This window comes from Patagioenas fasciata, chromosome 3 (genome assembly GCF_037038585.1).
Source record: "Patagioenas fasciata isolate bPatFas1 chromosome 3, bPatFas1.hap1, whole genome shotgun sequence".
Lineage (NCBI taxonomy): Eukaryota > Metazoa > Chordata > Aves > Columbiformes > Columbidae > Patagioenas > Patagioenas fasciata.
The window spans coordinates 117,256,397-117,704,224 of NC_092522.1; the positions used below are offsets into that span (position 1 = coordinate 117,256,397).

At 43.3% G+C, this 447,828-nt stretch overlaps 1 protein-coding gene across 5 annotated transcripts; it reads left to right on the forward strand.

The window, feature by feature from the left end:
* The first annotated feature begins 23,840 nt into the window (after nucleotides 1-23,840).
* Nucleotides 23,841-438,145, forward strand: KLHL29 (kelch like family member 29). Of its 5 annotated transcripts, none has more exons than XM_071807102.1 (15): nucleotides 23,841-24,090; nucleotides 95,047-95,153; nucleotides 183,532-183,837; nucleotides 287,052-287,165; nucleotides 293,283-293,424; nucleotides 294,148-294,690; nucleotides 364,548-364,686; nucleotides 379,849-380,048; nucleotides 386,315-386,574; nucleotides 401,371-401,569; nucleotides 404,206-404,388; nucleotides 406,769-406,949; nucleotides 416,191-416,384; nucleotides 424,786-424,930; nucleotides 435,837-438,145. In XM_071807102.1, the coding sequence occupies exons 3-15, from the start codon at nucleotides 183,577-183,579 to the stop codon at nucleotides 436,018-436,020; spliced, it is 2,745 nt and encodes a 914-aa protein (XP_071663203.1). In that variant the 5' UTR covers nucleotides 23,841-24,090; nucleotides 95,047-95,153; nucleotides 183,532-183,576; the 3' UTR covers nucleotides 436,021-438,145. The 5 variants fall into 5 exon arrangements, with proteins under 5 accessions (XP_071663203.1, XP_065691672.1, XP_071663204.1 ...); XM_071807103.1 differs by lacking the exon at nucleotides 23,841-24,090 and adding an exon at nucleotides 44,679-44,738; XM_071807104.1 differs by lacking the exon at nucleotides 23,841-24,090 and adding an exon at nucleotides 48,540-48,558.
* The last annotated feature ends 9,683 nt before the right edge of the window (nucleotides 438,146-447,828 follow it).

Genomic DNA, 447,828 nt, shown 5'->3' on the forward strand with positions numbered 1-447,828 from the left:
GGCTACAGAGCAACATCCATCAAGGTCTGTGTAACCCTGATGTCCAGCCACCAAGGGGTAGGTGCAGGACTGGAACCTTTCTATGCAGGAGTGGCCAAACTTCAGTATTCAGGTTTAATTCTGAAGATAAATGCATAGAACCTTATCAACTGATCCAGTGATCCTGGGAGATTCAGTGACTGAACTAAAGCTACTAATTATGTACCTGCAATTCTAACAGTTGTTTGCAACCAGATTCTTAAAACACTCCCCAGCAGCTCCCTTGTGCTCTCCAATTTCCCTAATGGGGGGATCTGCACATTTTAATTCTACTCTAGTCAAGGTAGTTTTTTAGTGCACCTTGCTAACCAACAGTACTATCAGTGACATGATAAATACCTCTCAGGTATCATTCATCTTCTCCTTCATGTTATTAAGGTGAACTGTGTGTGCAGCACAACATTTTGTTTTAAAAGGACTTGGGATTTTCCGGAGAGAAAGGAGGAGATTAATACAATTGTCTGTTCTTATTCTGGAGAAGGCAGGTGAAAGAGGCAGGAGTCCAGAAAAGTAGGAGGTGACAAGGTTTGCAAAAGGTCCTTAGTGCCTTAGCTTCTTTGTTTAGTATGAGAAAATACACAGCCAACTCATTAATGCCTGATTAATAGCAGGGTAAAGACAGAGGCTCTGGGTTGCTCAGCATCTTTCTCATGGCGATGATTTGAGGAATTGCATTGCATCTCCAATGCTGAGCCTGAAAAGGGATGAGCTGAAATCCAGCATCTCACCCACTTTGCAGGCAGTAGGCAGCAGCAGGCAGCAGGCAGGGGGCAGGGAGCAGCAGTGGACAGCGGGCACCAGCGGGCAGCAGTAGGCAGTGGGTAATGGGCAGCAGGCAGCAGTGGGCAGTGGACAGCGGGCAGCAGCAGTGGGCATTGAGCAGCAGCGAGCAGCAGCAGCAGGCAGGCAGCATTAGCAGGCAGCAGCAGGCAGCAGCAGGCAGTACTAACAGGCAGCAGCACTAGCAGCAGCAGGCAGTAGCAGCAGGCAGCAGGCAGCAGTAGCATTAGCAGCACTAGCAGGCAGCAGCAGCAGCACTAGCAGGCAGCAGCAGCAGCACTAGCAGGCAGCAGCAGCACTAGCAGGCAGCAGCAGCAGGCAGCAGCAGCAGGCAGCAGCACTAGCAGGCAGCAGCAGCAGGCAGCAGCAGCAGGCAGCAGCACTAGCAGGCAGCAGCAGCAGCAGGCAGCAGGCAGCAGCAGCAGGCAGCAGCACTAGCAGGCAGCAGCAGCAGCAGCAGCAGGCAGTGGACGGCAGCAGCAGCAGGCAGCACTAGCAGGCAGCAGCAGCACTAGCAGGCAGCAGCAGCAGGCAGCAGCAGCAGCACTAGCAGGCAGCAGCAGCAGGCCGTAGCAGCAGCACTAGCAGGCAGCAGCAGCAGGCAGCAGCACTAGCAGGCAGCAGCAGCAGGCAGTAGCAGGCAGCAGCACTAGCAGGCAGCAGCACTAGCAGGCAGCAGCAGCAGGCAGCAGCAGCAGGCAGCAGCACTAGCAGGCAGCAGCAGCAGGCAGTAGCAGGCAGCAGCACTAGCAGGCAGCAGCAGCAGGCAGCAGCAGCAGGCAGCAGCACTAGCAGGCAGCAGCAGGCAGCAGCACTAGCAGGCAGTAGCAGGCAGCAGCACTAGCAGGCAGCAGCAGCAGCAGCAGCACTAGCAGGCAGCAGCAGGCAGCAGCACTAGCAGGCAGCAGCAGCAGCAGCACTAGCAGGCAGCAGCAGCAGGCAGCAGCAGCAGGCAGCAGCAGCAGCAGCACTAGCAGGCAGCAGCAGCAGCAGCACTAGCAGGCAGCAGCAGGCAGCAGCACTAGCAGGCGGCAGCAGCACTAGCAGGCAGCAGCAGCAGGCAGCAGCACTAGCAGGCAGCAGGCAGCAGCACTAGCAGGCAGCAGCAGCAGCACTAGCAGGCAGCAGCAGCAGGCAGCAGCAGCAGGCAGCAGCACTAGCAGGCAGCAGCAGCAGCACTAGCAGGCAGCAGCAGCAGCACAAGCAGGCAGCAGCAGCAGGCAGCAGCAGCAGGCAGCAGCACTAGCAGGCAGCAGCAGCAGCACTAGCAGGCAGCAGCAGCAGGCAGCAGCACTAGCAGGCAGCAGCAGCAGCAGCACTAGCAGGCAGCAGCAGCAGGCAGCAGCAGCAGGCAGCAGCAGCAGCAGCACTAGCAGGCAGCAGCAGCAGGCAGCACTAGCAGGCAGCAGCAGCAGGCAGCAGCAGCAGCAGCACTAGCAGGCAGTAGCAGGCAGCAGCATTAGCAGCAGCAGCAGCGTCGCGGCGCAGCCCCCTCTGGCGGCCAAAGCCCGAGCGAACATCGGCAGCGCTGGCACCCCGACCTGCCGGTACAGGCGTATTCTCGAAGGCAGAAGGAAAAACGGGATGAATATCACCAAGGATTGTTTTACCCTTTTTTTAAACTAAAACATAAATGTCATTACAAACTGTAAAAAAGACTAATCCTTTCACTTTGGTGTTTCTGCAGGACTGCAAGATTTTATTGATGCAGTGAAATTAAGTTAAGCAATGTTCTTTTCGATTACTTAAAGTTTGTGCTTTTGAATGTGAAGTCTGACTGAATTGCATTTTATAAGAAACTGATGCTGTTTTACACTATTTAAATAGAACTGATCGTACCAGGGGCTAAGCAAGCAGGGCTAAGACACAGGCAGTGGTGACTGTGGCACGAAGAAAAGGAAAACACAAAGAAGAGGGAAGTAATAAACAGTGTATTCAGCACAGGCAAGCAGCAAAAGAAAGATCTAAAGAGGAGAGTTCGGCTTGTCTGGCAGTTTCATCTGAAATGCAAATACATGTAATTGTTTGCAAAAGGGAACTGAGAGCACTTCTGCCTGTAAAGGGAAATTTTCAAAACCTGAAGATCATGTTTATGAAACAGAAAGGTGAGCGTAAAATCTTTGCTAAATCAGGAGCATTGTTTCATAAAGAAGTCTCTCATTGAAAGAGAAACGGTGCTGTATCTGCTGTAAAACGAGTATTTACAAGGGAAGAATGTTGTCTGTGCCACAATATTTTGCATTGCTTCCTATAATTCAAATAAGATACATTTCAAAATACATCTTAAGGTCTGTCATGTTTTTCTGAACATCAAGCCCAATTTTGTGTTACCCCTCAGAAGACCTTTATAGGATGTGGAGAGATCAAAAAACAACGAAAGCATAGTCCCTTAACTTAACTTAGATCCTGATTCTACCTATGGATACATACACAGAAGATTTTCATTTCAGAACAGTAAATATTCATGTGTGTCTTCCACAGCAAGTGTATTTCAGAATGAAAGAAGGAAAGTTCTTAAAAACTGGAAGTTGCATTAAAAAACGAGTAGAACCATATAATGTATATCCATAGTCAGGTTACATGTTAATGCACAATTAAGGATCCTTTCCAATGGAAGCACAGCTCTCCTGATCGGAACTCCTTCGTACAGAAATCCAGGATGTCTCTGGTAGAAATCCCACATTCTCTTAAATTGAATCATTCCCCTTTTCAGTACTTGTTCCATCCTCCTCCCTTCTAACCGACGGCATCTGGCATTAGACCTCAGTCACTGTAACACAAAGGAATAATATCAGTATCGACATTCATAACTTTGCATAAATATAACGTGTGGGAAGTAAATAAAGGTGACAACATAATGGTGCACACACTATTTAAAGCAAAAAGGGAGCGAAAAAAGCTTCATACTGGTTCTTGATAAGATTAAACATCCTCCTCTTAAGGAAGGAACTGAACCAGAACTGATCGGAGCTGGAGTCAGTGGAGTTTTCGGAGCACTGCACGGCTGCGGGGAGGGTCATTCCAGTTCTTTTGGAAATCGATTACATTCCCCAGCTACCTACTGTTATATTGCACCAGGATATTATTGTACAGTCTTGCTACACAGCCCTCCATTATAGAGCAGTTCTATTGGCATTTCAATGTTCAATGAAGGCTAGAATTGCCACAGAGGTTTCAATTAAAGAAAATTCAAAATGAAAATGGAGAAAGAAATAAAAAAAAGAAGAAAAAGGTTAGGTTGAAATTTTCCAGCAAAGGTATTTATGGCTGTCTGTCACCCTCTCTTTTTTCTTTCTCTCTCTCTCACGGTAGCCTAAAGTGCTCATTTAAACAAATATTTGTTTTGCGGAGTTCTTGGGAGGAACACAAACAGCACTGTTCCAGTGGCGTAGTAATAAACAAAAAATAGATATCCTCACCTGTTTGGCATAAGCTCAATATTGCCCAAGTTAGAAGGGGGTAAACTACATTTACCTGTGTTCACTCTTGGCTGCATCACCGCAGGATGCTGCTAGGACACATCAAAAGTTGTTATTCAGTCCGTAGCAGGCTGTAATCACTATTTTTCCTAACTCCTAGTCTGGTTAAAACACCCTGTGGTACCTACCACAACCACGCAGGACTCCATGGATCCTCATCTAAACCGAACAGCCCAGCAGAACAGCTTTTTACTGGTTACTTTATGCACATCAACATACAAAACCTGAGCGCTCCCCTGGTTAGCAGAAAACACAACGGCTTGCAAAATGTGGCTCATGTTTGCCTCTGCTAAGGTTTGATTTTTTAATGTTTTGTCTTTTGTATTAATGGTCTGAACAAACTGGGTTAATTGCTTTGTTGGCTGTAACAGACCCTATATTTGAGTTCAAGATTAACGTTGCAGCCAGTTTCCAAGGTGATGGCCATTTAATTATTGTTTATGTAGAAGTGATTAACTAAATGCCAAAAAAATCCTGGTTAAAACTTGAAAACAAGTAGGGTCTGTAAAAAGCGAAACATAAACCTAAAGAATTCAGGAGAGCATGTGAGATCCTGTCTGTAAGAAGGCTGAATTCGCTTAAATGCTTTTGTGTCAAGAATATGCTGTTTACAATGAGTTTACAAATCTCTAATTGCACTTACACTGTTCAATTATATTCTTTAAAACTTTGCACAAGACAAATCTGGAACGAGAGCCCATCACGGAGGGCAACAGCCATATCCGAGAGGGTATTTTTTTCCATGCACAAGTCTCTCCCTAATCCTTATTTTTACATCTTGATTGCATTTCACAATAGCAACCAGGCACTCCAGGCAGTGTTTTTAGGGCAATTACTACAATTCTCGGGTGGTCACTCTGCATTAGATTTCATGCCTTATAAAACAACATGAGGTGTGCTATAATCACTCAGAAATATACAGCCTTTCATGTCCTATTGCTTAATTAAGGAGGGTGTTTTGCAGTACAGATATTATTGCTAGTCTGTGGTTTTTAATTTTACTATACAGTAAAAGCACCCTAATTCACACCAGTAACGGGCAAACCTGCAAATTAGTGCATTTTCTGAATTAGAAAATAAGTGAATAAACTACAGAAAGGAAATCTAAATGTGAACACCGCAATATTAAAGCAAATGTGCTCATTTATCCTGGGAAATATAGCTGAGTCTCATTCTGATGATATTTGATAGTGTAACACCTTGGATATTTTTAAATATAATGAGGCTTCAGACCCCAGCCCTACAATGAGCTCCCTGTGTGCGGACTCCTGTGCAAACACAGATTTCAGCAAGGCCTCCCAGGAGAGCTGTCTGAGCATCAGTACCAGAACGGGGTAACAAGATCTTGGAAAGAGTTGTTGAGACAGGAGGGGTTTCTGGTGATTAACATTTCTGGGAGGTGGTGAAATAAAAGTCAGTGATCTTCCCATGACTTATTTTAGCGTATATACTGTAACTTTTAAAGTTACGCTTGATTTTTTGAGAGATGCTGATAAATAGGTAAGTCGCTAAAGTTGACCTAGTTGAATAAAATATCTATAATCTAGCCAACAGTGGGCTGTAATCTTCATTCCTCTCTCTCCCTTTTATAAACCCACTGGCCTTTTTGCTGGGATATGTAAAACAGCCAACTGCACAGATGACGACTCCCAGAGTTAAGTGCATTTACCTCTTTTTCCCTGTACCACAAGTTAATAAAAGTTTCGGCCCCAACACTCACCTCAAATTATTTTGACACCAGCAATTCTCCATGTGCAGACAATGAAAAGCACACTTTCTAACAAATGCCAGCCGTGCTGATGCTCTGGGTTCAAAGCCTGGTGGTTGAAGGCCATGGGGCAGCACGTAATGAGTACAAGGGTTTGTACAGAATATCCAACAAGATCCAAATGTTCTCTTCTAGCATAATGGTGACTGCTAAAGGAGCTGTTATCTCCAGCTTGTTCCACCACCTTCCATCAGCCCTGACTGGGCAGCTCTGCTTGTCTCACTCTTCATGTAAATATGTCCCAACCCACTTTGCATGAACTGGAGGAGACAAGCAACAACCGCCTATTTAAGCTTTTTAAGCCAACCTTTGGTCAAGTTGGTCAAGAGATTATTGGATAAATTGGCCAGATGAGATTATTGGCCACAACACCTACCCAACCAAGCGCTGCACAGCTCTTGTTGACCCACTCCAGCACTCCAAGAGCTCAGCCAGGATTGCGGGGTTTTGTCCTGCCTTTGGAGAGTTTCAGCACTCCCATCTGCACCTGGCTAGCAATCATTAATGCCTAATAATGGTCATGTCTAGTCTGGTAGAGGTATGATTAGTCAGCAAATCGCTAATTGCCTTGTCTACTGGAGAAATTCATGGAGTCATCTTTGCAGCTTCACACAGGAATCCTGAATCACAAGTCATCACAAGGGTGCTTCCACAACGGCCTGGTTTATGGTGCTTTGCTGCTTCTTTCCAAGCAAATCATGCTAGTCCTATGCTATTATAGTAGTGCTCCAACTTGAACTAGCAACTTCTGGGTGTGGAACTGTTATCCCATGGAGAGGAACGGAATTTGCGACCTGTCTGGGATCCAGGTTTCATCCTAGATTCATAAAGAAGTGTGTGATGTCCCTCCTGAAACTGAAGAAACCTGGTACTCCTACCACAGAAATTACTGGAGAGAGTCCAGTGGGGATCCATGAAGATTGATGAGGGGTCTAGAGCACCTTTCTTAAGAGGAGAGACTGAGAAAGCTGGGTCTGTTCAGCCTGGAGAAGAGAAGCTGAGAGGGGATCTCATCAATGTCTATAAATATCTCAAGGATGGGTGTCAAGATGGACCAGACTCTTTTCAGGGGTGCCCAATGACAGGATGAGGGGCAACGGGCATAGACTGAAGCACAGGAGGTTCCATCTGAATATGAGGAGGAACTTCTTTCCTTTGAGGTGCCAGAGCCCTGGATCAGGCTGCCCAGAGAGGCTGTGGAGTCTCCTTCTCTGGAGACATTGAAACCCACCTGGACACATTCCTGTGTGATCTGCTCTGGTGACCCTGCTTTAGCAGGTGGGTTGGACTGGATGATCTCCAGAGGTTCCTTCCAACCCCAACCATGCTGTGAATTATTCAGGGCTCTTCAGTCTGATGTATGACTATTTGCGACCACAAGCCTCAAAATTACTGAATACTTTTGAAAACTACTTTGGGTCTATGACCCACAGCAGCAGTGATCTTAACAGCCATGCCGTGTAGCATGAGGAAATACTTCATTCTATTGACTTACAATTTATATGCAACATATTTCAATGAAGCACACTTATTTTTTTCTTTCCTTTGGGAAAACGGAAGCAGGGGGGAAATGGCTGCTCTGGTTTTATTTATGTTCTCTGTAATCATAAATATCTGCATTCTTCCAAGCAAAACACTGCAATCTCTTATGCCAGGTCCGCTTCTGCACTCATTGTAGTCAGTGGCCAAAATTCATATGGATTTCACAGGGAACAAGAGTACGCTCTATATATAAGCTCTCCTTATACATCTTGCCATCTGTGCTGAAGTAAACAAAAAAAGCCATATTAAAATCAAACTCAGCTGGAAACAGAAGGAGAGAAGGAAATACCAGCAATTGCTGAATAGAAAACAATAAACAGTTTTAAAAGGTGTTACAAAGAGTGGATGACTTTTCAAAAAAAAGATACAGCTACACTATATATGACTTTCTTAAACAGGCCCATGGTGATGTTCTTTCTTTAGTGAATATTTGCTTTATAAATAAAATGTATAAAATAATCTATTATATTAATGAACAGTATAGACAGAAATAAACAATATTTCAAATTATTGGTAATTTTTCTCTTCTGCAAGAAGAAAGATTTCTTCATCAGAAAGGACTGTGTTCATGCTTAAATTTGCACTGTTTCATTTAGCAGAGAACCGCACAAGCCCTGGGATTTATCCCCAAAGATTTTGCTCAGGAGTAACAGAGTGAGGCTCTCATTCTGCAAAATATGACAGCGTGGCACAGACTTCAAATCAGCAAAGTACCCCTATTTAGGAAAATATACCTAAGACAAGAAGCCTTAGGCATGTGCTTATGTGCTTCCTTGAATCAGCCTGATTGCTGTAAGTATTTTCCCTGAGGCAGAGATAAGGTTTACAGACACAGGACCCAAATTTGGGCCAACCCAAAGATAATTTAAATGCATCTCTTTCCTCTCCCTCTTTTTGTTACTGAAAGCGCCGGGTTTGCTGCACATCGTGCTCCTATCTGCCTGTATTAGGCTTTTTATAAATGTGTAAGGAAAAAAAACTTCAGCATCCCAGACGTCTTCTTGGGTTTAAGATCTTAACAAATGAGGACACAGCTGGGCTACTTGGTCTGTGGATTTGCTAGCTGCAGGATTAAGTCCAGCTGAGCTGAAGTTTATAAATCAAGTTATTGACTTTAAAAATTCTCATACCGCTTATCAAAACACACCACATTGAAAGAACACCCTTCCCAGAATCAAATGTGGTAAAGCTTTCTCAATTATAGGCAGCCTCTCCCCATACAGCCGCCCTCCCCGTAACCCTACGAGGCTCCTGCATCTACTTTATTTCAAGACTCACTCTCAATTCGCTCTGAAAAATCCTTTTCTGTCTTCCATCCCAAACAAGCAGGGTCTAGGGAGCAAAAGGCTGGTTGCAATATAGCCCAGCGCTGAAACGAGAAACAAATAGTGGCACACCAGGCATCGTCCTCCCCCAGCAAAGCCTGGGTGCCATTAGGTGCCTCCCACCTAAAAGGATTTGTTTCTAGTCTGAAGTTCGCACGGCGCCTTTGTACAGTGCTTTTCACTAAAGGTCTGATCCAGCTGCCATTAAAATCAATGAAAAGGCTCCCATTGACTTCAAAGGAATTGAGATACACCATATATTGCAGTAGATGAAAAATACCAAAGGAAAAACCTGTCTTTTTTTATATGCTTTTGATTTTTATGGAGTCTTCATCATAACCATGTTCTGAAGGAAAGAGACTGGAAAATTTTCCAAGTCAGTCAATGCTGAAAACTGCAAAAAATGAAAGTTCTTGACAAGACGCTTTCCCAGTTATTACAAAATGTATTTTTTTTTCTGTCAAAAATTGTTTTAAATAGCAAATATGTGACTAGTTTAAATCCTAAACTACCAATAGAGCCAGGAAAGTATTTTAAAATACATAGTCCTTTGAGGCATTCACATTCTTTCTGCCCACTTACTCGTCAGGCACCAGACCTCCAGCTTCACATTCTGTGACTTTGGAGCCTCAAAAAAAAGAAGGTTGGATATTAGCGCTTTTATTGCCTGTGTCTATAGGGAGGATCCCAGCGCCTGCCTCTCAGCCCAGTGCTCTGTGACAGACATGAGAAGGGATAACACACATAAGAAAGGGAAGGATTTATTAGAGTAGAGAAGAAGCTTGGGCTCGAAATCCAGCTATGAAGCTTTATAGATGCATATATTTAAAACACCTTTCAGTAGCTTTATATACCATTACAGTTATTGGATTTTTCATCATTGACTTAGATATGAATTATTTAATTAGAAACTTCGATACTTGCATAACTTTGAAACCCTTCCGCTATTATTCTTATTCAAAAAAAATATTTGCACCTAAGAGAATTTCCCAGCAGTCAAAACTTTTATTGAAAGCAGTGGTAAAACTGAGGTAGGTTATTCAGGTATTTTGGATCAGGCCACACTTTGGTTCAGATTACATCTGTCTTTCCTTGAAAGTAGTGACCCAACATTTGGTCATCGTTCAGTGAATATGATTTTCTACCAAATTATTCCCTCTGGATTCCCTGGAATTCAATAGAAAAAAAAAAAAAAAAGCATCCAGACACCTCTAATTATTTTAAAACACTCACTTTAATTAATTCTCAGGTTGTAAAATATTTTATAATTCAGTATCTCCAGCAGGTCTTTCTCTTTTTCTCCCCCAGTAGACTACTTTGAAGGAATCACAAGCCGCTGAAACTCTACGTGGGGCATTTGTCCATTATGGAAAGGAGATCACAAAAGCATTTCACATCCTGCTGTTCTGAGTATGAACAAGCCTGTTTCTACCCCACATGGTAAGGTCGTGTGCGTGGTGGGTTCAAAGAAGACCGATGGGGAAAATACTCTGGATATTGGATGTAATTATATGATACGTATAATCTGCTGCAACCATGTAACTTACCTAAGGGATCCCTGCTGACCTGCTCATCGAGCAGCCCCCTGCAAGGAATTCCCATCCACCACAGGGTTCTGCAGATGAAGGATGTGGGGTTAACCCACTGTCCTCTGGGGTTAACCCCTCACACCCTGGGACACCCAGAGGGGACAGCATCCTCCAGTGCACCCTGACATGGGCACTGTGGGCTTTGCTGTAAATCCTGACGTGCCATTAGCTGAAGTGACTTGTTCCTTAAAAATAAAGGTCATTCGAATTGGTAAAAGACAAAGCAGGATGTGCCTCTGAGCAATTTGTGTGCATTACATGAAATTGGCAGGCAGATGTTTTGCCATCCTACAAATGCACCGTACCTGGTGTTCCAGGGGCACGGAGACCGCTCACAAAGAGCAGCAGTTGATCTGTTTACTGAAGAGTAATTAAGACTATTACAGGGGTGGACAGGCTGGTTCACAAAGCTTTTCTAAGGGGAGATGTGTCTTTTTATGCCATATAACCAGTGAACTTGTAGGCTCCTGCAGCCACCCCCCCTCCCGCAGACAGCACATGGGCTGCATGGAGACACTCACATGGAATTCCCCCCTCATAACCACTGTCCCACTCAGAAGATCACTTACAGCTCAAGGACCCAATACACGTCTGCAGGATTCACTGTCTGTGCTTGAATCCATCACACATTTCACCTTCTCACTGTCCTCTCACGTGGGCACAGGTGGCAAGAAATCACCGTCAGACTATTCTGCACTGAAAGGCACTGGTTTGAAAAACACTTTTATTGGTATCTATCAAAATATTACTGCGAGCTGGCAGAAAGCACCCTGGACATTCAGGATTTGGCATCATTTAACGTATGACTTCTTTTCCTTTCTTCCTAGAGAAGAACACCCGTTCTGTGGAAACATACCCAGCTCGACACCATCCAGAAAACAAAAGGAGAGTTTGGGTGAAGGTCTGAAGAGCTCGGGGTCGCAGCTCCAGCAGTTCGCAGAACAACAGCCCCTGACACTGGGCGGGGAGGGAAATGCTGTGTTAAAAGACAATAATAAGCCTGTTTGATTTGGAGCTGTGATAAATAATGAACGTGAATCACAAGGACAAGGTAACAGTAGTTTTCACTGAACCTAACGTCAAAATATTTCCTCTTCCCTCTGCTTCGTGACCGAGCGAGCATCACCGTTATCACTTTGCCTTTATCAGCGCTGCGACCCTGGGAAATGTGGAGGCTGGAAGCGATTTATTTTGGGACTCCAGCCCTGGACACATGAACCCAGCTGCCCAACTCCACAAGAGCAGCTGAAGACCAAGGGATTACTCCTGGAAGTCAAGTGAAGCACGTGCGTGTTTCTGGCTGAGGGTTTCTGACACCAAGGAGCCCCAGCTCCCCGGGATGCAAGGATTAGTTTTGTATCCCCAGTGCCTAACAAGATATTGCTCTTTAAAACAGTCATTGGTGCACAGAAATAGGAAATATAAATGCCATTTCCAAGAGAGACAAAAATGTTTTCAGCATAGTAACGAATATCCTGAAACAGTCTGCACTGGTGAGTGAACAGAGGATTACATTTAAATTCAACATTCTTCATGTACATTTCTAATCTTAAATTTCTAAAAAGATTAGCCATTTGCAGGCTGAATAACGGCTTCTGCACTCATTCCAGCTAGTATAAAGATCATAAAGGCTAGCAAACTGTGCGGATCGGAATATAAACCAATCGGCATCTGGGATTAGGAAGAAATCTCCTCCAATTCATTGGTAAAGGCTTCCTCAAATACTAAATGGAGCCCATTATTCTGTTTGGCTGTTAATAACTCAGGTGACATTTGCCATCTGCCATCAAAGAGCCTAGGGTCAATATGAATTTTACCTCTGCTAAGGCCTGCAGATTCGGCCTCAAATTGTGAGTCCACAATTCAATAGCGAGTGGAGCATTCCCATTTTTAAACAGTTTTTGAAAACGGTGGGGATTATTTGGGAGTCGTGCGATGCCAAGGTGCAAGGGAAGAAGCCACAGAGGGGTGAAAAGAGCGGAAATAAGATTTTGACATAGGACAAATATCAAAGTAGGTGATTTTATTTTTTTCTTTGCCAACTGTGCTAAAGTTGCCTTTTTTAAACTGAAATCACTGTGTATCTCCAATCAAATCACATTCAAAGCAGTTATTCTAGTATGTCCCTAGCTGCATTTCCACAGTAATTTAGGCACGTTATTCATATGCCGAATTTCCAACAGAAAGGGAAATAAACTGGAGGAATTTTTTTCTGTAGTTAAAAAGAAGTACAACGAAGGTTTGACCTTAAAGTAAGAATAAGACTCACCGTGTTTCCCGTTGCTTTTTCTGGAATAAGGTTTGACAGCCTTACATAGACAGAATTAAGTCTCGGTTTCTTATGCTTCAGAACCTCTAGGAAAGTCACACCTTGTGCAAGAGGGGACCCAGAAGGTCATTTCAGTGCCTCTTTTTGGAGGGGTCATCACTCCCACTGAGAATTAAAGATCAGGAGCAGGGGTAGCCCTTGCCCAGAAGAAAACAAGTTGTCTCCATGAAATTGCTTTTTTGGAAGCTGCCAAGCATCCCAGATAGGCACCACCCTCTGTCCCCAATGTCTCTTGCTGCTGTGCCTGTATGCCACGTGCATGCACCTCCAGCCAGCCTGCGCCATCCTTGCACGATGCTGGTGGGAAGGTTACAGAATCATAGAATGGTTCAGGTTGAAGGGACCTTAAAGATCATCTAGTTCCAATCCCCCTGTCACAGGCAGGAACACCTTCTGCTAGACCAGGTTGCTCAAAGCCCCATCCAACTTGGCCTTGAACACCTCCAGGGAGGAAGCACTCACAGCTTGGTTGGAGAGTTACATTTTCCCTACAAGAATCCAACCACCAGAAGCTTTTCTCAGGTCTGTGATTACCATCTAAACCTAGAAGTCCATTTGTGTCCTACCTGGCACATACCAGGGGAGGATGTCCAGGGAAGAACATAAACCAGAGAGGTTATGTGGCACTAGCACACATTCCCTGACTCCAGCTAATTACAGCAAAGGGATTTCCAAAGCATTAGTGCCTCTGTGTTTAGCAGCTCTCCAGAGATATTTTTCCTTCCAGATTTCATCCCAGTCCTTTCTGAACCCACGTAAACTCTCGGCATTCAGAGCACTCGCTTTTGTGAATGTCCTGTATAGAGAAGTCATCCAGTACAACTGTGAGCAGAACAATTCCCTCGGGCTGTTTTGAAGCTGGCACCTGTGATTTGCCTGCGCTGGTCCCAAGTCCAGAGGTGATGCTGTCACACGCCTGGGAACCCTGCCAATCATGAGGTCTGACAGAGCAGCCACACACGCTCCATTTCCAAGAATATGAGAGGTTATTATGGCCATTTCTTGATGCTGAGTGAGGGTCTGCAAGCCCACAGGCCTGGTACTATGTGAAATAAAGGGTCTCCAGTGGTTTCTCCTTGGGCTCCAGCCAGCAAACACCTGCTCACGTACAAAACTCTCATTCAAGCCAAAGGGACGACACCTGTGAGCAGTCACCCCCGCGATGATACCTGTCTGGTTTCCCAGCTGGGAGAAAACACGTTCCAAGCTGTGCCGAGTGACTGATGTGCTCCGTGCTAATATTTGTTTCACAAGTCATAAATCTGCTTCGCTCACGTGGTTCTGGGGTAACCATAAAACAACCGCTGAAGGTGGAAACTGCAAGAATTTCAGCCACCGCCAATGAATGATAACTCACTGTAGTTCAAATATCTTATGTGTTACTAAATCCAAACTTAAATGAAAGGCAACTTTTAGAAGACACTACTATGATTTCCGAGCCTCTGAATACCTTCCAGATCTATCCTTTGAGCACTGAAAATTTTTCAGCCATAATATATACAGGCCTCACGTTGTAAAATACTGAAAGTCCTGACATATGGTTACAAATTGATGCGGAGGGTCCTCTGCCTGGTCTTCACATCTACATGCACTCATTGCCAGAAACTAAGGTGGGTATTCACAAAAATCATTAAGACGCCTTCTGAAAATCATTAAGATAAGAAACATAAAAGGCAAAGTCCTTGCAGAAAATTGCACATTATTAGAGAAGTAAAAAGACAGTTCTATATTAAACACTTTCTCTTAAAAAAAAGAGTGAGACTAGTAACAAACGATCTTTCTGAGACAGAAGGAAACTCAGACATCTCCCAAAATATCCAAGCACAGCATGAGATAAAAGGAAATATACTTTGAAGAAATATTACTGCCTCTTCTTTCAGGAGTATGATGGAGATCTCAGATATGGTGATTTTGTCCAGCCACAGTACACGGGGATTGTGATGGAAAACACAACAGATAGGACTAGTTCTTGGAAAATTTCACATGCTTAACTTGTGTGCAATCCCCTGGAATACATCCATTTCCCCATTATTCTCATACAAAGGGTTTTAAGATGATGAAAACTTGCATCCAAGTAATAGAAGGAGGGTATGCTCCTCTTCCTCTCTGAAAAGTCTATGGGCTGTATTGCATTGCATTGTGCCGTTTCAAAATGGTTGTAAAAGTCTGTCCCTAGGCATAAAATCTGCTCACTCACTTTGTAGCAGTGCATCAGCTAATGAGCTCTTATTTGCCTTTGCACATTAAATTACTTGTTACAGGTAGGAGGAATTTTCCAGTGGTGGGTTAAAAGAAATAGAGTAAAAAAAGCACATTAAGCAACTTTTCCAGTCTGTTCTAATTCAAAGGTACTTGACTGCCCTTCTAACACAGAAGTACTGAACTCACACATCAAGCCAAAGTTGCTGGCAAACTCAGAGGAAAAGGTGCCCTTTTCTTTCACCGTCAGACAGCGGCGGTGCTGCCGTTCTCCTCTGTGGTTATGTCATCTCTCAGGTCAGTTTTCTGCTTCTTGAACACGACTTGGCTGTTTATGAAACGTGAAACCAACAGTCGGTAGCAACTTCAAGAAAGAAGCCTTGGGCTAACAAATAATAAAATATCCTCATTTCTGCCCACAATGAGAAAAATCTACAGAGCCACCACCTAAGGGCTTTCATTGCCTTCGGCACAGAAGGAATCCACGCTCAGACTGTGCAGTCTAAACATTTTCACTCGCTGAGCTCGTCATTTATTTTGGTGGCAGGTATCCCTATGTGAGACAACCTTGCCAGTCATCAATCCCTCTTTAGATTAAACATGAAAGGGGGTCTATCCTCCCATTAGCGCAGGGAAGATGTAATAATATGGCCCAAATTAATGTCCTAATCATTCCTTGACAGAATAGAATATAAAATATCCCAACTCTATCACACCAAAAATCACACAGTCTGAGTCTGGTAATTTGAAAATTGGCGTTGGTCGTCAGGGATCTCAGATTTCAGCTGAATTATTCAGAGTATTGGGCACCACCTCACAAATTACACTGGGGCAGAGGAGAAGGGAAACACAATGAAAATCTAAACACAAGGCAGCTCAGCCAAACCTCAACTTCTTCCCACTTATTTAGTTACAGAAGAGCATTTTCCTCCAAGAGTGTTTGCAGAAAACACCATCTTTGCGCACACTTGCTTGAATACACATTCGTACAGGTTTTCATTCTTAGTGTTTTCTGGGGCCCTGGTTACATTCTCCAGCCAATTTACTCATATAATGTGTTTTTCTCTCCCTCTGGCTACCGTGAAACAAAGCGTCAAAAGGGATGGGCAGGAAAAACATTCCTCTCGCTAATGTGTTTTTTGCTCCTAAATACCGAGGAATTCTACTTCCCTGGCACTGTTCTCACTTTTTTCACATGCGTGTAGCTGTGTACATACCACAGCTTACCACCTCGTGCCCTGCATAAGGGATATAACTGAATAGGGTTATTCATAACCAAACCCTCTTACTGCTCGGCCGCTGCCAGGATTTTCAGTCTGTGCTCCTGGGGCTGTGATTAGTCCTAAGGAACATTATGAAAATCAACCTGGCTAATTATTACTTCAAATAACTGAGAAAGGAATGCAATAGATTCTCCAGGAAATACTATAAGAGAATCAAGATTTGGGTATTTGCATTTGTTTGTTTGTAAATGTTCTCATTAGCTCATCCGTAAGATTCACGTTCCATGCAAGAATTACCTGGGTAAATTCTATAGTGTTCAATGAAAGAAGGCAGATAGATCATTACATCAGTCCTTTTGGATACAAAAGCCTCTGAATTTCCAAATGCCAAAATATTGTGCAGAATATTCATCACAACATTGTTGATCGTATCCTTATTGACTATATAAACCTTTTATAGAAAGTTTCACAGAATTTTAAAACAGAGCTGAGAGCCCGATCACCTATATATCTCAAAGCAATATGTTTTATCTCTATTTTAAACCCCAAAATTAAATCACAGCAGTTTAGTCCTTGGGAGAGCGGATTTATGTATAAAAGGAAAAGAACCTGTCACTAATATCCAAGACGTCTGCAAAAGAACAAACGAACTAAATGAAAAACATCTAGATGATCCCAGTGTGCACACTGTGCCTGATGTACTAGAGGAGCTGTGTAACCTTCAAGACACCTGCCAAGCTGACACAAGGCAAAAGTCCGAAACAATTAAACTATAAGAGTTAGTTTGACCATAAATTAATATGAAAGCAAAATACAGCACCCAGGCACCTATGGCTGGGGAGTGGGGAGTTTGCACCAGTGCAGAACATTGGCAAAAAGCCATCCAAGGCCTCATTTCCAGCCACCCATTCTTCTCTGATGCTCCAGGGTGATGCAGAAAAATGAAACGACTCCCAAATAACCAAGATATATGTGGCCAATTTCATCCAGAGAAAAAAATAAATCCTTCCTGACAGTCTGCAAGACCTCACCGAAACCACGAAACAAGAGAATGATTATTTGATAATAATTATTCTCTTTCAAAACTGCAAGTGTTCCAAGGATGCTGAGAGCAACACCGGCAGTACTGGTCCCCAGAGCCTCACGGGGGGCTGAGTAACAGGAGGAGTAACAGGTTCTCAGACTGAGAGACAAGGAACTGCCACCAATCTCCTGACAAAGCTCCCACTCACACAAGCATAGAGAGATGTACAGATTTTTCCACAAGGCGGATGAAAGCCTGTGTTTAAAAATACATATTTAACAACCTCTTAAACATCCCTACCTGTGACAGCTTCTACAGGACAAACAGTTTTATTATGTAGGGCTTTGTAAGATAGGAAATAGTGTGTTCTTTTGAGGGTGGATTTGTCTAACTTAAGCTTGCGACCACTGGGTCCCGTAACGGCCTTTATCAGGTCGATGAGGTGGATACTCACTCTTGGGTGCCTTTTCCATGGGTCAGTACCCACCTGCGGTGGCCAAGTCACTTCTCAGCTTCTTCCCTGAGGAGCTAAATAAGTTGAGCTGCTTATCCCACACGTTGTCACGCTTGTTTTCTGAAACCTTTTTCATACCTTTCCTTTGAACTTACCTTAAGTATTTCCACACGGCTTTTGAAACGTGAACACCAAAACTCGACACAGTTCCTAACAATAGCCTTACCACTGTTGTGCATGCGGGCAGCATCAAATCCTCTTATCTGCTTGATATTACTCTTTTTTTAAATATTTCTCAGGATTGCATTGGCCTTTTAGCCACAGAGTTACAGTGAGATCTCATTTTGAGGTGCTTATCCAAAAAGAATCCTAAATCTTTTTCAAAGTCCTTGCTTTCCAAAAGAGAGCCTCTTGCCCTGTGTAGCCTCTTGTCTTCACTCTTTATTACATTGCCTTGCATTTAGCTAATATTCAAACTTTTTTCTTCCTTTTGACCTCTTCGTTAAGCACTTCAGGTCACTCAGCAATAAGAATTTGCCCCTTTATCACTTATTCTTCCATTTGTTCACTGTTAACCCGTGCCGTGTGTAAACCTGATGCTGTATAATTGCTTTGATCAGTGATAAAAACACCTGCCCTTTAGTCAAAACTTGATTCCTAGAGGAATCCGTTTAAAAAAGAGTTTTATATAACATACAGAGTGCAAAGCATTAACCAAATCAAAACCAGGAGCAACACCGCCATTTTCAAGCTGACTTTTACCAGGCATCAAATATACAGGAGGAAAACTTCTTGTTATAGTTAGAGCAACGATGCCACCCCCTCCCAGGGTGTTGTGATGATGATGATGATGAACTCCCCAACACCTGTAAGATGCAGGAGGGAGAGTCCTGAACCACCTACCTCATACGTCAACTTTGAGGTAAATCTCCTCTCTGTGAACCTACTTCTGGTTCTTTCCACAGTCTGGCTTACGAGGTACTTAACATTTACAGGAAAATTCAGTATTTAATTAAGTTGAATTACATCCCAGCATTGTGCTGAGATTGTTTTGGAGGCCACGTAAATATACAGAAAAAAAAAAAAAGATGTGTAGCTGCTTAACCAAAATATTATACCACAAATTTGGGTCCCTCTATTAAATGACAGAATGGCAGCCTCTCCTCTCCATGCCCAGGGTGTCACAGCACCCTTTCACTCAGAGCTGAAATGAATTATTTGACAAGAATGGGGGGCATGATGTGTCTCCTACAGGAAATGTGACTGAGTCATTTATATTTTTTGTTCTCACCCTCTGTTCTAGTTATGCCACAGATGGCAGAAAATAGGAGTCAAACCAATTTAATACAGACATTCAGTTCAAAATGGCACGTATTTTAGTTTTCCCTGTATAATTATGAGGAATAGGTGGAAATATATTGTCATTGTTTTAGACAAACAAATCAAACAGTGCAACTCTCTTCAAAATCACCCTGAAAGTTCAATTCCTCTTACACCCCCCTCACAGTGGAGTTACTTTGACAAAACTCAAACTGATGCAAAGACTTCAATGGCAATGAAAACGCCTCTCCACACGACTGTGTGGGACTAGAGGTGACTGGAAATTAAGTTGTTAGAATCTTCATAAACTTTCAAAAAGTCCCAACAAAATCCTGACTTTTCTGCTGTTCCAAACCATCAGAGATTTTCACATCATTCAAGACAGAGCTCTAGACTCTGCCAATATAGTGAAATAGATCTTACTTTTATTACCGCTCATCAGAAATCAAAATCACAACTCCAGCAGAACCTACTTCTGTCTTCTGGGGGAAGTTTTAGAAAATGGTTCTGTCATAGCTGAGAGAAATCAACTCAATATACTGCTTGCTCTTGGAAGATCAGACTCTTCTCATTCCCTTGACAAGTCAGGGACAAGCAAGTTTTGGCTCACACACCTAAAATCACACAAATCTTCATTGCACCAGTTCTGAGCAAATTACTTCATAACCTCTGCCAACAGAGCCATGCAAGCATCTGCAAATAGTTTACGGTCAGATTAAAAAGCTAAATGCCTGAGAGACCCAGGGATATGTAATATCTGGGAGTTAGGATATAGTCCTCTTGTGACAAAAAAAACATGAGAAGAACGGTCCGATATTAATGAAATTAATATCTACCACATTTCTTCGTAAAATAATTCTACTCCTTCCATAGGTTATCAATGAAACAGTGACCACCTCGTCTTTTTGTCTGATGACTGATTTGTATCAGAAGAATAGCTGCCTGCCTTGACGATGTGGAGGTGTTTGGGATGGATGAAGTCAAGGATCCCTTTCCATCCAGCTCCCAGGGATGGGCATTGTACCCACCAGCTCTGCCTTCCCACCACGGTACCAGTTTTGGTCACTCAGCAGAAGAGGGGAGGTTTGCTCAGGGAAAGGAGGCATTTTATTAACCATGGTCTGTCCACAGAGTTCAATGATGTTTTTCAGCGAGTTCCACAGGTTGGCAGTTTTTAGTGGTTTTAATCCATCCTGAATGTATAGTTTGGCAATTACGTCAAGCTGCACACCTAAAAATTACTTTAAATATCGCTTCCTGCTTCCTTTGGGGATTATCTTTCTGCTAAACACTAAGGATAATTGTAACAGATACATAGAGATGAATGCTAAAAGTACCAGTGAACAGGCTTTATACTTCTTATAAATAAAAATACGTGATTAAAAAAAACATAAGATATCTTCCTGATCTCCACTGACTTTTTCAGAACCTTTAAACCCTGTAGATCTACAAAATATCTATTACCATATTTTCTAGATATTCTACTGTATCTGTTACCATTTTCAGGCAGCAGAAAATGAAACCATCAACATCAGTACCCAAGTTGTAAAGCTGTAATTAAGGAGATCTTCACTAGCTGAAAGCAGGAGTCAAACTTTGCAGCTGAAAGTTTGGGTAGCAGGCATTCCTATTTGGTGACGGCTTAGAAAAATCTTATACAACAGTTTTGGAGACCAAATTTCATTACCTTTGAAATGGTTCAACCTGCATCAGAAAGTAAGAAATTTTTAGTAACAATTTAAAGAATTATATTTTTAATCCCTCAAATTAAACAATAACTTCACTCCCTGGGGCTTGTCCAAACCTGGGAGATGGGGTTTATCCCAAAGTAAGCGGGAAATATTATGGGAATCCCTTTGCAAAATGCTGGTACCTGATTACTGTGTTGGTCCCTGTAATATGCCCACAGCTAACCTAGCAGCATTGCCATCAAATATTTTGCAGACTAAAATGAAATCTTCAATAAGATGAATAGATCTGTGTGTCTTCAAATATTTTATCAGAAGATGGACTTGATGCTCTGACAATTGAAGATGCCATTAGTTTCGATATGATCAGCAAAGACAGGGGAAGTTGTATTATTCTCATTCTAATACACGCCTTGTAAAATAATGAACTATTGCTAAAAGAGGAAATCTCTTCTTTCAGTGGAACAGGCTTTACCAGTCATCAAAGTCTTGCAGGGCATCAGTCGCCTAATCCAAAATTGGGATTCTCACAAACAATCCTCAGTCTGTCAAGTACAACCTGGTAACGGATTCTATTAAAAAAAGCCACTCACCCATCCAAATATAACCCTCACCGCAGAATATTTGTTTTTCTGTAAATAGAATTTTTGTTTCATTAGTGTTTTAATGACCCTTATTTTCAGTGTTATGACTTGGACACAGGTTTGCCTCCCCTAAAATATGTGCTGAGTGAGGGGACAGGATTTGCTGAATGCTGAGAAAAGGATGTGAGTGGCAGCGCTTCATTCCCAGTGCCAGGCACAGAGGAATTTCTCCAGACCCAGGTATTAACCTTAAATTTTTAAACAACTTCTTGCACCCTGTAACTCCACTGAATCACGAGCAGGTTGCCCCCCAAATTATTTTTCAGCTGCCTGCCCCCTCTACAAAGCCCACCTGTTGATGCCTTTGTCTCAGAAACAGAGAAAATAAAACATATATATATATATATATATAAAATAAATAAGTGGTTTCTTCTCACATCACTGAAGTTACAAAAATAAGAAAACCAAAGCAAGAAAATTAATGTAGAATACTATATTTAAGGTAATCATATGCTTATTCTTCATGAATATGACATCGTGGCTCAAATTCTGCGTTAAACCGGTTTAGATTGAGAAAAAAGTCACTGAGGATCAGGAAATAATTTGAAATTCATTACCTGTAAGTGAAATCAGAATCTGACCCTATGTCACCATTTGTAAATCAGGTATTTAACAAAATTTGAAGGGAAAACTAAGGTCAAGATTTGAACTCTTATCTTCCTGAAGCGAAAGAGTACAAAAGTACCTTCCTAAAATGAAAAACGCAGAAAATGGTCAGTATAAGAGACCTATAGAGCTTCATAGCTTAAAAGTGCTGTCCAAATATTAGCTAAATCCTTCCTATAAACCTGTGAGGCAGATAAGATGGAAGCACTTATGTTAAAAATAAATAAAACCTAGAACTGTCTCATCTAACTGTAAGATTTTATTAAAAATAAACAGGGCTGGTTGGTATCCTTAACCTCAAGGTCACAAAACAAAGTACCAGGCACTGGAGGATAACGGCAGAAACCGGCACTCCAAAATCACTGTGTCTAATTAAGGATTCCAAAGAATCTCTGCTTTCTGCTCTCTCCTGTCTCGAAGCATTCGCTGCGAGAACATTCAAATGCCACCGGGAGACTGACATGCTACTTGTTAGGTCAACAGTCCCATTGAGACTTCTTCTCATCGGCTTCTGGGTCAACTATATACGCTGGGTAAATAACACCGCACCAGGGCAAATAACTCCAAATGGGGCTCTTGCGTTTAAAAGGGAGAAAACTAAAGGGGGAAGAATAAAAAAGCTGCGTGGAAATCGGAAGAGTGTGTCGTGTGTGTGCTTGCTAAATAATTCAGATTTAAACGGTTCTGAACTTCTGACCCTCACACTGCGACGTACAGGACTGGAGGTTTCAATGTTAATCCAGGATATGTTTAAGGACAAAAAAAAAATGTATGGAGCGTCCCTGTTGCAGAGTGAGGCCATATTCTGCTAAAAGCATTCTAATATTAATGATGATGGCTGGTTTTGGAAATGTTTTAGCCCGCTGCAAGAGCATGTTTTCATTTGTGAGGTTGGGAAGGGAGGAAATGGAATTGCCCTTTGAGCGCCGCATCCCGCATCCTCCCAGGCATCGGGCAGCGTGTGTCCCTTTCTCAACAAAAATGTGCGTTTGCCTATTTTTGCGGGTTGTGTGCTTTGTTGGGCTGTCATTTGGCACAACTGCCTCCCTTTCACGTTACAGCACATATTTCCCCACGATGCATTTTTAACTGGCAAAGTAAGGAGAAAAGAATTTGATTAAGCATATTTTTATGCTTACAGGAAATATAAAAGACAAAGTGTTCCATGTTTAAAACTACGGCATATGCAGCATGTGTGCACATCAGAAAGATCTCTACAAAGCAGCACGCACTGATACAAGATTATACAGAATAGAGAGACAGATGCAGATTTCCACGCGTAAAATCTGTAGCGACTCCAAGCTCGATGGATATTAAAAAAATAAAGAAGGCGAAGAAAAAAAAGCAGCGGTGTCGGGAGAGAATCGTACCAACCTATTCAAAGACTCCCGTGGACTTCAAGAGGCTTTGGATCACGCCCCCGGAGAGAGATGATTTAATAAAGCGGGGTAATATTTCTTTTCAACTACACGCTACTTTTGAAGACAGCTGGGAGACCGATGACCTTTTCGGAAACACGCTCCCCCCCCCCGGCGCGTCCTCGCCGCTCACCGAGCGGGAGCGCCGGGCGCTCGGTGTACGCGCTCCGGGGACGCGGGGCGGAGGCTCCGCACCTGCACCCGCAGCGGGGGCGGCTCGGCGGGGCGGCCCCGCGGGGCCCGGGCGGTGGCAGCGGCGGGGCCGGGCCCGGGGCAGCCTCCCGCGGGGCGGGGCGGCGCGGCGTGCGGGGCGGAGCGGGCCGGGCTCCCCCGCCTCCCGCCGCCGGCCCTGATTGGCCCGGCCCGCCCCTCGCCCCGGCGCCCAGGCCGCCTCCCTCCCCGGCTAAAGCGGGCAGTAGGTGAGGGGAAGGCGGCCAGACGGGAGCATGGTCGCGGCTCCGCAGCAGCCTCCGCCGCGCCGCACCCCCCTCCCCGGCCTCCAGCGCGGCTCCCGGCACCCGCGCCGGGCTCTGCGTTAGCGGCGGAGGCTGCGATGCACAAGCCGCCGCCTTCCGCCGCCGCCGCGCATCCTCCCGCCGCCTGAGGACGCGGCCGCGCACCCGCGTTGCCGGCCCAGGGCCGCCTGCGCCCCCGCGGAGGGAGGTAAGCGGCGCGGCGGCTGCGCGCCCGCGGAGCTCCCCGCCAGGCGCGCCGGGCACCGCCGGGCTGGCGGCTGCCCTGCGCCTGCGCTCGGTGCCCGCATTAAAAACTTCCTGCGTGCCTCCTGCTGCCTGGGGGGTGCTGTGCGGGGAGCCAGCGGCCGATCGTACGATCGTATGTTATGACGATGGTGATTTCCTTGTTTTTTTTCCCTTTCCCGCATATTTTTTTTTCAAATGTTGGCGCGGGGGTCTCCACCCCCGCCGCGCACCCACAACTTCGGGCACTCGCCCGCGCTGCGGCGGGGAGCGGGCTCGGCCGCGCACCCCCCGCACCCCCGAGGGGCGTCTGTGTCCCCGTGGGCTCCCAGCCCTCCCGGGGCCGCTGTCCCGCTGGATCCCCCCTTCCCATTCCCGGAGCCGCCCCCGAAACTGCCTGGGAACGGATCGGCGCGCACCTCGGCAGCCTCCTCCTTCCCAAACGTCTGTGCCAGCCCCGGCGTCTCCCTGTGCCTGGAATACGTTCCCATTCCCCCCTTCCTTTTTCTCCCCCTCCCCACGCGTGATGCGTACGGGGAACTTCTCCGCACAAAATTGCTTATTTATGTATATACATATCTCTATATAAAAACACTCCGTATGCATTTCCCTCGCCACGCCGTAGGACGTTCCTCGCCGGTGTGAGGTTTTGTTTGGCCGCTGCTGGGGTTTCCTATTGATGCTTTTTTGAGGGGAGGTTGTTTTCTTTTAACTTGTCTTGGAGCCGAAGTGCTGTCTGGTGCCGTCAGGAGCACAGAGGCGCATCCCCTGGGTACCTGTTTTCGGAATGTCTCGCTTAGGATGGGAAGGAAAAGCTACTTCTTTTTTTTTTTGACATTGAGTGGATGTGACTATCTGTCCTTGTGTGAGGATGCAGGTCTGTGGTCCCTGGGATTTTGGGTTCAGGTTCCTTTTCCTTCCTGGAGGGTGGAGGAGGGGGGTTCTGGGGATGAATGGTGCTGTTTTTCATACACTTCGTGAACAGTATGTGCTCATAGCCTCCGAGATTTTTTATTTCCTTTCTGGCTTCATTTATTAAACTGAAAATATTCCTTGCATGCTGGAAATGGATTTATCTCCCCACCACTATCAAAAATTGTGGAGCCATGGTCATGTAGTTGCCTGCATATCTTTTTGTTTATTGTATATGAAAACTGTTTAGAAAAAATGTAGCGGTCTGGTAACTAGATTAAGGGGGATGTAATCACTTTTTCCATCAATGGAGAAAAAAAGACATGCATGTTTGCTGGAGGCTTATTATTTGCTTTAACAGAAGATTAAAAGAGCATTATTCTGATAGGAAACTTTGTTTTTCTTTGTTATTTCTTTAAAACAACTGAGCAAGTGTGTGTGTACGTGTAGGCACGTGTGAGTCTCTTGCGCAGATTTAACACATTTGTTGGGCTGTCCTTTTGAGGTCAGTTTTGAGGTACTTAAAACCCAAACTACTGTAGCTTTAGGGTGACTGCAGATAAATGTTACTGTCTCTTATAATTTGCAGTCTGCTGAAACTTTAAATCCTCCTTGATAGATATGATGATCTGTGCGAGAGAAAGAATAGTGTTCCAGCAAGCTTTATTATTTTGTTTTCATCCAAAACAAAGCAACAGTGTGTCTATCTTTTATTATTATTGTTTTTGGGTTTAAACTGCTAATGCATTTTTTTGTCCCCCATGTGGAGCAAAATAAAGTATGGCCATATTTTACATTGACATTTATCTGCGTCAAACTTTAGTTATGCTCAGGAGGTTGTTTAATTTTCTCTGGATGATATACAGGGTTTTTTTTGTTCTTATAACCTGTCTTCATTGTGTGTATTTATGGAAGTTGTCTTCAATTGAAGATGAAATATGGGAGCTATGCAAATAATTTAGTGACCCATCCAGAATAAGACTTAGCCAGCATATGTAAACTATGCCTTTCATTGTCTTGTTTCTTATAGATATCTTTCCCCATAATGTCTATTTTGATATTTCCTGATAGAAACTGAATAAAGACTACAGTAATTTAATTGAAAATTAAAGTTAGGTGTTTGAGTTACTACGTCTTCTAAAATATGGGAGTATCATTGTGATTTATTTAAAAGTCTAAGAATATCTGGTGATATCAAGTAGTTGTCTTGCAAGTAATGACCAGTAGCACTACATTTGGGTTTATTATTTCTGTTGTTCATGTTCGTTTAGCTTCCTGTAGAGGGTCTTAAAAGAACTATGAAATACATACTGGGTTCTTGGTCTTAAAAGCTGCCTGACTTTCCTCTGTTTGTTGTCTCCGGTAGCTTATGAAATGTGTGCACAGTGTGTCAACCTTTCCCTTAACAACAAAACCTATGAGCAAATGTTCAGTGTGAATTATATTACCGAAATAAAATATTCTATAGTTGTCATGGTTACAAATAGAGGCAAGGTTACTGGTTTTCATCTGCATGCTGGGGAGGGGGAATCTAGTTTTGTCACTTTTTAATTACATTTCTAATGAGTGATGGTCATACTTCAAGTACCCAATATATTAGATACACGCCATAGCGGATTAGATTTTGTCGAAGTCTGACTGAAACGAAACAAAAAGTGGCGATGTGCTGGAGCAAACCCTTTCTTGTTCATTTGTGTTTTCCGAAGCAAAAATCTTGAGGGAAGAAAGTACCCACCTGTGTTTTTGCTGTGTTTTGTCTCTTCTTCTAGACTAGTATTCTGCCAGGGTCGCTGCTTCTCTTCCTCAAACAATAACAAGTATATAGTGTGTGTGTGGTGACTGGGAATCCTCTCAGTGAAGGGAGACGAAGACACAGATCCAGAAACAAGATCTGATTTTTGGCTTTGCTGTGCACCGTATCTGGTGTTACCACTTCTATGGCGCCTGTTTGAGGAGGATTCACCATCCCAGGTTTGCCGTGCTCACCTCACCACTGATATCGCTTTGCTCCCGTGTGTCTTCGTTCTCCCAGGTTGGGATCGGTTGTTGCCGTTGACTGTTAGCACAGTGCCCAACTGGAGGGACTCCATCGAAATCGGGGCTTTAACTATTTGCAGCCATTGGCGCTCATCCCAGTGCTGTTGCTCTGTATCTCTGCGCTCATCTGCAGTTCAGTCTTGTCCACGCCTACTTGTTTTCCTGACCTTTTAATTTAGTTCTGAGAACCTGTGGACCCGGTTCTTCTGAAGCACAGAAAATCATCAAGGGCAGAAGAAAAATTAATGTATATTTTCCTTCTTCTCTGTGTAGAGCCTCTGTGGTGGGAAATCACACACAGCTTTGGTGAGGGGGCCATACCCACTGCTGGATCCATCAATGGAGAGAGAAATCACAGTCTGTCCTGTCTTGTCTCTTTCATTATAGCCCTGTTCTGGGCTGTATTTTTTTTAATTTTTTAAGACTGATCTGTCTGATTGTGTGTTTTGTTTGTGTGTTTTTTTTTTTTTCCCTGCATTTCTAAGTTCTGGGGTTACTTGAATATTTTGGCAATTGTTTTTAGCATTCTTTCCTCAACTGTAGGTTGAGCAGAGCATTCCAAAGGCCTGTCCTGCTGATCCTCTGGGATTTGGTGCCACAGGCTGCAGACCCGGGGAGACCCGAGACCCAAGGGCCTGATCCTGAAGCGCCCTGTTTGCAGAGCATCAGCTCCGTAGTGCACCACGCAGGTCTACATTGTTTTCAGATCATTAATTCTTTGTTCCATAATCGAGGCTTTTAGCTAGCTAAAATCCCAGCATGGGTTAGTGACTTATGTGGTCCTTCAGCTTTCCCCCCCACCTCTCCAGATCTTCCATTTGGCAATATTTAGCCTTACAGCGTGCTGATTCAATAACCTTAAGTATGACACAATGTCATTAGATTCTGTGATTTATTTGTGTATCTAATCACTTTCTTAATGTACTCATCTCTTCACAGAAATAATGCTATCTAAATACCTGTATCCTAAAGCCCATAAACCTACAGATTGGATAACCTTGCCTTGAATATACTTGTGGGTACTTGAAATTATTGTATTAACCCTTTGCGTTTTAAAAATTTCCCTTATGGTTTTATGTTGGCTTACCCTGTGTGGGGAAGAGTTTTAGCATCCCTCTATGCAGTTAATTCTGTATTCAAGTTACTTGTTGGGAGGTGGAGCTCCCATGCGAAGGCTGAACATGGGCTTCTCAAGAAGTAACTTGCCAACAGCATCTCCGAGCGTGAGGCTGCGTGAAACGAAAACAGCTTTGACATGCTTCTGTCACTTCTATGTTTCCTTTGTCACCAGAAGTACAAAGAACTCTTCATCAGCTATAAAGGGAGAGATTAAAAGGAAATAGATTAGAAAATCTCTTATGGGAAACGCCTTTCTGTCAGGTTTTTAAGTCAGCGCACTTCAGAGGGTGCGAATATGGGCTGTTTACCTGACGTGGTTAAATAGGAACCGAACAGACCTGGTACAAGAGATGCCCCCAGAAGCCTCCCTGGTGCTGTTGTTATGCAGCCGGTTACCTCTGTGCTGTCCTGACCATCTGATAAATGACAGTAACTGAATTCCGAGTCACACTCCTCCATAAATAATTTTATGTTGTGGATTAGAATATCTGGAACATGGGACCATTTTCCTTAATTTTTATGTGCTACCTTTTTTTTTTTAATCTGTGATGCTTAGGTCTAGGTTTTCAAATATCCTCAACCTGAGTTTTTGCCATCATTGGCACTGATGTCAGAAAAACACGTCGTTTTTTGGTGGTCTCAAACTTCAGGTAATCGATAGTGCTGGCCTGTGGTAGTAATCCTGATTCACTGAAGCAATCTGCTCAAACTACAGACAGACTTATTTTAAAATGAATTCAATGAGTTCAACATTCCTTTTGGTGTTTGTGGTGTTTGCTTTTAAATCCATGCCATCCATTACAATACACTATATAACATACGATATTAAGCACTGGGACTTCCCTTCAGGTTTGGTTTGGCTTACTGGAAGACATGAATGTGCAGTTCTTTGGTTTGTTTCCAGTTTTAGGACTAAACTCTGCATGAATACAGGTAATATGCAATTTGATTGATTAAACCAAATTATTTCTCGGGGCATGTTTTGGAACTCATTCAGTGCAGCAGTTTGCAGGAAGATCTGCCACTGGTAGAATTTCTCTGCAGTGTTGCTGTTAACTAAAAACCGTTAGGTTTGCATGTGGTAGGACTGGTATTTTTTGGGCTCTACATGTGGTTGGGAGCTCTGTGAAGAATCCCTCAAGTTCATACTGAGGTATCAGAGGCAATAATGGTGTCCTGTAGCAGGTCTCAGACTCAAGATGTGCCTGACTGGTGGAGCTGGGCTTTGTTCATACATCTCTTGATATTTTTGAACCTTGAGACAGGGCAACTTCCTATTAGTCTTCACTCTTTTTATTTAAAAACAAAACACCAAACCAAAGCAGAAAAAAACCCAAATAAACAAAAAACACCAAAAACCTAAACAAACAAATAACCTCAACAAATAAAAGCCCACCACCACAACAGACTGAAAACAAACCAAAGAACGTACCCCAAAGCCATGATCTGCATGACAATGCCTGAAGTAGAAATCCTGGATTTAAAGCCTGATTTAAGAGCTTTTGCCTCAGACACTTCTTAAAGTCCATACTGATGAGTAATTAATATTTAAATCAGATAATTCTGTTCTGAGATATGCTTTGTCAGACCTTCTTGTAGGATTTTGGTTTTCTGGCCTGCAGAAGGGATGCAGCTGGATTTGCAGACTGCAGCACGCTGTAACTACTGGAGGAAAAGTTTATCTTCTCAGTCTGAGGCTTAAATGTGCTGTTTCCCTTAATTAGAGGGAGAAGAATTTAATTGCCATTAGTTTTTCCAGCCACAGGTGAACCCCAGATCAAAGGAATAGAGGCGAAAGAGTTCATTGTAATAACCATGTAACAAGGAGTAAAGTGAGCACAGCTGTGTTTACCTGTGCTTTAAATACGTGCGTTGCAAAATTTGGTTGACTTGCTGCTTGTTGAACACCTGAATTCAATAATGAATTCAATAAATGACTCCTAACATATTGTATACTTCAAAAACTTCATTTTTTAACTTTTCTCGTGATTTTTATTGTCTCTCGCTTGCCAAGAGTGGAATAATGCCAGATTGGAACACTTCATTTTTACAAAATGTTGTTGGGTGTATAAATGTCTGGAAAATGCTTTTGAAACTATGTGAAATGCTACAGAGTAACTAAACTCAAGCAGTATTTTGAGCTTGCACCTTCATAAAGTTTGGGAAGTGGAGGGGAGAAGTTGCTAATTCTGTATGAAATTTGTTATGTCTTGGAATGAGGGGCAGAGCATAAAAATAGATACATATGTATAATGTAATTCAACTGTGTCAAGCTGTACACTGTGAAACAGCTCCTTGACAGTGCCTATATTCTCAAATATATTCTTAATATATTGGTAGTGGGATGGGTCAGCAGAGGTGTTGAGCATGATGCTGTTGTTGCTTGGAGAATCAAGGCCAGGAACTCTCATGATAGAAGGTGGTTCTTATTTCTTTTTTGAATACCTTGTTTTAGTAAAATGTGTTGGAGACTATAAGGGATATCTGAGAAGGATTCAGTGAATGACAGAAGGAAAAGGATGGAATAAATCCTTTTTTTAGGACTATATAGGTGGCAGTAGTCCGTGGAATAGGTAGAGACTTCTGGAAGGTAGGAATGAGTGGCTTCTTGGTGATATGACACTGGTTTATATTTTAAGGGTTGTGTTTAAGAAATGGGAGACTCATATAAATCACAATTGTTGCAAACATGTGGTGTTTTTTCTTCCTCATCTTTTCTTTTGACTTGGGAATAGGAGTAGGTGCAACAAAGCTTATCCAGATGTTCTCCATCGTGACTGTGGGTTGCTCTGCTTCCCCCCAAACCCTGGTGTTCCCCATGCCAGTTTCAGGAACAGCTTGATAAATTACGTCTGAAAGGCCTTGATACTGCAGCGGACACTTTAGTCTGTCATATTCGGAGCAGAGAAATACCAAGTACAGTAAGGATATTGTGTGGTGAGAGGTTATAAAAAGTGTTGTACTTTGCCCGTTTAGGAGAAGGGTCGAAAAAAAAAATGCGTGGTTAACACTTCCAGGTCATGTCTGACGGATTTGCTGGTACAATGCAAGGCGAAACCTTAAATATACTGCACTGCTCTTTATTATGCTATTTTTGGCCGATTGTATGAGGAAAGTATATATAATTTGGAAAAAACTTGATGTTCTGTCTTCCTTCCCCCCATTACTTCACATTTCTAAACACTGAGCATACCAATCAATATTCCATTAAGAGGAGAATTAACTTGGGAGAAGCTTGCATGTATTTGCATGTAGTAGCTTATTTTTTGGTCTGTGGCTTCGTGGTGCCTTCCCCCTTGTAATCTTACTATTTTTTTTTTTAAGAACACTCCAAATATTTGTGCAATTACTTCTAACAGTGAGGTTTGCTGTGCTCCATCTTAATTCTGGCACAGACTTCTACAGCGCCCTGCTTGCAAGCAACATCAGTCAAGTGTTTGTAGCTACTTTTTTTGCTTCTGTTTTACAATAGCTGGACATCAAGGTACTCGGCTTCAGATCAAATGTTGCTCTTGGTTACACACATGTAGTTAACAGAAATCAATGTTGCATAGGCATAAATGAAAGTTGGATTTGATCTTTTTTTGAGTTACCTCTTATCTCATTTACATTCGTGGCTAGTCTGGATTTTTTTTGCAGGCTGGGTTGAACGCCCCATCTTAAATTCAGAAGTCGTGAGACTTTTGCCGCCTGTGTCAACATTTTACTTCTTATGGTCCCTGTACAAGTCCGAAAGGGGTTTTTACAGCCTTCCTGCTTTCTGAAGTCTGAGCCTTGAGACTGCCAACAAGTGTAATGAGATTTGATTAAAAGCTGCCTATAGCGCATAAGAGCGTGGGATGTGGCTGTGTGGGACCTTCTGGGGAACCTCTCGGTTGATCTTGATGTGTGAATTGTCACGAGAGCTGCTGAACTGTGGACCAAATCCTGATCTAGTTAACACCTGTGGAGCTGACATGTTCCAATATGTGTCTGATGTTGCACAGTGTTTTTATACCCTGAGGAGCAAATCACTTGTGAAATTCAACTGTGAAGGTCTTACGGTCAAAGAAAGAGTCTGCAAATCTCAGTATGTGACAGCAGCTGCACAAAGGGGGGGTGGCTGGTTGAACAGTCAGAATATCTTCTGGGCCTTGGCTTGTGTGGTCTTACTGGTTCAATACCTTTTTTCTTCTTTCTCCTCACAGTTCTGTATTATGCAAAACAGGCCAAATTAATCCTTGGCCCAAATCTGTGGGGTCAAACGAAGTTACATTTGGTACTCTGAAAATATTAAAGAACAGGCAGAACATTTATCTAAGATTATCAAATCCCCACAGGAAAAACTGTTTTTCTATTACGTTTTTCTTTTCGGAAGAGAAGTGTGTAATTTTACGATTAAACTTCTGGGCAGTTCTAGTTCTACAACATCACAACCTTATCTCTCAGTGAACTAAACGGCAATGGGAAGTCGTGGCTGATACTTGAGTTGTTATTTATAGGAGGAAAAAAATAGACCATAGAAATGGTATAGGAGGTAAGGAAGCAAAAGGGCTTGTCTGTAGTCTATAAAATACAGGACTGACTTGAAAAGTGGTACTCAAATACAGAAATGCAGCCACAAGTGAAGAGAACTGTGGTTCGCTTGCTGCTGTAATACTCTTTATTTTGGTTTGTTTGTTTTTCCTCTGTCTCGGATAGAAATTTTGAAAGCCCATTTGTGTGTGTGGGAAGAGGGTGCTCTTGCTAAGAGAAAAATTGCAGCAAGTTTTCCTTAAACTCACTGTTTCAATATCACACTTGAACAGTTCCCAGCAGCATCCTTCAAGCTCTCTAAAAACTGTTCTTAGACAAATCTTGTGGTTGCAACAGCTGAGTTACTGAAGTATTGTGTTTCAAGAATAATACAAGTAAAGCAAATAAACCCCCAACTGAAAACCTTGTGTTGGCTTCTCTATTCAGAGAAGTTCAGCTGCAGTGCTGAGGTGGTTTGGGCGGGAGATGGAGGATGATGCCCGGTTGGGTCAGGTTGGGAAGCTTGAATTCATTTGTGGTGCTTGAGGTGGTGGTTAATCAGGCCATTGGGTACCTCCGCTTTTCATGCGGAGCAGCCGTTGGACTAGGGCAGACTTTTGCTGTGTGTAACCGGAGTGGAAGCCCTGGTTAACTATTTCTTTCCTCCTCTTTTCAAGTCACAACTTGTTGATCAGGCAATTACTCATCTTTAGGAAAACATGAGCAGGCTCAGGTTTCAAGGTACTTACTAAAATGACATCGTGTGTGACAGCAGATTATAAGGCTTCCCCTGTCTAAATATTATCTTGTAAAATTAGAACATATCAGTTCTCCTTTTTGAATGCACATGTGACCTCTTGAATTTTGCTAGAACAATTTTGAAGTTTGCTTAAGAGAACAGTTTCATCCTAAAATCCAAAAAAGTACAACTGCCTTATTTTTCAATATGTAAAGATTGTGAATTTAACAACAATCGGAACTGTACAGCCTTGGGCCATCTTCTTGATTAGAAAACTGAAAGATACCAAAAAACCCCGAACAAACAACAACTGAAAAAACCCCAAGCAAACACAAAATGAAACCGAAACAAAGCCAACAAACAAAAAAACCCAAAAGGAAAAGTGTGGGGTTTTTTCCCCTCTGTGCTCGTCAGGCATAGTAGCATGTATTTTATTTTTATATGTTATACATATTTTTTAAAATATCTTTTAGGGGGGCAGGAATGGGGGAATAGTGTAACTTATACCTGTAATTGCTACTCTAACAGCAAAGCTGCATTTGAGAAAAGACAAACCATGAGGATAACATCCAGGAAATGCCAGTACTAATCTTACCTAGACATTCCATTACTTTCAATTTTAGACAAAAATTTAGGAGCATGAGCAGTGCGTGTATAACTACTACATGCACAAATACATTTAATCTTGGCTTGCTGTATCTAATGAGAAATGTTTCACTGTGGCTGCAATCAACATAATGTCTAGAGATTCTTGCAGGAGTGGTGATGGTGAAGCGGTGATAGAGCTTATACAGAACAACACCCAGTGCCAGCTCTGCTCTCTGAAATCCTCAGCCTCTGTCTGCAAGAAAATTATAAATGTAAATCTCAATCTCTAGATGGGCTTTTGGCAAAGGTGAATAAATGGGGGATCTTTGAATCTTAAGCTGAAATTTTCTGATCTTTGAGCTGAAACTCATTTGTTAGCCAAGCCTGGAGCAGGTTTTACTGACTGGTATGTGACCTGGCTGCCACTAGAGAGGGACGGAGCTCTATTAAGAGCAGGGGTGCATTACTTAAGGGGCAGATTTTAAATAAATGTGTTGTGTTTTTTTGACAGAATTGTTTTTCTTTCTGAAGGTAGAAAAGGAGACCATGAATGTTTAATCATACCATTGTTTATACCCAAGAACAACTTGACAAGCAAAATTTCATTGCCCAGAAACATCTTTAAAAAGGCAGAAGTGCTTCATGTTCCACATACAGATCAAACTCACAAATATTCTTAGCAGAAAGCACCAATGAACTGCAAATTCTGTTGTGGAAGCCTGGAAACAAGTTTCTAACCATCTGTGTGAAGAAAGTGCCATATCCCCTATGAGATGGAAAGGCAAAGGCTTCCCAAGGAACTTGGGGAAGCAGTGTAGTTCTCCCATTTTCCCTCATGCGATGCAAGTGTTTTATTCTGCTTATCCTCATGTAGCTGTGACTCTGAAGGTTCTCTGTTGTGAGGAAAAAAGAAATAAAAATCAAACAAACCAGAGCAAACAAAAAAGCCAACTGCTGCCACCACAAAACCTAACAAAATCAACCCTGAAAACAAACAAACAAAAAACCCCAAACCCAAAGACAACCCCCTAAACCCTAGAAACTGTGTGGGGTCAGATTCAATTCTGTGTGTAGCCACAACTTCTCTTGACCGTGTCAGGGTCAGGTTTGCATAGTCTGATCTACTTGGTGGCTCTTTCCTGTTTGGTTGTGTTTTAGACCAGTCCATTTTACAAATATGTGTATTCTCAAAGTAGTTGCGCATGTATGCTGCCCCCAAGTTGCTCAGTTATCTCTTCTGTCACTGTATCTTAAGCTTTCGGTTCTCTAGTTTAGATTTATCTTATTTCAGATTAATGAAAGCACCAGCGACAATTATTGAGCATCTTAATGAGATACATCCTCAACTTTTTCCATCCTTGCCATTTCTGTTAAGGCAGCAAATCCTTCTGGGACAAGGACTGTTATTTTTTGCCTGTACAATTAGAGCCTCCTTCCTGGCTGAGCCTTGTGCTCAAGACAAAAATCATTCATAAGCTCTGAAAATGCTGCTCTTCCCTACCCCATCTCCATTTGTTCTACAAAGATTCTGTTATGCTGAGGCAAAGCAAAGCTTAATGCAGTTTTCCTTTTTTTTCTATTAATTACTTATTTTTGAGGATGAAGAATTACCCTGAAGAGGTAAAATTAACATTAACATTTTTAGGGATCATAGAATGCTTTAATATGATTTTTTTTAAGGAAAACTTCTAGCTCACATTCTAATCCAGAGATACTGAACAGTAAAACATGGGCTTGCTAGTCAGGGGTGTATCTGTTTCTTCTGGAAAGCAAATGTGTGCTTTGTCTCACTGCATTAAAAATAGCAATCCCAAGAATATATTGAAGGCTCTGAACTATTTAGGAGGTGGCTGTTGCTGCAGAGGTCCACAGTCACGCCCACCAGAGGGCATTTTATCACCAATTTCTTGGGGAGAAAGTTTTCTCCTAAGTCACGGATCAAGTAGTAAATATTGGATGGAAAAGCAATGAAACATTGTACAGATAGTGGTGGGGTGTTTTTTGTTGTTTATGTATAAATACATATGCTTATTTCCTGGCTGTATTTATATGTAAATAAGTAATGATGTCAGCATGAATGGCTGGATTTCCCCACTGCTGCTTAAATGCTTTCTAATTTTACTTGGGGATAATCTGGAGAAAAAGGAATTCTTTAGAGCTCTCCCACAGCTGGTATTGCCATCGTTTACCAGGATCTGGCCTCCCCACCGAACAGCCGGAGCACATACTCCGGATGGTTGTACCTCTACTTTCCCCTTTCCAGGACACTCCAAAGCAGAGGCTGCTATTTGGGAGCCCTACTCATTTAGGAGGCTGGAATTTGCAAATATACTCAATAGCGAAGCCCCTGGATCTTAAGGAAGCACTTGGCAGCGGGGAAGTGTACAGCTGCCAGATGGACCTGACGTCTTGCATTTGGCAGCAGTTAATGTAAAGGCATGATATGCAAAATCCACGAATGACAGCTAGGAAATGAATTTTTATTTTAAAAACTGTATTTTTTTTATTATTCCCTCATCCATCTTATGTCATAAAATAAAGCTGCTGCTGCAGGGAAAAAAAAAAAAATCCTCTTCTGAAAATACCTTTTCTCACCCCTTTTCATGATGCTTCCTTGTAAAGTTTGACATCTGTGCTGAAGGTTGGGCTGCCCCAGTTCAGATGTGTGACCTTCGTCAGCCTGGTACAGCACACATAATGTGATTAATTCCCTTTGGTTCCCTGTGGACAAATATATTTACTCCAGCAGAGCCCCCATGACTTGTTTGCAGCCTCAGCAGAGGCCTGAGGTCATATGAGACCAAACTGCAAACCAGGGCAGGGATCTGAACAGCCTGTTCTGTGACATGTAGACAGAGCAGTGCTGAAAGCCTTCCTACCTATGCAGGACCCTCTCTGCAAGCATGTGGGACATGCTGTGAGTGATTTGAGTAGAGATTTGGTTCCCCATTATAAGCTCAGCTTTGGGACCTGTGCTTAGGACCTCCTGTGTGTTGATTGACAGCTGGCTGAACATGAGCCAGCAGTGTGCCCAGGTGGCTGATAAGACCAACAGCATCCTGGCTTGTAGCAGGAATAGTGTGGCCAGCAGGACTAGAGAAGTGATTGTGCTGCTGTACTCAGCGCTGGTGAGGCCCCAACTTGAATCCCATGTTCCGTTTTGGGTCCCTCATCGTAAGAAAGACACTGAGGAGCTGGAGAATGTGCAGAGGAGGCGATGAAGCTGTTGAGGGGTCTGGAGCACAGGTCTGATGGAGAGCAGCTGAGGGACTTGGGACTGTTCAGCCTGGAGAAAAGGAGGCTGAGGGGAGACCTTATCAGTGTCTACAACTGCCTGAAAGGAGGTTGTAGCATGGGGGATGTTGGTCTCTTCTTCCAGTAACAAGTGGCAGGATGAGAGGAAATGGCTTCAAGTTGCATCAGGGGAGGTTTAGATTGGATATTGTGAAAAAATTCTTCCCATAAAGGGTTGTCAGGCATTGGAACAGGCTGCCCAGGGAAGTGGTGGAGTCACCATCCCTGAAGGGGTTTAAAAGGCATTTAGACGAGGATCTTAGGCACATGATTTAGTGCCAGAGTTAGGGTAGGTTATGGTTGGACTCAATGATCCTGAGGGTCTTTTCCAACTGAAATGGTTCTATGTTGTGTTTGTGCCCATCTGGATAAAGATGGGAATTATTCCGAGCACATCTGTTGCTTGCCAGAAGTAGCTGACGTCATGAGGATGGATGATGAACTGCAGAAAATTTTGTTCTTGTTCTCCAAACCCTTCATGTCAGAAGGCTGTACCTTACTTGGGTGAAGTAAGCACAGGCCTGCAGACCTCCCTCCACTCCGCTGCAAACTAAATGCATATACAGGCCTTGTGATTTCTTTGAGAATCTGGCGCTGATCAGCAGAGGTTCAAGTGATGTCGTTGGGATATAAGCCAACAGTGACGTCCTCTGGAGCACAATGTCTGGCGAGATACTTGCAGGGACGATGGTTGCACTGTGGTTCTTGTGTGGTTCTAGTGGGGAGGTAGAAGGTGCCGTGGCCTATTGCTCTAGGGGAGACAAGAGTGGGCCAGCGCTGTGCTCTGAACAGCTCTTCTTTCCACCCAAAATAGAGTAGAGAGCCTCAACAAATGGTGGTTGGGGAGTTGTGTGGAAACAGTTGCTCAGGCCTTAAGAACAATGTTTGCAATGAAAATGTGAGGTGGAGAGCTAATCAAGACTAGCTCCTGCCTCAGCAGCAGCAGGCAGCCTTCCAGTGAAATGCATGAATGTTTTTCAGCCTCTTTATTCATATGATAGATCCTTTAGCCAGGAAATATATATATTTTTTTCCAGTGGTGTTAGTGGCGGTACAAATAAATGACTTACAAATGAATTTTATTTATCCTCTAGGACTGACACTTTGAATAACACTTTTTTTTTAGCTAGATAGATTTGCTTTTCAGAACTGTCCTGATGAATTGATAAAACTTCTGTGTTACCTTGTCCTCTCTGAGTTTACTGGCTTAGTACCTATCGGGGTTGTGAAGGATGTCTTGTGGTTTAGAGTTGGAGTATTGTGTCCAGTTCTGGGCCCCTCAGTTCCAGAAGGACAGGGAACTGCTGGAGAGAGTCCAGCGCAGGGCAACCAAGGTGATGAAGGGAGTGGAGCATCTCCCTCATGAGGAAAGGCTGAGGGAGCTGGGGCTCTTTAGCTTGGAGAAGAGGAGACTGAGGGGTGACCTCATTAATGTTTACAGATATATAAAGGGTGAGTGTCAGGAGGATGGAGCCAGGCTCTTCTCGGTGACAACCAATGATAGGACAAGGGGTAATGGGTTCAAACTGGAACACAAAAGGTTCCACTTAAATTTGAGAAGAAACTTCTTCTCAGTGAGGGTGACAGACACTGGCCCAGGCTGCCCAGGGGGGTTGTGGAGTCTCCTACTCTGCAGACATTCAAACCCGCCTGGGCACCTTCCTGTGTAACCTCATCTGGGTGTTCCTGCTCCGGCAGGGGGATTGGACTGGATGAGCTTTCGTGGTCCCTTCCAATCCCTGACATTCTGTGAGTTGGGTTTTGCTTTTTCTTTATTAATATTTGGAGGCTCAATGGTAGATTAGCTTGGTCCTGTATTTTATTTCTTCAGCTTTTAATTTTGCCTGTGGCAATGAGATGGCCTAAGTATAAATGTGGGGACCTAACTGTGAAGACTCTAGTGAGCCAGTGTTATTGTAGTGGGTTAGTCTGCTAAGAACTTTGTTAGGATTAAAAAATACCCTGTTAGATTAAAAAAAAAAAAAAAAGTAGATGGCAGCACTAAGCTGTTCTGAGGGAGAAAGGATTTGAAGGTGAGAAGGATAAAAAAGCCTGTTAAATCTGCAATTATTGCAACAGTGCAAAGCTCCCGCAACAGTATAGTAACTCATATTAGCAGAAGAACCTTGCAATCTGGTTTCCCTGCTGTTACACTGGGAATAGATACTACTGCTTCCTCTCATTTCATTAGCAAGGACCATATGAGGTCTCAGTGTAATTCTGAGCTAAAACAAGCTCATATCTAGGTTTCCTACAGAGTGACTTAAGGGTTTGACCTGGCTGCTGTTTGTATCTTGGTGCTAACTTATTAGCACTGTTGCTGTTGTATCAGAAATAATTCTTTGGCTTCCAAAGTATATGCAAAAACATACTTAATGTCAATATATTCTTGTTTTGATGTATGGGTCTGTGACAAAGTTTTGGGAGTTACTTGCTTGGTTAGGAGGACCGTGTAGCCAACAGCATTTTATGACAGAAGTAGCCTGTACCAGACTGAAATCTTACAAACATGTTGATTATCCAGTATTCAAATTAGTATTATGATGTGCTTCAGCAGAAGCTTTTCGTGTTGAAAACAACTACTTGTCACCTTTTTTTCTTACTTTGCTCTGTCTGGTGTTGAACACTAATTTAAAACATCTGTGAAGAGGGGTGGGGAAGAAATGGTTGCATTGGAGCCAGGTGACTGCCTTGCTTGAAAAATGTCTTTGAGCAGAGAAAGGCTGGCTTTCCATTTTGTGAACTCCAAAATAAAGAAAACAAAACAAACCACTATTTTGTTATTGTTCTTGTTCTTTGAGGCAACCTGCCCACCAGTGTTCAGAGGAGCTGGCAGCATGTGTCTGGGGGAGAGGAAGAAACTTGGATACCTTCTGGACATCCAGTTTCAAACAGAAGGGAGGAGAAGCCACATGGTTTAACTTTGACATAAGCCCAAAACCAGCTGTTTCTGACTTTTTGTCTGTCTGGTGCTCTTGTTAGTGAGCAGGAGAGCCTGGACAAGATGAACTTCCCCCAGAGCGGGTGGTGTGTGGAGAAGGGAACTCTGTAGGTGATGCAAACCGCCAAGGAGCAGAAAGGAGGTAATTGATGTCACCTGCTGGGGATGAAGGTTGATTTATAGGATTTAATTGTTCTACAGAAACAAAGGCTTGCAGAGCCTAACTGGATGAGCTGGGACCAGAACTGCAGTGCCCCCTCCACAGGTAATGTCTCCACCTCCCCATAGCTGTGGGCTTTAAGTCTCCTGTTGGAAGGTGGTGGGTGTTGTTTAGTGCCAGAGGGTGAGATATAGAGGATCATAGAATATCTCAAGTTGGAATGAAACTTGTATCATCAAGTCCAACTCTCTACTCCTTGCAGGACTGCCATAAACTAAACCATACAACTAAGAGCGTTGTCCAGATGCTCCAGAACTCTGACAGGCTTGGTACTGTGAGCATTTCCCTGGGGAACCTGTTCTGGTAACTGACCATCTTCTCAGTGAAGAACCTTTTCCTGATGTCCAGTCTGAACTACCCTGGAGCCAGCTTCATTTTGTCATCTTGTGTCCTTTTGCTGGTCACTATAGAGGAGATCAGCACCTCCACCTCTACTCCTCTGTGAGGAAGGTGTGGACTGCCGTGAGGACACCCCTCAGCTTTCTCTTCTCCATGCTGAACAGACCAAGTGACTTCAGCTGCTTCTTGCAAGTTGTGCTCTTGAGGCCTTTCACCCTCTTGCCCTTTTCTGTGCACACTCTTAATAGTGTATTTGCCCTCTTATAATGAAGTGCCCAAAACTACATGCAGTACTGAGTTGGGGCCACACCAGTGTACAGTAGGACAGTTGAGTGTAGTAACTGACCATCTTCTAAGTGAAGAACCTTTTCCTGATGTCCAGTCTGAACTACCCTGACCATGTTGTTCTTGACGTACTCCAGGGCACTGTTGGCACTTTTGACTGCCTGGGCTTATTATCGGCTCACATTCAACTTGCCGTCAACCCAAAACCCAAATGAGGATGATCCTCACTTTGACCAGCTTGACCCAACAGCCCATGGCCCCAGCCGGGGCCTTACATGGTGGGAGGGCTTGGTCTGGGCTAGCTGGAATTTTGGTTCTTTTTAATATTGATGACTAAAGAGAAATGGCGGAGTTGGTGGCCCTCTGTGCTTGACTGAAACCCATATCCTGCCCCAAAGGAGGCAGCGTGGGTCACTGGGAAGGAGCCAAGTCTCTCCCCTGCCCAAGGGCTCAGCTTGGCATCATAGAATCATGTCCTTAAGAACCTCGTCTAAATGCCTTTTAAACCCCTCTAGAGATGGTGACTCCACCACTGCCCTGTGCAGCCTGTTCCAATGTCTGACAAACCTTTCCAGGAAGAGTTTTTTCCTAATATCCATTCTGAACCTTCCCTGGATATTAGGCCATGTCGTCTCCTCTCCTCAGAGCTCCTGATTGCCACCAAATGCCTCCTGGTGGCTTTAGCCAGGTGAGAGTTTAGGAAATGGCCTCGTTGCTTTTCAATCTGTCCTTAGTATTTTCAGAAGCAACAAAAGAGCCTCTTAGGAGGAATTTTACTTCAATATGTCTGTTCTGCAGCTCCCCCAAGGTTTACTTTTCATGGGGCTTCTGCTAGTAGGTAGGTTAAAAAATGATTATGTTGTATTTATCAATTGCAAATAGAAAATCAGTTACGTGGTTGGGTATTTGATGTGTAAAACCAAGTAGCTAATAAGAAATAACCCAAATTAAAAACAAAGAAACAACCCACAAAAAATACCCTAAACAAAAACTGAAGCCCCACAAAAAAACTCTCAACAAAACAAGAACTTTTTACATTGATTGCTTTGTAGCTTCTCCTGCAGCAAAAGTAACTTATTTTCTATGGTGCTGCTTGCATGTACTGTTGGTTATAAATACTGTAGGAATTTGGTGCGGTTTAAAACTGCTAAAATAAAATACAATTTTAGGAAACAGCAAGTCAATTCTGCTTCTGAAGAACTGGATGTGTTTTGAGGACATAGTTTTTAATGTTACAGGTTTTTGTGCCCTCTTGAGCAGCTGAGGTGGTTAACTGTTACTCATTAGGAAAGGAAGAGCTTGTTCATCTTGTGGATCTTATGATTCTGTTGTGCCCTCAGAAAGAAGATGGGAAACACGATAATGTGGTTTTTGCCTGTATTTAAGTTCATGTGATAATATTTTTTTAAGAATGTTCATTTAGCTTGGTGAATATTTTTTGTAAAAACCACCATTTCTAAGGGCTGAATGTGTTGTATCCAAGGGAAGTTTAAAAACAGACTGACCATGGAGCTGCGAGGTTTTTGGTCCGTTTAATCAAATACCTACTCCCAGTAGTTCCCATGGCCAATCACTTATAAAAGGAGACATGATTTGGGCAGTTGTGATTATCTTTGTCTCTTACTGCCTTTCGGGGATTATTCCAGAAGTTAAATACAGTATTACTGAGAGTTTTTATCATGGATGCCATCTCTTGATGTTCTTAACCATATAAATGTGTCTGATTGCTTTTGGGGTATTCTTGCTTTTTTGGCATTGACAGCTGCTTCTGGCTTCAAACGTTGCAGTCTGGTCAGACATTTTGAGCCTATCTTATTTTTATCTGTTCTATAACTTGTAGCTTGTATTGAATTCCTCTTTGTTATGAGACCAAGAGGAGAGAAACTGAAGTTATGGCTTCTCTCTGCCTGTCACGATTTTACATTTTTATTTCGTCTCTAAAGTCTGCTATTCAGTCTTTGGTCTGCCTTCAAATAAGCACCTCCACATTCAAAATATTGTTGTTGTGTTCCTCTGAGCCCTGAGTCTGCAGTATTTCCCTTGGATTTGGATGTCTAGCACAGAGAGCAAGGAGGCAGTACTATTGATTTGATAGTGGCACTTCAAAACTGCATTATTGCTCAAGCTAACACACTGGAGGGGTTTTGGTATTGTTTTCCCTGTCTCACTGAGCAGTTGTTTCAGGTTTTTCCATGACCTCTCCAGAATGGAGCTGAAATCCTTGAAAGAAGTCTAGCTTGCTTTCCCTGAGATGAAGTTACTCAATCTCTTCTGCTTATTTCAACATGGGTCATCATTGGTGTTCTTAAGGGTGGCAGTTTCCCTTTTGCTTAGATCAGTGGGTCTTCTGAGGGGTCCCACAGACTAAAGACATTTTTGGGAATCTGAATTGGATCTTCTTCTGTCTTTGAAATTAAGCTAATGCCAAGAATTTTGTTTCTCATGCCTGTCAAGGATGTTTATTCTATCAAGGCTTCTGCAGTTACAAGGTCTTCTTTCTTTACAAAGCCTTGTATCAGTGGGAGATGGTGAGTTGCTAAAATTTAGCTTTTCCCTTACTCTTCTCAGTGTTAGACACTAACTTTTGTCTCTTTCTTTTTTTATTACTGTGAAAAGGAGAAGACTGAGCAGTGTGACTTAGCGTACATCATCCCCACTCCGTTTGACAAGCTGTACAGCCCCTGAGGTATCTGTTGGCTCAAGCTGGAGCAGCAGCATCTTTAGTGCTGACAGTCTTGTGTTTGAGTCCTCCAGGTCTACGCCGCCGCACGCCCCTGTGTGTTGGCTTTCCTCCAGCCCAGCACCGCTTGTGTGGCTCATCCCCATCCCACCCGTCTGCCCCTGCTGCCTTTATAATGAGTCAAGTCGAATGGCTTTTGAAAACTTGATCAAAAAACGGTGGAACCCAGCCTCCCTCCCCTCAACAAATGTGGCTTTGGCTTCTGGCTGTCATTTCTCGGGCGTCTGAACAGTTGCTGCGAGGCTTCTACGTCTCTGTTCGTTTGTGCTGATTTAAGCTGAACACAGCTGATTTATGAAATGTATCCTAAACAAAGTTGTCTGACTAGCAAGAGGTGCTTTTTTTTGCACTTCATGGGAACTTAATTACTGGGGGGTACGAGGGATTTGAGTGGCTGGTGTTTTTCTGGTTTTATTCAGTTTTCTTGAAAATTAGATCCAAATGTAAGTACCGTGAATTTCCTTCACGCTGCAAATTCTAGGAAAATATCACTTATAAACACTGAAACAAACAAATAAAAACATATCCCTAGCTTGTTTGCTTTGAAGTAATACTTGTATATAATCAAATGACTGCAGAAGCTGGCAGACTGAGTTAAGAACAACATCAAATGTGATTAAAGAAAATACTCAGTTGGCAGCTGTTGGACCTTTATCACAGTTAAGGCTTTTCAGTGCTTGTGGAACAATGTGAGAATGAATAAATAACCATCTTTGGAAAATCTGAAGCGATTGTGTCTGTTTGGCCCCCATCTTGCCATTCTGCTCAGTGACTTTCTGCGTTTCTGCAGAGCCCTTGACTTGTGTATGTCAGACTTTGCAAAGCTGTACGGACGGGGAAGCCGAGATGCAGAGAGGAGAAGGGATTTGCCTGAGGCTCTCACATCAAATGTATTCCCAGTTCTGGTAGGAAAAATTGCAAATAGTACATTTCTCTCTAGGCTGAAGTAATCTATTGTCCTGTAGGCCAGCGCTATGTATTTGTGCCCGGGCAGTCTCGAAGGTGACCTGCCCTTGGGCATGGGTTGGTGGCTGTCGACTCCAGCGGGGATGTGAAGCTTCTCCCATGCTTTGGGCAGGCTGTGGTATTGATAATAAAACCGTGTCTTCCTGACGGCTAAGAACTTGGTTGGTCTCATAAAGGTAAAATTTACTTCTAGTATGACTGTCCATCCTAGTTCTCAGAGAATAGATGGAGACAAGACAGTGATGTTTTTGTAATGTATTCTTTTTCCTTCTAATGGCAAATTGGTCCTTCACCTCAAAAAGACTGAGAAATCTTCTTTGTCGTATGATGCCGCAGCATTGCCTGTGGCTTTCAGCACTTGAATTTTGCCACTTTATTTTGTGATATGTCTGTTCTGTTATACGCTGGGCCATGGAGCACTGTGGGTTCTTTAGCAGATCATTGGTCTATTTCAGTTTGACTGTGTGGTGTCTCAGCCCTAGAAGCCTTGCCAGGGAGCTGGTGAACACAGCGCACAGAGGAGGAGCAAAAAAAAGAGCGGACTGGAGCTCTACCAGACAAAGACTTGTTTTCGAAGCTGAGACTGAGGCAAGGTTTTCTGAGCCTGGCAAAGGAGGCCGTGGTGGGGATTGCCTTGGAGCTGCTCGGGAATCGACATGGGAGAGTTCATGTGAGCAAACCTGGGAGACAAAGCAAAAAGTTGGCTGTGCCTTGTGACAGTGTCCTTGGAGGTTGAGGTTCTGTAGATGATGTGAGTGGCTTAGGCAAGGTGGAAGAGCCATCACGCTGAAGGGAAATGCATGTATCTGGTTTGGTGATTATGGAGTGCTAGTGTAGATTAGAGCTGCAGGGTCCTAAGTGGTTGGGTTGTGTGTAAATTATGTTGACTGAGAGGAAGTAGTTGAATTGTTTCTCAGGCACTTGGTGTGAACTGGGGGGTTGTCCTATGCAGGGACAGAAATTGGACTTGATGATCCTTGTGGGTCCCTTCCAACTCAGAACATTCTGTGATTCTAATGGCGCTGCTACTCCTAACTGCTTGCTCCTCAGGTAATTAGGTGCCTCTTGTAAGGCTGGGTGGCAGGAGGCAGCAATGTTCTGGTTACCTGGAAGAATGTGGGTAACTCTAATCTGCAATACTTAAGTGATACCTTTGGCACCGGTGCTGTGCGGTGAACCTTTGCATTGGCACAGCGACAAACAGAGCCAATAGACTTGTGTGTAGAGCTGTGATCAGGCAGGAGGCTGTCTTGATGGATAGTCCTTATTCTGTTGCTGCTGGATACTGTGGGAATTATTCTATATTGCCTGCAGGTGTTTTGTTTCCTTGTAAAACTGATGAGTCATGAGTTAGGAAGAGCCTCTTTCTTATGAGGAGAGACAGGAAGAGCTGGGTCTGTTCAGCGTGGAGAAGAGAAGCTGAGAGGGGATCTCATCAATGTTTATAAATATCTCAAGGTGGGTGTCAGGAGGATGGACCAGACTCCTTTCAGTGGTGCCCAACGACAGGATGAGGGACAAAGGGCACAGACTGAAGCACAGGAGGTTCCATCTGAACATGAGGAGAAACTTCTTTCCTTTGAGGTGCCAGAGCCCTGGATCAGGCTGCCCAGAGAGGTTGTGGAGTCTCCTTCTCTGGAGACATTGAAACCCACCTGGACACATTCCTGTGTGATCTGCTCTGGTGAACCTGCTTTAGCAGGCGAGTTGGACTGGATGATCTCCAGAGGTCCCTTCCAACCCCAGCCAGTCTGTGATTCTGTGATTTTACACCATTCTGGGCATTGGATGCCCAGACACTGGCAATTAGTGTCAGATATCTCTTTCTCAGTAGCACAGGGAAGCCAGAGCTGTGGGGTGGGACTGAAGCTCTTCAGCAGAAGAATATCCTCCGAGCAGAGAGCTGGGGCTCAGCCCGGGATCAGAGCAGCAGTGGGTAATGCTGCTGCAGAGATGAGTGGTACAAGCAGTGCGTATCAGAGCAAGTAGGATATTGGAAATCTGAAGCACCGTCCAGAAGGGAAACATGCATGGAAGGAAAGCGGGATGTGCAGGAAGGAGATGATAGAGCTTTTCTTGTTTGAGCTTAAAGGAGAATTAAGAGGATAATCTGCTGTGACAGCTGCCAGGTAGCAACTGTATTGCTGTGTTAGGGATGCGCCAGTCCTTTCCTAGCACTGCTGGCTGCTGATAGAGGGATGCAGCCATGGATGGGCCAAGTGGAGATACTCCCTCCATGTGGAAGAAGGAAGAACTTAGTTTGTGGGGAGAAGGAGAGCAATTGCAGACGGTTAAATATTTCCTTTCTGCTTGGAATAGGTGACTATGAGTTAAAGAGAGACTGCGGTGCTACTTACGCATTCTGAAAACCTTTGAGAAAGCAGGAGTTAGCAACTGAAAATTGTTCCTGGTGTTTTATTTCTATATTTGAAAACTATCTGAGAAGGAAATTATTGTCCAAGTGTCTTCCTGTTGCATTCTCAGAGGTTGACCAAGCTTCCAGGCTGAGAATGTGTTGCCAATTCCCTCCATCCTTTTAGTTATTAATTGCTGTATCTCTCAGTTCTTGCCTTGATGAGGTTTCTCCTGATTTGTCATGAACATACTTGTGCAGGTGGTAGGACAAGTCTAAGCTGTGGGGCTCATGTTGCTTCCTAACAAAACGGATGGTCCACCTTCTTTTTTCTTTCTATAACCAAGCCCAATGCTGCTGTCATCTGGCAGGACTTTCTCTGACCTGAGGATCAAGAGGTCATGAGTTCCCGTTTCTCTTTTCGGCTCTTTGTAGTTGTTGCTTTAGGAATGAGGAGTCCCTGCTGGTATTTGACTGCCGCTTCAGAGCTGGACTGGGACACTGTCCTAGGGCAGCTTTTCTGAAGTGACCTCCTCGTTTCATCTGGCACTGACATCTCGCCCAACCTGCAAAGCCACATGTGCCAAGTTATGTGTTTGTTTGGTAGCTCCAGAATCCAGACTGCACTCTTTTCTTAGCATGGGAACCAAACCCAGGAATTGGGGGAGGTTCTTCTATAGTTACCTGCTGCCTGGCAAATAATCCTGGAAAAGTGCACGCAACATCTATCATTAATAATGGGTCTACATGAGCTTTCCCCTAGGAGGCAAAGGTTTGTGCTTTGAACATGAGAAGGGTCAGGGTTTACTCTGTCCTGTGAAAGCTTGTGATTACACTAAGTCAGCTGTTTACTTTCTGTTATTTAGAAATAAAAAACAAATCAGTAGTTCAGCACTGTAAGAATGTATCCTTTAAAAACATGTTTGACAGTCAAAAAAAGCCTGTTATGCACTTAGAAAAGAAAGTGCCGGTTGTTTTCACAAATTGCTGTGTGCTTATGCCACTTCTGGCAAGTTCAGTGGTTAAGCAATATTCTAAGCAGCGGTGGAATGCAGGGCAATAATACAGGAACTCCCACTGATGGAGAGCTTGCTTAAATTATTTGAAGACATAAAATGGTCAAAACTCTATCTTAAGTCAGAGAAAAACGTCGAAATGTGTTAGTTTACAGATGTGGCGTAGAAAGGGATGTCCTTTTAATCCAGCTGGATGCATTTAGCTTGAAAAGAAAATCAGCAGCACAGGTAGATGCCCAGTCTGTTTTGCAGAGAGCCATTGGTCCCACTGGAGTGATGCCTGACAAGGAAACTTCTCCAGCATCGTGAAGTACCACTGGTGGATCCTTCTACCCCCACGGAGGTTCAGGAGTAGAAAACGTGGATCATCCATCAAGCAAGTTTCTTGAGGTCTTGTAGTATTTTTCCATTATTTCTAGTGACAGAGGTTAGCCGATGTTTGCTGTATTGGTTGATTTGGGGCTTTTTGGGCAGTAAAAATTGTAGCGTTGGGGAAGAACTTAGTAGCATGAGAGAGTTCAGTGCTTCCGCACAACAGACAGGCGAGCTAGTCTGCTAGGAAGTATCATAATTAAAAGCAAACTGCAGTTGTCAAAATAAATGAACAAAACACAGTTCATGGTACATTAACTTGTTTGCTTACTTGCACATAACCAAATTCTTTTGGATTAGCAATTGGTCTCCCACTCATTAGTGAGCATTAATTAGATTCTATTGTGATACGTATTGGCAAATTTGAGAATAGGGAAAGAAAAGGAAACAGGAATTGTTGGGACTGGGACCAATATACCACTAAGCACTTGTTGATGTGAATTTAAAAGCATAATTTAAGCTTTGCTTCGTGATGCGGAGAACCAGCTGCCTGCAGCCCACCAGGACAGCAGCAAACTTGGTGTTGTGTTGCCAGTCACAGCCCAGTTGCTCTGTGATTCAGGTTTAATTTTTTTGGGGGGGATGGGAAGATGTCTGAGGTATTGCAGACTCTCTTGTGCTGCCAGACCCAGGCCACGGTCTTGCCCTTCGCCTCTCCCTGTCGCGCTGGGAGGTGAGCGGTGCAGCTCGGCCTTTCTCGTGTTCCACCCGCTGGAGCTGCCTCTGCTGTTACTCATCGCTTTCCCAGACAACACAAAGTGAAATTGGGGTGAGTCTTGCCAGCTCCTTCGCTGGCTGCGAGTAGCATTAGCGAAAGCTGACTGGAGAAGAAATTCTCATGTTGCTGCTGGGAGAGCTGATGGCTGTGTCTGAAGCATTTCCACACTCCCGACATCGGGAACGAAGCGCTGGTTTGTGTCGCGGCCACAAACCGAATCCCTGCAGCAGAGGACGCTTCTGCATGTGTGTGAAGGTGTCAGGGAAGAGGTTTTATCAAACGCATTAATTTTAAGAGAATGATTGTGTGGGGTAGGGTTCTGCCCCCTCTGTATCAAGGAGGTTTCTCTCTTGACTGGTGAATTTTATACAAGAGGAAAGTAACTGCGTGATTCGTTGAACTGTGTTTTAATCAGATGTTAGCACTTCGCAGTTCTGCATCTGTGTCTTCCTAGCTATCTCAGCAAGTTTTTCTGGATAACAGTAAAACACAAATCGTGTCACTCTTATCTTTCCTTGCTTCACCAAGCAGGACTCAGATGAGGAGGTCAGTTACAGTGATATCGAGCCAAAGAGCCTCAGAGGTTTATAGCCAAGAAAAGACCGTGATGGGAAAGAAACTGTGGTGATGTGATGTAGCAAAAGCTCCTTAGTGTTTTGAGCATCCAGGATGCCAGGGAAGAAGCCATTTTTTCTCCTTGTAGCTTTCCTTTCCTTCATCTTAGGTAGCAGGTAAAGAGCTTGCTCTTCTCTTTGTGAAGCACCTGTTAATCAGTGTCTCCTATGCTTGGCATAGATGTTTGCAAAGTTTGTGGTCAGAGGTTTATTCCTTTATATTGGCCTGGTAAGCTTGATACAGAATTGGTGCTTTGCTGCATACATTAAATAAATCTAGACTGAAATGTGCTTCTGATAAATTTGTTCTAAATGTTATCCACAAACTCTTTTACTTCTGTTGGAAATATGGTTGACATGTACATTTAGTGATATGTAAGTATATATTTAAAGAAGTTTCTTTATCCAGAGAAATCGGGTAAGCAAAACTAGCTTGAAGGTGGTGATTATGATCGGTCTGCAGTGCTTCATTAACTACATACTGGTGGCAAGTTCAGAGGGTTACAAATAGCGATATTTCATGCTAAACTCCTTTATTTCCGGGGTATTACGACCTCACCCTAAAATGCTGCAGCACTTCCAACGCTTTTAGAAGAGGCGCAAGTTAATTTTAGAACTTGTGCTAAAGCAGATTGATTAGTAACTTGGGGTAGCTAGAGCACGAAGAGCAATGGAGTGTCATAACTCTTTGGAAGAGTCATCTGTGTCTAACTGAGCTTGAGATGGTGTCATATCTCCAGCCACTCTGATCACTGAAGGCTACAGAGATGGATTTTCCCTGTGTTGTCACTGGGAATCATCTAGGTCAGCTCCAGACTCGAACTTGCTTGGCCCTTTTGGTCTCTGGCTGAGATTTTTTTTCAGGCATGCTGGAAATATGGTTTATTTAACAAGGCTTATCAGCAAAGCCAAGTGCTGTGTTTAGTGTTCCTGCATAAGAGAAGGTTTGTTGCGTTATTTTCATGTGAGTATTTTTATTTTGCTGTGATTGATGCTCAGCACTTAGCTGTGTCTGACTGCTAGCTTGGCTAAGCTGGGCTTGTGAAGCATCTTTGGTCACGTAGCACTGAGTGTTTGAACGCTGAGCGGTCAGGTGCGCTGCCAACCGCTACAATACAAGGATTCAAACTAGATACCTTCATACTGAATACGCTTCATAGGGAGTTCTGAGATCAGGTCCTTCAGGTAAATTGGGCAAAGGAACAGTTAAATATGAAATTCCCACATTGTGTTGTGAAAATATTGGAGCTACATGTCTTGGTCCAGTCAGTCTCCTGGACACATTCCTGTGTGATCTGCTCTGGTGAACCTGCTTTAGCAGGTGGGTTGGACTGGATGATCTCCAGAGGTCCCTTCCAACCCCGACCATTCTGTGATTGTGTGATAAGTGGAAGGGTAGTGGTGGGACTTCCAGGCTGTGTGCTATAGCATCAGCCTTTTGGCAACACTTGGACTCAGCCAGGCTTTTGTTTTTGTGCCTATCACTGGAAACTTAAAAATTGAATAGGGTCATAATTGCAATAATATCATACTGGGATTATTCTAATAAATGCCATTGAAGTTTGGATTTCTAAGACCCATTCACTAGGAGCACATCAGCTCCTATTTTATCCAGTCTGTAGGATTTTTTTAAGCTGACTTTATTCTATATATATAAATAAATAAAACCCCAAACCTGAGACCAAACTGATTTTGAGGAAATTATTAGACCCTGTAGAATTGAGCAGAGTGCTGCTGGCCTTCTAAAATTATACTTTCAACCTCTGTACCGAGGATATCAAGTTGTGACTTTTCCACAGTCATTTAAATCTTGCTGTGTGCTTTGAGTTGAGCTGCAGGAACGCGTGGCGTGTTCTTCCCTTCCTACCCTCTGCCCCCTCCCACAACTCTTTATTTCTACATGATTGTGCCCTATTGGATATAAAATAAACATACGCGCTCCAGAAGGCTCTGCGATGCAAAGAAGAATAGATCTGCCTTCCCCATGGTGACAGAATACCTAAATAAATAGTTGCCAGTGTGAGCCAAGAAGCTCAAGTAACAGTGGTTTAACCACCAGGAAATATTTTCAAAGAGCTATTGGTATTAGAAGAAAATCTGCTAAAAATAAGTTTACCCCTTCCTAATGTTGCATAGTGGGTAGAAAGGAAATATTTATCAGTTTTCCACCTTTTTTCCCCCCAACATGATTTGAAAGTTCTTATTGAATGGTGTGAGGGGATTGTCATCAATGGGTATGCAACTAAAATTGCCTTATAGTTGTCCCATCTCTTTCTAGTACTGAAGATATCCTCCTTCTGCAGAAGGATGGTGAGTGCTGCAATATGAGATCTCACTCGCAGAAAAATGTGTGCCTTTGTTTTAAAGACAGCGGTAAAAGGATTTGTTTTGGGTGTTAAATATGTCAGCATTGTAAAGAGCCAGCAACCCACTTTGTTTTTAGATGTGTAAATAATCATTCGTGTGCTGTACCTTCTTGAATTATGATTAATTATACAAGTCACAACTTGCTAAGAACCAACCCATGAATGGAGTATTATGTTTGGGGTTTGGTTTTGTACCTTTTTTTTTTTTTAATTTGGCGGTTGCGTTATTATTTTTATTATATTTTTTAAAGAAGAAAACCTGGCTAAGAGAGGCCAGCTGGCATTAATACAGAGTAATACGGGAGAGCTGTGAGCATCGAAGAGGCACAGCGTGACGGAAGGCAGCCAGAAGGATTAAGGTATCTTAGAACTTCTTTGCCGCAGGCTTAGTCTGGTGGCAGAGGGAACACGTAATTCCCACTTTATTTTAGTTGTGCCGCAAGCGAGGGAAGGGGTCGCAGTTTTGCCGCTGCTGTTTGTGGGATGGGGACAGTGAAGGTGCCTCGGGCTGTCATGGGAGGGCAGGCAGAAGAAATGGGATGTTTTAGGTCACCTTTTTCCTAAAGCTGCCCTCCCGTGAGGCTGTTGGCGTAAAAGGACAGGGAGTGGGGCCATTGGAAAGGCGAAGATCTCAAGGGAGGGTTTTGAGTAATAAAACGCGCGCAGATCATGCTCACCGCGCTAATGCTGCGTTGGCAGAACTCTGCAAATATTTTAAAGTATTTTCACTGGACATTGAGGGATTACTGTTGGCTCCTATCTTAGATAAACATCCCATTCAACCTGTAAGAAGATAGGCTACTTTTTATTTATGCCCAGTTTTTATATAAGCAACAAAAATAGAACAGTAGGTATTGATATTTTTAAGGTTTGTTTCTGTGGAGGTTCAGGAGAAAGACTTAGTTGTTTGGGTTGAGACTCAAAGCCCTGCAGTGTCAGTCTGCTTCAGGACTTGCTTTTATATCGCAGGCCTCATTGATACCGGACTGTATGTGTGCATATACACATACGTATATATGTACATGCTTATACATACATATATTTATGAATGCATGTGGATATATGTACTTACTGAAAGCCCACAAATTAATAATAAAAAATGACCCAAGCTCTAGCTTGAAGTTTTTCAGATTTATTCTAAGAATCTAGGTGTGAACTTGACAGTATCACTTTAATACTTGCACTGACAGTATCTCTTAAATACTTCTCCTATTCGGTTTTAAAACATAAGTACTTGTGCCTCTTATCTTCTGCGGCCACCGTTCCAAGAAAGAAAATCAACATTCTTTGTAGCTATTTTATTTTCAAGGTATTGAGCCCTTGTGCCCTAATCTCTCTCGGAAGGGATTGCAGGAAGTGAAGTGCTGACTTGCTGCCTGTATTTAAATCCTCTTTGAGAACTTTTAATCTTTTTTATTTAATATTTTCAAGTCGGCTGGCAGCACAGCGCTGCTCACAACTGCGGAGAGACTTGTGTTTTAGGAAGGCGACCGCAACCTGTTTCATGACGATCGAGATCGGGATGCTGGTGCATATAGCAAGCCCTCAGGACAGAGGTTGGCCGGACCTTGGGAACAGCCCTTAAATACATGTGGATTCACCTTGTGTAAAGCTGCTTGTGCTTCTGGAAACACGTCGTTCACAGCGGGTGTGCCAAAAGGCTTTTAGCACTGGCATTATGCTGTATTGGGTTGGCTGACATTGTTACCTTAGCTGCTCTGAAGTGGACTAAGCTAAATGCCACCCAACGTTTCTGGCACTATTTACAAAAGTAATTTGAGAACTTAGAGATGTTGGCACATCTCGAAATGGTGGTGGATAAGCGCAATTGCAGAGGGACTGTGTAATTCTTTGTATTTTTGACTTTGGAGATCCTTGGTTTGTGCCTTACTGTGGTAAAACTTTTTGGGAGGGAATCTTTCACTTCCTCTATATGCTTTATTGAATATATTTGATTACTTTCTAACTCTGACTGGAGTTTTTGAGTTGTGGGTTACTGTTTGTTTTTTCAATTCATGTCTTCTGTGGCAAAAATATTTTTGTTCTTTGTACTTTATGCCTTCTTAATATTATCTAAGCATCCTTTGGTGCAATTTGACTGGCCAAAACCATAACAAACAGCAAAAGCTTTTATTAATATTTTTTAGTCTCTTCATTAAATTACCGTAATTGGTGCATGATGAGCCTACACCTTAAGAAGGGGAAGAAAATTGCAGCTGGCAAGATTAAAGCCTCATCTGAAGTGAGTGTTGATAAGACAGATTTGAAGAGGGAGGCCATGATGTCACTGTGGCGCTGTTAAATCTCTCTCCCAAAACAATCGCATGTAAAGCTCCACCTATGTGGCTAATCATGTTTGCATTGTTGAACATTTCCATAGCACAGCAGTGCTCGCAGTGCTGCTTTAGATTAGATTAGCTGCATACTGTGTTGAATAGATAGCGTTTTGAGTACCGTCGTGTCAAATGATACAGCCAGGAAAAAGACTGAAGCAGCATCTTCCTCTCTTCCGTCTGCCTTACCCAAACCTCCAGGCCTGTCTATGGAGGCTATTTAAACTCATTAAATGAGTCAACAGCTTAGTAGGGCTGACCAGAAAAGGTGATCTAAAAATACACTTTTTTGTCTGTTGGAGAAGGACACTTTTACTTGTGGATGAACATTAATTTTAAAATGTAGCTGTACCCAAAATTAACTTTGTCTCTTACAGAGTGAGATTTTCCTCTTGCGCAGCAGTTTTGTGATCAAGCCCTGATGTACAGTCTTGCATAGACCTAAATCTGGAAGTGGGTTATTAAAGAGAAGAAATGTTTTTCTTGCATAGATGCTTTTCTATCCTAATTAGAGTGGAGTTTTGTGGAGAGTTTTGGTTTTATCTGGACAGCAAGGGAGGTGGTGCAATGTGAGAAGGGTTCACTTCTGCTCATGTAGCAGAAGCACGTGCTCCTGGGGGTATGTTTTTCTCGGATGGATGACACGGGGATGTCGCTATGTTCGCACACCTATCTTCAGCTCATGTCTGGTATCTTGGCAGGTTGTGGATGCCTGTTGTATAGAGGCCAAAATAAACATACCGTTGTGTGTGCATTGCTGGACAAGGTGAGTTGGTTTTCAAAGCACGAGCCTCCCTATGCTGCTTGTTTTGGGGGCTGGGGAAAAACTTATTAAAATTAGTTTGAAGGAACAGCTGCCTTCTAGACCACTTTAATAGCTCCGCTGACTGCTGCTCGGATGGACAACTGCCACTGGTTTTCTTTTCAGTACGTTCACAGTGTCATGACTCAGGCAAGCAGATACTCAATTATTAATGACTTATCTACAAAGAAAAATAATTAAAAACAAACCCAAAGCAATAGAGCACTTAATTAAGAGTTAGTGGTGGAGTTTCCGCTGTCTCTTAATGGAAAGCTTCCAAGAACAATTTTACTTTCCAGAAAGAGTACCTGCTTCAGCCTGCCTGATTAAAAATGCTTCCTGCGTAAGCCAGAAGTTGGATCATAGTTTTAGGCAGGCAAATGAACTTATTGATTAGACACTAATTGGAGTTCTGCAAAGTGGAAAGGAGCTTGTACATATTTCAGAGACTTCATGTAGAAACCTGCATTAGCATTGTATTGCAGATGATCCCAAGAGCAGCTTATTTTGTCCCAGAAATGAGTTAAGACATTTTGGTCCTTGATCTGTTACGGCATCTCCTGGTATCCTGATGATTTATGAGCTCCCTCAGGCATTTCAGCGATGTCCCTGTTCCTGCCCTTGCTGCAGTACCGTAGATTTTGTCGATGTCTGTCCCTTTTTCATGTCCTTAAAAGCAATCCGTAGCAAATTTCCCCAAAAACGAAAGGAAAAGCCAAATGTTTTAAGCAGAATTGAGGTTTTCTGAAAGAGCAAGTTGAATGTCCAGAGCTGTTTATTTCCTTCTGTTCTCTCACTGTCTGGTTTTTGTGTGTTGCTGTACACTTGCTTTTTTCCTTCAATGTCTTCTTCCCTGCCCCGTGCTTCTCTGGTTTGTTGTTCCTTCCATGCTAGTACATGCTGTAGACTGTCCTTGCTTTTGTGGTCTTGTTGCACTGTTCACCTTCTATTTGTGAATACGTCTGTAGGTACTGAGGATGCACAAACAACAAGCACGCAGAGTGTCTAAATGTAATTTGGTAGCTTGAAATAAGGAGCAAAACCAGCAGGATGTGACCAACAACTGCTTTGCAAACCAAATGGGTGAGCATTGCGTTAAATAAAGTCAGAGTCCTTTCTCTTTTATTCTTTTTTTGGTGTCTTAAAGTGCTGGCAGTTCTGGTACTGGAGGGTTTTATTTTCCCTGTAGTCCTCCGTATGCTGTGTTAGCTGGCAGTAACTCGCTGATCAGGTAAATGATCTCAAGTCCTGTCCTCGTGTCATTACTGTCTGCGGAGTTTTTGTTTCGCTTTTTCGCCTCCAGACATGATACACCAGGGGAGGGCTTTAATTTAATTACTTGCAAAGAAGAGTTGGTGAGTGGTCACTCAAGATCTTGCAGAGGGTTTTAACCTACAGCTCGTTAGTGTGGCTTGAGATGGAGTGATCAGTGAAAACCGAGCAGGCAGCCTTTTACAATCAGTGCAATCATCTGCTTTAATTATGTTACTTTATGTTCCTTATACAGAAGTAAGTAGCCAAAATTAAATTTTATAAGGAAGCTGTTAATGAATCTTAAGTCACTCAATTTCTGCCTTTTCAGTTAAATTAGAGATAATAAATAGCCCAAACCTTGGCAGAGTCTGTTCTAAAACTTGTCTCTGGCTGAACTGTGCTTCCTCGGAGAATTAATGAGCAGAAAGATTATTTAGGCTGCAAGTTTTCTGTCCTTCCTGCTTGAGTTGTGTGGATGATAGAAACTGGATGGTGGTGTGATGTCCTTCAGATGGATGGATAGAGAGAACAGCCTTTCAGAGACGTTAGGATCTTTCTGGTTTGCATCAGTGTTGGTCCCAAAGTAGCTGCAGAAAACTGCGAAAGGGGGAGTTACGGCTTAAGCGTTGTCCCTACCTGCAAGGTGGTTTTGGCAGCAGGAGTATCGCAGATTCAGAGAGTCACAGAATGTCAGGGATTGGAAGGGACCTCAAAAGCTCATCCAGTCCAATCCCCCTGCTGGAGCAGGAACACCCAGATGAGGTTACACAGGAAGGTGTCCAGGCGGGTTTGAATGTCTGCAGAGTAGGAGACTCCACAACCCCCCTGGGCAGCCTGTTCCAGTGTCTGTCACCCTCACTGAGAAGAAGTTTCTTCTCAAATTTAAGTGGAACCTCTTGTGTTCCAGTTTGTACTCATTACCCCTTGTCCTATCATTGGTTGTCACTGAGAAGAGCCTGGCTCCATCCTCATGACACTCACCCTTTATATATTTATAAACATTAATGAGGTCACCCCTCAGTCTCCTCCTCTCCAAGCTAAAGAGCCCCAGCTCCCTCAGCCTTTCCTCATAAGGGAGATGCTCCACTCCCTTCATCATCTTTGTTGCCCTGCGCTGGACTCTCTCCAGCAGTTCCCTGTCCTTCTGGAACTGAGGGGCCCAGAACTGGACACAATATTCCAGATGCAGTCTCACCAGGGCAGAGTAGAGGGGCAGGAGAACCTCTCTCGCCCTACTAACCACCCCCCTTCTAATCCACCCCAGGTACCATTGGCCTTCCTGGCCACAAGGGCCCAGTGCTGGCTCATGGTCACCCTGCTGTCCACCAGGACCCCCAGGTCCCTTTCCCCTACACTGCTCTCTAATAGGTCATTCCCCAACTTATACTGGAACCTGGGGTTGTTCCTGGCCAGATGCAGGACTCTACACTTTCCCTTGTTATATTTAATTAAATTTTTCCCTGCCCAACTCTCCAGCCTGTCCAGGTCTCTGGATGGCAGCACAACCTCTGGCGTGTCAGCCACTCCTCCCAGCTTGGTGTCATCAGCAAACTTGCTGATAGTAAACTCTATTCCCTCATCCAAATTGTTGATGAATATATTGAATAATACCAGCCCCAGCAGTGACCCCGGAGGCACTCCACTAGATACAGGCCTCCAAGTGGACTCTGCCCCATTGACCACGACTCTCTGGCTTCTTCCCTTCAGCCAGTTTGCAGTCCACTTCACTACCTGATCGTCCAGACCACACTCCCTCAGTTTAGCTGTGAGGATACTGTGAGAGACTGTGTCAAATGCCTTACTGAAGTCAAGGTAGACCACATTCACCACTCTGCCATCGTCTGTCCACCTCATTATGTCCTCATAAAAGTCAATGAGGTTGGTCAAGCACGCCTTCCCCTTGTTGAAGCCATGTTGACTGCCCCTAATGACCCTCTTATCCCTGATATGCCTTGAGATGGCACCAAGGATAAGTTGTTCCCATCACTTTCCCAGGGATGGAGGTGAGGCTGACCAGTCTGGTTGCCTGCATCCTCCTTCTTGCCCTTTTTGAGGACTGGAGTGACATTTGCTTTCCTCCAGTCCTCAGGCATCTCTTCTGTTTCCCAAGACTTTGCAAAAATGATGGAGAATGGTCTTGCAGTGACCTCATCTACCATTCATGTCCATGTTGCCTTTCTGATTCCCTGTTCAGTGTGTTTAGTTAACGAAGTTTTGTTTTCTCTGAGGGCTCAGCTTACCCCAGTGTTTCAGCACACACAGGCAATCGGTTGCCACAGACAGCAAAGCAAGTACCTTCTGAGCGACTTCATCAGAGGGCGCGTTGCATTGGCTGCATGGAGTCCAACTCCTGTCCCTGCACAGGACAACCCCACAGTTCACACCGTGTGTCTGAGGGCGTTGTCCAGTCTCTTCTTGAACACTGTCAGGCTTGGGGCTGTGACACCTCCCTGGGGAACCTGTTCCAGTGTCCAGCCTTTTCCTCATGTCCAATCTAAACCTCCCCTGGCACATCTTCCTGACATTCCCTTGGGTTCTGTCACTGTTCACCAGAGAGAAGAGCTCAGCCCTGTCCCTTCTCCTCCCCTTGTGATGAAGCTGTGGCTGCCATGAGCTCTCCCCTCAGTCTGCTCTTCTCCAGGCTGAGCAAACCAAGTGACTTTAGCCATTCCTCATACGGCTTCCCCTCCAAACCCTTCACCAACTTTGTGTCCCTCCTCTGGACACTCTGCAGGAGCTTTGTATCTTTTTTTTATCCCATGTCCCCAGCCCTGCACACAGTGAGGTGAGGCCGCTGCAGAGCAGAGCAGAACGGGACAATCCCCTCCCTGCCCAGCTGTCGATGCTGTGCTGGATCACCCAGGACATGGTTGGCTGTCTTGGCTTCCAGGGACACTGTTGGCTTGTGTTCAGTCTTGATACTCTTCCCGTTTTGCATTTTACTCTAGCTGTTCTTTGAAACTTGGATATTGATCTATGAAAACCTATATGCTCCAAGTTGCTGTAAACCACCTTTGATGGGGAAGTTGAACAGGGCTGCTCTTGCTGGTGTATGCGTCGGTTGAGAACAGTTAAGACAGCGTGTTCTCCCTCCCCCAAGGCAAATAAATACCTTTTGACAGTTAACTTGCTAACTGTGTATTTGTGCATTGTGTTAAGTATGATTCCTGACACACCTAATTACTTTGAAATAGCAGATAAACATCTCTTTATACTGTCTTGACCAAAAATGTTTTTATTGCAACTTCGACGTATAAAAATGTGGCATTTTTGAGGTGTTTTTAAGAAAACATATTCTATAAATGCAGCTGTTTTGATCCTAATACAATTTTGAAAGGGGATGATTGAATATTATACTCTTAAAGAACAAATTTTGGTCCACTTAAGAAGTCCATGTGCTGACAGCATGTGATGTGGCTGCATCCTTTTCATATGTAGGTTGTTTATCAATGTATTGAGAAGTTGTTTGGGTTTTTTTTTTTCCTTTGTGTTTCTGTTACTGAACGTTAAGAAGCTTAAAGAAAACATCATCTGCATTTTTAACCTTGCTGAAGAGGCAGCCTGCTCTGAAGCTCCTGATTAGTGCAGAATTTGATCAGAACGTGTGATTGAGAGTAGCAGCTTGTCACTGTGTGCGATTAATGACAGCTCCACCTGCCATGGAGCTTCCTAAGTGGTAACAGCAATCCAAACTGGAGTGTCCTCTTCACTGAGTCGCAATTTAGGTTGCAGATTTATTCCTTCATCTGTCTCCCCGCCCCTCCCCACCCCCCAGGAGTGTGAAGCCAAAAGAAATGGTCAGGAATACCTGTAAAGATGTAGGATTGCAACAGCAAAGTTCTGGCTGGTGCGGTGCAATAGTGGTGCAAAGAACAGTGCAGATGCATCGTCGGTTGCGGGTAAGTAGAATATGTAAATGTGAGTTGCTGTGCTGCTCCCAAAATAAGTATTGCTAGTGCAAGGTGCTACGCAGAATTAGTTCAGGTGCACCCAGCATACCCAGGCAGGCAGTCCCACTGGCTATCCATGCTGCACTGACTAGATTTTAGCCATTTTTCAGTCTAGTTCTGTACTAATTCTCAATGAGAACTCTTACTACTTACTTTTTTTTTTTTTTTTCCTTTTATTTCTCAATACTTAAGCCAAAATTCAACATCTGCTGCGCAGCAGCTCTCCCTGCTAAGCTCCTGTTTTGGCTGACACTCTGACCAAAACCTGCACAGCAGTAGGAGCAAGTCTGTGTGTCCTACTTGGCTGTGGAGAACAAACCAATCTGGTGTTACACCTGCAGAAATAAAGGTACCTGGAATATATTCCTCAGTAGTTGATGATTTCTGCGTCAGTGAAGTCTTGCAGATATACTTAGTCATCCTGAATGATCTCACTAATATTATCCTGCAGCGGAGTGTTTTATATTGCTAGTTGTGCAAACCACAGCCTGGATTATAGGGACCTGCCTGGGGAAAGCATGTATCTCGCTGTAATTGGCGAAGAAATTAAACCTCTGCTAGAAATGAATCTATGAAAGTAGCACTAGTAGTAAGTAATGTGCTTCAAAATTGTATGTCGGTGAAGAGTCTGCTCCTTCTCCCTTGTTCTGATGCCTCAGGTAAACACTGTGATAAATGACGCTTACGGTTTTGTAGCTGACAGATCTCAAATGAAAATACTTTAAATATGTATATATATATTTTTTTTTTCTGGCATTCAGCACCAGCTGCAGGTGGTTTGTCCTGGTAAAGCAGGTGATGGTCATGGCAATGCACAGGGTAGTAATTATGTCTCATGGTAGGAAGCCCAGGCAGGCTGGGGGAAGTCTGCAGCAACACTGGAGGTCTGGAAGAATTTGAGAGGTGGCCACGGTGGAAGGTGAGGGTGACTCAAGCACATTCTAGCATTGATCACCCTTCTTAAAATAAAAGCTGCTTGCATTCATGTCAGTGAGGGTGGGATTCGTCTCCCCTTACTTCAAACATCCAAGTTTAAGCTCCTTGCCCCAGGGTGCCTGCACAGTCAGGATAAAGAAATAGATTGTGTTCTGAATGTGCCTGTTTTGAATATTGTAGGTGCTAAGATTAGGCTGGTGTTAACTTCTGTCTTGGCTGGTTAACACTCAGTGTTAACCTCGTGAAGTTCAACGAGGCCAAGTGCAAGGTCCTGCATCTGAGTCAGGGTGGTCGCCAGTGTCAGCACCAGCTTGATGATGGGCTTGGGGATATTGGTAGATAAAAAATTGGACATGAGCTGCAGATCTATGCTTGCGGCCCAGAAAGGTGGTTGTATCCTGGACCATACGAAGAAGAAGCATGAGCAGCAAGTCAAGGGAGGTGATTCTCCCCGTCTGCTCTCATGAGACACCACTGGGAGTATGGCACCCAGCTCTGGGGTCCCCAGAACAAAACACACATGGACCTGTTGGACAGGGACCAGAGGAGCTACAGACATTGTCAGAGAGGTGGAACAGCTCTGCTGTGAGGTCAGATGGAGGGAGTTGGGGTTGTTGAGCCTCGAGAAGAGAGGGCTTTGGGGAGATCTTATTGCAGCTTTTCAGTGCTTAAAGGATGCTCACAGGAAAGGTGGAGAGAGGTTTTTTACCAGGGCCCATAGTGACAGGACAAGGCGTAATGGTTTTAAACTGAAAGACAGTAGATTTAGATATGACATAGGGAAGAAATTTTTTGCAATGGGGGTGGTGGGACACTGGCAGAGGTTGCCCAGAGGAGTTGTGGGTGCCCCATTATTGGACGTGTTCAAGTTCAGCTTGAATGGGGCTTTGAGCAACTCGGTCTAGTGAAAGAGGTCCCTGCCCATAGCAGGGAGGTTGGACTAGGCGATCTTCAAAGGTCCCTTCCAGCCAAAACCATTCTAGGATTCTGTGACTGTGAATATGGATGAGATGGATGGCACCTTCTATTCCAAAACAGAGGTGACTTGCGCTGATAGGAGTCCTTTGCAGCCCATAATCTTCATGTATGTACTTAAATGGGTTCAGAAAAACCACTTTGTGGGTTCGCAGTTGCACTGGGCATAGGGCTGCTGCTGTGTTTATTGCAAATTCAGCCTGAAATTTTCAGCTCTGGCTGCCTCTGTGCTGCCGCTTGCTTCCAGCGAACCTCCTCAGTGCTCTCTGCTGGGTAAGAAGCTTGACACTTCATTTTAGACAAAAATATCAGTATCGCTTTCCAGCGCTTCTGTTTTGAATGCAATAGGAGAGAATGTGTGCGTAAATACTTTATCTGGGTTGTGCCTCTGTCTGCAGTGTGAATTAACATCAGTGTTTTGTCTTAAAAAAATAGAAGTGACCAGATTATGTTGTTACATGCCACTATGACAGCCTAATAGGACAACTGCATCCAACTTTTCCTCTCTCTATTTATTGTGGGAAATGCTATCAATTTAACTGTTGAGGAAGCCAAATAGAGTCACTTGCAAGTATCTGTATTTTGGCAGGCTGGTGTCTCTACAATATATGGGCCTGTCTCTCCTACTCCGTTGGTTTCAGGAGATGTTACACCAGTTATTTCCATTTCCTGTCCTTACCACAGAGTCTAAAGAGCAACATCTCTTAAAATGCAACCACAGAACGTAACATCTGGAGAAATATTTAATCTGATTTGCCTTAGGAATGTGCATTTGTCGGGGAGGAAATGCTAGAAGATGTTTGGTTGGTAGGAACTTTTATGGTTCTTTTATTTATAGTATGTGAGCACGTTAGCTCATCCTTTAATTTGAGGTGTTAAGGATGTATTTCTGTCCCTAATTGAATCTGGGGCCAGCAGGGAGTACATGGCTTGGCCCAAAATCCTACAGATTTTGGTAAGCAAGGACTGAGTCCTCCCTCATCAGAGGCCTGTTCCCTCCCAAGCTGTTTGGAAATGGGATTCAAAAGGTTCTTGAGTGTGCTGAGGAACATGGGTTTCAGGTATCCTGAATCACAGGATCATTTTGGTTGGAAGAGACCCTCAAGATCATTGAGTCCAACCATAACCTAACTCTGGCACTAAACCATGTCCCTGAGAACCTCATCTAAACACCTTCTAAACCCCTCCAGGGATGGTGACTCCACCACTGCCCTGGGCAGCCTGTTCCAATGCCTCACAACCCTTTCCAGGAAGACTTTTTTCCTAATATCCAATCTGAACCTCCCCTGGTGCAACTTGAAACCATTTCCTCGAGCATTTGTTGACATGGTATCTCAAAGTCCAAATGATCCTGGTTGTTACTAAGGCCAGGTACCAGTATCCTCTGGCCTGTGTTAGTTCACTGTGCAAGTCCCTTGTGTTCGTCATGTTCGTGGGAATTAAGCTCAGAAAAAAGCAATTAAAGACTCACCTTATTCCATGCAAGCCAAGAGGATGCATCTGCGTACTCTGCCTTGCTGATGCATGGTGACTTGTTAGGGTGCAATGACTTGATCAAGAATCTGACCGATCAGAGAAATTAAGTCTTTTATACTGGAAGGCTAATGATATTTTTATAAGTGGTGTGAAACTGGCGGTGCTTATGGGTTTATCTTCCTTTCTGGGTATTTCAGTTTGAACACTTGTGCAAAATGAATGTTATTTATGTAGTTGATATCAAAATATATTTCTTGGTCTGTTATTTTGATAAGTCTCTTTCCCAATACATAATTCAGTTACTCCCTTAAAGGCAGAAAGAGCTTAAAGGGTACCATTGTTTACTGCTATTGAAGTAGATTTTTACCTGCTGACCTGTGAAGGACTCTCAAGATAGTTTTGCTCTGCACAAAATGCTGTTATTAAACTTAGATAAATCTAAACAGAATGAATCTGTATGTTGTGAAGACCAAGCGATGTGCAGAAAATATAGCATAAGCATGCTTAAGTTGCAAAATAAAAATTAAAAGCCCTTGGTAAAATTGCTTAGCGTGTAACTCAGAAACCAGATGCTTAAGTTGTTTTGAAGAACAGAAATACTAACTTCAGTTTCCAGAAGGTGGAAAACAAGTATTACCCTAACTCTGCTGTCAGAAAAGTGACTGTAAAAGGTGACGTCTTGCTCAGCAGGTCTGTTTCTAGCCTGTATTTCAGGGTCTATTTGCCTTATTTTCTTTTCTTCCTTCCTCCTGACGGATGCTTTTGCTCTCGTTGGTTCTGCAGAGCTGGCAGTGTTGATGGAGGGGAGCTGGCAGGCGCAGCAATTGGAATTATCAACCGCTTTGCCAAAATCTGCATCACCGACAGCTGTGTGAGCCCCTTGGGGACAGAGGGAACGTGCAGGTGTCCCCGTGCAGGGCCTTGGTCTGCAGTCCCGTGTTACTGGTATAGATGGGCAATGAGAAAAGAGCCCAGGATGACCCAAGGGTGTATTGAGGGGTTGAAAGGTTGGGAATGTTGTGGGAACATCTTTTATTTGTAAACTGAGACTTGAGAAGCACAGTGAATCTGGAATATCACAGGGCCTCTTAAAGTTTCTTTTTTAACCTGGTCCTCCCCTTCCCCTCCATATTCACTCAATGGAAATTTTGTTTTCAATATTTTGGAGTATGGCAAAGAAAACAGAAAAAAGCTGAAACTCTAGTTTCTTCTCTATGGAATATTCCACTTTGTGTAAATTACCTTAAACCGATAAGGCCATGGAACAAGTTCTCTGTGAATTCAGGCCATTTTGTGCCTTAAAGGCTTTTTCCTCAAGAAGCAAAGGAAATAATAATAAAAATAAATCTAGCTTTCCAATTAAATATTAGAATTTTGAAAACTTAGGCGTAGCAATTAAACAGAGCCCCTTCCTCCTTTTATTCTTTTCTACCTATTCTAAACAAGCCTAAAGCACCATGCGAGCTACAAATGGAGGTCATGAAACACAACCCAGTCCCTGTGGTCATTAGCCAGAAAACTGAAATACAGATGTCTCCGGGGCAAAACAAAGTAGTTTTAAAGTAGGACACAACTTCAGGACAAGAAAAGGATGTCATCGAGCGGAGATTTTCAAGGTAACTAGAGAAGTTGAACCCCAAGGTTGTAATTTTAAGGGTCAGCAGACATGTAGCAAAGGGACCACAACCTTAGATATGTATTTATTGTTGCGTTTATCTCTGTTCTCAATGCCCCTTTCTCACCCCATCTCCCCCTCAATACATGGGGTTTAGTTTGTAGCATCCCCTTTCAAAGTTGTTATTTAGAAATTCTGTTGTTCTTGTATTAAAATGTCATGGGAAGGTTGATGGACTTTCTCTTCAGCCAAAGCACAGGGAATTTTTTCTTAACTTGGAATAATTTCACTGCTGTGATAACTGAGGAAATAACATAACCCTGCACAACTTGGCGAAATGGAAGCGTAAACAGAGGCCTTGAAAGGCCACATTTCAATGGGAGAAGAAAGCACCGTCTTAGTCTGTGATGGTTGATAGGTGTGTGCAGTATTTTGACAATAAATGCTCTAAATTTAATAAAACAAAAAATTAAAGGAAACTTAAGGGTTTTGCTAGATTCTGTCATCTTGCCTGAATACAGTTCTATGAATGTACCAATATTCAGTTGTAGCAATTATGATTGGTTTTATTGTTTAAATGTAGCCTACACTAATGGTATCCTACGGATTGCAGAACAGCACCTGAAGACATGGCAGGGCATATTTCTAATCAAAGACTCAGGCAGGGAAGGGTTATTGTTGGAAGCCTCTGCAGCTTCGAAAACTTAACTGCATTGCTGTGAACATGGGACTTCTAACCGTCCTCCCATTCCGTTAAGGGATTTAAAAAAATATGTATATATTGCCATCTGGGGACTTGAAATAATTTTCAAAAGCATGAGTAGTAGTCTATAGTAATTCTATGTAGAAAAAAGCTGTTGGAGATGTAGCAAAGCTTGTGTGTGCAGCTACAGCGGGGTTGTGGAATGACTGATGTGAATTAAATGGGACCCTTTGGCAAGAGCCCTCACTGAACTGGCTGCACGAGACCCACTTCAACATGATGGTTTTGCTGGTTGGGAAGTATCTGTCTCTCTTCAAAGTGAGTGATTGGGCAGAGATCTTCATGAGTTGCTCTCTAGAGGTGCCTTCTTGTATTTCTACCTTAGGATATCGGTTTGGGAAGCAACCAACCCAACTTCATTGGGCTGGAGTCTTAGTAATGAGTTGAGTGATATTTAACTCTTCTTACAGAACTCAAATAATATATTGCCCTTCCTATGGACTTACGGTATACTTTCAGCAAACAGAAGCCCCAAGCATAAATGTCTGTGTGGGGAATAATGGAATTAAATAGGAATAAGTGCGTGGGTCTTACTCCATAATCTACCTCCAGTGATGCCAACCGTAAACCTCTGGCTGAGGCTGGTGTTAATATTAAACAAGACTCTGCATTTTAATGGAATGAGCTCACAGCTGAGACATTAGCTCCTGAGTCTTAATCTGCTCTTGCCTTCTCTGAATACATTTAGTTTTTCTGTCTGCCTTTGAAGCTGTGAAATGGGTAGGTTTGTCACCCCTTCCAGAGGAAATTGTGTGAAGGGTTGGATGACATCAGATCCTACCCTAGGAATATCCCAAGGGAAGCGCTTGTTGCAAGGATGCTGCGGCAATGTCCTTTTTTCCCCTTTCTTTCTTTTTTCCCCTCAAAGCAAGTGGAAGTACTACCCGTGGAAGTACTTTGACTGACTTTTTAGAGCAGGCACTGCCAGTTGTGCTTTATGAGTAGGCTCATGATGGTTGATCCCAAGTGATTTTAACCTGAGAATTAGCGCCGAGCGCTAAAATCTAAGTACCCACAGAAGAACAGAATGTTGTTTCTCTCAGGTGGTGTTTCCTACTTCTCAGTTCCACCTCTCCTACTCATCTGCAAGGTTATCAGGGAGGTTCTTTCAAATCCTGGCTTTAAATATATAATTTAACTTTGTCCAGATGTTTGTGTTTTAGGTTTGTTGTTGAGATTGATCCTACTGGGTCTGTGAACACCACATCTGTCTGACATGGAGTCTGAATGGAAATATAGGTGGTTAATATACAGCGAACCAGGCTGGTTGCCGTATGTGGCTTTTTCCTCTAGGATTGTTTTTTATGCATAAGTAGATTGCAGCAAAATCACTGGAGCTCTTAAGGTCTGTAATTTTCCAAAAGTGTTTTAGATGACCGTTCTATAACGTTCTACAGATGTCTTTCTGATTCAGATATTGCTAATTTAAGATATATTTATGTTGATATATATGATGGGGAGAGAGCAACTTCCCACCAGAAGTGCACATTGAAATGAGTGCATTACAATGAAGAGAATCTTGGGTTATTTTTTTTAAAGAGATTTAGAGATAACTCTTTCAAAGACAGACTCTTTGTAATTTACTGTCTGGACTTTGTTTTCATTTTTGGAAATGAGGAAATGGTTCTTTCCTCCAGCTATTTTCAGTGAGCCAGTTCCTAGAGTTTTACAGAGAAAGGATAATATTTAGGTCATAGGAAGTAGGCTATTGGAGGCTTACTTCACATTACTGTAAATATCATAGCAACAGTTATGAAAGAAGGAGAATAGTCACCTCTCACAGTATTAACCATCAAGTAGCTCAGCTGAGCTATTAATTAAAACTACATAAAATGCAGTGTAGTGCCACATTAGGCTGTGTGAATGAAGATTTTCTATCAAAGAGGAGAAGTAACCATGCAAGACAAGTAAGTGTGGGAAGCTTAAAGCCGTGTTCTGGTTTTGGTTTGTGGTTGATGTTGTGTGGTGTGTGGTATTTTTGTTTGGTTTCTTTTTGTGTGTATGGTTTTATTTTTTTTTCAATGGAATTAATTAGGGAGGGGAAAGAATAGTTCTGTTGTCCATCAGAAGCAGCTCTGTAGCTCTTCAGTGGAGAGCCAGAATCGTCGGGACTCAAAAGTCGGGAAGTGCTGCATATGCCATCCAGGCTTTCCCACATTGTAATGCCGAGAGATCTGCAAGGATAAGTAAAAATTCAAGACCCGTGGACATAAAAATAGGCCTGAATGTAATATTTTTTTTTCCTATAGCTGAAAAGACTTTTTTTGAAAGCCTTGGAATGGCTTGACAGATATTGCGAAGAATTAATAAGTAGATATTTATTTATTTTTTACTGTTTATACCAAAGCTGTGCAGTATCAAAAGAGAACACTAAAAACTGACCTAGGTGAGGGTTGAGTATGGAGAATCCGACAGTGACACCTGGTCAAATTAACTTAATATTATCTCTTTCACAGACTATCCAGTGTTACACTTTGACTCACAAGTAAGTGCTCATTAGCGACTGGGAGCTGCCGGTATCACTTCTTGAGGGTCTGGACAGACCTCCTCTGAGATGTTGTGACTATGCCAGTTCAGGGAAGGTCACATCAAGCCAGAAGAGGCACTTGAGTGGCTGTGTTGCCCCATTGTCCCCAGACAGTACCGCTACAGGAGGTCCTGAACATCTCTAAGGCCACTGGTGTGGAGGGGACATGGACAACATGCTGCAGCTTTGCAGCTGCCTGCACAGAGAAGGTCATGCAGGTGTCCTGGAAAGATGGGTGCGCAAAGGTTTTCCTTGAGCAGGTTGGCCTGAATCCAGCCCTAAGTACACTCCTGAGGAAGAGTGGACAGTTGCAGGGAATTTGGCCACCAGCCCAGCTTTCAGGCCACTCCTAAATAGAGTGAAGATGTAGGTTTCCGTGTCCTGCGTTGTGACATTTTGATTTGTCTCTGGCAGTTAGAGGCAGCAGGAACGGGTGAGGATGGAGCTCTTGTGATGTTTCCCTATGGATGACTGCTGTTTGGAGAAATGTGATGAGTGGTGTGAGGGGGGGACAAGGTGCTGGAAAGCAGCTTTGTGGAGAGGGATGTGGGGGTTCTGGTCGATGGCAATTTGAACATGAGCCAACAGTGTTCCTGTCAACTAAGAGGGCAACCGTGTCCTGGGTGCATCCAGCACAGCATCGCCAGCCAGGCAGGGAGGGGATTGTCCTGCTCTGATCTGCACTGGGGCAGCCTCACCTGGAGCACTGTGTGCGGGGCTGGGTGCCATGGGATAAAAAAGATATAAAGCTACTAGAGAGTGTAGCCCAGAAGAGGGCTACGAAGTTGGTGAAGGGTTTGGAGAGGAAGCTGTATGAGGAGTGAATAAAGTCACTTGGTTTGCTCAGCCTGGAGAAGAGGAGACTGAGGGGAGAGCTCATGGCGGCCACAGCTTCCTCACAAGGGGAGGAGGAGGGGCAGGGCTGAGCTCTTCTCTCTGGTGACCAGTGACAGAATGCAAGGGAATGTCGGGAAGATGTGCCAGGGGAGGTTCAGGTTGGGCATGAGGAAAAGGTTCTTCACCCAGAGGGTGCTGGAGCACTGGACCAGTGGAACAGCCTTTTTTCAGCCACCTGTGGCTCAGCAGGGAGCTCCTGGGACAAACTCTGTAGCTGGGAGGTGGATTTGGGCACCTGGAAAAGATGAAGCAGACTTGAAGTCCTTTGAAATCAATTAAATTAAATTAAATTTGCTTGTCACTTGCTATTCAGGTGTGTCCAAGTGGTACATTGATAGGTCGATTTTTGGACTGAAGTGCTGTTTTGTAGAAGAAAAATCTGAGCTGTGGTGTGTTGTTTGTTGGTTTTTTGTACCTGCTATGAGTTCTATAAAGAGCTCATGGAACTGAAACGTGAATGGGTTGAAACATAACTTTTGTAAAGCACATGGGTGGAGAACTCTAAGCCAAAGTCATCCCTGCCCCCAAATGATCTAATTGAGAAAAGAACACGGGAAAAACAAGACTGTATGAAAACGGAGCTCTGGTGTCACAGGGTAAGGACCCCGTTGTGACTTCACCTATTTCCGCACTCCAAAGGCTGATGGGATTGTAAATGGCTCTCTGTTAAATGTATGCAAAACAGATTGAACAAAGCAATGATTTAAAACAACAACAGTCTTTCATCTTTCGTGAAGCCAACAAATATTATAAAATCTAAATTGTCTGGAAGAAGTAGTCTGTCTTCGCATCCTGACAGCATTCAGGAGCTGAAATATATAAAAGCACTCAATTCTAGCTTTTGAGCTTAGATTTAATGAGATGCTCAGAGGGAAATCTTTGGACGGGCTTATATAAATTGTAGAAATGGGCCACCGTGTTGTCACAGATATCTGTTTTTTTTTTTTTCAACTTTTGATCAATTTTTTTTAAGTAGTCACTTTATCAGACAGCACTAGGGTCCGCTCTGTAACTGTCCATTTTGAAAATAATTTTCATAAGTAACAAATAATCGTGGGCTGGAAACAGCGTCCTGCTGGTGCTGCTGAATGACGGGTGGTGAAGGTTGAGCTGCTGGGCCCTGCCCGGGTGCAGGATGCACCCACCTCCAGTCCAGCCCCCGCCTTCCAGTCTGCAACTGGTGTAACCAATATCTGGAGAGTGTGGGAGGTCACACTTTGTTATAACTGGCTTTCTTCTGACATAGCACTCTGTAATTTCACTGAGCAATCTGCCCTTCTCATTCACCACTTGGTATAGCTCTGTGATGACAGATGTTATCTGATATCAGCATCTTCCATTTAGTTAGGAAATGACCTGGGATGTTTTTGAAAGGAAAGACATTAATATGAGAACAAAATTATGTTCTGGCAGAGGCGTCCTGGTAAGAAGTAGAACAACTGTTTGAGACACTGAGGGTTACATCAGATATTAGAAGAATGTTGTTAAATTTCATCTGATATCTGCTTTTTAATTGTGAACTGAAATTTCTGGAAGCAGGGGAATGCCATTTGTTTTCCCTGTTGTTGACATAATAAGATAAGTTAGTATAAAAAGTATCTGCTCTTAGTTTCCCTCCAGTGTTAATGTGAGCTGTAGATATTGGAACATACTGTTTTTCTCTCTTACAAAGGGCTAATATTTTGATGTATATCAGAAGGGCAATTAGGAACTGCCACCAACATTGTGGGTCCAGCTGTCCTAGGCATGCTCGACCTCCTGAAGGCAATCCTTCCCCTAAATGAGCAACTTAAATGCATGGAGAGGGGAACCAGAGACCTACCCCATACCTGAAACTCCAGATACATCTTTCTGATCTGAATCTAATGCCATACTTTCTGGGTTACCTAAGCCTGCTTCTTGCCTGTACCCTCAAGGCCCAGCAGTCTTTGACCTAGTCTCACTTACTTGCCAAACAGTCGCTTCTCAAGTACCACAGGACTTTTTATTTCCTATTTTTTCAGCCTTTCCTGCATTTTTCTGTGGTGGCTTAACTACCTATGTAGATGTTGGCAGATCTTTTGCCTTATCAATATGACAGATCTGAACTATTTTCATCTTTTCCTGGGAAACCTCAATTTTGATGACTCTTGTTTATTCACTGGCTTCACTTATTTCAATAGGGCAGGCAAAGCTGGCGAGGGGTCTGGAGCACAGATGTGATGAGGAGCAGCTGAGGGACCTGGAGCTGTTCAGCCTGGAGAAAAGGAGGCTGAGGGGAGACCTTATCACTGTCTGCAACTGCCTGAAAGGAGGGTGTAGCATGGAGGGGGTTGGTCTCTTCTCCTGAGTAACAAGTGATAGGATGAGAGGAAATGGCCTCAAGTTGCACCAGGGGAGGTTCAGATTGAATATTAGGAAAAAATTCTTCATGGAAAAGGTTATAAAGCAGTGGTGAAGACAATGCTTCTTGTTTACTGTTGGAAGGAGCATAATGTCTCTTTTAAGTCATCTTTATCTGATATTTTGAGTATAATGTAATTTTCCTCTTTTCCCACTGTGTGCTTTTCCAGGTCTGGAAGAATTTGAGGATTTTTTTTGTTTGTTTTTATCAGTTATCTCTTTATCCCAGAGTTTCAGCATTTTCCCCGAGTTGGTTTTCACTGGCAGCTTTCCCCAGGCTGCTCTTATTGTATCTCTCATGCCATTGTCTGTGGTGTGAAATGTTAAGCAGCTTAGCCATGACTTTAATTTCTCTGTTAAAGCTGGGTTTTTAAATAGAGTTGGCCTGCTTAGCACCTCTCCAAAATTTGTGGATATCCTCCTATTACACTCTGTTGGTACAGGTTTTTACTTTGTAGGTGATAGCGGCTCTCGGGGTCAGGCCCCTGAACTTAGAAGATATTTTATTTTAGTTTCTTTCTAAAGCTACCTGTTTAATATCAACTGCATAATTCTTATTTTCAGGCTGTATTTTCCTTTTCATTTTATTCCTAATGTCAGCTGCTTATTTCTCTGAAGCTTTGTGCGAGAAGTTAGATGTGTTGTATCATCTTTCCTACAGAAGATCCTTTGCCTCTGATTTCTGCATCTCCAAAATTACCTTCCATTGTGGGAGGCAGTTGGTGTGTAGCCTATAACATGTCAATTTTGAATTGTGTTGGATACGCATCTTACAGTCCATAAAATCTTTTATTGATATTGATCTGAAATTGCCACTGTAATCATGTTTAGTCCTCCAACGTGCATTTTTCTCGGTACTTTTTGTTTCGCCTTTCTAAAGTTTGTTTTTTTGTTCTTGCTTTGCATGAGAAGTGATCAGATCAGATGTCAGCTGCACTACACACTTTAATATCCTGGATAAGTTGAGCTACGTTTTCATTCCAGTAGACAGGTTTTTAATCTGATCTATGGGTAGATATCTTACCAGGGGAATGAATATTCTACGAACAAGAAACCCCAGAGCGATTCTGTCAGTCTTTTGCCATCCTGACTATTTTTATGATTATCTTTATTTATTTATTTCCAAGCACGCTTACCAACTTTGTTCTTCTCTCTGGTTGTTGTCAGGACTTCTCCAGTGTAAGCAGATGTCACGGCTGAGGACACTGTCACAGTTTGTCGCAAGCTGTGAGTTCAGCAGCACGGTTGTCTCTTGGTGTGCGGTATCCTATAATTGTCATTTTCCTATACCCCATTTGAAACGCAGCTTGCAGAAATTGCCTGTTAATTGGCTCCTAGTCCTTCAGCAGTTTTGCAGCATTAGAAATCCTAATTTAATGTTGCTCTTTCTTCAGGGAGGGAAAACCATTTTTTCCATCTTGGTTCATTATGTCTATGATGAATTCTTATATTTAGTTGTATCTTTTAACCTGCTCCTCAACATCGACATAAGCTATAGATTTTGAGAACGCTTTCATCTGTTTTTTCTGTTTCTTGCATAGCATTTGACCTTGCTGATTTCTAGTGTCCCAGGGAGTTATAATTGTAGCTGGTATAGAAGCGTTCATTTTAGAAATTGCTATTGCATTTGGAATATGTTTCAGCCACTCCTCTGTGCTTTTCGCAGCTGCCCGGTGCTGGTACAAGGGGAGGTGGGAGCGCTCCAGTGTCGTCAGCCAGCCCGGCCTGAGAAACCAGGGAAGAGGAGGAGGCTGAGGGGAGACTTCTCATTCCCTACAACTGCCTGGAAGGAGGTTGTAGTATGGAGGAGGTTGGTCTCTTGTCCCAAGTAGCAAGCAATAAAATGAGTGGAAATGGCCTCAAGTTGCACCAGGGGAGGTTTAGATGGGATATTAGGAAAAATTTCTTCACAGAGAGGGTTGTAAGCATTGGAATAGGCTGCCCCTGGAAGTGGTGGAGTCACCATCCCTGGAGGGGTTTAAAAGATGTGTAGATGAGGTTCTTAGGGACATGGATTAGAGTTATGACTGGACTCAGTGATCTTGGGGTCTCTTCCAACCAAAATGGTTCTGTGATTCTGTGACTTAACTCAGGCAAGCAGAGGCTCGCAAAGGGCAGTAGGGATGAAATGGCAGGTGATGATTACAAGTGGCCGTGATTACATAGTAGCCATCTTCAGCTGCTCCTGATACATCTATGGGCTCGTCAGAGCCTCACAATCCAGAGAATTTATCTAAAGGCTCAATTTTTCAGACGTTCTTTTGCGGTAGAGTTTGTTGTAGCAGCACCACGTTTATCTTATTGACTTAACTGCCCTACCTGGGCGCTTCTACTTGTCAAGTCTGCGTTTCACTGCTGTGGGTAACTGGTAAGTCTGGGGGTCTGTAACCCAGCAAATGACTTGATTCTAACATGGCCCTTACTTTTCTTGACCTGCCTGCCTTGGCTTAGCCTGTACTGGAGACAGTTGCAACTCTTGGTGTAGCTTGTGAGATTCCCATGATGGTCTCAAGTCTCTTCTGCCATGATCTTGACAGAAGATTGTGAAGGTGGTGATCGGGAGATGATACCGATCTGAAGCAAGGAACCACTGGCCAGATGATATTAAATTTTAAATGGTACATTTCTCTAAATAGAGATGGATGCTTCCATTGCTACTCGTGTGCAGTCCTTTTACACAAAAATGTATGTACTTTTGAGAGTTGGGATGATTATGAGGGTGTTCTACTTAATTTATAATTTTTTTTAGATCCAGCTTTGTGTGCATGGCAGGGAAATTATCCCATCCTGTTGCAGTTGTGCAATTTGTCTGTATAGGAAGTCCAAAATGATATTTGACTTGCTGCCATGCAGTATCAAGTGCTGATCTGTAATCTTCAGTTCATTGCCATGTGTAGGTTTCTTTGGTTTCCTCCTGCGTCTGAAACTATGTATTAAGTTCTATAGGTAGAGTATATATGTATATTAAAAAAATCATGAATGTTTTCTTAATGCAACATTTGTCTTTTTCATTTATGTGACGTTGAATTACATTGAAAAAATGTGTAAGCACGGCTCTCCAGCCTTCATCGGGATCTTGGGCAGCGTTACCTGTTCGTGGTAAGACATTTAATCACAGGTGCAGACTGTGCTGGAAGGGATAATCTCTTGTTTGTTACATTGAGTGCTTTTTCTTTTCTTCTCCTGTTTTTTAATGAGTCCCTTTCTGAAGTAGGCTAAGCCTAGTTGTCCTTTTATCAAATCCCAGTTGGTGATCGCTATTAGCAACAAGATAACACATTTTCACAAGCTTGCACCTGGTTTAAAAAAAAAGAAGTGTGCTGCTTTGCACATAAGCTTTGTCTCTTTGGTTATAAGGTTCAATTTGAGTAGCTGATTCATGTTCTGTACTTGGATACCGCGTACTTCGGCTCTGAGAAGCTGTAATGTGTTTTGTCGGGCTTGCATTTCACTAAATTAAGTAACCTGGAGAAGTTTTAAGTGCAGAGATCCTCACCGCTGAGCAGTAATGACTTACAGTTCTAACGAATGGAAGGCAGAAGTTGAGTTGCCACTGTAGGTATAAGGATTTCTTGTAAGAAATAAAGCTTGCTTGATGGAGAATCTTTGTAGCCTTTATCAGTTAATTGCTTGATTAGAATTTGAGTTATTAAATCAACTATGTGAATATCCACGAAGTGGTTACCGTAGTCCCTTCCAGCAGCTCTTCGGTAGATAAAAAAGGGCTGTTTAAGCTCTGTCCAACATTCCTTACAATCAATGAAAAAGGTGTTTTATGTTTGTGGACTTTGTAACAGATCCTGTGGCACTAGAAACAATAAGGTGATTTAAGGACTCCGCATGTGTTCTGTTTGTTCCCTTCCACTCATCCCACCACTCAGTTTGGCCTAGCTTAATTTTACTAATAGGAGTCTTATTGAATTTACATGAGATTCTTGTCTGTGTTGATATCTCCATGAGCTTCCGAGGCACCAGCAAAGCAGAGTTGTTCAGGTTAAATTCTTTTTAATTATCTCTTTAAAAAAGAACAACCAAACAACAACAAACCACTGTGAAATAGTAACAGATAACATCCTTCTGACAGAATTACCTATATTAAATTATGGATGAAGTATACAGCAAAACTCACACCAACTTTAGTATTTTCCAGTTGTTCCTGCCCATGTGTGTCCCAAATGGCATTCCTCTATAGCTGTACCTGTAATTTCATTGTGGGACAAGCAAAACTATACCCCCACGCAGCAAAGCCCTTGATCACGTCGGGATTTCAGTGAAACAGGTGGGAGCGAGGAGCTCTGGATCTGTTTCTGATCGCAGCCCTCAGGTGAATATTGCAAGAGACTTTGTAGCACTTGCTAAACTTCGGGGGGGGACACACACCCCACCCCACCACAACAACAAATAACAACAAAACAAACAAACAAACCCCACCAAACTTTCCTGGAGCTGGGGAGATGCCACGTATGTTCCCCTGGGGCAACCAGAACCCTTGCCCAGCTGTTTGGAGATACCAAGGAAGAAAACAAGATGTGTGCTAACTAGTTCCCAAGGGGCTTTAGCTCAGCCCTTGGTGTCAGGAAGCTGGTTGTTGTAAAACACCATCTTCTGGGTGAGGACCAGCAATGGGGTCCTCACAGGAAAGGATATACCCTTAGCTAAATTAAGTTGCTTCTTGAACTTGTACATATTGCAAGGAGAGGGAATATTTCATAGGAAATAGAGCAGCTGATCACAACAAATCTGAGGTTTTGGGTTGGAGCGTTTTTGTTCCTCCTGCAGTACCGGCTGCATTAAGCTGCCAGTTAAAGCAGCGTGGGCTGGAGTCCTGACTGTGGGTTAGGCCATCCAGGTGCTGGCTGCTTCAGGCCCTCTTTAGGCTCTGTATACCTGAGGTTACTTTAAATGCTATAATTTTAATTTTTGCTTGATTCTGTATGGCTGCATCTGTATTGGTAAACTAAATAGGGCCAGGGCAAAGGCTGGAGTGTAATTGCATTTGGGTGATGATCTTCATGTGCTTCTGGGCAGGGTTTTGGCAAAGATTTTTCCCTGAACCATGCCCAAGGGTGGGCATGTCTGTAGAGGCAGGATGGACAGAAATACATCTATGGAGGGGAGTTTGGGCATACAGGTGGGAGCTGCACTGTGTCACAGAATTGGCACTGACCTGCTCATGCTGTTTACTGATAAGTTTATTAAAGTGAAGAGCCTTTTTGATGTTCTGTTTTGGGTTTTTTTGATACTTAGAGTTCACAAGCCTGTGGATGTGTGTACAGATGTGTAGTCTGAGGTGGCACAGAATCACACAATGTTCTGGGTTGGAAGGACCCACGAGGATCATGGAGTCCAACTCCTGTCCCTGCACAGGACAACCCCACAGTTCACACCGTGTGTCTGAGGACGTTGTCCAGTCTCTTGAACACTGTCAGGCTTGGGGCCGTGACACCTCCCTGGGGAGCCTGTTCCAACGTCCAGCACCCTCTGGGTGAAGAACCTTTTCCTCATGTCCAACCTGAACCTCCTCTGGCACATCTTCCTGCACAGAATGTGGTGGTGGGGATGAGCCTTGCCTTCCTCCTGTACTGGAGCAGGAGAGCCATGGTCCCAGGAGAAGGTGCCACCTGCACACTGACCTCCCAAGCCATTCCTGGATAGGTGCCACCTGGGGCTGAAGGTGGAATTTCAGATCCCAGACAGCGGAGAGGATTGAACCACAGACATCAGTATTTAAGTGCTTTGACCACTGAGCTGTTGAAGGGAAGGGGAATGATGCTTTTGAACTGCTTGAGGGGAAAGAAGTAAAAAAACCTCCTCCTTTCTATTGCTCTTAGCAGAGGGGAAGGAAGATGAAACAAAGAGCCAACTCCGGTAGGGAGATCACACCTGGGAAGCTGAAGTGAGCGTTTTACAATTGGTTTCTCTCCACAGCATTTCTGGGACTCCTTCCTGCCCGGTGTCCAGTGTTTGCTGAGCCCCGCTCCGGCCGTACCTTGTACCCAGCGGGGAGCGGGGACACCACGCTGCCACAGGGCACGTTCCTCGCTGGTTCCCATCTTCTGCAAGTGCTGAATCTTCCATGACCTAATCTGTGCTTAATAGCTGAGAGCATCAGGACTCGTTCACACTGGTTTAAAGATGGTGTATAACCACAGGCCTGTGCCAAATTTTTAAAAAACCTACTCTTTCTGATGTTAATGTTAATTCTTCCTTAATACACGTGCGTTACAGTCTGAACAGATCCTGGTACTTGGTCAATTCTGGGGCTTTGAAGATGCTTTTATGAAATACTCATGAGTTTTCACCCCCTTTTTGGTATCATATTCATCCCTGACACTTAGAGTTCCATGAAATACAGTCTTGAATTGATGAAGTTAACTTTTCGTGATCCAAGACATTAAACGTGGCTGTAAATTTTTAAGCAGAACCAGTTGCTACAATTCCCCATCAAAGAAAATCTCGTGGACATGAATGAATAAGACTTAGGGAGAACATTCTCCTGGGGAAGCTGATTAGTTAATACTTAAGCAATATCTTTTTCTTTCCTCTCCCCCTGCATCTCCAGACCTGAAACAACACAAATGATTCGTAGATCAAAAGAAGACTCGAGTCTCTTTTATCGGACAAATACCACAGACGATAGGCTCTTACTTTTCATTTGAGTAATGGCATGGGCTTTCACAATTCCTTTAATAAACTTCAAGTGGGTCATAATACCCACCACTGCGTCCTTATACTGGTATAAATCTTAGTTTCCAGGGTTTTAATTACAGTGGCTGCTCCCATTAGGTGGTCTTGTTTCATGGCAGGATGCTAGACAGCTCTCTTGCTCTAAGTCATTTATGTGGACCGCGGGTATGTCTGTCAAACCATAACGAGCGATGAAAGAATGAAGAATGTTAATTTAACTGATGCTGCTTTTGCTGTTAACGTAAGCACCGCCAGCTGCACCTCGTAAACATCGCCGTTCGCTCGCCCGCGCGTCGCCGTTCAGCGGGACCCGCCGTGATTGATAGAGGCGGAATCAGACTGATGGCTTGAGCGCCGCAACTTTTCTCCAGCGCTACTTCTGTGAATGCTTTTTTTGTTGCGAGAGAGAGCTCCTAAATTTTAATTGCTTTTCAAACTAGCAAGTGCTGCTCGTGTCAAATGCTGATAATTGGTGTATGACATAAAGGTTTTATAAATTAAGGAGAGGTCAGCGTAGATAATGCGTGTTACCTGCTGGAGGAGCGATGGTTGGGTAGAAGTGACACTTAGGAGATGCTCGTTTTGGCGTGCGGGGTTTCTTGCTGCTCACACATGGCTTCTTGAACAATGGGCCCTAATAGGAAAGGACTGTCTGCAACAATAGCGGTGTTCCAAGTCTCTTTATAATTAGAGAAATTATTGAATAATGCAAAACCTCACAATTTATTTTTTTTTCCGGCCCATTAATGCTCTTGTAAACCTTCAAAATAAAACTATGTATCTGCTTTCACCTGTCAGTTGTGGTTTGCACTGAGCAAAAGCACGTTTTGTTCCTCTCAGGGGGGTTGTTAGGAGGGTGATTAACGCCCAGGATTTGACACAGGCCATTTGTGCTCCAGCGCCAGCTCATCCAGGAGCGTCTCTCCCTCCCGCCCTTGCTCTGCTCATCAAGGTGCTCCTGTCCCTTTTAGTGCGAAGCTGCTTCTCACTGATGTCTTGTCCAACATGTGCTGTGCCTTGGTGATTTCCTGAAGTGTTTCGCATCTCTAGCACAGCTCCATTCTCACTCTGTCCTGATAAATCCGGTTATTTTAGAGGTGATTTACTACCTGTTTCCATGAAGATGCTAAAGGGAGCGGAGCATCTCCCTTATGACAAAAGGCTGAGGAGGCTGGGTCTCTTGAGTTTGGAAAACAGGAGACTAAGGGGTGACCTCATTAATGTTTATAAATATGTAAAGGGTGAGTGTCATGAGGATGGAGCCAGGCTCTTCTTGATGACAACCAGTGATAGGACAAGGGGTAATGGGTTCAAACTGGAACACAAGAGGTTCCACTCAAATTTGAGAAGAAACTTCTTCTCAGTGAGGGTGACAGACACTGGACCAGGCTGCCCAGGGGGGTTGTGGAGTCTCCTTCTCTGCAGACATTCAAACCCGCCTGGACACCTTCCTGTGGAACCTCATCTGGGTGTTCCTGCTCCGGCAGGGGGATTGGACTGGATGAGCTTTTGAGGTCCCTTCCAATCCCTGACATTCTGTGATTCTGTTTTTACTCCGAGTGTCTGTCACAGTGAAATACTCTAAATCAAAATGACTGCAGTCTTTAGGATTTAAATTATTTAAGATTTAAAACAAGGAATACTCATTTAAGTAATTGATTTATTTTTGTTCTGTATTGCATATAACTTATTTCCGTAATATTCTTTTGCTAGTAATAATTGAAATGTTATGACTTGCAACTAAATACCTTCAATTTATACCACTCTTTGCTAGTCATAATAACATACTCTTATCTCTGCACACTATTAGATTATAAGCTTTATAGTCTTTGTTAAGTAATAAATATTTTTAGCTTTATTAAATTTTTAACAGATTAATTCATGGCAAGCCGTACTTGGCGTATTTTTTCTGAACACTTAGGATCAGTGAAGCTCCTCGTTTTGAGCAGAGATGGGGGAGATGCATAAGGAGGCACAACTGGTGGTTATGGCTCACAGGACCTGATGGTTACAGCACCGAACCCCAGGCCAGGGTCTGGTCCCGGCTTCTAGGGATACTCCTGGGAGGGATAAGAACTCTTGTGCTGCCTGGTTTCTTGTGTGGTCCTGCCTGTGGGGTATCTTACGCTGGCTCTTTTTATGAGGGTTTTTGATGTTTTAAGCAGAGCAGAGAATCATAGAACCACTTTGGTTCGAAGAGACCCTTGAGATCATCTGGTCCAGCTCTAACCTAAGTCGGGCACTAAACCACGTCCCTAAGAGCCTCATCTACAAGTCTTTTAAACCCTTCCAGGGATGGCGACTCCACCACTGCCCTGGGCAGCCTGTTTCACTGCTTCATAACCTTTTCCGTGAATAAATTGTTCCTAATATCCAATCTGAGTCATCCCTGGTGCAACTTGAGGCCATTTCCTCTCGTCCCATCACTTGGGAGAAGAGACCAACCCCCTCCATGCTCCAGCCTCCTTTCAGGCAGTTGCAGACAGTGATAAGGTCTCCCCTCAGCCTCCTTTTCTCCAGGCTGAGCAGCCCCAGTTCCCTCAGCTGCTCCTCATCAGACTTGTGCTCCAGACCCCTCACCAGCTTCATTGCCCTTCTCTGAACTCTCTCCAGCACCTCAATGTCTTTATTGTCATGAGGGGCCCAAAACTGACACCAGGATTTGTGGTGTGGCCTCACCAGCACAGAGTACAGTAGAAGGAAGTTGGATTGTTCAGATGCTACTTGATGTAGTTTGTAGATCACAGAGCCAGATTGCAGCCTCACTGCTCTGACCTGCACAGTTCTGGTACGTATGAAAACACAACAGTCTTGAAAGCTTCAGGCCAAGTAGAGAAAAACCTGCACAGAAGTGGCCGTTTAATCATTAACACCACGGATGTAAGCTCATAAAGCTTGCCAAAACTACGTGTTGGGTACTAACGTCCTCCTTTGCTCACAACCTACTCTGTAATGTGTATATCTAGGCTTTTAAAGTTTTTCAGTTTTATTGATTTCAATGAGAATTACGTATAAGCAAACTTTTGGTGTCCATGCACTTAGGTGCTGTAATTAGATTTTTAAAAAATGCTTTCAAGTACTTGTAGGTACCTAAACTGCTTATTCTATTTCCCCATGCCTATAAGGCTATAATATTAGGCTGTAATATCTTTCTCTCCCACTTGGTTCTCTGTTCCTGCCTGTGACTAAGAAATTAACTTTTCTTGGTCTTATTTTTAGTGGGTTGGTCCCAGTAAAGAAAATGCTTTCTGAATAGCCACTGGCTATGTTGGAAAAAAACAAAGAAAAAATAATTCTGAACAGCCAAGGCTAAAAAAATCTGACTTCTTGGGAAAGGTTACAGCATGAAAAGATAAAAATAGCAGCACTTAAGCAGTTATAAAAGTAATAATATAGCTATATACTTGAGATTTACAGTGTTTAAATACATAAAGATGCTTGAATTGATTTTGGATGGCAAGATCTTCCATGGATACTTTTTGTATAATTTTTAGGTGTTATCCTTTTACTCAGATCTTGAAGAGAGTTCATTCATATCATTTAACATTTGCTTTAATCCTTGGTCTCTTTAAGCCCTTATATTATACCTAAGTTATAATACTTGATTTTTCAAATTGAATTTGAAATTATTGTATTTTAATCCCATAAAACTGAGAAATATTTATTTTTAAGTAACAGGATGAATTTCATTATACTTTCTTAACATTTTACTCCCTTATAAATGTATTTCCATGTAGTGGACATCTACAACTATTGCACTTGTAGCCACTAAAAAGAAAAGTATTTATTCCATAAATCAAATGATCATTTTAATGGGCCTGACAAACAAAATTCTGTTGAAAATTCATATAATCTTCAAAGCATGATGTTTGCATTTGTTGTCTAGTACTTTTGGGTTACTTTTTTCCTCCCCTCCCCCCCATCCTCGAATGTGTTGTGAGCAAGTGAAAGAATAGATCATGTGAGTTTATTCAGATACTTTTTCCACTGTCATAACGTGTAACTTCAACAGAAGACCTGTCCTCCCCATCAGTGTTGATTCTTCATCCTGTTTCCCTTGGCCAACACAAGCCTCGGGTGGATCTGGTGATGCAAATCTCAGCTCCTCAGTCCCAATTGGCCCGCAGCAGCTCCAGTGGCAGCACTGAAGGCACCTACTGCTGTGGTATCACAACAGACTTGGTGAGAAGTGGCCGTGGTTAATAACGTGTCCCCTTGCCGCAGGAGTGATCTGAAACTCACACCTGAATGCGGTTTGGGGAAGTGAAGAAGAGATAAGAGTCCAAGTGAGTTGATAGGTGACATCCTTACCAGTGGGTATTTCTTTCATCTCGTTGCAGAAGAGGCTGCTGAGCACTGTAGTGGTTTGTAATCTGGTTTTACTGCTAATCTCCAGACACACACACAAATATATGCTGATTTTGATTTTTCTTCCCAAGAAGGAAAAGCTTATTTGCTTCAGAAAGCAGGAAAACCTTGGGGCAGTGACTCTTAACTGGGGTTTGTTCACCTTGGTTTATAGGCTGGACATGAGAAAATGAGCAAGGAGATGTCAGCCTTCCAGCTCTTCTGTGACCTATGGGGTCTGCAGATTAAGGGTGGCATTTCTGTCCCCATGGAAGCCATAAAGTCAGGATCAAATGGGTGAAACTCTCAGCTTCAGTACCGCTCATGAGTTGGTAACAACATTTCCTCTTCTTTCTCTCTGGCACTGGTGTAAGTTTTGCTGTAAACAGATCTACTATGTGAAGCACAACAGTGCTTCGGTGGATTAAATATTCTGTGTTTAATATTGAATAAAAAAACTCCATGCCCAACAACTTCTGATCCCATATTAGAAATAACTTAAGTCAATGCAGGCTGCACTAAGGAATCGAGAAGTAGCGTTTTTGTTTTCAATGAGTCCACTTACCTTGTGCTAATTTTCATCAGGATTCTAGATAATATACTACTAACCATTATTTTCTCACCTAGTTTGCTCAGTACTGACAGATAATAGATGATCCTATTACAAATAAATTTGACACTGCATCCACGAAAATGTGAAAATTGGAGTCTCATCATTATTTAAAATGTGTGCTCACTCACTCAAATGAGGTATAAGAGTCTACTTTGGAGATAAAGTAAGCCAGGTTGCTGGAAAGCCTGCTTCAGTGTCACACAGGTTAATGTAGGTGTATTATCTATTTATATAGGCTGTAGGAGGATAACTTTTTAGCAAATGGTTTGGACTGAATATGCACTTGATCATGACTGTCATTAATAACCCATGGCCACACTGTTCTCATGGTGAGAAGTTACCCTTGCAATCACAAAGATTAATTCTGGGGCTGTCTATTGGAGTTTGGGAGAAAGAGTCCAAAGAAGCGGGTGAGTTGTGTGTTAAGTGCTGAGTGGAGATCTGTATAGACTGAGGTATAGTTCAAGATCTTGCACTATCCCTGATGTTTTGATTAAAATGGCAGTTTTTTTTAGTTCTGACAATCAGAACAATACTGGTTTTCTCTGGAGGTGAGGGGTGCTCACACTACCTGCACCTCAGTGAGGGCCCAATACTGAATCGTCACCTCCGTGCGTGAGTTATCAAAGATAAAGGGACTTTTTCCATTGTGTGTTAGGTCATGCATTTCCATGAGAGTTGGAGTAATGGAGTCAGAAGTTACTAATGTAATGCCACCCCAGTGGGGTCTGTTGCAAAGGAGGGAAGCATTGGTTAAATATGAGAAAATAAACATTTTCTTTTCTACTTGTAATTTGATTTCCCCATTTGAGGGGTCATGAGAGACTAACATGTTTGAAACTCTTTGGAGCGCGGACATCTTCAGCTGATTTGTCCTGGACTCTTACAAAAGTTCATTGTTTCACACAGGCCGTACACATCTCCAGATGTGAGTTGTTGCAGAAACCATGCCAAGCAGCAAAATGGTTTTGATAGACCTTTTCCTCAACAGCGTGTGTTTGTACTGTGGTGTTTGGGTTGTGTAGTTTGTGGAAGAGGGACCAGACAGTTGTCTGGACTAAGCACATGAAGGCAGTCGGTGTTTTCAGAACCTCTGAATTATGACTATGGCAAATGAGGACTATAAGAGCCGGCACTGAGTGAGGAGAGTTTGAATGGAGGTGTTAGATGAGATGGGGAGCTTGCACCTGGAAAGGACATCACCAGAGAACTGGACCTGTGGAGAAGGCTTTTGTACTAATCCTGACATAATTGTTGGGCCATGAGGAGACAGTAATGTAAACAGCAGCATCCCTGGAGCACGATCATCACACATACTCTCCATCGCCTGCATATTCTTTATGTCGAGAAATAGGTGTGTGATAGTCTTATTCAAAGCCTTTGATGCCAGGCTGCAGGACACTGCCTGGGGCTGTAAGGCAAATAGCAGTAGTCTTCTCCATGGGTGTTATCTGACTTTTTAAAAATGAATACCTTCCTCACTGCACCGGTGCTGCTATGGTAGGGCACAAGCAAGCCCTCTGCTATCTGGGTAGGTGATGAACTCGCATGTATTTTAGTCAGAGTTGTAAAAAAATCATGTCAAGGGAAGCATTGCAGTTCTTCACCTGCAGTATTCATGTCTCTCCAGATGTGGTCAAAGCATCAGGAAAGTGGTAGTAACTTGATGTGAACTGACTTGCCATAATGCCTTATTTAGGACAAGAGGAAATGGCCTCAAGTTGCACCAGGGAAGGTTCAGATTGGATATTGGGAAAAAATTCTTCCCGAAAAGGGTTGTGAGGCATTGGAACAGGCTGCCCAGGGAAGTGGTGGAGACACCATCGCTGGAGGGGTTTAAAAGATGTATAGATGAGGTTCTTAGGGTCATGGTTTAGTGCCAGAGTTGGGTTATGGTTGGACTCAGTGATCTTGATCTTCCAACTGAAACAATTCTGTGGTTCAGAGCAATTGTGTAGAGACTGTCCACCAAGCGTATTGAGAAAGCTCTCTAGTTGGGAGGTGCTGGAGGTAGCACTGGTGTGCCAGCCACCAAGTATGGAACCGAAAGTACGTGATTGCAAGGAGAATACAAATACTCTAGGAAAATGCTTTCCCTCTGCTTATTTCACGTGTAGGCATCTGGACGGTTGCAAGCAGGGCTGACCCCTCTCAGGGAATGTCACCTCTCAGGCTACCCACTGATGAAAGTTTCTCAGCACCATATGTAAAGAGCCTAAACCCTATGTTTTTATATAACTTAATTCTTGAATTAAATCTAGCAGCTCAATTTTAACAGCATGATCTCCTCACACAATTGAATGAGTTCTGTGATGGCCATACATGCGAAAATCAACAATTTACATCAGGAGAACAAATTCTTGCTGTGAAGGAATTGCTGCTTTTTCTAATTATTCTCATGGAATCAAAAGTTTGATTGACTGTAACCTGCTCACCTCCCACACTTTCTCTTCTGTCTTCACTTGCTTTCTTCTCTTTCCTCTGAAGGAGATCTTTTGTAACTGATCTGTTTATTCTGCTGTTTCTTTGGGGGTGACAAATTAAGCTACAGATCTTTTTTTAGAGTTGTAATTGGAAGATGGAGAGAGGAGGTGAAGAGTTCTGTTATGCTGGTGTGCTGCTGACAGTCACCTTTGGAAATTTAGTTCATTGCCTTGGGAAGGTGGCCAAGACCTGTGCCCCAAAGGTGTGAGGTGTTGAGTCTTCTCATTCTAGTATTGATTTGGAGTATAGTAAATGGGACAGATGATAGAGGGTTGAGTAAAAGAAATGTTATTAATGCCAATCAACATGAGCTTATAGAAAATAGATATTAGATTATCTTGACAGGATCTGTTAAGTATTTTTAATGTTATTTCAAGTTTGATATTTATGGCTTCTACAAGACATTTGACTTGGTGATGCCATTTTGGTTAAGAAACAAGAACAAAATTATTTGGTGTGTGTGAGGGTTGGGAATTGAGGTTGCTGGACTTCAACCATTTACAATTTGGTGTTGTACTTTAAACTGCTTGTGCTGGGCTCCCTCGGAAGTCAGTGGAGAGGAGGAGAAAGGTCTATTGCTCCACCTGTGAGTTGACACCAGGGGAACAAGAGCTTGTAGGACAAAACTATTGTGTTGCCTGTGTCAGCATCTTTCTCGATTCCATAGGAGAACTTCAGGGAGGCTGTGCCAAATCTGGGTCTGACTGTGCTATAGATACTCCCAGAATAGTGCGTTCAGGTCTGTCTGCAACTCAAGGAGGTTGGTGAAATAGGGAGAGATGGTAGAAGAATTATTATGGTGCTTAAGGGGGGTGGAAAGACCTGCCTTTAAGCCAGGGGTATTTCTTGCAATCATTATTACCTTGATCCAATAGAAGAATTGATCAGCTTTTCTATGGGTGAAATTTTAAGAAAGGTGGAGTCTTCAGTCTGTTGAACAAAAATACAGCAAGATTCATTGTCTAGAAATGAAAGCCAAGAAAATTCATAATAGAAAAAAACAAATAGATTTTGACAGTGGGAATAATTAATCACTGAAACCTTTCACCAACACCCCCAAGGCATCACTAGAAATTTGGTAATCATGACAGGATTTTATTTATTATTTTTCTTCCAGAACAGAGCAAGAAACTGAGTCCTGTGCCTTACAATATTTAAGTGAATCAGACTAAGGCCAAAAAGGGACCAATGGGATTATCTAGTCAGTAAATAGTGTGGTGGTCCCTGTGAAGAGAATAGTGTTTCACTTGCTGTGGTCAACCTGTCAGTCGAGAACAAGTCTGAGGGAAAATGGAGACTGGGGACCAGAGGTGACATCTGTCACGCCATCTATACCCAAAGGGTAATTCCTCTAGGCAGACACTCATAGCTTTGAAAACCTTTTTGGGATGTGTGTGTTGCTGGCCACACCATGCAGCAGTGGTCTTATCACCTTGCCTGTGTTTTCACCTTTTGGACTGCTTTGTACCTAAATATTGCATAAGGATGTTGCCTTCCCTTGGGATATGATGGTGTTAGTTCAGATCGTAAAGAGAAATGGTTGCTTTTGCGCTTTCGAGCACAGTCTGTTCTTTCCAAGCTAACATTACTGTGCTCTCCCTTCCTATTTTGCAGCATCAGACCCAACAAAATGAGCTTTTAGGTTTTTTCCCCTCGTTCCTGCCATCGCTGGTACATCGTGAACCAAGCGCGGTTCCTGTTCTCTGCTCAGTCAGTCTTTGCGTTGTGCAAGGAAGGACACAGAAAACTCTATGAGCCAGATATTAACGCTTATTTTGCCACTGCCCAGGCTTTTTTGCAGCAGCCTGTTCCCATCCTGCTCTCTAGCTGCCGAACGGTGTTCCTCCCACGCTACAAAAGGCAAGACGTGGCTTCACATCGGCTGTGATTGGTTATGTTACCCAACTCCGTGATAGTCTCTGGGAGTCTCACTAGAAGAGTAGGACTTTCTATTAAAAACCGTCTGTAAATGGCAAACCAACAGGTTTGTTCTCTTTCTACTTTTTCTGTTGGCTTTTTTTGACCAAAAAAAAAAAAATCTGGAAAAGACCTTGAACTGCAGAAATTCAGTGCAATATGTCAAAGAAGTTGAGGTCTTTTCAGTCTCAAATGCTTCAGTGCTTTGAACTTAAGTCTCTCCAGCTGCTTCAGTGAAGCAACGGAGTTGGGAGGGTATGTTAGTCAAGCTGTCCTAAAACTTTTCAGCCTTTTAAACCCAATGCCTTCAAACCATTTCAGCAGAAGGTATCTTTTGCTAGTCTTTGCTTCAATAAAGAAAGAAGACCTTTCAGCACCATGTACTTGCCTATTACCTTCATCGAATCTCCAGCAAAGCCAGTGGACTTCAATGAGTTGTGAAGAAGCTGACTCCACTTTAAGGGAATCTACCCCTTTTACTAGACTGTATGTGTTTGTCTTCAAAGAAGCCTCACTACTCGGGTGAACAATTTTGAACTGAACATTGCAAATCCATTAGAGCTCTGCATTCGTTTGAATAAGCAGTCTTTTCAGCGGTCTCTTTTTGCGTGTGAATATTTTGCATATCTGTTTTGAACTCCACACGTCTCAGCAGCTTTCCTTGAGCTCTTCCTGCGAAATAAAAATTAAACAAACTTAGAATGAGTAAGAAACTCCTGTTCGCATGATCGCAGTCATCTAGTTGTGAGTCTTGATACAGAATACCACAGAAATTATTGTTGTCTGGATAATGCATTTCCATGTTTAACATGGTTTAGGGGAAGGGTAGTGAAATACGTTTTTTGAGGATGGGCTGTCTACATTTCCTTCTGGAGTTTTGTTCAGTTGGGCAGGTGTGTGTGCTTTAACTTCATTTAAAGCATCAACTGAAGGCCAATTGAAGAATATTAATATTAAAACTAGATACCTGATCTTCTAGGTCTATAAACTCATTCCTAAGCTGTGATCTTTGCGCATCTTGCAGTATTTTAAAGGTATTTTTTGAAAATGAAGTGTTTGTGAATTATCTTGGCAAACTTTGTCATAATGGCTCATTGCATTTGAGTTTGCAAAAATAGCCTTGTTTATGATCTGATATTTTAATGGCATATTTCACTGTTTCCATTTAAACTTAGAAGTGACATCTTTGTTTTTGCCTTTTAAGAGCAGTACAATCCAGATGCCTGTCAAAAGAGTTCTTGATGTAGCATTTTATGAGTAATCCTTCTGTTTGAGTTTTTTGTTTTGTCAGAAATGTTTGCCAAGCTCTAATAAAGCTCCACGTGAATATTATTGATGTATACGTCCTTTTGAAGAAGTGATTATCCATGCAGTAATACGAACTGAACAGTCAGTTCTAAACCACAAATGTTTTCTCAAAAGCTCATAGGAGGAGTTAAATCGTTGATGTAATGGAACAGAGGGATGCTGAGCTACTTTCTTTTTCCCAGCTTAACCCTTTGAAGCACAGGCCAGTGTTTAAATTTGGGTGACTTTTTCAAAAGTATAACACGGAATAACCTCAGGGTTACTGTCAGTCTGTCTAAATCTTCGATGAAGAGATGTTAATAGTTCCCAGCCTGCTTTCAGAGACGTGAGTGTGATTGCCAGAAACATTATGATTAAAACATAGCGAGTAATCTTAAGAATCCAGCAATTATCGTTTCAAACCCGGAGCTGTTAGACAGTACATCCAGCGATGCTCTCATTTGTTGCTGTTAAAAGATTTATATAAATAACTTGCACTTCGGGCATGTGCAGACATCCTCCTCTCTGGTCATTTTTCTTGGATGATTCTTTAGTGCAAGTGACTGAGGTTTTAATACTTCTTTTGGACCTTGATGAGGACTGGCAGCGTTGCTGTTTTTTGCCAGGCATTTCAGAATCCTTTTGGCTTGCAAATGCTCTGGGGTCTGCAGACCTTGCAGCATTTTAGCCTGCACATTAGTAGTTGGCTTGTTGTCAGTTGAGGAGGAGAGAGATCTGTAAATTCTGTAATAAATAATAAATCAGGGTCAACATACACACTGACGTTCTGTGGATGTCATGGTGCGGAGCAGTCGCTGCTTCCCATAAAGTCAAGTGGGGCTGTGAAAATGGATGCATCCTTCGCTTCCAGCCCTGTGTTTTATTTTTTGCTGTCCTAGCCTGCAAATCTTGGCTGCAGCTTCGCTCAACTTCAGAGCCTGCATAACTTTTTGGGGATCTGTAGTTACTCCCTTCTCAGGCCACTTGCTCAGTTTCTGGCAGCGTTAGGACAAGGTCACACCAAGCATTATAAAGAATTCCTTTTCAGAGCTGGAATAGTCCAAATCTAAGTATCACTCAAGATAACTGAGGCAGCCCAACCTGCCCAGTGCTGAGACCTTCGGGCACGTCTGTCTGTACTTCAGTCCCATGTCCGTACGGCTTCCCGGTTGCTCTGAGCTCGGCTGTTTGCAGGGTGACCAACTTGGATTTGCCAGATAAGCTGCCTATGAACACCCTCCTGCTGCTTATGAAACATCTACTTAGGCTGCTTAATGAGCGTTTATACCTTATATTGGAGTATTATTTTTTCCCTCGATTTGCTTTCCTTTGCCTCTCTCTTTTTCTGCAGAGATTGTGCTCCAGCCACGTTTGTGTCAAACGTTTTGTATTTCCTTCAGCCCCTGCCCGAGCAGCGGTACCCGATGTGGCAGGGGGTTACGTTTGCAGTGCAGAGCAGCTTGTAAAGGGCAGTTTTGAAGCACTTTGTGATTCATGACTGATTTATAGCTCATTTGCATGGGCAGGCATTCACAGAATATTTTGGAATTAAACTTTTTCTGATTAATTAACCTACAGGAGCTCTCCTTGTGTCCTCAGTTTTATCATTTCTCCTTTCCAAATACTTTGTTTTTTCCCAACTTCTAGCGAGACCCTGTGGGCAGATGCTGTGTGATGTGTTGCATCTTCCCTGAGGTCCATGTTTGTGCCTCTGCTGCAGGCTGCTGGGTGATCTTGGCTTCAAGGGGCCTCTGCAAAAGCCCCCATTGAGTTGCCAAACGTTGCTGCCCACCCTTTGTCTCCCTTTAGATCAGGAGGATGCTGTTTAAATCTGTGCATGCTTCTCATAGCCCGTGCAGCCCTTGGCTGATGAGCTGATCTGCTGTATTGCCCTAGGACACTTCATCTGTATGAGAAAAGCCCTGAAACAGTGTCTTAGTGCGTAAGAAAATTGTGGTTTTGACTTGACAATTGTATGAAATCGTTCTCCCATTTGGCCTTTCTCGCCTTTTGGAAAGCTCTTTTCTGATTTACTACTTAAAGCTGAAGCATGGTGAGCTTTCTGTTAGCTGCGTGTGCTGTTCCACACCTCAGTATTTGCTAGTGAAGGGTAGCTCTGCTTTGTCCAGCCCAAAGAACAAGTTCAAACTGGAACACAAGAGGTTCCACTTAAATTTGAGAATAAATGTCTTCTCAGTGAGGGTGACAGACACTGGACCAGGCTGCCCAGGGGGATTGTGGAGTCTCCTACTCTGCAGACATTGAAACCTACCTGGACACCTTCCTGTGTAACCTCATCTGGGTGTTCCTGCTCCGGCAGGGGGATTGGACTGGATGAGCTTTTGAGGTCCCTTCCAATCCCTAACATTCTGTGATTCTGTGAAAACTGCTGAAGTTCAGGGGAATCCAGTTGGTAGAGCTGCTTTCTCCAAAACATCCAGACGTGCTTCTCATTGACCAGGTCTTTTGAGTTGAAGACAATTCTGATTATTCCATCCCTTCATGAAGATGCCCATGTTGATGAGGTAGTTGAGCAGACTCCGGCTTCTTGTATGATGTTTTGTCTGACCTCCTGCTACTTTTACCCTGAGGAGTGGGCTGACAACTTCATGAAGCTTGCTACTGTAGTGGTGTGGCATGTAAAACAGGTGGTTGTTCGCCATCCTGTTGCTTCAAGTCATTTATTTTAGAATCTTAGGTACAATATAGGATATATGACCTGACTGTATTGAGGTGGTTGTGCTCCCAAAGGAATGATGGGGCTGCTGTAAAGGCTTACAGGGTACCTTCAGCTTCGTGAGTATCGGTACAGGGAATTAAGGCTTTGCCTTTGTGGATAATACATTATGATGAGAGACGGCAACTCTTGGGTTTGGTGTTTAAAGGTCCTGGTTGTGCTTCTGGCGCTTCCACTCGGGGTGTTTTATTCTGGTGGTTCAGAACTGCCTGGAGGGTGTTGCTCTCCCTGCTGTTCCTCAGTGGCAACTGCAGTAAAGTTTTGGTAAGATTAAAATCCTTTTCTATAAACAACCAAGATTTTCTAAAGCAGGGGAAGAAGAAAACACCCAAATGCTAGTAAATAATGTAAATTGCAGTATGTTAAACAGTGAAGACCGTTAATCCCGTCTTTGTGTTGCCCCAAGTAATAATTTTGACTGTTCTTTGGGACTACATGTTCAGGAGCAAGCAAACAGTTTTTACATTTAAGCCCGTCTTTGTGTTCCATTTTCATGGTGACGGATTATTGCTTTTCTTGCTCCTCTTTTCCTTCTGATCCCTCTTTCTTCACATGTCCCGTATCCAGCTGTGAGGTCTGTTTTGCTTTTTCCTATGGCACGGCCGGCTAGAATCTGCAATAGGCTTTGTAAATATTCCTCGTGGCTTTCATTACTGAGGTGGGAAAGAAAACGGTTTCCTTCATGTAAAACTGTCATTGGCTTCAGGCTTCTTCCCTATCAGCAACTCATTTTATTTTTTATTACTGTCAAAGGCTCTTCTTCTGTTCTGTAAAGTCCTGGAACAAGAGTCCTGAGATGGCTTTGAAAAATGAGTATTTCCCTAAGGAGATCTTCCAGAGCAGCTCTGGCCTAGTGTTGCCCTTGGAGATGATGGGGTGACTATGATATGATGACTTGCTATGCAAAGGAGAAATGACTCCCTTGAGGTTTTGCTTTCCTTTCCATAAACCACTTCATGAAAACAGTGCTCCTTCTGACAAACAAAAAGCCAAGAAACAAAATAAATTCTATTTTTGTTTGTGTTTTTTTTTTTAGGCGGTCCATGCTAAATTCTTTAGTCATGTCGTGAAAGTCAGAAATACTTGGTTGCAATGTCTCAAAAATGCGTTGGAGAAGCGTTAAATAGATGAATAAGTAGACCAGCTATTTGAAAAGCCTTAACTCCACAATGAATCTAACCCTGTAAACAAAACAGGCTGAGGAGGAGGATGGAGCTCTGTGTGTGGAGAGGACAGGAATGATGGGGGATAGCGTGGATGGGATGTATACAGATCTGCACCTTCCCTGGGCCTTTCATGTGCTGATTCCTTGTATTATCTTGCTTCATGTTTTTAAGAAAATAGTGGTCAGGCACGGCTCTGGTTTTTTCTTCATGAAATAAATGTTTTGCCTGTTTGCTTTATGAGATTAATTTTGGGATGTCAACTGACCCTAATCCCATCTCTTTAGACTTTTTTTTATAGCGGCCTAATATCTTTTCTTTTTCCTCTGTGTGGTGATATGTCTTGCCTTGCTGCCAGCTCTCATTACAGGTCATTAATTGCAGGATGAGCCATTTGGTCAGCTAGTCAAGCCGAAGTTGCTATATGCTTCATTCGCAGAAATATAGTAAGAATATACCAGTTTTATCTTAAAGGAATAGAGCATGACCCAATGGCACTCATTACCTGACCCACCAGGTGACCTTGAATGTCATTTAGTTCTCCGAAATGCTTCTGATTCCTGTTGCTTTACTATCCTCACCTTCACCCTTCCTATTTGGACTTTAGTGCTGAGCCACTTTCACAATGAAAATTATTCAGTTAGGCTATTTAAACATAGCAAAAGTCACGCAAATATTCTTTAATAACACGCCAGCAGCATAGGGAGATATCTTCCAAGGAGATGTTTGACATAGTCAACTTTCTACAGCTTGCAGGCAGGATTAGTGAAGTGTTACTCCAGCAGCTCAACATTATTCTAATTACACAAAACATAAAGTTTACATAAAATGAACAAAGCTTGAGCTGAGGTAAAGGGAGGGAAGCCCTGATTGTGTTGGTCAAGGGAAGTGCACTGTGAACTTCAAACTAGTTTGTATTAACTCAGTTACTTTCAGGCAGCTCTCTTGTCATTGTAAGAATCTTCTTGGTAGAAACTGAAATTCCAGTGCTAGAAACGTGAAATCGATAGGTGCTGTTATACCCACTTAAAAAACCATTGTATTGATTTGCAGATAATGACAGCAGTTCATTCTTGCAGGATTACACGCCACTTCCTGTCATAAAGATTGCTTCAATATATATTATATCTGAGATGGAGAACATAGGTATAAAACTGCTTTGCTTTAATGAATAGTCATTTTACTCTGGGCATTAAAATGAGATATATTTCTTTAAATTTATCTCTAGGGATTATTCTTATTTCATGGGCAAACCCTGTGTTACCAAAGACTCTAGGACGCTATTAAACTTTCAAATAATCCTGGATTGCCTTGTTTTTTGCAAGTGCTTGAACTTGTCCTCTCTTTGATACCAACTAATTAAGCAAAACATCGTGTGCTTTCTGGTCTCCTCGGGATCCTTGATTAGAGGGTTAACACCGTATTATCTCAGGTATTAGATGTTCTTTGCTAAACCCTGAGTATCTTCCAGCATCTAACTCTCTGTGCTTCGTAACAAATTTCTGTCACCTTCAGGGGATTAATTTCTTCATGCTGATCATGGTGGCATGTAACATCTCCCATTGTGCAGTTGTTTTTCTTGTGCTGTGGCTGATTTAAAGCCTATTCTTATGAAGCACAGGTGAAATCAAGTGTTAAAATAAGTCTTTTCAACTCTTTCTAGGTAACCTGGCTTCCCAGAAACCTCCCGCTAAATGCAAGGGTTTGCTGTCCAGTTTACTGACTGCTACACCTGAGGCTGATTTTGATACAGATTCTGGATATCGCTGGGTAAGTGTGCGGATATCTGTTCTTTTTGTGGTTTCTTTTTCTTTCGTGGTCTCTTATTTGCTTACAGGAATGCAATTTGGGCCGTGTGTTCCCTTTCGGTGGCTGCAACAAGTACCCATCAGAACATGTGCAACTGTGTTACGATAGAAAAATAATATAGTAAGGTGAATGCTAATGCTGTAAACCTGATCAGAAGTGTTTGAATTTGATGCTGTAACTCCAAGTGGAAGAAAAGTTTCTATATCTACGGTCTCATAGGCCTATATCTCATAAAATTGTATAAAGCTATAAGACTTCTTTGGGTGTAGTGAACATTGAGTTTTAAGCTGACAAATGTGTGTGTATTTTTGTATTACAAATGAAACATTTTTCATAATGTACGTAGTTACAAATATCTGTGAAATTTGCAAGATCAAGTTTAAATATTTGGAAAAGGGAGATGAAAGGTTACTTGGTTTCTTGGGGGGATGGGGAAGGGAAAGAGAGAACTGATTCCCTCTCTTATGCAATTCTGCTGTGCACATTAGAGTAGGAACTTAAAATACTTGATTGCTGGATGACTCATGTGGGATTTTTCACCTCCCAGCTACTGGAGGAAAGTAATTCAGTGGACTCGTTTTTTTTTTTTCCATTGTGTCTTTTCCACAGTCTTGATTCTCTGGTTCCATCTTCTCTTTCAACCTGCTATTTCTCTTGCCTCGCCATTTTCCTAGGTTCTTTTTGCAATCCTATCTGTGTTTTTTTTTTTTAGTTCATGGAGCTAATCCTGGCTTTTGGTGCTGTTTGCTCTTTGTTGTCCTCTTGACCTCCTTTGACCAGCTTTCTGGCTTTTATCCATTGGATGTGTGGATTCATAGGATAATTCAGGCTGGACCACACCTGTGGAGATCATATAGTACAACCTTCTGCTCAGACCAAGATCTCCTAGAGCGGGTTACACAGGGCCATGACCAGTTGGGTTTTGAAGATCTCCAAGGATGCAGAATCGAAAACTTTATTGGGCCCCTGTTGCCATGTTTCACCACCCCATGAAGGATATGTGATTAGAGAAGTGATTGCGCCACTGCGCTGGGTGCTGGTGAAGGCCTCACCTTGAATCCTGGGAGCAGTTTGGGGCCCCTCATCATAAGAAGGATATTGAGAGTTCAGAGAAGGGCAATGAAGCTGGTGAGGGGTCTGGAGCACAAGTCTGATGGGGAGCGGCTAAATGAGGGAACTGGGGCTGTTCAGCCTGGAGAAAAGGAGGCTGAGGGGAGACCTTATCACTGTCTGCAACTGCCTGAAAGGAGGTTGTAGCATGGAGGGGGTTGGTCTCTTCTCCTAAGTAGCAAGTGATAGGACAAGAAGAAATGGCCTCAAGCTGCACCAGGGGAGGTTTAGATTGGATATTAGGAAAAAATTCTCCATGAAAAAGGGTTGTGAGGCATTGGAACAGGCTGCCCAGGGCAGTGGTGGAGTCACCATCCCTGGAGGTGTTTAAAATGTGCTTAGGGACATGGTTTAGTGCTAGATTTAGATTATGGTTGGACTCAACGATCCTGAGCTTCTCTTCCAACCAAAATGATTCTATGCGTTTATGATTCCCTGCGGGGAACTGGAAAACAGTGAGGTCGGTAGGAGCTCAGCCTGTGTTCCAGCCACCGATTTCCTCCACTGAACTTGCTCAGTATGTCAAACCTTTCTTGTTCTGGAGGGCTCGCAAGCCCTGCGTGAAGGGAAGGGTCACTCCTGCTGGCTGTGCTCCCGCTGATGCAGCCCAGGATGGATTCACTTTTCCTTGGTTGCAAAGGCACATTGCTGGCTCAGGTTCTCCTTTCTGTCTGCCAAGACCACCAAATCCTGTTTTTTTTTTTTTCCACTTATTTCTAATCTGTTTAATCTTTCTCACGCACTGTTGTGCAATTCTTACTTCCAGTGCTTTCTCTACCTTCCAGGATTCCTGATTTTACTTTTCTTTCACAGGATTCCTTGTTGAACATCTCAGTATCCCTAGCGCAGCTTGATGATAACTTTTCTGGCAGCCTCTTACCATAAATGAGTTTGAAATAGACTTTGGAAACAGTGAAAGCCCATTTCCCAGTCTTTCTGTCTTGGAAATCAGCGTATTTTCCTGAGCAACTAGCTTCAAGCTTTCAATGTAGCTTGGAGAAATGAAGAATCTTTTTCAATTCCTATCATTAGTATGTTCACAGTAAAACAGGAAATTGTGTGTATGCTTCGGTGTCTACAAGTGTGTATGGGAGAGTGTATTTAATCCTTATTTTCTGTGCTGCCAGTACATAGTCATAAAAGTGTATATAATAATATGTATATGAAACTGTTGCTGGAAATGGAGTCTGAATTATGAATAAGGCTTTTATTTCATGTTCCTTCTTTATGTTTGTTCCTGCATGTGTGTGTAATGCTGCAAATTGCAGATGCCAAAGACCGTAATTGTAGTTGTAGTTAAACATTCTCCAAATTTTATTTTTGTTAGTAGCTCTCATGCTAAGTAACATATCTGGTTTTCCTCTGTTTCAATGGTGTGTGTTGGGAGGATGGACACTCAGGACTTAGGGAAAGGACCAAGAGGGTGTCAGTAGTTCAGTCTCCAGGTCATAATTAATAGTTTGGGGGGGTGTCTGGAGCTCATGTGCAAGTTCCTTGGTTTCTATCTACCAAGGAGGGGGAGCAGAAAAAAGTGTTGAGCAGGCAAGAGTAGCAGAGAGGGTTAAACTGAGTCAGGGGAAAAACAGTTGAGCAGAGAACAGGTAAGAGAAGTGGAAAGGAAAGTAAAATGTACAGACACCAAGATGAGGACTTTAACTTGCAACATGGTGTTTTGTTTTTAATTCAGAGAAAAGTTGTCCGACTCATGCAGAAATAGTTCTACCAGGGCAACTCACACAGTGATGAGTGACAGTTTAATTCAGTGATGGGGAATGTCTGGCAAATCCAGGTTGCGAGAAGTTGCAGCATCACCTAGTTCACATTGACATGAAATGCTGAGGGTACTCTTAGGCTGGATATCAAATCACTGCAAACTGATTCTGTTAGGCTATGGTATGCCTGTGGGTGTTTGTGCTACCATGGCTGTGATGGGGTTGTAACAAAAGAAAAACAAAAATAATTTGGAATTGAGAAGCCAGTTGTGTCCAGGCTTCCTCCTGAAGGTTTCTGTTACCTGTGAGAAGTTGTTTGAAGGGGGCTTGAATTCCAGGGTGGACTTTGTTGCCTTCTGGAAATGGGCTGCCCGTAGGAGTTTTACACTTGTCTGTCTTACTCATTTTTGGATATTCCTGGCTCATCTGTTCCCCTTAAAAGGCCTTTTAACTCACTGAGCTTTTCTGAAGGATATAAAAAGTATTTATGCATGTTGACTGTAGCCCTGCGTATCTTTACAATCAGTGTGGTTGCGATTTTTGTATTCCAACTGGGGAAGTACTTAACCCCAGTTTTTTCTGGTTCAAACTGAATTAGTTTTCACCATATGCAGCACCTCCTCTGAAAGTGCGGGTGGCGGGGAGGAATCCGAAATGAAGTTGAGAGCTGTTTCCGTGATGCAGTTATTTTAATAGCCGTGGGTCTCTCCACGCAGCAGACTGATTGCTTTTTGGAATGTTTTTTAAGGGAAGAGAGGGTCAGGAAGGTATGTAAACTCAAAGCGAGACCTCAGATGACCACGTGCATTTAGGTGCTTGAACAGAATGATTGCGTTTTGCTTTTCATTTCTGTAGTTTTGAGGTGGGTGAAAGCAAAGAGTTGGGTTTGTTCCATTTCATCCTTTTCAGGAGAAGGTGCAAGATGAATGAAGTAGAAATAGTTAGTCACAGAAGTCCGGGGCCACGCTTTTCTGTATGAATTTGTGATAAGCTTTGGGATGCAGCCGGGTAACCAAGGAATAACCTCCCTTTTCTTTAGTATGATAGGCATAGAATAATTCGGTTTGGGAAAGACCTTGGGAGGTCATGTCACCCAACCTCCTGCTCAAGGCAGGCCAGCGGCAGAGCCAGAGGAGGTTGCTCAGGGCCGTGTCCGTGTCCAGACAAGTCCTTTAATATGCCTGAGGATGGGGGCTCTGCAGCCCCCCCAGGCAGCCGTTCTGCTCGTAAAGCACCCGCTCTGAATTTTTATTCTTTATATCTTACCACATTTTCCTTTGATGCAGCTTGTGCCTGTTGCCTGTGCCCCAGGAAGAGTCTGTGTCACCCTGTGCTCCAGAGCTTTCACCATCCACTAAATCACGACAAACTGAAGATGTGTGTTCATAAAGAGCTCGGATCCATGTTTGTCAAGCACCTGTGCGTCAGGCTGTGTTTTTTTGTGTCTGTTTGAGTTATTTAACAGCATCCATATTGGAGGTTTTTTTAACAAGGCTCGTTTTGCTGTGCTGATACGTCAGAGAGCAAGGATGGAGTGAGGCACAGGCAACATTCATACTAACATCTCCATATGCAGGAATACCTACATTCCTTTGTTCCTATAGCTGATACACATCAGGTAGGCATGGGTTTGCTCACAGAGCTCAGAGTTAGATATGGTTTCTGTTCCTCTATCTGCCACAGCCACCTTTGTAATAGTTGTGCCTCAACTTCCATGCCATTAAAATGGAGATTATATACCCTTATTCGTGAGAGTGCTGCGAGTCCTATGGTAGCTGGCAAATGCTTTTAGTTCCTTGGGAGAAAACTGCTATAAAAAAAGGCAAAACCGTTATGTTGGTAGTACATACGTGCTTATAGTCATACAGGGTTATGTTAACTCCATACTATTTGTAGGTTGCTTTTAAACCAAGGAAATATGCTATTATAATGTGTTGTGTTACAGTACAAATTAGATGCTTTTATCCAAATTACTTGTTGCAAATTGGAGGAGACATACAAGGGTTGCTAGAATTGCCTTATTTTTCGTATTCAAGATCTGGAAGTAGAAACAGAGCTTAGAAACTTGGGATTCTTTTAAAAATTAAGTCCTTTCATAGAAAAAGTGAAGTTTTGGGTGTGTTTTTTGTTTGTTTATTTTCCCCTCAGCTTTAATAATAATGAGTTTTTGGTGCCAGGGTGAGCGATAATTGCAAATGGCAAAAAGTCATCAGAACGTTGTTACTCAGATTGCAGATTTTATTAAGCGCAAAAGAAATTATTCACCTAGAAAGGCTGTTTTCTAAATGCTCATTTGCATGAAGACTTGCTGCCTAATTTATTTTGTTTAAAAAACCAACAAAACCACAGAAAATACAACCAAAAAAAAACCCCAACTCCAAACCAAAACCAATCAAAAAGCCCCACAAACTTTGTCCTCTCCTTCAAAACCTTGATTATCCTGTCCTGCCCATCCAGTTTGCTTGTAGTGTTATCTATACTCTTGCTTACCAGTGGGACCAATCTCATGTTTGCCCCTTCTCTCTTACAAATGTAACTGCTGCTTCTTGGATGTATTCCATCAGCTGAGTACTGTGCACCTCCCCTGCATGCATTTCCCCCACAATTAAAAAGGATGCTTATTTTTTTATGAGTGACTTCTTAGGTAGATGAGTTGTTTGGCCCTTTATCTGGTCCTAATCTCCTGAGGTGTTGGAATTTGCAGATGCAAATTAGATTTTCATCCATTTTTTTCCCCACTTCTTTTATGTTGTTTTCGACACGAGTCTTGATTAAGTGAGGAAATTGAGCATCTCCTTCGCTGCAGGGATACAATTAGTCAGCCTGCCCTGTGAACTTAAAACAGGGTATACGCTAAAATGGGTTTGTAATTGGGGTGTTGGATGGTAAACTGTTCAGGGTATGGGTGCAGCCTTTATATGTTCCTTCGAGAGAATTCATTCAGAGAACATTGCTACAGCATGAATATTCAACAACTGCCTGCCCCTGTTCCTTATGCTGGAATATTCACACCGCAGCAGTTCTGTACCTAATCTTGCCGAGATCGAGTGTGTGTAGAACCATAGAATGTCCTGAGTTGGAAGGACCCACAAGGATCATGGAGTCCAACTTCTGTCCCTGCACAGGACAACCCCACAGTTCACACCGTGTGTCTGAGGACGTTGTCCAGTCTCTTCTTGAACACTGTCAGTTCAAGACACTGTAACCATGTGTCTTGGACACTTCACCCTCTGGGTGAAGAACCTTTTCCTCATGTCCAACCTAAACCTCCCCAGCACATCTTCCTGCCATTCCCTCGGGTTCTATCCTTCATCACCAGGTTAATCCTACAGCAAACATCCCGCACGCACCCAGGCCTTTCTGCAGGGTCCTGCCTTTCTGGACCGTGCTGAACACCAATTACTGTGCAACACAGCTGGATCTACAGCTGTTTTTGCTGCAGTGATGATGTGTTTTCTGGGGGCAGGCGAGGAGCAGGGTCTCCACTCCCGGCTGCGTGCCACCACGTCACCGCTCGGCCTGCGGAAGGACATTAGCTCCAATGGGGAATAAAGCTGCCGCTCGTCGTAGCAAAAGTAATCTCAGCGTGTGGCTAGAAAAGCGCTTTTCTATAATGCCCGTTGTGGCAAAGCTCGCTTTGAATGTTGCCGATACTCAGCTGAGATCCCTCAGCTGGCATTTTCATGGCTTGGGCCTTTTTGTGGTCAGATTGCAGGTGACTCGGTGGCAAAAATATCTCAGGAGTGCAGGATTGCTGTGCTGTCCTCTGGGCTGGGACTTGAAAATACAGGATTTCACTATTGATATTGCAGACTTTCAGGTCTATTTTCCAAACTAATATTTAAAGTATGCCCACCGATTCTGGTCTCGAAGTTGGTTGTTGAAACTGTAATGTATTTCAGCACAGAATTATGCAGGCTGAAGGGAAGACTGGTATGGTAGTAGAGCAGATTCCTCTGTTTCATGTATATTTGAAAGCTGAGAAAGCTTCTGCTCAAGTCAGACGACACAGGCTTGTCAAATTGCTCACGAACGAAAAGATTGCTCTTGGATGGAATTAATTTGCAGTATCTCATTTACCATCTTGAGTTTTGTCATGAATTTCCCCTACTCGGCAGCCTGAAATGCCAAGTGAAAAAGTGTTTCAGTGAGAGATAATATAATATATTAAGAAAATGTTATTGATCACAGTATGCTTTTACTGGAAGATGACTTTTTCCTGACCGGAACACAAGGGACTTCGCCTTGTTATTGTAGGAAAATGTATTGTAATATACAAACAGGATTATTGTTAAGGTCATGGCAACTTTGTTTTTATACTCCACTTTGTCTGGAACTGAGCTTCTCCACAACCGGTGCTGTCAGCTGGGCTACAGTAAGGACAGTTTTAAGCTCTATAAAAAAAGATTGTGCAAGTTTTTGTTTTATGAAAGAAGAAAATGTTTTCCACATCACCAAAGGTCAGGACTCGCAATTTGACAGGCACTACTGTAAGCATTTTGTTACCACGATGGGCTGTATTGTGATGGTTCATTGTCAGAACCAATAAACTCACATTTTCTCATCATACATGTATTTATAAGCATATGTCATAGGCAGAAAATGTTGCACAGCTTGGTTTGGAGTGGCTTCCACGCACAAGGACTGTGAAACACTCAATCTTCCCACCTAACGTGGAAAGATTAGCCAAGTGGAAGGGCCTGTGTTGCTCACAGGCAGCTTAGGCGGGTATATGAACATCATTACTCTGCAAAGCATGAGGACGTAAATTTGTGATGGGATGCCCAGTACAAGCAGCTTAGAACAAGGACGCATTTAAACGTGTTTGATTTAAAGAGGGCTCTGGCTGCATAAACAGTGGCTCTAAGCCATTAAGGTCCTGCTTGTGGTGAGATGCTTTCTGTTGAAGGGCTCAATATTTACCGTCAAGAGCAAGAACATCATTATGATGATGCTTCTTAAAGATATTTTGAGCTATTTTCAGTGAAACTCCTCCAAAACACATTCGGTAAAACTTAACTCTCGACCAGATCTTATATGTGTGATTTATGGTATTATGAGCTGTGTTAATCTCGACAGAAACACAAAGTCATTTTGAATAAGCCTGTGAGGGTTGCACTGCAAAGCCAAGAATATTGTAGTGTCTGTGTTTGTTTTCCTTTTGTCCTGCTCCACTTCCAGCACATCCCTCCAGTGGTTTTCTCTGGTTTTGTTGCAATAAATCTCCACTTCAGTGAATTTGAAGATACAAACCTGACTGCAAAAATTCATCTCTGGTAGCAGTTTCCTAACCCGCTCAAGGCTTCCACATAGCAACATGATTTCTTCACTTCAACCAACCATTTCCTACACAGGCAAAGCAGCGTTGCTAAAATTGTTGTCAGTGGTTGTTACATCCTGAAATTCAATTATATTTCTTTGCTGCTTTTTCTAATTCAGTTTGGAGAACAAGTTGGTGGTGTAAATCAGGCGACAGATCTTAGTTGCGTGAAAGACCTATTTCCCTGCTCTCCTTTTGCAGACTCTTCTTCTAACATGTTGGTAGCCATGTGCAGGAGAGACCACTCGTATTATTAAAGTAAGCAGTTTAGTATTGAAAGGTTTAGATTCTGGCTTTTAAGGGAGTAAAAAACCAAAACCAAACCCAAGTCCCTAGATTTTTTTTTCCCCTCCCACTTCAGCTGCAAGAATTTGTTCTGGTTTATTTAGCGCAATAAACATGACCTGAAGGGCAAGTGTCATAAAGGTTACAGGGGAATATTGTTAGACTTCCTTCAAGAGTAAATCGGTTGTTTGTACTTCTTAGGATGTTTAGTAATATACAAGAAACTCTTCTCATTGCTTAAAGAGGAGGAGAGTTGCTGCCATTGCTTCACAGTCACCATGGGACCTGAGTTTAAGGCAGCTTGGCGTGTGGGATGAACCCAGCGTGGATGTTCTACCCGGTGGGACTTGCACTCCTAAAGATGCTTTATGTTACCGCGTGTTTTCCTACCGCTTGGCAGGAAAACGATGCTCAGCCTTCGTGATTCTCTCCGTCTTCCCAGGACGTGCCAGAGCTCGCCCCGCTCACAAAGCGTCTCTTGTCACAGGGACACGGGGCTCCAAAACGCAGCGGCCGTTCGGGGCGGCCGGTGCTGCCTCCCCATCAGCTGTGTTTGCTAGGAATAGGTAGAGTTCCAATGCGTGTTGTGTCAAAACAACTCTATCAACACAGCTGTTCAGCATTTCCTTGCAACCTTTTTGTGACGAGCTCTCCAGAACGCTGTTCAAAGTACCACTGGAATCAGCTAAATCTGGCCAGCCCTGTAGATGAACTTTAGTACTTGGTTTGATGTGCCTGAAAAGATGAATTATTTAAATGTAAATCCATTTAGTTTTCATGTTCCCTATCCTCATGAACTCAAAGACAAGGGGAAGGGGAGAGAAAAAAAGAAACCCTGTGGGAAAACAGTTTGTGCTGCTTAAATTGTAGCTAAGTTTTTATTTGGTTTTGAAATGGTTCTTGGTGGGCACTGTAAACACAGCGAGGGTTTCTTTCACTTTTACTGCATTTTGTGCTGAGTGTGAAAATTCAGTGGTAAGCAGAAAAGACAACAATCTACAAAATCCCTTTGTACGTTTGTAGAAGAGTTTGATATAATGACATGAAAGATACCTCTGAATGTATGTGTCTAATTGCAACGAAGTAAAGAACAGCATCTCTTACAAGTACGCAAGTGAGAACGTTTACGCCGTTTATGGGGACACAAAGAAGCAGTTCTTGAAGCGCACAAAAGGCTTTCTATTTTTTTTTAATGCTTGTAGGAGGTTTTATTTAAATTAAAAAAAAAAAGCCTTTTGCACAGATGAGGTAAATGGAAAGATGCAGAATATCGCATCTCTGACAGCACTGGGGTTGCATTGGGAAGATCACAGCCAGATTTGAATCTTCCCTTGCTCAGTCGTGAGCTGCTTTACATCCCTGTGCAAGGCAGCTCTACACAGCCTGGATTTGAATAATAGAGTTGCCATTAACGTCCAACATAAAAAAGATGATTGGTTGTATGCCTGATATATGGGAAGCCAGAAGTGGTGAAGTATATGGTACACGAGGGGATATTTATGCCGCTAATGCTTAAAACACAGCCGAGTGTTCTGTGCACTGTAGATGCTTTCAAATGGCAAAAACAAAGGTGCGTAGAGCAGTAAATCTGGTTATGCTGATAGTCAAATGGCCCTATATCAGGATCTGACTGCGCAGCCTCTTCAACATGCAGAGCAAGTCTGGTGAGCCCCTCTTTAGTTACTGATTGTTACAGGATTATCAGCTTTGAATCAAAGAAAATAATTTCGAATATCTTAAGATTTAGGGTATATTGTTTCATTTTCATCAAGTTTCTAATGCAAGAATTGTTCTTTCCAATTTATGTGCAAATAGGCTTCCAAAATCTGTTGCTGTGAACGGAGATTTTGTCAGGTGTTTTTTTTTTTTTTTTCTTCTTGAAATTACTCCTGTTCTGCTAATAACTGTCAAATTGCACCTCAACTCAGCATTTTCTTGATGTATCTTCCCTGCAGTAGCTAACAGTAGCTCTCTGAGGTGTATCACTTGCCTGCTTTGCAAACAGGGTGCTCTTCAGATACTCAGCCGTGCATTGAGATCTTTTTCTAAACGTTCCAGCAATTACGTTTGATTTTTAGAAGAATTCATTGTCGAGTCAAACTGGATGAATTCTTAAAAAAAGTAGAGGGCTTTTTTCTTAGATTTTCATAAGCCGAGCAGAGATGTTGCATTCATCACTCTGCGATGTCTAAAACGTGTATTAGCTCTATGTTTTCGTCTCTCTTTTTCTAAATAACAAAGTGTTAGTCTGGTCTTCCTGCTACATGATGTAATTTGCTCCATTTGTACAAATCCACCCCTTTGCACGTTTTTCCAGCAAAATACCTTACAGGGAGGGAGGTACTGAAGAGCCCTTGGTTTGGGCTGCTCAGTAGCTCCCATCATCTAATAATGTTAGTGAAGTCTTTTCTGGCAGTTTCCTTTCTGAGGCAGAAAGGTTATTACTAATTAAAGAGCATTTGCTGGGCTTGAGATGAATTTTGTCCAACAGAGAAAGTTTACCTATATTCCTTAAAATACAATTTCTAAACCGTTTTCTACATTCAAAGCGATTTATTTATCTCGACGCACTATTTGGGGAGAACCACTGCAAGAAAAAAACCCCACAACTAGTTGGCTACTAAACCTTCTGCAAGCGAAGAATGTACTTGTTAAATAACTTATTTTGAAATAAGGTCTTCAATATTAAAAGGTAGATGAATACCTGCCTTGGTGTGCTGTGTAGACTTGAGCCAACAAGATCGATGCATCCAAATTATAGCAGCTTTATCTGGTGTGAATGAGATGCTACTTACGTTTTCAGGTAAAAGAAATCAACAACTATTAATTTGGCAGAATTATTTATTTCTTACTGATGATATTTTCGGTGTATCTAATCAGAGCACTCATGAATAGAAATGAAACAATTTAAATAGAGGCAGTGTACATTGTATGATCTTGTTTTCTCAAACTGTTCCATAATGCAGTGAATAAATTTATCTGTTCTACTGAAAAGACTTCTGCAGAAATCATACACAGTGCTTTCACCTCTATTATTTAATACGGCTGTTTTATAACTCTTGGAAGATGGTTATTTCTGCTTCTGCTACAGGCATCCGCAAAAAATATTCATTTTGGGGAAGCAGAAGTCTGAAAATCCAGACAGATGCACCGGGAGCACTGGTGTGCTAGAAAATGATGAAATGGGCTTATTCCACAGCACTCCCCAGCTCCTCGAATAGCAAGGGCCAGATTTACAGAAGGTAAATTAACGAGTGAAAAGAAGTTGGTCTGAATCCGCATTGGAGCTCCTTGGAGGCCCAGGATCAAATGTAGCCGGTGGCAGGGTTGCGTGGTGACACTGGTTTTACTCTGAATCACGGGGTAAACTGGGGACGCTGGGGGAAGAGAGGCAAGTTTGGGGTGGCCTCACCGCTAAACAGCTGTTGACTGTCCATCCGTCAACATCAGGGAAGCCGATGGGATCTGCTGTGTCCTCCTCGAAGTGTTGCAATGTGGATGGTGCAGTTTGGGGTGGTGGTGGCCGAGGGTGACAGTGATGAACCTGGCAGTTGTCACTGATGGAGAGCGCTCCGTGCTGGGGAATCTGACCACAGGATGCTGTGATCAGCTCTGGTTGAAAGGCCTTTTTAGTATAATTTTACATCCAAAATGCAATTTTATTTCTTTTTTTAAAGATAGATTTTGAGGGTTTTGGAAGCTGTGGGTGGTTTTTTTTTGTTTTGTTTTTGTTTTGGTTTGGTTTTTATTGTTTTGTTTTGTTTGTTTGTTTGGGGTTTTTTTGTTGTTGTTTTTTTTCCTTGGCAGGACTCTTTTACACACTCCAGATTGAGTATTTTATCTGGGGAGCTTCACTTGCCCTTGATAACTAAGGACATAAATAGATCATACAGGTGAATCTAAACCAGCTGAAAACAAAACAGGAAATTAAGGTTTCGTGCTGTTCCTCCTGGGGAGAGGCTGAGGCGCTGGACACCATTGGCATTGCTGTTCCGGTGCCTTTAGCAGCTGTGACTCCCTGTACTCAGGCAGGTTTTGGGTGAGCAGCATCTCCTATCCCAAACCCACCATTCTAACAGGTTTTAGTTTGCAGTAGTTAATTTGGAGGTACCAGAATACAAATGCTTGCTTCTCCTCACTAAAGCCCTCCTAGGACCTTTCAACATAAACCATGGGATACATTTAATTCTTCCACTCTTTTTAACTCTCCTAATCCTTGGGAATGGGTTGTGGACAATGCAAATGGAACTGTTTGCTGTGTTTATGATCTATCTTTTTTTTGTTTGTTTGTTTTTTTACTTGAGGATTCTTAATCCCAAAATGAATTGCAGCACTTACATGCTCTTAAAAACCTCACTGGCAACCATCACCTCTTAATCTTTTTACATTTCTTGTGATTAGCAGCGCTTTCTAATCCTGACACCAGACCCAACAACAACTGTTAACTGCACTTCTTGTTTTACAGCTAAATCTAATCCTTCTGGCAGTCTGAGGCCAGCATATGTTTATCACACTGAAATTACCAATTGTAGCTCTTCTTGAGTTGTGGGGTTTTTTTTCCTTTCTCTTTCTTTGCCGTGGATTGATAAATGCACTGCTTAGTATAAGGTTATTTTTTTATGTATGATGATTTCCAGAAAAAAGATGGAAATACGTGCTTTTTCCCCTTCTCTCTTTCTCTTTTGGTCTTTTTCTTCTTCTGGTCCAGGAGAAGTAATTTGCTTTCTACCTGAGTTTACGATTAGTAGCGAGATGTGTAGGTGGAATATGTTTTAGTGGCTTTTTTCCACCTTCCTTTTCCCTCCCCCCACACCTATTAATATATCTGTTAGTAAGCTAATGCTATTAGGTTATGCAGACTGTTCAGTGTACAAAGAAAGATAAGACAGCCATCAAATCCTCGCAGCGCCCCAAAACATCTTTCCTTTCTCCCGAAGGCTCTGCGTGTGTTTGTCCATGAGGCAGCAACAGATTTTATATCCAGTCACTTAGCAAAGAAAGGGTAAAGAAATTGCTCTTATATATTTACTGGTGCGCTGTTCGCTTGCTGGGGTTTGTATTTTTTTTCCCCCACCTGGAAAGTTGTGTGGGTGTTCACAGTCTGTACAGGAACGGCTCTGAATTTGCATGAGGAAAGGGGGAAAAGGAAAGACGAAGAACTGCAAACTTACTTTTCTTTTGTTGCTGCTTTTGCTGCTTGATTTTTCTTTTTATATGTTTTCCCCCCAAGGGAGGGGCAGAGAAGGCTTGAGCCAGGACCACACAATCCCCTAAATGACCCTATTTGCTTAAATCCTAAAATAGTTTTTAAGGCGGATGAAAAGAATGGCAAAGAGGAGCGAGGCACAGAATAAGGAGCAGCACTTTTCTGTAATCGCAGTAGGTAATAACTAACTGTGTCTTCTGCTGCTGGGGTCTTTCCACAGTCTATTTTTCTCAGCTGTGATTTTCTTTCCACGACCAAAGAATAGACGAGCTGAATTTGCTACTGGCAGTGCAAGCTTGAGAAAGTCTTTCAGATTTTAAAGCGAGGTAGGAGGTTTTTTTATATATATATGTGTGTATATACATGTATATTTATGTGTTTATGTATTTAAAGAGCGATGGTCTTTGCTTTGTCAAGATTTCATGCCTGCAGATTTCAGTGCCTGAATTATATTTTCTCCATTAATGGACTAACAAAGGATTGGTAGGTACTTCTCCCTGTTCTTGCTCTGCTTATGTATCCTTGGACCATGTCAGCTCAGACAAATAAATGCTACTTTTGTATCTAAAACAGGAACAAAAATGCAAAGCTTTATTTAGTTCAAAACCATCAAAACATAACTGTGTCCTTGCCTTTCTGACCTTATTAAATGTATAGTTACTTAAACCGCTTTAATCCATTACTAGCGAGGTTGTCTGGTGGTTGGAAGAAGAAATGGGGCTTTCGTCTCTGCTCAGAGCGAGCTGCTCTGCATTTCTGCTCGGGGTAGGGCATCTCCGAGCCCGCTTATTCGAGTTGTTTTCATTTAGCGTTGAACAGCCGGGAAGTTTCGGGGAGCTGCATCATCCCCATGCACACGAGTGCGCACCTGCCCTGCCCTGCCTGCTTGGGGCTCTTGCTGGTTTCTCAAGGTGGTTTTGGGGCTTCTCATCCCTCTTCTAATAGTTCCTTGTCCCTTTTCCTCTGTGTTTTTTTTTTTCCTGTTTGTTTGGTTTTTCCCCAGGTGCCAGAGTTCGGCCAAGTTCCCCGATGAGTTTGTACAAGCTTATAAAATCTTTTAGCTCTGATCATTTAGACTTTACATTCCAAAGGGAGAAGGGGTCATAATGTATGATGAAATAGGGTTATCACCCTTTTTCTCATCAGTGTTTGCAAATATCTCAAGGGTGGATGTCAAGAGGATGGACCAGACTCCTTTCAGTGGTGCCCAGTGACAGGATGAGGGGCAGTGGGCACAGACTGAAGCACAGGAGGTTCCATCTGAATATGAGGAGGAACTTCTTTCCTTTGAGGTGCCAGAGCCCTGGAACAGGCTGCCCAGAGAGGCTGTGGAGTCTCCTTCTCTGGAGACATTCAAACCCACCTGGACACATTCCTGTGTGATCTGCTCTGATGACCCTGCTTTAGCAGGTGGGTTGGACTGGATGATCTCCAGAGGTCCCTTCCAACCCCAACCACTCTGTGATTCTGTGATTTCTCTCCTGCATGCCTTTGAGATCTTCCCTCCAGATAACTAAAAATTTGAGGGGTGGGGAGCAAAATATCATATAAAGTGCACAAGTGAGAATTAAGCTTTGTGGGGGGATGCTGGGGCACTTGCTGGGCTCTCCCCAGCAGCTCAACAGGAGACCCCGATCCCTGCTACTCCTTTTAACCCCAGATGCTGGGGCTGTTGAAGGGAGGGGATGAAGCGACAGCTCTTCTGGGAGCTGGCAGTGGTCATCCTGTCTCTGAAGTTACATCTTGGGGTGCCTCGCTGCAATTGGAGGGCTTGTGGTGCAGAAAGGAGAGGGAGGAGCCCTAAATTTTAGGGTCGTAATGCCTTCATTGCCATCTTCAGATGGCAGAAAGGGGTCTGAGGGTATTGATAGATAGCCAGCTGAACATGAGACAGTAGTGTGCCCAGGTGGCCAAAAAGGCCATCAGCATCCTGGCTTGTTTCAGGAATAGTGTGACCAGCAGTGATTGTGCCACTGTACTGGGTGCTGGTGAGGCCCCAACTTGAATCCTGTGTTCAGTTTTGGGCCCCTGACTGCAGGAAAGACATTGAGGTCCTGGAGAGAGTTCAGAGGAGGACAATGAAGCTGGTGAGGGGTCTGGAGCACAAGTCTGATGAGGAGCGGCTGAGGGAACTGGGGCTGTGGTGGAGTCACCATCTCCGGAGGGGTTTAAAAGGCATTTAGATGAGGTTGTTGGGGCCATGGTTTAGTGCTAGAGTCAGGTTATGGTTGGACTCAATGATTTTGAGGGTCTCTTCCAACCAAAATGATTCTATGATTCAGTGGGAAACTGGCTTAATGACGATACCTAACAAATTAGTAAACGATGATGATTAAAAATTGGGGTGAACAATACAAGAGAAGCGTGAGATAAATGTGGAGTGTAGGAAGAAAAAGTTGTTACCTTGGATAAAAACAAAGAAGGCTGGGGTGACATTTTCAGATTTGCCGTAGTATTGCTGGTGGCCGTGGAGACTTCAGAGCTTGAGTGCTGCAGTGGTTTTACATTGTTTGCTTCCTTTTCTTCTGGCTGAATGTCCTAGAGAGGGAGATTTTCTGAACCCTGCCTTTATGGCTGTTTTCTCTCTATTCAGTGCTTCTGTTTCCTGTTCAGCATCATACCTACATACCATATAGAAAAAATCACTCTAGATTGTAAAGATAAAAAGGAAAACATATTTATTGGGCATTTTTCTCTTTCAGCAAAGAGGCAGAGTCTGTTCTTTTGAAGTCTCCCGGCCAAAAGCCATAGTGAGAGTTGGATAATGTAAAAAGTTGCATCTTCCACCATCTCTTGCTTTTAGTTCCAGTTTTGAGCTCCAAATACAGAACACTCATGGTGGGTGGGAGATGATCCCATTGCCCTGTTCCTCCTTCAGTATATCCAGTAAAAACTTCTTTTTACCCCAGTATATATTGTGAAAATCAATATTGCAGTTGATGGGAAGGAAGGAGCAGTATGCAGGTTGATACCTAGGGATCTGCAGGCTGTTAGGTGTGAGATTGCTTTCTCTCTGCGACGGTCTTGGTCGTACATGCTGCCTACAAATTTTGGGTTTATATACATAACACACGCGCTTTTCTGTTTTATGATAAGTTTCAAAGGGACAGAATTGATGAAGGCTGCTATCATGAATAGTAGATGTTCACTTCCATAAAAATTGCTTGTTTAAGTAAATGGTGTTCCAGAAACTGACAATCCTAATCCTTTACATCAAATTTTATCCATTCTTTTACCTCTGTAAATATAATTTTTCAGTAGTTTTGAAGCTTGGAAACTGATAACCTTCAGGCTGCTCTGTACCTTAAGAACCTCTTCACCTCCCTCAAAATAGCATAAGCAGTGACCAGTGAAGCTGAAATGGAAGAAGATAGTGATTAAAAACTTAAATGCGTGGAAAACAGGGAATGAATGTCAAGTCTGTGAGATGCTAAAATTCAAGAATGAGAAATTCTAACACTGCTACAGCACCAAATCCCAGTAGGGCAGTAATAATTACAGGCATAGCTGTATTTATCTGAAAAACCTCTTTCCTCACCGGTGCTGCGGGTCGATGCCAGCTCAGGTGTTTGACTGCAGGACCGAGGTGGCTCTGACCGCGCTGCGGGTCCTGCGGGCGGGACGGGAATCGCTATGCGAAGCATGTTTGGAGCTGCTTGGAACCCAGGAACACGCCGTACCTGGCCACAGCCTATTTCAAGGTCTGTCAGCTTTGAGGATTCAGCGAGCTGGCAGTGTCTCTTTATGAACATGCCCATGAAAAATAATTGTGAATGATTAATTTTAATTACTGCTGGCTGCGGGCAGATCCTGGGCTGCGTGGCTGTTTTTATTACAGCGTGTTGAAGAGTTGCCTGAGCTGGGAAACTCTCAAACTTCTTGCAATAGGAAGGCTGTGCGATACGAAAGCACTCGGAACAAGGAGGGCGAACGGCTGCAGGTGGAGATGACTTGATGGCTACTCCTGGTGCTTTATGGTCTCTCTTCTACACCAGAAATGAACAGAGAGGATGAGCACACCAATCTGAAAGGACTGTGTTTCTGTTTTAGCTTTTTTTTTTTAGCATTCCTTCTGCCTTATTTGGCCACAATTGTGCAGCAGTGTTTTGATCTCTGTCAGCGTTTAGAGTAGTTGTCCTCCAAAACAATCATGTCAGGCTTGGTCCACGTACCTCCTGTAAACCTAATCCAGGGATAGTGGACTCTTATCTCTGTTCCAGAGATATAACCGAGGCAGAGACTGATCAGCAGCTGCCTTGCTGAAATCTGTTTGGCTGCCTGACATCCCCTCGCTTGTGTGGTGTCTCAGAGGCTGTTGCAAAAGGAGTAGGTTTGAGCCTCATATCTCCTGTAACAGCTCGTTTCCTACTCACTCAAACATCTTCCCTCTCAGACATTGAGCCAAAATGTCTTCATTGCAGTTTAGTAAAATCTATTTGTTTCTAAGGTTGGAGTATGCGTTTAGACACAGACACCCAGGAGACAAGAGGTCTATCAGGTAAGCGATTGGCTTCAAATGCTGAAATCCACAGGTAAAATCACGTGCTTGACTTCACCCCTCGCTTTCCCACCGGCTTGCTTTTTTGACCTTGGTCAAATCATTTGGCCTTTTTTTTTTCCCCTTATGTTTTTGCTTTTCTAAGAAAAACATTCATCTGCTGGGCAGAGACTGGATTTGTTTGTTTATTCCTTTTCTTTTTATATTCGTGCACAATACTAACAGAAAAATTTCAGTTGGGAGTGTGTAGATCACAACTGACGTTGCGTGCAAAAATATCTTCCAGTCATTAAAAAAACCCAAAAGCATCCCTAATTTAGAAATGCCTGCTCATGGAAATATTTATTCCCAGCCAATGAAATTCACATTAGTATTACTGGGCTTCGAACTGTATGAGTGTGCAGATCAGTGGCACTGATTTATGTCCCTACAGAGTTTAAAGGAATACGCCTAATCCAAGAGTGTTTTTCAGAAAACTTTCCATAGAAGGCTTGTTGCTTCTGATTTAATTGGAACTCTGTAGACAGCTGAACTTTAAGCCCTGAGCTGTTTATATATTCCTTAAAACTGTATCATTTTATTCTTGGATATTTATACAGTCCTCATCACTTGATATGACCTCTATAAGGATAGATAGAGGCAAGCACTAAATTTCCCTACAAAACTGTGTGATGGTGTTGAGAGTGGAACCCAGACCACCTGAGCCTCCAACCAGTGTCTGGACCATAAATCATGCCCTCTGTTGTCTGGAGGGATGACTAAGTAGTCATTGTACCATAGTGTGGTGGTAAATTGTCCTGCTTAGACTGGTTGTGGTCATGTTCACAGCACCCAGTTGATCGCCAAAAGTTGACAGACTGGGCAACACCTGAATCTCTTACCAGCCTATGGAAATGGTTGGAAGATCATAGAATACTTTGGGTTGGAAGGGACCTTCAAAGCTCATCTAGTTCAACCCCTGCAATGAGCAGGGACATCTTCAACTGGATGTCAGCTTTTTGATGGTTAGCAAAGTGGGCTTGTTTCATCCTCTTCCATTAGCTGTGTTTTTAGTTAAAAGATAAGATGGCAATCTGCTGTTGTGTTGTCTATATAGTTTCCTTTTGCCAGGATAATAATCATCAGGACCCTCTTTTAATTAAATTAGCTCAAACAATGAGCTATATGAAAATTGCATTGGGACTTCAATGCAGCTGATGTGTTCTTTTGGGTAGACTTGTATGGTGGTGTGTTTGGTTTAGGCACTGATGGGGACAGGAATTGTTGGGCCTGTGGCCAGGGGCGGCATTTCTTCATACTTCAGTTTTTTGGACAAAGGTCTTTAAATTAGCATTTTGAACAGGAGCCTTTTTAATAGGCTGCCTCTGGTTTTTGTGTTTCTTGGAGGAAACAGAACTCAAAAAAGAAAAGGTGCTTTCATCTGAAGATTTTTCCTGTATTTTTCTGCCTTTTTAAAATATTCTTTTATTCTCGTGTATATAAAATGAATTAATAAAGTTGATTGTTACTATCATAATTGCTCGGATCATAACTGGTCAGTGGGAAATCTTCTGTTAATTACTGAGTTCCTTTTGGTCATCTTTAATTTTTCTTAGGTCATGTATGATCTTTTTTATAGATCAGTAGAATTTTTCTCTCTTCCCTCCACAAGTAACCACCTATCTATCCTTGTGTTTAGTACAGCACCTTTTACTTATTTCATGCTTTTTTTTTTCCCCTCTCCCTTTTTCCTTTCTGTACAAGTAAATCAAAGATCAAAACATGTGCTTACAGAATATGACATGAAATAGGAAACAAATTGCAGAAGAGGAAGAAGTCCATAATTCCTTTTTGCCTTTTTTTCAGGCTTTCCTGGTGTAACATGACGTGTTGAATGGACTGTGGTTATGCAGACTTTTGTTTTAGCCTTTCCTATGGACTAACAGTTCAGTAAACCATGAGGGTGAGAAACACTGAACGGGCTGCCCAGAGAAGCTGTGGGGCCCCATCGCTGGGGGTGTTCAAGGCCAGATTGGATGGGGCTTTGAGCAACCTGGTCTAGTGGAAGGCGTCCCTGCCCGTGGCAGGGTTGTTGGAACTAGATGATGTTTAAGGTCCCTTCCACCCCAAACCAGTCTATGATATGGTTCTAAGCAATCTTTTCTAAAGCACACATGGAAAAGGTACATCATGGTCTCATCAGCCATGTTTGTACAAAGGGAGCAGTTATTCCTGCACAGTTTAAGCATTGTTGTAGGTACATGAACCCATTCTCAGTCCTTGAGAAACTTGCAGACAAAATTTTCCAGCCTGCTGCTCTGTCAGGAGATGATGGAGAAGATGTAGAAGGATCTTCCCTCATAAGTGAGCTATGCTGAAGCCCCAGCTGCTGATTTATTTTTATCCATGTGTGTTTTGTTATGTAGAACACCGCCCATAGAGGCAATGTGATTTATCCTAGCTGAAGGATTTTGCAAAAGAGCGGATTCCATTTTCTCTGTAGCTCTGACTTGATAATGACATCAGTTACTCACACTTCAGCCAGATATCAAAAAAGAGCAATGTAATTCCAGCGCAGGAACTGGCAGAAGTCAGGGGAGGGATTTTAATCATGCTTGTGTGTCCCAAGCAAGAATAGGAGCGTTTTAAAGAAAACACCAGCAAACTCCATAGTTCCTATCCAAAAGTACTACTGTGCATTCCCCTGAGGTGACAAATTCTTCCCTGTCACCGTCACAGTGTCTCTTGAGGCTGCTAATGGTTTTCAGGAGATCATTCATGGAAAGGAGAAAAGTACGAGGGAGGTAGGAGATCCAGCTTAGTTGGAAACAACATACCTTTATTTTAATGCAAGCTGCACAGCAGCACCAGGGTTCTGCACTGGAGATGGTGGTGCGTGAACATGGAGAGGACAGCTTGGGTCTGAAATGAACACCATTTTAGCAGGGCCTGTTACGACAGGACAAGGGGTGATGGTTTTAAACTAAAGGAACGGACATTCAGGCCAGACATGAGGAAGAAATTTGTTACACTGCGGGTGGTAAAACACTGTCTCAGGTTTCCCAGAGAGGTGGTGGATGCCCCATCCCTGGAGACATCCCAGGCCAGGCTGGATGGGGCTCTGAGCAACCTGATCTGGTGAAGATGTCCCTGCTCATGGCAGGGGTTGGACTGGATGAGCTTTGAAGGTCCCTTCCAACCCAAACTAATCTATGATTCTATTACATGACATTTGAGGGGGCAGGGGAGGGTGTGTGACAAAGACTTCATCAGGCTGCAGTGCCATTGCTGTCCTCCCAGGCTAAGTTGGGGAGTGCATGGGGGTCATCTGCATTAAGAGCAGCATGGCCAGCAGGACCAGGGCAGTGACCATCCCGTGTACTGGGTGCTGGTGAGGCCGCACCACAAATCCTGGGGTCGGTTTTGGGCCCCTCATGACAATAAAGACATTGAGGTGCTGGAGAGAGTTCAGAGAAGGACAATGAAGCTGTTGAAGGGTCTGGAGCACAAGTCTGATAAGGAGCGGCTGAGGGACCTGGAGCTGTTCAGCCTGGAGAAAAGGAGGCTGAGGGGAGACCTTATCACTGTCTGCAACTGCCTGAAAGGAGTTTGTAGCATGGAGGGGGTTGGTCTCTTCTCCCAAGTAACAAGTGACAGGATGAGAGGAAAGGGCTTCAAGTTGTGCCAGGGGAGGTTTAGATTGGATATTATGAAAAATTTCTTCATGGAAAAGGTTATTAAGCAGTGGAACAGACTGCCCAGGGCAGTGGTTGAGTCACCATCCGTGGAGGGGTTTAAAAGACGTGTAGACGAGGCTCTTAGGGACATGTTTTAGTGCCAGAGTTGGGTTATGGTTGGACTCAATGATCTTGAGTGTCTCCTCCTACCTAAATGATTCAGTGATGCCGTGATTCTGTGCCCATTGTGAGGGGGGTCCCTCGCACCAGGGACGCCCAGTGCTGAACGGGAGGAAGGGCCGTGTCACCGTGGGGCTGCCACGCTGGACCCTCCACCTCGCCAGAGAGCTGGGCCGTCCTTCCCGCCTCTGACAGTCACTGCCTCCATCTTCTGAACTGACTCCACAGTGGTGCTTGGGTTAGCAAACAGCCGTGTGTTTCTTGCAGGAAACCTTGAATGACCCTCAGAAGATGATTACGATTTTTTTTTAAAGGTTGTTTTGATTAAATGGCCTGCCCTACCGCATGCACTGTGTGTTATTGCTTTTGTTCACAGAATAATCGCTGGGAAACTGTGTCTGCGTGCACACGTAGCAGTGTCTTCTGCTGCTTTCTGTAGTGACAACAGTAAGTGGAGTGAGAAAACGCTGGAAAAAAACCTGACCAACAAACCTCTAAAACTCTGGAGGAAAAAAAAAAACAAAACTAAACTAAAAAAAAAAAAAAAAAAAAAAACCACACCAAAAAAAACCCCCAGCAAACCAAAAAACAACCCAGAGAATCCATATCATGTTTTTAACAAGTCTTTTTTTTTAAGGGGCTGATTTCTGGTTGTTTTTGTTGTCTTTCACTCCTTTTAATTCCTCATCACTTCCCTGTTATTGGAGGATTGCGCAAATTGCTAGGTTTGTATTAACATGCTAGGTTCATATTAATAGGAAAATTATGCAGTTTTTGTACAGTTTGCTTCCATTTCTTTCTGGTGCTGTTTTGTTCTAATTAATCTGCAACAGAGTCCAGCTACAACAGATAATTCACTGCTTGTCAGGTCAGGTGAAGGCAGTTCGGTGCAAAAGGCACTTCAAAAACATGTGGAAAAGGCTCTCTGCTAATTGGATTGCAATACCTGTGTTACTGCCCACTTTAACTCGACAGAATAATTTTAATCTGATTCCCTCACTGTTATTTTACAGTTAGAATTTGTGACATTCAACCTTTTTTACAAGAAATAAATATTATTTAATTATCAGAGACTCACAGGACTGCAGAGGTTGGAAGGCACCTCATCTGGTCCCACCTGCAGACGCCCTTGCTCTCCACATGGCCTGATGCTTTCATCTTAGTGAGGAAAAATCCAGAATTCGGTGATTTTAATGGGAGAGTGTTACTCAAGGTGAAGAAAAACAACACATCATAGTTATTTAGCATGTTTAAATTCTGGTTTACACGCACATATCCTCCTGCTGAGCTTAATGGAAATGCGCATGTACTCCTGTGACCTAGGACACCGTTTAGTCACTGTTTCCGTACACCTGTAAATGCAGAGTATCTTGATTTTAATAGAACTATTTATTTTGCCTTTTATTTTTCTTTCTTATCACTGATTCCCTTTTCTGCCCTGAAGAGAATTAAATTTCCTACCTGTGAGCTTTGCTGCTGTGGCAGGTTGGAAGGCAGGGTGCTAAAGGCATTTGTTGGTACTTATTGAGTATGTCTGTGGTGCAGTCACAGAAGTAATTGCAGTGGCGTGAGAATATACCCAGTCTAGCTCGGTGTATACAAATCCACCAAACCAGGCTGTTCACAGGCTGATAATGCTCTAACCACAGCCTGATGGGCTTCACAACAAGCTCGTGTACCCTGCTGCTGCTTGAGTTAATTTATGGTGCTTATATTTACCTTGCAACCATATGGCCATGGCCTTTACTCGTGCATGACACACTTCTGTGTTGTTGTATTTGTTCTTTTTCCCAGAAAAAAAAAAGCCCTTCTTTCTTGCTATTTTGTACTTCAAAAGCCCTTCCCTCTGAGGAACTTACTTTTTGGTCAGACAGGAGTAAGGTGAAGCGATGACCTGGATCACTGGGGAGTGCAGCTGTTTCTGGAATAGATCTCATCACCTTCCTGCTGCAAGGACCCTTATGCAGAAAATGACTCTTTTTCAAGAGAGCACCATCCTGTATTTTAACTTAAGTCAAAAGCATTTATGCACGTGGGTGAAGTGGCCACTTTTCTGAATTGTGACCACAGTAATGCAGTATTGTCACGCAAAGGAAATAAGCAAAATAGATAATTGGGTCAGAATTATCCAGGAGTTTAACTCCACAGGGATGCTGACTTACATGGTAGGTGGTATTTGGTTTTCTACTTTCAGTGCAAGAACGTGCTTTTAGCAGCCCGAGAACCCTGTGCTCAGGAGGTGGTTTCTGTATTGTCTTATTATGGAAACAGCGACATAAACCACCGCGAGAACCAGCTTTTTGTCGCTAGGAAGCAGGTAATGTTTCTTACAAACTGCTTAGCGTGCAGGATTTGACAGCCTCGCAGGACTTGGGGCAAACCGGGCTCTCTCTGTGCGATGCGCTGCGCTCTTCACGTGCCAGGCTGTGAGCCGCTCGTTGCCGTTGTTCCAATTAACACGACTCTTGTATGCAAATGTACAGTGCAAATTCTTTTTGTCTTCTGCAAAACTCCCAGCTCCTGTGTGGCGAATTGTTTTGACGGCTGGCTTTCCATTAGCAGTGGGGAGAATAGCGGAGAGCTACTGTCTAGGCCTACTTGCAGAACTATTATGGCAAAAAGAATAATCTTACAGGAGAAGTTCCTATTTCCAGGACCTATTTGTACATTCTGACTCCTCTCCGTATAATAGGATTACACATTTCTTATCGCAACCGCAAACTGGATGTGTGCCAGCCATAAACTGTGCACAGTGTAACAATAAGATTGCAGGCAATCTTTTTTTTCCCCTCCCCTTCTCTCCTTTTTCTCTCCATTCCTCCTTATTCTGGGTTAATGGGAAAAAAAGTCATATTATTGTAGGATGAATCATAGAGCATCACTTAAAACATTACTATAGCCTGGTATGTAGAAGCAAAACCACTTGACCAGTGGAAACTAATTACAGACAAGAAGTGTGCCGTGGGAGAAAAAGATATTGATGTTTGAAGTGTTTCCTTAATGCATATATTTGAATCTGGGGGGAGAATTAAGATTCTGTTGCTTTGAGGGAATCTTCATCTATTCATATGGTAAACGTGGGAGTGACACCTATATCTGAATGATTGTGGACAGGCACTCATTGCATTGCATTACTGTTTTACTTAACATGTGGGTTTGATTTACATAGTGCTCTGGCAGTAATTCCATCAGCTCTGCAGCGTACCAGGCTGGAATATATTGAACAGATAAAATAATTTTGGCCTGAGGTGGCTTAAAGCTAAACAAACGCCGGAGGGGAAATCTAAGCATGTGATGACTACCTATAAATAGGTTTAAAAAAATAAAAGAGGGGGAGAGGGGAAGCCCACCCTCTTTAAATGAAAAAATAAAAGTCATAATACACGTAATGAGCAATGGAAGTCTTTTATGGTTGCTACTGCTGAATGTTGCTGTAGCCATCTGCAGGGAAATGTGCATTCCTGGAACGTGGCCAGACTTCAGCATAGTTTTGCGAGGAGAAGACGACCCAGATTGCCCTTCCTCAGCATCCGTACCAAGCACATTCGCTACAGCTATTTCGGGGTTTTTAAACTTTGGCCTGGGAAAGTGCAATACCTCTGCCGCGATGAGACGCAGCAGCCGTCCCGAAGTTTCGGCCTCCGCTGAAGATGGGCTGAACCATGAACGAATGTGGCAACGTTAAATGGTGTTTGGGATCTGCTCTGCATCTCAGTAAAAATGTCTGTCATTTGCTAGCCTCCATTTCTGAAATATGTTCTCGCAAGCGGTGAGACAGTCATCTCTCTCTTGCCTTTGGACTGGCTTGCAAATTTTAGGCGGAAGAACGGTTTTAAATAGCTTTGTTCCTCACTCCCCATTTTGGAAGGACAAAGCTTTGAAGATGATTATTGGGTTACATCAGCTATGAGGCCTTATGTTTGTCCTGGATCCCTCTTTCAGTGCATCTTTCCTTCCTTAAAACAAATGTGAACGTAAGAAACGCGTGTGTAGGGCTGCCGGCCTGGGCTGTACCGGTGCGGCGATAACCCAGCTGCAGCCTCAGGTGGGAGTACCGTGGGCCTCACCAAATGGTTTTGCGCTAAATAAGCATATTTGATGTCTTGCTGAAGAAAGCCTGCTTACTTAGTTGTCAGGAAAATAAGTATTTTTAATTGAATTTAGGTGGCCGTTTGCAGCAGAGTCAAGAAGTTTAACGAGGGCAGAAATTCCTTGCTAAGTGTATCGTTCAGGAAGGGGCTGTGTTCAGCATGGGGGAGACTGAGGAGGCCTCCTAGCGGCCACAGCTTCCTCACAAGGGGAGGACAAGGGACAGGGCTGAGCCCTTCTCTCTGGTGACCAGTGACAGAACCCGAGGGAATGTAAGGAAGATGTGCCGGGGAGGTTCAGGTTGGACGTGAGGAAAAGGTTCTTCCCCCAGAGGGTGCTGGACACTGGAACAGGCTCCCCAGGGAGGTGTCACGGCCCCAAGCCTGGCAGTGTTCAAGAAGAGACTGAACAACGTCCTCAGACACACGGTGTGAACTGTGGGGTTGTCCTGTGCAGGGACAGGAGTTGGACTCCATGATCCTTGTGGGTCCTTCCAACTCAGGACATTCTGTGATTCGAAGTGGGATGGGAAAAGCTCAAGCCAAAGCTGTGGCCGCTAAAGGCACCAGGTGCTGCTTGGTGAGGTGTAGGTGGCATCTTGGGTACCACTGGGTTCTTGGCCCACAGACTTTTAGTAACTCACTTGCAGAAAAAAAAACCTTGTCAAATGGAATTGTATTAGTCCTAGTTTTGAGGAGGAACTTCTGGAAGGGTGGAGAGGCAGGGTAGCACAACATAAACCAATTCCTCTGGGAGGAGTTTTTGAGATTTTCAAGTCTCCTTCTCCCACCCTGAAACTTAGCCATATTGTGCCTTTTTGAGTTGTTTGCAGTCATTCTGTGGGTAGTTGAAATTCCAGTCACACATGCATAAGGTTTCTCTAAACTTTTAATGTGCGAGGCTCCAATTACATGTGCTGTTGGATTCTGCACACTAAATATGGTTATTTCAGTAATTGATTCTAAAGGTATAGGTGTGATGTGGATTGATATATTTAGTCTGTAAATTGTATGTAGAAATTGGCAAAAGTCATCTGCATTTATTTCAGTATTCAAACACTGTTTAATTCGTTTATTTTTAAAGCATGGGAAATGAGTGTTTGAAAAACCCCACCACCACCAGAAGAGAGTCAGTGCGAGACTATATTGGGAATTTAATGTACAAGTTAGGAAATTAAAAGTTCCTGCAATAAATGTGACTGTCACATTACAGGTATACTGCAACATAAATTTCCCAGGCTCTACAACAACATTGAATTCTGAATATGTGCAAGATGGTTGGCGTAGAGTGGTTAAGAGAATTACAGCCTTGTTTTTCCTAACTAGTTCATTTAAATTCTCAACCTTAATGTTCTGTTAACCTTCCATTTTCTTGCTAATCTGCTTTAGGAAAATAAACAAAGTACAAACCTTAAGTATCTTGCAACTCAAAGTGATGTATACCTGGAGGGGGAGAGATAACGTCAGAATACAGCAAGTTTTTTTGTGGCTTCAGCAGTTTCAAATCTCTGACCGCTGATGTTAATATTAAAACATTCCTCGTCTTCATGGAAGTGATCAGTGAACCTGTTGGACCTAATGTCCCTGAGACTGAGTTACTTGAGAGTCTATAAGGCAAATGGGTCCCAAATGGGTGAGTGATGGGGTGTGTAGCAGAACCTGGCTGCATGGAACAAGGTGGATCCATTGCACCTCTTCTACACCAAGGGTCTCAAACTCATTTTCACTGGTGGCCACATCAGCCTTGTGGTTGCCTTCAAAGGGCTGAATGTAATTTTAGGCTTTGGCCTGCGGGCTTTGTGTTTGCCACTTGGTTATATGCGTTGTACTCCTTTGTCACCATTACTGTCTGATAACATAAAAGACATACTGGTTTTTCTCCTTGAAACACAAACATATATTTACTTTCCCATCTGTCATTAAATTGCCTTTCTTCTGCATCAATCTTTCTCCTACTGGACATTTTGGGATTCAGATTGTTCCACCAAAGGTGGTATGGTGCGCCACTCAAGTAAAAGACCAAGATGTCCTTCAGGACCAAGTGAATGGTACAATTTCCTGCTTGCATAAGAAACCAGCACACAGGTCTGATGAGGTTTGGGGTCAGTGCTCAACGCAGGTCACCTTTTGCATGGCATCAAGCTGTATGTGGTGTTGGGAAAGCTAAGAGCCAAGAAAAATGAAGTTCTGGAAGTAGCCTCTACAAACTAGTAGAGGCCACTGGGGGATGGAAAACTGAATTTGCAGAGTAAATCTGTGTTCTTTTCCATGTGCAATGCAATGGTAGTCCCTTTGTGAAATCTCTGGTGGTTAAACACTTCTATCGTGTCCTCACCACCTGCTGGAAATCCAACATGAAAACAAGAATAACCAAATCTTAAGTTGTAGCAGCTGAACCTGTTTCAAATAAATTGCAAAAGCTATTGTTTACGATAAGTGTTATCTGATTGCTGGCAGAACCTGTGTTTATTGCTTTTGTGTATTACAGTCACTTGTAATTTGGACAACTAAAAATTGTATTCCTTTTTCCATTGTACAGAGAGATTTGTAAGTAGACAGACGTCTATAATTATGCTTAGTGGGACTAGAGAGCATATAAAGCATAAAATGAAATTGCTTGGTTTTAATCTGAAGTAGCATTGCATCAAATTTTCCACTCTTTTACATATCTTGGAACAAATATTTTTTTCTCATTCTTTGAATAACGTTGGAGGACATTTAGGGGCTATCATGAAGAATCTCTGTACAGACTGTTTTCATGTACTTGATGTTTTGAAATGTTTGCACTGGAAGTTAAACACTGAGTGCTTATTGTACCGGTGGTCATGGAGGAAAGCTATAAAGTGCAGTCTGACAAGTGTCAATGACTCTCTGGAGTGAATCTTTCATTTCAGCACAGTAATTGGGTCTTTTTCCCCCTCTGATTAAAAAAAACCACAAACAACAATCCAAGTGCAAATGGATCTTACAGTTCATTTTTTCATGTTCTGTCAGTCCTCTTTACAGCTCATTCATTCCCTCACCCCCACATGAGGAATGAAGAACAAAAACCCCCAAATTATGTATGAAATCCCAAGTTGCAACTGTAAAGTCACAGCTCAGCTATAATCCTCTGTGTATTTTTGGGTGCTCTTGGCTTCATGTCTCCGGGGATAGAAGAATATGCATATATTATTCACACTTTTTGATTTTGTCAAATAGTGTCACACTTCATGCTTTCAGAGCGCTCAACAGCCCTGTCACCCCAGCAGTCCCAAGGGTCAAGAACAGGCAAGAGTGATCTGCCACACACAGGCTTTAATTTGATAGTGAGCCTGTTCTGATTTTGTGTCCTGGTGGTGCTGGACAAGGATGGGTGGCCATGACCTTTCCACTGGTCACCTCAGTCATCCATGTTCATACCATCTAGACCAAATGAAGTGAAACCATGAGAATTTGAGGTGTTGACTCAACAAGAGCTGCCTGCTGTTGGCCAGGAGAAATGGCTATAGTTGTTGGTACCGCTTGCTTGTTGCAGTCTCTGTAATGAAAGGAACGAGGTTACTCACCAAAAGAGGGGTTTGATCTGTGATTTTCATTTGTTAAAGCCATTACTTGTACTGGGGGGTCGGATCCGCGTGTTTGATGAGGTGGGAACCAACCTTGGCGTGGGTATGTGCTGGACAGTCACGAGGGCAACACCTTTGCCCTCTGCGAAAGCGAGGGAGGGAAGGGGAGGATCAGTTTAGAAAAGGTCATTTTGGAACACACCGACAGCACTTCTCTGCTTTTGAATCAAAAGCAGCGGAGGGCAGGCTGTGTGAAAGGAAATTTTCCTCCTCAGAGTTTCATGACCGAAATTCCTTTGATCCCAGAATACTTCATCATGCTGTAAGCTTTGGACCATTGTGATTGCTTGTCTTAAAAGGACATATTTTTAGGGAACTTAATCTGAATGTTCACTGTCATATAGAATGTGTATGTAGGAGCATGTTTGCCACAATGTGAATGCCAGATCTGTGAAATCTTTTTTCAGTATTCATTCATCAGACCCACACATGCCTGGTAGTAACACAAGTTATGTTGAATATGTGGAATCATGATGTTGGGTCAAAAAAACGCACCAGGATGTTCTAGAACAAGATGAGCAGGTTGGTTTGGACTCCTACCAAAGACGACTGGCCTACTTAGGTCTTTTAAAATAGCAGCTTCTTCTCTTCCAGATGAAACTAATGGTGTAGGATGGATGCAGGGCAGAATGATGATATCTACTCATTTGGAGGGAATTCTCTTCACAGATGCGTGTGTATTTTGTCATGCTGTAAAAATGAAATGGTATTTGGAGGATATGAATTAAAAAATGCCAGACTTCCCAGGTACGTGACAGGTATGTCATGAAACGTAAGATCGTGAGGCACCATGTACCTTCAGTTCTCTACAAGGGCAGGCAGCAGCTGTCTTAGAGTTGCGGTACAGAGATGCCCACCAAAGTCTACTCTGACCCTCACTCCATCTCACGAGCTATTATATGTATCCCAATACTCTGGAAGAATATGAGGCCTAAAAGCCAAAGTACAGCCTGCCTTTGGGAACGAGCAGGAGCCATCACGGGCTTTGCCAGGTCTTCAGGCTCCTGTAGTAACCAGGAGCTGACCAGAGGTCCCGTGGTAGACCTGGGGCTGGACCTGCCATAAATTGCTTTATTTGTCCTATGGAGAACTAAAGAGCAGGCTGTGGCCTCAGTTCTCCTCCTTGATTTTCAGTATTACGGACAGATTTTTCCTTCACTTATCAGTTTAAATTAGAATTCTTGCATGATTTTGATCTCTTTTTTTTGCAGCTTTGAAAGGCTAGATTAGAAAAGTAATTTTAAAACTTCTTTGTTGTATTGGCTAAAAATCTCTCCTGCTGTTTGTTTGCTTCTGGTCTTTTGCATCTGTGTTTCTGTCTCTGATGTGTGTACCTGACCTGCAAGGCTGGAACTTGGACGTGTTTTTCGGTGATGACGGTCACCACTGACTCCATGTCAACTGCAGGAGTAGTTTCTCATGCTGCAAACGAGGAGTAAACCTCTGCAAAGCAAATACAGTTGTAAAGCCCAGTGAAAGAGACGTTAATTTCCTCTGGGTGAAAATGCATCATCATTCCCATTTCAAAGATAAGGGAATGTGTCTGTAGAAAACAAAACCATCTATTTAATTGTGTTCCTGTCGGAAACGTTGTTTGGAAGCGTTGGCCATTTGTAGTGTATTTTAGAGACCGAAGGACGCTTTATGGAACCGACCGTGAGTAACTGCAGGGAGGTTTTCTGTGTTGCACGATCCAGTTGGTTTGGACTGGGGGTGTCTCTCCTGAGGCTGCTGTGGAGCCAGCAGGTGATGTGCAGGTGGCACTTAGGGGCTGGTCAGCAGTCACTAAAGGCCACAAATTTAGTATATAGACATCAGTAAAAATGTACAGAAATGGTGCTGGAATGGCCTGTTTGAGGACTCCGTGAATAGGACTATTCTTTCAAAGTACAGGGTGTTGCAAAAAGAGGGACCCAATTTCAAAGCACTGTGATTTCAAATTGGGCCCATCTTTTTGAAACACCTTGTATTTCTGTTAAATCTGTATCCTACAACCAGAATTGCTATCTTGAAGATAACGGCAAAAAAGATTCACCAAATACGTGACTACTATATATGTAAAAGACATGTTTACTATTCTAAAAAAAAAAAATCCATTGCCCTTTTACTGCTGACACAGATGATGTTTAGAATAGATGGACATATAGAAGTTACTGCTGAATTGGCCACTGGTTTATGTGGCGTGCCCAGGCTCTTTTTGCCCAACACAGACGTGGGCTTTTGCAATGAGATGTGAGCAACCGGCATACACAGTGTGCAGCTGCTTTCCGCTGGTTGATAGAAAATTATAGCATTAAATACAGAGTTAAATCCACTTTTCCCAACATCTCAAAGCTTCAGGGATTCACATCTATCTACTCCTAACCCTTATTTTAGGACCTGCTCCCAGAGGCAGGTTCTCCACAACGCTGACCAAAAACTGAAATGGCACAATGTTCTTTTTTCTTCTTGTTAAAAAAACAGTGCCAACAGTTGAAGCGCAGGAGCTGACAGATGGTTTGGTGGGTAAGAGCAGTCATTTCATTTGTATGGAGGTTCTGAGGTAAAACTTGCAGATGTGTTTGGAGGTTGGGAGTTCAGAAGGGGATCTCATTGCTGTTAATAAGTATTTCCAGAGTGGATGTCAAGAGGATGGACCAGACTCCTTTCAGTGGTGCCCAGTGACAGGATGAGGGGCAGTGGGCACAGAATGAAGCACAGGAGGTTCCATCTGAACATGAGGAGAAACTTCTTTCCTTTGAGGTGCCAGAGCCCTGGACCAGGCTGCCCAGAGAGGCTGTGGAGTCTCCTTCTCTGGAGACATTCAAATCCACCTGGACACCTTCCTGTGTGATCTGCTCTGGTGAACCTGCTTTAGCAGGTGGGTTGGACTGGATGATCTCCAGAGGTCCCTTCCAACCCCAACCATTCTGTAATTCTGTAAAAGTTTAGTTAAGTGCTACCTGTTTGGGTTGTATTAGTATTGCAGCTGTAGGCAGGAGAGGCTCCTCATTTCATAGAATCATAGAATAGTTTGAGTTGGAAGGGACATTCAAAGCTCATCCAGTGCCACCCCTGCCATGAGCAGGGACATCTTCACCCAGATCAGGTTGCTCAGAGCCCATCCAGCCTGGAGAGCGCTGAAAGCACTAAACAAACACAGGCAGGTCAAGAGGAACCTGTGGAAAAGGTTGGATGACGTAGGTGCCGATGTGCCGAATGCTCTGCATGTGGCAGAGCTCCCAGGGGTTCGGCAAGGCCAGAAGGTCCCCTGAGCTTTGCCAGCGCCCCAGGCTTCCCCTGCGCCGTGCTCCTGGGTGCTAAAACAGCCCTTCGGATGTTTTTCACGATCTGTAGCAATGTTTTCCCTAGGCCCATATGTTTTCCCTTTTGTATAGGGCTCTGCTTCCTTGCCTGAGGAACAGTTGCAGACATCTATTTCCCTCATCCTTTCTGAGCCCTTTGCTAAGCTTCCTTCCCTCCGCAAGTCTTTGATATATTCCCTTCCCTTCCTGATCTGAAGACTGGTAAGCACAGCAGGTGAGGAGTGTTAGAGCTGCATCTGCTGCTAATTGGGCTCACAGGCTCATTCAGATAGCGCTGGCAAGTGATGTACTGAGTTAATCAGGAGCCGGGGTTTTGTAGGAGAATGTTCAGATTATGTAGGGTAAGCAGAGATTTGCATGTCAGCTTGTAAAATTGGAGCTTACCAAAATGAGACTGGCAGCTGCTTTCTGTTGCCCGTCTCCCCGTGGCCCCCATTTACCCGGGGTGTCTCGGTGCCTTTACTCTTATTTATCCCCGCGGCAGCCCGGGAGCGTGAGAGCTGCTGCCGTCCCCAGCGAGGGGGTACGGGAGCCCAGGGTTTAGTGAGGAGGTTACACAGCACATTCATTGCATTTGGTGGAGGTGCTGGCTTAAGCAAATTCCTGCCTGTTTCTTCCTCCAAGCAGCAGCAGGTGAAGTGCTGACATATGTTTCCTTCTGCCCTCCCTGCTAGGAGAGCAGCCAGCCCTGCCAAGGGAGCTGGAGGGGCAGCTGGGGAGGGGGAGCCGTGTCCATCTCAAGCAACAGTGCCTAACGCTGTCCGAGAGCATCTGGCACCACCAAAGTGATTTTTCCACCCGGCTTGGACAGCACGTTGACTTTGCAGCCTTCATCCTGGTTGCTTATTCCAGCCCCTGTGCCACCACGGGCTTCCCCAAGCCTCCCGTCTTCTGCAGTTTTGCTGCCGTAGCTGACTGATTGTGGATCCTTCCTGCGGTCCAATGCAAAATTACCCTCCTCCCTCCAAAATACAACAAAAAAAACTTGCTTTTACCATCCTTCTGTTCAGTAATTTGGTTTACAGGGTAGCGCCTGTGGGCTCTCAGGGCAGCGCAAGTGTGGAGGCAGCAAATGGCAGGCAGGGGGAAGGCAAGAACTTCTTAGGCTGCCTTTGCTTTTGAAGCCAAGGTATCCACTAACTACAGCTTCAGTGTTTTTGCCTAAGGTCATGCAAGAACGCTTGGCAGAGCAAAGAACTGAAGTGGGTCTCCCCAGATCCAGGTTACCACTCTAACCCCGGGACTGTTTTTCTTCCAGCACTTGAAAATGGTCTGAACTCCCATGAGGTGTTTTGTGAGAGCTTTGTAGGGAAAGATTTTGCTTTAAAAAAGCACGACTGTTTGCTTTGTAAAGGGAAGCTCTTGTTCCTGTTTCCTTTCTGATGTATCCCTTCTGTTCTTGGCTTGCTAACTTGATGATATCACTCCCCGTGCATTGGGTAAAAGCTGTTTTCCCGCTATTCAAAGAGCCAGGAGGAGCAGCTGCTGCACTGACTCTAATCTCTCGCCCTCCCCGCGCTCCCTGGCATGCCATGGACCAAGGAGCCACCTGGAGAACGCAGACAAAAAAGGGGAACTTGCTTTGTCATCCTTGAAGTCTCACAAGCCAAGAAGCGGTTGGCTGATGTTTGTTTTGGAAGGATCCAGAGTTTGTGCAGCGTGTCCAGGGAACTGGATGCTCCAGAGCATTCCCAGGCTCTTCATCCCAACCACCTCAGAGGAGGTGGGTGTCCTCACCACCTGGTGTGGTGCTGTAGGAAATGAGTTCTTAGCGCGTTCCAGGATGCCCATGTTGTAGGCATCTTTTTGGTTGCCTGCACGTGGTGGAAAGAAACATATTGAGCAACAGATTTCCCTTTCTTGCCTTTCCTTACAGGCGGCTTCCTTCAGTCAGGGACTCTGACCCCCGTTCTGCCAGAGGACCAGTATCTGTTTGGGTTTCGGCTGCTTAACTCCACTGAATTTATATGTATGGAAACACTTAAACTTGCTCCTCTTTTTTTAATGTCATTTCCTAATGATGATATCTCATTCTTTTTAAAAGATAGAGTAATTGCTTCAGCACTATCCACAGCTCCGTCGTGCAGGTGCCTGGGTAAATTACCCCATGCATGCATCTAGTATTCACTCCGGCAGCCTTCCATAATTGACAATTAATTTGTGGATCTTTTTCCATGCTGTTCTTTCACCTTGAGTGCTGGGCGTACTGGATCTCTGCCACCTCATATTTCTTGGATAAAGTCACTGTGGCTTCTCGTCTTACAATACCTGACTCCGAGCCAGGGCAACTTGTTGGAAAAAAAACCTGCAAAACGCAGCGTGCGTTGGAAGATTCATTTAAAAAGGCGGAATATTTGCTGGAGAACAATCTCCGTAAAACAAAGAGAAAGTCAAAATTCTTGATCTACCCAGAGAAATTTCAAGGGGAGATATTTACCAATAACGCGATTAGTCAACGCCTTTGTCACAATTGTTGCATTCTTCATTCTTTTGTTGTGTGAGGAGGGGATGATATAAATCATTTTCTGGGATGCCTTATGTCCATTCCATTCAAATGTATGAAATTCCACTGCGGTGGTGCTTTGATTTCTAACCTTTAAAAGTTATGAGCTGTGACAGAAAAAATTATAAACTCCCATTTGTTTTGTGTGCCTGTGTGGGGAAATTCTGTCTCAGTCCAAGCACCATGAAGCCTATAGTGCCTTAAACTGATTTATGGAGCCTTTTCCTTGATTTGCTTGCAGCTGGTATGTGTAAGTCCAAATTCGGTTACCACACCTGCAGTAAATCAGCAATATATAAATGTTTCCTAACTTGGGAGAAAATCCATTAGTGGTTGAATTAAACCTTTAAAAGACTCTTATTTCCTGAGCGTTCGGCTACTATAACTTTTATGTGTGATTTTAACGCGTTCTGAAGTGTTAGGCAAACTGCAAAGAGCCACTGAGTATATAGGTGATGGTTGTTAATTTATATTTTAAGAACAGTTTGCTTCTAATAAAAAGAGTATTGTCACTTAAATGTTGATGTATCAGCTCTAATGAGGGGGGGTATAAAGCAGGCAAAAGTTGGTGACTTGGTAGGTTCTTTTTTTTTCTTAACCTAAGAGACCAGACCATCTCTGCCTTTGTAATACCATTTAGGTTTCATTAGGGACACGGAAAAAGCTTTGGAGAATGACAGGAGTAATGAGTCAATATTTGCCATTAAACGTTCCCCTCCTTCGTCTTCACACAGAATGACTGGGGTTGGAAGGGACCTCTGGAGATCATCCAGTCCAACCCACCTGCTAAAGCAGGTTCACCAGAGCAGATCACACAGGAATGTGTCCAGGTGGGTTTGAATGTCTCCAGAGAAGGAGACTCCACAGCCTCTCTGGGTTTTCCACCCCCATCTCCCCTTTGCAGTCGCAGGATCTGAGCTGGGAGCGAAAGGTGACCTGGAGCTTCGCTCTGCATCCCCAGCCCCAAAGGGCGAGGGTGTCCGTGTGCCCTAAGCCCAATTTCCCAACTTCCTGAGCACATCCAGTGTTGGCAGAAGGAGGCAGAGCCTTGCTGGTGGAGTGGGCTGGCTTTTCCTGGTGGTAAACTGGGCCAGGCACATGCTGCCCCATTAGATCTGCCATCTAAGCTGCTCATTTGAGTGTTTCCACTGTGTTAAAATGAGCCAGAGTTTAAACAGTTCAAGCACAGTATGTCTCGGGAAACCCATGTGATTTTGCTGGCATGCTGTTGGCCCTATGGGCACGGCTTTTGGGAACCACTGGGCAATGGCAAAATTTGGAGGCCTGTCTTACAATTTGGTCCTTTCCACTCCTGTAATTCCCCTCTCTCCTTCCTTCCGTCTCTCTTTCCTTCTCCCTTGCACCTCCCAAAATATATTTCAGCCAACACATCTGAGCGGGTGCGGAGAGGTAAACAAGTTGCATCACTACACTAAATTGCTTTCTCTCCCCTTTCCTTCTCAAAAGCACAGAAGGGAATAGAAAAGGAAGATTAGTTGTGTCGGGGCTCCATCCTGGTGCCGTTCCCATACCGTGGATTGCTCAGACCTGAGCATGTTCGCTTTGTCTGGGATAAATAGCAGTGAAGCTCTCTCTCAATTTTCTCTGCAGTTTCTCCCGCTTGCATTCATTTTAAAATTTCATTCCTCGCTCTCATTATTGCGAGGCCTGCTGTTCTGTGCCCAGGGGTATCAGGTGGAACATTTTTATTTACTTTTGGGTTGGTTTGGTTCCACTTTCAACTTCCTCTGTTCTTTGACTTTTTTAGTGTGTTTTGTTTTGTTTTCCAGTGACTTTGGGAGGAAGGGGGGGCTGCGAGGAAGGAGTGACATTTATACCGTGTGTGAGACGCCTTTAAATGTAAATCCATCTCCTTCACCGTTAGACTGCTGGCTAATTCTTTCCCTATAGAGTCATCTCGGTTTGCGCTTGCTGTCTCCACCACTGCTTGTAGTCTTGATCTCAAAAACATTTACGTGCAATGAAGAACATCAGGAGTCAGGGAAATTTTGGAATTCTGGATCAGATTGTTTAGGTTATTATTGGCTAATGGGTTATTTGGCAGTTCAGGGCTACCAGTTAAGCTGCAGTTTCGCAGTGCAAAAGCCTTGGCAGCAGCAGCGCTTTGAAGGCTTCACCTTTTTTTTCTGTGTATTCATTCTCCTTGCAGCGTTTTTAGGCCGCCTGTTCAGTTGTGCTGATGCGGTAGTTTGAGAGATACACTGTGAACCAGATTATCAACTGGTCTGGGCTAAAAATAATCCTTCAGCGTAGGGAGGAGGGGAGGAGTGGTTTTTTGCTTGTTGTTTTTGATTTTTCTACCTGCCTCAGCTCACTTTGTCGCAGGATGGCCCCACAGGTGGTCGCAACAGCTCAAACCGAGGGACAACACGGTGACATGCAAGCATGGGGACAAGACAGTAGGGACTGGGGAGAGGTAGGGAGTCAATAAACCAGCTTTCCCTCAGAAATTTTGGCCTCCCACCTGGCAGCTGGGTTTTGGTGCACCTTGCTGCCAAGGCGTTGAGATGTTTTCACCATGCATCCGTATAATAATGTCTTGTCTGTAGTCGACACGTTAATGCAATCCCACCTTTGCCAGCAGTTGCTGCAGTTGCTGAGGCAGAGACACACACATCCCTGAAAACAGTAACCTTTGCAGAAGGCCAGAGCAATAATGCATTAAACCACAGCCACTAAATCTGCAAGAGCACATCTGTCAAAACACCCAAATACAAAAGGTAATGTAACCTTCCCCTTCTGCAGCATTACTCAAAAGGGACGTCGGCTGATATAGAATTTACACAGTGACTTCTAAATCAGTGACTAAATGGCTTCAGGGGTGAGGACGATGAGTATTTCTCTACCGATGTGACAGAGAAGTGAGGATGAGGAGGAGTTTGCAGAAGAGGCTCAGGAGACGGAGTCGCCGTCCGCCTGTTGGGAATGGAAGAGCGATGGGCAATCCCATGTGGGTTAGCAGACCACTAGACTGTCTAAACGCTCTTAAGGGGCAAAGTTCAATCAGCTTTCACTCCAAAGAGCATTATCAGTGTATAACACTAATCCTATGTAACGGTACTCTAGCCTGACACAGGTACCGTGAAGTAGATTTTGGTGACGTAGTTTGCCCTTCCTGCTTTAACAAAGACATTAAGATGCTGTCAAAGTCGACAGGCCAAATCACTTTCTTAAGTTACGCTGCTCTTCTGATGGATGGCAACCAGTCTTTGCCCCGAGTGGTTATCAATAGTTAACATGGCATGAACTCTGTAACATTAAAATTACCACCCTTTTTTTTTTTTAATCCTCTTGACTTTTTTAGTGGTTTATATTTTTTTTGAGGGGTTGTTTTCTTTCCTTTGGCTGTGCCCATTGTGCCTTGAACTTGGAAGTGCTCTGCTTGGTCAGTGGAGTGCTCGTGTCCCCGTGTGCCACACCAGACTGGATCTGGGGACGGTGCAGCCTGCGCTCAGATGGCTCTGGGTCAGACTTCAGCTCTTCCAGCCTCTGCAGTATCATTTTGGTTTTCATTTTAAAGCACATGGCAGAGGCAGGAGGGAAGTCATCTTAAAGCATTCACAGGTGCTCAGATGGACAAGAGGGCTGTAGAAGAGATTTCCTAATCTTTCCCTCTTCAGGGAAAGGAACAGAAGAAAATTCTACAGGTCACTCAAATCCTTGCTTAGAAATCGGCGGATTTATTGTGGCTGGAGACATCCTGCTGTTAGGCTTGCTGGGAAGGAGAGAGCCCAAGGTTCCTATTCATGCATGATAACCCTATTTCCCCCTATTTCTTTCTTATTTCCCTCTCCTTTAAATTGCATTACCATGCTCTTACCCCCCACCCCTCCCTGACCATGCGTGCCTCTCCATCTCTGCACATTGTGTTGCTTTTCCCCCGCTGTGCCACTCTCTTGTGTGCAGTGGCAGCAGCAAAGTAGAACCGCCTGAAAGGCTGATCTCCGAAGCACTGGCACACAGCGCTTTAGAGATTAGGATTTGAGTGCATTATACTCGGCGGCTGGCAGAGCGGAGCCGTGTGACAAGGACACAATGCTGGAACCAGGGGTTCTGGCGTGGAGCTGTAGCACGTCCCCTCCTGCAAAACATTTTGGTGAGCGTATGCATGGAGGGGCTGGAGTTTGCTCAGTAGATGAAGTAGGTTATCCAGGGGCAGGCTGAGAACCTTTTGATCCAAATCACGTCTATTATTAGGAAAAAAGAAAAAAATCTTACTGACAAAACCCAAAAGGTTTTAGGACAAGTTTTTTTTTATGGCAAGGTGTCCCTGCCCATGGCAGGGGGAGTGGAACTAGATGATCTTTAAGATCCCTCACAACGCAAACCACAGAATCCCAGAATGTCAGGGATTGGAAGGGACCTCAAAAGCTCATCCAGTCCAATCCCCCTGCTGGAGCAGGAACACCCAGATGAGGTTACACAGGAAGGTGTCCAGGCGGGTTTGAATGTCTGCAGAGTAGGAGACTCCACAACCTCCCTGGGCAGCCTGGTCCAGTGTCTGTCACCCTCACTGAGAAGAAGTTTCTTCTCAAATTTAAGTGGAACCTCTTGTGTTCCAGTTTGAACCCATTACCCCTTGTCCTACCATTGGTTGTCACCGAGAAGAGCCTGGCTCCATCCTTGTGACACTCACCCTTTATATATCTGTAAACACTAATGAGGTCACCCCTCAGTCTCCTCTTCTCCAAGCTAAAGAGCCCCAGCTCCCTCAGCCTTTCCTCATAAGGGAGATGCTCCACTCCCTTCATCATCTTTGTTGCCTTGTGCTGGACTCTCTCCAGCAGTTCCCTGTCCTAACCATTCCATGATTTTTCCACATATATGTACACCCTCATTTCTTTATTTTCCTTTGCTATATTTCTCTTTCTTTTATTTCCCCAGAAGCTATAGCAAATGGGTATTTTTCTTCTTGTTTCCATAGATTTCCAAGCTCATGTTGCCACTGTAGCAATTTGCCCAAGATCCTGGTCTTTGAGGTTCTTGGACGATGCCGGTGATTTGGAAAATGCAGCCTAGTACGAAAGCTAAAAGTAGCCTTGCCGCTTGTCCATTTCCCACTGAGCCTGGCTGGGTTTTGTTGGGCACTCGCCAATGGCCACCAGTGCTACAGCCCACGTGCAGCTTGGTCTGAAAGTCCCCACAGCCAGTTCTGGAAGGTAGACCAGGGGATTATTTTTGTATTTCAAAGAAGGCCGCGCTAATTAATGCCCTCAGCTAGTCTCCTCTTCGTTGATTTTGAAAGGATCATTACTTAATGGCATAAAGTAATTTTAAAAACTTGGTAACCTCTAATATCTTTATCAAATATCAGATAATCACACATTTTTCGGTGTATAGTTTTTCCATTGGCTTAAGGCCACTTAGTTATATAAATATTAACACTTTCTACTGGTAGGTTTAAATCCTATTTAAAAGTGCTTCTGTTCTGTATTCAGAAGGGAAGGAAATAATATCAGGTAGCAGAAGAAATTCTCTGTTCTGGAACAATGAAATGTTTCTCCGGCGCAGGCCGAGGTTTGTGCTGCCTGCAGATGTGGGTGAGCATCTGTCTCTCTCTCGCTCTTGCTCTGTTCAGAAGCACACAGTGCTTTTGGTGTCCCTTTTTCTCCTCATCCTCAGCACCGCTCTTGGTTTCCTCTTCCTTCTCATTTTATTTATAACTTTGTCCATTGGCACTACTTTCCCTCCCAGTTTTCTGCTGATTTTCTTCTCTCATGTCTCCTGGTTTTACTCTTTGGCCTTGTTCTGACCTTCAAACCTGAATGAGTTTTCTCTTGTTTGAAAATGGACCTGGGTGTTTTAGCGATTTCTTTTCTGATCTCCTTCACTGGTCACCGGTTTATTCCATGCAGTAGATTTCTCTGCATATTTTGTAACATACTCATCTGTTTTCTCCTTTTTGCTTGCTATAACTTCCCCTTCACACTCATCCTTAACCGTGATTTTCCCCTTTTTCCTCTCCTAACACCCTGTAGCTGCGAAGCCATGAGGCACAAACTGCGGATCCCCCACTGGTTTCTTGCTTTTCAGGTTCTTGGTAGCTACTTTTAACAAGAAATTGACTTTCTCATCACATGTAGTCCTGCACTTCCAGCGATCTCTGATAACCTCTCTCAAATTCACAGTCTCGCCTGCTGCACTGATGGATTCGGAGAGGATTTGACTGAGCTGTAGTTCATGCTCTGCTCTCTGCCACCTTCTCCCAACTTTTTTTCTCTCTTTTCCTTCCCCGCTCCTGAATTTACTACCTTCCACTTATCATCCTCTTTCGACCTGTCTTCTTTTCTGTATTTTCCATATAAAAGCGGAGTCTGGTAGCTTCGAAGCATCCCGCAAGTGGCCATTTGTATTTCTGTTGTCTCTTTTCCCTTGTAAACACGAGAAGGCGGCACTCGCCCTGCTGGGGTGAGCCACAGTGGGAAATGAAAAATGCGAGTCCTTGAGCTCAAGTCCTCCGTGGCGTTAAGCTGAAGCACATACCTGGCTGCTCTGTGCGTGGACCAGGAGCTGCAAACGCATGAGCCATCCCGTGTCTCATCCAATGGCTACTGCCATCCCCTCTCTAATCATTTGGAAGCGTCGAGCCCACACTCGAGTCGTGGTGGCTGCCCCTCTGGTCTTGGTCCCCTCTGGTCCTCCTGGATTCTGACTCTGAAGAACCCTGCTCATCTTCTCTCTTTGAGAAGATGCTGGAAAAGCAGCCGTAGGTGGGGAAGTGAAACAAGGGAGAGGGCAATATCAGAGGCAGAAAGGTCAAGAAAAGTAGGGATGAATTAGAGCCTTTCAACCGTAGCCAGGAAAAGTGCACCAGAGACTGCGATGGGTGTTTCTCCAGAGGGAGGACGCAGGCCAGAGAGCTTCCAGCACATGCTATACCTTGTAAATAAATAAACAAATAAATAAGTAATGTGCGTATAGCAGAATTGTGAATATAATAGAATTGCAAAATGGAAAATACCAGATTATTTTTTACTTTTTTTTTACAAATTGAAATGTTGTACAGGGAGAAATCCAATTATAAACCCCTGCTTTTTACCAGAAACAACTTCTAGGTGAACGGTGCCACTGTCGGAGTTGGTCCTGTGGGTGACAATCCCCAACCTGCTGCTGACCCATATGTGGCTATCCTGGGCGCTGTCTGTTTTGTAGGATTTAGTAGCATTTCCTAGTGCACAGTGTGTGTCCTGGAGGTGGTTTGGCAGCGTGTTCACCGTCCCTCGTGTGCCATCTTTTCCACGTGAAGGAACAGGGACCCTGATGGCAGGTGCCCATTGGGGACCCGCAGTGGCACAGGGTACTGTCCTGTGGTCCAGAAGCAGCTGTAACATATGATGCAACCAAAATATGTTTGAAAAGCTCAAAAATGAAGGTTTGCGTTGGAGTCAAGCACAACACCACATGCAGAAATTGTGAACCCTCAACACATGCACAAAAATCTCATCAAGTGTATTTGAGTCACTGTGCAGTGTATTAGTGTCTTCGCCAGGTCTATGTGATCAAAAAATGTCACATTCTCTTAAGAATACGTCTCTACCACATTTTCTTTGAGCAGTGTAACGCCCTGCATTAAGGGCTCTGTGGGCTGTGCTGATCCCTGACCTGCGGCTTCTCATCATACAGGGCAGAGGGAGAAAGGAAGGAATGAGAATCTTTTTCATAGAATCATAGAAACATTTTGGTTGTAAGAGACCCTCAAGATCATCCAGTCCAACTGTTAACACTGCAAAGTCCATCACTAAACTATATCCCTAAGAACCTCATCTAAACGCCTTTTAAACCCTTCCAGGGATGGTGACTCCAGTATTTCCCTGGGCAGCCTGTTCCAATGCTTCACAACCCTTTTTGTGAAGAAATTTTTGCTAATATCTAATCTGAACCTTCCCTGGTGCAACTTGAGGCCATTTCTTCTCCTGCTATCACTTGTTACTCAGGAGAAGAGACCAACCCCCTCCACGCTACAACCTCCTTTCAGGTAGTTGTAGAGACGAATAATGTAGTTGTAGAGTTTCATTTATTTTACATGTATGCTTTTAAAAAGTAGCTGGTGCAATATTTGGGCCTGGTGGGGATCTCTCAGCACTGGCTCTGTTTCGGTACTCATTCCTGCCTACCCGAGAGTCACTTTTAAGGTTCTGCCCTGTATCCCTGAGTTTAGATGATGCTTTGGGAAGGCCCCACATGGGGTATTAGCAGCGCAGAGCTGGTGCTTGCTCAGTAAAGGTTGCAACCTGCCAGCTGAGAATCTGATGCACCCTCTGACCTCAGGCCAGCTCAGGAGAAGCTTAGTAATGCCAGACACAGCATGGTCCAGTGGCCTGAAATCCCGCGAGCCAGGGAATAATCTGCAGTGTGACGCTGATTCTCTCTGTGCCTGTCGGGTCCTGCCGCCTGCTCTGCGGTGGGTCGGTTGCCGTATGGCTGTCGCACAGCCTTGGAGCTCACTGCTGTTTGCCTGATTTTACAGGGCCCTTGCTGTACGGGAGCGAAGGGAAGCCCCAGGGCTTGCTTGGCACGAGCCAGACCAGTTCTCACTCTCGGCAGAGGGGACAGTGATGATACAGTGCGTTTACTGCTGCGAAGGAGGTGTGGGTGGTGTGGGGCAGCGATGTCTGTATGGGACTGAGTGGCCCATTCATAGTAATTGTATAATAGTTTGGGTTGGAAGAGACGTTCAAAGCTCATCCAGTGCCACCCCTGCCATGAGCAGGGACATCTTCACCCAGATCAGGTTGCTCAGAGCCCCGTCCAGCCTGGCCTGGGATGTCTCCAGGGATGGGGCATCCACCACCTCTCTGGGCAACATGGGACAGGGTTTCACCACCCTCAGTGTAAAAAATTTCTTCCTCATGTTTGGCCTGAATCTCCCCTCCATTAGTTTGAAACCATTAACCCCTGTCCTATCTTAAAAAGTCCTGCTAAAAATCTGTCCTCATCTTTTTTATAGGCCCCTTCAAGTACTGAAAGGCTGCAGTAAGGTGTCCCCCTTGCTGTGGATGCATGCCCTGGATGCATGGGGAGTATTGCTGTGCCACAGCCCAGTTGCTCCCTGCCTGCTCTCTGTCAGATTTACACAGGAGAAGGGTTGGAGGGAAGGCCCAAATTGTGCAGAGCCAGAAGGTCTACCCCCTGCACCACCCTGTGCACCAATTTATTTGCACCTGCTTGCTTGGGCAGAGCACGGTGTGAGTTTGTGGGCAGCCAGTCGTTGAGTTTGTACCTCTAGCTATAGGGAAGGGCAGTATAAAAGCAAAGCAAGAAAGAAAATTCCAAACCCCCAAAAGCGGATGGGCAAACAACGCCACACTTTCCCAGAGCTGATGAAAGCAGAAGTCAGGGTGTCGCTGCTCCTCACAATGCTGGGGAGCGATGCAGAGAGGTCAGAGCTGCCGGGACACGTACATCACTGAGCTGTTGTGCCACTTTCTCATGAGGTTTTCGTGCTATCAAGCTTTCCAGCAGATCTCTGTGTCCTACCAAACCGTATGTGTGGCATCCTCGGACAAGTGGGATGGAACGGACATGGGATGGGTTGGTCTGGGCATCTCAAGAAACCTTCTCAGCGCTCTGCAGCTGCTTGGTCTGCGAGACTTCGCAGCATGAAGACTGCAAACTGTATCTGTAATCTGACCTTTATTCACATTCCGTTTATTCACATATGCAGGAGCTTTGTTTTTTTTTTTTTCCTGTGGAAGAAAACTATCAATTTGCTCAGCATCTTACAGAAAGATGCCGTCCTGCCCTGAAGCGCCGTGATGTGATGCGGGGAAGCCGCTTCCAGAGGAAACCTCCTGTGATGGGCTGAGGCGATGCCAAATTGCCGGATCAGATTCCCCTGAGCCGAGCGAGGATCCAGGCCATGGTCAGACTCACCCCGCGGTGACACCGCCGATACAGCCGCACAGGAGAGGTTTCTGCTTTTTAGTAACTTATTCAAGCTGTGTAAATAGCTATTTTATTTTAATTTTTTTTTTTTTAGTTTTACTTGTGTCATATGCACGCACATACATAAAACTCTACCAAGACAGTTGTATTGGAGAGGGGCCCTCTCATGTATTTTTTTCTCTCTCTGAAAACAAGTGCCTTAAGCTGCAGGACATTTTTAGGAAACCCCATGAACATCAATGACAGACCCAGGCATCCCATATTTATTAAGCCACCGTCTCCAAGTGCTTTAGCTGTGATGGCAGCCACCGGTCTCGCTGCTTGTTTACTCACATATTTGTGTTTCAGATGTACATGACAGGGGTTTTTTTCACTGTTGAGAGGCTGAGTGCTTTCAGAAATGACTGTGTCATTGCCGTTGGGGACTTGCAAGTGGCTGTAGTGGGTGACGAACACAAACCTATTAAATAATGAAACGTGAGAGGCCCTATCAGGTAACGTCGTGCTGCTAATTCGGGGGTGAGGGAGACGGTGAGATCATGGGCGCAGGTTACGAGGAGTTACCGGTGAGTAAGCAGGGAGGGAACAGTCGGCGATGGTGATGGTTTAATTCTTGTACAGAATAGGCAGTCAGAAACATGTATTTTTGTGGCTGCTGTGAAAAACCAAACCAACTGCAAGGCAGAAAACCGGCGACCAGAAAGTCTTTGAATACAGCGAGAGTTAAATCCAGGTGATGTGGATGGGGTCAGATCTGCTCTTAATGGCATTTTCCCTTTGTAATTCCTGAGAGTTGAGTTTTTTTCTAACTGGATTTTTTTTTTAAATGTTTCTGTGCAGACACTATATTACATTGGCATTGATTCAACAAGTTTATTTGTCAGCAGTAAAATGAATGAAATTCTAGAGGTACAATTTCAACCAGCTGCTGGTTGTTTACTAGTGAGACTACCAATGACCCTGAGCATCTATAAATACTGCACTGTGAATTAAAAGCAGTGAACTGTCCAGTAGTTTTTCTCTTACTCATGTTTCCCAGATAATGTTTTTGCTCAGCCTTTTTTTTTTCTTTAATTATTATTGTTATTTCCAAGTCTCATCTCCACTGCTCTGAAAAAGCCAAACATTAAGAAGACGATTTAATTTCTAGCGAACAGTAGACTTGGTCATTCGTTAAAAGACTCATCAAGTTGTTAGACTGTGTGGAGATTTTTCTCCGGTCTGTGTGGTGCTGACTTTTGCTAATGGCCTTTTAAAGTGAAAATTCAGATTTAAAATGTCCGAGCATTACTTCTAGCTCTCCAGAGCTCATAATTCTTATTAAGGAGAAGGCTGTTTGCAGTCATTGATTAGTTACAATTGTAACTTCCAAATAGCTTCAGGCAGTATTGCAAAAGTACTGCAGTTTCTAATCCCCCTTTTTATGGTGTGGTTGGTTTTTGTTTGGGTGGTTTTTTTTTTCCCTTTTCATTAATTTTGGAGGTTTGACATGGACCAGTAGGTCATTTATTTTATCACAAGACCTGAAAACAAGCACTGTTTTTGGACAAGTCTCCCTCAGCCTTATCAGCCACTATGATGGATTTTCTCCTTGGTTGTCCAACCTCTCACCAAGTAAAATTCACTCTGTGGTGCTGAGCATCTCGGTCTGCAAGAAGAAGTATTCGAGATGAGACTGGACAATGCCCTCAGACACATGGTGTGAACTGTGGGGATGTCCTGTGCAGGGACAGGAGATGGACTTGGTGATCCTGAGGAGGAACTTCTTTCCTTTGAGGTGCCAGAGCCCTGGAACAGGCTGCCCAGAGAGGCTGTGGAGTCTCCTTCTCTGGAGACATTCAAACCCACCTGGACACATTCCTGTGTGATCTGCTCTGGTGAACCTGCTTTAGCAGGTGGGTTGGACTGGATGATCTCCAGAGGTCCCTTCCAACCCCAACCATTGCGTGATTCTGTGATCCTTGGGGGTCCCTTCCAACTCAGGACATTCTGTGTTTCTAAGACTGTTACTTCCCCTTACACAACAACGTGGACAGCATCGCCAGCCCCACATCAGAGTTTCTCCAGGTTTTACTAGCTTTTGTTAGAGATTTTGAGTTGGTTGGATGTTCATCTTTTCTCCTTGCCATGAGGGTTTGCTGAGCTCACATCTCTGCTCTTGCTGCAAGGAGGGAGGTTGCAAACTGGGTTTTGATGCTGCAGAGCAAGCCCACCTCTCCTTGCCCAGCCTCATGCCTCTAGAATTGGTGTGGATGCTGTCAACGCCACCGGGTTAAGCAAAATCTCTGACAAAAAGGGCGGATTTAATGCCATTCATTAAAAAAAACCCCAAACAGCCAGACGGAGGGGGCTGCTCCGTGTGTGTCTGTGATGGGATGTGAAGGGATCTCACACCTCTCAGCAGAGCACTGCAAGCACCAGACAGCCACTGTCAATCTGCCGGTAAAGCTGTTCTGATTTCCATAAGGTGCTTCTGCATTTGTAGGGCTGGAGCAAATGAGAGACTTCACTGCCTCAGGATCAGGGTGTCAGTGGTGTCGTGGGGCTCTTTCTGCCACCTTTAAATGCAGCCAAAAGAGAAAACTGCGCAGGACCCACCTGAGAAAGAGTGAGAGTTATCCAGAAGCATCTCTGTTTTTACAAAAACTGAGCCCAAACCAAACATTTTCTTCTAAAAACATGGTTTTGCGTTACATTTTCTGTTTCATTTTGATCAGCCACCCATTTTATTTCTCAACCCAGTTGTTCATACAGCCCCTACTGCTACAGGATTTGAAGTTCATAAACTCATAAAGACACACAGTGCAAAATTTGTGCTGGATCAAAATGATCCGCAGCGACACACTGGGAGTATGTGAACCGGAGAAACAACGAGGTTTGGGGTACAGCTGCTTCTTGATGCCAGGCAATGGAGATTTTAATTTTCCAGTCAACTGTTGTTACAGTCTTTTCTTTGAAATTTCCTACAGGGAAGTTTATTTCTCTCACTGACATGAGCATCTTTTGCTAATAGTGATTTTTACGACAGGGTAGCCGAAGTCATTTGAGGACTCACTCTTGCAGTCAGCTCTCATGAGCAACCACACGGCTTGATGAAATGGCCACGTTTGGAGATATGAGTTACAGCTGTTCTGATTTCCTACATTAAAAAGTGAAACAAGCTGCTTCCAAACTTTTCCTGATGAGAAATTCTCCCCAATTCTACCACTTGTTTCCTAAGTACAACGAGAAGCGTTTTCATTCTGCGATGATCTTTGCTGTATCTCAATGAGGACAGAGGGATGTTCGTCTCCGGAAACTTTTGCAAAGAAGCTTATTACTGTTTGCTAGGCTTTTAAAATAGGAAATTAATTCTAAGCTATTTTGCCTAAATGGCTGAGCTTTGTCTTTTTACCTGCAATTAAAAAAAATCAACGTTTATTGAAGGGAAAGAAGATAATTATATAGTAAAATTGTTGCTATTTTCTTCGTTTAAAGACAAAGAAAAATCCAGCAGAACAGATGTGAATCTGCAGACCTGTAGTATTTAAGAATAATTGCTGTACCTGATATAAACCAGTGGTTTTTTCCTCTGTAATTTCAGCATAGGTTTTCTTTTGCATTTCCAGTAGGGCCGTGCTTTTTCATAAGCTTTTTCAGAGGCTGGTCCACGTTTCCCGAGCTCGATTAATCCCTTTTTGGAAGTAGCGTGCTTTTATTCCCTGTGTTGTTATCGCAGCAGGAGGAAGGGGAAATGTGGGATGATGGAAGAATTTTAACATTTATGTATGCCACACATGAAGTTAGGGATCCCATGAGGTTTGTTTGTGTTCTTGTATATGTGTGGATGAACATCTGTGGAATGACAGCTTAACAACTTCCTTCTGACATTATAAAGGGGCCATAATGGTACTTTTTTTTCCCCTTTTTTGTTTTAGTTGGTGTTTTTGTGTTAACTCTTTCATTCCCCTGCTGATTTCAAGTGTTGTTCACTCCATCAATCGATAAGAAAGTTGCATCGCCTGGGAGTCAATTAGACTTCAAATTTGAAATTAATAATGCCAGAATACTAAGCCTGGATCTTCAGGTAACGAGGGTCTGAATTTGAGCTCCTTCCCTATTATTTCCTGTACTAACTTGCTTGAGATGCAATCTTTTTCCTTCCGCTTCTAATCTCCTCCTCCGTGGTCTCAGTGCTGTTCTGCAGGTATCTAATTGTCAATTATACCTCAAGAACCTGAAGATGCAGAGGTGAATACGCCTCGCCGCTTTGTGTCTCATAGAGTAGACATAATTTTAAGAGAGCAGAGGGATGTCGAAATTCTCGTGAAGTTTTCGGGCTGGAACGTGGGGCTGGGAAGGGCTCTCTGGTCACTGTGTCTGGTGGGTCTCCATCCTTTAATAAACCCTTCACCTTCCAGCTTTGTCTCTTTATCTCAGCTGTTTGTTCACCATGTGAATCAAGTCTGCGTTAGCGGCACACAAATGAGCCTAAATGTATCGTGAGTAAAGTTCAGAGTAGAAATGGGAAATAAGATTTGAAAGCAGCATTTTAACAAGTGTCTTTCTGCATTAACTTCCCAATAGGAATAATAAAGGCCAAAAAGAAGAACCAACCCCAAAACCCCAATAACAACAAAATGCCTGACAATCTATTTTTGAGGGCCTGATCCAAATCCCAAAGCACAAACCTAATCAACTTGGTAATGATTAGAAAGTCTAATGTATTTTCCTGGTAATCTCTGCCTCAAAACCTTAATTTTTGTCTGAGCTATAACAGATCTTTCAGGACATTAACTTGTCTGGTTTACAAATTCTGAGTGATCAAAAATCCACACCATCATTATGTTTTTTTCCCAGTGATTAATTACCACATGAAACCAACCGGTGCTTAATGTGTATTAACCTTTTCTGTCTTGGTTTTAATTTTAGTTTTGTCTTCCCGTTGAATTTTCTGATAGATTAAAGACCTGTCTTTAGAGGTGGCGATGAACTCCCCTGTTAACCTTCTTCTGGATAAGATAGATTGTGCTTCTTAAGTCTCTCATTTATAAGGCAAGTTTTCTGTGCAGATTTTATTCACTGCATACTTCTAAATTTCATTTCTCTGTTTTAAAACAGAGACACTATTACTGGCTTTACTAATTCTCTATGCTTTTCCCATATACTGAAGGATTTTATTCAAGCTCATAGCTGCAACATTGCATAGAAATCTAATGCTTAGTTGGTAATTTATGGTAACCCCTTCTTAGCAATGGTGTATTGATTTCCTTAGTCTCTTCTAAGGGAAGAAAGGGTGGCTTGAATATTAGAATTCTACTACGATAGCTCTGTTTAATATTGATTATCATAACCATATGAACTCTTGAGATCTATTTGATAGATTGTTGCTAGAAACTTTGAAAAACACATAATAGCTTCCAAGTAAATAGTAGAATACCCAGAACTGATACTTCCTAGATTAGGCACTTGAGCTCCTGCATGTGAGAAATATGTGTTTATGCTAAAAATCCTGCCATAATTTTCTGCTTGGGGAATTGAGACTTGCTAACAAAGTTTAATATGCAAAGCTGAAAATCTACATTTGAAAGCCCTTTTTATGCAAAGACAGAAAAAATTAGCAGTTTTTAATAAGTGAATGTAACAACTCCTAAGAAAAAGTTGCACAAGCCGTATGAATTGTATAGGTGGCAATCATTTTGCTCAGCTTGGAGCTCCCATTGCGGAGCGTCGCGACGGTCCCTGGAGCAGCATCCAGCCACCCCAATGGATTGTCACCTCTCATGGGAACCGTGGGGCGCCAAGGTGGGTAGGAGGTTGTCACCACAAGTGGAATTTGGCCGGGGTACCTGGGGTTAGTCCTTGAATTGCCAGCAGTTCAGGATCTCTGCTCCACAGCTCGTCAGGAAAAAAGAGTCGCGGAAACCGATTCAGCTGTAAGCACACAACAGCAGCCACCTGAGATAAATAACTTCACTTTAATGGCATCTATTTTTCTTTGCAAATGGCTTTAATGTCTGCTGTGCTATATAAGGGCTTTCTGATATTCGTTATTAAAGTTGTATGGAATGTGTTTTCACGGAATCTAATTTGAGAGGTGAATTACAAGGGAACGTGCAACCCCAGGAGAGCTCCTAAGTCTCCAAGTCCTGGCTAAAACATACGTCCTTGTCATAAATTTACCATGTTCCCTTGTTGAACACAGGCCCTATAGGGAGAGGCTGAGGGAGCTGGGCTTGTTCAGTCTGGAGAAGAGGAGGCTTAGAGGTGAGCTCAGCACTCTCTAGAACTACCTGAAGGGCAGTTCTAGCCAGGTGGGGATTGGTCTCTTCTCCCAGGCGGTCAGCAATAGGACAAGGGGGCTTGGGCTTCAACTCTGCCAGGGGAAATTGAGGCTGGATATTAGAAAGCAATTCTGTGCAGAGAGAGTGGTCAGGCATTGGAATGGCTGCCCAGGGAGGTGCTGGACTCACCGTCCCTGGAGGTTTTTAAACTGAGATTGGACATGGCACTTAGTGCCATGATCCAGTAAATGGACTGGAGTTGGACCAAGGGTTGGACTTGATGATCTCTGAGGTCTTTTCCAACCCAGTCGATTCTGTGATTCTGTGAACACTTCAGCTAAAAACTGCTGTTGGGACACTGTTCCCCTCTTCTCCTTTCTCATAGTTAGAAGATGTTTTCTGATTTCTAACTCAATACTGTTCCGAGTAAATTTTGATTTGTCAATGTTACTTTTCAATATCTCTTGTAAACTACTGTTGGACACCTCAATTCTAGGTTATTTTCATCATCCATGAAAGAAGAATATATTGGTTTGTGTCTGATAATCCTTACCAGATTACATCTGTTTAAAACAGAGTCTGGAACACCCAGTACTCGGTTTGTAATGAAAAAATGGGTTTTTGTTGGGGTAGAAGCTCCTACAATTTCCAGTAATAGTTTTGCTACCCGGGCATGCTTGTTCTGACTCATCTCCGAAGGCCAGCGCTCAGAAACCGTGTATAATTCTGCTGTTAAGGCTCAAAGTCTCCTTGCTGGAGTTCTGAGTTTTCAGATGTGACTTTGTGACTCTAATGGTGGCATCTCACACTCAGCTTTGTCATGAGGCTTTACCCAAACATTGTATTCAAAGGCAAACCCTGGTTTTATTATGAGTTTGCTTTGGTTGTCTGTGAGTAAAAGGCGCTTTAGTCAATTTATCTTGCTACATATCTCAAGTTGAAAACCTGCTAGGTTGTATCTGAAATTCATGGAGCTGAGCAGGACCCCTGTAATAATATATATTAATTCGACCCGGCAATTGCAGTAAAATAAAGCACGCATCTGGGTTTTAGCGCTGCAAATATGTGCATGGGAATGTGAAGAATATGGGATCGATAGTCATCTCATCTGTACTTAACAAAAATGTTAACATCCCACATTTAAGGTTGGATTCAGCCTTGAAGTTTAGTGATGGATGAAGTTTCACTTTCCTCCCCCTGGAACCCTGGGTTTGTTTTCTGTGGAAGTTTCAGTGTGCGGTTGCGCTGGGAGGTTATTTAAGAACACTCCTGGTTTCAGCTGATTTCCTTAGCAAATAATTTGGTGTGCTTCACTTTGCTCTAGCAATTTCCGTAGCCTCTCCGATAAAATACTAAAAAGGATCACAGCAGCTTTACCCCTCCCCGTAACATTTAGCCTGTCTATTTCGTTATAGCAAAATACTGCATTTTACATGCCAAGCCTTAAAACCTTCTTTCTAAAAATGGTAACTGTATTTAATAACTAATTACTCTAATGATCCTACAGAAGTGCTCGAGACCTGTTTTAGTAGCGGTGTCAATTACAACCATCTGCACGATGAATAAAGGAACCGTGGCCCAGCTGTAGAGTTGAAACATGTTGGCATTTTCCTACGGGCGGCCATATGGTACTTAACGAAAGCGAATTGTTCGCACTGCAAACAGCTCTGCTCCTGATGAATGATAACGTTTTGTTCTGGAAAATGGTTCCACAAACACGGGGAGTATTTTTAAATGCTGGAAGTGTGTCTGTAAGTGACAGGCTATAAATGGGAAGGTCTTTGGAAGGAGGAGAGGGGGATGAGAAAAGAATTGTTTCGTTTGCCTAGGGGTGTTCTAGCACAGCCTTCCAGTCTCTTAATACCAGTATCTTTTTTGTGCATACATAGCCCTGCATCTGTAAATTTTATTTATTTTGGTAAGGAAGAAGATAATTAGAAATGTAACTCTCATTTGCCATCAGCATGCCCAAGCTCGAAGCTGGTGTGAGCTTTAAAATAGCGAAGCTGAAGCTGTGAAGAATTAATAACTCTTCGCCTCGCATATGTGCAGACATTTTCTTACACTTGAGAAAGAGCTTCAGAGTTGTAACCGCAGTAAGTACGTGAGCACACAGGTTGGGAACAGGTCCCGGCTCCCCGGCGCTCGGCGTTAATCGGGGAAAAATGCGCCGATAACAAACCAGATGTAGAAAATGTCTTCCGTTGGTTTTTATTAGAAACAGAAATAGCTTTTTGTTTTCCCTCCCCCCCACACAACTCTCAAAGAACGGCTCAATGAACTCGTCGTGAGATTGATAACTCTTTACCCCCAAATCATTAGCGGTAGATCTGAACTGAACCAACAACAGGCTGTTGCTGTTTCATTGTTGATAGGCAACCATTTGGGTAATGAGTTTGGTCTCAGTTCAGTCCTACTATCTGTCTTAAAGAAGTAGCTGCTGCTAATGACTCGAATTGATCATTTTTTAATCTTGGAAATTGATTTTTTTCTATGTGGCTTATTGCTTCTGTCCATGAGATGGAATCAGAAAGGTTGCATCATCTGAATTCCTCTTTGTTTGATTAGTAAATACCTAATTTAGGGATTTTTGGTTTGTTCTGTGTCGACGGAGTTTGATGATTGTTTCTGAGTTTTGCTGTACAGCTCTCCCTGAGGTGGTACATTCAGCGTTCCTCACGCTGGGGTACTTTCTGCCTTTTGCCGAGAGAAAACTGTTTTTATGTGCCAGCCCTGCTATATGTTTGCAGGCACTGGAGCTGCTTAAAACCTCATGATAGATCTTGCAGTAGTTTCACACCGAGAACGTAGTAAAAAACCTCGCCAACCTGTGCCAGCCGCGTTCTCATTACCTGCGCACGGGGCTGTTTGCAAATCCCCAGCAGCAGCAGCAGGGCCGCAGCTCCGGAGCCCCACGCTCTGCACCAGGAGCATCTGTCACTTGAGCTCAAAGCGAACCTTCCATAGCTCTCGGCGGCACAGGGTGGATAACGCTGCTGAGAAACCCCCGGTAATGAAACCCCCCAATTAGCCCCACTGCTAATGCCTTCTAACTCAAAGTGGAAGAGTTAACACGACCAAATAAAACAGCTCCGGCATCACTGGGATGCGTTTTCTTGCAGCCGCCTTCTGAGACTGGGTTTTTATCTGACTCCTTTTCACAAATCATGATGTTATGTTATAGGTACAACTGAAACACAGGCAAGCCACCAAATCGTGGTGAGCTGCAAGCCCACCGCGACGCCTGTGGAACGTGTAGGGCTGTGATCTAAGAGGCACTGAGCAGCTAATTGCAGCACATTGTGCTCCGTATCCCTCTTGCTATTAGATCTGTTACAGCAGTGCTGTCTGATGCAATAAATCTTCCTCACTTTTAATTAATAGTTGTTCATATGTACTGCTATAATTTCGAGTAATGTTTACATTAAAAAGAAAGCACCAGGGGGAAGGGAAAAATATCTCCAGGCAGGAGAGTAGTAAAAAAACCCCATCTTTTCATGCAACTGAGATGCAAATACTATAATTTTGGAGCAACACATTTAGTGTGTGTTTTACAGGGGAAGGCGTAGTCCTTCCATAAGAAGCCTGCTTTCTAAATCATACTCTGATAAGATATGTCTCTAACTAAGACCTACGAAATTATTTAAGATGTAATTCCACAGTGCATTTTCTCAAGGGCAGTGCCGGTTTCAGAGGTTCCTGCAGCTCCTGTCTTGGAGTTTATACCTCCCTCCTTCCTCCTCTGCCCTCTCACCTCTCCTTTGCACCTTCTCCTTTCCTGTACAACCACGTTATCCACGAGATCAGAGAAATGGCTTTGCCTTAAAAATGCAGAAACAAAAAGAAAGATAGACCTGTGGTTTCTGAATGTAGAGATATGTGTTACCTTGAAGGCGAGGTTGTGAAGCTCATAAATATTACTTACCCAGTGCATAGCACACTAATCATGTTATGACTTCCCATGATTTTTGCTCCTGAAGGGAATAAGAGAAGAAAATCACAAGTCACAGATACCCACGGTATGGGCTGCTGGGCATGCTGGTGGCCCACGGCGCTCGCTCAAAAGGCGATCAGCAGAAAGCTGATGAGAGGTCAACATGTTTAAGCAGAATGTGTTGGAGGACCCAGCTCAGGATGCTTAACCGAGTCTCAATATTTGGTGTATTTGTTGTCACTGTTGCTCAGTCTCCTGGATTCCTGTTACTTGGTGCTCAAAATGTGTTGGTGAAAGCTGGGGTTGTTGGTTGGTAGCCATGTGGTTGTGGAGTGGAACTTGAAAATGTCACCCCGTAAATATTATAAGAGCATTCGAAATAAATAAATGGATAAAGTTTCTGAATCTGCGTGCTTGGGTCTCAATTCAGTTGGCTCAACACAGGCATCCAGTGCCATTTCAGATGCCTCGAGGTCTCCCGCCGTGCCTCCAGCTTGCCATGCCAGATGGATATGGGTTTCCTGGAGGTCTGTTGTCATATTTTCTTTGCTGACTCTCTGAAAATGTCTCTTATACCCTGGAGGGGGATCTCAAATGGTGCTAAATGCCTGTGTTTAGGCCACTGAATCAGCCCTTCATGTTGGAGGGCGGTGCGGCCAAACTCAGCTGTTTGCATGTACTCAATGGAAAGGAAACTTTCTGATTTCATGTCCCTGTTGCTAGCAGCTTGCTTTTGGCCAGCAAAATGTTAATTTTGGATGATTTCCACTGGGAGATATTGCAGAGCCATGCCCGCCCATCAGGGGCTACAACACTACAGTAAACTCAACAAGGCCAGGACCTGAGCTTAAGCATTGTCCTACAAATACCCAAGTGTTGTTACGGTTCTGGGCATGGTTTTGGTGTCCCCAAAGACTGGCTGATGAAGTATGGGCTAAATAAATGGATGGGGGTGTAGACTGAAAACTAGTGGTGTGCCCCCGGGGAACAAATAACCCCACACCCATAGAGGCTGGAAAGCAGCTCTGCAGAGAGGGACCTGGGGTCCTGGTGGACAACAAGCTGAACACATGCCAGCAATGTGCCTTTGTGGTGAAGGTGGCCAACATGTCCTGGGCCGCTCTGGGAAGAGCATTGCCAGCAGGTTGAGGGATGTGATCCTTCCCCTCTACTCAACCCTGGTGAGACCCATCTGAGGTGCTGGGTCCAGTTCTCAGCTCCCCAGTGCAAAGGACATGTGAACTTAACGGGAGTGAGTCCAGTGCAAGGCCACAGAAATGGCTGGGGTACTGGATCATCTCTTGTAGGAGGAGAGACTGAGAGATCTGGGACTGTTCAGCCCAGAGAAGAGAAGGCTCAGGAGAGATCCTGGCGTGGTGGATGAATATCTGAGGGGAGGAGTAGGGAGGACAGAGTCAAACTCCTCTCTGTGATGCTCCATGATAGGACAAGAGGCAACGAGTGTTAAATGAAATGTGAGAAATTCCATTTAAAAATAAAACTTTTTAATCTGAAGAGGGTCAAATGCTGGCACAGGTTACCCAGAGCAGTTGTGGAGTCTCCATCCTTGGAGATACTCAAAGACCTGGCTGGACATGGCCCTGGGCAACCTGCTGTAGGTGACCTGAGCAGCAGGGCTGGACTAAACTATCTCCAGAGGTGCCTTCCAGCCTCGGCAGTTCTGTGTTGTGTGTGATTCTGTGACTCTCAAGGCTTAATGAAATAAATGATTTGGAGTTTAGCAGCTACTCCCACGTGTCAAAGGTCGTTCCAGTGATGTGGCAGCAATTCAAGCTTTTCTACTTCCAGACTTATGGATACAGTTCCCGCAAAAGATGCTGTGATCTTTGGTGTAATTCCCTCCCAGCGTCTGCGGAATGCATCAGGAACTGCAGTGACCCTCCTCTTCTTCACAAATAGTGTAAGCTGAGGTTGGAGGAACTCTGCTTTTCTCACTCATAGTGATGTCTTCGCGTGTGATCCAGCAAAGGCTTCCTTCCTTTGGCGGGGGAGGCAAATAAATGCCTGCGCTGGAGTATTAGAACAGTATTTTGGCCTCCAAATTTAGGTTTAATCACTGGAAGTTCCTCTTCCCACTCATGCCTTAAAAACAAATTTTTAGTAAAATGGAAAAATTGACCCAATGGAAGATGCTTTGTTTGGACTTCAGTGGTTTTTCCACGTACTGAAGAAATGCCTTCTCTGACTGAGGGAGGGCTCTCCTCCAGTTTCCTTTAGGAAAATATTTACAGTTGTCGTTTTACTTTGGAAACCTCTTCTATATTGTGACACTTCAGCTACATTAAATATTAAAAAAAAATAATGGCTGTAGAGCCATGCCATTGCATAGAAGACAAAAACTGAAACCGCTTGCTTATAAATGGAATTGGAGCAGGCTCGTGTACTTTCCAAGCAGAGCGAAATGCAGAAATAAAACAGCTCATCAGTAGTTATCCTATGATCACACTTACTTTTAATAATCCCTGTGCACGCTTCCCAGTGTTTTAAAGAAAATATCTTGATAGTAAATCTATTTAGTAACTCTGAATTTGGTTTGGGTGCCACAGTGTGTGGTATTGAGACAGACTCGCTTTGTGTGAGTTTCTGCTCCACTTTTTTTTAGGTTTTTTTTACTTGATTTCAAAGACAGGAACTATACCATCTTTGTTTAGACTAGAAGCCTACAACACTTAGATACTTTCAGCACTTACCAGTGCAGTAAGTTATTTCTGATTTGCAATTCTTCCCCTTGAAGCAGGACACCTAACAAGCTGTAGGAAGCCTCAGAAGCGATGGGAGTTTGGTTCTGCTTTAGAGCATATTGCTAAGGGGTTGTCTTCATACAAGAGAAAACCAAACATGACAGAACTGAATTTAACACATAGCAGATAGTCATTGTATTTTAGAAGGTTTTAAAGGTTTAATCTTTGTTCTCCTTTGCTTATCCTAGCACACTGAAGGTAGGATGATGCTGGCCTCATGGCTGCTCTGTTCTGTGGTGTATGTTGGCTGGCAGCTATTCTTCCTTCCGAGATGGTTCTTTTATGTCCAAAAAGTCAAACCTTGGTGTTCTTTGGAATAAACTATGGTGTAGGTGGCTGTGCTGCTGTTGGTTGGCAGTACAGAGATGAACAGACGTGCGTGTTTTTACACCAGGATACAAGTCAGCTCTTCCTGAGGAAGCAGTGGTTGTAGTTGTCTTTGAGTTTCAATTCTGATTAGAGTTGCTGGTGGTGGGGTTGAGTATCAGACCAACTCTCCATTTCACAGAATCACAGACTGGTTGAGGTTTGAATGGACTTCTGGAGATCATCCAGTCCAACCCACCTGCTAAAGCAGGTTCACCAGAGCAGATCACACAGGAAGGTGTCCAGGTGGGTTTGAATGTCTCCAGAGAAGGAGACTTCACAACCTCTCTGGGCAGCCTGTTCCAGGGCTCTGGCACCTCAAAGGAAAGAAATTTCTCCTCATATTCAGATGGAACCTCCTGTGTTTCAGTATTTTCTCACCCAAAGCTCAGCTCAGCCCTCTGGGTGCCATGCTGTCACATCCCAAATGTGTTGCCTTCCTATGGAATGCCAAGGAGAGCTGCAGTGGGAAGCACCATGGTCCACAAGCTCTCTGGCTCCTCTTGGTTTTCTTTTTCTGGGGGTAGATCCCAGCACATTTTGGAAACTGTAGATGAGTCTCTCCATCCACAACAGACACACAGAGATTCCTGAGGTAAAATAAACCAGCTGTTTAATGCCGTGGAGCAGCACAAAGTTAAATTTAGGTGAGGAGCCGAGAGCACAGTATTCAGTCAGCTGCTGGTGGAATTGGAGTAGCCAAAACTCCGACTGTAGGATGGATTCTGAGTTCAGAGAAAAAGGTAACAACGTTGTGCAGAAGAGTCAGAGGAAAGTGTCATCTGCTCTTGTTTAACATGTTTTTATTAGTAGTAGACAATTGAATAATCTACTGTATTTATTTTTTACTTAATCCTACAGAAAATCCCCCAAGCTGGGGTCATGAACTAAGACCCCCTTATGTTGGGTGATGCGTGCACACAGAGTAAAACCAGCATTCGGACTCACTCCAAGTATCCTGTGTGCAGAGCATAATGCAAGAAAGAGGGTCTGGCTGGTGGCAAAGGGTGACACATGAGATGAGACCCAGCAAGGCCATTATTCAGAGGGATGAGCAGGAGTCAGAGCCACATGCTGTCCATCAGTCACATCTTCCGTGCGTGGCACCAATTATTTTGGAAGGAAGGAGAGATTTGCTTTGTTCCACCCTCTTACAAGCTGTTCTGGGAATATTTACAGGGAGCGTTGGGTGTGAGGGGTGTCAGGGTGTTGTGCCGAGATGGTGATGTTGTTGCCGAAAGGTGGGACTCAGCATGCCAGGAGCAATGAAGGGATGACAGCCCGAAAGGACACCCAGAGCAAAATGCTGATACAATGGAGAAGGGTGAGGGCAGACAGTCCTGCAAAATAATCCCTGTAGCAGCTGCTGAAGAGGTCACCAAACTCCCTCCTTGCAGCGCTTGACCTTGATAAGGTTTGGGGTTTCCAGTGAGCCAGGCAGAGCAGCACAGCGGGGAAGGAGGCTTTGCGGGATGTTGTGACTTTCCTAAATGAGCCAAGCTGCATGCGTTTTCATCTCAGGGAACATAAAAAAAAGCTATTTAAAAATTGATGTGCATACATTAGACCTGCTCCCCAGCCTTTCTCTCCTACCCTAGGTTTCACCAGTACTAACTGAGAAGTCAGTATAAAATTACTTTGAAGAGAAGAAACTGAAAAAAACTCTTTCAGCAGATCAGAAATGGCAGTATAACTTTTACAACACTTGGACAAAATACATGTAATAGACACAGTGCGGTGGTAGCACGAGGACTCATTTTTAATGCACTGAGGGGAGGAACCGTGAGATACAGAGAAAGAAGCAGACTTGTTATAGCCAAAGCTGCATCCAGGCTCCACAAACCAAATTTAACACCCTTCTTCCACAAACTCCTGTAGCTTTCAGAAGGAAAAAGATATTATTGTGAAAACTTCTGGGCTTGCTTTGAAAAATGACCAGAATTTGTCTTCAGATTTCAAAGAAAATTAATCAAATTGGTTTTTATACTCCAGTTGTCTGGTGAAACCTGCAAGGAGGATCAAGCTCTATATGTGTTGTATTTTTATTTCTTCATTTGCTTTATTGTTTAGCTTTCAGTCTCACATAAATGTCACACGAGACTGGCCATCCAAAGCTCTGAGTGACCCTGGTGTATGTTGTAATATATGGGAATGTCATAGATACAAAGTAAAACGGGGTAATTTAATGATGCTGTGAAAAGGCATGAGAGGATGGTTTGGGGGAAGGTTGTATTTTTGTTTAAGGCAGACATTTTTAAAGTCTTTCTATGGCTGAAGCGGATAGCTAACGCATATTAGAAACTCAGACTGGGTGCCTGTTATAAATTAAAATTACTTTAAGGAGAGAGTTGTTTAAAAGGTAAATTTTTCATTTTTAATTAGTTATAAAACTGAAAGCTGATAGGCAAGTATTGTCACCAAAGTAATTAAACTGGACTTCAAGAAATTAGTTTAATTATTGTTGTGCAAGTTTGTGTGCACATGGCCTTCATTTCAGAATAAATACAGCCTGTATTGTGGTAGAAAAATCCACCTTCCAGACAAACAAAAAAACTGACCATTTTGGTTTTGAAATCTGAATGTTCAAATAAGTTTATACGGCAGTAATAAGTGTGGGAGGCTGTTTATTTTCACATTTTTTTTTTCTGTACTGATTCTAATGTATTAACTGAACAACCCATCTCAAACATTTGCAGTTCCACTCCCTCAGGTAGATTGTTAAAAGCACATAAAAACACTCTTGGACCTCCTCGTAATTTTTCTCAGATTGTCACAAAACAGGAAAAAGCAAAGGCGAGACATTATTAATATATTTTTTTAATTATTTGAATGTATTGCATATCATGTTTTGATGAAATCCCAAAGTCTTGCTTAGTGAAACCATGAGCGGCCAACACAAGATGTCTTGCACTAGCCTCCCTTATTTCCAGACCCCACAGCGCTTTCCCCGCAGCCTCTGTTGGGAACGTTTCTGCCTGTAGGTAACAACGTCAAGGAGAACTTCATTACACCTGAAATCTCTGAAAATGAAGTTACTTGTTTTCTCTGGCTGTATCCTGGTTTATGGCAGCATTTACCCAAAGCCATCCCAACGCGCCTGTGAAAAGTGATTAGGCCACTCAAGTTCAAGCTTGTTTAAAACACGTAATTTGCTTTACCCACCTCTACTTTGAGTTTAGGGGTTTTGTTTGGTGTTTTGTTCTTAAAAGTATCTTAAAAAGCCATTAGCTGGACTGGCTGCCAGGGGAAGCTGAGGGGGAGGATGGTTCAGGCCCAGCTCCTCCCAGGCTGAGCTCTGGGGAAAATCTTCAACAAGTGTTTCTGGAAAATTCCTTTCTTTAGCACTTCAGAAATCTCCAAAATGGAGCTGTAGTTCTCCCACAGTGCAGGAATTAAAGCAAGGAGCTCGTGGTCTTCTCTGCAAGATTTTAACATGTAAATATTGACCACCTCAGACGGCAGGTGAGATGGCGTTAGGGGAAAAATAATCCCTCAGGCAGAGATGTGACACACCGTGGGAAGTCCAAAGAACAGAGAGAACAACTGAATTATTTCTACCAACGGGAGGTTTCTATTTAACCTGGAGGCAGCTGCCAGGATGTAGATGCAGAAGTGGTTGTTGTTCTGCTTAGTCCTTAACACCTGTCCTCTCCAAACCACGTCATTAAATCGAGCGGGTGGACAACAAAGAGAGGTGTTGGCTTTATAGTGTGTACAAGAAAGCAGAGACAGAGAATTGAAGACTTTTTAATTATTCTTGTCCAGCTGGAGAAAGGAGGATGTCTACAGCAGTCCAGGATCATTGAAGCCCTTCTTGAAAGGGTCTGCAAGTTTTAAATATCTCTCCAAGCCCTGCCCAGCGATGCAACTCCTGCCTGCTGTGTTTCTTGTGGAGGAAAAGCCTCACATATATTTCTAAACCTTTCAGTGCTATTTTAACACTTTTATTCTCAATATTTTAGTATACGCCGCTTCAAATGGACGTGTGTGCAGCCGCATTATCCGCTGCCTGAATGACAAATGGTTTATCAAGCACTGACAGAGCACCCGGCTGCACGCTGAACGGAGGGAGGCAGCGGCAAGGACTCCGGCTTCAGAGAGATTAACTTCCAGATAGGCAAATAATAATAAACAACAGCCCATAAAGCAAAGGACCAGAAAAGAGGCATCGAGACCATAAAATGGAATCACAATGATCCGAACGGACAAAGGGAAGCGGATTTGTGTATCTCGAGCTTGAGAAATGATAAATGAGTGACAGATTAACGTTGCTAGGCTCCGCGATCGCAGGGAGATTTGGAGGAGGGAAGCGTGGAGAAGGGCAACGCAGGAGAGCATGGAGATGGCAGAGACGGGGACGAAGTGGAGCCTGAGGCGGGGGTGAGGGGTGCGGGTCCCCCGAGGTGAGACCGGGCTGAGGGGTGCGGATCCCCCAAGGTGAGACCGGACTGAGGGCTGCGGATCCCCCAAGGTGAGACTGGGGAGCTGCAGCCCCCGGGAAGGTTTTGCAGGATGGGAGGGCATGGTCCGAGCTGTGAGAGGGATGTCAGTGGAGTTTAAGGCTGGAAGAAAGGCGGTAAGAACATACAGCTTAACAGTTTAAGCACTATAGCTCATAGTGCCTAAACTATTAAAAACCCAGGATTTTGAAAAGGTGCGTTTAGAAGATATGCGGGAGTTTATGCTTTCGAACTCTGGTATTTGCATTCACTTCGCGATCAATATGTCTTGGTCTAATTTTTCTCCCTGATGGTGGAGAATATTTTTGAATAATTTGAAATTAGTCTTATATGGTATGGTTTGATTTATGCCTGAGCGATACTGGGCTTCTCTTGTCACATCGGAAAGTTCGATGGGCGATGGGAAGTTACCACTTGCCTGCTTGCTCTAAAGAATCGCTCCTAAACTGCTCCCTTGTGCTTAGACTCTTCTATTTGTTGGGGTGACTTGTAGTTAGGGTGTAGCAGGGGCTGAGCAAACGTGGTAATTGCTGAGGGGATGGATGAGTGTTATCTGTAACAATCTGGAATTGTACTGCCCCACAGGAGAAAGTTCACAGAGAACCATCGAAATACTGAAAGTTTTGTAATGTCACATATCGCCTCTTTAGCTGCATATACACTGTCACCCTGTTACAGAGAATAATTTGGTGTTAGTCCTATTCTGCTAATCCATTAATTAGAAATAGCTAATGAAAATACTGTTGCCATCTAAAAGCTGGCGGAGCAGTGTGACCAGTGACTGGACCACAGACCCACGTCAGCATCTCAAACCTCCCTTTTTGCTCTGCCCATGATATACTTGGTGACTTTGAGCAGGTCACTAGATGATAATTTACTCTAGTTTCGTGTTTTATTCCATGCTGTAGAGCTGAAAGTTTTGCATCCTTACTATAGTGGGAAGAAGAATGAAATGCTAGTGGAGTGAGTGTATTTATTTTCAAAGAATTTGATAAAGAGCTACAATTCAGACACTTTGGAGTGAAAGTACCCTGGTTTTTGCACCTCTTCTGTGAGATGGCATCGCTCTTGGAGAAATGTTTGTATAATAAAATACCGTGAAATGACACTATTGCCAAATGAGATTGTGATGAATAGAGCATTTGTAGTATTAAATCCATGGGTACTTTACATTGTTATGACAATAATAGTTTGCATTGTTGTAATAAGTTGCACTTCTTCTTCTTTTAAAAAATAAATTTAGTTAGACCTTAATGCATCTTGGAAAACATACCTTCCACTGAAATCAGATGTGCATGTCTTGGAATAAAATTACCTTAAATATATATAAAGGTACATTGTATGGCGGATCATAGGCAATTGCAAAATAAATGATGTTTATCAGTGTGCCTTATGTAAAAAAGATTGCAAATACGTGGTCCTTTTTGTAGTTCAGGTTTGACATAATCATTGCCATAACTCTTCAGCTTTTAATAAACAAAATTACGTTGCAGCCGACACTTGAAACTCTTTTATTAGAAACACCCAGGGACAGAAACCTGCAGTGAGGGGCTGGGGGGGTTAAACAGAGCGTTTTAGAGATTTTATTTCCCTTTCCCTAATTATAGATAAGGAGTGCCATGCTTACAGCCTGGCTTTGGAGCCCCTTGAAGGATGTTGTGATCCTGCAGCTGCCAGTGCGGCTTGTTGAAAACCTTCCATTTTCAGAACGGGAGCCGGGATGAGACCGTATTCCTAAACCGGCAGGGAAAAAAGTGCTTTGACTTAACAGGTGCCATCCGTGTTAAAAGGATGATTTTGAAGATTATTAGCTGGTATGACTAAGATTTATGATGCAATCTGCTTTTTTTCTCTTCTTTAGTACAGATAAGGAGGGTTATTATTGTTAGTAGAAATACCTATTAAAATAAACCCCATGAAGCAGTTTCAAGGATTTGATAAAAATGAATATAAAGTTGAAGCTCCCAGCTTATCTTTAACTCAAGTGATTTTCATGGGGTTATAACTCTTCTGGCATCGGATAAGGAGGCAGCAGTGTGATTTTTATCCTCCCTCTACAATAGAAGGGGAAAACAGATTTTGTATTCCATTCATTAGCACATCGCTGCTCAGGTTTGCATCTGTGTGGGGGAGTTCACAGCGGTTACGTACAGGTGGGAGTGAACTGGGAATTTGCATGGATGGCTCATTTCCAGGTTGCAGTCAGTGGCGTCTAAATACCAGGTTCTACAAGTAGTTTTAGGGAGAGTCTTTCCTACCAAAGATGTGCCCGGAAGAGCTGGAGAAACCTAAGGGTGTGGGAAGCTTCAAAGAGCTCCCCCCGTGATGCTTTTTTGCTGTCAAACGTCTTGGTTTGGGGCTTCCAGTCCTGCCTGCTGAGTCACCTCCTCCCTCTCTCCTACTTTTTGTTCTCTTCTTGCATCTTAAGGCTGCCATGACTTGATCTGTTGATCAAGACGTCGTCATCGGCAGCATCAACTGGAGATTTTGACAATGCAGCGTGGTTTTCTGTCTGTCTTCCTGAGTCCCCGTGGGTCCGTCCCAGGCAGAATGGAGGGGAACGGTGCTGAATTTGCACAAGAACAGTAAGATATGGTATTGATTATTTTTCTTTATTCCTCTGTTTTTATACTTTTAGGGCGTTTCTTATTCTCTGTTTCAAAGGCAAACGAGTGCCTTTTCATATTTCTTTTACACCTGTTTTTGGGGGTGTTCGTTTTGCCGTTGCTGAACTATTTTCACTCACAACCTTGTATTCTGAAATGATTTTCCATAGAACACCTAGTGTGACCAGATTATGAGTTAGGTTTAACTAAAAGCTAAAAATGTTAGGTTTCCTTTTTTGATTAAAGAAAAGGAGCCAGTGACTCAGAAAAATATTGTAGAATTGTAAAATATTAAAGGGATAGTTCATAATTTCTATGTTTCAGATTCTTGTTTCCTTCAATTAATGCCTAGGTTGATTTTTTAAGTTAAATCTTTTGAATTTGTGGGTCTGTCTGGGGCTTTGGGGAATATTTGTAGAGTGTTGGAGTTTATATATATATATATATGTGTACATATATATATATATGTGTACATATATATATATATATACCATTTGTGCAATGCAGATTTTAAATGCGATTGACTTGGAGAATTAAATGAGTTTGGTAGCTTGGCTTCTCTGCTGAGTAAGATGTGTTTGCACGGTGCATAGCTGAGCCGGGTCTTGTGTCCCCAGCAGTGCTGGGGATGCTGCATCCTCAAAAATGCTACTTTGGCTTTTGACTTGTTGTAGTCTGAAAACCCAGACCCCGATGACATTGCTTGACCAATGCTGTTTTTACTTGGCAATGTATTTTTTTATTTAGTAGGGGATTTTTGTCTCGGTTTCTGAGCGCTCAGCTGTTCAAGATTCAGGAAAAGCAAACGAGTTGTTGTGTTCCCATAGAACAAAAAGGTTTGTGCTGGTGAAAGCGTGTGTGGTTCATTCCTCAGCATTGCAACACCGGCAGAGGAAGAAAGGATCGTTACTAAAATAAGGTTTGAGTTTCCCATCCATCTCAGGTAGGGCTCACTGGTCGCCCCACGAGCAGGCTTTTGGATGCAGGATTCCCATCTTGTTAAAAGCGAAGCATCGAGATCTGGCTCTGCCTGCTCTCTCAGTAGCCTTTTTGCATCTCAAGCAGGTGATGGGATGTCTTGGGTTAAACTTAGAGTTCGGCTGAAGGCTGAAATTCCGGGATGATCCGGCGATTTCCAAGGAGCCGGGTGCGGTTTTGCGTTCTCCCCGCAGCTCACGCAGGGAGGTGTTGGTGCCGTCCCTCGAGCAGCTGAACGCTGAGACTTCCATTCTCACTTCCTTCATGTTTATTAAAAATGACTAGAAGAAAGTTCAGAACTTTTGTATCTGATATGTGTTATATCTATTATGGTGTCAAACAACTAAGAAAAAAGTCACTGGCTAATGAGTCTTAATTGTAACAAAACATCAAATCATTGTCACTTCTGCTGCAGTAAATGGCATTCATTAAATTAATCCACTCCATTACAGAAGTATTTTGCAGAGAATACCATGACCCTACAGCTTCGGTAACAGTAATAAGCTGAAGGTATCACTGTGGCACTATTAGGAATATTAGAAAGCAGTTTGAAGCATGGCTGCATGACCTGAAGCGACATCAGCAGGTCTCAGGTAGCATGTTTGAGAAAATAAACTACCTTAATTAGAGATGGGACTAAAGCAGACCCTGGACGTGAACATTCCTGTAGCTTAGCACTGCGGGAAATAAAAAGCTGGATCAAGAACCTCTTTGGCTCCATTTGTAGGGCAGCACAAGCCAAAACAAAGCTTAGGCCTTGAATGGGGAATGGGGAGTTTTCAAGTCTGGTTATTGCTCCTTTTTCTTCACCCTTTTAACTTCAGATCTAAACCCACCATGCTTTCTCTCCCCTTTTCCCCATCTGTATCAGGTAACAGAGAACCGCATCACGCCCCAACCCTCTTTTTACAACGCCGCCGTCAACATTTTCCGGCAGGAGTTGCTTTGACTTCTAACAGCATTCTATTTCATACCATATGTGTACATACACCGAAGGATAATATACCCCGTTTGTAGCTAGGCAATGGCCTGCTTTATTAAACATCCCCCTTGCCAACAGTAAAAATGAACAGCCGCGGTAAACACAGACGCCGGGAGGGAAGAACAGTCCGAGCTGTGTCGCAGCTCATTGTACCTAAGGAAGGAAACGTCACCCGCTAATTGGCTCCGAACGCAGCCCACCTACTTAGCGAAACCGGCTGCCAAGAGCAAATTGCCCCGGTGCTCCGTGCGCCGCGCTGCCTTCCCATTGAATTCAGTCAAATGGGAGGCTTTTGCCTTCATTTTCCAAACTCTCCATGAGTTGGCAAAAATCTGTCTCAGGGAGAGCCTCTATGTCTCGAATAGAAAAACCTCCCGAGGACGCGTTTCCCTCCTTTTTCTCCTCCGAGGGTGGTGCCACTTTAATTCTTCTTGAAATCTGAAGGCGACCACAGCGGGGGGAAGGGGCTGTGTTTGTTTTGGGAAGGGGGATTTATTTATTTCTTTTCCTGGGAAAACACATTTTGGCCCGGGAAGTACGAGCAAAATGACAATCTGTCTTGGAGCTCTTAAGCTACTAAGCGCAACATTCAGTGCTTATATGTTGTCATGTTGCCAGCAGCGGGTATGCAGAGGCAATGCAGAAGAAAAGAAATTAATGTATGCTGGCCTTAAAATGGTTCTACTGAGAGCTAATACTTTGTTTTTACTTACAAAATGGTAATCGCTGGGTTTGGCCCGTTCTTTGCAGGAAGGCATTGGGATGTGGCAGGGATGCTCCTGGAACGGCACCGCGGGGTTTAACTCCATGAATGCCATTGCAGATAGAAATGACTGGTGGATTGGCAGGTTTTCCTGCTGGCCACTGAAACTTTCCTTTCTAAGCTGATAAGATTAATTGTCCAAAACGCACATCTCGTGTGAGGGGATAGCAGTAGAGAGCTGAATTGAGAGAGAAAGGGGTTGTTGACTCTCTTAAAGGTTTCTGCTAAATACCATATTTAGGAGGGAACTTCCCCCCCACACTTTTTTGGGTGAAACCATGCATAGAAGCTTAATAAATTCTAAGTTTGTCACTTCCGTTTCATCACCCCTAAATTCCCACCTGCTTCTTCACCTCTATTTTCTCCTCTCTACATCTGAGAATAGGATGCGAGTCGTTTCTTTCTTCTTAAGGGTGTCAGCTTGGCAGACTATTGGTACCATCAGGTGCATTGTTCACCTAATGATTTCGTTTAGGGATTTTTAAGATGGAAAAAGCAAGGTCCAAAAGAGTAGCCAAGTGAAGAAAATGAAGTTTTGCAAACTGGCTGTTTGGATCAGTCTTGTTTTGGTCTTGGATGAATTCTTAGTGTGACATGAAATAAAGAGGGAAGGGACCTGAACAGGGGCATGTGTTGGGAGGAGAAATGGTGAATATGAGACAAACTGGAGAAACCCTGCCAAGGCAAGGAGCCCTGAGCTGTCCCCGAGTTGTGAAATTATCGAGGTGGAGGGATGGGCATGGTACCTTTTAAATGGCTTGTATGGCAAGTGAATGACAGGCAGGTTTTCCTGGCTGCTCCAGAGAGCCAATGGTTCAAGATTGAAAAGAAAGACAATAACAGCAAGCTGTGTTTTGTGCGTTCTTCAAAAGGGCTTTAATTCAGTGTTATTCAATATTTCCAGAGTTGTGACAACTGCAGAGTTGTATTTCTTATTTAAAACAACAACAACAACAACAACAAAAGAACAACACAATGACTTCAGGCGTAGGGTTTGGCTCCCCCTCCACAAGGAATTTAATCTTGGCCATTTTGCTAAGTGTATTAAGATCCACAGGGAGATTGTTGTTTCTTTTTCCTTCCATATGCACATTACTGACACAACATGACTTGTTTAGACTTCACTGTAACCTGTACTTTAGCTGGCCCGTGTAATTTATAACAGAAAAGCTATATGTTATAATGACATAGCTTTCATAATACGCGTGTGTTGCCTCCACTCTGCAGTTCTGTGGCAGTGCCTCAAAATATTTAACCCGCGTCTGTGTAAATCCTATAATCTTTAAACAGCAAAGAAAACAAAAAACAAACCAATACTTGCTAAATTGCGGTGGCTTCAGTCCCAAGGAGTGGTGGCAGCAGAAACACCAGTGTCCTGCCTCGTGGGCTTTGGCTGGATGTGGCGTTTGGCTGAATCTGCCCCCCAGCTCTGTGAGCGGAGCGGGGGACGCGATGCAATGTTGGCGTGTCCTTGTTTGTTTCTCTTATCTGTCTCCACTGAGCTCCAACACTCTGTTAAGCTGAGCCCAGAGTCATACAGGACATCTCGAGAGCAGAGGATTATACCCGCTCCCTGCCTTCAGCGTAAAGCTGAAGTTAAGTAAGAGATGGTACCACCTAAAGGGGAACTTCAGCGCCAGTGCTGTGTGGAACATAGCCATGGTGGGTGCATGGGTGTCCAGCTCCTGCATGGAAACCTCTGAGCCCAGCAGATTTCTTTAATGCCCCATGCTTGATTTAGATACGGAGCTGAAAATGGAAACCAGATCCCTTGGCAGGACGAGCCACGCTGTGTTACCTCCCATCGGTGCTCAACTCAGAGCATCCATGTGTTTTGGAGGGGCTCGTGACATGACACCATGGGATTTGGGCAGTGTTTGCCTCAACGGGGAATTTCCAGTGTTCCTGCAGAGATAAATGTCCAAATGATGTTCCTTTTGGCTTATATGACAGCAGGATATTGGGCACCTAAATAGCTCTATTAGCAAAAAATGTGGTTTCCTGCAGACTCTGAGGTACATAAGCCTTGAGGGGTTTTGCGTGTGTTTAAATTGGATATAGTGTCTGAGCTCTGCTCTCCTTACCTGAGGGCTTGTTCTAGCTTTAGTCCATATTCTCTCCATCCTCAGTTCATCAGCAGGAGAGGAGCGGTAACTACAGCTCTTGAAGATTTTCTCAGGTTTTTGAGTTGAGTATCAATGGTGTCTGGATATGGTAGGGGTGGAGCGATGTAAACAGCAAGAACCCGATGGCACGAAGGAGGAAATTGCGCAATATGCGGATAGATTTTTGGGGTTTTTTTTGTTTATCTTTGGCTTCTACCCATACCATGTTTCTCTTGAACTGTAAGTGTGTTTTCCTACTTTTGATCTTGTGTGTGTGCGATTCCCAAGAGAATCTTAAACAGACCCGAGCGTAACGCCAGGAGCACGTCTCTTGTGTGACGTAAATACAATTTATGAAACAGTATTCCCTGAAAATATAGCAAACGGCTTCAGAACAGATATGAGGCCTTGGTGCTTATTTAAAACATGTTCTTTAAGCTTCAGTGCAGGCTCCTGCGCCGTTTCCCACGTGTCCTAATGAGGGACGCTCTGGTCTGGGCTGTCGGGATGTGGCACTCGCTGTCGCGGTACCCAGGGCCGGGTTTGGCTTTCTGTTCTGCCAACTCATGACATTTCCAAAAAGAAACTTCTACAAAACAGGGAGTCTCTGGGAGATAATTAGGTGGTTGTATAAATAATGAGTGAGGGCCAGATATTATCTGCTAGCTCTACAGTCGCATCCATGGAGAGAAGAAATGAGCTTTCTTCAGGGGCAGGAGAGTTCTCTCAGCTGAATTAAATGGACGTGTAGTACCAGCCTGACACTGAGCATTTGTTCCCATAGAAGCCTGTTAAAGGGAAATACAGTTCATGTTGCATACAGCCTGTGTTTAGACCTCCCGCTTGGATTATGAAAAATGTTAAAGCTAAAAAAAACCTCACTCATTATTTGAGTTTCGAAACCTGACTGACTTCTGAATGCTCCCTGCAGCAGGGCGCACCTTTTCCACTGCCCGATTAGCTTCTTGTTATCTTGTTGAAAATGCCTGGCTTCACTATTCCTGCACTTTATTTTAAAAGGCTTTTGCTGTGTGCAATTGAATATACTGTAATCTTCTTATCAAATACTAAAGCTCTTTAGTGATGCCATTTTGAAACGGACTTCAGTTTTTAAATTGCAAATTCTTCTCTGGCTGGAAGGTCTCTGTTCACGGTTTAGATGGTGGTTGAGAATACATATATGTGTGTGTGTGGATGTATCTAAATCCTTGAAAAACATACTGTCCATTTTCTGATAATGTACAATTGCGGGTTTCCCTCTAGAGCACTGGAAAGGGAGAATATGGATGACAAAGCTGGTAGCTGCCCTCCTGGATCATTTTGGGGTGCTTTTCATTTGGGTTTTTTTTTTTTAGGTTGCATTTGAACCTCCGAAGGAGCAGATAAATTATCCCTGAACGCGAGCAAAATTTTTTGTTATTAGTTTTATTATTTAAGGGAAAGAATAAGACTGGTCCAGTTTTGAGTAGGAACTGCATATCTGAGCTCATATACTCTGGTCTCACATCCATCAGTAACTTGTGATGTGACTTGAAACAAAATCACTTCACCTGTGAGGCTGTTTCCCTACCTGTAAAATGGGGTTGAGAGTAAGAGGGATGCCGTGAGCATTAAATATTTAATGTTTGTAAAGTGCTTTGCAGATGAAGAGTGCCACATAAATACGTATCATTGTATTAAAATACAAGGAACTGGATAGCCTTGTGTAGGAAATTATTTTCTTGAAACTCTTGACTTTGGGAATGAAGACCAAAGTGGGAGAAGAAGGGGCATCTTGCAAAATTGTCTGTTAAGAATTTTGAATGAAATGCACTGGAGAGTCTGTCTCTAAAGAATTAGCAGAAGCGGTCTTTGGGATCATTGAAAATAACCTTCTGAAAATCGTAGCATTCAGTAAATAGGCAAAGTTGGACTTCTGTGCTAATCAAGAAAAAAATACGAAGAAACTTCTGAAGAAATTAATCTATTGAGCTTGGCCACAGTAATCAAGAATGTAATGGGGCCATTATGTGAATGCTGGAAATGAGACATCTAGTTATAGACAGGCATTATTTCAAAGTGTATGTCTAATCTATCCTCAGTGAATGTTATTACTTACCTATAAGATGATGGAAATGCAATGGATAGGTACTTTATTCAGGAAAGCAATTGGTGGAGCACTCCATCTGTGAAGATCATTCCAAGCAACTCATCATACACTCACATCATCATAGAAATTATTTACAAGTGGATAGGCAAAAATGCAGTGATACAAAGAGTGGAGCAAAATTTTGTAAGAAGCTGGGAATAAAGCACGTGTCTTCAAAGCAAATAATAAAGCAAAAACCCAGTTGTGGTAATAATGTAGGAGGTCTTCCCCATGGTGTCTTTCATAAATACACTAAAATACTGCAGATACAGAAATATTAATTCTTTTTTCTCACTCTTCCCCACTGCTACAGAGAATGAGCGTGTGAATGGCCTTGGGAGATTCTGGAAATGAAAAAAACGAGTTCTTTTTTTGCTGCAGGTCTTTGTTCGCTGTGCTGGGTTGGCTGTGGCAAGTGTCCAGACCTCCATCAAGCCACCTTCCCATTCGCCCTCCTCAACAGGACAGGGAGAGAAAATGTCACAGAATCATTGAATACCAGGTTGGAAGGGACCACAGGGATCATCTGGTCCAGCCTTTCTTGGCAAAAGCACAGTCTAGACAGACAGCCCAGCACCCTGTCCAGCTGAGTCTTAAACGTGTCGAACACTGGGGAATCCATCACTTCCCTGGGGAGATTATTCCAATGGTTGATTGTTCTCATGATGAAAAATTTCCCTCTTGTGTCCAATTGGAATCTCCCTAGGAGTAACTTGTGCCCATTGTCCCTCGCCTTTTCCATGTGACTCCTTGTAAAAAGGGAGTTTCCATTTTCTTTGGAGCCACCCATTGAATATTGAGACGTGGTGATGAGGTCTCCCCTAAGCCTTCTTTTCTCAAGGCTGAACAAGCCCAGTGCTCTCAGCCTTTCCAGTAAATAAGATGAAAAAGCTCACAGGTCAAGATAAAGACAGGGAGTTCTCTTACCAATACTGTCACAGGCAAAACAGACTCATCTCAAGGAAAATCAGTTTATTGCGAATTAAAAGAGAATTGGACGGTAAGAAACAAAGAGAAAAGTTAAAGTAAGTTCCCTTGCCCCCGCTCTCTTCCCAGGCTCAACTTCACTCCTTCGTTCCCAACTCTTCCACCTCTTCCCTCCCCACTGTGAGGATGAGGAATGGGGTCACGGTCCATCCATACATCTCTCTGTTGCTCCTTTCTCCTCATACTTCTTCCCTGCTCCAGCGTGGGTCCATTCCTGGGGACACCAGCCCTCACAAACTGCTCCAGCACAGGTTCCTCCAGGAGATACCGTCCCTCATGAACTGCCCCAGCGTGGTCCATCCCACAGGCTGCAGTCCCCTGGGATCAGCCTGTTCCAGTGTGGGGCCTCCATGGGCTCCTCCTGCCAGGATCCTGCTCCAGCATGGGCTCCTCTCCATGAGGAGAGGACCATGAGGTCCCCCATGGGCTGCAGTGTGGGTATCTGCTTCCATGGGCTGCAGGGTAATCCCTGCTCTGGTGTCTGCGACACCTTCTCCTCCACCTCCCTCACGGAACCCGATATCGGCAGGGCTGTTTCTCACGTTTTTCCTCATTCCTCACTGCCTGTGCAGGGCTTTTGCACCTTCTTAGGAGTGTTTTACAGAGGCACCGCTGTCTTGGTTGACGGGCCCAACTCTGCCCTGTGGTATGGCCATCATGGAACCATCCGGAACCAGCTGTGAGCGGCACTGCACAACTTCTGGCCTCCTCCTGCAGACACCAGCCCTGCAGCCTTCCCACTTGAGATTAACTACATAATTGAAATAATCAGTTGGTTTGTTTTTTTTTTTTTGAGGGAACTGCTCAGGTGTTTATGTCCAACCTTAGACATACATTATCATTTTATGTGTGACTTACCAAGTCCCTATTTCTGTCAGACAGGCAGGTTGCTCAATGAGGCAAGAGGGCTGTGCTGTTCACAGAGCCATCATAATAGCCTCCTGTGCTTTTTGGTCTTAAAAAAAAAAATATATATATATATATATATAAATTCGTGAGACTAATAGGAATGGTGCAGTGACTCATCCGCGCGGCAATCAAGGTGTCACCGCAAATCAAAAGTTTCCACTATTTCTTTGAGACGGGGATTCAGAGAAAATGTTGGTGGCAATTAAAAGAATTGCTCATACAAGGCTGCGAAGCTCCGGTGTGCCTTATAAGATATGCATCTTATCTCCAAACTATTTATGGCTTCGTCTTGGGTAGTTGGTGCCCGCACTCAGAGCTGTGGAGCGGGACCCGGATTCCCAAAACGGGGTGTGCTGCTGCTGCTTCGCGACACACAGGGTTGGATTTTGTATTTCATGCCCTTCCCCGGTGTTCAGAGCTGTGATTTGATTCTCTCACATGCCGTCATCTGTTGGGATTATTTACTGGGAACGCAGTACCTTTGCCTGGTCTACCCATGCCCGCTTCTGTTGATACCTAAGAATTGCTTAAATTATGGTAATTCGCAGTCTTGGCTTTTGGCCACTGTTTTTGCTTTCTCAAAGAGCCCAAATTTCTGGCCAGGCTGATTATTTAAGCTGCAACTACTTTGTTGCTATTACATAGTCTCTATGATTCTCTTAAGAACTGTAAGGTTTACATGTGAGGAATAACTGCTCAAAGTGATAAGTCTCTGTAATAGATTCATTTATGTCTCCTTGCCATTTTCTAGATCTCTGTGAAAACAAACTCCTTAGCAAGTTTTGTAGCAGTAATAAAATAAACTGCTTCAATGTCTTGCTATTAGATGTCACAACATACTTTTGGTTTTCCTCCTTGTGTTTATGGGGAAATGGCAATGTGAGGAAAGATTAATCAATCAGGAAAATGATCTGTTATTTTCCTTCTCTTTTCATCTATCAAAAAGAAATCTGATGGGCTGCGATGCAAAGTGTCTCTAAGCAATGCATATAATGTATGCGATTACTGCATGCTCAGCAGCCAAGTGCAAACATTGCAGAGTAGAAACACAAGGTTTATCTGAAAATAAACAAAAAGGAAACAGAAATCTGTACTTCAGATTCCACACGCAAGCTGTTCAAACAGTCAGATCTTAATAGTAGATTTAAAAGTGTCAACAGCAATGGCCTTGTTTTTTTGCATGCTTGAAACTTGTCAGCAAATTCAGTCTTTTGAGTGATCATAACACTAAAAGGCTCACAACAGACTGTCCTTGGTGTATTGCACAAAAGAAAAAACCTTACAGGAACAACAAGTATCTGTTGACCTGGGGTCAGCGTGGGAATCTCAGGTCGCTGTTGTAGGCTGAGAAGCTTCTTGAGGAAAGAGCGAAATCCATGTAATCATTGCATTACTTTACCATGCAGTGAAAGGTCAGAAGGGAACAGACCTCTTCAGATTATATTTAGTAACTATGAAGATTTTGCTCGTAGTGGTCACCTTGCACTACATGGTATTTTGCCCACCCTTCTCCCTGCTCCTCCTCTGAAAACTCTGCTCTGATCTAATCTGAAACTAATTGCATACTCATGAGCAATTTTTCCATTTTCCAGCAAACCAGACAGAATTATTGAAGAAGCAAAAACGAAATTATTTTGCTCCACATATGTTTATTGACAGCTGGGCCAGGCTCGATCCATGCTGGAAGGGATGAGATGGGACAGTAGAGACACTGCAGTAGAGTAGACAGAGTAGACAGTGCAGGGATGGGACAGTAGAGAAAAAGTGTGCGATGCTTCCAAATATTAAACTAACCTCTGATGCAGTCCTGTAAATGGAAGTGACAACATATGGTGGTTTAACCCTGACTGGCAACTGAGCCCCACACAGCCACTCGCTCACCACCCCACGATGGGTTTGGGGAGAGAACTGGAAGGGTAAAAGTGAGAAAAGTTGTGGGTTGAGATAGAGACAGTTTAATAGGTAAAGCAAAAGCTGCACGTGGAAACAAAGCAAAACAAGTTCGTTCACTCCTTTCCATGGGCAGGTGGACGTTCAGCCATCTCCAGGACAGCCGAGCTCCATCATGTGTAGCAGTTACTTGGGAAGACTCTGAATGTCCCCCTTCATTCTTCTTCCCCCAAAATATATACTGAGCATGACATCATATGGTATGGAATGTCCCTTTGGTCACTTGGGGTCAGCTGTCTCAGCTGTGTCCCCTCCCAAATTCTTGTGCACTCCCACCCTGCTCACTGGTGGGGTGGAGTGAGGAGCAGAAAAGGCCTTGACTCTGTGTAAGTGCTGCTCAGCAATAACTAAAACATCCCTGTTTTATCAGTACCGTTTTCAGCACAAATCTGAAATACAGCCCCATGCGAGCTACTATGGAAAAAATTAACTCTACCCCCACCAAAACCAGCAGACTTCTGTTGCTGTTACGGCTGGCTTTACACATATTTTTTGCTGGTGTTGACATCTACTGGATAAATTCGCTACTGGCAGGAGGAATATGTTCTGTTCCAAAGAACAGGAGAGTGCTCCTCTCCTTCTCTCTGTCTTGCAGAGTCAGATTCCCTCATGACTGCCTTCCTTGCTGTTTTCTTTTTGTTGTGTTCCGTTTCCAAAATTGTCCTGCGAACAAAAATTGAATTTAAAGATAGTAAATTGCAAGCGCGTTTGGGCAACAGACTGATGAAACAGCTGCAGTCTTTCTTTCATAGACTTGAATTTTTCTGTTTTGCCCGAGGCAGTAAAGGGAAATTAGTTTATTAGTTTCACTTCAGTCACTGGTGAATATAATTCCACCCGCCTGCACCCCCCCCAAAAAAAAAAATAACACTTTAATTCTGCTTGATTTCAAACAATTGACCGATCAGGAAAGAGGCATGTGAAGGGAGCTACAGGGACTGAATTGCACCGTAGGCCTGGAAGATCAATTGTTTGGGAGGAGAGCTGAGACACCGCAGCCTTATATTACACCTGCCTGTTTATTACACTTGGCCTGAGGGGAAGGCAATGCACCATTCTGATCTGCTGCCTCGGAGAAGTACGGATGTAAAATGAATGCAAAATAGGGGAACAGCAAGGTTTCTTTTTTTTTTTTTTTATGTTAATATATTTTATATTGATATTGAGGGCATTCGAGTAAACTGAACTTCTAGTTTAGAGAACAGCATATGTGTTTTTCCTTCTTTCTGTGCCAATATTCTTTGCTGTATGCAGTTTATATGTGTGTATATATATATATTTAGCTTCCTAATAATACTTGTAGTGATTGACTGGTAGCAGGAGCACAAGTACTTAGTAAAATTAGTCCCGCTGGAAGATTACTCAGATGCTACAGCTCTTCTTCCTCCTCCTTGCTCCGCTCTTTCTGCCTGTTTTAACGATTTCATTTTAAGAACAACGACCTGAGGCACAGCAGAGAGGAAAAAAAACCATGAAAGTCACAAGAACAAAACAACTGGTGGACTTATGGTTTGGCAAAGCCATGGAACAGAAGTGAGGCCAGATGTTTGCTATACAGGCATTTGGCATGTATGTAAGAATCTCACTACAAGACTGCGTATAGAGTTTTTGACAGCTTTGGTTGAACGAAAATGAATGATTGCTGTTTGAGATAAAATGCAAACATTTTGGCCAGTGCTTGCAAATCTGGGAGTTTTGAAGCTGTATTCTTAACTAGGTTCTAGGTATTATTAAATCCATATTTAAACAGGTGCTTACCAAACATCATTTGATTTCTCTCTGTAATTTTTAATGGTTCTACATCACCTAACATGTCTTGGGAGGGATGTGGTGAGTGGTTCATGCTTTTGGGAAATGAGCTAATTCTTATTTGATCGTGTTATGTCTAAAGCAGCTAATTAAAAGCTTCAGACCTGTGGCCTAGAAAAGCTGGGTTGCCGATTTACTGCATTCAGCAAACAGTCTTCATCCAACACCTGGAAAGATAAAACATGAGTCGCTGGTAGCAATTTTAAGTGAAGGTGGTGGAACAAGTGGTAGCAGGAGTGGCTTTTAGGAGGTGCTGGAGCAAGCTGAGAAGCAGTTAGCTTTCATACTGGGTTGGGTATTAATGCATTAGCATAGTGGCATTGTCCCTCTAATTCTTGAAGCATCGCCTTTCAAAACAAAACAAAAATAACACATTCTATTGAACCAACTGAAAATCAAATCAGTGTGTTTTATGAAGCACGGTTAAGCCACGCAGAGGTGACTGTAGGCGAGCAGGTAATGTGGGCTCTGAGGAACTTCAGTAATGTGCACCAGAGAGGGGATGTTTACATTTGAAAGCCCTGAGTATCTGCTTGATGAGCTGCAAGTCCAGTATTTCCAGCTGGGAAAAGGGGCACCTGGTACAGATATACTGGTACCAATGGTACCGGTGCCATGAAGCAAACAAATGCCTCATGGAAACAGGCAGAGAAATTCCCCTCTCCAGGCCCTTCACAGCCGCCAAAAGTGCGACAAGAATATTTGTGCCTCCTAAAATAAGGCAGTGCAGGCCACCAGAAGTTGGAAAAGCTGTAGATATTTCCCTCGATGGAAATTCAGTTTCTCATTGCAGAATCAGGATAACTGCGCTTTCCTACCTCAGACAGCAGTGTTAAGCGCATCATGTTAAAATCTCAAAGGCGCTTGGATCCGTGTTGTTATGGACTGTGCTGGTCTAATATTCAGTAGATTTAACATCTCTTGTTTCTTTTTGTTTTGTTTTGGTTTTTGTTTGTTTGTTTTTCTGGGGCATTTTGTATCTAACAAGCTCTTTTTATACACCAGATGCTTAGTGACTGTTTCATGCTGTAAGTGGACAGGTGGTTGTGATTTGGGGGAGTGATATATGTCTCCTCTTAACAAAATGTCAGAAAATTCGGTGTGGTCGGAGAACATCGATCCTGGAAGAGAAAATTTGCTACTTCCCCCAGTGCTAGCTGAAGCTTTTTAAATGTGAACAGTGACAGGGGTGGGATGACCCAAAAATATCCTCTAAGAGGCATATTCAAAGCCCAGTTTATATTATACAGATTTGCAGCAATAGTGGTGATCCATAGAGCTTTTGCTTTAAAATACACTGCATTTAACCCTTTCCTTGGCAGAGAGCTTCCTCCTGTAATAGTTTTGACTGACTGATCAGTCTTCCCCAAGGGCTGGCAAATTGAGAATGGCGGTAAATCAAAGGGAATTTCTCCTGCCTTGTCCAAGTGTGATGTGAAGACCTAGTCCCCTCCTCCTCCCCCCACAAGAAACCAGCCCCAAAAGAGCCAAGATCCTGTTAATTAAATTCTGCGAGATTTAATTTGTGACATTTGGCAACACTGACAGTAGCTTATTCTACATTTCTGCTTTATTAACTATGAAGTCTTAGGCGAGATTAGGTGTGTCAGGTGCTGGCAGCCACTTAATGCGTTTTGAGAAGATGGACCGTTTCCCCCGAAGAAATTCAGTTGTGTCCTTGTCTTTCCTTCTCCACCTGTCCATGGTCAGCACCTTTGGACCTTGGCCACCAGTTGACATCCACCGGGATTGGGGTCCCCGCCACCGGCTCCACCGTACGAGTCTTTCTACACAAACCTCATCTTCAGCCTCCCCTTCAACATCGCAGCTTTTGGCATTTGGTTTTCTTCTGTTTGCTTTTCATGCTAATGAGATAATTTAATTAGGGAAGTCAATGTTTTGGACAGTGTTTTGCAAGCAGAAGTGTTAGAGAGGAACACGATGTTTTTCTCTCTCCGGTTTTAACAAGGCTCAGTTCTAGGCAGTACCGGCTGCCCAGGACCCTGTAGAGACATCTGAGAAAGTTATTACGCCTTTGTGTAAAGTTGGCGGTGGATTTTCATTTGGAAAACTGCTGTGCAAAATTCCAGTCATGTTGCTGCGGAAGGACCTTGGAAAGCCCAAGAATCTGCATGAAATGGCAGCTAGAATTGATTTTTGGGAATGGAGGGTGGTGAGGGTTGAGCTCTGCTGAGATTTTTGGGAGTGTCTGCAACAAGCCAAGGGATAGAACCAGATCAAGTGGGAGATCTTTCCAATAAAAGCCTGAAGAGAGAGGAATGGAGTTAAGAATCTTCTCCAGATACATGTCCCAAAACAGTATATTTTGACATGTTTTCTATCAGTTTATAATTGAAGGTAAGCACATCTGAGGATGTGGATGAAGGCCTTTCTAGATAGTCCACGACACCTGGGTGATGGGGGGCTTCCCCAAAAGGAGAGCCCTGCACCTGATGTAACCCAGTAAGTTGGTGTGTCCCCAAATTTGGTGGGCAGCACGTGGGACTGGGCTTCATCTTCTGTTCCAACAGCAGCAGGACCAGAGGCGCCTCTGGACTTGTGTGAATTGTTCTCGCCCCACCGGAGCCGCTGATCAGTGAATGGCAGAACGCGTTATCTACTCCACTCAGGTTGCGGAGGAATTAGCATTTGAAAGCAAATGACAAAATATGGGAAATGATCATATTGAAGATGAAACTTAGTAATAAATTTAATTTTTACGCATAAAGGAATAAATAAAAATAGCATAAGTAAAAGTAATAAATCAATTTCCATGAAGCTTAGTGTTAAAACACACACATACAGATGTTTTAGTAACCCCTTATTTTGGAAGACCATATTCTCCTAGCTTAGAGGAAAAGAAACCAGACTGGTAAGCTATGGTTTTGCTCTCATTTGGGCTGTTTGTTTGTTTTTTGAAGTTGGATAGTCTAGTTTATCTTTTTGCTTATAAAAAGAGAAGATTTCCATATCCATCTTAGGCACTTAGAAATAATAAGTGTACACATTTTTCTCCAATATTTTGAGACAGAGAAACACAAGTCTCATTTGTGCTTCTTTCATAGTGAACTCTATCCTGGGAACATGTTGTGTTACTGCTCTGATTTTTTTTTCTTATTTTTATGTCCCAAAGCATTGCCTCCTGCAGCATATATTTGGAAAATTAAATCCTATATAATCTCTTAAATCTACTGCTTTTTTATCACTTACAGGGTTAGGATTTGGGCTTTTTTTTCCTCCTCCTTTCTTTTTGAAGATCTGATTGTAGCAAAGCAGCTCAAGTCTCTCTGCCTTGTCTTGGATTTTACAAGAGCTTTACAACTGTTTACAAGACTAAATCAAGGGTTTACAAAAGTAGACCTTGCTTGATAATAAAGTTGTTTCCTTGCCCCTCAAATATTTCTGGGTCTTATCTTTCTACACAGCTGCTTGTAGTTCAGCTTTACAGAATCTCTTGATTGGATTCCTACTGCCTTCGTCTAACAAAGAAGTCATTCAACGAAGTCACCCAGATGGAAAAATAGAAGTTAAGTAAAAATTGTGAAAATGGATTAGTCAGATCCATGTAGGCTTATAACAGTGATTCCATATGTGTCTAAGAAAGTCTTTGTAGGTTATAAATAACGCCGAGCTCGAATAAAACATTTTGTTTGTCGCACTGCTGAGGTGAAGAGAAGCTCCCGAAGCTGCCACGTGTGCCGGCACCCCGTGTTATTTGTATGATTTGCTTAAAGACATGTTCACATGTGTGTGTGTATGACCCTACTGTTGAGTTACGTTATAAGCAGAATTTATGGTAACATCAGTGTATTTCAGTGGGATTTTGGTGCCGGATGCTTACACTATGTCTTCAGCCCTGTGCCTCGGGAAGAGGTTGTTGTGTCGGTTGCTCTGATAACACCGCATCCAGGAGCGTTTTCCCCGCAGCGTCTATCTGAAATCATTCACGCTTAGGTACTTAGACATCTTCTTCGTTATCAGTTACAGCTCTTCACGCTAGATCTGATTACAGCAAATCTCTCTCTTCTTCCTCATCTGTGGCTTTTTCTGTGTGTTCACCTCCTAAAATACTTAGGCTTTACACGCACTTAACTGCTTTTGAAGCTCTGTAATCGGCTATTTTATCTGTGCTTCCGTTCATCCAGTCTGAAAACACGGAAGGCTATTTAGCTCTTATTTTAATGCTTCAGACTCTTCATTTCTTTCTTCTTTTCTTCCATTTCCCTAATGGCCGTGTATCTACTTCCGTTGCTCCGTCTCCCAACCTCTCTTGCCTATCATATTTCTCTAATGTTATTATTTAAAAGGTAAATTTAGAAACAAATGCTTACCCAGGAAAAATTTAAATTAAAAGGCTGACCTTTATTTTTGAAGTCACTTAATGAAGTTGACTAATAGTCTAAGAAATCTGATTCTCTGGCTTCAGACTGGCTGAAAGCCTGTTTTTCTTTATATTTATATCTGTGAGGACAGGCGTTTTAAGGAGACCTTGGCTAGATAAGCGTGGAGAGCAGGGGAAAAGCTGCTCTGAGGCTCAAGCCGGACTTCATTTAGAGGAACGTGAATAGCAAACATTTTTTCTGCGGAACAGTGAGTGTTTTGGGCTTGGGGGAAGAAGGGCTGTGTTTAAATGTGTGAAGCATAAAATGAAATGTTAATCATTTAAGGTTTAATAAATCTGCAGCGAGGATCTGTTTGAACCTGGTAAGGGGCCTGTAGTTAGCACGGCGCTATCTCAGATGCCGCCGGTCTTTTTCTTGGCTCTGTGTGTGTGTGGGGATCTGTGGAAACAAGGAGCAAATGAGCTCACGTAAGAGATGCAGTGAGCAACTAGAAGGTGGTTTTAAACTAAGAAGGTAGGAGGATTTCCAAATGGCCATAGTGTTTTGGGTACATTGGAGGCTGGATGTGTAGGTGCCCTACGTTGTAGGCCTGAAGACGCTCAAGTTTTGCAGAAAAAATGCCCAAATTTTTATTGTTGAGCAATCTGTTTATATGAGACATTTCTAAAACTCCTGGTCGTGGAAGAAGTTGTTTAGCAGGAGTACTCTTGCATTTTACTTTCCTTCAAGAGTGATAAATGTATAGTAATTTCTTTTTATGGTCTTTCTCACCATTGCATATTTTGGCCTTGGAGGGCAAGGAGAGATGCCCATCACTTTCCTCAGAAGGGCATTTATTATTGTTTCATCAGGTTGTTTCTCGTCCCTGTTCTACCCTCTTGCTAGGAAAGTAAATTATGGAGGAGAGGGTTGGGTTCATGTATGATCCTCACGATCCCGAGCACTTTGCACAACCCTTCTCTGAAACCAAGAGGGCTGCCGTGGCTTGGCATGATTTTTGCAGCACATACACGGCGATGCAGTCGTTGGGGACTGAGATGGGCATTTGGTTTGCTTTGCCGTATCGCTAAATCTCATTTCAGATTTGTCATGGGATTTTTATTTTCCTCTGCTGGTTTGATCTCTTTCCTTTAGCTTCTAGCCTTTTCCACAGCTCTCCCTTAATACCAATTTGATCTCCGTTTTGCTTTGAATTTATCAGTTCATCCCGTAGCAACTATGGGTTTCTCTCTCTTCTGTCTCTTTAGTAGGGTGTTGTTTTGGTTATTTTTTTCCTCTAAGAGAGTTTTTGTTCCTTTTGGTTGCACAATAAAATCCTTTGATTCTATGTGACAAACAGGAACACACGTTTCCTTTCTAGTCGAGATTAAAGACACCCGGCTACTCCAGTGATTATGTCTTGAGTAGAGAGTGGGGAAAGGCCTGTCTCATTGACTTTACACCTTCACCAGATAGCATGTCAGCAGAATTAGCTGTACAGAGTGATTTTTCAGCAGTAACAGCAAGCAGGATGCCTCCTCACGGACTTCCATGCTGAGATACGCAAATCTTGGGTTCTTTCTATTGCCGGCTGGGTGTACGTCGCGGTTTTATGGCTCTGACGTAGGGCAGATGTATCTGAGATAGCTTTAAGCTTATCTGCTCGAGAACTGACTTCTAGATGTGGCAGCGGGGAGCTTTGTGCCAGCTGAAAAATTGGACCCAAAATGGAGGTTGATAGATCTCCACTTAGGCCAGGCTTAGCTGGGCCAGTGACTCAGCACAGACAGCACTATGAGTGCCACGAGGCTGGAGAACAAGGGAAAATCCTGCTGTTTAGAGGGACCTAAAGCTATTTAAGAGAAAAATGGGTGCATGTGAATACTGAGAAAAACTTCCCTTGAAAAGGGAAAACATAGGAATTATTTGTAGGTATTGATATTGGTATTTGTAATTATTAGGTATTGATCTTCCTCCTTCTCCCTGTCTCTCCAACAGAAAGGTGGTTTGTTTTGGTTTTGTATTCAATTTAATTTTATTTTTGTCTGTTTGTTTGTGGGTTTGTTTGTTTTTTTATTATTATTAATTTGTTTTTTAATTCCTTAAAACAAAAATTGATGTCAGGAGAATTTTAGCTGACGGTTGGGTGTTTTGGTACCAGCGATGACTGGGTTAGGATGCACAGGCTCCCACCTCTTTGGTGTGGTTTGCACGGGGCTCCGTCTCTGCCGTTTCTCAGGATGGTTCGTGCCGCCCCGTCTCGAGTTCCGCGCAGAGGAACGCGGTGATTCCACTTGGCTCGGGACACCCTTCATCGGAGAGGTTGATGTTATGAGTATGAAGTATGTTTAAAGCTTTATTATTATGATTATGATCCTTGACAAAAATAGTCTAGACAAAGCATAAACTCTGATCCAAAAATACACTTAAAAATTAGCTAGCCTGTTCACAAACCATTTCTTACCTCACTCGGCAGCTATTTATGAGAACATTTTGTGTTGTTTCTAATTTTAAACAATTAATAGCAAGCACTAGCAGTCGAATACCCATTTATTAGTAATCCCCTCTGGTTTTTCTCCACATCTTGTTGCTGTCAGATATCTTTGTACCCAGCCAAAAATGACATGTTGAAAGAAACAGTGTATATTTAATGCAATGTATAGAAAGAAAACTATGATGTTCAGCCCTGGCTTTTAATTTTTATTGGAAATACCTTATAATACGGTAGCTGGCCAAAGAAGTGAATTTGCTCTTGAAGAAAGTGGTGGGTTTTAAGTAAACTTCTTAATGCGCGGCTTAGTCACCGGCTTTTTTTCCTGCTTGTTATTGACGTAATTGCCTGTCAGTCTCATCTGATAGTAGAATTGCTGGGGGCACGGTGTCTTGGATCGTGTGGCAAAAAACTGCCAGCTATTGACTTGTGTGCATGTGTGCCTCTGCTCTCCGCGGAATTAAATGTCAGATATACTCAAGCGCGTGCGTGGGTGGGGGGAGATGTGATTTGGTTCTCTCTGGTTGCCTTGTCAAGAAGTGCACTAACACAGCTAACCGAGATCCTCCAGCTCGGAAGGAGAAGGGCATTCGCTTGACAGCCACCATCCAAACAGTCACAAAAGATCGCTTCACACAGCGCCGGAGACCGCGCCGGTTTGAAACAAAACTTGTTTCCAAAGGCAAGGCATAATAAAGGATATTTTGAAATGGTAGCTCGCAGCGTACAGCCTCCCTTTTTGCCTGGCTTTGTATAAAACAAAAGGAAGGGGGTTGATAGCTGCAGAACTTCTTTGAAGACATTATTTTTAGGTACTGATTTTATTCTGAGGTGGTTGCCATTAGAGGAAAAACGTGCTTTCTTCACCTCTACTAAAACCAACGTTTCAGTTTTCACTAGGGCGCTTATGTCTGTGTTTTTTGCCATGTTCCGTGTATAGCCATCGTTTCCACGTGGTCCTCTGGAAAATAAGAAGTGAGCTTTGTGAATTGAAGTATCCAGCGGGCACAAAAATACAGGCAAGAATAATCTAAGTAAACATCAGTGAACCATCAGTCCTCAAATCATCAAGTCAAATCTTGCATCAAATCCTAGCGGAGAAAAAAAGCCACTGGCTCTGTTGGATTAAGAGGAACGTTAATTTTGTGGTCAACACCTCCAGCACTGCTGTGCTGTCCCCAAAATGTGCTCTTGCTGGAGATGCACAGGGGCAACAAAACCATCACAAATGCAGCAGCTTGGAAGGTTTGGTTCAGGAGATAATAATGATTATGGGAGGGATTTTATATATATATATATATATATAAGCATTTGTATTATTGAATTTTTAACTGAGGAAGAGTTTTCTTTCTCTGAGGCTGGTAGCTCTCTGGCGAACCAGGTGAATCCTTAATTATTTAGTCCTAATAGCTGGTTTTGCTTGCCTTTTTTTTTCTTAATTTCTATCATCAGGTGAATAACCAACATTGTTGATAGGAGCAGTTTTACAGCACTTCTAAGTTTTATCTCTCTTAAATAGTTTCTTATCTTTAAATTTCTGGGTGGGTTTGGTTCCAAATCCCTCCTCAGCCATTGTAAGCCAATGTTTTTACTGTCCATTTTTGTATCTAAGAATTTGTGAAACAAAATTGCTTCAGCTGACCTGATGTTATTATTACAAAGAACTTACTCGATCGTGTGATGCAAATAAAATAAATCAGATGCTGCAGTGACCTAGATACTCATTGTTTATTTATGGGAATAAATATATTTAGCATTGTTTGTGCTGTTCTTCAATTCCAAATGCTGTAAACTTTCACTTACTCTGAACTCTGCCAGGAAAATAGCATTATTGCCACCGTTCTGGAGGTTAGGAGGGAAGACTTAAATAACTGCTCTAGGCTATGTAACATATAATTATCAGAACTAGGATTAGATGTTAGGAGTCTCAGCTCCCATCCCTGTGTTGAGACATCTCCTGGCAGATAAAAATCTATGGATAACAAAGACCGAGGAGGTGAGGAGTGATAAGGACGGCATGATCACACAAAGAGACTTGGTCATTTGATCATTTTAGGTGTGTCAGTTGGTTTTAAGTCTGACCAAAAGCACATGAGGAGACAGGACCTGCCCGGAGAGCGGGAGCTCGGGCTCCTGTAGGAGCTTCCAGTGAGGAGGCCCAGCAACGAGGAGGGGACAGGGCTGCCTAAAGAATAGTTGGCTTTGAGAACAGAGAAGTAATAGGTAGATTTAGCAGGTAGATTTCTCTCCCTCTGATCTTCAGGATTCATATTTGGTCATGCATCAGGTTTAGGAAAGAGCTACAGAAAGGATGTGAAGGCTACTGAGAAAACTGCAGGACGGAGCTGTTGGAATCATTTTCCTGCTGTTAGAAGATCTGAATTATGATTTTCTTCTAACCTGACTTTTCATGGTTTCTGTGCAGTTGCTTGTTATTCTGCTGGAGAGTTTGGACAGATGGTGCTTCCTCAGGTGTGAGGGACTGGTCGCTCCACAGCATGCTTGTGGTTATTCGAACTCTCACTTGTGTTCTGGGTTAAAGTTTACTACAACACTGATCTCTTCTTCATGACATTCAGCTGGGAAATGGGGAGAAGGAGTGCTCTCCTAAAGCAGAGGACACATGGCAGGGACTCGCCTTGCTGATCACAGAATCATAAAGTGGTTTGGGTTGGAAGGAACCTTCAAAGCTCACCCAGTCCAAGCCCTGCCATGAGCAGGGACATCTTCACCCAGATCAGGTTGCTCAGAGCCACGTCCAGCCTGGCCTGGGATGTCTCCAGGGATGGGGCATCCACCACCTCTCTGGGCAACCTGGCCCGAATCTCCCCTTCTTTAGTTTAAAACCATCACCCCATGTCCTTTCACAACAGGCCCCGCTAAAAAGTCTGTCCCCATCTTCGTATCGGCCACTTCTAAGCACTGAAAGGCCACAATAAGGTCTCCCTGGAGCCTTCTCTTCTCCAGCTGAACAACCCCAGCTCTCTCAGCCTGTCCTCCCAGCAGAGCTGTTCCAGCCTCGGGTCATTTCTGTGGCTCCTCTGGCCCCTCTCCAACCGGGTCCAGAGGACGCCCACAAAGATGAATAGAGCACAGTCACTGTGTTGGGACCTTATTCCTTACACCTCTCTGGTTTTAATCTTCCAGGCAAGCTCTCGAGTTCCCTTTGAGAAGAAGCTGCCCTCCATCGAGATGTCACGGCACCACAGCCGGTTTGAAAGAGATTATCGTGCCGGGTGGGATCGCCGGGACTGGAGCTCGGACGGGAACCACGTCAGCAGCACCAACTGCAGCAGCGCCACCAGCACCAACAGCACCAACCGCCCCGGGCTGCTGCCCCTGCCCATCGTCCCCTCCCGCCTCCCCACCCCGGCCACCGCCGCCTGCACCACCGGCAACACCGAGGTCATCACGAGCCTGGTGGCCAACTCCTCGCCAGCTTCAACTACCAAAGTAAGAATTTTGCCTTTTGTTGATGTTGTTGTTGTTTTTTGTTTGTTTGTTTTCTGTTTGGTTTTATTTTTACGGGTTTGATGCGTGGAAGGGGTGTTAGAGATGGTATGGCCAAGAGGAGGAAAAGAAATACGGACAGTCTGTGTCTTTTTTAGTCTTTAGTGTGTTGTGCATACACTAGGGTAGGTCCGTCGTGCTCCGCAACCAGGGGTTCCCCAGCTCCTTAGAGGCGCAAGCAGAGCAAATAATCATAGAATAATCATAGAATTTCCTTTCAGCACTGCCTACATTTGGGCTTTCTGTTGCTTCCCCTGGGACGTGTGGTTCCCACTTTTGCTTTTGGGAATGTTCTTCTTGTCTGTTGACCAAGGCAGAGCTGCGGTTGGCAACAAGTGGATGTGGTTTTCATCCAGAGGGAGTGGAAAATGACTAAAGGGCGGAATTTTGGCAGTTTTAGTTCTCTTCAGTTGGTACTTTCCTATGAGGTTCTCAAAGCCCCGTTCCTAGAGCGAATTGGAGTGTAACAGTGGGACTGCTATAACCAGGCTCTCTCATTTGTGCAGAAATGCACACCAAGGAGTAAGAAAATGTTAAGCGGCAAAGAATTGAAATGATTAGTAAACCATTGGGCTTTTTTGTTCTAATACAGAATTGGAGGAAAGAGGGCGACTTTTCTTTTTTTTTTTTTTTTTAACATTTAGCTCTTTTAAGTCCGCGAAGTGCAAGTTGTTATTCCAGTAGAAAGTTGGGGTTTCTTTCTGCATGCAAATTCAGGTGGAACAGCTGGGGAACAGAAGACTCTGGCAAATTGTAAAGGTGACCACAGCATTAGGAAAGTGAGCCAGAAGCACTGCTGGTTTTCTTTTTATGATATTTAACATTTTCTTTCAACTTGGTTTCATTTTAATAACTGCGAGTGCCAAATACAGCAGACGCAGGCAGAGGGAAAGGAGACAATAAAGTTATTTAGAGTAAGCCAAGAGCAAGCTGAAATTTTACTGCAGTACCATTATTATATTGATTTTTTTCACACTGTAGAAAAACAAGGTCAATGCTGCAGAAGGAAACATTAGGCCGAAGTTTACAGTGTGATTGGTTTTAAAAATTTTCCATGGCATCTTCAAATTATTTTCATTTGAAAGAAGCCAATCGGATTCTGATCAAAACATATTTAGAGTTCTCCAGATGCTATCCACAGATAGATGCATTTCAATCATGCTTTGTGTGGAGAAGATTGAGGCAATTTTGGAGCCAAAGCTGTCGTTTCATTTATCATGACCTTTGTTCCTGGGTCTACTTAGAGTCCAACGATTGTCTGGAGCTGATCAGCCCTTTTCCCAGATGTTCAAAACCATTTTGAAGCGTTGCAGTGCCAGTAAACCATGTGTTTATTGGGGGAGAGGAGGCAGAACAGCGAACTAAATGCCTTTTGATCATATGCTCAATGTGAACTGTCTTCTAAATTACCTTATTAGACAATTTTCTGATGGCTTTCATTAGTAGGAATGCTTTGGCATGAATAGATCAAAAGCAATAAATAGGCAAGAATGGAGGTAACATGGGACACTTTTTATTCTGAGAACTGTTAATCAGCTGTGTAATCTCCCATAAAATAAATGTGGAAAAATGTGTACAGTCTTTGCCCCAGCCTCTTCTGCTGAGAATCAGCTAGAAGCTCTAAAAATTCCAAATTGCATGTATTAAAGAGGCAAAAAGTTTGAAAAAACAGAAGTGAGGTGGGGAGGATGAACAGAGATGTAAGGGTATGGTGCCTCACAAGCTTCCAACTAATGATGTGGAACAGTGTCAGAAGACAACATCAGGTGCTCACACATACTCATGTTCCCCTGCCTGGCTGTGTCTCTCTCCTTCACACGCGGCAGATTTACACCTGCGGTTACCAGTGTAACCAGCCGCTGCCTTTCCCGTGCAGAATCCAGCTAATGGTTAGGCATGAAAAATTAAATCTGTATAATAAGAAATCACAAGTCAGGAGAATAACACAGTTGCTTGGTGTAGTTTTAAAAGCAGGAATGTGCTGACTTGCCTTGAGCTGTGGAGAGTTCACCATCTCCCCTCGCAGCCTTTTTGTGAGTCTTTCTGGGGTACCAGCTCACAGGGGACAGGTGTCATTTAAGCTGAATTTCTTAGTTCTGTTTTATACTTGGGAGCAGGATATTTGATTTTTTTACCTGCCATTCTGTAGTCTGAGCCTTCCCCAACGTTATGGCCAATGGCATTAAACTCAGAGGCAAGGGGGTGCCCCACACAAGAGGTGACATGGTGAATAAAGAAAATGTCATCATGGCTTGGAGCAAGAAGATTGAGAACCTGGTTCTCCTTGTCTCGTTGTCCAAAGATATGGGTACAGCCAGCAATGTTGCTCCAGGCTGAACACTGGAAGGACTCTGTGTCATCTGGTTACCGGTTTTGACTTCATCATATTTTCCTGAGCTGATCTGAAGATCTCAAGGTATAAAGGCCAGCTGTCCATCTCCCTTCATTTTATCTTCCTGCTAATTTATTACCCTGACAGTTAAAAGTTTGTTTCCTTTTTTTTTTATATAAACCATTTAGTCTGTCTTCAAACTTGGGCATCCCCTCCATTCTTCATTTGCCTTTGAAAATATAGGTACCAAACCCTTTCAGCATCCTTTCAGCATCAGTCTCGCCATTTCCTTGCATGGTGATGAAGCTATTCCCTTCCCCAGTTCCCATGTCTGCACAGCTAATAATTGCTCCAGACTTCTCCACCAAAGTGCTAAGTCAATAGTTATTAAAAATATATATACATGCCATTGTCCTCCATTACGTGTTATCAGAGTCCTAATCTTGACAAAGACTGAAATGGAGTCTCTTTGACAAGATCTGTCTTCTGGATACCAGTGTTGGCGGACATTCCTGTCCTTCAGCTCCCGAATAACCAAATCCTGAAGTGACAAACTCAAAATGGAGGAAAAAACTCCTTCTCTCTCTGACATCTAACCGGACTGTGAAATTTGCCGTGCTGGCGATGGAATCGGTCAGGGAATTCACAGATAAATGATTGTAAGGACCACTAGAGTATCTAATCTGGCTGAACCATTTGGTCTTAAAATTATTATGTAAATGTATGTAAGATTAAAGACTTCACCCTGAGTTATGTGATATGAATGGAAAAAGCATTGGAAGGGAGAGAAAAAGCTGATCAAATTAAGTGTTGGAGAGAGGTAGAAACCATCTTCAGAGGGAAGCTTAAGATATATAACACCAGCTATGAGGGGATGGGGTTTGCTCTCTGTTTTTAGGCTTCTGGAAGAGCTTTTTACATCGTTCTGTGGAGGGCTTTAGAAGGATTTTATTACTAATTATTAATGTGTAGGAGAACCTTAGAACTAATTATACTTTGCAGACCTTTGAAATTTATTCTCAAAGCGTACCTGTAACCTTCTTACCACAGATGCTTTGGTACAAATCACACTTAGTGGATCTGCCACATTTAAGTGGTTGCGAGTGTTTGGTCTGAGTTATTTAAACCAGAAAAAAAAAAATAGCTGTATTTTCCTGAGCTTTAGTTTTTGCTGAGCAAAATGCCGATTATACTTGGCACTGCTGGAACCCATTTCACCTGAGGCTGCCAGAAATCATCAGAAAAACTATGTAAACCTCAACAACCTGTAAGAAAGGGGTTAATGTTGGACTCCCCATGTACCAACAGGGAAACTGAGGCACTTGGAGGTAGAAATTATTGGTTTTTCTACTCATTCTGTGCCACTGTGAGCAAACTTCCAGCTCTTTTACTCAGTTCGGCTTTTCTCCCCCGGTGCTGTGCCCAAAGCGCTGGGCCTCAGGCCAGCACCCCGTGTTGGGAGGGTCTGATGAGCCCTTCGATGCAGATATTTCCTCAGCTTGTCAGTGTCTGAAGTCGGGGATCAGAGGGTGAAGTTCCTACCATGGAACCGCTGTGTTGACACCGATTTGTCACACTGAGCCCAGGCAAGGATGGTGAGCACAAGTCTGATGAGGGGCGGCTGAGGGACCCGGGGCTGTTCAGCCTGGAGAAAAGGAGGCTGAGGGGAGACCTTATCACTGTCTGCAACTGCCTGAAAGGAGGTTGTAGCATGGAGGGGGTTGGTCTCTTCTCCCAAGTAACAAGTGATACGAGGAGAGAAAATGGCCTCAAGTTGCACCAGGGGAGGTTCAGATTGGATATGAGGAAAATTTTTTTCCCAGAAAGGTTGTGAGGCATTGGAACAGGCTGCCCAGGGCAGTGGTGGAGTCACCGTCCCTGGAGGGGTTTAAAAGACGTTGTAGATGAGGTTGTTAGGGACATGGGTTAGTGACAGTGTTGGGTTAATGGTTGGACTCGATGATCTTGAGAGTCTCTTCCAAACAAAATGATTCTGTGATTCTAAGATTGAACTCAGGTTTGGGTTTGACTGTGTGCAGTGGGGTTTTGGGTTTTTTTCCCTGTGCTGAGGTTGTTTGCTGGTAGAAGGAAGCTATCAAAGAAATCCATATAAGACTGCAACGCTGCTTAAGATATTGGCAACAAAACGGTCTAAAATTCATTTAAGGATGCTGCACACCATTCCAGCTATGTTTGCTGTTCATCTCAGCAGCATCTTCATTCTTTGTTGCTTTTCCGAATTACTTTGCGAGTTACTTGTACAATTTTCTCCATCAAAGCTCCTGTATCACAGCTTCAATTTACAAGTGTTGTCATGGGCTGTAATTTGAAATTTTATTACCAAGAGATTTTTTGGTTATAGAACATTTACTTTTATCATCTCTATATTATTTTTAAATGCCTGAAAAGATTGATACATCAACAGAATCTGTGCAACACCAGGCGAGATCTAATATTTTTTTCCAACCTTAATTTTAAAATCCCTTTGCTTGGAACATAAATTGATTCTTAAGCCCCTGCACACTTAATGATTTGTTATTCTCAAGGTTAAACCTATGACAAATTTTATAAAAAAGCCAGTCTTGAGTTTTGATAAGATTTTCTCCAGTTGAGCTCAGGTTTAGCTGTATAGTTTTAAGTCTCTAAATAGCATAACTGAGATGTGGTCCCAGCCTCCTGTACTTACAGTGCTCCCGTAGCATTTAAGACTTGCGTGGTGTTGCTGCTGTAGTTGTGATCCCACTGTGGTTAACGAGAAGGCGGAGATGGTAAAACATTTGTTAACCTCTCTGGGAAGTCAGGCAAGGACTGCAGGGCAAAAATTTGCCCCCACTGTCGTTGTCCCCGTGAATCACTGCAATGAATAGCGTTAAAAAATGCATGGGGAGGGAGGAAAACCAAGTCAGTATGGCTGAGGAATGCGTGCTAAAAAGGAATGAAGTGGAATGGCACAGAAGCAAAATATATGCTGCTTTCCTTTAGGGTCCAAAAAAATTCAGTTCCCTCAGCAGCTTTGTGTCGTATGCAGATGATTTGCTGTACGTTGCAGGATTTGTGTTGCCTGTTGTATTTCTCTCGGTTCGGAGGTGAAGATGTGCTAAGCTGGTGTATGGCTTCCACAAATATTTAAAATATTGATTAAGCGGAGGAAAAACAAACATGAATTGTTTTTCAAGTTATGCGTTGTGTTGTACATGACTAATTACATACAACAATTTGCTCTGCAACAGTAACTGAAATTTATGTACTCTTTTTATTATAAAGCATAAGAGGCTTGCATAAAGAGGGAGATTATAAATATTGGAATACAACAGTTGCTAGAAAACAGTAGAAACATGCAGTGATGAAGTGTATAGGATTTGCTCTTCCAGCTTCTCTGTGCAAAGCTACTCTTCCACTCCCCTGAGGGTTTGTATTGATAGCTGGCATATTTTTGTCACCATTTCAGATAGTCGCCTGTCAATGCTTTGATCTGGACACAACACAGCAATCCAGGCCAAGTGCAATAATAGCAAAAGGTGTGTTAAAGATCCTCCTAAATCTTCTGGCAAATGACTGTGAGGGTGAGGTTTCACTTGCTGGATGTCAAATAGTGCGACTGTTTTCGTTTGTTTTTTCCAGGAGCACGTTTTTACCTATGAATAGATTTTTAAAACAGAGTAATGTCCAGTTTCATTGCTAAATGAGATGAAAGCCCATTCCCACCTACACAGAGACTTCTGGTGCATGTCGAGCTCTAATAATGACAGACTATGACATGAACGTGTAGGAAATCAGAGCAATGTCCAGAGTCTATAAGACAATGGCAGGTTTTCCCTGGCACCCAAATTGCATTCTCCTGATTCTCTAGGTTCGAAAGTTCACTAACGTTGAACAATTTACCTTTTGTGGTGACACACCATGTAACTGGAGTGCAGCTTCCAGACGGTGGCATCTGTGAGGAGTCTGCAAACACAAAAATGCAACCAGAATGTATGATGTTGGTCATGATCTGCCATCATACCAGCCAAGCTTGGGTGAAACCAACAGAGTAAACCACAAAAAAATAGCGGTATGGTATCCTCCTGGTATCCTCAATTAATTATGAGAGTTGCTTTTGAGGAATGGGCAGAGCTTGTGGCAGGAATGAGAGGAGGAAACAGAGATTGTTGACTCCCGGGAGGCTTTTTTCTTCTTTTTGCTAATTACAAATCGACCAAAAATCTCTGTAAATTGAACTCTGCAGTGACTTCTGCTGAAATAATCATGTTAAGCTATTAGGAAAAAGTTACAACTCCTGGGAGGTAATTGCACCACCAGGGGACAAGAGAACAAAGTGACATCAGTGATGGGTTCCAAAACGTGAGTGTTGAAGGGGTTGAAGTCCCTTTGAACAAACTGGAAGGATGCTTTGGGCTTTTTTCAGGCTCCACTCTTCCTAAAGATCTGTGACCCTAGAGAGGCCTTAAATTGTGCTGATGATCTGTGACTTCCTCTTACCATCTTATTTCAGTATTTTTTTTCTCAGATGTATTTTTCCATCTTTTTAACAGTGTAGAAATTGGAACATACAAAATGCGGTTGCAGTTTGTCAACTTTTGCAGCTACTTTATTTGACTGAAACTGCTCTGAAAGCCCTGGCGTGCTAATTAATCTGTAAAGTCACAAAAAGCTGCTTGGATTTTTTGCCTCGCAATGTGTTTATCATCTGTCGGAAGAGCTGAGAGGTCTGGCCGGTTTCTGTGCCCAGTTCCATTTGAAGATGAAAGGCAGCGTTTTTGAAGCACTAATTGACATAGCCAAGTACTTACAAGGTCACAAACATGACAGCTTTGGATATAGAAAAAGGCGTATTTCTAGGCTCTGACACTTCGATCAAGAAGTATCTTGACTTCCAAAAGGGATAAATATCAGTAATAACAGTAACCTAAACAAAATGTGTGTTGGCCAGGATTTAAGCGCTTATTTCTTTGAAATGACTTAGAGTTCTTTCTATTTTCTTATATCTTTCTCATCATTACTTGATTTTCACGTGTGTTAGTTGCAGATTATCCATTAAAAATGCAGCAGGATTGTGCCGTGCAGGAGGCGTGAGCGTTTCATTAGGAAATTTGTCCCAACTTCCTGTCAGGCTACAAAAATCCTGCCTGAGAGCTTCTGTGCCCATGATTTGATGTTGATTATAGAGGTTTTATTTTCAAGGACTGGCACTTCTAAAGGAGGGCAGCTTATCTGAGTTATAGATGCATAAAATCCTAGGGTTGGGTGCTGTCATTTAGGAATGTGTTGCTGTTGTCACCATCAAACGTAGATACAAAAATAATTTTATGAGCAGCTGCCTGGCGGTTTCCTGTTATTTTTTCTGTCATTGCCTAACTTTGCCAGGTAGGCCCTGGAAATCATTTTCAAGAAAGCTGGTCCTTTCTCAACTAGGTAATTTGTGATTTTGGTGTTGCATGAAGATGGTAATGTCAGAGAAGTCATTCAGAAAGGGGATGAGTGGATTAAAGTATATGATGGGTATAGAGGAGCCTGATGCAAACAGTTTGTAGAAGGCTGCAGAAGTGGTTGAGTGGGATGTCTCCATACCATAATTTTTATTATAAGTCCCAGGAAGACAACGCTTGTTTTTAACAACACAATTTTAATGCATATCGGAAGGGAAATAAACTGTTCGCCAAGCAGATAATATTTTCTTCACGGCATTGGTTTTCAGTTTGGAAGTTGCTTGCAAGACAAATGAACCAAATGAATAAAAAGAAAGAAATAGAAGTGAGCCAAACTTCACCTCTCCCTGTGATTTCCATGGGCCTCGAGTTCCTGCTGGGTGTGACAGTTGTCTGTGAAGCTGATAGACATAAAAATATGGCACTGGGGGTGATAAAGAGTGCACTGAACCCTGCTCTCTGGCTCCTGGTACTGCTGGAGGCTCCACTTGCGAATGCTGGACACAGGCTGACGTGCTCTGGGCGTACAGGGAAGTTCTGATCCACCAGAGCTGACACTCCAAATTGACACTAAAGCAGCACCACCGCCCTCACTACACTCCTGAAAATCCTCTTGAGAAGGTGCCCAGACCTTTAAGAGGAGCACGAGGACCTTGTGACTCGATGGCATGAAACGTGGGCAGCCTGTTTGCGCTGCCGATGTGATGCCAGGAGTCACGTCACGTCGGCAACGCTGAACCGCGCTCCATCCCATCCGAACAGCGCACGCGAGGTGCCGGTGTCTTCTGCATAAATGGAAATCCAGTGAGTCACTGTCTTGAGAGTGGGCAGAACACGGGCTGATTGTCAGTGCCTGCGCGAGCACTGCAGGGGAGACCACAAAAGGAATTCCTCATGCTTTTTCCCGGCTCCAGTTTCACTCTCCAGAAGCAGCTCTGACGATGATTTATAATTGGCCATTACTTTTCAAAGTAGCATGTAGAAAAGGTTAAACTTGCAGGTTATTTGTTGGGTTTTCTCTTGAAATTTGAAGCATTCCCGTCTGAGTGCTGGTTAACTGATGTAACACCCTGTTCTTGGCTGAAATGGGCACTTTTTAGCAAAGAAAATGCACGTTTCCCTTTGGTTTGGAGAACTGACTGTTCTGATTTCTCCCAGAACTCAGTTGGCCTCTTCTGGTTTTGGTTGTTCTTTGCTCCTGTCAAGCTGAAATACGTGTGGTTATTACCCACCAAACTGGTTCACTTTGGAAAACAAAGCTTGTAGAAGTTCTGCAGAGAAATATATGCTGTCTGTAAAGTGGTGTTTATATGTAAAGCGATATGCACCCACTGTATAAATAATGAATAATAACTGGTAATAAATTCTTCATATCATAGAATTATTTCTTACTGTTTATGATCCCAGGTCTTTTATGGTAATCCTGAAACAAAGCGCTGAGATGTATGTGAATAATATTTACTACTGCTATGTTGTTGCACAAACACGTCAAGAAAGAGAAGCTTCTTTGGCTGTGTAATTTGAATGTTTAAGATTATATATTGTTTATGTTATAGTATGATATATAATTAAAGTTATCCTTTTATCCCAAAGGAACTTAAAATGTTATACAAAGTCCTTGCATTCGAAACCACTGAAGTAATGCATCAAGGTACGTTTGTCAGCCAGCAAGTGGAACAATCCCAAAGAGCAATGCTGGGGATAATTTGACCACGTGTTCCCCTGGAAATCCATGTTTCAGAAGTGCCAGTCTTTGTAAGAGGAGCTGTGTTGTACAGGACCTTGCAGAAGGATCCAGTAGTTCATCGGTGGCAACCTCCTGGTGGCACAGGAGTTGCTCAGCTGGCATACAAGAGCCAAGCGGGCATGGCTGGAGGCCATCCTGCAGGACATGGGCATCTTGAGCAAGCTCACATCAACAAAGGAGGTTTATAGGCTACCACCCTCATAGTGAAGAGTTTCTTCCTTATATCCAGTCTAAATCTACAGTCAAACCATCATTAATGATCTTTCAGCTTCACCATTGTTAAGCTCTAGACAATCAAAACTCTCCCTAACATGCAGGGCTACCCCACCGCCTCTCCTTCCTTGTCTGTGTCCTCTGAAGAGTTGATAGCCATCCAGTTGTGGGAGTCATCCCACCGTGTTTCCACAATGGCAACTACATCGTAGTTTTCCTACTGCACAGTGGCTTCCAGCTCCTCCTGTTTGGTACCTACGCTGTGTGCATTGGTGTGCATGCACTTCATTTGTGCTCTTGATCTCACCACCTTGTAGGAGGAAGAACCTCAGAGGGAACTTCCCATGTTTCAGATGGTGCCCCTTGCCCTCTGACCACTGGGCTTTGTCTTCTTTGTGCCCTCCTGGCAGATTTATAGGTATTGATGAGATCCCCCTGAGCCATCTCTTCTTTGTGCTGAACAGTCCCAGCTCTCTCAGACTTTCCTCGTGGGGAGGGGAGGGGAGGGGAAAGGAGGGGAGGGGAAGGGAGGGGAGCGGAGAGGAGAGGAGAGGAGAGGAGAGGAGAGGAGAGGAGAGGAGAGGAGAGGAGAGGAGAGGAGAGGAGAGGAGAGGAGAGGAGAGGGGAGGGGAGGGGAGGGGAGGGGAGGGGAGGAGAGGAGAGGCTACACACATGGCATTTAGAGACACTGCTTTCTTGTACAGGTTTAAGATTAGGAAAGCTGAAGATCAGCAAGGGCTAAAATTGGCAAGAGACATAAAGAGCGGGAAGAAGGGTGCCTGTAAATTCAAGTGGCAGCTAAAGGAAAATGTGGGCCCACTGCTCAGTGGGTAAAGGGACATTGTCCCAAATGAACATAGGAGAAGCAGAGCTACTCATGCCTCCTTTGCCTTCATCTTTACTGGCAAGATCTGCTCTCAGATTCTCGGTGCAGGGTCCAAAACTGGAGCAGATTCCCAGAACAGCTGTGACATCTCCACCATTGGAGACACTGCAAGCTCGGGTGGACATGACCAAGAGCACACTGATTTAACACTGAAGTTCACCTTGGTTTGGGCAGGAGTGGACCAACTGATGTGCAAAGGTCCTTTCCAATCAAAAGCATTCTATGATGCAATCATGACATCCAAGAATTGAATCGCCACTTCAATATACTTCACAAGGCAGAGTCTTGTTGTTTTGCTTCAAAGCAATACCCAGAATCCTCATCGGCCGATAAATGCTGGAACTTTGGATTTCTTTTAGGTCTTCTGAGCTTAACTCCTATCTTCGCGTAGTCATCACAGTTTTGTTTTTGAACAGCTTGTTTCCTTTAGAATTTCTGCCTTGTGCTGGGATGGAGTAAGAGTGAATAATTTATCTTCCTTTTCCTCAAAAGCAGAGCAATAGTTATACCCCACAAGGATTTGAGACATTATTATCTTTCTAAGCTTCCATTAATTATCTTTATCATCCCTGCTTTTAGAGGTCTAGCATTTATCTTCGCAAGGTTCTTCAAGCTGGATTATAGAGGAAAATTTGAGTGTATTAATTCCATTCTTGCTCAGGAAGTTTTAAACTCCATTTTTTTTTCCCACTGCTTGCGGTAATTCTCCTGGTAGTTCTCCTGTGACCAAAATGTCTGATGTATAGAATTGCTGACTTTTAAGATCATTGTACATTCAGCCAGAGTCTTCTCAGGGGTGAACGATAGAAAGACAAAGGGTAATGCACCCAAAGTCAGCAAAGGAAATCCTGATGAGAAAGAGAAAGAGAAAGAGAAAGAGAAAGAGAAAGAGAAGAGAAAGAGAAAGAGAAAGAGAAAGAGAAAGAGAAAGAGAAAGAGAGGGAAGGGAAGGGAAGGGAAGGGAAGGGAAGGGAAGGGAAGGGAAGGGAAGGGAAGGGAAGGGAAGGGAAGGGAAGGGAAGGGAAGGGAAGGGAAGGGAAGGGAAGGGAAGGGAAGGGAAGGGAAGGGAAGGGAAGGGAAGGGAAGGGAAGAAGGAGGAGAAGGAGAAAGAATTGTTCGCACTGAGAGTAGCCAAACACTGGCACAGGTGCCCAGAGATGATGTTGCATACCCTGAAGTTATCCAAAATCCAGCGTAGCATTGGTCTGCTCTGAGCAGGGGATGTTCCTGATTGCTTCCGTGAGTCCCTTCCAATGAGACCAGTCTGGGTCATTTCTGGTAGTGAAACCTGTAAACAGCTGTGGAGAGGAGTCTTTGAGAAAAGTCAGCCTGGACTCTCTTAAAAGGCTTCCTTCAGAGAACAGAGAGATGGCACCTGCCATGCAAAGGTAGTTATGGAAGTTACATTGACCTTAACAACAAGTCTGCAAAGCAAATCTTGCTTACCTGGCCTTGTGACCCCATGGAAAGGAAGCGTATTTGCTCTGCAGCAAAGACCTTTTGGGTCATTCTTTTGATATGGAACAAAGACGGTGGTTCAAAAACAGAGAGAGACAAGGCAACTGCAGCAGTTGCTGAGCATCGTGCCTTTTTGCATCCAGTTCTTTGAACTAGGAGATTAAACAAAACTTAAGCAATGTTGCAAAGTTTGTGGGCCAATCCAAGTTTTCATGCATTTATCTTTTCACCTTTCTACTTCAGTCTCAACATCTTTGTCCTTTTGTCTGTTTTGTATCAGACACTTGATTTAAACCTTTCTGACACTTCCCATGGCGTATCTGACTGTACTGGAAGCGCCATCACTTGCTGGCAGCTGCCACTGATTCACGGGTAGGAAATGAAACACGCTCGGCACTTGCCACGACTATTTTGACCTTCTGTTGTTTTGGCAAATAGAACACCTCTGTGTAAATAAGGCTGTCTGGAAAATAAAACTTATTAAAAAAAAAGGAAGGAAATAATGAAAATGCACAAAGATTTTAAATGTGATCAGATACTCTTATTTCTTTTTTTGTGTGTCCATTTTGCAGCCAGCTCTGCTCACAGTACAACTGCATTTGGCTGGGTCTGCGCTAGTAGATCAGCAGTGCCAGGGCACAGGCCCAAGAGCTGGAACTTGACCATCTATACCATTAAACCGTGAGCACAGGCTCTGCCTCGCGCTCGGCCTGGGCCAGCTAGTGCTGTCATAAACAATTCCCAGGCTCGGCTTGGGGATTAGCAAGGCCCGGTAGCTGTTCCCAATTGGCAGTTTGGATATCACCGCCGTGTTCCGGAGGGTAAAAGTATATAATCCTGTGAATGTGGCCAGGCCATATCATTTGGCCTCAGAGCCGTAAAATGGGCCCTGGCCCTGTTTAGTTTTCTAGTTACTGGGATGATTTTATGTTCAAGGCAAGTGTAATTGGTTTTACTTGATTCTGCAGTTTCATACTTGACCGATTTGTAGCTGAACAATAAGGAGCACGAGCACATCTCCACTGTGTTTTTTTTCAGCCGATGTTCCTGTGCACTAGGATGGTGTGGTCTGTCCCTATTGTGAATTGTCACAGCAACTAGATTTGTGAAGCCAATTTCCCATTATGAATAGAATATATAGTCTACGGGAGTCTAGAAGTGTATCTGTCTTCTAGGGAGTTGTGTCAGCTGTTTTTCAGCAATCTTTGCCATGGTTTTTCACGTGGGCCACCAATTGCTGGTGAATTCAGTTCCTGTATGCGAATGAAGAATACGTTCTGCAGAAGTTCCTGGTGCCGGGGAATGATTTTTATCTTTTCTGTTGGATCTGGAGATCAGAGATTGCGTTAGATCCTGGATGGGTGTTGGTGTGCAGCTAGGATGAAAGATCATGTTAGCCATTAAGAGTTGAAGTAGAAACGCCTCTCGCTACCTGAACAATTGATTTTTCACTTAGTAGACTGTCTGTTCTCTTCCCTTCTCACCGCAGCATTGAATAGAAAATAATACTGCTTTCTGCCAATGAAGGCCCAATAAGCCTGTGATAGTTGCCAGCACTGGGGAAATTCCAAGAATGGTTATAGCCTTTTGTCCTGCTCTGTTTTGATCTGCACGCTGCCATTTTCAGCTTCCTGAGGTCCAATTATGAACACATCTTGGTTTTTTTGGAGATAAAGTAGAAATGCCTTTTCTTAACACAAGTTGCCTGATTCCATGAGCAGAGAGCTCCAAGCTGCCTCGCTGGTGCATTCTTCTAGTGCTGTGAGGGACCTGAGGTTTTGCTTTAGCTTCAGCATTTTACTCATCATACGAACTGAAAGTCGTGTTCCCACAAATGGCTCTCGCGCACCCCACACACCACAACCTGGGCAAACAAAATCAGAGCAGCACAGTCAACGTGTATGTCTCCATGTAGGGTTGATTTTTAGACAGTGCTGACAAATTTGGAGACTTTTCAGTGCCAGATATCAGAAGTATTTATTGCAGGATATGTCCACTGGTCCGTTTATGATGGCACCTGGACAGAAATCCGTGAGCATATGTTCCATTTGCAATACTTCCCCTCAGAAGAGGCTGTAGAAGCAAAGCTTGGTGCATCTCACCTGTAGTGTTATTCCTTTAATACCCCTGGTGACTCACTTTCTTCATCCCCTCAACCATAAAATGTGCCAAATCTACCATACCTTTGTAGAGGAACAGTTGACGAGGCTGTTTGATGAACAGCTTAGGGGTTAATAGCGGGGTGTTTTGCCGGTCGGGTTCAGTCAAATGTAATGCTATTAGCACCGGGTAGTTGTTCAGTGCTGTTGGAAATGAGCTTCTGTTTCTCAGCTCTTTTCCCTTTGTGTTTCTGCTTCGTTGTGTTTAGTGCCCTGGCTGTTCACTTCTCTTTTGGAGGTGAGTGTTCTTGGGCAGAATCAAAGTATATAGATGGAGCGATGTGCAAATGTGTGAACTGCTGCTGGAGGCCTTTTACAAGAGCTAGACTGCTTGGGCAAAGACAGGCAGAAAGAAAGACAGAAAAGGCAGAAACACAGGGAGAAAGATGAGAGAAAAAGAGAGAAGGAAAGAAAGAGAAAGAGAGCAAGGAAGGAAGAAAGAGAAAGAAAGAGAGAAATAGAGAGATAAGAGAAAGAGAGAGATAAGAGAAAGAAAGAGAGAGATAAAGGAAGAGAAAGAGAGAGACAGAAAGAAAGAAAGAGAGAGATAAAGGAAGAGAAAGAGAGAGAGAAAGAAAGAAAGAGAGAGAAAGAGAATGAGAGGGAAGGGAAGGGAAGGGAAGGGAAGGGAAGGGAAGGGAAGGGAAGGGAAGGGAAGGGAAGGGAAGGGAAGGGAAGGGAAGGGAAGGGAAGGGAAGGGAAGGGAAGGGAAGGGAAGGGAAGGGAAGGGAAGGGAAGGGAAGGGAAGGGAAGGGAAGGGAGGAAGAAAGACAGACATAGATAGAAGAGGAATGCACTTGTAGGAAGCAAATCTAAATGAGCTCCCACTCCACCTTTTTCAATTTACTGGAGGAAATATCCTTATTGATATCATTTGACTTTTTGATTGTTAGATCAAATTGAGCCAGTTGGATTGAGCCTCGGTGATCAGCACAGAAGTCCTGAAAACCTCTGTTTAGCTGCTCCCTGGTCTCTGGGCAATTGGTTTGCTAAAATGTGCTGTAATAACCTTTTAAGAGTCGTGTATCCGCTCTTCAGTGTGGACCCTGCCGTGCATTGTGATTGCGTTATCTGTTGCCTCCCTGAATGTTCAACGTGATCAAAGTGTTGTGCTGTGGGGCTTGGTTTTGGGGGGGATCTTTTCTTTTTGCCTAGGTCTGTTTTTCCTCCCGCCTACATGCTTTTACTTTCAAAATACAAACTCACATCACTTATTATCCATTAGTCTTCGTGTTTCAATCCTCCTTTTCTTCCCTCCCACCCCTTTCCTCTTTAAAGTGTCTGCTTAGTAAAGTATTGAACAGGCATGCTGAGTAGCTCTGATAATTAGGTAATTTGAATTTGGGGATGGATGTTAGACGTCAGGTCGTGGGATGGAGGCTGGCCGTGTTGGAAGGCAATGTATTCTGTCTCCGGGTAGGAGAGAGTGGAAATGCCCTTTATATTGGCGCCGTTGGCTGGGTTGCAGCATGGAACACGAATGCGATTGCGTGCCCTCGTTCGCCCTCTTTTCTCAGGGAAAGCAGCAGATGTTGGCAGTGAATACAGGGAAGTGAAACGGGGAAAATAATGAACTGAAGTGGTGGCTTAATGGAATTATTAATGGGATTTGTGTTCAAATAGTGAACAAGGATTGATTTTTATTAACATAGGTTTTACACATGTAAACTTATGCAAAAGATTATACCACACTTTTCCTTCTCTGGCGGAATGTTTATAGAGTACGCTGTGTGCACAGGGTTCTGCGAACTTCTTTAAATATTGCCCTTTCTCTCACTTAGCTCACAGTGCTTCTCAGTGTGTAGCACTCCGTATAAATCTGTATAATACACCCAGAAATTGGACTGAACAGCATGGAAACCTTGAAATTAAAACCAGAGTAGTAGGTGTTCAGGGGGAGTTTGGTGTTTGCTTGTTCATTCTCACCAGAAGAAAAGGTGGGAACATGACGGATAGCTGAAAATGCTAAAGTGCAGCTCTCTGCGAGCTGCGAGGCCTCTGCTGGAAGTGGCTACAGACCTGCAAGGTGGTGCTGGAGACGTCATAATTATGAGCTGACATTTAAAGAAATGTCAGAAGCATTCAAACAACCCCCTGCTCGCCTTCCACCCATGTATCTTTTATGTCCCCCATCCTGCCATCTGTTATCCCAAGGACTTAGTTTTTTTATTACCTTTTTGTTTGCTTTTCTGGTAAATATTTTGTTTATCCTCCGTACCTGGCATGTGCTTCCAGAGATTGTTTGCAAGCCCCTTGCCCTCTTCATACGTGGATTTCTTCTACAGAACTATTTACCACCACGAGGATGGCAAAAACTAATCCTCTGATTATGGCTGGGCTGTGAGATTTCTGAATGCATCTGTATTTAGGAGCAGACTTTGCCAAATACCTGTTTTGGGTACGTATAGAAAAACATATGGTATTACTTAACATTGTTACCTGTCATCTGCTTACCTGCTTCTTGTGTTATTTTCTTCACATGGCATTTTCTTGTGATTTTTTAGATGTGAACTCTGCAAGGCAGGGACTGTGCCATTCCTGGCATTTGGGAAGTTCTTTGTTCCATTTAATAGATTTTCGTGGTTGCTACATGTCTTTCAAAAATCAAAGGAAAATGCTGTTACCTTTCTGCCTTGGTGCAGCAAGGTCTGTGGGAAGTTCATAGGTGACCATTAAAAAAGACTTTTCCCGAAACAGCTGCCATACTTTACTGGTATTAGCGATAATGCTAAAGCGTGTTTTATGCTGCTAATCCTAGTTCAGTGCATAAAGATAAGAACAGTCATTAGAGGCGAGGCTGTGCGTTCGTACAGCTCGATATTGTGCCTCTAGTGGGAGATTTACATTGCAAGTACGTTGTATATAAACCTCCCTGGTGTGTGCTTCCCACAGCCTGCGGTTGGGGAATTCTTTAACCACATGTTGCATCTTTGCCGTTCAGCCGTCTGCTAGAACATGAAGTATGTGCTTGCTTCAAGCATGCAAGTGGCCCCGTTGACCTCAGGATGGCTATTGTCATGCCTGCTGTTCAGTATATATTTAATTGTTTAGATGGGTTGAGACTTTCCTATGGAGAGGTATCCATGGCAGGAAGCTGCTGGTGAGCAAAAGAAAAGGAGCTGGATTGTGCTTGGGTCTGTCTGGTCACAGAATCACAGAGTTGTTGGGGTTGGAAGGGACCTCTGGAGATCATCCAGTCCAACCCACCTGCTAAAGCAGGTTCACCAGAGCAGATCACACAGAAATGCATCCAGGTGGGTTTGAATGTCTCCAGAGAAGGAGACTCCACAGCCTCTCTGGGCAGCCTGTTCCAGGGCTCTGGCATCTCAAAGGAAAGAAGTTTCTCCTAAAGAGACCTTAAGAGTTGTTTTCAGTAGAGACAATGACTTCTTCAGGCACAATCAGTATCTGGAGATGCGCACAAGAGGGACAGGACTCAGCTCATGTCCATTCATCTTGTATTACCTGTCGCAGATGACCAAGTAATTTCCAACCGGACAGAGGAGGGAGAACCGCCTGAGCAAACCTTGACTTGCTGCTTGAAAGCCATATTTAGACATTTACCTAAATACCGGCATTTTAACAACTATAAATGTAGATGTAAATTATGGTTGGTGATTCTGTAGAGTCAGATGGATGCAAGGTCAAGGTCAGATGCATAATGTTGTAGCAAGACTAACCTCTGATGGCTGTTAGTGGTTTCTATTTCTGAAAAAAGTTGCTGACCATGTAATTTTTTTATTGTAGAATCATCTTAGTCCTGGGGTATAAAATATTGGGTAAAATACGTTGTACTCCTAATTCATATTAATGGCAATTCAATAATGGCAACCTGTCATCCACAGAGATCAGAAATGAGTCCAAATGTTGCGCTATAAAAACATTTAAAAGGCATTATGAATTAGAATCTATTGCACCATGTTTTGCTAGTTATAAATAATGGAGGGAAAAACTAGTCCTTGGAAGTTTTTGGATTGCCCGTTTTGAGAGAAGCCAGCAATTACTTTGTAGAGCTGACTGTGCACCATTGATCTGACTTATGGATTTCATAAATGCAGTGGTCTGCTAATTTAATAAACTTGCTCAATCTGTTTTTAAACAGAGTACAGAACTTTGAAAAATGATTTCCTTTCAAACTAAAATTAACTCTTATGGCTTTTAAACATTCGATGGTGATATTTGCTTCCAGTTTTTCATTAAAATACCTTCTGGTTTCACATTTTTCCTGGGATGGGCTAGACGCTTGCGGCTCATGCTTTATTATATTAAATACTCATATTTCACTTATGCTAATTTGGCATCGAGCTATAAATTGGAGTTCTTGGGCAAACCTTTATTTGGTTCTACATTGTCAATAAAGTTTACAGCTGCTTACAAAGTTTCCCGCTGCCAAAAGCTTAGATAAAATTGTTCAGCAAACTAGGAGCTGTTGTACAGTGAACAGAATATTGATACAGTAGATGTGGTATCATCTCTAAGTAGTTTCATATGTGAGCCTGCATATTTTTTGGGAAAGACTGACAGTGTTTTCAATAAATTTGCAGCAAGATGAGTAAAGGGAGAATTCCTTCTCAAATTAATGTGCACTCCCAAGCATGAGGTGTGGTTATTTCTGTGTCTAACCTATTTTAGCTGTTAGAACCACAGTAAGTCATAAAGCAGTTCAAGCTGCCCTTGAAATCCATCTGCTTTTGCAAACCTAAAACCTACCTGTTGGACTTTAAGCAGAAAGAAGCCAAATTACGTGACCGCAGATTCTGCCAGCTGAGTTACAGGGTTTGGTGGTCTGATTAATATCTGTTCATGTGCAGGGAATCTTGGCATCTGAATTCTTTCCCCCTCCCTCTGGAAACGTCACTACTCTGTTGGAGCATGTAGTGTAACCAGGGACCAAAGTCTTCCATGTTAAACAAATTCCAAACTTTATAGATCCATCCTTCCTTCCCTACACCAATCTATGCAAAACGTACCGTATCATGAATGAGCATTGACAGGGTAACTGAAGGATCTTTGGTCAGATGCCAGATTTAATTCATTTGTTATCACAACCAAGAAACGAATGTGACAGTGACAGTAATAATTATCTTCTCCTGTAAAGAAATGCAATACAAGCTTGCGCATTTTGGTTAAAGGGAAGATAAGGAAGAGGAAGGCAATTATGCCTATCATACACTTTTGACCTGTATTTTTATTGGTCTTGACAAGCTTAGAAGGTATGATGGTACATCCAGGCCAAGGAATACCTAAATTCAAATCAAATAACTTTCAACTCCTACCATATTTGTACTGCACACTGATAAATTGCTTTTTCGGAAATCAGCTCTGCTGCATTTTTTAATAAAGTTAATGGGCTAGGACAGACAATAGTGGGTTGCTTTCTGCTCAGTGTGTTCTGGATACAAAATAAAATTCCCTCAGTCTTATTTAATATTATAGGTTTAGGGTTTCAGAGGAAGAAAATGAAAAATCAATGGCATATGCAACCCAACACAATATTGGAGCAGCAGGATTCAGGGAAAGGTAGTGACTGGCCTTGAGGGCTCCTGGGCTACTCTTAGCATTACTTTTTCCCCCTTCCATCTCTTACTGATACAGGACTAACAATATTTACTTTTCTTTATTCTGGCTCTCTTGTGTTCCTTGAGCAGCTCTTATGAACTGCTTGAACATGGACACCTTTGAAAATCCTGCCTAGGCAGAGGTCTGAATGTCTTGCTGATATTCAGACCATTTTGGGGTGTTTCCACCCTGGAAAGTCTTTTGAAAGAGTCGAAGGACGGAGCTGGCACAAGCATAACTGTGTTGAAAAATTGACTTGAGGAGGCAGCATCTGCTTGATGTATATTGATGAATATTTAGGTACTTTTGTAGACTTCGGAGCCTAGCTTTGGAAAAGGCTTGTCTAAAACTTAGTGGAGATTCTTCAAGAAAACTGTCTGTAAAAATGCAAGTTCAGGGCAAGTCTTTGATTTGTCCTTATGTGGAAAATGGAATGTTGGGCCAGTGGCTCCATGCTTTTCAGCGCTACTCAAGCTGAGCTTGTCAGTCCCCGACCAAACTGAGAAGCTGACGTTGTCGTCAAGACCAAGCCCCGAAGACCAGACCGAGAGGCAACGTCAGGCGTCTGAAAGACTGAACTCGTGGACTGTGTCTTGCGGTAGGAAGGAAAGGACAGACTTGGCAGTATTTCCCTGGAAAAGCGATCTTCCTGAAGACAGCAATCTTTCTGCTGCTCGCTGGGCCATTCCGCACATCTGCGGCCTCTCTCCTGGTCCTGACAGAACGCTCCTTCTCCCTGCCGAGTTTTCTCCTGACTCATCAAGTCTTTCAACTGTATCCACACTCTTCTAACGAAAAAAACAAAAAAGGAATATAGAAAAAGCTGTTTCTTTTTAATGAAATTTCTGGTGCGAAAACAGAAAATCTTGAATTGTCTGATTGATCTTTTTTTGGTTTGTCTTATTACTGAAGCCCTAAAAAATGAAATAGATGAGATATACATGGACTGGCTCATCTTTTGTTTCTTTCTGCTCTTGGAAGGCTTTATTTTTGTTCCTTCTATACAGGTTTGTCATATATAATTGTCGAGGGTTTACACTGCGGGGTGACAATCAAACCCTGGCAGATGTATTATTAACCTCCTCTCCCCCCGCTTTCCGCATTTGCCCATCGCTCTCCCCCCTTCCCACTCAGGACAGGCGATCGGGAGGGAAAGAAGGACAGAGAGAAGAGAGTTGGAAAAATTAAAGATGTTTTACTAATGCTACTAATAAGAATAGAGAAAATAATACAAAATATACAAAACCAATCTTGAAAGTCCCAGCAACTGCAGAGCCAGCACCCAAAGTCCTGGACTGGACTCTGCAGCCAACCGGAGCTGGATTCAGTCTGTCACTAGGCCTCAGTTCGCAGGGACAACTCGCAAGGTCCTCCCCTAATGTCGGCCATAGGAAAAAGGGAGGAAAAAGAAAAAAAAGGGGGCGAGATCCTCATGATCTCCCGCTTTTATATGAAGTAGTCACGTGAATGGAATGTTATACACAGTTGATCAATTTCTTGGTCACCTGTTTCTCGTTGCCCCTCTCGCGAGATGTCCATCTGCGCTTATCAATAACTTCGCATTCCATTGCTGTGTTTACCAAAACATGTGTCTGGTTCTCCAGGAAATGCAGCTAATATGAAGGTTTTAGCTGACAGGCAAATTCACTAAAAGAGAAACTTGTTTTTTGACAAAACCAGGACAATAATCCTTTTTTTATTGTTTGCTTCTCATCCATTTTCATGCCTTTCCACTTATTTTTACGTCCAACAGTGTTGTGTACCTGGAAGCTCTCTATTGCACTCCTGGGAACAGGCTCAGCCTAGCAGATGAAGCATAAGGAAAAGTTTAGGGAAACCTGGAGCCTCATACAGTTTCACTTGACAGCTTCTGATGAATCACTGAAGTTTTGATTCACCTTGTATATGTTTATCCACCCAAATGTTCAGCATCTGTTTAAAGCTAGCTTGTAGCCTCCCTTTTCACTCAGCAGAGAGGAATAGCACGCTCCAAAAGATGATTTTTTTTCATCCTAAAATAGGTGGGTTGAAGCTTTTATTTGGATTTTCCATTCCCATTGATGACAAAAGGACCCTGTAGATCACTTTTGGATAATCTGGTATTGAAACAAAGCCCGTCCTCACATTTTGTATTATTGTATCCATCTGTGTCAGCAAAGGCTATGTAAGTGCTTAAAGATCCATGAAAAAAAATTACATGTTCTGCAAATGGTTATTGATATTGTAAGCATTATTGTTTTTATCCACCTGCTGAGGGAAAAAAGTCACATCTTGCTTATATCAAATGGTCTGAGTGGCAGAAACTCTGCCCAGTGTTTCACTGCACACATTTAGTTCCCCTCTTGATTTTGCTTTTCCTTTTGCTGTTCTTCATTAATGCAAATTTTTCTCATTTGTGCCACCAGTAGGAAGCGCTTGGCCCATTACACATAGCTTAGTCATAAACAAGGTATTTGCTCTTTCTCATGAACAGAAAAGTGTCAGAGAATTCCGTTCTGGATTGTCGGTGACATTATCATGCTGGAGTTTGCTGTTACTGAAAATTTTCTCTGCAGAGACAGCACTCAACCTCAAGATTTTGAGGTAAATCCACACAAATAAAGCAGTTTACCACCTCTGATCAAATTGCTCATTTTCAGCTATGTGGGAAGACTACAAAGGAATACGATGGTGTATTTGTTGAGGCCATGGGGAGCTGGAAAGTGAACACAAAGAACAATGAAGTTTGGAGGCTATCAAGGAGATGGGACACCGTTTTCAAACCAAGAAAGAACAAAAACAAGAGGGAGCCTTGGGTTGACTTTGAAGCACGAAGGGGAGGAACTCAGCTGCAGCAAAGCAGAGCTTGTGCTGGACTCTGGTGGCCCACCGTGCTCAATAACACTTGCAGGAGATGCTGTCCCTACTGTAAATGTCTAATCTCTATGATGATGAAGGCAGATAAACCTTTTCCATCTCCGTTACCCGGTAGTGAAGGACCCTGAGTGGTGCAGTCATGGTGAGGGAAGTGGGGGGAGATCCGTGGGGCTTGGGTTTAGCTCTTGACTGTGTTCCTCACCAAGTTCTTGGGCAAATCATCCTGATGTGTGAATAATTATTGCCTCCTGATTTTGGTAGCATTTAGATGTGGAAAGCTGTGGATTTAGACTTCAGTGTTTTGTTTAAATAGCTGTAAAAGAGGCAAAGGCACCCACATCGAGGAGGTATTTTTGAGGGGAAACACATTAAAGATCATGAGCTACTCCAAGGCTACATCCATATTTGCATCCTGAACAACCAGGGCACGGGCCCAGCGTTTGGAAATTCTTATAATACTAAGCAGCATGAAGGTAAATAGGTTTGAATTCTGCCAAATGTAATCAAATGATAGTATATCACCATTGCTGGAAAGGTTGCAGCTGGCTGAAGGAAGTTGGTCACTGCCACATCACTGAAGGCTGCAGGGAAAGGCTTTTGGTGGTGTTGCTGAGCTGGTGGTGAATGGGACATAAGAGACCATACAGGGTAGTTAGTTTGGGGCTAACGATGCTTCATTCAGCTTTTGGATTTCGCCTTGTTTTATTGGGCTTGACATTTCTCAGGTCCAGGTCCAGACTTCTGAAAGCCTTCTGGGTAAGTGTGTCTGGGCAGCGTAAGAAATACGCACTTCAAAGCCATGAAAAAATCTCATTTAGTCTTGTAACAATGAAATGTTTATATAATTATAAAACGCTCAAGCGTCTACCCTGTCAGGGTGTGCGTTGCTTATCTATTTTATCACAGTTTTCATCCTGTTAGCATTAGTGACGCCTAGCTTTGCCAGCTCCAGATGTTCAGGTGTTGTGACACAGTCCCCAAAATCGTAAGATTTTACAACATAATAAATTCGGGTTTGCTTTGGTTTCCCTTATGGCTTCTGAGGTTTTGGAGTATGGTCTGGTTGCATTTCACATTGTTCCCCATAACAATCAGGGTTAGAAAATGTTTATCCTTTTTAAAATGCAAGCAGAGCTGGCCTCTGTGAATCATTTGGAGCTATGTCACTTCAAGTCAGCCATCAAACAGGGTGCTCCCATGGTGAGAGAGAGAGAAGGAAAATTCAAACACCAAAATCCGGAGTTATAAACCTAAAAATCTCTGCTACCTAACCCTGGGGCTGCCTGCAAGCTCTGTGGTTGCCTTTTTGACAGGTCAGGGTACCCCTGGCACCTTCAGCTGTGTATCTGTTTGTGCCAGAACTGTCCCTGGCTTAGAGCTAAACCTGTCTGGGACACGGACACCAAGTCTTCCTTTACCTAAATCCGCTGAGTGGTGTTTCTCAGAGTATGCCTTCCAAAAAAAGAGGATTTAAGGAAATCTGAATACAAGACATAAGATCAGAAACAGCTTTCTTTTTTTTTTTTTTAAAAAAAAAAACACTGCAGCACCAGGAGATCTTAAAACTGTCAAAAACTGTGGGGAAGGAGGATTTTTGGATAGAGCATTCCAAGTGGCAGGTTCATCATCTCTGCTCTGGGGTCAGGTGTGCGCTCTCTGGAGAAGCTTTTTCCTTCCAGGCCTGGCAGGGGATGCTCTGCTCGTGTTTAAGAGGGAAAGAAAGAAACAAAGAAAGGAAAAAAACCAATCGTGATCCAAAGAAGAAGGAAAGGGTATGTCCTATATTCAGCAAAAGGAATGCCAGCCGAGCAGGTGCAATCCTGCTGTTCAGAAGAACCTCCAAAAAAGGAAAAAAATTCATTAAAACAGGAGAAGGTAAAAAATGAGTATCCAAACACGCAGTACTGAGGTTAGGCTTCTGAGCTGCGGGGCAACTTTGGGCTTCAGATCCTATGGAGAGTGGAATGAAGGTATTGGAGACCAAGTTGTCCTTAGTCCCTCAAACTGATACAAAACATAACTTCATGACATTACGATTAAGAAAGGATCTTGCTGTAATTATACATTTAATTTTAGTGGGCTAGTGGTGGTTTTTTTTAAAAACATGTTTCTAACTTTGCAGATAATAGAATACCTCTTCCAGTCTTGCAAGAGTGTTCTCATGATGCTTTCACTCTCAAATCAGTCTGTTGCTACAAGTCAGTCTGTCTGAAGCTTGCAAATCCAGGATGCATGTGTCCTTTGGAGGTGAAAAATCCAATTACAGCAGCATGCATCGGGGAACCTTCAAGCCTGGGAGGTGGGTTTATCTCGATGTGAATAACAGGAGTTTCTAAGGGAGCTGGCGTCATGAGTTACCTGGCTCTGGAGAGAAGCGTTAAGCCCGGCAGAGAAGTTCTCAGAGCACCAGTCAAGCCCCGGATTGTCACATGTCCGAAGCTGTACCAAAAAAATCCTTTAATTTTACAAAACAATTGAAGTACCAGACCACTACCCTATGAAATAGAAGACCTGTTTCAGTTGCCTCCTCAGCTTGAGGAGATTCAGGCTTTACAGTTCCTAAGCCTCCGGGACTTTTTCTAGAACACTTTAGCATTTCTAAATAATATTCAGTATTCCAAGAGCAGGGATATGAATCTGCTTCTTGCGTCCCCATCCCATCATGTGGCTGCAGAACCAGACAACCCTGAGTGAATCACAGAATCACAGAACGGTTGGGGTTGGAAGGGACCTCTGGAGATCATCCAGTCCAACCCACCTGCTAAAGCAGGTTCACCAGAGCAGATCACACAGGAATGTGTCCAGGTGGGTTTGAATGTCTCCAGAGAAGGAGACTCCACAGCCTCTCTGGGCAGCCTGTTCCAGGGCTCTGGCACCTCAAAGGAAAGAAGTTTCTCCTCGTATTCAGATAGAACCTCCTGTGCTTCAGTCTGTGCCCGTTGCCCCTCATCCTATCGTTGGGCACCACTGAAAGGAGTCTGGTCCATCCTCCTGACACCCACCTTGAGGTATTTATAAACATTGATGAGATCCCCTCTCAGCTTCTCTTCTCCAGGCCGAACAGACCCAGCTCTCAGTTTCTTCTCATAAGATGCTCCAGAGCCCTCATCATCTCCATAGCCCTCGCTGGACTCCCTCCAGTAATTCCCTGTCCTTCTTAAACTGGGGAGCCCAGAACTGGACACAGAGGGGGAATCGCAGTGAAGTGCAGGAGAATTTGAGACTCGCTCCTTCTCCCAGCTTTCCTCTTGGGCAGCAGATGCTTCATGAGGCTCTTGCCTTGTGGGATGATCTGCTGGATTTGCTGCTTTTGTGAGACATAGAGTATATATGTATGATGTGTGGTACAGAGTTCTGGGTTCTTCTTGGGCCCAGGAAAGCATGGAGGAGAGCAAAAATCATCCAAAACCCCTGTCCCTGTCAATATAAAGTGCAACCATAGAAAGAGTCTTCTTCCATTTCAGTCCTGCACATTTTCAGCAGTGAAATTTTGAAGCTCTGGTTTCAGGTGTCGAACTCTGCAGCAGTATCAATAGCACCTAAAGCAGACTGGAAACAAACAGCAGAGTATTTTTTAAGGGAGATCGATGGTTCCCGACACAACCCTGCTGACAGCGGGGCTGGGGAGGGGAACGGGGGCTGCGGGGGGTCGGATCAGGAGGGGAGCACGGACAGGGGTTAATGGTGCTGCTGCTGCTGGGAAGCCACAGGTTAAGAATATTTTTCTCCTTTAATTTCTGCTTGTTTGGCGGGGGGGGGTGGAAAGCTGTGCGCTTTGGCTTTCCGACCCATTTCTTGCATCATGTCCGTTTGTGTCTTTCTTGGGTTTATTTGGATCTGGAGGGGTTTTCTGAGGATATGTTTAATTGGATGTTAGGGTAAGAAGATTAATTTCTTGGTCTGTTATTTCTAGGTGTGAGAAATAACTCCTTAAGTCTTTTTAAAAAGCCCCGAAATGTGGCTGTTTGAAAGTTACCTTGCAAGTCCAGCTGAATTATTCAGCCCTCTGTCCTCCCACTGCCACCACCTTCCCAATATGAATCGATTAATCAGTATCACTTTTTTATTATTATTCAAAGAAAACCACTGGGCTGTAATTTCTCGTTGACTTTCTGTTTGCATTTTAAAGAACAGTGTGATAGTGAAGTCCTGACTGTTGGGTGTTTTACTGTGTCCTTACAATTCTTAATACTTCCATCTCTATCAACAGAGGCAGCTGGCAGTGCTGTTCTAGATGTAGATGAATGTGCAATGGCTGGTGCAATAGGGAAAACAAAACAAAACAAAACTTGTACCAGAATCACATAATACAGACACTTTAGCAGCGTTCCTGGCTAAAATGGTTTAGGGCCATGGAGGTAAATGGAGAATTCTCCAAGCAAGTGGGTACTGTCGGTGTCTCACCAGAAGGTTTGGTTTTTTTCCTGTGGCTGAAAATAACTGAAGTAAATACCCTGTATAGACAGGGGTTGAGGGAGCTCAAAGGAAGCCCAGGGTGGCTTGCTGAGTTGCAGAGAAATCCATGTGCAGTACAAATCTACAATTTATTGCATCCCACTCTAGATGTCTTTTATTTTATGAGGTTGAAACGGGTCTATACTGAGAATGTTATTTACTTCGGCACCTAAATCTGGCTTTCAATTATGGTGGGTCCAGGCTTTAGTGTGTAACCTCCAGAGCCTCCCATCCATGAAAACACTTAGCAGTTTGTACATCATCCTGGTAATACTGTCCCATGCAATTTCTTGTGGTTTCTCATACTGGAAAAACCTGGGGGCTACAGAAGAAGTTTGGTGCAAGACTGAGGTGGACAAAGCAGTAAGGAAGTTAAATTGACATCTTTCTGCACTGTTTGTGCAGAAGCCAGTCACGTATTTTCCCAAGCAGCAGCACTTGCACAGTATTTAGAGTGATGACGCCGAAGAGCTGGTAACACAGTTGCATCAATAAATGGAAATGTGCCTGGACAAGTCAGAAAGTGCATTGCAACACGAGTATATTGGAATAAATATGAACAGAGGAATAACCACATGAATCATTTGAAAGGAAGCAACGTACAACCGTGATGAGTATCCAGCCTGTAAATGTAGCTACTCTCAGTTGTGGGCTGTATCATCCTCAGTGAATCACCTCAGCGAAGGTCTGTGTTAGTATGTTAGCGTGTACCCAACAGATAGTCTGTTGAGATTTTCACTGAAAATAAACATTTGGGCCTCAGATAGAAAAGGTGAGACTCAGTATCTTTAAAAATAAGTTACTACGGATACAACAGATGCAACGGAGTGTCCCACCAGGTCTTCAGCTTCTCGAGGGCGTAGGTCTCCTTCAGGACCTGTGTTGTATCATCCAGACTGCTGGAGATGTCTAAGGTACCTTGAGCGTTTAAATCAGCATCAGACACTCAAGTGTAGGCAGCTGAACCTCTACCACCGTTAATTTATTTTGTGCTATATCGCGAAGCCTTTCTGCGAAGGCAGCAGAGACTCAGCGAGTCAGAAGGCTGTCGGGATCAGTGAGGTGCCTGTGTGTCCCATCTTCAGCCATCGACCGTGGGCCATGACTGTCCTTCACGGAGGGGCAGCAGAGATCCCACCCAACAAGTGGGATTTGGAGGACTTAAACAACAATTGAGAAGAGGACAGCTTCAGCCTGAGCTGGGGGGACAGCTGCTAACAGCCTTACTGTATTGCTGAGTGATGTGGAGGGAGCCCTGTTACTCCTGGCTGCATAATTGGATGGGATATTGCTGCGGAAACCATCTTAGGGGACAATCCTGCACTATCAGCATGAGCTGGATGAGCTAATGGCTGTTTTGCCTATGCAGTGCCTGTGATCAAATCAGAACGGCAATCTAGCTGGAATGAGCAAAAAAAGAAATTACATAGTGGATTTCATGGAAAATTAAGGCTTCGGGTTGCCGTACATATCAGTAGTCCTGAGTAAATCTAAACCTGTGTGCATTTTCTGGCACTTTTTGCTTTTCTGTTTCTACATCTTCAGCCTGATGTAGTTGCTTCAGTGATTAGATACACTTTTTTATTTCATTTTTATTGTACAGTTGAGGCAAATATTTAAGGAAAAGAAGTGGGGGGTTGGGAGAGGACCAAAAGTTAATGTTATAGCTTTTTAATTAGAAGTCTTTTAAATTACAGCAATTTTATACTGTAGTAAGTTTTCAGGGCCATTTAGATTCTAAAATACCTGCCAACTGGGAAAGCCAGCAGTTCAGTTGTTTTATTTTTCCTCCATGATGTCTGCAGCAGAATGTGGCTTTTATAGACGTTTGCTTTTCCCCCGGTGTTTCCTGCTGATGTTGGTTTTTTGTGCCACTGCAGTCTTCAGAACGCTGATACCACATCGTGGTTGTGTGTTTATCATCTCTAATCATTTTTGTTGGTGTTTAGGTAGGGAATTCTGCTGGGTAACGCTATTTAAGGTGATCCGTGGTTGCGGGTCTGCGTGTACAAAGAGGAGGAGACATAAGTTAAATATTCTGGGTTAAATATAACCCACCTGCCTTCAGCCTGCTCTGCAAGCCCCGTGCAAGGCTTTTTGCCTCCCCTTGTTTGCTGGTGCCTGGAAGAATTGTCTGGAACCGGTGACATTGCCATCGGTACAGCCCGATGGAGTGCTAAATGAGAGGCAAGTCGTGTTAACAGTCTCGCACAACCCTACGTCTCATGAATATTTTAGTTTGCTGGCAGAGCTCCTGTTGTGCCGTGCGGTCCGTACCGTGTTGCTCTGGAATTGGAATTGGTGAACAGGGAATAAAATGGTGTTTCGTATTTGGAAATTTTCTGTTATCTGTAGAAATAAGCTTGGGAAATTAACGTGATGGTGGCAGGAGAACCCGTGGGACTTAGTTTCAATCGAATCAGATTCATGGAGTGTCGAGTGAGGTTCAATATGAGAACAGGTCAGCTCTACATTGAACTATCAAATGCACATCTAAAATAAATCAAAGAGTCGTAAATATTAAAAATCAGACCAAATTATTATCACCCTGCCTTTTGATGAAGAAAAGACTGTTCAAAAGCAAATGGACAAAAGCACCCTCAAAAATTTCCTGTGGGAGTTTTCTCTTTTTAAGCTTAACAATGATGCAAGAATTTGTTTTCCTGAAGGTGTGGGCGTGTTTGGCTGGTTTTATTCCTTAATCTTCAGAAAGTGTAGACGAGACAACATGAAGTAATAATCCGAGCGCAGAACCCTGATCTAAATAGATCAGACAGCCCAAAAAGCTTCTCATTGCATTCGGCAAATGCCTACAGTATCTGTCAGTACCGTTTTGTATTAAACCGCTGGCTGACGTGGCTGAGACGGGACGTCAGAGAAGGTTACAGGACGCTCGATGATACGCATGAGCCCACCTGTTGTATCTGGACAAAATAAGATCTGGCGTGCAAGATGGCTGGAGGTATTCTTGTTGTTTCCCTGGATTTTATTCTGTTTTAAATGCAGTTGTATCCTTATAGAGAAACATATATATTCTGGTTTTGGCTTGGTTTGTCTTTCCCAAGTGGCTTGTATGTGTGTGTGTCAGAGGCAGCGCTACAGTCTTACTTCTTTTATTTATAGCTTGCTGGGTTAATGTTGTTGCTGTTGATTATTCATAAAGAGTTACTTTATCAAACTGTTTTCATGCCAGCTAGGTAAAACTGAAGAGGGAAAAACCTATATTTAATTATTAATGAGGCCGGTGTGATTTGTAGTAGATGTTATTGATGTGTTTTCTGGTACATGGAAAAAACCCCACTCAGATTTTTTACACAGTTTCTGAGCTACGTTTTCAAAATAGGCCCCTTTTGTGAGTTTCTTAGTTCTGGGCTACGTGTGTGAACCCTGGCTGAAGGCTGGTTGCTGAGAGGGACACTGTGAACAGGGTCAAAAGTGTCCCTGTTCGGTGAGATATGACCCTTTGTGGAGGCCCCAGCTGCTACCCATGCCATGGGGGTCCCTGGCACTGGGGTGACGGTGGGGGGCTCAGCGCAAAGCTTTTCTCCAGAACATGGTCAATGCTCTCCCTTCCCTTTGCACACCCTGACCTGATTTTCCTTGCTTTCAAGTTTTTCTGCGTAGTAACACTGGGAAAAAAATAAAAATGAATTTAAAAGGTTATGCTGTGTCTATCCCTCGGACTCCTAACCCAGAGGTAAGGGTCTCTCCTGGCTGACTGATGTCCCTTCAGCCAGGGAAGAATTTTAAAGGGTCTGTGTGCTCAGATACATCTCCGGCTGACAGCTCTGTTGCAGAGGGTTGTTTTAAATGCGAGTTAACTGTCAACAACTGAAGCACACAGCATGAGGAGAAAACTTAAGTAGTAAACTTCAAAAAGTTTTGCCTCGGCGTACTTCCAGGCCTTCGCCTCGCGCGCTCTGGGGCCGGCGGCGGCGGGAGCAGCCAGCCATGGCCAGGCCGGCTCCCTTCCTCCCGCTTCTCTCTCTGCTGGGCCATTTGGCTTAAAAATGGATGAAAAAGATTTGGCAACTTGATTCGCAGATCACCTTTGAGAGGCAGCCAAGTCCTACAGCGGTTCTGGGGCAGATCCTGGCTGCCATCGCCCGCGGCCGCACAGCAAACACAGATGTGGCAAAGACAAATAGCGGGCGGAAAGGGGAATCTGAATGGGAAGCGAAAGCAGCTTTTGCATGGACGCGTGACTGGAAAATTTAGTAAAGCAAGGAAATTGCTTACCAGAAGCTTAAATAGGATTCCTCTGGTATCCAGCAGGATTCACGATGAGTGAGAGATTTAAAAACCAGCACATCCACAGAGAGAAACGGCTTCGCTGAAACTAGCCAGCCAGCACCACACTGAAATCACTTCAATAAATAGATATTTTTTGTTGTTTTAAATAATGCTTTAATATTCTGGGTTGTTAACAGCATATTTATGTGGCCTTGAACTTTGCAAGTGTGTTCTAAAGCAAAATATTTAAACAGCATTTTCTGCATTTGTAAATTAGTGACTCGAAAGTTGTGACACGTCTTGTGCAGAAGCTGATGAATCACCGGTGCCCGAGGCTGCTCCCAGCATCCAGGTCGGGCTTTGTTTTCAGATGTTAGTGATTCATGGGTAGTTTCTGGGGAAATAAGGAAACCTGAACTCTGGTCAGGGCAGGTAAAAAGGCCTTTCAGCTCACCTTTTAATCCTAGAAAATACAACAGATTTACAACTAAGAAAAAAAAGTATTGCATAAAAGCAATAGAGGGAGGATTACTCTGGACTGGGCAGAGGAGAGCAGTTATCACTCCAAGATAAGCATTGGGTAAAGGCAGACTTAATTTTGAAGCTGTGGACAAAAGAATTATTTGCCTAGATCAAAGGTCTGTTCTCCACTGGAGCTTGTTAATTGTTGTACTGGATGTTGCTATTTAAGTACCAATTTGGTAATTATTAAGAATTCCAGGGATAATGAAAAAGCACCCAATGAAGCTTACTGGACCAATTCCACTGGGTATTGCTTTATTCACGTACTTGTAAGTGTCCATGACGAGGAGAGTTGGGTATTGTGTCCCGTGACTGAAGGACCTTTGCCTTCTGTACCTGGAGTTGAGAGCAGAAGGTGCCAAGAGCAGGGAGAGAGGTTTCCCCTCTGCTTACGGGTATGTCTGTTCTGTAACCGCTGCCAAGTTCTTCAGCATTTCACAGAATCACAGACTGGCTGGGGTTGGAAGGGACCTCTGGAGATCATCCAGTCCAACCCACCTGCTAAAGCAGGTTCACCAGAGCAGATCACACAGGAATGTGTCCAGGTGGGTTTCAATGTCTCCAGAGAAGGAGACCCCACAGCCTCTCTGGGCAGCCTGTTCCAGGGCTCTGGCACCTCAAAGGAAAGAAGTTTCTCCTCATGTTCAGTTGGAACCTCCTGTGCTTCAGTCTGTGCCCGTTGCCCCTCATCCTGTCACTGGGCACCACTGAAGAGTCTGGTCCATCCTCTTGTCACCCACCCTTGAGATATTTATAAACATTGATGAGATCCCCTCTCAGCTTCTCTTCTTCAGGCTGAATAGTGTCTCCTCATAAGAAAGGTGCTCCTGACCCCTCATCATCTCCATAGCCCTCGCTGGACTTCCTCCAGTAATTCCTTGTCCTTCTTAAATTGGGGAGCCCAGAACTGGGCTATTTTTGTCACCGTCTCAGATGGGTTTTGCAGCCCTGTGTGAGCTGTGCTGTCAAAAACCTCCTGGGTTATTCCTGTTTGCTGTGAGATGCTCTGGGCACTGAATCCCCATTTGGTCTGAGACAACTGATCCCTTCCTCCCTTCTCCATCAGCCTGATTTACAATGGCCAGGCTGCTACCAGAACCAGGCTGGCTGATTTAAAGGCACTGTAACTGGTGAAACCATGTCTTCAGTTTAATACAGCAGATCATTTGACATTAAATATCAGGGAGTCAATTGGTGGCACCAGCTCTGACTGAGCTGTGGGAATGAATCGGCTATTTGGTACATACTCATTTTTAATCATTGCTGACATTGCTTTTGGGAAGAAGATGCATTTTTCTGCCTGCCTTGTTTATTATAAACAATGAACATGTTTTCCATGTGAAACAAAGTAATACGTCTGCCAAACAAAGTGTTGAGAACTTGAAGCTTGACAAATGCAGATAAATTCAGAAATGAAACCTCCATTTTTAACAGTGAGAGCAATTGAACAAGAGGTCAATATATGAAGAGATTTTTGTACTAAATCTCCATCGCTGTTGTTTTTTCTATGAAGATTAGATGCTTTTTTACAAGATACTCTGTAGATCAAACAAGAATCAGTTCAGGGAAGTTCTGTTATGCAAGAGGTCACACTGGATAAATTCAAAAGGTCCCTTCTGGCCTTCTCTACGAAAAAAAGATCATTTAAAAAATCACGGTTTATATAAAATACGATTCTCCTCTTGCCTGATGCTAAGTGAATTGTAAAAGCATGTTTAGAGAACCTGGCAGATTGTTCAGAACACAATTAAGAAATCGCAGCTACGCTGGATGCCATGACACTCTGTATTTTGAGGTTAAACGAATAAAATTTGTTTCCAGTAGGATAAATATATATTCATAACCCATGTGGTTATAATTTGTCTTCCTATCTGTGTATTCAAGGACATAGTTTTAGAATAGAGATTCAAACGCCAGGTGTGAATTGCTCTTTTCTCTCCTGTACAGGTCACACTGTGGTGTCTACTGTAGATTATCATAGAATCATAGGATAGTTTGGCTTGGAAGGGACCTTCAAAGGTCATCAAGTCCAACCCCCCTGTGATGAGATGAGTGTGTTGGGAGCCATGTAGAGTTCAGTACTATGGGGTTTGGTTGGTTGGTTTGGAATGGCAGGAAGATGTGCCAGGGGAGGTTTAGGTTGGACATGAGGAGAAGGTTCTTCACCCAGAGGGTGCTGGACACTGGAACAGGCTCCCCAGGGAGGTGTCACGGCCCCAAGCCTGACAGTGTTCAACATGAGACTGGACAACGTCCTCAGACACATGGTGTGAACTGTGGGGTTGTCCTGTGCAGGGACAGGAGTTGGACTCGATGGTCCTTGTGGGTCCTTCCAACTCAGGACATTCTGTGTTCTGTGAGTATTTTGTGCTGCTGCAGATCAAAGCGTGTAGGGACTGCACAGGTGCCTGCTCTGGTCTTTGCTGCCCGATGGCGTGGAGGCCCTGAAGGTGAGCAGGAGGACAGGGGACAGCAGTTCTGGCAGGATTCCCTGTGGTTTTAGTGTCACTCCGTGCTGGAAAGCAACGGCAGCTCCAGCAAAGTGCTGCATGGAACAGCACAGGGTACATGTTACAGCCCCAGCATCTCTTAATTACCTTTTTAGTATCTGTTTCAGAGTTTAAGCTGCTGATTAAATCTTAAGTTCTTCTTTTTCGTTCTTCCCTACTGTATAACAGTGTAGTTGCATAATAGGTCAGGAAATGCAACATTGTTTTTATTTTCATTGCCGGTGTCCTTGTGTTGTTATGCTCCATCAAAGAAATATTTTCTAGAGACAGTTTTATGATGTTTCAGAAGAAAATGCAGAAACCCCACCTCAAGTCTGAGAGTAACATTGACTGAGGTTCATGATACGGGTCATATTTCTTGGAGACACAAGACCTAAACTAGCATAGTAACAGGGATGTGCGACAGTAAGGATTGTTATCACCATTAAAGACATCCTGATTATTCCTGCTCATGCATGAGTCCAGGCTGATAACACCAAACCTCTTGTACTGATCTTGCAGGACTTACTGCTATAGAACAGCCAAGCTGAATTTCTTTCTCTCTTGTGCTTAAAAATATTTTAAAATATATATATTTTTATTGCTGATGTCGATGGTTTGCTGTGCAGTGTGTGTGTGATAGGATGGAGTCCAGGCAGCTCTTATCTATATATTACGTTTGCCAAGTCGCAGCACCTTTTTGCGTCTCTTTCTCTGCCATCCTCTTCCTGTCTCTCGTTCTTTTTCTGTAATTTCTTTGAGTTAGAGCCTCTCTCCTGAGGCAGGTACTCTTTCTTATGTATTCCTGGCATGTCTAGCCCCAGCTGGGATTGTAAGATGCCGCTGTAATACAAACAAACAAATAATAATAACTAGAGATAAGAAGCAAAAAGTATCCGGCTTGAAATATGGATCCCAAGGTACTTGACAGAGAGAAAACTAAGCAAGTCTTACACAGAGGTCATTGAAGGAAAATAAATAAGGATGCTCAGCTGCAGATTTACAGGCTCCTGAGAAAAATGCAATTAATAAAATATATTAATTGAGAAGTGTGAAGAAAATCTTCAAGCTTAATCCATGGAAAATATGTATATATACCCCAAGAATAAACATTACATCGAGAAAAGGCAAAGTTGATATTGTATAGCAGAACCACGCTCAGAATGACTGTTGTAGCTCGGTAAATATTTATGGTGCTCTGACATGAGGCACTGAACACATTAGCGGGACGTAGAACATCAGTCATTACGCAGCACTCGCAGTGTTTCTAGTGGAGTCCCCAACTCACAGTGTTTAGTAGTTCAATATGGGATGGCTGCATGTGATTTTTTTTAATCAATGCAGCTAAAAAGCCTTGAAATCAGCTACGGTAGATCTTGAAGCTGTAACTGTTATTTGCAGCATGGACATTTCACTGATAGCTATGGAGTTTGTTTGTCTCTTTTTTCTTTTCCATCTAACGCAGATTTCTTACTGCAGGTGAGCATTTAAATGGTAACTTTCCCTACATTTCCTATGGAAAGAGAGGTTCTCAGGGATGTGGTTTAGTTCCAGAGTTGGGTTATGGTTGGACTCAATGATCCTGAGGGTCTCTTCCAACCAAAATGATTCTATGATTCTATAAGAGAGGCTTGGTACGACCTAAACTTTGCATTTTCCTTTCAGTCAGTCATGATTTCTTTACCGTCCGTGAAAAAGGTATTTTATGCAGACCACGTTTCTGTTTATCATCAGGTTCGTTTATTGTTGTGTATTCCTTATGTATTATCTGCCAGTGCCTTCCAATGGTTCAGGATTGGGACTGAAGACTTTTTAAAATTAAGTAGATTTCTTTTTTTCCCTTTATTTCCTCATCTACATGAATTAAGCTTCTTGGAGTGATTTTCATAGATACTGTTCTTTAATCCTGAAAGCAGCTTTGTTCTCTTTCATACCTTAACTTCAGTTAAAATATGTGTTTGGAGGGGGAAGGGCCGAGTTTCAGAATGAAAACAAGGCTGGAACTTAGCAGAGCAAGGGAAGGATAATGTTTGATCATATCTTGATATTGTAGTGTCGCATGATACAGCTTCTCTCATTAAAAGAGATCGAGGGGACCTACCAGGTCATACAGATAATGTCTCCATCAGTTCATTAGGGTACATATTTTACTTTCTTCTGTCCCAAAGTTGCTCAGTTGAAAAATGTGACTTCCAGTTGATTTGAGAGCAAGAGTGTCAGCCTTATCTCTGAGTTTCTTCTCGCGTTTTGAACACAGCCTGTACCATCACTCTGAGTGTGCCTTTTTGTGATGGATTCGTTTTTCGGCTTTTCTTTTGTTCTGACAGTGGTGCCGAAGCCCTCTGCCTCCCCGTCACTCTGCAGTTTGACTCTTCCCTAACATTGCCGTGGTGTTTTCAAGAGTGAATTCTGCTATTACTCCAGGGCAATTTCAAAGTCCTTCTTGTGGTCAAGTTCAATTCCATTTATTTTTGACATATGTTTCCTACTTCAGAGACCACAGGGCATTGCTTTACATTTCTGTCAAACTTTGTTTCACTAAAACTTTATGACTCTTCTTCATTGTCCCTCTTTCTACCGCCAAGCATCATAGCCCTTATTATATGTATACGTATATATATGGCATCACTCACAGACTGGAATAAAGGGTCAGGACGAAACACCTATACCTCTTGTTATCATGGTGATGAATAATTGCTTCAAGTTTATTTTTTATGCTTTTATTTGTGACTTGTACCATAACATGGTGTGAATTTCACAGTATTCCTCGAGAGACCCAGATGCATCCCATCTGACTTGAGACATGTAGGATGGTCCCCATCTCATCACATGACGGTGCCCAGTGAGGGTCTGACCCATCACTGACCACAGAGGAGCTTTGGGAACAACCTGCCTGAGACCCCCCCACTCACGGAATCACGGAATCACAGCGTTGTTGGGGTTGGAAGGGACCTCTGGAGATCATCCAGTCCAACCCACCTGCTAAAGCAGGTTCACCAGAGCAGATCACACAGGAAGGTGTCCAGGTGGGTTTGAATGTCCTCAGAGAAGGAGACTCCACAGCCTCTCTGGGCAGCCTGATCCAGGGCTCTGGCACCTCAAAGGAAAGAAATTTCTCCTCATGTTCAGATGGAACCTCCTGTGCTTCAGTCTGTGCCCGTTGCCCCTCATCCTGTCACTGGGCACCACTGAAAGGAGTCTGGTCCATCCTCTTGACACCCACCCTTGAGATATTTATAAACATTGATGAGATCCCCTCTCAGCTTCTCTTCTCCAGGCTGAACAGACCCAGCACTCGCAGTCTCTCCTCTTAAGAAAGGTGCTCCATATACCTCATCATCTCCATAGCCTCGCTGGACTCACAACAGTAATTCCTTGTCATTCAGGCACTTAGAAAACGAATCCAAACCAAGGTTTCCCAGTTTCAAATACTGGAGTACATGAAATTGCTGTTTATCGTCTTGATTGTTTCCCTGAGTGCTTGCCCTCCTTGTAAATAAATGTCCCTCAGCTTAACATCACATGAATTTTGTTACAGACTTCAATGAATTAGGCAAATGCACCTTTGAGAACGGTGAGTAACATGTTGTTTAAAGAGTTTGTCCTTGGTGGGAGGAGGAAGGGAAGCAGTGACATCCTCGTGGTACCTCGTGGTGATGAGCAGAGGAAGAGGTAAAAAAAAAGGGATAGTATTTAGTATGCCATCTTTCTTCCAAGTATCTGATTCAGAAGTGGAAGTTGCTAAGGTAGAAGGAGTGCCAGGAGAAGTGAGATATGACTATAGTTATGAAAAAGGACAAATTTACTGACTGTGCATAGATATACATTAACACTGGAGTACAGTAATCTACTGGCTGGGGCCTGGTCTGAGGGAATCCAAGTTCTTTTCCTCAAACCAGCTCTGTGACCTTGAAAAATTATCTTGACTTGTGGCGTTGACGCTTCCCCCGGGGAATCACCCGTCTGCCCCGTGTGGGACCGAGGGTCACTGGAGCTGGGCGACCTCCTGTAGCGCTGGGCCAGTGCCCGGCGTGGCTGGACTCCCGTTTGGACCACTCACCATATTAAAAGCGATAATACTTTAATCCACTGCCAGGCTGGGCAGGAGCAAATCGGGAACAAGTCGGAGTGAAAGAACTGCTTTTCTCCCAGCAAACCACCTGGGACATTTGTTTTGTTTTGCCTTGATAGCTCCTGACACTGTGTCTTATATTGCGACTTGTCAAATTATGTCAAAATTGTGATGTGCTGCCGTGTTACAAACCGTATTTATTGCTGATTTCACACTAAAATGTTATTTCATATCGCTTTGTAATCTGGTGCCATATTTACTGATTTTAGCGTTCCATCTGGAACTTATCAGCCTTTCCATGATGCCTGCCAGTAGCCCGAAAGTTTCTTTCTTGATCTTCTCTAATACCCAGAGATAACTTCCATCTGGTCCTAGAGATTTGTAGCTTTTAAGTTCCTCTAGATTATTTCCTTCCTGTCTCGCTGGTGCAGAAATCAGCTTGGATTGTGGTTGTGACATGGGCATTTAGAATATACTAATTTATTTTGAGCTTTCTGGGTATCCTGCAGTTTTCTTCAATTTTCTCTCCCATTCCTTCCCATGATTCCAATTCATGTGATTGAAATTCTTTTGTAATTCTCCATTAGGAATTAGTAAAACAGCAAAAGCAAGAAATTAATGTCCCTAACCCATGGGGCTTTTCACAAAGTTAGATGAAATTAAAGCAAAATAATGAGTAGAGACACAACTGAGTTTATTATATTCTTTGATTTTCTTTTCATAATTTATGTAGTAAATATTTTCTCCTTTCTCTCTTTCTCTTTTTTCTCTTCTTTTCTTGTTTTTGAGATATGTGACTTGTTATCATTCGAGTGAATTTACATACCAAATGGATTTTAATGTTGTTTTGCTGCTTAGGGTCATGACATGTATTTATTATTTTTGAAACGCAAGTAGTTTTAATTATTTTGGCGCTACTCGTGTAATTTCGGATAGCTGCTAGCGACTGAACTTTTACGTTTTTGTTCATGTTGTTAATAAAGTATTGTTTTTAATTTTATGAAGATTTGCTGCTGCTCTTCCGTGTAAATTAAAACAATAATTTACAGCAGAAGTGATGCTCTCAGTCGTACCACGGGAGAGTCTGCTTCACATTTATTTCAGGTGATTTGCTCGTTCTCCGCTTTAACCACCCACTTCCATCAGCTCCAAGTTACCTGTGTAGGGATGTCAGGAGGTCGAATTACAAAACTATTTCCCTTGCCTAAACATTAATAGTCTTGATAACATCCACTTCTCTTTCAGTTCAGGTTGCCAGAAGAATCTACACCCCTTAACATAACCGTTGCTGCCTTTTGATCTAATATTCATTCCTACCATGTCTCCACAACCCCAAGAGATAGCACGGTGCTCTGCAACTTTAAAAATATACATTTTAGGAGGATATATCAACATGTCGGGAGGCATTCGGAGCTTCTCTGCTGTTGAGTCCCCCATAACTGTGCCCCTGCCCTGCACATCCGTGGTCCAGAGTTTCTTCCATGGTCAGCTGAACGTCAGTAATTATCTCTGCTAGTAATAATTAAAAGAGGCGATTCATAGTGTTTGTCACTCTTTATCCTTCTGGGGACTCACTGGCCAAAGGACAGCAAACATCACAGGGTGAACTGTGCCTTTTTTGTATTAAAAAAGGAAGGGAAAGAAGCTTAAAGTGGAAGATCAGAAGGTTGTTGCATTGTCGTTGCTTCACTGGAGACACTTTGTGTCTCTTTATTAAAAATTCTCCAATACAGATTATACCTTAAGCAGAGTCTAAATTAACTTATATTAGGTCAAAGTATCTGATTTCCAAAATCAGCGGTTAATGCCACCTCGGAATACTCACTGTTATTAACTTAGTCTTAAGAATGACAATGGAATGTCACTTAGTTTTTTCCTTTGGGTCAATATTTTCTAAATCAGCTTTGTTTTAATCCAGATTAAATTTCATTGGAGATTTCTGGGGTTTTTTAAGCAGGTTATAAACATATAAAGATAAGCTAACTCAAGGAAATTAAAGGAAGTTTTTCAAGGGAGGCACTGAAAGAAGCCTTTGAGACAGTCAATGCACTAATACTAATAATCTTATTTTTTTCAATAGGTCCTGCTCTTTCTGAGAAATAATAGTCTGTGCAACCTGGGGTTTGACAGCGAATAACAAAAGCCGTTACTCTGTTAAATTGCAAAGATATTTCAGTATTCCGTTACAAAAGCAGTGAAAAAGACATTAAAAGTAGATGCTTTATTGGAGCTTATAAAGCTGTAAAGAATTGGGGAAAAAAGAGGAGGCAAAGCAAACCCAAACCGAGCACAAGTCCATTGGCAAGCGCCTTCTCCCCGGTGATACTGCAGCCGAATGTGGTCACGGCGCTGCAGAAATGCCGGACTTGCTGTTTCTTGGGGTTTGTGTTCCTGGGGGTTTGTTGCTGCGGAAGATTTGGAAGATGTGGCAGATTTGATGAGGCAGGCGGCTGCTGCTCCGGCCCTGGTGCCGAGAAGCTGCTGCTGCAAACCTGCTGAGGGGCAGGGGGTGAATTCAGGCACCAACCGGTGCCGCCTTGTTCCCCCTCCATACCTCTCCCGGCTGCTTTCACCAGCTTCTTCCACTCTTCAACATGAATTTGGAAAGCGAATCACAGCAGGGTTGGGATGGCTTTTGTCAGGACAGTGGAAAACGTCTAATAATTTCTTTGCTCAGGTCATCTTCAGAGTTATTCTTTCAGCTCTCTCAGGGCTGACTGAAATCAAAAACCACTCCGGTTCCCTAGAATTAAAGCACACATCTCTGAAAATAAGATTGCTAAATTTTCCAAATTTCAACTCAAGTGTTAATCGATAAATTAATATTCTTAATACTTGATATTCTTTGTGTTTATTCAATAAATTAATTTTCTTTCCCTCAGAGCTCTGTCCAGCCTGATCTTCAATCCCTGGAGACATCCCAGGCCAGGCAAGAGGGGGCTCTGAGCAACCTGATCTGGGTGAAGATGTCCCTGCCCATGGCAGGGGTTGGACTGGATGAGCTTTGAAGGTCCCTTCCAACCCAAACTATTCTATGATTCTATGATTTTCTTTCACTGGTCCTTGCAGAACTGACTCTTGTCTTGGCTTCCCAGTTAACAAAACATTTTATGCTCAGATGGTGCCTCATATTAGGAATTGGTTATAGCATCAAATAAAAATGTGCGTAAAGCATCTTAGCATCCGTGTAAATGTAATCAAGCAGTTATAATGATTCTGTGATTCTATAATATGGGAAGTCTGTATTGAAATACAAAATGTTGTAAAATATGCGTCTGGGGAAGAACTCGTATAATCCAAAGCATTGCAAACACTGTAGAAGTAGCGTCTACTGAGAAGGACAGATTTACACCTATACAGTTTTCCTAATATTTGTAGAAACACCTTAGAGTGATTATAGATTAATATCTTAGTCTTTTGGGGAGAGAGAATTTAATAAGAGGTGTTTTGGGTTGTATTCCTTTCTGATAGAAAAGAAGCACAAAGACCATATAGTTTATAATTCTAATAGCAAATCCTGTGTATTACTCTCCTATTTAATAATTCTGTATAAACAAGATCCTAAAATTTTCTCATCACCAGGCACTTGCCAAAGGTTCAGCCATCTTACAAAGTTCTTTCAATAATCTCCACCTAGGATGTTGTACATGAGGGCTGAGTGTTTTTTTTCTGATAAGATGCCCTTGTAGGTTTATTTGCTTATTGGCAAGACAAAGTCTGGATTCCGACCTGCTACATAGTATGATTTGTAATTAAGGATGCCTCGTATGAAGTAATCTACATAACGCACCATGGTAACCGAAAGACATACAAGTATCTTAAGGTCAGATATAAGAAGATACAGGATATTAACTGTTAATTCCAGAATTGCATTTAGGATCCTCCGTAGTGTCAGTCAGAAACCTGGCTTTATGGCTAAGGAGATACTTGGGTGGTGGATCTCATTTTGGTGAAAGAGATCCTCATAGCTCAGACATGTGATGTGACCCAACAGAACCAACCTGCGTGTGCCCAGCGGTGCATGAGCAAATGAGAACACAGCGTTAATTTCCTAGCAATACGACAATAATTAAAAATAATTGTATTAACAAATACATTTGCTCGTGCACCACACATTTCCACCAGCTCCGGGATGGAGGAGTCTAATACAAGTTCACTCTGGTTTCCTGTATCAAAAATAGCATGGTCAGCAGGACAAGGGCAGTGATCCTTCCCCTGTACTCTGCATTGGGGAGGCCACACCTGGAGTATTGTGTTCAGTTCTGGGCCCCTCAGATCAGGAAAGAGATTGAAGTGCTGGAGCAGATTCAGAGAAGAGCAACAAGACTGGGGAAGGGACTTGAACACAAGACCTATGGGGAGAGGCTGAGGGAGCTGGACTTGTTCAGTCTGGAGAAGAGGAGGCTTAGAGGTGAGCTCAGCACTCTCTAGAACGACCTGAAGGGCAGTTCTAGCAGGTGAGGATTGGTCTCTTCTGCCAGGCAGTCAGCAATAAGACAAGGGGGCATGGGCTTCAACTCTGCCAGGGGAAATTTAGGCTGGAGATTAGAAAGCAATTCTGTGCAGAGAGAGTGGTCAGGCATTGGAATGGCTGCCCAGGGAGGTGCTGGACTCACCCTCCCTGGAGGTTTTGAAACTGAGATTGGCCATGGCACTTAGTGCCATGATCTGGTCAACGGACTGGAGTTGGACCAAGGGTTGGACTTGATGATCTCTGAGGTCTTTTCCAACCCAGTCGATTCTGTGATTTTTTCCTTTTCCTGTGAATATTCAGGTTTTTGCTCACAGAGGAGCAGCACTTAAACACCTTTCTGTCCTTACACCCTCTACTGCGTTTTATTTTGCAAAAAATGCAGTGTGCACGTAGATGTTAGAAACAAAAATGCCCCTCAAGCTTTAGGTTTCTGCCAGGATCTCAGTGATTAGCATGACTCCGCTGGAATTTGTCTGGCCTTTCTGCAAAAGCGCTCGCATAGGTAAGATAGCATCTAGTGAACCTCTGGGAAGGATATACGCTTGTTTGGCTTCGTCTTGTGTAATGCAAAACAAACAAGAAGATAAAGAAGATATCTTGTGTTTGCCAGAGCAGTATTGGGCAGACGGTGTTTACTGCAAATGCACCGGGAACTTTTGCCTTGCATATTTATTTAGCAATAATACACCATCACTTCAGCGCTACTGGAAAGCTAAAGGTCATTGTGTGTGGATTTAGTGCTGCGGGAGTGGGATTTGAAAACACATTTGTAGCCCTCACCCATTGGGAGTTGTCTCAGAACCACAAGACCTCCTTACATGCGTGGGTTTAAAAGTTGGAGGTAGCCCTGAAGGATGTTTCTTCTAATGCATCAGTAAGGCTCGATTTACTGGCAATAGCTGGAAGGTGATATCTCCCTGGCAGTGTGTGTCACATTATCTCTGCTATCCTACTTACTGACAGTGCAAGGTGCATTTCTTTGCTTGCATTTCTAGTGTAAACAGATAGCAACAAATATAACCACAAGAAATACAGGCAAAGGGGGAAAAAAAAAATAGCAAACCAAATAAACTCCCTAAAACATCTCCCACGCTCACAATGAAATAAGATGTACCAGTTTACACACATTTTCCTTGCAATGTACAACCTGCCAGTACCGAATATGAGTCACTGCTTAATGCTCTACCGGGACCTGCTTGGATAGGTGCAGGATATAAAACTGGTTGGTGAATATTTGGGGTGGTCAGAATGGATTGAAAAGTCTACATGTTATTGTATGTCCTTTGTCATTTTTGTTGTGGTTTGTTCAGACTTAGACAAAAAACAGCATCCACGTATAGGGGCACAATCCAAACACCACTGAAGTCAGTGATTTAGTAGCAATCAGAATTTGATCCCATGTCTTTGGATGAGAACAGAGAGCCCTGAGAGTCTGAGTTACTATGTTGGGGTAGGAGGAATGTCTCTGCTTCTCGACTGTATAAAATACATCTGTTCAGAGCCTTGTTAGAGGTACATTTATGGAACAGCTACATGATCTTTAAAAGGGTTCCTGAAGAGCATGTTTTTGCAGTAACAACACTATCAACCACTGCAGTGAATGAAAACTGAGATTATGTTGGGCAAAACCCAGTAATTCAGCAATCACTTAATTCTTTGAATGGGAACATTTTCCTTCCATCTTTAGGCTTTAAGAATTCTTTTAGGTGAATTCTGTAAGCTGCAGCAAAATTACTTCAAACAATGGCAGAAATGTTTTTTTTATACCATCAGCTTCAGATGATTCACTCTTCAAGAAAAGAAAATAGTAAGTCAGCTGCTATTGTCTTATTTTCTCTCTTGTTTGTTATTGTTCTTACCTAGATAATCCTTCTGCTTGATCGATGTCCTCATACATGCTTTGTTTTATTGCACCTACTTAGAATACTTAAAAAAATCTCGGTGTCGCTTGAAGAATAAAACTGGAGTTAATTTGATTGCAGTGTTTTTAAGATGTAGTAATTAAAGGCAATCATTTTTAAATAATATCATTTTATAAACATTGTATAAACATAATGTAAGCTGCAGATGACTACTGTAAATTTATAGTAAACAACTTTATTGTATGTTTTGGCAAACCTTCTGGAAGCTTGAAATATTAATGTAGATTTTTATAGAATTCGTTGTTCATAGCAATAAGCGAAGAGAGCCCCGTGTATGTTTAATACTGCACACGTAGGACAAGAAAGTTGGTGTTTTCAGGAAATTTTAGAGTAGCTACTTCAGAATTCTTCATCATGATGGTTCGTTTTGGTTCTGGGATGGCCCCGGTCTACTTAACATCTTGAAATTTCTTCGGTGTACATTGTCTGGTAAAGAAATGACAAATTGTTCCACACTGACCACAAGCAGCCATCCCAGTGAGAGACATTTAAAATGAAATGTGCTCTCCAAAGCTGTGAATGTGTCTTCCTTACCCTTGTGAGATCTGCCCTCTGAGTAGGTGGAAAAAGTCACCAGAACAATGTGGGGCTGGGAGAACTTGAGCAGAATGAGAAAGTAGGTCCTGAATTAGGGAAGGCAGATTTTAATTATTTGGCTTAATTTTTGGTTTGCTTCAGACTGACTTTTGTTAGTGACAAGGACGATAGTCCTAGTCCCTTCAGTGACAAGAAGATCCGTCATTGGGGATGCTCTTCATTGTTTTTCAAGCCATGGCCACATGTTAAAATGAAATATAGAGACTGCAGGCAAGTGAACTCTTTAAAATGAAGGAGTTAGGGAATACCAGAGCCTCCTAATTCAGTCCTCCCCTGGCTTTTTGTGCCACCTGGTTCCGCTCCTTCAGCAATTTAAAGCCGCTTTGAGCCGGCGCCACGCTGGGGATCCCAAATACAGGCAGCAGAATCACCACGGTGAGGTGAGGTGAGGTGCGTTTGGCACCTCGTCTGCAGAAACGGGCTGTTTGCCTCCCTATAGCCTGCCTCGCTTCTAAAGAAAAACACATTAGCTTAAATCTCAAACGTCCACATGTGGCTTCGGCTCATTTTGCTTCTCCAGAGGGGCACACTAAGAGAAAACACGTTACTGCAGCTTGGTTATTACTTGCTGTTTTACAGTAACTCAATTGCTTGTGGTCATCTGTGTATAACTTTAGCCCTGTAAAGAAGAATTCACTGTAATTCGGAAAAATTCTATTAAATTCGCATTTCAGTTTGGCCTTTGTATATCTGGTTGTGGTACTGTTTTGCTTGTATTTTGTGTTAGTCCGAAGGTCTTCCCCTTTCAATTTTACTTTATGCTTGTGCTGTCAGTTGGGTACAAAACCAGAGGATTAATGTGGAAGAATTAAACTGGAATGACAATGTGCTGGTTAATGTATATCAAGCATAACTCAAGTTGTTATAAAGGTAAAAAAAATCCTTGTTACTGGAAGCTGAGTGCCATAAAATCTACATTACATGGAATGTAAGATATATTAACCAAAAACTTAATGCACGATTTATACCAAATTATAACAGCCTACAGCTGTCGAAGAGAAGTAGCTTTTCATTGTGTGTCGCTGACTCTTTTAATGCCTCTTCAGCTTAACCCATGTCCTGTCCGTGCTTGTCCTCAAGCAGGGAAGTAAACAGACGTCCATGGAGTGATGGGCAGTACAGACTGGTTTTATTTCTACCATCCTTTTTTTTTTGGGTAAGATTAAAGTGATAGATGCGGAATTTAGCAAACAGGAAACCTGTGTTGAATAACTGTATGGAATGCAGTCATAATCATTTATGTTTCCTATCACCTTTATGTCAGAGGGCATTTGAAGGCAGCATCTCTGTATTTTGGTTGCTTTGTTCTCCCCGCAAATCCACGGGGACTTTGTCCTCTTGTTGCCTTGGCTGCAAACACAGTCTGTAAAGGGATCTTGGGGTTCAGGTTGTTTTCCGTCATATACAGCAAGCCTAAATTTTGACTTGGGTAGATCACCTTCACAGTATAAATGAGAAATCAGATTTGTCTTCCTCTTTTTGTTTCCCTGGTTTTCTTGCAATGGGTCATTGAAAGAAAGCCTGAAGGGAGATTCTGGAAAGCATTTTTCTTCCTCCTGTCTCATTTTGTACATTTGAACTACTTCAGCAATTTTTCTCTTTTTGCTGGACAACTCCTCGGAGAAATTAAAGAATTATTTATTTATGATTATTACTTTCCTTTCAGCATTTTAAAAAATGTCTTGGATGTTTGAAGCACCCCAGCAGGCATCGCAAGCAAAAGCTGTAGCAAAGAAAACAATAAGAAAGCAAAAACAATGACAAATTCCATCCAAACAGGAGAAGGGAGGAGAGTCATTCAACAGCAATAATTAACCAAGTTTCAACATGCTTGAGATGCCTGTGGAAACTACCTGACAAATTGATGGGTTTTATGGTATGCCCTGAAGATGGATAGATCTGAGTTGTTCAGATGCAGCTCAGAAGGAGAGGGGGAGCTCATAAGGCTGTGTGGAAGGATTTTTTTCTTATAACTTCCTCAGTAGTAACAAAAATTATTGTTTAGCATGTTTATTACACATTTATCCTGGGAATTCTCATGTGTTCAGCCTGGAGAAAAGGAGGGTGAGGGGAGACCTTATCGCTGTCTGCAACTGCCTGAAAGGAGGCTGGAGCATGGAGGGGGTTGGGCTCTTCTCCTGAGTAACAAGTGATAGGACAAGAGGAAATGACCTCAAGTTGCACCAGGGGAGGCTCAGATTGGATATTAGCAAAAAATTCTCCGTGGAAAGGGTTGTCAGGCACTGGAACAGGCTGCCCAGGGAAATGGTGGAGTCACCATCCCTGGAGGGGTTTAAAAGACATGTAGATGTGGTTCTTAGGGACGTGGTTTAGTGCCAGAGTTGGATTATGGTTGGACTCAATGATCCCGAGGGTCTCTTCCAACCGAAATGATTCTATGAGGGGAAGAGAAGAAGGCCCCTTCTCTGAAAATGTGGGATATGCTCCCATTTCAGACAAGTTTCTACTGGGCAGCTTTTCCTGTTGGAAACCACATGGAGATACCCTGTCCCATCCTGCAAATTCATTCGTTCTGGACTATTTGAGTATTTATAGGGAAATACCAGCTCCTGCATCTCAACCTTCCTGCAGCAGGTGGTCAATGGAGACAGAGCACAAGGAACAGTCTCCTCAAACAACGTATAACACAACGCCAGCTGTTGCCAGTCTCCTGAATTTACTCCGTTCCTGTCTTCTGATTAAATCTCATAGGATTTTCCCCTGCCTGTGAACGAAGCGGGGTTATCCTTAATCGTGTGAGACTGTCAAGCAGAAGGTTTGCCTTGGGGGCTCTCTCTACAGATAGCACCCCATGATCTGTCTGGCTGGTGGCAGTTGCTTTTAGCTCTCTGTTTGCAGTGGAGATTGCAATGAAAAACTCAGCGGGATAAAGGGACGCTGGCAAAGCCAAAATAGTTTCATCGTAGCCTATCCCACAGTCTTAGCTAAAAGACGAGGCAAGATTCGATTTTGGTCATTGGAGCAGAGGCCTAGAGACTTAGTCTCACCAAAGATCAGAGATGTTAACAGAACCCACTGGACTTCTTCACCCTTCAGTAGCCACTGAAGACAGGATACAAGAGATAAAAAGATCTGTAATTAGTAGTCTCTTAAAACACCCAGAACCTGATTTGTGGCCGTCACACATAACCGGTGCTATTCTAAATGGTCGTCTTCATTTCATCAGTTGTTTCTCCTCCCCAAATCCAGCATCCCTCTGAGGACTGCAGCTCTGCTTGGCAGTTGTAGAGGACACATAGAGGAGCCACTCAGTCCAGTGACAAAGGCAAACGTCTATTTCATAATGGACTTCTTATTTTGTGCAGAGCGTCTGGACTGCCGGAGGAGCAGAATTCTCTCCTGGTAGCAGCAGAAGCTCCCACTTCAGCTCCTGGCTTTCAAGGGTCATCCCGGAGATCTTTGCTGTTTCTGATCTCCCCATCATTAAAGCAAAATAAAATAATTTTTCAAGTCTTTCTGTTTTCTTTGAACATCCCCTTCTAATATTGCAGAATAATCGTATAGTTTTGGGGATAAGGTTGCTCTGTTGAGAAGGCTGTGGGTGATGGCTTCCTTGTGCTCCTTGAAGGTCTTGATCTTGTTCTTTTGAAGTTCAGTTGACAGAAAGGACCTTCCCTTGAGAGCACATGTAACTCCTCTGCTGGATATTTTCCCTTATACTTCTAAAAAGGTCTGCATATTCTTCAGAAACCTGTGGGTTTTGTGGTCACAGAACATGTTACCCTAATTAAAATAAGATTTTTGTAATGTCGTTTTATTTTCAACTACACAAAAATTCTGTGATGTGATGAGATGAGCTGTCAGGAAGAGGAATAATCCTAGATATACCTATTGTGCCAGCCTGTAGCCATGTTATATCCGAGCTGAGGTTTCTGGGGCATTTAAGAGCATTAAGCCATCTAGAAGGAGTTGCAGGACATGGACCTGCATTTATTTACACAGAAACTGGTCTCTGGTGTTTTAAAGGACAAGATTGTTTCCCCTGATAAAATGTAGACCTGGAGAGGATCTTTCTGCTTCTTGCATTTGAACTCTTGACATTGCATAGAATCACATCATTTGAAGTAGATTCATGAATGTATGCAGCACTACCTGAAGACCAGGTGGAGCTTTGATCCCCATCACTGTCTAAGGAGGCTCTTTCCCGTTTCCATTTTTCTGCTGCTGTGTTCACTGACAGGTCGTGGCCATTTGTGACTGAGCAAACCTTGTTTTGTCTTTACCCCCTGTATTAACAGAGAGCAATTATCCATCCTCATGCTGTTACCTCTCTCCTGTTGGTGTCCTGTCCATGTGCTCCCTACAAGATCCACCTTCTGCGGTGCCAGGTTGAACCGTGAACTTAGCTCTGATGGAGAACACCGTTTGTAGCTTTGAAATTGAGATTATACCTGTTATAAACACTGCTATTTCAGACCTGGAGGATATTGAAGAGATGATCTAATGTTTATTTCTCTTCCTCCTGTTGGCATCCTCTCAGTTTTGTTTTTAGTCTTGAGTTATGAAAATTGGACCTGAAAGGAGACCACAGCATACAAGCTGCAGCGTGTCAAGAAGGTAAGAAAACTGCTCAGAATATCCTGGCTGGAGATTTCTCCGGATGAAGACAGAGGAGAAAAATCTACTTGTGCACTCAAGTGTGCTCTTCCTTGGATTACTACATGGCTAAAAGGCGAGGTAGTGTTAACTTCCTAAGGCTGTAATTGAGAGCAATTGGGTCCTAAAACCAGAAACACAGAGGATGCGCTTTTGGGACCACTGAGATATTTTTCCCTTCCCTGTTGCTGCTTTCTTCAGTGCAAAACCCAACAAACGCATCGCGTGTCCAGCACCGAGATCTAGAACGGAGAAGGAGAATCTGCCCAGCTGGGGAACTACCCTGAGGCCAAAAAAGGGGGTTTAGGGCTGTGTGTGGATGCTGCCAATCTCCGCATGGTTACAAATACAGTCCCACTTCATGATACTGTAGCTGAATCAGCCCTTGAAATGGCTACTCTAGGTTCGGCATTTAAAGTAGCTCCAAAAACACAGCAATTAAGCCCAAGTCAGCACGAAGCAAAGGGCCTTTGAACACTTAGCCAATACCACGGTAAGCGCAAGAGGCTGATATTACTGATCCATAGATTTAAAGAATTTCTGTTCCCATTTCAGATAAAATGGAACCCCGGAGTGTTAGTCCAGCCTAGCTGAATAAGATTTGAGTCACTGGCCTTTTGCCCTTTCCTTACAGGCTGTTCCACCCTTTTATCGCAGTCAGTAGAGAGGATTTGATTAAACAGCCCCCCTCTTCCCTTCCAGTTAAGATCTGGGGACATGAGACCATCCTGCTGCTGTTCATCTCTCTAGGACTTCACATGGTTCATCCTTGGTCCACAGCTCATGGGCTGGTAGGTGCCACAAGAGGAAAGCACAATACATGGGGATGGTGTCTGTCTATATCCAGAAGGATAGTCTTAAGAACATAAGACCTGACAGCGATTGCTTTTATTCCATCTGTTTCAGCTCCCCACCCAAACACGCATACTTCTACCATAGAAATAAAGCCTTAAATTACTTTCATGGTCTGTAGTCGAGCTACCAACAGAACAGATATATATATATATATATATTGCATGAGCCAAGCCCTACTGTTCCTACTCAGCTCAGCTTCTCTCCCTCGTTTCAATTAGACAGAGTTTTGCTTTAGTGCGAGATGAGTAAGACTCGTGAGATTTGGCCCGAGACTGCTTCAGCAGTTATGTGTCATGCTTTATTTTACTGCACAGCAGTTCACCAGATATACCATATTGGAGACACGTTGGTCTTTGTTGCTTCCAAAACTGACACTTCCTTTTCCAGTCCTGTCTTTTAAACTATTTCAGTTGGGCAACACTGAGCTTTCAGAAAATGCTGATATCTCACCCCCTTTTGAGACGGTATTTTAATTCAAGGGCTTAGTCAAGACTTCAGTCTTACTGATCCTACCATGCCAGTTCAGGTTGCAATCTTTATTTTATTAGAAAACATAGTGATGCCGGTATGAAGCCATATTCCAAACACAGATACACCCTTGGCTCGTTCTGTGATAGAGTGGCATGCCAAAACCTATTTTTCTACACCTTGGCTATTTTTCTGTGTTGTTTCTAGTTTCTGTGTTAGTGTTCTGGCTTTCTCATCACTGCAGATTTATTCCTGGTCATATCAGTACAGCTTATGCCAGTGCAACCCTCTAGTATAGGGAACAGCATAATCTGTTGTAAAGCCATTAGGAAAGGTCAGGAAAAGGTTTTCTGAAGAACTTTATTACAGAGTTTTAGGACTAGGGCCGTGTCTTGGTTGCTGGAATTTCGGTCACTAAGGCTCCTTCTCAATTTGGCGAGAACTGAGACTGATTTGACTCCTTGCACGCTGGATTTTTATCTCATTTCACGTACCAGGAGTGTCTGGCAGAGGGTGGGATGCTGGGAGGAAAACACGTCTTTCTGTAGATTGTGGCTTGGGACACATAAAGCAGCTGCTCTTGGTCTTCGGCCTGGTTACTTCTGTGCGTTGTTTTGTGTATCTGCCCTTTGGAACATGTGGAATTCACGTGCGTATGTGCCTTTTTCTTGTAAAATGAAATGAGGACAGCCTAGTTTCGTTTTTTTTTTTCATTGACAGGAATTCCCCTTTTATAGCCATGCTTTCTTTCTAGCGTAGAGCGTTGCATTTATTTATGATTGGATCATTTGGGGGTGGGTGAAATCAATAACTAACATTGGTTTATGCGTCCACTGGGATGAGCACATGAAGCTGGGTCTCCCGTGTAGCTCATGTTAAAATACAAAACCGTATTTATTTTCAGTATGTACAGAGCCAGAGAGAGGAGTTTATCCCAGTGTATTATCTTGAATGCGGCATTACCTAAAGGCTGATGATATAGAAATAATTGAAAGTAAGTACTGCAAAATTGTAGAGATAAATTTTGACATAAAATTGTAGGTTGGTTCATAAAAAGTTGCAATGACAATAGGTTATAGTGACAGCTTTTCAACAACTGTATAAGCCTCCAGATGGAAGTGAATTTGGCTTAATGAATTATAGGCAGTCTGTGTAACACAAGCTCCTTTTATAGGAGCAGATCAGAAGAAAGAATAAACTTATTCATACTGGCATGTGTTAAATAACATCATTGTTAGAAACATGGAGTTGAAAAGAGACTGAGAAATGCAGGAATGGAGAAATCCGCTGTTAGTATCTCAAGACCTTTGGGCTCCCAAGCAGGGCACTGGGGCTGCCTTGTTTCGGCATTATCTGATAATAAAAGCTGTCGTTGGCCACTGGTGGGGGCTGGCAACGGTTTGGGGATGAGAGACCCGCTGTGGGACCCTCTTCTTTGTGCCTGTTTGTACCTTCACATCCTCTCCCCATGAATTTCTCTGGGTCCAGAGTAGCCTGAGGTGGTTAAGGTTGTTTCTTACACCTGAGGACAGATATTCAGAGCTCTCGAGAGTATGTTTTTCCCCAACCTGTGCCACAGACAGGCTGCACGACCTTGGTAAATTACTTAATATCTGCTTCCCCATCCAGAAAATGATGATGATACTTACCTGCCTCCCAGGAGGAGCATTTGGACTTCATTAAGGATTAGGACATGCTCCTGGTTTAGCTAGTTGTGTTGAAATGTGCTTGGTAAGCAAAAGTTATTGTTAAATAATGAATGAGGAGAAATCCTGTCAAAGTAATGTGAAAGTCTGAGCCAGTGCTAAGAGCGGTGACCAAATAAAAATCACATGCGCCGTGATGTCAGAGCAAGGGAGGACGACTGAAAACTAAGAATAAGCAGCAGATGTCAGTGACTCATTAAAATAACAAACTTGTATTTCTAATTTTGTCAGTGTACTGTGGCACTTTTGATAGGGCGGATTAACCGCTGATGAGCTTGTAGGACTTTTTGCAGGCGCGGCGGTGAGTTGAGGACATAGTTATAGCCTGAATCTCTGGCTGCTTTAGGTGACAGTGTTAAAATCCACAGATCTAAGATTTGGAAATGCAGGAAATTTCCGTGAAACTGCTAATGTTGAATGCATAAAGTAGTAAGTTATTTGGGTTGGGAGTGCTTTATCTTGGTAGAGAATATTCTTCTAGCAGGTCGGTGACTCGACATTTGCAGGTGGCCTGTTTTGCATCTTCCAGCTCAAGCGAGCAGCCGTGCAATGGGCGGATGCCTTTACTGTGGATGTGGTACCCACACCTACAGCAATAATCAGAAAGATGTGCAGCCAAGCACTTATTTATCCCGCTCCCTGTTCCGGGAGCTCAGGCATCTGAGCGGCGCGGGCGAAGCAGATGTGTGTGTTTTGTCAGCGCGACTGTGTGTTTTTGATAATCCATCTCCTCACGCTCTGCGAGGGCTCATTTTTCTCAGCATATTTTACACTCAGAAGCACCTGGATCGTTACCCGTGCACCTCATGAAACCTTTTTCCTTATTCATTTTCCTAATTAACAGCCTGTGCCTGCCATGCGTTGATAACACTCCTCGTGCAGGTAAAAGGAGTCTCTCAACAGCAGTCTTTTTTTTCCTTCCCCCCCCCTTTTGCATCTCTAAAAACCCTTTTTGAGGTGTTTCTTCGTACCCCCCCGGCCAGCGAGGCACCGGCTCATGGCCCCGGGCACCCGGCTTCCCGGAGCACTGCGGACAACACTGAATGACAACCAGTTCTATATTAAGAAAAACATGAAAACGCAAGCTTATTAGAAGCCAGGGGGTTGATTGAAAGCATAATAAATGGCAGCCTACCAACAAAGATTGTTGCTCGGGGTAGATAATCTGATTAGTAAATATTTATTTCGTTACAAAGTCTCTTTTATGGTTTGATCCGGGTTCAGTCAACAATTCTAAGTGACCTCTTCAGCATTTTAAATTGGATCTGGAGGTTCTGCCATTTGAACCAAGGATACCATAAACAAATAAGAGGTTCAGTGCAATTGGAGGTAGGAGTATGAAATGCAATAGCATTTATTTAGAGAATCCTCGCAGGGCGTCTGCTGTTTGATTAGGCAGTTTGTTTGCTTTGAACTCCTACCTTGTTTAATCTTAAACTTTGAAAAGATACAGAAATATTGCACTCACCCAGGGACAACGGAAAAACATTAACTCTTTACTTACTGCTGTAGTTTCACCGGTGTGGCTCTCCAGCATATCTCATAACCTAGTGGCCTGCAAATTGTGCTGTACCTGGACTCTACAGGCGGTGTAGCAAATGCTTTTTGCCCAGGCATGCCTGGTATAATCAACTATCAAAAGGAAAGGGAAAACATACAGTTTTTATCAGCTTTGCTGATGCATTATATGTAGCAAAGTGAAGCAAACAAATCAGGACATCTCAGTAGTTGCATTATAAATATATATTGCATGGCCCTTGTTCTCAGCCTCGGTGAGCTCTTCAGTGTGTTGTTCAAGGTCTACAGAAATAATAAAAGCGTTTTTACTTTGTCCAGCGGCAGCGTATCAGAGAAATGAATGCAGATTTAGAGAAGAGTGCAGTACTTTCTCCCACTGGAGGTTGTGGCTTTAGCTTTAAATTCAGAAAATGCTTAAGAGAACCTTATGAAATGTAATAAAGTTCTCCTTCCCCGAGCTCACACTCTCAATCTGAAATTGTATTGAGGGAATTTGAGTTTCAATAGTGTCCTTACGGAGCAGCTATGCTTATTACTTAGATATTAGAGATGCCCTGTTGATGTACAAGCATTTGAATTCCAAAGGGAAATAAAGTCTGTATTTTCAGCTTATTATTGTACAACATTGTAGACACTCTGCAGGAAGTGTCTGAAAAAAACTCTTCGTTTTCCCTTCTAACTTTCACCACCTAACGTGTTGTCTTGGCTTCCTACCTCTGCTGCGGAAGAAAACATCAGCTGAAATTTCCAATTCCCTGGTAAGAGGTTATGTACATCATAACTCTATTACAGCTAATGTTGTTTATGTACTTAATTCTTTGTGCTAACAGTGGTGGCCACAGTTTGAAGTCCTCATGCCACCTAGGTGCTCGAGGAAAGTACTGAAATTACCCAAGGGCAGGCTGAGAACCAGGCAGCATGTCCTCTCCTGTTTTGTCTCCTCCAACGCCGACTTTTAACGTCCTGCTAAGTTTGCCTTGTAAATACCAGTGCACACCAGCCAGCGTAGCCATGGGACGGCTCGCTCCACGAAACAGGAGCAAAACCATGTGGATGTACTTGGGAGGAGCTGCTCTGGCTAAAAATGCCTCGTCGCATCCCTCACCATCTCATTTTCACTCTCACACGCTCCTGCGGCGTTGCGGGAATACGCTTGCTCGCAGCCCGGCTTGCAAACCCAAACCCAGCCTCCTTGCCACCTCGTGTGCTAGAAATGGAACAAGAAAAATAGGAAAGAGCAAACCCGAGTGAAAGCTCCCGGCTCCCTCCGCTCTCAGCGTGAAATGGAGCGTGGAGGAGGATGCTCCGGGCAAGCAGCAGCTCCGAGTTAACCGCCGGTCACGGCGAACGCCGGAGCCGGGCAGTGTGGTCCCAGCCTGTAACCCAGGCGATGCTCGCCGCCGTCTGCGGTGGATGGGATTAGTTATAAATGATGCATGGCGGGATTTTGAGGTCTGCGAAGGCAGTGCCGTGGCAGGATCAGAAAGCGCTGGAAGGTATTCTCATTCCTTTGCTGTGTTTTCTCCAGCCCCCAAAATGAGAAGGAATGGAAGATTTCTGCGGGGCCTCAGAAGAGCTTTCTCCGCTCCCAATCGCGCAGCTGTAAAATAAGACACGAGCTGTGCTGTGCGTATTAGGGGAGCTCCTCTTCTCTATTTTGTTCCTTTCTGTCCCTGGCAAGTACAGAATTCCTGCTGCCAAATAAAAACTGAGGGCAGGTTTCACACAAATGACATCAGGGGACTTTGGTGTTGGCTTCGTAGGAGCTGAGCACACACGTGGGTTTTGGTTTGTGCTTCCTTTGGGCAGCTTCAGGGCTTTCGTACATAACCAGCCTACTTTGCATTTCATTATGTCTATTTAAGCAATATTTGAACTCTAGATTTGGGGGGGGCTTAGCCCCAGAGGTCATTTAAGAGTGTTTGACTCTCTCTTTTAAATTAATTCTCTAAAGTGATAGTTATGTGAGTTGTGTCCAACCTGAAAATTGTTGGTTTCCCTCTGTATTCCAAATAGTCAACTAGTCTGTCTTGGAGGGAAACAGATTATAGGCCTCATTAAACTATGTACATTTAATGTGCAATCCGTATGTTAATTCTTAGCACGAATGAGCAAACATTGCTTTCCATAGATATCCTGGTGTCAGTGCTGACACTGGGAGCCCTTCTTCCCCCAGAACAGGTCTGTGAAATCTTAGATATTGTTCCAAAAGCATGAAAAAAATCCTTTTGACACATGCAGAGTGTTAAAAACAAATGTGCTGTGTGTTGAGCTACTACAAACAGACCCCAAAACTGAAGCTCAGGTGTTCACATTCTGCATTTTGAACCTTCAGTGACTGAGTTTTTCAAAACAAAAGCATTTAAAAATCACTAATGGAAGTCATATTTTTTGTTAGTTGCTGTATAGCATGAGTTAGGGCTCAACAGAAAACAAACTACCACTAGGCTGGAGATACATCTGAGATTATTGCAGCTGGCAGTAGTCATTTCAGTTTTTTGGACCATAACTTTGGAGAATCTGAAAAAGGACTGTGTTAAAAAATAAACATTCTTGGGCAAAAATGAAACTGACAGCATGGGGAAGGTTCAGTTTTATCACTGCTGTAGTGGCTGTGCAGGTCTTTGTATTCAGAGACAATTTTGGTTAAGGAGGAGGTGGTGGGGGTTTTGTACCAGTTTCTCATCTCAGGAATCCCTCCGTGTCGTGGGTCCCTCCACCCCACAGCACGCCCTGACTGCCCCACAACGTCTTTACCATTGCTGCGATTTAATGTGTTCCAGGAATGATGTGTCTGATTATTGATCAGATTCTTCTGTGAAATCAAAAATGTGAGTGACTTTTTCATGACCTCTTCAGAAAGGTGGCTTGCCTGAGCTTTTCTTGTGCTAACATGTGTGCATGCTTTAGGGTTCAAGCTTTTTATGTCTGGTTTTGGGGCTCATAGAAAACCCTCTTCCTGTTGGATGCCCTTTCCCTGTTGGATATTGTGAATGATATGCTTGAATCTGCTCGTCAGATGAAATATAGAATCCCACTTGTATCTCAGAATCACAGAATCACAGGACGTTAGGGATTGAAAGGGACCTCAAAAGCTCACCCAGTCCAATCCCCCTGCTGGAGCAGGAACACCCAGATGAGGTTACACAGGAAGGTGCCCAGGCGGGTTTGAATGTCTGCAGAGAAGGAGACTCCACAGTCCCCCTGGGCAGCCTGGGCCAGTATCTGTCACCCTCACTGAGAAGAAGTTTCTTCTCAAATTTAAGTGGAACCTTTTGTGTTCCAGTTTGAACCCATTACCCCTTATCTATTTGTGTTCCTGTATACCTTCTCTGTTCTTTTTTTTTTTTTCCCTTCCAACATAGATATTTGTAGCCCAAGAGCTCTAATTTGTACAGCTCATTTACACGCTTTTTCTTGGCTTTGCTACTCTGATGCAGTACAGATTGCAAACTGTGTAAGGACAGCACGCTCAGCCTGGTCACCGTCTTCTGCTGCCAGGCATAGCAATGGTTCACAGGCTATTCTCACCCTCTCATTCCCCTGTCTCTGGGTGACCCAGAAGCCTTCCTCCCCTCATCTTCCTCCTCCACACATCCTGCCCTGCCTGTACCAGGAGGATGAGGAAAGTTACTCTTGAGTTGTAATGCATTTTGGGTTTTCCTGATGTAGCAAAATACAAGACCTGTAATAATTTCTCTCTGTGTTAAATATTGATTTGTTCTTTTCCATGGAACATTTATTCAAAGCTTCATGTCACCAGGTTTCCACCGTCACTCTGTGTGTGCATGTGTTCACACATCGATACTCATTAATATCGGATGGCCTGTCAATTCCCTGTATTGACACTGAGGTGGGTCATACATTTGAAAGCACGTATTGACATTTAGGAATTGCCTGTATCAATCAAAGATTTTCTCCCATAGGAAGGAAGAACCCAGCCAAATAAACAAAAGGTCCCTCTGTGCTGTGCAGCCTTTGCTACTGAAACATAGACAGGAAAGAACATGGAGGCTTTTTTACCCTAAAGAGCAATTCCCTGCAAAGCCCGTAGTGCACAACTCACTGGGATGGGTTGATTTGTGAGATTTTCCACCCTTGGTTTTATGGATTGCTTAAAAGTAGCAAGGAAGAATCTCTTGGGGTTGAAGCCATGGTTGCAACCTTTAGAGCCCAGGAGATGATGGTACAAACTGTGGGGTTGTCACATGCAGGGACAGCAGTTGGACTCAATGATGCTTGTGGGTCCCTTTCAACTCAGGACATTCTGTGATTGTAATCTGGGGGAGCCTTGACACCGCACACAGGCAAAACAGGTTTGCTAATTGAGATAACTTAATAGTATAGCCCATTCCACTACAGCCTGATGAGCTGATCGTTTATGCTGCATTTCTTCAGCAAAATGCGTTTGTATGCATTATGGCTAATAAACACAGCGGCCAAACTCAAATGGGAGCTGTGACTACGTGCATTTCCGAGGGAGCTCGTTGCTGAGAGGGGAATTTCTCATGCTCTTTTCCTGTGCTTTAGTTTCAGTTTTATGGGATTAAAGAGGTTCGATTGTTGATTGTGCGTCCTGTAACCAGTGGGTTCTCGGTGGATGGCAGTGGCTGGCAGGGGCTGCCGCGGCTCCTCCGCGCATTGGTACCACGTCACGGCCTGTCAGACCCAACTAGTTCTGAGGTTCACTTCTCAGAGGATGGACAAAGAGTTTGCTGGAAAGAAGTAATTGCACAAGTAGCTTCTTTCAGGAAGATGTGGGTGGTCTGACTTGGAGGCTGAGGCATCGGCAAGCGATTTCTGGCACTTATCAGCTCATGATGCTACTGACCTCTTTGACCCCAGGCAAACAACTTCACCTCACACAGTGTTTCTCTCTGCTGTGAGTACCCGGTAATTTCAAAATGAAAAGGGTTTTGCTCTCTCCAGGTATCATGTCTCAGTCTCTCTGTAACGCTGCTGGGTCAGGGCTGATGATCAGGCTAGCTGTGCTGTTGTGGCAGTCCCGTGTGGGCACTTGGAGGGCAATCATAGAATCATAGGATGGTCGGGGTTGGAAGGGACCTTAAAGATTATCTAGTTGCAATAGACAGGGACACCTTCCACTAGACCAGGTTAAAGCCTTAAAGCCTAGTCCAACCTGGCCTTGAACACTTCCAGGGATGGGACATCCACAGCTTCTCTGGGCAGCCTGTTCCAGCACCTCACAGCTCTCATGGTGAGGGTGGTGGCCATCTGTGCCTCAGCAGGTTGTGCTGAGGCTCCTCACCTTTACAGGTTACTGTTCGGTGAGATGCTATTTTGCAGCAGCTGAGGTCTGGCCGGGGCAGTGTGTATCCTTGCACACACGTTTTGAAGCATACTAGGATGTGGATATCTCACAAACTTCTCCTTTGCAAGGCAGATCTCCAGGAAGCAGCTCACTGTCCTTTCCCATCAGCGCCCACTGCACCATCACTCGTAATATGGTTCTTTCCACTCATAATATGGTTCTTTGTTCCTGCTCGTGCAGTTTCCACATGGTACTTGCTGCTCCTCCCAACTCATCATTCCTGGTGCCTCACTACAGTGTGAGGCACCAGAATAGCCCTAATTCTGCACAAGGCTCTGGAGACCACCCACAAACTGGTGTTTGGCCTGTTTCTCCTGAGGAAATAATGAATCTCAGTAGCTTCCCTGGTGTCCTTATCACCGTGGTTGCTTTGCCCACCATTCACCAAAGGGACTGGACATGGAGACAAACTTAGGTTGGTGGGACTGCATCACTCCTGAGACACGAACTGGCCAGCATTTGACATAGAGCTCTTTTGTGTGGGAAGACATCGAGGCCCAGAGTAAAGACATGGATGGCTTTGCCATCACTGTCCTCACTTGAAGTCTGAGGAAACCCAACCCAGGCTCTAGAGATGGGCTGTCACGCTGTAGAATTTCACAGCCCCTAACGCCTCCTGGTCACTGACAAACTGCCCCAACGCAGGGAAAGCCACTGTGGGCCAAGTGGCGATGGCTCTCAGGCCGTCCTCCACATACTCTGTGTAAATGTAGATGATGCTGATGAAATCCTGGTTTCTGGGGCGTTCCTGAGGTACTGGGATCTTTGTTCAGGATCCATGTTCTCATGTGGTTCCCAGGTCCATAGCGGAGGTCTTGGGGTGATGCTCACCCATCACACACTTGGCTTGTGGGTGACAGCAGGTCCAAAGTGAGCTCCAGTTCAACATCTGAGCACTTCAGTCTCGTCATACTGACTCTTCACTTTCTCCTTCAATTCTACCCTCTGTTCCTAGTTCCATAAGTTTCTTTCCTAACTTCTCTGTTAATAACTCATATTTTACATTTTTCCCAAATCTTTCTTCTTCCTACCCATTTTGTGCCCTATTTACTGCTGAAACTCCTTTGCATTATGTATTCAGTAAGAAATGCCTCTCTCTATGAAACGCCTTCTGCCTGCAAACACCCCATTTCCCTTAAGACTTCCAGCAATGATCTCTGAAAATATCCACAGCACTTCACGGAGAGCTTGTCTCTGGTGTATTCAGATGTCAAACTGTTTGTGTCTCGGCTTGGAGCAGACACTGTCTTATTTGTGTGCAAAGCCCTGCCGTGCACATGGGACACTGCTCAATAAATAATAGCACCGATTTCGTCTGCTACATCCTATAGCAAAATTGGAAAATATACCCAAACTTTTCTCTCTTCTCTTCATTTTAATTTTTTTTTGTTTCTGTACTTCCATTAGGCTTTTGCAAGTGCATTCTCCAGAGTGTGAGAGCTCCCCCTTGCACAAAATTGGTCTAAAAATGAGCTGCATGTTGTATGGGGAATCTTCCTGGGAAGGCTGGAATTCCTTCTGGTCTCTAATGCCACCTTCCTTTTCTAAGCCTGTAGCCTGGGTGGGATTTGGGGTGAGGTGAGCAGCAGAGGGCTGATGCATCTTACATGCACAGGACCCACCGTGGACCTGGGGAGCTCTTAGACCATTCCTCTGAGGAAGGAAAGGACCTGTCCTCTGACGTAGAGCTGGGCCTAGCAGAGCTAAACCAAGTGAGAAGGACATTTTGTGCCGTGTTTATCGGTGCCGTGTCCAATCTCCTTGTAGTGGTGGGACACTGGGCAACGTGGTGGCACAAAGGTACAGGCTGTTTGCTTCCCCCTCCCCTCCCGCCTGGGTTTTTTTGGCTCAGTGGGGGTAAAAGAAAGAAAATGGGGAATTTTAGGAGCTGGGGTAGCTGTTGCAATGAAATGAGGGGTATTGTGGAAATCCACAAAGCAATGCCACAGCAGTGTCCAAAGACCATAAACTGCAGTGGAACCAGACAGCCTTCTGGTCCATTTATCTGTGAATCTGCTGATTTTAATATAAAAGTGTCTGTATTTTCAGGGGGGGGGTGTGTGGAAGCAAAGAGGGCACCGAGTGGGCTCGAAAGGGGAGATGTAAACCTGTGGTAGTCGCTAGAGATGCCCACGTGCCTCTTTCACCACCCTGCCTTTCTGCCTGTCGTCTCTGCTCTTCTTGACCAAGCAGGGTATTTCAATACACGAAAACGTCCTCTCTCCAAGGGACATTGCAACCAGTCTGTGAGGTGACCAACCAACACCACCACCCGGGGCTCTGGGTTTGTTTGTGCTCGTGATCGTGTCTGCACATCACAGCCCCTTCTCTGCTCCAGAGCCCCCCGAGTATTGTTATATAGAGGAATCCTGCTCTTGCACAGAAGCTGATCGCAAAAAACAAAATCCTTTGCTGCACTGACATGCAGTTTCTACAGTGGATGGCTTTAGAATTAGGGCTCGGCGAATAATTGATCGTTAGTGTGCAAATTGGAAAAAATCATCGCCATTGTCATTTTAAATGCTCGTAGATGCCCAAATAGCGCTGGGTTTGTTTCTTCTGATCGACGTGGTGGCAGCAAGATGGAGAGGGGAAAAAAAGGTAAAGGGAGAACGAGGTTTTAGTGGTGAACAAAGGAGTCTGATGGGCTCAAAATGAATGTTAGTCCGTGGAAGAAAAGCAGGGGAGAGAAGGGCAGACTTCCCAGAGGGGTGAATCGTGGTGCCCCTTTCAGGTGATAGCGATTCCAGGCTGGCACTGACTGGCGCTGCTGTCCCCTCCCGCCCGGGACAACCTGGATCCGCTCCACATCAACTGTGCTGTGCACCAAACACATAAAACATGCTGTACGTATACACACCACCATACAGCAGCAAGTAGAAATGCCTACAAGTCTGTTCTTGTAGCAGATGTTCTTGCAACTCTCCGGAACAGAGCAGTGGGACTTTAATGAAGAAAGAAAATTAAAACAGGCAGGAATAGCCTGCCCGGCTTGATCTTACACTGAATTTCTTTGTGAAGAAAGCAGCAAGAAGCTGGGAAGCATGGTCAGGGACAGGGCTCCGCCATCCTTGGAGTGAGAAGACCTGACCTCAATCAGAATAAACCAGGGAGCTCTGAAGGATGGGTGACCCAGCACCTTGGCAGGATGTAACATGAGAGATGGCCAGCCGGGTGTCTTGGGCATAAATTCTAGTTGGCACTTCAATAATCTTGCAGCCCTTGCTTTGGCAGGCTGATAGATTTTTTTCAGAATCAGGAGGGCATTTGAAAAATGTATTTTCTGGACTAGATTTTAATTTGGGGGCCTGTCAACCTTGGCGCTATCCTTTTTCTTAAAGTAAGGTCACCGTGATGTCCTTAGCCTGTGGAATATGTGCATCTCCCAGGGATTTGAATCTGAGACATAATGTGATTCATGATGCTGTAAATATCTTCAGGTTTGCCAATTCTTGTGATTTGATTGCAAATTTTGCAGTACTGTGTGATTTGGAAAGGGGACAAGAGAATGACGGTTGTTGTTATTGTTGTGGCATTTCTTGAAATTTGACTTGAAAACCTCGGCTGTGAAATTGTGAAATTATAGGGGAATGGTTTTGGTTTTTTTCTTATTAATAGCGAAGATCTATTAAAAGTGCCCCAAATGTATTCTTTTGGAATACTTAGGAGAAACACTTGTATATGCTGAAAATGCATTTCTGCAGCTCAGGACCAGTACCAGAGAGCCCAATGGGCCCATCACCTCTGGCTGTGTTGCAAGGTCTGAAGCCAATCCCTCCACAAATAGCTGTGCTATGCTCTCTGTGTTTTAGGACACGTATGTGTTTGATTGCACAGATGAACCCAAACTGATGCTTCTTCTCTTCTTACTGCATTTAAGCAATATCATTCTCTTCCTCGTGTACCTTGCATTTCAAGTGTGGATCTCAAACAGAGCAACCAGGTCAGCCACATCTTCTGGATTGCTGGGCATAGAATCATAGAATCATTTTGGATAGAAGAGACCCTCAAGATCATTGAGTCCAGCTGCGAAACTAACACTGGCACTAAACCATGTCCTTAAAAACCTCATCTGCGCGTCTTTTAAACCCCTCCAGGGATGGTGACTCAACCACTGCCCTGGGCAGCCTGTTCCAATGCCCAACAGCCCTTTCCATGAAGATATATTTCCTAATATCCAATCTAAACCTCCCCTGGTGCAACTTCAGGCCATGTAGGATGTGGGCTCCTTTCCTTGGATCCTTTTTGCCAGGAACTGTGGCAGAATCTCCTGCTGCTTCACATGAAGCTCCTTTTTCTCAGGTGTTTGATTTATCCCAGTCCTCTGTCATTAATAGTTTCCTTTGCCTCTCACTTGGCATCTCTTGCAAAATCAGAACTCTTCATGCAAATAAACCATGTTTTTATTAAGAAGAAAAACAGCAGAACAAGTAAGTGTTGGTGCTTTTGCTGGTGTGCAACAGCTTTTTCTCGCTGGAAAAGTATCCACTTGAGACTGCCCTTTGTCTTTTACCTTTCGGCTTTTATAGAAGTATGTCAATTTTCTTCCTTTCTTAGACATTAACCTTTAGCAAGAAACAAGGTGGGGGGGGTTGGAAATCCAGATAACTGATCTTTTCTGTGCTTTGCTTGTCAAACAAGGCTGTAATATCCTCAAAGAGATCCAGTGAGCGAGTGAATCATCTCCCCTGTGCTTGCTCTCCTTCGTCTCTTTTCTCCCCGCCTGAAACAAGATTAAAAAATAAACTCATAAGTATTCTTTCGTTGCTGCCTGTGTATAGTATTTTAAAATTTCATTATGTAATAATTTCTTTCTTCACTTCCCTTCACCTGCTATTTGGTCTTTTATGTGGGAAGATTGTCACCATCATGGCAGAGGCATCGTCCTTCACAACTACTTTAAAACACTATTTTTCCGCTGACTCCTCTGAGCGGAACAAGAGAGGTTAATGCTGGTAACTTCTACACTTCTAAATGTCAGATTTTTTGTATAGATCAGGGTGGGCATCTTGTTTGTGCATTTCTGCAAAATCAAATAATTCCCCATATGCATATAGATTTCTCAGGTGCATACAGATTTCTTAAAGAGATGTGAAAGCTGTAGAGCTCTGAAAAGTATAGTGACCTCTAACAGGAATGTAGAAGAAAAATGGGTATTTTTATTTCTGGCAGTTTTAGAATGTGTCCAGTTCAACAATTTGAAAATACTATAAATATTTGAAGGCGTTTTTCAAATAACTTCTGATCTAATAGAAGCTATTTAAAGTTGCTAAACATTAGGCGTTGTGTTATTCAACTGATCTTCTGAAAAATGCATTCTTCTTTTCTTGTAATTAATCTCATTAAAAAGTCTTTAGCTGGTATGGAGAAATAATGGATCCTTAATGTTTTGTTTGATATTGAAAGCAAGTTTTATAGTGAGACATTAAAAAGTAGTTTTAATGTGCCGCTCAGCATGCGTGAGCACTCGTAATCGGTGATGTCTAATGGAAATGTGATCAAAATTGCAGCTTAGGCCAAAAAAAACCTGCATGAGCAATGTGCTGGGGGAGGATGGGAGGGGTAACTTGGCACCTGGGGACCAGCATTCTCCTGCTCTGAGCAGAACTGTGATGGAGTAACTACATCAGTGGCCAAGGAAGGGATACGGATGTCATCTATCCGGACTTCTGTAAAGCCTTTGACACGGTCCCTCACAACATCCTTCTCTTTAAATTGGAGAGGTACAGATTTGATGGGTGGACTGGTCAGTCCATGAGGAACTGGCTGGATGGTTGCACCCAGCAAGTCAATTGCAGAATATCTGGATGGACACTGGTAATAATTGGTGTCCCTCAGGGGTCCATACTGGGACCAGTACTATTTAATATCTTCCTCAATGACATAGTGGGATCAAGTGCACCATTGGCAGGTTTGTGGATGAGACCAAGGTGAGTGGTGCAGTTGACACACCTGAAAGATGGGATGCCATCCAGAGGGACCTGGGCAAGCTCAAGAAGTGGGCCCATGTGAAGCTCATGAGGTTCAAGAAGGCCAAGTGCAAGGTCCTGCACCTGGGTCAGGACAACCCCCCCGTATCAATCCAGGCTGGGGATGAAGGGATTGAGAGCAGCCCTGCCGAGAAGGACTTAGAGGTGCTGGGGGATGAAAGATTGGACATGAGCTGGCAATGGGCACTTGCAGCCCAGAAGGGCAATTGTATCCTGGGCTGCATCACCAGCAGCGTGTCCAGCAGGTGGAGGGAGGTGATTCTGCCCCTCTGCTCCGCTCTGGTGAGACCCCACCTGCAGTTCTGTGTCCAGCTCTGGAGCCCTCAGCACAGGACACACATGGACCTGTTGGAGAGGGGCCAGAGGAGCCACAGAAATGATCTGAGACTGGAACAGCTCTGCTGGGAGGACAGACTGAGAGAGCTGGGGTGTTCAGCCTGGAGAAGGCTCTGGGGAGACCTTATTGTGGCCTTTCAGTGCTTAAAAGGGGCCTGTAAGAAAAGATGGGGACAGTCTTTTTGTCAGGGCCTGTTGCAACAGGACAAGGATTGATGGTTTTAAACTGAAGGAGGGGAGATTCATGCCAGATATGAGGAAGAAATTGTTTACATTGATGGTGGTGAGATGCTGGCCTGGGTTTCCCAGAGAGGTGTTGGATGCCCCATCCCTGGAGACATCCCAGGCCAGGCTGGACGGGGCTCTGAGCAACCTGATCTGGGTGAAGATGTCCCTGCTCATGGCAGGGGTTGGACTGGGTGAGCTTTGAAGGTTCCTTCCAACCCAAACTATTCTATGATCGTAAAACAGCCCTGGGTGGGCAGCACGTCCTTTATGTCAGCAGTTGGTAGTTCAAGAAGTCACATATCCCATGCTACCAGTGTGTGGTTCTATTTCATGAAATATATATAAATATTCCCATCTTTTTCCAGTGTTTTTAATAATTCGGTAAAATTCTAAAAATCTGTGATCTGAAATCTTCCTGTTTAAAAAATTGATCTCAAAGTGTAGCACAAGCCAAGTGAAACTGGCTGCTAAATGTCTCTGAAATATCCTGTGATCACTTGGAACAGCTTGGCTGGACCTTGTTCGAACAGATGGATCTTACTCTTCTGTGGATCTTTTTCAAAGAGTTTCCCTGTCTGTTTTGGAAATGGGAACCACCTATGACAAGTATCCAGAGACCGACAGGATCCTGCTAGAAGACGACTGTGACCCAGCCAGCTCCCTAAAGAGGTGGTGGTAGCAAATCATAAGCTTTCAGGCTAGTAAATAAAGCTGAAAAAACCCCAAATATTAAGTGTGGCAAGAAGCTTTTAACTGAAAGAAACTTAAAGTTACTTCATTGGGGTTTATTATCAAAGAAAAGACCCATTTATTTTGCTTGCATGTAGCAGGGTGCCAGAAACCATCCGACAGGTGAGAAGGAAATGTTGAAGGTGGTATGTTGGGAATTGAGTAAGGTTTTTGCTTTAGTCACAAGTAAAGTTTTCTAAAATAACCCGAAGAAGTGTGGTTGAGCTGAGAGCAGCTCCAGACAAGGCTTTGCTAGGCAGGCTGTGCTGGGGCTGTGCCCTGGTCCCTGCACAGCACACCTGAGATGGTGATGTTGGGGAGGAGGTGGAGAGGTTGGAGAACACCAAGGAGGCCTTCACACGGTCGCCTGGTTCATCAGTGCAGTGCAGTTCTGTAAGAAGTGCAAGTAAGAAGGAAAATAAAAAGCAAACACCACCCAAATGCACAAATATAAAAGTGGAGCTCACTGGCTGGAAAGAGATGCTGAAAGAGGAGATCCTTCTGGTGACAGATCACAGAATCACAGAGTTGTTGGGGTTGGAAGGGACCTCTGGAGATCATCCAGTCCAACCCACCTGCTAAAGCAGGTTCACCAGAGCAGATCACACAGGAATGTGTCCAGGTGGGTTTCAATGTCTCCAGAGAAGGAGACTCCACAGCCTCTCTGGGCAGCCTGGTCCAGGGCTCTGGCACCTCAAAGGAAAGAAGTTTCTCCTCATATTCAGACGGAACCTCCTGTGCTTCAGTCTGTGCCCGTTGCCCCTCATCCTGTCATTGGGCACCACTGAAAGGAGTCTGGTCCATCCTCTTGACACCCACCCTTGACATTCAGTTAAGCACTGGATTGGGCTCCTTGGTGGGGTTTTGAATCGGCGTCTTAGGAGACCTTTAAAAACTCATAAGGTGTGGACACCGGGCTGTGTTTGTGGCACCACCTTGGAGGTGGCTGGTAGAGCTCCTTCCAGCTTTCTACTTACTCCGTTTTCAGATAGTACATTGTGGGCTGGGCTCATATCTTACCCCCTCGATATCCTGTAGTGGAGGAGCGTTGGCATTGTGCAAGCTCAATTCTTGACAAATTCTATCTGAGCACAGAATAAAGAAATACACCTGACAATTATGGTGATGGGATTTTAATGCTCGTAAAAAAAAGCTGTGACAACCTCTGCTTTTTCTGATGTTTAAATTGACTTAGAAAATGCGTTATGTGGTTTCATTTTAACTAGCTGGGAGTTCAGGCAGAAGAGCCCTTGTATCGTACACACTCATGGCTAAAAAGGCGTGGGGAAGTTCGCAGGACAAGAATATGCTTAATAGGAAGAAATGGGAATCAAAGTGCAGATTTTCTTCGTTGCATTATATACTGTTTGGGGCAAGACATATAACTCTCTTCTTCACTTCCCATAGCCACTGTGAGGCTCAGTCTGATCTCTTTGTGAAATTTTGGAGAAACTTAGAGACAAAGAACTATGTAGGTGCTAAATACTATCGTTACAAACCTTTATTTTGTGAGCAGATTTTGTTGAAGTCCTAACATTTTCATATCTTCCTTAAGAGGCTTCCAGGGGGATTTTCTTGCCCTTTTCCCTTTAGTTCGCAGAAGTTTGCATAACTGGTTTCTTGGTGCAACCTGGAACTTCACAGATTTCCCATTGCTACTAAATAAATTGCTGCGTTACGTTGTCGACATGTTTCTGAAGAGCTTAACACGCATAAAAGCTGCAGATGAAATGTGTGGGGCCAGGAGGTTGCCCTGATCTTTGTGATGATACTGAATATTGGGTCTAAGAACTATTAAGTCGCTGCGACGTTGCTGAACACAAAGGGATAACTTCCTCTTTTTTGTGGCAGAAAATCAATGTATAGCGTCAAGACTGTATATTGACAGCTTGATTATAAAGGACACTGAATATGCTTGACCCTGGAATAACACCAGAATGGAACAGGACCAGGCATTTATACAGCACCAAGAAGGCTGGCACACATTAAATCCTGCTTGCTCCTCTCAGTTACATCTGATATTTTTATATCATGTTACTATTTCTTTTTCAGACCTCCTTGCTTTCCGTTTGCATTTCTGTAGCTCTTTGGCACGGCTGCTTCCCAGCACACATGCATCTGGCAGTTCATTTCTGTTCTGAAGCTATCTCACAGCGCATCGCTCCTTTCATGAACACCTTGCATAGATTGGGAGGGGGGAAAGCATGAGCTTACAGTTCAAGCTGCGTGAAAGCTGGATTTTATGTGGGTTTTGTCCTTTTAATTTCCCGCAGCAGGTGTAAGGTTGGTGCCGCGGGGTGGTCGCAAGCGTCTCCACCATCAGACCCAAGGCTGGCAGAGCCGGTGGCTCCGCGTTGCTCCGCTGAGCAGCAATTTGTCCCTCTGAGCAGAGCAGCAAAGGAGCAATCCCCATGGCGTGTCTTCCTGACTTCCTACATATGTTTTCCATCTCATTTCAGGTGTTATGTACTCTCTTAACACCAACTGCGAGGTAACAGGGCACAGTGCTGGTTATCCTACCCACTTCCAGCTGGAGTATAAGACAAGAGGACTGAAATGATAGTAAACAACATGATTCATTTCACCCAAAAGGGACAAAATGCTAAAAATGGTAGCGAGGAAAAACTCTGCCTTCTTTATTTTACTATTTTAACTCAGGGATAGCTGCACTTACTAAAAACCTGTTAGGCAGTTGCAAATGAGGGAGAAATGAGCCTGTAGGGTAATTGCTAAAAGCATATCTGGCATGATGAAATTCATGAGAGGTTCTGTTTTTTATAGAATAGTGTAACCTCCTGCTTGTGAGTCACTTCTGTGGCTTTGCTTCCTACCTCATTACTGCCTGACCCTGAGCATTACAGAACGTGATCTCTCCTTTGCTGCAGAACAAACCGCAGTGACATCATGTGTCACCTCTCCGTGACGTTCTCTGCTTCCCCAGACTGTTTTCTCTGACATTTCATTGCTGGTGTAGTTCTCCTAATACTGCCTTGTAGTTCCCGTTATTTTCCTTGGTCAGTGAGCACAAGTTCCAGAAGTTTAAGAAAGATCAGAGCTATCTCAGCTGTGTCCTGGAGCAGAGCGGTCGCACCAGCCGGGGTGTGTTACACTGATCCCCAATGGGATTTTGTTCTCCCTTCTCTGCACATCACTTTCTCCTTACCATCTTCATTTCAGAAATCATTTGCTGATGTGGGAATCTCTCCCAAAGCCAAGGAGACATGCGCAGCAAAATTTCATCTTACATTTTTTCAGCTCCTACATTCCTATTGTTAATGGCTAGGTAATAACTTTTTCATTCTTTAAGGCCAACATTTACAGATATATCATTCATATTGCTTCAGTCAGAAAGGAAAGGTCAGTCTGTGCTGTAAATGGAGCTTTGACCGTGGTACCCTGTGACCCTGAAAATAATCCCTACCCTGAAAATAAGCCCTAATGTGATTTTTCAGGATTTTTGAGGATGGTTGAAAAATAAGCCCTACTCCAAAAATAAGCCCTAGTTACAGTTCATTAAAAAAGTCAATTTCAGTAGTATCCAGGCAGCTATATATGTAAAAAGTAAGCATCTTTTGGAGAAAAAAAATAGTATAAAACCCTGACTTATTTTTGGAGAAACAGGGTAGAAGTCAGGACACCATCCTAGCCTTGATCCCAGTAGCTCATCACAAAACCAGGGGAGATGCAGCAGGATGGATGTCACCCGTGGCTCACCCTGGGGGTGCAGACTCAGGCTCTGTGCTGGTACCTGAAGCAGCTGGATTAACGTTGTCTTGGGTACTGCTGAAGATGCAGAAAGGGATGGGGCTGTTTTAACTGTGGAGGTGGGTATTGATCATTCCCCTCCCAGTCCGGAGCTTTCGGGCAGGCACACACTGAGGGAGAAGTTGCCTTTCATGATCTCAGTGGTTGTTTCTAGACAAAGTTAAACAGGAAATTAGATGGCTTTTTTTTGCATTCTTGCAGAGCTGCTAAAGCACCGTGTGGATAAAGTTGAGTGCACATTCATTAGGAGAGGAAACATTATCCTTTTTTTATTAGTAGTATTTGGAGAATATTGGCGCATACAGATGAGCTCGGCTCTGACGAGTCACTTAGGGAGAAGAAACCTCAAATCTTTGGAATCCACTTACCATGTCGTCCTCCCTCTCAGAGCAGCTTTCAGTCCTGGGATCTTTGTAGGAAGCAGTTATTTAAATTAGGGAGCTGAAATGTGTTTGTGTTTATGTGTATGATGTTTGTGCGGTACCCATCACAAAATGCAGCTGTCTCAGCAAGAGATTTTGGAGAGCTTAAAAGGTGCATCACGTTACAAACCAGGGGACGGCTCGCAGGGAAGAGAACCTTATCCAATTAGAAGTACAATTTGCTACAGAGAATAAATGTGGCAAACTCATCCCTGGCAAGTTGTTTATCTGTTTAGCTCAGTTGCATTAACAAAGGAAAGTCCAAAGCACTGGCTCCTTTTATGCTGGATGCTTCAACACACGTAACTAAAAGATAGTCCCTAAAATAAGAATCTTACGGGGTTACGATATAAGACCAGAGGTGGATGGAGCAAACAGATGGAGGGAGCACAAGGGACACCATTGCGTTTAACATAATAAGCCATGGTCGCACCATCTGCCTGACTGTTCTGGAGTGTTTTGTAATCAAAATCTCACCTAAAACCACCCCAATTCTTGGAAAATATGCCATAAAATCTTTGCTGACCACAGAAGCTCAGGACTTCCGCTTAAATCCCATTTCCACAGTACTGTTATGAAACTGCAGTATTGAATATTTTATCCGTGGCTTTGGTCTAGAAATAATCCAGCAAATGGTGATGGGATGCATGCCGTTATTAGAGCTTATTTTCATGCCCTTGTTTGTTGTTGTAATTTGTGGAAAAAGGCCATAAGTTAAATCTCTAATTCACAACAAGTTTTAATGTAAATCATATCCCATTACAGTACATCATAGTGATATAATACAATATGTTAGTTTGCCCTAAGTGGATGTATTTGTCTCTATTTTCTGGCTCAGATAATAGTTACCATCTGGGTGTGTGTTTATTTTTTGTTGTTGTTGTTTCTTTTAATCATTTGTAGCGCTGCTTGTTTTAAAGCCGAAAATGAGTAAAATTTGAAGCTGATTTAGGAAATCGCCTGGAGAATATCAAAGGGAACATCAGACACTTTAAATGCTTCACATTTTTAACCTATTACTGAGAACATTTCGGTAGCTTTGAGGCATGTTCCTGCCTTCCTTCTCCAGTATCTGTCTTTGGATATCTTATAAAATCAGCAGCACTGGGGTTGAGCATCAGAGCAAGGTAGAGTTCCCAACTTCAAACCTGTTGGGTTTTCATCTGACCTTAATGAATATCTGATAGCGTTGTGAAGGACGTCGGTGCTACCCATCCCCATGTGTAGGGTGGAGAGAGATCCGTCCAGCCTGACTCCGAATCGGAGCGTTCTGATTTCTGGCTGCAGTGAGCGTTTGTGCTGCAGTCTGTGTATGTAGCTGGAACATTCACTGTCTGTATATTTTTATATGCTTGTATTTTGTACATCCTTCTGGCTGTTTTATTCAATCTCTCGCAAGTCTCTTTATTCCAAGCCAGTCACCAGTGCATCGGATGTAGGAATGTAAGTGCCTAATTTGCACCTAAATTTTAGGTGGCTGGTGAATATGCCCCCATAAAGCAAGTGCATAAATTCCTTATAAAGTCACTGGGGAGAAACAGTTGCTTTGAAGACTCCCAAAGAGAGATCTTTTCTGCCTGACTTGGGCAGTTAAGTTGCTCTCAGTAGTGCTGTGATCTTTTTCTTTCTGATGAAATCTCGGGGATTTGAGGTATGATACACTTTTTCTTGTTCTGCTCTGGTGCAAGGCGACTGGGGTGTTCAAAGATCATAAAGAACACAATGAATTGAATTTGTCCTCTGTTGGTGAACAAAGAATATATATTCGGTTTTCTGTTTCGGGGCACCTGTGACAATATTGTAGATGTGTATTTGTTGAACTTAAATGTAGGCTCCAGACTCGCACTCATGTCCATAAGGAAGAGATGCTTCACAACACTGCATCTGCCTTCTGACTGGTTCCTCACGCACAGGTGAGCATATGGCTGTAAAAGGCTAAGGTCTGAAATCATATAACTTTTACCCTAAACTGAGCAAATGTGATGCTGTGCACCACTGTTGATAGGAAACACCTTCACCGTTGCCCATACACAACCCACAAACCTGTGTGTGCTTTTAAAAATAGGAGTGCCCCGCTTAGCTCCCGACGGTTGAGTCTCACAGTCCCCATGGAAGCCAAAATGAATCCTTGTTCTTCCCAAAATGTCTGTGTCTCTGGATAGGCTTCATGGCATCAACTGGATGGGTACCATGCATGACATTGCTTGTCCCTTGTAGACCCATGGCAGGTACCATGTGAAGAGCTGGTGGCCATTTGCGGATACCTGCTGCAATTCTTGCAGAGAGAGATGCACCTCTTAGAACATCAGATGAGGAGCCTTCTCTGGGTTTGTCTTCTGCCATATCCTGGAAGCTTCCGTTTTCTTGTCCCATGCACTAGGACCCGAGGGAATGGCAGGAAGATGTGCCAGGGAAGATTTAGGTTGGACATGAGGAAAAGGTTCTTCACCCAGAGGGTGCTGGACACTGGAACAGGCTCCCCAGGGAGGTGTCACGGCCCCAAGCCTGACAGTGTTCAAGAAGAGACTGGACAACATCCTCAGACACACGGTGTGAACTGTGGGGTTGTCCTGTGCAGGGACAGGAGTTGGACTCCATGATCCTTCTGGGTCCTTCCAACTCAGGACATTCTATGTTTCTAGGTTGGATGGAGCTCTCTAAACTGCTGTTGAGCCCTTTACCCAATTTAATTTTCCTCATGCAGAGAAAAGCAGAATTTATCCCAGCATCTTTCCCAGACATAAAATACTTGAATCTTATTTTCTTATTATTTCTATTCAAACATGGAAATCCAAATCGCACAGTCCCTAATGATGTTACACACAATGAAAGGAAGGGCCTTTTCCCAAATACTTGGCTTTATTGTGTCATGATTAGAGCAAACAAACAAATGAGAGAAAACAAGGTTTTGGTTAAATAGAAAAGTCATGGCTATTTTCTTTATTCAAACTGTTTTGATGTGATAAACTGTGGAGAAATAAATTACACATGAGAAAAAACTTGAAATGACTGTTGGTATTGTCAAACAGTACCATTTGCTTGAAAAAATATCTAACATTCAGACAACAGTATTCTTCAGAAGCTGTGCTGAGATCAAATCCTCTGAGGTTGACTTGAGATGAGGTTGAGAAGCATCTTTCTTTGCTATGTAACTCTGTCATTTCTAATTGTGCCTCTGGTGAAGCATTCTGAGTGCAACAAGATTTATCTAGACCAAATATGTGGCCACATGATAATATATGTTCCTCACCGCTGATACAGATAAGCATTCAAACTGGGCAAAAGTAAAATAAATTGAAAATTAAATTGCTTCATTTTCTGTAGACATATATCTCAAATTCCTTTGTTCTACGTGCTAGAGTTAAACATGACTTTGCCCATTTTTTGGGCTCCATCATCTTGTAGGGGAAAGGGACCTGGGGGTCCTGGTGGACAGCAGGATGACCATGAGCCAGCACTGAACCTTTGTGGCCAGGAAGGCTAATGGTACCTGGGGTGGATTAGAAGGAGGGTGGTCAGTAGGTCAGAGAGGTTCTCCTGCCCCTCTACTCTGCCCTGGTGAGACCACACCTGGAATATTGTGTCCAGTTCTGGGCCCTCAGTTCCAGAAGGACAGGGAACTGCTGGAGAGAGTCCAGCGCAGGGCAACAAAGATGATGAAGGGAGTGGAGCATCTCCCTTATGAGGAAAGGCTGAGGGAGCTGGGTCTCTTGAGTTTGGAGAAGAGGAGACTGAGGGGTGACGTTATTAATGTTTACAGATATATAAAGGGTGAGGGTCATGAGGATGGAGCCAGGCTCTTCTTGGTGACAACCAATGATAGGACAAGGGGTAATGGGTACAAATCGGAACACAAGAGGTTCCACTTAAATTTGAGAAGAAACTTCTTCTCAGTGAGGGTGGCAGAGCCTGGCCCAGGCTGCCCAGGGGGGTTGTGGAGTCTCCTACTCTGCAGACATTCAAACCCACCTGGACACCTTCCTGTGTAACCTCATCTGGGTGTTCCTGCTCCGGCAGGGGGATTGGACTGGATGAGCTTTTGAGGTCCCTTCCAATCCCTAACATTCTGTGATTCTGTGATCTCTTTTATAATTCACTGTATAAAATATATCAGATAGAGTAGTCTTGTTTATTTGGAGATTCAAAGCTGGGGCACAGAAGCTTCATGTAACTGCATAGGAAAACTTTTATTAAGTGGAACCAGCTTCATTCCAACAGAAAAATGGCCAGGGGCCTTAAAGGAAATTAAAATGAGTCATAACAATTGGAATTCACGAAAGAGCATAAAGGACCTTCCTAAGATAAATAATGCGTGCATTAAAAAGTGTTGAACAGGACGGAATGTGATAATGGAGATTATCTCTCAAAAGCAAAAACAAAATCAGAAGACAAACCCAAGACCTTTCGGCATGCCTGTAAGCGGGATCTCCTGCCGCTGTCTCTTACAGCTGTAAAACTCTTGCAGGCGAAAGGGGCTTCAACAATCGATCAGGCAACGATTTCTTAAGATACGGGGAGATGAAAGCTGAATGTGAACTGGATTTGTCCAGAAATTAAAAACATCACTTCCATAGTGCACATTATTTGGAGGAAAACTTCTGAAGAATTGTGGCAGATTTCTATTCATGGCATCTTAGAAATAGGAAGGAGTAGGAAAAGGTGCCATTTAAACGGATGCTGTTTTTCAGACACCTCAGGAAAGGTGTTTTAACTCTTCTGCAGGAGATCAGAGCAGATAATGTAGTGGTATCTCTGGCCTGGTGATCGGTGCAATGGTATAAAAACCCGAATTACTTGGAGAGGGCAATGTCTGGAATTAATGGCATTACAGATTGAAAATCAGTATTTAAAAGGATCTGATTTAGGCATCACAAAGCAAAAAGATGGAAGAAAAAGCACAGAAAGGGAGCGACAGAGGGGTGTCTCACCTGGCACCTGAGTCGTTCTCTCGTTCCATGGCTCATCTTCTGCACTCCTGCCCTTCCTCCTCTTCTTTGAGTAGTTCCCAGCAACTTTCCTGTGCTCCAGGATCCTTAGACCAGTCTTTACTGTCAGGGAGCGGCAGCAGCGGCTTCTCGGCAAGCGAGGGAGAGGCAGGAGTGCGGGAAGAGCAGGGCAAGGGCACAGGCTCACAGGACATGGCAGCGTTTTCGTTACTTGCCCCTAGAACGAACTGGGTTTGAAACCTGTGATGGACTGATATGAGCTGAGCTGGCTTGGGTTTGAAGGCAGGAAAAAGAAATGTTTTGATTCAGCTGTGAAAGTTAGTGGTTTGGGGCATGCAGTTCTGTTCACATGCAGAAGACACGTAAGACTAAAGAGAATCAACACAACAGCCCAGTCCTACACACTGGCAATGAATCATGGAATCATTTTGTTTGGAAGAGACCCTTGAGATCATTGAGACCAACTATAACCCAACTCTGGCACTAAACCATGTCCCTAAGAACCTCGTCTACACGTGTTTTAAACCCCTCCAGGGATGGTGACTCCACCACTGCCCTGGGCACCCTGTTCCAATGCCTGACATCCCTTTCCATGAAGAAATTTTTCCTAATATCCAATCTAAACCTCCCCTGGTGCAACTTGAAGCCATTTCCTCTTGTCCTATCACTTGTTATTCAGGAGACCAACGCCCTCCATGCTACAACCTCCTTTCAGGCAGTTGCAGACAGTGATAAGGTCTCCCCTCAGCCTCCTTTTCTCCAGGCTGAACAGCCCCAGGTCCCTCAGCTGCTCCTCATCAGACTTGTGCTCCAGACCCCTCACCAGCTCCATTGCCCTTCTCTGCACTCTCTCCAGCACCTCAATGTCTTTCCTGCAGTGAGGGGCTCAGAACTGCCCCCAGGATTCACGGTGTCGCCTCACCAGTACTGAATACATAGGCAGCATGTCCATGTGTACTCCGAATGCAATATCCATAGGCGGTAAGAAATGTCCAGCACTCTGTACAAATTAAGACCTTTTCCAATATGAAACAAAAGACACAAATCATGTTATAACGCAGAAGCACATCATCAGTGTCCTAAATTGTTGCAGGGGCAAGAAGTTCAGTAGGTAGGTATGTGCTGATCTTCCTGCACAAGTCTACACCCTGATAGAGAATACAAGAAATACAGTCCCTGTCTGACCAAAGAAAGTATCTTCTCTGATGGATCACAACCAAGAGGCAGAGCTCAGATCTGCTTTTGAAACTGCCCTCCACCACCCCCACCTGGAAGATTATCCAACGGTGTTGGAAAAACTCTAACTCATTAGTGCTAAAATCTTTGAGGGCTTATCCCAAGCTCATTTGAAGCCGAAGGGCGTGTTTATATTGACTCAATGCGTTTTGGATCAGACACTTTGGCTCTTCACACACGTGGCACCCAGCTCTCTAATTGTCTGCACATGAAAAGAGAGCACATGAAAGCTGCCGAGCTTCTGTGCCCTGTGATTGTCCTTAGTGATGCCTGGTGCTCTTTTTCCAGAACGCCTCTGCTACCTTCTCACTCCAGGCTGTTTTGATGACTTAATAAGGAAAAGCTCTTGCCATCAAACAAAGCTCATCCAAATACACATCTTTCTTTGATGCGTCCCAGGTCTTGGACTGAATTTCTTCAAAAGCAATAAACAGGAAAAAAAAGAGAAAACAATTATCAACTTTGTGTGTAGACATCTAAGCTTCTAAAACAAAGCTTCCTTTCATGTCTTCCCAGTGTTCAAGGCTAGAAGTGGGCTTTTGACCTGATTCTCTAGAGAAACTCCTTTAGAAAATAAATCCTTCTTTGATTGCTTGTCAGGATTTTATTTCATGCCGGTCTTACTAGACTAATATTATAAAAAGGACAATTTCAGGAAATAACCTTGAAGCAACAGGGAGGATGCTAATAGCTCCAGAAATAAGGAAGCTGCAGGTCAATTGGAGAACACAGAATTAGCTGAAAAAAGTCAGCATCAGCAGCCACGCCAGCTGTATGTCATGGAGATCGCTTCTTCACACTGCTGGATTTGATACACCTTTTGTTTGCATTACCCCTTAGACTGGTTACCAAATTTATCCCCACCAAGGACAGCAAGAGCTTACATGCTCGTGGACGGGAGTAAATATTTTACAACAATCATTTTCTCATCTTGTCATATTATTTTATTTTGCTCCTGAAAATGACATTTTTCATCCAGCAGATTCCCAAGTCGTAAGGCGCAATGGAAATATTTCATGGCTTGAAGATATTTCATCCTGCTTACTGTATTTTGGTTTTGAAGCTTCTCTAGAAGTGGCTCATTTCTGAAGAATGATGAGCACATTAATACTCTCACATTGAAAACCTAGACTACATGTAGTTTACAGATCATTTTTTCATTTTTCTGTTTAAGGCTGTCTATTGTTTACTTGTGTTAAACTATTTGTAGGCGGCTGACGTGAAACCCATGGCCGTAAGGCCTGGCTGTACTTCTGAAACCACTTGAGTTCTTCATTCATGGATGAAAGGGCTGGACCTTTCAGACATGTTCTGGGAGGTTTGCATGTTCCTTAGATGATGACACTGATAGGCAGGGAAATACATGAGAAACACTATTTCACAAGCAGAAAATAAAAAGAAATTCATTTTCTTCTCTAGTTTATGGAAAATAAAATAAGCTCTATTTTACTTTTAGATGTAAAAATTGCTAAAAAATATTTGAGGGTAAAAGGAAAAGGTCCTATATCCGCAACATCATCATCCCTCAGTATTCTATTGCTAAAATGCAGGTCTTCAGGCTTTTTACTCCTCAGACCTATCACAACTTTCTACTATATTAGCCCAAAGCCAAACTTATCCACCAGCTTTTCCAATTAAAAGCACTTGCAGACAAACTCCCTTCAAGCCAGTCAATGCTGTCTATTAGTAGTGTGTTGCTTTCCTTTTTATCATTTAATACCCTTGTAGCCTTTCTTTTTTATGTGACACATTTCATGTCTTCTTAACCACTTTGGCCAACATGTAAGAGGTTTTTTCCCTAACTGCATCTGTAGAGCCTAAGACTACAGATGGTGCCTGTGATTACCTTCTGAAAGCCATAGAGTTTCACCTGCTGATCCTGGGACATATCCCATAGTTTGTGATGGAGCAAGAATGTAGCTTGAAAATCCCCTTCATCCTTAGCGTGATTCATCCGTGTTCCTTAACAGTGTGTTCCAGTGGTCAGCTAATGTCAAACCTTTCACCTTATTTCCCATGTGAGCATACTGTTCTACAACTCCCTTTAGTCTTTGTCCATTATGTTGAAGAACGAGAAGGTTTTTCCCATTGTAGGGTAGCACTGAGCTTTGATGGAGTCTCCTCTTATCCTTTCTAGTGGTGGTAGGTAAGAAAGAACATATTTTAGAGTCGGGAACCAAATAATGTAGCCTCTGAGGAAATCACAGAATTGACTGGGTTGGAAAAGACCTCAGAGATCATCAAGTCCAACCCTTGGTCCAACTCCAGTCCATTGACCAGATCATGGCACTAAGTGCCATGTCCAATCTCAGTTTCAAAACCTCCAGGGACGGTGAGTCCAGCACCTCCCTGGGCAGCCATTCCAATGCCTGATCACTCTCTCTGCAAAGAATTGCTTTCTAATATCCAGCCTAAATTTCCCCTGGCAGAGTTGAAGCCCATGCCCCCTTGTCCTATTGCTGACTGCCTGGGAGAAGAGCCCAATCCCCCCTGGCTAGAACTGCCCTTCAGGTAGTTCTAGAGAGTGCTGAGCTCACCTCTAAGCCTCCTCTGCTCCAGACTGAACAAGCCCAGCTCCCTCAGCCTCTCCCCATAGGTCTTGTGTTCAGGACCATGAACTGAATGACATGTAATTGTTTATGCGATGCAATTTCAGGGACATGATGGTCCTATTAGTGTCATACTGTAAAGATTCTTACCATGCCCTGGAGGAAAACTTGACAAAAGTAAGCAAGCAATGGAAATGGAAGTTATTAATCACAGATCTGTTTGTTTTTCGTATAAAAAATGATGTCAAAAAATAAGCTGTAAAACTCCACGTTAGTTCTGTTATTCCCCTGGGGAAGATGCAAAATGCATCATCCATGCAAATCATACCTGCTTTTATTGTGGAGGTAAGTGGTTCTAAATCCTAAGATGGAGCACAGATAATTATCATAGATAATCCAGCTAGTTCTAATGACAAGTCTGCTTAGAAAGGTGAGTCCTTTTTTGACACAGCAAAACTAAAAATGTTTGTGAGAAGACAGAGTGAATCCCAGGAGGTTTGTAACTGGAGGAAAGCTTTAATTCAATTACTTCATGAAGCAGCTCTGTAAGTATTCACTTAAAATCTCAATGTCATTTAACCTCCAGTTTGTTTAAAGAATAATTTGAGACAGAAAGTTTAATGAAAATTAAGCGTCTTAAATTCAAGTTAAATCCCTCACAGGCTCTGTCTTACCTTAGTCGGCTTATGTTCTCTAGCTGTTTGGGGTTTAGCGCAATGAGCTTTTAATAAAACTCAAGTTACACATTTCAATGTTCAAAGAAAAACAACATCAATAACAGGTAAAACTCTGCAAGTGCCCCAGTTTCTTCATGTTTGAGTCTGGGAGGCAGCTGGTTTCCAAAATGCTCTCAGATTCTTTGGGGGCTCTTTGGGGAGCCTCCTTTGGCTTTATCTCTCTTTTATATATGGTCAGTGGTGAGTTTCTCTGCTTGCAGTGATGTTTTTGAATCGGACAGAATTTTCCATTCTTAACGCATCAGGTTCTGTAATGCCTTTGAAATTTTGTTTTGAAAACCTGTATTCTTCACAATATTATTACAGACCCGTAATTTCTTAAGCTTAACATTCTTAAGAGTGCTTGAAAGTCCTTTCACTTACATTAAAAAATACAGATTGTGTATATCAAAGTCTCCTGGCTTTATAGATAAAGTACTTTGAAAGTTTATATTTTTAATATGGCACACTTGCTTGAAGTTCTAAAACAGTCTCTTCAAGTGTAGCTTCTTCTATTAAAGACTTCTGTAGGCTTCTTGTAACTTAAAATTTTAATTAGCATGTTTCATAGGCCTGCCAAATAATTAACTCCTCGGATATATACTCAAGCAATTCCTTAGTTATTAAACAAACAAAATATTGATTACTTGTAATAGAATCTTCCTCCTGTCATAAGAGCAGGTACATGTCATCACCCAATTCAAAATAGCATCAGGAACAACCACAAGCAGGGTTTAAAGCTGGATAAATTATTTTCTGTTATAGGATTTTGGGTTTTTTACGAAGTTTAAAGGCAGAAGAAGTTTTACAGTGTCTGAACACAGATGGACAAGCAGGTTGTCACCTCTAAAAGAAACAATGAATTGGCATTGACTTTTCTTGAGGTTCCTCAAATGTAACATTCTTTTGACATCAAAGTCTTCCTTTTAATTCGCGGTAAGTTTGGAAAAGATGCCAGTGTTTAATGTGATCATTTATAATAAGACTTGTCTCCAGAGGAGAGAGTCCGTGGTTTAAAATTACATTATTGTGCAGGAATGAGGTGGGCTATTTTTATGGACGAGCTTATGGCTTGAAGTAACTGAGATTGCTGCGTACTCGATGTACTCAATTAAAGAGTTAATTTATTAGGATCTTCTAAGGTAATCTTATTTTGGAAGGGAGAGGCAAAACCATCTTCAGAAGAGTCACTCTGATTACAGACATCTCTAAGGAAAGAGATTTGCTTCTCTAGCTTGGGAAAGAGTTTTAGCTTCTTAGTTTGCAGCTAAAAGTCTCACAGTGGATATTTTACATGTGACAAGAAAAGCCTTATGATGTTTGGGGTCCTGGGGAGTTTCAGGGGACGTCTGACAGAACAGAGAGGGGTAACCAGGTTTCATGAACTTCTACTGTCCTTTCTTCCATTTTACTGCATTCTCCAGTTTCACTTTATTCACTGGAGATTCTAATTCTCCCCAAATTGCTGTATTGGAATCTAATTCCCTCATATTGCTGTGCTTTGAGAGTCTTTATGTTGATGAACAAAATTAGTCTTTTTAGCAAGTAATTACTTAAATTACCTTAATTATATAATAATGTAAGGTCAGCAACAAAATTATATATACTCTAGCTGAATCATTATAATGCTGATGACATAAGTGCCAACCACTAACTTCCATCCTGTCTCTCCCAAAGCCAAGGTTTTGTACAATCCCACTGCAGTTTACTCAGAATAATTTAGTTTGAGGTGTTTATCGTAGTGGAGATGGCCAAAAAGGTATTTGAGATAATTAGTTAAGTGATTTCGTAATTGCTAAAACATCTGTCGGAATTAATTCCGGCAAGGTAGCCATTTTATTGAAGTAAAAATATTCTCATAATACCTTTGGCAAAATAGCTCCCTTGAAGCCATTGAAATGGCTACGGGGAAGAATTTGAGGCAGGAATTAGTCTTTAGTTGCACACTGCATAAACTGTCTGCCCTGCCGTCGGTTCAGCTTAGGAAGACATTGTCAAGCTCCATGCAATAAGTCTTTAGCTGCTTATAATAAAACTTTCTTAGCTCCTTCAGTGCTGTGGTTGTTCTGGAGACTCCGAATGGTCCTTGTGCTCACGGGGTGTTTCCTTTGTGGCTCCCCTGACCTCAGATGTGCCGGTGCTACCATCTTCTCACTTGTTACGGCTCTGATGAGAATCCATGGATGTGTTTGTTCCAAGGTTTTATTTTTTGTCACTTCAGACAGCTTTAAGGCTGCACGTTGTCTTTTCAGAGTCCATGAATGTACCTTTAAGTCAAGCAGTGTCAGTGAACAGGCGCGACCAGGGTCTGTGGCACCAAGTGATGCTCAGTTGTGTAAATGGTTCTTGGTGAAATTTTATCTTGACCCAGCTGAAAATCTCCCAAATAGTTCCTAGTTCATTGCAAATATTGACACTGCTTGGTTGGCTGTTATGGGTGTAGCCTTAATGTCTATGGGGTCAAAGGAAATGTGTTTTGGTGGTAGTCACCCAGGTGAGGTCTGCCATGTGTCAATTGTGCTTGGCTATGTGGTGAGTACAGGAGTAGTAGCTGCTCCTCAAGACATGTTTGATATAGATGAACTGTGCTATTGATCTTAATCTTTTCCTGCATCCTACTAGTGGACAGCACGGTGACATGGAGTCACCAAAAGACACCACGAAGCTGAAAACTGAATTCAGTGCTGTTGTGGTGCAAAGAAGTTTGCACGGCAAGTGCTGAACCTGGTTTATGCACAGTGATAACTGCTGTGTGTGAGGGGCAAAGCAAAAGATGATGGGTGGAGGGAAAGTACTAAAGTGTCCAAAGAATAGATTTCCATATATTCTTCCAAAATTTTCCATAAATATGTTGACAACATGGGGCAATCAGTGGACACTGATATTAAAGACAGGGAAGAAGCAGAGCTCAGGAGATGCTTGGCAAGGTAAAGAGAGTATCCAGAGAGACTAAAGTGGTGCTGGAGAGGAGGACAGCTGGTGATAGATTTCTCTTTTACCTTTTAGACTAGGTGTGTTTAATAAGGACCGGTTACTTCAGAAGTAGCTTAAAGGTATTTATGAACTTGCTCTGTACCTGAAGTTTTCTCACCTCCATGGGAAGACAAGAGGAGGTGCAGCTCCAGGTCATTTTCTGATACGGTTCCCAGTCACATTGGCTGAGGACAGAAGGGTGATGAGCTCTGGGAAGGCTCAGCATCTCCAAACAGACAGCAGTGAATACGGCATCACCACCAGCTCCGGGGACAGCTGCAGTGGCATGGAAGGAGGGCTCCCAAAATATTTTAATCAGGGAATATGTCTCTTGACACCTTTTTCAAAAGGTCTCGTTTTCAAGGGCTTGTTACAGAAGTGGGGTGGAAGGAGTGGTGGGATATCAGGGCAACTGGTTGGTTGTGTGCAGGGAGCAAGACCCACTATAAGGCAACTGACTGGTTTGAATGGGGGAAAATGTATGCAACTGAAGTTTTGTGAAAGCCATTCAAAGAAATGTCAGGGTATTTCTGCTTAAGCGGTGGGTGTTTTCTCTCTATATATACATCATAGGCATCGCTGTTAAGCAAGATACCCATGTTCCTCTGTAGCTTTCTTTAGAGGGGGTAAAAAAAGATAATGCACAAAAAGACATTGGAAATAAGGACTTTTCTTTCACCTTTCAAAGAATGTTAAGATTTTGGTTTTTTTATATATGTGTGGCTGGTCTTATTTCAAAGTCACTTTGAATTTTTTTGGGATATGTGACAGATGAAAAGTTCATTGGGAATAAAAAGCAGTTTTAAGTTTAAAAAAAAAAAAAAAAAAGGTTGAAAGCACTCTTGAATAATATTGGAACCACTAGTTTGCTTCTCAGCATTTTCAATGGTATTCTTTTTATAATAATAATAAAATTGCAGTGGTAAATTTTGTAGTTTATAACATAACTAGAACGGTTTATGAGTTTACACATCTATGACTAAACTTGATCTGTGTGTCAAAACACAGGCACCAGCACCTCAAAAGCTGAAGCTTATGGAAACTCTCAGCAATTAGCTGGAGGTAGAGCATGAAGTGAAACGTGTTGCATCATAGTTTACAGTGGGCAATCAACAACACCTCCAGACCCGTATGAAGTCAAAGTTATTTGTTGGTGTACAATTTAAACAAAAACAAAACAAAACAAGGATTCACCAGTTTTAAAGAATTGACTTCTCCTGTGTTTCTTTACGTTTCCAAAGAAAGATTTGGCAGTTGGCAAATGCAATACGGGCAGCACAGCCATTGTGGTAAGTGATGAGAAGCAATCAGCAATGGATGCTCTGGTAGTTGCAGGTTTGTCATTGAGAAAGAAGGGATATGTGCTGTAGAGAAGCATAATTTTATTTAGGTTAATTTGCGTGTATAAATACAGTGTGTGTGCAACAGTAAACAGCACAGAGAACTGAATTGTGTCTCCGCTTGAAAGGAGCAGGGGAGCCTTCAGTGAAATTGTGGAACGTCTAAAACTCATGAAACTTCAGGTAAGTTCAACTCATCCGTGACATTCACAGCCACAAATTACCTCAGTTTTAAGAACCTTTTACGCCTTTATTCCTGCTCAGATTTCCCTCACTGCATCTACTTGGTCCCAAGCCCGCTTTCGCCAAGTTGGGATGGGTCTTACTGTTGCCAAAGGAGCAGCACAGTATTGATGAAAAGCATATGGGATCTTTATGCCTCAGGGCGTAGTCATCAGCAAGTGACAAAGAGCTTTCACCAACTTACTGTATCCTCAAGTGATTCTGTGAAAGAATTGAGGTCCCATGTGTCCTGTAGTGCTTATTTCTCTTCAGCAGACAACAGATGGTAGTGCCTTTCTTTAGTAATAAACACCAATATTTTCTGTGTAGACAGGTGTTATGTCCCTACAAATCGGGGTGCTCATCAGGCCCAAGCTGATCTTAAATTTTCCCCAAGAAACTCTCACACAAGGACACACTCTTGGAGCATGGATATCTATCTCCAGGAGCAGGTAATGTTACCATCCAAGGGTTGTCTGCTCTCAGGTCTCCCCAGCACCATTCCTCCCCAACTCCATGAGTTGCTGAGAGTTTGGGGGACTAAAGTACCACCCATGGCAGAAGAAGAGCGGCCTAGAGGCCACTTCATCACCTGGACAAATACAAGTCCATGGGACCAGACAAGGAGAGAACAGTGGAAGTCTTTCACTTAGGCCTCAGCAGGACTTTTGACTGTCTCTCTTAGCACCTTTGTGTGCAAATTGGAGCTGTAGTTCCAAATTGGAGATGTATTTTGAATACGTACACTGTAATGTGAGTGAAAAATTGACTGGACTACCAGTCTTGAAGGGTTGTGATCATGGCATGAAGCTGCCCACCAGATTGTTCAGGGAGGTATTGCATGTGGACCAGGAGGAGAAGCTCAGAGAGCTGGGTTTTGTTCAGTTCTTCTTGCTGTGTACAGCTACCTACGGGAAGGTAAAGAGCAGGCAGAGCCGGACTCTTCTCAGAGAAGTGCAGCAGAAGGAGAAGAGACGACAGACACAAGGTGCAGCAAGGGAAATTCCAGTTAGATATGAAGAGCAAAATGAAGTGGTCAAACATTTGAGCAGATCGCCTGGAGAAGGTGCAGCATCTCCATCATGGGAGATACTCCAGACTCTGGGCAGACTTTGAAGTTGGCTCTGCTTTAAGCAGGGACTTGGACCAGATGGCCTCTAGATGCCCCTTTCAACTTAAGTTATGCTGGGATTTTCTAAACCACTGGACAAAACTTACTTAAAAACAGCTGCAGTAGTCCAGCTTGTCATTTCACTCTTAGCACTGAATTTCTGACAGTTCAGGAGCTGGTTTAAAGTCTCTTTTGTGTCTGCAGACACTTTCTCGCTGCTTTAATGGGGTTTCCAGCAGTGCAGGGGATGGGTGTTGGACCAAGGAGAGATGGAGCAAACAGTGTTCCAGGGCAGGTTGTTAAACACTATGTCCGTAAGGTGAACTGAGTGGTTAGCACCTTCTGCTCGCAAATGAGGTCTGAGATCTTTGGGTGACCTTTCACTCCACCGTGCACTGAATTTGGCACAGAACAAGGCAGTCTGGGCATGATGATATCCAGCTGACTGAAGGTCACGAGGAGATACCGATGGGCAAAGTGTCTTTCCTGCTTTCCCTTGATATATAAACTTAACATTTAATTGTTGCAACTGTTTTCGCTGCAGGTCCTGATGTTGGACAATTAACTTATCAATTTCTAACCTTGTACATGAACTCTGAGAAGTGGATCTATACTTGGTAGAGCTGCTGCATTTCCCTGAGTTTGTACCAGGGATCGGTTTGACCTGAACTGTGCTCTGCTGTTGTCTAGTAGCCAATCTTGAAATGTCTTGAATTGCTTAGCAGTATAACTGCTGCAAAAAGAATTGTAGTGATTGCAGTGTATCCTGATTTGCTGAAGGCGACATCTAACCCAGCTAAGGCAATAGTTTAATTGCAAAGCCAATTTTAAATGTTCTTTATTACAGGTGCCTGAATTCACCCTGACCAGTTTCCATTCTCTTTCAAGCTGTGACTTTGTAATTGTCCCAGAAGCCTGGTGGAGAGTGGAAAGATGTGGCAAAGATTTTAAGGGATTGTCAGAGAGCCCCTGGAGACAGAGATCGAAAAGTGCTTTCATAATTATTCCACGAGCTAGACGGCATGATGTCAGTATGATTCATGCAAGGTCATTACGATTTATCTTTGTATCTGAGCAGAAAGTGGGAACAGGATACTGAGGAAAGAAAAACAAACTTGCTGTGTGTCCGATTTTGGTATAAAGTGCAGAGTCATATAGAAATGGTTAGATGCCATCTTGAGGAGTTGGGGTGAAATAAGGTGGAAGGCACATTTAGGAAAAAAACTTACTTGTAGGGCATTCTCATTTTGTTTGGTGCAGATTATCTGTAAAGCTACAATATGGTGATAACCAGCACAGTAGCAAGACCATGTCATAAATAATGAAATATGTAATGCTTGGAACAGTTGAAATAGGCAAACCTATGACCTAAAATTTGGTTAATGCCTCTCCCTCTTCTAAGGGCAGTAATGAGGATTGCCACCTATTTCGAAATGCAGATATTTTTGCAGTCTGATTTCTTTTTGCCGGCTACCCCTCAACAGTTCTCATGCCATTTCTTACTCCTCTTGAATTACTATGTTACATTTTGTACAAGAAATGGCATTTGAGTGTATATTTGAAATGACCAGGCTTGGTATTAATAAAATATTACCTTTTTTTCCCCTTTTTGTAAATTGCTCCAATAGTAGCAAATTAACAGTAAATTGATAGAGAAAGGTAAGCACAGATCCTCTAAATCATAGTGAAGTTTTTGGCATTCAAGCTAGAAGTGTCTCAATTTAACACATCATTGGTTTGTATTATTAGAAATTTCATTGGTTTGTGGAGCGTATGATGGTTATGCTCTAAAATTGAAAGTACATAGACTCAGGACTTCCACAGTAGGCTGAGCTCTTACGCGGTTACTGAGCAGTGTGCAGCAACTGCCATGGCTTGTTAATAAGCACAGGCAAACCACCATTAAAACCTTATTTGCCCCTGTATGGAAAGATTTTTAACAGTACTTATTTTCTTGTTTATAGTTCTATATCAATCATGAAATGGGAACTGAGAGACCAGTAAATGTCATTTGCCACTTTTCGAGTGGCATGAATTTATCGTCTGCATTGCGTTTCATCACATTCATCTGTTTCCTTCCAAACGGGAGTAGGGGATTAGAGTGGAGATGTGTCTTGAATCGTTAAAAGAAACACTGCTTAAAATAGTAACGTAAATTAAACCAGCAGAATAGTTTCAGTTAATACTTAGTCAGTGTCAGCCAAACTCTTCTTTTACTCTTTGGAACTTCATTCCCTGAAAATTTTTCTCTTCGAAATAGGGGAGACATTTTTGGTTAAATAGTCAAATATTTTTAAAAGCTTACTAAACTTTAAGAAGGTCTTTATTTACTGACCATTTTACTCTCTTTTCCACGGTGTACTTGTCGGGAACTTAACCAGGGTTTACTACGTCTATAAAGCCCTAGCATGATCTTTATTCTTTGTCCTGGGCAGGCTATGTTGAATGTGCCTTCTGCCGTAATTGTGAAGCTGGTTTTATTCCCATGGTGGTTTGCCCATCTGTGGGGAGGGTGACTGGGCAAGCGCTATTACACCATCTGATAATGAGCATTTCTCCACTCTTGTGTGTCATTACTTGGTACTTGTGATACGGTCTTTGCCTTTTCCCTCAATGGATTTGACTCATCTGTTGTCAGCCTTTTGCCCTTAAAGCCTAATGTTTGTTGTTCCTTGCTAAATACAAAATACTAAGACATTTGTGCCAATGCAGCATAAGCAGCTGATGTGTCTGAAGCACACGTGGTTTCTGTGGCTTGTCCCAAGGATGTCCCATTCGCATGGCGATGCTGCACGGCCTCTGCTGGGTGCATGTCTGATGGCATCACAGCTTGTGTAGGTGATGCTTCTAATGTTCTTTGGTCCTGCAACAACATGGGACATAGGTATGGAATGTCGCCAGGGTAAAGAGACAGTTGTGTCCTTTACCAGATTACGGGATGGAAGAGGGTCTGCAAATCACTTGGGAAATCAAATAGCAAAGAAGACGCTGGATTAATTCTTCCTCATGTCTGGAAGTTCCTAAGAGTATTGGTGGAGCAGTTAACAAGCTGGATCCACCCTGCGGGTTACAAATTAAATATACACAGTTAGTCTGTTCCATGTGCTAAAATACCTCCACTGTTGAGGATGTTCAAATCCAGCCCCGGCAGAGGCAAGCAATTCATTAAGAGGCGCAAATCCTGCCACAGTCATGAAGATACGTTTGGTCGGGGACACTGCAATGCAGGACACGGCTCCTTTAGCAGGGAGAACACCTGCACCATCTACACTGGCGTTGAGACATTCCCCTGCAAAGTCCCTTTTCTTAATGGAGCCAAAACTGGGATCTGAATGAGTTGTACTTGAAAGCAATCGCTTCTCTGTTTTTAATTAGTGCTGGTTGAATACTATTAGTTAAATAATGTATTTGATGAATAATGCTGTTGTCCATCAAATAAATTATTCAATTAATCTTTTTTTTACGTTACCTAAACACTTCTATAGAAGGTTGAAAATACCCATTGAATAATCTATTAGAATGATGCATTGCTTTTCAAATATACTATACAACAAATAATTTTATCTAGTATTCAGCCAAGTTTTTCCCTTAATTAAAATTTGCATGTATATAACAAGTATGCCTAAAGAATCACAAAGAATGTAGGTAGTACCAGACACCAGGTGGAGAGAAGTGTTGCTGTTACTATGGATGATTTATGTTTTGTAACTCCTGTGGTATTGTTTTAAGAGTATGTCAGGGATGCCAAGAGCTGCGAAGTATATTTTTTTCCTCCTTTTTTTAAAATAGAGTTGCTTTTAGAGTGATCTCCAAATAAACTATATACATTTTACCACTGGCGTGCACCCACCCTTGAAAGAGGAGCAGTTTTCAGCCAGTTCATTGTGCAAGGGTGGAGGATAAAGAAACAGAAGCTGAGGAAAGGAGCCAATTCCCCCACGGGCAGATTCACACGGCAGGCAGCATCTTCTCTCTGCACCGACATGCAGAGAACTCTCACTCCCAGCAAGCGGCTCAAAGAGCAGCTTGGAAGGTCTGGCTGCTCCTATCAGGGTCTAAAATAGCGGGTGGCAGGGGACCCGGCTTCCAGATCTGATATTTACACTCATAATTTCCACAGGCAGTTCAGATGCCTGGAAAAAAAATAAAATAATATCAAAATGTTGTTTGGAGAAAGCTCTAGGACAAGGAGCAGTGAGTGCAGAGTAACGGCTCGCTATTGCCTCCTTCAGATGTCACCACTAAAATGTGTGTATACGTGTATGTTGGGGCTGGGAGGTGAAAGGGATCGTGCCCAAATTCCCCTCAGGCTGTAACAGCACAGGACTGGGCAGCCTGATCTGCTTTTCCTCTACACCTCTTTGCTAAGAAACTCCCACCTTGCAAAGGGAGCCTGTTGAACATCTAAACAGGACCTGCATGACCAAAGCAGGGGCTTTCTGTCCCCTGCACCAATGGACGGTGTCCCTCTCCCTCCCACACGCACCTTGGACCCTCCTCAGCTGACCCATTGCATTGGGAAGAGTTTGGGTTTGTTTCAGATGGGGCTGGGAGGCTGAGAGGCAATTTGAAGGCTGAGAGGCGATCTCATTGATGTTTATAAATATCTCAAGGTGGGTGTCAAGAGGATGGACCAGACTCCTTTCAGTGGTGCCCAATGACAGGATAAGGGGAAACGAGCACAGACTGAAACACAGGAGGTTCCATCTGAACATGAGGGGAAACTTCTTTCCTTTGAGGTGCCAGAGCCCTGGAACAGGCTGCCCAGAGAGGCTGTGGAGTCTCCTTCTCTGGAGACATTCAAACCCACCTGGACACATTCCTGTGCGATCTGCTCTGGTGAACCTGCTTTAGCAGGTGGGTTGGACTGGATGATCTCCAGAGGTCCCTTCCAACCCAAACCGTCCTGTGATTCTGTGCGCAGAGTCTGGCCCTGCTGCTGCTGCATGGGCTGGCGCCATGGGGAGCATCTCCACTGGATGGGTGAAGCCTGTGGCCTGGGACTGAGAGCCCTGCACCAGGGACATTGGGTGTCCCGCCTGAACCCCCTGCAGCAGTTCTGCCAATACTCTCCATGGCAGATAGCAGCTCACATTTCTAAATTCTCCTGTGTGCCATTTTTGGAGGCCTCTGAAGCCCCTGGAGTCCAGCTTTCAAAAGCCTTGAGGTGCCTCTGGATTTTCAGGCTTGCAGGTTTGGCCAACCCAACTCCACTTCCCTGGGCTTTGGCAGAATTCAAGTGCCCCCTCTGCCTCAGCTCTTCTGGAAATCCCATTGGTGCCAACTTGTGTTAAGACACCTGAATACCCTTGAAAATGAGGCCCGAAGAGGCACTGGGGTGCTCAGCAAGGTGCTCTGGGGGGTGACGGTCCCAGGGATGGACACGAGGGCTGGAGCTGGGGAGGAGCAGAACTGTGGTGTGTGGTGCTGCTTGTTGGGTGGTTTTCACTAAAATTCACCTAAATAAGGAATGAAAAGCCAGTCTTGTTTTGATTTAGGAGGGGAAGCAAGTCCTTTACTGTCACAATTACGTTTCTCTTTAGCTGCCAGTTAGGAGAATTAAAGAATAATTTAGAGGTTCAGAGGATCTCCATGAAGTATGAAATAACCCAGTCACCGCTGTGTTTGGGGACCTCAAAGACAGTCAGGGAACCTGGATTGGGGCCATTAAGGTCATCTGGTTTTGTCTGACCAGAATCAAGTAGGTTTTGATGTCTGGTTACTTGGTCAGCAACACTTTTAAAAGGGAAAAAGGAAAAAAAACCCACTTATTCAGGAATTTAAGTCTTAGGTTTTATTGCTAACCCTTGGGAATGGTTTTACAACAGCTCACAGTCTCTCGTGTTTTGAGTTTCTGTCTCAAAATGATGCAGGCTCTTGATCTATCCAACTTGACTGTATCTTTTTATTAAAGTCACACTTCCTATGATGGTGGATTTAATTTAATGCAACGAAATTGTGTCTAGGTGACATGATCTGACTGTGTTATGCAAACTCCTACATTATGACATTCTTCTCACACTAACTAAAAGCTTTGTTGCAACATATTAATATAGAAGGGGTTATTTGTTTTGCTAGCAATAAAGGCTGTATATTTGCCGTTTAGAACCAGTAATAAGGTTGACTTTTACACAACCTTGGGGAGGGAGTGACGTTATTTATTTATTTTTGAAGAGTTAAAAATTAAAAATGCATCTTGTGCGTGTTCAGATGAGACGAGAGCGAAGGAGAGTACATACAAATTCCATCAAATGCAATTAGCATAATCAGAGCCTGGATGAGAGCCACAAACGATTCCACCAGGGAAGGAAGAAAGTGCTTCCTGGGATCTGGGTGCATCGCCCGGAGCCGAGCGGGACACAAAGCAGGAGGAACTATTTTTACCCAAGGGCAATTCTTCAAGATACTGCCCTTGCAAGCAGCTCTTATTTTATTATTTGTATGGATTCTTTTTCTGCCCTGAATTTGTATACTGAATTATCCATGAGGATAAATGTCAGAATAGATTAAGATTAAATTAGGAACTAGATACTCCAAAACAAAAATAATCTCTCTCTCCTTCCTGTGCACTCCCTTCAGTTTAATTTAGGTTTGGGAGAATGGAGAGGGAATTTGTTCCCTTTAGATGCACCAGGCTGCGGCTACATAGACTGTTGAATCTTTTTACATTAAATTTTCTCTACGGATAATGTAACTTCCAGTATCCCATCTTCTTTGGTTTAGGTCATCATTCTCTTCATAGAGTTCCTGAATTTCTTTCTTCTGCTTGTAATATAGCTGGATGATGTTCTTTATCATTTTTTCCCCCCTCTTTCATTCTGGTTCTGCTGCAGTGCACACGGGGGCACAGTCAGAGAGTTTACAATGGCTCTTACCTTCCAGAGAGCGATGAGTAATTTAAGCCACTTGTTATCCAGGGCTGCCAGACTCCAGCTTCTAACAGGGCCGATGGAGAGAAGCAGGCATGACACCTAAATTAGGTACCTGTATTACATCGTTTAACTGCTGCCCCTAGATCTTACCAAGTTAGTTATAATAACCCTATTGATGTTAGTAGGTAAAAGCTCAGCATTTAAAAATTCCCCGCATGTTGTACACAGAGGCTTTTGCTTATCTGCAAGACAGTCTTTTCCCTGCCTGCTTCTTTCTTCCTGAACTGCTGCTTTTTTCTGTCACTTTGTGTCTTATCTTGTATTTTCTCATCTTCTCTCACCTCCTTTCCACTCCCTCCGACACATGCAAATGCTCCAGAATACGATCATGCACTCATACTTTATTAGTCTTTCTCACATGCATATTTTTTCTGGTTCATTTTCTTTGCTGGGCTTGTTCCGTTTGGCATTTGTTTTACATTTTAATACAAAATATGCTTAACAGTGTCTATTTAAAATTGCAGTTGTTTAAACACTGCAAACAGTCCCTTTGGGAAGCGGGAGGAGCGCAGGGAACGCGGCTGAAGGCGGCTGGCGATGACTTGTGTTTAGCGCATCTTCCTTTGCCCGCAAAACCACGCGTATAGGGCTGATTCTACCGGTTCTTGGTTCAGCGCAGCTTCCGACATTCGCTTAGTCTTTAAAACTAAAATAATAATAATAAAAATAATAAAAAACGGTGCTCTCAACCTGGTGCATTCAGAGGTCTCTCTGAAAATAAAGCGAACCAGGATTTCTGACAGGCAGCCAGTCAGTTGAGCACTACTGAGATGTTATTGAGAAACAAGACCGCAAGCACGTACAGCTGGAAATAGGAGTTCCTTCCCATAGGGGAAACTTGCTGGTTTTTGAATATAGGAAAGATTTGGGAAGTCTTTAAAGTGTGTTTGAGTTGACACTGTTCTTTCCCTCTGGTACTCTTACGGTTGGGTAATGCTACTAACACCCCTGGGCTTACAGCCCCAGGTAAGACGCCGTGCTGGGCATGTGACAGCTTTTCCAGACACAGAAATGTCACAAGTTTAAAACCTCCCATTTTATGCCCCGTGCAGCTGTAAACAGGAATTTTATTCCACTGAGAAAGACAGATTTTTAGTTTGCGGGTGGAGTTAGCTCTCCCAGCCGGATCTGAAAGGGCTTGAACTCCCTGAAGCTGGATATTGGAAAGCTGTAGACAGTCACATTTTGTAGTTATTTTACTTTTATTAATGAAATAAAAAAATGCAACCCGAGACCTGCCTAGCTCAACCTTTGGTAAATAATTTAAATGTACAAATTCACTCATAAAAGAAAAGGAAATTAAAAAATGGCTCAAGATGACTAGTTCCAGAGACAGATAAATCATTTTTTAAGTAACAGCAACAACAGTATCTTACACTTCTCACCTCTCCAAGAATCACAAAGCTGTTTAGGTATTAACTGCTCCGTACAGTATCTACAGGAAAAGCTGTGTCCGGTGTGGTGCAGCGGTGCTGTGAAGCAAGATGGGATGGGACGAGTGGGCTCCCGCATCTCCTCGAAATGTAATTACTGGAGTTGAAATTGGGCCAAGACAATGGAACTAACAATATATTCTTGGAAAAATGTGCTCTTTGATCGTAAATATCCATGAACCAAAGCTTGCCAACGGTATTGATTTTGGCAGTGGATTATCACTGACAGCCAGGATCTGCTGCCCTCCTGCTTTAAGCGGTGCCCTAATAGGTTTTTAGACAAACAGCCAGGGAGAACACGGAGAGCAGCTCTCCGGGACACGTTCGTCACAGCACACGTTCCCCGAACACCTCGGATTGAGCACATGAGAAATATTGTACAGGAACTTAGTGCCAGGGCAGTGAATCCCACACGTCTGGGACCTGCACAGACCAGCTCCAGGTGTGGTGTGTGATGTCCAAGCTGCCCGTGTCACCAGCTCTGGGCAAGTTCCCGTCCACGTGCTGAGGCTGGTCCTGCTCAGCCCCATGTCTGTCATGAGCTTTGACTGAAATGAAGATGGGGCAGACTTTTTAGCAGGGCGTGTTGCGATAGGAAAAGGGGTAATGGTTTTATAGTAAAAGAGGAGAGTTTCAGGTGTTTCATCACAATGAGGGTGGTGAAACCCTGTCCCAGGTTGTCCAGAGGGGTGATGGATGCCCCATCCCTGGAGACATCCCAGGCCAGGCTGGACGGGGCTCTGAGCAACCTGATCTGGTGAAGATGTCCCTGCTCATGGCAGGGGTTGGACTGGATGAGCTTTGAAGGTCCCTTCCAACCCAAACTATTCTGTGATTCTATGAGCAGAATCTGACCTTCATGGTGTCTTTTTTCCTTCCAAATCTACACCTGGGAGACAGTTGCTGGCTTTAACAAATATAAGACCTGGGTTTCAATAGCAGATGCATTAGGTAAGGATGCTTACAGGCTGATGGTACTTTTATTCTTAAATGAAGTTGAGTATACCTATAATCGGGGTGCTGGTTAAAATAATGAGATAAAATTTGAGAAAGTGCAAAATAATTCCTGCACATCATCCAAATGATCTTTGTCTTTGTGTGCAAAATGCATTGAAATTGTGCCCTGATCCTCAACTGTCAATTCTAAATCCTACTGTAATACAAATAATAACCAGATATTTAGAATAGATTAGAATTTACTTTTGCATCCATTAGCATTTCTTTTAAATCTGACAAACGATTTAGAAAATCTATATGAATACGAAGTGCCTGCTCATCATATTTTGTGACAGCTGGGTGAATACTTGACATCTTTGTGCTCTTAAAAGAACATATGCAAAGGCTCAGTTTAATTTGTAGGGTTGAGGGAATTTATTTGCCTAATTTTGAGCCCGCTAGCACATGATGGATTTGAAAGTTCAGTTCTAACAGGAGTATAATTGGGTTCTCATTTCACTTAGGAGAGAGCGTGATAGAAAGGGTGAAGAGAGAGATAGAGACATGGGAAAAATAAAGTAAGAAAATGAAACTGAGAATACTCATGAAAAAAATCGCAATGAGGCTGAGAAAAAAAATGTAGCGAGGCAGAGCATGAGAAAAAGCCCACACATATAAATAAGATACTCTTTAAGGGGACAGAAGAGAAAAAGTAATGTATTCTTAATCGTAATTCCAAATATCTTTTGGTTGGAAAGAGTTGGTGCTTTAAAATATACTCGTTGTGGTAGCTGAAAACAAAGATAAAATATTAAGGAGAGAGAGAGAGAGGAATGTTTCTCTAAATGCTTTCTCAAGCTCAGTAAGTAGAGCAGCCCATCAAACCTTTCATCTTGCGAGGTTGGTCCTTCACTGTTGGTATCTGCGGTGTAAACGATGAACTGCAAGGGTGGGACACGTGGCCATGGCCATACAAACCATGTCCGGTGGGTGAACCTTGATCTTGCTGGCCATCGGAAGTTTGTCTGATGTTTCCAGTGGTTTCATCGGGGACAGAGACCAACTCGCACTCCAGAGGTCAGCTATCCATTGCCAAAATGCTGAGCTTGGTCCATTCCCCGTGTGCATGGGAAGTCCTAGGGTGATCACAAGTGACTAAATCCCATCACGTGACAGGTACCCATTCGCACGATGGACGTGATGTCTGCTTACAGGTGCTGGTTGATGTAAAGCTAGAAACTGAAGTAGTACGGTACCAAGCGATAGGGAAGGAGTCTTCCCATACAACTCCTGAATGCTTCTGTAAGAGACACAAGATGGGTGGGACAGTTGATTTGGATCTGACCTGTTTACATGTGCTTTGGCCTTTCTTCTGATTACAAGCATACTCCTTTTTGTTTGTTTATTTTTGGTAGCATGTGGGCCAGGATTCGCTAGTGGGGCTGCCCGCCAGCATCCTAAAGCTGTTTTATTAATAGTCCTTAGGAAAGCAAGTTTGCTGATGATACCAAACTGGAAGGGCTGACACACCAGAATTCTGTGCTGCCATTCAGCAAGACCTGGTCAGGCTGGAGAAGAACTTGATGGTGTTCAACAAGGGCAAGTGTGGGGCCCTGCACCTGTGGAGGAACAACCCCAGGCACCAGTACAGGTCGGGGCGGACCTGCTGGAAAGCAGCTCTGCAGAAGAGGACTTGGGAGTTCTGGTTGACTATGAGCCAGCAATGTGCCCTTGTGGCCAAGAAGACCAATGGTACCTGGGGTGCATTACGAAAAGTGTGACCAGCAGGTTGAGGGAGGTTGTTCCTCCCCCTCTATTCTGCCCCAGTGAGTCCACATCTGCAGTTCTGTGTCCAGTTCTGGGCTCCCCAGTTTAAGAAGGACAGGGAATTACTGGAGGGAGTCCAGCAAGGGCTATGAAGATGATGAGGAGTCTGGAGCATCTTTCTTATGAGGAGAGACTGGGAGAGCTGGGTCTGTTCAGCCTGGAGAAGAGAAGCTGAGAGGGGATCTCATCAATGTTTATAAATATCTCAAGAGTGGGTGTCAAGAGGATGGGACCAGACTCTGTTCAGTGGTGCCCAGTGACAGGATATGGGGCAACGGGCACAGACTGAAGCACAGGAGGTTCCATCTGAACATGAGGAGAAACTTCGTTCCTTTGAGGTGCCAGAGCCCTGGAACAGGCTGCCCAGAGAGGCAGTGGAGTCTCCTTCTCTGGAGACATTCAAACCCACCTGGATACCTTCCTGCGTGATCTGCTCTGGTGAACCTGCTTTAGCAGGTGGGTTGGACTGGGTGACCTCCAGAGGTCCCTTCCAACCCCAGCCACTCTGTGATTCTGTAATACCTCTCCACATCTCTCAAGTTTAGTTTTTAAAGTATTCTCTTGATGAAAAAATAGGGCAGGAATTGAGCTCAGTTTAACTCCCAACATTTGTTTTCCTACTTAGTTCCAAATGAGCTGGTTTCTGTGGTGCCCGTTCTTTCTTTTATTTAGCTTTGGGCTTTACAGCTGGTTACTAATGGGTGCAGCTCAACCAGCGTGAGCTCCAGGCATTTGAAGGTATGTCTCTGTTCAGTGCTGTAGGACCTTGTTGGCTGCTTAAGGTTTAGGTCAGTACACAGCAAATGGAAGTACTTTCCCTGTGATACTTGTATTTACTTTGATTTTCAGGTAAGAACTACATTTCTAGCTGTCTCGCTGGCAACTTTCATTAATGCTCGTTGTTGAACAGTAGCTTTTTCATCTTTGCGCTTTGCTAACGTTGTAGAATTAAATGGGTTTTTCTGCCTTTTTGATTGTATCCGGATATTCTGTCACCTTTTGATCTCCGTGTGGTGCACACAGACTGTAAACTCCTTCAGGTGCAGACTGCTGGGGTGGGGGTGTAGGAGGGTGTACTTTTTCTTTATGAGGTCCCTACTGTAGCAGAGCCCCAGATACCGTAGTACTGGGAAATAATAGTAATAATGATATAAATAGTTGTTATTGTTATTACTACTACTTCCACATTACCCTTCTGATACCTAGGAAAAACAGTTTTATTTTAAGTTTATTCAGAGCTGTAGGAAGAGCTGGAAATGACAACGTACAGACACAGCAAATGGCCCCAAGTACCGATACTTCTCTGACTTTATACAACATCTTCTGCTTAATCCGATCACTGGTTAATTTAATCCTGTTTCATTTGATTGGATCCCCTGGAACCAAATCATCAGTGTTGTGTTTTAGTCTGGTATTTCTGATCATTGTCTTTGTTAATTTGATCAGGATTGATTGAGCCAGTCATTGAAAATAAATCACATAATTAATCAAATGCAGCATTAGAAAAGCATATCCTCAGCTGGCCTGTCAGCTTTTACCTCTTGTTTTTCCTCCTCAGTACATGGAGTTTGGAGTTTCTTTAGAAAGAAGCAGAGACAAGCATTTTAATAGCATCCACATTTCAGTAATACAAGGGAAGAGATTTATATATATGTATATGTAAATATACATATGCTTATTTAATTGTTTATTTAAAGTGGGCTAGACTAGACTAGTATAGAACAGGAGTATTCCAGTTGGCAGGGCTCTACCATGACCATCTAGTCCGACTTTACGTCTCCTCTCAGAGCATCTTAATCCCACAAACTCTGTGGTCCTTTCTGAGTCAGGGCTGTTGGGTGTTGGATGGGGAGTCTTGCTCACTGACTCAACTTTCTTAATGACTCGGTGATTTTTAGGGAATGGACATGTGATCTGTGTTTGGATTTGGCACAGAATCACCATTACATGTAAAAAACCAAGATAAGGCTCAGTGTTTTTTTCTAATAAGGTCCAGATAGTCCGGTGTACGGTCAGAGCTTGACTGAAGGTCACAGTTTCTCCAAGAACTGTGCTATGGGTGGGGAAGGAGATTTTGGATTTGCAACAAAGATTATATATATATATATATATATATATATATATATTTTAAGTGGGTGTTTGGTCCTGTTTTTACTCTTCTCTCACTCTAATCAATATTTGTGACCCATGTTAGATATATATAGATTCGTGTTCTACCTGAAGCTTTATTACCACAAACCAAGGCTTGGTTTGTCCTTTGAAGACAATGACCATACAAAGAACAGCTTTCCCTCTCCCGAAAGCCCCAGCAAGCTCAGCAGGGGACGTGCTCCCTCTTATGGGGTTTTATCTGCAAAGAACCCGGGCTGGTGTCCCTGGCCGTTCATCCTGGGGGGCCCCGAGGGCTCCGTCTGCCCTGCACCCATCCCAGCAGAAACAGCAGCTTCTGATGGGCCGTGACCTGTGACAGCAGAGCAGGAGAATTAGGAAGATCGGATCACAACTTGCTGTTGTAGGTGAGGTATCCCGACCAAAGGTCGTTTAATTTTAGCCTGTCCTTCCCTACATGGCTTACAGAACCAATCTGGGATATTTCGGGCTCACCATAACCCCTCTCTGTCACCGTGAAGTTTTTTTTGAGCGGGAGATTATTTATAGAGGTGGTTTGCTTTGTGTTTAACCTCCCAGGAGCAAAGAGAGTAGGAGGTTTTATGTTTTTGGTGACATAAATTTTCTTTAAAAGATAAATAACAGGATTTTCAAAGGTCTTTGGCTAAACTCCCCACTCTTGCTGGGTGTCCTCTTTTTTATGAGTCCAGTCGCCCAAATTGGACACCTAGAAGAATTTAATCTTAAAGGAATCAAAAAGAAAAGGAATGTAAAGCAATTTGTTGTTGAAGGAAATCTAAGTAGGGCTTAATCTTAATGGTAGTTATTTATCCTTGGATGGCAAAGGACTATTTAGCATCACAAGTTGCCATGAACAGAGCAATATTGAAGGATCATCTGATTCACACCCCAAAAAATAAGAGTGAGATCCTTGGGGAAAAGATAAAGAGCCTGGTAACGTAGCCCAATTTTGGCAGGCCTACTGGTAACACTAACCACAGATATACCATTATCAGTTTTACTTTAAATTGTGCGGCTGTGGACAGCAAGATATGTCTAATAGCCATTTGCTAGATTTATAGCTTGGTATGCGATTTGTTTGCCATAAATCTTTTAGAAGGATGATGGTCAGGGCAGCTGGAGCGTTCATGCCAGTCTATGGATCAGTTCTGCCGCAGGGAAACGGGAGAACCGGATAGGTTCTTAGTGGTGGTGTGGAGAGATGGGAACAAAATGAGCAGGAAAGCTTTGATGTCAAACCGACAGAGCAGAAAAATGGGAGAAAACGGTGCCTGTGTCTCCAGAAAAGAACATATATTAGCACTCTATTGTAAATCAAATTAAATGACTGCCCGAGTGCCCGATCCCGCGCTGAACTTCTCGTGTTCTTAGAGCTCTGAATCTGATGGGAGCCGGGTTGCATCTCGAGAGCTCATTCCCAAAAAGGATCTGCCACTCATGTGTGGTCGGAACAGCTTGGTGTATGTTTGGCTTCTTTTAAGAACCAACTGGGAGATTGATGGGTTCGAGCTGTTTGTGCACAGACTTGTTTGAGCCTTGAAATGCATTTTCATCTGTCTGCACAGGGAAAAAAAAATGTATCTATATTTTAATAAGAACCATTGAGATACATGTTTTTAGATTAAAAGGGAATGCAGTGTATTATTTTAGTATTTTTTACTGGATAATATATTTGTGTTTCTTCTGCACAACCCAAATTTTAACAAGACCAGAGCAATTACAGGAATAGCCAGATTGTAGATGTTATCTTGTGTGTAGGAAAAGGGCTGGATTATTATAGTGTCTAAGCTCTTTGAGAGATGCAGCGCTCTAATCCTGTTTTTCACATCTTAATTTCAGTGACTGCATAACTTACCTTCGCAAGATGCTCTTAATTGAACATTTCACTAGCATTTGAATAAAATCTAATATATCTGGGATTCCTCCTCCACTCCTTTAAAATATGATGTGAAATTTATTAGTCTTAATGTACATATCCCAGAGCTAATTGTTTTATCTTGTAAATCAGTTTCTCCTCATCTTTAATACAGCTTTTACTCTTAGATTTAAAGAATAAATAAATTCTTGATTGAAGAGTCTTTGTTGTTTTGCAGTAGAAAAGGGGGGGGGCGGGCAGCTTTATAAATGTAAAAGGATTTTTAGTTCTTTTTTAATTATTTACAAACGCTGAGTTAAAGGACAGTGGAGTTTAAATTATGCATTGAATTAGCATCCTACTGATGGAACGCTCTCAAAGAAAGTTGAAATTTTTAAATTACTACGCACCAAATTCAGCCACAATTTAACAGCTCAGTTGATGCTGATGGATTTAAGGCAGCGATAAATCTGGACCTATAGGCTTATTTTTCTTTGTTGCTGTGAAAGGTAAGCACACTGTTTCTACAGTACTGACTGTCCTTTTGTTTGAGAGTTGACCGGGTATACTTTGATCCTTTCCTTAGAAAAAGAATTCTCTGTTCTCCCTTAAAGAAAGCTTCCTGAGACCCAGATCAGATCATGGAAACCAAAGTGAACACACAAAAGTGCTTGTTAGAAAGTGAAATTTATGTGCAAACTAAATGTGCCCTTGATGATAGCCTTATTGATCAAGCCACGTTAATAAATCAGTAATATCATGCAGCACTGTTCAACACACACAGGTTTATCTTGGTTTGCTTTTTTTCTCCTTTTTTTTGTTGGTTTTTTTTTTGGTTTTTATGTGCCTGCTGTGTAGGCAGAGAACATGCACTTTCCTGCCACGGAGTGTGTACTACAATTGAAACACTGAATTCAGAGGGCTTGAATGTAAAATGTCGGCATCCAATACAGCAAAAGGGAACTTGAACAGAAGTGAATTAATGTCGGGATTGGAGCCTAAAGAGACACAGCTTTTACTTTATAAGTATTCCTCTCTTTATCTCTAATGCTTTAGGCCCTGATCCAGAATGAAATTCCGGGTCCTGTTTGGATGATTAAAAGAAATTAATGGGAAATTTGAGACCAAAAATGCCATGTGGAGCGATTCCTGACTTTATCAGTGGCCAGCATTTGCATTCAAGATAAACATTTAGTTCTCAAGCGATCTGCCGTCAGGTCATTCTTGAGTAGCTTTGCCAGTACACAAGGGTTACATCCTTTGTACGCCCTTGGGATTCTGGTCTGACAAGCACTTATTCCATTATTACCCATATTTCCTCTTGTCCTCTGACAAAAAGCACTTATGATGGACTGGATTTATCTCCCTCCAGCACGGGATGCCTGCGGGATCCCTCGCAGCCCTCTCCCCTTGCGCAGTGCATGTTCTCTGCAGTACGATGCTCCTGACGGTGCGCGTTTTCCTCCGGTGCCGGATGATTTTGCGTTGGTAGCTTTGCTCTGGTTCGGGGTTGATCTGCATGCCGACCGTGTTAGCAGAGGAGGTTCTGCTCAGGCTAAAGTGGGGCTTCTGTGCTCGAACCCAGTGTCGTGCGCTGATGTCCCTGGTGTCCTGGAGCAGCAAGTGTCGCAGCCGGGACCTCGGTTCGATACCTCAGCTCCGTTCCCTGATGTTCTCGCTGAGAAACGAAGGCAGCTGGGTGAGTACCTGAGCCTCTGCTGGTGAAATTTCCCAAGACAGCATACAAAGTGCCATTTATGAAGCGTTTCTTGTCATTCCATGGTCCCTCATTCATTCCCACCTAACGCTGAGCACCTGACTGGAGCGCTGGTGTGAGAGCAGTGGTTGTCCCGGGCAGGGCAGCCACCAAAAATAAATAGATACCCCCTATGGTCAATTCACAACTTTCTTCTATCCCATCTTTCTCCCCCCTTTTCATAACCTCATTCCTCCTCTTGCTTCCCCAGAGCTGCAGCCACTGTGGACAGGGAGCTTTATAAGGAGTTAATGAGACAGCAGCAGTTGACCCATTCCTGGTGTGGAGTTCCCTTCCATTGCATTGCCAGAGCTTGGGAATTTGGCTGATGATGTGTTTAGGAGGGTCACCAAGGCTCAAATGGGAATGAGACAGCAAAGAGATTCAGTTCAGGAATGATGGGGTTGATGTTGGGAGGTGGGGAGGAGAAGCTGGACATATTTATCCATCTGCCCCCTGAGCAGCCCTCGGGCTGGGTACTCAGGAGCCGGGGCTGGGTGAGGGCAGTTGTGTGTGTCTGGGACGTGGGCCCCATTGCACCCCCAGGTTTCTCCAGGCCTGTGTCCCTAACCCTGCGGTGGGGGTGTCTTTAAATCCTCTGAAAATGGGGATGGATGCAGCCCGTACCCCGCTGCTGAGCCACGTGTCTCGCCTGGAGGCGACACCTCAGCGCTCCAGAGCTCACCCCGGCACGTCCATGGATGGTGGTTGAGATGCTGGTATTGAATTATTCTCTCCACTCGAGAGGAAACTAAGACTTCTTTTGTCCTTTATGCAGGGTGGCAACATTTTTCCTGTGAGTTAACTGTATTATTCACTTTCTCGCTGCTCCAGCATTAGCTTTGGAAAGAGAAAAACAATGCTGTGTCATCGCAGAATTGCCTGGTGATGGGAGCTGTAAGGTAGACGAGTTCTTCTCTCCACCCATGAGCAACTTCTTGAATGAGGTTTTACAGCAGGACAGCTCATTCTGTTCCTCTTGCACGCTGGCCTATCCGTATCTCTTAGGTTTTTAATACATTACAATACAGCCCTCTCTTAAAACAACTGTTTCATTTCTGTAGCCCAGCCCAATGACCAGTGCTAGGGAGATGTTGCTGTCATCATTGCATCTTTCAAAGGGCAGCATCCATCCTTAAGAGCATCTTTGGCCACAGACTAGACTCGGAAATACGCTTGGGATTCTGTCCAACGCAGCATAGGATTCTACCCCGGATGAAAATCTGTCCCTGTGTGGTTCAGATTTAATGTACGTGCCCCATGCACACAAATAATACCTGTGTCATGCAATATTTAGCAGCGTGAACTACAAATTAGACCATAAACTCTTTGGTGCAGAGACCACTGAGCTTTTTAGAGCACCAGACACGTTCAGGCTTAAAACCCAACCAGGGCCACCAGTCATTACTTGTTAGAGCGAGACACAGCTAACAGCTTTAAAAGGAATTCCCTCATTAAATTGAAGTTGCTTTTACCCATGACAGGCCACAAAACCTGAATCTGTGGGAGGAAAATGTTTGCCTCTATGCATGCATGCCTCTTAGCCTTTTTATTTTCAATGGGGAGAAAAAATCAAGTGGGTTGCATATTGGATACATTAGCTTAGTATTAAGCTGCCATTCCCAATCTCTTTTGGATAATTGGAACAGAGAATCACTACTTCTCATCCATCACTTTAAATGAAGGCCGTAGTAAAATAATTTTGGTGGCTGGGAAGCGCAAATAGGATCCCTCTCTCCAGATTAGTTCTTTTTTGCTCATGAAACTGTTTGAATAGGTCTCAGCACCCGGAGCCGTGGCAGGATGGATGTCAGCAGTTTTACAAGCCTTTGGGGAGATTGCTCCAATGTGTTTATAAGGACCTCCCAGGAAGTGCTTGGTGTTGTTGACCCTGGGGAAAATCATATGGGAATTTTTGTTGTTGGGTTTTGGTGGTTGTTTTTAATTCCGCTAACATACTCTGTAATGCTGGTAGCAGCGCGGTAGGTTTTATTTTTCCATTGATGTACAAAAGGTCTTGCTAAAAGTTCATGTCTTATTTCATCAAAGATTTGTAAAGCTTTGGACTTAAAGTCAGGCTTAGTTGTAGCTATGCCACCTAATAGTGACCATGTAAACTGATGCGCTATAGACCGAATCACTAATTCCCAGTCTTCAGCACCAGCTGATTGCTGTGAACTCATGAACTTTCTTGTGGATATTCCGCAAAGCCCCATGAATCTGAAGGTTTTTAATGTTTTAATTTAATAAGGTTCAGTGGACCAGCTGTACACCAATTACTGTTGCCTATGGGCCATGGTTTATGACTGTTTGAGCTACAAAAAATCGACGACCTGGCAACTTGTCTGTGTTAGTCTCATGTAGTTCTGAAATTGTTCCATCTTGCTCTGTTCTGCCTGTACATCCGTATTGCAGTTAATTTCCTTATAGCTGGGAGATTGGTCACCGCTGGAGTTCAAAGAGGCAGGCGGGAGGTGAAATGCGAGCTTCAACTGAACATTTCATTTGTTCTTAATGATTATTTCCAACAGAAGAGAAAAAAATCCTCACATTTGAACTTGGGGTGACAGAGAGCACAGATTGAACATTTTAGGGGTGCTACAAAGATGCTGATGGTTGCTTCAATAATCGTCGTAGTCTCCCATGAATTCCAGGCAATCAAACAACCAGTGCCGCTCTTGACTAGCCAGGCTTCAACAGACCTTTTAGAAACCTCCTTGTCTTTTCCTGTAAATAGACGTTTGGCAGTATTTTAAAATGTATACCCAGTAGATTTTGTAATGCATTTCCTTTTTTCATGTGTTTTGTGTTTAATTCAAACAAGCATCTGACATGAAAGCTAAAGATAAAAGTGTAACGTAGTACAATTAGTTTCTGTGAAGTCTGCGGATCACTAATGGAACACATCTCTTCCCCCTGCACAACTAGCATAATACAGGCCATTTTTTTGGTCATTTATGTTGTACATTAAAAGCATCAAATAGAGTGCCATCGTGTGCCTGAGCGCATGGACAGAAAGTTCCTCTGTTTGATAATGTTGCAAATAATTTTGCTTTCCAGATACACAAATCAGTAATTGCCGCAGTCGGATCAGAGGCATGTAACACTTGTAATGTAATCCTTCATGTATTAAGAAAAATAATGTAGAAATTAGATCAGAGACCAGAAGTATAGATATTAAAAAAAAAAAAAAAGAGAAATTCAATAAGCTATTTTTTCTGTTTCCACCACCATTATTGTCTAAACTGTGTTTCATGAATGCGTGTTTTGATTTCATACCAACCAATCTCAGGCTCTTTCTGATCAAATAAACACAAGCTCAGGGGTACGGTTGGGAAGGAATGTGCTGAACTTGTGCATGGAAATGCACTGAGCCTCTAAGAAGCGGCTTTTGCGAGCATATTTAGTGAGAAGACATTTGGGAAACACCCAGCATTTTGTGGAAGCAGAAGTGTTTATTGACAGCAAACCTGCAAATCTCCTTCCTCTTTATTAATGCTCGAAGTATGGAATTTAGAGCTGGATTCAGGGGCAAACTCTACCAGTTTGAAATGTGCCTGATCTGGTGCTCAGGTTTTTTGGAGGGCAAGCTTTCAGTTGCAAAATAGGCAACAAGATTTTTGTAGGATTTAGGAGAGCGGAGTCACATTCTCCCTCTCTTACCCACTCTGCACAGAACATATGGATTGTTTTAAAATTATAGCATGTGTGTGCTTCTGCATTATTTAAGGTACAGGGATAATTTTTCTTGTTGCAGCCCGACACTGTTTTGAAGCAGCTTGGGGATATAACGAAGTTACAGAAGATGTTGCACATCTCCACAATGCCACACAATAATGAGAAGTGTAGGGATTGTAAACCTGCTTAGGAGACCCAGCCCGTAGAACAAGGAGATGCAACACACGGATGCCACGTGTGGAACACGTGGGGCGTAATTTGGGTTGTGAGTCCTCCTGTCCTTCTTGCTGATTCATAAAGATGCCAACTTCTCCACATTGCATTTGCTGGTTTTTGAAGCTTTGCTTTGGGATAAATAATAATGTTTCTGGGGGAAGTATCTTAGCTGATCCATAGGCAGAGAATGCTGGTGGTGCTTTTTTTGTTCTTATTTCTTCTTTTACTGTAGAGCACTTTGGCCACGGTTAAACAGTTTAGCTGGATCCAAAGGGACACTGCTAACATGAACTGGTAAACCACCAGCAGCGTTATATCCCTCTGTGTCAAAGACCTCGTACAATGGAAAAGCTAAAAGTATTCAGATTAAGCCTTTCCCAGGACAACTTATAAATAGAAACTGTTTCAAAACTGAGATTTCTTTCTTCCTCTCCTGCCCTTTCTTTGCCGTGAATACAACAGAAGGAATCTTAAAGCTCTTGCTTGCCTGCATGTCATCTCTTTTTGCCTTTCCTGACTCATTTGCAAAAGTTATAGAAGGTTTGAGAAGTTAAGAAAATTAAAATGGTGGGGGCAGAAGGAAATGAGAGTCTAAAACCTGAACATCATTGTCCTTCTTTACAGTAAAGTGGAAGAAAACCTGGAGAAGTTAAAGGCTTTTTAAACACGTAAATATATAGATATAAACCGCTTAGTTTGGACACAAGCTGAAAATTCTCACTTCCAGATTCCACACCAAAAAAGGAGACACTAAGAATCATATTTCCTTGTGATCAACTGTGTTTAACAAAGTCTGTAGCATCTCTAGTCCTCCGTCCTCCGTCAGGGTCTGCACCGGGACTGCTGGCTCCCAGAGCCAGGGAGGATAAAGCTCAGGTGGAAAAGGCAGCGGGTGATGGATGTCGGAGGTATTTGGAGAAAGGAGAGAGCCTTGCAGGACAGAAGAGCTCACAGAGATGTCAGTTCAGGTTCCTCCGGTAGGTTTAAAAAGCTGAGGAATGAGTGATGGGCTTGGGAAAGGTGTGTGTTTATTTGCAGAGGGTATAAATGGGTTCGCTAATGACTTCTTTTCATTGAGTGATTGAGGTACTGGTGATGGGGAAAAAAGCTGCTGGTGTTGACAGAGATTTCACTGGGACTAGGTGACCCAGGGCTTTTATGGAGCCGCTGTACCCCGTCTCGGGGCTGAATTACTTCCCAGATGGAAGGCAAACAAGTGATTGCTCAGACTGGTCTCCTGTTCTTTATGGCGTCAGTCCTCAATAGTCATTCAGCGATAGGCAGCTGGTTCCGTTTTCCTGGTTTAGAGGTTCTGACACACGTAAAAACAAAACAAGAAAACTTTTAATCTTCCAGCAATGAAATACGCCGTGGAGTTAAATAAATGAGACCTGTTGGAGCACCCTCGTTTTCTACGGGCCTTTTCTCAGCAAAGACATGGTTGTTTGGGAAGATCTCTCAAAAACTGCAGGGGGGGGCTGGCTTAGCATTTAAATCCATGTGATAGTTTCTTTGCCAAGAAATCTCTTTCAGATCATATCCCCTTTGATGATGATTCAGCCCCAATACTTCCCCTGCTTTACAGTTATTTTAACGTCTCTGAAGAACTGCCAACATACCCACTTTAGCGACCTGTGACTGTTATGCTGCCTTTTTTTTATCGGCATTCAATTTTAAGGGTTGACAGACAGTAAATACTGGGACTTCTTTTTACTGTTCTACAGTAATTTGTCCTACAGTTGTAAATAAGTCTCTCTTGTTCTGCCTTCTGCTAAATAAAACTCACCGTTTTTGGAAGAGATTGAGCAAACAGAAGATTGTCTCACTTTATGTAAGCTGTGACTGAATGGATATTACCATATGTGGGTGTTGGGGTTCTTTTATTTGCAAGGGAAAAGAAGCATCTTATTTCTGAAAATGCTAGTTTGGTTTGGATATTTTTTTAAGATGGATCTATCAAATGTCCTGAAGTATTTATTTTAAATATATTGTATTTTCCATACAGACGTGTCATGCAAGCGTGGAGGAGAATGCTGTTTAAAGATTTTAGGATATCCTCTTGGACTGTAACAAACAAACAACAAGCAAGTTACTAGTTATGAGGAACAGTAATTATTCCCAATAGCCTAAACATTTTTATTCTGTATTTTTCTTTCTCTCTGGTAGACACCTTGCATTTCCAAGACTGAAAATCAGCCTCAAGGGCTTGCAACGAGTGTCAGGTGGGGACAGACACCCATCAATCAGTCCACACCCTGGGACACTGATGAGCCTCCATCTAAACAGATGAGGGAGAATGAAAACCCAGGTATGTTTCTAATCTTATTTGTGATTCTACAAGGGAAAAATCATTCAGAGCAAATTCAATGCACTATCTCCATTTGCCTCTGTAAATTAGACTTCATTGTGAGCCTTTTCTTTATTCTTTAGCAGGGTTTTTCTCTCATAGTAAAGACCCCTCAAGTTTCCTCTGTGCTGGGGCTAATATAAATGTATTAAGATGCCTGCAAGTTCATTAAAGTGATTTTTTCCCTCCTTCTCTGCCTTCACTAGAGGAAAAGGCACTCTGTAATACTTTAAGACCTCTTTTATGTCCAGAGCTACCTGAAATGATTTCCAGCTTCCAGACACATATCACGCATTGTGCTGCTATGCCAGACGCCTAATTACAATCTTTTTGTAGTGGCTGGAGCACCATTATTATACACACAGAGTGTTTGTCAGGGAGCCATGAAAGCGCGGTGGGGAAAGAGGTTAATTTTCTTGCAAGCGTGCACTTAAGCCGCATAAAGCGCAAAACACGTAAAACCGCAAACGCGCTGCGTGTCACCCGAGGAGTATTTTAACAATTGCGCTTGCACCGCCGTGGCAATTTTAAGCACTTATGCTCTGGGAATGGTTCCAGACCCCGAACCGCTTTAGGTGCCGCGGAGCAGAAGGGCGCGTGGGCGCGATTCGGGAGCGGGAGGGTTGTTTGTGTTGTCTGCCGAGCCAGCCCGCCGCCATTGCCGGCCTTTCCTTCGTGCCGCAGGTGCAGCGCCCTGGGTCACCACGGTGGCGGCCGGCAGCCAGCCCGCCCTCATCTCCCACTCCTACGGGATGACGCAGCCGCCCACCTTCAGCCCGGCCGCCAGCGTCCCGGCCCCCGTCATCGGTGTCACCCCCTCCCTGCCTCCGCACGTCACCCCCCAGCTCCCGCTGATGCCGGCCCACTACCAGCTCCAGCCGCAGCCCTCCCAGCCGCTCAGCAACATGGTGGTCAACCTCCAGAGCCAGCCCTTGTACACCAACAGCCAGCCCCTCAGCATGTCCTCCATGAGCGGCGTGGGCCCGGTGGCCCACCCGGGCCCCGGGGCGGTGGGCAACGGCCACCTGGCCTGCCCCATGCTGCCGCCGCCGCCGCCCGCCCTGCCCTCGGCCGCCCTGCCCAGCAGCGCGCCCACCGCCAACGGGCAGGCGGCCGCCCCGCTGCCCCCCAACGCGGCGGGGGGCCCGGACAACACCAACGGGGTGCAGATGCTGCGGACCATCGGCGTGGGGAAGTACGAGTTCACGGACCCCTGGCACCCCAAAGGTAAGAGGGGGGCGGCTCCGCCCTGCGCGGGGGCGAGGAGGGCGGCAGATCTCCCCGCCGCTCTCTCCAGGTCTGTCTCCACGCTTTTCTTTGCTGCATAGCGTTTGTGAGTTGATGATGACAAAAGCGGTGCCTTAGGAAGAGGGACGACGAGCTGCGGGTGTGTTTTGTAGGGAAAAACAGTCGGAGAAGCTGGTGCTTGCGGTGGCGAAGCAGCCGTCACCTGGCGCCTCTCCCTGTGAAACACATGCCCGTGTTTCCATCCAGCCGCTTTCCTTCTGGCTTCGGTTGTGCCTTAGTCACAACACCGACCACCCTCTTCAGCCGTTGTCTTCTCCCCTCGCTAGTAAGAGCCCAAATGCAGGTAACCCTGTGGATCAAAGCTGAACAACGCCAAACGTTCAACGTTGAGGGAAAAACTCTTCATTACCAGCTTCATTGGGCTCAAACGCTGCAAAACACCCTGAATAGTCATGAGCGTTCCTGAGAGGTTGACCTTTTCTGAGAAGTGGTTTGTAAATGAGCCACACCGTTGGGTCACGTTGGAGTGTTATTTCAGAGTGTCTTACCCTAGACACTTCAAAAATCCCTACACTCTGTGTACTTAGCTTCCAATTTCATTTGCAGAGTTTTCCCTGCCTCCCTTAAAAACCGTGACTGCGCCGCATGTGCAGGTAAAGCGAAATGCAGCTTGCAAAAATATAAATGCAGACCTATCAGCAAAATCAATTAAATTGATTTTAAAAAAAACACCCCAAAGGCTTCATTAAGTCTGTGATATTTTATGTATACATTTGTATTCAGACACAGTCCACGTGTAAATTATTTACTTGCCACAAGCTATTAAGTTCTATTGTGTAGTTCTGTATTAAAGACGAGGAATCTCTATTAAAAATGATTAGTCCAATAACTCTTCCTGCTCATTACGTAAATTGTACTTTGGTATGTGCAAATCCTTACCAAATGTCTCCTGAAAAGGAGTCCAGCCACAAGCTCAGCGGTACTTTTCTAAAGCTAAATATTTGGATTGCTTTTACATTTTCGACTCCAAGCCCCAGCTATGATGAGAACGCTTGCTGAATGGTGAGCTCCTGAAGTTTTCTTTAAGATCTAGATGGGCTCTAAGTGCTACTGGGCCAGTCAGGTAGCCAAAAATTGACCAACGGTTGCTTTGTAAGAGTTTGGTTAGTTCTTTCCCTTTACAAAAAAAATATCAAAATCCACAAAAGCAATTTGTCCGGTCAGGTTTGTATATTGCAGACCCTTGATTTTGTAGAAGGAGAAAGGAGATTTATGCTCCAGTCCTGGTAAATGGAGCTGTAGTGGTTCTGCTGGATGTCTCTCTTCTCCTTGGAAACTATTTGTCTTCTAAAAGGCATCATCTCCACTTTTCAGAGCCACCTATCCCGATTTGCCGCACTGGATACTCGGATACATGATCAAATTAACACAATTTAAAGGATTACTCGGTGTCACTGGAGACGTGCAAATATACAATACAAGAGAAAACACATAAGCTTAAACCACTTTCACTGCGGTAATTTGATCACATATCTGAGCCCTGGTGACACTAACCTAGTGAGACAAATGAGCACGTCAGTGACGGCTCACTCGAGGTTGGGAATACTCTTAACCGGCTCGCATACTTGGGGCCAGCAGCATCAGCTGTTATTTACTCTTCCTTCATCAATTAACCTTCACCGTATCTCTGGCTGGCGGATGAAGTAAACTTCAAATCCGAGCCTAAGTAAAAAGATCATAAAATATTTAAGCAGTCTTTTAATATTTGATTTGCAAAGTCTTAGTCAGCGTTCTTGCTTCGACTGCTGGAAGCCCTAGGCTGGTCTGGTTGTCCGAGCACCGCTGAGCGCGGGTGGTTGAGATGTTTGCCAAGGTGAGGAGGAGAGTTCCTCACTGGAGCGTGCCGGGCATGCCAGGCCGGACTCTGGGCTGCTGTTTGGAATCCTTGGTACCTAGGAGAGGCTCAGAAGGAGGATTTTAAAACAAGCAGTATTTCTAATCCAGCTCCTGACACATTAGCCACACTGTACTTGATAAACTCCGAACTAGACAAGTGTTTTCCCAGGGATTAGCTAGTTTCTCTATTTACAACCGTGAGCTATTGAATTGTCCCTGTAGTGGTTAAAAACAAACAAATGCAAGACAACAAAGCATGCATATACAAATGTCTCATAAGCGGGACCTATTTTATAGAGGAAAAGTCATCTCCTCCTCCATTTCCAGTCTTAAAAGTCTTTCTAAAACTATAATTCTTCTTGTCAAACCTTAAGTCAGAGAAGATACATGTTGGATTTGGTTGTTTTAAATGAGAGAAACAATCAGGAAAGAGAAGACAGCTGAGTGTCTAACTAGACCCTAAAACCTTGCTAGGATAAAATTCTTAATATAAACTGTATGGATTTCAAGGTGGCTTGATTTTCAAATTATTTTTTGTTTTAATATCTGCCCTCAGGGATTTCAGTCCCTAAAGCCTGACTGATTTCACAGTCTTACAGGATAGGCACTTTTCTCTCCAGGAAGGAATTGAAACTGTGAAACAGCACTGAGCTATTCAAATATTCAAGTTCTAACTAGTTCTCTATAACTTTCATTTAAACATTCTCTCTCCTTCTTGGAGAACCTTGGCCAGTGTTATAATAGGAGCCACTGCTAATGGCCTTAAGATCTATCTCATTATCCTGAGATGCTCTGTATTATGATTTCACTTGACAATCCAGTCTTGTACAGGTTTGAATAATTACCCAAGTATCCCTTAAGTGAAAGAGCAGTTCTCACTGGTTAATATGACAGAGTTTCTTATATTTTTAGACTTTATTAGAGAGCTGGTTTGAAACATCATGTTTTATTTCCCATAATTATCTTTCATCTGGCTGTGTACGTGTTTGGGCCATATCATACTGAATTCATGCAGATCTAGGTTTCTTACGTGGCTGTTTCTAAAGAAAAGTAAATAAGTTTCCAGAAGTTAAAGGCTAATATGCTAATATGCATTCTCATTTGCAATAGGTCAAGAGATCTCATTTATGTGACTGAAAGAGTCATTTCTGTGGCTCTGCAAAAAATACATTTTGATAACAAGAATTGTGATACAAAACAAATATGTCATTCTCTTAACAGTGTCTCATCTAATTCCCACCTAATTCCATTGAAACTACTTGTAGGAAAATAATTTTTGCATGGGTTAGGGGATTTTCTTGGCCTGGATGGGTTATGGTTTCTGTGAAGGGATCTTTTTATTGCTGCTGTAACATGTTAAATACGAGTGTTAAGTTTCGCTACATGATCCATTTATTTAGTGAATTTATAAAGCAGTCACATTAGGAGAGACATAAATAATGTTTCAAAGTAATTATTGCTTTTAGCAATGTGTGAAAAACTGTAGAGCTGCCTCAGGAAATCTTTCGCCAAACGCGATCAACAGCCGGTTGGTGTCTGGTTTGGCCTGGAACTGCCCTTTGGGTAGGATTTATGCCAAATTCCCCTAGCTGACTTCAAAAGCCATGTCACCCTAACACAGACATGTAACCTGGTGTTTTAAAAGAGAATCAGCCCTTGTTTTCTATCTGCATCCTAAGTCTTGCTCTGTAATCTAAAGGTTAACTGCCAGGGGAATTAATAAAGCAGGATATTCAGAACCATGAATGTGTTCATTGTGAACATAACCAGTTAAGATCCACTGAAGTTCGCATAGCCAGATCTTTATGTGGCTTCTTCAGAAAATACAGAGTTGCAGATAATATTCAAACATGATTCCAGTATGTTCAGGCTACATGATGTGCCAGCACACGTTGTCACTTGCATAACGTGCCTGCAGAGAACGGAGAGGGACAGAAACCATCTCTTTGGTTTCTGACACAAGGTACTGGTGTCCCATGCCATGGCACCATGACAGGGACCAGTGTCTGTGTGCCTGCCAATCCAGTTGAGCCCTAACGGAGATAAAAGAGTCAGTCTGATGAAGGACCAGGAAAGATTGGTTTCCTTGTAGAAATAAATAAGTAACTGAGATTTAGTCTCTGACTTTTTCACAGGGCAGTGTGCTTTTTAATATCCAAGACTTGTAGTAAATCCAAAACTGAACCCTGGGTGGATAACCGTGCCATATGTAGGACATAAATGCTCCAGCTTAAACTCTGAGGTCTGTTATGCATTTGAAAAGACACTTTCTTCATAAACTTTAAGTAGTTTGAAGCATACTCGCTAACACACACAAAAAAATACAGTTCTTCATTGCGGTACTTTCTCCTGCAGTGTAAAATTAGCCATGGACATCAGGGGTTATAGTTTGTGGATGTTCATGGATAATATTGCTGCTTGTTTCCATAGTATTTTTGTTCTAGAATTCTTTGGTTTGCAGTGCTTAACTAGTGGGAAAAAAAAATCAGACTCTAATTAGTGTTCAGAATGTAATGACTGTAGAAACATTACAGTATCAGAAATAAAATCAGAATGTTAATCCTTGTAGCACTAATTTCTTAACATTTCATTTTCAAGCATCACCAAATACCATGAACTAAACAATAACAAAACTACAAACGAATACTGTTGCATCATCACGTATTGATTGCACCTTTCACACTTGACTTTATTGCATTGGAATTCTCATTAGACCTCAGACAATATTTACTTTCCTTAATCATGAATAGTAACAAGGCAGACTACAACATTTTGTCAATAACCGTCAACTTTTTCTTCACAAAAGGTTGAATTTTCAAAGGGATTTCAGCTTGACCTGCAATTCTGTGAGCGTGCTCAGTTCTAGACATGAATGCTAGGGCATTGAAGGCTGTTTAAATTCAAGGTGCGACTTAGCATTTGGAATTCTAATAACGATAATTACAGGATATTTTGTCATGAGAACTCTAGAAAGCCTGTTTTCAGCTCTCTGCGTCGCACCAGAATACATGGCCTGTGTAACCTTAGGAAGATCTCCCTTATTTTTGTATGCAAAAATACTCATGGGTAGATAGATAAATCCATTATAAACATTATAGATCTAAAATTTTAGTGTGTGTGTACATGTATATACATATATATGTGTATGTATGCATATAGTTGTGGGAAAGGAAGTCTACAATAGAAATGACGGTGTATTTGATCCATTTCTTGTAGGAGACTTAGGCTGACGTGGAGGTCTGTTAGCATTCTACATGCTTTTTATTGTGTTTCCCTTAAGATAGTCTTGATTTTCTGAGGCAGCCTAAATGGTACCAAGATACAGATGACTAGTGATTATTTGTTACCTCAGCTTGGTAATGATGTGTGATAGTTCACAGATTCACCGAATGGTTGAGGTTGGAAGGGACCTCTGGAGGTTGTCTTGTCCACCCCCCCTGCTCAAGCAGGGCCACCTGGAGCTGTTTGTCCAGGACCATGTCTAGATGACTTCAGAGTATCTCCAAGGATAGAGACTCCACAATCTCTCTGTGCCAGTGCTCAGCCTCACACTAGGAGCATGTTTCCTGACGTTCAGAGGGAACCTCCTGTGTTTCAGTTATCATAGAATCATAGCATGTCCTGAGCTGGAAGGACCCACGAGGATCATGGAGTCCAACTCCTGTCCCTGCACAGGACAACCCCACAGTTCACACCATGTGTCTGGGGACGTTGTCCAGTCTCTTCTTGAACACTGTCAGGCTTGGGGCCGTGACACCTCCCTGGGGAGCCTGTTCCAGTGTCCAGCACCCTCTGGGTGAAGAACCTTTTCCTCATGTCCAACCTGAACCTCCCCTGGCACATCTTCCTGCCATTCCCTTGGGTTCTGTTGTTGGTCACCAGAGAGAAGAGCTCAGCCCTGCCCCTCCTCCTCCCCTTGTGATGAAGCTGTGGCTGCCATGAGCTCTCCCCTCAGTCTCCTCTTCTCCAGGCTGAACAAACCAAGTGACTTTAGCTGCTCCTCATACAACTTCCCCTCCAAACCCTTCCCCAGCTTTGTGACCCTGGTTTGTGGCACTGGGCACTGGGTTTGTGCCCATGACCTCTGGTCCTGGCGCTGGGCACCACCACGAAGAGCCTGGCTCCATCCTCTTTGTAACCTCCCTCAGGTATTTATATACACTGATGAGCTCCTTCTCAACCTTTTCTCCTCCAAGCTGAACAATCCCAGCTCTGTCAGCCTTTCCTCATAGGAAAGATGCTCCAGTGCCTTCATTATCTCTATGGTGCTTTGATGGCCTCTCCAATATGTCCATGTCTCTCTTGTGCTGTGGAGTCCAGAACTGGACGCAGCACTCCAGGTGCAGCCTCACCAGTGCTGAGTAGAAGGGAAGGATCATCTCCCTCGACCTGCTGGCCACACTTTGCCAAATGCAGCCCAGGATATGATGAGCCTTACCTGCTGCAAGGGCACACTGCCGGCTCATGTTTTAGCATGTCTGTGCACAGTCATGAACTTAAGTAAACTGCTTGAACACGTCTTCTAAAATCAATTTTTTTTTTTAAGATTAATTACAGCCTTCTGTCATTTAAATAATCTTAACAAAATTGCAAAGTTGATGAGGGTATCTAAGCCATTGCTTGAGGGACACTGAATTACATTTCACCTTTCTGCGTTCCAGGTGGCGTATCTTCAGTAATTTCTGCCTTGTCTTTTAATACTGTTATCAAGTCAGGTCATGACAGACAGTGATGTAGTGTACTGGGGGGTCAAACAGAGCTTGGAATAGTCCTAGAACATTGTCTTGCTAAATGTGCAGCATAAAGAAGGTCATCGAATTCTATTTTGATTGACAACTCTCAGTATGTGAGTGATTTGGGATTTCCAAGTTTCACCACTACCAATATTTTATGAGGGTTATTGTAAAAAAAAAGGAAAAGTGTGGGGTTGCTACCGTGTGTTAAATCTCCCTGAAACTGCTCTTAAAAGTCATCTGCTCCATGCTGCCTTTTTTTACACCTGCTTTTTTAAATAAGCACCAGATTTGCAGCTGTAGTTCATCTGTTCTTGAAAGTACAGAGCTGAAGAACTTTGACTTTACACTGTTATATGATACTATGTCATCACTTGCAGATCCATTTAGGTAATTAGACAATGATACGTTTGAAGACGTCTTGAGTTTCTTCCCACCTTGAAGCTGAAGACCTGGTTCACTGGGAACATGGTTTCTTGACAGATATGGTTTTGTCCGTGACAGTGGCCACTAGATGCATTCAAAGTAAGTCTAAGAGGCAGCAGAGTTCGATTGAATTACTATTTTCTCCCTTATCCACACAACACTGTAATTGCAAAGTGCAAAATTTCTCAGGGACTGGATGATAACCAAAATCTAGGCTGCTATTTCGCACAGAATACCTAAGTGGCAACTCTTTATAAATACAACCCAAATCTCCAGGCAGACTTCCCATCTACGCATCCAAACGCTGTTCCAAAAATCTCCTGCAGAGAGCTGGAACTGCGTTTGGTTGTTCTGAAAGTTATTAATGGTCCAAAACACTTGCAGAGCCTCTGTTCTCCTTTCAGAACTCGTTGTGTTTCATTTCTGAGTTCTCTGACCTTGTCTTCCCTTGGTTCTCCATCTTGTTCAACTCCTGACACATATTTGGCCGCAGCCCTTGTCTGCATCCAGCCCTTGGGATGCAATGGGACACTCACCTGTTCCTTTTCATACTGTTCTGCTGCGCCTGGAGCCACCTTAGCGATACCTTTCCTGAACATTCAATTCTCTCCACATGTTTGGCCTTTCCTTGAATTTCCCACTGAGCTTTCTCCCTCTTCACAGCAGGGTAATTCCACTTCTTTTGCTGTCATTACTTAAAAAATGGACAGTCAAGTTATAGCTACTACATACATAGAGTCTGCAGAGAGTGGGGACTTCACTCTTAGTGCAAACTGAACAAGTTGAATCCCTCAGGAGCCAGGCTGTGCATTTGTGTATACACTTAAATGTTATCAAATGGACTATTCCGTGATCTCCGGAGATGTCCGGAGAAGTGGATTTATTAAATTGCAAATGCTTTTTTTGTTTTCTGACAAGAAAGTGGAAATGCATTTTTTGTTTGTTTTGTAATCAGCAGTCCTCCGTGGAACAGCGCCTGAACTTTGAATGAAGAAGCAGCATTTCTGTCTTGTTGCATTCACAACGAGGACGATTCCATCCCGTGTTAGATTAAGAAAAACCTCTCAACAGATTTGTGAGATGCAAACATTTCCAAATAGCGACTTTTCTTACCCTGCTGTGCCTTGAGATTGCTGATGATAAGCTCCACTGTCCCACAGCGAGGCTGAGCTTTGCACTGCAGTCAATAATAATAACAACATGGGATTGTGTAACATTTTGCAGCTTCAGAGTGCTTTTATGGACATAATTATTTCAAAAAATTAACTGCCTTTAAGGAACTGCCGTGTATATTTTGTAAGACTAAAGATACAAGGACTTTGGCTGAAGCAAAAGCAAGAATAAGTGTCAGGAGACTAGTTTTGGTGTCATATCTCACAAATGTGCTTGTTCCAGATGTCCTCTACATTCACAGAACACATACTGTGAGGAGAGGAATGATTTGTGTTTCCTAAATTTACGAGTATTTCTAGTAATGCTCTCTTTTCTTTAGTTTCTCTTTCATTGTTCAAGCAGGAAATTATTTGGGTCACAATTTGAGTGGCGCATGCAAGAAAATTCTTCCCAGCAATTCTTCTATATTTTGTGTTCCTGTACATTGTCACAAAGATAGGCTACTAAGTTCTTTCCGCACAGTAGGATGGTTGAGCTTCTTGTATTCAGTCTTTTGTGTTATGCGTATATTTAGGTTTCTAGTTATACCAAGTGAGGGTAACAAGGTATTTGTGTATAATTCCATCTTAATATTTACAAATCATTACATCAGAGTCCCAGACTAGATATTCTGGAAAGTATCGTGAGGTGATGAAATCATCACGAGGAAGGAGGTAGCTAAGCTTGCAGGAATGATTACTCATAGACAAAACTCCCATTATCGACATGTGCAAGTAAAAGCACCACGAATTTTTGTCATATTAAATTCAGAAAATCGCAGCATATAGTGTTGTACGTGCTTACTGCTGTACTGAAAAAATCCTTGGGCTGCTGACAAAATCAGGAGGTTCAAGTATTTAACCAGGGATATAGACAGTGATGTATACACACACCTATGTGACCCGACAATTAAGTCAGAAGCATTTGACTGGACAAAGTGCCAAGGTACTCGGTCCAGTTTGCAGGGTATGACTGTGTAATACTTTCCAAGGAGCTAAAACAGATTGGAGGGTTTGCCTGAAGACTTCGTACATTATATTTTGCACAATGCTCATTGGCATTAAAAAAACATATATATATGTATATATATATTAAAGAGAACATTCATGATTCCTCTGGTGTTTCTGAGGAAGACAAAATGTGTTTTGATCATCAAGCTGCACACTGAAGTATTTGGCTGAGGATGAGGAAGATGGTGTGAAAAAGGCAAAATTGGCTGAAGTAGCAGAGTTCTTAAGAGAAATGTGGGCTGATGGTCCTGTTCGGTCCAACCGATTTGCAGAGAGTACAAATCGTACATCAAGACCAGCCCCTCTGCATGGCCTTTTCCTTGTGAATGGAGAGGGAAATGTTCCTTGCATGCCCAAGCTATGGATGCTCTTTCAAACAAGGATCATTTTGCACAGAACACTACCATCCTGTGGAAAACAGATGGAGGAGCAGTACTGGAATATTCCTGTTGCCTGAAACCTGGGAAATAGGAGATTCTGCTCTCGGCCTTTTCCAGCGTGCTGTGTGGACTTTGTTAAAGATGTGAATTTTCTAGATGGCTGAATTTGCTGGGGTTTAGATTTTTTTTCTGCTAGATATACTCCTATCGTAGCCAAACTGCTGTTTTGCAAACAGTACATTTCTTTGTGGTTTTGGTTTGTTTGGGAATTTTTTTATGCTTATGTAGCGTGGTTGAAGCTCTGATTTGGAAGCCATACTGAGCATCTAAGTAGAAAAACACTTTCCAGGAGCATTTCAGAGGAACTTCTGCTAGATGGATAGCACGTCAAGTTGTTTCTGTTTCAGGCTGATGCAGGTAGTTAACCATCAGTACGGAGAGAATCCTTGCGCTCTGAAGAAACACAGGAATCTCTCTTTCATTTGTTTAAATGTAGTGAGACACAGGGGCTCACATTCCTTCAGCTCTGGAATAACACAGTTCTACATGTATTTTACTTGTTAGAATGGTAAAAGCAAAGTTGACATCCTGTCCAAGGGATGAGACGTTCAAGGACGGTCAGATCTACTCATGAGTAGAAACTGAGTACATTACAAGAACGGTCAATCTGTGACAGCCCCACACCAATAAGATTTTCTTCTGTGAGAACAAATGAGTTGCACAGCCCTTCCCTGGAAGTGCCCCGTATGCCTTTGGATAAGCATCATCACTATTTTACTTTTCTTTTTCTCCTTTCTCTGAAAACTGCCATATAGGCAAACCATGCGCAGTGAATCAAGGTGTTATCAGCCAGGGACGCTTCAATTCACTGCGCAGAGATAAAGTGGTGCTGAGAACACCTCTTGGCTCTGAGGGTAAACTCAATCAAGAATTTTACTAAAGTCAGGAAATTATTTTAGCATATATTTTTGTCCAAATTCTAGGATGTTGGAGTGGGAGATTCAGTATTTCAGTAAGATTGTGTATTTCCTGAGACTGAGTCTTCTTTTTGTGTTTCAAAGAAAGTAGAGAATGTACTGAAGATCTCCATGTGTCTGGAAATAATGTGTTGACGTATTTGGAAGACAAATTCTAAATACCAAAATATGTTTTAATAGACAGTTTAGAGAATGAGATGTGTTGATTGAGTTGAATGAGTTGTGTTGACTGAGTTAGTAATCTTGGTGGGTTCCTACCCCTTGGAAGGCATTGAGAGCAATGTAGGTTTTAAGGCACCTTCACACTGCAGGGAGAGGTGGGCAGACCTGAGGTGGAGTGGGACCACACTGGGCATCTATGACAGAAAAAGGGATGGCCGTATTGCATCCAAATGAAATAAGAGAAATGGTTCTAAGGATGTAATTTATACTTATCCAGCCTGGATCTAGATTATAATTACATGGTCTGAAACTACGCCAAGACACTGAAATTTATATTTCAAGTTTGGAGGAAAGAAAAATGAGATGGTGTTTGGCTGGGTTGGTAGTTGTCTCTCAGCCAAGATCTTAGAACCAGGAGTCTTCAAGGAACCTACCTGGAACCTGCCTCCCAAAAACAGGTGAAGAGACTTTTACTTAAAGTCTTAAATGCACAACAGAATATGTAAAAAAAGATGTTGTAATAAGGAAAAGACACAATGACATCCTTGAATGTTAGGGTGTGGTTAGTAAATGAGAAAGAAGAATAATTTATATTCAGAACTGAAGTCTTATTTTAAAGAAGCCTAAGCAGCAGACGGGTTTGTTATGTATAATTCCTTCCTTGACTTCCCTAAATTTAGAAAGTAAGTGTGTCACTCAGTCAGTTAAACATGGGCAGCCAAGGCCCTGTTTATCCTAGGGCCATAGTCCATGTTACGTGGTCTCTTGATGCTGGTAGGACTCAGTTCTTCCATAGGTGCTGCCTGTTTGTAGGGGTCTTGGCTACCCCAGAACATGGAACAGGCTCCCCAGGGAGGTGTCACGGCCCCAAGCCTGACAGTGTTCAAGAAGAGACTGAACAACGTCCTCAGACACACGGTGTGAACTGTGGGGTTGTCCTGTGCAGGGACAGGAGTCGGCCTCCATGATCCTTGTGGGTCCTTCCAGCTCAGGACATTCTGTGACTCTGTGTCCAAGGACATCATTGACCAGTGTGTCAGCGATTGCACTGAGCTCCTGTGGTTGCCCAGCTGAGTCACTTTTGGCTCTCTTGACTGCACTGATTAGGTTTCTGTAGATGTTGTAGGAGCTTATACACCTAACCAACTTGAATTTAAATATCTTCTTCTAACCTGAATCCCATCCTAAATTTTAGGAATAGGGTCAGGGATACAGCTGATGGCCCCCTAAGCCTGAACACAGCTTCACTGTCAGAAATACAGTGTAACAAAGTACAAGTATTGTTTTACTGTCATTGTATTAAGAGGGTATTTTGATATTATTGGTTTAAAATTACCTAAAATTAATACATTATTTGCCTGTTGACACCGAAACATGTTGATCTAGGTGGGGTAAGCAAACACGTCTAGTCCCTCTTTGTGATCAAGCTGGTTTTCCTTATCTGCCCGTGGAAAGCTACTTCTGAATATCATGCATCCCATGTTTTACCAGCCATCATTTTCATTAGCATAACTAAAACTAATTTGGGCATATATTGTCAACAGTTTTGATTCATGGTTTGTTAAACTGCTGCTTACACTGTTATCTCACATAATTTCCAGTGCTGTCTTATACTGTTTAATATATTAAGGCTGACTAAGAGGGTTAAGGTTAAGAGGTTCACACACCTCATTCAGGAGACCTCTCTCGCAGCAGCGTGGTGTCCCACAGGGTACTTGAGCTTTTCGGATCAGCAGTGACTCAGAAAAGGAGAGCACTGTGTACGCTGTTTGCACCAGCGCTTGGGCTTTTCTCAAAGGTTTCCTCACTAATTCCCAGCTCATCACGGTCCTCATCAGCCTGCGTAATGTGCTCATCACACGCTCATTTTCAACTTCTGATTTGGCCATGCTGTCTGCTGGGGAAGGATTCCTCTGCTAGAACTCTCCAGGTACACGAACAAGTGAGCTCTAAGTGTTACTAATAAAAAATCCTTTAATCCACTTTAACAATGATAAATTGGAACTGAGAACTCCTCCTTACGTTACTGATACATTCAGTTCAGAATTTCACTTAAGTTGGGAAACCATTTTACAGGCAAGAGAAAAGTCCTAAACATCCCAATGTGAATGATGAAAATTAAAGGCCAAATGCTCACTTGCTTTACTGATGCTTGAAGCTCCCACTGGCATGACCAGTTCACAGCAAACTCACTTGTCTTTGCCATTATTTTTATTCTTAATTCACCCTGGAATTTCCCTTTTCATTTTCCTCACACTGTAGTTGGTGCCTGATGAAAGGAAGTAGCTGACTTGGACCACAGAAGTTCAGATTGAGCAAAGATCTGGTTAGCATGTACTTTTCTGGATTTAGCTGGATTTGCTACATTGTCTTGATAGTAAGCACATCACACCTAAAATTTCTACTATTATCCACTTGCTATCCTATATTTTATTTCTGCTTCTGTGTTGAGGAATGTAGCATGATCAGATACAACGAAAAATGAAGTTTTCTTCTTCTTCTTCCCCAAAAGCGTGGGAGTTTGAGCTAGGGGCTCATCCACAATGGTTTGTACCTCCTGTAATCCCTACAGATTTCTCTTTCAATAGCGACACTTGAATGTTTCCCACAGAACAGCTCATGGCAGCCTTATATCAGGCACAAAGAGATGTCCGGGCAGCAGCAGAGCCCTTAGGGGCATCTTCACCCCACCTGGCCTTACTGTGGCTTCCTTGTTGGAACATCTCAGGTACCTCCTATGTGCCATCACCTTATGTGAGCTGGCCAGGTTTTAGGAGGCAACACACGTTCCGGTACCTGGTTCCCAAGCATCCATCCGTTATTTGCGAGCAAATGTAGGCTCATTGTTTCATGTCTAATTTTGCAAATCTGGCCCCAGCGGCAGTTTTTTTGTGCATCAGTATACTAACATCTGGCTTTTACTGGCTTGGCAGACAGTCTGTGTCATTAACTAGAACCAACTCCGCATTGATATGGACGGAGATGATCCTGCACCAATTTCCAAAAGGCCGGTAGGGCTATTGGCAAATTAGGCAGTTGGAGAAATTCTCCATCTTCCTTCTTTTTTGTGATATATCAGGGAATAAAATTGAGGGGAAAGCAGAAAACAAACTAATGTGAATGTAATTCCCAAATTTCAATCTTCTGTATATTATGGGTCATTACCCGTTAATTTGCTAAATGGCAGTTTTCTATGAAAGAAAAGTTTTGTTTAGCTGTATAATGATGACAGATGATGTAATTAGTATCATCCCCGCATTGAAAATGATAAAAGCATTTCTTTTATGTGTCACTGCTTTTAGACAGTATAATATCAAAAATGATAACAGTATGAAAATTGCACCGGCCGCTTTCATATTGTGCATGTAGAATACCGTGGTGATATGATACAAGTAATGACAGGTACTTTGCCATGTATTCATTTTCTCCACTCTCCAGCCTTTATATTATAGCGAAATTAAAGCACAGCACTAAGCAAACCAGACGTGCCTGAATGCAGACCCATCTTATGAGACTGTGAACGGCAAGAATCCCTTTACTATTGCTGGTTATGATAATTAAGTGATTATAAACAGGGTTTTTGAGGGAGAACATTGAATCCTTTTTAAAGAAGTTGGGGGGGTATTTTAATTTCAGGCCACATTTGTTGCTTGAATTAGTTTTAATTATATTCCGTATAAGTACTTGCCCCATATCCTGGTCTCGATAGTGGTAGATATTCTCATTTAAATATAAATAAATGCCAAACTTATTTAACATGGAAAAGTGACTGCTGTGACTGTGTAGTAACAATTTTCTCTTTGTTGCCATGGTTTGGATTTTTATATAAGCTTTGCAAATATAATAAAGCTAATGGAGCTCTTCATCCAAGGAAATGGGTATATTCAAGAAAATAAATTACATTTTGCAAGCTAATGAGCTCTACTAATTGTGTTTATCCTTGTGAATTAATACAATTTAAGCAAATCTATCCCCCAAAATCAAGCATTTGATTGCATTTTAGCTGCGTGGAAATCAGAACATCCGGATCAAATCTGAGTTTACTGGATATCCAAGGGGTAGGGGAGAAGGTTAATTTTCATTGACTTGTACAGCTGGTGCTAGCTCCCAGTCAAGCAGGAAAAGTTAGACTTTGAAAGTTGTGACTTTCATCTCTTTTATTTTAGCAGCTTCTCATACAGGCGGAATTCTCAACAAAGGGTTGTGTGTAATAAATCCTGTGTAATACCATGGCAAGCATATACGAGTGGTGCTAATTAGCCCACATGCTCACAGGACAGGATAAAGTAAGGAAGGAAAAGGGAATAGCAGTTGTACTTTTTAAGAGACAACTTGTCTTCACGCACTTCCCTCTCTCCCTATTCTCACACTCTCCTTTGCCAACATTTGGATTTTTTTTTCTTGTTATAAATGGTTTTGCGTTTCAGTGAAGCATTTTGGGAGATGTAGGACAGGTTAGAAAGCTCTATGTATATTCTGGTGGATTTTAGGTTATTCTCTGGCTTGGCTTTTTGGAAGGATGACAAGGAGTACAGAAAATGGCCAATTTGAACACTTGAAATGCTGTGAATACCCGCAAAAACTCAAGAGCAAACTGTGTTGGTCAGCAGCAACCAGCAAGTGCTGGCTTGGAGGTTTGAGCTGTGGGAGGGTGACAGCAGTTGTCGGCAATCACACACAAAATCACAGCATGGTTGGGGTTGGAAGGGACCTCTGGAGATCATCCAGTCCAACCCACCTGCTAAAGCAGGTTCACCAGAGCAGATCACACAGGAATGTGTCCAGGTGGGTTTCAATGTCTCCAGAGAAGGAGACTCCACAACCTCTCTGGGCAGCCTGTTCCAGGGCTCTGGCACCTCAAAGGAAAGAAGTTTCTCCTCATGTTCAGATGGAACCTCCTGTGCTTCAGTCTGTGCCCGTTGCCCCTCATCCTGTCATTGGGCACCACTGAAAGGAGTCTGGTCCATCCTCTTGACACCCACCCTTGAGATATTTGCAAACATTGATGAGATCCCCTCTCAGCTTCTCTTCTCCAGCTCTCTCAATGTCTCCTCATAAGAAAGATGCTCCTGACTCCCTCCAGCAATGAGTCCTTATGGGGACAGTTTTGCTCACCACACGTTGTGTCCCTGCTGTGTTTAACACCAGGAGAGGACACATGGCTGAGGCGAAGCCTGAGCTGAACTGACTGTCCTGCCTTGGTCCTGACCGCTCTGCAGCTCTGCGGGTTCATCCTGCCACATCACTTCCAGCGCCAGCACAGGAGTCCCAGCAGCAAACAGCATCACAGATTCCTCAGGTAGAGCAGGTGTGAGATCAGAGCTCTCCTGCTTCTCAGCACCAGGCCCCTCTTTGTTTAAAACCAGGACTAGGAGGCAAAACCAGATTAACCTTTCTCAGCTGCTGAAAAAATAGCATCTCAAAGATGGCTAGCAGACGCAAAAAAAAGGCTCAAAATGAAATTGTTTGTTTGCTTCTTTATTGCAGCTCAGGTAAGAGCTTGGATCACCTTTTGCAGTCTGCGAACTGAAAAACATACACTTCTGCCATCCCTGGCATTCAGGTGCTTAGAAGGACTGTTAGGACTTGTCTTCTGGAAGTTTTGGATTAATTATATTTGTGTAGTGAGAAGGACAGAGTTCCTCAGTGTAGATGAAATTGCACTATTATGAAGATGCTTAGAATAACTTATTCTGGAAGGAGGAAAGGAGAAAAATTATGAGTGACAGTATGATCACACCTGTAAGCTGGTATGATTGTGTCCAGACTAGGAGTTGTATTGCAGTAATAACCTGGGGGAGGTGGGGGGCCGGCAATTAGTCAGTCTCATTAGTGAAATGTTATATAGGGAAAGTTCTTGATGCACAGAGCCCTTCTGGATTCCACAAACTCCCATCTCCCCAAGCAGACATTGACACAGCCCATAGCAACTCCAGAGGAGCCATGCCACCCATACCTAAGTGTAGGGTTCCAAAGTACACATTAATGAAACCATCACCTTGTCAAGGATGTCAAGGAGTGTAGAGTTGTCTTCAGCAGAGGTTACTATGATTTTTCATAAAAGAACAGGGAATTTAGTGACATTTTTATATTTAACATCAAATCACCATTAAAAAGTAAAAAGAAGCCAGAGGAAGGATAAAGTAGAAAAAGTTTTACATGAAAAATATTGTTCACCTCCGATGGAAACTACAGGCAACTGGGAGTAAAGGATCTGGAATTTGTTCAGTATTTGGTGTTGAAAGATTTTGATGTTATCAGTTTTAAGGTTATCTGCTGCAGCAAAACTGGATCTCAAAAATGAGCATAGCCATGATGATATGACAGTTTTGGGCCACTGACTTACTGCACAGACCTATGTGTATCAGCAAGAGTTAAAATCAAAGCAGAACCTCAGTTTTGAACTTGCTTTTTCTGCTGTGTCGGAGTCAGATCTTCAGCGTTTCATGTTTCGCCGCGTGGGGTTGTAGGAGTTGCTTCTCAGGCCCCGCTGACCCCATGCAGATTTATTGTAGAATTGTTTCGGTGCAAACAGAGCTTTGATACGTCATGCAGGTTGCTTAGTGACTCCTGCAAAGTGCTGACCACCCCAAGTCTGAGAGGAGAGATACCTGCACGGAGCTGGGCTCAATTACGGGTTATAAAGCCGGGAGAGGTTTGAATGATAGGAGTTCTGGCAGGCTGTTAGCTCGCATCAGCTGGGAAGATGGAAATGTTTATTAATAAGAACCTTTGACATGAAATGCATGATATGTGCCCCCTGCGCTAGGCCCATGATTAATAACATTAATTATGGGGAGTTCATTATTGTCTCATGGGGATGTGATATGTAATTCAGCCAGCATTTCATTGTAAATTAGCATTAATGTCCACTTTAAGTACAGCAGCTATCTATAGCAATGCAGAAGGAGCTGCAGTCAGTATGTACAATAACATCACCTTCTTATTAAACGATGGTAGGCTTTTACTTCAAAGAATTATAGACCTATTAGCATTTCTCCTATGTTAAATCTTTGCTGTGGCTGGCAGGGTAATATCTGTTGCAACTAACCTGCTGGTGCTATAAAAACTTGCCTCGGTGGTGTTAGAAGAGAGTCTAGCTCCTTGCTGATTTTAAACAGGAACCAGATAATTTTAAAATCTGGTTGGAAGTAGGCTTGATTGCAGTTTCATTAGCAATTAAAAGAGCATGTAACCTAATGGTTTTTTCACCCCGGTCCAGAGAAATTATGCACAGTGGGCAGCTCTTCAGTTGGTGTAAACCATCAGCGATGTAATGAAAGCAATGAACCTTCACTGATTTGCGCTGAGAATCTTGCCTGCTCCAGATTGTTCAAACATACGCCTTCCTAAGGCTATGCTTTATTGTTAACTTGTTTAATAGTGAAAAAATATTCCATATTGCTTGAAATTCCTTTTCCCTAGCTTGACTTCCAGGAATCCCTTGTGAAGCTGCCTCTATCTGGCCTCAGTTTCTTCTGAACCACACATGCTGCTTCACTTACCTTCGTACAAATGACCCGTATGTACAAACACGTTTCTTTTCATCCTTATGTAGCAGCTCAGAAATCAGCAGATACTGAGAGCCACTGCCTTCCTGTGGTGGACCCTGGAAATGGCCAGGAGGACCGTCACTGTGGTGGCCCCAACCATGTTTGCTTTGAAGCAGCTGGGGAAGCAGCAGGTAGCACTGTGGGAAACATCATGCAGATGCTGGAAACGAGCTGAAAGGCAGAAGTCCTCATTTAAAGGCCGTATGTATATGAAAATGCGTAGGTGTATAAATAGGGATCCAGTCAAAACAGAAAGAAGAGAGGGGTACAAGAACCAGGTTTTTATTCTTTTTGAAGATACTGCAAGATAGCAGAGTTATTATTCGTTTTGGGGTTTTTTTTGATTGCAGCGGGTTCTAGAAATGCAAGACTAGAAGGGGTCTCCTGGGTCATTGTATCCATTCTTCTGCAATCACAGGTAACCATGTGCGAAACATCTAGTTTAGGAGAGTCCAAGGATCACTTCCCTTACATGCCAATACATACCAGGGGCCACAGAATACTTCCTCTCTGAAATTTATGAGCTGTAGTGAAAGGCAGAAAGTCATAGCTGTGCTGTGCCAAAAGAAGACAGGAAGAAAACCCCAGAGCATCACCAGCAGCTTAGGTCCTCCAAGTTTTCTGTTTGCGTACCTGGGAATTTGTTCAGTTCTGCTGAGTCCCCTACCTAAACTGGAGCCAGCTCGAGAGAATTGTAAATCAAAGTAGCTCTGCAAGTGCCTGCACTAAGAGCCGGGTAGCAGCCTGCAGCCATTTGGCACCGACGGATGCAAGTCGGCGAGATCCAGCACCTGTTGGGCTCTAAACACTTTTCTTAGAATCCGTGCAGCTGACCGGCTCTTGGGGGAACGGCAGCAGCTGCCGGGCAGCAGTGGTTAAATATAGGAGATGGAGAATGTCACATCCAACTGGAAAGGGGAAAGAGGGAGACAGGAATGTAACCTCGATGAAAATTCTTGGTGAAAAGGACCCAGGGGTGATCAGGAATCAGAGGCTTTTACCGCCTCCGCTTTCTGTCTTGGCCATGACCGCACCTCCAGTTGCGCACTGCATAGCTCCCGATAATGCCGGACACTTGGTTGGCATTGACAGTATTAACGGGTGTCACTTCTGGAATGTTTTGGAGTAACATGTGAGGGCTCTGCTTCCCACTGCGAGTCATGGATAGTTGCCGAGATGTGTTGTCCTTAATTTGACTTCATTCTTTGTCACAGTTTTAGTAGGGAAAATGCTATGAAAAGCTTAAATATGAAGCAATACAGCTTTAGCACAGATGGAGTTTGAAAAGGACATTCAGCCTTCCCTAATCTTCTACTGAGATCAGCAAGTAAAGCAAAAGGAAGGACAACCTGAAAGATAATATTTTTCATTCTGATAATCTGCAGTGCTTCAATTTCACCCAGGCATTTACATGGCCCCTTTATTGAAGAGTCTGAGTGTTTCTTTTGCTTTAGCTGGAGGACTGTTAAAAAGGAACAAAAAGAGCAAAAACCCTTTGCTTAGCCACCTTTCAGGTGGTGCCAGACATCCTCGCAGAGAAAGAGAACAATGTGAAGTTGAGGAGGCTCAGCTACAGATTGGAAGATTATTCCTGTTCTTCAGACAAACACAACAAAAGAAGGCAAAGAAGAAGAGAGAAACTCCTGTTTTGCTTCATTCACACACTGCAGTCTTTGCAAGGGAGCAGATTAAGGCTCACAGGTATTGCACATCCCCTGGCCCTGGCTTCCCTCTCCATCCTGGGGGGACATTTGGCCAGCACACGTTCCCCCCTCCCAGCCCTTCTTCACGCTGGGCTGCGGCAGCTCGAGCTGGCTGAGCCTGTCGTGGTGATGATATCATGCGGTTAAATTAATTCCGAAGCTGGTCAAGCTTGGAATCAATTAGACAGCAGACAAAAAAAAATAAAGGAAGCTGGGAAAGAGAGAAAAATAGACCAGGTGTGAAACAGCGTGCAAGGAGAGGGAATAGTGGGCATGGTCCTAAAGGTGGCTTGGGGTTGGGTTTAACCCAGGGGGTCTGCAGGTAACAGGAGCATCACAACAGCGCACAGATCCCTTCTGTCTCCAGCTAACTGCCTCTTGGCCATACAATCAAGAGAGCATCCAGAGCTCAAGAGCAGGGTGTTCCGTTCCATTTCAAGGACAACGCTTAGATGGAAATAAAGATTCCTTGGCTTAATATACAGCAACCATCTCACTTTACATTTACCTCATTCCCTATGTCTTGACCTTGCTGTTGAGTGCAACCCCGGCCCAGGCCCGGGCAGTGCTGAGCAGGCAGCGTGATCCGCGTTCACAACCGCGGCATCTGCTGCAAGTTTGGGCCAATAAATCACAAATGTCGGGAGGAAAGGGCCACCTTCCCACCGCGTGTCCTGACAGCAGTTCCCACAGTGGGCGTCTGATCCTTGACTGAACCTCCAGGCACTGCCATATGCAAACAGTAGTAATCTCTGGTTTGTTGTTCCTCCAAAGTCGGATGCGCCTGCATGTGTTTGCTTGGAAGCTTGAATAAGCCCAGTTGAGGTTTGTTTGCTTTTGCAAGCTTGATTCATCAGTTTCATTTCCAGAATGTGTAAAATAATTCCCAGTTGGTCAGGGTGGCTTTTTGCTGTCGTCCTCCCAAGTTTGTGTTAGGGAAGACGTTTTAAAAAATACATAGTTCCTAATCTTATGATATCTTGGATGCTGGCCTGTATATTTGTAGAACAGCTGGCTTCTGACTCTCATACTTGTAATGTTTTTCATTTTCTCCAGCATAATCATCTCAGAGATCTCATGAACAACATCAGAAACAGTTAAATTACAGCTTTATATATCAAGCCAGGTATAAGGGAAGGAACAAAGACTTCAGTAAAACAGTATTTTAGTAGCTTCTTCGTGAAGCCACTCATACAAACTTCAATGTAATAACCCCTAGTGGAGCCATCAAAACTGCAGCCTCTACCAGCTTTTACACCTTGCTGGCACGTTACCTTGGTTTACCTTGTTCAGCTGCTCCGTTGGGCTGTCATTACATTGTTTTTATTTACATACAAGTACTTTACATCTGTCATTTAGAACAAGAAAAGAAAAGAAGTTCGCTGCACTAAGCAGGCTGTGTATGCTGAGTCTTGAAGCCAGGAATAGTGTTTTTCACTAAAATCAGTGGGACCACATCCTTCCCAAAGGGCCACACTGGTCAGAAGCATTTGCAGAGCCAGGACCCACGCTGTTATGTGAGACTTCAACTACTTCAGCTACAGGAGGGAAAGCTATGATTAGGGTCTTGAATCTCATTCTGAGTGCTGGTCCTGGCTTTTCCACACATAGTTAGCCCTGGACTCGCTCACCAGCTGTTCTCCAGCTATCATCAGTGGAGAAATCGGCATTTCTAGAGGGCTGCCCACCTATGCTGGTGATTGTAGAGGAAACTTAAGCAACTGGCTTGGGATAGGGGTGTGACATTCAGATACTGAGTTGTAAGCCTGGTACTTTTGGTGTTTAAAAGGTGTTGAGATGAGGTTCTTAGGGACAGGGTTTAGTGCTAGAATTATGGTAGGTTATGGTTGGACTCAATGATCCTGAGGGTGTCTTCCAACCGAAATTATTGTATGATTCTGCTTTCTTGCAGGTCTCTGTTTCCTCATTCATCTTATCCGTAGCTGAGGGGAAGAGGTGCTTTATGGCTACTTCGGGTTTCAAGTTCTTCTTCCAAAACGCAAGGCTTAGGCTTCTGTATTTCTGTTAGAAGTTATTTGAACAGTTCAGAGGTCCCTTCCAACCTAAATTATTCTGTGGTTCTATGCGTTTAAATTTTTGAACAGTTCCTTAAAATTAAAATTAGGTGGGGAAAAGCATAACTTTCAACTAGTCACAGAGCTACTTTAAATCTCTTCTTTGAAAATTTCCCTTTGGCTGCCGTCTGAACTGTGCACAGTTTGCCCTCCAGGACACATTTACCCTCTGTTGGGAAATCAGGTTCTTAGAGAGATGAAAAATCTGCTGGAAATACTCTTTTTCTTGGGTCTCCTGTCCAGAACACAAATCTTATAGACACTTTCTTCTCATGTGCAAGCCCATTAGACATCCTGTATGTTCCTATATGAGAAGCTGGTATGTTTGATGCTGAAGTCAGTGCTATCTGGGTGTGCTGGGTGAATTAAGCCCCTCATACTATATCTATACTGATAAATTAAGTGCATATGAGATGGGTCCCTGGTACAGAGATCCAGCTGGCACACAACAGCCTACATCCTTCTTGTTAAACTCTCATTAGTCATCAAGAAGGGGTGCCTGTGTGTAAATAGTCTGTTGGAAGTGGTCCCTGTCCTGTTGAGAGAGTGTTATTTGGCCCAGACCAAAACCACATGAGTGACTGGGACAACTGAGTTCTAGTGCAGAAGAATATTCCTTGGCAGTGTTGAAATGGCCAGTACAAATGTATCCTCAGGGAGCCCATGCTTACAAAATCCTATTTCAAGTTTCAAGTAAATGCAAGGTTTTCTGCCCTCTCAGTGTGTGCTTTTGTGGGTTGTTTCGTTGGTTTTGGTTTTTTGCTTTTCTCCTGTACTGGCTGTTAAATGGTTTATTTTTTGGTTTATTGCAAATTCCGCTTACTGCCCCTTACTTTATAGGGTCTCTATGATGGTTTCAATCAAATCCTCCTGGTTCATTAGGACTAGGAACGACTGCGTGCTGTTCTTCAGCCCACATACAGACAGTGTCAGATGGACAACATCCCCCGTAATATAATCTGCCAGGAGAGAAGCTGAACTTTTAACTTAAAATCCTGGTTCTTTGCCCAAATTAAATGAGTGTGGACTGACCGCCATCGTTTCCGTAAATTAATCGCTCGAGGGAGGCACGGCATACTAAGCTTATTTTATTTTTACAGGCTTTGTACTGTACACGATTTTATGTACTTTGCACAACCAGTTTTTCTAGGCCCTCTCTTTCCCATAAACTAAAACCGGTTTTTATACAACCCTCACTTGTTGAATCCTTACCGGGGTATTGGTTACGGGCTGTTCGTCACAACCGCCGTCTCGTGGCTTTGTGTTTAGGAGACATCTAGTAAACTGTCATTGCGCTTGCAAAATATATTGCATTTTCACATAGTATGAAATAGTGGATTTTGTAGTTCATTTTAGTAGCCAGAATCCTCCAAACATTCCTCCTCGGTAGTTTTAAGTGCAGTAGAAGCAGGCAGTCAAACATTGCAACGACATGTTATTTCATGTAAGGATTTTTATATTTTTTTTCTGCTTTCAAAACTAAAAAAACCCACTGCCAGCAGTGGGAATTGATCAAACCGTAACGCTTGTGTGTGACGCCCTAATAGATTCTATAATGCCGTTAGCTTGGCTTACAACATGGCAGCTAGACAGGCATATTAGCCGCATCCTTTTACATGCAGACCTTGCTGTTAAATCGTGTTTGGCTAATCTTCCCTTAGGGGAAATTGGATTTCGGCCCCTCTCCCACCTCGAAACTCACTGTAAGATATAAAATTGGTTTTTAGAAGTCTCTTTTTCTCTCAGGCACTTTAATTGGCATAAGGTAGTTGCTCCTATAGAGAGACTATCGATTAGCATTTTTATTTTGCTATACTTTAAAGTACACCGCTTTCAAAAGCATTTCATGAAATACCAAGGCATAAACCCAGCAATAAAAGGCCAGAATAGGGACTGGCTTGGCTTGCTTACTTCTACCTGTCTCATTCGTTTGGCAAATGTCTGAAGCTGTTTTTCGTTCTCCTTCTCACCATCCCTTTAGCAAAACCCAAGCTGGAAATGGGAGTTGGTGTCAGGTACACGGCAAGATTTGTCCCCAGGTTTGAGGGAACAAAGTCATCAGGGAAAATAGATTTGGGGCATTTTTCTACAAGAATATATGCATGCATTTTAATGACTCATTTGATTTTTCCAGCATGCTTTATTAGACTTTTTAAAAAGCCTTTAATGTATTATTTAGAGAGCAGCATAGGGGAAAGGGACCTGGGGGTCCTGGTGGACAGCAGGATGACCATGAGCCAGCACTGGGCCCTTGTGGCCAGGAAGGCCAATGGTACCTGGGGTGGATTAGAAGGGGTGTATTAGAAGTAGGTCAGAGAGGTTATCCTGCCCCTCTACTCTGCCCTGGTGAGACCCCATCTGGAATATTGTGTCCAGTTCTGGGCCCCTCAGTTCAAGAAGGACAGGGAACTGCTGGAGAGAGTCCAGCGCAGGGCAACAAAGCTGCTGAAGGGAGTGGAGCAACTCCCGTGTGAGGAAAGGCTGAGGGAGCTGGGGCTCTTCAGCTTGGAGAAGAGGAGACTGAGGGGTGACCTCATTAATGTTTACAGATATATAAAGCTTGAGTGTCATGAGGATGGAGCCAGGCTCTTCTCGGTGACAACCAATGATAGGACAAGGGGTAATGGGTACAAATCGGAACACAAGAGGTTCCACTTAAATTTGAGAAGAAACTTCTTCTCAGTGAGGGTGACAGACACTGGCCCAGGCTGCCCAGGGGGGTTGTGGAGTCTCCTTCTCTGCAGACATTCAAACCCACCTGGACACCTTCCTGTGTAACCTCATCTGGGTGTTCCTGCTCCGGCAGGGGGATTGGACTGGATGAGCTTTTGAGGTCCCTTCCAATCCCTGACATTCTGTGATTCTGTTTTATCTTTGAAAAGATCTTAAAATGCCTCTGTTAGTCCTCAAACACCTGTTTTCAGCATGAGTACGTTGGTGACCGTTCTCAGGGCTTTATTCCTTTAGACTTTCTTTGTTCCCAGAAATTAAATAAGTTGCAATTTTAAATGTGACACTCCCTGAAGTTAAATCTGTCTCATGTCTGTGTCAGACTCAGTTTTCTCTTAGTTAATGGGTTACTGACAGCCTGAAGTCAGGAGGTCATATATGTGCTCTCTCTACAGCGCATCTCTCAAATGCCACGTTTTCTCAATTTATCTTTTGTCTTCTACTGCTGATCATATCCTAAAAGCAAAAACAATACTTGGCCTCTTTCTATTTGCCAGCACCAGTGAAAATAAAATTTAAGTATGTAGATGGCAACACTGTATGTCCGGAAACTTATATATTCAATGAAGTAAATACTCAAGATGCCAGAGCTTTGTAGCAGTAGAGTACATCAATACTCAAGAGCAAAAATGTTGAGCAAAACCAACTTGGTGATCCCAGTCCAATCTTGTTACATTACTTATCATCAAAATCCAGGGCTTGGAGGCAGAATAATTTTGACCGAAGGTGAAGCATTCGTGTATTTACTCTGTGCTTTCTTTTCTAGAAACCATTATGGGGGTACATTGCTTTGCCTGGATCTTGTGTTTAATGGTACTTTGCATCCATCTATGCCACTGAGACAGATTTAATTTTAGAACGTTTCAGAAGCGCCTTTTCGCCAATCAGACATTAGCTGTACAAAATCACCATGAACTGCTTTGCTTTCTCAGCGTGGCTCAGCTTTATCCTCAGTCAATAGACATCTTATCAATCCTTGTTCAAAGACATTCTCTTGCTTCCCCTGGGCTAGTGCTGGTGATAGATAAAAAGTCTGCAAGCTTGGGTTGTGATTTGTTAGTCCCAAGTTATTTGAGGCAAATGGATAATAAACAAATTTTGAAAGTCCACCCAGTTCATTAAAACTTGAAGCAGTCATTTGAAAGTGTGGTGGGGTTTCTGAGGGCTCTCAGCTTCCCAGCATGGCCCATGGTGATGCATGTACAAACCAAAATGTAATATAAAGTACACTTCTTTCATCTTCACAAAGAGGTTTTATCAGACAGCCTTAAAGACCTTTAGATCTTGCTACATCTGAAAGGAAGATCCAGCATCTCTTGGAATTTCTCAGTATCGATTCAGAATCCCTTTAGTGACTATGCCTTTGAATCTCTGGGTTAACTCTCATTTTTGTTTTGTATTAAAGTTTCTTTTTTTATTACCTTTATACTTACAAGGGTCATTAGAGGATTATCCCTAAATTTCAGAATATTAGCAGTTTCTGACAGCTCCTGCTATTTCGCTTTCTATGGTTAACTTGACTTTTCACTTGAACCAAAAAATAATTCTTATCATTGCTTTATCTTAATTCTAAAAATTCCCCTGAAGAACATCTTCAGTTTTCTTTAGTGCCAGCATGATAGTCTTCCACCTCGTACAGACAAATGAAAGGTTTAATAAGAACAATTTTTCCTTGTTAATATTAAGAACATTCCACAGCTGTGGATCAAGACCACTTTCCTAGAAGCAAATCCATTGGTACCTCTATAGCAATTAGATATTATTAGAAAATAGCTTCATTTTTCACAGATTTGTCCATGGGTACATGGGAAAAACATAAGCAAAGCTTCTTCTTTTAATGAACATAAAGTATAAAATGTTCTGCAATCAAAATCTGCTCTGTGAATAACTAATTTTAATCTGTGTGTGTGCCCAGACAGCTTTCTCTCCCCATCCACTAAGCTTTCAAGACAGCCATTAGTCTAAAATAAACAGCCGTTTCCAACTGGGAAAATTACAGAGAACTTCTGAGAAGGCTGGGCCATCCGAGGATGCTCCAGTACGAGAAAGCAAACCTAAAAGCATTTAAAACACAGAGAGGTTTGCTCTCATGGGCCAGCATGCTAAGGACTGAAGAGAAAATGAATGTGTATCAGCAGTGGTGTTAGTGGTTATTATAGTGATGCAGTGACTGGAAAAGTACAGGTAAATGGTGAAAGGGGATACGTCTGCCATGCAGCCCATCAGATTCTTAGAAATCCAGATATACTGTCATGGAGAGACTGTTCTGCTGCTGCCTTAGGTTGCCTCCTTACTGTGGATGAAAAGCTTCTATAGGCAGATTTCTCAAATGTTACCAGTCCTGGATGCCTGCTGTAGGGCCTGGGATAACAAAATTCCCTCAACCTGAAGGAGGTTCCTGAAGTAGAGCAGCAAAGGAGTGCCACAATGTTTCCTGGATTGATTTGGAGGGTTCTGACAGTGAATTCCTTCCCTTCCTTCTCCTTCTCCTTCTCCTTCTCCTTCTCCTTCTCCTTCTCCTTCTCCTTCTCCTTCTCCTACTCCTTCTCCTCCTCCTTCTCCTCCCCCTCCTTCTCCTCCTCCTTCCATACCATCATTCATGCTTTGGTAGAACCCATCACGCCACCTCCTACAAAGAGATTTGGAAGAGATAGCTCTCGGATTACATTTTCCATGTCCTTGTTCATCAAAGGTTGCAATAAAAGTCACTAGAAATAGACTAATGGGGACAGGTTTCTGGAGGGCCCCAGTCTGTCGGGATTCCAGAGGCTCAGGGATGCCAGTGGGATATAAGCAGATCACAAAGAAGTGATAGGAATTCATCATATAACATGCAGCTGAGTGAGTAAATATACTGTCTCTCTGCCAAATTATTTATGGTTATTGAAACAAAGGGAGCATTTTAATGGATAAATTGCATTATAAGGCTTAGATCTATTATAGGCCTGCCTAATTGGGCAGGTGGTATCATATGTGATTATGAGAGGCGGAGAGAAAAACTACAGGCGCACATTTTATTTTTGTTTAGCTGAAGGAAGCAAGGCATATATGGGTATGAGTCTCAGAAACAGATGTGCGCAAAAATGTATGCATGATTTACAGCAATTATGTATGTAAACTTGATAGTAATGCATGTGGCAGATGACTAAAGACCTAAGGGGTTGCTTGCCTATGCAAAATTACCCACTGATTCTTATGGACCCAGTTTTCACACTCGATGTGACCAGATTAACTCCCGCCCCTGTGGAACTGAGATCCTTACATTATACTGTAGGGGTTTTCTCCCATCTCTTCAAACAAAGATTCTTTTTCATCAGCCCGTGTTGCACATAAAAATGTAAAGGAGAGTAACAATAGCTAAACTGAAACACTTCTCTGAGCTGCTTGCCTTGCCATCGTGTCTCGTGCAGTAGTTAGTTGTGATTTTTAGGAAAAAAGTGGAAGAAATTCCACAGAAGGCATTGTAGGACCTCTCCTAAGCTTATATAGCTCATTGTTTTCATTTGAAATCTGTTAATATTTCGTAAATTCAAAGTAGAAATAAATCCATATGGTAGAAGCATGAGAATAACAATTTTCTCTTTAGTTACATTTTAAGCAAGGTAGCTGGAAAGGTAAGGAGGGTGTCTTTGCGAGTAGGGAGGAGTTGGTTGATTTCTTTTTATGGAAGTTTTCTATCTTATTTTTACTTCAGCTTCTTCAATTTCATCTAAAATCAGTTCAGCTTGTATTGAAATGAACGAATGAAAGACATTTCCAAGACTTCTGTGAGGGTCTGAAGCTTATATGATCAAATTATTTTGATATTGGTGGGTCTCACCGTTGTGACACTATTTTTTAATTTGATTAGCCTGTATAAGGCAAATTTAACAAAGGGTTCCTGTCTCCAAATTCCATTAAATGCCTAATGAGTAGAGAAGAGAGGCTCCTACATTGCCTTCCTCCCAAGGAAACCATCCTTACATGCTCACAGACTGACTTGTTTTTCTTGGATGAATATCCAGTGGCCAAATGTTGCTCCCTCTGTGTTATGCTGACATAACCGAGTGAGGCATGTGGCTTGTTGACTAATAACCATAACATAAAATTAATTCATAGAATCATAGAACAGTTTGGGTTGGAAGGGACCTTAAAAAGTTATCTGGTCCAATCCCCCTGCAACAAGCAGGGAATTGCAAAGTTTCAGAGAAATCTCAGCTGACGAGGCTGCTTAGAGCAACGCAGCTACTTGTAGTTAAGTATCTGCAGAGGATACGTACTACTGGGCCCTGTATTATTCAATATATTCATCAACGATTTGGATGAGGGAATAGAGTGTACTATCGGCAAGTTTGCTGCTGACACCAAGCTGGGAGGAGTGGCTGACACACCAGAGGCTGTGCTGCCATCCAGAGACCTGGACAGGCTGGAGAGTTGAGCGGGGAAAAATTTAATGAAATATAACAAGGGCAAGTGTAGAGTCTTGCATCTGGGCAGGAACAGCCCCAGGTTCCAGTATAAATTGGGGAATGACCTATTAGAGAGCAGTGTAGGGGAAAGGGACCTGGGGGTCCTGGTGGACAGCAGGATGACCATGAGCCAGCACTGGGCCCTTGTGGCCAGGAAGGCCAATGGTACCCGGGGTGGATTAGAAAGGGGGTGGTCAGTAGGTCAGAGAGGTTCTCCTGCCCCTCTACTCTGCCCTGGTGAGACCACACCTGGAATATTGTGTCCTGTTCTGGCCCCTCAGTTCCAGAAGGACAGGGAACTGCTGGAGAGAGTCCAGCGCAGGGCAACAAAGATGATGAAGGGAGTGGAGCATCTCCCTTATGAGGAAAGGCTGAGGGAGCTGGGGCTCTTTAGCTTGGAGAAGAGGAGACTGAGGGGTGACCTCATTAATGTTTACAAATACGTAAAGGGTGAGTGTCAGGAGGATGGAGCCAGGCTCTTCTCGGTGACAACCAATGATAGGACAAGGGGTAATGGGTACAAACTGGAACACAAGAGGTTCCACTTAAATTTGAGAAGAAACTTCTTCTCAGTGAGGGTGACAGACACTGGACCAGGCTGCCCAGGGGGGTTGTGGAGTCTCCTACTCTGCAGACATTCAAACCCACCTGGACACCTTCCTGTGTAACCTCATCTGGGTGTTCCTGCTCCGGCAGGGGGATTGGACTGGATGAGCTTTTGAGGTCCCTTCCAATCCCTGACATTCTGGGATTCTGTAATTCTGTGAAATATTTTACTGTTGTATGAGCCATCAGATTATGAGGTGGCAAACGGTTTGACAGGGCTGACCCTGTGCATGGCCCCAACACGTTCTCTGACTGGAACAGGTCCCTTCCCACTCATTCCCTCACCCTTTAAACAAGGAGACCAAGACACGAAGCTGTGGTGACTTGCTGAGGTTCACAGAGCGTATCTGTCACACAGCTTGGAATCACAGCGCTTTGTCTCGGCAATCTGCTCCTCTCTTCTGAAATGAGAGTAGCACATGCTAAACACACGTGCTCATTTGGATCTCAGTCTCTAATTTGATTTACCAGCAGGTTTTCAATTTCTCCTGCCCATTGTTCCCACAGATGCTCTTTTTTTGCCCCAAACAGGACAGTCAGGTACAAGCACAGTCCTGTATCAAACCCTGAATAGCTCAATGTGTTCGACGTGGCAGGTGGGAGTTCTGCAGGGGATGGATGTTTATGGAGGATTAGGGACTTGGAGTAGGTGGCACTTCATAATTTCACTGACCGAATGATTCAAGCTGCCTTTGCAAATTACCCATCAGGATCACACTGCGTTTGTCTGGAGGTTGCATTATTTTGAGTGGTCCTGAATGTGGAATGATTTCTTATTATCTTGACTCCAAAATTGTTTTCTCTGTGTTTTGATACCACAGTTGCTGCTGGTCTGTGATGCTGGTGTATTATGTTGTTATCCTCTGCTTATATTCTTATCCTAAAACCACAATAAATAAAAAATCTTCAGTGTAGAGTTGTGAACAAATTGGACAAGCCCACCTGCTAAATTTCTTTCCATTCCTCTGGTGGTTTCTCTGTGGTTGGATTAAAAGAGCTTGTCAGTGGGTGCTCATCCTGCAACTGCCTACCCTGTCCCTTGGCTAGCTATAAATAAAGGCTTGGCAGTTTCTAGTACAGCATCTTGTTTAACTTCTACAAGTACCAATATTTACTCAGAAATTTAAAACTATACATTCAGCCTTCTCTTACGGGAGGACAACAGCAGTACAAAGTGGCCAGTCATGTCCATGGCACGTCTGCTCTCCCCGCGGGGTTCCCCTTCTGTTATCTCTTGGCTGTCTCCTTTTGTTTAACATAAGAACTGAATTATGAACCGCTCAGGAATTCCAGACCCATTACAGCAGTCTGCTTTGCAGAGAGCTCTCTGTTAGGAATTCAGTGATCGCTGCTCCCTTAGCCCCCAGAATTGAGCTGGAAATGAGACGGTCACCATTCTGTATATTCCAGTACGGGAGCTGAGTATCGTGGTGGCCGCACTCGCAGATCTGCGGCGTGTCCGTGCTTTCATGATGCAAAGCCTTTCCTCTGGTTCCTCTAACTTTTGCTGTTACTGTTGTTGAAAGTGCAATGGATTTAATGATGTGTATGGGTAAAACAGCATAGAAGAAAAATCTTGGAAATTCTGCATATTAAAACCAAAATTCACTTACTGAATTTAAAATAATGATAGTATTGCAGTGTATTTCCCCCACATTTTTCCATTACAAAAAAAAAAAAAAGTGACTAAAATGATTAAAATCCTTACAAGGGTGTGTGAATGGGCTTGTGTTCTAGAAGTGCATTTTCTCAAGGAAAATAGGTCTTCACCTCTGAAATGGTCTTTATCGGGCAGCCTGGAAGGAAAATATGCAACTTGAGAAAGCCACTGAGTATACAGCAGCAAAAAAAGATTATAGTACCTCCGCATGGCCTAAATATTGAAGCAGACCCTCTCTGCCCATTCCTTTCTTCCCTGAATCCCTAGAACTGTCCCCTACCTTCCACCACAACACTTCTGCAATCTCTTTTAGCTCCTTATGGCTTCCTGCCAGCCTCAGTCTGTCTCATTTCCACCCTGCATCCCTGGCACTGCAATCCACTCTACTTGCTTTTATTTCTTTTACCCCAACCACTGTCTGTCCCCCGTCCCCAGAGGGACTCAGACGTTATCACGCCAATGCCCCCGCGTCAGGCACTGGGCTGGAGTCAGTAGTTCTGAGCTGGGCTCTAAGAACAGAGGTCGCAAGGGGCAGCTGGCACAGTAGGGCATCATGCATAGGACAGGTATGGTACATCTAACATCCCACCTCTCTTGAAGATCTGGATTCCTTTTGGAAACTTGGATTCACACCCTCAAACTCCATTATTTAGACATTTAGTTCATGATGATAAAGTAGACGGTGGATGGCAAGGAAGAAGAGCCTCCTGGGTGGAGATCTCACCTGACAAATATGAAATCCAGACCCAGTTCCTTCCTCTATGTTAGGGACTCAGGCTCGCGTCTCCCACCTCTCAGGGGCTACCCAGCCTCGATAGCCTTGGTGTAGGCACTATCTGTTGTTAGCCTGCTTTACGTGGCAGTCATGGAGCTGGAAGATCAAGCAAGGAGATCCATCATGGCCCAGCTGGTGAGCAACCTGGAGCACAAGTCTGATGAGGAGCGGCTGAGGGACCTGCGGCTGTTCAGCCTGGAGAAAAGGAGGCTGAGGGGAGACCTTATCACTGTCTACAACTGCCTGAAAGGAGGTTGTAGCATGGAGGGGGTTGGTCTCTTCTCCCAAGTAACAAGTGATAGGATGAGAGCAAATGGCCTTAAGTTGCACCTGGGAAGGTTCAGATTGGATGATAGTAAGAAAAAAAATTTCCTGTAAAGGGTTGTGAGGCATTGGAACAGGGTGCCCAGGGAAGTGGTTGAATCACCATCACTGGAGGTGTTTAGAAGGCGTATAGATGAGGCTCCTAGGGACATGGTTTAGTGCTAGAGTTAGGTTATGGCTGGACTTGATGATCATGAGGGTCTCTTCCAACCGAAATGATTCTTTAATTCTATCTGAGAGGGTGGGAAGGGTCCTGCATTTTGATGCCGTGTTTGGAGCTCTTGGATAGTAAATACCTGTTCTCTTGAAACTGCTGTAATCTCAGGACATCCCTCATGGGAGAAGCAAAGAGGAAGGCTGCACAGGCAACAGCATTGTTTATAACAGAGAATAGCACAGGGCTTGGTTTGACTGCAGATCCCAAGGGGTCTTCTGGAGGCAGGACATTCACAGGTGTGGGACAGTGAATGGTTTTGGGGAACCGGTTGTCACCCCAGCCAGTGGGCCTTTCCATTGCCCATCCAAGGACCTGGCTGGGCTTAGGTACACATCTGGGCATCCTAGTTCTGCTGGTTACCATGAACGCCTTTGGCTGCGGTGCCATTTCACGTCTAACCTTACTGATGATCCTGTGCTATGCTGTGTGCTGGATGTGTGGCTGGCTGAGTCCCCTTGTCATAAATCAGGCTGACAGGATGGTCTCCTGCTCTTTATCTGAACTTCTTGGGGATATTCTCAGTATGTGTTCAAGAAAGAGTTGATGGAAAGGCTACGACTATCATCCTTGAAGATGAAACACGCTCCTAGGTGACTGGCTGAGATCCTCTCGGACTGACAATTTTGAGGCTGCCAAGATTTTTACATATTGTATAATTAATGTAACGTGAGATGTGTGCATATTATTAATAATGTTAGGGTGTCTGGGGTCTTGCATAAGTTAATAACTAACCCAAATGAATAAATAAAACAAACACATGGGGTTACTCACAAAGAGAACGGCAAATCAATGCAAGCAGAGGGCCGCAGCTTCTGCACATGCAGTTGGAAGAATCAGGTTTTATATGTTCCCTGAAAAATGCCCCAGCTTTCCATTTGGTCACAGGGGTGAGTTAAGCCATTCCTAGTGATCTGTGATGCCCTGTGTGATTTGTGTTCTGCAGGTCCAAAGGAGGCCTTTCTTTTATAGTTGAGCATAACAGCTGAAATTAGGAGAAACATTTCTGCTGGAGATTTCGGAGGTAGAACACTGGCATGCTGGAGGTTACCTCAGCCTGTTGGAATATATCAGCTGGAAATGAGATCAAAATGTCACATTTCTGCGTGATAGGGTTCTGCTTGGACTGATTTCAGGTCCTGGCTGTTAAAAAAGGTCTGGTACGAAGCTTGTTGAATGATTTCGTAGCAATCAGAGAACAACTATAAATCAATTTGAGAAATACAGCCTGATCTCCATATTTTCTACTAAATAGTCTTTTATAGTTTCAAGGCTTTTTTAAGGCTCAAAATCTACATATGATATGTAATACACAACCTAGATATATAAATGAGTAGATCCACAGTATCGTTGCCTTTATTTCACAGAGTATCAGTTTAGCCCTGGCTACTTTCAAGCTCTGTTTCTAAATCAAATGCATGAAATATCTGTCCAGCTTTCTTGCTGGAAAACATAACATAAACTTGAGATTTGATTGTTGCTACTGAAGAAACTGTCCTACTCAGACTGTCAGAGCAACAGCGAAGAAAGTTGTATAGATGCTGCTAGTCCCTTCTCAATGTCTGACTGTTCTCCCACATTGTGACTGGATTAGTGAAGAATCAAGAGGAATTTTCAGTGTCTTCAATAGCTGGCCATAGGAACCTGGGCAAAATTAAGATTCCAAAATGATGGGTACATCACCACAGTGAGCGAGGGACCTTCTTGCCTAAAGAAGGGAGAAAGATTCACGTCCAGGGCCCCTAAACCAAAAATATGACAGGAGCAAGTAAGTAAAAATATATTTAAGAGCAAGGGGACAGATTTAGACGGGAGGCAAGGTGTGGAAGGAGACCACAAGGTTGCAAAAGATCTTTGCTAAGTGGAACAAGGGGAGAAAAAAACAGATATATCCTCTTAAATCTGCAGTGAGTCACCACAGGTCATGTTTTATGGGGATTTTATTGCATGTTTCGTACATACCTTGGAGAATAAAACCATATGCATCTGATTAGATTACTTAGTACTGGGAATGTAAGGTAGGAGTATAAATTGAATGCAATTATTTTTAAAGGAAATTATATTCCTGCTGCTTTCGGTCTGTCTGCTGTTCTCTATCTTTTTCTTTTTATTGTCTCTTTTATCTTGGTTCTAAGATGGCTTTCCCACCATATCTACCTTGCAATCCCCTGGTTTGTATGAAGGCAATTCACAGCTCAGTGCATTGCCTGTCTTCTCTGATTGTTTACAACTGGTTTATTAACCAGGCTTTGTCTTGGCCTATCTTTCCTTCATCAGGAAGGAGAGGGAGAGCACAGTTGTTCATTTTGCATTAAGCATGTGTGCTGATGTGGAAATATCCAAGCCTACCCCTCAGCAGAGATATCTGCGTTAAAATGAAACCAACTTTTATAGGAAAAAAAAATTAATTTATTACCAATGCAAGGTTATTACTTGGACCATATAATCCAGTGTAAGTATGTGATATTGCCTCCACCTAAGAGTCCTGTATTCCTGATTAAAAAGTGCCAGAGGGGAGTATATGCCTTGCAACCACTTATCTGCCCCGTTTTCAATTTCACCTGCTACGATATTCCATTTGAACTCTTTCTTAGAATTTTCCAGCTGAAGTGAAATATTTTACTTTCTCATTGGGCTGCAATTTTGGGGTGAGAGGGCAGGGGCTTGAGAAATTTCCTCCTCTTCCCCGCTGCCTTCCTGTTCCTTCCCCTAGAAATATGTTGCCATAAGTGCCTGTGGCAAAATAGTGATTAGCTATAATGAAGATCTGTCTGAGAGAGATTACTGCCTTTATGAGGTGGCATTTTTCAATGTGACTGTGCCTGTACCTTCCAGGCAGTTTGCTTTCTTTGTCCACAATTATATTTATTTATTTTGTTCTATAGTTTTAAACACCTAGACTAGGCCAGGCTGATTTATTCATATTATTCAAGTAGACACGACATGTAATGTATTGAACTACATGTTCTAACATTATATTTTATCATCTTTGCCCTCTGCAATAATGGACCCGTATATAACTATCCACTTGCTCCCCAGATTCCCAAGAAGAAAGTTACACTTTGCAGCAAGACTGAAAAACTATGTTGAGAGACATATCTAATTTAATAATTTTCGTATCTCCCCTGAGCTCCAGACCTGTTTCCTGTCATGGTTGAGACGGACAAATGACATAGACCCAGTTCTTCCAGGATGAAAGTAGTAGATGCCATTTATTGCCACAAGGGCATTTTTATACAGTTTTACCAATTCATGTGTCTCTTCACTATTGATTACAAGTTACAGCAATAACATCTCATCGGCTATTTTTGCTATCATCAATGTTACTCTTTTACTCCCTTCTCTCTCACGGGCACATCCTTAGCATCTCCGGATACTCCTTTACTCCCACCTTTCTCATGGGTAGGCCTTCATATCTTCAGGGCTAATTTCTGTTCCCATGCCCTCCGTCAGGGCATCCACAGACTCACTGTAGTCCAACAGTTTCCTGGGGAAAGATTCATCTCACCTTACTTCAAGCAATCTCCAGGGTAGATGTTGACATTTGAGGTAATTGTTACGGGCTCTTTTTCCAGTCAATGGAGGTCTAGACAAGAGCATTAAGAGAGTCTGGGGCAATTAGTCTGATCCTCAAAATGTGCATTACTTGTGTGACTCCATTGGCTCTGTTGACTACATCTCTGCTGTCTGTTGAGTGAGCCATGAACAAGTGGCCCAGCTGAAGACATTTACACCAAGTCGGCTGGATCCCAGCCTTTATGTCCTACTAAAATCTCAGCCTGTAACTCTGCAAATGTCTCACTGTCAGCTCGGGACCCTTTTACTCAAAGTCAATGATTTGCTATCTCCTTTACTCAGTTGCTGTGCAACAATGTCCTCTCACCTGCCCCTTCTAGGTATCGTGTTCAACACGTGCTTCTCCTTCCTCACCACCAGGCGGAATGCACCAGTCCTGCAGCTTTTTCTGCCTTTCCATGACACAGGTTTTCCAGGTCATTCTCATAGCCTAAGCTGTTCTCCCATCTCTCCTCATCTCATATCTCAGCCCCTAGAGCTTCATTTTCTTTGGCTTTGACATGACCTGGCCTGTTCCTTTCAGAGCTTTCAAGGAAGCTACAGGAAACACTGTAGACTGTCTTCAGGTTGCCCAACTGTATGAATCTCTCTATTGCCCTCATTTATTTTGCTTCATGAAATATATAACCTGTATTCACAATAAAGATCCTTAAAAGTCTAGGCGTTTCCTGTCTACCAGTCCTTAATCACTACATCATACCTGCCTAGGAGACCATCTTTTTCCTGTTCAGCCCAGTACTGTCTTTCCCATGCTGCCCCTTACACTTGGGAAGTATGTCTGTAGCCATCTCTAAGAGCACCACGTAGTTCTCCTTCTGGTCCACCTGGAAAACTCTCCTCCTTCATGTTGAGCAGGGGCTCACAGGTAGCTCTGGGACATATGCACTACATCACGGTTCGGTCACCTCCGTGTCCATGGCTAACGCACACATCGGTACTTTGGAGCTGCCGATTGCCTTCAAAGAGTAACATCGTCATGATTTCTCCTCTTGAGCCAGGCAGCATTTTGGCCAATGCAGTGGTCCTCATCTACGCTTCCATTTTGACTGACGCCCTGTAGGAACCTATTATAAGCTCAGTGTTCATGTTTCCTTTTCCTTGAACAAACCTTCATAGAATTGTAGAATAGTTTGGGTTGGAAGGGACCTTCAAAGCTCACCCAGTCCAACCCCTGCCATGAGCAGGGACATCTTCACCCAGATCAGGTTGCTCAGAGCCCCGTCCAGCCCGGCCTGGGATGTCTCCAGGGATGGGGCATCCACCACCTCTCTGGCCAACCTGGGCCAGTGTCTCTCCACCATCATTGTGAAAAATTTCTTCCTTGTGTCTAATCTGAATCTCCCCTCCTTTAGTTCAAACCCATCAACCCTTGTCCTATCACAACAGGCCCTACTTAAAAATTCTGTCGCCATCTTTATTACAGGCCCCTTTTAAGTACAGAAGGGCCACCATCAGGTCTCCCCAGAGCCTTCTCTTCTCCAGGCTGAACATCCCCAACTCTCTCAGCTTTTATTCTGACCTGCATCGCCTTTCCCCTTCCAGTGCTCACCCATTCATTTTCTGAAGCTGTACTTCTCCCTCCCACCACACACACCCACACACGCTGCAAAAATAAGGAGAAATAATTTACTTTTTCTTTTAAAACATGGGTACACACAGGACTGACCACTTCCTCACCTTTTGAGAGTATCGCTTTGTTAACATCGTTTTCAATAGAAGTCTCTATCTGTGCTTTTACAAGTCTGGCCTTTTTAACCTTCTACAGTATGTTCTTGGGCTTTATGATTTTAACCAGATCCATTATTATCTAAATACTGGGGAAGCAGGCAGGGGAGGGAAGAGAGAATGACAAGTGAGTCCTTAAAGTGCTGTTCTCCGTAGTTCTTTACAATATACATTAGGAACAGCAGGAAGAAAGCTTTCATGGTAGATCTGAGCCTGTTAAAAAAGAAGTTGTGGTGCATAGTCTCAATAAAAAAAAAAGAGGGGCTGGTTCTTATGTCACCATCGGTGCTGGAATTTGTGTTTGCATAGGGTGATCCTGTTGTGCATCGTCTAGACAGAGCCGTGTCAGGTTTGCCCCCGCTGCTTTACAGCCGTGCTGGCTATAGTTTGCTCATGAACAAAATCTCTTTAGGTGTTTTGGGATGCACAAGGCTTAAGAGCTTAAAATGCTGCTCTCTAGAGTGTATGTTTCTATTAATGGGTCCATAAAGATCCCCTTATTTATTATTGTTTAATTATATGCAACCTGTTGCTGCAAAATCGCTGTGCATAATTGCTGTTCATTTCTGGGCTGGCTTGTGTGTACGTGTATTTAAAAGATAGATTTTGGGTCTAGTGAATTCTGTGTTACTGATTGTTCAGAGTAACTTTACTTTCCGTTGTCTTTTCTCTAAATGTTCTTTTGATATTTAGAGTGTTAGTGATGATATTATTACATTGCTGTTAGCTATTGAATGAATGATTGCTGTTGTATTTCGAATGTGCTGATGTCGAAAATCTGTGATATAAATAAACTTCCTCTGGTAACATCATTATAATAGCACAAGCAGCAGAAATTTATGGAAAGAACAGATTAAATGCTTAGACTTAAATTCTTCAGTGTGCAACTCTGCTTAAACTGCTGTGTCTGAATTTTGGGTTGCTGAATCAGGTGGAAAAAATCAAACTGACACATCGCTTGTCTGTGCATTTTTACTATGATATATTATGTTACTAAAAGAAAAAGCTCAGAAGCTACCATTGATAATCCTGGCTAAAACTTGGAGCATAAATTATTAAGATCTGTAGTTTCTTTTCAAAGTGGCCTGGGACTTAATGCGTATATCATAGCGAGGAAATGTAACATCAATATGTACTTATGCATTATAACATGAGACATTTTTATGTGTGTAATAAAGCATTCACTATGTAACTGTTTATCTAACCAACAGATAGGAAGGTTGAGAAATTCACACAGTTAATCATATTTATTTAGCTAATTAACAACTAATAGCATTAATCATAAAATGTATGAGCATTTGAAAAGTAATTTATTCTTGAATATGAAAACTATTCTCAAACTTGCTTTCCGAAGTATATTTTGTTTATTCATATTCATAAAATCTCCCAAGATACCCAGTGTCAGTATTTCACGTACTTATCCCATAAATTGAAAATGCAGGGTACAAAGTACCGTATCAAGAATTTACCAGAGATACATACACCTCCACTAACCATCTCCAATTACCCTGTGTAATCACTTCTAGGCAAGGGAAATGAGACTCCCAAAGTTAGTGGTGCTTATCTCCAGGTTGCTGTGGTCACCTACACTTTGTGCAGAGCTGCAGGATTTCCCAGAAATGGGTTGAAAGGTAATATTATAATTATACAATAAGATGAGTGCACTGGTCCCCAACCTTTGCTGCCCCTTGGCAGCAATACCGAGCAAGTAATGTTGTACAGTGGGATCATAATTTGTTCTCCCTGTCAGCTGGACGTGTTAACTCCTTAATTCCCTGTAGCTGGGAGCAATTCTATCCCCTTAACAACCTGTTGGGAATTAGTGAAAAAGCTAAAGACATCACCTGCGTCTGGGTTTCTAATTCAGTAGGTCTGTTCTCTTCCTTCCAATAACTTTTTTATTACAAGTTTAATAGTGCCCAGTGAGACTCCCTAATAAATGAATGAGTGTTCATTTCCTGCACAGGTTTTGTCAAATTTGCCCTATTATCTCCCAGGTTGAGACTAAGAGTAATAGAGTGACAAGGCTCGTCTTTGAAAATAGAGGAGAGGGAGATGTGTCTCTCTGGGGAAAGAGCAGGAAGATGTGAATAAAGGCAAACTTAAAGCACGGAATTAAAAAATAAAATAAAGTCACGTTTTACCTATATTTTTCAAATGTTTATTTGTAACTCTGTTTAAATTAATCCAAGTAAATGACTGAACTCAGTGGGTATGCGCAAGCTGAAATATATAATCACTCACAGAAAGCATTACGGCAACACATTAGCAGTGCTGCGGAGATGGCTGTGTGGGAGGCATTTTCATAGCAAATCCTTTTTTTTTTAGTTATTTATAATTGTTTCAGGAAAAAAAATATACACCCCTTCAGGGCTTTGGACTGGAAGAGCGGGTGCTTGCTATCTTTATGGTGATGCATTTTCAAATTGGCCATTTTAGAGTTGTCGTACTGCGGGTACAACTGGTTTACACCAGCTGAATTGTTTTCCAAATGTGGTTTGTCTGGTTTGGGGTTCATTTTCAACGAGCTGAGGGTTAGATTATTGCAGAAAGGAAAGCTTTCAGTCTCTAACTCCAAACCGACTTGGACCTTAATCCTGCACTGATTTATGCGTGTATTTAATGTGTCCTGTAGAGCAGCCGGTGGGCCTGGGCTCCGTGCTTTACGGTTCTGCCGTCCTTTGGAAAATAGCGAGAGATGTGCTGGTGGGAAGCTTTAGCAAAGAGTAGCCACAATTAACAATAACTTTAAATGCTCACTTGAAGTGGGCTGCAATGCACACAATTAAACACATGGTTGAGTCTCATTATACTGGCACACTGTTTCCAAATATTCAGAAATTGCCTGGTCTTAAACCTCATAGAGATGCTGTTAGCGCTGAAGAAATTCGGTGAAAAAATGGAGCTGTGTGTTTGTTTGCATGTGTACAATTTGGTATGGGATCATTTCAACGGTGCACTCAAATTCTGCAACGTAAGTTACATTTCTCTTTTACACACAGTGAACAAAACTACAGTTCAGCCATACTATTACCTAGACTTATAGTAATATGTTACAATCTGGTCATTTTAACTTGCAAGTATTTGTGCATTTAAAATCACACATAAGATCATATAGATAAGGCCTATAAAATTATAAATTATGGTAGTCCAATTGGATTATAAAAATTACAAGATTATTTTTAAAGTATATAGGCTTTGGTAAACTAATCTGGGTACTTAATTTAATAGATACTAGCATCCTTTTCTGGATTTTTGTGCTGGGGGAGTGGGAGGATAAACGGGGACGTTTTTCATCCTTCCTATAGAATACAGTAAAGAGATTTTAAAGGAGGAATTTTAAATTCTATAGAAAGGTTATAATTTTGTCTGAAGTCATATGGAACTCAGCATGAAGTGCTGATGACTTATTTTCATGTAAATTCCTCATCTTGATGTAATTCATATGGCATCGCCACTGATAAGTAATCAGACCTTTCCGATAAAATCTAAAGCACAGAAGAGTACATGAGTGCCATGCAGTTAACTCTTAACTGTAAAGCCATAATATAGCGTTGCTTTCAACCGTGTAATCCATAAAATGTATAAAAAACACGTAAAACAGAGGGATTGCAATAAATGTGAGCCTGAGAGTAGCTCATGGTACTGTACAACTCTGTGGCATGGTGCAGGTGCTCTGGGACATCTGAGCTTGTTTTTGACCTTGCCAAGCATCCTCACCTCGGTCCTGGGGCAGCCGTGTGCTTTAATATCCCACTGAAATTATGTGTACAAGTAGGCTTATGGACACCCTCCTCACTCAGAGTTGAGGATTCTTTGTTCAGATCCCAAATGAATTTTTGTTTGTGTGTGTATCGATGTTTTCTGCGAGCCGGAACAAAGACATATTAATACTTATTCAGTCTTTTTTGTAATATCCTTTGCAATCTCCAAATTAAGGTGCCATGTAAGTATATTGTAGTGTTGTCGGTTGTTCTCGTTATTAATCCTGAAATAATAAAATGTGTATTAGATAGAATCAGAGCAGCTCAACGGTATATTGCGGGCTATAAGCTTTCATTAACAGCTACAAGAAATTTTTTGTTAACTCCGAGTGTAGAGCCAAGGAGGGAGAGGAGCTGGGGGGAGTGTGATTTGGGCTTGATAAAGGGAGGATAAAACAGGAGTAGGATTTGGATTCTGGTCAGACCTGTCTGCTCTTCAGCTTTGTCCAGCAGTTGTCTTCTGGCAATACGGTGTGCTGCATGCTCAAACGTAATAATGGTCCCTTGTAATGGTCTTTTAAACATGTATTTCCCGGGCCACATAGGTTAATGTGCAATAGCTTTTTATTTTTACTTTTTTTTTTTACATTGCTCCTAGCAAATAGGTGAACACGGAGTGCTACAGAATGCAGCGGCTTTGGTGATTTTTTCCACTATGATTAAGGAATAGTTCTTCTATAGGCAGAGCAGATCTCAGTCACCAAGAGGCCGCAGTGACAAAAAAGGGGTATTTAATAATCTGGCTAGGATAGGATCAGGAAAGAAAGCCCATTGTTATTGCTGCAGTCTGACTGCTGAGGAAAAGCAGAAGAAGTGAACCACCAGCTTCTACTTCCATCCGTCTGCTCCCTCCTTTCTCCATTTTCCCCAATATTTCTTTTGTGCCACTTCAGCTGTGATCAGCAGAGACACTTCATGGGGGCTCTTTGTTCCGACAGGCGTGGTGGGTCCTGGCTGTGGGCGGCACAAACAAGAGTGAGATGACAACCTCAGGAGGCCCTTTCCCCTCACCTGATGTCCCACACACTTGGAAGGAAAGGCGTGTGGGTTTTTTTTCCCAAATGCCAGGAGTGACACGTGAAAACCCGTTTCAGGTGTTGATACGCAGAGCTCAGTGCTTTCATGTTCCTCAAAGGCATCCGATGCCGCTGCAGCATGGGGACAACGCGGCTGTCTTTGGGATCCGAAGGTTCAGCATCTCTCGGGCCTGCTGTATCTGCCAGTTCACTTGGCAAGAGAAGCACCGGTTCGTAGCAACGCCTTCCACCTCCCAAGTTAAGCAGAAGAATCTATTAATTGCAGTAATGTGTTGTCATCTCTACACTTGGGAAACAATTAGGGAAAACCTTCCTAATTTTCTGCGCAAGCTGAGCCTCGGGTGTTCTGTAACAAACTAGCAAACTGTGACTTTGGCGTTTGGACGTATTTGAACCTTGCGTGACAGTTGAGCTGAAAATGAAGCAATTCTTCTTCCTTAATTCTGATCTTAACGCTTTACTAGCACAGTTTTCTGAATTTCAGATTTCTGAAGTTTCCCAAAGTAGCTTTGTTATGTGGCTTTATAGAGTCTTTTGTGTGGGATTATATACGTCTGAGAAAAGGAATCAGCGGATTCTCCTCCATGAATAGTGCTGCATTTCTTTATCAACATTCCTCCTTGATCTACACGTTTCGTCTTTTTTCTCACCAGATCACAAAGAGAAATTGAGTCCAAAAAAAGGCGGTGGCCAGTGCTAGAGGATGAACCAGCGTGGTGTTGGAGGTGGGAAGTGGAAGGTCTGTGTCCTCCCCTTGGGCTGGTGCCGGCGCCCAGCGCGGTGCCCAGAGCAGCACGTGGGGGCCCTGGGGTCTGCAGGGAGGATGAGTTGGGCTCTGCCAGTTTAAGGCATCAATCAAACCAGCCTGCCTTCCCCATCAGTTAATGCAACGAGAGAGATTCATAATGTAGCATGAAATGAGGAGCTTTTCTGTGGAGGTCTGAAAAACAGAAATGTGGCTGCTTAGATAAACGCTGTACAATTGCTTTCACTTCCCAATCATACGCTATCAGATTCAATTAGGTTGAAAACTGTCGTAAGATTTGACTTTTGCATCTGGGCAGTGTCTTAAGTTGGGATGTTGGTCATAGGTAAACACAATCTGACCACCAAAACGTGGAAGAAACAGCAGGAGACTACACTGGCAACTCTCAAAGGTGCAGGGCCGGTTTACCCCTGTTCCTGTAAATCAACTTCTCTATCATATTTCAGGAATTAGAAATTCTCTTATCATACTGCTGTGGTTAAAAATTCCATTGCAAATGGCAATCACATGTTGTGGGATGTCTCAAATGCCTCATCAGTGGTGCTGGTATTTCTTTAGCGTTAATGGCAATATAACTTTGTCAGTATTAATTGAAATGGCGCTTCCAACAGATGAAGTGGCTTATCATTATAGTAGCCATATGCTTACAGGGAAAGCACACTACCTTATTTCCCAGAAAGTTAAAGAATTATTGACAGTTTAAGTGATAGCATGGTATATAGAGAGATGCCGTAGTGAAAAAGTTATCTGATAGCTTAGATTTATTTTTTCCTGTTGAGTTTAAATTGTCGTCACTCCTTGTAATAAGAAAAAAAAAATCTTTGCATGGAGAGGACTATAATTTAATTCACTACTGTGAATATTGATTCCTGGATAGTACACTCTTTATCCTGCAGATGACCTAGATCCTTGCTTCCCTAAGGGTTTTGAATAATAACAGCAGCGAAAGGGTCTGGATTACATAAGAGACTTGATGGAGATTATTTACTTTCTCTGCTGACATTTTAATTTTATTCATTTAATTTATTCCTCATGTGCCTTGTCTTGCTTTGTAAGCTGGAAACCATTGTCAGTTGGATTGGTGTTGATGAGCTCTGGGTGTTTTAAACGTTGTTCTTCCCAGTCATACCAAACATTATGTTCGAAGTAAACCAGAAAAGACCACGTTCACTTAGAGAAGTTATTTCATTTCTCATGAACTGGAATAATCCTCAAAGAAATTATTTAGTCCAAGTCTCTATATTAGGGGGACGGTCCCTCTGGGTTTCTGACAGAATCTCCTCACAGCGGTCATCATGGTGTTAGGCTCTTTATGTGGCCTTTACATGGGCTCTTTACAACCACTGAGGAGTATTCCTGCAATTCAGGAAAACCCAACAGAGTTCCCCTAGAAATCCACAAAATCCGCTGCTGCCAAGTCCAGTCACTGAAAGAAAGGACAAGACCTTAAAAAGTAATATGGGATTATTGAAAAAAATGCAATTGGGAAGGAAAGAAAGTCAGTGGAGGGAGAGAAAATGGGTGCGGGGGGGAAGGTGAATCATCTGCTTTGTGAATCCCCAGTATTGAGGGGGCTCTATAGTCATAGGTACCGGTGATTAGTCAGGGTATTGGGAACCTAAGAGAATTATCAAGTCTCTCAAAATTGTATATCTACCCGTCGGAATGTGGCAGAATTGCTCCTGGAAAAGCCAGGACACAACACGACAAAATAGCATAATTTCGGCATAAAACAGGGGCTATTTCAGCAATTTTTTTAGCGGTATTTCCTTTGCCCAGTTATTTTGAGCCACTCTAAGGCGATTAGAGCAGCTCATTACCGACGCTCGGGAGCTGAGAAGGCGAGTTGTGTTCCCCTTTGAGGGAACTGTCACTATCTCTGCGTGAGCTCAGATGGAATTGAATAAAAGTCTGTTTTGTGCTCAGAGAGCCGAGCAAGCCCTCTTTTCACTTGCAGTGACTGTGGGTTAATACAGGCAGCTGGGGGATCTGAAGCCTCTTTCCTCCGTCTTGCAGCCGTCTGCTCTGTGAGCTCAATCGCAACAGAAGATATTGTAAATGTGCATTAAAGACCTATTTTCCCCATCCCTAAGCATTTCTGTGCTGCCCACCAAAGAAACCTTTACCTAATTTAGTGACTGTTTTCTCCCTCAGACGCTTTCTAGTCGAGGACCTAAGTAACTAATACTTTTAAGCTCACAAAAATCTTTCACCATCCTTATTAGAAAGAAGGAGTGGTGTAATTGCCAGGTTACAGTTTTTGGTGGGCACATTTATTAGCATAGATAATTTCCTAACTATGAGGGGTACATCAAATTGCTTTTATGCGAAAACAGAATGCTCAAAATACTGTTAAGTCGCTGAAAATGTTTTAATTTTGTCTAAGATGAGACAACAAATCTGACAGTGCAGCTCTGTATCTGTCGTGGATACACAGGGAGAAAATCAGTCTATGTGGGAAGTGATAAACCCTCTAAACTCATCTCTGTCTGGCACCAGGACTGAAATATGAGAAAGAGATTCTTTGAATAACTGCAAGATATTTTTGTTGAAAATAGAAGGTTGAAAGTTTTTATAATAGACCTTTGTGTCATAAGGTTATGTAGTTGGTTTGTTTGTGTACCAGGAAAACCAGTATACTTGACCACAGGTTCAGTTTCCAAGTGGATAATGACCCCAAACATTCTTAGGAACAGCATAAGCACTTAAGAAATAGTAGAGTGAAATCTGAAAAGAAAATCAGGATAGAGCAGCCTGATTTTTATTTGGAACCTTCGCCTTTTGAAGGAAATACAGATTTTCTTTCTTTCAGCACAGTCACTGCTGTTCCTTATATATCTCCAGCACTTCATGTTGCACAGTGTGTTCATACAGCACAATCTTCAGGCACAGAGACAGAAAAAGGAACAGTTTTTATTACCTGCGGGTTTTGGATAGGTGTGGTTTCTTAATTAAGTGTTGCATTTTGAATCATCAAATATATTTGCGTTTCAGTCGTTGCAGTACCAAGTGTTATTATTGGACTCAAAATCTAGGTCAGCCTCTTAAAAGATTGTGGGATAGGGGACATGTCAGCTCTGGGCAAAAGCATTATCCATTCAGGCTGCATGTGAATATGCAGAGCTTCAGATGAATTTTTATTGCATTAAAGAAAAGGGTTAAGGAAAAAGCCAGAGGGGTTTGGCAGAGAAAAAAAAAATCTGTTTGTAAGTAACAGGATTTTGTAATTTAGCCCATATGTTAATAGCAAAATGAGCCCTTAAAAGTATTCTTTTCTACAATACTTCATTAATGGCTCCTGGCTAATAAGGCTACTCTAATTTGAATAGTTGCCTTAATGTAAAATGCTACCTTGATTTTCACAGGAACGGCTCTCATTCCATGAATAAATTATTACTTTGTCACTGTTTTTGTCAGCACTATTAACTATGGAATATATTCTTGCTGGTCATTTTAAGTGTCTTCCTTATCAGTATTGTGCCTGGCATTCATTATCCTCTTATCTCTCTGCCATTTCTCTCAGTAGAGAGGTAATGGATTGATTACTTTCACTGCTATATTGGTCAGGATGTACAACAAATTCTCTTCAGCTCTACTGCTCATTCATCATGGATATCCTTTAATCCCCCGTCCCTGAGTTTAAATGTTCCATTCTCTTCATATATATTAGAAATTATTAGCAAAGACGAGAATCCAAGCAGTGCATCTTTTATCACTCATTTACTGTAAAATATACTCAGTGAAAATCCAGGAGGGGGTTTCTCAGCTGTGCTGCTCAGGGGGTTTAAGTGCCACAGCCACTAATTCAGCAGCATTTGCATTTTCTGAAATACCGACTCCTGTGTTGCAACTGGAGAGCTATTGAAAAGAAAAACCACAAAAGATGTTCTTTGTGATACGATGCTCCCCGATGTGCTGCATGTACGTATGGGCAGTAACAGAATCTTGGCTATATGGGTGCATATTTCTAACTTGTAGGTGGCATTTGAAGATAAAGGCAGTTTTCTGATTTAAAAAATGATGTGCTCTACATAGTACATGGATACTATGTGGAACACTCTGTTAGAGCGAGTTGAAGGGGAATCGCAGGGTTTCCTCATCTGGCAGACCTGTAGCAATCAGAGAACAAAGTAGGAATGATTTCCTTGACTTTTTGAATAAAATTGTTTTTCTTGGCAAAACTACCATTGCAGAAGAGTCCAGCATCAACATTTTGCCTGGAAGGACATTGGTGAGGGACCGAGACAGCAGAAACTCTATAGAGCAAGTTGAAACTGAAATTACATAGAAAAATAAATGGAGATAGGGAAAGAGTAGACAGTTCCTGCTTTAGGTATAGGAAGGACACACAAGGGCTCTGTATTGCAGGGGAAGCTCCCCTAGATCCAGCCGTGTAGAAGATGAAGCTCTATATCACTAACTGCTCACCCTCCAGAAGGTACATTGCTTTCCTTGTCTTTGGGACTGTTTCTGATACTGGTGCTTATCAGTCTGGTTTGCACACAGACGCTGATGTGAGGCTATACCAGCGTCTCCTGTGCAGAAACTGCTTGACTTGAACTTTCTGAAGGCATCAGCTTCATCCTGAGAACAGACAAACCTGACTCCAGAACAAAGGGAGGGAAGAGATATTCACAATTTTCCAAACAAGTATTAGTCAAATAGAAAGGTACCAGTTACTGCAAAGTGTCTGATTCTGAGAAGCAAAATCAGAAATCACTGATAGTCCAGTGGCTCAATCTCGGTTTCAGTCAAGCCCTTCCTGGGTCTCTTGCTGATAAGCGCTTCTTGCAATACAGTGGGGTTCACAAACAGCCTCGCTAATGCTTTTCCCTCGTGTCTGTGCCCTGGTCTCACTCTCCTCATCAATAAAGATAAAAATCTTCTCAAAATTATCACAGACTGACCAAGACTGATAGGGAGCAGGGGAGAAATTAAAAACAGCCATACGGTGACCTGGAAGAACTGCAAGCCCACTCAAACGAGGTGGTGGTATTCGTGCATTTGTTCTTAAATAGAAGATACGTGGTATCGATGCGTTAGAGTGATGAGCCATCTGAAATGCTGTCAGTATTCAAGTGACAACAGCCATGATGCCTCTGAATAAGGAAGGATGCAAGAAGGAAATCTTCAAGGCTATTGGAGAAGGACCTGTATTTGAGCTACAATGCTACAGCAGACAACAGAGAACAGACCAAGCACAAGTGACCCACTGTTCAAAGATGTAAAGCGATCGAAGTTTGCCTTTTTTATTCGAAGAATAAATAGTAAAGCACCAGAATGTTTCCACTGTAAATCACAGAACTGCTGCATGTTTACCCTACAGAAAAGGGAGAGTGCAAGTCCTAACATGAGGTCTTGCAACAAAAATATATTGCATATCAAGTTCCTTTTAGGCTGTCTTCCCTTCTCAATTAAAAATAATAATGAAATAAAAAATAATAATTAAAAATAATAATAATTTTTTTAAAATCATGTATCATTATACCTGTGTTCGGTCCCTGGGAGGATGGTCCAGAAGGAAGATTGTATCAGTCAGCCGAGTAGTGAAATCTCTGTAAGCAGCTCCTTGCTTCTTTGACATCTTCTCTTAGATGTCTTGTCAGAGTCTCTGCCGCTGACAACTCTTTTGGATGTCTTTTGTAGTTACTTTAAATGGAACATGGCCAAAAATTAAGTTCTCATCCTTCCCCATGTCCCTTTTATTGTTATCAACAGTGCTATTACCATCCCTGTCTCTCAGCAGTCGGCATGTCCGTAGTTACAGTTCTGAATGGTTTACTTGCCAGAAGTTGTCTGGTCAGATCAACGAGGTTTTTGTCACTGCTCTAGAAGTAATTAGGAAGGACAGATTCTCAGCGAGAGACACACAAGCAGATCTAGACCTGTGTTAGGATCTGTGAAGGTTACCGCTTAAAGAAAGAAGTTTTTTGGTAGGGGAGTAGAGCCCAACGGTGGAAAAAATAAATATTTCTCTGTATTCTGTTTTAATTTGTGCTGAAACTATTAGCCCAGGCTTTTCTCATTTCCTGTATTTTTCACAGTGTGTTGTCCCTTTCTGCTTTTGCTTCCTCCAGATTGAAATAAAGAGTTATTTGTTGACTTTAGAAATGTCATTTGTCCTGTATCACAGTATTTGATTTCCTGGCACCTTTTGCTCGGCTCCGCAGTTCGCAGTGCAGATAATGTTGTGTCTCAGCGACCCCATCGTACTGTGGTACAACACAGACATTCTTTCAGGTACACATTGGGGGGGAGCTGCTAAAAGAGTTGGATGTTGCATTCTCCCACAAAGAGTATTCTGTATTTCAGACGATCCTTTATTTAACATTTGACAGCCTCCAAAGGGAAGGGAGGGTTATCTGGACACTTAAATGCATTCTGGAAGGGGGAGATTCAGCCTGTATTACAGTCTGGCAGTCTACACATCCACCTCCTTTGTCTGATTTGTATGAGAATTTAAACAATTTCAAAAATAACCCTTACTGAAGTCCTGCTTTCAGTCTGCCCTACCTTTGAATGTAGCTTTCAGGCTCCAGCATTCAGACAGGAATCAATTACTCGCTCTCTTTAGAGAAGACTCATCAAGATTTGGTCGAGGGAGGTTCTCCTTCCCCTCTGCTCTGCCTTGGTGAGGCCACATCTGCAGTTCTGTGTCCAGTTCTGGGCTCCCCAGTTTAAGAAGGACAAGGAATTACTGGAGGGAGTCCAGCGAGTTCTGTGAAGATGATTCAGGGTCTGGAGCACCTTTCTTATGAGGAGAGACTGGGAGAGCTGGGTCTGTTCAGCCTGGAGAAGAGAAGCTGAGAGGGGATCTCATCAATGTTTATAAATATCTCAAGGGTGGGTGTCAAGAGGATGGACCAGACTCTTTTCAGTGGTGCCCAATGACAGGATGAGGGGCAGCGGGCACAGACTGAAGCACAGGAGGTTCCATCTGAACATGAGGAGAAACTTCTTTCCTTTGAGGTGCCAGAGCCCTGGAACAGGCTGCCCAGAGAGGCTGTGGAGCCTCCTTCTCTGGAGACATTCAAACCCACCTGGACACATTCCTGTGTGATCTGCTCTGGTGAACCTGCTTTAGCAGGTGGGTTGGACTGGATGATCTCCAGAGGTCCCTTCCAACCCCAACCAGTCTGTGATTCTGTGAAGATATTGCCCCAACTTTATTCCCCTGCACCTGGGACAGAGTTGATGTCACATTCTGGATGCCAGAGGAGTTCAGGCTGGGCTGGGACTTGGGACTGAGAGCTCTGCTGTCAGGCAATGCTGATGCATATACTTTCTAGGTTGCCCTAAAGCCTGTGTCCTCCCAAGTCCTTGGGCAACTTGAATTTGTCCTTGATGATTACCTTTCTACTTGTACTTTTGGCTGAACTCGAGTATCCTATTTCTGTTATCTACACCGAGATCACTTGAGGCTCAGCTGCCATCCCCTAATTCCATATCTGGAGAAGCACCCACCAGTGTGGTATTTCCAGCTGACTAGTGCACAATAAGCTTGTTTTCTGCTTTGTGAGAGTGAGGAGCTTCTCAGCATCTTTTCTAAATGACTGCCTCTGCTGTGCATTACCTCTGTGACCTTACTTTATTTCAATGATTGACCTTACTTTATTTTATTAATTGTGTCAAAAATATATTCAAATGGATGTGCCAAGTTTGTCATCAGGAGCCCTTAATACTATTCTTAATATACTGTAGGGCATCAAGATCATCAGCTTGCTGTATTTTTCTTCCATATAACTCCTGTGCACTGATTTGACAATTTTGGTCATTTTGTATGTTTCTGCTTTTGAGTGTCTTGTGAGTAACATGAGATTAAATACCAAACCCAATATAAATATAGAAAAAATTTAAATGTTGAATAGCTGAAGAAATAGTGGCCAGATTTCATTGAAAATACACTATTTTCAAGAAAGCAGCTAAAAATAAGAAAGATTTCTTTATCAACCTTCATATTTAAATATGATACTTAATTTCTGATTGTTTTGGTTTTCATTAGAAATGCTAATTCGAGAAAATTGAAGCTGAGAAAACATTTTTGAAAACTTGCAGTTGAAAAGGGATCTGCAGCCATCACTGGATAGAATGTGGGAGAATTAATGAGATCCTTCTTAAAGCATATTGCAAACAAAAAGCTGAATGTAGTGCTGCCAAATTTAGCGCTATTCTTTAAATATACACGGTACAATATTCACTAAGTTTTGATCAAATGTTTTACAAATGTGTGGGGTATTTTGATCTTTTTTTATGAACTGGTTCTGTTATAGGGTGATTTTACTATTGGATTGTCTTGCTAGGAAAATACTCCCTTTTTTTTCATATTCAGACTAAACTGAGATTTATCTTAGGAGACCAACTTTAAGATTTTGGGGGTTTTTGTTTCCTGGAGATGTCCAAGATACCTCTCCTCCTGATTTCATATAAACAAGTGCCCTATCGAATATATATGATGTGAAGTTTGAGAAGGCTGTTATCAAACTGGAAAAAAATCCTGAACTTCAGCTCCATAATAACTTTTTAACACAGTATCAGAAAGACGCAAAAGATCTGCTTGGAGACTGGCATTTAGCTATTGTGCTCTTTTAAATTAAATGACAGCTCCTACAGGCGTTCCAGGGCTAGGTGTAGAATCCTGTTATTTAAACATTGTCAAAGCCTGGGTTTAATTAACTCTAATTCAGTGTAGTTTCCCCATCCTCGCATACTCCTTCTGTCTTTCTTTCACTCCCTCTCTGTCTTTTCTTTCCGCTGGCCTTGAAAGGCTTTGGGAGCGCCTGTCAGGGTTACCGTGTGATTTCAAATGCCTCCGTGCCTGTTGCTGGATGGAAGGAAAATCAGGTCGTGGCAGAGCAGCAGCGAAGCATTTCGCTGTCAGCCGTGAGATTCGGGTTGTGGGGTAAAGCTGGAGCGCCAAAGCCCAGCCTGGCTGCGGATCTTAATGTTTCAGATGATGCACGTGTGGGTTTTAAGGCAAACAGAGCTGCACTGCTTCTCCCATCCAAATCATGGGATGCGTTTGGATTTCCAAAGTGAACACGTTGTTCAGCACCATCTCCATCAAATGAGAGAGCGGAGGTCCCCATGTGTGTCCTCGGAATGCTGCGGAAAGGGCTCTTGTGCTGGCATGGTCAGCAGAAGTAGTTCAGATTAAAGACAAGATTCCTTGGATGCTTTTAAATAAATAAATTGCCTCCTATACATATCTAGAGCTCTTCGATATGCTGCTGTGGTTCCTCAGCCTCTGTGGATACACAGATTATCGCTCCATTTCTTCAGTGTGATTTTTGATGGCAAATATTCCTTGGCCCTGAATGGTGATTTTGTAATGGAAGTTGAACTAAGAAGAGACCAGGAATAAAACAGTACCAATTAAGGTTTGCTTTTCTGTAGCTACTATTCAAAAGCAGTCATCCAGCCTTTGGGTTGTAACCGTTTTCCACCTCAGTTGTGCTCAGATCAACAGCCTGGTTGTCAAAAGTAAACCTTAAACTTCCTTCTCTTTCTATTCAAATTCCCCTTTCCCTCTTTGCATTCAATTCACATGATTTCTCTTTCAGAGATTTCACAACTTTTATGGCTTCAATTCCTCACGGTGACTTGTCAAATAGTGAAAACAAGTCACATGCTGATTTTCCGCAGATCAGGAGACCTCTTTTTGTCCTGATCAGCTGCCAGCATACCCACGGTGTCCTTCATGGCAGTGACTCCAGTGCTGGTGTCCATGTCCCCTGGGAGCAATGCGGGCAGCAATCTCCGCTTCTCAGGGGATGAGAATCAACCCAGCTGGATCAAAGGAGCTGAAAAACGTGGATGGCTAATCAAAGCTAATCAGCGGGCTTTCCTTTGTACTTAATAGAGAGAGATGGACAATCCTGGGGGAAACCCAGCTGTGCTCAAACAGATGTCCAAGGGAGCGAGAAGACTCTCCCTCTGGAGGAGCCTGTCGCTGGCTACAGAAGGAGCCTGGATAACAAAGTTAAGGCTAAATGCCTTTTACACAGCTAAAAGTAGATTTGATTAATTTCAGCCCAAAATATGTACCCTGTGTGAAGGTATGCAAGTGTGTTTATCACAATTCAACTTTAATAAGCAGTGTTTTGAGGAGTGCTCTCCTGTCCTTACCTGAGGGACCGGTGAGCGCAAGGAAAACAGTCACATCCTCACCGTCTGCTGCGGTGCCAGCAGAGGTGGACTGGAACAACTGTCAAGGCTGACACATCAAAGATCTTTCTAGCATTTCCCAGCCTTGAGAAAAAGCAACCTGCTCAGATGTTTTCCTTAAATATTTTGTAAATTTTCCAAGAATGCCCTCATTTAAAAAAAAAAAAATCTATATTTTAATACAGATAACTCAGTTATTTTTCCATAACTCAAGGACAGCTGTGATTCTTAGTATTAAAAACATTGATCCGCGTATGATACTGTTAGTACTAGGAAATAGGATGGAGTTAACATTATATATTGCCAGCTATAAGCTTAAAAAGAGGTATACAAAATAAATACTTCAACTTGAAGTTCATAAAAGGGCAAGAGTTGTGTTACTTTCCAGTCGAGCAGAAGTGAATAGGCAAGTACAGCACATTGCTCTCTTTAGCTAGTCTTTAAGGCATGAAAAGCAATTTGTAGTCTTGCTTTAATGCCATTTACATTCCTCCCACAGTAATGTCAGCGCCTTTCATGTGTGTGAGTGTCTACATAACGTGTTTCTAAAAAGAAACTTCATTTGGTTCTGGTTAAAAAAGTTTTGTTGTGTTACCAGTATTCATGAAAACTACATTTCCTATAGTTCCCTGAAAAAAAAATGCATTAAAGGTTTATTGCTAAAGTTTCCACAAGCCCATCATGACCGGTGGCTCAGGACATGTTTGGTACATTGCTTTAGATGTCAGAAGGGTGATTTAGAGCAGTTTGAGTTAACGGAGACTGAAGTTGATGGGGCAAGCAGTGCTGTACTATGCCAGGAGGACTCTTGTCACAGGCCCAAGTGCAGGCCAGTTGTAGAATGATAGAATAGGATCAGAATAATTGTGCTTGGAAAAGACCTTTAAGATCATCGAGTCCAACCATTAACCTGACACTGCCAAGTCCACCTCTAAACCATGTCCCTAAGAACCTCATTTACGTGTCTTTTAAAAACCTTCAGGGACAGTGACCCAACCACTTCCCTGGGCAGCCTGTTCCAATGCCTGACAACGCTTTCTATGAAAAAACAATTCCTAATATCAAATCTAAACCTCCCCTGGTGCAACTTGAGGCCATTTCCTCTTGTCACTTGGGAGAAGAGACCAACCCCCTCCATGCTACAACCTCCTTTCAGGCAGTTGCAGACAGTGATAAGGTCTCCCCTGAGCCTCCTTTTCTCCAGGCTGAACAGCCCCAGTTCCCTCAGCTGCTCCCCATCACACTCGTGCTCCAGACCCCTCGCCAGCTCCATTGCCCTTCTCTGCACTCTCTCCAGCACCTCAATGTGTTTCCTGTAGCGAGGGGCCCAAAACTGACCCCAGGGTTCAAGTTGAGCCATGGGGACAGCTGAAGTCCTTCCCAGAGGGATGAGCTATAAGTTTAGGCACAGCACCATCAGACCAGCCTGCGTTTGGCCCTGAGCTGGCGACTCCCGCACACTGCATTGTGCTGGTTTCTGTAATGCCCTCGGTCCCTGTCCAACCCAGTGCTGATACCCTGTGGTCCCGTTTGTGGTCTGGAGGTACCTGGTGAGCCGATGCACACACGAGCTCTAAGGCCGAGCACATCAGGAGCATCACGTCGTTCGGAATATGAACATCCATCTACAAGGAGGTGAGGGGGCAGTTTGCTTTGTGAACTCGGTGCTTTGATTAATCTATTCAAATATTAACATGCATGGTGAGGTAGACCAAAATATCCTCTGGATATATAAATATTCATATACAAACATCTGCCACAGCTGCATAGTTATAATTCTGTTTTCATGGGAGGAAAAAAGGCTCTTTGAGGAAGGTCCAATGTAGCAGAGGGCTTCTCTTTTCGTACCTGTCACTTAAGAAGTTGTGTAACTTTTAAAAATCTTTTATACTTCCATTATTTTAGAGGTAGACTGGTCTGTGAGGATTTAACTCCAGCATAACAGCTACTAATGTTCCTGGAACACTTTTAGTATGTGTGTGTGAGGTAGGACGTGCTTTTCACGATATAAAACAACCTCTTTGATCATTTGCAGGCTGGTTTCTGGCACTGACACAGTCCTGAAACAACCCTGGTTTGCACAGTTAATAGTATCAGGTTTTTATTATGGTCTTGACCTCTACCCTTGGCACTTAAGAACATACTTTCCATTTTCTCTGGCTTGGCACAGTCCCTTGAAACTCCAAGTCCTTTATTTCTTATTTTCTTTTTTAATTTTCTTGCTTTACAATCTTTATCTATGGTTGTCCTGCTCCAGGAAGTCTTTTCACTAGGTTTCCTCCTATCTTCAATCAGAATTTTGCCTACAAGTCTACTTGGCCACATTTTTCCAAGAATTTAGAAAAATAAACCAAAAATATAACCAGCAGCCTTGTTTGTCAATAAATTCTATACAAATCTACAGCAGCTAACTTGTTGCATTATTTTTAAAAAGTGTGAGGGTTTTTTAATGTTCAACATACTGGAAATCTTCATGGCTTTCTAATTTTGGCATAAGGAAGACATGGGTTTGTGCACCACCAGACGTGCAAGTGTACAGCAACCACGTGTTCTTTGCGCTTTCAAAAAGGACTTGGAGAAGATTTCTTCAAGTAGAGTCAAACCAAGTCATTTCTGAATGCCCTTTTCCCTTCTAGAAGCTCTATTTGATACTCCACAGCTGTTTTCAAAGTGTTACACTCATTTTTCTCATTTATAGAAGGAATACTAATGACCATGGAAGGGCTGGTTTGGGCTACTTTTTGGGTCCATCAACCACAGAAGCAAAAAACCATAAGAATAACTGGAGTTCACACTTCCAGTTCTGAACTCTGACTTCTTTTACTTAAACTAGTATTAAAGATTGGTGTTAAAACGATGTAAAATAGGTGTGATTAAGACAAGGATTGTATAGTCCCCTACAAAAGGGGATGTCTCTTACCTGCGCAGCAACCAGAGATTTAAAGCTCCCATGAATGGCTGTTTTACAGAGTAGGTATTTTCCTTCCAGCTTTATCTTTTTAACCTTTGGCATTACTTAGATTAGTCAAAAGCAGCTTGACCTTATTACTTCAGGAGAAATCATTGTTTCTCTTTATGACAAATTATAGATAGGTTAAATTTTCAAGAGCTGTTAAGTCCCAGGCTCAAAAGTTACTTGGGCATTCTGAAAAATGTAATCTAAATTTCCTGGGCTTTTAGAGTTCTTGCAGATAAGGACCCCAGAGCTGCTGCTTTATCTTCAGTTTTATTTTGCACTTAGAGCATTATGTGCTTTTTAAAAAGTTGCAGCCTACCCAAATCATACCTCAGTCTAGCAATTTGATGTCCTTAGGAAGGCACTGAATTATCTTAATCCCGTTCTTCAGTGATATATTACTACCTTTAAAAAGTACTGCCAGGAGAAAATCGCAAGTGTACAAGAGGGGGTTGAAGCATGAAGATATAACAGTTAAAGGAAAAGAAGAAAACTAAACCAAACCCAAGACTTAAGCTAAGTAGAAAATTAACATTAAAAAGCGTCAGAAACAATGCTCATTTGATGGAAGCGTGGATCTCTATAACTGCATTTATTTCACAGTTCAGCACTCAGAGCCAAATGCTGTTCTCGGTTAAACCCTCGTGTTGGTTAGACCTGGTGAAGTGTTAGTCTCGCCTACAAGGGCTTTGCAGCAGTTTAACTCTCCCAGTTGCTGCACAGCCATCCCTGAGTTAACGCGAGCTCTGATTACAGAGAAATAGCTGCCGCCTGATGCAGTATTGACAGCGTCTGCACTGAAATAAATGGTCCTTGAAACTATTTTTTGCTGTACGACACCATTTCAATCAGTTTTTTTCCAAATCACACTAATTTGAAAAGTCATTTAACCATCATTAACAAGGTACATATTTCCAGAATTTTTTTATAAGAGACGATGTTTCAAAATGTATTTTATATTTATTATTCAGTTTAATAAAATCTAAATAGAAAATAGATATGATAGTTCATTAAGATGTAAAATGGTGAGATACTCTATTTTCATTTTAGAATGTCATGCTTTTAATTAGGTTGTTGCTATTTAGTACCAGAGAAACATCTTATTTCCTAGGTCAATGTTTCGTATTTGTGTTATGATTAAAACAGTTTGACATTTTGAATAAAAATATACTAATTTGTCGTATTAATTAAAAATAATGACCTAGAAAAATGCTTCCAAAGTAACCTACAGACGTTGAGCGCAGTGAGACATGACAGTTGTGCCATATTGTCACTATTAATGACATTTTATTAAGCAATGTAAAAATGTAAAATGAATGTAAAAATGAAAAAAAAAAAACAACATAAAATTAAGGACAATTTTCATTTTTTAAAACCCTGCCTATGAAACCTTCAGTCCCCAGAAAGGGTCACAGATACTTGGGAAGACGAAACCAACATTTGAAATATTGACATTTCCTGGGAAATGTAAAGGGCAGCTTGGCACAGGTAGATATTTGTTCTTTTTAAATACATGTTAGCCTTCTGCTGCGGGAGCGGGAGAGGGCGAGTACGCCAGAGGTGAAATCCCAAAGCCTTTGAAGTTTAGCCATAGATTTTTAATGAGTTTGTTCCCAGGGTTGTTCATTTGTACATATAAACTGCTAATACCGTATAGCTAATTAAAAGTACCGCAGTTTTCATAAATATCTATATGATGTACGAAAATTAGCGGGCTAGAGAAATTAGGAATAATAAACAAAATTATAATAATTATCTCTCCTGAAACCCGTTCAGACACACAGCTCACACTGGTTAGAGACACCGGGTTCTCTGCTGTGTCATAGGGCAAAATATCATTGGAAACAAAGTAAATAATCACCAACTATTTTGTTCCTGAAGAGTGCAAAATAAAAATTAAGAAGACCGCAGACAATCAACAGTGGTTATTTCATTGCCAGTTCTGGATGTTCCTTTATTGGAGATCTCATCGCTGAATTTAAGGCTAAAATGAAGCAGGCAGCCACCTTCTCCACTTCAGTAGTAAGCCCTGGTTTAGTGTCACGGGTCAGTAAAATGGCTTATGGATGGAAATGTGTTTCCATTTTAAAATGGGCACCCTAGATTATATTCTAGCTTAAACCCAATAAATGAATCGCTGGGAATACTAACGGGACTCTCCCTGGATCTAGCGTACCAAAGGAATTTTCTACATCGTCTACATCGGCGCGTTTCTGATTATCATCGTGAGGCGGACAAATCAATTCCCATCAAGAATCTTCTCTCTAAATCAGATCCCGTTATGTGCACTTTACCTAAAGCAAGTCCCCTCTCCAGATCCGCACAATTCCAACGTCTTTCGAAGACACCCATCAGCCCTGGATGTTTTTTACATCGCATCTTTAATGCTCCGATTCAAAACCAGCAGCAGGGGATGTTTTACCCTGTGTATGGCTTTTCAGAGAGTGCAAGTGGCTTTATGGCCCCTGTCACCCTGCAGACCACGACTGGGGACCTGGATATTTCGCTCATTAGCGAGCGAAGCAGCTCGTCTTGTAAACTAAAACAGATCTTTGATTTCCCGCTAAGCCTTCTTGAGAAGAAATTTACTTCCATTCTTCTCGTAAAACTTTACGACTTTGTCTTCCCGGCGCAGGCTGGAGCCCCGGTGAGGCTGTCACTGGAGGTGACGCTGTCATTGGAGGTGACGCTGTCACTGGAGATGACACTGCACCGCAGCCCCTTTTGTTCCCTCCCAGCCGGGGCCGCCGTCCCGCTGCCGGCCGGGGACACAGCGAGCGGGACGGCGTGTGGTGACAGCTGTAAATTACCGACGGGAGCGAAGAGAGGGGAAATAAGCCCTTGCTCAGTTAGGAGGGGGTTTATAGCTGCCTGTTTCCATAACTACACAGAAGGAGAAAAAACACGATTCTTTCATGCTTGTCTAGATCCCAAATTGCCCGTTGTCATCCTTTCAGAGGTTCGGCACCTTTGTGGGTTGGTGTTAGTAGCGTTTTCGGATTATGAAATGATTGTGAAATTCGTGTATTGCTTTCACAGTTGAAATTTCGACTTAATCGCCGTGTTTTCTGAGATGTCCCTTTGTTTTCGTTTGTATTTGAAATGTGTTAGCCAAGTCTTATCAACCATCTTCATTATGTGAAAGCCATTCAGCTCTCAAAATAGTTTTTATAAGCTTGCTTAATTCTTAGAGAGCCCATAAATTTTAATACTCATTAAATAAATCTTTGTCCTTTAATCTCAACAGTCTCCTTAAAAATGTCTTTTTTTTATTTTGTTTTAACTACTGAGTTGGTGAGGCAGCTACTGAAACACTTATAACTTGTTCCTTTATGAACATAAACATTTGCAGTTAAATGGTTTCTTACATTATCAACCAGTCGTAGCTCATATTCTCTTGCCATAATGGACAAACTATTCAGGCAACATGGATATTAGGAAGTAACTTTGCTAGGATTTATACAGAAATAGTTCATATTAACAACAATACCTTCCAAGAACTTTGGTTGAAAATAAAGATTTAAAAGTCCATGTATAGCACCCAATTAAGGGGAAACATGAGGTAGGCAGAAGTGAGGAGGATATATTGCAAAACATTTTCTATATGGCTACAACACTGTTAAGCTTTGAAAACTTCACAGGGCTTAGTAAAAAAAAGAAAATAAGTGAAGTGAAATAAAATAAAATAAAATTAAATTAAAATAAAATATAAAGATTTTCACATCTTTAGGACAGGCATGATCTAGAGATTTGAAGATGTTATAAGTAGGGAGATATTCAGAGAAGATCTGACACAAATTATGGCTTTTTAACATATGAGACCGTGTTCCTAAGGCTAAAAACGACATGGAAGTTAGAGGGTGTTTCTGTGAGACCAACCTGCACCCTCCTCCCGCTTTCCGCCGCTGCCACGGCCAGTTTTTCTGCCTTCGGATGTCTCTGCAATCCCTCCTGCCCAGCTCATGAGGCACAAAAAATAGCTTGTTTATCTTTCTTTCCAAACCTCTTGTCATTTATGATTCTGATGGAAGTTATCAGCCTTGTGTTTATTGTTATTATTTCTTCTGTGGCCATGAGCGCAGCCACCAGCGAAACCAGTTGTTGAAGAGTTGTTGGGTTGCTAAATACCCCAAGGGAGGGCCTAGAATTGACTGGCGGTGTTTTCTTTCTTTTCTTTTACATTATTTGATTACATTTATCTGTTCTGATAGTGTAATGAATCACTGGCTCTCATCGTAGAGACACAGTCCATACCAGAAGAACAGGTCTCTGCCCTATGAGATGCCCACCGGACCAAGAGATGCTGTCCAATGTGTTTAACCCAGTGCATAACAAACGCCTGGTACTCAGCCATCCACTGAGTATAGCGACCTAAATACTTAGATTTAGTACTTTATGATTTTTAGATTATGTATAATATCCTCTGAAAGGATGGGATTTCAGTGCCAATCATTTCAGTTGGTTTTATTTGCTTTCATTAGGCATCATACACCGCAGAATATGAATGTTAGAAAATAGGTGTGTTACCACTGGACGGTAAAGATGGATTTATTTCCAAGAATTGCGTTGATTACACTTACATACACTTTAAGAAATAACTAAGTTCTGCCCCTGATGAAACTGGGCAGCATTGCCTTTGTTTAAAATGGGCATAGGAACCCCCCACACTCCTTGCTAATTAATGTATGTTAAGTGCTTTGAAGTTTTAGATTGTCAGGTGCTACACCTCATAGTTGTATGTATTTTTTTTTTACTCTAATACGTGCAGTTTGACTCGGGCGCAGTGATTTATTTTCAGATAAATCAGTGATTTATTTTCAGAAACCCGCCTTATTCTGGAGAGCAAGCGTTTTGTTTGCCAGCTGTACTTCTGCACACGCATGTGACCGGTTGCTGTTCATACACAATGCACAGGTTTTGTTCTTACACCACCAGAACTGGTCAGTGTTTGCCGATGGCTGACGTGTCGGGGAGCCTGTTGATCACACTCTCGCTTTCACAGATGGGTGCTTCTTGTTCAAAGCCTTCAAAACTAGGAAACGTTTAGCTAATGCCTTGTGCTACATAAAGAGATCAAAAAGGTCTAAAAGCTATCTGCTAGTCTTCTGCTACGAGCAATTAAGATAATACCAAATCCAGCCCACATCACGTAGTAATAAATATTTTAGCCTTCCCTTAAGTGTGTATTGATATTCAGGGTTGCCTGCTGGTAAATAAAACAATCAGAACTAAATTTCTCTTTGAATCTGGGCTATTCTGTGTTTCCAGCGCTCACGGGGTTTTTTTCTCCTCCTCTTTCTGCCTGTCTCTCCCTCTCTCTCATTTTGTCTCCGGAGAAAATTATTGTCTGCCTGGAAATCCAGTTACAGTACTAACTGAAATAGTGGCATGTTATATATGGAACAGGGGGCCAGGCTGGCAATTTGCTGGGATCCCCTGAGGTTTGTTTGCCTTGGCCAATATAGAACAGGCTGCAGCCAACTTTATATTTAATTAGGGGTGAATGCTGGGAAAAAAAAAAAAAAGGCAGGTCCTGATATAGGAAACTGCATCTTTGTCTCAGCATCTCAGTGGGTATTTTTATGCTGGATCCTCTGGTCTTGCTGCTCACCCTTGCGTGGATCACAGCCTGTGTTGGAAAATGAAAGCAATCAGATTATCTCCGTATTTTTTTCTCATTCTTTGCATCCATATATGTAATGTAAATGCAGTTCATTTTGAAATCCAGTCACATACACTCACTGTGCATTTGTAATCCTGTATGATTATAAATTAGCAGGCATGGATACCATAGAAGACTTCACCTTATAAATCAAAGCAGCAGAGGCATTCTAGCCCCCAGACTCCCCTTTCAATTATTTGTATACCAAAAAAAAAATCTCCAAAGTTGCATTTAAAGTAGATTTTCTAGAAATTAGGGATGTAGTTCATCTCTGAATACAGTCGGAAATAATGTGGAAATAGTATAGAGAAATACCAATTCCGTAATGCATGAAAGCATTCTTGAAGTACCTCCTAATGTCAGTCCTAGTGATGATAATAGCCTGAAAATTGTTTTCAAAACATGATATGGTGACTTCCCTGAGTTTTTAATGTATTTAGAAAGGCTTCTTTTCCACATAGTTGTAGTTGTCTTCCTTAAGTGAGTAATCACCACAGCTGACTTTGTTGTCCCTTTCTCATCCTTATAAGGTGAGAAGAATTTGTCTGTGTGAACAATGAAAAATTATCTAGCGCAATGGGGCTTCTCATTCCCAATAATCCTTCGAGTAGAATTATCATATACAGCCACATATGTGTTGTTCAGTGTGGGATTTAAAAACATTTTCACACTCTCTAGCATCTGTTACCATCTCCTTTAGCAGCACAGGTGTGTAACAGTGTCAACAAGACGAAGATCCGGACAGGTTGGTCTGCACTAGGAAGTCCTGCTGCTGTAGCTGCATCAGCTCGGAGTGTGACAGCTTCACACCTTGTGTTTTGCATTGCTGTGCTGACAAAACCCGGCAGAAGATGCCTCTTGTTGCCTCTTTTCTTCAGAGGCGGGTGTAGCGGTGCCAGCAGTGATTGCTCTCCATCGGCATATGTTCCATCTTCACCATGGTGTGTAACTGGGTAGCACAGACTCAGTGGGGCATGGCCTCCTAGTGCTCCCAGACACACTGTTGAGCTTTTCTCAGTTCATTATCTTAAGGGTTTATGAAAGCAAAATATTCTAGAGATGGCCACAAGAAGCTGATCATTTTTCAGATGCCTTTAGAGCAGGTTGGTGTGCTGGAGAAACTCCGTAATCAATACAGACTGGGAGAGCGGGGCTGGACACACCGGTGTCATACAGGAGCACTTTGCACCTCTGTCCTAAGCCATTAGCAGCCTTGGCATTCACGGTGCAGAGCGAGAGCGTTTCACCATTTGTCTGTCTCCTCCATCTAGCTGATAAAAGATCCTCGGATAGGCAAGTCCCAGCTTTGTTACAGCCCCTTCTCCTTCTGCTCTTGATGAAGTTCAACTGGAACTGAGATCTGATGGGAAAAAATGATGAAAGTATTTATCTGCAACAGATTAATTCTCACCTTTTGTGAAAAAAATAGAAGAAAAAAGAGCATCTGGTCTCAACTAATTCACTACTACTCTTTCCTTGGTAAGCCCTGGGGAGAACACCCATGGCAGTGCATCCTACCTGGCTGAGCATGCAGAATGGGCTGGGTCGTGCATGACACACGATTCGGTCCCTGTTTGCCTGCAGAAGCAGTCCAGGTAACCAGATGTATAATTTTTAGGGTACAAGAAGGAAACTGAAGATCACAGAATGGTATCTGAAACATCCTTTCTCTGTTAATGATTCCCACAAGGCTTGGCTCCTGCCCCTTTTTCTCAATTACAGAATCGCAGAATGGTTGGAAGGGACCTCTGGAGATCATCCAGTCCAACCCACCTGCTAAAGCAGGTTCACCAGAGCAGATCACACAGGAATGCGTCCAGGTGGGTTTGAATGTCTCCAGAGAAGGAGACTCCACAACCTCTCTGGGCAGCCTGTTCCAGGGCTCTGGCACCTCAAAGGAAAGAAGTTTCTCCTCATGTTCAGATGGAACCTCCTGTGCTTCAGTCTGTGCCCGCTGCCCCTCACCCTGTTGTTGGGCACCACTGAAAGGAGTCTGGTCCATCCTCTTGTTACCCACCTTGAGATATTTATAAACATTGATGAGATCCCCTCTCAGCTTCTCTTCTCCAGGCTGAACAGACCCAGCTGTCTCAGTTTCTCCTCATAAGAAAGGTGCTCCAGACCCTGAATCATCTATTACAATTTTGTTTAAGGCCAAAAGAGCATTAGGACCCTATTCCTTGTCCTCAGTCCCGAGTAGAAAGCTGTTCTCTGCTGGTGTCTACTTGTCTTCACGCATCATGGAAGCCGCCGTAGTCAATGGTGTATTTGTCAACTGGGAGATAACCAACCACAGCCTGATGATCATGAGACCCCTGGAGGGATGATGTTCAGAGGTAGCTGATCTGCAGTTTATTGTGGGACTCCCCAGGCTTTGGGGTTCTCTGTGTGTCTGTCCCCATGGCAGTGAAGAGAGAGACTTGTCAAAATTACCGAGAAATCATGAATACTTCTGTGGTTCAGTAGGGCTGGTTCACTATGGCACACACCTTCCCATTACTTGTAACTCTCATTCAACTCCCAGGTCTTTTGCTTCATAATTTAGTTTCTTCTAGCTACACACACCGCTGTCTATCAAAATGAGCAAGTGTGTGCGGTGCTGTCACTTAATGGTTAAAATGTTTGTTTTACATAACCAGAGCATAACCTTGGAAATTAATCTCCTTACTTATTAAGGCAAGAAAGTAATTGGATTTTCCTTCTGGTAACTTTTCTTGTCTTTCCCATGTTTTCTGTCCCAATCATGAAAGCATGGGGCTGTCTGGGCAAGCACTGGTCTCTCGCCTGTTCTTCACAAGAATAATTAGTGATGTTTCATCAATTAGCCTTTTCAGTTTTATAGTAGGTTAGTTTTTTCCAAGCATTTTTCCAAAAATACTGTTTGTAAAAAGTGTTTTTCCATATTTCACTGCTCATTATATTTTAGCTCTTGCTACACCCTTTAAAACCTTATCTACTTGAATTTAAGTAAAGAGTTCTTTGCTGAAAGTGAAAAGAAACCTGAGAGCTTCCATTGTGCCACAGGAATGTGCATTAGAGAGGATCTTTGACAGGGTATCCAGTCTCCACTGCGCTTGAAATACAGAATAAATAAACTCGGGGAATAAGTTCCCTGTTCATTTTTATTTCTGATCATATGTAATTAAAAAAATATTCACTATATAATTTCTGTTCCCTTTATTTGATCTACACAATTACACCGCTGTTCTTGGTCCTACATTTGATCCAAGGCTTATGGGCTCTTCTGTTTAATTTGTAATTTGTCCATTAATTAAGAGGGAGAAAATGGAGTGTGATGGGTGGAGCTGGGGACCAGGAATCAAAGCTTCTGAGTTCTTTCTGGCTCTGTTCCTGACCTGAGGAAAGTCACTTACACCTTCTGGCCCATATTGTCTTTGGGACTCTCAATATAATTATGTTCAAATGCCCCCAAGCAACAATATGAAGGATGATAATGGCAAGATAGAAAGCACTTCCTTTCACAAGCTCCATAGAGATGTTCTGTTACGGGTTTCAGGTCAAGTGCCCTTTAGGTTCAACCACTACATGGCTCATGTAATTATGGAAGAACATGGGGGTGGGGTGTCTGTTGTGTACTTCATGAGGAAAACATTCAGCCAGTCTTTGACTGAGAATGACTTATAATCAGTGATGATGAAGAAGGTAGAAAGGTCTGGCTTGGTTTCTGCAATCTCAACACGCGTGTGCGCACGGAGCGGGGAGGGGAATCCCTTGTGCTATGGATGTGAGAGCGTTTGCTGTGATTCACCGAGGAGAGGGAACATCAGTGCCCACCCTGCTGAAACCTTGCACCTTAACTGCCCTTGTACTTATTTTTACCTAGATCTCTTAAGGAAAAAAAAAAATGAAATCTGTAAGAACAAATAAACCAAAGGAATAAATAGGAAATTCCCACCATATCCCCTTCTGAAAGTTTCGGGAAATTCCATTTGTTGGAGGAAAGGCTGAGTATGAGGAGGAGCGCAGAAGAGGGACTAGCAGGAGACAGCGGAGATCATTTTTCACTGCCAGGCCTGCACTGTGTTGTCTCTCCTTTTACAACTCATTGGCAGGCATTATTACCTGGTGAAAAAAATTTGTTTTGCAACTCATCCTGAGTCCTCATAAATCATTAATGCCTGGCTAAGCGCGGTGTGAGCATTGCGAATACTCTGAGAATGAGGACCCGTTCTGGTATAACCTTGTGTCCAATACTAATGCCTGCTAGTTATTTAGTAATACAAAAGGGCCTCAGTGAGGAAGATCGATGAATCAATGCAGTCTCCTGACTTCCTTCTCCTCTCCACCCACCTCTTCTCTTTCTAGTTTAGAAACCGAGCTACAAAATACACAGGACTGTTCGTAGTCATCTGTCTGTGGAGGGCACTGTAACAAGTCGGGGGGACAAGGGGGAATTATGGCCTCCGAACGGCTATGGAAAAATGAGGAGTTTCAGTTTCTGATTAGGGCTTGTTCTGATTTCTGAGTTTCTGTGAGTCAAATTGCAGCCCTGCTCCGGAGCTGTGTTCTCTCGTTTGCATCCCTTAATGAATGCATGCAGTATAAAGCACACTGAAGTGTGTGAAGAGCACAGATAGAGATGTGCCCAGGAACTGGTGGACTGGATGTAATTAAAGGGTGATCAGCAAAGTCCAAGTAATCAGCTCATTACCTGGGGGAGGCATCTGGGGACTTAGATGCTCAAACCAGCTCTCACGGTTCTGGAGATAGCACAGAGAGCACAGCACCCATCACTGCGGTGGCTGAACTTTATGTCTTGTTATTCAGCAATCTCAGCCATAATCATGAGTTCACGGGTGATCTCTGCTGTCCTGCTTACCCTGAGCCCACCTCCAAACCCCCCCCAGCCCGTTCCAAACCCTCTTCCCTCTCCTTTCTTGGAGCACAGGATCCATCTATGAGACTGCTTTTCATATGGTTGTGCTCTTTTAACACTAAGGATAATCGATCATGAGCTTTCAAAGATGGAAATGGAATGAGGTGAGATGGAGATTGACCCCTTGTGTAAGTGTAATTTTAAACTTGTGTGACTTAGTCTTGGTTGGAGACCTTGTCTCGAAAGGCTTCTGCAAGGAGGGTTGTAAAGATCCTAGAGAAAAGGATCTTGAATAGAAACTTTAAAAAAGTGCAAATGGGGCTGGAGGACAGTGGTTGAGCAACTTTGAAAAGGGGAATGGCAGAAAACAAAAATGAAAGCAGGGGATACGATAGCAGCAGAAAGTTTAGAGGGAAAGGCAGCTGTCTTTATGGAAAAATACTTCCTGCACAATGGCCTCCAAAAGTGTGCAACTAAGAAAGCACCCCATGCTGTTCCTTTTAAACCAAAGTAAATGAGGTGAAACACCCCTGATGTCCTAAGCATCCTTGGTCCTTAACCAACGCCTGAAACGTTCGTGCTCAAGTCAGACTTTAGGCACCACAGCTCCAGCAAAAGCCTGAAACTTTGCTGCAGAAGAGCAATCATTCAGCTCCCGTTTTACGTTTTCCTCGAAATGTATCGTTGTGCTTTAGCTCAGATGAATTTGATAAAAATAGCCCCTGCTATAGCACCCACAGGACAGAGTGGTTTATTTTCCCCTATTATAGATCTGACAAAAGCCTGCTGTTAATTCTGTGCCCTCTCTAATGATCTGCTTGCTCTCTGGAGAGCACTGACCCATTTCAGCACAGAATAATTAGGCTTTCAGACACTACTGTGTTTCCATTAAATAGACATAAATGTGCAAGGTGACATTTATTTACTTAGGCCTGAAAAATGTGCACCACAGATGTTGTGGCTTGGGAGAACTTCCATTTCTTCTCGTGCAACAGTTGTGTATTTGCGTGTTTTCGTGGTGTTTAACCGCTGGTGCTTCGCTGAAACGTTTCCTTTTGAGGTTCATTTGTGAAGCAGGAGAGCACAAAGATTATTTGGGTCTTGGTTCTACCATCAGGCCCTTTGGTGACGCTCGGGCAGCCCAGTGCCCAAGCACAACACCAGCATTAAACACAGTTATAGTTACACTCTCTTCAGGTCCTTTTGTTTTGTGTGAGGAGGGACTCCATGGAAAGAACTGTTGTTGATTTACAGATCTGTCTGAAGAGGAATGTGTTCGGGGTGTTACGCTGAGAAAATGAGAACCTTGACCTATTGCAAACATAAAATAAAACCCAAATCCTTTAGTATTTAAAATCAGCTCTTTTATCATCTTGATCACTGGCTTCTGAGCGGCCAGACTATTGCCCAGGTGAAAAGTATATTATTCATCTTGATAGCCACTTTGGTCTGCAAAGTTGGAGGGGAGGCTTAGCCCTAAAAGTCCAGCCAGCATATAAAACATGTAGGTTGCTCAGTAGTTCACATCCACGCATGAAGACGTGACATGCCATTATTTCATTCTGCTAGTACCAATAGGCTTTATAAAAGAAGGCATCACGCAAGGTAGGTGCTTTATTGCAGGACGGAAACACTTTCATAGGTTATTTTAATCATTACGATTCTTTCATGATGTGTGAGAGTTGATTGTTGCTGTAAATGAAGCCATTGAAGGCTAAAAAATAAAAATGCTGTGATGGTAAAAATCCTTGGAGTGCAAAAAATGGGAATTGCTATAAAAGGCAGTAATTTATTCTCTGCGTGAGATTATTTTTTATCATAAGGATGCTTTTAAGCTAATTTTGAAACAACTGTAGTCTACAATTGTAGTCTATATAGCTGAGGTATACTGTAAGATGCATTGATAATCTGGATAATTTTTTATGCACTGTAATTTATGTATTATTGAGAAGTACTACTTTATTCTGTTAACTGAGAGGCTTAACACATTTTACCATGGTAAGGATAAGTTGTTTTTGCAGGTTTTGTGATTTTATTATTTTGACCCATATCCAGTTCATATTGCATCATAATACCATATTTTTACTGATATTATTCTAGTACGTTCAAAACTTATTTGCATTTGGATAGAAATTCATTAGCTCTTGATTTTTATTATAACCAATTATTTTAACTTTTCTGTGCTAGTGCATTCTCTGTGTTTCTGATTTGCTGATGCTGCAATATTTTGGTTTTGTTTTTAACCCTTCCAAATGTAGGCTTGGTTTTGCTTTTTTTCTGTAAATATATTTCAGTTGTTTAGACCTACTGGTTCCTGCTTTTTTCTTTTTCTTGTTTTGATACGTTATGTTCGTAACTTCTGCCTGTCTGTGTTGAGCCAATCTTACCGACAAAAATATCAGTTGTTTCCTGTTTCTCTACTTCTTTACAAAAAAAAAAAAAAAAAAGAAAAATTAAAAGTAAAAAGTAAAGATAAAAAACTCTTAATGGGAACCCTGGCACTGTCTGTCTTCTCTGTTCTGCAGAAATGTTGAAGGAGTTGAACCAGCAACGCAGAGCGAAAGAGTTTACAGACCTGAAAATTATTGTTGAAGGCAAAGAGTTTGAAGTCCACCAAAATGTTCTAGCTTCCTGCAGCTTGTATTTCAAGGACCTGATTAAAAGGTTTGCCTTCCTTCCAGCTGTGATCTGCTCTGTTCTTTTGTAGGGCGCATTTGTGTCGCTTTTTTTTCCTCCCCTCTCTTGCAGGTTTATGAAGATTGAATCTCCTGTCACAGAGCCAGTAGCCATTCTTTCCACCTCCTCTGAATGTATTTCCAAACTGAGACTCAGACCCATTTGTTACACATCCGACTCGCACAGTGTAATTATTTCTGATCAGTAGAGGCTGGTTTTTGGCCGAAGAAAGTGTTCCACCACCGAGAGATCTGAGATTTAAACTCGGCTGCTAATGGTGATTCAGCCCACAACTAAAAACTATCGCTGTCGATGTTTTCGAGGGACTCTGTCACATACGACAAAAGTCTGTCCTTCGGGCTACAAAAAGCCATCAGCGTTCTGGTGAACCATGCTGAGACGTCCTGCTAATAAAGCATTTGGAGCTTTGTAATCCCTTCACCCTGAAATCTTTGTTACCTGCTTTTACGTGGCTTTTATGGGCAAAGGGATTGATATTTTTATTATTTGGGGACTTGGAAAATAAGAAAAGACAACTGATGGATTTCTCTAGAAAAGATTGGAAGTAAGACGATTTTCTGGTCAAAATATAGCTCAGTGCTTGTTAGACCGGGGGTAGCTTTTTCCTACAGACACTCTAGCTTAGGGTAGGTACAGTATGTAGGTTTTCTAAACATCATGTCTCCGCCTTCGCATTTTCCCCCCTCTGTTTCTAGCTGATTGATTCTAAACAGTGCATGATAATCTTTTTTTTCCATTACATTGATTTTTCAATTTGTATGCTTCATATACCTGCACAGGAATAAATTGCTACTCTCATATTATTAGTAAGTTAGAGTAGCAAGTAGGGGAAAAAAAAAAAACCATGAGGATAACTTTCATTTTTCTCTCAATCATCAGCAAATTAATGCAGCTGCTGATTTTGCCTTGCAGTATTTTCCTGAGCACACTGAGCCTGGACTGTGCTAAAAAATGGGATTAAAGAACATTTTGCTTGCTTCAAATCCTGTATTTAAATTTTGCCAACTAACACAATAGTGACTGTATTTTATTTCAGGATGGCATATTGGCTGGTATCTCCTTTCAGTGTATTATGTCCTCTTGCACAAAGCTGGTTTTATAATTATGGATATATATTACATTTCTATGATATAACTGTGCTGACTGCCTTATCAATTATTCATAAAAAATATGTTGGCCTAGGAAGCATGTCTTTTCCCCTCTGTAAATCTAATGATTGCTAGCTGTAGCTATGCCAGATCTCTCCTGTCCTTTCTCTTCTGTCTGCTCATTATCATTTAATTGTTAAGGCTACAGTATATGCTTTTTAGGGTGATAAGGAATAGAGTCTATAGGGAAAGAAAAATCTTAGAATCAACTTTCAGAAATCCAATAACTGGCCAATTTGGATTTTGCTGCGAAGACATCTGTTTGTGTGCAGAAGTCACCCGGCAGCCTCTATTTCTAGCAGCACACTGAGGAATGTTGCTGCTTTATTATTTAGTTATCAAATGGAGATATACTTTAGATTGAACGCTGCTCTGATATGAACTCATTTTAAACAAGGACACACACACAAACTTCTTAAATGCTCTGAAATGAGATTATGAAAGCAAAACCTTAGATTTCGGCATTTATTATCTTTCAGCTGCTTGCACAGGCTCACGTGCGGTACAAGAACAAAAGAGTGAAGGGTTTAGCCCATTTGCCAACCTCACCGCTTTTTGCCTTCTTTCACATCATCATCAGCAATATATATTCCAGAGGTCTGCAGTCAGGTCTCTCTCTCCATCCCAGTTGTCTTCCATATATAACCTCAGTCACACATATGTAACCTTGATGAAGGCTAATGGAGTTGCACAGGTGTATCCAAGGCAAAAATACCTTTATTACTGATGATGATGCTTGAATAGGGAAAAATCCAGCTTGATGTCTAGTTGAGTTTGCAAAACTGTCAGGCGAGAAAAATAAATATTCACCTGTAAACTCAGCAAATGTGTCTTTGCAAGACAATAAACTCAGGGCTGTGGGGTGGAATTTCTAAACACTTGCTTTTTAGAGGATACTTGCAATGTAAAGCATAGTCCTTTTAGAAATTCCATGAAGTCAATGAAAGTCAAGGACTCAAGTTTCAGGAGGTACCCAGTATTTTGTAGGATCATGCCCTTAATAATACAAAATCATTATACTTTGTAGAGTCAGTTTGTTTATAAATACAAAACATCTAAAATCCTCTCTTGATATTTGTTAGCATCGCCTTTGAGATGGTGCTTCAAGCTTCATGTGATTTTATCTTTGTATTATTACAGAAATCAAAACAAGAAATGGCAGATTTTCTTGAAGAATAAAGGAGATCTCTTTATGTTAAGTTTAATATATAGGCCATTTCAATCAGTGCATGTTAGGCTTAAACTCTAATGCCATTCCAGCCAAAGGCACTAATAGGTCACCAAAAACGTCAGTGAGAAGATGATCTATTCATTAAGGTGCTATGTGCATCTATATAAACTTGCAGAAAAATAGTATCTTTCGGACTATTTACTTTGGCTGTTCTTTGCCACCGGCTAGGTGTTGTTAACCTCATGTTCTGCCATTGATTCCACTGAATGCTGGAGTTGGTATCTGAAGGTAGAATAGCAAGTAGTGTCTCAAAAGAATACAAGTGAAATGTTCAAAACCAAATAAGATCAATTATCCCCTCCTCCATAAAAAAAAAGAGCAAAATGTAGACAAAAAGCATCATGAAACTCAAGGTACGGCTCATCTTGAGGAAGTCTATTTGATGAGAGTTAGTCATAGCAGGGAAAAAATATGTTATTTTTATTGTACTGTAGTGAAAAGCTGATAACCAGGTTTCATTGACCGAAAGAATTCTGAAGTTATTTATTAAACAAGTTTGGTAATGAGAGCGCACTTCAAGACACCCTTAGTTTATTAGAAAATGGTTAATCCCACAATGTGCTGAGCATTCTGCTCCTCGTCCAGAAAAGTTCTTGTTCCATGTGCTGTATCTTCTAAATATACAAGCATGGCCCTCCTGAGGTTGAGTTAGTGCAGTCCTGAGCCTAAGCTCAGTACTTGCTGTGCCCTTGGAAACAGGTTAACCAGTCCCCATCAGGAGCTGCACCTAAGCCAGGACTCAACATTCGTCTCCCTCCCAGCAGTAGCTGACCATAAAAACCACTCCTGGGCCTCTTCAGTGAAAAGGACTGAAATTCTTTTCACCTGAAAAGGCTTAGGTGTATTAGGAACAGCAGGTGTGAAATGCTCCTGACGTCTGTTCCACCTTGCTGTGCCCACCAAGGGAGAGAGGTGAGGTGTAGAGGAGGAATGGGATGGGATGGGATGGGATGGGATGGGATATGTGAGGATGGGTGCACGCCCAAGGCTGGTCCTGCAGTAGGACATATTGCAATAACCTCGGGGCCTGTGGGGTTATCACTAACAACCACATGAACAATTTTACAATATATTAAACATATTTGGAGAGTGCGAGGTTTCCTTAAGTTCTTTTCATGATATCATGTATAATTTTGGGGGTTTTTTCTGGTGAATATTCAGGCCTACTTTATGACATGTATGGGATTGAGTACTTGGCCTTACTGTTTGCTCCTTCAAGCACAGAATATATAGAGGAGTTGATATACTTTATCTGCACTTAGGGAAATCATGTGGTTATTTAGCTTTTTCAAACGATGACCCATACAAGATCGCTACAGTATAGGACTTTAGGAGAAAATGGATGATAAATAGCAGCTGGAACAGGGTTCTGTCCCCTAAATGCCATCTTAGGTATTTCAAGTTTGTTGCCAGCCACAGTTGTTTCCAGTCTGCCTGATTTTGGCCTCTAATTCACACCTATATTTTAGGTACTTAAGAAATCAGCCTTCCCAACACAGAGGCCTGATTTATGGTACAGGCAATGAAGAGAAGCACCCTAAAGGCTTCCAGGTGGAATCTTGTCTCCTAATTCAGGTACCTATGAGCAGGCAAGTAGTAGATCCCTCTAGAGCAATGAGAGGTTTTTGTCTCTTGCTGTTAGTCAAGTAAACTTTAGGCCCGAGGTCAACATCTAAGTCAGGCTTAGTCTAACCTCACTTTCTAGCCTGCTGCTGTAGTCTGCAGAGAGGGAAACAGACTTCTCTAGGAGGCAATACCATAAAATAGGAGTCTGAGATGAAGGAAGAAGCCATTGCTCTTTACTATTAATGAAGAGGTTGCTGAGGTGCTTTGCTTAGACTCGGGAGTTAAGATCTAGGGTTCCTCTGCAGTTGTGAGGGAAGGTGGCAACGTCCCCAGGGCGATTCATCCCATCTTATGAGAAACAGTGTGAATTGTCTTCTGGAATTGCTCATTTTTCATTGCCCAGAGGGAAGATTAGTCACTTTAGTTAGACACCTGAATTGTAGTTGGCTAAAAGTACACGAGTTATTCCTTCAGAAACTAGTGTTTGTCTGAATGTCACTTACATACGCTTATATGTATACACAAAAAGAAAGAAATAGATCAAGACCATCAAAAAACCCATCTCCAAAATACTGCTCTCTCAGAGCACAGGTTTTCTTATTTAAACCAATCTTGTAGCTGCAGCTGCTTGGTTTGGGGAAGGAGAGAGTTGATCTCTTTGTATCTGCCCTAGAAGAAGTGGTGGAAGATGTGTATGTTCTGGAAGGAGGAATGGAAAATCCCATGAACCGACATCCTTTTTTTCCAGCTGTGTTTGGAATAGACAAATACAGCTGCTGAATAAATGGAGTGTCTGATATTTCCATAACAAAGGGAGTTTCACCGGAACATTTTAATTTGCTGCTTTCTCCTTCTCACTCCAACCCAAAGTGCTGGAATCTCTACCAAATATGACATTAAGAATAGGAGGCATTTGAGGTAGAAGTCTCCTCTTGGCCAAAATGCTGGCTTTTATAAGCAGATTTCAGGTTTATTTCTCAGAGGTCAGTTACTAAAGATACACAGATCCTATCCTGTAAGATTTATCTTTTCAAGATTTGATTTTAATGGTGCCTTCTAATCTTGAAGTCATCCGGGCTGCCTAATTCCACTAGCAGAGAGCAGTAGGTCATATACACAAAGAGATTTGGTCACAAGAAGCAAGGATTTTTGATGCAGTGTAATCTGGCAACGCTCTATTCACCCTTCTTTTCCTAAGGAGTGGAGCCAGTGACTTCGTGGCCAAATTGCTTTTCCACGATACCTTGCCTCTTTTTGCAAGTGTTTTTTTTCTAAAACATGGTTGTATATACTCTCTTAGGGCTCAAAGGCAAGGCAGGGAGAAGTAAAACATTTAGGATGAGAGGACTGAATTCTTTTTGCTTTACACCTACGCTGAAGACAGAGATGTCATTCTGCATTTTACACCGTTGTGTGGAAAGGCAGCATTTGGATGCAAGACAGAGAAACCTGCCGCTATCCATCTGAAACAGTCTGACAAAACTGCAAAAGCATTTAGGTGTCTGGAAAACAGACTGTCTGGTTTGTGTTTACATTGTAAAAAGCCCAAAATGAGAAATAGCAGATGAAAGAAAAATCTACTCTTAGTGACCCCTTCGTGTTTTCCTGCTTATTAAGAACCTTGCTTTTAACTCCGGCAGGGAAGGAGGCAGCGTTTCTACATCTGCATGCTTCAGCTCCATTGTAGAACAGAATGAATGTGGAAACAAATTACAACATTTCTTTGTAAATGGAGAAACAGGGAGTTAAAAATCCGATGTTTGTTTCAGGTGCCAGGAGGGGTATATTGTGCCTAGACAGGCAGTGCCAGTGGGTTCTGCTGAACCATTTAAAGGAGTCTGTGGGAATGGGAGTGTAAAATATTCTTCACCCTTTGCTGCCAGGGTGCAGGTGTAAATTATGCTACAGACGACATTTTTCTCCTAAACGATGGACCGATAATTGCTGTGTGTTGGGTGCAAGCTCTTGGCACGAGGATGACGTTCTGCTTTTCATGGCCCCTTTCCCCAAGCACTTTGCTTGCTCTGCCCGGCCCAGCAGCCGCCCTCTCGGAGCCGCCTGCTGGGCTTCACATTTTGCAGCTGCCAGGCCTTGGAAAACATGTTTTCATCAACTAAAAATGTATTGCGGCTTACAGATATTCAGTGGTGTGTGTTGTTGGGCTGCCAGGCTGAGGAAGTGCCACAAAACCCATAGCAGGTGTCGCAGCCCGGCTATTTGCGGCCTGGCCGCCAATTAGGAGGGCGAGTGGTGTGGGCTGGATGCCGGCCCTGAAAGGAGGGACGGATCCATGTGCCCCGCTCTCCAGAGGAGCCATGGCAAGGAGGACAGAAAGGCTCCTTTTCAAGCCTCGAAGTGCAGCACGGGAATTAAGCTTCTGCCTTGTAATGGCTGCAGCTTGCAGAGGCACCGAGCAGAATCACTTAACCTCTCGCTCCTGTCCCTCATTGACAGCATCTCTATTTACTGTAGTTTGGGCTTCTCACTCACATAATTTCTAGACAGAACTACAAATCCTGTGAATCCTATCTGAGAAATGACAGACTAATCACCTCTCTTGCTCTGGCTATCTGCAAGCCGTGCAGCTGTCATACAACCACTCATAAGATGCCGGTTTGGGTGACCTACCTATATTTGCTTATATCTCACAGCTTGACTGTGTTGAAGGTTAGGGGTGAAAGGGAACAGTTCTCTAACGAGCTACAGTTCAAGTTAAATGGATCAAAGACAATGAAAAAGAAAAATCTTCCATAGCATAGAAACCTGGCCATGTTCTTGAAAGCTGTCAGTTTTGGGCCACTTCCAAAAGCAAGTCTTGCCCTAAAACGAGGGTGATCAAAACCCTGACTCCAGCGAGCCAGCAGGTAGCTCCAGGGATCGGCAGTTCACTTTCTTTCATTTAAATCATCAAGGATTAGCCACTGCTGGATTGGGATAATTAATCTGAATTAATGTGACCAGGTTATGATCATATCAGATAATGATCCCCTCCCCCCCCCTTTTTTTTTTGCTTGCGTAGCACTAAGCTTAGGTGACTGAAATACTCGGAGCAGTTCTGCGGGTGGTGTGGGCAGGGATTGATGGGATGAGATGAGCTACCTGCCCTTTCCCACATATACCGTGGCCATAGGTGATGCAATATATCACCTTTGATTGATGTCCGAAGCACAGAGTGGCTCTACATCTCCCATAGAAAAGCACTAGCAACACCCTGTAGCTGAGCAAGAAAGAACCAGTGCCCGACAGGATTAATTGTAATTACTGAAATGCTGATTGGGATCTTTGGGCACTACCATAATCATAGTAGTAGCAATAAATAATAATTGTGGTTATCATTATTTTATTATTGTTTTCCCTCTAGACATTGCAGTGATGAGAAAGCCTTGGACAGACTTACCTAGAAAATTACTTGTATAAATTTCACCACATTCCTAAGAAACAGATTTATTAGCTGCATAATGCCAGCTCTTTGCTAAGCTGCTTTTTGATGGCGTAATAAATGTCATTAAAACAAATCAGATAGGACTTGGTTAAGGGGGCGAGCTTTAAGTTTGATGAGAATAAATTTTTTATTCTGTCATATTATTTTTAATCTTCCTTCCCATATAATCCACCAAAAACCTGCTTGCATCTTTTATTTACCTTTAAAAATTAGCTGCTCTCACCCCAGGCTATTTTGCTCCATATTTGCTGAATTAGGCTGCCAGAGATACTTGCAAATAAGTTCGATTCCACATTGTTAATAAGTTGGCCCGTTATTTTTTTACTGCTGGTAGATTGGGTTTATCCTCAGTCCCAAGCAAACGTCTCAGTCATGAAATGCCATTCTTCCAAGGGCACTCGCTATTTACTTCTCCATTCACTTGCTAGTTGCTTAAGCCAACATCTTCAAACTCATCATCTTCTTTCTTAAATCTCAGCAGGGAGGCAGATTTGTGCCTCCGACTGTGAGCTCCGACACTAACGCATTACAAGCTGCGGCTGATCCCGCGCCTTTAGAAACAGTCTTGACCGGGCAATTAGATTGTGTTCCCTCAGTGAATAGCATTAAGGGTATATAGGAGACGCGGCTCTTTTGTTTGTTTTATTTCATTCTGGCCGTGTTGTCTGTGAACAAAAGCATTTGCTGTTAATCCCGTTGCTCGTCTTGGTTTGTAATGATCATTTCTGTGATGGTGAATTAGCAGGAGCTGCTGCTGCATGCCTGAGCTCACAGCCATTAATTTTCCTGATTTTCTTCTGATAGAGCAGGTGCAAACTGGCAGCGTTTGACCCTAATAAGTTACACTAGTCTTGCCAAATTTTGTTTGCCTGGAACAAGGAACATTATTTGTATCAACATTCCGGTAAAAAGTGAGCAAATGGATTTGTTGGTCAGGTAAATTTTCATGACAAATTTGCAAGCCTGTGTTTAAACAATGTAATTTATTTAATCTTGTGATTTTACTAGTTCTTTATCGTAATCATACAATAGCAGCATTAGAGTATATGTTTTCTTCTCTCATGAGACAGATGGATAGTGGCTGAGGCTCAAAGATAATATTTATCTACAAGATAGTATAACGAAGGCAGAGATTTGCAAGTTAATACATTTTGAGCTGATAAAATAATTCCAAAGGAGAAGCAATGCTAGGGTGTAATTTGTTTTTTTTTTAAATCCTATTTAATAGAACATTCAGTGCCTTATGACATTACATATTGCAATGATGTTGCTCTATAAATGTCCCTTCCTGTCATCATTTACATGATTGATTACCTTACAGCTGCATAAACTTGAATAACTCAGTAAATAACCTGTTACCACAGTATGCACATGCATCTTGATGTGTGTGTCATGGAAATGTAGGTTGGTATGTTTGGGCATCTATGCTTTTATATCTCATGAACGTGTGATTACGATAAATCAAGCTCTTCGGTATGAAATACGACTTTCCATGTAGAGTGTCATGTCTGTTCTGTTCATAGCTGAAGGTTGGCTATAATATAATGAAGTTTCTTTGTTGCTTCTCCCACGATAAATAGACGTGTGAGTTTTGAACCATTCATAACTCCAAAGATGATGAAAAGTCAAATAGTGGACAGTGAAGATGCAGCACCATTGCACTCTCTTCTTTGCCTGGAGTTTCAATGCTTTAAGGATTATGTTCCACCATAAACAAGATGTTCAGTCTAAATTGTGTAGACTTGAACAGAAGTTTTTAATGAGCACACTCTTAAGCCTCATGAGAAGCTGCCTATCCCAGTCTGGAGTCCTTTCTTTGGTAATCAAAATAATTTGACAGAGATTAAAAAAAAAATGTAGCTTCTCTTCCTTTAAGGGCTTCATCTTACCTAAAAATCTGGCATTTCCTATTTTTTGAAGAGCAAAACACTGTCCAGGGGACAAAGCAATTTAATGGGGTTTTTTTTGTCCTATCTATCTTGGTAGCAAATATTTTGCTCTAGTGGGATGGGAACACACTTAACGTAGCGTAAACATTTATGTTTCTAATGATGAAAGCAAGCCAGGGAGATCAGCGGGTCGAGCCGATGGGGCAGATCCCGGGAAGGCGCGAGGCGAGGAGGCCGGTGGGACCGACTGTTCCTTTGGTCTCCTTTGAGAGGAACCAGCGCCAAAATATGGGCTTCAGATGCCTCAGTCCCACAGCCGCCCGATAGCCCAAACATATCCTTTAATGGAGGAAATTCAGACTCATACGTTGGATGAGATCCTAAGTAATACTTAGTCAAAGATACCAAATATTTTTTTTTAATTACACTACCAGAATCAGTCTGTTTCCTATGTCTTAAAAATAAATTCTGAGTGTAATATGAAGAAAATTGGGGCTATATGATGGAGCTCTTTGCCGTTGTCTCCTGTGGGAGCAGCAGGTAACAATGGTTTTGCTGTCTCTTCGCAAGCACAAGCGTTGGACCTTGGAGGTGCGGACAGGAAAAAACCACAAGCCAAATCCCACAAGCCTGGGGAAGGCACACAAATGATAATTCTGAACGCATCCTTATTTTACAAGATAATCATTTATTTTCAGTGCCCTTTTGGAGCACAGAGCTTGAATGTACGTCATACCTCTGAGTCTACGGCGCAGTGAGTCATATGGCTTCCAATGTAAATAGGTGTCACAGACTCTGTCAGTCCTCCTGTTCCCAGCCTGGGAGGAAGCTGAACCAACTGTTCCTAGGCAGGAATGTACATTTACATAAAATGTTTCACATTTTTCATGTTTATTCCGTGCAGATGGCTCCATTTTGAACATCCAGAATTTGTTTTGACTTCCTGACTATAGCTTGTAAACAGAGACTTGGCTGGCATCTGCACCGGCTATAGGTAGCTTTTTCGTATTTCATCTAAAATTAAGTTAGTCTGTAGCCAAACTATTAGTCAGTCAAAATAATGTTGCAAGCCAGTTAAAGGCATTATATCCAAACCATGAGGGAAACCTGAATTAGAGGTGGTAGTGCTGCCCATAAATTGACAAACTGACGTGCTAGCGGTGTTTCATGCAGCTACTTTACCCGCACTCGAAATGCAGCTTTGCAAACCATGGCATCTCACTATTCAGTGTTCTGCACTGAATGACACACTAGCTCTGTTACTTGAACGTGTTGATACGAATAATGTAGGGAAAACGCATAGATATACATAATATTTGTAACTCAAAATGCAGAAAACTCGGTTGCATCGCTATTAAGCATGAAAACACTGCTGCTGATTCTTGTCCATGTGTATTATATGTATGGAAACAATTTTCAAGGACAAATCAATACCAAAACTGCAAAGTTCTCTACTTCTTTCTTTTGTCAGATCCACTCCTAAACTTGCAGATGAGATTTTATTTTTCCTGCAATCAGGATTTAAACGCTTTAGCTCTTTTCTATATATAACAGAAAGGGACACCGATTTTGATTTGTTATTTGAGAGCGCAGTCAAGCCATCTTTTGCTTTAAAAGGTTCTCGGTGCCTTTGTCTTCTCTGGTTTAAGTAATTAAGTTGAAGGATAAGTAGCCAGAGTATGTTCAAAGGCCTTGGCTTTATTTTGTTAGACCTAATTATTGCAGACAATACAAAGTATTTTTCAGTATCTCCCCCTTACCCCTTCAGACCATATCTGTGCCTCCCGCTTATCTATGGGTTCAGCCCTGCTGCACGTTGCTCAGGTCTTGTCACCTTCCTGGAGAAATACAGGGTTTGTAAATCTGCAAGAATTCCCCAACAGCTACCATAAAATTAAGCTGTTAAAGAGCTCTTGGAGCTTGTTTAAATGTAGACCTAAACAAACCTCTTTGCTGTTTAGCTCGAGATAAATCTTTTTAAAAGTCCTTTTCTAAATCACTTCCTAATTTTAATGAGTTTATATATCAGCCTTTACCAGATTTTTACTGTAGCTATTCTCCAAGATTACAGCCATGATAAAATAAGGACTAAAATTGTTTATTATATATTATTCTTCAGAAGCAAAACTTTTTTTCCCCCAGAGGCTGTTGGGAAAGCTATTGATTTTCTGCCACAATGTGAAATGTGTGACCTTTATAATATGAGCAATGATTACAAGGCCAATAAAATGACATCATTCTGTTTAAACTTCAGAGTTCGCAGGGCAAATAGCAGAATGTGCCACATTTAATGATGTCCGCAGACGATAAGGGTGCATTGCCTGGCTTTGAGTGAGGCTGAAACATGAAGCGGGCAGGGTCTCCATCCCCAAAATATCCCGTGTTTGTGGCAGGAGTGGGGGAACACGCGTGTCTGTACCAGGTCAAGCTGTATCTTTCCCCAGCTCTAAAGGCAAGAAGTCAGTGCTTTTCTGAGACCAAAATGTTTGCATCTCCCAGTGCCACTGACAAAACTCCTCCTGATGTGATACGGGATGAGCTCTTTGGAGCACGTATACAACCGTACAGACTTTCCCCCATCCACTGCATTTGCATTTACAGGACTAAATTCTGTTCTTGCGATGCTGCCTTAGCCACTTTGTTGCAGTTCCTCTAGAGTAGCTGAGAGAAGGCTTCATCCCAAATATAATATATGAAGTATAACTGCACAGAGTATGTTGATATTTGATATTTTAATACACGTGAAAACAAGAGACATGGAAAGCTTTAGTCAGGCTTGGAGGGCGATACCACAACCTGGTTTGCTGAAATCATTTTAGAGAAGAAATATATGGAACCTCTGCATTTCCCACTTCAGTCTGTTTCCCCACATTATTTTCTTCCTTTCCTTCAAAAACTCTTTTTTGATCCATTAGGACCTGCTTCGACCAATTCCCCATCCATTCTCCGGCCCGTACCAACCCAGATCCCCAGCACAGAGACCGCAGTAATTTCCGTTTCCCTTTGCAGGCTGCACCAGTATTTGCTCCAGCTAAACATGGAGCCAAAGCACTCGCTGCTTAGACAGCACAAGCAAAGCAGCACAGCACATCCAAGACATCACAGACAAAGAAATAGGGATGATTTTCCTTCCCATTTCTGACTCATTGTGTAATATCAATAATCTCTGTAGCTTTGTATTATACTTGCCGTAAGTGGCTCTAGTGATTGATTAAACACCTTAGCTTTTCTTTGGCGTTTAATCAATTGCAGCAGCAGTTTATTGCTTGGTGTATTACAAAGTAAAAGAGATTATTACTTAATTATTCTGAAAAATAGCAGCTTGCAGTTGTTGCTAGCACAGGTATGTGTCTGCGCTGACATGGGTGTCACGTCATCCTTTCTTTGTGCCTCCTGATCTTGGCTCTGGGAGGGAGCGTGTGATTCCCACTGGGTCACGAGCATTCATTCCCGCAGCCATCGCCAGCACGCTGCAATTAGCGGCATTAAATAAAGAATTGCTTACACTGGGGCTTCCCACAGCGCAAAGAGCCTGATTCTGTTGCTTGCTGGGTACCTCCGGGTCTCACTGAAATTTTAGGCAATGTCCTTATTAGCCAGCCCACGTGAATGTGAACTCGCTGTCAGGCACAAACCGCTTCTGGAAACAATTCAGCAAGAATTACATCAGTACCAGGAGGCGTTTGGATAGAGCCCGGGGTGCAGCACCGGATGTGTGCACAAGCGGAGATAAATCAGGTCTAGGGAATGTTATTGGTGTGTGAGTGTGAGAAAGAAAGAAAAACAAATAACATTTTGTGACATCCTCTTGAGAGTCTAGGAAATGGCAGCTCTTCTGTTTTGGCACCTGAGGTTTTCTGCCTTGAGTGCAAAATGGAATCCCTATGCAAGAGTTCAGAAAGAATATTGCAATGTGATAAAGCACCAGGATTCAGGACCCTGTACGTATCTGTGCGTGTAGGGCTACCACGGGAGTCGTGATCAATAGGTGTTCCTATCTCTCTGCTTGTGGAATAGGATCTAACTCACTGGTGTTCCCGTGCAGAGACATAGGCCAATATTTAGAATTTTAAAGTGGGGTTTAATTCCTTGCTTTACCCTTGACTTTCTCTATGACCATAGGCAAGGGGTTTTGTCTCCTTGTGCCTCAGTTTCCCTTTGTGAGGGGGAGTGACCGTTGTTCAGTACCCTATAGAAGCATATGAAACAGACTGCTCGCTGCTCCTTCATTGTGATAACAGACATCATCTGTATGCTTCCAATACAGAAACAAAACCTTTAATTTTTGATCCTGCGAAGATTCGTGTAAATGAAAACCGTGCCCTTGGCTTGAACAGGGCTAGTAAATGGAAGAGCAGTGCCATGAGCACCCATGGAAAATTTCAAGCATTTCCCCAAATGATTTTGGCGTGGGTGGGTTGGGGTGTCGTGAGGGAAGAAAACTGAACCTCATATGTTGTTTATTTTTCCTCCAATGTGGTAGTAGAGGTCTGGCCATCACCTTTCTAGGCAGCTTTGTGAGCCCAAGGGGTTGGTAGTGCTTTTGCTCGTGCTTAAACTGGCATTGCCTGTGCATAGTGATGCTTTGGCCAGTCCGTGTAAGTCCCGCAGCATCGTATGCCGGTTTTGTGTCAATCGTGCGGTGGCTTTTGCAAGTACTCCAGCAGAATTGGAGCGAGCAGACGTTGAGTGTCCAGTGACTAGGAGAAGCTCATGTTTCTTTGAGACGGTGCTGGATGGTCCTAACCATTAAAAGAGTTTATTTTCTTACTCCAACAGATTTCCCCTCCCCTCCTTGACGTTACCAAATTTATTATCACTTTTGTCTTTCAGGTGTAACCTGTCTAGTGTCGCAGACACATCAGCCAACCATGCACTAAGAACTGGGCCCTTACTTTAATTCAGTATCATTTTCTTTTTGTCCAATAATTTCACGAGCACTAATCCACACTTCAAATGCAGGAGATACTTTGATCCCCAAATTGTTCAGCACTTCACGCAGGAAAAACCGTAGGCCACAGTCATGAAACTCCCAGAGGATGGCTGCTGGCTGCCTGTGGCAGAGCTGGTTGTTGTTTTCCCCCTCTCCCTTCTCTGCTCTAACCATTTTGTCTGTCTATCTTGTCTTGTATTCAGTTTTCAAAGCAATTGCCATGAAGGGCTTCCTTTTTTTAGTGCCTAAAAGGGAACAATAGATTTTTAGAATGAGCGTATATCTATATTTTTATATAACCAACTGTATATGCATATCGTATCTATTATATCTAGACTTGAATACAACATACTGAGAAGTTCAATCTAAACAGAAATTAATATTTATTATTGTTATTTCTATGAAAAGGTCTTTAAATGTATCCTTAAATGCACATGACATTTAAAATTATTCCACTGCGGGATTCCTGAAAAAGTAGATGACCTTTTCTCTTGAAATTGGAGAGTGTTTTTTCCTTAACAGTTATATTATGTGCAGAAGATGAGATGTTAACCAAGATGTTAAAATGTATTGTTTCCCTTTGAAAGCTAATCCTGTTCCTCATTTTCATTAATGTTGGCTCATTCATTTTTCTTTTTCTTTCTTTCCTTTCCTTTTCTTTTGCAACTGTTTTTTGCATGAAAATGCAGAGTAGCAATAAACAGATTTTTCGTAAGACCTGCTTTAAGACTCTTCTCTTTCAGATCCAGTTAAAGTTTTATGTTCAGTTATTTTAAAATTCATATTCTTCAGTTCCGTAAACAAAAATAATGGAGAAATATAATGAGGTGCAAAGCAATTTTCTAGCCCTCACTAATCAATAAATGCCAACGAAATGGGGATGGTGTAATGTCCATAATTTAATTGTCTGCTGTTACCAGGTCACCACGAGACAGTAGCAGAAGCGGCGAGAAGCTGGAATTGGCCATGTCCAACCTCACTGCGGATGTCCTGGAATTACTCCTGGAGTTTGTTTATACAGGTTCTTTGATCATAGATTCAGCCAATGCAAAAACCCTACTGGAAGCTGCCAGCAAGTTCCAGTTTCATACTTTCTGTAAAGTCTGCGTTTCGTTTCTAGGTAAGAATCATTCAATCTAGTGAGCTTTTAAGATCTTACTTTAAGGTTGCATGCCCTCCTTCTAACAACTGTTAAAAGATAATCAGGAAACCTATAATTAAATATAATTTTAAAATAAATTAAAAAAAACACCACAGTGTTTATTTGGGTTGAGATTTGAATTTAAAATACTGGCGTGGTAGCCAGTGGGAAATGATCTGGAGAGATGTAGCCTGGTGTTTGGGTGCCAACTGCTTTCACATCTTGGATAGACATTTTTCTTGAATCTTGGTTCATACTTGAATCACGGTATCATGATGATATTTTGTTTCCCAAATCACTGCACAGATACCAGACTGTAATGCACAGGTTGCTTATAACTGTGACAGCAAATGCTGGTTGCTGCACCAGGCTGGTTTGGTCAAGCACTGAAAGAGCCGGAGGTGGTGGACTCTAACAGAGGAGTCAGGATCTGCAGTTTCATAGAATAAATAATAGTTTGGGTTGGAAGGGACCTTCAAAGCTCATCTAGTATGACCCTCCTGCAGTAAACAGGGACATCTTCACCCAGATCAGGTTGCTCAGCCTGGCCTTGAATGTCTCCAGGGATGGGGCATCCACCACCTCTCTGGGAAACCTGGGCCAGTACTTTACCATCCTCATTATAAAAAATTTCTTCCTCGTGTCTAATCTGAGTCTTCCATCCTTTAGTTCAAACCCATCACCCCTTGTTCTGTCGTAACAGGCCCTGCTAAAAAGTCTGTCCCCATCCTTCTTATCGACCCCTCAAAAGGCTGCAATAAGGTCTCCCTGAAGCCTTCTCTTCTCGAGGCTGAACAACCCCAAATCTCTCCTTCTGTGCTCCCAGCAGAGCTGTTCCAGCCTCGGATCATTTCTGTGGCTCCTCTGACCCCTCTCCAACAGGTCCATGTGTGTCCTGTGCTGAGGGCTCCAGAGCTGGACACAGAACTGCAGGTGGGGTCTCACCAGAGCGGAGCAGAGGGGCAGAATCACCTCCCTCCACCTGCTGGACACGCTGCTGGTGATGCAGCCAATTTTCTTGCATCCCTGATGAAATCCTTCACATGTCCCATGTTCTTGTGAACAAGATCTGGTTGAACTACTCCAGGATGAATGTTCTTTTGTACAGAGTTGTTGTCTGATGGTTCTGTGTCATCGCACACAGTGGACAGGAATGAAAGGTTGCTGTGGCCACCCCTGCTAACCTGTGTGCCCTGCGTGTGTGGGGAGCGTTTGCCCCAGGGAAAGTGTACAGAGCAACATCACCACTGGTGCCTCTGTCTGTCCTCTGCTGGCCACATGAGAAGCCCATTCCTCTTGCCTGGAGCACCATGTCATCCTGCTCCTTGCATTTTCTGTATATTTTCCAACATAGATGATTTCAAAACAGCCCTAGGTTCCCAGCTCAATTAACTAAGCTTTACTGGTCTGAACTGGAACCACCCAGCACCATTTCTGTCAAGACAAAAGAGGAGCTAAAACTGGAGCACGAATGGAACACATGTTGGTTTAAATCCCTGCCTGTATCACATGCCAGCCCATCACTGACTTGACTATAATATCAGAGTAGTCATTTATAAATTCTTAATTAACGCAAACTTATTAATACAAAATATGTGAGCTTGATATTCTATGACTTACTTTCCATGTCCAAGCTCCAAATATCTTTTTTACATGTGATTTCTTTTCAGGCTTCTTCAGCTTGGTATGAGAGATCTCATTCTCTCTGGACCTTCAGCCCACACAAACTATAGATGCTTCTTGAGCAGTTCTCATTTAAAATTGGCATCTAGAATTGCAGAGTGTGGCAGATGAGGTTTAGAAAATACTGCACTCATAAAGAAAAAAAAAAAGAGGAGAAGAAAAAAGAACCACACTCAAATATTTGAGTCCAGTTCACTGCTGTGTTAATTCTCACTGTTAAGCTGGCCTGCTGGCAAGATGAGTGGTGTGACTAGGCTGATACAGTAAGAACCTGTGGTATTGTATTCTTCTCTTCTTTCCAGCTCTTTATACATCCCTGTGCTTCACCATCCCACGGTGCTGGCTGCGCAGCTCGAGCGGGGGCTCTGCCTCAGACGTTGCTCCCCCCAGCTCCCCTTCACCACCTTTTACAGTGATTAGATCTTAGGGCCTTTCCAGGAACAGATACGCTAAAGTTACGCTATCTCTAAAGATTCAGCCACAAAACCAAAATGCATTTATTTCACTAAATCAATGTGAGATTTCTCTTTTCCGATAGTTAATATTTGAATTCGGTGAACCATGTTATGTATGAAATAGTACGGTTGGTTATAAGTTCGGTGATATATGGGGAGTCGCTGGAATCTTGTATTCTCATTTGGAGAATTCATGGAGTGTAATTGCTTATTTTTATTTATAGCTGTGACTGGATTGCTCTACAGAGATAGTAGAGCATTTACCATCTAAAAAGTTACAGGAAAGGCATTTTTTCTTCACTGTGGCTGTGTTTGTTCCTTTCATCCCAGCCTCCTCTACTCCCCACAAAGCAAAAACATGCCAAAAACTAGGGTTTCTTCCACGATTTCTGCAGGATTCACCAGTAGAAACAGTGATTCTCTTCCATCAGTAACCATGTATAAACAGTGAGAGAAGGGGAGCGAAGTCCAAAGAGGCCAAACGAAGTAAAAGCCCCAAATTAATAGGTCTGTTCAGCACAGCACCGTCTCAGGGGGAATTCAGGTCATCCTTTTTCAGCCATGAAGCTCCAGCCCGGTCCCAGGTGGTTGATGTCCAGGCAGGTCTTGTGTCACTATCCTGGGCCCCTCAGCAGCGTTGGGCAGAGGCACCTCAAATCTGCTTGCGCTGTCTAGTGGAAACATGCTGCAAATGTGGCAGGAAAACTGTTTGATTTCAACAGGAGATTTTGTAACCAGCTTCACTGGGCTAATTATAGCCACATTGTCTCTCCCCCACATGCTCTCTCTCCTCTGCTTTTGTCTGGACCGTAAGAAATGGCGACAGTTTTGTGCCAACGGTTGCAATGATTCTGACAAGTCCGTGCAGGCACCATATGATAACTGGGCAACTGTTTGCAAACTGGTCAGGACATCATAGGTATTTCCTCCATCCATATGGATGAAGACTTGAGGGGTTGGTTTAGCGTCTTTTTTTCCATATTTGTTTTATGGTATCATCACAGTCATGGCTCAAATCGGATTTCAGGAGATTCCTCAGTATCATAGTTTGGGTCCGTTATGGAGGGATCCCAGTCACAGCAGTGAACGAATTCTGAGCTTGTGCTTCACCCTGCTGAAGATAAAAGTGTTCTTCCATAAGTCTAAAGGAGTTAATGGAACCTGTTAGATTCATGGAGGAGAACAGGAAAAGCAGGAGCTCTGAATTTTCATGCTCTCCTGGGCAAACGTCACAAAGTTTGCAAAGAGTACGAGAGGAAGCTGTGAGAAAAACTGAACCAGGGATGAGACCTGCACCAAGGGGCATATGCACGTGAGGGGAGAACAGGCCTTTATGGTCCTTATGAATTCAAGAGAAAGTATTATGGCTGAGTTTTTGTTTATCCAAGGTAGAGAAGTTTTAGCCTGCTGGAGGACCACGCTGCCCAGCACTGGAGAAACTGAAGAGATAAGGAGAAGTGAGGAACACTCTTAGAGGGAAACTGAAATCCTTTGGATTATGAATGCATCCAGAAGTCTTCCACCTGTCTCCCAATTTGATGTGCTTTTGACACCAGAAGGAATTTCTGAGGAATAAGATCTCGTCAGAATGTTCACTGAGTATGATGAGGAAATTTACACTAATTTTAGTGATAACTAAGTCATGATCTAGAAAGCATCTCTGAATGAAAATACAGTGTTTAATGCACACAGAGGGGCTTATATCAACCACTGAACAGTCCTTCCTACGTACCATCTTATCTCTGACTCCATCTCAAGTCATCCCACTCCCAGAAGAACGGTCATAGCAGTCTGCCTGGCTGGTTGTCTCATGGTGACTCCGCACAGGATCCCATTCCAAAATCACATCTAGGACAACTGGAGAGTACAGGCTACTGATCTGCAATATAGAGACATAAATACAAATTAATAAGCACTGTGTCGAACCAGGGAGAACCAAGTAGGTTACATCTGATATCTTTAAATTCTATTTCTAAGTCTGTTATGAACTGTACCTGAGCACTGGGAGTAGCTTAGTGGTCAGCACTCATATTCTGAAGGGACTCAAGGTGAAACACCACAAAAATATGTTGTTACAAGTCATAGAATCATAGAATCGGCATCAGCAGCCTCCTGGACATGCCACAACCTGGATCTCCCCAGGAACCCTCTCGCAGTGCCCTTGTCATACTTGCTGATTTGGGCAGGGATAACGTAATTTGGGATCGCCACTGAGTGGTTTCTCGGGGAAGAGAAAAGAGTGACACTCAAAGGGACAAGCTAGGAGTGGTTGGACACCAGCTATGTCAGTCAGCCAGCATTCTTAGAAGGAGAAAAACCTGCCTGGACCAGAAGAAACCAGTGATGACCAGTGCTTTTTGTGCCCCATGCCTCGGGCTCAGCTGGGGATGGGATGTAAATCTTTCCCAATCAAGGCAGACCCAGTCCCGCGAAGGTGAAGATTGGTTCTTACAAGTCTTTTCCATCGTGTAAACGGCTGCTTGATGAGTCACACTTGATTATTACCTTTATTATAAACCCTGTGAGGATAAGGTGGAGCAGTGTCAGATTTGTCTTTGACTTGAGAGCTTGCCAAGCAATAATGAGAGTTTTGGGTGATTATTTTACCCCCAGCCATATGTATACATGAAACTGTGCCAACAGACAGCTCCGAGGAACCTGGAAGAAGGTTTTGATTTTTTTTTTTTTTAAAAAAAAAAGCATAAATTTTGGGATCTTTGTGCTTCATAGCTATCAGTTTGCAGCCTGTCTCTGGGCAGTCTTTGAGTGACAAAATCTACTGACAGCAAACAGTGCTGCTGCTCCCGTCTGCCTGAAGAAACGGGCTTCTTGGAGTCACTACAATCAACTGATGCAAAACGAGATAACCTAGTTTGAAGATTGCTGGATCTGTAAAAGAAAGGAAAAAGAGTTAGGAGGAAAAACAGCACAAAACACAAAGGTCATAATGCCATTTTAATAAAAGACACATCTAGATAGTGTGCAGGTTTTAAATCTGATGGAGGCAGAAGCTGGGTGGAGGGAAAAATCCCCGAGCATCTCCAGCAGATGCAATCTGGTGTGAGATGTGGGGATATCACACATTCCTGTCCAGTGCTCTGAAATAGCAGTGTGCTAGGACACGATACTGCCCAAATGTGATATACTTCTCCTCTACCAGTGCCTGCCACTGGTACTGATGCTTTAGTGATCTATTGCACTCTGTCTCTCGCTCATTTATTTATGTTTTCCCTGGTCCTATATCTTAAAAGAATATATTCAGCCTATTAGTAGTGGCTTGGTTAACAAAAGCTGAGAAGAATCTGAGAGTTCCTCTTACAAATGTCTGAAATTGGTGGGTTTTTCTTCAACATATCTGAGAAGGAGAAAAGTACAGCCGAATGTATGGCGTAGCACACTTGAAACGCAAAGCTACACACTGCGCCGTTACTTCTGTTTGCTGGGTAGGAGATAATGCTGTCTCTTCAGTGCATGATTTTCTTTGAAACCCACTACACAACATTTAACAGAAGGCGTTAGTATAATCTGTGTTTTGCATAAGGGATGTCATCACATTCAGTAGCAACAAAGTTCCTTTGAAAAAAAAAAGTGGAAGGGGGGGAAGATTTTTTTATTTGAAGTCGCTTAGTAGCTGAACAGGGCAAAAATTATCATAAAGCGACTGCAGCATCCTCAGAAATGTCCTTAGTGCTGTTTGCATTAATTCTTAAGTGTCTGCTCTGGCGTTTTACATCTTTGCTGTTCTTTACAGCGACATGGTAGGCGGTAGGAACAGCAGCAGCCTCCTGGCTGGGTTCCCGTCCCCTGGGAAGCCCCAGACACTGTTATGTCAGGAGGTTTCCCCGGTGCCCCGTGAAGGCTCACACGAAAAGCAAACTCCGAAAGCGCATTGCTTTCCACATTCCCGGCTCAGCTGTTAAGACGGATTTTGATTTTCTACTTTATACCCCTATCCTAAAGTAAACCAGGGCGCTGCTTCTCATTAACTCCTCGGAATTAATTAGGGTTGGAGATTTTTCATAATTTCAGTAAAAACGTGAATCTTGCTTTTAATAATTCTCACTTGCTTTCTTCCCCCCCCCCCCCCCCCCCCACCTCTCCTTTTAGAAAAGCAGCTGACTGCCAGCAACTGCTTAGGAATATTAGCGATGGCTGAAGCCATGCAGTGCACAGAACTCTACAACATGGCCAAAGCGTACGCCCTGCAGATTTTCCCAGAGGTGGCAAACCAAGAAGAGATCCTTAATATCTCAAAAGACGACTTCATTTCCTACATGTCCAATGACAGCCTGAACACCAAAGCCGAGGAGCTGGTATATGAAACAGTGATAAAGTGGATTAAGAAGGACGCTGCAATCAGAGCTCAGGTAAAAACAATCTCGGCAGCCTCATTCTGCTCCATTCCCATGAATGCCTCTTTCGAAATAGAAACCATCCCCATGCAATTTTAAGCATGAGGGCGCGTAGGAGATGGGATGGGCAGTTCATATAAAGAGAAAGGGAATGCAGGCTATGCACAAAATGAATGTAATTTTAAAATCTGATCCCCATATCTGATCATTTAGAATCAAAATCTCATTTGTGACATGCATGGTACAAAGCTAGAGCGTCGAGATGTTGGCTGCAGGCTCAATCAGAGATAAATCGGGAAGGATTAGAGTCGTGTGACATGCTGCTTTAAGAAGGGAATGCATTTTAGTAACAGTGGGAAATAAAAATCTGTCAGAAAATCTCTCTTTCTTTTGATGCCGCATCCTGAATGAGTATAACTTCAGTACATAAAAAAAAAAAATCTGTATCTTTATTGGCTGCTTAGATAACCCCTTGGGTATTATATATTTATTAGAGTTAGCCTTTCCTCAACCATCTGAGCTATACAGTTTGCTCTTGACTAAGAAACTGAGTATATTACTTTGCCCAGCACTGTCTCCAGATAAAAACTGGAAGCAAGGACTGTTTGGAGGCTGCTGATTGTCCTTGGGACCAGAAGATGTCCCTGGTGATACCCCTGTGGTGATGTTATGAATTGATTTTTTGAAGTGGTGGGTTTTTTCTTGCCCCACTCTCACTGCTGCCACCACCACCACCTCCTCTCTTCCATCTGCGTTGAAATTGGATTGGTTTTCTGTTTGTGGCTTTTGGTTGGTTTTATTTCTAAGTTGCCTTCCCCTCTGCCCTGCTTCTGCAGTGCCTTTGTAGTTTATGATGGCAGTTTTATTTGCTTCTCCAAATTTCTCTGTGGTGCTTTGGTTTCATGCCTTACTTTACAAGGGCTTTTAATTTTTAATTTGTATTTATCCAGCGATGAGGGTCTTGAATAAATTAATATTAAAGATATCAAGCAGATAACTATATTCATGCCCAATCTTACCACTAAACTAGTTTCTTTGGATCATAGCTCTCACTTTTTTGTACTCTGTGCACTGCTTGATCTATTATAAAGCTCTTAGTTAAATAGGTACTTATTTTCTAAAAGGAACTCATACTTACCATGAAAAGTACCATCTTTACAATAATGACTTTGCCTTTTTTAGAGCCCAGGAACAAACAGCTCTGACAGTGGATAAGAAGGAAGATAGACCTAAATCATCTTATTTCGGATAAAGATGATGCGTGAAAATTTGCGCTTGGTTTGCGGCAAGGCCCACCATGCCGGGAACTGCCCAAACTCCTGTCAGACTGGTTGGATACTAGGAAAAGGTTCTTCACCCAGAGGGTGCTGGACACTGGAACAGGCTCCCCAGGGAGGTGTCACGGCCCCAAGCCTGACAGTGTTCAAGAAGAGACTGGACAACGTCCTCAGACACACGGTGTGAACTGTGGGGTTGTCCTGTGCAGGGACAGGAGTTGGACTCCATGATCCTTGTGGGTCCTTCCAACTCAGGACACTCTGTGATTCTATGAGATGCTCAGAGCTTTGCAGAACTGGGCAACCATAGCAATGCTGAACACGGGGTGGACCCTCTCACAGGAGCTGTACAGGGATATTTTGACTTTATTCACAGTTTGGTGAGGTGGATTCCCTCAGCTCTCTTTGGGCTCTTTGCGGTGAGGACCCAGCACGTGACAGATATCAGCACAGCAACAGGGTTGTTTCTTCTGCACCCAGCTGGTGGGATCTGCTGGGGGGGTTGCTGGAGGGGTTTTAGCCATGAATTCCACAGCCCCAAACCCAGCTGGGTAGGACATCGCTCCTGCTCTGCTGCTCTCCTCCAGTGACCGGTCGGCTTTTATTTCTCTCTCCCAAAGGCAGCCCTTGCAGTTAAATCTTTCAGGACCTGGATCTCCAAGGCGCACACCTTCTTCACATCTTCCCTCTCCCCACCTCCCTTTGCCTTTCACGTTAGCGGAGTTTTCTTCTCAATAGCTCCAACAGTGTCTGATTAAAGTGCCTCTTTGGCAGCTTCTTCTAAGTGCTGCATTGCTGATTCTCCCAAAGGTGGATGTCTGGCACATATAGGAAAGGTCTGTTCCCCTCATCTCACCCGTGTGTCCATCTTTCCTGGCAAAGCCTGGCAGGAGGAGCAGCCTTCTCTCTAAATTCACATTCCCTGTCCCCAGGGCAGCTGTAGCCCTCCAAAACTCCTTGTGCTCTAATGGCTTTGTGTCACTCTGGGTTGCAAGTTACACCTGGGGACAGTAAATCTCACCACTTGTGTCCCTCACGCCATCCCTTTCCGAAAACCTCAGGGAAGCAGATTTGCAGCTGAGGCTCCCATTCTCCTAGAAGGGCATTGAGTTTGCTGTCTTCCTGCTTTTCTCTGTCTTTCTAAAAGCTCTTTGGATATCAAATTCTTTCTGCTTCTGTTAATTCTTTCCCCACCAGACTGGAGGGCAGTGTCAGGGAAAGAACCAGGATTTGCTTGCAAGGCGAGTTGAAAAGCTGTGCTCTGGCCAACTTTTAATTTTGCAAACTGAGCTCATACAAAGTCTTATGGTGCTTATGGTCTGCGGCATTAGGAAAAACAGCACCCAAGGCTTGTTATGAGGAGAGAATAACAGTGCTTTAAAGGTTACTGATCCATCTGCATAAGGCAGAGAGGCAGTTCAGAGAATGACATGTGTTAAGCTAGGATTTGGTAAATAAGTGGATCCAGTGCACTGGAGCTGCGTGCCAGCTCATATGATAATATTTTTGGAGTTATTTTGGTGCTGCTGGTAATGCAGTCGTGTAAAATGGGTTTAACCAAAAGATGCAACCTGTGCTGTGAGATGTGGACGAGGTGGGTAACTTCCAGCCCTGGTGCTGGTTGTAGGAGTCCTCTCGATCGCTTGTCACTGAGTGGAAAGCAGCTGACTGACACATTTAGAAAAGCTGAATTTACTGGATTTTTCTACGTATTTATCTTCCTGACTGATGGACAAGATTGTAGGATTTATCCTAACAGTTATCCCCTTGATAAGCTTATTACAACTCCAGTGAGCTCATGCAAAAAATATATTGTACAACAGAGGCTTTACTGACTGGAAACCAGCACGGTCTGAGCCATCTGAACAAGCAGAGATTTCTGCCAGGCCCTAAGCAGTCTTAATGTGCCTTGGGCAGGTTATTTCACCTTTCTGCCCCCATTTCTTACACTATAAGCTGGAGGGAAGTGATGCCTCCCACGTGGGCTGTTGGGAGGATCTGGTGGATAACGAGACATATTTTCCACTGGTACAAAAAACAGCTGGAGCTGCACGGAGCTGCAGTCGTGCCCGGCATCAGCTTGGGATGGGGAAGCTGGGAAGGTGCTGGGTGTGCAACGATGTGCTGCCAAACCATAGTACAGATGTACCAAAGCACCTTGGAAACTTTACCACTTTCCGCTCCAAGCCCGAAGTTGTATCTGTTTTCTCTGACATAAAAAACTTAGCAATGTGCTTATTAAGAACAGAAAGGCTTGGAAAACAATATTCCAAGTGCATGAAGCTTCCCTCTTGTGCTGAATAGGGATGAGAAGTGCAAAGAGGACAAGGATTTGAATAAGTTGCTTGGAGCAGCGCTGGCAGAGGCAGGTACAGCAGCGATGGGTGGCAGCTGAGAGTCTCAGCTGAACGACAGTCAACTTTTGCTGCACTCTACAAGGATGTAATCATGTGCCCTTTCTTTAAACCCTCTTTATAATCACGATGTCCAGCAGCAAGATGAAATGTCTCCATCATAAAGGCATTAAGAAGCCTTCTATGAAACTGTCTCCTCAGAGACAGGTTTGTCTGAACAGCATCTTCATGGTGCCTGAGAACCAGAGATGTGTAGACAAATTGGAGGTAATTTAGAGAAGAGCAACACAAATTATTAGAAGACTGAAGGAACTGATGTGAGGAAAAAAAGAAATTAAAAGACGCGAATATGCATGACTTGGCCTAATGACAGGTAAAGAGGGATAAATGTCTATAAGTGTTTGAAGCCCCAAGGAGAGGAGTTGTCTGGAAGGATGCAAGGGGTGTAACAACAGTAACGACCACTGGGATGAGTTTTAGATTAGGCAAATTAGTCTAAGCAAACACAAAGCCCACTTGAAAGCCTCGTGTCTGCCAGTAAGGGTAAGAAAAGGTGACAGAGAGGAGAAGAAAATGATGTATGTCAAAAATATTACAAATGCCAACGAGTTGTATTTTGGCAGCGAATGGCAATTTGGAGGCAAGATCCTACAGAGGAGAAGGGATCCGTAACCGTGAGAGAGCAGATGGAAGATCCCTGGTCCCTCTTGGGCTGTTGAGATGGTAGTGTCGTTTCTCAGGCGCATTTAAAGGGTCTCTAAAGTTACACAGAAGAGCAGCTCTCTCCAAGGAAACTGAGAATCTGACAAGGAATAAGCACAACCCAACTCTGCTCTGCAGTGACAAGGAGGTAATGATACATTCAGAAGCCGATGCCCAATACCAGCATTTACAAATCACTTATGTTCGTCAAAATAAGAAATTAATTGGTCAATTTACTTAAGGTCATTAGACTTCAAGAAAGCAGTGCTGGAGTAAGTATGAAAAACAAGCTTCCAAGAGAGCCTAAGTGAATTAGGCTCTAACACTCTTATTATGGTTCAATTAGGCTTCTTTGAAAAGCCCACACAACTCTGATGCTTTAGAATCCATTTGTGGGAAAAGCAGACAAATTCAAAAAGATGCCGTAATGAAAGTGCAAGATGCTCCAATTTCTCTGAAAGTGAAGAACGCAAGGGAAGAGCAGTAACCCCTGTGATTTACCAGGGCCGGGCTGCTCAAAGAGCTCAGGTTTAGATGAAGCTTTTGCAGACGCAGTCAGAGCTGGAACAGGCTTAGAGAGGGAGCAGAAAAGACAGCAGCAGGAACAGAATCAGTGCAGGAACATGCCCTTGGTTATATACTGGAGGAAGAAACTGCATTAAATAAAATAATTTAAAAAAAAAAAAGAGGATGCAGGTGTGCAGGTGACATCAGCAGTTCCTTAAATATCCCTGTACTAAATGTCTAAGTCTTTTTAAAGGGATACCGGGATACCCTTCAGTAAAAATTTGCTGAATTATTTCTCAGAAGTTGAGATTGGTTTGAGGAGTTTCTTTGTTTCCCAGTCCTCTCAGTTTCTTAATGTGTCGGATTTCCAACATATTTGCCTATTTTTTACAAAATATTTCTGTGTTGTTGCTGAAGCGGCGGCCTTAGAAAGTCGCATCTCTGCCATTAACTCCTCACATGTGGTCACTTGCGTTGCCTTGTCCTGCCCATGGCCCCAGCGCTCAGGGTGGATCTTCAGAAAGAAAATAGATTTACACTGTAAGCAAGAAGCATTTTGGAGACTTGTTGCACATTGTTTCACATGTCAGTGTGTTGTAGGATGGATGTATCAAGAGTTTACTTGGTTTTGTGAAGCATTATAGAAGCTTCAGCCATTTTCGTGTTGGCAGCGTGTTTGAGGTACGTCTCTGCATACGGATGTTTGTATAGGTGACTGCCCATAAAGAATAGAAACGTCACTCACCGCTGTAGTAAATTTTGGGGGAACTTAGAAGGTTTGTTTAGGCAGTAAGACAGAGATTACATGGTGAGAGTGGGGTTTCTTTAAACCTCAGTATCAGGTAAATTCCAGGCATGATGGATCAATGATTTATCTTCCTGTGTATTTAAAAGACTCTCATCATCTTACTGCTAGAAATACCTGCCTCTGTGCAAACAGTTCAGAGAAGAGGACAGCAGTTAGCTTTATGTGGCACTGGTGACATTACAGTGTTTAGTCAGCTCTACCGCCATAAACACGTCACATTGAAACTTTATTTCAGGAGGAAAGAAAGGCTGCTCTGTCCTTCTTGCTAGGCTTGAGATTTATGCATGTGGCATCCCGTCACCAAGCCACCGGTGCCAGGAGACCAGGTTTTCTGTCATGTGTTTATCTCGCCATATTGTGAGACTGTCGGCTGATGCTACCAAGCCTTTTGGTTTAATCTGAAGGCAACACTGCAGCTCCAAGAAGTCAATATGTGTGATTAATAAATATACAGAGTGCACCAGAGAGCTGGGTTTGTGCTTGGAAACTTGGAGCTGGCAAGGGGATTTTAACTTCCCTGATGTCTGCTGGAAGGACTACTTGGCCAACCAGCCACAGTCCAGGAGGTTCCTCCAGTGCATTGAAGGTAAGATAACTTTCTTATGCAAATGGTGGAGGAGCCGACCAGGAGAGGAGCACTGCTGGACCTCATCCTCACTACCAAGGAGGGTCTGGTTGAAGCGATAAAGGTTGAAGGCTGCCTTGGTTGCAGCGACCATGAGATGGTGGAGTTCAGAATCTTGTGTGGCAGGAACAGAGTAGCGAGCAGAACTGCAACCCTGGACTTCAACAGGGCAAACTTCGGCCTTTTCAAGCAATTGCTGGAGGAAATCCCGTGGGCAAGGCTGCTTGAAGGTAAAGGGGCCCAAGATAGTTGGTTGGTGTTCAGGGACTGTTTCTACCAGTCTCAAGATCAGAGCATCCCCACACGCAGGAAGTCAAGGAAGGGAGCCAGGAGACCTGTGTGGTTAAACAGGGAACTGCTGGGTAAGCTCAAATGGAAGAGGAGAGTTTATAGATCATGGAAGGAGGGGCTGGCCACTTGGGGAGAATATGAGGCTGTTGTCAGAGGGAGGCAACTAAGAAGGCTAAGACCTCGTTAGAATTAAAGCTGGCACAAGGGGTCAAGGACAACAGAAAGAGCTTTTTCAAATACATGGCAGATAGAACTAACACCAGAGGCAGTGTAGGCCCACTGATGAATGAGGTGGGTGCCCTGGGTGACAGAAGATACAGAGAAGGCAGAGTTACTGAATGCCTTCTCTGTTTCTGTCTACCCTGCCGGAGGCTGTCCTGGGGAGCCCCGTACTGCTGAGGCCCCAGAGGAAGTCAGGACGGTGCAAGAATTTGCCTTGGTTGATGAGGACTGGGTTAAGGAACAATTAGGCAATCTGAACATCCCCAAATCCATGGGCCCAGATGGGATGCACCCACGGGTGATGAGGGAGCTGGCTGACATCATTGCTGGATCACTCTCCATCATCTCTGACAAGTCTTGGGAGACGGGAGAGGTGCCTGAGGACTGGAGGAAAGCAAATGTCACTCCAGTCTTCAAAAAGGGCAAGAAGGAGGACGCGGGTAATTATAGACCGGTCAGCCTCACCTCCATCCCTGGAAAAATAATGGAACGACTTACCCTTGGTGCCATCTCAAGGCATATCAAGGATAAGAGGGTCATTAGGGGCAGTCAACACGGTTTCACCAAGGGGAAGTCATGCTTGACCAACCTCATAGCCTTTTATGAAAATATAACGAGGTGGATAGATGATGGCAGAGCAGTGATTGTGGTCTACCTTGACTTCAGTAAAGCATTTGACACAGTCTCCCACAGCATTCTCATAGCTACACTGAGGGAGTGTGGTCTGGACGACCAGGTAGTGAAGTGGACTGTGAACTGGCTGAAGGGAAGAAGCCAGAGAGTCGTGGTCAATGGGGCAGAGTCCAGTTGGAGGCCTGTATCTGGTGGAGTGCCTCAAGGGTCGGTGCTGGGGCCAGTACTGTTCAATATATTCATCAATGACTTGGATGAGGGAATAGAGTGTACTATCAGCAAGTTTGCTGATGACACCAAGCTGGGAGGAGTGGCTGACACGCCAGAGGCTGTGCTGCCATCCAGAGACCTGGACAGGCTGGAGAGTTGGGCGGGGAAAAATTTAATGAAATATGACAAGGGCAAGTGTAGAGTTTTGCATCTGGGCAGGAACAGCCCCAGGTTCCAGTATAAATTGGGGAATGACCTATTAGAGAGCAGTGTAGGGGAAAGGGACCTGGGGGTCCTGGTGGACAACAGGATGGGCATGAGCCAGCACTGGGCCCTTGTGGCCAAGAAGGCCAATGGCATCCTGGGCTGTATTAGAAGGGGGGTGGTCAATAGGTCAGAGAAGTTTTCCTCCCCCTCTACTCTGCCCTGGTGAGACCCCATCTGGAATATTGTGTCCAGTTCTGGGCCCCTCAGTTCCAGAAGGACAGGGAACTGCTGGAGAGGGTCCAGCGTAGGGCAACCAAGATGATGAAGAGAGTGGAGCATCTCCCTTATGAGGAAAGGCTGAGGGAGCTGGGTCTCTTTAGTTTGGAGAAGAGGAGACTGAGGGGTGACCTTATTAATGTTTATAAATATACAAAGGGTGAGTGCCACAAGGATGGAGCCAGGCTCTTCTCAGTAACAACCAGTGATAGGACAAGGGGTAAAGGGTTTAAACTGGAACATAAGAGGTTCCACTTAAACTTGAGAAGAAACTTCTTCTCAGTGAGGGTGGCAGAGCGTGGCCCAGGCTGCCCAGGGGGGTTGTGGAGTCTCCTTCTGTGCAGACATTCAAACCCACCTGGACACCTTCCTGTGTGACCTCATCTGGGTGTTCCTGCTCCAGCAGGGGGATTGGACTGGATGAGCTTTGGAGGTCCCTTCCAATCCCTGACATTCTGTGATTCTGTGATTCCATCCAAGGAGGTCCTTGCTGCAGCCCTCAGATCAGGCTGCTGTGAGACACAGGGTGAGTCCAAACCCAGGGTTTATGTGACACAACAAATCACCTTCGTTGCTCTCAGATGAATCGAATACATTCCTGCTTCATAATGTTTTTAGAATTCCCTTGCAGTTATGCATAAAGAGCTGAAACAGCAGTTTGTTGGAGCAAAACCCTATCGTAATGTGGATAATCTAACTTCTGTATTTGTATTTTTAGCTGAAGCCTGTTTCTTTAGGCAAATAGCACAAAGGGTCCTTTGTAGGAAGAACAGTAAACTAGACAGATGAGTTATAAGGCAGAAGGGAAACGTTATTTTAACCTCTCTGGGCATTACTTCAAAAATGTTAAAAATCTTGAGAGCTTTCCAGTGCAGCATTTAATGAGCAGGAAATTTCACTCTGTAGCAGTAAACATATTTCCTTTTAAAACTAACTGTGTACTGTTGTAGCCCAAGTCTATGCAGGAGCACAGTGAGAGTCCTTTCGGAGAATACCTGTGAGGATTTTACTGGATTAGAGATTTGAGAATAAAAAGATTTTTTTTAACGTGATACTGAAGATGGTTTTGTAACCGAGACTTAGAAGATACCAGAACAAAGCCCATTTGGAAGCAAGTGTTCATAATACTGGTATAATTAGTAGGAGAAGAAATGTCACAAAAGTTTAGCAAAGTAAATGTCCTCACTCAAACTACCAGCCAGGAACAAAAACAGCTGTTTTGTAATCCAGTTTGCTCAGGCTCGGGCCTGCCTGCTGAGATGGGAGTAATTTATCATAGAATCATAAAATAGTTTGGGTTGGAAGGGACCTTCAATGTTCATCCAGTCCAACCCCTGCCATGAGCAGGGACATCTTCACCCAGATCAGGTTGCTCAGAGCCCCATCCAGCCTGGCCTGGGATGTCTCCAGGGATGGGGCATCCACCACCTCTCTGGGCAACCTGGGACAGTGTTTCACCACACTGAACATGAAAAATTTCTTCCTTATATCTAGTCTGAATCTCCTCTCTTTTAGTTTAAAACTATTTCCCCTTGTCCTGACACTACAGGTCCTATTAAAGTGTCTGTCCCCATCTTTCTTATAAGCCCCCTCTAAGTGTGGAAAGGCCACAATAGTGTCTCCCCAGAGCCTTCTCCAGGCTAAAACTTTTGTACGAACAGCTCATTAGGGAAAGTCTTGAAGGGGTCAGCTTCATGGTGTAGCACATCACATGGATCACGTATTCGTGGAGTCAACACTGACCTAATGATGACATTTAGATTCCCTCATGTGATTGTGACCCAAGCACAACACCCAGGGCAAGTGGACATCAAAAATCCCACTAGGGGGAAGAAGTAACCACCCTCCAGTTTGGGTTGACATCTGATTGTAGGCAAATTAATGTGGCACAGTCTGAGGCATGGTGCGAGGAATGCGGCCCCTTGCCCAGAGCTGATGGCTCGCAGTTCCAGGCCAGAAGGGGACACCGATATTCGCTGCTTCCCCCAGTGAGTGATGCAGCCGCTCAGCTCAGATTGCTATGGGGACTTTGTTAAGTGTGTTGACTAAACCTCTATTAATTATAACGTGAGTTTACACATGTCTAGCTGACAAGCAAATACTTGCTTGTATGTACCTATTTAGGTGTCTGAATGTAGAGCTGAATTTCTCTCACAAAATGTTTAGGTAATTAAGGAAATATAAGATCACCTAAGATTTTTTCCTGCCCTGTTTTTTGTGAAGCACGCTTGTGATTGCAGGCTGGGTGAAAGCTCTGCTTTCAGTTCAGCCACCAACATTGGTATCAGTGAAATAGGTGCCTTGAACAGGCCAGACAGCATCTCTCGAAAGTCACTGCCCTGCTGTGTCCCCATTATCTGTCCAAAAGGCCTTTGCTCCTGTGGTGGCAGTGCCCTGGCTCCTGCAGAATCCCCCTGGCTGTCCCTGGCATCGCGGGGTATCCGGGAGCATCATCACTCAGCAAGGAGTTTATGGACCAACCCTTTGCTGGCGCAAAACCCAAGCAGCTCCCTTCATCCAACAGGAGCCATGCTAAGGTTCATGTCACCTGAAAAAAAACCCAGTCCTGACAGTGTTCAAAAACTTCCCTAGCATTTTAAGCATTCATTAGATTTTTGCATAATGATGTCCATTTTCAAGGAGCTGAGGCATGGTCTCCCATGTCTATGAGCTGATAACTCCCAGTTTTAGGCCAGAAGGGACATTAATATTCTCTGCTTCACCCAGGCATGTGATGCAGGTTGTAGAGTAGTTTTAAGTGATTCCCAGCAAAGACCTGAGAAATATTTCTACTTGTCCAGCCAAAGCCTACAGCCGACTAGCGAGAAGAAAACACCCTCAGAATTACAGGTGTAAACTGCAACTCCAGGGACCGGAGGTTGTTTTCTGCTGAATTTGGCAACATGCCCTGCACAGATACACTGCTGTTTTAATAAAAACCAGTAACATCAGTAGGTGCAGTCGATATTTCATAACTGTATAAGGAACAACGGAAAGACAAGAGAGAATGGAGAGCAAGTAACAGATGGTAAGGAGGTTGAAATGCTTTACGATGCTTATTCCAATCTTAAATGAAAAGGATAATAGTAACAGGATATTTAGTACAATCATAGCTAACAGAGCTGGGAAGCCTTCATAAGGGAGAATCCAAAAGAAAAAGGCTGCTGATTGCCTAAATCACTTGAATATTCTTAAATCAGTGAGGCTAAATGAAATTCACCCTTCACTATAGTGCTTAAAAGAGCTGGTACAAAAAGCCTTTGGTTTATAAAAGCCTCTCCTGTCTTCTAGAGACGCTACGATGGTACATACTCTACAAATCCCTTGGTGAAAAACACTACGATTATATGTACCCTTAATGCCATCAGCGATGAGCCAGAGTCGCGACTGTGCGAGGTCATGCACGCGCACACACACACACACACACACACACACACACACACACACGCAGAGCTGGCTTTCTCCAGCTGTTTGAGCAAAGGGAAAAATAAGAGTGAAAAGTGGCATTGGTTTTGATATGTGACATTAACTTTCAAGCTGATGAAAGGGAGCAACATGTTCTAATTATTATTCCCCTTCAAAATAAGCCACGAGCTCAGACAAAAGAGGAGAGAAGGGAGCAAGGCGGGGGGGGAAATCCAGGAGAGAAACAGAATCAGATTTTCTCACTTATCTAATTAAAGCAAGGTGGGCGAGCGGGAGGGAGAGCTCGCTGTGCTCAGGCAGCAGCGCTGCCCCATTTATTCTGGGAAAGGTGGGAGATGGAGGTGATCGCTCGGTTGGGCTGTGGGAAGTGTCTGTTCCTGCCCGAGAGGAGCTCTCTTCCCAATGCTAATTCACACTCAGCTTTGGGACATCATGGTGTCTGTCGAGCCCTGTGTCCTAATTTATTTGCACCACGGTTTGTGCCTGTGTTTTCCCTTCGTTCATGGTACGGTTGGTTCCAGCGCAGATCTTCCTTGGGAGCATCACGGACACCTCTGCCGTGTCCCACCACACTGAGAGAAGGTACTGGCTCCGCTAGACACTCCATGTATTTTACAAGTTTATTTAAACTGCCCTTTAGCGACTCTTGCTGCTTCCTGAGCCACCTGTAGTGGGGATTAACCTCCCTCGTGGGGGTTGTCTGGCTCATCCCCAGTATACTCGCTATCTACATTATTCCCATGTCCCGATGCCACGTTCCGTCTTGGCTCCTGTGTAAGGTTAAACGCCCCCAACCTTGTTAAAAAAAGCACTTCCTGAAATCAGAGCTTTGCCACCCACTGCCATATGTCCACTATTCCCTCTCCTACAAGGTACCGTTTAATGACATTAAGATATCTGCAGCCAAGTGCCTGACATTTGTGACTCCAGGGAAAAGGGGAGCAGCCGTTTTACCTCCTAGAAAGTGCCTTAGAAATAGATTACAGCAAGGGAAAAGAGAAGAGCGTCTTCTTTTCTAGTTTGGAGGCTGATGAAGTGATATCAAGCCCTACTGAGCCTCATGCTGTGCTGAAGGTAATAGTGATGAGCTACGGACTCGTTGCTCATGTGGGATTTTTTCCAGAAGAGCGCTGTTATTTTCCTGCACCTTTTACATCACTTCTCCTTTTCATCTGCAAACAGCGGGGTGGCCAGACCTAAACTCTTCGGGCTTTACCTAAAATTGCTGGACGCCGTGTCAAGGAGGGCTGGTGAGCAGGGGGCTGAGACATGGTCCTCTCCTTGCTGCCATGTGGGGTTCAGCTCCCCCGAGGTTGTTGCATCTTTGCTTTGACTGAGCTTGCACCGGGCTGACATGGCTCTCCGACAGCAGAACAGTGGGAATTAGGATCACAGAATCATAGAATAGTTTGGGTTGAAGGGACCTTCAAAGCTCATCCAGTCCAACCCCTGCCATGAGCAGGGACATCTTCACCCAGATCAGGTTGCTCAGAGCCCCGTCCAGCCTGGCCTGGGATGTCTCCAGGGATGGGGCATCCACCACCTCTCTGGGCAACCTGGGGCACTGTTTTACCACCCTCAGTGTACAAAATAATTTTCTAATGTCTGGCCTGAATCTCCCTTCTCTTTGTTTAAAACCATCACCCCTTGTCCTGTAGTAACAGGCCCTGCTAAAAAGTCTGTCCCCATCTTTCTTATCGGCCACTTTTATGCACTGAAAGGCAACAATAAGGTCTCCCTGGAGCCTTCTCTTCTCCAGGCTGAACAACGCCAACTCTCTCATCCTGTCCTCCCAGCAGAGCTGTTCCAGCCTCGGATCATTTCTGTGGCTCCTCTGGCCCCTCTCCAACAGGTCCATGTGTGTCCTGTGCTGAGGGCTCCAGAGCTGGACACAGAACTGCAGGTGGGGTCTCACCAGAGCAGAGCAGAGGGGCAGAATCACCTCCCTCCACCTGCTGTCAGGAGGAGAGATGCTGTTTTCCTCCTGAATGAAGCCTGCTTCTTCCATTTGGACAGGGAAAGGGGAAGCCCTGGAAGCCATCCTGGGTGTCACTGCATGCCACCTGCCCAGCCAGCCCCTTAGCTGGCTCAGGCCACATCCCTGCCCCGTTCCCATCCCTGCTCCTGCTGTGACCTGGCTGTCACAGGCTGCAGGGACAGGCATGCTGCTGGAACAGAGAGTGAGAGCCAAGTAGCTTCTGGAAGACCGGAGGCATCTCCAGGCCAGCAGATGCTGCTGGCACCCAGTGTTTCTCAGGACCAGTTGCACGGACCTCAGAAATATTTATTTGCATCCTGGCCTCAATCCCAGTTGGGATCTTTGGATGCTGCGGCTGTATGAATATTTATTACAGCAGATGATTATCTTTTCTTGCTGTGCACCCATAGTTTGCATCCTGTTTGTGTGCCTTGCTTCTTGAGAACCACATTTTCCTATTACTCTGCTTTTCACTGCACTCTCGTGCTGTGTTGTGATATAACCAATTATATATAAAAAGAATGATCTGGGGATGGACTCTTGGTTTTATGATTGCAGTTTTCTCTCTTGGGGTTTTGTTCTCCTTTAAGCCGTGTTCAGTGACAGACAGCTTCATTTGCTCGGGTGTCCTTTGCTCTCCGAGGTTTAATGTATTTATTTAGAAGATGAAACTTCCTGTCAGTATTTGTATAGCACCCTCTGGAGTCTGATTTCCCCAAAATCTAGAACTACTTTATTTGTTTCACCAACAAATAAACCCTATTATTTAAAAGGCTTTTAGCAAATTGGCTGATATTATTTAGTCTCTGCCATAGCAGTTGTTGAAATCCACCCTATTTACCGGCTTTTCTTTCACATTTATAGTGCCAGAAAAGACTTGTTTTGTTTTGTTTTGTTTATGGTGCAACAACCATGCTCACATTTCAAGGTTAATTCAGAAAACTCAAAAGCTGCCTCCATGTCTCCAGTGGTACATGGTGCTATATTCAGCCTGAGTTCAGAATGAGCTTTTATTTCAAAAACCCCTCCATACAGTGCTTTATAACAGGAGTTGCCACCTTTTGAAGTTTGTTTTCAGTGTCCTGGGACCAAAATCAGCCTCGGTCAGAGAGCACTCAGGGCTGTGTTGTTTCTGTCCCACCTGATCTCTAGGCAGGGGTTGTATCCAGCATCCATGATAAGTGTCTTTCCAGGTAGGGTGATGGGACAGTTTTCAGGGGAGGAGATGGAGATGCCAAGGGGCTGAACTCCAGCACAGAGGCTGCAGGGTGTTATTATTTTTCCCTCCATCCCAGTACGCTGCGGAGTTGCTGGCGGTGGTGCGCCTCCCCTTCATCCATCCCAGCTATCTGCTGAACGTCGTTGACAACGAGGAGTTGATAAAGTCTTCGGAGGCTTGCCGGGACCTGGTGAATGAGGCCAAACGTTATCACATGCTGCCGCACGCCCGACAGGAGATGCAGACGCCGAGGACCCGGCCCAGGCTCTCTGCAGGTAAAGCAAAACTTCCCTCCGTGACTCCGGCAGTTCCTGCACGGCCAGGACATGTCCTGGGGTGGGACATGGACCGCAGCTCATTCCTTTGGCTCTTTCTTGGAGTCTGGTGGTACTTCAAGCTCAATTTTCCATTTCTGCTTTGATCAAGCATGTAGGAGCTTCTACCAATGGTCAGACATGGGTGTGGAGGTGTGTGCTTCTGAAACTAGATTTTGAGATGCCAAAGTTTTGGGAATTACTAGTTTTGCCAGAGACTGTGACATGTCGCTCTTGTCCTGAAAGTGAGCTCCTTGCCCTCCGTGCCTCCGTTTCTCTAGCTGCAAAAACAGGTGACAAATTTGCTTCTTTACCATCCAGCTTCCTGCAACTGATTAATATTCACAGAACAACTTCACTTTCACAGCCTATGTAAATATATTATGTTCCTACCCTGAGTCTTACAGCACCAGTTCAGGCTGTTGCCTGCCTCCAGAACAAATGGACCACACATGATATATTCCGTTTTAAAAACCCAATAGCTGTGGAGAACCATGTCATTTCAAGAAGCTTCTCACCTGAGGAACATATGCATTTTCCTTTTTGGAAAAATACATGAAAAAACCCCAACTCACCAGCACAGCCTGTATCATGGTAGTGTGAGAAATATCCTAAATATTTGTTGAACAGAGAGTAGCACATCTATCACGTAGGGACACTGCATCCAAGGAGGAGTCAGATGAAGCAGGTGAATTATTTTAACATGCTGCCTGTACTTCTGCCTCCCCTAAGTACAATCTCAAAGCCAGGCAAAACTTTCTGTCGCTGCCACTAATGCTAATGCGGCACGGCGATGGCATATCAAACCGCGGCATTTGCAGCTTCAGGAGATGCCTCATCAAGGTACCTTTCAGAAGGATGAAGTGTAGAGGACTTTCAATAACAATCTACCCTAAAAAGTCTTTCATTGAAGACAACTAATGGTGTGATGTTTGAAGGGATTTTTGAAAAGTGCTTATTTTATGTATATAAAATTGTAGGTGTAATATGATCCATTTCCAGAAGCTTGTTGATGAGGGGAAAGTGATTCTCCCGGGGTAGGAGAGGGTGATTATAGTTTTTTAGGTCAGAGCCTAATTATATAGAATCATGTTATTTTGCATATCAACGGCATTCATGTAGGCACAAAGGATCTCTAAACATCCTTTGTGGACTCGCTGCAGCATGTCACATGCCCTCTCGAGGTCATTGATTATAATCAAGTTATGTCTTGCACAGGTGATTAGATTTCCTGGTATGGCACAAAAATAATGATCTCTTGTTACTGAGAAATATTTATTTAAAACTGTAAAGCACTTTAACTTAATAACTTTTAAGAGAGTAACCTTGCCTGAATGACACAAATATATTTTTTGAAAACGTTAATGAAGAATGACGATAATCCATTGCTCTGAAGACGCATTTCGCTCCGCTGCAGCTCCTAATCTCTCCTGCTGGCAGTCTCATTTCTGCACTTCTGACGCCCCCGCCTGCGCACACGTGTCTCTGGGCACCGTAACACATCACAGCATCGGGTACCGCCACGAGCACAGCTCCCGAAATGGCGATTCCTTCCATCTCAAGGCCTCGTGGTCCTGCTTCTGAGCCTACCTCTCCTGGCAACAAGTTGCACTGGGGCTTACAATTGCTGCAGAAGGATTTTAGACAGTTCTGCTAACTGCTAAATCCAAACTGTTGCCAGCACTTGACTCTTGGGGTTGGAGCTAGAAAGGTCCCAGAGTTAAACTGCAACCCGTCACTGTGTGGATGAGTCTGGAGTAACTCAGATCAGATTTGACTCAGCTCTGGCTGTAAAATGAGACTAAAAACTCTGGGGTTTGGGTTTCAAAAGTTTTGCTCATTTGCACGAACAGAAAATTTGGCTGTCTGCACACGCTGTGTGTTACAGTCTTGGGGAGCTGTTCATACAGCTAAATCTCAGTTAATAACTACATTAGGGCAGGGTCGATCTCCATCATGTTTCCTAGCACCTAGTATGCAAAGACCCTGACCCATGGCTTGAGTACATCATCTACATAAACAAAGAAACCAAAACAGAAACACACACACAGCAGAAAATGATGTGTTAACAGAGTATATGCGGATATGCAGAGAGAAGATCAGAATGAAGAACCATACCCATAGCATAAATCTCCTCCAGACATTAGTTTTAGTGTGAGTACATCTTCTTCATGTTAGAGTCCAAACGCACTTTCCCTGAATAATGGCCAATCTCCAAACCCACCACAATCCTTGACAGAATTCCCATTTTATCCAGGAATTTGCTCCACGCAGGTCTCATTCAAAGACTATTGAAGTCAACGGACATCTTTACTTGGAACTGGCTTTTTATTTCTTTCCCCCTCAAGTTTTGCCCAGATGGCAAACGCCCTCCCAAATTCTCTCAAGCATGTTCATAGTGTCGTTCCTCACCCACCGCTCCCCACACACACACACACTCCCTCTTTTCTCACCCTTCCCGGTTTGACTGCGCAGTCTAAAACAGATTTATATATGATACATTAAAATTACCCTTAATTACAAGTATTTTTATAGGTTCTTGCATGGTTGAGAGATGTCACTTTTTAATAGTATTATTTTTCTTACTTAAATCCTAGGTGTGGCTGAGGTAATAGTCCTAGTTGGGGGTCGTCAGATGATTGGCATGAATCAACGTGCTTTGACAGCGGTCACTTGCTTAAATCCTCAAAACAACAAGTGGTACCCGCTGGCCAGCCTGCCCTTCTATGATCGAGAGTTTTTCAGCGTGGTCAGCGCTGGGGACAACATCTATCTCTCAGGTAAGCAGCGGATTTCATAGAATCGTAGAATCACAGAATGGTTTGGCTCAGAAGGGGCCTTTAAAATCACCTAGTCCAACCCCCCATCTTTCACTAGACCAGGTTGATCAAAGCCCCATCCGACCTGACCTGAAACACTTCCAGGGATGAGGCATCCCGAGCTTCTCTGGGCAGCATCTTCCAGTGCTTCACCACCTTCATCATAAAGATACAACTGGCCTTCTGGGCTGCAAGTGCACATTGCCAGCTCCTGTCAAACTTTTCATCCACCAGTATGCCCCCGGTCTTTGTCTGCAGAGCTGTTCTCAGTCCATTCATCCCCCAGATTTACTGGGCTAGGAGAAAAGCGTCCTCCTACAACGCTGGCAGCGCAAACAGGGAAGGACATGTGGCAGTTTTACCCAGCTGCTTTCTGGGGAAAAAAAAAAGACAAGTAGGAGGGAGGCTGAGAAAGAGGGATTTCCCTGCTTTTATCATTCTTCATTTCTCTGCAGCATTAACATTCTCTCATAGCAGTCAGCAGCAACATTTTGCAGTTGCAACGTGAAGAAAATAGGTCTGACAACCATCAAGCATGCAAAGAGGTTTCACTGCCGTAGAAACACAATTTAAAATACTGGCTGTAGTTGAGTCTAAATGGTGGGTTATGGAATTTGACGCAGACGGGCTGAACTGCTGAATATGTGACCTACACTTACAGTATTTGCTTACAGGAGCATTCACATTTTGTACTTGTTGTTGAGACCTCTCTTTTGACAGTAGTCACTAGCCCTATAATCTTCTTAGTTTCGATGAAACTGAGACCAACGCTCCCTTAAAGGCTTTAACTCCCCAAGCAGCTGCATCCACCGTGCCCACAGCATCACGCTGTCCGTTTTTCGCGGTCTGGCGGTACCTTTGCTTGGCTGGAGGGGAAAAGCGATTCCCACCAGGCGATGCGGGGATGCTCGATGGCAGCTGAGCGGAGGTTTGATCGTAGAAAGAGGCGCCTGGGCAGGGAGGTTCAGACGTGTGCGATCCAACGATGCAGTTGGGAGTGCAGATGCATCAGGCAGGACCAGTAAGGGGTTACAGCTGTTGCCTTTCCCTCACCGAGTTCTCTCACTGCGTTTTCCGCAGTAAATTGCTGCCTGTGGTGTTAAATTCCATTAATACTCCGTAGAGGCCCTAAGGATTGATTGGAAATTATTTCTTGATGGGTTTTTTGCCCATGCTCATTTTACCACTGGAGCGAAAGCCTTCTGTGGAGGCTTTTCGGAGGTGTTGACTTTTAGTTATTCTTAGCTGAGGTACTTTCCAATACGTAGAGCCACATTAGGCCGTGCCATACCCGCTAACAAAAGCTGTGGCATCCTAAATTCAAAGCTTATTTCAACTCTTTCCCTTAAATTTGGATGAGTGACCTGATGGTATTCGGTGGCTACAACAGGAGAACTGAAAATGACACAAGGCTGAGTGTCAGTGGATATTTTGCTCTGCTCAGACTTATAAGACACAGGAAGAAGAAAAGGGGAACCAACAGAAGTGGGAATGAACCCATTCAAGCTCCAAGTACTGAACCCTACACTGCATAGCATAGGTTTGGAGAGCAAAATACCAAGGAGGAAGCCTGGTTTTCTCATTAAACTACAGAACTGAGTCTAATTTCTCTTCTTGGCTCAACCACTGACTCCTAGTGTGGTCTCAAATAAGTCATTTCACCTCTTTGTGCTTCAAAATGGTGATAGAAAAAGATGACCACTAAGTGACTGCATTGGAAGCTTCAGTCAAAAGTTTAAAAATTATAGACATAAATATTTCAACGGGGCATCTTGAACTGTTTTACAGATATACAGCTGGCTCTTTCCTTTATAAGGAAACTAAAATAAATAAGAAATTTGTCCCCAAAAGTTAGGCATTAAGCTTACAGTGCAAGCACTGAGTTTATGGTGCCCAGGTATGTGTTGCTTCAGTCCCTCACTGTATTAATCATTTTAGATTTCAAACTGGCCTGTGTCTCACAAGCCAAGAGAGGCTCTGCCTCCTGACACCTTCTTGCAAGTGTTGCAGTAATTTAATAGACTGGAAGTTATTTATGAACACTGAAAAGGGTCTATCCCCTTATGTACATGTCCCTCGTAGTCTGACATCTTGATTTCTTCATGTCGTCTTATTAAAAAAAGCAGCCTTTGGGGCACATGAATAAATGACACAGATATGCATCATTGGAACAGATGCTCAGTATTGAGGGTGATTTATTTTAATTAGTCAAATGTCATTTGAAGATTTTTTTTTGTTACTTTGTAACTGGCTCTGATTGCTGTGTGCAAAGCTGCTGCCGTTCCGGGATCTCACGTAATTCTCCCCTTTTCTCTTTCCCTCGCCCGCACGTCGGCGCCAGGCGGCATGGAGTCGGGGGTCACGCTGGCCGATGTCTGGTGTTACATGTCCTTGCTCGATAACTGGAACCTCGTGTCCCGCATGACGGTCCCAAGGTGCCGACACAACAGTCTGGTGTACGACGGGAAAATTTATACCATTGGAGGGGTCGGTGTGGCAGGCAACGTCGACCATGTGGAAAGGTAAAGAAAACAAAACGAAACAGAACGACATGCTGTTTGTTGGAGGTTTTTCTTCATTCTGTGCTAAAGGACCATTTCCCTTTTAAAGGACACATCAAATGGGCCATGTGTGTTTAAATAAGCTTTTATAACAGCTAAGAAAAGAAGAAACCGTGCAGGATTAGATTTCTTTTTAAAGCTTCAGTGGAAAGCATTGTTTCAAAACCAAAGGCGAAAGCTGCCAGTTTGTTTGTCGGTTTGCTCAGGGAAGGGAACAGAGGAATTAAGCTTCTTTGGACACTTTACACAGATTATACAATGAACTAATAAGCTTCCTTTGAATTTAGTACTGAAAATCTTTACAGACCACAGTAATCCTCAAAAAAAGCAAGAGCAAAGTAAGTTTCTCACATACGCTTTCCTGGTAAAGCACCTCAGCCCTGACCCGGCTGGAAGGAAGATCTTCCTTTGGTGGTCCTGGTGGGCTGGGACCTGCTGAGCTCCGAGTAAAACCACCCATCCGTGGAAACGGTTTGGAATTCCTGGCCGAGAGGGGCTGAGTAGAGATGGGAGAGAATGGAAATTTCTCTTTTCAAGAAGACTCCAAATAGAAAAGTTTTCCTTTCCTCACATGGAACAAAAAGGAACAAAAGCACAAAAGAAACATTTCGCAAAGTAGAATTCCAAAACCAACTACTTTTGTTTCAAGCATAACATTCAGTAAAACTATAAACTTCATATGCATATCAACGTTTTCATTAAAAAATAGAAACCTCTTTGAAATGTGGTATATAAGAATTTTCCATTCCAAAAAGCTCAATACAGCCCTGGCCTTACCCAAACACTTAAAAATGCATTGTGACAATAGATTAATGATACATTTTTTTGTGAAATGTTTTTCCTTAGTGAATCTGGCAACCAAAATATGTTTTTTTTTTTCTTTTTTTCAGTTTTAAATGCTGAATTTGAATACTTCTTCAGCAGCATTTTGAGGGAGGCAGTTCCCAGTAAAAGTTGCCTTAGCAGGCAAACCAAAGAAGGGGTAGGTTGTTAAGAAAGATTTGAACAAAAAATAATAATAATCATATTTTTCAAAAGGTTAAAGATGCTTTCAATCTATTATTTCTAGATTTGAGTGCTACAACATTTACGCTCCTTTTATACAGGGGGTGTTTATTTTTTCATTTAAGTAGATACCCTAAATACTGACTAACAAAATCCCTATTAAAAGTTTAAACGATGTTTCAAAGTCAAATGCAGAGGAAAATAGGAAATGCCAAAAATAAAGTTTCCTTCTCCAGATGTACTTTTTGCTACAATCTTTAATCGTGTGGTCACTTTTTCTTTCCCAAACGATTTCTGCCCAGATCGGTGCCTGGGACAGCCCAGTTTGGGGAATGGGTGCGTGCCTGGTGTCCAGTGATCACCATTCTCATGCAGTTCTGTGTTCCTCCGCATTCACAAATTTGGCACTGTTTTACCCGGGGGACAAGGATGTGACAAAAGGAAAGACGTGTGTGCTGTGGGACAAAGTCTGCAGGCAGCCTTCCCTCCCAGCCCAGACACAGGTCATGGAAAGAATGGGTGATCAATAATATTAACAGCAGTGAATACAACATGCGAGTTAAGATGGGCACTGCCCTTGGGACTTGCTTTGAAGAAAATCTCACCATTTAATGCAGATTTTCTTTTTTCATTCCTGAAGGTATTTGTGCTTTTATTTTAGTCAGTAAATTTTTAACTAAAGAGATGTTTTTGTGAACGTGGGAGGGAGCCCTGGAAAGGGGTGCAGTCTTTCATTTCATGTCTTGATAAAGAGGAACATAGGAATAATGCTCTTGCAGTAAGTGTCTTAAAAGATGTCATTGATTGAATAGTCTCTTTTAATTTTTCCCAGAGTCTCATTTATTTCTCTCCTCTGATTCTCATGGTCTCTTTAACAAAGCACCCAAACATTGGTCAGTTGAATGAACCCCCAATCAAGCAAAGTCTCCCCCTCTCCTTCCTCCTCATCTCAGTCACAGAAGTCCTTGCCACAAGTGACATTACAGCTGCAAAGTCACGCTCGGGCCCTCGGTGTCCCCTGGACACCTCAGGGGGAGCAACCAGGCTGGTTTGCAATTGTAACAAGCCCATCAAGAGACTTTCATGTGGGAAAGGAGCAGATTTTGTCCCTGTCATTTCAGCGTACACTGTCTCAACCGCAATAAGGATGACTTGTCATGGGGATTTGCTAAACCCGTGGTTATAATTAATCTGCTGTTGTCTGTAAAGAGACTTGGGAGACACAGCCATGGAAAAAGAGCACCATGGACTCTTTTGGGTTATGCCAAGAAATGAGGGAGGTTTGGGGATGTTTCCTTTTTCATTTTTTGTATTGAAATGACAGTGGGGATGGCAGAAGCAGAGCGTGGTGTGGCTGAAGCTGTGTGTTTCAGGAAGGCTGTTTTAGGATCTGCAGGTGAGAAAAATCTGCCCCTCATAGCTGTATGGAACAAAGTCAAGCCTTTTCAGACAAAAGCATTTCCCATTTGGACCGGGCAGGTAGTTTGTGCAAGAGGTCTGGAATTTAAATCACTGTACCCACTTCAGCAAGCAATGAGGATTTCTGAATTTGGGTTGCAACTTAAAAAAAGAAGAAAATCATACGAAGTAAAGCCACTTTAATCGCTCGGTTGTCTGTGGTCATAAGCACAGTTGATTCTCACTTCTTGACTTTGCCTTCTCTTTCTTCCCTCTGCCCCGCAAAAGCTACAAACGACCAGCCTTTCCCACTGTGTTCTGTGTGGGCTTCAAATATTGTGTTGCTTTGGGTGCGACACTAAGATACCATCTCTCAGGAGGGAGGAAACCCCTCTGTCATTCCAGCAGGTCTTACAAAAGGCGTATATTAAAATAATAAGGTGATATGACCGTATGATCCAAGGTGATGCCAAAAATTACATTTCCCTCTGAGGTTAACACTGTTCCCCTCAGTGTTGAATTTCAGGGTTGCACGCTCTTGGATTTTGGTTTTCTCTCACTTTCCTTCTTGTTCTCCACTTGTTTTACCTGGAATTCTTGGAATGAATCATAGAATGTCCTGAGTTGGAAGGACCCACAAGGATCACGGAGTCCAACTCCTGTCCCTGCACAGGACAACCCCACAGTTCACACCGTGTGTCTGAGGACGTTGTCCAGTCTCTTCTTGAACACTGTCAGGCTTGGGGCCGTGACACCTCCCTGGGGAGCCTGTTCCAGTGTCCAGCACCCTCTGGGTGAAGAACCTTTTCCTCATGTCCAACCTGAACCTCCCCTGGCACATCTTCCTGCCATTCCCTCGAGTAATATTTCATCCTAAATGGTTAAATTCTTACAAAGATGCTGTTATTGCGTTTTGTTGTTAAAAGACAGATGTCAGACCATCTTATCTATACGTGCTATCACCTGACTGCACCTAATACATCTGCTGTACCATTAGAAAGCATTAAAGGAAGCAGGGACCACTGGACTCCATATGATTTACGGCATCGGCTCCTGTGCTCCTCTCTCCTTGCTTTCAGTTGTCTCGTTGATGCTGAGGGGTGCAGCCTCAACCAGAAATTCTGGTGCCGCTTAAATCAGTGAGTGTTTTCCCATCAACTTCAAAAGGGCTGAGATTTTTTTACCCTTTATCTGCCATTTGTCTGTGAAGAAGCAGTAAAAATTCTGGCTCGACAGATAATATTACGGGACTATCACAAACATACGAGGAGGAGTCATTCGTTACTCATCTTAAAACAATATGCATGTGCCAGAGGGCCTGAGTTATAAGTCCATTTTCGTGGCTGTACATGGGTATATGTTCAGAGAGAGTTATGTTTTTGGAATGAGTGTTTAGGGAAATAACGGCATGACTGCAGTTCTCCATCAACCCCTCTGGCAAGGTTCCGTGTGACAGGGAGCGAGTCATTAGGTGTTAGGCGAGAGGGTATTACACTTTCTGTCTTCTTCTGAGAGATGAGTTGGGTTGGGAGGCGGCGAAATGAAGTGGATCCACGAACTAGGTTTTTAGATAATGGATGGGCCCTGTAATATATGCAATTTGAGAGCTGAGAAGATGGCATATGCTGACAAGACAATGTATGTGACTAAAAGTGTGGGAATGTGGGTGCTTTGTGGTTATTATCTGTTTGAAGGACAGAAGAAGATGAATCCCTTTGACCTGACAGCACTTTTACAATAGGGTTGTCTAAAATTGGGAGATTACTTTGGCTGGCAGTGTGTACTTGGAAGACAGTCTAAAAAATTCAATGTAAAGAATAAGCTTTATAAGCTTTAGAAACTGCTTCAAAACCTACTGTTTTATTGACGTCTTAAGAAAATTAAATTTATAGCCTTGTCCAAGGATAGTTTCTTAAGCTCCTCAGAACAGTCAGAAGAAAATAAAAAAAGGCAAAAAATAGTAATCCATTAATGTGATTTTAAACAACATGTGAATCATCTGAAGAGCAGATCAATATGACACTGTACAGCTTTATTTTAAATAGCAGCATTCCTGCAAAGAGAATTAAATCATGTATAAGCAACTGTAGGGTGCACATCTGTAAGCGACTGACCACAATGTAAGGATTTTATAATATGAATAAATGAAGATACTCATAAGGCTGTTTAACCTAGAAGGAGAGAAATTAAGAAACTGAGGAGAGAGAGATTAAAAAAACACCACCACACAACTGTTTTCAGGTACTGAAGAGATCAAAAGTCAAGAATGCAGAGAAGCAAACAGCACAGGTTGAAATTAAGGGGTTTCTGCTGTTAATACTGAGGTGGTATGGAAAGAGCAAGAGAGGAGGTGTTGGGCAAAATGAGTGAAATGGGAGGAGGGTCAGACCCGCAGGTTAAATCCTGTGAGTGAAGAGCTGTGAAAACGAGCAAGGTTATTTCTGCATGTGCTGTCTTCAGGCCTGGGCTGTATGTTCTGCTGAGTTCGGATCATTTTCTGTATCACAGAATCATAGAATCATTTCACTTGGAAGAGACCCTCAGGATCATCGAGTCCAACCATAACCTAACTCTAGCACTAAACCATGTCCCTAAGCCGTGGGTATATAAATAATATATAAACCAGAATATAGTGACTGCAGAAGGGTCAGGTGAGACAATAATGCTCAGTACACGTGAAGTGGCAGGTGGGGACATGCACATCCTGCACGTGTGGAAAACCTGATGTCCAGAGCACGGCAGGGCCATGGACCATAGGGCTGCAGAGGAGGATGTGCAAGGGCATCCGTGTAAAACCACACGCGCGTCCGTAGCGTGCAAGGACTGCAAAATCAGACCTCAGCAATGTGAAAGGAGATGTCCTTGAGGTTTCAAGTCAGCTTGGTAGGCCCTTAGCCAAGGACAGGCATGGACACACCGGGACTGCAGGGAGCAGTGGAGGAGAAGGAAGAAAAACCTTTGCTTGGCTCAAAGCCAGCTCCCATTATGTCTCCATCTACAGCTTCAAACAGGGGAATCAAATGCAAAGCTTGACTAATGGAAAGAAATCAAAGTGATTATTCTTTAAATCAGCTCCCTCCCCGCTGGCCCTTGAGCAGAGCCGGTGGTTGAGGGAGCCGAGGAGCCCACCAGTACTGGTGGCACTGGAGTGATGGCAACACCGGCGATGACACGACAGATGAGAAGACCCTAGGGTAGAGAGGTAAAGTCGGTGTCATTATTTCCCATCCTGGTAGGTTGGAAAGATTCAGCTTTATCCATTTTTAAACCAATTCACTTAATCTGGTGTAAATCCTTGTGTGAACACATTAAGAGCTGACTTGAGGTAGACCAAAATGATGGAAACCTGCCTTGCAGAAACTTAAGGAGTTTAGACTACTTAGTTTATCCTGCAGAAGATGAAGAGGTGATTTTGTTATTATCTGCAAGTCCTTACGTGAAAGAGAGAGATTTGATAGCAGACAGCTTTTTAATCCAGCAGAAAAAAAAAACAAAACTTCCTTTCTGGTGGGTGGGAGCTGAAGCAAAACAGAGAGTAGAAATCAGGTCTAGAGTTTTGCAAGGAGGGAATGAGCCAGAGGAATAAATTCCTGGGGGATGGAGGGACTTGATGGACAGTATCAGGAACCTTGAAGGCACCAACCTCTCTTCTCCAGCCCCAGGGATAAGTTAGGCACTTAAGAGGAACACTTCACTGAGCAGCTTATGTAAAACCCACATTAGCTGCCTGTGTTAGGTGGACAAGGACTGGCTTCCACCTGCTTTATGGTTCACTGATTTTTTAAATGAAATAACCCTCAAGATGTGAGTGTTTTTTTAAGCAGCCTCACTGGTACCTGTACCCAGCAGTTTTGCAGCCTTTGGCTTTCAGCTGACGAAGTGAAACTCGTCATTTTTGGTGGCAGATGAAGGAGGGTTGGAGAAAGAAAGAACAGTTCTGTCATGGTACAGCATAAAGAGAGAGCAGTGAAAGTGGGTGAAAAACAGGGTGTAGGGGACATGAGGTCACAATTAGTGAAATTCATGTAGAAGCAGCACGATTTGTTTTATAATTGGAACCTTTCTCCAGTGTTCCTATAGATGTGGCCCTCAGCCACACACAGACCCCAGCATATATGAAGGATATAACCCCTCCATCCCAAAAACCTACTAGGAGGATCAGAAAGTCAGTGGCAGGAACGTCTCGGTGTTGGGGACTGTGGTCAGTCAGGTACTTCAGCCAGTGCCCAGGGAAGGCAGCACAGCTGCTCACCATCCCACCTCAGACCACCTCACACAATCACAGAACGGCTGGGACCTCTGGAGATCATCCAGTCCAACCCACCTGCTAAAGCAGGTTCAGCAGAGCAGATCACACAGGAATGTGTCCAGGTGGGTTTCAATGTCTCCAGAGAAGGAGACCCCACAACCTCTCTGGGCAGCCTGTTCCAGGGCTCTGGCACCTCAGAGTAAAGAAGTTTCTCCTCATATTCAGATGGAACCTCCTATGCTTCACTCTGTGCCCATTGCCCCCCATCCTCTCATTGGGCACCACTGAAAGGAGTCTGGTCCATCCTCTTGACACCCACCCTTGAGATATTTATGAACATTGATGAGATCCCCTCTCAGCTTCTCTTCTCCGGGCTGAACTGGACACAGTAGCTTTGACTGGCCACAGATGTTCCTGGTGCTAGGTCACAGTGGATGGTGGGAGACAATAAGTATCAAGTGACAGGTAATAATTTATATCTTAGTAGCTGAGGAACTAGAAAGGCATATTGAGTCAGTTCTTCTCAGCTCAATGTCATTGCACAGCTTCTAGCCAATTATCACCAATTTCATAACTGGCTTTTGCTGTACAATAAGACATCAAGAATTAAATTGCCAAGCGCCAAATTGCTACAGTTGGCAAAGTATAACCCAAAAGCAGTGTCTGAAACTTTGTATTATGCAACATTTTTGCGCATCTGCCAGGATGGGTGTGAGTGCTGCGGGCAAACAGGAGCTGCAGCGTATGGTGTCTTACCTGGAGGAGCAGCTTGTGCAGTCAAACATGGGTCATAGAATCATCGAATACCAGGTTGGAAGGGACCACGAGGATCATCTGGACCAACCTATCTTGACAAAAGCATGGTCTAGACAGATGGCCCAGCACCCTGTCCAGCTGAATCTTAAACGTGTCCGATGTTGGGGAATCCACCGCTTCCCTGGGGAGATTATTCCAATGGTTAATTGTTCTCATGGTGGAAAATTTCCCTCTTGTGTCCAGTTGGAATCTCCCCAGGAGTAACTTGTGCCCATCTTCTCTATGTCGACCCCTTGTAAAAGGCAGTTCCCATGTTCTCTGGCCACCCATGATCTGCAGGCTGGAGTTTGGCACCAAGCGTTAAGAATCAGCCTGGTGTAGGTGTGTCACCTTGGGTGCTCCCAGCACCATGTTGTTTCATCTCGTTACATTTCTCCCCTTTGATCACTTCGTTGTAGATGAATTTAATTTCTCAGTAACTAATTTAGAGCATTGTACAAGGCATTTCTCCATGCTCATTATAAGGGACTTTCCTCATCTGTTTTTAGTTAAAGTTTGCCTCCCTCTTGCTTTTGCCTCATTTTTATGAGTATGTTAATTACTTTCAGTTATATTACTTGGAAACTCATTAACGCATTCTCATTAAGCACATAATTTTGTGCTCTTTCCACCATTTGTATCTTTTGTCCCTTTTATTTTCCCCAAGTTTGGGCAGTGAGAATTCGAGGGACGTGTTGCAAAGGGAGAGTTCCCGTGGCGCTAAATCTTTTCCACTGCTGAGTTCAGGCCATGGATTTATTTCATGTTTGCATATTGCATATCACTAATCTTAAGAGCAGAAGCCCTGAATGGGTGATGAGGGTTTCTCTTCTTGCAGTCAACAATTCTGAATAATCACTATGCAGGAAACTCCTATTTGACTGAATGTGCCATTACATGGAAATATAGGAGCCTAAAAAAATCACATTATTTTCCATTGTCTCCAAGACTCGTTTTAGAGCAGCTATTTGGATCCCTGCCACATTATCTTTAAAAAAAAATTGACGTCTGTTCTTGTGACATTGTCTAAAATGAATCTTCATCCATGGATTATTAACTACACATCCCTTATGGTCAATGGCTTAATTAAATCAGATACTGATGACCTTAAAACTAACTTAGCACTTCTGTGCATACTCTTTTCTGTTTGCTTGTGGATGCACTGGTGAAATCTTATTCCAGCATTACCATTTGAAGCTTCTTGCAATGAAGCACAGTAGTTTGGTTTGCACGGTGAAAATTAAATGGAAGCGACTTATTCTGGCACAAAGTGTGCGTCGCTGGTCAGCTAACAAGAGTAAAAAGAGCCATCGTGTCGCATTAAGTTGCAGGTGAGATGTGTTCCACGAGCTGAACAACTGAAGTGTACGGACAGTCTGCCGTTGCCATTGGATGTCACTACGCTGATTTGCAAGAATAATCTCATTGTATACTCATTAATAGAAATTAATTAGAAGACATTTCAGCAAAGAAGTCCAGAGTTTCTTCAGCTCTGACTGTAATGAGATTTGAGAGGCATATACAGAAAAATAGAACCAGCTTTCTCTGGGCTTTTCTCAATGTTTTAAAAGCTTAGAAAAAGCATTAATTACACTGTTTACCAAGTGGCTGAATTTGTAGGGTGTTAGAAAACACATTTCAACCTCTGCTTTTCTTCTGCTTGTCCAGCTGCCTTTCCGTTGTATCCCAGCCTGCTTTCTCTGCCTGTCCAGCCAGAGTTGCCTGTCTGAGCTCACTCGATTGCTCTCGTCCCAGGTACGATACGATAACCAACCAGTGGGAGACCATCGCCCCTCTGCCCAAGGCCGTCCATTCGGCCGCTGCGACCGTCTGCGGTGGGAAGATCTACGTCTTCGGCGGGGTGAACGAAGCCGGCCGAGCTGCGGGGGTCTTGCAGTCCTACATCCCTCAGACTAATTCATGGAGTTTTATAGAGTCTCCGATGATCGGTAAGGGATGCATGTGGCAGAATAAACCCGTGTTATGACAGAAAGCTCTTGTGCCACAGGTGTTTTAATGCCTTTGTGGAAAGCAAATGAGTTGGGGGGCAGGGGGATATGTTTACGACAGATTGGCAGGAATGGATGGTATAGGTATATTATACCAGGGAGGCCATTATCTGCATCTTTACTGAAGGCAATTGTCACTCATTAATACAGCTAGTTACCAACTAGAAGTGATGAGCTCAAAGTAGAGGAGAAAGGAAAGCAGTTATTAGGCATGGACTAGTAATTTTACATCCAAAAAATCACAAGGTGCAGTGCAACTTCATCCTGGCATCATGTGTTGCTCCATGTGGTTTTACAACACTGCTCAGCTAATGGACTATTATTCATTGGTTTGTTAAAATGCTGCCTGTCCTGAGGGAAGTGACGGGTGTTCTTATCTGGGATTTATCAGTGGTGTCCAAAGGCATATGTGCCTCAGAGGTTGAAATCTCTGAGACGTGTAGATTATTAGAACTGTGTTTATTAGGTTGTGATCCCCTCAAGCTCACTGAACATTTTGCAGAATGAAGATCAAAATGAGAAGCCAAACTTTCCACCAATGTTGGAGGTGCAGATTTCCTTCCAAAATTCGGATAGTGCTCAGAAGATTGCACCTTACTTGCATTCTCTGGTGATTTGCACCCCTAGTGTTTAGGCTGCTGTTGGAAATGGGGTTTAGTGTTCAGCTTCATGAGGACATTACTGCAGGGTGGTGGCCAACCTGGGCCACCTGCTCTGCGCTGGGTGGCTGTGGGCAGTCTGGCTGTACTCAGGTGGCCAAAGAAACTGCGCTCATACAGTCACTGCAGAGAACCTGCTTTGGGGTGGCTTGCTTTTGCATCTTAGAATCACAGAATAGTTTGGGTTGGAAGGGACCTTCAAAGCTCATCCAGTCCAACCCCTGCCATGAGCAGGGACATCTTCACCAGATCAGGTTGCTCAGAGCCCCGTCCAGCCTGGCCTGGGATGTCTCCAGGGATGGGGCATCCACCACCTCTCTGGGAATCCTGGGCCGGTGTTTCATCGTCCTGCACCTCTTAGTCATGTCGAAACTGTGACGTGGAGTGTTTAATTTTAAAAAAATCACAGTCTCAGTATTGAGCCTGGCAAAGCAATAGGAGTAGCAAGTAACAGATTACAGAAATGCAGTTGCAAGGTATTCAGCTAAGGCCTAAGCATATTCAGAAGGCTAAGATAAGGTGCTCCTTTTATTGTAGCTTGTTACAATTATTATGACTCTTTCCTTGGGGTTCCCTGGTAGATCAGGTGCCGGTAGAGCCACAGCTGTAGCCTCCCCCTGTGCAGACGTCGCTGCTGCTGCTTCCCGACTCCCTTGCTGCTGTTTGTGTCCAGCCTAACATAACATGACATGCATATGATGCAGCATGAAGCGCCCAGCGGGAGGGCGTTAACCGGCAAAAGTCATGTTTATGTAATACAGCAGCGCAAACAACCCTCTTGCCCGGCTTTTTCCGTCACATGGCTACAGCTGCTGCTGTTCATTTAATCCACTGACTGACAGTATGAGGTTTTCCTGTACTTGCAGCAGATTGCAAAAATGAATGCATTATGCAAAGAAGCATTCCTTTTCCTTACCAAAATAGTACAAGTGCCACAGGAGCTAAGAAATCGTTCCCTGGGCTCATTATACTGTCTAGCAGGCATCAACACCACGCGTGCCTGGAAAAAAACATCCAAACCATCCGGAGTTGGGTTTGTCACCCATTGTGCTAATGGGCGTGTACTGTTATTTCCTAACAAAAGTACATAAAAGACACCAGTGAAGTTAAAAGACGGTATTTATGTTTTCTTGGTGTAAACAAAGTTGATTAGTTAAGCTGAAGGCATAAAATATATGATGAAATGCCGAGTTGCTGTGTGTCTTTGTTGGGAAATGTAGAACGTCAATTTATTTGCAAATAAAGTAAAACAACATGGAGCTGAAAAATTGCACCCCAGTGGAGAATGTCTGGGAAACTGAGCTGATGTGATGCTTGATCTTCATTAAAAGGCAGTGGGAATGCTGGAAATATACTTCAGTTTCTCTAGCTCTACAAGAACTGTAGTATCGCTGGTATTTGTAAAGTATCCCCCAAGAAATGGATGCTACAGCACGTGGAGTACTGTCAACATTTACCTTAAACAAAGACAGAGTAGAAGGAGTCTTGGGGTGATCTTTAGGAAGTGGAGCTGAGACAAACCTGGTATGATCACTGCTGTGTTGCCTTTGACAACCTCAGAACCTTTTTGTGCTGATTTGTGAATTCTCAAGGTGTCCCTCTGAGCTCAGTCAACTGAGACATCTGAGGGCAAGCTGTGTTGGTTAAGGTCACCCCAGAGATCAGTGAAATCTGCTTGACCTCAAGTAAGACAACAAATTATTTGGAAACACCTCAAGCACACTCAGTTATTCAACAGTAGATGCGAGTGTTGAAAGTAGCCAAAGTCTCTGGAGATTTTTAGACCAGTAGTACCTGTCTCAAGTCACTCTGGTGTTTTATGACAGTGAGTTGAACACAGCACAGCACATGTTTGAACCCAACAGGTCCATCTCTTCCAAAGCATCGTGTGCCAACCTAATATCAACCATGGCAAGGGAGAGGGTCATTTTTTTGGCTGATTGTATTGCAGGTGAAGCAGGGTGAATACTGACAGCCTGCCTGTGCAGAAGAGATGAAGACTGGGGACCGATAGCATATTTTGGTAGACCACCTTGCCCATCCCCTTCTTGTGTTTTGAGCTGTAAGAAGTTTGCTGCTTTCAAGCCAAAGTCCTACAGCTGTAAATGAACCCAGGCTGCATACTTGCAGCACCTGCCTTTCCATTTCTTGCCAGCTGTCCTATATAGCTCTGCTAAAAATGTATTTCATGCCCAGCTTCCTGAGTTCTGTCTTATTTAACAAGATGGCCATGGACATGCTGAAGTCAGTGATTGTAAGTAACCCTAATTATCTTGTCACTGCCTTTTAGTTCACTTTGTGCCTTCATGCCAGGGCACTAAAATACTCTTTTTTTGATACATTGAACAGTCAATGTCTGTACTGGTAGAATTACAAGTTTTTATTAATGTTTCTGGATTGTAAGAAAACCAGTGTTTAATCATTACCACTGTTAAATTTTAAGATCTGGGGAGAACTATGAGATCACAGAGGCCAAAGATATATAAGCATTTCTGGTTTCTAATCCAAGTGTCTCGTTCCTCTCCATACCATTTACTCCTGCAGTGATACGTCCAACCACAGTGGGACAATCACAGAGCAAAGAATGCAAGAAATATCTGGAAAACAGTGTTAACAGCATCTGCGTATTTTTACTGCACTGTCCCATGGCTTACTTTGGTTAAAATGCGTACTCATTCCCACAAATTTATTTTTGGACTTTACAAGAAAAATCAGATATATGTCTTGGCCCTCTTTGGTACCCATCTGTGGGTCTGGCTGGCTCTTACCCGGAAGTCTGAAAGCAATGAGGGTTTAATCTCATCCTTCAACATATTTTTCTTCCCCTGAGTAGTTCTTAGTGTTTTCTCCACTAGTCAGCTTGAATTTTGCATTCCATTATCTCACCCATTTCTCCCCTGTATATGCCATATCCTTCATTCAGAATGGGTTTTTTTCACTCGTGGATGTGTTCCCCCTACACATACTCTGCCCTCTACCCAGCAAAGTCAATATTTTTGTGTTTGCCCTTTATCAGATGTCCTGTCTTTCGCTTCCTACCTCCGCTTCATCTTTGTGGCCGTGCTGCGTCCAGCTCCTCTCAGCTCATCAACGTTTTGCCTGTAAATTTGATGCTGAAACTGCTCCACGTTGGCAGGTGGAGCCTTCTGCTTTGGCACGGGTGATCCCCACCAAACATACACAAAATACAGCGTTTGCAAGTGAAGATGCTCAGCTTTGGGGTCTCTGAGGAAGGTTTGCTCAAGGGTCATTGGGGAAACCACAGGGCCCTGCGACTAGTTATGTAGTTAGGAGAAACCAGTGAAGAGGAGAGCGCCGTGCCAGAAGGGCTGACACCCGAGATCTGCTGTTAATTGTGATATCTGCACTTGAGCTATGTTAAGGATCAGACCGCAGTCTCCCAGCAGCCAAGAAATGTTATTTTATCTGTTACTATCCCCCTCTTGTGCTTGTCTGCATAGTATTCAGAGAGGGGAAGAGGCACTTACTATTAAAATAGATTTTGTTTCTATTAACTAGTCTTCTTTCTCCAACCTGCTTCATCCTGTACATCAACCCCACCACCGGCCACCTGCGTCCACAGGGAGACCCTTTGGTTGGTGTTCTGTCTGGACTGGTGCCATGCCAGCATTTCTTCCTCCTGATCGAAGTGTGTGACTAGCTTGGTTTTAATAACCTTTTTCCATACAAAGTGCTGCTGCCATTCATTTTAATGCCACTTCAGGCTCTGACCAAGTGCTTTACTGGAAGGCAACGTAAGATCTTTAAGCAGTCACAGAAGAGAAAGCAGAATGGTGCTACTTGACCATATAATGTACCGAGACCCACAAGAGCCACGAAACGCATCACAGACAGCACGATGTCCTTACTAAATGAGAACACCAGTAGGTTAAATTATCAACCCCATGTGAGGTACACCTCCGGCTCAAGGATTGGCTTTGTGTGCATACCCCTTCCTGCAATGACATGTCACTAGAATAGAAATACTTGCATATTTTCCCATAGCAACAGCAAAGGAGAGTGATGTTATGATGTTATCCACTTGGAGAGGAGAGTACCTTTTATCTGTTTTTTCCTTTACATTTATTCTGCCGTTTAATCTCAAGTGTGCTTGCTGTCCTGGACAAATCCCATTTAAGATTTTCCAGCCTGAAATGGATTAGTATATCCCACAGCCCCAACACTTGAATTCTGGAGGGGAAAGGAGGCTGCTTCTCTGTTTCCGTGCTTCCTCTCTCCATTCTTCCTTCCTTCCCTCCTGCTGAATTTTGAAATAAGTGACATCCCTACTATATCCCAAGCAGAACTTTCTTCTACAAAATTAGGCTCCCCAACCACCCACCTTTGCACTGTGAGCATGGTAAGGATTTAGAGCAGCGACAGAAGTTGGAGTCTCCTGAGTGTTTGCATGAGGTTACCAAGCCCTGGAAAGGAGCACAACAAGGGAAGAGTGTGGGTAGCACCTGGGATGAAGTTAAAGACTGAAGGTGGTCACCCACACCCAGGTAGCAGGAATGACAGGCTGAGTTTTCCAAGCTCCCTCTATCCGAGAACCAATTTCTGCCTCCATGGTAACAAAACCAAAATAAAACACACAGTTTTCTCTCTACCTGTGTCTGGAGGGGTGTCCCTTGTGTCTTTCTGCCATATCTTCATCAGGATCAGGAGACTGTTCGCTGTGAACTTCTCCCTTCCTGAAAGAATCAGCGGAGATTTCTCTGTTTCTGTATCTCAGGCTTACATTATACCAATTTATGAAATCGTAGCTAAAGCCAAAAGCAGTAAAAAGACAACAGATAGGTGATGTATTGGAAAAATGATGAGAATTGAACACACTTGCCTCTTACAAAAGGAAGAAAAATAACACCAGACTGCCTATTTGAAAAGGAAAAAAAAAAATCACTATAAAAATAACCGAGGGGTTACCCTCTCTTTCTTTAACAAAAAGGAACGTGAAGTCAGTGATTCAGTCTCCTGACAAGTCGCTGTTTCTGCCTTGAGGGAGCCCCACAGAATTTCCCTGTGAGATTTGGGAACTGAGGGGGTGTTTATGCAAGTGTTTCGTTCTTCTGCAAAACAGTGCTTGTCAAAGAAAGAAACCAGGAAGATGTGATAATTAAATATGGAATATTTCTGATGAGTGTCTTAACTGGAAAAAATGTCACATATGCGAGTCTGATTTGGAAAGGGACGCGAGACGGGTTGTTAGGACAGATAAATCTTTCTGATGAATTATAGTGGCTTAGTGGCACCGAGAAGAAACCGAATACTCCTTGTTCTGTTTTCTGGATGAATTAGTTTCTTCCCATCTGTTCCCAAGGATCAGTGACATTTTCCTAATACAACCATGGTTTTTTGACATATGCCTATAGATACTCAGCATAATAGGAGCCCAGCTTTAACCCATAACATGTTTTGTCTGTTTTCACGCGGGGTGCTGTACGTCCCTCTGGGCACACACCGTTGTTGGGTGAGATGACCCCAGCCGCACCACCCCATGGCCATGCTGGAACAGAAGGAGACACCACAAACCCATTATGTTCCTTCTACTTTAGCCGGTTCAAACCTCAGTTAAGGAGATTATCTCTCTTCTGGAGAAATTCATCAGCTTTTACTTAACTCTCATCAAATCTCTCGTTAAATATTTAATGGAATAAGGTGGTTTTTACATGAGCCGCAGGGTTACACCACCAGCCGTGCAAGAGGTGAGCACATGCCAGAATCACAGACTCACAGAATGTCAGGGACTGGAAGGGACCTCAAAAGCTCATCCAGTCCAATATCCCTGCCGGAGCAGGAACACCCAGATGAGGTTCCACAGGAAGGTGTCCAGGCGGGTTTGAATGTCTGCAGAGAAGGAGACTCCACAACCCCCCTGGGCAGCCTGGTCCAGTGTCTGTCACCCTCACTGAGAAGAAGTTTCTTCTCAAATTTAAGTGGAACCTCTTGTGTTCCAATTTGAACCCATTACCCCTTGTCCTATCAATGGTTGTCACCGAGAAGAGCCTGGCTCCATCCTACTGACACTCCCCCTTTATATATTTATAAACATTAATGAGGTCACCCCTCAGTCTCCTCTTCTCCAAGCTGAAGAGCCCCAGCTCCCTCAGCCTTTCCTCATAAGGGAGATGCTCCACTCCCTTCATCATCTTTGTTGCCAGCAGAAGTAAAGCTGCTGGGGTGAGTTTAAACCCGTCTCTTTCTGTGTTCCTGAAAGAACACAGTCATGGTGTTATAGATCTGGGAGAAGCATATAGACCCCTTCAATGTTATGTGGAGACTGTAAGGGTATAGTAACGATGCTGTCGCACCTCCTCTCCACACTTGGGAGGAGTGTTGCAGGAGCTGAAGCTGCCAGGACTGTGTCCAGGCTGATGTTCCACTGGAGATGCAAGAGGATCACCATTTTCTGAGCATACAAACGTGCAGATTTTGGAGAGGCTTTAGCATGTAGTGTTTGAGTCACCATCCCTGGGGGTGTTTAGAAGACACATAGAGGCGGCGCTCAGGGACGTGGTTTAGCAGTGGACTTGGCAGTGTGAGGTTAATGGTTGGACTCGATGATCTTAAAGGCCTTTCCAACCAAAATGATTCTATGATTCTATATAGCTATATATGGATAATTTTTATACAAGTGTCCCCTCAAGCTGGGGAAGCCACCCAGGGAACGTCTGCTTCACACCCTGAAGGGCTTAAACTCCTGTTTCTTAGACAACTGGTTGTGAAGCTTGTTTTAAACTCAAATAAAGCAATGTATTCTCCCGCCTTTTGTTCCAGACACTGCTGATTGGTTTCACTGAAATGTTGATTAAAAAAAACTCTATGGCATCAAGACAGACACCGTCATGAGAAATTTCAGCCCAACTGGCTCATATTTAATAATGTGCATATGGCGTGCTAGCAGCATACGGGACAAGTCAACTAATTAAATTAGAATTATTTTATTTGATAATTTATGGTTAGTTTTACCAATATCTCTAATAATGCTGCAGCTAACACAAGAATTTTAGAGCATCCTTGGAAACTCTGATTGAACTTGACGTAAGATAATGGATTTGCTTAATTTCAAACTCCAACCTCACACAGTTCATCGCTAAAATACGGGACTGCTTGAAGGTACACACACATCTGAAAATAAAAATGCAGGTGCATATATGAGACAGATGAAGGGGAAAAAAATGGTATCTCAGAAAATCTGGATTATATGGGTGACCTTCCCACAAGCAAAAGCAGAACACAAAAGAGAATCAACAATCGGATGTTATTAAGCAGGTCTCTGCGCTGTGGGTTTCTTCTGTACTTAGCTGCCGCACAGGCATGGGAAGCATCTGAGGTAAAATTCGCAGCAATTCGAAATTCTGAAACAACTTGACATCTTAATTTCATGTGTAAGAGTGGAGCTTTCACGGTGACTCCATTAGGCTTCGGGAGAGGATAATTGTACTCCACCAGTTTAGAGGGAGGAGCGTACTGGGGAATGAGGGACTGATGAACTTTAAAAGTGCCTTTGAGAACTTGGAGAAAGGAGAACAAGACCAGGAAAGGTTTCCTCATTTTTCTTTCCCTAGCCTTGGAGGTTTAGAGAAACGTGACTTATCTATAAATAAGGGGAATGTATAAATAAAAAAACAGTCTCCAAACCTGAGCCTAAAACTGATCTCAGTGTTGCTTTCCATTGACAGATAACAAATATGCTCCTGCAGTCACTCTCAACGGGTTCATCTTTATTCTTGGAGGAGCTTATGCACGAGCAACCACCATCTATGACCCAGAGAAAGGCAATATTAAAGCAGGTCCCAACATGAACCACTCCAGGCAGTTCTGCAGGTGAGAAAAACCATTAAAACTGAATTACCAGTGCCTTAATGTTTTCTGCTGATAAATGAGCTAATACAACCTACCAGCGAAGGGGCGAGGGGGAGGGAGGTGTGTACCGTCCGGGGGGGTTTCCTCATCTCCTTTTTGGATGTGTTCAGGGATGCAGCATTTCCCAAAGTGCACACCCAGGACTTTACTATGGTTCACGTGTCTCCTCACGTTCGGGTGTGATGGATCACGGGAGGAACGTGTGTTGGGCTCCTCCAGTGACTACAGAAACGCTGTTTCCCTCACTTTGCCACGTGTAACCTGAGGGTGATAAATACCTGCTCTAATAGAGACCACCATAATGTGGAACACATTTTTGCTAACTAGCTAAAAGGTTATTGAAAGAAAAAAAAACTACTGAGTAAGCACCACACACTGATGCTAATTATTATTTATTACGTGCTTTTGATTGCTTTTTGGGCTCGCTTCCCCAGTCCCAGTCACAGGTTTAACAAACTTCCCGAATTGGCTGACAAAAATAAAACTTGGCAGCCAGGTACTGGCAGAACTTAAAGGCCTTTTAAAAGGTATTACGTGGCTGTTACAGAAAGACGGGCTTGTCTCAGGTTTTACGCAGCGCCAGCCCCTTGCAGGACAGACCCCACGCTGGGGACATGCTGAGCTCTCGGTTTCATGGGGACATCGCTGGTCCCCGAACGCTGTCACAGGCACTGGGTGAGGGTTTGTTCTCCATGTGTGATGCAGCAGCATCTCGAGAATCTCAGCAAAACCAGGGCAGAGCGGTTGTTTCGGGCAAAATACTGGCTGGGGTGGGAGGAATAGCAGCGATGGGGCAGCAGCTGGGCCATGTCTCCCAAACCTTCTGCCCAAAGCTCTGCTCCTTGCCCCAAGGGTATCCCTGGCCCCCATCCTACAGCTGAAAAACACCTCCGTGTTTTGTCACATTTAACCTTTCGCTTTGGTGCAGATGAGAAGAATTCATTTTTAAGAAAGCATGCTCAGTTTTTCTTGTTTTGCTTTGTTTTTTTTTTTCTTCTGGTTTTCTCCTTTTTTCCCCCGTTTTTATCCATTTAAGGAGCGCCCTCTCTTGGCCGCTGAACCGCTTTTCGTTGCAAGAAAAGGGCTCCGAGCAGCCAGTGGCCGCTGCCCTGTGCATCCTGCGCCAAGGACAGATCTTGTCCCTGCGCTTTGGCAGGAGGTGAAACAGGATGAGGAGGAGACTCCAGTGCTCAGGCAGCTGCTAATGATAATTTTTCTCCCAAAAACTAGAAATAAACGGTATAATGCAGCTCAGGAATAGAGCCTTAACCCATAAAATGAACTGCGAGAGATTTGTGCATTTGATACATTCCTGTATCTTCCCATAGAGAGGGATGAACTGCTCTTTGGACATCTCTGTTTTGTAAAACATAACAAAATACTGTTTGTTAAGCGTCTGGAATACATTACAAGAGAAATTGCAGGGGTGATTTCAAGCAGGGGCTGTTGGCTGAGCATCCTACCCAAAAACTTCCCAGGGTTTGGAACATGAAGGGATTTGTTGCTCTGCACCCCGCGGAGGGGAATCCAGCGGGAGACCTTGTGATGGACCAAAGAGAGTAAACTGGTCACCTAAATATTCACTGCTGCTTAAGCACCATAGTAAATGGGCTTTGCTTAAGTAGAACATGACACTCGTCAGTAAAAAGTAACTTCAGACTTTTAAATGACGTTTTTTGCTAAAGCCTAAAGCAATAGCAGTCTGGAAACCTACGTATATAGTGGGATAGTCACCAAAACCAAGAATATTTCAGTACAGCCAACTGGATACAAAAAAAAAGGCACCATTTCAAAAATTCTTAAATGTGCTGGGAAGCAGTAAAGGCAGAGTATTTCAGCCAAAGGGAGATGTAAAACCTATGGCAAAAACTAAATGAATCAGTATGTATGGAAACAGGGAAAATGGGAGGTTGGCAGTAACAAAAAGGTTAAAAACTGGCTGCTGCTACAGGAGGCTGAGGGAATCAGTGAAGTACTAAGGGCTAATAGGAGTAAAAAGAAAGGTACTTTAAACCTTTCGGGATCAAATTTGTAATTTTAATCAGTTATAAAACCATTGCTGGTGAGGTAGCAAAGTGTAACACAGACTGGTCGGATGGGTATTTCTCATCTGCATTTGGAAAGGAGCAAGGTTTGGCTCCGTATTGTGCTGTGAGGGACTGAGCACGGTCACTGTTGGCAGCAAGGGAAGATGTGAACTCAGAAATCAAGTTCTCAGATCAGGCATCGCAGCCATTTTAGACGCAGGCATCTTTAGAGGCTTCACCGAGAAGCTGATTGAGCCACTAATGTTGATTTTTAATAACTCTTACAGTTCAGGATGGATCAGGGCACTGCCAAAGTGTTTCTGTATTTCGAGAAGGTGAAAGGGAGAATTGCAGTGCAGCAATTAATTTTTCAAAGTACCGACGTCAGGCTAAGTGGTCTCACTTAGCCTCATGTTGGTCCTCTGCAAAATACCAGAGTGGTTAATTTGGGATTTCATCAACAAATAACTAGATGCTAATAATATAATGAAGAGCAATCAATACGCTTTCCTGGAAAATCGGTCTTGTTAAACCAACCTGTTGTCTTTTGCTTTTTGGGGGGGTGGAAACTGGGATCTTCGTTTTGGTTTCTAATAAAACACGGCTGGCTGCTGAAGACAACTGTGATGCCATAATATACTGCGATTTCTCCAAGGTATTTGGCTGGTATTATATGGAATTAACAAGGCACACATTAGAGAGATTAAATCTGCTTCACTGACAGATCTCAAAATGTAGTTGTTAATGAGAAGATATCATTGAGCAAGGCCACTGGTAGCGAGCATTGATTCTTATTCAGGGCTATTTAATATATCTACCAACAATCCAGGTAATAAAACATCTCCCCTGGTAAGGCTGCAGGTGGCAGAACACTCGGTGGGTAAAAAGTACTACAGACGGAGCTGTTCTAGCCAGTTATCTGTGTGTCTCAAGCTATCAGCAATGTTTTAAATGCAAATAAATACATGGAGGAAGCACAGTCAGAGTGGTCCTGCTCCCCTTGGAACGTCAGGTACCCAGAGGAGCACAGAAAGGAGGCCACTCGGAGCGAGACAACACCAGCTCTCATCGCAACACGGTGGAGAACAGGTCAAAGCAATATTGGATCTATCACATGAGCCCTAACACCGAAATGAAAACGAGTTAAAGCCGGGAAGAGCAAGCGCTGCTGCGGACGGCGTTGGTGAGATGAACACAGGGCTTGGGTCCAGGCACCGGCGTGTGGAAATACCAGCAGAAGTTCAAAGGAAAGCTGCGAAAATGACCCCAGGTTGCAAATCAAATCTTCGACATGAAATTTAAGGTGTTTATCAAAAAAGAGGCCGAGAGGTGACTTGATCACTGGGAGCGAGTGGAAAAGCTTTCAGTCCGGCACACAAAGGCCTGGCAGGTTACAAGGGCTAGAAAGTCAAGTTACACATCTCAGACTTGAAGTGAGGCGCTTTCCCAACACAGCAAGGATAATTAAACAGTGAACCAGCAAGGGAGGGAGCGAACTCACCAACACTCGCTGTTTTTAAGAGGAGATTAGATATGTTTCCAAGAGAGATACTGCCTGGGGAAAAGTCCATGGCCCGCATATACACAAGCTCAGATCAGCTAAGCACAGAGATCCCTCCTGACCTTAGTCTATGAATCTATAAATCCCTCATTCCACTCATTAGCGTGGATCACAAAAAACACGGTTTAAAAGCAGCAACATAAACAACTTAAAAATTAACTGCATGGTATTGATCTCCTCTCACCAGGAGTCACTCGATACCAAATTTGCTGGGAAAAATCTTGGCGGCATCACTTTTATTTTTATCTGCACTGTTTCTACATGTTAGTGACTGGGGAGCGTGATGGCTTTGAGCGCAGGGAAAAGAAATGTATGTGACATTCCCCACATCTGTAAAATTAAAGGTCCATTCAAATGGTTTTAATACCAAGTTAAATTGCTTTTAATGAAAAACGAAAAATAAATGGCTCAGGTCTCCAGCTCACAATCAACAGAAGAGCAAATGGAGCATCATTTTCAGATTAAGCCCAGCCTGATGGAAGTCAATAAGAAATTCGTGTTGACCTAGAATTAACCCTTTGAGGGATGGTGCCAAGTGGGCAAGGAGCCATAATATGCCTGAAGCGTTATAAAATTCACTGCGAGTTCACACACAGGTCTTGAACACCTTCCATGCGACATGTGAGGGTGAGGGAAATATTTGACGTTTCCCAAACATCAGGCAAGTGTCTTCTGTTTGCCACATGTGTCCTATCTCAGTTTGGCAGCTCTGAGTTTGTAGGATCTTTGAAGGCGATGACGGCAGATAGCAGTGGATGGGGATGAAGAGCAGAGATGGTGACACCTTGCTCAGCTGGACACCCCCCTCCAGAAACACAGACATCCCTTCCCTCCAGCGCTGGCAAGTCCTCCCTTTGCAGGCAGACACTCTCCCTTCCCCCCATGCCCTTCAAGGGTTTATTTTTCCATGAGCAAAAAGAATACTGAATGTGTTTCTGTGCATGATTAAAAATCCCATATTCTGCTCGCTTAGGATGCAGGCGGCGTGCAAACAGACGTGTGCTACAGGAGCCTCCACGGGGCAACAGCGGCAGCGTGGTGGTGCCAGCAATAATTCCAGAGCAGCTAATTTAGTACCAGCAATTCCCAACAGACACCAGAAAAGCATTTTCTTCTTCCTCCTCTGACTGTTAACCAGTAAGATTTATTAGATGGTTCTGCCGAATGGAAATCTTTAATAAAACTTCAACTCGGGCTGAACAGCACAAAAAACAGGGTCGGTTTGTGGATTTTTTTTTTCCCCCTCTTCTTTTTAAATAAGCCCTTGTTCTTGAACAGCCAAGCATGGTGACTCCTGTGCTTAACTACCAGGCGTTGCTAATGTAAAGCACCAGCCGCAGACCCCCCAGCTGATTCCTTCCCTCATTGCAGAGTTCTGGTAACTCGGGGCGCTGGAAGGGGCTGGAGCACAGCGTGTCTGGATGGATATTCCCAGGTGCAGCTATTACAGCGCACAGTTCCTAAATGGCCACGCACTTTTGGAGCCCGCAGACGTAAAGGCTGGTCTGTTCTGCGGGCAGCATTTGCAGCTGGAAGTGTTCGCAGTCCAGAAGGGATGAACCGAAATCTTCCAGCGTATCTGGAAGGAGACGTGTGGCTGGGACTCGGCTCCACGGACAGCAGATAAGAGCTGCCGCACCAGGCTAATAGCAATAATTTCTGCAGCAGCTGATGACACGAAGGATTTCGTTGTGCAGCAAAGCGTGACTGATGCAGACAGAGCACTCAGGCCATTACTGATGTGCGCTGGACTTTGGAATAAAACATTGCTGTTTTTTCATCAGCATGTAACGATGCCACACGATGGCTTCGATCATTAGCAAGGAAGAGCGCTCATGGAGTAAGGGAGAGTAAAACTGGAGCACAGCCAAAACACCCACACTAATAATCCCGCTCCAAGAAGTGACATGATATTCTCCTAATTGACCATGACTAATCCGGACCCTCATTTATCCATCTCTCTGTAAAGATGACACCTCTGGCAGCACAACACGGTCACCCCAGCTCGAGCCCTCTCCAACATAACAACCTGGCTGCCGACCACGGAGGGCGTCAGCACCGCGACCAAACTCCGGAGGACACCTCGGCACCCCGAGCACCACCACGCACGGAGGCGACGGCGATGCCCTTCGCTTCAGTGTTACAAACCGCCATGCAGGTTTCACTCAAAGGTCCCTGGTTTAAGTGGAAGCTTAACGGGATGTTGGCAGCTCTGCCCAGCACCACACGCAGCCGCTGCCCGCGGTGACTGAAACCCACTGGCCTCTCTGGTCCTGGTGCTCACTGCACCCAGCTGATGAGCATCGTTCAGTTCCACCTCCTGGAATCTTAGGGCAGGAAGGAAATTTACCCACTAATAAATGCAGGGAGTGTTTTTCTTCTTCGTCTAAGCAGATTCTGTGCCTATCTAAACTGATAATATTTAATAACTTTCATGGAACTGCTCCAAATAAATTAGTGAGTGCCTGTGGATGCATAGGCAGGAGTGAGGAGGGAGAGGAGCTTTGTTTGTGGACTCGGAAGATATTAAGATTCAGGGAATCAAAACAACATGCTAATTCAGCTGTTTCAAATCTCATTACAACCCCAGACACTACAATGTAGGGGTTTACTTTTTTTGTTGTTTTTTTTTTTCATTTTTTAACGTTCCCTGATAAAGCTGATGTGATCTTTAGAACTGAGCAGGAAATTTTAAATTAACAATAATCCAAATCAACAAACTTTGCTGGTAGTCCCACAGCTTGGGGCTGTGCTTAGCCCTCATGCCTGGGAGAGAGAAGGGATGGAGCAGGTGCTCCCAGACACTTGGCTCTCAAACACCACAGAAAAGTGGCCCTGACATCCTCTGCTTTGGGCTGGTTCCAAACTACTGCCCATCAAGAGACTCTCACTATGAGATGCTCTTGAATGAGAAGCGGAGGCTCTGTAACATTTGTGATGGGAAGGTGACCACCGAGACAACGGCAGCTGAGCTGCCTGAGCAGGCCCCCAGGTGAAAGCACCACCAGCTCCTGCGTGCTGAGCCCTGCACTCCACACCTGAGCTGGAGTACAGGTCGGTTTGCTCCCATGTGGTTAAACAAAAGTTCATTGAAAAGCAATCCGATGTTGAATGCAAGAAAAAAAGAAAATAAAAGGGCAAATTGGATCCTGGGCTGCATCTGCAGGGTTACGAGCAGAGATGGAGTTGTGATCATCCCGCTTTGCTCAGCGCTTGTAAGGCTGCACCTGGAGTGCTGTGCTCAGTCTTGGTCCTCAGCATTCCAAAAAGACATGGACAGACTGGAGAGGGTCCGAAGGGAGGCCATGAAGGTGATCAGTGGGCTGGAGAACCTGCCCTGTGAGGAAAGATCAGAGGAGTTATGTCTGTTCTCCCTGGAGCAGAGAAGGCTGGGTGGGACCTCACACAGTATTCCAGCTCCTAAAGGGTGGCTACGAGGAGGACGGAGGCTCTATCTTCACAGGGAGTCATGTGGAGAAGACAAAGAGCAATGGTACAAGTTGCACCAGGAGCGATTTCATCCCACTATAAGAAAGAAACTTTTTACAGTGAGAACAATCATTCACTAGAACGACCTCCCCAGGGATGTAGCAGAGTCCTCATCACCGGAGGTTTTCAAGCTGGGAGTGGACAGGGTGCCAGATAATCTCATCACAGCTCCCTTTCCTACAAAAGGCTGGACCAGATGCCCTTTTGACGTCCCTTCCAGCCTGGGCCGTTCTATGTGGCTACAATTCAGTGACTGGCTTTGCCCATCAAGTCCTTTCCTGGCCAGCTGTCAGCGAGAATCTCCTCTCCACCTGTTTGCTCAAGCTGGGGCGGGATGGCAGGACAGACGGATTTAAAGGGTGTTCGTATTACACAAGCGCTCCAGCCATGGGCAGCCAGGCCCCCACCAACCCCGGTGCCCCCACCAACCCCGGTGCCCCCCAGCCTTGCCGGGATTCTCTTAGGTAGATGGGGGAATAGAAAGCAGGGTCGTTAGCCTACCAGGTAATCATTTGGAAAATGCTGAGATGTCTTTTCTAGAAGGAGGGGATGAAGTGACCTCTGTTCTGACGCCAGTTACCTTGGTGCTGCTGGAGGGACGAGGCTCTGGCTGCTCCTGGGCTGGGGCGGCCGCTGTCCCCAAAGCTGCCGGGGGTCTGTGTGCCCCAGCCAGGCTCTGCAGAGTGGAACCTCCTTCCTTCCTTCCCTGGCTCTGACAGCCCCTAATCATTTCATCTCTCAGGATTAATGGCACCGAGCAATAAACTCGCATCCTAATTATTGTAATTATTTCTTTCTTTGTACGTCAGCCTTGGTAGCGATGTTTTCACAGCTGACAGGATGGAAGGGAGGGGAGAAAAGAAATAGTGTCACGGTCATGAAGAGAGAGCAGTGAGCACACTCCTTTCCACTCACTTTCCTTAAGGTTTTAGAGCCCACTTGAGTTTCCTGTTCCCTGAGGTCCCAGAAATTAGCAGTGATTGTCCTAATACCACAAAGTAGCAGCAAGCTAGGACTAAACTCCTAATTGATCTTAAGTACCTACCTCCCACTTTAGCCCTGGAGATGCCTGAATGTCTCCAAAGTCCCCTGGACACATAAGTACCCTCTGCATACTTAGAGCTGCTGATTTCTTGATAGCAGGAGCAGCTCACAGTTTTTCTTAACCTCAGGCATGACTCACAAGCTAAGCATTATGCCGGTCTTATCTCTGGGAATTGCATACGGAGGGGGCAGAAGCTACTCTAATCACCATTTAAAATTCATACAGGCTTTCAGAGGGTGGAAGCCGGCATCCATTTCTTCCCCAGTGCATTAGCACCGTGATGGGAGGCCGCAGGACTGAGCTGCTCGCCCCAGCAGCTGGGCAGGAATTTTGTTCAGTGCCACAGCCCAGGTGCTGGAGAACAAGAGCCCACCCACCCCAAATCCAGAGCATAGGCTGGGGAAGAACCCGAGCACAGATCCTTTCGGGAAGGTGTCCTTGGCTACTCAGCTGCTCTATGGTGGCAGCAGCTCTGGCTTAGAGTATCATACAACCTTAGAGTAGTTTGGGTGGGAAGGAACCTTCAAAGGTCACCCAGTCCAACCCCTGCCATGAGCAGGGACATCTTCACCCAGATCAGGTTGCTCAGAGCCCCGTCCAGCCTGGCCTGGGATGTCTCCAGGGATGGGGCATCCACCACCTCTCTGGGCAACCTGGGCCAGGGTTTCACCACCCTCAGTGTAACAAATTTCTTCCTCATGTCTGACCTGAATCTCCCCTCTTCTAGTTTAAAACCATCAGTCCTTATTGTATCCAAACAGGCCCTGATAAAGAATCTGTCACCTCTGCTCCTTCCTGGCCGTGGGGCCCGAGCCCCAGGACTCCCTGCCGGCAGTGCCCTCCAGCCCCAGCCCCAAGCAGGAGGGCTCGCTCTCTTTCAGGATGACACTTGCTTTACTCAAGTCCTCGTTCTTCCCCATTTCTCCCTGACGTTTCAAAAATAATTACCAGTGGTTCAGTAAGTTCATTAGCAAACTCCCTTAGGACCCTGGGCTATGTATCATCCAGCCCTGCTAATTTGTGGATAGGTTCTAATCAAGTGTTTCAAGTCTCTCTCTCCTTCCTCCTCCTTTCAGATTAACAGTTATTTTGACAAGATTCTCATTATTTCCTATTTCCTGACAGTACCCAGGGACTAGGCTTATTTAAGTCCTCACTGTTGTCATTGTGGGTTTATTTTTAACCTCAGGCTCTGCTTCTCCGCAAGGACATCAGAGTTTTGTGTTCTTCAGAAACACGTGGCTTTATCGGTGCCGTTTTAGTCTCTGTTCATCCTGGACCTTCCAGTGCTCTCTTTTCCCTTTATCACTCTTGCTGCTCCGAAATTAGCCAGAAGAAATAACTTTGCTTTTACCAAGCCTACAGAGTTACTACCCTTCTCTAGCTTCTTAGATTTAGGTCAGCTTCTTGACTGCAATGATTTCTTGTCTTCTCCTCCCTCTTTTTCTCCGGCGCTCTATGAGTCTCCGTTTTTCTTCCCAACACAACCATCTACTGGGGAGGGACTCGACCACCAGAAAAACCACCACCAGCCCCGTCCAGCTTAACAACACGTTTAAATGTTGGAGGACAAGCTCAGGCTCCCCAGCAGATGAACAGCAGAACCCGTGGAGAACATGGCAGCCCCGCGTAGGCCTTTCTATCCAGCTGCCTCTGTTGTCCTCCTGCCCTTTCCAAATGCACAACAGGACCCCAGCCCATCGTTGTCAGTCATGCCCTGTGCACAATCCCTGGAGAGGCCCAGGGGTTCAGTGGAAGTGAGGAGGAAGAGATGAGGCCAAAGGGCAAGTTTTCTTTCAAATACCCTTCACACCTACATGTCTTCTTACCAAGAGCCTACAGACCATGGGATTAGCCCAACCTCATTACCCTGGATTTGCAAGAGATAACTGAAGTCCGACACTTTAATTTTTAAAAGCAGTAAGGTGTTTTTGTTTTCTTCAGAGCCCAGCACGTGGCTCCTGCGCCAGCCCCTCAGCTGCACATCCAACCATCAGCTTCACGTGCCCTGGGGTGGCTTTTCCCTGGACACCCCTCCTAGGTGGGAGGGACAGGTTAGCAGGACCTCCAGCCTCTGCCACCATGGGAGGGGCTGAGGCAACAGAGCGTTTTTGGGGTTTTTGTTTGAGATTTTTGCCCCCACTTTGCAGCATTCATTGACAATTATTAGAGGAATAACTTGAAGCAAGGGTTTATTCCAGCCACAGCAGCAGGGCCCCCAAGTTGCTCAAATTGCTTTTGCATGTACGTGGTGTTAAAATGAGACGTTGTTCTGCACATGCTGCTGATCCCGTGTGAGGGCTGGAGAAACATCTTGCTTGGACTAACTTAGATTGTTTAAATTAGAGACAAGATTTACCTGCATGTCAGGAACAAAAAACAAAAGGATTAATTTGGGGGAGAGAAAGGGAGAAGGAAGAGAAATGCCCACACAGGTTTATATAGATAAGAAAAAGAGATATATTCATAGTTTGCAGAATCGCAGAATGTCAGGGATTGGAAGGGACCTCAAAAGCTCATCCAGTCCAATCCCCCTGCTGGAGCAGGAACACCCAGATGAGGTTACACAGGAAGGTGTCCAGGCGGGTTTGAATGTCTGCAGAGAAGGAGACTCCACAACCCCCCTGGGCAGCATGGTCCAGTTCACCCATTGTTACAATAGCTGGGGTTTGTTTTAAGCCTAAAAAGAAAATTGTTGGGTCAGAAAACTAACTAAAGCTTTATTATTTTTTTTTTTAAATACAGTGCTGTGGTTCTGGATGGAAAAATTTACGCTACTGGTGGGATCGTTAGCAGCGAAGGACCTGCCCTGGGAAACATGGAAGCCTATGACCCTAAAACAAATACATGGACACTTCTACCAAATATGCCCTGCCCTGTTTTTCGACACGGCTGCGTAGTAATCAAGAAGTACATTCAGAGCGGTTGACGTTACCCTGGAGTTGGACGGAGAACTGTTGGTAGCTGTTGAAAGCGGGCAAGGAGGACAATACTACTTAAGAAGCAAAAGCAGCAAAGCCAGCCAGTGAACATATTGCTCTAAAGTCTTGAATAGTGTCTACATTGAATGTAGAAAAATCATCCTCACCTTTTGGTGAACAAGGAGCAGAGAGCTCCGTGCTATGTAAGATATTGTAACTTAATAATACAAGGGTGTCACTAGATGTTATAGTGGCACTTGTTCTGGACGCCGGCTTTTGGTCAACCCAGGTGCAATAGAATTTCACATATTTTTTAAGCTGGGGAAGAGAGGAAAAAAAAGAAAATCTGCATTTTACTTCTAGAGCTCAAGCTTGATTCTTAGAATAACCATGCAGATTAGTTTTACTATTACACTTTAGGCATCAATCTATTTGAAAAGGTCAAAGTGTCCTTACCACTTTGATTCCTACATTTGTTTTTAACAAATACATGCTTTTCAATACCAATGACTGAGAGAAATCTTGTGTGACAGATGGCCTACGCTGACGTCAGTCTTCCATCCGATCGAACGAATCTTTCAGTTCTCCAGAGCTGAGCCCAGAACGGGGGGATAGGTGGGGACTGGGGAGAAGAGGAATAGCCATTGGTAATAAATTACATGTAAAATGATGGGGGAAAAGAAAATAGTCTGTTGGTCTGGGTGAGTTTCTGCTCCCAGTGATACTTGTGTGGACACGTGTGGCCATGCCCATGGTGGGGGGAGCTTGGGACCTTCTCCTCGGGGTTTCTGCTGATGAGCAAACGTGGCAGCGCTCGGTTCCTGCAACGCCAAGTGAAATGGGTTTCAACCCCAGAGGCATTCCCTGATGAAACCGCTCTTCGCTACTTCTGATTGGGATCGTACTTAGAACACACGGCGTGGCGTGGGACGCGAAGAAGATGCTCCTGTTGTGGCCACACACTCAGCTTTGGCTCTCAACCAAAATTCCTTCCGTTGGGATATACGCCACTATCTTTTATGTAAAGCCTGAGAAGTTTTTTTTATTTTCTTTTATTTTTCAAGTTTCCCCATAGGTGTGGAAACCTTATTTACAGATTTTAAACACACAAGTTTAAATCCCATGGTAGAAGAATGCATAGACTTAAGCCCAGTATAAGAGACTTAAAGTGATTACTATGTAGAGTTGTAAGTATATGCACAGCACAGGGGTTATATTTTTATATATATTAAAATATTGTCTATCCAGAGAGCATTGTGATGTGGAAATTCTTTATAAATTTATACATAAACGGATCAAATGGGAGATGGACCGGGTAACAGAGAGGGGGCAGGGAAAAGAATCCTCAAATTCACAAGTAAGAAGTAACCCCAAGCTAAGGATTGTCTGGTTTCTTTCCAAGTAGAAGGGAAAAGAGTTGCCATACTTGCCTTCGCAGACTCAAACCCCAAATGCCGTGTCGGTAATTCAAGGAGGGTCCTACACAGGGCGTGGGTGAGATCTTACAGTCAACATCTAGTTGAATTTCATACCAAATACGCTAGCCTTTTTATACTGAGGGAGGTCTGCCTACAGCTTTGGGGAAATCAATGCAGATGGTTAGCTAATCATCTTATTTTATTAATAATCGTTTATAAAATAAAAAAAAAAAACATTTGTATCTTGCAGTATTTAAAGTGCTCAAGTCAGCTGAGTCAAGCTATAGGGTGACTCAAGTCTCTCATTTTGACAGTGAGGTTCCAGCCTTTGTTATGCAGTTGTTTTATTTATTCTTAAGAGAAAAAAAAATAAGCACAACAAAATTATATACTAGTATGTCATTTAAAGTATTTATGTCAAACAGGGTGCAAGTGTGAACCTAAAGATTGGAGCACAAGTTTCTAACTGCCTGGGGCAGGACTAATTTTAGTGTTGGTGTGTGTCTGCCTCCAAAGGAGGTGCTACCTGTCAACAAGACCCAAACACATTCAACATTTCCAATATAGCTTATTTCTTCATTTCTCACACTGGAACAAAACTGGCTATTTCTGTGAATAATATTAAAAACAGGGTTATCTGTAATGGTATTGTATATAGTTTATGTTTACTGTTAAGTTCTTGTTATATTATAATAAATATATTTATAGATCTAGATTCAGCATCCAGATTGGATTGATTTTGTCACGACAGAACAATAACACTGCATGGACGGTGACTTCAGGTTTCATCCCAGCTGTGGATGAAAAGGTGTTTGTTCCATCCAGCTTGCAAATCCAAAAAATCTATTGCCAGTACTTACATGGCTCAGTAGCTTCCAAAGTATTCTAAGAATTATTTCAGAAATGAGAATGGAAGTGATCTGGGATTTTATTCATAGAACCACAGAATGTCAGGGATTGGAAGGGACCTCAAAAGCTCATCCAGTCCAATCCCCCCGCTGAAGCAGGAACACCCAGATGAGGTTACACAGGAAGGTGTCCACCAAGACTGTTTCTTCTCCATCTATTTTCCCAAACTTACCATTAAGTAAATAAAAGCTCAAGACAGTTCAAGAAATATCTTGGAAAAACACAAAACAAACACTTACAAACAGTTTTGTTTCTTCTTTTCTTGAATGGAAGTTAGGAGTTTTACCGCGCTGCCGCTGCGATGTCTGAAGGATGGAAGCCACTTAGGCCCTATGGCCAGAGTCCCTCCGTGTGCCTCCCTGGACACCTCCTTCAGGGAGCACGTCAGTGCAACCATTCGTGGTTTCCTTGATGTTTCATTAGGGTGTCACCTGGTAGCTGTAAAACTGGATATGGAGCAAAGCTGAGCCAAATATAACTAGTCTCAAATACCACCGCATGGAACATTTCGGCTGGATCCCAGGTAATGTCTGTTCTACACATCAACGGGAAGAATGTAACATACGCTGAAATTGTCTCCGGTTCTTGCAGAGTACATCTACACAAGTATTTAAGACCGTGAAGCACAGTTTTTAAACATTTTAGTTCAGGCTTAGTGGCTCAGGTTGAACAGCCTGTGAAGATTACTAAAAGCCTCGCAATTCGATATTACACAACCGTGCTGCAATAATCCAGACCAAGTGGAATGAGTTGCCAACCTTTTCATCACCGCTCTGCACAGATCTCTTACTCAGCACTAGTCAATAATACTTGGTAGGATGAACAAGACACAGGCTATTTGCTTTACTTGTATGTGGAAATTATTTTAGTTCCCCTCTGGGAAGTTGGCTGAGCGCTTTTGCCAAATGAATCATGTGCACATATCTGCTCAGAGATTTTGCTTCTTAAAAGCTTTGAGAAATTGAGGGGCCGGGCTGGCTCAGCAGCCTGATAATGATAAAAACTCCTTTGTTGGCTGGTTTGACTCTCCCTGGCTCACCTGGGGAGTGACCTCCAAATGGGACTGATCCCTGCCTTCATAGAATCATAGAATAGTTTGGGTTGGAAGGGACCATCAAAGCTCACCCAGTCCAACCCCTGCAATGAGCAGGGACATCTTCACCCAGATCAGGTTGCTCAGAGCCCCGTCCAGCCTGGCCTGGGATGTCTCCAGGGATGGGGCATCCACCACCTCTCTGGGCAACCTGGGCCAGGGTTTCACCACCCTCAGTGTAACAAATTTCTTCCTCATGTCTGGCCTGAATCTCCCTTCTAGTTTAAAACCATCACCCTTTGTCCTATTGCAACAGGCCCTGCTAACAAGTCTGTCCCCATCTTTCTCACAGGCCCCTTTTAAGTACTGAAAGGCTGCACTAAGTTCTCCCCAGAGCCTTCTCTTCTCCATGTTGAACAACCCCAACTCTCTCAGGTAATCTCTTACCCCTGACAATTTACACAAATCATCCACCTTCTAGTGGCAAACACACTGTACTAATAAAACCTCAGCAACCCCATCTTTTAATTAACTGCAGGTAGTAGGTGTTAAGGCTGAGCTTAGCACAGTGCAATTGGAGCAAGCTAATTAGAGCATTCATTACACTCCAGCTCGCCCTTGGTGGAGTCCAGACAAAGCGAGCACCAGCACCCGAGTTCTGCAGCTGAGGGGATGAGCTGGGAGAGGAGCCAGAGCTGCTGCTGCCCGACTCCTCGAGTACCATCGTGTTCAGTCACCAAAAGGCACAAACTGCTGCAAGTCCTTACCCGCCCGCCCCGCTTCTCAGGAAATACTTATCCGAAAAAAGTGGAACTGATCCCAAAGCTTTTCTCCACTGTCTCCAGTGCAAGGGTAAGGTCTCAGAACCACAGTGTCTCCCCATCGCCAACTGAAAAAGGTGGCTTAATATTCAGCCAGCGATAAACCCACTAACAGCGTGTGCTGTCAAGTCCTGGCAGGCTGCAGCCTGTGCCAGGTCCCCAGGAAGACACCGACTCTGTCTCCACTTCGACATTTTTACAACTTGTCATGCTCATACAAGCTTTTTAAATTGGATGAGACCCTTAAGCTCACCCCTTAATGCCTTCTTTCCCATCTCAAGTCGGCTCAAAACCAGGAGCTGAAATGTGCTTTCCGCTCAAGTTTTGATGCCGGCACGTACGGAAGGGCAGCACTAAGTTCTCGTCATCAGCGAGTGTTCTGGGTTGATAACTTCAGACTGCAGAGAAAGCCAGAAAGCAAATGGTCCGGAGGGAAGCAGATGGATGTGTCTCAGGCACAGTGTTTCCATCACTCATTACACGAAGCTGGACAGCGATACCAGAACAGAAACACCGTTTTTCCTCCGAAAAGCCAATCTGTTTGCGGCGTGATTAAACACTGGCTGAGGTTAGAACTCACGGAAGCAGGAGCTGCCATCCCGGGCTGGCAGAGCCGCACCGGCTCCAGCTGCTGGACACTGGGAACTGAGAATTAAGCGCCACACTGCCTGGAAAAACAACCATCCCTTTGACAGTCACCAGTGTTCTCTCCTTTGACAACACACCCTACTTTTAGTAATTCCTATTTAGCTATTGGATGGCTAAAAGAGTAACAAATTCCAATTTTCTTTATCTAAGCAAATTCTACTTCAGTCAGTAGCAGCTTTACACGCGGAATTAAACATTTTGGCTCCGTTACTGCCTGGGAGAAGGAAGCTCCGGTGCTGTCATCAAGCTAAATCTGCCTCTGAACTTCTCCTGAGCGGTGGTCTATACAATGAGGGTTGGAAAGGCTGCCTGCTGGTTTTAATTTCATCACCTGTTGTTTGTGAACAGCCTTGTCTTTTCCTTCAGTGTTCTCATCCCAGATTTTACACAGCAAGATTCATACCGGTAACGGTACCAAACTCCTCACGAACAGCACTAGAAACCCAGGTTTTTTAATAGCTTGACAGGCAACTTCAGTGTGAAGTTCATAAGCAAATTAGTACAGAACTAGGGACTGTGATGGCAGCCGGGGCTCAGCTGAAGGGTGGTTAAAGTCACACCTCGCACCACACGCCATGCACACACTTTCTCTGTCAGCCAGCATCAGTGACCTTTTCTCACAGGTTTTTGTGGCTAAAGAGCAGACACCTAACTAAGCAGTGACACTCCTACAGCTTCAACTTCCCACCTCATTAAAAATATATATATATTTATAAAAATAATAGCTCTTACAGGTAGAAAGAAACCAAGTCGTCTCCACATCCCAGGAACTTAAAGCAGTCCCTGGTTTCTAATGCAACATCCTGAGGGACAGCATCAGAGTGAGGATTCATGCACTGAATAGCGAAGGTGATGAATCAAATGCTTTAAGAGTATAAAGAACCCCCCGGAAACATTGTCCTTCTACACAAGCAATGCACTCAGACACAATGTGAACTGTGGGGTTGTCCTGTGCAGGGACAGGAACTGGACTCCATGATCCTTGTGGGTCCTTCCAACTCAGGACATTCTCTAAGTAAAAATAATCACCTCTTGTAAAGCAAGCCTCAATTTCCAAGTCCCCTGGAATTTCTGTAGCCACTGTTTCCATTAAAAGAGATCATCTTTTAATGAGCTATTTACTCTCACGTCCAATCACTGCAGTGCTCCGTTACCTGTTGACACTGAGTTCAATCTTACCTGCTTCCATTTTTGCCCAGTTTTTCTGCAAGCTGCCCGTTGGTGTACATATCAGTGCCACCCACAGCCTTTCCAGGGAAACCCAAGAGTGGCGATGTGGCAGGGAGCTCTTAGAAAGGGCTCATATGTCTGTTTTCTCTTTGGCAAGGGGTATTACCCCTGCAGAGGATATCAGACTTTCCCTGGTGGAAAAGGGTTTTCAAATTCAGGAGGTAACCAAACACTCAACCATCTCCAGAAAGCCCTGAAGTTTGTGCCCTGCTGACATTCATCTTTAATAACACACGTGTAATTTCGGAAAGAGCACTGATAATGTGGCAGTTATCAAAAAGGGCAGGTAAAATGAGTGGGTAATTACAGGGCATTCACCTGACATCAATCCCAAGTAAAAATGGAAAGATGATATCTAACTGAACTGATCATGAATCAAAGAGATAAGAATAAATACGCTGATTTTCCAGAAAATCAGCTGTATCACACAAACCTGATCTCATTCTCTGACAGGATTACACATTTGATTGATAAGGTAATAGATTTTCAACAGCATGTGACAAAATACTTCAACTTTCTCACTGTACAGTGTTCAGACAGCAAATATTAAACAGGCTAAGAATAGGCAGATTAATTAAGGACTATCTAATCTGTTCAAGTAATTCTCAATTTGGTATTATCAGAATATTCCTAATGGGGGAATCCTCTTCTTCCGAAGTTCTTGAAGGAAAATGTTGACATAAATCACTGGTCACAGACCTGTGGGAACAGAGATTAACAGAGCAAAAGATAATGAGGATGGAATGAGTCGCACGTACTGTGCTGGCCGGGACCACCAACACAAAGTGGGACCTCAGAGGGGTGGGAAGGAGGAGACATTCAGGGTGAAAAGCTGTGAGTCTGAGAAGAGTCAAGCAACAAAACCTCCCAGCCCAATTTCATGGCATGAAAGGACTAAATTAATCTTCAGATGTGTAAAAAGGGGAGCAGCGAGTAGGAATCTATGATTTTTAGCTCAATATATAGCGCTGGTGGGACCAATGCCGGAATATCACATCAATTTTGTCTGTGAACAGATGTTTTAGAAGACGTTGAAAAATCGACCTACTGCAGAAAAGAGCCACAGAATTGACTTGAAGGCTGGAGAAAATTCAGTGAAAGCCATAAAGAGCTCATTCTGCTCAGCAAAAAGAAGACTGAGAGGCTACTTGATCACAGTGCATTAGTATCTTTGGCGGGGGGGTGGAAAAAATCTGTGCATGAAGAGTCTAGAATATAAAGAGAAGACAAGAAACTGGGCCTGGAAGCAGGAGCTGGACAAACCAAATGAGCTTAACCACTTGGTGAGAGGCTCAAAGAGCAGAGCAGACGTACAAACTCTGCAGACTAAGTGCCTTTCTTGAAAGAGGCCTGTTAGGCCAGGCCTAAGTTAGTAGACCCTGCACATGCGTAAGATTAAATCATACGTGCCACAGCATCAGACGGAAGTGTTTTCTGCTGACATTATTCCCCATGAATAAGCCTGATTTTTTGTGACAAATTGCTAAACATTTAAATCATCGTTAGGTGTCGGCTCATTCCCAAAATTTATTCTCATATATTGAAAAGATTAACACTGTTAAATTTATGCTCGGCTTGTGCTTTTGTGGCTGTCCCCTGAATCATGTGAAAAGGAAGCTTTTTATTTAAAAAAAAAAAAATGTTCTGCCTTCAGGACATGCTTTAAATTTTAGAGCAAGACTCTGAAGCACTCTAACCCCTATATGAAGGCAAGACATTAATTTTAAACCAGTTACATCTCCAGGGCTTCATGAAAATGTAGCCTTACATGCTTATTTTTCCGATACTTAAGATGTCTACACAAAACAGTAATTTATTACTAAATTATACATTAATAGTCACATGCAACATGTGACTACTCACATTCTATTTCCTTTTCTCACTAAACCTTTGTACCATCACAGAGAATGTAGTGGGCATCACTTCAGACTCGATTTTAGAATTACACTCATTAGGAACCTATACCAGATTAGCAATATGTCCTTCCCTTTCACCAAAATGGGGTATCACTGCTCTTCCAGGTCATTTCCACACACACAAGGGATCCTACAAGGTGTAACTAAGTCAGCAAGAGAACACAAGACCTTTACAACAGAACTAGAGCTGGCGATTTGGAGATGAGAAATAGTTCCTTAACTAAAACAGCATTATTTTCTTTCCCTCTACAGCAGAAAGACTCAATTTCTGAGCAAATTAATTTAGTCCAAATTTAATATATTTTCTAGGATGAATAGTTTGCTCTCTGCTTTACTTCCTTGCTGAAGATTTATTTTAAAGGGAGCCCCTCTGAAACTGCCCCAAGTTTTTCCTTCCTCTCAGCCCACAGTCCCACAGCTGACAGGTCATCCGCACAGTCCCAATTCCAAACTGACACAGCCAGACCCTCTCTGGGTTACAGCACAATTCAAATTTTACCTTGATGCAAAGGAGTTTTCCTCATGTAATTCATCACAAAAAAAAAACCAGGATGACACATGGTGGGAGTGTTCCCAGCAGCCCATGGGACCTGCACGTTTCTCACGTGAACTCTGCCGAATTTCCAACTGGAGACAGGAGTGATTAAAACAAAACACAGAGAGAAGTCCCCACAGCAGAACCAGCTCCACTTCTGCAGCACAACACCACATCACAGAGTCACAGAAGTGTTTGGTTGGAAAAGACTTTTAAGATCACGAAGTCCAGCTGTTAACCCAACACTGGCATTAAACCCTAGAATCATTTTGGTTGGAAGAGAGCCTAAAGATCGTGGAGTCCAACCATAACCCAACTCTGGCACTAACCCGTGTCCCTAAGAACTTCAGCTATGCATCCAGTAAAGCCCTCCAGGGATGGTGACTCCACCACTTCCCTGGGCAGCCTGTTCCAGTGCCTCACAACACTTCCTGTGAAGAAGTTTTTCTTAATATCCAATCTAAACCCCCTCTTGTGCGACTTCAGGCCATTTCCTCTTTTCTTATCACTTGTTACTGGGAGAAGAGACCAACCCCCTCCATGCTACAACCTCCTTTCAGGCAGTTGCAGACAGTGATAAGGTCTCCCCTCAGCCTCCTTTTCTCCAGGTTGAACAGCCCCAGGTCCCTCAGCCGCTCCTCATCACACATGTGCTCCAGACCCTTCATGTCCTAAGAACCTCATCTCCGTGTCTTTTAAACCCCTCCAGGGATGGTGACTCCACCACTGCCCTGGGCAGCCTGTTCCAATGCCCAACAATCCTTGCAGTGAAGAAGTTTTTCCCAATATCCAACTTAAACCTCCCCTGGCACAACCTGAGGCCATTTCCTTGTGTCCTGTCACTTGCTATTTGGGAGAAGAGACCAGCACCAGCGATGCCCCAGATGCAGAACCTAAGCAACCTCCTCCTCCTCCGCTCCCAACCTGCCCGACCTTGCGATGCAGTGTGAGGAGCTTTCAACACAGCTCAACTTGAGAACAGCTTTTGCACCTGAAACTTGAGAACAGCTTCATTTCAAATCAGCATCCACATTATCAGCAAACCTCAATGGCAACCATCAGGTTTGCACTAACGTTCCACTAAAAGTGGTGAATTCATTTCAAAACTTAGCAGCTTATTGTACTTCTAAAGGAAAAAGATTTTTCCCTACTATTAAAGTAAGGCTCAATGTAGCGTAACTCAAACGCATTCCTAAAATAAATGGAATTTAGTAGTAGTCACAACCATTTACTGGCAGTGGGTTCAACTGAAATATACTCCCTATGCAAATGATCACACTGTAAAAAAATTACCTAGAAATGGAACGAGGCTGAATTAATTAGTGTTAAAGTTGATAATCCCTCATTTTTACATAATAGTTACATGACCACAAGTGATGCATAAAAGGAGAAGAAAAAAAATGAAGTGTTTGGCTTCATTAATCAGTTCATAAGTTTACTGATTTAGCCTGCGGAATTTATTCACACGCAGTGCGAGCTTAAAGCCCCACATATTACAAGTCCAAATCCAAATCCTACGCGAGAAACAGAATAAAAGGATCTCATTTTTTAGCTTATTTAAATAAATTATCTGAGGGGCTTAAAGGAGGAAGCAGAGGATGTGCAACACTGCAAGTTTAAGGAAATATGGGAAATTGCATTTGAAAATTATGTTCAAGGCAGCAACCGAGAGTGGCGTGAAGCACCAAGCTCTTGACAAACGCTGAGTGTTGCACAAGCTTTTACTACGGCTTTACTGACAACACATGATGCAACCCAACCAGTCCTCTCTAATTCATGTTTTGAAGCACCATTCAAATTCCACTACATATTTTTACATCCAAACCTTTTGTCAACACCCAAATAAATCAGTTTTGTCCCTTTTGATTATTTTTACAGCCACTGTCAGAAATTGGGCCTGAAGGTGTTCTGTGAATACGGCCATTGCCACTCCTGATGGAGAGAAAAAGATCCACAATATCATTTATGTATAACATCTATAATATATAAAATATATTCATATAATATATATAACGCATATATTATTTCTATAATATTTTAATTATTTTTAGATTTAATACCTAATTGTGCTTTCAAAGCCATGTGTAAGAGCGAACTGGAGTCAGATGTGACATACGTTATTACTACTCTCTTCCTCAATCAACCTTTTGCACAGGAGCCCTGGAGATTAAGAACACAGAAAGGAAAAGGAGCAGATACGTTGTAGGTCCTACACCTCAAGACAGGCCATAAAAAAATCTTTAGAACAGCTTCTCATAGTCTGGTCCACATTGTATACATCACATGCAGTTTGCTAGCTCCGGATAAATTCCCAACATAGTTCTCATATCACAGACTCACAGAATGTCAGGGACTGGAAGGGACCTCAAAAGCTCACCCAGTCCAATCCCCCTGCCGGAGCAGGAACACCCAGATGAGGTTACACAGGAAGGTGTCCAGGCGGGTTTGAATGTCTGCAGAGAAGGAGACTCCACAACCCCACTGGGCAGCCTGGTCCAGTGTCTGTCACCCTCACGGAGAAGAAGTTTCTTCTCAAATTTAAGTGGAACCTTTTGTGTTCCAGTTTGTACCCATTACCCCTTGTCCTATCATTGGTTGTCACTGAGAAGAGCCTGGCTCCATCCTCATGACACTCACCCTTTAGATATTTATAAACATTAATGAGGTCACCCCTCAGTTTCCTCCAAGCTAAAGAGCCCCAGCTCCCTCAGCCTTTCCTCACACGGGAGATGCTCCACTCCCTTCATCATCTTTGTTGCCCTACGCTGGACTCTCTCCAGCAGTTCCCTGTCCTTCTGGAACTGAGGGGCCCAGAACTGGACACAATATTCCAGATGCAGTCTCACCAGGGCAGAGCAGAGGGGCAGGAGAACCTCTCTGACCTACTGACCACCCCCGTTCTAATCCACCCCAGGTACCATTGGCCTTCCTGGCCACAAGGGCCCAGTGCTGGCTCATGGTCATCCTGCTGTTCCCAGGACGTCCAGGTCTCTTCCCCCCTCTAATAGGTCATTCCCCAACTTATACTGGAACCTGGGGTTGTTCCTACCCAGATGCAAGACTCTACACTTGCCCTTGTTATATTTCATTAAGTTTTTCCCTGCCCAACTCTCCAGCCTGATTTTTCACTTGCATAACCTCCAGCAGCTTGCTCTCCTATGCACGAGCTATTGGGAGGGGAACTAAAGGAATTCCTAGATATATTAAAGTTTACCTTTAAAAAAAACCCCACCACACAAAAAGAACAACTTCAAGAATTTTGATAGGAAGAAAAGACAGTGTTTCCTTAAAAACCTCTACTGAGAA

Excerpts from the sequence above, each read along its gene's own strand:
- KLHL29 (XM_071807102.1), top strand. The coding sequence starts at position 183,577 with ATGTCACGGCACCACAGCCGGTTTGAAAGAGATTATCGTGCCGGGTGG. Across the intron at positions 287,166-293,282 it reads TGAGAAACGAAGGCAGCTGG|ACACCTTGCATTTCCAAGAC; the intron begins GTGAGTACCTGA and ends TCTCTCTGGTAG. Across the intron at positions 293,425-294,147 it reads GAGGGAGAATGAAAACCCAG|GTGCAGCGCCCTGGGTCACC; the intron begins GTATGTTTCTAA and ends TTCGTGCCGCAG.